The 478,415-nt window shown below is 37.5% G+C and overlaps 4 protein-coding genes and 2 long non-coding RNA genes across 18 annotated transcripts; 5 read left to right on the top strand and 1 right to left on the bottom strand.

Moving 5' to 3' along the window:
• Positions 1 to 20,245: 20,245 nt before the first annotated feature.
• Positions 20,246 to 20,596, top strand: LOC131431198 (uncharacterized). Its single transcript, XR_009229654.1, has 3 exons — positions 20,246 to 20,363; positions 20,418 to 20,488; positions 20,543 to 20,596. It is a non-coding gene; the product is annotated as an uncharacterized LOC131431198 (long non-coding RNA).
• Positions 20,597 to 22,829: 2,233 nt separating this feature from the next.
• LOC131428613 (uncharacterized) lies at positions 22,830 to 26,134 on the top strand. The gene is made up of 3 exons (XM_058592659.1): positions 22,830 to 22,962; positions 23,290 to 23,796; positions 23,862 to 26,134. The coding sequence occupies exons 1-3, from the start codon at positions 22,830 to 22,832 to the stop codon at positions 26,132 to 26,134; spliced, it is 2,913 nt and encodes a 970-aa protein (XP_058448642.1).
• Positions 26,135 to 27,305: 1,171 nt separating this feature from the next.
• On the top strand, positions 27,306 to 28,046 carry LOC131427263 (uncharacterized). Its single transcript, XR_009229249.1, has 3 exons — positions 27,306 to 27,438; positions 27,493 to 27,563; positions 27,618 to 28,046. It is a non-coding gene; the product is annotated as an uncharacterized LOC131427263 (long non-coding RNA).
• A 467-nt stretch (positions 28,047 to 28,513) lies between these two features.
• Positions 28,514 to 69,062, top strand: LOC131432702 (uncharacterized). Of its 9 annotated transcripts, none has more exons than XM_058599141.1 (2): positions 28,514 to 28,705; positions 57,695 to 69,062. In XM_058599141.1, exon 2 carries the CDS (start codon positions 57,704 to 57,706, stop codon positions 59,231 to 59,233), a length of 1,530 nt encoding a protein of 509 aa, XP_058455124.1. In that variant the 5' UTR covers positions 28,514 to 28,705; positions 57,695 to 57,703; the 3' UTR covers positions 59,234 to 69,062. The 9 variants fall into 9 exon arrangements, with proteins under 9 accessions (XP_058455124.1, XP_058455126.1, XP_058455130.1 ...); XM_058599143.1 differs by having other exon boundaries at positions 28,514 to 28,709; XM_058599147.1 differs by having other exon boundaries at positions 28,514 to 28,713.
• A 6,578-nt stretch (positions 69,063 to 75,640) lies between these two features.
• LOC131429962 (zinc finger CCCH domain-containing protein 13) lies at positions 75,641 to 446,539 on the top strand. Of its 5 annotated transcripts, none has more exons than XM_058594506.1 (10): positions 75,641 to 76,167; positions 108,875 to 109,882; positions 298,847 to 298,870; positions 374,627 to 375,497; positions 397,255 to 397,414; positions 418,262 to 418,323; positions 430,463 to 431,403; positions 431,461 to 431,845; positions 431,933 to 432,084; positions 443,463 to 446,539. In XM_058594506.1, the coding sequence occupies exons 4-10, from the start codon at positions 375,453 to 375,455 to the stop codon at positions 445,264 to 445,266; spliced, it is 3,549 nt and encodes a 1,182-aa protein (XP_058450489.1). In that variant the 5' UTR covers positions 75,641 to 76,167; positions 108,875 to 109,882; positions 298,847 to 298,870; positions 374,627 to 375,452; the 3' UTR covers positions 445,267 to 446,539. The 5 variants fall into 5 exon arrangements, with proteins under 5 accessions (XP_058450489.1, XP_058450490.1, XP_058450494.1 ...); XM_058594507.1 differs by having other exon boundaries at positions 75,641 to 76,218; XM_058594511.1 differs by lacking the exon at positions 298,847 to 298,870.
• Positions 248,417 to 252,877, bottom strand: LOC131428612 (uncharacterized). The gene is made up of 2 exons (XM_058592658.1): positions 252,052 to 252,877; positions 248,417 to 248,646 (listed from the first exon to the last, which is right to left on the bottom strand). Exons 1-2 carry the CDS (start codon positions 252,875 to 252,877, stop codon positions 248,633 to 248,635), a joined length of 840 nt encoding a protein of 279 aa, XP_058448641.1. The 3' UTR covers positions 248,417 to 248,632.
• Positions 446,540 to 478,415: the final 31,876 nt, after the last annotated feature.

Here is a 478,415-nt window from a genome sequence, read left to right as displayed (position 1 = left end):
GTAATAAAATGTTTTACACTGACGGATCATATCTAGACGGGTCCACTGGCTTCGGTATATTCAATGTAAATTTCACCGCTTCCTATAAACTCAGTGATCCAGCTTCAGTTTACGTCGCAGAACTAGCTGCAATTCAGTATACCCTTGAGATCATTGACACTCTGCCCACAGATCACTACTTCATTGTATCGGACAGTCTCAGTTCCATTGAGGCTCCCCGTTCAGTGAAGCCTGGAAAGCACTCACCGTATTTCCTGGGGAAAATACGGGAACAATTGAGTGCTTTATCTGCAAAATCATACCAGATTACCTTGGTTTGGGTCCCCTCACATTGTTCCATACGGGGCAATGAGAGGGCGGACTCGTTAGCCAAGGTGGGCGCACTAGAAGGTGATATCTATGAAAGACCAATCTGCTTCAATGAATTTTTCAGTTGCTGTCGTCAGAAAACTCTAGCTAGCTGGCAGAATACATGGAATAGTGGAACTCTGGGACGATGGTTACACTCAATAATCCCACAGGTATCGACGAAAGCTTGGTTCCGGGGGTTGGACGTGAGCCGAGACTTTATTCGTGTAATGTCAAGGCTCATGTCTAATCATTATATGTTCAGCGCGCATCTCCGTCGTGTGGGGCTCGCTGAGAGTGGTGTCTGCGTTTGCGGTGAGGGTTATCATGACATCGAACATGTTGTTTGGACATGTGTCGAGTATTGTGATGCCAGGTCCCAACTCATAGGTTCCCTTCGGGCCCGAGGTATACCACCCTTCGTACCAGTCCGCGACGTCTTGGCAACTCGAAATCTTCCTTATATGACTCTCATCTATAACTTCTTGAAAACTATCAATGCTCAAATTTAGTGCTCTCCCTATCTCTTTCTCGTCTACAGCTCTACCGCACTCTTCTTTACGTTGCTGGAAGTATGGCCTGTGTAAACGATGCTTCGGAGCATGCACCTGCCTTGAACTGACTGAGTTGCTGGAAGCTACCCAAAAACGTCACATCAACGTCAAAACACACCAACGAAGCATCCCAATCCAGAATAATCTCTTCATTGCTACAAGCTGAAAAACATGAAGATTCATCGAACGCAAAATGTGTCTAAAAGATGTATGCCACAAACCAATGATGTATTCAAATTTCAATTCAATACTGTGTAGGTCCCACCCTCCCTATGTCCCCTTACTAACTGGGGAGTATGCCGCCCCGTAATACGGCATCCCTTTCTCTCTCCCTAACAACAAGACAATCGGCCACGTTAAGCTAAAGCAAATGAGCCTAATAAAAATTTTATTTGGAAAAAAAAAAAACCTTCGCCATAAGCACAATGATTAGTCTAGGAAAGTCCAATTCGAAGGAGATGTGTAGTGATTGGACATGAGTCTGGATATCACACGAATGAAGTCCCTACTCACATTCAGTCCCCTGAACCATGCCTTTGTCGATATTTTAGGAATAATTGAGTGCATCCACCGACCCAGATAATGCAGGTTCTTGAAGCCTAAATAAGGCCGAAACATTATTGTTGAACATACCAAACCCTGTCGCTTTTTCAATTCGCGATCCGTCCGTGTAAAACATTTTCTCAGAGTCAATAGGACTGAACTTACTTGATAATATTTTTGGGATTTCCATCGAGCGTAGGTGTTCCGGAATTCCACGCTGCATGGATGTGTCGAAAAATTAAGTTGAGTCAGGGACATTTAGGAGGCTGTGACGGATAGGAATATATCTTGAAGAGTCGATTTCCTGTAACATATGGATAAAATATACTGTCATGAATCTTGTTTGAGATTGAAACTCAACTAGCCTTTCGAAGTTATTAATAACTAAGGGATTCAGTACCTCACATGCTATTAGCAGTCGCGATGAAAGCTCCTAAAACGATCTTTCAATGGAAGAACTCCCGCCAGAACTTCAAGACTCATTGTATGTGTCGAATGCATCCAGCCTAAGGCAATTCGCAAACAACGGTACTGAATTCGCTCAAGTTTGATAATATGAGAGTTTGCAGGGGAACGAAAACAAACGCATCAATATTCCATCACTGAAAGTATCGTTGTTTGATACAATTTTATTAGATCTTGCGGATGAGCACCCCACCAAAATCCTGTTTTTTTTTTCGAAGAAAATTTACTTTTTGTTGGCATTTTGTTATCAGATACCTAATGTGTCCTCCCCACGTGCATTTGGAATCAAACCACACTCCGAGGTATTTGAAAGTCAAAACCTGTTGGATAATTCTTCCCATCATATGAAGCTGAAGCTGCGCGGAATCATGCTTTCTTGAAAATACGACCAGCTCCGTTTTTTCCGCAGAGAATTCGATACCCAGATGAACAGCCCAAACGGACAAGTGATCTAAGGTATCTTGCAATGGTTTTTGCAGTTGTCTTAGTGTACATGGGGTTAGCTGTCAATGTCATTTACGTAACAATTATAGAGGAGCGGACAGAAGCAAAATCAAATATCCATCTGTTCGAGTATTCCTCACTCTCATGTCCTACGTAACGATTCCTCATTCGACTGGTCGTATTGACAAACCTTCGACAAAATGTCTCCAATAGCTGCATTTCTTGGCTCGAAGTATGTTCTTGTACTTGGTTTCTAAAACAAGAATTTTTCAAAGTTCTGAAGAGTTCCTCATCCTCGTTTTAAAAACGTTTTGAAAGCATTTTTTTTCGCGTGTTTAGCACCTGAGCACTCTTTGTCCCACCAAGGGCTTGGAGGCCTTCTGTTAGACGATGGACCAAGAAATCGTTTGGTTTGGGCTTGTTCTGCGGCCTCCAAATAATGGCTTAATATTTTACTAGTTTGATTGTAGTGCATGAATTTTACTAGTTTGATTGTAGTGTGCATTCGGCTAGCGGGTTAGACTGTATGAATACAGATGTGTTCTTCTGTTGCTCAGTCGATCAATGGACGTACTTTGTAATCCGATTATTCTCTGTTCAAGTCACAGCGGTCGCAATCATAACCTTCTTTTTATTTCAATGAATTTCATGTCATGGAATTTTAGGTATAATATTGAATGTTCTTGCACGTAAAATTGCTCCATTTATGTGCATTTGATAAAATATAAAACCACAGGATTTTTTCGAAGTGTGCAGTGTTAATTCTACATCGTGGATCCGAGCGATATACCACTAAGGGATATACTCGATACACCCAGGGATGCCAAGGGTTAAAAAAAAAAATCTGTGCATTGCGAAAAATCTGAAAACTTGAGTGAAACTGTATGATTACACTGAAACGTTATTCCTTCTCTGACATAAGTTCTCGTATATCGACCTATAAGATTATTTTATTTGTTTTTATTTTGATTTATTAGAAGTAAAGCTAATGTCGTTTTCGCTTGATGCCAAACCTAACCTAGTTTCCACTCTAACTGCTATTAAATCATTTGTTTGAAGCTAGTTTCGAACCTAGTTTTAACGTTGTTGAACTGAAAATCGAGTGAGTTTCGGACCTGGTTGTTATATCAGGTTTGCTCAAACTCCCGTTGCTAAGTGCGAAATCAAAACAGTTTCGTGAAAAGTGTTTGTTTGATGAAACTACCCTGGGTCAGTTTCAGTTTTCTCAAGCGAAAACGACATAAGAGAACTAGTATTTCATTTTTTTTTTTGAGAAGAGGGTGGATGTGTGGGTGCAAACGAGTTTATAATAACTAATGTATAGTATGCCATGACAAATTGCGGTAGACATCATTGCACCAGGTCAAGCGAGCTGTAACAGAATTGCTTTGCACATTTCACCACGAACAACCTTACAGGTAAGAAGTGTACCGCTCTGGGTGATTCCGTTTCCGATTAATAGTTATAAAATGCACAGCAGACACTTAAGATTTTTGAAAGAAACGAAGGGATTGTTTGTGCATTACCTTGCCATCGTACTCTAAACGACGATCTGTTGTATCCGGAAATATGCAGTAATTTTTGGTAGGACCATAAGACCATTAATTCGATCCTAAGATTGGGAATAACGACTATGAGTCCAGTTTAGACATTTTTTATGGTTTTTATTTTGCCGATTAAAGGGAGGGGTAGGGTCCAAACGATGAAAAAAATCATCATTTTTGTGATTTTTTTCAGAATTGTCCTTCAACAAAATAAATTCAAATGCTTTGCCTGATAAAAAGCATCATTCGAACAACATTTTGTAATTTTTTTCGTGGAAAATTATTGAGAAATAAGTCGGTGCGAGGGTATTTTGAAGACGTTTCTGAAAAATCATGATTTGCGGTGTCCACTGTATCTTAGCGCAGACAAATCAAAAGTGAACAAAACAAAGCAGCATAGATAGAATAGAAGTTTTTCTAGACCCCAACGTTTCTGTTAAAATTTTTGGTGGTTCTTAAAATTGAAAACTACGATTTTTCACGAAAAAATCCACCATTTTGTAGCTGTAAAACCTTCTTAAAGTAACAAACAACGAAATGGAAAACGTTGGGGTCTCGTTTTTTATATGTAGAAAATGTGTGTAAAATTTGAAAAAAAATTGGTGCAGTAGTTTTTGAATGACGATGGACACGGACTTTCAAAATCTGCTTTCGAGAAAAACGCGTTTGAAGTTTTGTCGTGAATACGACTTACTTTACTATGGGGTGCCTTTTCAAAATTTACCCTCTGAGAGAGTGATAAGTTTTTGATCGTGAATATCTATTGTTGTATCTAATGAATTAACATAATTCTTGCGACATGCCATCGGAAATATGATCACAATTTTATGATAAAATATTCAGTTGTGTGACATAATCTCAAATAATTCAAAATTAAACTTTTCTGAAATGTTTGGTATAAACGAGTATCAAAGAGGATAATTCATAAGGCTCGTTTGCCTTTCTCGTATTTTGAAAGCTCATAGCTCAGTGATCTGTGAAAGGATTTATATAATCTAACTACCAATAGAATCGAAATTTTCCAACTTAAGCGTGTATAGAAAAAGCATTGAAGTATTTCAATAGTACACTATTGAAAAACCTGTCTCATTTGACACATGTCAACACCAGCCAATCAGAACGCGTTCTGAGGAAAAGAACAAAATATCTGCTGCTGTTCAACAAATCGTTCGAGAAAATGTTCAGAATAGTGTTTAATATCGTAGTGAGTTCCACAATTTGGTCCTTCTGAAAGGCAGGCATGAATCCCGTACAGCATCCGGATAGTTTCTTTCAATGAAATGCAAATCCGAAATGAAATAATCGAAATTAAAATTCTATATGCTCTATTTTCATAGCCGTGAGGACCGCCCATTAGTGAAAAAGCTACAAAAGAAATCAGGTAAAAACAAACCTCTCAACAAAAATTGGATCAGTTTGGATTCTATCGCCACTGCGAGCAGATGTATTTTGTGTCGTTTGCGAAGCTAGTTTCGCTTTCGACAAGAGCGATTTCGTCACAGTTGCCAGTCATTTGCATTGGCGAAAAAGCAACGGTGGGGAGCATTGGTAAGATTTGTGCACTTTTCGCTGTGTGAAATTCACTGTAATCGAGATCTAGTGAAGCCTTCTTTGATTTCGCGAAAAATGTAAAAAAAGGGGAATGCTTGCATAATTCATACAACTGAGCAACTAATTGATACTCGGAAGTGTTAAGGAACATGTCAGTTGCTTTCGTATTCACGAAATCCAGTTATGTCTCTGACATTACCCACCCGCCTTTTTAATGTGGAACACAGTTTTGTTTTCTATATAGGGGTGCAAACTAGAAACTCAAGAAAAATACACGTAGAAATGTGATCAGGTTTTGAACAATTCCAGCTCAGTCAATTTTGTATCAATTATTAATATTATGTCACCATTTGATTGGAAATATTTCTACGTATTGATTTGAATGTACATAGCCATGTATTTTTAATTGTATATCATTGAAATGTTGATGAATTGCTAGCAGTGTCCTATTTTGTCTGCAAAAAATCTCCGGCATACCGGATTTCCCTGCCATAGTCGACGGTTTTGAAGGAGTTAGCGATATATCAAAGGGAAAGCATCGCTCTGATTGGTCAATCGATGCAAAAGCGAAGCTGTTGGAAGCACGCGAATCTATAAATAGAAGCAAAATTATAGCTAACGTTTCAGTCCTACGCGTAGTATGCCAGATGTAGGTTGTTGCTAGAGAGCAAGACAAAAAGTGCCATAAAACGATTTGAAGCTTTAACTGGTATGCTCTGATCTTGTGTCATGCAAGCTCGGATGAAATTGCATGTTATATCGTTTCGCCTGAGAAATTGACAACTATCCCAGGGTAAATTTTGAGTGCATAAGATAAATTTCTAATTTATATAAGATGAACTCGATTGATGATGAGATTAAGTTTATCGCTTTAACCAAAATCGCAGAAGGATAGTAATGGTAGGGAAACGCTATAAAAATAACTGCTTGCATACAAAACTTGAACACAAGCTTGACGAAGAGAAGCTTAAATATCGATATCCGTATCGCAAGCATGTACAAACATATAATTGCATACATTTGGGCTATTGATGTAATTTCGTCGGCTACAAAACAAATACATATCACGACTATTAGAGTCTATATTCTGGGTTCGCGTGTTCGGTGTTGGTTCCTAATAAAGATCAATCTAAGCAGACTCTCGTGCAATTGCGGATTCAAAAGTGTGACAATTAATTGAAAATATCGATCATTAGAAATTTTGGTTACCTTGTTCCACATCAATGGCTCGAACAACCCCAGGGGCTGATCCTTGTAGTTTTTCATTAGTAATTTGTTGTAATGAAACATTTTAAGAATGTTTTGTCAAGTTTTAAGTCAATCGAAGCAGAAATCTTGGGCCTGTGTGCCGAGCTCTCACCTTTTCGCAGTATGAGGTAAGCAAAATTAAAGGCCCATAACTTGCTGAGTTTAGTTCCGAAAGGCTTGAAAATTTCACAGAATATTCATGAAATGTTTTACTTTTAGATTTTTCAAAAGTGTTAGACCCTACCCGCCCCGGTGTACAATGTTTAACACACTTTACCCAATAACTCGGAAACTGGAAGTCGGATCCGGATGAAAATCAGGAATTCCGTATGGGACCGTAATACCTTTCTTTCGAATCTAACCGGTTCAGCCATCTCCGAAAAAACCTAGTGAGATTATTTAACACACATACACTCACAGACACACGCGCGCGCACGCGTTCCTGCGCCGTGGTAACGATAGATATTAAAAACGCGTTTAACAGCGCCAGTTGGGAAGCTATCACCGCAGCCCTGCATAAAATGCCCATCTGCATCACCCTAGAAGAAGACGTCGAGTGCTACCGGCGGAGGAACGCTAGGAATGCGAGAGCAGCTGCTAGAACAGACTCGTTGGCGAAGTGGCAACAAGAGTGGGACAATGCGGTGAACGTAAGGTGGACCCACCGACTGATCCTAAACGTGTCGGCGTGGGTGAACAGGAAGCATGGAGAGATAAACTTCCAGCTGTTTTTGGAAGTATCTGTTTCGGTTTGATCACGCGTCTTCCCCTCTTTGTCCGGAGTGTGTGAACGTGGAGGAAACACCGGCGCACGTCGTCTTTGAATGCCCTAGGTTCGCGGAGATACGCAGGGATATGCGCGGCGTGACAGTCGACAGCATTCTAGAGGATATGTGTCGCGACGAACACACGTGGCACGTTGTTGACAGAGCAGTAACGAATATGATTTGGGCGCTGCAGAGGAAGTGACACGAAGACCAGAGAGCGCCGAACAGTGATCCGGGTAGGAATGATTCACCGCCATGACTGAGTCGTTCGTAACAACACATATTGGAGCGCAGAGCAATAGGCGGCCGCGACCACCGGCCACTAAACAACAAGCGTCGGTTCGGGAGTTTCTCAGTCATCGGGGAACTCTCCGTCGGTGTAGTCTAAATCCTTCGCCGGGAATTAGACGAGTAGATTGTGACGTAGCACTGACATGGATCGTCTGGGCGCCAGTGAACCGGAAGCCTTCCTTCAACTGGAATCACTGAAGCGACTCAGGTACCCTGCCGATCGATCCGTTCACGGGTATCGGAAGTGACGGTTGCGGGAGAACTTCCATCGTCGGGGAATTCTTCGCCGGGGACTAGCCGAGTAGAAGCCACAGCACCGAAGTCGAGTAGTCGGGGCGCCAGTAAACTGGAAGCCATGCTCCAACCGGAATTACAGGACCGACCTCGGCACTCATTCGAGTGTCCCGCGTGGCAAAATACTAGATTCGGTGTCGGAAGGAACTCTTGCGCCGGGAAGCTCTCCGTCGGCATAGTCTAGATCCATCGACGGGAATTAGATGAGTAGATTGCGACGCAGCTCTGGTATGGATCGTCGGGGCACCAGTGAACCGGAAGCCTTCCTCCAACCGGAATCACTGGACCGACCCAGGCACCCTGCCGTTCGAACCGTCCACTGGTTTTGGGAACGTCGGCCCGAGGAAACTTCCATCGTCGGGGAACTTTAGGCCAGATCCGAGCCGGGGATTAGCCGAGTAGTTCGCGGCGTAGACCAGTCCTGGGCAGTCGAGGCGTCAGCGAATCGAGAGTGGTGGTGCTTCAGCACAGCCCCCCTGCCGAAGTAATACCTTATGGTAGTCCCGGCAGGATGAGGGGAACGAAGTTTAGGGGGTGTTTTAGTTCGGGTTCGATTCCCACATACGAAGTTCACTTATGTGCAGGTAGCTTAATGATCCGACGATTTCACCTCCTACAAAAAACACACACACACAATTAAGATGCTACTCTTGTCGCAGATAACAGATAGTAAATGAATGGTACACAAAAAAAGGATATTTACCTATTCCCGGTACGTTCCGTATTGTATTTATGTGCTGTCGTATTGCCCGCGCCAGCGACATATACACCTTGTCCTCATGATCCGTAATTTATTCATCATGCCTCTCTAGAATAGAAAAAAGGACCGGTGTGTAATGTCAGACACATAACTGGATGTCGTGAATACGAATAAAACTGACACGATTTCTTTATACTTTCGAATTCGAATTGATAGCTGATCGATTGTGTGAATTGTGAAACTTTTGACATCGATTATCTCATTTCGGATTTGCATATTTCATTAAAAGAATCTATCAAGATGCTGTATAGCATTTCTTTCTACCTTTTAGAAGGACCAAATTGTGGAACTCTCTACGATATTTAGCACAGTTCGGAACATTTTTCTCGAACGGTCTCCGCACATCGAAAAGTGCACGAAGCAAACAAAATTATTTTGGATTTTCACTAAACTGATGATTTTCACCTTCAATTTGCAAAGAAGTAATCTTAATAGTTCTTTAAATAACATTTAGAGCCATTAATCACCCGTTTATATAAAATGTCAACTTTTCTTTTTTTTCTCTCCCATTCAAACCACCAGAAGCTCTGTTGCATGATGCAATCGCTCTTGTTTGAGTTGAAACTAGCTTTGCATGCAAACCGCAACACATTCGCTCGCAGTGCCAAATGAAGCGAAACTGGTTTAATGCGTCTTCTCACCTTAACGAGCAGAGGGCAAATGATAACTACGACCTGAGCGTTTGAGGATTTTTACTCAGAAGGTGCGCTCTCCGATGTCGCTGTTTGAATGCGTCTTCTCGCCCCGACGTCTGCTTCCATCCAACGCACAAGAAGACCCATTTTCGACCACGGTTCCCCATCTCTAACGTTCTGTTGAAGATATGTGCCTGACTACCTCAAAATCGTCGTCCTTGCGCGAAAATCCCAAGCGAAAGTAAAGAGCTTTCCTCGTTGTTTTCAAATTTTGAGAAGACCTTTTTTTGAGTTGTTTGTGGTTATCTCACACTGTTCAAAATAATATCCTAAATTCCTGATCATATTTTTGCTGCCGTTAATACAAGTCGAAATATTCACGATTAAGTTCTGCCTATTCTTCCGTATAGATAATTTTGAAAAGGCGCCTAATAGTAAAGTAAGTCGTATTCACGACAAAAACGTTTAGAATTATTTATTTCTTCTACATCAAAATACTTACTATTTTTGACGTTGAATTTCTACTATGGGCCCGTTGTTGCTACTGCCGCTCGCCCAGCGGACGTCGAATCCTACGCCTGCCGCCTGTCGCCTGTCGGCTGTCGCTCACCGGGCTGCCACTCGTCCAACTGCATCTCGTCCTGCTGATGTTGTTCGACGGAGCTACGAAAATCATTATGAAACCGTTTTAGTACGTGTATTCACACTTGTCCGGCACAGTTTCTGGTTGGTACTGAGCCGGACAATGACATGACATGAAACGGTGTGAACGATAATAATGAAATACTTACCTTATTTTAATAGTATTAAAAATATTCAATAGCACTCTAATTTACGTTCATATTTTTTGATGAAATAGTGAAAGAATTATGTTGCTACCGTTAATACAAGTCGAGATATTCACGATTAAGTTCTGCCCATTCTTCCGTATAGCTAATTTTGAAAAGGCGCCCCATAGTAAAGTAAGTCGTATGCTATAACTATAAGGATCAGCCTCATGGGGCTGTTCGAGCAATTGATGTGGAACAAGTTTGTTACGCGGCCTTTTCACGAGGATTTCTGAAGTTACGCGGTGCGTATCTCCCGCGTAACAAAAGATCTCAGTGTATGAAGAATTATCATCGAACACGTGAACCCGGACTCTGTTTGCCTTGATTCGTGTTTGTCTTGTATCCGACGAAATTACCGAAATTACTTTAATAGCCCAAATATATGCAATTATACCTGCGTGCAAACTAGCGCAACGGATTTTGATATTTAAGCTTCTTTTGTCGTGAATACGACTTACTTTACTATGGGGCGCCTTTTCAAAATTAGCCATATGGAAAAATGGGCAGAACTTAATAGTGAATATCTCGACTTGTATTAATTGCAGCAACATAATTCTTTCACTATTTCATAAAAAATATGATCAGGAATTTAGGATAATATTTTGAACAGAGTGAGATAACCACAAACAACTCAAAAATTAAGTTTAAAACAACGCGGAAAACTCTTTTCTTTTGCTTGGATTTTTCGCGCAAGGACGACGATTTTGAGGTAGTCTGGCACATATCTTCAACTGAACGTTATAAAAGGGAAACCGTGGTCGAAAATAAATCATTTCTTCTTGTGCGTTGGATGGAAGTAGACGTCGGGGCGAGAAGACGCATTCAAACAGCGGCATCAGAGAGCGCACCTTCTGCGTGGTTAAAAACCTCAAACGCTCAGGTCGGTTCTCATTTGCCGTCCGGTCGTCAAGGAGAGAAGACGCATTAAATCAGTTTCGCATCATTTGGCACTGCGAGAGGATGTGTCGGTTTGTACGCAAAGCTAGTTTCAATTCAAGCAAGAACGATTGCATTAGCTGCTGGTGCTTTGCATTGGAGAGAAAGAAAACAAGAAACGAAAAGTGGACAACATTATATAAAATCAGCAGATCTAATGGCTCTTAATGTTATCTATAGAACTATTAAGATTACTTCTTTGCAAATCGAAGGTAGAAATCATTAGTTTAGGAAAAATCCAAAATAATTTGATTTGCTTCGTGCACTTTTCGCTGTACGAAAATCGTTCGAGAAAAATGTTCCGAACTGTGCTAAATATCGTAGAGAATTCCACAATTTGGTCCTTCTAAAAGGCAGAAATGAATCCTGTACAGCATCTTGATAGTTTCTTTCAATGAAATATACAAATCCGAAATGAGACAATCGACGTCAAAAATCGTTGACAATTTTAGTAATGAAAAGGGGGAAAGTTTCGCCATTCACACAATCGATCAACTATTAATTCAAATTCGAAAGTGTAAAGAAATCGTTTCAGTTTTATTCGTATTCACGACATCCAGCTATGTCTCTGACATTACACACCCGTACTTTTTACTCTGAGATTCTTGCCAATTTACCTGAGATTCTTGCAAAGCGACACAACAAAGTATTTCATCTAAACTCGCATGACCCAAGATCAAAGCAAAGCCATGAAAGCTTCAAATCGTTTTATGGCACTTTTTGTCTTGCTGTCTAGCAACAACCTACCTCTAGCATGCTACTCGCAGGACTGAAACGTTAGCTATAATTTCGCTTCTATTTATAGATTCGCATGCTTCCAACAGTTTCGCTTTTGCATCGATTGACCAATCAGAGCGATGCTTTCCCTTTGATATATCGCTTACTCTTTCAAACCCGTTGTCTATGGCAGGGAAATCCGCTATGCCGAAGATGTTTAGCAGACAAAAAGGACACTGCTCGCTACTAATCAAAATTTCAATCATATATAATTGAAAATACGTGGCTTGATACATTCTAATCGAAACTTAGAAATATTTCCAATCAAATGATGAAATAATATTAGTAATTGATACAAAATAGACTGAGCTGTAAGTGTTTCTGATTTGCACCCCTATATAGAAAATAAAGATGTGTTCCACATCAAAATTGTAAACTGATTCCGTACTAGTAAAGTGAAAGTACGTTTTGAAAAAAAAATCATAAGTTATAGCTCGATTGCTTATACTATAATTAAGTAAGCTAAAATGCTAGACAAAGCTTCACATCATTAATCTATTCCCATATTGAGAGCTGGGATTAAAAACACAATTTATTTACTAACAAATATAATCTAAAAACAATTCATTATTTGTATTTTATTTCCATGAGATCAAATTTACTATAACTGCAATCGAATTATTCCACATTGCCCAGGAAGAGACTTTGAAGGAAATCGAAATGAAACACCAGTTTCATTCCGATGCAGATGTTTTTGCGCATGCGGGATTGCGCGATCCAAGTACGGATTCCTGGGAAGGAGGTGATAGTGCTCGCTATCAACTATCATTTTCTCGTAATATTCTGTTACGCACAACAACTGTTTAGACGATTCGTGGTTAACACATTTTCTTTGGAAACTGAAGAAATCTTTCAGAACTAATTCTACCGATGAACTACGAAAAATCATTCGGAAGGATTTTCGTTCATTTCGACGAGAAATTGAGAAAGGGCTTCAATTGTATTTTTTGTAATGATAATGAATACTAGTAAGTGTACTACAGTTCAAGTATAGGCACCAAAACATTTTAGTGCCTAAATTTTGGTGCCTAACTAAAAGGTTTCATAATGTGAGACGCAGATGGCTCAACAATCGCTCAAAGGTTTTTTGGTATCAGGAACAGTGCTGTCAACTGTTTTTTCCAAAAATCTGTATTAGCCGAAAACATTTATCTGTACAATATCTTTCTCGAAAAATCTAACATCGATTTAGTGCGGAAACTGATTTTGCGACCAAAAAAAAAAGGTCGCTCGACCTGGTTAACCCCTATGGAATCCAACACAAAAACTGAAAATCGGTATTTATCTGTACGAAAATTGAAAAATCGGTATTTTGAGAGAGCATATCTGTATTCCTGTATCGAGTCCAAAAATCGGTATAAATACCGAGAAATCGGTATAGTTGGCAGCGCTGATCAGGAATTTAGTGCTTGACTTGATACAAACGTAGATTCAAACCTTCCAGATTTAAATAGCAAAGAAATTAACCTCTGTCAAGATTCACATTTCCAACCAGAGATGCCAGATATTTTCAGAGAAAATCTGTATTACCCTGTATAAAAAATCTGTATTTATCTGTATTCACTAAAAAAATGAAATTTCTACAATGAAATGATGCTGAACGCTATCTCAACAAATTATGGATAAAGAATGAGAGTTTCGTTGAGCATTTATTTTTCATATCTTCGTAGTTCACGAAAATATGTAAAGACGAAATTTAATATGAATGTTTTTTTCAACCACAATTAAATTTCAATTCCATATACTTTTCTAGATTTAAAAGTTAACTTAATATGCAATTTCAAGTCAGGTCATATAACTCTCAGACCGCAGGCAGAATAAACGCAAGAAGCTGAACTGAGCTGATGGATGACATTAGCAGACCAGCAGACTGCTAATGTCAGCAAGCAAAAGGGGCCATGTTAGAGTGCAAGCGATAAATCTGCTCAGCTTTACCTCTGACAAGGTCCTTTTAATTTACTGTAAGTGCATTACTCGCTTTGGTCAGTACCAAGTTTGCCTCTGCTTTATCGTGCTCACTCTGTCTAAATGTTTTTTTTTGTGTTGATCATCAAATATCTGCACACAAATTTTTTCTTCAATTTGTGATTTGTCCGTTGATTAATAAACTTTCATCTGGTCACTGCAATCAAATGCTAGAAGATTGCTCAGACGAAAACAGCTAAATTTTTCTTTATAACTTCTTGTGAAATCTGTATTAAATTTAGGGAATCTGTATTCTGTATTAGATCTGTATGAGGTTGTAAAAATCTGTATAATACAGATAAATCTGTATAAATGGCATCTCTGTTTCCAGCTCAAATTTCACAGCATGCTTTTTTCGATTACAGTGCTGCTAAATTATGACATAAAAGCTTCGGGAAAGCTTTTGAGTAGATCAGGGATGCCGGGCTGCAATACATTTGGAACAATTTGAGTTTCATTATACGACTGTGCTATTAGAAACATGTTAAATTTTGCTGCCTGAAAATAAGAAGTGAACTGAATTGTTTATTAGTTTTCTTCTTCTTCTTCTTCGCCAATTTGGCGCGTTTTCTTGCTAAATGTTTAAATTTAAATATTCAAGTTTTTCGGATATATAAGTAAAACTAATCAATCAATAGGAATGTGTTCATTGCCAATCAAATGTGTTAGTAGAAGTAAGCTGAAACTGAAATAATTTTTCTTGAGCAGTTTTCAGAAAAATTGAAGAAATTAAGATTTTCTTTTTTCTTGAGTCTGATTCTATTCAGAATGAACTGATTTGCTTATTTTTCAACCATTTATCGATTAAAATCAGGAAAAAAGCCGCCTGAATTTGAACGCACACATGTTAACATTACTCATACACTTGCAAAGTGTCTTGCTCCTTAAATGAATGCAACGCAAAACATTCATAATGTTTATTCTTTCTCTTTTGACAATGTCAGTAAAAGAGTTGGATGAATACGCTCAAATAATTTTGAAGAGTATTTTGCTATAAAACTATAGCAGAACAATACTACAAATAGTTCGAGTGATAGTTGTAAATCAAAGTGTAGACAAACGTGTATATATACCACATATAAAAGATAACATATATACAGGTTCAAACAGGTTTTTTTTAATCTTGTGTAAATTTCAAATTTGCTATACGTTGGAAACATTACTGCCACCTACCCGATTATTCGTTGCGATCTTTCAAAACGTTCCACAACGTTCCGGAACGATAACAAAGTCCTGTTGCCTGTTATAGAAATATACCAACTAGGATAACAGAGGTATTTTGGCCCACTTTGTAAAAATATCCACCAAATGTTGTAATATCTTTGAAAAACTTTTCCTCAATAGGTAATTTATTGTGATTAGCTTCAAATTGAAGTACCTTGGGTTACCTAACTTCGATTAAATCCATAAAGATGTTTGTTGGGTGGGCCAAAATATATGAAGTGGCCAAAATACCTCTGTTACCCTACAACGATTTTAACACTTATCACACGATTTCCTTAAGTGTTAAAGACAGCTTCATTTCGATAGCGCATAAATCACACGAGAATTTGATCGGAATAAAACGAAAATAAACTTGTTATTTTAACCAACACCAAAACAAAAATCTAGCGTAAAGTGAATGTTGCACCCAAAATTGTGGCTTATGTGAAAGCGGCACTCAAATCGTGGTGGCACCCCGTGTCGATCGTGGTGCTACGGAATTCATTTGGAAATCAAATAATTAATTATTGAAAGAAACGTTTGCTGTTAGGTGATTTCACTCTTTTTAACAACAGAAATCGTTTTGAAAAAAAGTACGGGTGTGTAATCACAGACTAACAGACATGACAGTATGAGTAAATTCTTATAAAAATAATTTTTCGTGATGCAGTAGTTCCACCTATATTGTACTGCGCGAACTATTTACTATCTGTACACCCCTTGTGTTATGTAAAAGTTGTTTTACTAGTTGGTTTCCCCTCGTTTGTCAACACCGATCAGCTGCTTGCAGGGATGCCTGATTTCATCAAAATATTTGAAAATGAATCGTCACAATAAATTATTGGATTACGTTGATAATATATTTAACATTTTCGCGATGTTGGAAGGTAACCATTTATTTGACTCAACGTTGTTCATCTAGACTATTTTTTATTGTGTTGGTAGTTTTCACCCGAAATTAAGTGGCGGCAGACCAGAAGCAAGTAAATATTGTAACAAAACGGGTTTGATTTTGTATTGCCTTGAAGGATGAGAAGTAGGCACAATTATGTACATAGTTTTGGCAATACGTATTAAATCTGTTTCCTGCATGAAATTTGCATGGACGTATACAAATCAATACATTACAGGTAATTCTGTATGAATGGCAACTCTGTTGATAAATGAAAAAATAAACACAGTCTAGATGACAGACGGGATGTTTTTGATAGGGTAACGTGGCGCCATCATGACACTCGTGAGTACTGTCCCAAATAAAGGAATATTCGAAATGACCGTTAAAATGATTGAAGAATCTAATTTGAGTGTCCTGTCTGTTAGTCTGTGGTGTAATGTCACAGATGTAATGATGTGTAATGTAATGTCGAATATCAATTCCCAAGTAACAATTTTCGTTACGTTAGCTTGATTGTGACTAGTTTGCAACCAGATATTAGAGTGATTGTTACTATAACATCTAACCACTTGCATGACTAAAAAAGCGCAGTTTCTACTAGTTACTAAGTCGGTTAAAAATAAGTTGTCGTTACTTTGTAATGCCCTACTGAAATAACTTATCTTTTCATAACTTGAAAATAACTTGTTTTCAAGTAAACTAGTTGAAACTTAGTCACCATCGACATAATAAACATTGAATGAATCCAGAATACTTTTCTATCATCAATAAAAAAGCAGAAGAGTACTTTAAATCACAAAATTTATACAAGATACAAATTTCACAACGATTTTAAAACTGTCGAATGGAATTCAATTTTACTTAACTATTCTTTATGCGCCTTCAATCAGAATCTGTTCATAATGATATAAAAAATAAACAACAAGATATTCCTATGTTCAGAATGCTCAAAATTATTCCAAGTAGATCATTTTAAATTCATATATCATGAGAATTATAATATTATCACAATCGATGTTCAATCCCTATATTATTTTCTTCGTGTTTATAACAGTGCATAGAACAAAAATGACTATTCTGCCTTTCACTTTTTTCGCAAAAAGTAGTTTTGAAAGAAGTAATATCCTGGTTTTATTTGTGTTTCATACACTTCTTGAGACTCCATATTGTGTTTGCCATATTCAAGCCAACAAAGGTTGTTTTGTTTGCATTTTCGTTATCATAACGTTGAGAAAACCTACCGATAACTATCTGAATCAATGAAGAAATCATATGTTATAATCTTATGATATCTAAGATATTGCTACATCAATTCACCGTAACGATTTACATATACGCTTACGTATTTATAATGGTTTCGCAACCTTTTTTTCAACTAGTATCTGAAATCATAGCTGTGATTAAAGATATGTTAGAATCAAGTAACGATAACTTACAAATGATAGTTAGTTCAGTGTTTACGTTATAAAGAAACACTGCTGTCACCTAGTTTTTGTGCTCTTGTTGCAACACAGTTGGGTTAAGTGGTATCAAATCTAGTTACGGGTTGCTACTATTGAAGTCAAATAAACTTATTTTCAACTAGTAGCTAGAAGCATTGTTGTGATTTAAGATATGTTTGGATTGAGTGACGATAGCTTATAAATTATATTTAATTCAATATGACACAAAGATGTTATGATTGGAAACCTAAATAACTATTTCGTAACTAGTTATGTTATGATGAACCCCCCCCAACTAAATAAAAGCACGACCAAAGCGTTTGAGGTGTTATCCACGCAAAAGGTTTGCTTTCATTGCCGACTGCTTCACCTGACGACCGAAGTCCAAATGAGAGCACGACTTGAGCGTTTGAGGTTTTGTACCACGCTGAAAGTTTGCTCTCATTATTGGCAACTGTTGCTCCCGGCTATCGAAGTCCAAATTAAAGCACGACCTGAGCGGCAACGATACTCTGTAGAAAATAGTCATTGGCACGAACGTTCCAGAAGCGACCGTGAGCCTGTGAATGATGATGAGAGAGTTTTCAATCGAAAAAGAAGGCGATGCTCATAGTTTTCATTGATTACAAGGGTGTTGTGTATCATGAGTTTATTTCATAGTACCAGACCGTCAACAAGGTGTATTACTGTTCTTTACGTTTCGTCTTAGACTCGTCAGTGCAGAGCAGTTCAAATTGAACTGCTTATTGCAAACTTAAACAGTTCAATTTGAACCGATAAGCAGACGAAAAGTTAATGCTATTTGCAAAACACTTATATATTTGGTACCGAAGTACCACGTCTTTCCTGACGTGCCGGTGTACTTCATCGAAAAGACCGGATGTGTGGGCGAACAACTCGTGGATCTTGCACCACGATAGCGCACCGTCACACAATGCCATCGTTACACGTGAACATTTGGCTAAAAACGTTACGAATACCATTCAGAAACCACTGGATTCACCTGATTTGGCTCTCTGCGACTTTTTCGGTCGACTCGAGAAACCGTGGAACGCGTTTCAGCACCCGAGATAAGTTTATGGAAAAATCGCAGATGGATCTGATGGTCATACTGAAAACTGAACATAAAAAATGTTTCGAAGATTGTATCAAGCGCTGGCATAAGTGTGTTGCAGTCGATGGGGAGTACTTTGAAGAGGACAATATCGATTTTGATGAATAATCTTGTATATTGAATTTTCTGAATGAATTCCGGGAACTTTTTAATCGAGGTAGTATACATGTTTTTATTCTCCAGGTCTAGAAATATATAGCTAGATCAAGATAGAAGGAAGACTTATCACCATCCACTACACCGTTGGTTCTCATAAAGACTTCAGAGAACCCCTTTGCTTCTAAAATCGCTAACTCTTTCTTGAACCGAATATCGATCGAGCAACATTGTTGTTGACAAACAGTCACCGTACACAATATCGGAAGTCTTATCACAGACTAACAGACATGACAGTATGAGTAAATTCTTATTAAAATAATTTTTCGTGATGCACTAGTTCCACCAATATTGTACTGCGCGAACTACTTACAATCGGTACACCCTTTGTGTTATGTAAAAGTTTTTTTTACTAGTTGGTTTCCCATCGTTTGTCAACACCGATCAGCTGCTTGCAATGATGCCTGATTTCATAATAATATTTGAAAATGAATCATCACAATAAATTTTTGGATTACGTTGATAATATATTTAACTTTTTAGCGATGTTGGAAGGTAACCATTTATTTTTCTCAACGTTGCTCATCTAGTTTATTTTTAATTGTGTTGGTAATTTTCATCCGAAAGTAAGTGGCGGTAGACCAGAAGCAAGTAAATATTGTAACAAAACGGGTTCGATTTTGTATTGCGTTGGAGGATAGGAAGTAGGCACAATTATGTATATAGTTTTGGCAATATGTACTAAATCTGTATCCTGCATGAAATTTTGCATGGACGTATACGAATCAATACATTACGGGTAATTCTGTATAAATGGCAACTCTGTTGGTAAATGAAAAAAAATAAACACAGTCTAGATGACAGACAGGATGTTTTTGATACGGTAACGTGGCGACATCAAGACATATGCGTGTACTGTCCCAACTGAAGGAATATTCGAAATGACCGTTAAAATGATTGAAGAATTTAATTTGAGTGTCCTGTCTGTGGTCTTATGGCGAAAACGCATTTTTTCTAAAAATATGAAAGGTATTTTGGACATGGCGTAATTGTAAATTAAACAAAATTGCTCTGCTTTTATTTTTATAGTTCTTACTTCAAATAGCTCGTATAAGTATTGGCCTACACTGAAAATAATTTGCACGCTAGCATCATGAGCAAAACATTTGAACTATTACTACATGTGGAACACATGAAATTCGTGATAATATACATTTTAAATACTGTTGATATTTAGAGGAAATCATGCTACATTTATCTGAAATGCACATAAAAATGATAAGATATATCGTTACCTCTAGATTCTATATGAGTTTCATACGAATGTCACACAATTTTCCACATAGATTTCAATAGAAACTCAGTTGATCGAATTAAGTGTGTTACGAAACCGCAGGGCTGATTCGTGCGCGGTGGTGAAGTTCAACACCGGTCACCGCTGTCAACGAAAGAGAGCATAGATGTCAGTAGAAAACGTCAGGCAACATAACCGCGTGCCAAACTATCGTCTGTAGCATAAGTAAATGTCAGTATACGCTGTGCAGTACGGTGCAGTAATAAACTTAAAATCTAAATTGCTAAAAATTTGATTATTGTATCTACATAGATAGCAGTACGGCTCGTTTAGGAGGGCATGCAAATTAGATTAAATAGTATCACAAGTAAGTCAATCGTATATTTAAATATTACTCATATTAATGAATTGTTGAACTCAGGGCACTAAGCATTGTTAAAAACGCTAATCACAGACTGTTTCGGATAGAGGTTAGAAGAAGAAGACGAAAATGTAAGTGTAAGATGATTTATTGAAATCGAATAATTATTACAGAATATATTACAGCTTTGAAGCTGCGATTTAGCTGCTATCAAGATTGTGGTACTTCCCCATCCGAACAATCTTCAAAGATTCTCCTGTGATAATATTACCATCACGAATATCGACGAGATGGAGGTGGCGAAACACTGCACTAAATGCGATCGCCCGGATTCAGTTGATAATCTCGTAGGATGTGATGTTTGTGAGACATGGATGCACTTTGGATGTGCAAATGTGACAGATTCCATTGCGGATATCAATCGCAGTTGGAAATGTGAGCAGTGCAGGGAAGAGGAATCCATGATTCAATCACGTGTGTCAGTCGGTCGTTCGTCTACAAGCAAATGTTCAAGTCGAATTGAACTTAACCTAAAAATGTTGGAGGAACAAAAGGCTTTAAGAATGCAAAGAATACAGCAGGAAGAAGCAGCAAAAGCAAATGTCAGGATGCAATTAGCTGAGATGGAGGAAACTTTCTTGAAGAAAAAGTACGAGTTTCTGCTAGCAGAAGCAGATAATTCAGAAGATGGAGTCAGTAGGAAATCGAGATTGAGCAGTCGAGCTAGCAAGGAGAAAGTACGGACGTGGCTTAGCAAGCAGGAAGTGGACACATCACACAATGTGAAAGTAGTGTCATCCAGTAATCCTTCGCCAATGATCGTTAACACTGAAGCAGCTCAGCAGTCTGGTATTCCAGCTCTCATCACTTCAAGTCCACCTGCATCGAACGTTCCTGACATAGCAGTTTCTGGTCCTGCATCAGCATCAACACCAAATTCAACAGATGGTAAATGTTTTCCGTGTTCTGCTGCTGAGATTGTATCCCACGATTTGGTACCAGTGGGTTCAGATGGTTATGTATCTCATGCGGAAATAACGATCGACGTTCCCCGCCGAGCACCGGTGAGTTCTTCACATAGGACTAGATGCAGTTCGTTCATAGAAACAAACATTCTGGAGCAGATAGGCACCGATCGAGTCCAGCGGAAGATTACTAACAGTGCACCGCCATCTATTGTTAAGTTTCCTACCAGATCGAATTGTAATCAACAATCAGAAATAATAGCTAGTAATAACAATATGTTAGGCACGAGTAGGGCACTAGAGTACGACTACAATGCGGTCATACATTCCTCTAGTAATAGTAGGCCAATGATCCATGATACGCTAGTAGTAACAAGTGTGTCAGCAGTACCTCCCGTAACCTATAGGTCCTTGCCAGTGTGCAGCTATAATTCCATCTTTCCACAAAATACCTTTGCCTTAAATCAAGAGTTAAAACCATATGCTCCCGCGCACAGTGTTGCGGCCAGTCGGTGTGTTGCAACTAATCCAACAAAGTCATGCTTGACTGGGAAACATTATCGTCGGATGGGAGGCAGTACGGTTAACTTCCAATGCCCTGGGTTATCAGTATCGAGTGTGCATACTGGAGCAACGTTAAGTACTACTTGTCAAACGACATGGACCCGTAACAAACCCCCCGGGTCTTTTGGCGGTGATGTACCAGGGATGGTAAATAATTACATACCGCTTTCATCACAGCCAAACGTTATGCTTACAAATAGTGGTAACCGTGCAAATACGAATGTGTTGATACCACCAGTTTCCCACGTCACTTCACGTCCATTCGATATTCCGTTCCTTCAGCCGTCTGTACCCTCGTCCATATCCGTTCCTCAGATCGAACAACGACAGCAACAGTATATAGATCGACCCGCTGTCCCAGGGCGCTGTGGACCAACGAATGAACAAATGGCCGCAAGGCAAGTTATGCCAAGGGAGCTACCGTCCTTCTCCGGAGATCCGCAAGATTGGCCAATATTCTACAGTTCGTTTTGCAATTCGACTGATACATGTGGATTCAGTGACGCAGAGAATCTGGCGAGATTACAACGTTGTTTGAAAGGACAGGCGTTAGACGCAGTAAAAAGTCGATTACTCATGCCGCAATCGGTCCCATTCGTGATTGATACACTGCGTCGATTGTACGGTCGACCGGAAATACTTATGTACTCGCTTCTTCAGAAGCTCCGAACAGTTCCTTCTCCTAAGACTGATAATTTGCAGTCGCAGATAGATTTCGGTCTTGCGGTACAAAATGTTGTAGATCACATGAGTATCGCTAATCTGTCTGATCACTTGTGTAATCCGATGCTTCTCCATTCTCCATGAGCTAGTGGAGAAACTTCCACCTCAGCTCAAGATGCAGTGGTCTTATTACAAAAGTAGATTTACTTGTGTCAACTTGGCGACCTTCAGCGCGTTTATGTCGGAACTAGTGCTGATGGCATCGGAGGTTACACTCCCTATGGATGCGCTTACCCTCAACTCCAAATCAACTAAATCAGGCAGAGACAAACCGAAGCTTTATATACACGCTGAGGAGATACGGGATGGAAAATCCAAAGCCATCGAGAAGAATGGGGCGCTACCAGAGCAAGGTATAAAGGCTTGTGTGTTTTGCGATAAAACAAACCATGAGATTGCAAACTGCAAGCAATTCAAGGCGCTCGATATCGATGATAGATGGAAGACCGTTAAGCAGAAACAGCTGTGCAGAAGCTGTTTAGTGCCACATCGGAAATGGCCATGTCGTACTAAAACAGAGTGCGGTATTAATGGTTGCCGAATACATCATCACAAACTTCTGCATTCTGAGAACTTTTCCAGTAAAGCTGATCTAATAAGCGTCGCCGGTAACAAAAATACGCTAGTACACCAGAATCTACACCGTACGATGTCGTTTTCACTATTTCGGTATTTGCCAGTAACGATACATGGAAATGGTAAACAAGTCCACACGTATGCGTTTCTCGATGACGGGTCCAACTCAACCTTACTGGAGTGTAATATTTCGTCGGCTTTGGGAATCAAAGGACCTACAGACGGCTTCTGTCTAAGTTGGACTGGAAATATTACCAGAGAGGAAAAGGAGTCGCAGCGTATCAGCGTAGTAATTCACGGAAATGGAAAGAAGTTCAAGCTTCATAACGTGAGAACAGTACAGAATTTGCACTTACCGGCACAAACGTTGGACTACGAAGAACTGTCTTATACTTTTCCTCATCTGAAAGGTCTTCCTATCCAGAGCTATACCAACGCAGTTCCTGGGGTAATCATCGGAATCGAGCATATCCGGCTATTGACAGCGCTGCGAACGAGAGAGGGTAATAACAACGAGCCAGTGGCGACTAAAACTCGCCTGGGATGGTGCATCTTCGGAAAGAGCTCCCAGAACAGTAACGTTATGGAGCAGTTGAATGTACACATAGACGGTATGCAGACGGTATGTCAAATCGTGATCTGCATCAGTGGATGAAACAATTTTTCGCCGTTGAAGAGTCAAGCGTGACAGTAAAGCCGGAGGCTGACGAGGACAAACGAGCACGTCAAATCATGGAAACCACCACTCAGCGGGTCAACGGTGCGTTCGAGACGGGATTGTTATGGAAATACGATCACATCTGTTTTCCCGACAGCTACCCGATGGCACTACGGCGCATGAAAGCGTTGGAGAGGCGGTTGAGTAAAGAACCGGCTCTTGCATCAAGAGTGATGGAACAGATTTCGGAGTACGAAATGAAAGGATACGCCCATCGTATCACTCCGGAAGAACTTCAATCTACGGAAGCGAGTAGGGTCTGGTATCTACCACTAGGCTTAGTGCAGAATCCCAAGAAACCGGACAAACTGCGGCTGATCTGGGGCGCCAAGGCTCGTGTTGGCGGTGTGTCGTTGAACGATATGCTATTAAAAGGTCCTGATCTCTTGGTGGAACTAATTTCGGTACTGTTGCGTTTCCGACAGGGAGAGATTGCAGTGGTAGGCGACATAAAAGAAATGTTCCATCAGATCAGTGTTCGGAACGAAGACAAGCAGTCACAGAGATTCGTTTTGCGTATGCAGCCTGAGTTAGAACCCCAAATCTTCGTCATGGACGTATGCACCTTTGGAGCTACCTGTTCACCGAGTCTTGCGCAGTTCGTCAAGAACAAGAATGCAATGGAGTTTGCCGAAATCTTCCCAAGGGCGGCGAGGGCCATCAGGGATAACCACTACGTGGACGATTTTTTGGACAGTGTAGACACCGTAGAAGAGGCTATTCGATTAGTCAAAGAGGTGAAATATATTCATGGACAGGCGGGGTTCGAGATCCGTAACTTCAGCTCAAATTCGGACGAAGTTCTAACGGGTATCGGTGAAACAGTTGAGCGACAGCAAGTATCGATGAACCTGGATAAACTCTATACAGAACGCGTTTTGGGCCTGATCTGGATACCGAAGGAAGATGTCTTCACATTCGATTTGAGCAACATGAAGGAGGAAATCAAAGCATTAGTTGAAAGCGAAAGTATACCAACTAAGCGTCAAGTCTTGAGAACGGTCATGCCTCTGTTCGACCCGATGGGATTGATTGCACACTTTGTTGTGCATGGCAAAGTTCTAATGCAGCAAATATGGAGAAGTGGAACGGATTGGGATGACCTGATATCGGTCGACTTGCGAGATGGTTGGAGGACTTGGTGCCGACAGATGCAGAAACTGAATGCTGTCAGCGTACCTCGTTGCTTTTTCAAAGGGGTCAACAGTTCCATGCTCAAGAATGTGGAAGCTCATCTCTTCGTAGACGCAAGCGAACTAGCTTGTGCGGCTGTTCTATACCTACGATTCTGCAGTAGTGGCGGGCCTAGATGCGTGTTGGTAGCGGCAAAAACCAAAGTTTCTCCGTTGAAACCGCTATCTATCCCACGTCTTGAGTTACAAGCGGCGATGATCGGAACGAGATTGATGGATTCTGTGCTTAAATCGCTAGACATCAAAATTACTAACCGCTTCATTTGGACGGACTCTACTACCGCGCTTTGTTGGTTGCGATCCGACAGTCGACGATACCACCAGTTCGTAGCCTTCCGTGTAGGAGAAATTCTCACTACAACCAGCGTAGATGAGTGGCACTACGTACCTTCGAGAATGAACATCGCCGATGCTGCCACCAAGTGGAAGGACGGGCCGAACTTTGACCCAAACAGCCCGTGGTTTAAAGGACCAGAATTCTTGTATCAAACACCAGATCACTGGCCCTCAGAACCGTCATTGAACCGAGCAGAGGCCGAAACCGAATTACGTTCAGTGTTTCTATACCACGGAACGATTCCTTATTCGTTGATAGATGCTTCTAGATTCTCAAACTGGAATCGTTTACTGAGGACTACAGCATACGTACTACGAGCTGGGTGCCGATTCAAAGGTGAAAAAGTTATCAAACCGTGTATCATGTCTAAGGAGGAATTGTTTCTAGCAGAGAACCTTTTATGGCAGCAGATACAAGCGGAATCGTATCCAGGTGAGTATGCCATTCTACGTCGTAGTCGAGAAAACTGTACAAGTCCAGTTTCAATACCGAAGTCTAGTGCACTATACCGACTGTCGGTTTTTATTGATGAGTACGGTGTTATCCGGATGAACAGCAGAATATCCGAGGCACCAACTGTGCCGTACGATACCAAGTTTCCGATTCTACTACCCAGAAAGCACGTTGCGGTACATCTTCTGGCCGAAAGCTATCACCGAAAGTTTCGCCATGGGAACAACGAGCTCGCGTTACTGGATTGATTAGACCATTTACTGCGGTACATCTTCTGGCCGAAAGCTATCACCGAAAGTTTCGCCATGGGAACAACGAGCTCGCGTTACTGGATTGATTAGACCATTTACTCATACAGGATTGGACTATTTCGGACCAATTCAAGTGAGACAAGGTCGTAGTTTGGTAAAAAGGTGGGTGGCATTATTTACGTGCCTTACGATACGTGCTGTACATCTCGAGATAGTACATAGTCTCTCCACCCAGTCGTGTATCATGGCCATCAGGCGATTTGTGGCTCGTCGTGGTTCTCCGGAGACTTTCTACAGTGATAACGGGACGAACTTTCTTGGGGCAAGTAACCTACTGAAACAACAGATACAAGATATTCACGAAGACTGTGCGGTAACCTTCACGAGTGCTAAGACAAGCTGGATTTTCAACCCTCCATCGGCGCCTCATATGGGCGGATCCTGGGAGCGAATGGTGCGCTCAGTAAAGGCAGCCATGTTAGCGATTGCAGATTACCCTCATCATCCTAGTGACGAGGTATTGGAAACCGTAACGCTAGAAGCCGAATCGATCGTTAACTCTAGACCACTTACATACATCCCATTGGAGGCGTCGGAGCATAAGTCGCTAACACCCAACCACTTTCTGTTATACGGAACGAAGGGAATTACACAACCAGAGCTACCAGTGAACAAAGGAAAAAACGTTTTGCGAGATTGTTGGCGCCTAGCACAGTGTTTAGTGGATCACTTCTGGTCTCGCTGGATTCGGGAATACCTCCCAACGCTAACTAGGCGCTCTAAGTGGTTCGAACCTGTTCAGCCGCTCAAAGTCGGTGATCTTGTTCTAGTTGTGGAAGAATCCAAGCGGAACGGTTGGCTACGAGGTAGAGTCGTTGATGTAACCATAGCTCCAGACGGACAAGTTCGTAGAGCAGTTGTGCAGACGAAGCATGGGTTACTCAAGAGACCTGCAGTAAAGTTGGCTCTTCTGGACGTATTGAATCCGGGAGACGGTCCGGAACTTCACGGGCAGGGGAATGTTACGAAACCGCAGGGCTGATTCGTGCGCGGTGGTGAAGTTCAACACCGGTCACCGCTGTCAACGAAAGAGAGCATAGATGTCAGTAGAAAACGTCAGGCAACATAACCGCGTGCCAAACTATCGTCTGTAGCATAAGTAAATGTCAGTATACGCTGTGCAGTACGGTGCAGTAATAAACTTAAAATCTAAATTGCTAAAAATTTGATTATTGTATCTACATAGATAGCAGTACGGCTCGTTTAGGAGGGCATGCAAATTAGATTAAATAGTATCACAAGTAAGTCAATCGTATGTTTAAATATTACTCATATTAATGAATTGTTGAACTCAGGGCACTAAGCATTGTTAAAAACGCTAATCACAGACTGTTTCGGATAGAGGATAGAAGAAGAAGACGAAAATGTAAGTGTAAGATGATTTATTGAAATCGAATAATTATTACAGAATATATTACAGCTTTGAAGCAGCGATTTAGCTGCTATCAAGATTGTGGTACTTCCCCATCCGAACAAAGTGTTTTGCACATACATGCGTGCTGTACTTCTTTCCACTAGGAAATGAAGTGCTTAACACATGTAGTTCGATTCAATAGCAAAACACATTACATCCAAACGAAAAAACACATCAAAACTAATTGAAAAATAATCTAATCTTGCATCTTAATGAATATGCACATGAAATCATAAAAAAAATCACTTTGGTTATGTATTGAAATGAAAAAGCATATAAACTTGAAGTGCTGTTTACATATGAATCGACCGTGTAAATTTTAATCAATGTACTTCATTACACACACACAAAACACGACGTTTTTGAGACGTAATATCTTTTAGGAAATGATTGCGAAAATTCAACCTCCTCTTAATTTGTCGTTATCCGTAGGTATCAATCGACTGGCATATTTGAATAAATCATTTTTTTGCAAAAATATCTACCAAATGTTGTAATATCATTAAAAAAATCGTTCCGTAATATGTAATATAAAGTGGTTAGCTTCAAATTGATGAAGCATGGGTTACTCAACATCGGTTAAATCCATCAAGTTTGTTAGGTGGGCCAGAATACCTCTGTTACTCTAATGAACGTAAAAAGTAACCGAGGATGGCTCTATCCGAATATATGACGTTGTTTGTATACATTCCTTTTTCGTGAGTTCGTATTCCCAATTATCCGTTACCTTAATATTGGATGGATTGATGCCGACACGATATGCATGAGAAAGAAAGAAAACGATGCCTGTATCTGGTGTGAACGAAAGAATGAAACGGACAGAGCCGTACGCTTGAAGTGTGTGTGTGAAATCGCCGTCGACATGGGTCGGCAAACGGACATTGGCACACAACCAAGTATACCAACAGCGAAGGCAAAAGTGTCGAGAACGAGATCGAGAGCGAGTACGGTTTGGTCTTCGATTTCGCGAGGCCGCGTTGAATCCGTGGTAGAATATTGTCTGTATCGAGCGAAAAAAGTTACTTAATTCGGTGGTTATATCGCGTTCTTAGTGCGTGCTAATTGGATGGAGTTTCCGGACGTGTTTTGATAGTGTAGGTTGGTGTGTACTAATTGCAGACTGGACGGAATCGATTTCTTAACGGGAAGAGTTTCGTGCCATATCCTCGTTTTTCCCTTGCGATTTCATGAAGCTAGGCGATGCCAATAGGCTGAGCTTTTTCAAATTCCCAAAGCGTGATGATGCTCTCGCTGCGGAAGGCTGAGAACAGCCACGTCGTGGTGTTGGTGCTGTAAACGTGGATGAAAGAGATGGATGGATAGTGATTAATATTATCAGGAAGAAGAAGGAGCTTATTTTCGGTGGAGTACTACAGTGGTGGTCGCATTTTGTTTACTCATGTGGACTAAGGCGGAGTTTTCATTTTTCGAGTACCGGTTAGGGTGAACGAATTGTATTGGAGATGGATTTCTGGTATCTGAATTATGATCATACATGAGACCCGAAATTGATATGAAAACCCACATATTGCCAAATTATTATAATTGTCTAGATCAGAAAGGTTCTCTGCTCATCTTTTTCGATTATTTTGTTGCTAGTAAGGCTACAATTCTTATGCTTGGCAGGTAAATTTCTTTCGTTGCGAAAACGAGTAATGCTGAAAAATTTCTTATATACAATCAACATGTGCTATCATATGAAACAAGTATTCATAGTTTAAACAGAAAAACCTATTTGAATGGTACATGAAAAATCAAAGACCATTCCATCTTGAGTTTATCTTTGGTTAAAACGCAAGTACACCATATTTTTATTCCAATTTGGTTCGGCAGTGGTTTTGTAGAGCCGAGGAGAATATCTATAGCAGCAGACATCTTTGTGGATAAACATTGGTATCATTACCCTAAATTCAAAGATTCGGTTACAATCGCATCGACAATCTAAGTAATTAAAAAATTGGAAGCTAAGTCTTTAAGTCTACGTTACATTTGAATGTTTTTAGATCTTTCTATAAAGTGTGCGTTTCAAGGTTTCTCGTTATGCTTCACTTTCCAAAGATACAACTCAGACTGGGGTGCATGAGATTGTTCTGCCAACTGGCTTCTTTTACTTGTACGATTTCCAGCCCTCTTCGCGATTAACATAGCATATCAGACTGGAGTTATGCTTTGCGTTTAATTCTGGTTGTTACTACATCCTAGTCCTCCGGTAAATGTAATATAGCCACAATTGAAACGGGATAGTCACGGATTTTTGAACCAGCGGGTAGCCGCGATATCAACAGGGAAGGAAAGTAGTAGACGCTGTCCATTCGATGTGCGCTAACGAGAGACTGCTTAATAGGGGGAGTGGTACAGATACATACAAGTGCTTCTACATTTGAAGATATCCGACAGTGATGCCAGTATTGTTTATAGTTTGAATTTTTGTCTTACATACTGAAATAGTTCTGTTTCCATGGCGACAGAATTACACGATTGTTTTTTTATTTCTATGTTCGCAATGGATATTAAATCTGGGTGCACTGCTTTTTCCTCACGTTGTATGCTCCACGTTTACCAGCATATAATTACACTGTACCTGCATGGATTAACGGAAGAAAGAGAGGAATAGGATAGACAGCGCATATTATGTCGAAAGTCAGCCATCGTTGCCAGTTATCGTGCTCGCCTAACCGATCTGCAAGCCGTCCTGCTTCCTGGCGAACAGAGAGGAGGCGTTTATGGATTTCGAAATCTATTCAGTTCCTAGCGTTTTGGCTGGATCGAACGTCGAGTGCACGACCCTTTTGTAAAATATGTGGAGTGTAGTTTTCCCCAGCCCGGGCCGACGCATTCTCTGAAGCGTATCGCTACCCACCCTGATGCGGACGTAATAAGATTCTGGGCGCAGGGAAGACGAATGATTGAACGATTAGTGATAATACTGATAAGGTAAAAGTGTGCTTAGTAAGCACATGTTTCGCTAAGTACTAGTGAACATATTTGTAACGCAAATGTGAAGCTTTCCAAATTGGTGGAATAGTGGTCAACATTGTACTTCAAGGTGTGTAGAAAAAACGAAAATATTCATGCTGGTGTAGCTTATGGCTAGTGTGACATTGGTGCAGAAAAAATTAAGAGTGATCAATTTTATCGAGACTTTTTTACGATTAGAAAGGTTTTTGCCTTCGGGTCAGACCCTATTTGTGCGGTGGGAAATTAAACCTAGGTTTAGTAGGATCTTACCATCACCGCTGCAATGGAAAAGTTTTCGAGATTGTTCTTCCTCCTAAACAAACTTCTAATCATAGAAGGGATCTGTGTTCACACTGTTGCATTAAAATAAGCCCAAGTTGGAAAAAACCCCAGTATGGCCATTATTCAATTATATATCCAGAATCGGTTACACCACATATGGCTATATCTCCGGAACCGGGAATGTCTGTCAGTTGGGCTTCATACATGATCAATGACCCAATTCAAACGAGGTGAAAATCGGATGGGCATTGTTCGATAGAATTCAGCAGATAAAATAATGTGGTTGGTCGGATAGGTCATTTATACCATCATATCTGAATGCCACTTGATATTCATATTTGATTGATAACCCACTAGAAACTTTACGACAAACTCAATATAGTTTTACTCTGTTTAGTCGTTATCAAAAACAGTGAGCGGATAGAAGAATTGCAGTTAGTCGGTTATTTCACTTATACCATTATATTCTCGGAACCGGAAGTATCTGCAGTATTCGATCTTAGAACTTGATCATTAACTTAATAGTAGTTTTCAAACGAATCTTTGAATCGAAACAGCCATTTAAATATCCTTTCTATAGAAAAAAGACACCAAGAAAAGCTACACGAAAAAAAACACTTGCTATGTGCAAGCAATAGAGAATAACGTGACGATTGACCATTAATATTTTATTGATTTACAGGTACTCGAAGAACGAAGAAGAAAACATTCAAGATATGCACACAGGTTGGTTTTGTTTCCTGGTTAATAATCCTGAGCAAGGATGCCAAGTTATTTTTTCGAAAAACCTGTTATTGAACCAAAAATCTTTTAAAATTTAGAGGCTTTGTGTTCGATTACAGAAATCTGTGGCATTTTTAAAATCTGTGCAGCATATTAAAAATCTGTTAAACACAGTTTTGAGTTATGCAATCAAATAGAATCGTACAAGTGCTCGTTCAAAATTTATTCCAGGGTGGCAAGTGACCGGGAAAACCGGGAAAAAGTCGGGAATTTCGTTTCACTGGGAAAAAGTCGGGAATTTTAGTGGAAATCCGGGAAAAAATGTACTAATCCTAATCTTAAAAAATCATGATTTTCCTGATTAAACAAATGAAAAGTTAGAAGCAATACTCCGTTTTGTGTTTACGTGAAAATTTTTAGTTAAAGTTTTGAAACATCGTACTGTCCCACACAGGTTTTATGGTACACAATCCATTGGAGATGGGGCCAACATCCCATGTTTCGTTCAACAATTGTAAGGGTTTGGCAGCAAGTTTTAATGGATCAGAAAGCAATTCTTAGTTGTTATCAACTACAGCACATCGAACGGATGCATTTGCTGGATTTCTATTAAATTTCAAAATAAGTTTTCATAATATGATTGCAAAAGAAATATCGGGCAACATGTTTAATAAAATTATGAAAGATTCTTGGGAGCCTTCATGTTTTTGAGTGGGCTAATGATTGTCCTAACTTCATCATAATTCATCTCAGTAATTTCATCTTGAGACAATATTTGTGTTGTAATCTTGATATTGATTTCAATAGGATTAACAAAATTTGAAAAACTCGACCTTGACTTTGTCCACCGTTTGCAATGAATAATTGATTTCTTTCTTTGAGAGCTGAAATTGTTTTCTGAAAGTTTGTGAAAAACCTTAGAAAGGTTTAGATAGTTTGATTTGTTCAGTGAATGTTCAATGTTTAATTTATATTAAAGATCATTACCTATCGATTTCTTAGTAGGATCACAAGAATGCGGGTGTTTATGTCGACGAAGAATCAAACTTAGATCATCTTAAATTTTCTATTAAGCAAATTCTCATACTTAAACAAAAACGTTTTGAAAGTCTTGTGGCTCAGCGTTTGGTTGATACTGCTATATTAAATGCTGGGAGCGTAATTAACAAAACAGCACTCAAAATAATATAATCGATACAAAGAGGCTGTCGCACTGAAAAAACAGTTTCTAATCAAGATTAGAGCTTATATTTTCACTCTGCAGATCTCCACATGTTCACCCTTTTCACAACCGGAAGTCGGATCCGGATGAAATTCGTATGGGACCACAAGAAAATCGGTTCAGCCATCTCTGAGAAAATTGATCGCTCAAAAACGTTACATACAACGTCCGTATCGAAATGCTGGTAGCAGTTGAGTGCTTGGAATAATCAAGCGCAGCTGTACCCACCGTAGTAGTCATGGCTTGCTATGCATCGATTATTATAAAATCGTTTATACCCTCACACATACATACACAATTTCTGATCTTTACGAACTGATTCGAATGGTATATGACACTCAGCCCTGAGAAAGCCAAGAACGACTTCTTCCCATTGTTATGTGCACTTGGCGCAATGAGTATTTCCTATTTCTAAATCGAGATATGTGTTATGTCATATGTTCGTTTAGATATGGTATTTCTAGAAATATTTAAAAAATACTGAACATAGGCGATTTGAGCCTGTTCTAAAAACCGGGAATTTTTTGTCTCGCGCACCGGGAAAACCGGAAAAAAAACGGGAAATTGAAATCGGCAATTCACTTGCCACCATGTTATTCGTTTCGAGTTTCAAAATGCAGTATCTTGCTTCTCACTTTTGGTTTCCATTTGGTTTTTTTTTTATATTTTGAATGACCCTAATTTTGTTGCTTTTCTTGCGAAAGAATACGACATTTTGGATTTTTGTAGCATTTCGGATAGAATAGTTTAAGATTCGCTCGAGGGGGTTAGTTAGTGTGGCACTTTTTTTTTAAAGTTTTGCATAATAGGCGTGATATCTAAAACATGTATAGAAAATATGGATAAAAGGGACTTTTCGAGTTTTGAAGTGTTTGAAAGAAGGAAAATAAAAAAAAACGGCTTGCATGAACTGGTTAGTGAATCATTTATCGTCTATGCGTTACAAACTGTTTGGCTTGGCATACCCAGCATGAGAAGACCAACCTTGTCGAAGTGTCCCAAAATGCTGAATATCTCTGATCTAATTAGTTTACGTACCTGGAGAAACCATCTACGATTTGCCTTATTACACACCGATTTAAAAAATTGAAAGAACTCTGTGGTATAACACTGTCTGGAATTCTAGGTGTAACACCCTGTAGAAGATCATGTACCCAAAAAAATCATTGTTCAGAAGAACGTTTCCTAGAAAATAAATCTCTGAAAAAAAAATTCAAAATGAAGAATACCTCAGAATGACATTTTCTTGTTTTGTCGAAGTAAAAAAATATGTTACAGCTCATATCAGCAGATTCAGTCCTAATTGAATCATCAATTTATTCATGCGGTAATATGAATAACAAATGACCGCGTTTGGAAAGACAGGAACGCTTGAAACAGGAAACGTTTTCATCTAGCAGGAAACAATTCTATTCTATCTACTCTATTCAGTAGGGATGGTACTCGGAAGGCAAAGTATCGATAACTAGGGTATCTGCACTAAAAGCCAATACCTATTGCTTTTATTCCAATACTATTAGGCGTACTGAAAGAGAGTGAAGTAAGTGTGAAAAATTGAAATGATTGAATCCTCTGAGAGTATGACCTTTATGTGCGTGTTTTGTTGATGGTTTTCTCTAATTGCACTCTCCTTCGGCTCACCTGTGGGACGAAGCGAGATTGTCGAGAACGAATTTCATCGACGGCTAGTCCACGTCTTACCAATGCATGCGCGAACTTGGCGCTTCGTCGAAGAAATTAAAATGTTCCATTGAGGACGGGCATAGCGTGATGCCTTCCACGCTGCCCACCTGGGTTCAATTCCCTACCCTGCACGTAGGTTAGAAAATTTTCTGGCCCGAAGCCTCGTCGTAATGGGAATTGACTGCAATCTGTTGCGATACTGTAAGTATCGAGACCAAAAGTATACCAAAAATACCCGATTTTTGAAAGAAAGTATCGACACCTCAAAGTATCGACTCGGTATCGGACATCCCTACTATTCAGCTGCATTTCTCTCGTCGATTCAATCAGTAATTCTCATAGATGATATGATGAAGCTTCCTGATCATTCTGGTCAGTCCTAATAAGTTTATAACAAAAAGCCAATGGCCAAAACACTCACCAGGTGACTGACCTGATTTCCATAGACTAAGATGCTAATGAAAGGTTGATCCATAGTTGTTTACCTTTCTCTTTATTCCTAAACTAAAGAAACCGACTTTTATTCGGAGCTCCGAGGACGAGAGCGCAAAATGTCTGTGTGTAAACCTTTTTAAAGATTTTCTCGGCACAATTTCCTCGGAGATGACCACCGATTTAAAAAAAATCAAACTGGTTTGAAAGCTACTATTGCGTTGTAAATCAAGATATACCGGTATAAGTGACGTAAGATCAAATGGCTGTCACTTTCGCTTCCGAAGATATATTGGCATAAGTGACAAAACGAATTTTTTTTCCATGCAATTTCTCGGCGATGGCTGAACCGCTTTTTACAAACTTAAACTATTTTAAAAGCTAATATTAGCTTGTGAATCAAGTTCGAAGATCAAGTGGTTGTTACTTCTAGTTCCGGAGATATAATGGTATAAGTTACGTACCCGACGAAACACGTTTTAAATCTGCACTTTTTTCAGAAAGTAGTCAATGATCAAGTTCAAATAAATTATTGCTGACACCATTGGTTTCTAAAATATTGTTGAAAATGCGACGCAAGCGTTGAGTCAAGCTTTGCTGAACTAACCGAAACAATCTGAACGAAATTATCCTACCGAACAGAAAAATGTTCATGAAACTGGGAAAGGCATTATCATACCACTAGGTGGATTAAGAAAAGATTTTTTATGGGTATTATGCGTTAATATGTATTAAAATCGAGAACCGAGACTCTAAACTATTTCAACTAGAAAGTCTTGTTCGTTGATGGTTAAAGCCCGATCAAGGTTTTAGCGGTCCCCGGTTACGTGAAAATCGGAAATAGTAATCGAAAACTTCTAAATAAATTAATGCTGTTTTTGTGCAATTTTCCAAAATAAGCATAGACAAAATAATTCCCGGTCGATATTTTTCATTTTTTTCTTCGAATTAACGCACGTCTTGACGTTTCATGTTCTGAAACATTCGACATACAAAAAAACCTGTTTTAATCCACCTAGTGGTGTAATGATGCCTTTCTCATATATATAATACTGTGGTATTCTTTTCAAAATGTTTCTCTTCGATTTTTGATAGAAACCAAGGGATTGTTTGTGCATTAACTAGTATAACCTACAGAATGAAACAGTGCTTTGTTCGCGTAGGTCATTCTTAAGAAAACGAAGTGGGATCACTATTATATGTAATTCCAGCACCGGAAACCGAGAACCGGTATAATCGAAGTCGGTTTGTACGGCCACCAACAAACATGACGTACAAACTCTATTCTAGTTTTTATTCAAATTTTGAAGTTTTTATACGATTTTGCCATCGTACTCTAAACGACGGTTTAAATTTTTGTTGAATCCGAAAATTTGCAGTAATTTTTGGTAGGATCATAGGACCTAACTTTCCATTTGACCCCAAGATTGGAAATATCGGTTCTGCAAATTCTGAGAAAAGTGAGTGAGATCCACTTTTGAGCATATGACTATTTTCTCCCGTCTGGAATAGAAAACCGGGAATCATGATTGCCAGAATCGGTTTGTTTAGCTGCCTACTGATAATGGCTATCGATTTGTGTAGTTTTGAGACCAGTTTAGATTTTTCATGAATTTAGTTCTAGAATTCTGGAACAGAGCTCATTTTCAGATTCCAAGTTCCGAATTTATTTCTAGAACTGAAGACTGAGCTTGAATTAAGCTACTGATTTCAGTTCATGAACCCAAGCTCCGAATTCGGTTCCAGCATGCTTAATAAACTCCGAAACGAAATTCTGAAACTGAAACGCTGGAAGTAAATTCTGAAACTGAATGCAAGAACTAAATTCAGGTTCAGAAGTCAGTTTCCAAATTTTGGTTCGAAGCTCAGAACTAATTTTTTTTTCCCAGAATCCAGATCTAGCATTCCTATCTTGAATTTTGTTTCAGATTTTTTAATTTTGTACAAAAAGAGAATTCTAAATGCGAATTCCGAACTCAAGGCACTAAATTCACTTCCAAAATCTAGTCAATAAACTTGTTTCAAAAATCTAGAATTAGGATTCAGTTCCAGAATCTAGGTTTTACCTTTGCGGAAAAGGCAAAAAAGTGCGATTAGTTTTCCTCATTGGTTTAGTTTGAAAAAACTAATTTTTTGAGTTATTTATGGTTTATTTTTTTGTCTTATTCAAAAGGTATTTTTATTCAGGCCTATTTGCGTACAAGCTTATCGTGGCCGATTTAGCCGATTTTTTAAATATTGCATTTTTTTAAGTGGATCTCGTTGTCACTCTTTTTCTAGGAGGAGAGGAGCTTCCATTTCTCTCCTGCGAGGGTTGAGGGGCACTTTATTTATGGTTATCTCACACTGTTGATATTTTAATCATAAATTGTTGGTCATATGGTATGCACGTTAAATAAAATGAAATTATTTGATTTCATTGGTTTTTCTTTTGTTTAAACAATTTTTTCCCATCAATCCTCCTTAGTTCGATCGGACCATTCACTTTTAATCCATTTTCATCATGCTGCATCTAGCGTGACTGGGGGATGCTTGGCACGATTGCATAAACTTCCGAGCTTGCTCTGCTTTTCCCATTCTGTGCTCTGCTACAGTCTTCTACCGTCGCACCGCATCGATTCAATTTTCCTAGTTAACCCAGAATTAGGTTTCCAATTTCTCTATTTTATTTATACATAATTTAATAATAGTGTGTTTACGCGTAAATCGAGTTAAGTTCGGTGGCTATTTATATCTGCTCAAGTGTGCTTGGTTGGTTCGAAGTGCTCGTCATACAGTCATCGTGATGCATTAATTATTAACGCGTTATTCCTCGTCCCCGCCCACCGAGCTCCGTCGTAGCAATTGAAACCTACCAGCATATGTTTTGATTAGGTTCATGGTTCATGTTTTCTCTAATCAAACTAGGTTCGAGTAGGTTCTGTAAGTACAGATCAAAATTGAATTAGAATTGAACTAGAGCATCCAGGGAATTTTTGGTGTGATGTCCTATTTTAAGTTCAGGGTTCATCCAGATCAAACACTGGCTCGTACACGTTAGTAACTCCCGGGCATAAGAATATGGGGAGTGCGACTTCCTGAACAAGTGTCTAACTGCTGCTGCAACGTGTGGGTGGAAGACCGCCCTACAAAATGAAGCCATTCGTCGAGTAGAAAGGAAAAATGCCCTTTCAGTGTGTTTTTTTTCTTATTGCCCACTCGAGTATTGCAGCACTTTTCATGGCCATTCCGGACGATGAAAACTAGAAGGCATTCATTTCTCCCGGTCGTGTTCCCGTGTGTCCTTTGCACACACACACGCACATGGTTATGGTGCTGGTTGGGGAAAAAAATCTATTTTTGAACCAATTGTGTTTGACATTTTGCATTTCGTACTGCTCGAGTTTGAGTGATTGCCTGTGTGCTACCGAAATGGATCCGATCCGTTCGGTTTATAGATTTCGCCATGCGCGGATGAGATACAAAATTTCTTTCTTTCTTTCTGAATAATGACGTAGAACGACCTCGTGGCAGTCAGGAACGATATGTCTTTGTAAAGCTATGCTAATTCCCGTACCTAGTATACCTAGGCCTTTCGCATGAATCGTGATTAGCATGAAATATGTGCTTGGGTGAGACCATACATGTTCTGTCAGTTATTTTAAATCAAACAAGGTTAATATTCGATGCGACGGTTTGGTTTTAAAGTTGTACTATTCGGATTCAGCGGAATATTATTATTCGGTTACTACAAAAAAAGTCGATGGAAGCGAATATTATGTAACACTGTAAAAAGTTAGTGACAAATTATGAATCTTTTCTATGGTTTAAAAATTATTATTCCGAAGAAAACGTTATGTAACTAGAAGGGACTAGTTACTAACTAACTTTCCGGTTTATCATTTTTTGATTTTTATGGTTTTGATGTGGTCAGAAACAAATCAGTACTGTCGTTGAACTGAACGAGTACAAAATACCATATACCACTGATTAAATTCGTACTGTGTACGGTTCTGTGGCAGTACAATTTTAAAGACCTGATACCACCGAAAGCACCAGTTGATCTGCTTTATCTGCGCAGCTCATATCGGAAAAGTGGCTAAATCGACTTTCACAAACTTAGGTTCAAATGAAAGGTCTTGTGGTTCCATACGGTATTCCTGAATTTCATCCGCATCCGACTTCCAGTTCCGGAATTATAGGGCGAAGAGTTATAAATTTTATAACGCCACTTTAAGTAATTCCTAATCCACCTACTGGCGTGATAATGCTTTTCTTTTTCATTGAAACAGTCCCATTAAAATAATTTTTACCGTTTTATTAAGATAATTTTTGACATCAAGTTGGGCTCATTTTTGACACCAATTTATTCAGTTTGATTCGAGTGGTTCACAAAAGCATGACTAACCGTTTATGTCACAGATTCGGCCTCAGTTCTCAAAACAAACGCTTGACATTTGCGTTATCTTTTGCTATGAGAAGAGTGATACTAATCTAAACAAGGTTGTTGAAATCGGTTCTGCTATCTCTGAGCAAATAGAGCGGTAAAACAAAACAACACAATTTTAGGTTACGTCATTTATACCATCATATCTCCGGAACCAGAAGTCACAGTCATTTGATCTTTAAACTTGATAAATGACCCAACGATAGCTTTTAAACGACCCTTAGATTGTTGGTGTCGGTTCAACCATCTTTGAGCAAATTGAGCGGCCAAAAACGAGTTTTATCGTCACTTATACCATTATATCTCCGGAACCAGAGGCCACTTGATCTTCGAACTTAAGTCGAATTGTATATAATAGTACGGGTCTCCGAGGCTTCGATCGAAAGTCGGTTTTTCAGCAATTCTATTACCTTTCTATACAGATGACAAAAATGGTTTTAAAGGGATATCCGCGTAAAATAACTATTGAATTTTTTGTTGTTTCCAAAGATCTTCGAAAATTCATGAAACGTCGAGATCTGGTGTAATCTCGAATTTTTTTTCAAGTGGAAAATTTTCAAAGTCAGGGAGTTGAATAAAAAAATTCGGGATAACACCAGATCTCGACGTTTGGTGCATTTCTAAGACAAAACAAGAAAACCGCATAACTTTGAAAATTCGCATAAAAAACTCAAATTTCGGAAATCCGCCTTAAAAATAACCGCGTAACTTCGGAAATCAGCACAAAAATTCGCGTACAAAAAACTGCGTAAAAAAGTTGTAGCAGGTAGTGTCAGAAACATAGCTGCGAGATTGACGTAGGACTGCATTCGAGATGTGTATAGATATTAACTGATTTGACACCGTTTGACCGTTTAGGATTTTGTAGTCCTGAAAAGGACCATTCGATTTTGGAAGATTGCGTTTGTATTCTACGAATTAGAGCGGCAGTTTGAGACAGTTATCCAAATAAGTTCTCTACGTTACATTTGGGATCTTGACAAAAAAGGTATTTAGTGGCTTTGGAGTCTTTGAAATGACTATTTGGTTACGGATAATTACGTTTGTATTTCAGAAAGATTTTGTGATCCAGGCGCCATTCCAAGTCATTTATAAGTTTGAGCCTTGACCTTGAAGAAAGTATTACATAGATATAATCATAATAAGTCTCGTACAATTTCAATATTTCATAAATCTCAATATTTGAGTGAAAGAAACTATCCAAATACGGGATAGTTTCCGGTTTTTGAGAAGGACCAAATTGTGAAACTCTCTACGATAATAAACACTTCTCGAACATTTTTCTCAAACGCAAAGTGCAAACTTCGCACTGCGAAAAGTGCACAAACTTAATAAAACTATTCTAAATTTGCACTGAACTGATGACTTTTACCTCCGATTTGAAAAGAAGTAATCTTAATAGTTCTTTAGATTACATTTAGAACCATTAGAATGGCTGATTTTGTATAATGTTCCCCATCGTTGTCCACTTTTCGTTTTCTTTATCTCCAATGCAAACGACCAAAAGCTGGATGAAGCAATCACTTTTTTTAAGCGAAACTCACACTGCGAATGTCCAACAGCAGATATTCTCACAGAACTAGTTGTTTTTTTTCTGCGTTTAGACTTGAGCAACGGAACCTCATATTCGCCATTAACTGAAGCACCAGTTGAATAATGCCGGATGTAGTTTCACTGTGTCTTGGCGTAGATGGCAGCCTGTGCACCCGATATGTCTCCGTTCATGTGGATTGCCATAGAATGAAGCTAGCAAACGTGCAACAGGGTCTATTCATAGATTCGGTTAGCTTTTATTTTTCGTGTTTGGCTCTATCTTTTCACTATTTAAACAATGTTTTCGTAATAAACGTGATACTCAATTAGAGAAAAAGTTATTAAGAAATTAAATATGGAATAATTTCGATACACTGTCGTGTCGTAAAATTTTCAGGTGAGCATAGTAAAAAACCTGTTTTAATCCACCTAGTGGTGTAATGATGCCTTTATCATATCAATCATACTATCATATATAATACTGTGGTATTCTTCAAAATAATTTTCTTCGATGCTCAAAAGAATAACCGAAATCGGTTTGTTTGACCGTCTACTGATAAAAACTATCAATTAGAAAAGATTTGAGGTCGATTTAGAAAACTTTTTAGGGTTTTTCCCCATTTTCAGTGATGGTATACAATTTTTAACCCACTTTACCCTAAATTGCCGGATCCGAAAGTCGGATACGCATGAAATTCAGGAATTACGTATTGGAACACAGAACCTTTCATTTGAACCTAAGTTTGTGAAAATCGGTCGCGCCATCTATGAGAAAAGTTAGAACACATATTTTCTTTTTTTGCACATTTTACCCCATAACTCCCGAACCGGAAGTCAGATCCAAATAATATTCAGGAATTTTTTATGGGATCTCAAGACCTTTCATTTGAATCTAAGTTTGTGAAAATCGGTTCAATCATCATTTTGAGGAATACCACAATGTTAAAGGATGATTATTTTAAACTTGTTGATTTAAAAATGAAATAAAACAATTGCGAAAATATGAAATGGCCAGATTTATTTTATTTGGTAGAAAGCTTGGCATTTCAAACATATGACATATTTTTCACAAAGATCCTGAATTTTCGATCACCTTGAATAATGCTCTCCATAGCATTGATCGTGGCAGGTTTGTCCACATAAACTAATGACTTCACGTATACCCACAAAAAAAAATCGAGTGGCGTCAAATCACGCGAACGCGGAGGTCAATTCACCGGTCCATTTCTGGAAATAATGTTATCGTTGAAGTGTTCTTTTAATAAGTCAATTGTTTTGGCCGCAGTATGACAAGTGGCACCATCCTGATGAAATCACATTGAAATTCATTGATCATGGTTCTGTATCGAACGTGCCTTTCTTCCTCATTTTGAAAGAAATAAGGAACGAGGATTCCACCAGCCCATACAGTACATTTATCTGTAATTCTTGAACGGCGTGTGGATCTTTGTTCCAATTTAATATAGCAATTTTGCTTGTTGACGTATCCATCATCAACACTGAAGAGAATTTTGCGCTAAAAACAGTTATAATTGAACACGAATGTTGAAATTTCTTGTTCTGGAGTTAACCTATTCATGATGATTTGCCAAACAATACAGAGTAGAGACGATGCTTCTTTCACACTTCCGAGTATCAATAATCGTTCATATTAGTTGATTGATTGTGTGAATTGTACTAATTTTACTGTTTCTAGAGTTTTAACGGAGCATCGAGGTATGGCTGGTGGAACTGAATTGGGAATATGGGACTAGTTCAGAATTCAGTTGCAAAATTCAGGTTCAGAATCCAGATTCTTGCAGTTCATTAATTTAGCAGTTCGTCTTGCAGTTCATTAATTTAGTTTTAGAATTCTGGAACTGAACTTATTTTCAAATTTAATTCTAGAACTCAATTCTGAACCTGAATTCCGAACCTAACTTAAAGCATTGAATCCAGTTCCAAAATCTTGTTCCAGAACCAATTCCTGCATGATTAATCTGAATAAGGATAATGAACTCAGAAACTGGAATCTGGTGTTAAATTCAGATTCTAAAGTCAGTTTCAAAATTCCGGTTCAAATCTAAAATTTTGATCCAAAATTCAGATCTGAAATTTATATTATGAATTTTGTTTCGAAATTCTGAATTTTCGTTCCAGAATAAGAATTCTGGATACGAGTTCTGTACTTCGAACAGGCACGAAATTAAGTTCGAAATCTAGTCAAGGAACCAGCTCCAAAATTCTAGCTCCAGAATCTTAAATTTGAATTGCCTAAGTTTTAACTTTTGAACCCGTATTCTGAAACTAAATTTCAAAACTACATTTTAAAACCAGAATTAGGTTCAAAATTCAGGTAGAATTTGGTTCCAAAATTCAGTCTTAGAATTAAGTTCCAAAATCTGAGATCTGTTTTAGATGTTGCTGATTAAACGTGACTAGTCTTGCTCACGTCGTCCCAGTGCGAAAAAGAAAAGCAAGCGTAATGAACTGTCTTCATTGTTTCCAAAAGTTTGAGAAAACTATGTTTTTGAGTTATCTATGGTTATCTCACACTGTTGAAAATTTAATCATTAATAACTGATATTAATTCTGAAAGCATTGAGAAATGTCGACCTGAGCGTTTGATGTGTTGAACCACGTAAACGGTCTGCTCTCATTGCTGGCGACTGCTCCTCCTGACGAACGAAGTCCAAATGAGAGCACGACCTGAGCGTTTCAAGCTTTATAGCAGGTTCAATGTGACTGATGTTGGTGGGATAACCTCACCACGACATTCAGTTCCGTCTAACGCACTAGAAGAAATGAACAATTTTCGATCAAAGTTTATCTTTTATGCTTGTCCAGTAGAACATCGGGACTGGTATGTGCCTGTAAATCTTTGCTTTTGAGTTTTTTTATGGTTATCTCACACTGTTGAAAATTTAATCACACATTATGTTATTGGGTTAATTACAACAAGAGAAATACACGATTAAGTTCTACCCATTCTTGTACGGGGTAAATTTTGAACAGGCACCCCATAGTAAAGTTAGTCGTATTCACGACAAAACAAACCCAAAAATACCCGTTATTTTCAAACAAGTATTTCTCATAGATACAACAAAGTTTTTTATGGAACACAAAAAACTACAGCCTAAATAGGATAACAGAGGTATTTTGGCCTACTTTTGGATTAGTTTTATTTTGGTGCACTTTGAAAAAACATTCACCAAATGTTGTAATATCTTAAAAAACCCTTCCTCAATAGGTAATGTAATGTAATTAGCTTCAAATTGATGCAACATGAGTTACTTAACATCGGTTGAATCCATAAAGTTTGTTAGGTGGGCCAAAATATATGAAGTAGCCAAAATACCTCTGTTACCCTATTCAAAACTAATTTTGGTCATACTTTTGTCATTAGTTGTGCAGTCCTAACAGTTCGGCTGAAAAGTTCGTATCGTTTAATAGAAACACACATTTTTTTGCCAAAATTCGTTTTTATTATTCAACATAATTGCCATCAGAAGCGATACAGCGACTATAGCGATCTTCCAACTTTTCGATACCATTTTTGTAGTACGATTTGTCCTTTGCCTCAAAATAGGCCTCAGTTTCAGCGATTACCTCTTCATTGCTTCTAAATTTTTTACCAGCGAGCATTCTCTTGAGGTCTGAGAACAGGAAAAAGTCACTGGGGCCAAATCTGGAGAATACGGTGGATGAGGGATCAATTCGAAGCCCAATTCGTTCAATTTCAGCATGGTTTTCATCGACTTGTGACACGGTGCATTGTCTTGATGAAACAAAACTTTTTTCTTCTTCAAATGAGGCCGTTTTTCGAAATTTCGTCCTTGAAACGCTCTAATAACGCTATATAATAGTCACTGTTGATGGTTTTTCCCTTTTAATTTTTGAAAATTATACCATGCGAATCCCAAAATACAGACGCCATAACCTTACCGGCCGATTGTTGAGTCTTTCCACGCTTTGGGTTCGGTTCATCGCGTGCAGTCCACTCAGCTGACTGTAGATTGGATTCCGGAGTGAAGTGATGGAGCCATGTTTCGTCCATTGTTATATATCGACGAAAAAAATCGGTTTTATTTCGATATAACAGCTCCAAACACTGCTCAGAATCATCAATTCGTTGTTGTTTTTGATCGATTGTGAGCTCACGCGGCACCCATTTTGCACAAAGCTTTCTCATATCCAAATATTCGTGAATAATATGTCCAACACGTTCCTTTGATATCTTTAGGGTGTCAGCTATCTCGATCAACTTCACTTTACGGTCATTGAAAATCATTTTGTGGATTTTTTTCACGTTTTTATCGGTAACAGCCTCTTCTGGACGACCACTGCGTTCATCGTCTTCGGTGCTCATATGACCAGTACGAAATTTTGCAAACCACTTACGAATTGTTGCTTCGCCCGGTGCAGAGTCTGGATAACACTCATCAAGCCATTTTTTGGTATCGGCGGCACTTTTTTTCATCAAAAAGTAGTGTTTCATCAACACACGAAATTCCTTTTTTTCCATTTTTTTCACAATAACAAAAGTAGCTTCACTCAAAATGCAATATCTCACAAACTAATAATCAGACAGCTGTCAAATTTATACACGTATCTTTTGATGGTTGGTACTAACTGAAAATGGTATGGATTTAATTCTAGTGGCGCCCTCTCATAGAAACGATACAAACTTTTCAGCCGATCTGTTACGTCAATGCCTCTAGCAATCCCGTTTGACTGTCCCTTGTATTTTTTAAACGTATCCGCAAACTATGGGATTTTAACTGACTTCGAAGTCCTATTAATAGACTTTCGATTGCGCTGTTATGCTTGTCGACAACTTTGTATCGCGCTCCATCGATTTCCATGTTCGATCGCAAATACGTAAGATGCTATTGACACTAGAAAACCTTTCAGGTCGAGGCTGAAACATATTTCAACTGGTTTGCGCGATGAGTTCCTTATCCATCGAATCGCAGGCTCTCAGACCCAGTTTAATTAACATTGACTTAAATACTATGAAGTAGTGGGACCAGTTTTTCAAATCGCTATTTGCGGCATACCTTGCCGTCTCCCTCTCCTCCTACAATCGATTTCTGAATGGCAAATGGTGGTACAAAGGGAAGCAACGGCTGATACGTTTGTAGTTGTTATCATATGAGAACTATGATATGACGTATCTAGCATACGCCGCTTACTTCGATATAACAACTATATTGTTTCTTCGTGAGTTGTCTAATCGAGCAAGTTATGACAGTTTGATTTGATTTCGTTCAATTTTGAACACTAATTTTTATCCAGGAAAAAAAGGATTCTTTTCTCCATTTGTTGCAATTCGACTTTTGGTCTTACGGGTTTTCGTAGTTCTTTGTGTTCTTATCGACCTCAATCCACTCGATTGTGGCATGATATGTGAATCACAAGTTGTCAATGCTTGTAGGCATACGAATTCCCCCCGAAAACACCGGTAGGACGTTAGAAGAAAAAAAAGCAATGACCAAAAATAGACATCAAATTTCAAATTCGACTGATTTAGAAGCTGCTTAGCATAGTAAAACTATGTTGGTTTCGTAGTAGGCTAGTCGGTGTAAAAAAATTTCTTGATTGAACCGATTGATTCAAGCACAAATCTGTTAGTGATAATTTGAATAGGCAATTTTGAAGTGCCGCCGCAGTACGATTTGTGCTACAAACAAGGCCGAGAAATTCGCTCTTAGATTCGGTTCTTGCACTATCTTGCGCGTTCCATTGTTCTCATTTGTATGTAGTTAGTTTACAAACAAGTTCGCAACAATAATAACAACAACAACAATACTACTAACGAGGGCCACTTTTGCAAGCACCGCTGCGTCACTACTCACTAGCATGCAGCCGTATCATTTCAGGGTTAGTCATAGAGGGGCAACAATTCACAACACAGCAGCAGCTCACATGTCGTCGTTGTGCTGTCTCTCTCTTTCTCTTTATCTATGTTTCAGTTTGCAAAGTTGATTGCTGTGAATCATTCGTTGTTGTGAGCAGTGTGCCTTGGAAAGCTACGCGACCGTTGGCTCACACTGCGATTCCCCTGAGGAAAAACAAGCGGCCAGAAAGAGAAGCCAGAATAGAAACACAAACGGCGGGGGAGTTGGGGGTTAGATGGACATCTGATTGGGCAACATGTTCATGCAATTGCCGAGCGAGTTGAGTCAAACAAAACAATCACTCTGAGGGAAGAAAAACTTTTCTTTTCGTCTTACCCCGGATTCCTCCGTCAGACAAAAGTAGTTGTTGATCTTTTGCAGTTATTCCGAGTATGGCGTAAGCAAAAGAATCAAGTCAGTGGTTAATAGTTTCGTCATCAGTTGCTGCTGGTCGGTTAGAACTTGAACTAGTCGAGGTAGGTGCGGATACTAATTGGTCACGAAGTTGTTCCATTGCGAAGTTTACGGTGGTCACGGTAGGTCTACTATTTTTCGGTGTTTGGATCGTTATCGGAAGAGGGTTGAGGTTAACAGGTGTGGAGTTCGTCGTTGATAAGGTTTTGCGTTGTATCTACAGAGTAGTATAGGAACACTACTACTACTACTACTACTTGCTACTACCAGCGTTAGTCAGTTCGTCGGCAGCTTCGGTCAGTGTGCAACACAGTAGTACGTTTCGTGACCGATTTGTGTGTTATTGTCTTCGGATGAGACTAGTGTACAGTGCCAACAGATGCTAATTCGCAAGTTGGTAGTTCTGTGCTAATTGAACGACTTCGGTTTTCGGTGGTGAAAGCAACACCAATGATAGCAGGCAACAGTGCAACAGTGCAACCCAAATGCAGATGAAGGCAGAAAACAACTCGAAGGTGCATTTGTGTTCAGTTTCTCTAGCACGTTGTGTGTAACACGCACCCTCACCCCCCTCTATTCACCGCAACACCCATGCTGACTACAAGTGCGTGTTATCCGATGTTTCTAAATTATTGCAAAAACACAACCTTTTTTATTAACATCTAACAATATCCGTTGCCTCCTATTCGGATTTCAAATTTGACCCAACATTCTTCCGGATTGTTTCCTCTGTGTGTTTACTATATTGTTACAGCTTTGTCTAGTGGACTCACGAACAGTCCACTTGTGTGATCCCTGGTACAGATCGAAAGTGATTAGTCGAATGGGACAGTGACTGGGTAAGAACAAAAACAAGTCTAAATCTAGTGAGTACTACTTGATCGCATCACTGATTTGATTTCGTTCGTTGGATAATTATTCACTGTCTGTTCGACGTATCAATTCAAGTGAGAACAAATATTGTATTGATATCTATAAAACAATTTTGTTTTAATTTATCTTCTTCTTACATTTTTTAGACGCGAAGAATATATTGGGAGGTTAACTTAATTTATTTGATATTGATATTGAACTTAATTATACGAAATTGTAACTGTTATTGATTCGTCCTTGTATACACAAAATAGTCTTTAAACTGCAGAGGACATCCCTGTGGGGTTGTTCGAACTGCTGACGTAGGACTACAAAACTATTGTTGAAATCACTGTCAATTAGAAATTGAAATTTCGACCACCAATTATCTGTAATATTTAGTTTTCTCTACTCGATGTAAACTTAGAAAATTTCACAGAATTCGGTAATTTTTTACTGTATTTTTAACAGCTGAACGTTCGATAACTGATCGTCCGCTAATAAAAATTTCGTTGAACTGTCACACAACTACTGAATAATTTTGTAAACCAAATGCAATCATTAACGAATTGTTCGGCATTTTTGTTTTGTTTTTGCTTAGTTAAAATGTTGGATTAATTGTGCTTTTCGGATATATTTTTCACAGAAACTATTAAAGAAAAATTAGTACCAGTCGTAGCTACGGTGCCAATGCACTGTGATCCGAAACGGGAAATCGGCGACACAAAAACTATTTTCGCTTTTAAATATTAGTTTTTTTTTGTCGTGAATACGACTTTCTTTTCAAAATTTACCCTGTACAAGAACCCTGTAAAACTTAATCGTGAATATCTCTTGTATTTAAGGCAACAACATAATTTCTTCTCCATACCATCGGAAATATGTTCTGCAACTTATGATTCTATTTTCAGTAGTGCGAGATAATAACTCCAAGCAGAAGTTTTCTAAAATTTTTGGTATGAACGAGCATTTAGACGACAAAAAAAATTCCAAATGAATTGAATGAATCATCACAATATTTCCAGTGGTTGAGTGATGTGTGCTTACGACACGTTTTGTTCGCTAGTTAAAAGCCATCATCACACCACTAGGTGAATTAAATCAGGGTTTCTATAATAAATAGCTATATAATTCGCGCAAACTTAAGAAAACATCTCCAAGGTGTGGAAAAGCTTGTCAGTTTTATTCATATTTACGTCATTCAGTTATGTCTCTGACATTATCCACCCGTTTTAATTTGTAGTTGATGTCTTCACAAAAGTTATTTGCATTAAACATCAATTTTTCGGTGTAAAGAAAGGGTGGCTCGTAAAGAATAACTTTTTTGTCTTTCTCATATAGAAAGGCTATTTCATATTCCACTCGACTCAGTTCGTCGAGTTCACAAAATGAATGTACGTGTGTGTGTGTGTGTGTGTGTGTGTGTGTGTGTGTGTGTGTGTGTGTGCGTGTGTGTGTAACATATAATGTCACTCGATTTTCTCTGATGATGGCTGAACCGATTTTCACTAACTCAGATTCAAATGAAAGGTCCCATAGATCGCTATTAAATTTTATCCCGATCCGACTTCCGGTTCCGGAATTACAAGGCAATATGTGCAAATTTATGAGGAACGCGTGCTCAATTTTCTCGGAAATTTTTCAGACGATTTTTACAAACTAAGATGCAAATGAAAGGTTTTGAAATCCTTTAAAAAGTACCCGAGAACTTGATCATGATTCGACTTTCGGTTCCGGTATTACAGTGCGATAAGTGAAAAATTTACATTTTCGAGAGTATTTTTTCAAAAGTGAAGGCGAAACGAGGTGCACATTTTTATAAAACTTATTGCTAAATTCATCTAGTTGGCAGATTTGTTAGTTCAGGAATCAGAACAAATTGGCTCAAATGGCACGTTCCCCTTGATATTTGGAGATTTGTGCCTTGTCATCAATTTGTTTTTAGCATCATTTTCCCGATATATAAGAGGGAAGGATTGAAAGGAAATGGTAAAGGTTGGACTAGGAGGATGGGAAAAATTGACGACACAAAAACACGTAAAAGCAGAAGTAAATTCTGCACCCCTAAGGGATGCTGAACAATCTGCTGGGGATCACATTTAGTGGAAGCAGAAGTAAATTCTGAACCTCTACGAGCTCCCGAACAGTCTGCTGTTAATAAAACCTCCAACCCCCGAGAGGATTTAGAGATCTTACAAAAGCGACACCATTCTGCACTCCCGGAAGAATGCAGAACGATTCGCAGTATGTACGAGCAGAAGTGAATTCGGTACCCCCTAAAGGATGCCAAACAATCTTCTAAACCCTATTTAAGGTGAATACAGAAAGGATTCATTCACTCCAGGAAGAACGATGAACCCTTCTGATTATAGCTCCTTACCACATTGGGTGAGAAACGAGAGAATATCCTTCAATTTTAGCTCCGCATACACAGACTCAACCATGTATGGAGAACCAAAAACCCGGATACGTAGCTGCGTCAATGCGGGACAGTTACATATCAGATGATATGAAGTACCATAATCGCATTCACACAAATCACACGAATAATACTCAGCACGTTGAATAGTAGCCATGTGATAATTGATTTTGCAATGCCCAGTCAGAGCTCTGACCAGAATACTGCAATGATGCTTGGAGAAATGCAGTAGACACTTTGACATTTTCAGATTTAAATCTGGTAGAAATGCTTTTGTCTGAGCGCAAGTTTGCAAGCTGCGCCAGTAGCTGGCATGTTTGGAGGCAGCCCAAGAACGAATCTTGTGCTTTATCCAACTAGTTGAAAGTGGTAAAGCTGGTTCAGGACCAACGAAATCATTCGTTGCACCAGCTCTAGCCAACTCATCAGCCCATTCATTTCCAGTAATACCAGTAATCGACATGCGATCACTAGATTCGACCGTGAGTCATTCGAACTGAGTGCTTTTAAGGCTGCCTGACTGTCGGAACAAAAATGAATTCGTTTACCACAGATCCTCTGCTGAAGTGCCGATTGTACTCCACACAGAATCGCGTAGATTTCTGCTTGGAACACAGTACAGTATCTACCAAGTGAATGAGACTGCTCCAGCCTCATTTCAAGACAGTAGACACCAGCACCAGCACGATCATTCAACAGAGAACCGTTCGTATAACAAACTATGTGTTCATCAAGTTGTCGTTCCAGACAACCAGAAAACCATTCCTCACGAAGAGGATAGCTCACCTTGAATCACTAGGAGTCACTAGGAGCGAGTAAATACTCATTCCACGTAACCATTTTAGACCACAAGCGAGTGTGGCTGGTAGCATAATCTAATGGGTTACTATTCCAAAGCCCTGTAACCTTAAGACGGTATGCACAAGATAATGCTTCTTGTTTTAGGAACACATGTAGTGGTTTAATGCACAGTAGCGCCTCTAGAGCAGCAGTAGGAGTTGTTGTGAATGCTCCTGTCATCGCCATTAAGACCATCCTTTGGAGATGATTTAGCTTTGACTGAACTGTCGCGACTTCTCCTTTCTGCCACCATACAAGACATCCGTATGCTAAAATTGGTCTAACAATAGTTGTGTAGATCCAATGAATGTATCTGGGTTTGAGTCCCCATGATTTTCCAAAAGCTCGTCTGCATTGGCCGAAAGCGAAAGTGAAAAATTGACATTTTCGAGAGTATTTTTTCAAAAGTGAAGGCGAAACGAGGTGCACATTTTTATAAAACTTACTGCTAAATTCATCTAGTTGGCAGATTTGTTAGTTAGTGGATATATAAATCTACTTTAGGACTACTAGTCCCCGATTTTCGCTTCCGGAAGCACCGATAATAGTGAAGAAAATCTTCAAAACCGGAACTCACTTCGGTTTGTCAGCAACGGTTAAACCAATTTTCACAAATCATGATTCAAATAAAAGCTTAAAGTTTGTCTTAAAAGATACTGTGACATTTCATCCTGATCCGATTTCCGGAATTATAGGGCGATTAGTGTCAAAAATTTCAAACTGTCGTACAAAACTATGCATAACCGGTACGCATCGGTACGTGCTGGTACGGAAGAAGTAAACACCACCGCCTAACACATAATGTGTTGTTAAATTTTGTATAGTTTGTTTTGTGTTTTTGAAAATGTATCTAATATGAACAAGGCCACTAGGTGGATTAAAAAAAACTCTCAAATCAAACTTTGTGCGAATCAAAATCAAATCTGAATCTGTAACATATAAAATGATATGAAATCAAAGATGAAAAGTTTGTACTGAATCACTTGCCATGTAACAACATACAGCAATATAACAAAATAGAAAAAAGCACATACAAAATGAAACTAATCGTTCTTCATCCTCGAAAATATGTTGAACGATGTGCAGGTACCAAAATGGACATTTCATGAAAACCCCGATCACCGAAAGGAATAGAGATTTTACAAAAGCGATGCTGCATCTCTAGAAGAGAGTAGAACGAATCGCAATATTTATAAAACAAAGTAAATCTCTTGTTTAGCAATAACTATAGCTCCTTGACACATTGCATTCTGTGAGAATCGATAGAATATTCATAAATTTCAGCTCATCATACACAGTTTAAACTATGTACGGAGAGCAAAATATTTGGAAACGGGGTCATTGGACAAAATTCTCGTTGTTATAAAACCATTCGACCTAATGGTTATTTGGCATAATACTTGTTTGGCATAATGATCATTCAGCATAATCCTATTTGACAGCAAGAGAACTGAATTCTGGCATAATATTTATTTGGCATAACGCGTATATTTGGCATAATGGTATTTCGGCATAATTGTCGTTTGCCAAAAAATTCACATAGTGTTTGATGCTGCTATGACCGTTTGCCAGAAAACCATTCAACACAAAACACAATCAACTTTCGGTAAAGATCGTGAATCAGTGGCGTCTCGTGACAATTTTTTTTTGATTGTGCACTACTTTTGTAATATATCAGATGTAACAATTAATTGTAAGTAAAAACTAAAGATTGAGGTATGGATATTCGTTTGTGGTTTTCAGTACAACGAAATAACGATACACTTTCGAATGGGATTTTTTTTATTGAACTTTCATAAATTTAATAGAAGAATTCGGTTCTCCCCGTCGAACAAATCTGTCAATAACTACATCAATAAAACCGCTTCGACGTTGCAACTGAAACAGCATTTTGTTTTTATCTGTCATAAGCATAAGCCACTGCTGCCTCTCCTGAAGGTGTGCATATAAGTTCTCACAGAGACAAATATGCCAGAAACAAAAACAAATCTCGAAGCTGAACTCAGTGATTCTTTTTCTTCTGGAATCTGTGCAGTAACTCATGTGCACAGAAAAGACACTAACACAGCGATAAGAGATACTTAAAATTTTAAATTGGATGTATATGAGATCTGTGTAAATACTCGCAATTTCGGCGAACAAAGAATCTAAAAAATAATTTAATGCGGAAAGGGATGCAGTGATTTCCTTCAATTTGACCAGTTGTGCAGTGCACGAGATGCACATGAGGACGAGACGCCACTGACATGAATATTTGTCGGAAATAGGAATTCGGTGTTTTTCAATGCCAATGGTAGATGCGAAACTATACATGTGTGTCAGCAAGTCTGGGTAAACGGCCAAATGACAAATTTGCCTGCAAAAGGCCCTCGCTTTGGATTAGTCATTGGACGGCTCGGGCTGCGTCACCTCGGCGGCTTTGCGCTGGTTTTGACCCTGACTCATCTGGCCTTTCGTGTCAAGTTATACAAGAATGATCGGGTAAAGCCCATAAGAAATAAATAGTGCTGAGGTCTCCGATTTGAGTTCGACTTGCGATCAGTTAGTTCAGGGGTTCCCAAACTATTTAGGGTCATGGACCCCTTTTACTAAAATTAACTTAGGCCTCAGACCCCCATCCACAAGTTCCTTTGAAAATTCAATTTCTTGCTCTTTTAGTATTGATGTAAAATGCTTAGGGGAAGGTGTTCGGTTGCCGGCAGCCCACCGTAACTTTTGCCAGAAAGCAGATAGCGTCATTCCGACAAATGTCATGTGTATGTAACAGCAGCACGTTCTTTTTCTGCCGAATACCGAAGCAAACAGACGCTTGTAATTTGTGCTGCGTTCAAAACAAATATCAAATGCACGAATATCAACACAAAGGTTCTGACTTTTCTATAGTATCACAAATCGAAGAACATTAATCGGAAAGGTTAGTGGATTGAATATTTATAAGGTGAAATCGATCTATTTCGTGATTTAATACCGGATGCTATCAAAATTTTTGCAACCAAAGATTTGTTTAGTGAAAGTTTTGGCCAAACATCTAGCTGCTCATATGGTCAGCAGATGGTCCGGCTAAGAAAAAACGTGAAAGACCGGCCAAATCAAATCCAAAGACGCCTGGATCATCGACCAAGAGAGCCAAGGCGAAGTCACCATCAGACAATGAAGACTTTTGTCCAAAACGCTTCCAAAAAGAAAAAAATCTGTTGTTTCTTTGAATAACTGCAGTCTTTACTTATATTTTTCCCTTTTTTAATGAAATTTCTTGGGGTGCCAGTAACCGAACACCTTTTTTGAAATAACCAAAATTTATCACTTTACTAAATTGATAATAAAGTTTTTTCAATCAAATAAATCGACTTAGTTACTTTATCAGTTGTTAGCTAGGGACTTTAGCTTTCCATTGATGTATATATGTCCACATAATGTGCATTTAGACAAGTTATAAGGATAAAATAAAAGGGTGCCGGTAACCGAACAGTCTCCCCTACCAATTCCTGCGGATGGTCAAATAAACAACTTTTTTAGTGTAAATATTTTAAATAACAACTTATATCAAATAATAGGGGGTCGATTTCTAGACCTCGTCGACCTCGTTTACGTTTACGTCGACAAAAAGGATATCGACGTCAAGGAGTCTATATCGACCACTTTGGAAACCGCTGATTTAATTCGTCCGTCAATCATTCATTGGAACTGCGAGTGCCTAGCTGAAAAACATTTTGAAAAGATCGTCAATTGAAACACCGATTGGTACACTACACAGATTCATGTTGATATCGGTTTGAAACACAGTACAGTGTCTACCTAGTGAGTGAGATAGCTCTAATCTCATTACATGACAGTAGACACCACCATCAGCGTGACCTTCCAACAGAGATCGGTCCGGATAAAAAACTACCAAGCTCATCAAGTGGTAGTTCCAAATAACCAGACAACCACTCCTCACGAAGAGGATATCTCACACTGAATGTTTCAAAAGGAAAAATGGATGTGAGAGTTAAGCCATTTGGAACAAGGAAATACTCATCTATATTACCATTTGAGACCTTAAGCGAGTGTGACTAGTTGCATAGTTCTTAGAGTTACTGTTCCAAACACCTAAAGTTACCTAGGACGGCATGCACAAGCTATTATTTCTTGTTTGGGGAACACATGCCGTTATTCAATACACAGGAGTGCTTCGAGAGTAGCAGAAAGAATTGTCTTGAACGCTCGCATCTTTGTCATTATGGCCAAACTTTGAAGATGATTTTGCTTTGATTGAGCTGTGAATGTATCTGGGTTTGAGTCTCCATGATTTACCTTTTTCAATTGCCTATTTGACCGAATCAACCGTCAACAGGAACAATTGCCGGTGATACATCCATGCATCCTGGAAAGTGAGTATTGAAAAGACAGTTGAGTACATCACCGACATCAGACAAGTAATCATTTTCTGATATTCTTAAGAAACCGGAATGAAAGTTCTTTGATTTCGAAAGTAATTTATTTAATCTGCTAGTCTTATTTAGACTAGAGACATTTGTGCAAAGGCTTCTTCAACTAATTAGTTCAGACGATCGAAGAACATTTTTGTAAGCCCTTCGAGCCGACACAAATGCATTCGACCCATCTCTGCGTCGGTGGTTCCAAACTTTTCTTCTTAGTTTCCTTAGTCTAGCAAGTTCAGCATTCCACCAAGGAGTTCTTCTAGTAGCTCGCACAATCCGAAGTAGACAAGCCTTTTCATATGCTGCAACTATGAGTAAGTTTGTTTTGTCGACAACATTTCCCCAGTCCATTGGGGTTTCAATTGTTTTTGATACCCGTAAAATCTAGTCGTCATGCCCTTTTCATAGAGTTCCCAGTTTGTAGATTTTAGATTACGATATGTGGCTATCAAATTTAATCTTTAAATGATCACAAAAAATGTACTTATAACCAGATAACGAAGGTTCGAGTTCATTGGGGACGAGCCAATTTATCAAATCTTGCGCAATTCTATCAGAGCAGAGAGTTACGTCCAAAACCTCCTCTCTTCCAGATCTCGCAAAAGTTGGACGGTTTCCTGCATTGACTATGTGCAGGTTTGTACTGCTCACAAATTCCGTCATATCAGAGCCTCTTGAATTTATAGCTGTGCTGCCCCAAATGATATGGTGAGCATTAAAGTCACTGTCGATTATGGGCGGTAAATCGCTTTTGCAGCAATATGATACAACCTTTATGAAGTCATCGCTTGGCGAAGGTGGGTTATGCAGTAAACAATATACATATTTCCTGTCTATGCCATCAATAGTCATACCAACTGTGACAGCACAAATATTCCGAGTTGTGAGCTCCGACATGAGAGAACCATCGAGAGCACTATTTGCAAGTATGCATGCACTAGGCATTTCACGTGGATTAGTCATACCGTCCTTGTTGAAGGCCACGAAGACTGGGTTTAACAACTTTCCAACGTAGAAGTTTCCCTTTTGGAAAATATGGTTCTTGAACCAAAGCTATAGAAGCTTTACTTTTTTGCAGAAGTCTGGATAGATTCATAGTTACTGTACGTTTGTACTGGAGATTGATTTGTTCTACTCTAACCATTATCAATTAAAGTAATGAACACTTCATCTCCAGCATTTATCATACAACAACTACAAGAAACCGAATATATTGGCTTAAAATCGCCTATAGCAAATCATGGAAACATTTTTTAAAATGTTTTAATCATTTAAATCCTGCGAGTTGCGAAGAATGAAATCGTCCACTATGTAACACAGTAAGTGCAAAACCGAAGATATTCCGTTCACGACTGCATTATTTAATCTCCTCCAGCCAGTCAGTCATCGGAACGGAAATACACCTTGACTTGGGAGACCTATTTTTGTGGCCTTTTACGACATGGAACAGGAAACAAATTTTTCAGGATCGGCTTAGCTACTATTTTTGAGGTTCTTAAACTTTTGAGCACTACAGCTTTACGAAACTAGAGATGACCCCTGAATATTGGCACCCTAGTGTACATGTACAGCCCCGTTCAGTCAGCTCGGCTACCTTTTTCAAATTACAGATGTTGAAATTGATTGAATTAATATAAATGGTTAGAATAGCAATCAACATTGTTCTTTGGAGGCATAGGTTGTTTTCCAATTTTGCACTTGTTTTATTGCCAGGCGTGTAGAGCGAATGAGTTGCATGTGAGTTCTTCCATGTTAATCCATTGTACAATATAATTCACCAATATCCATTCTGATTACGGTCTTTATTGGCATGTTTCAATTTTCCAGACGCGAATCCTTAAATTCCGTTCGTTGTCCTATTCGATTTATTGTGTCCACCTCGTCAATTGTTCTAATTAATCGTCGAATAACGCAGTCATATCATACTGGCGACCTTTTCAGATTACTTATTCCGATTACTAACGTTTTTCTCTTGTTTTTTTTCCTGCTATCTTTTTAGGCCGATATTATGAAATTTCATAACTACAGTAGCCCACCAGAGAAAGGGAAGACACGATCAATCAGCGCATTATCAGACCAAGGATCCGTAGAGCAACGATTGGATTCAGTACAACAGCAATCGGTACAGCAACAACAACATCAGCAACAACAACAGCAGCGAGTGTCGTCGATTCAGCAGCAACTACGTCAACAGAAGCAGGCCAGCCTGAAAAACAAAATTACTCCCCAGCAGCTGCTACAGCTGCAGCAGCAGCAACAGCGGCAACCGCTGGCCAAACGGATCCGATTGGAGTCCGTTCCGATCAAACAGGAACAGGACCTGGATCAGGAGCAGGAGCAGGAGGAGGAGGAGGAGGAGATAGACACATCGGCCACCGAGTCCGAAACGGAGATGGACCAAACGGGAGACGAGAATATGGTGATCGTGTCCCATCCTGCCCAACGATTAGACGCCGGTGCGCTGAAGGTTAAAGGAACAACGGTGCTGGTCACAGAGGAATCCGACTCGGACGACCGGCAGGATCGGCGCAATTTTAAGCGCAAAATGGTTAGCAAACCGACCAACACAAACACATCCACCAAGGTGAAACTGCAGATGGTGCACGAGTTTCCCACGCTGTTTTTGGGACTGAGGCGTAACCGAATTTTCCTGGTGAATTCGTTAGCGCAGAGCTTCGAGCTTAACCAGCGGGATATCATTTTGACGCTGCGGAAAATCAAACTCAATGAACACAACGCCCGGTTGGCCAGTGTTTTCGGACTCACTGACGGAGAGGTGGAAATCCTGTTCCGCACGAGCGTGCCTAAAATAGCGGATTGTTTGCGAAATTTCATCGTCTGGCCGGACGATATCACCATGAAGCTGAACGTTCCTATCAACCTGCGGCAACACTTCAACAAAATTCATCTCATCCTGAACTATCTGGTGATCAAAGTTCGGCAGAATGCCGTCAAATATCTCTCTCAGGCTCAGATGGAATCGTCGTACTGTGAGTTAGACCAGTGTCACAAGCTGAAATACCTGATTGCGTCCACGCTGGACGGTTGTGTGTGCTTTGTGTCCCGGGGCTTCGGCATTCAGACCGACGACGAGGCAGTACTGGCACAGTCCGGCTTTCTGACGAAATTCAAAACCAACACGAATCTGATAGCCGGTAAAAATTTCCACAATTTCGAGGATCGCCTTACCAATGGCAACGCGCACGATCATGAAAACAACAACGGTGGCAGTACGACCGGAAGGGGCGGGGGTGCGCACGGAAGGCCCGGTGCTGGTACCGGAAACGATTCCGACCTGGAGCGAACGTTGACGATCAACAACGAGGACGATAACTTCGAGGAAATTGTGTCCGAGAAGATCAGTAAAAGTAGAACATTCAAGCTGAAAAATTACATCGAAAGCGTGCTGGAGAGCTTTCAGGATCACATGATTCTGTCGCCGACGGCTTGCGTCGATGGCAAGACACTGGAGCTGCTGGACGATGTCGTCGTGATCGTCGGGGCGCTCATCAACCTGCAGAAACAGGAAGTGGAGTAGAGGTGTAAGTTTACAAAATGAAAAAAAAACAGAAAACCTTTGTTAGTAGGATCCATATCGATAGGAAGTTAGGTCGATAATAGCACTGCTGTAGAACTCAATTTCATTTCTTTTCTGCTTGGATTTCTATTGGCTATTTTTACTTTGTTGACGATTACCATTTTCTTGGAACATGCCGTCAGCCGCAACCGGGATGCAGCGGTGTCGAGGTAGAGAAATGTTGATGCCAACCCCCCTGGGTACGCCACAGAAAGAGGGTGGACACACAAAAAAAAAACATTATGTAATGCGCTAGCTCGTATTGTAGATAATTTATCATTATTGGTATTACACCTTACTAAACTACTAATATAACTAAAATAAAGTTTATCAATGAAATGTAATGAAATCCATTTTGGAAAATAGGCGAACAAAAAAATGCAATGTTATTGATTTCGACTGTCGACTAAGAGTAGAACGGAGGCCCAAGGTTCAACGTTGCAGAAGGTTGGGGTTGATGTGGGATACTTGATTGCGCGGGACCTTTCACTGAGTTGGATTATCTTGCTGTTTTTTTAGTTTACCGACACCACACGTGAATCATGTCGTTTATTCTAAGCAGTTAGATCTTTAATCCGATGAATCTTATCATCAAATACAGTTATTTGAATGCAGGAATCCAACTACTTTGCCTAAACAAACTATGGCTGCTCCTTTGCTTCAATAGTGTTCTCATCTGTTGCAAACTGAAATACACCGATGTAGCATCAATAACATTTGCTTTGATTATGACTTACTCCAGGCATTCTTGACCATTTTAAACCGATGTAGACTCCAATCATAAATCAAATAAAACTAGATTTTCCATTGTACGGAGACAAATTGTGCTCCAATCTAGACAACTAAAGCGTATCTTCGTGCGAAAAAGCTTTCACTGATCTAGTAGCCAGTTTACACTCCACTGAGTAGTTTCATAGCTTTCGAGTTGGAAAACGTAACCTCACAAATCAAAACTATTCAAGGACCGGCAAACAGATAAATTGATCGAAACAGAATCAATGCATTCCATTTTGCTAGAAAACCAGGGACATTTTTTGGAAATTCGCAGCTCAAGTTTATTCGCCGTTGTTTTTACACACTCGACGCAAGCAATCGAGGAACGCATCGTACCAAAACCCGCAGTTACTTCTGTGGTATATCATCCCTGACTGTCGCCAGTTTTAGAGCCGATTTCAGCCTCTAACGTAGTCTATTCAATTCTACCACCGTTGGAGAATATTTCGCAGTTCTGAGTTCGACTTTCTTCGCTTTGTGAAACGAGTCCTGTTGGAAACAACCCAGATTTCTCTAAAGGCGCGCCTCTAGACGACTATCACTACGGCAGGTGTCACCACAGTAGCTTAGTACCTGCGATCATCAGGTATCTTTTGACTGTGCATATACAAAACTTTGGCACATACTTATGTCGTTTTCGCTTGAGAAAACTAAAACTGACCCAGGGTAGTTGCATCAAAAAACAGATTTCACGGAACTGTGTTGGGTTCGCACTTGGCAACAGGGGTTTGAGCAAACCTGATTCGAAACTGACTCGATTTTCAGTTCTACAACGTTAAAACTAGGATCGAAACAAGCTTCAAACAAACGGTTTTGACAGCAGTTAGGGTGGAAACTGGGTTAGGTTTGGCATCAAGCGAAAACGACATTAAATTGCTCACCAAATATGTACTTTTGTCGTTTTCCAGTTGGAAACACAAAACCATATCACAGAGTGAGATCTGCTATCTCGGTGCGATGCATTGACTAACGCATTTGTTGTTGAACACGTCGTTTGTCAGATCTTTTACGCATGTTATTCTTTCAGAAGCATTCGAATTCTTTTTCTCGTCAACGAAATGGTCGATCATGTGTCAAATCGGGCGAATGTAGATTGTTGTATTCTGTAGTTTGGACAACGAGTGTCGAGACAGCGAAAATTAATTCAAAGTTGGTACTAATTCCCAGTAGAATAAAATTTATTTGGTCACATGGCTACATTTATTTGAACAATTTCTTCAAACTCACGATAAAATGATAGGTGAAGCACACCGTAAACTGCCATTTAATGTCATCTTCATCAAAATTCCGATTCTGGCATGAATGGTTCCCAGCCAAATACAATAGCCTTTTTTGGATCTATATAATATAGATCTAAAAAGCAAAACCTTAGTATTAAATTTATTTTGTGGTATTTGGCCTTCTGTTTCAACAGACTCCGCAGCCGATTCTCAGCGTACAGAATTATTGCATGGCTGGTGCTACGTACCTACTGACACTAAGAATTCTTTTTACTGACCTAAAAAGAACATACTACAACTGGCTTGTACCTAACCACGCTACAACCACAAATTTACTATAGGCTACCTGCGCAGCTCCGGAAGCGCCACCATGTGGCGTATAGCATCTGCAGCGCGGTGCGCTGCATCGATCGCATGAAATGACCAACAAAGTGTGATAGCTTACAAAGTTTACAATGGTCTCTATTTTCTTCATTTACATTAACGCAACTGAAATTTTGAACACTTCTGTCCGCATTATATGCAAAACCCAGATTTTTTGGTGAGTTTCCACAAAATTTTTGTAAATATAAAAAAATAGGTGTAGGATTCGCTCGAATTTTGGAAATTAACCGATGCAAGGAAGGCCATCCGATTCAGCTCGACGAACTGTTGTGTGTTGTTCACAAAGAGGTCAAAGGAAAGGTGTTCTCGTCAGCTAGTACACAACTGATCGGTTCAGCGATTTGATGTTTACTTTTTAAGTTTTTTTTTTGTAATAGCAATAATTGGATTGCATAGTTTCAAGCCATAGATTGTAAAAATCCATTCACTTTTAACAGAGTGCTCAGTGGTCCCAATCACATCAAAATACGTTTTCTGTTTGAGTTTCAGAAGTTGATTTTGGGTCTTCATTGCATTCAGAAAAACTTTTGTTTGGAACTGTCTTCTTCTTTGAATAAAATCAAAGTTGTCATTAATCCACTTAGAAGTGAGTTATAAGTTTTAATTTGCATACATTGCGTGGTAGTGAATTCAAGACTTTTGAAGAACACAGAACAGAACATGTTACTACAAAAAATATGCCGAACACATTAGCCTTTTAAAATGCATTTGTGTCGACAGTGTTGGTGATTGCTGAAAATTTGACAGAAGCTGCTCGATTTTTATCTATATTGTATACAACATTTTCAATCCGGTAGAAGATACTACAAGAATTCGAGTCTCTCAATGCATGAACCTCGAGAGAATTTTTCTACATTTCTTCGCTCCACTTCATACTCTGAGTATTTCATGGCCTTTAAAGAAAATTTCAGTCTGATAATGAATTGTGTCTGTGTGGAATTTACCAAGAGAGAATTGCAAGTTGACAATTATCGCAGAAAATCGAATCGATGATTCGACTTGATGATTCTCATACTAGGTTGCAAAATTATAAAACCCTTGCGTGGAGCATTCACATACATTTTCATAGACACAAATTATACAAAGGTAATAAGCACATAGTTAGAATAAGCGGCAATAGTAAAATGATTCTATCGCAATTATCCACTGCCCATACAGAATCGGATCGCGAAACGAGAATAAGCGACCGTTTGTTGCTTCAGAGAGAATCCCCACAGCAGCGTGCTAGCCGTTGATTCTCACACGGTTCACCGGGAGAAATTCGCTCTCGTATAAGTGTCTATTCTATGTTAAATGTACCATGCCGGTTTTTTTTTGTTGTTGCGGTGATTTCCGATTCTCTTTGATGGCACTGATTTAATCGTGGAAGAGTTGCGAGTGAGCATTCTTTGATACGATAAAAGCCATCCTTGGGTGTCGATATAAGGAGCATAATTGATATGAGGCCCCCAAATGTAGTTTTTCCATCATGACTTTCTTAAACACACGGACGAAAAAGGGAATAGAGGGAACCACGTGGTGGATTCACAATTTATACGGGACTCACTATGCTCAGGCCTTAAGTAAATATGAATATACACTTCTAGAAATGAGTTTCTTAAGATTCCTTACTAAACGTAGCACTCTAATATGCGTTAGTTGTTCCTTAGTTGTTTCCAAATCCTGTTGGGAGGTGCTGAAATGTTCCTTCATTATTTCTATCTGAAACAAATGATAACGAACGAGTCTAAAATAAAACAATCACTGGTAGATAAAAACTGACTCGTCGTTTACGTCACTTATATCATCATATCTCTGGAACTGGTAAGGATAGCCACTTGATCTTCAAACTTCACCAATAACTCAATAGTAGCTTTCAAACGAATCTAAGATTGTTTTAATTGGTTCAGCTTTCAGCACACACACACACACACACACACACACACACACACACACACACACACACACACACACACACACAACACACATACGCACACAGAGAAACATTTTCCTATCTCGTCGAGCTGGTCGTCTGATCGAGCTCGATCAAAAGTTGTCTTTTTTCCTGTAATTCTATTACCATTTATAGAAGAAGGCAGAAACATTGGTGCAAGAGTATTCAAATGTATGTAGTGAGGATAATACACATTTTCGCGCTTTAGCGAGCTATTTGTGCGCAAAACAGTTCCTTGGAGAAACCCATTGTCATTTCGCTCTTCCTTATTTTATTCCCTTCCTCAACGATTTACTAAGGAATTTAACGGTTTGAAAGAGTTTTTCAATAACCGTGCTATACTTCATCTGATTATGCAAATAATATTAATTAAAATAGTCGAGTTTAACTTGTAAAACCATGGTTAAGAATATTACAGAGTACCACGCTGACGACGCCAGCCATCACAAGGTGTCGCTTTAATCGCTATTTCGAGATATGCAGTTAGCCTATAGTGTTTGTCTTATGTGAGTGAAGCAATGTCTAATGGTTTACAAACGGACATTATTTATACAGCTCTTTCCTTCGTTTTCGATATGACATCACGGTTGTCAAATTGGACAGACTTGGATTCAGTTCGAATATTCTTCATTGGTTCTACAGTCATACCTCAGGAATCCTCGTTTAGCAGTTAAAAGTGACGAATGCACTTCTGAAGAGTTTTTCGCATCAACCGGAATACCACAGGGATGTCCTCTCGGATTGTTAATATTTTTACTGTACTTCAATGTTGTGAATTTTTCTCGGGCCCTTGCTTATCGTTTGCTGATGATGTTAAGATCTACCACATCATCCGCAACTTAGAAGACGCAACCCTTCTCCGGCGGCAGTTGTTAATCTTCCCAGTGTGGTGTAAAGTTACCCGTATGATAGTAGATCCCGACAAGTGCTCGGCTAATACGTTGACAAGGAAAAAAGTACCAGTCCATTTCGGATACCTTCTGGATGGATCCTTGATTGGAAGATCGACTAGCGCTAAGGATTTTGGCGTCCATCTCGATGAACAACTTATACCGTTTTCGTTTTTGAACCTACAGGCGGACGACTCTGACTCTTAACACGTTGACTGCCAACCTACGAGATAACTCGTATATTCCGTTCGGAAACGAATGGTCGTGGCAGTCAACGTGCTAAACAACAACTCATAAAAAAGGAAATAATTAATCAGCTCGCATGAATGTCGTGGTGCGATCCGAGAAAATATTCAGAGCGAAACTACACTACGCTATTGGAGTCCGATCTAGAGCCACCCCAGGTTGCTAAAACAAACATCTCAAAAGTTGTTTGGGTGACTCTGGGTCAGCTTTTGGGCTGCTCTGATCAATAAACGAAAACGGTATTGCATTCAAGCAACACATCAGATCATTTTAGCTAAAGCTTTCTGTAGCTTAGGATTCTTATTGAGGGTGATCAACCACTTTACAGACATACACTGTCTAAAATCCCTTCTTAAGTACTGATCAGTCGTTTAGAATCCTCACTACCTAAACGATATTCATAAATACTGTCCCAGAAAGTATGGACGCACTTTGATTTCGCTGTAAATAATTCACAAGTGTTAGATATTCAAATTTTATTCGATATACTGATAATACTAGACTACAACAACAGAATATTATTTTCAACATTTGCTACTTAGCCATTGTAGACTAGCTGGCGAACGTTTCTCATTAAATTCCGTACAGAGTTCTTGGCGACAAGTTTTGACACTTTTTCCAATCCTTTTCGAACTGTTGAATGGTTTCGGCTGCCGAGATATGTTTCCTAAGATGTGCCTTCGTTAATGCCCAAAATTCCTCAATTGGTCGAAGTTGTGGGCAATTTGGTGGATTCATGTCTTTTGGGACGAAAGTGACATTTTTGGTAGTATACCATTCTACCGTTGGTTTCGAGTAGTGGCAAGAAGTAAGAACTGGCCAGAAGACAACAGGTTCTTTGTAGCTTTGAATCATGGGTAGAAGTCGTTTCTGTAAACATTCCTTGATGTATATTTCGCTGTTCATTGAAGCAGTGGTGATGAAGGGTTTCGAAATCTTACCGCAGCTACAAATTGCTTGCCAGACCATAGCTTTCTTACCAAATTTTTCGACTTCAATCGATGCCTCGGACTGGTTTAACACTTGCCCTTCTCGCACCGTATAAAATTGTGGTCCCGGCAAGGATTTGTAATCAAGTTTCACGTAGGTTTCGTCGTCTATGATTATGTAGTTCAAATTTCCAGCAAGAATCGTATTGTACAGCTTTTGAACCCTCTGCCTGATCGATGCTTCTTGTTTCGGACTACGTTTTGGTTGTTTCTGCTTCTTATGAGTTAGAAGATTCAAACGTTCTTTAGCACGAAGAACATTTGACTTCGAAGTGCCCACTTTTTTGCCACATTTCGAACTGAAACCACCTTCTTTTGCTCGAACGCCTTCAGTATACGTTTATCCAACTGAGGGTTTGCAGGACCTTTTTTTCGGCCCGTTTTCGGTTTGTCCTCGAAGGTGTTATCCTCACCGAACTTCCTGATTGCATTTCGCACGGCTTTTTCACTTACTCCTGCCATTTTTGCTATCTTGCTCAGTGACAGTTCGCGTTCTGTGCACCATTTGTACACAATTTTTCGACGTTGTTCTGCTGAAAGTCCACGCATTTCGAAACAAAATAATGAAAATGAATAAACAACTGCACAAGTGGTTAGAGAAGAGTGTAAACAACAGGATGCAGCCATAAAAATTGACAGATTCTGAACCATTGCGAAATGGCAGCGGTTTTTGGTTGCGTCCATACTTTCTAGGACAGTCTAGAATCGAGGCGATACAAGGCAGATTTGTTCACTTCGGTCTTCGCCGACCGTCGTTGGAACGATCCTCATCAACTACCGAGTTATGAAAGTCGCGGGTTTCTAATCGCTCTAGAATCGCTTTTTGTACGACCCAGAGCTCTCCGTAACAGAGCTTTTCCTAGACTTCCTAAACGACGTACCAATTACGGTGCGCATGATTCTGCTATTGGTTTTCAGAGATCGTTCAACCTTGTATCATCTGGGTATGATTTAAATGTGCCACGAAGCAGAATACTTACAATTTTTTTGAATATTATTAGGAATTATCATCGAGCCTAATTTGTTTCTGTTGATATTTTGGAAGAATAAAATAAAGTAATATCCTTCCAGACACGATAGACAACCTCGATGCTTCGGGACATCAGCTCCAAGTATTCGTTTGAAACCGTTTGAACTGAACCTCTGCTCTGAGAAGGACGCCTTATTTTATTTTACTGCAATAATTGATACAAAAAACATTTAATCAATGTAATAATGATTTTTTTCCTCTCCAGCGCGCACGACCTGGCATCGCTGCTGGGAAACAATGTTGTAGCCGAACTTGGTGAGAAAAATTAATTGAAATATTTTTAATTCCCTCATAAAAAAAATCCACGCCTCCTTGGTTGTGAAAACGGATGTAATCGCTATTAAGACTTTGAACTGTCTCATGAATTATTTGAATTTTTAGTCAAAGTTTGACAATCGAGCATTTTGTTGCTGTTAAAAATAATCCAGCTTTAAAGTCTGGTTATTTCTGACAGTTATTTTCGGACACAAAATAATCTTACCAAAAATTTTAATTTCAGATTTTTAGTTAAAACTTCTTCTATGTAATTTCTTTCCATACTTTCAGTCAAAGAAAATACTCCAATAAAAAGTTTCAATATATTTTCTAACGAAGTAAGTTCTTTTTTCATTCTCTGTATTACATTTATTACACCACTTGATATCATTTTATTTTCGGTGTGAAATAAACCTTTCTATCCGTTGAACTTTGAAATAGACTGCAGTTTTAGTTAAATTCTACTACTCGATAAAAAATAACTATCGAAATATCAAATTTCTAACCAAAAGTTAAAATCATTCTCGAAATGGTTCACAGTCTAAGCATTTGAGTCTTATGACGCTTTTGGCTAAATATTTGGCTATCCACTTCGAATCACTGTCGATGTTCATTCGTGTATTTGGGTTTCTTATTTCTGGTTGATTACTACAAGGTGTATATATCTGGCTTAATTGGTTGCATCCATAAAATGCTATCTTACTATTAATAATTGCTGTTTTAATACTGTTCGGAAATCTGGGTTATGTTTTTGAAGAATTTCTCGTCTAGAATCCCACAGGGAAGTCATCTCTGCCAGTTGATATTCTTACTGTACTTCAACGATTGTAAGAGAGGTTGCCAGAAGAGTCTAAATTCCTTCAACGGCAACTGGGAGTTTTGCAGTATGACTTCACCCGATTCGTCCTATATGTCTGACGGCCCGAAAGCTTCGTGAAGGGTTTGGTATAGTGTGAATCTGCAACGTTGCCTTGGCATATTTAACATTTGCTGTAAAAGATTCAAACGAACTTTCACCTCTTAGGAAAGAAGAAATGCCAAAATGAAAGAAAAAATCCACAACTGTTAAACAAAAATAAACATCCGTTCATTCGAGCGACAGACGGTTCGGTGTCGACTATTTAGTTAATAATTACTAGACAGAAAACAAAACAAAACCATACTCTAAAATATGAACCCTAGAGAAGTTTGATTTTCCAAACGAACCTTTACGAAGAGTTATTCTTAATTCAAATCAGCAGTAACCAGTACTACCGCTACTAATATCATTATCCTTTTTACTACTAGCGTACGATAAGCGACGTTTCCGTTTCTAGGTGTCCTCTGCTTGTGTCGTATTCGCAATGCCGCAGTATCAGTGCGCGATGCTTGTTGGTAGTAGGAAGAACTATGTATCTAACTGTATCCAAATCAAACAAAACTATTATAGCTCTCGTAATTGAAATAGGCTGGTAGGAACACACAGAAGTGGTCGATTCGCTCGAGCTCGTTTGCTGAACGGCAAGTGCGATCGGAAGCGTTCCGTCGTGATTGCGTTTCCGTTTTCGAATCGAGCTTCATAGAGAATTCATGAATGCTTAAAGAACTAGTTTCTTGAACAACAGTACTGACAATTACACTAGAAGTTTAGACGACAAAAGGATACATATTGAGTGTAATATTGCTATTACTACAACTAAATGCTAGTATCAAAATAGGATGTTCTTATAATTAACAGTAAATACTGAGAATAAATCAAGGGAAAACATGAAAATAAAAAATACAGATGGTCTTATGATTGGAGAGCTGATTTATATGAAATCTAGACAAAGAACTGTCACTTGTTAGGATGTAAAATATAGCGTAAAGATAGAGCGATCTAATGGAAACAAAAATACAGACACTATGAAAGCAACAACTTTGTAAATAGATATACACAGTTAGGGTAGAATAAAAGTAATTCAATAACCATTTTTATCAGCACGATAAAAATTAATAATACTACTAGGACGTTTTGCTGGAGTTGAAAATTGATCGATTAGGCTGGAGTAGTGTTCTAGAAATAAAAAGAAAATAAAATAAAAAAAAAACAAATAGACTACTGATGATAACCGCAATGCTTTCGGCACAGTGAAGCGATTACGAACTTTGAAATTACTTTTAAAGGTATCCGAATGAATAAAATTATTTACACGCAAGTAAACTTGTGTAGTGTATTCACTTTTATTATTTTATTTCTGTTCAAGCAACTTATTTGGTCTATCCGAAATGATTCATTCTCAAATAGATGCGTCTTTTGTGTGATATAATTATGTAATTTTTTGCTTCATTTACCCGGAATACCTCTGTAGAGTTCGTTATTTTACCTGCTATAATTGAGGCAATGAAAACAAGTTAGCAAAAACGGGATAAATTGAAATTTAAGCAGATATACTTGCACTATTTGAAGGGTTTTTAATAGTTTTCGCATTTCAAAAGAGTTATACAAACCAATTCGCACACTCTCATTCTACGCTACTAACGTAGATGGCGATAGCACCCAGTCGACTCCGTTCTATTGACCAAATCTCATCACAAACCAGAACAAATAAAAGTCATTTCTATTGAATCAAAATAGACGAAAATGACTAAAAATTTATGTCACTCTCAGCTTCGCTTGTAAACGATGAGAACGAAATCCATGTCCAGCCAATGACATAAGCAGAACAGTAGTTTCGAAATTGTGTTCTTTCTTTCATTTGCCCTTTCAGTCATTGGCGGTTTTTAGTGAAAATCCCATAGTATGCAGTGTCAGTATTCAACCGAAGCTTTGAGAATCGAAAATGATAGAAAAAGGTTTCACTATGAATTGAATTGAATTTTTATTAGTTTTGGTTTCCAAACAGGTTGTGGGGTGTAATTGCTTCGATTTGTCATATTTCAGTCACTCTTTATAGCCAAGTGTCACAGATTTTCAATACATCGATGAAAGAACGAGAATTGAAATTCTGCTGATGCTCCCTGAAAACGTTAGTTTTGTTTCGTCTTGTCATAGAGGAAAGAGTGACGTTGGCAATTATACTCTCTCATTTTTCCAATGAGAAACGAACATGCTTCGTCTCTCTTCGTTTGTTCTGATGTCGGTCATTTACGAATGAGACAGTAAAATATTGAAGATGAGATTGTTGGAATGGTTTCTTTCATTGAGAATACGTGACAATTTTAAGCTCTGTCACAGACACACGGCGAGTCATGAGAAAGGAACTTGTGAGGTTTAGAACATGGTGATAAATCAACACATGTACAATTTATATCACAATGTTTCCCATAGGTTATAATTTTTTGTTTCGGGGGGGGGGGGGGGGGGGGGGGGTTTGAACCCCTAAAACCCCCCCCTGTGTACGCGCCTGCATATTCTAAATACTTTCAAGGTGTTTGGACAAATTTTTCAATTTACTTCAGTTAGATATATGGGTAAAAACATTATTTGCTCATTGTTATCGAGCGAATAAGCTTTTTCCTACAATCCGTTTGAGCGACGTTTTCATTCCACAGGATTCAGAAATTTTATTACAAATTACAGTTACTGGACATAGGTTAGTTTCGACTTACTTTTGTTATTTTAAGTAAACACCACGCAGCTTTCAATTAATATGCTTTCTAAACAGTTCGACTTGTACATAATATGCCAAACACACAAAATATATATAACGATATACAAAACAATGCATTAAAATAAAGATTATCAATTTTAATATGTTTATGAAAATCTAAGATGTTATCGATAACTACCTAAATAAAAAAGAAACGTATTCGAAAACTCATAGTCGATAGTAATAAGGCTTTCGACCATTTCTTATCGAGTTCAGTCGTTCACGAGCTCGATTGTTTTGGTTCCATAATGCCAAAACTTCTCGATAATCTAATACTTCTTCGAGTGAAGTCGAACGAAGCTCGATGATCGACTTCGAATCGAGAACCATAATACGAAACGTGGTCGATTCGATAAAATTTCAGTCGAATCGAGATACATAATGCCACCCCAGTTGTAAGAGTGATATCTGCAACCTAAGTTATGTACAAAAGAAAGTGTGGCATTTTCAAGTGCAGTCTGTATGGGAGCGTTCTCTTAATGTGTGTGCATGAAAGTGTTACAATGTAAATGAGTTATCCGTTTCGGGAGATCGTCAAACGGCAAGACAACCAAGTGCTCACTAGTTCCTATCTTATGCCTTCCCGTATGTAACACATGGATCAATAAGTCCCGAGACTAACAATGGAAACAAAATTTTTTTTGCAAATTTTTTTTATTCATCAACATAATTACCTATTAGGGTGATACAATGGAGCCAACGTTTTTCCAATTTTTCAATACCATGTTTATAAAAAAATATCTTTCGCTTCAAAATAAGCTTCAGTTTCAGCGATGACCTCCTCATCTGAGCCAAATCTTTTTCCCTGGAGCTTTTTTTTAAGATCAGCAAAGAGCCAGTAGTCACTGGGGGCTAAATCTGGCGAGTATGGGGGGGTGGGGAAGCAGATCAAAGCCCAATTCGTTCAATTTCGCCATTGTTTTCATCGACTTGTGGCAGGGTGCATTGTCTTGTTGAAAAAGGATTTTTTTTCTCTGCATGTGCGGTCGTTTTTTTGCGATTTCCTCCTTCAAACGCACCAGTAAGTCAATATAATAATCACTGTTGATCGATTTACCGTTTTCGAGGTAGTCGATGGAAATCACGCCATGCGTATCCCAAAAAACTGACGCCATGACTTTGCCAGCTGACTGCTGCGTTTTCGGACGATTCGAACGGCTTTCGCCAGCTGTGCGCCACTCAGATGACTGCCGCTCCGACTCTGGAGTGTAGTGATGTATCCATGTTTCGTCCATGGTCACGTAACGACGCAAGAAATCTTTTTTGTTGCGAGTAAATAGCGATGAACTGCTTTCTGAATCATCGACTCGTTGCTGTTTTTCTTCCATCGAAAGCAATCGCGGCACCCACTTGGAAAAACCCTTTTTCATGCTCAATTTTTCATGAAGGATAGTAAATACACTTCCATAACATATCTGTGTTATCTCAGCAATCTCACGGAGCTTCACTTTACGATCTTTCATTATAATTTTTGTCACTTCACTCACATTTTCCGGTGTAACGGCTTCCACAGGTCTACCTGAGCGTTCCGTGTCATTTGTGTCGATACGACCACGTTTAAACTCGGCGAACCACCAACAAATCGTTGCTTTTGATGGACAAGAGTCCGGATAACATTTTTCAATCCATTGTTTCGCTTGCACGGTGTTTTTACCCATTGAAAAACGATGTTTTATCAAAACACGAAACTCGGTTTTTTCCATTTTTTAAACAAACTACAAAACGACTTTACTCCAACCTCGATAACTCAACTGTTTCTGGTCGGATCGATTTAAAATTTTGACCCGTTTCAAGCAAAGGTTAGTACTCTAGAAAGACGTGGTTACTGGTTTACTACGAGCGCCATCTCTGCTTTAGTCTCGGGACTTATTGATCCATGTGTTATATGATAACATTTGCTCAACCGAACGGCATCGAAGTGATTAGGCGTCTATTGAACTATCTTTTTGGTCACATACGAACTGTGAATAGAATATTGAATGAGCAGTTTGATGAGTGCCTCGCAGATGTCGCCGCGATCGCCACTATGACGCTTAGGTTCCACAGTTCAGTCTCTACCGAAGTGCCAGAAGAATGCCCGTCAACAGGAAGTAGCCATTTAGAGGTTTTGGTACCACATGAATACCGGTTTGTACTAAAAACTGAACTACTGACGCCAGCTAATAACGTCAAACAGACGTAAATGTAACATAACATGCTAATGCACTGATGAGTCGAAGACGAAATGTAAATAAGGAGTGTATCGAAAATAAGCTATCCACATACATTTGTGTTGTACGCATGTATTTGTGATGGTTTTTTATGCTCGGATCACAGCATGCTGTGCGTTTGGCTGTCAGCTTTCGTTTGTTTACTTGTTTGTGCGGTTGAAATTCTGCGTTTTCAAAATGTCGCGTATTGAAAAGGAAGTGAACATTAAGGTTCTGGACACATGGCTAAGTGAGAAGGGTATTATTATGCGAGAATTGGCGAAGCGGTTTGGAATTCATCACGCCAGTGTTGAAACCATCATTAATAAGTTTGGGGAACATTATTCTTAGGATGAGCTATCAGAAAGAGGCAGAAAGCCCGGTTCTTCCAACCCGAAACTGGACCAGAAAGTGGTATCTCTAATCACGAAGAACAAATCAATGTCAATACGTGATTTAGCCGAAAAAGCACGAACGAGTGTCGGAATGATCCAGCGTATCAAGAGGCGAAATCACCTGAAGACCTACAAGAAGCAGAAAATCTCGAAACAAAGTGTAGAACAGAAGAAGCGACCAGCAACAAGGGCCCGGAAATTGTATTCACGTCTTCTGCAGTGTCCGGATGCATGCGTTTTGATGGACGATGAGACATATGTAAAGGAGGACTCAAAAACTCTTCCAGGTCCACAATACTTTACTGTCGTTGTTGGGGAGGATGTGAGCGATGCGAACAGGTCGATTCAAGTGAAGAAATTCGGTCGAAAGGTACTGGTATGGCAATCAATATGTTCCTGCGATTTGAAGTCAACCATTATTTACACTACCGGAAATATAAATGCAGAAATCTATCGATCTGAGTGTCTCCAGAAGAGATTGCTGCCTTTAAATAAGAAGTATAGTACACCTCCACTGTTTTGGCCGGATTTAGCGTCGGCTCACTTTGCCAAAACCACTCTCAATTAGCCTGCGGAAAAGGGTATAAATTCCGTCTACATGCAGAAGTTCAAAAAAAAATTGGGCTCAAGCGTCCAAAAATTGCGATGCAACACCTGTCCGGAACTTGATGAAGAGCGTTCGATCAAAAGTTCGAAAATTCGTGAAGGAATAACTTAAATTTCATCCGGTTTTCATTATGCTCAAGTTTAACCTCGTCTCGTCCATCACCTGAAAAACCTTGAAAAACCGACTAGTGAAAATTGGCCCGGAGGGCCAAGTGTCATATACCATTCGACTCAGCTCATCGAGCTGAGCAATGTCTGTGTGTGTATGTGTCAAAGAATCTCACTAAGTTTTCTCGGAGATGGCTGAACCGATTTTGACAAACTTAGATTCAAATGAAAGGTCTCGTGGTCCCATACGGAATTCCTGAATTTCATCCGGATCCGACTTCCGGTTCCGGAGTTATAGGGTAAAGTGTGTTACATATTGTACACCGTCACTTAAATCGGCGAAACAAAAAACGTAAAAAATTTTCTAAACCTGTCTCAAAACTACACAAATCGATAGGCATTATCAGTAGGCAACTAAACAGACCGATTCCGGCTATTCTGGTTCCCGGTATCCGGTTCCGGAAGTTCCGGAAATAGTGGTCATATATACCAAAATGGATCTCACTCACTTTTCTCAGCAATGGTTTGACTGATTTCCACAAACTTAGATTGAAATGAAAGGTCTCACGATCCTATACGGAATTCCTGAATTTCATCCGGATCCGACTTCCGGTTCCGGAGTTATAGGGTAAAGTGTGTTCAATATTGTACACCGTCACTTAAACCGGCGAAACAACAAAATTTATAAACTGGACTTAAAACCGTTATTCCAATCTTAGTGCCAAACGAAAGGTCTCATGGTCCTACCAAAAATTACTGCATATTTTCGGATACAACAAACATTTATATCTTCATTTAGAGTGCGATGGCAAAATTGTATAAAATCTTCTAAATTTGAATAAAAACTAGTAGAGTTTGTACGTCATGTTAGTTGGTAACCGTACGAACCGACTTCGATTATACTGGTTCTCGGGTTCCGCTGCCGGAAGTGCATATAATAGTGAACCCACTTCGTTTTCTTAAGGATAACCTACGCGAGCAAAGCACTGTATCATTCTGTATGTTATACTAGTAAATGCACAAGCAATTGCTTGGTTTCTTTCAAAAATCGAAAAGAAAATTTTTAAATAGAATACCACAATATTATACATGAGAAAGGTATCATTACACCACTAGGTGGATTTTTATCATAATTTGAAAGAAAAATTTGTGGATAGCTTATTTTCGATACACTCCTTAGTAAATAAAACAAACATATCTAAGATGGTCCCACAGTGAAAATGTTCATGGAAACATTTCAAATCGAAAGCTGAAGAGGAAACATTTCAGAGCTGAAATAATAAAAGCTTGATTCAAGCGCATCAAAGCAAGCTTTGTCCGAAGAAAATTTTCTGTCCGATGAATCCTTCGGTCTCTTCTCTCTTCGGGCAATAGTTGTGGGAGAACGCGTAAAGCTTCTGATTCCACGTGTAGCGTGTAGGTACCGGCCCTGCCTCTCCTCCCACTGCTCGCTCCAACACCCGAAACGAAAAATCACAATGTTTACAAAACATTGCCTTTAGTTCTCTGGCACACAAGAAGAAAAGAAAAACCGGCCGAGAGAGCATAAATGAACCGAACATTGCTGGCATGGAAAGTCCAGGTGTTCATTTCCATTTTGGGATGGATCAGCATCAGATTTCAAACCACCCGTACGCTGTTGTGAATGACGGCATGAACATGCCCAGCCAGACTGCGGGTGTCATTCATGATTGCTGTGGGCCCCGGGTTGTTGGTAGCGTAGTGCCAGCAACTGGATACGGAATGTTAGTCTATTTTCAGCGTTCATGTGTAACGGTTGTGTGCTGTCTTACCACTGTGCAACGAAAGTTGGTTGAGAGGCTGTCTTCTACGGATGCGGATGAGTGTTTCGTCTATCTCTGCGGAGTCTCGGTGAATGTTTTGGACGGGATGTGGTGTCAGTGATTCAGTGTTTTGTTTTTGGTTTAGTGCTCTTGAGCGAGGTTCCTCGTCGTCGTCGTCATCGTGTGGGGTGCCACGTGAAGTTCGCCTAAGTGCGGCGGGTGTAAATTTTATGAAGTTGGCTCGCATAAAATATCAAAGGCCATCGTGAAGTGAAAGAACGGTACTCCTAGCAAAGTCCGGTGCTTGTGGTGATCACGATTGTAGCGCGGATTCGAACGCGGATTCCAAGTGACGGGAGTGGGCCGGAAGATTTCACCCTATTTCTGATAACTGCATGTCTTCAAGAAAGAGTTCAACAGGTTATATCGGGGAATACGACGTAGATCGCCGAACTGACTTTGGTGACTTGGTCAAACGCAAGTAAGTGGAAAGAAGATGAGATTTAGCGAGGCGGACTGACAGCGATACGAGGTACGGGGAACAACGAGCAAAAAAAAAAACAAGTAACAGAAACCAGTCCGTGTCTCAGTTTGGCGAAGATTTGGATGCTGGATGGTGAACGTGTAATTTAAATGCTCTTGTGGAAATGTTACTGTAGTTGGATGCAAATTGGCTATCAAAGTGGTCTTTAGCGGAGCAGGAGAAATGAGTACAATACATAACGGGAGGGAGGCGCGTGGAAAAGGTTGAAACTCTTTTCTCCTCCTGCTCCGTTCGAGAACGGACGTCTTGCACTAATGGGAAAATTGGGATGTGCGGTGTTTGATTTTATGTTTTGACGGGCGATCGTGACTGAGGGGAGCTTTTTCTCTCGATTTCGATTCTTGATTGGTTGCTGGCTAAAGCTAGTGTTTTGTTGTTTGCCGCACAGCCATCGGGTGAAGAAGTTGTCAGTCCAGTCGCAGCGCAGTGAACCAACGGCGAACACCAAAGTGAAAACATGCTTGGACACGAAAGTCTCTCCGGTTGGGTTGGTGTGAGTTCGAATTCATCGGCTGGATCGGATTGATTTATAATGAAAATTGGGGTTCCGGTGATTTTGTTTTGGATCCGCAAGTTCGCAACCGTGCAGGTCCTAGGTGCGAATAGAAATCGTGGTATGCTAACTGGCGGAAGAATGTAAAAAAACACACACACAAAGGCACAGAACTATAATTCACGGCATTTCGGTGCTGATTGTTCTATTTGATGGATATGGTATTGATTTCTGGCACCTTTTGATGGATGTGAAGTTTAAGTTGTTCGATGATAGGTGCCGGTGTTCAATTTAAATTAATACAGCATTAAAATTAGATGCAGTGAAGAAGAAATCATACATATTATTCAAGTTGTATCAAATGGAATCATTACTTGAATGCCGCGTTTTGTGTTTCGATACCGCTTTCATGTTGAACAATTTATTTGGATATGCGGTCTTTGGTACAACCATTCATTCATTTTTGAAATAATAGTGTGGAGTCTGTATTGAGCTGTAAAAAGCTACCAACAGTACAAGATATTACCAGTATATCTAGGAAGACTCACAGTAGACCTAATTTTTGTTTTGCCAAATTTAACGTTTTGACGTGAATACGTCTTACTTTACTATGGGGCGAAGAGTGATACGTTTTTGATCGTGAATATCTCTTGTTGTATCTAACGTATCAACAACATTTATTGCTACATACCATCGGAAATATTAACATATATTTATGATAAAATTTTCAGTTGTATGACATTTTTTTTTTTCATAAATACGTTTATTTCATAGGCAATATACATAAGTTTTTCTTCGCCGTGGCATCCACAATACATAGTAGTTTAAACCTAATACATTTCGAATATCATATTAGTATGTTGGTACTCATTAGTTAATCTAAACACTGTTTTTATCAAGCGAGTTGCTATTTTAAATTACATTAAATAAAATACATTTATTTTGTACATGATCTTATAACTATTTCAGGATTGTTTGTATCAGTTCACCACTTATATTCAATATCCTATAGTTGGCTATTGGTTGAACTCATGGAAGAGAAAACAGTCTAATTTAAAATAAAATTTAAATTGGAACTCCAATGGATTTAATGAAATGATAAAGAAGTTTCATGTATGGAAGGTCACGACAAGCAAGAATGTCGCGAACTGGGACATTGGATAGTCTACCTTGGGTACGCAAGGAATTTATTAGTTGAGATCTGACATCACGAAACTCCACGCATGTCCAAACAACATGGTCAATATCGCGGTAACCTTCGCCGCAAGCACAATGATTAGTCTCGGAAAGTCCAATTCGAAGGAGATGTGCATCTAACGTGTAGTGATTGGACATGAGCCTGGACATCACACGAATGAAATCTCTACTCACATCCAGTCCCCTGAACCATGCCTTTGTCGATATTTTAGGAATAATTGAGTGCATCCACCGACCCAGATCATCTTTATCCCAAGAAGCTTGCCAGCTGGCAAGTGTTCTTTGGCGAGACGCGCTATAGAATTCGTTGAAAGCAATCGGTCGCTCATAAATTTCACCCTCAATAGCACCACGTTTGGCTAAAATATCGGCTCTTTCATTGCCTGGAATGGAGCAATGAGCCGGAACCCAAACTATTGTGATTTGATAATTATTATTCAATATGACGTTCAGGCACTGTTTTATTTTGCCCAAGAAAAAAGGTTCATTTTTGCAAGCGGCGTTTGAGCGAATAGCTTCAATTGCACTTAGACTATCTGTGAAAAGAAAATAATGGTTTGGAGATAATGTGACGATTACACTCAAGCTATAATGAACTGCTGCTAACTCTGCTATATAAAAGTTGTATGACATATCCACAAATAATTCAAAATTAATTTTTTTTTAATGTTTGGTATCAAAGAGTATTAAAGCGGAGAACTCATTTTCATACCTGCGACGATGCACAGTGATGCCATCCCATATAGAAGTTGCAAGCAAAATCCCAAATACGAAGATAAGTGTCTGTTTATTACGTTCTCATCGTTAATTCCATATCGCAGAATATATTTTTCAGTTTTTTATTATTGAAAAAATTTTAATACACCTAAAAGTGAGATGTCGTCTCTCTAATGTATATATGAGATGTGCTGTATTTTGACATATTTGTATTTTCCAGCATAACTCCGAAATAACTCAATCGATTCCTATCAAACTTGGCAAATATGCTTTATTCACTTTAAAGAGTATCTCAAGGGTATTTTTTGAGGGAGCGGGGTGTATTAAAGGCTCCTGGCATGGGGTGTTGAATTTAATTAACACTCAAACGCTCGGGTTGGGATTTTCATCGATTTTTTTTTCAAAAATTTGTAACTACTGAATAAATTGACCGATCTTGATACTTTTGCTGTCAGAAAAACCGGGTATTCTTTAATTTCATTCTGCCTTAATCGGTGTTGATATGGTCCAAAAACACCGGTGTTATTAAAGATTGCCTTGGGGTAAGTCGGTTTTGCCATTTGGGGTATTCTATCTAAAAAACTAAAAATGTATATGGGAACAGTTCTGGAACAATCTGAAATGTGCAAGATTTACTAAAACGCATCAATTTGAATAAACTAATCATTTGGCCAACCATCCCAGAGGGTACTGGAACCGGTTACAAAACTTCTGAAAGACTTTTTTGAAAAGACGCAAAAATGTTTTGTAACCGGTTCCAGTACCCTCTGGGATGGTTGGCCAAATGATTAGTTTATTCAAATTGATGCGTTTTAGTAAATCTTGCACATTCCGGATTGTTCCAGAACTGTTCCCATATACATTTTTAGTTTTTTAGATAGAATACCCCAAATGGCAAAAACGACTTACCCCAAGGCGATCTGGAATAACACCGGTGTTTTTGGACCATATCAACATCGATTAAGGCAGAATGAAATTAAAGAATACCCGGTTTATCTGACACCAAATGCATCAAAATCGGTCAATTTATTCAGTAGTTACAAATTTTTGAAAAAAAATCGATGAAAATCCCAACCCGAGCGTTTGAGTGTTAATTTGATCGAAATAAAAAAGAATCGAAACAGATATTTCTTACATCTTAGAGGTGATGATTAAAAGAGTTTTTTTAGAAGAGAGGATGCAAAACGAGTCCTTAACGAGGAAACGACCAAAGCTGTGTGGTAAACTAAATCGAAGAACAGAATTTCATTATCAATATAGCCTTTCAGAGCCAGAAAACACTTTCATCGATCACTATGAATCTTAGCATGGGTAAAGTTATATTCTCATATATTTTTAAGTATGGTATGCAGTTAGTATTCTCAACATGAAGACTTAATTCTGATGAAAGTTGATAACGAAGGATAGAATTCCTTTTTTGGGTGGCATTAAGAGATAAAACAAACAGAATAATCGAGTTGTCTTCATTCGAACTATTATAAACTATATGCTAAAATTCTAATGTATGTTTTCATGCTCCGCTAGAATCGATATCTGCTAGGGTGACTATACTGTCATTAGTCAACCCACCACATTATTTTTAGATTACTCGGCCTTAAATGGATGATTTGCCAAGTAGTCGGTGTGAAGAATGTGTAATAGGGTAAGGGCTTCCTATTTCATCTCAGCTCCAATTTCCATCTTATTCCTTTACCTCATAACTTTGAACTTTAATCATATCTTTAAACGTACCTGAACAAAACTGTGGAACGTTTTAAAACATTTATTCTAGGTTTTGCCACTCTTTCCAATTGAAAAAAAAACATAGTTAAAAAACCTTCAACGATCGCTTTTTTCATTTAAAATAAACTCACTTTTTGATTTAGGAACCACTTTCGTCTGAAGTTTTACAATTCATCATGTTTCTGTTTATTTACTAATCGATTCGTCTCAACACATGATCACTATTTCACATAATTACACAACTATTCAATGTTGGATGATTTTATAGTTAGTAATGTTCAATTTCCACTTGTTTATTCAACGATTAAAGACTTCTGAAATTACCTGATAACCAATAAAAGCAATGAAAAATATGAGATGAAAATTTGCACTTAATTCACTTGATTGCGCTTTGTTTTCATCTCATTTCGTATCGCAAGGTTGCCAAGTTTTCTCATAATGTTAAATAGAAAAAATATTTTTTCTTCTTTAAGTTATCATCAACAAGTATTTTTTGGTATCCGTGACATTAGTTTAATTATGTCACTGATATTTATATATAAATAAAACTGTTTCGGATTCTAATATTACCAAATAGAGCGTGTTAAATACTAATCAAATAACCATTGTGGCAAATCTAGTAGCATTGATTTCTTTCCGCTATACGTCACCATAACACTGTTAAATGTGTGTGTTTCATCGGCTGTGCACAGAGATGCAAGATATTTTCATAGAAGATATGTATCTGCTCTATCTGTTTTCATTAACAAAATGAATCAAATTCAAATTCAAATCAAATTCAAATTGGTTTTAAATTTTAATATAAATGTTTATCAGTGTTCATCATCGAACATCGATTTCCATTTTAACATGTGATTTGTCCGTTGATTAATAAACTTTTAAAGAAGTACTGCAATCAAATACTAATAGATACTCAGAGAGAAAAGTCTAACGTTTTACTTCTCACTTTTTATGAACCTTTACAAATCTGTATTAAATTTAGAAAATCTGTAATTTGATTTAACGAATGCGAACGCAAAAATCTATACAATACAGATAAATCTGTATGAATGGCATCTCTGATTCTGCATTTTGTTTTAAGACCGGCTAATTCCTAAATAGTAGCAATTCTTTTTTTGTTTTTTTAAGTTCTCCAAATTAACTGCAGAGTAAAATTTTAAATTTGAAACGAAAGGTAATAAAAACGATCCAAAAAATTTTAAACGTCGAAATGATTCCTAACTGTTTTTTTTTAAATACCGTGTGTCATAGTTGGCATTAGGCCCATTTTATCGAAAATTCTGACATTTTGAACCTGAGAGTGTAATAGTGCAATATTTTGGTTTTGATTGCTGTCGCCATCGCTAATTTATGAGATGAATAAAGGACCAATGATAGGATGAATATAAAACCTTTGAGATGAAATTAGAAGCACAGTAGTGAACATATCAGAAGTGTATTCAGCTGATTTTTTAATTATTATTTTAATTTCCAAAGAATGTGAATCAATTCCCAATGTGGAGCAAGGCGAATTAAGCAGAAATATGAAAAAATCGTAGTGATTTTGGTGACTGAATCAGGTTTTTAAGGTAACGTCCTTACAAATGAGATGAAATAGGGAGCCCTTACCCTAGTTTTGTAATACCGATGCAAAAATTCGAAGCGAATGCACCAACTTTCAACTTATTCTTTTAGCCAATGCATTGAACAGAGATCTGAGCAGATCTCACTCTATCCAATAGTAATAGTACATAAAATGTATGTAGAAGTTAAGACGAATAAAAGTATCGTTTCTCGATAGACAGTATTTAATTGGCTATCTACAAATATTGACTGAGAGAAGCAAAAGATATGAAATTCATAGAAGCATTGATGTTCGAATATTTCGAATCAGTAGTGAACGGAGTATATAGGATCATATGAGCATAGGATCATGAATAATGACATTGCAACCATTACCTTTCTTCTCGTCTTTCTTAGAGAAGACAAAAATTTATTTGTTTATTTATTTATTAATCTATTTATTTACTTATCTGGACTAGAGAAAAACCCACTGGATTAACTATATTTGCATCACTCAGAAAAAAAAGATGGATACAAATTCATTGCCGGTACCGTGGTTAGAAAATTATGAAAATCATGAAACATTACTGCTCATGAGATCATGCCTATTACTGATAATTTTGTAAGCAAATCCATAATAAACATTTTCATGATTTAAATCATTTTGCTCATAATATCATTATTAATAGGTATGATCTCATGATAAAACACGTTTCATGATTTTCATAATTTCTTAATCATGGTACCGGCAATGACTTTCTATCCGTGAAGACACAGATAATAAAAGTAGTTTTAAAACCTCACTGAAAGAGATTTGTTTTGCATTGTAAGAATTAATTATTTTCAGTTCTTCACCTCTGGTTCGGATTCAATAAATCTCAACAACTTTCAGTTATTGTTTAACCGCTTCTGATGAATCGGTAAATTTGATGGTATCTTTTCTCCATCCCATACAGGATAGGATGATACTACACAGAAATAATTTATGAATTTACAGGTGACATAATTCTGCAAACGATACAATTCATAACTATTTAACTTTCCAAATGACGCAATATTCCACTCGTACAGAATTTTACTGGATCCGAATGTAATTTGCACTTGTCTACCAAGCGCCGCTGTATAAATTTATATGAATCAATTATTCATCAAGCGGATATGGGCTTCTTTGGTTTAGTCGATTAACTGACGAGCTTTGTGATCTAATGTTTCTCGGTTCAAGGCGCGCTGTTGCTTTCGATATTTTGTTTTTTTATTTCATTCGATTTCAAACTCCTGCAATTTTCAAAACACACAATTTTACATGTTCTAGAATATCTAATCTGTGTGAAATACGACTCTCCATTTATGTGCATCTTATAAGATGTAAAATCACAAGACTTTTTTGAACTGTGTAGTAATTCATTAAATATGTCGAGGCTTACGCTTTTTGTGGCTTCAGCTAAACCACAGATAACAGATATTCAGGCTCGAACAAAATTTATTTTAAATCCTGTGTAAATTTCAAATTTGCCATACGTTGGAAACACTACTGCAACCTACTCGACTGTTCGCCGGGATCTTTCAAAACGTTCCACTATGTTCCGGAACGATAACAAAATCCTCCTGCCTGTTATAGAAATATTCCAACTACAACAATTTTAACACTTACCACGTGATTTCCCTAAGTGTTAAAGACAACTTAATTTCCATAGCGCATAAATCACACGAGAATTCGATCGGAATTGAACTAAAATAAACACGTCATTTTAACCAACAGCAAAACAAAAATCTAGCGTGAGTTGCTGTTGTTGCACCAAAAAATTGTGGCTCATGAGAAAGTGGCATCCAAATCGTGGTGGCACCTTGTATTGATCGTGGTGACATCTCCGTGAAGACACAGATAATAAAAATAGTTTTGAAACCTCACTGAAAAAGATTGTTTTGCATTGTAAGAATTAATTATTTTCAGTTCTTCATCTTCGGATTCAATAAATCTCAACAACTTTAAGTTATTGTTTAACCGCTTCTGGTAAATCGACTTTTATGTTATCTTTTCTCCATCCCTCAGCGAAGATATTACAGGATATTATGATACTGGTGACATCTACAAGTATTCGCCGTGCAGATTGAGCAAATTCTACACACAGTTCTTATGTGAGCCTGTATATCTGTTATTTGTGGCCAAACACTCATCGCCTTATAATTCCGAATAAGTCAAATCCGGATAATTCAAAAGGCACCTATAGTACCATATTACCCCGCATTTCAATTTTAGTGTGTGAAAATCGGTAAAGTCACCTCTAAAAATGAAATGAGTTCCATTTTAAAGTTTTGACAACAATTCCCGGTACTTTTACTACGAAAAGTTGTAGACTGTTAACACAAATAATAAATTAAAAAAGTTTTAAACACAAATTTAATGATATTATTCACGTGTTTTGCATTGTCGCATTTAATGACGGTTTGAAATTATAAACTCACGTCACTCTGTAATTCAAAAATTGGAAGTCGGATCTGGATTAGTTAGTGAAAATCGGAAAAGAAATGAATCGCAATCATTGTAAAAAGCACAAGTAGACTCGAATAACACAGAGTATTTCGGGCAGGCATGCCATTTAAAGCACTTGAGTATACAGTGTTGATGTCAAATTTGAAGTATTGTGATAAGTGTTGCCATATCTCAAAACTAATTTAGCAACCCTGGTAATTGTCATGATCACACACGGAACCACCCGCGATCCCATTTCAACCAGAATATTAGTTGATTTTCTGAATTCGATTGGTTAAAATTTGGTACAACTAATCGATTGTTGTTTTAACTAAACTGTCATTTTTGTTTTTCGATTAGCAGAAACGATGGTTGAAATAACTAATTTAACTGTTTGAAAAAAAAAAATGCTGTCAATTAGTGAGGACACATACCTTTCAATTTCAACAAATATTTTAGTTGAAATAACTGGTGTTGTTATTGAAACAAAACTCTGTTAATTGAAAAATAAATCGGTTTTATTTGTTTTAGATATTTTTATTAAACTTACCTAAAATGAGTATTGAAAGATGATGCCTTCAAACGGTTGAACTAAAGTTATGCACTGATAATTTTAGTCAATTTATATGAGCTTGGGTGCATCAACCGCTGGGAATTGTAATTTTGCGACGGCAATTCAAACGCGCCATTCAAACGCAGCGCCTCTGTGTGTTTGAAACCCTTCGCTCCTGTTACTTTTATAAATTAAATTCATGTCAAAAAGCGTTTTATTGCTAATGCATGAACATCATTATCGGTATCAAACAGCTGGAAGTAAAACAGTCTGCTGGAAGTAAATCAATGATAGAATTTGTAGTATAAAATTTTTGCGCATACCTGAAACATTACAAGATGATCATTTTCTAATTTGTCACCAAATCTTTTTCATCTTAAACAAGGTAAACTTTATCACAACACCGCTGTTAAATAAACCTTGTTATGGAATCATAAATTTCTCAAATCGAATGGACACAATTTCACCAAACGCTTTAATCATCGATGTTGTTTTCATTGACATTTTGAAGCGTAGCTAACAGATTTCAACTAAAAAAGTTGTTGATTTTGCATTGCGATTATTGTTTTGCTTTCAACTGTCTCCGGCATTTGACAGCATTCAAAACAACATATTTTTCAACTACTTGAATATATGCAAATCAAAAACCATATTGGTTGAATCAAAAAGAAATTAGTTAAATCAACTATCGCAAAAATCAAAAACTGCGATATCGCAATTTTATGATCGAAGGGTTCTCCGTGCAATAATCTAGGTTACTGCTAACACTAATGTTTATTGGTGATCTGGTCCTCCAACCCAACTTTATCGGATTAAGTGATGTGATGATTTCCCGTAACATTGCCGATTCCGGAAATCCAACCAGTGTTCTGATCCACGTCAAAACAGCATTCAAACGACGACCCTCAGGTCGCACTTCCTTCAGCGTGCGAAAGGCGTGAATGGCAGAAAGCGCAATTTTCATTCGGTGGAAAAATTACGTTCTTCTTACCGTCGGACCACTTCTAATCGCCAGTTATTGAACCATTAAAACATTTAGTGGGCATAATTCGCACCGGTAGGTCGGTTGCATTGCACGCAGTAGGCGAAATTCGCACCGCTGCGCTCAGTTGTTCGAAGGTGAAAATCGGCGGCCCTCGCTTGGCGTGTATTTAACAGAACAACGTCTGGGCCTGCGATGATGGCAGCGAAGTGAAAAAAAATTGCTGACTTCCAACCAAACGCATGTCTGCAGTGGCTTTCGATTTTCGATTTTCCTGTGGAGTCGTGCAATGGCCCAATGTGCTTCCGTCCGATCGATTGTGTGGGATATTAGATCGACCAGAAAAAACCTAGCAAGTTTGGGTTGTTTGGGCAGCGCGCGGTTGTACAACACTGTTTCTAATTAACGTGGCTGACTAACAACACTAACCTTTCAGCATTTTGAAGATGAAAAGGTTTACTAGTTTGACATTTGTTGTAAATAGTTAAGCAGCGTCTGTACTGTACTGGGAAGCGAAATAAACCGAACTTTTTTTGCTGCTGTTATGCGTCTTTTATGGAGTATTGCTGGACAGAAGATTATCAATGATAGTACTTTAAATGTCAACACAGCAAACAACATTGTGTGATCGGCTTCAATTGATTTCTAGCGATTTTTGCACCTTGCTGGAAACTAGACGAAATAATATTCCAATCACCAAGTCATCGAAATGTTTCATTATCTATCATTAGACCGATAAATGCTTTCAAAATGTGATTTTTCATCCTGATTTATGCTTATTAGCACTCTTATTTTATTGTGTCATATGCCTATACACGTTAATTAACACACTGCACTACTGGGAACTAACATAAAGTGGTATTTGAGAAAAACTTTAAATTTGTCTAACATTGAATTGTTTATTCTTCTAACACTAATTTTTCTTCCTACGTGTTGTTGTTGCCAAATATATCTATTCTAACCCATCTAGTGGTGTGATCATGTCTTTCTCATATCACTCATATTCTTTTTTAAACACTGTGGTTTTCTAAAAAATATTTTTCTTTGGGTCTTGGAAGAAAATAAAAACAATTTGATTGGGGATCTACTAGCATAAGTTATAAGTCGAAACGGTTTGAATTATAAACATCATTCTTCCAATGGCAGGTGCGGATAAAATTCAATAGTTCAAGGAAACCATGAGACCTTTTTCCTAATCTCAGTTAAAGCCATCTCTGAGAAAAAATAATGAATTCGGTAATTTGACAGTGTAGTCGAAGTCTGTTTATATAGCTTGCAACTAACATAACCTAAAACTCAGTTCACTTTCACATCTCATCCAAGTCAGTTAATAAAACAAAACCGCTTACGTTCGGGCCAGAAGAAACCAAGTACTGTATTGTGTAGTGAACAATAGAACGACCTCGAAATTAGAGCTGTGCGCCGATCAAAAATGTCAACATCGGCGGCTGAAACGTCTTTTTGACCAGCGGCGGCGGCGAATCGGCGTGACGCTGTTTCCTGAAAACATCGGCGGCGGAGGCGGCGCGATTCGGCGTAATCAATTATAAACATTTTAAAAATTTTAATATTGATTCACACAGGACAATTTCTCTATCTTATTGTTTTGTCGACCTACAATCAAAGATCCTAATGTTTATGTGATCCATTAAAGCAAACGTAGTGAATAGAGATGGTAAATGGTTTCGAATGCATCGAATTAGAAGAGAAATTGAGATGAATATAAGTGCGATTATTTGGAGATGGTTGACTATTGTTTAAATAAATATTTCATTCATATACAAAGGGTTTTTTTTATTATGAGCAAGAAATATGAAGTTTTATTCGGAACTATTTTTCAAATCGCTTTTTACATAGTTGATAATTATCATGTATAAAAATCGTTTTATCAACTCAAAAAATAAGTATATCTTTTTCGTACGTATGTAATTAACATAAAATCGATTTGGCGCTCAAATTCATTCAGATATCAAAAATAATATCAAATTAACAAATTCAAATTTTAATTACTTCACATTTGTAACGATTTCTTATAAAAACAGGTAAATTCATTTGAAAAGTCATAGTAGAAGTAGAAGAAAATGTTTTTACTTTGAGTTGGTAACGTTGATCTTAATTTATTGTGCGAAAACTAACGTTTATTTAGAATGGAGCATGAAACTTTGTTCAATACCATTTTTCAAATGCCCGGAAATAACAAATAAAGTATCCAAAATAAATGGTACTCGATCGCTAAACATTCTAGTACCCGAGAAATCAACACTACACTGGTTTCTAAAAAAAATGTTAACCCGAAAAAACCTAACATTATTTTTTTTTCGGAAGAACCCTCCTTTTCTTGGTTCCATTTTTTATTTTCAGATGTCGCGACCGATAATGTTGCGATAATGTGCCAATAGCTCAAAACCTTTTAAATAAAGACAGAAAATAGACTTTGAATCAAATGACATTGGCTTCGGTTGACAACGGTAGTACTGAGTTTCAGTATAAGTAGGAGGAAAGTGACTGTACTGTAATTTTCAATGAATTTTCATGAAAACTGTAAACAATTTTCCACATTGACAAAATCATTTGTTCGGCTGATGTAATATTATCGGCGGCACGATTAAAATGGGATAACCGGCGCGCTGACCATCTTTTTCTTAAATTGGCGGCGTGTCGAAATTATCGGCGGCGGCGGCGTGGCGCGGCGGCGCACAGCTCTACTCGAAATGAGTGAACCAAACGAACAAAAGCTACCGCCGACACGAAAGAATACAATTGCTATTGACTTCAGGCAGTGCAAAATTCGACCTTCGGTACGAGAACTTGAAGGTTTGCTTAAGGAGCAAATGCATCTTGACATTAAACGTGTGCATTTACTTCAATGCAATAATACAAATAATGTTGTTTACATCCAGTTTTATAAAGAGTTGGATGTAATTCAATTCGCAAAAGACAATAACAATGTGCACTATGTGGAGCACGAAAACATTAAGTACAACATTCCAGTATATATGGAAGATAGTGCTATAGAAGTGCGTGTGCATAATCTTCCCTCAAGCGTCATCGATCCTTATATTCGCAAAACTATGTCCCAATACGGAGAGATTCTCTCTATCGAAAAAGAAAAGTGGAAGAACTTTTTCCCCGGTATTCTAAATGGCATACGTTTGTTACGCATGCGCTTGAAGAGGCCTATGTGACTTTCGGTCAGGAAACAAGAATTCCGTGCAAATCACTTGTTACCTATGACAATCAGATGGCCACATGTCAATATTGCCAAAAAGCTGTCCACAACGGCAAGCCATGTGATAAACTGGACAAGGAGACAACTACACCAAAGGACAACGGTGCTTCCAACACCAACCCCAAGCAACCCCAGTACACCTGTGACAGCCACCAACAACAATGAAGCCACCAACCCTTCAACGAATCCATCACCATCCCCTATAGAACAAAGTACACCAGCAACAGTTAGCAACTTACCCTCCAACCAACCAGCAACTGCAACCAAAGTACAACAAGGTGCATCTACAGCAACTAGCAACGAAAAGAAGACGGAAATCGACATCAATTCCATCGATGCGGCAATGGATGACGAGACGACCACGAAGGAAGTGCCCTTCAATCCTCCCAGGAGGGAAATGGAAGCTCCTCTCCCCCTAGAAAAAGGGTGACAACGAGATCCAACTCAAAAAAAATTATTTAAAAAATCGACTCAATCGGCCACGTAAAGCTTGTACGCAATTAGGCCTAAATAAAAATATCTTTTAAATAAATCTAAATAAATAACCTAAAGCTTAAATAGGTTTGAATTTTGATTTAAGACAGTTTTACGTTTTCCACATCGCCTTTCTATGCGATGGTTTGAAATTTCTAATACCCATAATCCGGTGATTCTGGAACCTTTGAAATGGATTGGGACATCATCAGGAAGTTGGTTTCGGATCAAATTCAAGAATTACACATAGGCTCATAAGATAGATCAGCTCATCTTTTCATCTTCTTTCAAACTAATGAGATAACTATTGGCCCTTTTACTGCATAGAATTATTTGGATCTGATTTCCGGTTCCCGAGTAACGGGGTAAAATATGCAAAATGAACTAAAAAAATGCACTCGATTTTCTCAGAGACCGATTTGCACAATCTTAGGTCTCACGATTCCATATAATCCTACTGAATTTCATCCGAATACGACTTCTGGTTCCGGAATTACAGGGCGATAAGTATTAAAACTTCATTTTCAGGAGTGTGATTTTATACATGACACGGAAAAATCGAGCCAAATACCTTCAAATAATCGTATAATTTTTCAATTAGGCAGGTATGGTCAGTTTATGACATTGGATGTGGGTATCAGTGCGATAAAATTTCATTTTCAATCGAATGAATCAGATGAAAATGAAATTTATGGCCACTGATCGTCAGCATATCGATACAAACTCATATAACATTTCTGTATAAAATGTTCAAAATGACGTATGTAACATTGAGAGATTCTCTTTGTTTACTTTCTCTTTCGATTATTGCAAAAGATTACTGCTTTTTTCGGTGATTTCTCCCGAGCAGATTAAAAGATGATAGCTTTAGTTATTATTATCGGTAAATAACTGGAGAGACGGATTGCTAAGAGTGCCGTAATAATCAAATGAGAAAGTAAACAAAGAGAATCTCTCATTGTTACATACGTCGTTTTGAACATTTTATACAGATTTCAAATGAAGCTCCCAGAATTAATCGTCAGTTGAATAATCGTACCTGGTCATCTAAAGTTCTGGTTACTCAGTTTCAAGTGCCAAGTAGTCTAACTGCTTAATTGTCTTCGCTCATGGTAGTAAATAAGTTCGAATGAATAGAATTATAAATGGAGCGAAGTATTAAAAATGAAAACTTAAGGAGGAAACTATCAATTTATGTGTATTCTGTAATTGATATTTTAGCTACCTGGTTTGTCTTTCATCTATTACCTTGAACCAATTAAAATGTTAACATAAACCTCATTTGAAGGCCGCTCTTACACTATTGAAAGAGATCAACTAACAGCGGTGAAACTGAGCTTTGATTTGAAGAGAATCGATTGAAGAACTGAATGCTGCCGGTTCGGTACGTAACCGAACGTTGTGTGTGTCAGAGTGTGAAGTTTACTGCAGTAGAGAGATCGTCAGTGTGTTTCACATTCGGTTTCAATTGAATTGAATGAAGTTTTACTGCACTGGTGAGTATACCGGATCGTTGTTCCTGGTTCCGGAAGTACCGCAAAAGTGCTTATGTTCTCCAAACCGAAAATCACTCAAATTTCGCAGAAACAGCTAAATTGATCTATTTGTAATTCTTGCCGGAGAGCGTTTTGGTTATCGAGTTGATGTCCATGCCCATTCATTCTAACTTGACCAATACCAACAGTGAAGACAATGAAGCAGATAGACTACTTGGCACTTAAAACTGAGCAAGCATAACTACAAGTGACTAGCTACGGTTATTCAATTGACAATGATTTCCGGGAGCTTCATTTGAGTATCGTAACACAAGTCAAATGGATATGCTGACAGTCATTGACCATAAATTTCATTTTCATGTAATAATATTCGATTGAAATTAAGTTTTACCGCATTGACTTTGGGAAATAGCATTATAATTCTTCGGGTTTATGTTTTTATGTGACGTCTTACTCGAGACAGACAATTTTATTGCGGTTATTTTTTCAAAATGAGCTAAACCCTGCATCGATTCTATATCAATATTCTGCTTAATATTTGAATAATTTCAAGCTCACAAAGTCGGACAAACAGTCGATAAAGATTAGAACACCATATTTGAATGTCACTTCAAAATATAAAACAGCAAAATTATATTTTTCATTTGATTTATATTTTATAACAATAAAACACTTTCAGTTTAATGTGTGTTCTTACACGGAGGCTCTTTTTAAACTGTTATAAGTAGGCGATGAAATACGTCCACAGTAAGGATTCTTGCCGAATGCTTTTTTTGGCAGATGATAAAAACTTGAGTGCCTATAACCAGAGTGACGACTTCTCATCCGTAATGTTGGCAACAATTCAAAACATTTAAACGGAAATGTTGACAGTTTAGTTAGCTTGTAATTATTGTAGTAGACAGGTCGTTTGCTCGGCAATAAGTGGTGTTGTACTCTGCGTGGTACAAAAACACTTTTTCCAAAACTCTAGCGAAGGGGTTTGTTTGTCGATGCTGAATTGATTGACTGACAATAAAAGCATTATTCACACGGCTTCCAAAGGCGTTTTGATTTAGATTTATAAATTATATTGAGTAATTTCTTTAAAATGAACGAAATCGATAAGAAAAGATGTTTAACAGTGAAAATGTCTCCATAGTCGCTAGGCTCGCTACATTCGGTTCATGAAATTCCAGAAGTAAATCATATATTGCCCCGGGCGCCAATATTCAATGCCAAATTATAAAAAAAACGATTAAATTATATGATATATATTGTAACGTTACGTAATTAGGATAGGAGTCTACAAAAAACTACTTTCTAGCGACATTGTTCCAGAAATTCCACCAGAAAAATAATGACTAAACTGACACTGTCCACTGAAATGGTTCATCCGATATGAAATAATAATCGCCAAATGAACTGTCACCAACATAATATAAGTGTTCCAGAGATCGTTTCAACAATTGGCCAAAATTGAGGGTTATATTTTAATGTTAATTTTATATTAATATGACAGAATTTCCTATATTTTTGTTATTCTCTAATGGAAATTACTTTTGGAATTGCAACTCATTTTTCGTTCATTAATATTGTTAATTTTTACCAATGAGCTTTAATAGGTTTTAATAATAAAGTTTGCTATTGTTTTGCAAATCATTTCTACCCGGGGAGCGCTACACTATAATGAACAGTGTGCCCAGATATTAAATGACTCGAATTAGTTTCCTTTCCAATAAGAATTCAGATTCTAACAGTCAATAGTCACAAATCTTCACAAACCTACAGATTACCCATTCGTTGCCTGAAATATTGTTGTTTTGAATGGAATCAACTCACTTAGAGCGAACAATGCGCATCATCCACGCACCGTTAACCGCTCTGACCCTTCGTTAGTGTTTGATTTATTTCATAAGCGAAAAGAACGGGAATGACTTACTGTTTTTTGAAGCATGTATACGATCGCTCTCCATTCAACTGTCCAAAAACCATCGATAGTGAAATTGAGAAATCACAATGCACGACTTCAAAAACTTTCTAGAACTAGAACTTTCAAAACTACTCCAATTAGGGCCGGTGAAACATGTTAAGCCCAGGTGGGTAGTTTTTCGATTTTTTAACAATTATTTTTTATTCAATAATATAATATATTTTTAGGAGCACTACTTAAATATTTTATTTCATTATTAAATTGCATGAAACGTTTAAATTTGAAGTTTAAAGCGGTTCGGTATTTTGTTTTAAAACGAAATTGTACATTTAAGGATTAAATACGCCACGGGATTCCTGATAAAATGTTTTGGGAAGCAAGAAAAATTAGACATGGTTCGTTACACATTGAAGTTTGAATCACCAATTATCTAAAATATATAGATTTATCTACTCGAATCGTTGCGTAAAAATATATCCAAGCAGTATGTGTAATGATATCAAAAATCAGTTGAAAAATAGTTGAGATGAAAATGTTCAAACCATTGTTTGTACAGTTTCATTTCCTGTATTTTGAACTTGCACCTCGGTATAGCAAACAAGGACGTAGCCCTACGTCAAAAGATTTTGAGTAATTTTATTTTTTTATCGGTACTTTCCAATACACGAGTGATTCATTGATCAGATGCTTAAGCTCGTCTCCTCTGGTTGGAAAAAAGTAAAAGTTAAGTTACTAAAAGATTTCTGCTTACTCAAATGATCCTTGTCACATCTTACCTTTCTGCTGTATATCTTCACACCATTACTCTACTAGCTGAGTACTAGGGTTCTATAATTTTGATTTTATTTATTACTCCGAGTTACATTAAAAATATTCTTATTGTTATAAATAATACTTATTCTTAAACCCTCGATATTCATGAATAATACTTATATTACCATTGTTTTTCGTTAGAAATTTCAGGTGGTTAATTACCTACCTTTGGAATTTTACTACTGGAATTTTAGTACTACCCACCGTACCCACCTCTTTCACCTGCCCTGACTCCAATTACGATCAACCAAAATTGTCTTGATCCAGGCATTAGAAGTTCTAGATAACCTTGAAAAGTTAATCAACTTAGTTTTCTTCAGGTTTTGAACATTCTTCTGTATTTTATTCGAGCCTTCAGAGTGCAAACTCTAAATTCCAAACACGGTCCGAATATGCGCAATTGAAAATCGACTAAAATAAACAACGGATCAATTCACAACGCTTAACTCGAACCAAACACGAACTTCGTGACCAAAAAGCTGTCGAGCAAACACATTTTTTCTGCTTCGACCGTATCGCAAACGATCAAGTGTCCACGCAGCAATGATCACGATATCATACAAATGAAACGAAAAAAAAAATCCGGTTCCAGTCGCCTTCCAAACATTCTTGAGACACGAAACAACGTAAACACAAATTACGACGAGTCAGCAGCAGCAGCAGGACAACATCGGATAAACTGATCAACACGTAAACAGATTCTCGCCATTCTGCCATTTCATTCCGGTCGTCGATTTGTCGTTTTTTTCTTGACCACCGGTTGCGACCGAGGTCCGAAAGGTTCAGTGATGATGACGTGGGCGTTTAGTTATTCGATGGTTTTTTTTTCATTTTCTATGCTGTGACCAAAACCTGTATTCGGGTAGCACGGATGAGTCGGTTTGTTATAAGCTGTCGCATATCTGCAACCGATAAACGAGTTCAGAGGGGCAGACTTTATCGAAGGGAACGAGAGAAACTATGCGGATAGAGAAAAAAAAATGCCAACACCCTTTCGTAAGTTGATTCCCAAAATCCTGTTTTGGATAACCGAAGCAGCAACGATACAAGAAATTAACATTCCAACGGTACTAGCGCCGGCAGGGTGCAGGGCAAAGTTATAAAAATATAAGCAGGTGCCGGGACTAATGCATGATCCTCCGATGCAACGGACTGATAACACCGGATTGGATCCGAGCAGGCAGAGCAAATTAATGAATTTTTAAACACTTTCGTATCCGGGTCGGGTGGGGGCTCCGGTTACGGTTTCAATCTGAAGCCATAGGCGGTGCAGAGCCTGTGTCATTCGAGAGGAAGAAGCAGTTTGCTGTCCCGACTGTACCACGTAAACATGAATATTTCAACAACTAATGAATTGTTGCTTTTCACCTCGTGGGACGCAACATTGACTGTGAGGATTGACCAGTTGCAAACATTTTATGCGCTTTAGAAGAAGTAAGAGACAGTTCTTTAACTTCTGCATAGTGGATAAAAAGCATTGAAAATGTGTGTTGAATAAAATCGTTTTAAGTGAAAAATGCCGTCACCACTTAAAAAGATACTGATTCTTGAATTTTCACTAGGTTTGTTGTTTCGATCGTAGAGACTTTGAATCCTAACCGTGTTTGTTCAATCGCCTGGATTCGGTATTCTGAAATTCTTAAATTCCCATTCCGCCTAGGGGTTGAATGTCAGGTTGGGAACAGCCCTTATGACAAGCCTGCCTCATCATTTTTTACTGTCTCATTCTTTAATAGTCGCATCAAAAGCAAACGGAACAGTTTCGTCTATCACTGCTCCAAAGAGAGTATCAATGCCAACGTCACTCGTGCCCTTATGACAAGCCAAAACCAAAACAAAGTAATGGATCCATCCTTTTTATCATGGTTTCCATGTAGCTTCCAAAGCTACCGAGTTTATGGTTGAAAGCGTTTCTAAAAGCAGAGGGAAACATGAATAAGTTCTAGTCTATGTGAGTAAAGTTTGAAAGATACATTCTTGAAATACAGTTGGACGATCGTCGTCCAGAAGAGTTCCGGTAACCTTGGAAATCGATTAATCAGTTGACTCCAATTACCTAAGCTATTGTACTGGTTAAGACTACGATTTTCGAACAGCCAAGTGGACGTATTACGAAGCCATAATCAAATTCCAGATCCAAAAAAGGGTATCATGTAACGAAAAAGCGCTTGATGTCAAAGCCAGAACTAATGAAAGTCATTTTCATTAGCTCAAAATAGACGAAAATGACGAAAAAAATGTCAGTCTCAGCTCCGTTTGCCAATTTTGAGAACGAAATCCATGTCCCAGTCAACGACAAAAGAACGGAATAGTAGTTTCAAAACTGTGTTCCTTAGGTTCGTATACCCTTTCTGTCATTTTCGGTTTTCAGCGAAAATCGTATACTGTGCAGTAGCGATATTCTACCAAAGCTTCGAGAATCGATAATGACAGCAAACGATTCACAGGGATTTTTACCTTTTGGTGCTCAGTTGTTTTTTTGGTTTCTATAGAAGTTCTGGGATGTACTTGTTTTGATTTTTCATGTCTTAGACTAGAGAAGGGGCATAACAATTCATTTCAAAGAACCGTTGCCGTGATGCATGGTTCTTTTGAAAAAACTATTTCTCCAGAGCCGTTCGTTCGTTCTTTTCATAGTTGGTTTGTTTGTGCAAAAACATCCCATCACATCCCATCCATCCCATCACTTTGAACTTTTGAACCGTTTGAAAACGAATCGCCTGTTTCTATTTTGGACACTCTTTTGAGAGCTAAATTTCACAGATTTTCATTATATCAAGGAAAGAATGAGAATTGAAATAAGACTGATTCTACCTGCAGACATTTGTTTTTTGTTTCGATTGTAAATGTTATAACCTTAAGATCATACGCTGCTTCGGGCCAGAAATACTCTCTGACCCCATGTGCGGGATTGGGAATCGAACTGTGTGAAACGCCTGCAAACAATATTTTGGTTTTGACTTTTCAGTAGGGAAACGAGTGACGCTTGCATTGATACCCTCTTTTGTTGCAGTGAGAGACGAAAATGATTCGTTTGTTTTGGATGCGATTAGTTACGAAGACATGTGACATTTTTTTAAGCTGCTTATCGGAGTACGCTGGATCGAAAATGCTGTGTTTTGAATTGAGTTGCACCCAAATTACATACTTACCAAGATATTGTAGATAGCGAATGGGGCGTATCCGGCGTCCACAAAGTACCACACGATGTCCGTTTTCGTTCTTTGAACTTGAACACTTCTAAACGGAGTTGCTTCACTGTTTTTGCCATCACGTTCAGAGTTCGACTGATAGAACTGTCCAATTTTGTCTGCTGACTCATGGGTTACTAGAATTAATGTTGCATGAGTAGTTTAGTCAATGCGGGTGAAGGTAAACCCATGAAATTTTTTTAATGCAAACGTTAAAATTTTTTTTTTAAAAATCGATTTTTTGAGAGTTGTAAAAATTCTACGATTTTTGAAATCGTAATTTTTTTTGATGCCAAATGTTTTTACAGATTTCCGAAATCTGATTAATTTTTTGATGCCAGAGATCTGGTGTGATCTCGAAAAAAAATGTTCTGAGAAAAATCGACTTTTTGGGACTTGTTTCAAATTTTACGATGAATTGTCTAAACGATGAAAAAAATCTTAATTTTTGCGATTTTTTTTCCAGAATTATCGTACAACAAAATAAATTCAAATGTTTTGCATGTTAAAAGCATCATTCAAACAACATTTTGTAGTTTTGTCGTGGAAAAATATTGAGAAATAAGTCGGTGAAAAGGTATTTTTGAGGACGCTTCTTGAAAATCATGATTTGCGTTGTCCACTGTATCTCAGCGCAGACTAATCAGAAGTCAATAAATCAAAGCAGCATAGTTAGAGTAAAAGTTTTTCTAGACCCCAACGTTTCTGTTTGATTTCTTTTTTAATTTTTTAAATTTTTGGTGCTGATTCAAAGTGAAAACTACGATTTTGCACCAAAAATTACACCATTTTGTAGCTGGTAAACCTCCCCAAAGTAACAAACAACGAAAAGGAAAACGTTGTGGTCTGGTTTTTTATATGTAGAAAATGCGTGCAAAATTTGTAAAAAATTCGTGTAGTAGTTTTTGAATGACGATGGACACGAACTTTCAAAACCTGCTTTCGAGGAAAACGCGTTTAAAGGTTTTTGTTTATAAAATCAATGGAAACAATTAATTACTCCAGGGAGCCATTTTCAAAAAATCATTTTTTTTCTTTTATTATTTATTATTACGAAACATCTCAAGAATGTTTTGTAAGTTTTGAAGTCAATCGAAGTAGAATCTTGGGCCTGTGCGCCGAGCTCTTGCTTTTTCGTAGAATGAGATCGCCATAGAAAAAGGTCAATAACTTCCAGAGATTCGTTTCAATAGGTTTGAAAATTACACAGAAAATTCTTCAAATGTTTTTCTAAAGGAAAATATAAAGAAAATAATAAATGATTTTTCAAAAGTGTTAGACCCTACCCGCCCCTTAAGTTTGTTGTATTATTTACGATCTTCGAAAGTTAAATATGTTTATTTGTTAAAAAAATTGTAAACAAATTTCATTTTACAATAACATCAAAAAAAGGTTTTTTTTCTTTATATTTTTTTTTAGAAAGTCATTTTATTGACTAATTAGAATAAAATTATCAACACTTGAGCCAAAAATTAAAGCGTTTAGCCTTTCTCTATAGAAAGGTATTTGAATTGCTGAAAAAACGGACTTTCGAACGGAGCCTCGGAGACCCTCAGTGTTATATATCATTCGACTCAGCTCGACGAGATCGGACTGTGTGTGTATGAATGTCTGTGCCCCTTTCAGCAATTTTTTTGCGCCCAATTTTCTCAAAGATGGCTAAACCTATTTAAAAAAATGTAGGCTCGTTCGAAAGCTACTATTGGGCCATTGGTCAAGTTCAAAGATTAAATGGCTGTGACTTCTGGTTCCGGAGATATAATGGTATAAGTGACGTAACCGACAGAGCGCTTTGTGTTTTTCGCTCTCAATTTTGTCAGAGATGCCAGCACTGATTTCAAACCAACTTAGGCTCGTTTGAAAGCTAATGTTCAGCCATTGACCAAGCAAGAAAATCAAATCGCTGTGATTTTTTGTTCTAGAGCTATAATGGTATAAGTGACGTAACCAACTAAACGCAATTTTTTACTCCTCTCATTTTTCTCGAAGATGGCTAAACCGATTTCAACAAACTGAGGCACGTTTGGAAACTACTATTGGCTCATTAAACATGTCTGAAGTTCGAACGGCTGTCACTTACGGTTCCGGTGATATAATGACATGAGTGACGTAAACGTCAAAACTTATTTCATGTTTCAAAATATATGACATAAGCGCTGACGCATGCTTTTGTGAACTACCCGAATCGATCTGAAAAAATTCATGCTAGTTCTGTATACTAACCGCTTCGAATTTTCAGTATCACCAAAAATTGAATTTACACAATGAACAGACATACGTTCATCAGTCTGCGAAATATTGCACGCGTTAATGAAGTATTTTCAGAGATACGTATTCAGGGGTTTCCAGATTTTGTCCCGAACAAGTCTTTTTTTCGTTAATGATTCTTTTCCAAGAATGTTTTCCTCGTCTTTTTTTCACTTTTTGGCTACATTGTTATAGCAGATTTCTGTTTCAGAAGTAACTGAGACTCTTGATACCGGTATTCAAAATATTGAGTAATGTCACCATCGTGAGACGTTTTCTCTCACTGTGGCACTGGAATAAATAGATGTTTACTTGGTACGACTACATTTGAATGTTACAGGCGAGAATTGTTTACTTCGTCTGGCTTCAATAATTGGACTATTTTCGCCAATAGAGTCCTCATCTGCCGGAAGTAAGCCAGCTGGCGTACGTTCTCATAATTTGCATATTCACGAGCGCTACTTACACGCTGCTGCTGTACGTTGTACCTCTGCAGCTTGCGAAATGCACATTGGAAAAACGTAGTTCTGCCATTCCGAGGCAAGCACGGAAATTTTCCGTTTTCATATGATAATTTTCTTCCCGAAATGGCGGCGCCCGATGTATGAAAAAAAAATAGAATAAAACCAGTTCCTGTAACAATACCCAAGCTGGAGAAAAATGAACTTTCAGATTAACCTGCTCCCTATGTTGTGCTGCTGGTGGGAGTTGTCGTAGCAAAGAATGTAGGATTCGGATGTCGGTTGTCGGAGTGGGTGAGGCAGCAGCGAAAGACTGAAACGAAAAAAAAAATGTGCGCCGCCAGCAAAATTGAATTCCTAACTTCCTGGTGCTGAAGTGGGCTCCTCTTCTTGCCATCATCGTTGGTTTTCAGCTCTGTGTGTTGTGCGCTTACAGGTGCGGTACACGCACAGCCCAAGGAAAAAATGTCAAGTGTGAGGATGATGATGACAAAAGGTAAAAATAAAATATCAAAATTCGGAACCGGTTTCGCCATAGTCGTCTTCGTCGTTCGGTCGTTGTCGGGGTAGCGCCGTGGAGGAATGTTTGAGTTTGTATGTAAATTAATTTGTTTTTTACTGTGGAATGATGTTCTTTTTAGTGGTATTGTTTGATACCGTGCTGTTTAAAAAAGTACTTAAGATTTGTTTTGATCAAAAATAGGAAAAAAGATGGCTCACAAGGGTATGGAATAATATTTAATTACTTTTACCAGTATGATATGCAATATAAATACTGCTTGAAATAGTATTTATACTTCTTAGCAAATGAATTATAACTTAGTTCAGATACATTTAAGTAGCAGTAGTAAGCAAGCTTGCAAAAATAACTTAGAATGTTGAATAACTAATAAAAAAAATTAGGTACATTTGAATTCATTCCCCTCGTAGACATTCTTAGTTATCTGTAGTGAATTCCAAAACAGTACCACCTGTTTTCAAGTTCTCGCTATTGAAAACGTTACCAGCAATCTCTAGCTGTTCAAAATATCAAAGTGACGAGAAGATACCATAAATTTTTTAATTAACAACCTTCTATTAAACACCTAATGCAAGCTGATTGACAGGAGTCACTTAAAATATTTGCGTCATTAAACGTTTGCAATTGATAAGGCGGGGCTAACGAAACTAGCACTGCCATCGGTTCACATATTTCAAAGGAGAAAAATATGAAATAGTTCTGTGGGATCGAGTTTAGTTTCTGTGAAGAATTGAATTGTGGAATATCTTTCACGTTAAACAAAATCCATTGCCCTTTGTTAGGTTCGAGCGGTCCACAAAATATCCCCATATAATGCGTTGTCGCTATCGCCGTTGAAAAGGTTTGATCACTTTTTTCTCTGATCAGAAGAATCAATTGGGTAATTACTTGTTATAGCTTTTCCTCAATTTTTCCTCTAGTTCGACTTTCCTGGTGGATAACAATGCCGATTGTTGTGAAATTCATCCATTCTGATATTCCTACTAGTAATTCACAGCGCGATTCAATCACTTGAAAATCGACTAGTACAAATTGACTCGGAGGACCAAGCGTCATATACCATTCGACTCAGTCTTAGTCTCCGTCGAACTGAGCAATGTCTGTGTGTGTGTGCGTGTGTTGAATAATCTCACTAGGTTTTCTCGAAGATGGCAGGACCGATCTTGATCGCAGAAGTCTTGTGGGCACACGGATTTCCTGATTTTCATTCGGATCTTACTTCATGTTCCAGAATTATAGGGTAAAGTGTGTTATAAATTTTGTATCGTCACTTGAAGTGGCGAAACAAACAAAAACGTAAAAGGATTTCTAGACTGACCTCTATTACTCCAATCGATAGTAATTATGAGTAGACAGCCAAACAAACCGATTCCGGCTATCCTGGTTTCTGGTTTACGATTCCGAAGGTACTGGAATAGTGGTAACATATTTCAAAATAAATTTCACTCACTTTTCTCAGCAATAACATGAGCTTTGGTTCAAAGCGGTTTTTCGTTTAACGATGATGGACATACAAACCGACTTCGATTAAATCGGTCCCGGAAGTACTGGTAACATTGGAACTCACTTTGTTTCACATGGATATACAAAATATTCAGGCCTAACCGATCTGAGAACTGTTTAATTCTGTAGGTTAAATTAGATGATGCACAATTTTTTTGTTTTCGTTCAAGAATCGAAGAAATTTTTTTTAAAGAATACAACAGTATTATATATAAGAATATGATAGATTTGAGAAAGGCATCAGGTCTTCCTTAATGCTCGTTTAATTAAAAGTTTTAACATAGTGTTTTAGTAATTCGTGATTATCTCATCTCATCATAAATCACCGATGGCATAGAAAAAGAATGGCATTGTTACGTTTACTATCTTCCGCATGGTAAACATTTAAAAGACGCGCCGTAGTAAAGCAATATATTTTCACGTCAAGGTATTCGATATACAAAACATTCAGTCTCACTTAAAGCCGTAGCAAATTCGATTAACTGGATCCTTTCATAACGTTGAAGCGTGTTTTGCGGAATGCGATTCGTCGTCACGTGCTTCTACGACACAACACCTCATTTACTAACCGACGATTTGACGCCTCATGCTGCAGCCGACGCCTTGACTTATGAAAAGTTTCCATTCAAAAGCTTACCAAATTTTGTCTATGAGAAAGCCTGATAGAATAAGAAAAGCCCGCTAAAATACTAAAATCATTTCCAAATTTCGAAATACTGTTCTCAGTAAGAAACGATTGCCGAAATGAGCAGTATTCAATGTGGGGCGTTGCATGCCCCTTAACCCGTTAACCTTGACGATACTGCAAGAATAATCATCAAATGTAACGTGAAGGTATTGCTTCAAACGCTTGCGCCGTCGGAGACCTTTAAGATTGCCGTTTTAAGGAAATATTACAGTTGTATGAAAATCACACTAGGTTCACACTATTCATTCTATTAAGGGGTGTACGAAATCAAATTGCATCAAAAGAAAATATTCAGAAAAGTTTACCCTTTCAACCGAGCATCTTTAAACATTCAGGGAAGCATATCAAACATATTATTCGACATTTTTCATATTCGTTTTATTCGATTTCAATACCATATTCAAATGCATGAACCTTCTTCTTAGCACCACTCACTTGTACAACGTTTGGACCAACTTTTGACTAAATACTACGGTGTGCCTTTTAAAAAAATTACCCTGCGAAAGAATGGGTTGAACTTAACCGTGAATATCTCGAGTTGTACTAAACGCAACATCATAATTCTTTCTCCATGTCATCAATATACGGTCAGCAATTTATGATTCAATTTTAAACAATTTGAGATAACTATAAATTAGGTTTACTCAAACTGTTGGAAACAATGAGAAAAAACCATCACGCTTACTAGCCTTTTCCGCACTCGGAATTCATTCGGATTCAGAAATTTAACTTCAAAATTCTGGAACAAAACTCAAGTTTTTAATTGCAGATCTGGGATCTTGCACAACATTTTAGATCTCGACTCTAAACCTGACTTCTGAACAATAGTTCAATTCATTAATTCAGTTCCAGAGTTTACTTTCTGAAATTAGTTTCAGAATTTAATTCCTAAATTCAGTTTCAGAATTCAATTTCAACATTCATTCCCAGAATTCTGTTTCAGAATTCAGTTCTAGAATTCAATTCGGAGTTTTAGTCCTAAAAATGAGTTCAATTTCAGAATTCTAAAACTTCATTCTTCATTCCGAACTTAAATTTGACAACTGAACTCTGATTCAGTCTCAGGTTCTGAATTCAGTTTCAGATCCTGAATAAATTATGCCAAAAAAATGCTCATCAGCTGAAAACATCGGATAAATTCCACAAATCGGTTCTTTTTAGAACCATTTAAATAATTCCAAAGAATTATGCGAAGTTTTCCTTCACTGACAATTGTTTGTTGTACTTTTTTACACGCATTTTCTCAGCGTTATTTGTGTGGTAGAACATGTTTGTCATCAATAAATCATAATTTAGTATAGATGCAATACGTTACAATTCTGGAAGCGAAGTAGTAAAAGTTGCGGAAATCACACAATCAATTAACTAATATGAACGATTATCTATATTCGGAAGTGTGAAATAAGCATGTCAGTTTTATTCGTATTCACGTTCTCCTGTTATGTCTGTGTCATTACCCACCCGACTTTTTGCGTGGAAACCCGTGTTTACTTCATATCTACCTCCTCTTTTACTTCCTCAGAACTGTTCCGAGGTGTCTTCTACTTGTACTTGTACTTCTCAATTGGTTGTAGTGCTTCCGGTAAATTGAAGCCCTTCGGCACGAAGTAGGTTTCATTAGCTGTTGGAGTGTTACTTCAAAATATCTAAACCCGGTCAGAAGAGCGTAGGATCATTGGAAGTAGACGCTTTTGGAGGCATTTCTTTATGCACACCTGCCCATTGATCGCCTCGATAATCACAAATGGAATGCACCGTTTTCTACACAAGCAAATTGCTTGCTGAATCATGCGTTTTTTATGCAAACTTTGACATCTTCTGCTTTCAAACGTATTCTGGGTCATTAAAATTGTGATAAGCATTGGATAACAGGAATCCCGGAAGCTGACGGAAGTCTGCTTTCACGTACGTCTTGCCATCCATGGACAATGTGGTTTTGTCAACATCTAGGAGTAGAGCTTCAGTGCACGTGATTTTCTCGCCGTATCCTGCCATTCATTGACTTTGTGCGTGTGCACGGAAAGATACTTCACGGTTTTTCGTATCTTGCACTTTGTTTTTTCGTCACATTTGTTTGGATTCTTCTTAAAAGCTTGTGCCCCTTTTTCCTAGACGGAGATCCATTTTTTTCACTTTTTTTTCTTCAGATCAACAGTTGAACGTTAGATGTACCGATTTAAAATACGAGATACCGTAGATTGTACAAGTAAACTTTACATATTGAACTAGTTTTACCCAAAATTTTAATTAAAAATACCCAATGGGTAAAAAGTTACAGCCATTTGAAAATTATGGCTTCTGTTTCCGTTCACACTTTAACGCGATATTGATGGGAATGAACGGTCATGTTCTAGAACGTGTTGATCGATTGATGGATTTCATTTATTAGAGGCCCTTTGTTATTTGAAGAAATTTGTTGCAAGGCGGATAGCGATATATGTTTGCATTACGCTAGACGTTCATATTTCGTCGTTAGATTATGAAAAAATACGTTTTTTTGTCTTTCTCAAATAGCAAAGTTATGCAATCACTTGAAAATCAAGTTGTAAAACTAAAGTGTCTTATATCTTTCGACTCAGTTCGTACCGTGCACACGTACAAAGTCAATGAACGGCGGGATACGGCGAGAAAATCACGTGCACTGAAGCTTTACTCCTAGATGTTGACAAAACCACATTGTCTATGGATGGCAAGACGTACGTGAAAGCAGACTTCCGTCAGCTTCCGGGATTCCTGTTATCCAATGCTTATCACAATTTTAATGTCCCAGAAGACGGTGGAAAGCAGAAGATGTCAAAGTTTGCCATAAAAAACACATGATTCGGCAGGCAATTTGCTTATGTAGAAAACTAAAATTTGAATGAAAAAAATACCCTTTCGCGAAAATCCATTACAATTACAATATCAGTAATGTATATGAATCTGCCTCACTGTTTTTGTAGTAGATTAAATGAATAAAAGAACAATACTTGATATAATTGATCATCTCACTCCTGAGAATCGGTACACCTAAACCTCCATCACGAACTAAATGGGGATTTCGGAAATCGAGTTAGTTCGTGTAAAAATATACGTTAAACCCAAATCATAGGGATATTTTCGGAACGGATGTGAAGAATTGGTGCTAGAAAACGATGTTCGGGTTCGTTTCGAAATTCTAGAGAATGACATCCGGTTCATTGATATTCCTTGAAATCCTCTATGATAAAGGTATTTTCGAAACGGGCTTGAAAAGTGGATGCCGGAGAATGATGTTTGAGGTTGTTTCTAGATTCTAGAGAACGACTTCCGGTTTATTATTGTGCTTTGAAAGCCCTTTCCAATGGGTATATTCAGATCAAATTTGATGATTGGTTACGCGTCACACTCCAAACTGTAACAAGAAATAAACATTGATTTATTTTCTCGGTAGCCGACTGCCCAGATGAACTGTTTTGGAAATAATGACGGGTTTGGATCGACAGTGGGTTTCAGGATAGTATTTCATCGCGCTATACGTTTAGTATTTTTCGCTTAGTATTATATTAAAAATATACCTAAGACAAAAGGGGAAAAAATGCTTAAATGGAAAATGTTTCAGATCTCTTGACAGCCGATTGCTTGAAGTTTTATGACTTCAGGTAGTTTATCGTCTCGCGCATAGTATTTGTTGTTGAGATTGTATTGTTTACCGAGTCATATACAGATCTTCTCCCATCCTTAGCAATGCAATTCCTCTCTTCTGTGATACTCGTGGAAATGCGGTGGTACCCACAAGCTTTAGAATCAACGAGTATCAGACTAACATTCATTCCATTTCTTTCTTTTTTCTTTCTGCATTATGGATGCAGGGAGAAGCCTACTGGAGCTAGTTAGATTTACACTTTCTCTCCAACAGGCATAAAACTTCCTCATCTTTTACACCAACAGGTTACAATGATTAACATGATACATAAACACTTAAAACTGTATCTTAGGAACTAACAAATGATATATAAGCTAAGAACTGAAAACTAGTACTAGTTTGACCTATCAGGATAGATGACTGAGAAACAGTCTTTTTAGAGTTAGCATTGGAACAACTTTTAAACATACGGCAAATCAAGATCGATTAGCTTGAAGCGACCTTCATTACTGGGAAGATTTATAGGGTCTCTCCTCGGAAGACGGCGAAGTGCGAAACCGACGAATTTTCGTTGAATTACTTCAAGGCGTTGAATATCTCGAAGGTAATAGGAGTGTATCGAAAATAAGCTATCCACAAATTTTTGTTTCGAATTATGATAAAAAACGATATTTTATTCAAACTAAAAATTGATCCTTTTTGAATGAGGTTAAACTTGAGCATAATGAAAACCGGATAAAATTAAGGTTATTCCTTCACGATTTTTCAAACTTCTCATCGAACGCTCTTCATCAAGTTCCGGACAAGTGTTGCATCGCATTTTTTGGACGCTTGAGCCCAAATTTTTTGAACTCCTGCATATTCCCAGCTGTCTTACCAGTCTTTCTGAAGACCCTCTTCACGATTGCCCAGTGACGTTCGATCGGTCGAAGCTGAGGGCAATTTGGTGGATTGATATTTTTCTCAACGAAATTTATACCCTTTTCCGCAAGCCAATTGAGAGTGGTTTTGGCATAGTGAGCTGACGCTAAATCTGACCGAAACAGTGACTATGCTTCTCATATAGAGGCAGTAATCTTTTCTGGAGACATTCAAATCGATAGATTTGTGACTTCAAACCACAGGAACATATTGCTTGCCATACCAGTACCTTTCGACCGAATTTCTCACATCTTCCCCAACGAAGATAATAAACTTATTGTGGACCTGGAAGGGTTTTTGAGTCCTCCTTTGCATAAGTCTCATCGTCCATCAAATTGCACGCATCCGCACACTGCAAAAGACGCGAATACAATTTCCGGACCCGTGTTGCTGCTCGCTTCTTCTGTTCGACACTTTATTTCGAGATTTTCTGCTTCTTGTAGGTCTTCAGGTGATTTCTCCTCTTGAAACGCTGGATCATTGCGACACTCGTTTTTGCTTTTTTGGCCAAATCACGTATTGACATTGATTTGTTCTTCATGATTATAGACACCACTTTCTGGTCCAGTTTCGGGTTGGAGGAACCGGGTTTTCTGCTTCTTTCTGGTAGCTCATCCAAAGAATAGTGTTCTCCAAACTTATTAATGACGGTTTTAACACTGGCATGATGAATTCCAAATCGCTTCGTCAATTTTCGCATAGTGATACCCTTCTCACTTAGCCATGTGTCCAGAACCCTAATATTCACTTCCTTTTTAATACGCGACATTTTGAAAACGCAGAATTTAAACCGCACAAACGAGTAAACAAACGAAGGTTCAAATCATTTAAATAAATTTGAAAAAGGAATGGCTCGAGATGACTGCCCTGAGGAACACCAGAGCTAACAGCAAATGATGATGTCACGCAGTCTCCAATCTTTACTACAATTTCACGACCAGCCAGGTACGATTTCTCAGTATCACAGCGTCTGGTCGTGACCGGCGTCGTTATTGATTCATGCATGAAAAGTTTTGAGTCAGTTTGGATGCAAAATGAAAATGATTTGCTTCTTTCAACCCGTAGGTTCATTGTGCATTTTCACTCGTTCGAGCAGTCATGATGTTGCTCAGCTCAGCTCAACTAATGCTTGATAAAGATTGAATTTTGTGACTCACATTAATTGTGCAGATTGTCCTTCGGTTATTAGAGCCGGGTACGTACATTTCCGTCCTAATCGGAGACCCAAATTGAAAAGAGGACGAATCGTGTATCGAATTGAACCTGATGGATACAAACAACATGTAACCATGGATACCATTTTATGTTATTTCCAGTGCAATATCGTTCCTACTGGTCTTTCCTAAAATTTTCTAGATAAGTTAAGGAAGGAATTCAAATACATACGAAAGGAACAAACAAATAATAAAAAATAAGAATGAGGTAGCTCATGCGTAACAATCAAGCACAGTCTCCCAAATTTTAGGTTATAAATGTTAACTAGAGTCGAATCCGAGTCAAATCTAAGCGCCAGTCATTGGGAAACGAACGCTTTTTGTTTTGAAGCTCATGTTGGTTAAGAGGCGAATGACATTTCCTCGTCTTTAGTCAATCGATAGTAGTTCGATTTAATGATTTTCTTTCTGATGCTCCCTCGGCTGCGATTACTGCCTTAATCTGCGCTGAAAGTGAAATCGCAAATAAAAAAACTCTTAAATCACCGAGGACTAAAGGAAATTACTTGCATTCCGACCAATTATTTCGTAAGGCAACTAAATTGTTTGCGCTTAGAAAACAAGAGTTAATTTTATTTACACATCCATAAGTTTCGTAAGTCCAGCATCCACCGTCATCATCAGCATCTCGGCTCAGATTTGTTTTACACTCACCCTATCTTACACAATTTCTGTTTTCTTTCTTTCATTTCCAGCTGTTGTTGACAGAAGGGGATACAAATATTTTTTTCTGCTGAGGACCTAGCAGGTTGTGTGTGTGCAAGCGTTCTTCCCTGCTTCACTCGAACCTGCAAACTTTCCTAACGAAGTATCTGCGCTACGGGATTTGCTGTGCGAAATGGTCCAGTAGCTCTACCGGAAACGGTTGAACAATCAAAACCGAATAAAACTACTCTCCGTTGGTTCGCGATATTTTATCTGTAGACACTGCACACTCCGGCGGTCCGCAACCGTGGCGAGAGACAGCGAAATGCAATTATCTATTTTTTGTTAGGAAGGAAACTAATAAAATCCTGAAAGCAAAATTAAAACTAAATAAACCAAAAGAAACGCCGTGGGTATGCCGAGGCAATCATAAAATAAGCACAAAAGTGAGGAAATTCTAGTGGTCCTTTCCGAAGAGCACTCCGAAGCGACGCCAGTTCAATGAAAACGAGTTCCCGTGAAGTGAGCTGAGAAAATTTTATTTTATGACCGATTTTCATTCCTGGCTACAAAGTAAACCGTGAAGAGCTCTTTGTCATTCGTCCGAGAGACGGTGGAAATTCACAAAGTGAACGTGCAGTGATTAAAGCGAAGAAAAAACTCAATAAAATCTGCAATCGCAAGAGATCGTCTCCTGCAAAGCACATGTCACACCGTGTCAGGTGAAAGAAATACCTACCGTCACCGGAGCACTATTCAACTAGTCGTGTCAATTGCAAATACCTTCCCATCCATCTGTACATATCGTTGGCAAATGTTTAAAAGTGAAAACTTTCAAAGCGCAAAGTGACAGTGGCCGACCAAACCCCCGGCCTCCCACCCGCACAGTGAACAGCAAAGTGAACAAATTAACTACTCTTCGGGATTCGGATTCTTTCGCTGCGGTGAGTCCAAACCGTCATCGGAGCCGGCTTTAGTCAGCAGGTGGCAGTCGAGGCATCTGTCAGGTTGAGGGAAAAGGTTGAGTGATGATAATGAACGTTATATGAACGTTAAAGGTAAGTAGGCACTTTTTCCCTAATTGAATCAATTACAACGAGACAGCATCCGTGCATTGCAAATGGCTGGAATGTCTGCAAAGTTTCATAAGAGCCTACGCGGTGCAATTTCAGATTCGGCACTGTCACTGTACAAACTTTGTAATTTCATACAAAAACCTGCGGGGTTGAATGGGATTTTCACATTATGTGACTGCTTTACCATGCCGATCAGATCTCGAGGAAAGCGCAATAGCAGGATCTGAACTTTTTGACGTGAATTGTTACTTATTTTAGTATGACGGGTGGGGGACTGTCGATTTACAATTTGGTCTCGTAGACGTGGACTAAAATTTAAGTAAAAATTGATTCAATTGTGCGTAAAGATAATTTGTGCCAAATGCTAAATATACAAGTTCTTCGACCAGAATAGTAATATTTAGCAGTGATTATCATTAAAGGCTGACTAGAAGTACGTTGTTGCGTCCCTCACGCTTTGTTCCAAACGACCAAACGACATGTCAAATACAATGTACAGCAAACTGCCAACATTGCGGATGAGATGTCGTCACTCTGATTCTAGGCATTCAAGAACAATTGGAGCTAGTTCAATCAAAGTAGTCGATCGCGTTCAGAAATATCTTCACTAAAATCTCAAAAAAAAAAAAAAATACTGCACTTAAACACCTGGAAAACCAGGAGTGATCCGGTTCCAAAGCTGCAGATGTCGAAGGTAACAGTTTGTCGTGTGCTAAATACCTACAAGAGGGAAAAAAGGAATCAGCGAACCTTCGGAAAAAACTGGATCCAGATATCGTCAGCTGTGCAGCAAGGTGTTGAGGTGCCCTCTTTATTGCAAGAATATTTTATTACTGTGAAGACTGAGTGCGTTTGGTGGTCAGATAATAAAGTCGACCCTAAGTGTGATATTTTCTATGTGAACATAGAATGTACAATACGAAATTTGAGAAAATATATTCTTCTATTTTATTTAATATGAAATGTTTTGCCATTCTCATATAGAAATGCTATGCAATCGCTGTGAAAACCAACTCTGGAACCGAGGCCCTGAGGGCCGAATATTGTATACCATTCGAGTCAATTCGTTGAATACGCAAAATGTGTGTGTATATACAGTTTTGTGTACCTAATTTTCTCAGAGATGGCTGTACCGATTTTCATGAAATCAGATTCGAATGAATGGTCTTAAAATCCATTGGAAATTTTCGCATTTCATTTTGATACAATTTTTGGTTCTGGAAATACAGCGTGATTAGCGTAAAAATTTCAATTTCAATTTACTCAATCGCTTGTCTCAGAGATGACGTGACCGATTTTTTAAATTGAATGATATTCAAATCCTATAGAAAACTTCTGAACTTCATACGAATTCCACCTCCAGTTTCGGAATCAAAGGATTGAGAGTGTTGATAATTTCAAGCAGTTATTAGCAGTGATGCATAATACGGAAAAACGTTTCAAAACTGTTCTCAAGTCGGTCCCATTTGGGAGGTCTTGTCAGTTGACGGTCAAACGAATCCATTTCGGTCCGTTTCCGGAATCACCAGATACAGTGGTCACAAAATCTAATATGGAACGAACTCACTTTTCTCAGTGATGGCTTGACCGATTTTAACAAACTTAGGTTTAGATGAAAGTTCTTATGATTTCAAATGGAAATCCTGAATTTTATTCGGAACTGTCTTCCGGTTTCAGAATTACAAACTCAAGGATGAGTGTCAAACTCCGTATCATAAAGCGCTCCCGTACGTACATGCGCTGTCACGGAAGAAGAAAACACCACACCGCATCTAAGAACGAAGTAAGCTGTGTGTGCGGTATTCGATTTCGAACATACGAACAAGCACGTAAGAGCAGTTTTGTTCGCTACTGCTAATTGAATTTACACTTTTTTACGCGAGAGATACTTATCACGCAAAAATAAACCACGAAAATCAGCGTAAAACCTATTTTAATTCACCTAGTGGTGCTATAATACCTTTCTCATATAACTCATGTTTGCACTAATATTATTTGGGCTTAGATTAGTATAACCAAGTTAATAGGAATGCTTCGTTTTGGCACTTTCCGGATCCGAAAATGAGATCCTAAAAATGTCAAAAGCAGTCTATTTTTGTATACGTCGACCCTTCTATTTAAGTCTAAGTTTTTGAAAATCGACTTAGCTTTTTCTGAGAAAATGTAGAGAATTCCCTTTTCGAGTTTTCGACTACTATTTCCTGTACTTGCGAACCGAGAGTTGAGAACCGGTAGAGCTGAAATCGGTTGGTTTAGCCAGCAACTATCATAGCCTATAAGTTGAGACAGTTTTGAACCAAATTTAAATGGATTTGGATAAAATTCTACATTGGCTTATGGAAACATAATACTTTTCATTTGAATCTGTGTTTGCAAAGATCGGTTCAGCCGTTTTTGAGAAAGTGGAGTGATGTCCGGTTTGGAGCACACGAATACTTTTCCGGTTCTTCCGGAACCAGGAACGATGATCCGGTATACTCAAAGTGAACGTATTTAGTTATAAACAAATCATACTTGCCTAATTTAACAATTATACAACAATTTGAATGTATTTGGCTTGATTTTTCCGTGTCATGCATAAAAACACTAAACTAATCAAAACAGTCATGTGCACTTCTGCACAAATCGGTACCCACGAGGTACCAAAATGATAATCGCGATGAATGAACGCAAAATTGTCGTTCGTAAAATTTAATATGCTGAAATGGTTAGGACATTAACTAGAAGCGCTTTTATGATCTTACGCGAAAATCTGGGTTTTTTCCAATCGAACAAAAGCAACAACGCATTAACGATCCAGAGAGCTGTTTGGCACTGTTGAGTCGCACTAAAAAGGATTTCTTTCGTTTGTATGAGTTTTGTTAGTGAACGAAACTTGGATCCACCTTTTTCTCCGGAGTCATATTAGTATTAATACGAAGAAAGTCGTCCGAAAATGTAACAGGTAGCTGGAATAATCATGGCGTCAGTTTTCAGATACTCGAGGTATAATAAACATTCACTGTATTGAAAAAGAAAGCACCATCTAAAGTGATTATTACATTGAATTATTGATGCGTTTGTAATGCGACATCGAAAAAACCATTTTTAACCAAGTCAATGCTTCGTGCCACAAGTCAATGAAAATAATGGCCAAATTGAACGGATTGGTTTTCGTTCTGTTTCCTCACCCACCATATTCTCAAGAATCTAGTCCCCAGCGACTACTTGTCCTACGAAGGCCCGGCGGGTGGCCCGCATTCTGGTCATCGAATGCAGCGGTCTCCCGTGGGTGGTGATGGTGATGTTACGGAAGAGGAACGTACTCATTGAAGAGCCGAAATCTTATGAAAACCGGGGAAATTCTGATACAATATTTTGGGAAACAAGAAAAATTAGACATGGTTCGTAACACATTGAAGTTTGAATCACCAATAATCTAAAATATATAGATTTATCTACTCGAATCGTTGCGTAAAAATATATCCAAACAGTATGTGTAATGATATCGAAAATCAGTCTAATTGCTCCAAAAGTTATCTAATGAACTATTAAAATTACTTATTTGTTGAAATATGCAAATCGGAATTGAATGTAATCAATTTAGTGATGGTTTACAGTCTGATAGATTCTAGTTAGGAAATTTTCGAATTTTTCTTCTTGACTCTTTTGATTACTTTAATGTGGGGCGAAACGTCCAAAATTAACGTTGTGGAAGAGTGAAAAGTTTTTAATCGCGAATATCTCTCATAGTACTCAACATAATCGCATCATTTTTTCTTCATGTCGTTGGAAAAACGATCAGTAATTTATGATTAATTTATCAGTAGTATGAGATAACCATAAAAACTCAAAATTAAAGGTTCCTAAAACTTTGGGAATCAATGGACATCGAATAGAGGAACACGCAGCGAACTAGGTTTTCTCATGCTCGGATGATGGTTTTGAACATTTCCACGATTCAGAATCCAAAGCCCGGTTCCAGAATTCATTTCCAGTATTCAGATACGGAATGACAGTGTCCAAATTCAGTTCCAAACTTCTGTTTAAAAACTAAGCCCCAGAATCCAGTTCCAAGATTGTTACCAAATTCAATTCCAAAATTCTGTTTCAGAATTCAGATCCAGAATCCCCATGTTCAGTGTTCAATTCCAGAATCTAAACCTAGAATTTATTTCCAAAATTGAAAATCCAATTCAGTTGAAAATACAGTTCTAAAACTCAGTTTCAAATTTCAGCTCCTCAATTCAGCTCCAGAATTCATTTCTAGAATTCAGCTTCAGAACCCAATTCCTAAATTTACGCCCAGCAGCCAATACCAGAATTCAGGTTCGGAATTCAGTTTCAAAATTCATTATCAGAATTTAGTTGAAAATTATATGCCAGAATTCATTGCCAATTCCGCGAATTCCGTTCATGGATTTGGACTTGAACTTGATTTACCATATAACTGATCCAGGTCTCGATCCTGGTTGTGGACTCGCTCCTATCATATTCCAGATAGTCGACCTAGGAGCTCGAAATCCAAATCCTGAACCTGAAACTAGAACCGGCCTGCACTTTCCATATTACGAATCCAGTTCCAGTTTCAGATCCAATAATACGGTAAAGACTGTCCCAGAAAGTATGGACGCAACCATAAACCGCTGCCATTTCGCAATGGTTCAGAATCTGTCAATTTTTATGGCTGCGTCCTGTTGTTTACACTCTTCTCTAACCACTTGTGCAGTTGTTTATTCGTTATCATTAGTTTGTTTCTAAATTCGTGGACTTTCAGCAGAACAACTTCGAAAAATTGTGTACAAATGGTGCACAGAACGCGGACTGTCACTGAGAAAGATAGCAAAAATGGAAGGAGTAAGTGAAAAAGCCGTGCGAAATGCAATCAGGAAGCTCGGTGAGGATAACCTTTGAAGATAAACCGAAAACGGGTCGAAAAAAGGTCCTGCTAACCCTCAGTTGGATATACATATACTGAAGGCGTTTGAGCAAAAGAAGGAGGTTTCAGTTCGGGATGTGGCCAAAAAAGTGGGCACTCCGAAGTCAAATGTTCTTCGTGCTAAAGAACGTTTGAATCTTCGAAACTATAAGAAGCAGAAACAACCAAACCGTAGTCCGAAACAAGAAGCATCGATCAGGCCGAGGGTTGGAAAGCTGTACAATACGATTCTTGCCGGAAATTTGAACTGCGTAATCATGGACGACGAAACCTACGTGAAACTCGATTACAAATCCTTGCCGGAACCACAATATTATACGGTGCGAGAAGGGCAAGTGTTAAATCAGTTCGAGACATCGATTGAAGTCGAAAAATTTGGTAAGAAAGCTATGGTCTAGCAAGCAAGTTGTAGCTGCGGGAAGATTTCGAAACCCTTCATCACCACTGCTTCAATGAACAGCGAAATATACATCAAGGAATGTTTACAAAAACAACTTCTACCCATGCTTAGAAGCCACAAGGATCCTGTTGTCTTCTGGCTAGATCTTGCTTCTTGCCACTACTCGAAATCAACGGTAGAATGGTATACTACCAAAAATGTCACTTTCGTTCCAAAAGACATGAATCCAAAAGACATGAATTTTGGGCATTAACGAAGGCACACCTTAGGAAACAGCCGAAACCATTCAACAGTTCGAAAAAGATTGGAAAAAAGTGTCCAAACTTGTCGCCAAGAAGTCTGTACGGAATTTAATGAGGAACGTTCGCAAGAAGGTGCGCCAGCTAGTCTACAATGGCTAAGTAGCAAATGTTGAGAATAATATTTTGTTGAAGTCTAATATTATCAGTATATCGAATGAAATTTGAATATCTAACACTTGTGAATTATTTACAGCGAAATCAAAGTGCGTCCATAATTTCTGGGACAGTCTTTAGCAGTACCAGCATCTGAATCTCTACATGGGACCTGGGCTAGTAATAAAGCCAGAAACAACTGCTTTTTCGCATTGCACTCGACAATGTTTAGCACCGAACGATTTTTTTTATTCGTATTCACGTCATCCGGTTATGTCTTTGAAATTACTCACCCGCCTTTTTTATCACAACGAAAAAAAAATGATGTGGTTAGCTCAATGTCTTGATGAATGTTAAATATGTTTGGTCAACCCAATATACCAACCAAACAAATAAAAAATAAGACTCGTTCACGTCAAATGTTCATTATCGACACATTTGTATCGTAATATAACTGGTAGAGATAGAATGTTTAGAACATATTGTCACGCATCCTGCAATACTGTCTGTTTGTAAACACGGTTGACAGGCAAATGTCCAACCGGTATCTCGTTTTTTTTCGATGAAGCGTTGGCGGAAGCAAAAAAATACAAAACGATTGCTATTTCGCACTTCAATCGCACGTAACATAGTTACATAACGGATATACCAAACAAGTCGAAATAGTTGACATTGTACTCGATAATGTCACAAGAACATTGCATTTTAGAAAATGCCTGCAGCATGAAAATCAGAAAAGAAAACCAAATAATTTCACACTCAAGTGTAAACTCTCGTCGTCACCTTCTGGAAAAAACACTCTCGAGCGGTCACAATTCCACTGAAGCAGTAATCATATTTGACACACCACGACACGCACCGGAAATGAGCAAAATCGTCTATTTGCGGCTCCAAGTCGGTCCCGCGCCCAAGGGCAGTAAACAATCTCCGCTCGACGAGGTTGAGCCGATTTCCGAAAATTTTCACCTTAATTGGCCCGTATCTATGTAGGCAGAATGCACCGCAACCCACGCTGTCTCCTTCTTCTGGTTATCCTTGCGAAGGGTGGATTTCTTCGATACGAACAGAGGCAAGAAGCAGGAAAGCTGAAAAAAAACGAGCTAAAGCCAATTTTCCTTCATTTATTAAGGAAGTTTATTGCTAATGGGGTTTTCAGTTGTACGATAAACAGATGCTTTGGATGTTGCAACAGATCGGTTGATTTGTAGCTCCGTTCATTCGTTCGTTCGTTCGTTCGTTCGTGCGTCCGTTCGTAAGGTTAGGTAATTCAATCAGCCGGCCTCGGTGCTAGGTCCTGCAACGTTGTCAGCGCGATCCGGTCCATCACCGGGGGGAGAAAGTTGTCGCTTCAGGCAAAATCAGCGTAACGATTGAAGCTGATGCAAAAGTTAGTTTTTATTTACGTGTTCAACCGGTTGATTTGAATCCCTAATGAACATGGGTCGGACTAGTGAGGGGATGTAGTTTTGCGTACGAAACATAAGCAGCATGATCGTGAAGTTCGAAGATGAAGGAAATCTGCAATTTAAAAATTTGTTTCCTTCGTTTGCATATTTGAACAGTTCTGAACTTTATTACTACTAGAGCTTATTGGATCTAGTATACTTTTTTAGCTTGAAAATTGATGCTAGATCTCAAAACATTCGTTCCCTACATTGGGCCTCTGTAACGCTGAATTGGTCTCATTCTTAGTTTAGTTTTAGTTCGAAAAGCTTTTATTCATTGAAAATTCCCATATTACAACGTATGAACGGTTGATAAAAATCAAAATCTATCTCGCGACAAAATTTTGTTCAAATCAAATAAAATTTATCTGTAAATCGACTTAAAATTTTTGAAAATGAGATTTTAAACGTTAGATTCGATTAGTAGATTTTTTTCCAATACTCTAAAATTGGACTAATTTTGTAAACCGTACAACACTTTCTCGTGGGCTTTGTCATTTTTCGACTATGCGCATTTGAAATAAGATGTGTAAAACGAAGTTTTGCTCTTTTCAAAAGGCAGTCTAGATAAACTTTGGAAAAATTAAGTGGCTTTCTGTGACAAAGACTACACGTTAAAAAGTTTCATTAAAATCTGAGAGAAGTGTAGTAACATTTGTTTGAGTATCAATACAGTACAGTGTACCAAACGAACAAAAGTCCCCGCCGTCAATACCGTCGTTGCTGACTTTAAGTGGGCTCACGTTCGACCTCCGAACTTCCTTGAATCAACAACAATGTGCACTATAGTGAGTATGCAAATATCAGAACAACATACCAGTGTAAATGAAGGACAATGCTATAGAGGTGCGTGTACATGATCTGTCTTCAGCCGCTAACGATTGGTATATTCGAAACATAATGACACAATACGGAGAAATTCTTTCTATCGAAAAGGAAAAATTGTTTGTTACGTTTATTACGTATGCGTTTAAAGATGTCTATACCATCTTATGTGACTTACGGTCAGTGCATGAGAGTTCCATATGGAACGCTTGTCACTTATGAGCATCAGTTGGCTTCATGCCAATAAGCTGTACATTACGGTAAGCCTTCCGAGAAGCTGACAAAAAAATTAATCGCAAGGACAGATATACTTTCTCTATACCGGCCCCAATGATACCTTTCTCATATTATTCATACTATCATATATATTACTGTAGAATTCTCAAAAAAAAAACTGTTCAAACAAAATAAGTTCGCTCGAACATGAGCTGGCACAATCTACTCATCAAAACGCCCTGTAATTCCACAAGCAGAAGTAGGATCCTTAACGAATTCAAGAATTACGTATGAAATCGTAAAACTTTTCATTTGAATCATTTGAAGTTTGGGAAAATCAATGTAGCCATTTTGAAGAAACGTGAAATTTTATTCGCAGATTTCGATCACTATTCCCGGCACTTCCCGAACCGGACTCCGAGGACCAATATAGCTGAAGTCAGTTCATAAGAAATATGGTGTTCAACAGCAACAAATATGGTATTCAAATTGGAACAGTTTTAGGTCCAATCAAGTAGAATTTTTCCCTCTTTTACATCGTAGCTCTTAACAACGACTTGAAATTTCAAACACTCATCACCATGTCGTTCCAGAACCGGAGAATCCGGAATAATAAAATCATTTGTATCTCGAATAACGAATTGACGTGCGAATAAGGTTAATACAACAAAACAAATGTAATTTACTGTACTTTAAGGTAAAAATACCAGGTATTTATTTCTCTTCGTTTCTAATGAAAATTCGCACATTCTTGCTGATTTCTCCCATCAAACGCTGCACACCTCCGGAGTCAACTTCCTTTGCACATTTGTTCCATATTTTGGCCATTTGAGTCGCGTTCCGTGCCGTTTTCCTACTTCTCTTGAGCTTCATTTTTGCCCAAAATCTTTCGATGGGCCGAAACTGCAGACAGTTGGGTGGATTTATGTTTTTATTGGTGAATTCTACGTTATTATCGCGGTTCCACTGGATGACTTACCGGCTGTTGTGGCAACTCGCCAAATCTAGCCAAAACCTTTATGGGCCTTTATGAAACGCCGTTTTTGAAGCATTCTTCCTTATACAGCTTTGAGTCCACGAACACTTTGGTCTTTGCTTCGCAGCTTTAAATCCCTTGCCAAATCATCAGTTTTTTTTTGTGAATTTGTTCATAAAAGCAAACACAAATTTCGCAGGAACATTCTTTCGGCATTTTGGCACGTACGGAATCCTTCTATGCTCAAGATACTTACTTCTTAGTGGAAATCACATGTCCATACTCGTCACACTAGTCGATTTCCGCGGAATGATCAACACTGTTTAACTAGACCGTTTTCCCTTTTTTAAGCTTCGGTCTTCACTTTTGCCAACGAATCTTTTCATACAGCACTTTTGCCCCACGAATTTTTTATACAGCACGTGATTTCTTCGGCCGGTAGCACGAAAGTCACAGAAATCGCTCCCGGGACTACAAATATTCGTTTCAATTCTAGAAATCACGAACAATTTTACGAACCCGAAACGTTTTATAGTTTGTAGAATAACCACGCGGTTTTCTAACTTTTTCCCGGCACATATTTTATTGGTCGACAGAAAAGAACGACCTGTTCTGGTTGGTATTCACGAGATAAGATATCGAGTTCCCGTTTTAGGTCCAAACGACGGTTATTTCCTCTAATCGCTTCTATAAACAAATTTTTGAACTACACGGTAACAACAACATGGTAAATTTGCACATGTAACAGCTGAAACAGATTTATGTGAAAGTAAATGTAACTGTTCCAGATATATGGTTGTTCATTTGAATTTAAATGCTGAAAAACGATTTGGTCATCTTCAAGAAAAGTTACTGACATTATTATCATTTTTTTAACACATATCACACTGTAATTCCGGAACCAGGAATCAGATCCATGAACTTTGCACGGGTCTAATAGACCTTTCATTTAAATCTAGGCTTGTTGAAAATCGGTTCAGCCATCTCCGAGAAAATTGAGTGACATTATTTGTCACACACACAGACAGTTTGCGATCTTGACGAACTGATTCGAATGATATATTACCCTCGGCCTTCCGGCTCCGAAGTACGTTTTCACAGTGATTGTATAATCTGTGTATGTGTGCATGTAACGTTTTTGCACCAAATTTTTCGGAAATGGCTGAGTAATTTTCACAAATTTAGATTCGAATGAAAGTGCTTCTGGTCCCATACAAAATTCTTGAATTTTGTTTGGATCTGAATTTCGGTTCCGGAGTTATGGGGTCAAATTTTAAGAAAAGGAAAATATGTGTACTAACCTTTCTCAGAGATGTTGTGACCGATTTTTACAAACTTAGATTCAAATGAATGGCCTAAAAGTCCTCTACAAAACTTCTGTATTTCACTGAATCTGACTTCCGGTTCCGGACTTATAAGGTTTAGTGTTAGAATTTCCTATTACTAACTCTCTTTTCTCAAAGATGGCATGACCGGTTTTTATAAACTTAGATTCAAATCAATGGTCTTATGATCCAATACAAAACTTCTGAATTTTATTTGAATCCAACTTCCGACTCCGGAATAACAGGGCAAATTCCGGAGACACCAGAAATAGTGGTCATATTTTCCCAAAAGGATCTCACTCACTTTTTCAGTGATGGTTTGACCGATTTTCACCAACATAGGTTCAAATGAAAGGTCAGGAATTTCATCTGGATCCGACTTCCGGCTCCGGAATTATAGGGTAAAGTGTGTTAAAAATTTTATATCATTGCTTAAAGGGGCGAGCCAAAAAACGTAAACTATTTTCTAAATCGACCTCAAAACTTCTCCAATCGGTAGTCATTATCAGTAGACGGCCAAACAATTCGATTCTGGTTATTCTTTCAAGAATCGAAGCAAAGGAAGGTTTTTTTTTGTGTTTGAGAAGAATGCTATACAAGTGGTGTAAAAATGTTGAAACGCCGTTGAAACAATTTCAAGACATTCATGGATATGAATATCATTTGGGTCCGATTTCCAGTTCCGTAGTTACAGGGTGATATGTTCCAAAAAGTGACAAAATGTAACTCACTTTTTTCGGAGACGGCTGTACTAATTTTCACCATCTAAAAGGTTCTGAGATGCCATCAACATATCCCAATTTTCATTTGGAGCAGGATGTAAAGTGCTTAGTGTAAAAATGTCAATTTCAAGAATATTTTTCCATAAGCAACCTCTTTATGTTGGCTAGTGAATTTTTCTAGTTGGCAGACCATGACATGTAGTAGTACTATGCAACAACAATTTTCAGAACTCTTTTCTAAAATCTTCAAAATTGTAGTATTTCGATGAATTTTTGTTGTAATATATACTGCCCATACTCGCATATCAGTCCCATATCGATTTTCGATAATATTGAGTTAGCTTGAGGAATGCAATCCATCCTCAATATACTCTCAAAAATTTCAATAAAAGTTGAGGGTTTATTCTGTAAAATGTGAAAAAAATATCAACTCATGTCTGTCCCATATGCAAAATACCCGCATATCAGTTCCATTCAGTGCAAGTTTCAATAATTTCATTTGTTGCAATACTGGAATAGCAAAGGTGTATTACCGATATTTCATGTAATAATACTATGATTTAGCAGTAGGTAGCACAATAAATCAAAAAATTTGAAAATAAATTTTTAATCGTCTTTTTCTCGACATGCCGATTTCCCATATGGGACTGATATGCAAGTATGGGCAGTATAGGAGAAAATGAATAATATGAGAAAGGCATCGTTACACCCCCTGGTGGAATAGAACAGTTTTTTCGTAGTTGAGAAGGGTGCTATAAATGTTGGAACGCCGTTTATTTCAGTTGCATATTCGTAAAGATTAGCAACAAGAGCTCATTAAAATTTTCCTGTAGAAGCTGTCGAATAAAAGAGTGTCAGTATTCGGGCTTTTATCGAGCTCTACGGTTTTCGAGAATTTCTGATTTCCCGGCCAATGAAATCAATCGGTTCAGTTTCAAATGATTTCATTAGTACTTTTGGCAGATACTTGTTTAATTATAATTTTATCATTAGATTTTTTTTCATAAATTCATTTCATAATACAATATATATAAACATCCACCATATGTAGTAGTAGTACTTAAAAAACAAACATATTTCGATTACAGTTACAACTGTTACTATTCAATAATTCATATTAAGAGCACCACATTTGGCTAAGTTATCGGCTCTCTCATTGCCTAGGATGCAATGAGCTGGGATCCAGGTTATAGTGATTTGATAATTTTTCAACTTGTCAACTTCAACTCTGTTGCCAGCCATGTTTGAGTGAATGATTTTAAGTTCATGATTTGCAAATAATGTGATGATTACACTCAAGCTGTAATGAACTGCTGCTAAAGACTGTCCCAGAAAGTATGGGCGCACTTTGATTTTGCTGTAAATAATTCACAAGTGTTAGATATTCAAATTTTATTCGATATACTGATAATGTTAGACTACAACAACAGAATATTATTCTCGACATTTGCTACTTAGCCATTGTAGACTAGCTGGCGCACCTTCTCGCGAACGTTCTTCATTAAATTCCGTACAGGCTTCTTGGCGAAAAGTTTTGACACTTTTTTTTCCAATCTTGTTCGAACTGTTGAATGGTTTCGGCTGCCGAGACATGTTTTCTAAGATGTGCCTTCGTTAATGCCCAAAATTCCTCAATTGGTCGAAGTTGTGTGTCTTTTAGGACGAAAGTGACATTTTTGGTAGTATAACATTCTACCGTTGATTTCGAGTAGTGGCAAGAAGCAAGATCTGCCCAGAAGACAACAGGATCCTTGTGGCTTCGAATCATGGGTAGAAGTCGTTTTTGTAAACATTACTTGATGTATATTTCGCTGTTCATTGAAGCTGTGGTGATGAAGGGTTTCGAAATCTTATCGCAGCTACAAATTGCTTGCCAGACCATAGCTTTCTTACCAAATTTTTCGACTTCAATCGATGTCTCGGACTGGTTTAACACTTGCCCTTCTCGCACCGTATAATATTGTGGTCCCGATTTGTAATCGAGTTTCACGTAGGTTTCGTCGTCCATGATTATGCAGTTCAAATTTCCGGCAAGAATCGTATTGTACAGCTTTCCAACCCTCGGCCTGATCGATGCTTCTTGTTTCGGACTACGGTTTGGTTGTTTCTGCTTCTTATAGTTTCGAAGATTCAAACGTTCTTTAGCACGAAGAACATTTGACTTCGGTGTGCCCACTTTTTTGGCCACATCCCGAACTGAAACCTCCTTCTTTTGCTCGAACGCCTTCAGTATACGTTTATCCAACTGAGGGTTAGCAGGACCTTTTTGTCGTGAATACGACTTACTTTACTATGGGGTGCCTTTTCAAAATTTACCCTCTGAGAGAGTGATAAGTTTTTGATCGTGAATATTTCTTGTTGTATCTAACGAATCAACATATTTTTTACTGCACGCCATCGGAAATATGATCACAATTTTATGATAAAATATTCAGTTGTGTGACATAATCTTAAATAATTCAAAATTAAACTTTTCTGAAATGTGTGGTATAATTGAGTATCAAAGAGGATAATTCATAAGGCGCGTTTGCATTTCTCGCATTTTTAAAGCTCATAGCTCAGTGATTTGTGAAAGGATTTATAAAATCTAACTACCAATAGAATCGAAATTTTTCAACTTAAGCGTGTAAAGAAAAAGAATTGAAGTATTCCAATAGTACACTATTGAAAAACCTGTCTCATTTGAACCATGTCAACACCAGCCAATCAGAACGCGTTCTGAGGAAGAGAACAATATGTTATCTGCTGCTGTACAACAAATCGTTCGAGAAAATGTTCCGAACAGTGTTTAATATCGTAGTGAGTTCCACAACTTGGTTCTTCTGAAAGGCAGGAATGAATCCCGTACAGCATCCGGATAGTTTCTTTCAATGAAATGCAAATCCGAAATGAATTATCAAAATTAAAATTCTATATGCTGCTATTTTTATAGCCGTTAGGACCGCCCATTAGTGAAAAAGCTACGAACGAAATCAGGTAAAAACAAGCCTCTCAACAAAAATTGGATCAGTTTGGATTCTATCGCCACTGCGAGCAGATGTATTTTGTGTCGTTTGCGAAGCTAGTTTCGCTTCCGACAAGAGCGATTACGTCACAGCTGTGAGTCATTTGCATTGGCGAAAAAGCAACGGTGGAGAGCATTACACAAAATCAGCCGTTCTAATGGCTCTAAAAGTTTTCTAAAGAACTATTAGGATTTCTTGCTCGCAAATCGAAGGGAAATATCCTCAGTTTAGTGCAAATCTAGAACAGTTTGATTTGATTTTTGCACTTTTCGCTGTGTGAAATTCACAGTAATCTAGATCAAGTTAAGCCTTCTTTGTTTTTGCGAAAAATGTGGAAAAGGGGAATGCTTGCATAATTCATACAATTGATCAACTAATTGATATTCGGAAGTGTTTAGGAACATGTCAGTTGTTTTCGTATTCACGACATCCAGTTATGTCTCTGACATTACCCACCCACCTTTTTTTCAACCCGTTTTCGGTTTAACCTCACCGAACTTCCTGATTGCATTTCGCACGGCATTTTTACTTACTCTTTCCATTTTTGCTATCTTTCTCAGTGACAGTACGTGTTCTGTGCACCATTTGTACACAATTTTTCGACGTTGTTGTGCTGAAAGTCCACGCATTTCGAAACAAACTGATGAAAACGAATAAACAACTGTACAAGTGGTTAGAGAAGAGTGTAAACAACAGGACGCAGCCATAAAAATGGACACATTCTGAACCATTGCGAAATGGCAACGGTTTTTGGTTGCGTCCATACTTTCTGGGAAAGTCTTTAACGCTGCTATACCAAACAGATTCTTGAAGCCTGAATGAAGCCGAATCATTATTTTTGAATATATCAAATCCAGCAGCCTCTTCAATTCGAGCGAAGATGATAGGGGATTCCACGCGCATTTCGTTGCATTGATGTGTCGAATAATAACGTTGAGTCAGGGACATTTAGGAGGCTGTCACGGATAGGAATGTATCTTGAATATACTATCATGGATCTTGTTTGAGATTGAAGCTCAACTAGCCTTTCGAAGTTATTAATAACCAGGGGATTCAGTACCTCACAGTCGTGATGAAAGCTGCCAAAAGTGATCTTTCAGTGGAAGAACTCCCGCCCGGGATATCAGTCCATGTAATAAAAATTATGCGGCATTGAAAACAAAAATATCATTTCTTAGTCCAGTCAAGTTTCGGGACACCAAATCTTGATTTTTTTCTAATACTAGTACTTTTTCTCCGTCGGAAGATTTTATTTTGTTGACGAGCAGTTTCGAATATAGGATGTTTGCCTACAATGGAAACAGGGTCATATTTAAAGACTTTTAAACAAGTGCCAACCGAACAAAAACACATGACCGACACACGAGATCTAATCATCCGTAAAGTATTTATGTAACATGCATATTATCGCGATGAGTGGAGCCCCCGGAATGATACGAATGGAAATCGGTGTGTCCGGTAAAGATAAACAATGGTTGATGCAACGTTTTAGCCTGCAGGCATCCGATCGAGTTGCGATCGATGGGTATTACGTTCGTGGTTCGGCGCGGGAAAGTGGAAGGAAAACGACTTGTTTCGTTGGGTGTGGATGCATTGAACTTATAGAAAAACATATTTAGATTTAATTTTTTTTCGTGTTGTTACAAAACAAAACATTTCAGACTAACCGCATGTTATACAATTTGTTTTAAGCATAAGCATAAACACCTTGCAAATTAATGTTCGACCTTCACCCGTCAGGAAAGATCTATAGCAACGCTTTTAAATGCACCGCTCCGAGCTGGTCACATGCTAATATTTAATTTTCAAGTTCAATCACCCAATGGAGAAAAAAAAAACGTTGTTGTGGCTGTAAATCCCGCCAAGCATGTAATTACGCATACTTGACTGAAACCGCACTGCCAAGCATCGCCGTCGATACGAAACGCACTCCAATCGAGCTCAATCGACGTGTCGACGGCAACAAGCTCAATAAAAGCTTTCCACGTTACTTGTTGCTGATCCCAGTTCTTTTGAAGCCACGAACCAGGTCACGGTCGGTATTTGACTTAATAACGGTGTGGTGAACTGTTGCCATTAATATCTCAATTTTTGTTGCCGGTTTTTGTCGGGAGAAAAAAAAACTAAACCACATAACTCAACCGATCGGCAACCTTGGCGATTGGTAAACTCCTTTCGGACTCCATACTAGGACTTAATTTTTGCCTCGGGTCCCACTACTACTTGTTGGTAGAACTAACTATTATTTGCGGGTTCTGCCTGCTCTCTGTGAAAAGCTGTGTTGGCCCAATGATCGTCGGTTTTGCTCCGAACCGGTCGTACTGCTTCGGTTAATATTAGCATAAATACCCCAATGAGTTCGGTAATTTGCATACATCAACTAATTTAAAAAACATTGGAGAGGGATAACTAGGAAGCCTGGCGAACGTATTCCTTGTGTGCGGCAAAGCAGCGATCGACGCACCGTGGTCGGCTTAACCCAGTTCTTGCCCGGGTTGACCTCGCATTGCCGCATTCGAAAACACCGACCAAATGGTATGTCAAACTCATCGAAAAGGGATTTTGTTTTTTTCACTTCTCTTCATTCTTTTATTTTGGTTGGCAGCCTTCTTTGCAAGTGTGCCAGCCAGCCAAATGATAATCGGTTCGGTTGGCCGATCGGAATGTTGGATTTCACCCAAAGGCTCGTTGAGCCACAGCTGGAGTTAATTTTGATTGGCGGACAGACATTCTGAAAGTATTTACCGACGGTGGCGACGGTGCTGTGTGGTTTCGCAGGCACAGGTTTTTATTGCTAAACGTATTTTAAATCACGATGTAGCTTTCGGAATTGCTCTAGCTGTGCAGAGCTGTCCGTGTTTCCAGTTGCCAATGCCAGTACAATGCGTAATTGCTGACTTGAATACGACAAACAACAACAAAAAAATAATTGTCCTATTTGTCAAAAGCTCCGGGAACAGCCAAAAATTATACAACATTCAGTAGTAGAAGAGTCATCGCGAACCTCGTTTAAGTTTTGCTCCAGCAGTACCTTGTTGGCAAGTGCCACTTCTGTACGGTTCAACTGATGGAGCCGGAAAATAATTCCGGTGAAAAAACATCTCTCGCTCTTCCTTGTCTTTTGCAACACAGGCACTCCCCAAGCGGAACACATTTCTACCGAAAACAGCACTAATTAGCATAACAACCTTGAATTGTTCGACGTCGTACACTTCTCTTGATCATTCAAAACAAGAAAAAAAAACAGCAACACAACTAATTTTATCACGACGCAATGTTGGTGTATCCAACCCTATTCGCACGAGGAAGAGCATCGCGAGCCGTGTGATGAGGGGTGGATGGATGTCCAAAAAAAAAAACAATTATTTGGAAAATTTAGTGTCTTGTCAGTGTTGTTTCTGTTTCATTTTTTTTCTCCACCATTAGCCATCGTGTTGTTATTATTTGTTTTGCTTTTTTCCCCCGTGACAGTGCCGACGGTGGACGCCGCTCAGATGACACCGCACCCGTGTCACAGTGGCGATAAGCTGCCTCGGAGAGATGGCCCCTCCCGAGAATGACTATCATCCGTAAGCTGATAAACTTTTGGTCCCAAACCATTGCTTTAGCTTGTGCGGAAAAGTTCGACAACCTTTTGCCATGGGCCATCCGGAGAGCATCGCCGTTTAAGACACGAGTCGCCAAAATAAGAAATCTCTCCGTCATAAATTTAGTCCGAAATTGCCTTCCCGGCTGAATATTTTTTTATTGCTTTCTCCTCCTCGCCAGAGGGCACGTGAAGGTATGGTGTGTCTTTACAGGCTCCGGATTGTGTGTATGTGTGCGTTGGATAGCGTGGTACTTTCCTGTGCTGGTTTAAGTAATAAACAGAGCCAATAATTTCATATGTTAGTATGTGTTGTTCGCTAATTGAAATCATTTGCCGTGTGCATTTCATTTTGAAAACTGCGTTAAAATGGTTCCCTTAAATTGTACTTGTGGAAAAACAACTTTATAGCGGATTACTAAAACTAAAACTAATTAGGTGTACAACTTTGCTTCCGTCGTTTTTTCCAAAATTTAAAGCTTTATTGCGAAAAAGTGCTTACAGATGTATTATTCAAAGTATTGTCCGTCGCTAGCGACAACTTTCTCCCATCTTTCCGGAAATTTTCGGATCCCGGCTCGAAAAAAAGGAGTCCTTTTTTGACGCTATCCATGAAGCAATCCATTTTTCCAACTCTTCGAAGGATTGAAAATGTTGATCTGCCAGGCCGTGTGCCATCGAATGGAATAGGTGGAAATCAGAAGGGGCGACATCTGGGGAATACGGCGGGTGGGGCAAGAGGCCGAGCATTGTCGTGTTGGAGGAGGACTTTGTCATGTCGCTCTTGATATTGTGGCCGCTTTTCTTAAAGCGCGCGACTAAGGCGCATCAGTTGCGTTCGGTAGCGATCTCTTGTGGATGGTTTCACCCGGTTTCAAGAGCTCGTAGTAAATTGTTATTCATCTTTGAAGGTTTTTTCTCTTCCACCATCATGTTCGTCTTCGTCATCGAAATCGCCATTTTTAAAACGTTGAAACCACTCCCGACACGTTCTTTTACTCAGAGCAGCATCACCGTAAGTTTCTGAAAGCATTCGATGCACTTCAGTTGCATTTTTTTCGAATTGTAATAGAAAAGTTAAACTTTCCGCAAATGGCGAGAATATGGCACATAAACAGACATTTTCGAGCGTGAATAATACGAAAACAAGAACAACTGTCACGGCGATGACAATTTGTTAGGCACTGTACACACTCACTTTAAAGGCATTATCATCTATGTATTTTGACCAGCCTCAGCCGGTACAGCCACCTATCGGAAAACAGCGCAAGCAAGGTTGTACACCTGATAAAATATTAATTACTTAAATCATAAAAAAGTCTAATTTTCTGCTAGAATGTGTTTCAGGCACGCTTTACCTTTAATCTTAGTCGAAAGTGTTGTTTATAAACATTGGTAGGTGTTCAGTTTGCAACTACAAAATCTTTGCCACTTCAAAAGTTTTTGTTACTGCTATAATATTAATAATCCCGATCAGATGCACATAACAAAATCATAACACAAGTATATCAACAGTTGATATGTATAACAATTTGTGTTATTTTGAGATATTTAACAAATGAAAACAGTTGAAAGTTCAAACTTATGATAACCATATAATAACAAAATCAGTTATGATGTTTTATTTTCGTTTGCAAGACTCATGATAACGTTCATTAATTGGAAAAATGAATTCTTGCGTTGCTTTATATCGAAGTATAATGATCAGAATTTCAAAAAACTAAAACAAGAAACCAGATCACTAAATGAATTATTCATTTAATAAAAAAATCATTCAAAATTTTGGATTGAAACGATGCTAAAAGTTGGCTGAGGTTTAGTTTTTCTGTGTTAAATTTGCTATCTAATTTTTTACAACTATTGTTATAAATTTCTGCTTTCGGACTTCTGTAGTTATATCAAATTTAATAATAATTGTGATACAAACGTTTCAAAATCTGTTACGATTTTGTTGCCGCTAGAGTCGTTTTTATTATGATTTTCGTTATTTTAACAGCTACCAGCAAAAAATATTTCAAAATTTGTTATAAAATATATCTGAAATAAATTACATAAGTTGTTATAATTCTGTTATTACCATCTATTCAAATTGATGTCAGTGCGGTAAAATTTCTTTTTCAATCGAATGATATCAGATGCAATTGAAATTTATGGCCACTGACCGTCAGCATATCGATACAAATTCATATGACTTTTGCTGCCATTTTCAAGTGATGCTCCCAGAATTCATCGTCAGTTGAATAATCGTACCTAGTCATTTGAAGTTTTGCTTGCTCAGTTTCAAGTGCCAAGTAGTCCAGCTCCTTCTTTGTCTTCACTCTTGGTAGTGAGCAAGTTCGAATGAATAGAATTATATATGGAGTGAAGTATTTAAAATGAAAACTGAAGGAGGAAACTATTCATTTATGTAAGTATTGACGGCTTTCTCAGTCCCCCAATCACTAAGCAAATGATTTAATTCTTAAATTGCCCGACGTTTTTGATGGCATTTTTCAAGGGAGATTTAGTCAATTCGTTTTTGTCGAGTAATTTCCTTTGAAAAAGGCCATCAATAATTGACCAAATTTCCCTTTGAAAAAGGCCATCAAAAAAGGCCGAAACGTCGGGCAATTTAAGAATTAAATCGTTTGCCTAGTGATTTGGGACTGAGAAAGTCGGCAATACTTATATAAACTCATCTTACAGTCGTTACAACCATCATACATATTAATTTATGTGTATTCTGTAATTGATATTTTAGCTACCTGGTCATCTATTATCTTGAGCCAATCCGAATGTTTACATAAACCTCATTTTAAGGCCGCTGTCACACTATTGAAAGATATCAACTGACAGCGGTGAAACTAAGCTTTGATTTGAAGAGAATCGATTGAAGAACTGAATGCTGCCGGTTCGGTACGTCAGCGAACGTTGTGCGTGTTAGAGTGTGAAGTTTACTACAGTAGAGAGATCGTCAGTGTGTTCCACTTTCGGTTTCAATTGAATTGAATGAAATCTTACTGCACTGATTGATGTTATACTCTGTATTGTAAATTATAAAAAATAATTGTATATACTACGTTGATCAAAAAGTTTCCGGAATTTATCCAGAAAATTAAAAATACAAGATTATTCATCAAAATCGATATTGTCTCCTTCAAAGTACTCCTCATCGAATGCAACACGCTGCGTTTATTCCATAATCTCATCTCGGTTGCTGAAACGCGTTCCACGGAGCGGTTTCTTGAGTCGACCGTATAGGAAAAAGTATCAGGGAGCCAAATCAGGTGAATTCGGTGGTTGCTGAATGATATTCGTTTCGTTATAATCCAAATACCGAAAACTGAATATAAAAAATATATTTTTAATTTTCTGAATAAATTCCGGGATTTTTTTGATCAAGGTAGTACTCAATTCACAAACTAAGAACGACCCACGTGTAGTTGAAGTCGCTAATACACGACAAAAACAACAACATCTTACTGCTTTAGCTGTGCCTCCAAGTTGGACCCAAACGATTTGGCTTTATATGTAGAGATATTATACAACTCGCCTCTGATGGATGAATGCATAAACGTCAAATCGAGTTGACGACGTTGGGAAAAACAGTTTTAATCCACCTATTGGTGTAATGTTACCGATCACATATCCTTTCTGATGAGATATCAAACATCCAAATGTAGCTCAATGTAAGTCCTATTTTGGAATTTTCGACCGCTAACACCAGTGCTTTCAGAATCAGAAGCTGCAGACCCAGAAAACCAAGGCCATATTTACTTGGCTGGTCATCAACTAACAACACTATCAAAATGTAACAGTTTTGAAGATTTTGCCTTCGTTAATTTAAATTACAGTTTGATGTTTTAAGTGCTCTTCACCCTGTAGCTCCTGAATCTGTAGTCGAATGCAATTAAAATTCAATATGGGCCTTCCATTTGAGTTTGTAAAAATCGATTCAACTATCTTTGAAATCCCAATCCAAAATACTTCCAATTTGGTGTTTTCGACCGTTACGGAGAATTAGGCCATCAACCTACAAATCCTGGATGCTAAGAGAAATTGCTGTTTAGTTTCAAGGACTCCGGTACTTTTACATAATAACTTTATCAAAATACGCGCTGGAAAAGGATTTCTTTTATTCATTACCCTATAATTCCTGAACTAGATTTAGATTTTCAAACAAAAAAATCGTTAGAAAATTTTTTTTGCAATCGCGATTCTCAGTTGTCAGTTGTGGAAAAATCACTACCAAACATTCGCCTCGATGATATGTTAAAAAAATGTTAGTACATTGAATATACCTGGGACTGATATTCGGTTTCTAAAAAAAAAAATAAATGAAAATTCAATTAAAAACATGGTCATAAAATACCGGTTTTTAGAGCTCAAAAACAAAATAAATATCGCCAGCAAATAAAAATTTTCAGATGAAAAAGGAATCGTTCTAGTATACAAGCATGAAAATCGGTTGAAAAGTTTTCTCACCGCAACTGAGTTTGCTTTCTTTTGTCATTCAAACTTGCTGTGAGTTCTGGAGTACTTCAAGGAAGTCACTTAGGACTGTATATATTTTTACTCTACCTTAATGATCTGCACTTCTTACTGAAATGTTTCAAACTATCATTTGCGGATGACTTCAAACTCTACCATCTGATCAAAGAACAAGAAGATGCACACTTTTTGCAAGCTCAATTGAATACATTCGTTGCTATATTTCATCTCCATCGGGCTTTTCCCTGCTCCCCAAAATAAATAAATAAATAAACAGTCTCATTGAAGCATATTTTTCTCGTTAAAATAATTTCTGACTCGAATTTGGGTTGATTTTTAACACAAATTCATTCAAACTGTTTCGATTAGTTCAGAAAAGCGTGACTCAACGCGTACGTGGCATATTCTAGAATCCAAAAATATCAGCAATAATACATTTGAACTTTGAATTGGTTATTTTCTGGAAAAGAAGTGCGAATAAAAAGAAACGTAGTTTGTCGGTAACGTTACTCACACTATTGTATCTCCGGAACCGGAAGTGACAGCCAATTGATCTTCGAACTTGATTCACAACCCAATAGTAGCTTTCGAACGAGCTTAAGCTTGGTTAAATTGGATTAGCCGTCTCCAAGAAAATTGTGAGGAAAGAAATATCTTTAAAAAGGAGCACACACATACACACAGGCATTTGCGATCGTGTTGAGCTGAGTTGAATTATATATAGCAAATACGGCTAGAAACTTTTTCTGGCTGAAAGAGGCGATTGACCTCAAGGTTAAATAGAGCTTTTAACCTTTAATCGAAAAAAAACTCTAAAGCCAGCAAATAATTATACCACCGTAGTTTCACAAATAATTATACTACCGGATTTGCATTTCCTCATTTCTCGAAGAGCTTTAGAGAATTTGAAGGTAGAGAACATGTTCCGCATTAATTTTCTCGTTGCATAAAAGTGCTCGAAGAATTTTTGGCAACATGAAAGCTCAGAACAAGTTTCGAGCAAACTTTCACGCGTATGAATTTCCGAATCTGCTTAGAAGTACGTTCAGTTGAATTACTTTTACTTTCGAAATATATTCTCAGAAAACGGGCTACTTAGAATGCGATACCTGAGCTTCGTACACACCAAATCATATTAACGGATGTCGGTAAAACATATAAACAGCGCTCATACAATATTTTTGTCCTGGAAATTTATTTATTATTTCTAAATCAACCACTTATTGAATTATACTAATATTATAAAAAGGCTTCATATCATTGATTGATCGTTAAAAGTGTATATGCTGAAAATCTTGCTTACCTCCAGAAAATCACAGGAATTTTAACGAATTGAACGTTTCGCTTACAATACTCTCGTTGCCGGACTGTTTTTACATTTTAACGTTCGAAAATAAATCAATTTAACAAATGTGATTCTAACCGAAGGAGTCAGCAATGTTTACAGAAGTTCTTCATTATTATGAAATGATTCTTTGAAAATTTAGCGAAACTTTTACTGAAATGAGAAAAACCGATAACATTTGACCGTTAATGGATCTTGTTAGTAAAATAAAAGTGAATACTCTGTAATATTTTTATAGGATTTACTTAAATCCCGTAGTTCATTGATAGATGACTAAGAAACGGATAAATTTTACACGCAATTAGACAAAATCTTGTAAATTTAAATGCATTAAAAAACATATTTTTACAGTAGATTTGATCGAAAATTCATGACTTCTGACTTATTTTGTCATGAATACGACTTACTTTACTATCAACATAATTTTTGCTACACACCATCGGAATTATGATCATCAATTTATGATGATAACATTTTCAATTATATGACATAATCACAAAAAGTTCAAAATTAAAGTTTTCTGAAATGTTTGGTAGCAACGAGTCTCAAAGACGAAAACTCACGACGCCTTTCTCGCATTTGGGTAGGTATAAAATTGATGTATATTGAGGTCTTTTTTCAAATACACCCAAACCTTCGTTTACGAACACTTTTTTTTACGTTACCTCTTTTTACGTAACTCTTTTTACGAACCAAATCCCAAATAACGTAAACTTTCTTTACGAACCTACTTCGTAAAAAGAGATTTTGGCATACATCGAAAGCGATTTCCGGCTCATTTATATTCCATGGAAACTACTACAATATGGGTATTTTTGGTACGGGTTTAAAGAGTAGATTCCGGAAAATGATGTTTGAGGTGGTTATGAAATTCAAGATGGCGACTTTCGATTTCTTGATATTCCTTGAAAACCCTTACAATGCGGATATTTCCAGAACGGGATTGATGAGTAGATGTCGAAAAACGATTGTTAGGGTGGTTCTGAAATTCAAGATGACGACTTCCGGTTTCTTGATATTCCTTGAAAACCCTTACAATATGGGTATTATCGGAAAGAATTAGATTTCAAAACGATTACAAACATCTTTCTTTTTTGGTAAATACATATCAAATCTGTTCTGAAAATATCCATATTGTGAGTATTTTCAAAGAATGTCGATAGAGCGGTGATCTTGGATTCAGAATCAGGTGATCTTGGATTCAGAACGATCACAAACATCGTTTTTATGACATCACATCAAATCCTTTTCGAAAATACCCATACTGTAAGGGTTTTCAAGGAATATCAAGAAACCGAAAGTCGCCATTTTGAATTTCAGAACTACCTCAAACATCGTTTTCCGACATCTGCTCATCAATCTCGTTCCGGAAATACCCATATTGATGGAAGTTGTAAGCAATATGAATAAACCGGAAGCCGCCATCTTGGATTTTGAAACGAGCGCAAACTTCATTTTCTTGCCCTTACTCTTCACATCCGTTTCGAAAATAGCCATATGATGGGCGGTTTCCACATTCATTATACAAAACTTTTTTTACGAAGTAAATCCCAAATAACGAAAAATTTTCTTACGAACCAAATCCCAAATAACGTAAACTTTTCTTACGAACCCCCGTTTAGTTCGTAAATGGAGGTTTCGGTGTAATGTAAAAAAACGGAAGTTCGGAAATTTCCATAGGAAAAAAAACGCAAAACCGCGTAAGAAAACGCACAAAACCAAAATTGCGTAAAAAGACCTTAGTGTATTTCGTTCATTCTAGCCTGCGCTGTGAACTGTGCATCATTCCGGTTGGTTCAGGTCCAGAGCTCAGGTTCCAGTTCCAGTATTAAGAACTGGAAAATGTTCCAAACAGTGTTTGATCTCGTAGATAATTTCACAATTTGTCCTTCTGTATGCCAGAAATGAATCCCGTACAGAATTTTGACAGTTTCTTTCACTGAAATATGCAAATCCGAAATAAAATAATCGACATCAAAATTCTGCATGTTGCTAGCAAAATCTGCTGCGGGATGTTCGCAGATCCAGTTTCAAAATTACAAGAAAAAGTGGACAACGATGGGGAACATTATGCAAAACCAGTCCTTCTAATGGCTCCAAAAGTTATCTAATGATCTATTAGAATTGCTTATCTGTTGAAAAAAAAAGAGTGTATCGAAAATAAGCTATTCACATACATTTGTGTTGTACGCATGTATTTGTGATGGTTTTCATGCTCAGATCACAGCATGCTGTGCGTTTGGCTGTCAACTTTTGTTTGTTTATTTGTTTGTGCGGTTGAAATTCTGCGTTTTCAAAATGTCGCGTATTGAAAAGGAAGTGAAAATTAAGGTTCTATGCACATGGATAAGTGAGAAGGGTATTACTATGCGAAAATTGGCGAAGCGGTTTGGAATTCATCATGCTAGTGTTGAAACCATCATTAATAAGTTTGGAGAACACTATTCTTTGGATGAGCTACCAGGAAGAGGCAGAAAACCCGGTTCTTTCAACCCGAAACTCGACCAGAAAGTGGTATCTCTAATCATGAAGAACAAATCAATGTCAATACGGGATTTGGCCAAAAAAGCAGGAACAAGTGTCGGAATGATTCAGCGTAGCAAGAGGCGAAATCACTTTTTTTTTTTTAGTTTTTTTTTTATTCAATAATATAATATAATATCAAGGCACACTGCTTAAGCTCTAAGATGCCAAGGGTATTTACTAATCTTAATTATCGTCTAACTTAAAACTAGAATAGTATCATTATATAATGTAGTATCGGGGTCGCGGATTCTCGAGAATCCAGCTTTCAGCTGGCGATCGGTAGTGGCCGGTGAATTGAATTTAGGATGAAAAGATTCCAGATGGCGTTGGTTCTATGTTGGCCGCATTCTTCGGTCCGTGTGGGTCCGCGGGAAACACCCCCAGGCTACGAAGGCCCGGCGGGTGGCCCGCAAGCTGGTCATCGACTGGAGCGGTCTTCCGCAGGCGGTGATGGTGATGTTACGGAAGAGAATGAAAAAAAGTAAATATTGTGGGAAACGGGGTAAAAAGGGGGTGTGGGAACAAAATGTTTGGAAACGACGAAGATTTAATTAGTTGCCATCGAGATGGAGAAGAAACAGGGAAGGAGGAACGAAAAAGAGGCGAAATCACTTGACGACCTACAAAAAACATAAAATCTCGAAACGAAGTGTAGAACAGAAGAAGCGAGCAGCAACAAGGGCTCGGAACTTGTATTCGCGTCTATTGCAGTGTCCGGATGCATGCGTTTTGATGGACGATTGGCTTGCGGAAAAGGGTATAAATTCCGTTGAGAAAAATATCAATCCACCAAATTGCCCTCAGCTTCGACCCATCGAACGTTACTGGGAAATCGTGAAGAGGGTCTTCAAGAAGACTGGTAAGGCAGCTTGGAACATGTCGGAGTTCAAAAAAATTTGGGCTCAAACTTCCAAAAAATGCGAAGCAACTCTTGTCCGGAACTTGATGAAGAGCGTTCGATTAAATGTTTGAAAATTCGTGATAGAATAACTATACTTTCATCCGGTTTTCATTATGCTCAAGTTTAACCTCGTACAATAAAGGATCATTTTTTAGTTTGAATGAAATATAGTTCTTTATCATATTTTGAAAGAAAAATTTGTGGATATTTAATTTTCGATACACTCCTTATGCAAATCGGAATTAAATAGAATAAATTTAGTGATGGTTTACAGTCTGATAAATTCTAATTAGATTTTTTTTGCATTTTTACTCTCGAGTTTTTGATTGCGAATATCTCTTATTGTACTCAACATAATCGCATTATTTTTTCTTCATGTTGGAAATACAATCAGCAATTTATGATTAAATTATCAGTAGTATGAGATAACCATAAATAACTCAAAATTAAAGGTTCGTTAAACTTGGGGAATCAATGCACATCGAATGGAGAAACGCGCAGCGAACTAGGTTTTCCCATGCTCGGATGATGGTTTTGAACATTTCCACGATTCAGAATCCAAAACTCGGTTCCAGAATCCAGTTCCAGTATTCAGATACAGAATGACAGTGTCCAATGTCAGTTCCAATTTTTTCGTTTCAAGACTATGGTCCAGAATCCAGTTCCAAAATTGTATTACCTTTATTAGTTTATTAGTTTTGATCATTTTCGCGTTCCAGATCACAAGATTCAGTTCCAGAATTCAGGTACAGTACTCAGTTACAGAGTTGCAGTTACCAAATGCAATTCCAAAATTCTGTTTCGGAATTTAGGTCCAGAATGCAGGTTCAGTATTCAATTCCAAAATATAAACCCGGAATTCATTTCCAAAATTCACCTCTGAAATTTATATTCAGAATTTAGTCCCAGAATCCAGCATTCACTTCTAGTATTCAGCTTCAGAACACAATTCCTAAATTTACGCCCAGGAGCCCATTTCAGAATACTGGTTCGGAATTCAGTTTCAAAATTCATTATCAAAATTTAGTGGAAAATTATGTTCCAGAATTCATTGCCAATTTAGGTTTTGGGTTCGACACGAATTCCAAATCCTGAACCTGAAACTAGAACCGAACCTGTACTTTCCATATTACGAATCCAGTTCCAGGTCCAGATCCAGTAATACGGTAGCAGTACCAGCATCTGAATCTCTACTTGGACCTGGGCCAGTAATGAAGCCAGGAATGACTGCTTTTTTGCATTGCGCTCGACAATGTTTAGCACCGAACGATTCTTTTATTCGTATTCACGTCATCCGGTTATGTCTTTGCAATTACTCACCCGCATTTTTAACATATTGAAACATGTAATTCAACATTACTCCGTGTCTGGAAATGTTTGACACAATTGAAACCAGTCTTGTGAAATTCAGTCATTTAACGAATTACGTTTTTGTAAACTGTGCCATACTCAGATTTACATTACTTGTAAATTTCATACTTTTCCGTCATGTGCGCGTATGAAATCTTTTACTTTCATCGGAAGTGACATTTTCAATTTGAATAAATCTGAAAGACTGTATATCCCTGAATGTAATTTTTCTGCTATCTAAATAATTATCGAATTTCATTAACCACAATTCCGAACCCACTGACACGATATAAATGCCCATCATTGTAGACAGACACGATTTATTTACACATAATTTATTGCACTTAAACTCCAACAACACGTCACAATTGTTTGTCATATCCATATAATTGCAGAAAGGTCCTACCAAAAAAAAAAAATACTATTCAAATTTTGCTCTCTACAAGTTGATGTTACATTGTCATTTGGTCATTGTCATTGTCATAATGTCGAGGGTCGTTAACAAAATGGCATTTTAATTGAAAAACAAGAACACCAATTTTCTCCTGGCATCAATTACTGCCTTATCTCCAAAAGTGCCAACCGGCTGTCCGTCCATCAACGGAGCCTAGTGCTCTTTCGTTTCCGTTTCACTTGTTTTGCTCCCTCTCTCTCTGTGCCGGAAAGAACACTATTATGAACCCTCTATCCAATACCTACGAAAATAAATCTCGTCAAGCATCATTTAGTTTTGTCTTATGGCGTTTTTAGTTGGCTTTCGGTTTGCTACCCATCTATCGGCTACAATTTATCTCGCAGTGCAGTAAAAACAGCCTGGCCGTAGTGTTTTCGTTTACCGAAAAGGATCCGGTGTCGAACGATGCGAGACGACAGGCTAGTCTATCGACTACTTAAACCTAGGCCCAAAGGGGAACCCATGCCAAATGTAGCCTAGTTTGTGACATTTTATCAGAGCCACTATGCTGGACTGTATGTTTGCGTGAGTGTGTGTGCATGACTGTGTATGCTCTGCCAAATCCTCGTGCTGCAGCAGCTCGTCCCCCAAAATACATACCACTTGGCCATTCGCGGGGATTTGTATTCCAATCGGGAGCCCTTGAGAAAGCCAATGTTTACCGGATGCTTGTGTTTTGATTTTCAGCCCTGTGTCGGTGATGGCCGGTCTTCTCGTCTAGTTTTCCGTAGAGTGCCATCATTCTCCGGTATGTACTTGCATGGAAAGCTCCCCGATGAGTGGTTCGGTTTCGCCAGTTTAGACCGTTCCGAGGCAAAAAGGAAGGAAGGAAGGATAAATTTACGAATCATGCCTGAACAGAAGTTTGTATCATAACTGAAGGAAAACATTTTATATGCCAAAGATGAAAATCTTTGTACTATTCGGTGCAGCACATTGAAATCATTCATTTTCAATAGTCTCACGGGAAAAAAATGCAAAAACAATATTTGATAAATTGATACCAACTCCATTCTCTAATTCGAATTCCGTGTTCGTTCTCATTCTGTTATGGTTTGGCAATCGGAAATGTTTTGCTCGGATTCAGTTTGTTGGCAGACCGAAATCGTTTTGAAGACTATTGGCCTCCAAGGAACCAATAATGATTAGATTTATTCAGAGGCTCTAGATTGAGGTTCGTTCGAAGCTGTAAAGTAAAACTTTTAACTTTTTTTTGGGATGATCTAGGCCGAACGATAAATGGTTAATGCGGTTGAAGAGAGAGAAAAGTTACCGCTCCAGGATAATTTGATTTTGACAGATCAAAGAATAATGACTTCAAATTACGAAGTTTTTCTTTTTCATTAGAAAATTCACGCTCCCACGATTCGGACGTCTCGTATTTCTCAACTTCGAGAAGTGATGCGTCGCATCGTGACCGTTCCTCAAATGCCACCGGTTATTGGTAATGGGATGTCTCATGTTTGCATAATGTTATCGAACTGATCATCGTCCCCGCGCGAACGATGGACCCTGTCGGGTTACGGTGCTGTCAAAAGTCTTCGGCATAAATTACTGAGGGACTCTCTCTCGTAGTCGAGAGAGGAAAAATATCGAAAAAAGAAAGCTTCTCGCTTTGCATAAGTAATTTGATTATCTGTTTGTTCGTCAAACATTCCACGATTACGGTTTTTCTGAGTTCCGCGAGAGCGTCGGAAGGAGTTAGGCAATGATAGTTTGATAAGAATTTGATTTTATTACGAAAGTTGTTCCACACAGCTGGAAGCTGTGAAAGGCAATAAATAAACTGCTTAGTAGGACGGGTTGGTAAACAAGATAATCAACGAACTCATGTTGCATAAACTGTTGTCTTTGACGTGGGTTCATGAAAAAAATGCAGGGTCAAAATTATTAAGTGCATGCTGCCACACTTGAGAATCGAATAAAATTTGATTTTGTTGAAGAAATTAGTTATGTGCACTTGGTACAAAATCAGTACCCATAAAAAAATCAAAACCCCCAAATCACTGAGTTTGATTTGAGATTCCTTTTAAGAATAATAAATAATACTAATTACAACCACTTAATGTACTACAAATCACATATGATAAACATAAAAACAAAACTCTAATGCTGTGAAGAATAAAATAATTACACATTATATTTTTTTTACAATTCGCCCTCGATTCCTCAGTGCATGGCAGTGCAAATTCCGCTACTAGTGCATCTTAGTAGTTTACCGTGTCTTGTTAAACCAATGCACAGTAGGGGGAAATAGATGTGACGACTTTGTTGGAGGCATGATATAGCAGACCACGAAGCATTATTTTATGTAAATTGGTCAGTTAAATCGATACCATTTAGAAGGACCACACGAAACGCTATTACGTACAGTTTACCCCAAGCTCCCTTTTTTGTACTGTTGTTTCTGATGTAAAAAAGTACGAGGCTGCTCGGCCATCCATGGAAGTTGACCATCAATGTTAACTTCCCTCTCTGAGCAGCCTAGATAGCCGTGTAGTGTCGGTAGCGGTTTCCCAACTGGCTAAGAATAACGCTACGGTCCACCTGTACCGGTGGTATAAGTCCACCAAACAGGTAAGCCGTGTGGCATCCGGCGGAATTATTTTTTACCAAGAATTGATCCACTGGTTTCCTGTTCCATGTCGTAAAAGGCCACAAAAATAGGAACTCCTAAGTCAAGGTGTATTTCCGTGCCGATGGCTGAATGGCTGCAGGAGGTTAAACATTGCAGTCGTGAACGGAATATCTTGGGTTTTTCCCTTACTGGATACACGCAATGCTTAGCAATCAACTTCTTTGATCATCGCTTCGGCAGGCCAGAGATTAGAAAGCTGAGTGTCTGTGGGTGTCCTCAAGGTGAAGTACTATACCCACTTTTATGGAACCTAGTCGGTGATGGTTTGTTAAGGAAACTTAATAACCTTGGATTTCCGACTTATGGTTTTACCGACAATTATCATATATTGATGACCGGTATAAGCATTAACACTCTCTTTGATTTAATGCAGCAAGCCCTGCGATCTGTTGAACAATGGTGTTGTCAGGGTGGATTATCTGTAAATCCGGGCAAAACATCAATGGTGCTTTTCACTCATCGTAGGATAATCACAGGAGCTCGTCCGTTATAATTCTTCGGTTCAGAGGTTACTGTGGTCGATCAAGTTAAATACGTCGGGATTATTCTTGACTCAAAACTGAATTGGTCTGCTCACATTGATTTCAGGATTAAAAGAGCTTGCATGGCTTTCGGCCAATGCAGACGAGCTTTTGGAAAATCATGGGAACTCAAACCCAGATATATTCATTGGATCTACACAACTATCGTTAGACCAATTTTAGCATACGGATGTCTTGTATGGTGGCAGAAAGGAGAAGTGGCGACAGTTCAGTCAAAGCTAAATCATCTCCCAAGGATGATCCTAATGGCGATGACAGGAGCATTCACGAGAACTCCTACTGCTGCTCTAGAGGCGCTACTGTGCATTAAACCACTACATGTGTTCCTAAAACAAGAAGCATTATCTTGTGCATACCGTCTTAGGGTTACAGGGCTTTGGAACAGTAACCCATTAGATTATGCTACCAGCCACACTCGCTTGTGGTCTCAAATTGTTACATGGGATGAGTATTTACTCGCTGCTAGTGACCTAACTCTCACATGCAGTTTTCCTTTCAAAACATTCAATGTGAGTTATCCTCTTCGTGAGGAATGGTTGTCTGGTTGTTTGGAACGACAACTTGATGAACACATAATTTGTTATACGGACGGTTCTCTGTTGAATGGTCGTGCTGGTGCTGGTGTCTACTGTCGTGAAATGAGGCTAGAGCAGTCTCATTGCCTTGGTAGATACTGTACTGTGTTCCAAGCAGAAATTTACGCAATTCTGTGTGGAGTACAATCGGCACTTCAGCAGAGGATCTGTGGTAAACGAATTTATTTTTGTTCCGACAGTCAGGCAGCCTTAAAAGCACTCAGTTCGAATGACTCACGGTCGAATCTAGTGATCGCATGTCGAACTCAAATTGAAGGCCTCAGCATTTCAAATGCTGTTTACTTCTTATGGGTACCCGGCCATTCTGGTATTACTAGAAATGAATGGGCTGATGAGTTGGCTAGAGCTGGTGCAATGAATGATTTCGTTGGTCCTGAACCAGCTTTACCACTTTCAACTAGTTGGATAAAGCACAAGATACGTTCCTGGGCTGCATCCAAACATGCCAGCTACTGGCGCAGCTTGCAAACTTGCGCTCAGACAAAAGCATTTCTACCAGATTTAAATCTGAAAATGTCAAAGTGTCTACTGCATTTCTCCAAGCACCATTGCAGTATTCTGGTCAGGGCTCTGACTGGACATTGCAAATTCAATTATCACATGGCTACTATTCAACGTGCTGAGTATTATTCGTGTGATTTGTGTGAATGCGATTATGGTACTTCATATCATCTGATATGTAACTGTCCCGCATTGACGCAGCTACGTATCCGGGTTTTTGGTTCTCCATACATGGTTGAGTCTGTGTATGCGGAGCTAAAATTGAAGGATATTCTCTCGTTTCTCACCCAATGTGGTAAGACGCTATAGTCAGAGGGGTTCATCGTTCTTCCTGGAGTGAATGAATCCCTTCTGTATTCACCTTAAATAGGGTTTAGCAGATTGTTTGGCATCTTTTAGGGGGTACCGAATTTACTTCTGCTCGTACATACTGCGAATCGTTCTGCATTCTTCCGGTAGTGCAGAATGGTGTCGCTTTTGTAAGATCTCTAAATCCTCTCGGGGGTTGGAGGTTTTATTAACAGCAGACTGTTCGGGACCTCGTAGAGGTTCAGAATTTCCTTCTGCTTTCACTAAATGTGATCCTCAGCAGATTGTTCAGCATCTCTTAGGGGTGCAGAATTTACTTCTGCTTTTATGTGTTTTTGTGTCGTCAATTTTTCCCATCCTCCTAGTCCAACCCTTACCATTTCCTTTCAATCCTTCCCTCTTATATATCGGGAAAATGATGCTAAAAACAAATTGATGGCAAGGCACAAATCTCCAAATATCAAGGGGAACGTGCCAATTGAGCCAATTTGTTCCGATTCCTGATTCCTGATTGTTGGAGGCATGATATAGCAGACCACGAAGCATTATTTTATGTAAATTGGTCAGTTAAATCGATACCATTTAGAAGGACCACACGAAACGCTATTACGTACAGTTTACCCCAAGCTCCCTTTTTTGTACTGTTGTTTCTGATGTAAAAAAGTCTACCAATTCGTTTGCATATGGCTTTAATGACTGTAGCAAACTCGCTGTACCGTTTTACCCCATTTCTTATCATATTCAGTTGAAATTCGATCTACATCAGCAGTGGTCCATATTACGTAGAAAACTGCAATGATCCAAGTACATACAGTGAGAATGACAGTACTAGCTCGTTTAACCCGTTTTACCGCAATATATTTCATATATCGTATCATTAGTTCAACTTTCTTTCGCTTTTCGAAAAGAGACTGATTGCGATTGATATTACCAAAAAAAAACCCTAAAAAGTAGATTACAAATAGGTTCAGTAATCGCACAAATCATGCTACACCGTTTTACTCCAATTTATCCTTTCATTGTTGGGGTAAAACGATATAACATGATTCGTGCGATCATTGAATCTATTTGTAATCTACTTTTTAAAGCTTTCTACGTATTGGATCACTATTGATTGATCGAATTGAATTTGATTCAGAATTGTGAAGCAGAATTAAACTTAAATTAAAGTCATGGGATCATGTAAACTATCTGGTGAATAATTTGTGGGCCTGAAGTATTTTTTTACGCAGATTTCCGAAGTTACACGATTAATAGATCTTTCACTTATAAATTTGAATAAATTTATTACCAATCAGAATGAAAGTTTGTTTGATGCCGAATGTCTTAGAAATGCATGAAACGTCGAAATTTCTAACACAGATTTTTTTTAGATTACACCAGTAATAAATTTATTCAAATTTTAAAGTGAAAGCTTGATTTTCGGCTGTAGTTTCTGTGTTTACCATTTTTTCAAAAAAATGATGCATGAGACACATTTAGGGCTCATTTGGAACCATTATTTCACTGAGTGTGGCATGTTACTACGGTTTGGCGTTTATAAGTTATTCGACTTTTTCGTTTTTTTGTAAGCCATTTAAACACTAATTTAAATGAGTTAAAAAATAACACCGTTTCAGTTTACTCTTCAAACTTTTCTTAGTTAATGGCCTTTTAGAAAACGTAAAAGATTCATCTGGCATCTGATAGATATTAGATTATTAGAAGGCTTACTAGTTTTCGATGAAAAATCAATCATAACTTCTTAATGGTAGCTTATATTAGAAAATTTAGTGAGCGATATTGTGTGCAACAATTAGCTTGATAACTCTTTGGAAGACAATTTGCTCGTAAAATTGCTCACAAAAAAAAAACTAGAATAAAAAAGTGATTTTTAAAAGCCTTTTTTACTTCGAATAGCCGATATTACATGATCAAATGAAGAGCTAGGAAAAAGGCTTCTTCAGCAAAGTTGCTTAAAATGTAATTTCCTGTAACTTTGCAGCAAAGTGCGTTAATTTTTAAATTCAATTAATAAAGTTAGATTCAAGATTTCAATCCAAATTTTAACCACCCTAATGACCGAAAGATGCAACATTTTTTTGTGAAAACACCAACAACAATAATTCAGTTCACTTTTTCATCTCATCCAAGTCAGTCGATAAAACAAAACCGCTTACGTTCGGGACGGAAGAAAGCAAGTACAGTATTGTGTAGTGAACAATAGAACGACCTCGAAATGAGTGAACCAAACGAACAAAAGCTACCGCCGATACGAAAGAATACAATTCTGTATAAAATGTTCAAATCGACGAATGTGACAATGAGAGGTTCTCTTTGTTTACTTTCTCTTTCGATTATTGCGGGATATTCCTGCTTTTTCGGTAATTTCTTTAGTACAGATTCAAGGATGATAACTTGAGTTATTACTATCGGTAAATAATTGGAGTGAAAGATTGCTAAGAGTACCGTTATAATCGAAATAGAAAGTAAACAAAAAAAATTTCTCATTGTTATATTCGTCGTTCTGAACATTTTATACAGAATTATTGTTGACTTCAGGCAGTGCAAAATGACATTCGATACGAGAATTTGAAGGTTTGCTTAAGGAGTAAATGCATCTTGACATCAAACGTGTACAGTTACTTCAATGCAATAAGACAAATAATGTTGTTTACATCCAGTTTTACAAAGAGTTGGATGCAAATCAATTCGCAACAGACAATAACAATCTGCACTATGTGGAGCACGAAAACATTAAGTACAACATTCCAGTATATCCTTATATTCGCAAAACTATGTCCCAATACGGAGAGATTCTCTCTATCGAAAAAGAAAAGGTATTCTAAATGACGTACGTTTGTTACGCATGTGCTTAAAGAGGCCTATACCTTTTTATGTGACTTTCGGTCAGGATACAAGAATCCCGTGCAAATCACTTGTTATCTATGACAATCAGATGGCCACATGTCAATATTGTCAAAAAGTTGTTCACTACGGTAAGCCATGTGATAAACTGGACAAAGAGACAACTACACCAAAGGACAACGGTGCTTCCTTTACACCAACCCCAAGCAACCCCAGTACACCTGTGTCCGCCACCAACAACAATGAAGCATCTCCTTCAACGAAACCATCAGTATCCCATATAGAACAAAGTACACCAGCTGCAGTTAACAACTTACACTCCAACCAACCATCAACTGCAACCAATGTACAACAAAGTGCATCTACAGCAACTAGCAACGAACTCAAGACGGAAATCAACAACAACCATGAAAGCCCTCGAAAGTAAATTACAAATAGATTTATTGACCGCAAGAATCATGTTATAACGTTTTATCCCAATATTGATAGGATAAATTGGAGTAAAACGGTATAGTATGATTTGTTTGGTCATACTTGTGTGTAATATACTTTTTAGAACTTTCTACGTTATATAAATCGGTTTTAATCAACCGCAATCAGACTCTTTTTGGAATGCGAAAGAAAGTTCAACTAATGATACGATTTATAAAATTAATTGGGCTAAAACGGGTTGAACGAGCAAGTATTGTCATTCCTATTGTATGTACTTGGATCACTGAATTTTTCTACGTAACCCGGCGAACGACCGTAACTAGGTTAAAGCCGGGTATAAAAAAACGAGAAAAAAAATTTTCTACGTAATATGGACCACTATTGATAGGTCGCCTTAAATCTGCTACAGGATTGTGAAGCAGAATTAAATTTAGAATTAAGTTTAAGAGAAAGCTAAGGTAAAACGATGTAGCACAATTCATGGGATCATGGAAACTATCCAATTATTAATTGGTGGGGTTCATCAGGAATCAGAACTAATTGGCTCAAGTGGCTTGTTCTCCTGTTCATTTGGAGATTTTTGCTTTGCCGTGGCTTCTCATCATTTTCCTGATGGGAAAGGTAGGATAAAAGGAACCTGGAATGGAAATGCGAAGTGGGTGAGGTGGGAACACAACTCAAAAAAAAAAGAAATAAATCATTCTGCGTCCACGAAAGGAAGCTGTTGCGTTCAGCAGGTGTCAAAATGCACATTTAATAAAGCCTCCAACCCCCAAGAGGTTTTGGAGATTTTACAAAAGTGACACCTTTCGGTTTTCCTGGAAGAATGCAGAACGATTCGCAATATATACGAACAGAAGTAAATGCGGTACCCTATAAGGCTTGCCAAACAATCTGCCAGAATATTTTAGGGTATAAAAAGAAGAGATTTATTCACTCCAGGAAGAACGATGAACTCCTCTGAATATAGCTCTTTACCACATTCGGTGAGAATCGATAGAATATCTTTTAATTTTAGCTCCACATACACAAACTCAACCATGCATGGAGAACCAAAAACCCGGATACGAAGTTACGTCAATGCGGGACAGTTACACATCAGTTTCTATGAAGTACGCAATCGCATTTATACAAATCACAAAAATAATACTCAGCACGCTGACTAGTAGCCATGTGATGGTTTAGTTTGCAACGTCCAGTTAGAGCTCTGATCAGGATACTGCAATGATGCTTGGAAAATGCAGTAGACATTTTAACATTTTCAGATTTAAATCTGGTAAAAATGCTATTGTTTGAGCGCAAGTTTGCAAGATGTGCTAGTAGCTGACATATTTGGATGTAACCCAAGAACGAATCCTATGCTTTATCCAACTAGTTGAAAGTCATAAAGTTAGATCTTTCATTCGTGATACCTGCTCTAGCCAACTCATTCGAGATAGTTGATGACTGACAATTTCCAGCATCCGAATTTTCAACGGCGGGTGAAATCACAACTGCTTATGAGGTCCTGTCTCGTAGGATGAATATGCAATAGTTACATCATCCCGCGTTTGAAACTTAGATACTTGAGTGAATTACGTGGCTGTCTCAACAAGCCTTACCAAAAGCTTTTTGTTTTGTAGAACCAACAAACGACCCATAATCGTCAGTGTTCAAGAGAGATAACACTTCGCCTGATAGCGTGATGAACTAACACTATATACAACTGTGATAAATAGAAATGAATTTACTATTGATGGCTTTAGCTCCACTGGACTTCATATAATATAAATAATATTAAGTCATCGCTCGACGAAAACCGATTATTTGGCAAATATGTCGAAAAATGGACATGTTTTCTGTCTATGCCTTCGTTTAGTCAGTCTGACTGTGACACGGAGTTTTGAGCTTCGCAAGGGCAAAGCCCACAAATGTTCCGTTTACGACCGCTTTTTTAGGCTCTTGTAGTCATTCAGCCATCGGCACGGAAATACACCTTGACTTGCGAGCTCCCGTTTTAGTGGCCTTTTACGACATGGAACAGGAAAACCAGTGGATCAATTCTTGGTAGAAAATAATTCCGCCGGATGCCAGTCAGCTTACCTGTTTGGTGGACTTAAACCACCGGGACAGGTGAACCGTAGTGTTATTTTTAGTCAGTTGATAACCGCTACTGACACTATACGGCTTTCTAAGCTGCTCAGAAAGAGAAGTTGACACTGAAGATCAATTCCCATTGGTGGCCGAACAACCGGAGAAACTATCTGGTGAATAATTTGTGGGCCTATATGCGTAACATGAATGCTCCAAACACCAATCAACAGAACTTTTTTTTTCTATAAATGTACGGAAGAAGACGATTTAGGGTAAAACAGAATGCAGTTATTTAGGGTCGTTCTGATTAACATCAATCCATTTATAGAACTTATGAAAATGTCAGGAGTGATTAGTCGAATTCATTGTTTTTCAGAATTTTACTGTCAATTTCTCTATGTAAGGTACGAAAACAAGAGGAATTTGGGGCAAAACTGGCATGATATTTTGGTTAAGAGAAAAAGTTATCTAATTTCTAAGTAGTAGTTCTGGTAAATTATGAGCCAACATATTGTTCCTGAAGTTACGCGATTTTTTTACGTGAACTTTCATATTTATCCAGTTTTCTTGTTTTGTCTTAGAAAGGCATGAGTCATCGAGATCTGGTGCTAACCCGATTTTTTTAAAGCGATTTAAGTCGATCTTGTTTTTGAAGTTGTACCAGATCTGCACGTTTCATGCATTTCTAAGACATTCGGAACAAAAAATAATTCTTTACCTTTGCGGTTTTTTTCTATACAGATTTTCAAAATTAAATAATCCCAAAGTTCCGGTCAATTTTTGTCAATTTTTTTTAAGATTACGTTTCATATATTTCCAAGACATTTGACACAAAAAAAAAGTTTGTTAGTCGATCTTTTTTTCAATTCTTTTTTCTGAGATTACATCAGATTTAGAGGGATCAGGGTTATTTCGCCGAAAGCCAAAAACCAGGTTAGAAACGGACTCAATTTTCAGTTCAACAACGTTGAAACTAGGTTCGAAACTAGCTTCAAACAAATGGTTTGACAGAAATTAGAGTAGAAACTGTGTTAGGTTTGGCATCAAGTGAAAACGACATAAGTGTGTACATAGAAAAAACATATTAAACCCCAGTTTCCTTCAAGTATAAACTTAATTTATTTCGATCTTTTATGAATATTATTGAGTTCTCTTATAAAATGCAGACTTAGTGGGAATCAGCTCTGTGAATATTGCCATTATACCAAAGATTATGATCGGTAACAATGAACAATTTCGCTATAGGCGAGAAATTCAATGATAAGAGCATTTTGGTTATAATTTGCATTACTAAATTGACCATCTTAAACGATATGCATAAATGTGTCTCCCTCATATAAGTCAATTAAAAAATACTCATGGTGTCGTAAGCCCACTGCACACAATTATCGAAAATATTTCTTATTTCTATACGTCGGTTTTACAAGGCACGCTTTGTGAGATGATTCATTCTATTCTATCTCATTGAGAATAAGATTTTTTATACGGAATTACAACTGGTTCATGAGATGATCACTCACGCAGGTCTGAATCACTAATACGTCTTGATGTTTTCTGAAGTCATCCACCTTAAATGGACGATCATAACGTTCACCATCTAAAAAAAAAACACCCGTTAGATTCAGTTCCAAAATCTAGTCAAGAAACCGGTGTCATAAATCTAGTCCCAAAATTTTGAATTAGGATTCAGTTTCAGAGTCTTACAACGGTTTTCATTGAAAAACACTGGTGGCGTGGATTGCTTTGGTTTTGCACTTTCGAGTAGAAATGGCAATGAAATACCGTCAGAATGTTGCATTTCTGGTCGAAGGTGCAAAACCGATTTTCGAACATGGTTTACCTTTTATACCCATCCAGTTGAACACAGGGGCTGATATGTGTCTGACAACCCTAAAATCGTCGTCGCGGGTACGAGAAATGTAAGTAAGCGTGAGTAGTTTTCTTCATTGTTTCCAAAAGTTTAGGAAAAATAACTAAATTTTGGAGTTTGTTATGGTTATCTCATGCTGTTGATAGTTTAGTCTTAATTTACTGATCATATTTCTAATAGCATGGAGATAAAATTATGTTGTTGCGTTTAGAACAAATCGAAATATTCAAGATTAAGTTCTACTCCTTCTTCCACAGTGCGAATTTTGAAAAGGTGTCCCATAGTGAAGTACGGCGTATTCACGCCAAAGAACTAATCTTCACATAGCTTAGTAAATTATATTTTACCCAAGTTTTGATGAATTCGTTTTTCATTTTGTTGAATTAAATTTATAACTAAAACGTAGTATTGTTAGCTGAAACAGCTCTAAGTGTTCTGATTAAGAAAATCAAATAAACATTCTAAACATCAAAATAAGGAACAGAAACACTACTGAAAACTCCGTAATATGAGAAAATATCTCAATGGCCTAGCCTTTCGAGCTCCTGGCTCCGGTAGTATTGCTCAATAAAATTTCGGCACGATCCCTACGACAATTATGGCATCTTCGTCCAAAGCGATCAATTCAAATTATCTACTTCAGTTTACTACCTTCGCATAGATTGAATCATCTACAAATTGCTTCCGGTTACTGTCGACGAGTTCGACGAGTCCACCTTCGGACACTCCCATCAACAACGCCAAAAGACGAAGCCTGCACCGCCCGTTGCATCGTCCTACCTGGTGCAACTTCGTGATGGCAATCGAGCACCAGCACGAGATCGAGATCGGAAACCTCATCTGTTACGCATGATTAATGAGATGTAAAGTGGAAGAAACCGTGACTCGAAGGCCGTATGAAAGTGTCCGTGCGGTGTTTGTTCGTCGGTTGGTTCGTTGGCGTTGATCGTACCTTTTGATCACCACCAGTTTCACCACCTTGTTCTCTAGCCAAGTCCAAGAGCCCTTCGCGGACAGCCGGAGGTTGTGTTGATCGGTGTTGTTCGTCAGATTTCCCATCGCAGCTGGTCGCACGACATTCCGAACTCCGGCTCCGAGCGGTGGTGAAAAGCCTTTCTAAGTTGCGTACTAAACTGGCGAGAAACGTGAGGGGTTGATGTGAAGTGGAAAGTGGAAATCTGTTAGTGACGTGCTGTTAATTGATTTTGGTGGACGAATGATTTCTTGGTGGCGGTAGTCAAACTGGAGTAAATTATTTGCACTTTGGCGGATGTAGTTGATTCAATTGGTGATCAAGTTCCTGTATACCTTATGAGTGTTTAGGACTAGGACTTCTAAATGTCATCTATCAATTTAAAAGTTTTCGATTGACTTCTTGACTATCGCAGCTGATCAAGTTTTTGACACAAATTAAAACAAGCCAATCAATCAAATAATCCTCCGAAAAAACACTTTCGCAACAACCATTTTTCATCCATTACCGAAATCTCTTGACACACAGTGAAATCAAAGCTGCTCGGTAAAAGTTCCGTTAGCTCCCATAGTTATGACAAACTGCTGTGCCCGTCGTTTTGTTGACAAACCGTTTTTTTTTCTTGTTCCTTCGCCATTTTCCTGCACCATATGATGTCGCAAAAATGAAACGGGAACGAAAAAAAATAATAGAAAACAAAGTTAGCCAGGACTCTCGTCCGCAGGGCAAACTATCGCGACGCAAATATGGAAGTGTCATTAATCATTTTCGTCTGAGTTGAAAAGCGCGCAACAGGTTGAAGGCAGTGTGTGGCGAAATATCTTTTTTTTCTGTTTTCGGAACCCGGAAAACAAGTAATTTATTCGTGAATGTGGAAACAGCTGCAAGCTAGACTAACTATCGAAAAATCAGCTCGTTTGAAGTTAATAATGATAGTTTTTTTTTGGGAGCTGTCTTATCGGCCTGTTATGCATTTGAAACTAGCTTGTACGGTGTTTTTATGGCGAAATCAATATTAAAGATAAATGATGTAAATTTCAATCCGGTAGAGTATACTCGCCACTACACTTTCCAACCAGTTTGGTGTAATATATTATTAGAAATCTTGAAGCCAGATTTGTCGAATTTCCCAAATTTGCCAGATTTTTTTTCTTATGCAAGTAAGAAACAAATCATTGTGATTTTGATTCACAAACAGATTAACAGATTGTGATAGGACTACAAAACTGTTGTCAAAATAACTGCTAATTTTTGTTTCGAACATTTAGGAAGCAGTGTTTCATTGAGAATTTTAGATGTCCCGTAAATTACAGTTTAGTTTAAGGGCTGAGGCCAGAGTGTTTTAGGGTGATTTAGAGGGCTATTTTCATGCTTCAAATCTGATTTTCTCTGAAACGGTGACGAATATCAAAAAACCCAACTGATAATCTCTTAGAAAATTAGTTTAGATTATTTTGTGAAAATTTCAGAATGATTCATTGACTTTAGCGGTCGTGAAAGTCTTTTTTTAAGGAAGAATTGCATAGCTGAAGACGCCGTCTTTCAACTTGTTCATTGAATATCTCGTCCTCAAAAGCATGGGTCAAAAATCTATCTTCACAATGTCTAGATAATTTAATTTAGATGTGATTAGTGCATAAAAACATATATGTTGTCGCGATGAAAATAAGGTGAATGTTATTTTTGTAAAGATAAGTCCATTTCTATGGCGGCACTATTTTTTTCTGCTCTGGTATCCTGGTAACGTGAGAGAGAAAAAAAATCGGCTCAGCAAGGCTCCCTCTTTTGCTTCTTCGCTTTAGAAAGCGGTATAAAATTTTTAACGCTTAATCCAGTAGTTCTGGAACCGGAAGTCGAATTCAAGAATTTGAAAGCTTTGACACTCATCGCCCTGTAATTGCGGAACCGGAAGTCTGATCCGGATAAAATTTCCTAGTAGCTTTTGAGGCAATATGGGCTTCAATTTAAATCGAGATTTGTGAAAACCGGTTCAAACATCACTGAAAAAACGAAGTGAGTTCTACGAAGTGAGTTCTACGAAGTGAGTTTTTCTTCACTACCTTCGGAAATGGAAAACTATTAGTGCCGAATCCAGTTTATATGCCCACAAATTAATAAGTTCTGTAAACTAGAGGAATTTATCAGTCAGTTTTATGGGATTTGTACTTGTATTTGCCATCGAAAAAAAAATTAAAAAAAAACACATGACAATTTTTCCACTTATCGCACTCTAGTTTCGAAACGGGAAGTCGAATCTTGATAAAATGTTCTAGAAAATTTTGAACAATCTCAAAACCTTTCGAATGAATTTTAGTTTGTGAAAATCGGTCAAGCCATTTCAGAGAAAATCGACAGCATTTTTTATACTTGATTTTCACATATTCACCCTTATTCTGAGTAACGACGGATCGTTTTTTCAATTATTTTCAATACCATGTTTATAAAAAAATTTATCTTTCGCTTCAAAATAAGCTTCAGTTTCAGCGATGACCTCCTCATTTGAGCCAAATCTTTTTCCCTGGAGCATTTTTTTTAAGATCAGCAAAGAGCCAGTAGTCACTGGGGGCTAAGCTGGCGAGTATGGGGGGTGGGGAAGCAGATCAAAGCCCAATTCGTTCAATTTCGCCATTGTTTTCATCGACTTGTGGCAGGGTGCATTGCAGCAATCGCGGCACCAACTTGGAAAAAACCATTTTCATGCTCAATTTTTCATTTTGTAACGGCTTCCACAGGTCTACCCGACCGTTCCGCGTCATTTGTGTCGGTACGACCACGTTTAAACTCGGCGAACCACCGACAAATCGTGGCTTTTGATGGACAAAAGTCCGGATAACATTTTTCAATCCATTGTTTCGCTTGCACGGTGTTTTTACCCATTAAAAAACAATGTTTTATCAAAACACGAAACTCCGTTTTTTCCATTTTTTAAACAAACTACAAAACGACTTTACTCCAACCTCGATAACTCAGCTGTTTCTGGTCGGATCGACTTAAAATTTCGACCCGTTTCAAGCAAAGGTTAGTACTCTAGAAAGACGTGGTTACTGGTTTACTACGAGCGCCATCTCTGCTTTAGTCTCGGGATTTATTGATCCATGTGTTAGCTGAAGGTTATTGTTTCCGAATAGTAGGTATACAACATTCTTAGTGAAAATATTATTTTCTGAACTATGAATACGACTTACTTTACTATGGGGTGTCTTTTCAAAATTTACCCTCTGAGAGAGTGATAAGTTGTTGTTGGTTGTATCTTACTTATCAACATAATTGTTGCTACCTGATTATAATTTCAAAAATATTTTCAGATCCATGACATAAGCTCAAATAATTCAAAATTAAACTTTTCTGAAATGTTTGGTATCAACTAATATTAAAGAATAAAACTCATGACGTGTGTTTGCCTTTCTCGTGATTTGAAAGCTCATAGCTCAATGATCTGTTGAAGGTTTTCTATAATCTACCCAGGTAACCAATAAGCGCTAATAAGAGCATCAGAATAGCCTTTTATGAACACCAAAAATGCTTATGCTTCTATATCTGCAATCTGAAAGCTCATCTGTTATAAATCAATCAGAATTCAGCTTTCAGAATGCACACCAGCCATAAATGAGCATTATCTAAGAATAGCCGCATATTTTGTCAAAGTCGGCCTTAATTCAGCCTCAAGTGCGATTGAAATACCAATTTGTGATTATTTACTGCCATAATGCGGCATTAGTATGTGATTATTGGTTACCGGGGTAACTACCAATAGATTCGAAAGTTTTCAACTTGAACGAGTATTGCAACACGATTGAAGTGTTTTAATAGTACACTATTGAAAAACCGGTCTGATTTGACCCATGTTCAGCACCAGCCATTCAGAACGCGTTCTGAGTACGAGAACAAAATATATTTGAAATTTTTGACACTCATAACTCTGTAATTTTGGAATTGGAAGTTGAATAGTGATTAAATTCACGAATTACGTATGGAATCATCTTTTTTTTAAAACAAATTTTGTCATTTTGTCAAGCCATCGCTGAGATAGATGCATTTTAGAGTTTGTGACCACTATATCCACTTACAACGCCTATTTGAAATATATTTTCGTGTTTTGCATCACCGCTCAATATAACTGTGTATAATTTTCAACACTCTTCATCTTGTACTTCCGGAATCGGAAGTTGGCTCCGGATGAATTTCGTGAGTTTTGTATGGGACCATGAGACCTTTCATTTCAACCTGAGATAATTATGTCTTTCATTTTAATATAAGTTTGTGAAAATCTATATCCTTCTTTAAAAAGTTAGTATACTTTTTTTTATTTTGGCATCAAAATGCCTTATTCATCACTATAGGGGCTGGGGTCCACTAGGAGATTGATAGTACCTATTAGCTCTCTCCGGACTGTACCAGCCTAGATGCCGTGTGGACTCCGGCGGAAAAAAATGAACCAAGAATAGATCCACTGGGTTCCTGCTTCCATGTCGTAAAAGGCGACAATTGCAGGAGTATCTTTTTCCTTTCAGTTATCAGATATTTCCAATGTTTTACTTCTGATTACTCTATTTTACTAAATCATCTCTTTATTCAACCTATCAATTTCCGTCTAGCTTCGGAGAAAAGTTTTATTAGGAATGATTTCTTCTTCCATGTTATTGATTGTCTTTCAGGATTATAAAATGAATGATAAAAATCAACCATTGCGCAAATCCGTTTATATTACAAAGTTAATAACTGAGATAACATATATCGGTATATTGAATACATAGTAAAAAACACTTGATATTAATATTTCAAACAGTAAATTAATATTTTTCTCGGTAGCCGGCTGCCCAGATCAACTAATATAACCAATTAATAATTTTAATAAATAATTAAAATAATAATGCGGAAATAATAAAGAATCAAGACGCGTGTGAAATCTGTTGACCTTTGTTTGGTGATTTAAAATGATTTTATAATAACTGTTTAGAATATTTCAATGCAATGAATCAACTTTTTTGTCTAAATCCTATTCGCTCGTTTATTTTGTATCATGTATGTATTATTTATAAAAACGTGCTTAATCCACCTAGCAGTGAGATGATACCTTTTTTTTATCAATCAGAATGTGTTTTTTTTGCATGACTAAAAAAACGCGAAAGGTAGATGCATAAACGAGTGACTGCATACTCGACAGCCGGCTGTCCGGAGTTTTGTCAATTTCGGAGATTGACTGTTTCGTGCATTATATTGCCAGCACAAAGTAACACATAAAACGATAATACTTTAAAACATTCTTGGTAGCCGGCTACCCAGAGCAATAAACACATGATAACATTATTAAAACATTTACTAACAAAGTATCCTTTCCTGTGATGCATGTGGGAATGCAGATGATTCCTCGGTTCCTAGTAGCAACATACATCGAACTAACAATCCTTTCCCTCCCAAGTAGATCTGCATTCGGACGTGGCCGGCGTCGGTATTGATCAGCATGCATGGTTCAATACAGTTTGCACAGTGTGAAACAATGTGTTATTCCCAAACATGTTACTTCAAAAAATCATTTTGCAATCTCAATTGGTCCAGATCAATAACGGAGTAGCAACACACGGGCGGTCTCTAATGCTAATGCTAATGCTAAAATGCCTTATTCATCACTATACGGGGCTGGGTGTCAGTAAAAAAAATACAAATTCAGGCGCGTAACTTTTTTCTGTCTTAATTTTGAACGGTAATAACTTAGTCAGTTGTTGATGGATTTGTATGATTTAACTATCAATCGACCGATTAAGCATTTAAATCATCGTCGTTTAAGTATTTCAATAGTATACCATTGAAAATCGGTTTAAATTGACTTATGTTTTTCACAGGCCAATCAGTGCTTGTCGTAATGTTATCATCCTCTCGACCGTACGTACCATCGCACAAAACGGAATGTATGAATATATGCTCCGCATTTTTTTTACTAGCGAGTGGATGACAAAACTAGAGATGAACTATCCATTCGCGAATGGTTCAAAAGAGTGATCAATAGTTCTTTGTTGAAGAACAGTATTTCCCTAATAAAAGTGCGACATTACGAAACCTTATTGGAGTGACAATTTTTTTGGTTTTTTGCTCGCCAGCAGCAACAGAATCACAGTGGGTACAATTACTAACACCACCACAGCCACAAGCAAAAGTAAGCCAAACTTAGATGGCTGCCTTATCTGAGCGTATCTTGCAAAAATCACTTTTTCTAAACGAAATTTATTTGCTTTAGAGCAACCTGCAGTATGCACTTTTATAAACTTTAAGTAAACACACTTTTAATTCCTCAACTTTACTATCTTTAACACTCAAACAAGTAGAAAACACCGCAAAAATAGATTTAATGTAGACAACCAATAGTATCGTATCAAACCGTCACAATTGGTACCATCTAGAATTCGTAGTCAGCAACATTCAAACAGTTATTACTCTGAAATGGCTTAATTTTTTGCAGCGTGTTTTGCGGTGACATGTTTGTTTACATGTCAATAACAGCTGCGCAATCGATTGGTTTCGGTACGGTTTATCGTTTCAATGATGAGTCGAATTGATCCGGAAACGCTAAAGAAAATTCTGCACACTTGGTGCTCAGAAAGGTACAACGAAATTGCAAAACGGGTGAAAGTGCACCACACCAGTTTCAAAAATATTATCGAGAAGTTCGGTAAGACCCTTTCCATGAAGGATTTGCCCCGATCCGGTAGGAAAACGGGTCCCAGCCAGCCCGGCCGGAACTTAAAAGTGGTTGAGTACATCAGGAAAAACCCATCGGCGTCGACGCGGGAATTGGCCAAGCAATTCAACACCAGCATCGGGATGATTCAACGGATCAAAGTTCGGAACTCAATGAAAACGTACAAGAAACAGAAGGTGCCAAAAAAATCCCTGGTACAGCAAGTTCAGGCTAAAACAAGAGCGCGAAAACTGTATAACCGGATTCTACAGAATAAAGACGGATGCATCCTGATCGACGACGAAATCTACGCCAAGGAAGACTCTCGAGCGCTGCCCGGACCGCAATATTATACGGAATCGGTGTACCAGGACCTGGACGACGCTGACACCACGGTGGCGATGGAAAAGTTTGGGCAGAAGGTGTTGGTCTGGCAAGCAATTTGTTCCTGTGGTTTGCGGTGGTCGATTTTCTTTACGAAGGGCACAATTAACGCCAAGGTGTACGAGGAAGAATGTTTGAAGAAGAGAATGCTGTCACTGTACAGAAAGCATACGGCTCCTCCTCTCTCCTGGCCGGATTTGGCTTCTACAGTGGTTGTCAAAAAATAATGTACAATTCGTGGAAAAGGACGGATCTTCGACCAATTGAAAGGTATTGGGCAATTGTCAAGCGGCACTTTCGGAAGGAAGGTACAGTGTCTCAAAACATGCAGGAGTTAAAAAAAAGCTGGACAGCTGCCACCAGGAAAGTCACAAAAGTAACTGTGCAGAATTTAATCAAGAATGTCAAGTCCAAAGTGCGAGCGTTTCATAGAAACTAGGATTTTCTTCAATATAATCAGTGAAATGCATAAAAATGTAATTTTTCTACAATATATCGAAAACTGATGTCAAAATATGTTTTTTTTTGTTTTTTTATTCAATAATCAATGTTGCTAAGTACTTTTCGATACCCCCCTTATATTGAATACCAATTAGCTGTTGATTTTGGTTCTAGCAGGTTACTTAAAAGGAAAGGCTAGAATCACCTATTATGAAATAATCTATTCAATGCATTCGCAAACAAATTATACGCTTTAAATAGAACATGTTTTTTTGTAAAATGCTTCCACCATAATCAAAAATTTGTATTTATTAAGTGAACCTAAAAATTGTTTCATTTTTAAGGTCTGTAGTCTGTATTTTTTGCACATAACCGGAGGTCCGATTCGAATGAAATTCTGGATTTTTGCATGGTATAAGTTTGTTCAAATTGGCCATGTCTGAGAAATATAAGTGTACAAAAATGTTACATATATATTACAGAAGTGATACGTAAAAAGCATTCTATACATGAAGATGTAAAAACGAGTAAAAACAAGAACTACTTTAAGCACTGATGAGTCGAAGGCGAAACGTGAAGAAATCGAAATAAAATATGTGCTTTTTGCACAATCCAACAATCCCCTAAATGTTCACATTCTGCGATGACCAGAGATAGTTCGTCGCTCGTTATGCGTCTCATTAGTTGATGGTCAATAAATTTGATTTCGGTTAGAGCAGTTATTAGTTCCGGAAGTATCAAAAATACCGGCCAAAACTTCAAAACGAAACTCACTTCATTTTGTCAGCGATATTGAAATCGATTTTCACGAAGTTGGGCTCAAATGAAAGGTCTCATAGACTGATATACACACTTAAAAAAATCCCTGTGATTTCACATCCCATTAGATGCACATAAATGGAGCGTCGCAGTTCACGCAAATTCACGTGGAAGAACATTTAATATAGTGTCTAAAACTCCATGACATGAAATTCGTTGAAATAAAAAAAATATTGAAAGCAACTGCCGCGACTTGAACCGAGAATCATTGGATAGCATGTACGTCTGTTAATCGACTGAGCCACAGAAGCATACATCTGCTTGGTTGGTAAAAGGTGCATTTAAATTCATACAGTCGCACCTGCTAGTATAATGCAAGTTACAGTCGAAACCAGTAAAATTCAAGCTAATCTAACATTAAGTCAATACAAATGAAATTTTCCGTCATTTGACGAATTAGGTCTTCATAAATTACATCATATGAGGAATTAAGTCACCTGTATTATTCAGAATTTTTGGTGTGTAAATTTCATCCGTATCCGACTTCCGGTTCGGATTGTGCGCACCTGGGAAGTCTAAAGCGGTGCGGTTCAAAGTTTAAGTGCTTAGGATGCCGAAAACAATAGTTTGTCGAGCGCTCATAACCTCAGTGTGAAAAGGTATTAGCAGACGTACGAAAAAACTGGAACGCCAATGTTTCGATCCAAGATATGACTAGACGGTACAATGCCAACATTCGAACACTTCAAAATATATATGTTAGAGAAAATACTAGTCGTACAAAGCCAATAAACATCCGAACCGGCACATGAAGCAGAGCTCCGTTGCGTATTTGGACGAAACACAAGGACTGCAAGTCAAGCTCGATTTCGAACAGTGTCGCGATTGGAAGTGGGGTTGTGCCGGGAAGATTTAAGTGATATGGCAAGCGATTTGCAGTTGTGACCTAAAAACAAACTATCCGCCACATCCTCGACGATGATATCCAAAGTTTACATCGAAGAATGCCAGATAAAGCGTGTATTGTCGTTCATCCGCAAGCAAAGAGGCAAAATCATCCGATCATCAACCTGCAACAAGTTTAAAACAAAATGCTGTTTTCCTAACAAAACCTGCTATAAATCTGGTCTCGCTAGTAAATAAAATTACAAAATTATTTAACAAGTAACCAACCGAGAAATAGTTCAGATGTGATACGTTGATCGGACATCTTTTAGCCCGATTTGGATAGCTGTCACTACTCCTGCTGCCAAAATATCCTTTTCTCCTCCAAATTGTTTTGATTGAAGCATCGAAGCAGTCAAGAAAATCCAGCAAATGCAGGTAAAATCGAAGAAGTGCGCTGATTCCGTGTCCGTTTCCACTGAGCGGGGCTCCATCAAGACGAACTGGAGATATGCAATCATCTAATGCTGTAACTGTGAACTTTTAATAGAAGTACAGTGAAACAACTATCAATTGACTTATTGAATCACGAATTACAGGTTCTTTTGTGCGTACCGATATACTTTTAGTCAGCATTTATTGTTATCGTGAATTGGTTTTCATGCTGTTCGTGTAGTTCTTGGTCAGGAAAATTGACAGTAGCCTTCGCTTGAGTTGGCTTAACAGTCGGGTGAACATTTGTTTTTTTCGTTGTTTGATAGTTTTGTAATTATTTAAAAAAGTTGAAACCTTATTGTTGGATTTGGCATCCATTTTGCATTACTCTATCTCTCTCGAGGCTCAAAAAGTCTTAACATTCACTCGATTATAAAATATTCGTTAGAATTCGAAGAAGAAACAGAAACACGTTGTCGTATTCTCGTTCACGTTCAAAGGTATATGACACTGGGGGCTACTCTCTATCAATTTGTATCAGCATTCGAATCTCCAACTAACATCGTATCAATGTTTAAATGCAGCGATGATGATAATGATGCTGATGATATCCGGCCATTTGAAGTTTGAAATGATACACCGCATGTTTTGCAAACCAAACACACTACTTACGAACCACCAATGAATCCGTTTAGTGTTTGTGGTGGGAAGCAACCGTAAATGGAAGCGGAAATTGAATCACAGTACAACCAAGCAGTAAGGCTTTCATTGCCGCCGAGATCATTATCATCAGCATCATCATCCTCATCATCATCGTTGAGGTGTTGGCTGATCAACGTAACAACAATCTGGTTGATCCACATTGAAGTCCGAACATACGGAGCACCGAAGGAATGTGATCGGAGAGTCAATCAGCCAATTTTGTACCCGATTTGTCCATAAAATTCCGCTGACGAAGATGTGATTCGCGGTTTCAATCGACTTCAGTTTTTTTTTGCGTGAAATCCAAAACCTTGGGCACCTTGTGCCAGTAATTTTCCTACTGCGGTAATCTCATTACTACGCTTTCACTTTTATATGCGCTTGCACTTGCTGGTCAGTCGCCGCGAAGTGCCCACCGGTGGGCCGGTGGATAATTTGATACAGTGATCTGGGTGAACCGTACCACATTTCGGATGGAATAAATTACCAAGTTTCGATTTTATGCGTCTTCTTTCATTGCGATCAATTTCACAATAGTTTTTTTTTCATTTCTTTCTTTCTTTCTTTCTTTCATTTGCAGGTTGGTATGCACATGTTAATCCACCGTAATGTCCCCGCCGAACTAATGCGATTTAGTGCTAAGCCGTTCCGATGTACGACAGACGACGGTATGTCAGATTAAATATAGATGCTAATGTCGGGGATGGTGACCGGTACAACGAACGATCGAATGATTCGAGTAGCAAGTTTTACCCGCGGAAGCTAAAGCCGTGAAAAGATTTAAAGATTTGTCTGCATATTTTGGAAAATACGTGATAGGTTCAGTTCTGACAAGTTTGAATATTTTCGCTTTGACTACTGTTAGGCTTCTTTAAAAAAGTAGTTTTTTGATTACGGAAATAGCTACAGCTACAACATATATCCACTGTCACTAGCCCTGAAACGACGTCAATTGATATAGCGATCATAGTTTTCAACGTGTATGTCGCAATTTAACGATAGTATTATGTATTATTATAAGGTTGAAGATTTATAAATCCCTTCAAATATTTGTAGTTACAACATCTTCATTTTTCAAAAGGTACTGATCAAATAAACGTAAAATATTGGATTCAGTAACAGGTTCAATATTGAAATGTGGCGAAAAAGTTACAGCTACAGTTTTTTCGTTTAAATTTTTCGGAAGGATTTCCAATTGTAGTTCTAGTTGATTATGCACCATACGTTTTCTTCTAAAGCTTGCTTCATTTAAAATTGGAACAAACTTTTGTTCATATTGTGGCGCTCCTGGTGGACGGATTTGGAAGTTCTTGGCGCCCACGTGTCGTGATTTTGTCAGTTTCACGTATGATTTTTGACACTCCGCAAATCGACTGTACTTTGTAAACAATCAACATGGAAGCCGAAAGAAGGGAAAAAATTGTGCACAGTTATTTGGAAAATCCATTGTGGTCTGCATCTAGGCTAGCTAAACAACTGAAATTGCTCAGAAATACCATATGGCGCGTTATCAAACGGTATAAGGAAACATTGACGACGATTCGGAAGCTTCAAGCCATTCGTCGGAGTGGAACTGTCGACCGGAAACTGCGTGGTAAGATTTTGAAGACGATTAAGAGGAATCCTAATATGTCGGACCGTGATTTCCCCAGAAAATTCGGTGCTATCCATAGTACCGTGAGGAGAACTCGACTCCGGGAAGGAATCAAGTCGTATCGAGCTAGCCTGCCAAAACGGATCATAAAACAGAATAGTGTGGTCAAAATTCGAACTCGGAAACTATATGACCAGGTGCTGACCAAGTTCGACGAGTGTCTTCTGATGGACGATGAAACCTATGTCAAGGCTGACTTCGGGCAAATCCCAGGTTGAAAAAATTTTACTTGGCAACGGCTCTGGGGGATGTTCCAGCCAAATTTAAATTTGTTTTTGCCGACAAATTTGCAAGAAAATTTATGATTTCGCAGGGTATTTGTAGCTGTGGCAAAAAAACGAAAGTTTTCGTTACAAATAAGACAATGATATCGGAACTATACCAAAAAGAGTGTCTCCAAAAACTAATTTTGCCGTTCATTCAATCCCACGACCATCCCGTAATGTTTTGGCGAGATTTGGCAAGCTGTCATTACAGCAAAGTCGTTCAAGAATGGTATGCAGAGAAAGGGGTCCAGTTTGTTCCGTAAAACCTTAACCCACCCAACTGCCCCCAGTTCCGTCCTATAGATAAATACTGGGCAATCATGAAAAGGAGACTCAAGGCAAAGGGAAAGGTTGTCAAAGACATCAATCAGATGACGACCAGGTGGAATAAGATAGCTAAAACGATGGACGAAGAAGGTGTGCGCCGCCTAATGAGCCGTGTTACAGGAAAAATTCGAGAATTCTTTCGAAACCGTGACGAATAATTTTATCCGTATTTTTTCTTAGAAGTATGAAGAAAAAACTACATTTGTATAAAAAAAGATCTTGAATTCAATAATAAATAACTGAAACACAGGCAATTGTCTTTGTTGTAATTCTATCTGAAGCAAGCTTTAATAGAACTTCAATGGAACCACATGGTTGATTGTAATTTTATATGAAAAACTTAAATATTGTGGTTCTTCTCATTTAAAAAAATTTGAAACCAAAGCTAAAGTGCTCTAAAAATTGTTTATTTAATACAAAAACAAAATCCAGAGTGGTATCAAAATCGAAAGTGTGAAAAAAATATGCTAGAATTTTTTTTAACTATTTAATTCTTAGTTCTTAATGAAAGAAATACATCTCCAGAATAAAAATGTGAACCTTTCTCACAGTGCCTTAAATATTCCAATACATTTTTTACAAATTTGTCGGAGAAGATGTTGCTTCACAAATCAAATAACATGAAAATTCGTCAATACGGCAGTTACGATCCCAGTTGAAATTCAATATAAACTGATAAAACCATACGATTTTTCATTAGACTTAAAATTTGTGGCAATTGGTTCTGTCATCTTTGAGACATTGAATGACGTTCCATGTCAGAATGTGAAACCGGAAAACGGCATAGTTAATGCGAGTATTCTATTCATCCGCTAGCAAGATCTGCCTGCAAACTAAAAGAAGTTTTCAACAAGCTTGAAGCAATTTTCTCCTTTCATTGTAGTCAGTTATAGAAACACTCCTTTGAAATTCATATTTTTACACTTATAACTCTGTTATTCTGGAACGATTGTCGGGATCGGAGAAAATTTAGAGATTTTCAATTCGACTTTAAGTTTGTGAAAGTCAGCTAAACTATGTCCGAGAAAATTAAATGCGCATAGTTTCATTTTTAACCCTGGAACGCTTTCGTGATCAGGGCTGGGAAAATCAAGACAAAAAAAAACGTCAAATCGAATACATTGCCGAAGAAGATCGCTTGTGATCTTTCCAAATAAAGATCACCACTGATCTCATGATTTTTAAGATCAGTTGATCAGTGATCTTTAAATAATATCGATCAAAATCAGTACTGATCTTTCGTCAGGCTTCGATTCAAGAGTCGGTTTTCACTATGATTGTATAGCCTATATGGGAAAGGCAAAAATATTTCACACCAAATAGTGTTTAATTTATAGAAGTAACAGGAGCGCAGGACTTTGTGTGTTTCAAACACACAGCATGCGCTGCGATTGAATGGCACGTTTGAATTGGCGTAGCAAAAGGAGTGCAGCTGTTACCTCTGTGTATGATATTCAAGTAGGATTACCACCTGCATTACCACGGATTACTACTCGCCCGGCAGTGTTGGGCCTAGAAATAGTTGCCGGGCTGCCGGACTTATAAAAAACGACCGCCAACTTTTGAATATGCTTAACCATCAATCAGTATTCAACAGAACGTTTTAGATTATAAGTTGAGATGAAACAGAGAGAACCAATTTTCCTAAGGACTCGAACTTGATAGTCTTCTCTTGGAATTCCTGTTACTGTTGTTTTACTAAGGCCAATAATTATAATACCGCCTTCCGAATTGTGATCTTAGGCAATATTACCCCTATTAGATTTGCAAGTTTATCTTTATTAGGTTTGTCAATCTTCTTCTAGTGTTGGTATGCATAAGGGCAATTATGCTCTGATTCTTCTTCAACGCGCTTTTGAAGTCACTCCAGTTATTTATCTAATTACTCATCTTTTTCTAGAACTTAGTTCACCATATTGAATTTGCACTACTGACAACACAAAGAACTTTAACTTACAATCCGATTTACTGGATTTAAAATAACACAATCCATATTTTTGATTGAAAATTTATTTACAGAAAGGTTACATCTTATTTAAATTTCAATAAATTAAATACTTCCTGTTTACAAGCGTATGATTATTTTTTCTATCTTTATACTCTGCAGAAACAATGTAAGTTCGTTGTGGTTTTATGCTATGTCAATATTGTGTGGAACTTTTCCTAAGTGTTATAATTCGGTTGATCGACTTCTTTCTCAGCAATAATTAAACTAAGCTGGTAGAATTTTAGGACAATAATTATGGACGAATTTCCGTTAGCATTTATTCATGAGCTTTCATAAGTCAGTTTTCACAGTAATTGAAAAGCCTTCTTATATGAGAAAGACAAAAATGTTACCGAGTTGCATAAAATAAACTCCATTTTGTATTGCTGTTGTGGTAAAGTCCCGAGAACACGCAGAGAAATGGAGCAAGTTTAAAATAACAAAACAGAAGATTTTTGAACTTGATTTATGTTTATATCAGGCTAGAATATGATTGTTTTGAACCCATTTCACCCTTCAACATCAACAACGATCTCTGTTTGATTTGAATCAAAATTTTGGTCTAACAAAATGAAAAATATCTTTGTTCATGCTGAGTTTTTTGTTGAAATAAACAAACTATTTATTATGTGTCAACCAAAGTTGAATTGATATTTTCGAAATGTTCACGATGATTTGATTCTGTTATATCTTTATGTCAAGAAAAAAATAGATTCAATTTATCTAAGATCTAATAGTGTAGCGATACAACTGAGTTTACTGTTTAAATGAACCGTATTAGTTCCTTGTTTTATAAACCACGGCAATTTCTTTCCTCGCGAATAAATCATAGCATTTTTTGTACGGAAAAGTTTGTACGCTTTTTCTAAGTAAAGTTTCATCCGCTCTTTTCTCTTCTTGGGGAATTTTGAACAATTCAAGCGTATGTATTGATATTTAGGAATATTTTTATAATAACATAACATAACAAATTTTCTTTACAAACAGTACTTGATGCAGGATCTCCATCTCTACCGAATTTATTGACAATTGAAGGAATGCTATAAAAATGAAAAAAAAAATCGAAGCGTTGAATGCTATAAAAATGAAAAAAAAAAACTGGCATGGGAATAAATTGTTCGTCTTAGATGTTAAAAAAAAATCAATTATAAAAATGCAAAAAAATTTAAAACGAATATAAATCAAAATAAAAGTAGTATCAAAAATTACCATTGTAAATATGATTGAAAGAAATTATTTTCTTTTTAAAAGCAAACAAAAATGAATGATTTCAAAAATATAAAGCGCTAGTTTAAATAACTAAATTCAAGGAAATTTAATTCAACTGAAAGATTTGTGAATTTCAAGCGCTACAATTATTAACTTCATCAAAGGCTCGTTAATTTAAAACTTATTTTTCAAATTCAATTTACTGTGAAATTGTTTGTCAAGAAACTGACAGGAACGTTTAAGTAAAATATTTGTTATTTTTATCAAAATGTCGCTTGAAACAAACTAATCTGCTGAGTAAAAATTATTATCATGTTTTGTAGTTTCTAGAATCAATATTGACTATATCAAACCAGATTTTTTATTGTCACTATTTCAACAACGAAAATCGTTGTGTGAAACCCGAAATAAGTTATTTTTACTATTTTTTTCTATGCGTGAAGTTTGGAAAATCACAGCGAGAACCGACAATAAAATTTTATTAGTCAGAAAGAAGCGATAGAAGGGTAAATACACTTTGAGAGTAGCCAAATCAAAACCAAAATGAACGTTTCACTACTTCTCTGAGAAACGATGATTTACTTAGACTTCTTTTAGCAATCAATAAAATTTTTATGACAATTTATACTGGAAGACTAGAAAACGAGACTGATTTAAACAAAATTTAGTATTAATTTTTTAATTAATTTTCAAAGACATGGGTAATTATTTTCGAGTTGATCTATCGAAATAAAGTGTAACATATTTGCTGACAGTTTTGCTATTCCACTCGTCACATATGGAGTGAAGGAAACGGTCAATGTTTGGAAAAGATGACACTAATAGTAAATTATAAAAAGCTTCCGTTCCATTGGGGTATCTTATCCCACAATTCGTGAACCATAACCATGATAAGCAAATTTCAATGATCACCGGCTGAAGCATTGTTGGTAACCAAAGGATCAGTTCACTTAGATAAAACAATGCGCATCTCCCACGCATCATTGAGGTTCAAGTAATTAAATCCATTGTTCCATACACACTAAACAAAACCAATGTGTAATGAGGTAGAATTAGTACTCAGTCCCGTCTCTAACATCAGGTTGAATAACGCAAGTAATGCTAATTCAGGATCTTCCTCAAATTAAATTACTACCGGAAGAGAGATGCATCCTAGTTGGTAACCTCATATTCCGATCAGATGCACATAACAAAATCATAACACAAGTATATCAACAGTTGATATGTATAACAATTTGTGTTATTTTGAGATATTTAACAAATGAAAACTGTTGAAAGTTAAAACTTATGATAACAATATAATAACAAAATAAGTTACGAGGTTTATTTTCATTTGCAAGACTCATGACAACGTTCATTATTAGAAAAAAAGAGTTTTTCCATTGCTTCATATCGAACAATAATGATCAGAAACTCAAAAAACTAAAAGAAGAAATCAGATCACTAGATAAATTAATAATTTAATAAAAAAATCATTCAAAATTTTGGATTGAAACGATGCTGGCTGTGATATAGTTTTTCTGTGTTAAATTTGCTATCTAATTTATTACAACTATTGCTTCCTGCTTTCGGACTTCTGTAGTTATATCAAATTCAATAATAATTGTGATACAAACGTTTCAAAATCTGTTACGATTTTGTTCCCGCTAGCGTCCTTTTTGTTATGATTTTTGTTGTTATAATTCTGTTATTTCCATCAGATCGGGATTCAAGCTAAATAGGGTGAATTAATTAGCTGCAAACTTGACTTGTGATGGAACATGTTTTATGGTTTTCTCATATAGACAGGCTATACAATCACTGTGAAAACCGACTTTTGAATCAAGGCCAACAGTTCCTCAACATCATTTGAATTCGACTTCCGGTTTCGGAATTACAGGGTGATATGTGCAAAAAACTGCAAAAATTATGCACTCAATTTTCTTGGAAATGGCAGAACCGATTTTAGCAAGCTTAAATTTCAGTAAAAGACCTTACAATAGCATAGCATTACTATGAAATAATGGGATATTAAGTAAATAAAAGCCAATTTCACGAGCATTCTTATACTCACGGTGACATAAATTCGTGTAAAGTCATTTGAGCTAGTGATACGATTTTTCTATTGTGCGAGTTTCATTAGTTAATGATAGAAAAAAAATTATTTCCGATATTTCGGTTCTCAGTTCCCGGTTCCGGAAGCACCGAATATAGTGATCACAAAAAACTGAAACGGAACTCACTTCATTTTCTTAGAGATGACTAAAACCGATTAAATCAATCTTAAGCTTAAATGAAAGGTTTTTTGGTCCAATGAGCAACGACTGAACTATATCCGGAGCTGACTTTCGTTGTGTGTTACAAACTATAATTTAGAGCGACGATACAAAAACGGCAAGATTCTTCTAAAATGGCTCAAAACTAATTACAAATTGTATTTTATTTAGTTGCTGGTCCAGCGAAGCAATTTCGGCCATTTCGGTTCTTAATTCCCGGTTTTGGAATTATCGAAAATAGTGTCAATAATAAACTCCAGAAACGGAACAGACTTCATTCTTGTTTTTGTTCAAGATTCCAAGAAAGCATTTTGAAGGATTCATTAGTAATTGTAATGAAAATATGAGCAATATGAGAATTGATGCCTATTAGGAAGATTAAAAGAAGTGTTTCAAACGTTCTCCGACCCAATTTTGTGATAGAACGCCAAATTTTTAACCAAAAATATGTTGAAGAATTTTTTCCTTTTTTGCTATCGTTCTCATGATACAGCGAATTTAAAATGACGTCCACTGAAGATCTACAACTTTCAATCGTTTCCGATTGTTTTTCCTGTCTTTCCTAGCAATTTTTTCTACGTGTTGATAATTTTTACTTCTATGCTTGTATTAAATCTGTTGTACAGTAATTCTATATAGTATAGGTATGTGCAAAATAAAAAAAACTTTGTAAGAATTTACGTTAGTTTCTTAGTTTTTCGAAAAGAGTTTTCTCAGAAAACATTCCATCAATGATGGAGTTGATTTGTGTGGTATGACGCAGAACTTGTAAAACTTTTTTCAGAATTGGTAACATAATGTGATAAAAGTTTTTCATGAGTGGAAATCATAAATTAATAGTGATTATTTGCGGAATGTCCATTATTCAAGTTTAGAATAAGAAATAACACATGGATCAATAAGTCTCGAGACTAACAAGGGAAACAACATTTTTTTGCAAAAAATTTTTTTATTCATCAACATAATCACCTATTAGGGTGATACAATGGAGCCAACGTTTTTCCAATTTTTCAATACCATGTTTATAAAAAATTTTATCTTTCGCTTCAAAATAAGCTTCAGTTTCAGCGATGACCTCCTCATTTAAGCCAAATCTTTTTCCCTGGAGCATTTTTTTAAGATCAGCAAAGAGCCAGTAGTCACTGGGGGCTAAATCTGGCGAGTATGGGGGGTGGGGAAGCAGATCAAAGCCCAATTCGTTCAATTTCGCCATTGTTTTCATCGACTTGTGGCAGGGTCTTGATGAAAAAGGATTTTTTTTTCTCTGCATGTGCGGTCGTTTTTTGCGATTTCCTCCTTCAAACGCACCAGTAAATCAATATAATAATCATTGTTGATCGATTTACCTTTTTCGAGGTAGTCAATGAAAATCACGCCATACGTATCCCAAAAAACTGACGCCATGACTTTGCCAGCTGACTGCTGCGTTTTCGGACGCTTCGGACGGCTTTCGCCAGCTGTGCGCCTTTCAGATGACTGCCGCTTCGACTCTGGAGTGTAGTGATGTATCCATGTTTCGTCCATGGTCACGTAACGACGCAAGAAATCTTTTTGTTGCGAGTAAATATCGATAAACTGCTTTTTGAATCATCGACTCGCGGCACCCACTTGGAAAAAACCTTTTTCAGGGTCAATTTTTCATGAAGGATAGTAAATACACTTCCATACGATATCTGTGTCATCTCAGCAATCTCACGGAGCTTCACTTTACGATCTTTCACTTGTCACTTCACTCACTTGTCACTTCACTCACATTTTCCGGTGTAACGGCTTCCACAGGTCTTCCCGAGCGTTCCGCGTCATTTGTGTCGGTACGACCACGTTTAAACTCGGCGAACCACCGACAAATCGTGGCTTTTGATGGACAAAAGTCCGGATAACATTTTTCAATCCATTGTTTCGCTTGCACGGTGTTTTTACCCATTAAAAACAATGTTTTATCAAAACACGAAATTTTTTAAACAAACTACAAAACGACTTTACTCCAACCTCGATAACTCAGCTGTTTCTGGTCGGATCGACTTAAAATTTCGACCCGTTTCAAGCTAAGGTTAGTACTCTAGAAAGACGTGGTTACTGGTTTACTACGAGCGCCATCTCTGCTTTAGTCTCGGAACTTATTGATCCATGTGTTATGAAATACTACATAAAATGAGGGGGGGTATAATATTTTATAATTTTGAGTTGCCTTTTCAGATTCTTTGTGAAATTCTGCTACAAACACTACTTTTCAGTTCTAAAATCATCACCGTGGAACGGAACAGTAACCGTTTATACATTTCAAAAACAAATTACGGCTCGACAAAGCAAAATTTTAAAATTCTAAGAATACTTAGTTATGATAAATTTGATTTCGAAAACTTAAGTGTTTTTTAGTTTTTCAAAAATCGGTCTAGTTTTTGAATAATTGATCAAAAAACGCGATTTTCACATTCCTCTACATTTCGCCTCAATTGACGGTTTCGGAATTATCGAAAATAGTGTCAATAATAAACTCCAGAAACGGAACAGACTTCATTTTTGTTTTTGTTCAAGATTCAACGAAAGCATTTCGAAGGAGTCATTAGTATTCATTAGTTCATGCTCCGGCCGCAGAGCCAGTATTTCTTTCGAAGAAGATCGATTACATCATCCGGTTGGTGGTCGTTTGCATTGAAGCAAAATACAACGGAAAATAGACAACAATGTGGAGCATTATGCAAAATCAGCCCTTCTAATGGCTCTAAATGTTACCTAAAGAACTATGATTTCTTTGTAAATCGAAAATTAAAATTATCAGTGTAGTTGCAAATCTAAGATCATTTGATCAGTTTTTTGCAATTTTCACAGTTCTAAATTCGCAACAGTGTTTAAAATCGTTTATATCCAATCAGTGTTTAATATTTTAGAACATTATACAATTTGGCTCTTCTGGGATGCCAGAAATTAATCTCGTACAGCATTTTGATAGTATCTTTTTTTTTAAATATTGAAATTCGAAATGAAATAATCGACATCAAAATTCTCTAAGGTGCCATTTAGAACCAGAATTTGAACTCAACTCATCACTCTCTATCACGAACGCCTTCATAAAAGGTTTTTTTTCAGAACCACCATTATTTTATGATAAGGAAATATACTGGTGATTTCGTAATATTTGTGTGTCAGAATGTTTAATGTAACTAATCTGTACTGTAGTTTAGGTGTATCGTTTCAAATTCTAGTAGTGTAAAAGGGCAAAACTTGCACAATTCACACTGTCGATCAACTAATTTATATTCGGCAGTATAAAGTAAAAGTGTCAGTTTTATTCGTATTCACGACATCCAGTTATGTCTCTGACATTACACACCAGTACTTTTTCTACGTGTTGATCATTTTTACTTCTATGCTTGTATAAATTCTATTATACAGTAATTCTATTAAGTATAAGTATGTGCAAAATAAAAAACTTTATAAGAATTTAAGTTAGTTTCTTAGTTTTTCGGAAAGAGTTTTCTCAGAGAATATTCCATCAATGATGGACTTGATTTGTGTTGTATGACGCAGAAGTTGTAAAACTTTTTTTTCAGAATTGGTAAAAAAATGGGATAAAAGTTTTTTATGAGTGGAAATCATAAATTAATAGTGATTATGTGCGGAATCTCTATTATTCAAGTTTAGATTAAGAAATATGAAATACTACATGGAATGAAGGGAAGGCTAATAAAGTTTTTTTATTATTCAGTATAATCTCCAACTAGAACGATACACTTGACCCAGCATTTTGACGCCCTTGAAAAGAAAGATTTGTCTAGGGCTTCTGAAATACTACATGGAATGAAGGGAAGGCTAATAAAGTTTTTTTATTATTCAGTATAATCTCCAACTAGAACGATACACTTGACCCAGCATTTTGACGCCCTTGAAAAGAAAGATTTGTCTAGGGCTTCAAAATAGGCTTCAGTTTCTGCAATGACCTCTGTATTCGACGAAAATTACTTTCCCGGGTGAAACCTTTTCAGGTTTGGAAACAGACAATAGTCACTGGGGGCCAGATCTGGAGAATACGGGGGTTTGTGGACCAATCCGTACCGCAAATCATTCAATTTCACCGTTGCTGTTTTTTTCAGGACAAGAAACTCATAGCTTGATGAAAACTAGAACTCGTCTGACACGATCAGCTATTATCAAACCTTAGTGGATATATTGTAATGAAATTTGATATTGGACCATCTAGAGGCTTGTTCTCCACAAAAATATACACGGTTCGAAACTATTCACGTTCTTTCTGCGAGAGGCCCGGGACTTTTTATTCCAAATAAAATAATACAAAAATAAATCGCCTCTCGATTTCATACGGAATTGCTCTTCCTATTCCAGTTATGTTTATGACAAATGAATAAGTTAAGTTTTTCTCGAAGTCGTGCCAAGGAGTCATATCGAAAATTAACCATTGTATTGTGAGTAAAGTTTCATTTAAACCTAACTAGCGGTGCGAGGTCAAAATGGAATGTTCCCAACCCAACAGAACTAGTCAAAGTGAATGAAACAAAAGTCAATTACAAGTCTGTGTGAGCAACGCACATATCTCCGACACTTTTGTCTCTGGTCGTTTTAGATAATTGCCCTGGAACCAGATTAACATATTTTAAAATCCACCCCTTGCTCACACCAAAAGCCATTAGTTCTAGGATCACTATTCATAGGCCTTCGCTTGGAAAATTCAGTCATTCTGGTTCCTGCAGTATGCCGGGAATCAAACGCAATATCATAAATTTGGTAGGATTTAGTAGAATGGCTCGGTCCATCAGAGGCATCGGAATCCGTTTGGGCCCGTCTGGCTTCGGCTCTCGAATACTGCTGGAGTGTTCCACCTGAGACACCCGTTCAATATGGGGAATTTCGCGTTGGATGTTCCCTGAAATACAGACAGAACAGATGAATGCTGCATCCAGAGTTGGAAATAATTTTTCCAAACTTGACTGTTTGAACGATGTGTGCCCAGCCGGGCCAGTCAGCCAGTGATGTGTACGGATTTCGAACTGATTTGCATAAATATCTCATGCGTATCGTGGAACAGCATAGGTCTTTTTTTTTCCTCTGAGCGATTCATCGATTGGACGCCATCGCGCTGCCGTGCGAGGGACACTTCGAGTGTTCTGTTGGGAAGGGGGACGGGGGACTTACGATATCCAATAAAAGTTTATCTTTCACAATATTGCCGTGTCCGTGTCGAGTGTTGAGACCGGACCCGCTTCGACCGACGGTGGACTTGGCAACTTGGCATCGGTTCGGTTTAGATGCCAGAATTATGCAAGCGATATTGACGATGTTGATGTTGCTGTTGTTGGTTTGGTGATGCTGATAGAGCTTGGATGTGTCGTACATACGAAGGTGAAATATTGTTTAGTTTCCGAAGATGTCTCTAGATGGAATGAAGCATTGGACAAATATGATGCGGTATTGTTTGTAAATAGTTTTATGCATTCAAATACCTTGTCGCTGGCCGAATAAATGTCGCTGTACTTTTCCGTATGGTATGGAAAATCTGCATCGGAAATAAATTATTTTTTCATCATCAACGTTCCCACGGAGGCATCGACAGAAACAAAATATTAGTCACTATTTAAGGTATTACTCGAACCGGCACTCCATCAAACATCTGAAAAATTGGATTTTCGCCTCGGTGAGGTAGAAGAACAACTTTCATCGGAATATTTTTCCGATGGTTGCTCGCGAAAAAGTTACCACCAGCCGAACACAATCCGAAGCCGGAATGGGTAAAAAGTTCCAAACACAATTTGTTAACGTTTTATAACTTTATTTAGAGAGTTGTGCTTTTTGTTTGGAAACCGCCCCAAGCAACTGGGATTTAACTGTGAATTCTCGGTGTGCTTGAAAGTCTCCCTAGAACTTGAGGCGTTTTTTCTGGCTCTCTCTTATGCTGTTTTTATTTTTCCGAATTAAACAGTTTGTCACTGGAATCATGCAAAGCAGTATGGAAGAAGGATGCAAAGGAAAGTGGTTGAATGGTAGGCGGTAATATCATTTGGTCAACAATTTGAGATGCATCATCAAAGAGTAGATATCCATTTTTATGCCGTTTGCCGTTCCAAGTATTTTCCTAGCGTTTTATGACCGTTTGGAGTGAAACTTAAAAAATTTGTGATAAAAATATTTCAGATGTAGAAGCTTCTGATAAGCAATAACCCATTGAAATACGAGCTCTTACTTAATAACGAAAATGAAAAGATTGCTAATTGAAAGCATTGGCCATTGTTAGCTGTACATTTTTCACATTTTTCTAGCAATTTGTAGACTTCTCGTCATAATAAAAATCTACCTATTGGATATGTATAATATAATGGATAATTTCGAAACAAAAACTATCAGTATTTGCAGGAAAATGACTAAGACGCTTCAATATCCCAGATGGCGACTTTCGGTTTATCGATATTATTATTGTACTGCTGCTTCAAAAATGTAAGCAACATGACAACATGACAACCATTCCGAAAATGTGCATATTGTGAAGATATTCGAACAATTCCAGTAATATCGACATACATTGCACAGTGGGAAAAAACCCAGGAAACCCGTAAAGAAATCGGGAACCATGAAAAAAGGCAATAAACAAGAGTGTTTCTTACGTAAAAAAATTAAAAAAAATCAATGGAATGGTTTTTAATGACCGCACGAATCGCCATCCTGCTCATTTTACCCCAAAATGCCCAGCAGTTTCAGGGTTTTCTGTAGTATTTGTTCTGAAACTTGAAAAGAAATCGAGTGCGGTCTACTGAAATAGCTTGATTTTATGTAAAAATGTCTTGAGAATGGAATGGGAGAGGGTAAAGTAGTCGCTAGAACGTTTCGTGCGGCCAGTGTAGGTACTTCCATTTGGTTCTACAGATTTTTTTCTATAAGATAAGCTAGATTTTTTTTTTTATTTAAAAGATATTTTATTCAGGCCTTTTTGCGTACAAGCTTTACGTGGCCGATTTAGCTGAGTTTTTAAATAAAAGATTTTTTTTTGTATTGGATCTCGTTGTCACCCTTTTTCTAGGGGGAGAGGAGCTTCCATTTTCCTCCTGCGAGGATAGAGGGGCACTTCGTTCGTGGTTCGTCTCGTCATCCATTGCCGCATCGGTGGTATATTGTTGTTGATTTCGTTGCTGGTTGCTGTAGATGCGCTTTGTTGTACATTGTTTGCAGTTGCTGGTTGGTTGGATGGTAAGCTGTTAACTGCAGCTGGTGTACTTTGTTCTATAGGGGATACGTTGGATGGTTTCGTTGAAGAGGATGCTTCACTGTTGTTGGTGACTGTCACAGGTGTACTGGGGTTGCTTGGGGTTGATGTGAAGGAAGCACCGTTGTCCTTTGGTATAGTTGTCTCCTTGTCCGGTTTATCACATAGCTTACCGTAGTGAACAGCTTTTTGGCAATATTGACATGTGGCCATCTGATTGTCATAGGTAACAAGTGATTTGCACGGTATTCTTGTATCCTGACCGAAAGTCACATAAGAGGGTATAGGCCTCCTCAAGCGCATGCGTAACAAACGTACGCCATTTAGAATACCGGGGAAAAAATTCCTCCACTTTTCATCTTCGATAGAGAGAATCTCTCCGTATTGGGACATAGTTTTGCGAATATAAGAACCGTTGACGCTTGAGGGAAGATCATGCACACGCACTTCTATAGCACTATCTTCCATATATACTGGAATGTTGTACTTGATATTTTCATGCTCCACATAGTGCACATTATTATTGTCTTTAGCGAATTGAATTGCATCCAACTCTTTATAGAACTGTATATAAACAACATTATTGGTCTTATTGCATTGGAGTAAATGCACACGTTTAATGTTAAGATTCATTTGCTTCTTAAGCAAACCTTCAAGTTCTTGTATCGAAGGTCGAATTTTGCACTGTCTGAAGTCAACAATAATTGTATTCTTTCGTACCGACGGTAGCTTCTGTTCGTTTGGTTCACTCATTTTCGAGGTCTATTGTTCACTACACAATACTGTACTTGGTTTCTTCTGTCCCCAACGTAAGCGGTTTTGTTTGTCGACTGACTTGGATGAGATGTAAACCCGAACTCATAAGCTAGATTTTGTAAACTTTCAATAAGTTTTATCATGACTTAGGACCGATTTACAATAAAATACCATAAAATGGAAGAAATGGGGTAAAATAGTCATCAAAACGTACCGTGCGGCCAGCGTAGGTTCTTCCATTCGGTTCTATAGACTTTTTCTATAAGATAAGCTAGATTTAGCAAACTTGCAAGAAGTTTTACCAAGATTTAAGGACGATTCACAGTAAGGATCTCATGAAATGGAAGAATTGGGGTAAAACAGCCACCAAAACGTTTCGTGCGACCAGTGTGGGTTCCTCTAATCGATTCTCCAGATTTTGTTTTTCATGAAAGTAGGCTGTTCCAGTATACCGTACTCTACTTCATTTCAAGTTACAGAGCGAATGTTATAGGAAACCCCAAAACTGCTGTACATTTGGGGTAAAACGGTCAGGATTACGATTCGTGTGACTATCATAAACCTTTCCATTGAATTTCTTGGACATTTTTACATAAGAAACGTTTTAGTTTGTTGACCTATCTCAATTAGTTCATGAGTTACATAATTATTTGTGGGTTTTCAGAGATTTTTTCCCACTTTTGGCATTGTGAGGGATTTCAGGGACTATCAATAAACCGAAAGTCGTCATCTTGGAATTCAGAAGCACCTTAAACATCGTTTTCCGACGTCTGCTCATCAAACCCGTTCCGAAAATACCTATATTTTAAGGGTTTTCAAGGAATATCAATAAACCGGAAGTCGCCATTTTGAATTTCCAAAAATACCTCAAATATCATTTTCCAGAATCTACTCTTTAAACCCGTTCCAAAAATACTTATATTGTATTAATTTACATGGAATAAAAATGAGTCGGAAATCATGCTCATTGCATGCAAAATCCTCTTTTTATGAAGCAGGTTCTTTAAAAAAAGGTTACGTTATTTAGAATTTGGTTCGTAAAAAAAGTTACTTAAAAAAAGTCTACGTAAACGGAGGTTTAGGAGTATTTTGATTCGAAAAAAGAATCCACCCATTTTTTTCAACTTCTAAAGAGTATGTGTTCCATTGACGTGGTAATCTGAAGGGGCTAATTCTGGTGAGTAAGCCGCATTGATATGACAATGCTTTTCTCTTTCATCAACACAGTTTTATTAAACTATTTTTGCCTTTTTTGTTGAAATAATTTCTGACACTAATTTGGGTTCATTTTTGACGCAATAAAACAATTGAACGTGATCAAAGGAGAAAAAAATATTTTGTCGATTACGTTACTTGTACGTTTATATCTCCGAAACAGCCCAATTGTAGTCTCGAACGAGCCTAAAATTATTGATATCGGTTAATCTACGTACGAGAAATTTGAGCTGTAATGAGTTTGGACATTTGCGCCACTTTTGCCATTATATATTTGGATTCGTAAGTGACAGCCATTTGAACTCCAAATCTAAACCAATAGTAATCTCTAAACTAATCTAACTTTTTTGAAGTCGGTTCAGCCATCACGAGAAAATTGAGCGAACAGAAAAGGCGCTACGTCACTTGTACCATAATATCTCCGGAAACAGAAGTGACAGTTGATGTTCGAACTTGACTGATACACTGAAAGACCGAAATCAGCATTTTGGCGAAAAAAATTGATTCTCTGATTTTAGTTTGTTACTTTTTGAGGCAACTAAAAAAAATCTTACCTAATCTTATTTTTCTTCTAAATCGCTGTTTTCTTTATTTGACTTCCCGAAATCGACATCCTCACTGAAAATTTAGAACACTCGGAAAACAAAAACCGAATACAAGTAGTACACCAGACAGCGTACTCACTTCACTGTTCCACGTAAAAACATTATTACGCACAATAGTATTAAATGCACACAAATTCTGAATAAATACACTTTCTACTAAGAGTGTACGGCAATTTAAATATGAATATATTTTAACACATGCGAAAAACATCGAAATAATCGGCAAGAAGTTTCAACAAGACTATCCATTTTAGCTTTTAAATGCATTGTTTTGCTTTGACACTTCTCATGAGTTTTTGGCTAAAAAACTTGTTAATAAAACCTATTTTATTTTTGTTTTCTTTATGCAGTTTTTCAGCAATGATGGTGATAGAATTTTCTGATTTTAATCACAAAATTAGTTGTCAATGAGAATTTCGTAATGGATTGAAATATTGCTGGTTTATGTCCAGGATATTCGCCAACTAAACGCATTCTCTAAAAACAGTAGTAAATTCTGAATTTCCACTAATTTAATAGTTATTTTGGAAATTTTGTTGTTAAAATCAACTAATTCAAAAACAGTAATACGATTTAGGCGCAGAACCAATTTCGTTCGTTCCGTGTGGCTTCAAAACGAGCCTAGGTTTGTTAAAATCGACTCAGCCATTCCAAAGAAAATTGGTTGGAAATAAAACAACCCGTTTTGTCGTTTACGTCACTTATACCGTCATATCTCCGGTACCAAAAGAGACAGCCATTTGATCTTCGAACTTGATCACTGGCTTAATAATAGTTTTCAAACGAGCCTAACTTTGTTCAAATCGTTTCAGTCATCTCTAATAAAATTGAGCGGCAATAAAACAACGCAGTTTTGTCGGTTACGTCACTTATACCATCATATCTCCGGAAACAGAAGCCACAGCCATTTGATCTTCGAACTTGATCAATGACTCAATAGTAGCTTTCAAATGAGCTTTATTTTTTAAAATCGGTTTAACATATTCGAGAATATTAAACGCGAAAAAATTTTACACAAACACTGAGACATTTTCTGATCTCGTCGAGCTGAGTTAAATGAATAACACTATGGTTCTCTGAAGCTTTGTTTCAAAATCGGGGTTTCCAGTGAATCATTTCCTTTCGTATCATTTCAGTAGCATTCCACAAAAAGTTCGCTGGTTTTCTTGTAGTCTTTCATTCAATTTACATGGTACCCATTTTCCCTGCTGATGAACTTTTTCCATGGTTCTCAAGCGGTCGAAAATTTCGAATTGAATACCTCAGCAAATTGTTTTGGAGTGTGCGTGTCATCTTCGTTCAATAGCACCTGAAATTCGATGTCTTCCGATTCAGATTCGATTGTATTGTTGTTGTTGTTGGTGTAAACATATAAATGACGAATTTCGCGCCAAATCGTTTTTGGTGCTGATTTTCCATACTTAAATTGAAATTTCTGATCATTTTCTACAAAGTCAACAATAATTGTATTCTTTCGTATCGGCGGTAGCTTTTGTTCGTTTGGTTCACTCATTTTGAGGTCGTTCTATTGTTCACCACACAATACTGTACTTGGTTTCTTCTGTCCTGAACGTAAGCGGGTTTGTTTTATCGACTGACTTGGATGAGATGTGAAAGCAAGCTGATTGTAATCAGTTGATGCAAAAGAAGTGGAGTTTTATGCCTGTTGGAGAGCAAGTTTGACAGAAACTAATTCTAGTGGTCTTTACCCTACTCCTAAATACCAGCTATCGGAAGAATGTTGATTCAATAAAAGGAATAACCCATTTTCATTCCCCAAAATACTTAAGAAACTCTCGATCCGAGTGAAAATTGAGAAATAAAATGTTGGATATTCCTCAGAGCATTGATGTAATATTTGAATGGATCTATTTTTGAGATATCACTTCCACTGAAGAGCGGTGATTAAGTTCGCCAGTCTCGTTCAATGAATTATTTATTGAAGGACACTATCATTCCAGAGGGGGGCATATTGCAATCGAATGATTCAAAATTTGTTCAACTACAGGTGTAAATACTGTCAAATGTCGGAGAATATTTAAAGTTACTGGTCTCATTCTACTACTGATCATTTGTAACACAGAAGGGATGTTAATGTGGTCGATACTTCTTATCGAATGTGAAGTTTCCTAGCTCAAGAGTAATTTACTTTGGATTGTTGGTAATGTTAGATGTTGATGGTCTCTTAGGAGATACTTTCAGACCTTTACAGGAAAATTTGTGAGACGCAATATATTTTCTCTTCTTAAAATTCCTAAACACTGCAGACGCCAGGCTCACACTCGTCTGATAACAAATAAGTAGAGATTAGCATAGTTCAATAGTGTAGCTTTTTCCAGAATTTCATCAAGGCAGTTGTCAGAGTGCAAGCGTCAAGACACGCGTGCGTGCGCGTGCTAGTTGGGGCGAAATCAGAGTGAGCACTGAACGTGGAGCGTACGGATTCAATTCCATGTACTGTTAGAGAATCGCATTCAATCTAACAGGTTTACTTTGATTAAATGTAATTAGCAAGCACGCGCGTCTTGACGTTTCGTGTAACGCTTGCACTCTGAAACTCCTTACATTTGATAAAAGCAAATCTGTTAGAGTGAACGCGATATCGTAAAATACTCTATCGTAATCAACTTCAACAGAAAAAACTTGTGACCAGTTGCGTATCATTTTTCCGATTGATTTATATTGATCAGTACGAACTGGTAAAGACATCTATTGGAAAACGGCGGAAACAAAGTTGTACACCTAATATATCAGTAAAACAACAACGTTTACCATCAAACCAAAGTTTCACACTCACGTATGCCCATCCCAACATTGAAACATACTCAATCGTTGGATGCATGCAAAATCGTGCCAAAGCAATTTGCAATGTTGATTCAAATTACCTCACCTCTATGGAGACTTCCCGATCCACATCGCGAATTGGTTTCAAAGTGCACTAATACAGCATCTTGAACATTCGAGTTGAACAGATCAATTCCGCCTAATTAGCTGTCGTAGTTGCTGGTAACAAGGTACTTGCGCGGCCATCCAAATGACTATCCAGTTCCAGATTGGTGGTGCATCGCTGCGGGAATTTGCACCGACCTCCGGGTAGCGAATCCCCGCCAATGCCTTCGGCACTATCACGCTATGACAAGGTTACAAGTGGGCAACTAATTACCAAAGAGAAAGTCGGATGCTGATCAGCAGTCGACTGTCCTTCCTGTCGTGGTGATGATGGCTCGATGTTCGTTTAGTGGTTAGACTTTGGCGAAGGTAAGTAAGCCCAATAAAAGTCAAATTGTTTTCCTCAGGATTGCTTCACCGAAATCTCATCTCATCTGCATGCGCCATTTCTTCATAAGTTGAAATAACTAATTTACCGGTCACAGGCGGAACATTTTCTACAAAGCCGTGAGCCCGCCGAGATTAGCCATCGTTTTCATAGTGTTATCGTTAATTTGAATAAATTTCCTTCTCCGTTCTACCGATCCAATCTCCGGCATCGTCCCCGTTGGGGTCGGTCCCTTCGATACAGGTGGCTCTTTGAAAATTTCGAAAAGGCATACCATCCCCTCTGCTGTCGTCTCCTGTCGCCAATCCAACCCGTAGCGATTATTATTAGCATTCTCTCCCTGTTCGTTTTCCCCTTTTAAGTTTATGTGGCAATCTTATAGAAATGCTATTGAATATGCAAATTTATTTCGAACCGAGGGACTATAGGAACTGACTGGGCCCGGCTGTCAACTTTTGGACCGCACTCTGACTCCGTGGGGAATGCGGCTTCCACAGAAGTATTCAGGTCGGACCTTCGGCTGTCGCAGATTACGTAAATCTAATTGACCAAAGAGCCATTCGGCCTAGAAAGGCTAGGATTTGTAGGGTGCTCGGTCCGGAGTGAGATTCTTGAAAATGACTTCTTCTAATCGACTGACGATCATTGATTGGGTTTTGGAGAATTGTTGTAGATAGAGGATTAGTGCGTTTCATTCCAGTACTGAATTGAAATTCGCACATGTTTCGGTGGTTAAAATTTGTTGGTACTAAAAGTAAGAAAATCAAACAATATTTTGGGTCATATTCATAGTTTTTTGATCGAGTTGAAAAATAGAATCATTAAAACTGTTTCCTTCTGCAACAAGCAGCGATGCCAGATTGTCACATTGTGAATTTAGCAGATTAGATTTTTCAAACGAAAAAAAAAACATATAAACTGTTTGAAGCAGAGCTTTCTAATAGCCAAACGCTATTCTCTACACCCAAGCTTCCATTTACGAAGCCTTTTTCAGTATTCGGTTTATGTAACTCTTTTTAAGAACTAAATTCCAAATAACGTAAACTTCTCAAAAAGGCCAATGTTTTAGAAATGAATGAATTATCAAAGTATGGTGTTATCTCGAGAAAAAAATGGTTTGCAAAAAAATCAATTTGACTAAAAAATCGTCCTTAGTAGTTGATTAGAGTTTTTTAGAATTAATACCAGATCTCGACGTTCTATGCGTTTCTGAGATATCGAAAAAAACATAATTTAAAAATTCGCCTAAAATGGTTATTGATTGCGAACCGAACACCGATGCTTTTGCATATTCACTCGAAAATTTGAACCGAGCGTGAATATGCGATGGGTTGGAAAACTATGCCCTCGGTTGATGCGAAGGTGTTCTGTTTTCAGCGAAGCAATCTGTTTCGAACTGTTCGGTTAGCGGATCATCGCACAGTGGTTCAAAAACCCAATTTTACGCTCTTAGTTGATATCTCATTTAAAACGTGGTTTTTGAAGTACAGTATATTCAGTAAAGTTGCTCGGAATGATAGGCGCCATTTTTTGAAAATTTTATATACCTATATATTTTTTCTCAAATATACTATGCCGCTATCATTTCAATTGAATGAAATAGAGCCATTTTTCATCTTTTCTTTTACATAGTTCTAACTTGTCTATCATCAAAAGGCGCAGAATGGTGCAAATGAGACCACTTACATATAAAAATATTTCGGCAGAGCTTTTATACCGTGATTGAGTTACTCGTCTGCAGGTGTTCTTTTGAAATATCTTTGTTCTTGACGTTTGCAATAATAAGGTTCATTGTATATCAGATCAGATTTCATCATATAAGTGCCGTAACCGATAAAACGCGTTGTTTTTTACCCTTCAACTTTCTCAGAGAAGAGCAGATCGATTTTAACAAGGGTAGCCTCATTTGAAAACTTCTATTGAACTATGGACCTAGTTCGAAGATCAAATGGCTGCCACGTTTGGTTCCGGACATATAATGGTAAAAGTGACGTAAACAACTAACCGAGCAGTTTCCATTGGTTGAATTTTCTCAAAGGTGACCTTGACTTGACAACGCCTTTCGTTAATTTAGGCTTATTATAAAACTAAAAATGTTGTTCAAATTGGGAAGGATTCTGACGAACATTTCCTGTTCGAGAGATGTAATCTTATATGTGACGTAACCGACAAATCCTAGCAACAAAATTTCTCGGAGATACAAAAATAACAACTTCGAACGACTAAGACTCGACTAACAGAAGGCCTCCCAACCCCTGGTGGGACAAAGAGTGCTCAGAGGCTAAACTCGCAAAACAAAATGCTTGCAAGTCGTTTCTAAAACGGGGAGGAGGAACTCCTCAGAATTTTGAAAAACTTATGGTTTGAAAAACAAGAGCATACTTCGAGCCAAAAAATGTAGCTATTGGAGACATTTTGTCGAAGGTTTGTCAAGAGAAACCTCAATGAGCACTCTTTGGAATACGGCCAGACGAATGAGGAATCGTAACGTGGGCAATGAGAGTGATGAATACTCGAACCGATGGATATTTGACTTTGCTAGGAAAGTTTGCCCAGATTCTGTTCCTACGCAAAGCATTATACGGGAATCTCCTCCAAATAATGGTTTTATTAATAACCCATTTTCAATGATGGAATTTTCTATAGCACTCTTGTCTTGTAACAATAACGCCCCTGGGATGGACAGAATTAAATTCAACTTGGTGAAGAATCTGCCCGACCTCGCAAAAAGACGTTTGTTGGAATTGTTCAACAAGTTTCTTGAGCAAAATATTGTTCCGCCTGACTGGAGACAAGTGAAAGTTATCGCCATTCAAATGCCGGGGAAACCAGCTTCCAATCACAACTCATATAGACCCATTGCGATGTTGTCCTGCATCAGAAAATTGTTCGAAAAAATTATTCTACGACGTCTCGACACTTGGGTCGAGACGAACGGTTTGTTGTCAGATACTCAGTTTGGCTTCCGTAGAAATAAAGGGACGAATGATAATTATTTGCACAACCTTTTGTCAGAGAAGTGCATGTATTTTTCACATGGCGATTTGGCAACATTCAGAATTAGCTACATGGGTCTCCCGCAAGGCTCATGCCTCAGTCCGCTCCTGTATAATTTCTATGTAAACGACATTGACAGCTGTCTCGTAACCCCATGTACACTAGGCAATTGGCAGATGATGGCGTGGTTTCAGTTACTGGATCCAAAGCTATTGATCTGCAAAAACCATTGCAAGATACCTTAGATAAATTGTCCGTTTGGGCTGTTCATCTGGGTATCGAATTCTCTGCGGAGAAAACAGAGCTGGTCGTCTTTTCAAGAAAGCATGATCCCGCGCAACTTCAGCTTCATATGATGGGAAGAATGATCCAACAGGTTTTGACTTTCAAATACCTCGGGGTGTGGTTTGATTCCAAATGCACGTGGAGAGGACACATTAGGTATCTGATAACAAAATGCCAACAAAGAGTAAATTTTCTTCGAACAATAACAGGATCTTGGTGGGGTTCTCATCCGCAAGATCTAATAAAATTGTATCAAACAACGATACTTTCAGTGATGGAATATGGATGCGTTTGCTTTCGTTCCGCTGCAAACTCTCATTTTATCAAACTTGAGCGAATTCAGTACCGTTGTTTGCGAATTGCCTTAGGCTGCATGCACTCGACACATACAATGAGTCTTGAAGTTCTGGCGGGAGTTCTTCCATTAAAAGATCGATTTTGGGAGCTTTCATCACGCCTGCTAATAAGATGTGAGGTGCTGAATCCCATGGTAATTAATAATTTCGAACGACTAGTCGAGCTTCGATCTCAAACAAAATTTATGACAGTATATTTTAACCATATGTCACAGGAAATCAACCCTTCAAGATATATTCCTATCCGTGTCAGCCTCCTAAATGTCCCTGACTCAACTTTATTTTTCGATACATCCATGCAGCGTGAAGTGCGTGGAATCCCGGATCATCTACGCTCGACGGAAATCCCAAAAATATTTTCAAGTAAGTTCAGGCATATTGACTCTGAGAAAATGTTTTATACGGACGGATCGCGAATTGAAGAAGCGACAGGGTTTGGTATGTTCAACAATAATGTTTCGGCCTCATTTAGGCTTCAAGAACCTGCATCTGTTTATATAGCAGAGCTAGCAGCAGTTCATTATAGTTTGAGTGTAATCGTCACATTATCTCCAAACCATCATTTCCTCTTCACAGATAGTCTGAGTGCAATTGAAGCCATTCGCTCAATCGCTGCTGGCAAAAATGAACCGTTTTTCTTGGGTAAAATAAAACAGTGTCTGAACGACATATTGAATAATAATTATCTAATCACTATAGTCTGGGCCCCGGCTCATTGCTCCATTCCAGGCAATGAAAGAGCCGATAATTTAGCCAAACGTGGTGCTATTGAGGGTGAAATTTATGAGCGACCGATTGCTTTCAACGAATTCTATAGTTCGTCTCGCCAAAGAACACTTGCCAGCTGGCAAGCATCTTGGGATAGAGATGATCTGGGTCGGTGGATGCACTCAATTATTCCGAAAATATCGACAAAGGCATGGTTCAGGGGACTGGATGTGAGTAGGGATTTCATTCGTGTGATGTCCAGACTCATGTCCAATCACTACACGTTAGATGCACATCTCCTTCGAATTGGGCTCTCCGAGACTAATCATTGTGCTTGCGGAGAAGGTTATCGGGATATTGATCATGTCGTTTGGACATGCGTGGAGTATCGTGATGTCAGATCTCAACTAATAAATTCTTTGCGTACTCAAGGTAAACTATCCAATATCCCAGTTCGAGACATTCTTGCTTGTCGTGACCTTTCATACATGAAACTTATTTATCATTTCATAAAGAAAACTGGAGTTTCAATTTAATAAAGGCCCCTTTTAAGACTTAGTTCTGATCCCAGCTGCGTCCATGAGTTCAACCTTTAGCTAAATTAGAATAAAAATTATGTAATGATACAAACAAACTCGAAACAGTTTATGAAATTATCAACAAAATGTCTGAAAATAACAGCTTATTTTATAATTTATAGAAGTTAATCGTTTGGTTCAAATAATATTTCCGAGTAGATTTCATAATTAATGACGAGTTACCTAAGATGATATTTAAGCTATAAGAGAATATGTTTTAATAAATTCAAAACGTTGTGACTATGTTAGAATTAAATTAGGATAAGAATATTATGTAAAAGTGATGCTACGGCGAAGAAAAACTTATGTAAACTGCCTTAAGAAATAAACGTATTTATGGAAAAAAAAAACGACTAAGACTCGTTTGAAAGCTGCTATTAGATTTTTTTATAAGCTCGCAATACTAATGGTCGACGATAGAATTTAAATGAAACTATGTATTTAAATGGTAATAGAAAGGGTTTCTGAAATTTTTTCCGGAAAACTTGGTCTCTCTTGCTTCTTCTCGCCATATTTGATCTGGAGGCTTTTAGTATCATCAACAATTGATTTTACACAATGAACAAACATATGTTCATCAGTCTGTGAAATATTTCACGCGTTGATGAAGTATTTCCAAAGATAAACATATTTAGGGGTGTCCAGATTTTTTCGCGAACAAGCCTTACTTATTTTATTTACGTTTAGTTTCTTATTGTACAAAGCCATAGAAACAATTCAAAATTTCTTTTCAGTCACTAAACTTTAATTTTACTGGTAAAATTAATTTTTTTGGTAATGTTTACTTCAATTAGTCTTCAATTCAAAAAAATAGATTTAAAATTTTAAATTTTCTGATTTTTTACCGATTGTTTCGAGAACTTTTTTTACTTAAATCGGTTACCTAATTCTGAATTGTAGCTAAAATCAAAATGTCCCGGGTTGGCGGTTCAATGCATAGGACGCTGGTCCTACAAGCCAGTCGTCGTATGTTCGAGCCCCGACCTGGAAGGATTCTTAGTGTCAGTAGGATCCATAGTACTAGCCATGCAATGATTCTGTACACTAAGAATCGGCTGCGAAGTCTGTTGAAACAGAAAGGACCAAATTCCACAAAAGGAATTTAATGCCAGGACTAAAAAAGCTAAAATCGAACATCATTCAAATCTTTATGCGCCTTTGTAAAATTAATTAAAGTCTCTGTATATTCACTAAATGTTTTTTCGTGAATCTAATGAAATTCGGGTTTCAGTTTTTTTTTGAAAATTTACGCCAATATCGAATTCAAACGAAGGTAGTTTAAAAATATGTAAGTCAATCATTTTAACAGGTTTGACTTGATTATGTTATGAAAACGATTCTCAATGGTATAAATCTATGCCAATTTTTTTGAGATTCATTAAATAAACAATTTACTTTATTCTAGTAGTGATTCGAATAATTTAGTGCATAAGAATGTGCAAGTTGTGGAATGAATTTTTGATTTACTTATAAAATTTGCTTAATTTTTCGAAATGTTTTTTGAGGGAAGAAATATATTACAGTTTTTTTGTATATTAACCCATATTTTCTTCATTTTTCCTACGTTTTCACTACTTTTATTTGTAGGAGGTTGATGCTTTTACATAATGCCTCAGTATTTTTCTATTTGTTTATTTGTTTATTTGTTTGCTCGTTCCATCTGACAATAAAAGTCTTAATGAATATAAGGTCAAGTTATAAAATCGAGGATTGCGACACTTTCTGAACAAACTTATGCGATGATTCACCAAAATCGAATAAATTTTCAACTAGGGAGAAAGTTCGAACAGACGCTACAATAGGTTCGTTGGCTCCAAACGATGTCCGATTGAATCTTCGTTGTAGCAAACCTGTTGATCGTAGAGTTCGTTGTGGAACCCTGAAAGTCGATGAGAGACAGGATCTTTGGAGAGTCGATTTCGCTGTTGATATTCTTCGCCACAAACGCAGCTTGTTGAATATTCCTTCGTCGTTCAAGGGGTGTCAAGACCTACCAGGCGACATCGATCAGGGTACGGTGGCAGATCCAAGGGATTTCGCCAGGGAAGGTCTCTTAGCGCAAGCCGAATAAATCTTTTCTGAACACGCTCATTGAGCGCAGTTCCGGAATTAATATCGTTCGATGAAAAAATCCCCCTCTATAACATCCTCCATGAAGTGGTATGATGCCAAATTCCTCCAGAAGATCGTCGGACCATCGTGACCCTTCCGGAAAGAGATGTCACTTTTGGAGATACTCTTCCAAATATACCTGCCCATTGATGATGCTCGCGGTAACGAAAGGAATACTCCGCTTTCCACAAGCTTAAATCGCCTGCCAAATTAGAAACTCCTTGTCAAACTTCGACATGTTCTGTATCGGGAGGTTTTCGAGAATATCACCTTGTAAAATTATTTAGTTTAGATTCCAGAATATTCACGATCACGGTAAAAATTTCCCATCTTCTCTGAGGTTATTTGTTTACAGTTTTCACTAAAGAGTAATTTCTTCGAAAAATACCGAAATTCCTTGAAAGTTTAAATAATATATATCTTAAAAATGGTGGGTCCGATCGATTTGGTAATTTCTGTAATGTTTTAAGTAATTATAAAAACTATGTAAAAAAATCTAGCACAGTGGAATTTTTTTTTTGTTTATATTTTTCCTTTAGACATAACACTTAAAATCCAAATATCTCGAAAAACGTGTATTTTTGTTGATATGTTGTAGCCGAAATTCAAAACAAAGTTCTGTCAAATTTCAGGAATGGTGAAATAACATTTGAAAACGTTGCATATTTTAAAAATATTGTAAATTTTTGAAAATAATAAAAATGTTTTTTTTATGAATTTTGTTTACGTTTCGCCTTAGCCTCATCAGTGTATAACAGTTCAAATTGAACTGCTTAATGCAAAACTCAGCAGTGAACTTTTGAACTGCTTTTCAAAAGAGTAAAAATGGCAAACTTATTATGCAAATTGTCTCATTTGATCATAAAGAATTCATATGCAAAATTTGAGCCAAATCAAAAATATACAAGAAAAATCGACCTTCGATTTAGTATCGAATTGCTCTATAACTGTAAATAGATTTGTAGATTGTTTCAAGTGAATTTTATTTCTGGAAACAGAAATTTGGAAATTGGTAGACTCGTTAAAAAATCTAGAACGAGGGAAATCTCATTTTCATCGCTCTCTTCTAACCAAACCACAAAGTATTTGGATCAACATGCAAACTTCACTGTGTACATTCAACTGTGTAAATTTTTTTCGAAATTTGAAAAGAAACAGCTGAGATGGAAGCGACAATTTCTATTCCAACTTTTTTAGCTTTGGTTAAGTGTTAAATCGAATCACGTACTGAACAGAAATTAACATAAATTAGCTCTTTTTCCTAACAAGACGTCATCATTTCAATTCATAGAAGAAAAAAACGAGATATTCGACACCTGATACAAAACAGAACTTTCGCTAGAGCAAGACATAACCCCAAAAAAACATTATTCAAAAGTAGTGGCCTAGATTTTTAGATTCCGTGCACAAAACCGACACCGACAACGACACTAAACTCGTCCGCTGATCCACCGCCATGCAACCACGAATAGCACGATGCAGCCTAGCTAGTTGGGGGTTCTGCAGTCCTCCTCTTCCCACTGGCTTCGACCACTTTCCATGCTAATCCAGTAGACCATTTTACGGATCAGCCAACAACTGAACAAAACCGGTCAAACAGCAGCAGCAGCAGCAACGGCAATAACGTGGGCAGATGCTCTCCGTACATGTTCATGCAAATGGAGGACACTGGCCAACTGAGCTGGATGAGAAAATTGAATAACAATGAAAGTACGTGCGGGAATCCTGAATTCAATTGACCCATAAATGGCGCTATCCGTTTTATGGTCAATTCTTTGTCGTCGAACTATTAAACCGATCGACCGACCGACCGACCAGGCACATACGGACATTGGCCGACGAAAGGAAAGTTATGGGCACCGTTTGGATTGTACCTTGCTGCGGTCGTTGTCCCGCTTCCGCATCGGTACAATTGACAGTTCCCTCCAATCAATCACATTCACAAATCGGCTATCACTTAAATTTATCTTAATTTTACTGCAACGGTGCCAGTACATTGCTTACCGTCATTGGAGGTTAAACAGAACCACTCTCTGTAGACTTCCTGGCACTCGTAATGCAATATAAAAGGGAGACCCCAATTAGCCATTCGAATGTGAGCGCTTTCGTGAGCGAGATCGTGCCCGACTGAGAGGTTCGTACAAGCTCCTTGAACTGTCAGTTTTTTAAGACTCGACGACAATCAGAGCCATTCAACATCGGCTATTAACTCTACCGCTGCTCGTAGATCCTATCACGGAACATACCTTTCAGTTGCTCACAGGCACTACAATAAACCATTAAGAGATCTCGTACACACACACACACCGTAGATTGCCAGTTACCATGATGACAGCTCAGTCGGTCATAACTCACGGGACCATATGATGGCTGGTAGAATCACGACCGAAATGTACACGGAGGTTGTTTGGAAATGTTGGTTTATGGAAATGCTTGGATTGATGGATTTTTTCTGGTTGTATGAGATCCACAACGTTCAATGAATCATCCACTCAGTTTGTGTCAGTACATCACTTGAATAGATTTAGTTTGTAGCAAAAATCATCAAATCCGAAAATCTGAATATCAAAAATCGAGAATCAAAAATCAAACATCCAAAATCGAGAAGGGAAAACCGAGAATCGAGAATCGAAAGCTCATCTCAATTCCCAACCCGCAAATATCAGCATAAACAACTTTCGGCAATCGACCTTCAACTTACAACTTTCAATGCTTAATTTTTAACTTTCAGATTTACACTTTCAATTTTCAATCCATAGTGCTTTACTTCCAGACTTGTGCTTCTACTTTTCAACTCTCAACTCTTCTTCTTTCTACTTCCAACATAAAACTTTCAACTATAAACTTTTAACGTCCGACTTTCAGTCATTATCTCTCTATTTGCTGCGATCATTTCTCAAGTTTCATCTTTCCTCTTCGCCTTTTATAATTGCATCCTCCAATTTTCACTCCAAAGTTTTCAATTTTCAGTCAAAAATTTTCAATTTTCTTCTCCCAACGATCAGCTTTCAACACAGAAACCTCGAGATTCAAATTTAAAATTTATAGTTGAACAATCCAAGTTTCAAAATTCCTCCATATCCTTAATTTTTAACTCGAGCTACTTTCACTGTCCTCTTTTCAATTTCTGATTCCCTATTTCCTTTTTTTCCATTTTCGATTCTCTTTCCCATTTTCAATCCTCTATTTTCAATTTCTTTTCTCCTATTGTATTTTCCCTATTTTCGATTTTCTAGTATCTAATTCCAATTTTTTATTTCTAATTCACAATTTCTGTTTTTTTAATTCTAATTTCGAATTTACAACTTCTTATTACCTATTTATACCTGATTATTCGTTTCTGATGTTTTATTTCTTATTCCCTGTTTCCCATTACCTATTTCTTATTTCTTATTTCCAATTTCCGTTTTCTTATTTTATATTTAATATATTTTATACCTTATTTCCAGTTTCCTATTTTTATTACCTATTTTTCATTTCTGATTTTTTTGTTTCTTATTTTGTATTTCTTATTTTTTATTTCCCAATTGAGGCCTTGAAATGGATCGTTTAGTTTGTTGGTATTAGTGATGAGAGATGCTGATCACAATCATACAGCACTACATGATCGAGGTCATGCTGCGGTTTCCTTGAATACGAAGAAACCACAGAATTTCAATATACATTAGAAAAGGTCCCAAATAAAAATGACATGCATATCGAAAAATTATGGTTTTCGTCATTATCCTATGTGAAGTGATATATGGAACGAGGATTGTTACAGTAGAAATAGGAATATTACTTGTTTTAGAAGACATAATTTCAGTAGACATCATTCTCAGAAAATAGAATATCAGAACCTAAAATTTCAGAAGATAGAATTATAGAGGTCAGAATTTCAGAAGATAGAATTTTAGAATACAGAATTTCTGAATTCCTAATTACAGAAGACAGAATTTCAGAAGAAAAATTCTCAGAAGCCAGAATTTTAGTAGACAGAATTTCAGGAGAAAGAAGTTTAGACGAGGAAATTTTAGAAAACAGAATTTCAGAAATCAGAATCTTAGAAGATAGAATTTCTGAAAACATAATTATAGAAGACAATGTTTCATTAGATTGAATTTCAGAAGAAAGAATCTCAGAAGAGAGAATTTTGGATGACCTAATTCCACAATTTCAGATGACAGAATTTTTGATAGAGTTTCAGTAAAAAGAATTTTAGAAGTCTGAATTTCAGAAGACAGATTTTTAGATGACCGAATTTCAGAAGACAGAATTTTAGAACAGAAATTTAGAAGACTGAATACAGAAGAAAGAAGACAAAAGACAGAAGACAGAAGACAGAAGACAGAAGACAGAAGACAGAAGACAGAAGACAGAAGACAGAAGACAGAAGACAGAAGACAGAAGACAGAAGACAGAAGACAGAAGACAGAAAACAGAAGACAGAAGACAGAAGACAGAAGACAGAAGACAGAAGACAGAAGACAGAAGACAGAAGACAGAAGACAGAAGACAGAAGACAGAAGACAGAAGACAGAAGACAGAAGACAGAAGACAGAAGACAGAAGACAGAAGACAGAAGACAGAAGACAGAAGACAGAAGACAGAAGACAGAAGACAGAAGACAGAAGACAGAAGACAGAAAACATTTGACAGAAGACAGAAGACAGAAGACAGAAGACAGAAGACAGAAGACAGAAGACAGAAGACAGAAGACAGAAGACAGAAGACAGAAGACAGAAGACAGAAGACAGAAGACAGAAGACAGAAGACAGAAGACAGAAGACAGAAGACAGAAGACAGAAGACAGAAGACAGAAGACAGAAGACAGAAGACCGAAGACAGAAGACAGAAGACAGAAGACAGAAGACAGAAGACAGAAGACAGAAGACAGAAGACAGAAGACAGAAGACAGAAGACAGAAGACAGAAGACAGAAGACAGAAGACAGAAGACAGAAGACAGAAGACAGAAGACAGAAAACATTTGACAGAAGACAGAAGACAGAAGACAGAAGACAGAAGACAGAAGACAGAAGACAGAAGACAGAAGACAGAAGACAGAAGACAGAAGACAGAAGACAGAAGACAGAAGACAGAAGACAGAAGACAGAAGACAGAAGACAGAAGACAGAAGACAGAAGACAGAAGACAGAAGACAGAAGACAGAAGACAGAAGACAGAAGACAGAAGACAGAAGACAGAAGACAGAAGACAGAAGACAGAAGACAGAAGACAGAAGACAGAAGACAGAAAACATTTGACAGAAGACAGAAGACAGAAGACAGAAGACAGAAGACAGAAGACAGAAGACAGAAGACAGAAGACAGAAGACAGAAGACAGAAGACAGAAGACAGAAGACAGAAGACAGAAGACAGAAGACAGAAGACAGAAGACAGAAGACAGAAAACATTTGACAGAAGACAGAAGACAGAAGACAGAAGACAGAAGACAGAAGACAGAAGACAGAAGACAGAAGACAGAAGACAGAAGACAGAAGACAGAAGACAGAAGACAGAAGACAGAAGACAGAAGACAGAAGACAGAAGACAGAAGACAGAAGACAGAAGACAAAAGACAGAAGACAGAAGACCGAAGACAGAAGACAGAAGACAGAAGACAGAAGACAGAAGACAGAAGACAGAAGACAGAAGACAGAAGACAGAAGACAGAAGACAGAAGACAGAAGACAGAAGACAGAAGACAGAAGACAGAAGACAGAAGACAGAAGACAGAAGACAGAAGACAGAAGACAGAAGACAGAAGACAGAAGACAGAAGACAGAAGACAGAATACAGAAGACAGAAGACAGAAGACAGAAGACAGAAGACAGAAGACAGAAGACAGAAGACAGAAGACAGAAGACAGAAGACAGAAGACAGAAGACAGAAGACAGAAGACAGAAGACAGAAGACAGAAGACAGAAGACAGAAGACAGAAGACAGAAGACAGAAGACAGAAGACAGAAGACAGAAGACAGAAGACAGAAGATGTTTGCTGTTTTACTGTTTTACTGTTTTACTGTTTTACTGTTTTACTGTTTTACTGTTTTGCTGTTTTACTGTTTTACTGTTTTACTGTTTTACTGTTTTACTGTTTTACTGTTTTACTGTTTTACTGTTTTACTGTTTTACTGTTTTACTGTTTTACTGTTTTACTGTTTTACTGTTTTACTGTTTTACTGTTTTACTGTTTTACTGTTTTACTGTTTTACTGTTTTACTGTTTTACTGTTTTACTGTTTTACTGTTTTACTGTTTTACTGTTTTACTGTTTTACTGTTTTACTGTTTTACTGTTTTACTGTTTTACTGTTTTACTGTTTTACTGTTTTACTGTTTTACTGTTTTACTGTTTTACTGTTTTACTGTTTTACTGTTTTACTGTTTTACTGTTTTACTGTTTTACTGTTTTACTGTTTTACTGTTTTACTGTTTTACTGTTTTACTGTTTCACTGTTTTACTGTTTTACTGTTTTACTGTTTTACTGTTTTACTGTTTTACTGTTTTACTGTTTTACTGTTTTACTGTTTTACTGTTTTACTGTTTTACTGTTTTACTGTTTTACTGTTTTACTGTTTTACTGTTTTACTGTTTTACTGTTTTACTGTTTTACTGTTTTACTGTTTTACTGTTTTACTGTTTTACTGTTTTACTGTTTTACTGTTTTACTGTTTTACTGTTTTACTGTTTTACTGTTTTACTGTTTTACTGTTTTACTGTTTTACTGTTTTACTGTTTTACTGTTTTACTGTTTTACTGTTTTACTGTTTTACTGTTTTACTGTTTTACTGTTTTACTGTTTTACTGTTTTACTGTTTTACTGTTTTACTGTTTTACTGTTTTACTGTTTTACTGTTTTACTGTTTTACTGTTTTACTGTTTTACTGTTTTACTGTTTTACTGTTTTACTGTTTTACTGTTTTACTGTTTTACTGTTTTACTGTTTTACTGTTTTACTGTTTTACTGTTTTACTGTTTTACTGTTTTACTGTTTTACTGTTTTACTGTTTTACTGTTTTACTGTTTTACTGTTTTACTGTTTTACTGTTTTACTGTTTTACTGTTTTACTGTTTTACTGTTTTACTGTTTTACTGTTTTACTGTTTTACTGTTTTACTGTTTTACTGTTTTACTGTTTTACTGTTTTACTGTTTTACTGTTTTACTGTTTTACTGTTTTACTGTTTTACTGTTTTACTGTTTTACTGTTTTACTGTTTTACTGTTTTACTGTTTTACTGTTTTACTGTTTTACTGTTTTACTGTTTTACTGTTTTACTGTTTTACTGTTTTACTGTTTTACTGTTTTACTGTTTTACTGTTTTACTGTTTTACTGTTTTACTGTTTTACTGTTTTACTGTTTTACTGTTTTACTGTTTTACTGTTTTACTGTTTTACTGTTTTACTGTTTTACTGTTTTACTGTTTTACTGTTTTACTGTTTTACTGTTTTACTGTTTTACTGTTTTACTGTTTTACTGTTTTACTGTTTTACTGTTTTACTGTTTTACTGTTTTACTGTTTTACTGTTTTACTGTTTTACTGTTTTACTGTTTTACTGTTTTACTGTTTTACTGTTTTACTGTTTTACTGTTTTACTGTTTTACTGTTTTACTGTTTTACTGTTTTACTGTTTTACTGTTTTACTGTTTTACTGTTTTACTGTTTTACTGTTTTACTGTTTTACTGTTTTACTGTTTTACTGTTTTACTGTTTTACTGTTTTACTGTTTTACTGTTTTACTGTTTTACTGTTTTACTGTTTTACTGTTTTACTGTTTTACTGTTTTACTGTTTTACTGTTTTACTGTTTTACTGTTTTACTGTTTTACTGTTTTACTGTTTTACTGTTTTACTGTTTTACTGTTTTACTGTTTTACTGTTTTACTGTTTTACTGTTTTACTGTTTTACTGTTTTACTGTTTTACTGTTTTACTGTTTTACTGTTTTACTGTTTTACTGTTTTACTGTTTTACTGTTTTACTGTTTTACTGTTTTACTGTTTTACTGTTTTACTGTTTTACTGTTTTACTGTTTTACTGTTTTACTGTTTTACTGTTTTACTGTTTTACTGTTTTACTGTTTTACTGTTTTACTGTTTTACTGTTTTACTGTTTTACTGTTTTACTGTTTTACTGTTTTACTGTTTTACTGTTTTACTGTTTTACTGTTTTACTGTTTTACTGTTTTACTGTTTTACTGTTTTACTGTTTTACTGTTTTACTGTTTTACTGTTTTACTGTTTTACTGTTTTACTGTTTTACTGTTTTACTGTTTTACTGTTTTACTGTTTTACTGTTTTACTGTTTTACTGTTTTACTGTTTTACTGTTTTACTGTTTTACTGTTTTACTGTTTTACTGTTTTACTGTTTTACTGTTTTACTGTTTTACTGTTTTACTGTTTTACTGTTTTACTGTTTTACTGTTTTACTGTTTTACTGTTTTACTGTTTTACTGTTTTACTGTTTTACTGTTTTACTGTTTTACTGTTTTACTGTTTTACTGTTTTACTGTTTTACTGTTTTACTGTTTTACTGTTTTACTGTTTTACTGTTTTACTGTTTTACTGTTTTACTGTTTTACTGTTTTACTGTTTTACTGTTTTACTGTTTTACTGTTTTACTGTTTTACTGTTTTACTGTTTTACAGTTTTACTGTTTTACTGTTTTACTGTTTTACTGTTTTACTGTTTTACTGTTTTACTGTTTTACTGTTTTACTGTTTTACTGTTTTACTGTTTTACTGTTTTACTGTTTTACTGTTTTACTGTTTTACTGTTTTACTGTTTTACTGTTTTACTGTTTTACTGTTTTATTGTTTTACTGTTTTACTGTTTTACTGTTTTACTGTTTTACTGTTTTACTGTTTTACTGTTTTACTGTTTTACTGTTTTACTGTTTTACTGTTTTACTGTTTTACTGTTTTACTGTTTTACTGTTTTACTGTTTTACTGTTTTACTGTTTTACTGTTTTACTGTTTTACTGTTTTACTGTTTTACTGTTTTACTGTTTTACTGTTTTACTGTTTTACTGTTTTACTGTTTTACTGTTTTACTGTTTTACTGTTTTACTGTTTTACTGTTTTACTGTTTTACTGTTTTACTGTTTTACTGTTTTACTGTTTTACTGTTTTACTGTTTTACTGTTTTACTGTTTTACTGTTTTACTGTTTTACTGTTTTACTGTTTTACTGTTTTACTGTTTTACTGTTTTACTGTTTTACTGTTTTACTGTTTTACTGTTTTACTGTTTTACTGTTTTACTGTTTTACTGTTTTACTGTTTTACTGTTTTACTGTTTTACTGTTTTACTGTTTTACTGTTTTACTGTTTTACTGTTTTACTGTTTTACTGTTTTACTGTTTTACTGTTTTACTGTTTTACTGTTTTACTGTTTTACTGTTTTACTGTTTTACTGTTTTACTGTTTTACTGTTTTACTGTTTTACTGTTTTACTGTTTTACTGTTTTACTGTTTTACTGTTTTACTGTTTTACTGTTTTACTGTTTTACTGTTTTACTGTTTTACTGTTTTACTGTTTTACTGTTTTACTGTTTTACTGTTTTACTGTTTTACTGTTTTACTGTTTTACTGTTTTACTGTTTTACTGTTTTACTGTTTTACTGTTTTACTGTTTTACTGTTTTACTGTTTTACTGTTTTACTGTTTTACTGTTTTACTGTTTTACTGTTTTACTGTTTTACTGTTTTACTGTTTTACTGTTTTACTGTTTTACTGTTTTACTGTTTTACTGTTTTACTGTTTTACTGTTTTACTGTTTTACTGTTTTACTGTTTTACTGTTTTACTGTTTTACTGTTTTACTGTTTTACTGTTTTACTGTTTTACTGTTTTACTGTTTTACTGTTTTACTGTTTTACTGTTTTACTGTTTTACTGTTTTACTGTTTTACTGTTTTACTGTTTTACTGTTTTACTGTTTTACTGTTTTACTGTTTTACTGTTTTACTGTTTTACTGTTTTACTGTTTTACTGTTTTACTGTTTTACTGTTTTACTGTTTTACTGTTTTACTGTTTTACTGTTTTACTGTTTTACTGTTTTACTGTTTTACTGTTTTACTGTTTTACTGTTTTACTGTTTTACTGTTTTACTGTTTTACTGTTTTACTGTTTTACTGTTTTACTGTTTTACTGTTTTACTGTTTTACTGTTTTACTGTTTTACTGTTTTACTGTTTTACTGTTTTACTGTTTTACTGTTTTACTGTTTTACTGTTTTACTGTTTTACTGTTTTACTGTTTTACTGTTTTACTGTTTTACTGTTTTACTGTTTTACTGTTTTACTGTTTTACACTTTCGTCAATTTGTTCGTTATTTTTTATTGTCATTTCCATCGTGTCTAAACGTTTCTACTATCGCAACTGGAAGATTCAACCGGAACGGGAGTCATCGCTGAAACTTGATTGCACTATCTGGACAAGTTGGACTGCACCACACACCGCAGTCAGTTTTAGTTTAGTCTGCTGGAATAACGGGCAACTATTTTCCACTCGCTAAAGGGTTGTTGGTCATCCGTGATATTGCTCACTAGGCGGTGGCGTAACAACGCCACTGCATACGAGCATCAATGTTGCTGCATGCATTGGGCATCGTCATGTCTGTTCGCCATCCGTACGATGTTTGGTAAAACTCAATAGAACCAAACAAACCGCTGCATCCGAAACCAGTGTAGAATCATTAATGGTTCAAAATTTACCCAACCCAAAAAATTCAAATGACTTGAATTGCACTACCCAGTTCTAAGTCTCATAATTGGCACCGGGGCACCAGCGACTACCGACAATGCTATGCAGTTGAGAGTCTGTTCCAACCACCGGAGCAAGTAGCGACGCCCCGAAAAACTACACATCCGTGACTTCCTTTACGTTGGCAAAAAAAGGCAATTAAAGGTGGGCAAACCAAGCCAAAATTGTAGCAATTGTCCATTCTCATAATGACCCTGGCAGTGGCCGTTTCGACGTAACGAACCGAACTAATTTGTGTCCAATCAATGCCGAATCAGCGAACTGTCGATGAGTATCGAATTCGGTAATTGAATTAAAATTAAATCGCCACTTTCAGCGGAAGTTTCGTAATGTTGGCGTTTCTTATTTAATTAAAAATTAATGAATCTGAGAAGAGAAAGATCCGCGTCGGTAATGGGATCGAGTAAATAATCAAAATGGTTACAATAACGAATATTTATGAGCGTTCAAATTTTGCTTCTCATGAGAAAATGAAACCGGCGATGAAATAATAGTAAATTACGACAGGGATACCCTGTCAAATTCCTAACACTACAAGCAGACGCACCCTCGTGGTACTTCAAAGTAAATAATTGAAATAGCTCTCGTCTGAGGCGCTAAGCACCAATACAAAATAAAAACTTTTCGTCGGAATGGTCTGCCTCCCGACACCTCTTCCACTAGCTTGAAACCAGCTTCGAGCCATAATTTTATGTGAAACAAAAACATTGTACTTGACTCGTGTCGAGAGGTCGAGTCTCCCCGTGAGTAGGTCTATGAAATAATATTTTTCAAACGCAAACGCAATCGGCCAGTTTGTACAACAAGTCGCAGTACAGCCTAATGAACATGCCTATTTTTTGTTGTTTTGTTCTTCAAATAGTGTTTGGAAAGTTATGCTTTTACCTATTCGCAGGCTCACCCACGCATTTGGAATTTGGAGCTCATGTGCGTTCGGAAAGGGATCATTTTCAGCCTCGTTGAATTATGAATAGTTGATGAACTTTGCCATTTTTTCGCGGTACATTTCAACACCCTGTACTGCCTTCCGGCTGTGAGTGGATCCGCACTAATCTGAAATCGTAGACTCACTGGAACAAGTCGGACTTGGAGCTTACTCACTGAAAATCGATTGGATTTTGTTTGGTGTTGAGCGTTTATTGAACGGCCAACTGGATCAGCTTTTGGAACAGATTGTTGTTATCTTTTGTCCTACATAAATTGATGAAAAATAAGTGTTTTCTTCATATGAAAAGAAAATATGTTGTTACTCTACCCGAAGTAGAAGTATTCTACAGGTAAGCCTCGTGCTCATTTAAAAAAGTAAAACTAGTCCAACGGGGCTTCAGCTCCTCACATTGAAAATTGCTTTACAATGGAATCCTGTCTACCGAATTGTACGAAAAAAGGCGGGTGGATAATGACAGAGTCCTAACTGGAGGACGTGTGACATGCTACTTTTACACTACCGAATATCAATAATTGTTCGTATTAGCTGATTGATTGTGTGAATATTGCTGCTTCGCTTCTAGAATTGTAACGATCCTTCTGTACTAAAGTAAAACTGGAACAGAATTAAAGAACTTAATGCGGAGCCTGCTGCAACTGCTCTTCTCGAACCATTATGTTACGTTTTCATCAAATCGTTCGAGCATGGTATATTTCCAACGATATGGAAGCAGTCGTTCATGTTTCCAATCTACAAAAACGGTAATCGAAAGGACGTGAGAAATTATCGTGGTATTACGAGCCTATCTGTTGCCTCCAAGCTATTCGAAATAGTTGTCAGCTCTGTTGTTCTTTCTCGTACTAAAAGTTATATATCAACTGCGATCAGCATGGATTTATGCCAGGACGATCCGTTAGTACAAATTTGTTCGATTTTACCTCGACCTGCTTTTCGCAGATGGAAGAAAGATTACAAATTGATGCAGTATACACCGATCTAAAAGCGGCATTTGATCGTATAGACCACCGAATTCTATTATGTAAACTGATGCGACTTGGTGCATCACACAAGTTCGTTGAATGGTTGAGTTCCTATTTGTGTGGTGGAGTTCTACGTGTACAATTGGGAACCTCTGTTTTATCCCAGTTTACGAATTAATCAAGAGTTCCGCAAGGCAGTAATATGGGACTCCTTCTGTTCGCACTGTTTTTCAACGATGCCACTTTGCTGCTTGGTTGTGGATGCAAGCTGATCTACGCCGACGATTTGAAGCTGTACTTAGTAATTCGTAGCTGCTAGATGAATTTGTCGCATGGTGTCGACGAAACCATCTTGTGATCAGCATTGTCAAATGTCAAGTAATTACATTTTTCACCGAATACTTCGTCCATTAACCTTCGACTACAAAATTGATGGACAAACACTTATAAGAGTTGACCGTGTTAACGACCTTGGTGTTGTATTGGATGTAAAACTCACATTTAATCAGCATCGTTCTGCTTTAATATTTAAGGCAACGAAACAACTCGGATTCGTAGCTAAAATCAGCAGAGATTTCAAGGATCCACATTGTTTGAAGACGTTATACTGTTCCTTAGTGCAACCATTGCTGGAAAATGCCAGTTTGGTATGGAGTTCATATCAACTCGTTTGGAACTTGCGGATTGAGCGTGTTCAGAAAAGATTTATTCGGCTTGCGCTAAGAGACCTTCCCTGGCGAAATCCCTTAGATCTGCCACCGTACCCTGATCGATGTCGCCTGTTAGGTCTTGACACCCCTCGAACGACGAAGGAAATCGACTCTCCAAAGATCCTGTCTCTCATCGACTTTCAGGGTTCCACAACGAGCTCTACGATCAACAGGTTTGCTACAACGAAGATTCCATCGGACATCGTTTGGAGCCAACGAACCTATTGCAGCGTGTGTTCGAACTTTCTCCCTAGTTGAAAATTTATTCGATTTTGGTGAATCATCGCATAAGTTTGTTCAGAAAGTGTCGCAATCCTCGATTTTATAACTTGACCTTATATTCATTAAGACTTTTATTATCAGATGGAACAAGCAAGCAAATAAACCAGGGACTGGTTCCGAATACAGTTGCAAAATTCAGGTCAAGAATTTCCGAATTTAGTTCTAGAACTGGATACTAAAGTTGAATTCCTAATCTTAATCAAGGCACTGAACTCAGCTACAAAATCTAGTTTCTGAGCCCAGGTACCGAATTCAATTCCAACATGCTCAATCTGATTTCTGGAAATGAACTCAGAAACTGAACTTAGGAACTAAACTCTGAAACTGAATTCAGAAATCAAATTCAAGAAATCAGTTTCAAAATTCTGGTTCAGAGTTCAGATCTAAAATTTTGCTCCTGAATCCAGAATCTAGAATTTAAATTTTGAATTTTGTTCCAGAATGAGAGTTCTGGATACGAATCCCGAACTTAAATTCAGGCACTCAATTCAGTTCCAAACTCTAGTCCAGCAACCAGTTCCAAAAATCTAGTTTCAGAGTCTTAGTTTTAATTTTTGAACCTATATTGTGCAACTAAATTCTAAATCTAAAACTTAGGTAAAAATTCCAATTCAGTCCCCCATTACCCGATTTATTGGACATCCATCGGTCCAACGGTCCAACTGATAGGACCAACGAAGGACTTCCATTGGATGTTTTCCTCTGACGGGTAGTTAGCTACTCTTCCATTTAGAAGGACATCTAAGCAGGAGGAATTAAGAAAATCAGTTTCAATTCAGCCAATAATCAGTTGACTTTCAATTATCATCAAATTATTGCTTTATGAAATATGAGGGAACAGAATCAGATTTTTTACGTATATATGTGACAATGGATGAAACATGGATACATGAAAGTTGTAGTTGTATCCGAAAATATGCAGTAATTTTTGGTAGGACCATAAGACCTTTCATTTGACCCTAAGATTGACGGTTTGGAGTCCTGTTTACAACATTTTGTACGGATTTGTTACGCCAGTTTAAGTGACGGTGTACAATATTGAACACACTTTACCCTATAACTCCGGAACCGGAAGTTGGATCCAGATGAAATTCAGGAATTCCGTATGGGACCATGAAGCCTTTCATTTGAATCTAGGTTTGTCAAAATCGGTTCAGCCATCTCCGAGAAAACCTAGTGAGATTATTTGACACATACGCACACATACATACACACACAGACACTGCTCAGCTCGATGAACGGGCCAATTTTTACTAGTCGGTTTTTCAAGTGATTGCATAACCTTTCTATATGAGAAAGGCAAAAAATCGTCAAATCGAAGAAGATCGCTTGTGATCTTTCATAATAAAGATCACTACTGATCAGTGCGGTAAAATTTCATTTTCAATCGAATAATATAAGATGAAAATGAAATTTATGGCCACTGACCGTCAGCATATCCCTTCTAATTCATTTGACTTTTGCTGCCATTTTCAAGTGAAGCTCCCACAATTCATCGTCAGTTGAATAATCGTACCTAGTCATTTGAAGTTTTGCTTGCTCAGTTTCAAGTGCCAAGTGGTCTAGCTGCTTCATTGTCTTCGCTCTTGGTAGTAAGCAATTTCGAACGAATAGAATAAATGGAGTAAAGTGTTAAAAATGAAATCTTAGGGAGGAAACAATTAATTAATTAATGTGTATTCTGTGATTGATATTTCAGCTATCTGATTAGTCTTTCATCTATTATCTTGAACCATTTCGAATGTTTACATGAACCTCATTTGAAGGCCGCTCTTACATTATTGAAAGAGATATTTTGTTACTTAAAGAGATCAACTGACGGTGGTTAAACTGAGCCTCGATTGAAGAGAAACGAGTGATGAATTGAATGCTGTTCGTTCGGGCCGTCAGCAAACATTGCGTGTGTCAGAGAGTGAAGTTTACTGCAGTGGAGAGATCGTCAATGTGTTCCACATTCAGCTTCAATTGAATTGAATGAAGTTTTACTGCACTGCTACTGATATAATCTTTTAGGATCAGTTTATCAGTGATCTTTAAACCATATCGATCAAAATCGGTACTGGTCTTCCGTAACACAAAATCGGTAGTGATTCTGAGCTAAAATGATTATTGATTCATGTACGAACAATCATTGGATGATTCCATCGGCTTAGAAAATTGTGGTAGAAAATCACATACGGGTAAGATCAGACATGCGTGCTGATTGGTTTACGTCTAAAAATGTTGATTGACTTTCAATATCATGGAAAATTGTCAATTTTTTATCTTTGGGTAATCTAGTTATGGGTGATAAAGAATATTAAAGGAGTCAATTTATATGCGTGGGGGTGCTCAAACTGCTGTGCTCACATTGATATTGTTATTTTGACAGCTTTCACTACGCAATGAAAAATTAGGAAAAAAACATTTCTCACCAAATAGTGATTATAGCGACTGTTTTACTTCCAGCTAATCGATACTGATGATGATGTTCATGTACTATTTTGATTCAACCCGATAAAACGCTATTCGACCTGAAATTAATTTATAGAAGTAACAGGAGTGCAGGGTTTTGGTAAGTTTCAAACACACAGCAGGTGCAGTGTTTTAATGGCGCCTTTAAATTGGTGTAGCAAAATCCTGCACTCCTGTTACATCTATGTATGATATTCAACCTAAATAGGGTGAATTAATCAGCTACATAACATACTTTGTGCTGGAACATGTTTTTATTATCATGATAATTATTATATTATTTGCTGTTTTTATTGATGATATTACTACGCTATATAACCTCATTGAAATTGATTCATTCTTTCTTCGATACTTCCAGTACAGGGGCTATGATTTTTCTCAATCATTGATAACTGAGAACTGATAACAGACTTTCGTACCGACACCGTGATTCTGGTTTCTTCAACACGAATGAACTAGAATTATTTTTTCAAAAGATCGATCACATTGTTTGTAGATGAAGAAAGTAAAAATGTTGAATCACAAACACTACCAGTAGGACAAACATTTTAATTGATAGGAATGTCATTAACCAAATCTTGTCTTATATTAGAGAAGAATTTGTCGAAAATCTCACAAACGGCTTTACTGTTACTAAATTTATCTCCGTTGTGGATTAAATTTCGGTCAGACCAAATGTATGTTTCAGAACCTAAGTTTGTAAAAATCGCCATCTCCAAGAAAATTGAGTCAGCTCACTCAAACTTTTGATTCAACCCATGTCTATTCCATGTTACAATTGATTCACATGTCGTGTAAATTTCATTTTTTCTTTCTGTGTACGTTAGGTAAAACTCGCAATCTACTCCTCTGCTCTTTCTATTTATTCCAACAATATTAACTGTTCATTTCTGTTTAATCACATTACAGGTATGTCAAACATTTTTGGATTCATGACCATGTTAAGATTTCACAAGTAAGTTCACATGCAATTCGTTTACGAGTTTTGATTTTAATTGACCGATTTTTGCAAAAAGCAAGCCATTTAGTTAATTTTCTTGTTCATTTTCTACTCTTCAGTTCAAGTTACACACAAAAAAATTGAACTTTAGAGGTGGCCTAATCCCTTATACCTAATTTGTCAAATGAATTTTACTGGTTTCGACTGTGACTTGCATTTTGCCAGCAGGTGCGACTGTATGCATTTAAATGCACCTTATACCGGCCAAGCAGATGTGTGTTTATGTGGCTCAGTAGATTTTCACGATTTTATTCCAGTGTGTATCTCAATTTTAGTTTTTTTTCATAATTTTTAATAAAACATTTGACAAATTTTTTCGCGGCTCTTTTTATTTTTTTCTATACATAAAAAATGGGTATAGAATTCGCTCAAACTTTAGAAAAAATTTCCAAGGCCGAATGTAATAAACCAATCGTTTCAGCTCGACGAACTGAGCAAACGTCCGTGTGTGTGCGTGCGTGTGTATGTGTGTGTCTGTATGTGTGTTGTCAACTAAGGGGTCGAGTTCTCAGAGATGGCTGGACCGATTTTGATCAGACTAGTCGCAAATGAAAGGTCTCCCCTTCACCCAGAACGCTATTGAATGGTTTTGAGATCGGATGTTTACTTTTTGAGTTATACGAAATTTAATGTCGAAATTTTTAGTTTTTTGACAGTATCTGTCACACTTGACCTTGAAAACAGAATATATTTTCAGACATAGATTCTGCACGGTGACACCTATCCAACAAGCCATAGATTGTTAAAATCCGTCCATTTTTAACGGAGATATCGAAATTTTTGTGTAAGCGACTTTTTCCCCTATTCCAACTTAAAACACGATTTTTATACTTATTTTATACCTTATACTTTACGATTTTTATACCGACGAATTTGATAAATTTAGAAAAAAAATTGGTCGATTTGGTCAATCTAGTAAATGTGGTAAATTTGGAAAATTCTGGTAAATCTAGTAAATTGGGCAATTTTGGTAAATTTGAATCCTTGGGAAAATTTATTGAATTTGGAAAATTTATTGAATTTGGAAAATTTATTGAATTTGGAAAATTTATTGAATTTGGAAAATTTGGTGAAGTTGGTAAAGTTGGTAGGTTTGGTAAATATAGTAAATTTAGTGAAAGTTGTGAGTTTGTTACAATTGGTAAATTTGACATATTTAAACATTTTGATTAATTTGGTAAATCGGTTTGAATGTGGTTAACTTGGTAAATTTGTAGAATTTATTAAATTTGACAAATTTAGTAAATTTTGTCGATTTGATAAATTTGGTGAATTTGATAAATTTTGAATATTTGGAAATTTGGTTATATTTGGTTAGCTTGATAAATTTGTGAGTCTCAGTAAGTTTAGAAAAAAAATGGCTGATTTGGTGAATTTTATTGATGAGTTTTACATATTTATAAAATTTTATAAATTTGGTAAATGTGGTAAGTTTTATTGGTAAATGTGGTAAATTTAGGCAATTCGGTCAATTTCGAAAATTTGTTAAATTCGGTAAAATTGATACATTAGGCCGATTGATGAATTAAGTAAATGTGGTGAATTCGATAAATTTAACGGTTAATTTGAAAGATTTGGGAAATATGGCAAATTAGGTGAATGTGGTGACTTTTTTTTGTTTCGATTGTAGAGACTTCAACCATATGGTCATTCGCCTCTTCGGGCCCGAAAAACTGTCTGACCCTATGTGCGGGGTAGGGAATCGAAAAGAAGGTGGGCTGCGTGAGAGGCATCGACTTTCCCATCACACTATACGCGTCCTCTTGTGATGAATTTGGTTTAATTGGTTAATTCGATATATTTAAAAATTTCGATTAATTTGGCATATATTGTAAATTCGAAAAATTCTGTATATTTGGAAAATTGACCTGAATTTGGTTAACTATAAGCTGACGTGCCGAGCGAAAACGGTTTTTCGACTCTAACTGGCCGATTCAGGTATGGTCATTCAGGGGTAAGCCGAATTTATGAGTTTTGCATTAAGCAGTTCAATTTGAATGAGTCTGAGACGAAACGTAAACAAAATTCAAACGGTTATGTGTTATGTTATTTTTGAATTGAAATAAAAGAAAGCATTTATTGCAAAGCTATAAATACTAAGCATAGCGAATGATCGAATTCAACTCAGACCTCCTATTTCGGAAAAGTTCCCGTAGAAATGTCATGTACAACATAAATACAATTCTCAAACAACAATTTCATTGAACGGACAAACGCGCCAACAGTCGAGAAGAAGTGAGAAAATAATCAGAAAACAACAATTCCCATAAGGCTCGCCACATTCCGATGCCGTTGCGTCACCGTCGTCATCATCAACATCATCATCATAATTGACTTCAAATCACGTGTCTCACAGTTTTGTCTCTATCTCTGCCTTTTACGATCACCCCTTGACTGAAATCCTTGATGGAATGATTCGTCTCTTCACATGCGCAATCAGCGTCGGTCATCAACAGCACTTTATCCTCGCGGTGGGTCACCAATCATGTGGCAAACTTCAGAGCCATTCGAGAGATATATGCGAGATTGGCACTCACCACGGCCACGAGTAACCTGTCCTCCTGTAATAAGTCGCAGGTAGATCTGATATGTTTGGGTCGTTGGTGGCAGCATTCTTTCCTGATCAACTCGAACCGGTACTGAAAGGTTTAATTCTAGCGAGAACCATTGAGAAGTTATGCGTTGAAAACAAGCTTCAAAATTCTGAAGGGGCTCACCCACAGAATATAATGGCGACCGGCACAAAACCGGGGCAAAGCACGACTGGACCCCAGCCGATATCAGATTAAAGTTGCACAGTGCCCAACATAGCTATACAGTAGAGTATTGACTAACACCGGCAAATACTGGTCCCCGGACATTTGGATCTACCCGTCGATACGTGTTCCTAAAGCGACTGCACGTTTGACTGTTTGCGATTAATTGGGCGCGCTCGATCAGGCTGCCGGAGTTTGCTGAGCTGAAAACATGTTGCAGCAAAAGTGAAAGGATTTCAACATCTACCGTTTTGTGGCAAGCGTACGGAATCTACTCCTTCGCTGCCTCGATAGACTGCCCGTGGCCTCCGTGGCCCTCCTCTACTGACTAACCCGGTCGTACTGTTTCCTAGCTAGACAAGACAAAGCACATACGATAATTTCAAGATTTTGCGCGTTTCAATTCCCTCCTCCCATTCCCGCATCTCCGCGCAGGTGATAAACAATCATAGTTCCACAATGCGCCCGACGGCACTCTGTCAGGTAGGCTGGGCTGACATTATGCATCTCGAATCGAGTTGCTCGAAACGATTATTTTTGAAGTCGATTCGACTGAACTGAGGCATTACGTATCGCTTTCGACCTCGTGATCGAGATCCTAACAATGTGGTACTAGATTTCGACTGACGCTGCTCGAACTGTCATAACCAGAGATGCCATTTATACAGATTTATCTGTATTATACAGATTTTTACATGCGCATACAGATTTAATACAGAGTACAAATTTCTTACAGATTTCTTAAGTTTAGTACAGATTCATACAGATTCCACCAAAAGTATTAAGGAAAAAATTGAACTATCTATTAGTATTTGAGCTATCTATTAGTATTTGATTGCAATGACGAGATAAACGTTTAGGAATCAACGTACAAATCACTTTTTAAAATATATATTTTTAGTGAAGATATTTAATGAAGAACACTGAAATCCATTTATATTAAAATTTGTAACTAAATTGAACTTAAAAGTAAGACAAGTCTTGGCATCATGAAACATTATTGCCAGACTGACAGTTGTATTACCTGACTCGACGTTGCATATTGGGTTTTGGAAATCCATCTCAGCTTATGAAGTGAACATTTTCAAATTAGACAAGTATATGGCACCATAATTCAATTGTTGTTGATAGGAAAACAATTATAAAATTTCGTCGATGAATATAATATAAGATATGAAATTTAATCTACCACTATATAACCATAATCTATTGGAATAACACCTTTTAACATAATTGTATTGTAGAAATTTCATATTAGCGAATACAGATAAATACAAATATTTTATACGAATCAATACAGATTTTCTATGAAAATATCTGGCATCTCTGGTCATAACATACATAGGTAAACAAACCCATATAAAAGGTGATTTTTTTGAGGTTAGGATTTTCATGCATTAGTATTTGCTCAGATTTTTTGAGGTTATGATTTTCATGCATTATTATTTGCTCAGTATGCTCTGACATTTCATCATGAAGCCGAACGATCTGCCACAACGTCGAATTTTCAGTGAATGGGCCCTAGAAAAGTTGGCAGAAAATCCGCTTTTTTATCGACAAATTTTGTTCAGCGATGAGGCTCATTTCTGGTTGAATGGCTACGTAAATAAGCAAAATTGCCGCATTTGGAGTGAAGAGCAACCAGAAGCCGTTCAAGAACTGCCCATGCATCCCGAAAAATGCACTGTTTGGTGTGGTTTGTACGCTGGTGGAATCATTGGACCGTATTTTTTCAAAGATGCTGTTGGACGCAACGTTACAGTGAATGGCGATCGCTATCGTTCGATGCTAACAAACTTTTTGTTGCCAAAAATGGAAGAACTGAACTTGGTTGACATGTGGTTTCAACAAGATGGCGCTACATGCCACACAGCTCGCGATTCTATGGCCATTTTGAGGGAAAACTTCGGAGAACAATTCATCTCAAGAAATGGACCGGTAAGTTGGCCATGCGATTTGACGCCTTTAGACTATTTTTTGTGGGGCTACGTCAAGTCTAAAGTCTACAGAAATAAGCCAGTAACTATTCCAGCTTTGGACGACAACATTTCCGAAGAAATTCGCACTATTCCGGCCGAAATGCTCGAAAAAGTTGCCCAAAATTGGACTTTCCGAATGGACCACCTAAGACGCAGCCGCGGTCAACATTTAAATGAAATTATCTTCAAAAAGTAAATGTCATGTACCAATCTAACGTTTAAAATAAAGAACCGATGAGATTTTGCAAATTTTATGCGTTTTATTGTTTAAAAAAGTTCTCAAGCTCTTAAAAAATCACCCGTTACATTGCAATCATGAAAAAAATTAAACTGAATTATTGTTCGAGTATTTTCGATTACATTTATTCAGTTCAAGTACTGAAAAGCAGCAAACTGTTTGTAATACTGCTGTTTTAAGTTGCCGCACGAAATTAACATGAACGCATTTCTGAAATTTAAATCAAGAAGCAGATTCGTTTCCACTCCATTTGAAAACGTAAAGAATTTTTTCAAGCGTGTTCTTGTACACAATTTATCGATGAACTTTTGAAATTATAATAAAAAAAATTCTGTATTTCTCATGATTTGTTTCAAGTCTAATACAATTTACGTCATCCATATGTGTAGTTTTAATCAAAGGCTTTTAGGTTTTGCAGCTTTCTTTGTAGTATTTTATCATATTTATTAGGAGATATTGCTTTAGCTAATATACCTGAAGCAACCCATTCTTTGTAGTCTTCATAATCTATTTAGGTACTATTGAAGAGTCAAATACACGCTAATAGCACGAGATTGTGATGCTTCTGGCATATTCTAAATACTTTCAAGGTGTTTGGACAAATTTTTCAATTCACTTGAGTTAGATATATGGGTAAAAACATTATTTGCTCATTGCTATAGAGCGAATAAGCTTTTTCCTACAATCCGTTCGAGCGACGTTTTCATTCCACAGGATTCAGAAATTTTATTACAAACTACAGTTACTGGGCATAGGTTAGTTTCGACTTACTTTTGTTATTTTAAGTAAACACCACGCAGCTTTCAATTAATATGCTTTCTAAACAGTTCGACTTGTACATAATATGTCAAACACACAAAATATATATAACGATATACAAAATAATGCATTAAAATAAAGAATATCAATACTAATATGTTTATGAAAATCTAAGATGTTATCGATAATACCTAAATAAAAAAGAAACGTATTCGAAAACTCATAGTCGATAGTAATAAGGCTTTCGACCATTTCTTATCGAGTTCAGTCGTTTACGAGCTCGATTGTTTTGGTTCCTTAATGCCAAAACTTCTCGATAATCTAATACTTCTTCGAGTGAAGTCGAACGAAGCTCGATGATCGACTTCGAATCGAGAACCATAATACGAAACGTGGTCGATTCGATAAAATTTCAGTCGAATCGAGATACATAATGCCACCCCTGGTATCTGGTGCTCTGGCAGAATTGCTGTGCGTCGTTTCGTTGGTATGCACATGTATGAACCAGCTGAGTAGTCTTTGTGAAGTGGTTTTTATTTCATTGAGTCAGTTTAGTATATTGCAATTACTAATTGCATTCGTCGAATTTTCTTGGAAAGTTCATTATTTGCTTTTTTCATAGTTGACGACATCTGTTGCAATATCACAGAACTCGTAGTAGCCGTTCTAACAGACATTCACTGACGTAAAATTTTTGATTGATTGAATCTGTAGTGATGAAATAACCCAACAGAAGAATTCTTTTTAAAGAATTTCGACAACTCTCGGTAGTTTAAAATTCAAGAGCTTGAAGTTGCTTGAAGACTGCTTACAAATTTGTTTCATCATCGGTTACCGTGCAATATTATGTTGTCAAATAAATATGTCGTAAACGCTCTAGCTTCTCGCTCCTGTTCGGATTTTTGTCGGAACCTTTTTTTCATGTCACATTCCTTTTGACTTTTTGAACTTTGTACTTCTTAGGTACATCTTGGGTGGAGAAGTTCGGGTTTCAGTTTATCAGTCTAAGCACTGCCTTTCACTCACTAGGATTCAATGTTGTCGGTCCGCTTGCCACCAGATTCCAATGTCAACTGAACCCGAATCAAATGTCAACTGAACCCGAAAGTATTCCAAAACGTTTTTGTGTCAAGATGTGACATAGACATAGTTTCCGCACTTTTGTTTAAAACTGATTTTGGTGTGCGTATCTTACTCTGAATGTAAAACACACCTCAGAAATCAACCTAATCAAACAGAACCTCCGCATATGTTCAGACTTTGTAAGGCCACTGCGAGGTTTAATTTCCAGTCTCGCCTCTGTCGTAACTTGTGGCATGAAAACACTTCACAATCAATTACCTCCAGTTGGGTACTGGTATGTGAAATTGTTATTGTTAGAAGCTTCTCTTACATCTAGAAGTAAGAAAAACCGGTTTCTTTATGATTTTCGTGCAAATACAAGTAGAAAAGACAAATGAGGTTAAGGTTCTGTGTTTGGTGGAATCCGGAAGATGTGGTGTATCATGAACTTCTGGAACCTGGTGAAATTGTTAATACTAATTGCTACAGACAACAAATGATCAATTTGAACCACGAATTGATCGAAAAATGACTAGAAATAGAAAAAAATAGTGTCGTGCGCTCGGATACATAAATATCTTTCAACCTAACAATGTATTCAATTTGCTGAAGTTTTCTTTTTCTAAGTTGCAAAATCAGCTTAAATAAAAGTATATTTTTGTATTTGATTTTGAGTTAGGTAGATCAATGTTAACGTAATGATTAAACAATAGAATTTTTACTATCAAAAATTAGTTAACAAAATACAAATTGTCATAATAGCTATTTAGTAAGCACTTGTAACAAGGAAGTTTGTGTAAAAAATGAAATGGATTCGAAAAGTGAAATTGGAGATAAAAACCTGCTTTAATCCACCTAGTGGTGTGATGATACCTTTCTCATGTGACTAGTATTCTCATCAATATTATTGTGGTATTCTAGAAAAACCTTTTTTTTTTGAAAAAAAAAAGGAAGTTTGTTCGGGCGTAATCTAGCATAGCCTAGTGAATTAGTCAATATTAGAAGATTTTTTTTCGAATTTCATCGGTCAGAATAACGGTTTGAAGTTTTAAAGGTACTTATCTCTGTAGCTCAATTTTAAATTGAAAAATCGTTTTTAATTGGCCAAGAGCCAATTACAGCATGCCTTAAGGATGTCATACTCCTGATTTCTCTAACAAGGCCGACGGTTTTCAAATTAGGTCGATCCGACCGATTTGATTGCTCCGGCACCGGCTGTTTTTCTGCTTCTCCAATGGTTGAGCTACACCTACAGTTGCATGCATGTACAGTTCAGCCTTCGCCGAAGCAGAAATAAGTCAATGCCTGAACGATCGGATCGGTCGACTCAACTTAATTCGAGATAACCGCGATCTTTTTGTTTTGCTCGCTAAACCAACTTTGTGCATAATTGTTTATAACGAAGTAGAGGCCGCAGACTTTTTTGACGTGAATACGTCTTACTTCAATATAGGGGACCTTTTCAAAAATGTTGCAGTACAAGAATGTGTAGAATTCAATCGCCAAAAACTCTTGTTGTAATTTACACGACAACATAGATTTTGTACCATGTCATCAGGAATATGGTCAGCAATGTATGATAAAATTTTCAGTAGCATGAGACAACCACAAGTAACTCGAAATTGAATTTTTCTAACATTTTTGGTATCAACCAGTATCCAGACAATTCATTTTCAGATCCAGTACTCAGTACTCAGTTTCAGTTCCTGATACAAAATTAAGTTCTAAAATCAGTGCAGCATTTAGTTTCAGAATCCAGATCCAAATCCAGTTCTGTTACAAATCCAAAGTATTCATAGGCGTATGATTATCAATATTTGTTGGATATTTGGAAGAGTGAATTAAGCATGTCAGTTTTTTCTAGTGTTCACACCATCCCGTTATGTCTCTGATATTACCCACCCGTCTTTTTGGAGTTTACATACTTTTTCTGCTCTGTTAAAGATATTTGACATTTTTATATGTCATCTTTGTGGTTAGTATCGGTACAAGAGAAGACCCTGTTTAGCTCAACAGGCAAAACAATTTCCGTAGATTTTTCTTACTGATCCGCAGACCCGTAGAAAATCTCCACATCTGAAGATGTGGTAGATCAGACATTGCTGCATCTACGGATTTATTGTATGTACCGTTCGCCTCGCCTGCGGTAATAGAATTGCTGGAAACCGACTTTTGAACGTAGCCTCGGAGATACAATTCGACTCAGCTCGACGAGATCGTAAAATGTCTGTATGTGCAATTTTCAAGATTGTTTACCCCTCAATTTTCCCGGAGATGGCTGAACCGATTTCAATAAGCTTGAGCTCATTTCAAAGCTACTATTGGATCATTTATCAAGTTCGAAGATCAAGTAGCTGTCACTTCAAGTTCCGGAGATACGATGGTATAAGTGACATAACGGACCAACCGTACATTTTTCATCGACTGAATTTTCTCGAAGATGATTCAACTAATTTCGATAAACTTAGGCTTATTTAAAAAATAACAATGTCAACCAAATTTGCAAATGTGATGGTGAACATTTTCGGTTGGAGAGATGTGACGAAACCGACAAATACCAGTGTTTTTTAATGCACTAAAATTTCTCGTAGATGAAAGAATCGATTTTGAAAGACTTAGACTCGTTTGAAAGCTACAATCATCTTTGAACACAAAAATCGCACTCCCAGATCAATTTTGAACACATTTAAAAAATATTTTAAACAAATGTTTCTTGGGAATGTTATCTCAGAAACACTAGAAACAATGTTCTCCAAATTAATATTCATCGGAGCTATAAGTTACGGATCTAGTTTTATCGTGGGAATCTTTATGAAGCACCATTAATAAAATGCTAACCTCATGAAGTATAGTCATCAGCTGGCGCACAAGTTCATGAACTAATAAACGAACGAAGCAGTTATTCTTGTTTTGGATAGCGCTGTGAATTTTACCCGACAAGCGAATGTTTTTGAACAGCCCAGGGGGTGAGTTCTTTTGTTCATATTCGTTGCTTCAATTTGCAAGCCCTGTTTGCAACTTCATTGCGCTAAAAAAAAGCGGGTGGGTAATGGCACAGACATAACTGGAGCACGTGAATACGAACACAACTGACATGCTTCTTTCACACTTCCGAATATAGATAATCGTTCGTATTAGTAGATAGTGTAAATTTTGAAACTTTTACTGCTTCGCTTCCAGAATTGTAAAGGTGCTTCTATAGTAAAGTATGAGTTATTGACGACAAACATATTCTACCATACAATTACAAGCTTAATTTCAGAATTATGGAAATTAACTCATTTTCATAATCCAGGCACCGAATTTAGTTCCAGTGAAGATTATTAATTCTAGAAATGAATTCCTAAACTGAATGTAGGAATAAAATTCAGAAGTATGTTCCAGGTTCGGAGTCCAGTTCTAACATTTAGTTCCAGAATCCAGATCTAAAATTCATATCCTGAATCAAGTTCGTGAATACTGAAGCTTAAACTTTAAATTAGAATTCTGAATTAGAGTTCCGAACTTAAAATTAGGAATCATAGTTTTAGATTCTGAATTTGTTACTCTGGAATTGGCATCTTAAACTTGAAATTAAGCTCAGAATTCAGCTCTAGAATCCAATACAAAATTCAGCTCCCGAATCCAGATCCAGTTTTCAGAAGCTGATTGCGATTACTGATGATCTGCGGTTACTGGGTAAAAGGTGACTGCTCGCCACGATGCACAGTGGCTCGAAACTGAAAAAAGACGGTCTAACGTGTGTACTGATTTTCACTGATTTTTAGGAGCTTACGTGTCTTCGAAGAAGTTTCACAAGATTATAAAACGTTTTGTTTTTTTAAAGTGGCCTCTTAATTTTTATTATGGCGGTAGTACCAATTTCGAATACAAAAAAAAAATTTTCATCGCAATTTTTTTTCTATTTCATTTTGAAGAAACAAACATTTTCAAGTATTTTTGCTGAAGACATAAATTATGTAAAAAATGTATTTTTTGACATATATTTGCTTTATCAAAACAACAGATTTTTTGTATTTATCTACGTAGAATCTAATACCGTTTTCGTTTATTGATTAGAGCAGCCCGGAAGCTGACCCAGAGTCGCCCAAACAACGTTTGATATGTTTGTTTTAGCAACCTGAGGTCGCTCTAGATCGGACTCCAATCGCGTAGTTTCGCTCTGAAAATTTTCTCTGGTCGCACCACGCATCCAGCCGAGTTTGTTTATTTTTTTCTTTTTTTCATGAGTTGTTGTTTAGGGCGCGTACCACGTGTTCGTTTTACTCGGAGTCAGAGTAGCCCGCGTCTAGGTTCAAAAACGAAAACGGTATAACTTTATTCCCTGAGTATCTATTACAAAGTTTTAGATAACATTTAACTTTTCCCAATACTTCTCACTACCTAATCAATCAATGATACCTAATTAATTATTATAAAATATTACACTTAGTTTCATTGCATTCGATCAATCATTATCAGTCACGCTATCATTCGAGTTTACCTTTCTTGCTCTGTTGTATGTTCTGGCATATCAATTGCTTCTAGTAACATTTCCTTTCCAGTTTTGACAGGTTTAAATAAAATCGAAATCAATGGGTCAGACGCTACTAGGATGCTCTGTATTTTTCTTGCTCTCTACAAAAAAAACATCCGTCTTCGCGGCTGTTTTTTCACGAGAAATCACATCGAATGCCCTCTTGTTCGATTTTACGAAAGAATGTTCAAATATTTTTCCACCATGAACCAGAATTTTATGCACTGTGGTTGGCATATAGAACCACGGAGATAATACAGAAACTGTCCGCGCTGTGTCAAGTGTATGTTTTTCAAATTTTTCGACGTTGATTTTCTGCCCACATTTAACTTATAAAAAATCGTATGAAATCGTTTGATGATTTCCTCGTCTACGCCAGTTATAGATACAGAAATCTCGGAGCTCTGGAAAAATCGACGAGCGATATTGTACTACCATATACGGGTCTAGATTCATCTTGTTCTCGACGCTTTTTTGTCTTCGCTGCGAGCCTGCCATTTGGTAAAGTCTAATTTGTAGGGCAAATGTGATAAGCACGGTTTGGCAGTCCGTAAAGCGAATAAGAGCGCGACGTGAGCGTTTGATTCTTTATACCGCGCAGAAGGTTGTTACTGTTAAGTTGATGTCAGAGTGAAAGCGGAACGCTGAGCGAAGCAAATCGATTCAATGCGATGTACTGTGTTCGAACCGCATTCACTCTGATAGGTTTGCGATCGAATATAACTAGCTCGCACGCGCGTCCAGAAGTTTCGCGTGACGTTTTCACTCTGACAGAAACCTTACTGTTACTGTAGAACATCAGGACTGATATGGATTACCTCAAAACCGACATCGCGGATACGAGAAAGGCAATCAAGCGTGTTAAGTTTTTCTCTTTGTTTTCAAAAGTTTTATTTTCATGTTATTTATGGTTCTCTCACACTGTTGAAAGTTTGATCATAAATTGGTGATCACAATTTATGGAGAAAGAATTACGGTGTTGTGTTTAGTACAACTCGAGATTTTTTTTTTTCCATAAATACGTTTATTTCTTAAGGCAGTTTACATAAGTTTTTCTTCGCCGTAGCATCACTTTTACATAAAATTCTTATCCTAATTTAATTCTAACATAGTCACAACGATTTGAATTTATTAAAACATATTCCTCTTATTACATAAACATCATCTTAGGTAACTCGTCATTAATTATGAAATCTACTCGGAAATATTATTTGAACCAAACGATTAACTTCTATAATTATAAAATAAGCTGATATTTTCAGACATTTTGTTGATAATTTCATAAACTGTTTCGAGTTTGTTTGTATCATTACATAATTTTTATTCTAATTTAGCTATTGGTTGAACTCATGGACGCAGCTGGAATCAGAACTAAGTCTTAAAAGGGGCCTTTATTAAATTGAAACTCCAATTTTCTTTATGAAATGATAAATAAGTTTCATGTATTAAAGGTCACGACAAGCAAGAATGTCTCGAACTGGGACATTGGATAGTCTACCTTGGGTACTCAAAGAATTTATTAGTTGAGATCTGACATCACGATACTCCACGCATGTCCAAACGACATGATCAATATCCCGATAACCTTCTCCGCAAGCACAATGATTAGTCTCGGAGAGCCCAATTCGAAGGAGATGTGCATCTAACGTGTAGTGATTGGACATGAGTCTGGACATCACACGAATGAAATCCCTACTCACATCCAGTCCCCTGAACCATGCCTTTGTCGATATTTTCGGAATAATTGAGTGCAACCACCGACCCAGATCATCTTTATCCCAAGAAGCTTGCCAGCTGGCAAGTGATCTTTGGCGAGACGAGCTATAGAATTCGTTAAAAGCAATCGGTCTCTCATAAATTTCACCCTCAATAGCACCACGTTTGGTTAAAATATCGGCTCTTTCATTGCCTGGAATGGAGCAATGAGCCGGGACCCAGACTATAGTGATTAGATAATTATTGTTCAATATGTCGTTCAGGCACTGTTTTATTTTGCCCAGGAAAAACGGTTCAGTTTTGCCAGTCATGTTTGAGCGAATGGCTTCAATTGCACTCAGACTATCTGTGAAAAGGAAATAATAGTTTGGAGATAATGTGACGATTACATTCAAACTATAATGAACTGCTGCTAGCTCTGCTATATAAACAGATGCAGGTTCTTGAAGCCTAAATGAGGCCGAAACATTATTGTTGAACATACCAAACCCTGTCGCTTCTTCAATTCGCGATCCGTCCGTGTAAAACATTTTCTCAGAGTCAATATGCCTGAACTTACTTGAAAATATTTTTGGGATTTCCGCCGAGCGTAGATGATCCGGGGGTACAACTCGAGATATTTTCTACCCATTCAACTACTGGGTGAATTTTGAAAAGGCGCCCCATAGTAAAGTAAGATGTATTCAAATCAATATATATACGGTAAACGAAAACAGTGCTAGACATCCGATCTAAAGATAACGTCGCTGAAGTATCTAAAGTTTGTAAAGAATTAGAAAAGGGACTACACACTAAACTTCATTCGGTATTTTTTTCATTTTTTGACGAGTTTAGAACAGGCGAACTACCGAACATTCTGATTCTACTGATATATCAGCAAAAATAAACATTTGTTGACAGCAGTACCTTGAGGTACCGCTGTGATGGAATGTTAATTTTACTGAAAAAATCAGCAAACGAGGATGGAACAGCTGACATCGGTAAATCAATTTAAGTGTATATAACACTATTTAAAGTCAAAAGTTGTTACCTCATTTAAGATCATAAACTTAGAACGAACGATAAAAATTTTAAGATAAATTCTTAATCCACAGAAACTAGACGTAGCTAAAAGTTTAAAAATATTTATAATACGTACGATTTAGTTTATTCCACAAACCGCTCGAAAAAGTAATTTTTGTAGCTCTTAAGACTAATGGCTGAGGATAGAATCCTACGAATGTTTTAATGAAGTTATTTAAATTGATTAAGAAGGGTTTTGTGCCTTTTTCATACAGAAAGGTTATGCAATCTCTGTGAAAAACGACTTTTGAACCGAGGCCCGTAGGGCCGAGTGTCATATACCATTCGGCTCAGTTCGTCGAGTATGCAAATTGTCTGTATGTGTGTATGTATGAATGCATGTAACATTTTTTTGCGCTCACTTTTCTCGGAGATGGCTGAACCAATTTTCATGAACTTAGATGTAAATGAAAGGTCTTGTCTTGTAACGCAAAGCTCCTGAATTTTATTCGAATCCGACTTCTGGTTCCGGAATTGCGGGGTGCTATGTGCAAAAAAAAATGGAAATTAGTGCACTCACTTTTCTTAGCGGCGGCAGAACCGATTCTCACAAACTTAGATTCAAATAAAAGGTACAATCGTTCCATGCACAGTTCCTGAATTTGATTTTTATCCGATTTGTGTAAATATTTTTATACTATCACTTAGAGGGGCGGAACGGGAAACGTAATAAATTCTAAATCGACCGCAAAACTACTCCAATCGGTAGTCATTATCAGTAAACGGTCAACTAAACTGATTTTAGTTATTTTTTCAAGAATCGAAGAAAATTATTTTGAAGAATACCACAGCATTATATATGATAGTATGTTTGATATGAAAAAGGCATCATAAAAATAGGCGGATAAAAAAAGGTTTTTATATGAAATTACACTTGATTTTAAGCCGGAGTTTTGGAATCGAATTCACGATCTGAGATCTGGATATTGAATCGAGACATGGATTTTGGATCCGAATTTTGAAACTGAATTTTGGAACTGAAATAGAGGTTAAGACCAGAATTCAATTTCAAAAATCCTGTCCAAACTCCAGTATCCAGGTTCAGAGTTCTACACCAGAATGCAAGTCTAGAATTTGGTCCCAAAGTTCGGTTCTACAATTCTAGAAGTGTAACTGGATTTTGGAACTATATTCGGAGACTTTTGAGCTAAATTCCGAATCTTCTGAGCTGAATTCAGAGCCGAACAAGAATCCTGGTATCAAAATTCAGTTCCACAACAAAGGTTCAGTGGGCAGTTTAACAATCCAGAATTTAACAGCTCAGAACTCAATTCCCGAATTTAGGTTCAAAATTGAGTTTCATAAGGGGCTGTCCATAAAAGACGTCACGCTTTTTTAGACGATTTTTGACTCCCCATCCCCCCTTTGTCACAAATTGTCACTGAAGCAAAGACCCCCCATCCCCCCTATGTCACATGTCACGAATTCAAAATAAACAAAATTCATCTAAATACATTCTCAATATGTATGACAAATCATACAAATATGAGGGAAAAATCGATTTATTACATGCTGTCATTAGATTAAAAAATATCCCTAAAACTACAAAATTATCGGAATTATTTTATTAATATCAATTATATAAATTAACAAAAGTATTGAGTTGGAATTGATGAAACATTTAAATCATCTGTTTTATTCCTCCTAGGGGTACACAGATATATTATTGTTTTAGGTAAAGAATAATATTTCCTTAGTGTAGCATACAGGGCTGAGAAAATAAAGACCAAAACCTCATCAAAACGAGATCACTGCCGGAGAATCTTTTCATGATCAGTTGAATTTTAAATCACATCGATCAATATCGGTACTGATCTTCCGCCACACAATGGGTAGTGATTTTGAGCTAAAATGATTCTTGATTTATGTAATGTATTATCATTCATTGGATGATTCGATAAGCTTTGATGTTGATGGAGGAAAATCACATATGATCAAGATAAGACATGACATGATCTACGTCTGAAATCGTTGATCTCCCACCCTTTTTCAAATGGAATACAATTGAATAAACTGCATCAGAATCAGATAAGAGAAATTCTTATGATATACTATTATCAATGCTAGAAAATCAAATTACTGAAAAAATTGTCAGTGCGTAACTTAAGTTAAACCGTTTGAAGGCATCTTTTTCTTTTTTACTGATATTAGACAAAATTTATTAATTTCGCTAATTTACTCGCTCCTCTGTGCACTTTTGCTGATCACAACAGAAATGATTTCCTGCATCATTCATTTCCGAATTTACAAGAAGAAGCTTTTACATCAACAAATACACGTTTTCCTATAGAATGTAAACGTTTATTGTGGAGATTTTTTCAAGAAATAGGGCAAAGCAGTAATATGATTAGTTATTTCAAAAATGCGCTCATTGAAAATATTGGACGTCACATTCCAAAAACCTCTCCCCCTTCCCCCTGTCACAAAAGGTCACGTTTTATGAAACACCCCCCTCCCCCTTGCGGCGTGACGTCGTTTATGGACAGCCCCTAATTCAGTTCTAGAATTCGGCTCAAAAATTCGGTTCCTGAAATCCATTTCCAGAATTTAGATTCTTTAACGTCAAAGGACCTGAACGATCTGTCTTATTCGTATTCACGTCATGCAGTTATGTCTCTGACATTACCCACCCGTCTTTTTTCTAATGAACTGAGCTGCGAGTCCCTCCGTCATTATCATTTTGGTTTACTTACCGGTTTGAATGATCATCACGTATCCAAACAATTATTCGATTGCAAGATATTCCATTATTTGAGTCTGTTTAAATCGGTTTTTTTGGTTCGTCAATATAGAAACCGTTTTTGAACACTTGTCAGTAAAACGAGAGCAAACAAGATGAGACAAGAGAGTTCTTTGTTTGCAGACAAATTCTTTTCCACATTGATATGTTATTTTATTGCATAAAAATTCTTACAGTTACCTTCCTACTAGCAAACATTTCGTACTATTTTGCTTGGAAATAAATCATTCAATAAATTTGAAGATGTTATTATATTCTAACAAACCTGGCTTTGGTCCTATAATAAGAGTGAAATCGTATGTTTTGATATAAGGTTTCATTTGATTACTTTATCTAACAATGATGCCAACACTGCGAAAACAATGAGCCCTGTGGTAAAAAAGAGTACAAGTTGTACCCGAGACCAGACTACAAAGCCGCAATTGAATTTTTTATCGTGATGTCACGAATGAACAAAAATTCATCCTGGTTAGTTCAGCGGTACTCTTTACAAACAAGCTTAAACAAAAATCGAAGAACACATTTTAAACAATCATCTTTACACTTGGCAACTAGTCACTTTTATTTAAAAAATCTCAAAAACAAACCGTATCCAATCATGAGCAAATGTTTTATTACTCTATTTAGGCGATATGGACCGTAAATGCTCTAATTCAATTAGTCAACAGACAAACAAAATAATCTATGTTTACAAACTGTACTGCTGAACTGTCAAAATGTGTTCATCCGATTGAGGTTAGCAGTGAAGGTAAAAAACCTAATGCGAGTTGTCTCATCTTGTTTAGGGTTTTTACCAGAGATGCCAGATCCGCAGATTTGTCTGTATATTTGCAGATTTCGTATATAGTACTGCAGACTTTTTTTGCAGACTCCTGAAAATCTAGTTTCTCGTAGACTTTCAACCAAATTTACCAATACCAAAAATTGCCATAGGTTCTATATTAACATATTGATTGACATATTATAGTCTAATGCATTGATGAACGACATTTCGACGAGGCGTATTATATTATAATGGGATCAGGGTCATTTCGCCGAAAGCCATTTCGCCGAAAGCCGTTTTGCCGAAAGCCATTTCACCGAAAGGGTCATTTCGCCGAATCCTGAAAACGTCTTGAAATCGTAATTAGAATTGATTTGAATTAAAGACAAACGAAAGATGATAGCGTTAACGCCCGTTTTGTTGACCTACCATTGTAGTTCCCAAGAAAACTTGTTGACTATTAGCTACTAAGCATCAAAGCAATTGCATAGGTTAAGTGAAAATTAAAAAAATATCTAATGTGGCTGTGCCGCCGAGCCATCTTGGCTTCGGTTATGTGGCTGCGCCACATCAGTTATACAGAAGACATAACATGCATGAGATATGACCCTTTCGGCGAAATGACCCTTTCGGCGAAACGACTTTCGGCGAAATGACCTATTCGGTGAAACGACTTTCGGCGAAATGGCATTCGGCGAAACGACTTTCGGCGAAATGGCTTTCGGCGATATGACCCGCTCCCATTATAATGTACTAGTTGGATTATAAGTATTCTATTCAATTGTATTGTATTAAATTATATTATATTATATTATATTAAGTTATATTGTATTACATTATATTGTACTGTATTTATAATATAGTTCAGTTCATTTTTCTTGAATGGATAAAGTTTCAGTCGGAGGCTGGTTCGTCTATGTTATAATATAGTATATTATATGATATGATATTATATTATATTATATTACATTATATTAAATTATATTACACTAAATTATAATATTTTATCATATATTGTAGTACATTGTATTATATTATATTGATACAAAGTATTTATCATGGGGACGTAATGGGAGGTTGCACCAGGGCATCGGACGAATTGATGACTGGACGAGGGATTGTGGATAGCCAGCCCAAGTCACTTGAAGGAATCTCGTTTCCTTCTGAAGGTCTGACATGAGCCTGACGCGCCCTTCTCAAACAAACCATCAGGCGGGTTCAAGCATGTAAAGCGATATGCTTCACCCATGCATTGGATATTATGGCTGGAAGAGCATCTTCTATTCCCGCGGAATACGTGTAAGTGACTCTGCTGACATGTCCGCCCAACCCTTTTTGTTCGCTTTTCCATAACAGCTGTAGTAAGAAGGTGAGTGGGTGAACCGTATTGGGGCTACTGTTAGTCTACCCGCATCCACTGGCAAGACCTTGAACTGATGGTGGCTTCATTTCACATCACATCACAACACTTGTCAGTAAATCGAGAGCAACTTTTTCGAGTAATTATTGAGAATCTTCAAAAAATCTTCTACCCTAAGGTGATAAAAATAGTTCATCACGCGAGCTTTGATCATACACCGGCTAACCGAAAAGAATACCTCACCCCGCCCTGCCATCTATTCTCCGTTACATACCGACAACCGATGGTGTTGCGAAAGTATGCGGAATTATTTCCTCCAGTCCTAGCAAACCAGTCTTGCAAGTTCTCCGCTTCCGGAATCGAAGCAGCTGTGGCACGATAAACGTGACGACTCCGTAGGAGATCGTTGGCAAAACGGCCCTCCGTGAACCGACGAGAGTGAAAGTGGTGTATGACGAAGTTCGCTGGGAGCATCCCGCAAGGCGTAATCGCACTGATGTGGCTCCAATATGAAGGAAGGGTTCGGATGATTGGCTCTTGCTGACTTCACTTGTTTGTGTGTGGTTTGCTCATGGCTGAAGTTTGCGTCAAAACCGATCGCGGTTTTTTCCCACAACCAATGGATGATGAAAATTTCAATAACATTTAATGATGATCCGGTAAGAGGAAAATTTGATTGAATGATATAATATAGTTTAAAAACACTGCGAGACTCGTTGAAAGCAGATGACGTGTACATTGTTAATGGATGTGACAAGCACATTAACGCCATCAGTCCAGCAGCGTTTCTCGACAGCACCGTGATCAATCATACAGAAACATCAAAAGCAGTATGCCGTAGATGAAGAAATTGAATCAAGCGAATCAGAAGATGAAACAACTTCCGCATGCAATCGCGATCACGAACCGCGGGTTGGTTGTTCTGAAAGTCTTTTGTGAGACTGTGAAAATCTGCACACTCCGCAGATCAATTCACCATGTTCGATGTTACGACATGTGCTTTGAATTTCATCGATCGACTTGCACTGCACATTCCATCAGCATAACATCGTATCTCGGCACGGAACAAACTCCAGTGAATTGATGTTGCGCACGTACACACGAATGCCGTGCGGCAGCTAGTCCTGGTCTGGTCCAATCTGGGGGTGCTTCTGCGCCGTGGGGGGGGAGTCCAATGAACTGTGACAACACGAAGAAAATGGCTACGACGGAAGAAAGCAACGCACTGGACATGGTCATGGCCATGAGGCGGCGGCGGTTATGTGTGTACTGTGACAGCTGGAAAGCAATGTGCCGAATGCGGACGCAGAGCAGGAAGCAAAATCACTCTTTTCCGTAGCCACAGGAATGCCAGTATGGTTTTGGGGGCCTAGGAAAGGAAGCGGGGCGTCAGTCGGGTGTCGTCCCATCTCGACTGGGTCGGCTTAAAGTTGACCGAAAGAGAAAGTGCTCGGATATTACCGCAGACACCAGCAGTCGCAAAACCAGTTCGGACCGAAATACCGGACGACGAAGCTCTAATTTTCATCTTCTCGCAAAGATGCATTCACTGTGTGAAACAACCGTGCAGAAGCTAGTTTGATTATATTTGCCTTCCCATTGCAGAGTAATTTTGTGCTCCTCTTCGTTTAATGCAACATTAAGCTACAAAGTAGAAAATTTGTCGATCATTTTCCATACTCTACGGTAGCTCACGATTTCCGAACACAAATGGAGTAAAGAGAAATCTAGTTAAGTTGCTCTGTCGGGAAAAGACAAATTTGAGTTCGGTAAACAAACCAAAAGTCCATAAACGGAAAACATCAACCGGTGGCTCGATGAACCACCAGTGATCCCCGTGTTCCTCCCTTCGTGTTGGTGCTGAACCTCGCCTCGTCAGAGCAAGACATTCAACGCGTTCGTGCAGAAAATGATCCGTGTATCTTAAATCCATTAAACCCATTCCAATATCGAAGCCTACGTAATCAACTTAATGGCTTCGCTGGGGCATTGGTTAATTGATGGAAACAGACGAACTCCTCCCACACGGCTGGGAGCAGGAGGGGTAGGTATGCTTGCAGAAAGGGAACTGCCTTAATTTGCGCACAAAACTACTCATTACGCACGAAATCGCAAATGTTTTTGCTAACCCCGAGGACGAAATTCCACAGCAGCTCGTTTCCATAAATCCGCAGCATAAATCAAACCGACAGATCTCACCACATGAATTAGCAGAGCACCAAAACAAGTAACCGCTCGCTTTGGTCTCGTTCCAAATCCCGTGTGTGTGTGAGTGTGAGTGTGTTTGGTCATACATAGTCGGTTCCGACTTCTGCTTCGGTCTCCAGCAGCTTGCAGGTTCATAATTCAAACCAAACAAACCGACGGTATGTCTTTCCGGTCGCCCACCCAAATCCACTCGAAAAGTATGCGGGAAACAAAACTTCAAAGGTAGAGTCAGTCGTCATGTTGCTTTCTCAGCCTCTAAGATAGGTTGGGCAGACTCAATAAAGGAAAGCAGTTTCACTCGTGACGAATTTATGTACTTCGCACGTACTATTCGCGTGTTTGATATCTGGATTGGCTTGTCCCGCAAGCACAGCTGCTATCGGGGCTGTGGAGCTGCAGTCTTTAGGCTCATTAATTTTTTCGTTTTCGGAAGCTGGATGAAACCGAGATTAAATTATCATTACAGTACCGATATTTAAAGTATTGTCCATCGTTAGCAACTTCTTTTTACCCCATATCTGGTAATGTTCGGATACTGCTTTGAACTTTTTTCTTTCTTTATATACGATGAATTAATCGATCCAATTTTTGGCATTTCGTAGTGTTCGAAGTGCTCCTCTTACAGGCTCTTATACTGTACGCGCCATTAATCGTAACTAATGGTAATCGGGTGGAGCAATTTCCGGTGAACATGGCGGGTTCGGTTTCTGCGTTTCCAAATAAGTTTCTACGACTGGCGAAACATGGACTTTTATATTGCAGTCACTTTTTCTGTTATTTTCTGTTCAAAAACTAGGTGCCAAGTGATATCAACAACTAACTGAATTACCCGGCGAGGCTCGGAATTTTTTCGTGATGGAAAGGTCGCAAAAAGATTGCCCTGCCTATCGAAATACTCTGAATGTAGTGAATCGGGGTCGTCAAATCGGGTCAGTTTTATGTTTTTCGTAGAATCCGATCAATTTTACCTTACACTTCTCAATGACATAAGCGGAACAGTGGGTTCAAAATTGTGTTCTTTCTTTTATTTGCCCATTCAGTCAATTAGTGTTTTCAGTGAATATCTCATAGTATGCAGTGTCGGTCTTCAACCGAAGCTCTGAGAATCGAAAATGACAGAAAAAGGTTTCACAAAGAGTTTTACCAGTTAGTGCTCGAATTTATAGTAGTTTTGGTTTCCAAGTAGGTCCAGCCAAGCATCGCAGATTTTCATCGATAAAAGAATGAGAATTGTAATTCTGCTGATGCTCCCTGCAGACGTTAGTTTGATTTCGTCTTGTCATAAAGAAAAGAGTGACGTTGGCAATCATACTCTCTCTCAGTTCGTGCTCTCATCTCATCAGACACAGTCGCAAATCGTTTACGGTCGAGACAACAGAAACAAAGACAATACAGTGTAGTGAACAATAGAGTGTACGAAATGGGCAAATACGATTTAACAAAGCCTGAAACTTGGCCTACAAGACAAAATTCAATTTGTATTGATTTCAAGCGCTGCAAAGTTAGACCAGCAGCAAATGAAATTGAAATCTTACTTAAAGAACGAATGCATCTAGACCCTAATAATGTAAGTGAAATTCAATTGTGTGTACATTATGTTCAAACGTGAAAGCGATGCAATTGCATTCGCTTCGGTTAACAACGAGGTGCATAGTGTTGATCATGACAATGTGAAATATAAAATCCCTGTGTACATGGTGGACAATGCCATAGAAGTACGCGTGCATGATCTTCCCCCGCAGACCAGCGATGGGTTTGTTCGGGAAAGTATGTCGCAGTACGGTGAAGTTCTTTCCATCGAAAGGGAAGTATGGTGAAACTTTTTCCCCGGTTTCCGGAATAGCGTGCGAGTGGTACGTATGCAACTACGTAAAGCAATTCCATCTTACATCGTTTGTGGTCAAGGTGGAATACATCCGTGTAAAACGCTGATTACGTATGAAAATCAACTGGTTACATGTCAGTTTTGTGAACAACCTGCACACTACGGCAAACCTTGCACTGAAACTGCGAAAACAAACAAAACAAACAAAAACAAGGACAACCGCTCAACAACGGAAACTAGTGAATGAAGTGCTCCTGTTTCAAAAACACCTTCACCATCTAACCAAACAGCAACTGTAACCAATGTACAACAAGGCGCTTCTACAGTAACTAGCAACGAGATCAAGACTGCGGATAACAAGGAAAACGAAAAGAAGACGGAAATCAACAATGCCAACGATGCGTCAATGGACGACGAGATGAGCCACGAACAAAGTGCCCCTCAAACCTCGCAGGAGGGAAATGGAAGCTCCTCTCCCCCTAGAAAAATGGTGACAACGAGATCGAATACAAAAAAAAATTTATTTAAAAAATCGGCTATATCGGCCACGTAAAGCTTGTACGCAAATAGGCCTGAATAAAAATGTCTTTCAAATAAAAAAATCATCAAACTCTCTCATTTTTTCGATGAAAAACGAAAATGCTTCGTCTCTCTTCGTTTGTTCTGGTGTCGGTCATTCACGAATGAGACAGTAAAACATTGAAAATGAGACTGTTGGAATGGTTTCTTTCATTGAGAATGCGTGACAATTTTAAGCTCTGCCTTTGATACAAAATATGTAGTATCTGTGTTTGTCAAGAAGCATCGTTTCTCGTCGAATAAATTTTATACTGAACTCCCCTTTTTTAATGTAAACTTACTATAGCTCTCCTGCATGATTATTTAAGTAGTACGAGATAACCACAAATAACTCCAAATTGAAGTATTCAAAACTGTTTGGTATGAACGAGTATTAAGGTGAAAGTCTGTGCCAATATAAAGCGCGAAAAATTTCAACCGTTTGAATTGAGCGAACCATCGCACAAAACGTATCGTACAAAACCGACACATAGAAATATGGAACATTTTGTGGTGCAATAGGCTTACGAGACATCTTTTGTTCGCTAGTAAAACAGACATTAACTACGGATGTTTTTAAAAATAATCTGTGAATATGGTAACTCTGAATGATAGGTTCGAAGTAACGATCAAAACCGTCGGTCGTGTTAGGTTTCTGTCACAGTGAACGCGATTTTCGGAGCGAAGCGAAGCGTTTTGATGCGGTGCACGGTAATCGCATCACGTTCACTGTGACATGTTTGTTTCGATTGAATGATACAAGCTCACATGCGCGTCTTGACGCTTCGCGTTCCGCGCTCACTCTGACTGCACCCTTAGGTTACTGTCAGAGTGAAAGCGTCACGCGAAGCGTCGAGGCGCGCGTGCGAGCTTGTTGCATTTGATCAAAACAAACCTGTCAGAGTGAATGCGATGCGAAAACAGTACATCGCATTGAATCGCTTCGCTTCGGTCCGCGTTCCGTGCTTACTCTGAGATCAACCTTAGGTGCCAGATATATCGATTTTTCCGTATTAATGCCGTTTTTTGGTCTCTATATCCTACAGTTCCTTCAAAGCGGTTTTTTATGCGGAATATTTATACGCGGTTTTCCAAAGTAACGCGAATTTTCAAAGCAATCCGGTTTTCTTGTTGTGTCTTAAAAATGCATCACACGTCGAGATCTTGTGTTATCTAGATTTTTTTTAAATCAACTCTCTCACACTAAAAATTTTTGACTTTTCCAAAAAAATATTTAGAATACACCAGATCTGTACGTTTCATGACATTTGGTATCAAAAACAAATCTCTTTAATTTTGAGATTTTTTATGCGCATTTCCGAAGCTACGCATCCCCGGCTTAAAAAAAGGCTTCTGTGTATAATAATATCACTCTCCTAAACTACCGGTTATTTACTATTGACAAAGATAAGTACTGATTCGGTGATTTCTTGTTTAGGAATGGCAGATGTTGACCTTTTTTTTGCTCACTAAAATTAACCCCGCGGTCACCATTTTCTGGTACAAATGTGGTGTAGATTCAAGTACATATATGATGCAGATAATTTTTTGCGCCAGATGCAATTGCTCATCCGTCAGAATAGCCCTATTCAGTATTGGTGATTCTCGAAACTTTGACAGAAGCTGCTCGATATTTATCAATATTGTATGCAAAATTTTCAATCCGGTAGAAGATGCTACAAGAATTCGAGTCTCTCAATGTATGAACTGCGAGAGAATTTTTCTACATTTCTTCGTTCCACTTCATACTCTGAGTATTCACGGCCCTTAAAAAATTACAGTCTGATAATGGTAATGATTGGTGCTGTGTGGAATTTACCAAGAGAGAATCGCAAGTTGACAATTATCGCAGAAAATCGAATCGATGATTCGACTTGATGATTCTCATACTAGGTTGCAATATTTCAAAACCCTTGTGTGGATCATTCACAGACATTCTCATAGACACAACTTATACAAAGGTTATATGCACATAGTTAGAATGAGCGGCAATAGTAAAATGATTCTATCGCAATTATCCACTGCCCATACAGAATCGGATCGCGAAACGAGAATAAGCGACCGTTTGTTGCTTCAGAGAGGATCCCCACAGCAGCGTGCTAACCTTTGATTCTCAGAAATGTCATCGAGAGAAATTCGCTCTCGCACTTGTGTCTATTCTATGTTAAATGAGCCATGCCGGTTTTCTGTTGCTGCGATGATATCCATCTCTCTTTGATGGCACTGATTGAATCGTGTGAAGAGTTGCTAGTGAGCGTTTTTTGATACGATAAAAGCCATCCTTGACCCTATCGTTGAAATGTTTTATGCGGCGAAATGAGCCGTTTCCCACTGGTATACGATTTTTCAGGTCGCAATCAGTAAACTTATTGAAAACAAATCTCATACTTTATAAATATTACTGTAGAATTCTTGAAAGATAAAATACTCATTGAATGGAAACAGGGAAGCTTGTTTGGACGTAAACTAGCAACATCTACAAATCAAAACACACTGTATCTCCGGAACTGGAGCTAGTTTCCGTAGCACACTCAGGAATTTCGTATGAAACCGCAAGAGTTTGTGAAAATCGGTTTAGACATTTCCGAAAAAATTGAGTAAGATCCTTCTGAGATCCTGAGAGCTGGTAAAGCCAAAGTTGGTTCGTATGGACAGCAACAAAGATGGCTTACAACTTCGAAAAGTTTAGAGCCCAACCGAAAAAATTACCCAATTTTTCTTCGTCACAGTAAATGACGGTTTAAACATTTTAAAAATCCTTTACCAGATGGATCCGGGTATCTTTCATTTAAACATCATCTCATTTGAACAATCAACAACATTTCAAAACATATTTGAGAAAAGTGATTGAGTTCCATTTTATAGAATAGTATCACTATTTCTGGCATCGGAAATTGGGAACCAGGATTTGTTCAGCCTTCAACTAACAATGGAATCATTTTGAGTCTAAGTAGTTTAGAAATTTTTTACATATTTTGATTCGCCGTTTTAGGTGCCAATATAATTTTTTTTACAAGCTTCACCCTTTAATTCCGGAACCGGATGTCGAATCCGGATGAAATTTAGGAGTTTTATATATGACCATAGGACCTTTAATTTGAACATAAGTTTGTGAGAATTGGTTTCGTCATCACTGAGAAAGTAAGCGCATAAAAAAAATTTTTTAGACTAGCAAGACGAAACTTGTTTCGTCCGAAACGTCTGTTTTGAAAAAAGCAAAAAGTGTTTTGCAAGTAGCATTAAGAAGAGTATCGAAAATAAGCTATCCAAATACATTTGTGTTGTACGCATGTATTTGTGATGGTGTTTTTGCTCAGATCACAGCATGCTGTGCGTTTGGCTGTCAGTTTTCGTTTGTTTACTTGTTTGTGCGGTTGACATTCTGCGTTTTCAAAATGTCGCGTATTGAAAAGGAAGTGAAAATTAAGGTTCTGGACAAATGGCTAAGTGAGAAGGGTATTACTATGCTAAAATTGGCGAAGCGGTTTGGAATTCATCATGTCAGTGTTAAAACCATCATTAATAATGACTGAGCGGAAATATATATTGGAGAAGCCAAGTGAAAGAAAAACTAACAGAAAAGATGAATTTTTGGAAAAAGATACGCTCAGAGACAGGACTCGAACCTGCGTTCTTATGCATTCCGTGCATACGCGCTACCATTTCGCCACTCTGATCTTGTTTTAGCCACTGCAAAACTCGAAACAGACACAGTAGCAACGTACATCGAACATGGTCTACATCCTGGCCGTCTCACCCGACCGATATCTCACATCCAAACATCTTCTCTGTTCATCAAACACTAGTCCTCTCGCTTTATACCTATTTCTCCGATCAAGCATTGAGTAGGAGAGTGTATTTATAATCGCTTGTCACCTTCTTAATGGTGCCAGTCGCTGGCTGGACATCGTCAGCGACAGACCCCTATGAAGGTTGTATTGATTGTCTGCCCTTTCCTACCAGAAGCCAGAGAAGATGTTTGGATGTGAGATATCGGTCGGGTGAGACGGCCAGGATGTAGACCATGTTCGATGTACGTTGCTACTGTGTCTGTTTCGAGTTTTGCAGTGGCTAAAACAAGATCAGAGTGGCGAAATGGTAGCGCGTATGCACGGAATGCATAAGAACGCAGGTTCGAGTCCTGTCTCTGAGCGTATCTTTTTCCAAAAATTCATCTTTTCTGTTAGTTTTTCTTTCACTTGGCTTCTCCAATATATATTTCCGCTCAGTCATTGCAAAAACTGAACATAGTCATGGCGGCTTTACGTCAAACTAAAAATTAATAAATCATCATTAATAAGTTTGGGGAACACTATTCTTCCAACCCGAAACTGGACCAGAAAGTGTTATCTCTAGTCATGAAGAACAAATCAATGTCAATACGTGATTTGGCCAAAAAGCAGGAACGAGTTTCGGAATGATCCAGCGTATCAAGAGGCGAAATCACCTGAAGACCTACAAGAAGCAGAAAATCTCGAAACAAAGTGTAGAACAGAAGAAGGCAGCAGCAACAAGGACCCGGAAATTGTAATCGCGTCTTTTGCAGTGTCCGGATGCATGTGTTCTGATGGACGATGAGACTTATGTAAAGGAGAAGTCAAAAACTCTTGCAGGTCCACAATACTTTACTGTCGTCCTTGAGGAGTTTGTGAGCGATGCGGACAGGTCGACTGAAGTGGAGAAATTCGGTCGAAAGGTACTGGTATGGCAAGCAATATGTACCTGTGGTTTGAAGTCAACCCATTTTTACACTACTGGAACTATAAATGTAGAAATCTATTGATCCGAGTGTCTCCAGAATAGATTACTGCCTTTATATAAGAAGCATAGTACACCTCCACTGCTTTGGTAGGATTTAGCGTCGGCTCACTATGCCAAAACCACTCTCAATTGGCTTACGGCAAAGGGTATTAATTGCGTTGAGAAGAATATCAATCAGCTTCAACCCATCGAACGTTACTGGGCAATCGTGATGAGGGTCTTCAAGAAGACTGGTAACATGCAGGAGTTTAAAAAAATTTGGGCTTAAGACTCCAAAAAATGAGATGCAACACTTTACCGGAACTTGATGAAGAGCGTTCGATCAAAAGTTTGAAAATTCGTGAAGGAATAACTTAAACTTTATTCGGTTTTCATTATGCTCAAGTTTAACCTCGTACAATAAAGAATCAATTTTTAGTTTGAATAAAATATTGTTTTTTATCATAATTTGAAAGAAAGATTTGTGGATAGCTTATTTTACGATACACTCCTCCACTTTACGTTTGCCTAACGCTTCATGTTGTGCCATCAGGTCGCACTAGCAGTTTAACATAAACTGCTACGCACTGATGAGTCAAAGACGAAACGTAAAATTAAATCAAATGTGCATCTAGCGTGTCAAATGATGTCACTCTTTTTTTTTCAGAGAAGGCTAGACCGATTTTCACAAACTTAGGCTCAAAGGTCTTGTAGTCCCATTGGTTGTTACTGAATTTCATCCTGATCCAACTTCCGGTCCCGAAAAAAAATGTTTGAAATTCCTAACCGTCATTTAGTGTGACGTAGCGAAAAAAAATTAAAAAAAACCTAATTTAACATAACTGCTTACAAATTAAAAAAGTAACGTTAGTTTATACCCAAAGAACTTACCAAATATTATTCAAGTTGTAAATATTTACCATACAAATGAGGCGAAATTTCATCCAAATCAAAGCAAGTGGATCCCGAGTTTCCACCGTTTCTGCTGTTTATTTCTGGGACTGTTCATCTCAAAAACTTTCCAAGTTGAAATTAAAAATTACCCAAAAGCAAACGAATTCAGTTTGATCTCAATTTCCGCTGTAAACTTAAACATTCAATCAAATTGAAAACTCGCTTCTGTAACCAACCGCTTGGTCATGAAGTGAAAGGCAACTTCAAGGATAACATGTATAAATCAATTCGCTATCTTCATCTGGATCATTGGAGTGCAAACTACCTTTTTCGAACCGGGCAAATAAATCTTCACCCTCTGCCGCGTCTAGGTGCTCTTCCCAATGTCATCCAACGAACCGAGTGTAAACAGCGGCGAGCGACATTCCAGCCGAGCCTATAACGAAGGTAAACTTCATTCATTATTGAAACCTAACCGGTAAGGACGTCACTCTCGTCGGAGGCACACAAACCGCGGCCATCTAAAACCATGCTCGGTTCGCGTAAGTCAGTTAGTTCGTTACAGCCATTGCCACCGGTCATTTCTGGGCCATGTTATTGGATTAATATATTGGCTACCTGCTGGGTGGGTGTTGCTGCGGTTGCTCTAATTTCATGGCATCCGTTTTATTTATATTCTTCCTCCTTGAGTGCTGGTGGGGGTGATATAGTTTTCTAGCACGCGGTTGTTCATAAGAACATCCGAAGGTAATCCACCGTAATCGAGGTTTGTGGGTTTGTGTCAGGTGCCGTGGAACGACGGGCTGTTTGCAACGTGTCTTAAATCCGAAATGAATTTTTTTTCTGGTATAAAATTACATTGTGCTGATTGTTTCAAATTGTTATTCCCCTTGATTAGAGTCAACTGGTGAACTTTCTTTTGAAATACACTGGGAAAACAAACAAATTGAAATGTCAGTAATAAATTATTCCATCGACACGATAAATGTAAATTAGTCCGGGGAATAAGTACTAATAAGACGATGGAAGAAGACTGTAGTTGGTGAAACAATTCAATACAGACAATGTTTCCCACAGCAGACGAAGGATAGTCGCAACATCAAACGGAGTATCGATTTCACGACAATACGACATAATACCACTGCTGTTGAACATTCCAATATTGAAAACCCATTAGAAGCCGTCGTTTTAGAATGTAAAGTACATTGAAAGATATTATTTTACCAACGGAATTGACATTTTTTATCAATTTTGAATGCTTTCCAACAAACCTACTGATCATTTTTCTCAGGCCAAACCGACCAATAAAAATAAAATTTCACATTTCATAACTTCCACAAAACAAGTTGCCTCCGCCGGTCGTCCGTGGGTCAAGATCGAAACGAGAATCACCGTCGGAAACCTTTACCAATCCAATTTTGTTCTCCCTCCACCGGACAACCGTACGGATAATCCTGCGAACGGACAGACGGATGAAAACGCAAACAGGATAGCAAAAGCAGCTACCCAGGGAAGTCGATGTCCTGTTCACTGCGATTTTGCCTCTGCCGTCCGTTCCCCAGGCAGGGGATTCACAGCACCGAAGCTTCCGGGCAACTGTTCGCATGGCAGACTATCCATATCAGACCGAATGCTTCGAGAGGCGAATCAAAACAGCCGTGACCGTGACGTTGTCGATTGCCGAAAACTTCCGGTTCTTTCTATAAGGGGAGGGTGGAAATCCGAACCGCTGAGAGCAGCCAGCCGAGCGAAGCGGCGGAAGCAACGTGTCACAAGACATCCCAATTGGCTTTCTGGTTCTGTCACGTGTGACTATTTGAATATTCCGACTTGTGCCAAGTTGTGCGGTAAATTTCGGCTGTCGCCTTGATCAGAAAGTTTGAACCGAAAGTTTTGCCTGTCTGGTGAGTAGGTTTAAACTAGGGAACAGATGTCGTACTTTGTCTGTCTGGTGATGGGCTAAAAACCACCGATTTAGAGGGTGTTTGTCACAATTTGTTTGTGGGGAGGCTTGTTTTAAGTTAGTTGTTTGTAGAAATTTGATTATTTTTGGCTTAGTATTGAATATGGAAGTGATTTTACGGCGTGTAAAACAGAATGTTTCATTCAATTTTCCAAAAAAAAATTTGTCGGCATGAGCCGTAACATATGGCCAAGCATTAACGTGATGAAAAATGGCCTGTTAATGTCAGATCTCGTGTTTTAGTCCATCATTTGCTTGGGTTCGATACAATGGGCCAAGCAATTCGTAGTGTACGATACCGTTTTTTAACTGATTTATTTGACATGGCTCAGTAGCTTATCGCCCTAAGCGATCAGTGATGGTATTTCACTAGAGTGATACACCAGTGTGTAAGTTTCATTTCTACACTGCGGATGCATTCGGTTCGGCAGCACACAGCAAGGAAAGCGCACCTCTTCTCAGTGTCCATTAGACAGACTTTGAGTGCGTGCTTGTGTTGAAAGAAGCTGGTGCGAGAGAACCACATTCTCTCTCATTCACGTGCTCTCGCCTAAATACATCCAAGTGACCACTGGCGCGTGATGGTGAGCTAACACTCAGTGAAAATCGTCCCCCAGAGAGAATTTGAGAGCTCTGCTCTAGCACTTTGGTGCGATTCAGTGCTAGAGGTAAAAGAAAATAAACACGCGCACTCATGATTCGTGCACAGTTTATACAACAGTGGTGTATTTGTTTAGAAGAGAAGAGCTCTCGTTGAAGTTGTCAGTGCGAGTGGAGAAATGCCTTTAAAGTGAGTGTGTACAGAGCCTAACGAATTGTCATCGCCATTTCAGTGACAGTTGTTCTTGTTTTCGTATTATTCACGCTTGAAAATGCAACTGAACTGAAAGCGGAATTGGTATAGTAAAATTCGGTTTATTTATTCATTTGAAGGATGATAAAAGCCTTCTGGAGATGCAATTTAAAATCTCTTTCTCCAAAATAGTACTCTGTTGATATGACACAATTTCGCGAAAGCATCCAATAGAGCCGTTTCCGACCCCCACCCCCCCTACTTCCCCCCCAAACCTAACCTCAAACCACAAAGATATAGTTTGAAATCATCAGCCCATGATAGTTTGAAACATTTCAAAGCTACGTTGAGATTGTTGAGATAGAGCAAAAATAAAAACGTTCCTAAATGACTTCCTTGAGGCTAGTTCCTATCTTGTTTCCTGTTTTCAAAGACATCTCCCGACCAGTTAGATATTCTAGCAGAGCACTGCTAAAGCCAAGTCTGTCGAGTTTAGCTATTGCTATTTGATGGTGTATTTCATCAAACGTAATCATAGTCGTTGTGATAAGGAAGTGTGGTCCAATAGGAAAAATGACTGCTTCGGATACTTAATGGCTGTTGATGACTTCCTTGGAGAAAACGCTACTGAAGTGTCTTCGGAATAGATTACAGGTATCAAGCAGGGTTGATGACTAAAGTTCCCCGAGTGTCATTTGAGTTTGTAATCCAGTTTCCTTACGCTGTTCATTAACGTGATTCCAAAAGATCTTCGGCTTATTTGTCAAATTTCGTTGCACACGAAGTAAATGAACGTGATGAAAAATTCAGTTTAGTCGCTTATAGCTACCACACTGGACCCTCAATTCACGCGAAAAGTCGGGGGTGCGTAAGTTAAATAAAACATCACGTTATTTCAAATTTTTCTGGCAGAATAAAAATTTTTTTTTCAATTCCATTCGATTTTAGTGTAAATAACGCAAAAAATCTAACTAAGTTCATACGCAAAAGCATCTAGAACCATCTGAGTATATTCTGAAACTACGGAAATCCTCAAGAGATATTCCAAGATCCAAGAACTACTTGGAATATTGGACGATGAGTTCGTTAGTGCACTTTGTTATTCTGGTAGATCTTACGGTCTGAACTGCAGGTAGTTTCTAGATGGCGTAGCTAATTCATAATAGGTCTAATAATTGCATGTGGTATTACGAGTATGGGCGGAGGACAAAAAGCTCATTACCGCAGTTCCTTGTGCTGGTAGATGCCTGATCTCCAGGTAGTTTTAGGATGACCCACAGTATTTACAATGAACCTCTTAATTGTAAGTGGAACCACGAGTATACACCGTGATCAATAAGTTCGTTATTGCAGTTTGTTATGCGGGTAGATCTTAAGGGCTGAACCCTAAGTAGTTTTCGGATGAACAAGCACTACCTCGTCACTTATCACAATGATCCAATTAACTGAATTTGATACCACGAGTATGGACCACAAACAAGAAACTCACTCATTTGATCGGTTTCGTTGGTAGACCTCAAGGCTTTTATTCCAAGGAGGTTTTGGATAGACAAGAACTTACACAGACATCATCGCAGAACATCAATTTGCTGAATGTAGTACTACGAGAATACACCGCACTCAAAAGTTTTGCAAAAGTCCTCAGTCACCCGTTTATATACTGATTTCTTTTTTCCAGAGAATTCTTGGATGCCTCCGATTTCAGCTAGATTGTATAAAAACAAACCATTCCGTAATCTACATTTAATGAAATTCAATTCGCTGAAGCATGTTGGATTGTTTTGTATACACAAAAAAAAATTTTTTATGCGATCATCGCGTAAATTAAATAGAAAACCGCGTTATTTCAAGTAAAGCGCGAAAAAAATCGCGGAAATTAATTTCCGTAAATTAAGTTCGCGTAAATTGAGCTTTTAGTGTATTAAGATACAGATAATAAGATCTCAGCTGGAGCGATGGCCACTTCGAGAGATTTTCCAAATCTGATCTTTTGGCGCACTGATATTGCTTCAAGGTAGGATTAGACCAAAAGAAATGAACTGAGCAATTCCAGAAATTCTTAGCCGATCATCAGACTCGACCTTCTCCGATTTGGATGTAACTTTGCACATGGCTTCAGTATGGCAAATCATAAGTTTCGAACCGATGGAGAGGTCAATCCGACTCACGACTGATGTTTATAAAGGGCGTATGTATTTTTGCATTTAACAAAAATTGCCTTTTTCAAGTCGTTGTAACTTGGAAACTGTTAATTGTACAAAAATGGCGTTCAGGAAGAAGTTGTAGGGAATCGATTGGGCACTCTAAAAAAAATTTACTATGAGAAAATTTTTTGATTTTTTTCTCAATAATTACAAAATAACTCGAAAAAGTTAAATAAAAAAAATCAGGGTTTTAATTTTTTTTGATAATTTTTAAAGCTGTTATTAAAACCTACAGATTGATGGCTATCCCATCCGTGCCTTTTGAAAATGAAGAAGTTACAGCTAAAATAATTTACAGATATATTCTAATTTTCAAGTTCTCGTTGAAAGATAATCATTTAAGCAGTAGAACTAACTTAACTACGTCAAAACTAATAAACACATGTAGAATCAAAGAGGTGTGCCAGTTGACTACCTACTGTTTACAACCAACCGGTACGTAACCGGCGAATTGCTTATCTAAATTCTACCTGTTTCACATAGAAATAGCTATGCATCGTAGAACAGATATCAGTTTATAACAAATTTCTTTCGAAACAGTTACAATATGGTTTTCCCAAAGTGTAGTAAGCCTTTTCCTGGTTTTGTGTGTTCCGGAAAATTTTTCCAATTAACAGAAACCATAATTGGAAAATTAGAAGCTCAAAATTGAAAGGTTAAATTGAATACCACGTTAAGCATTTGTGATCGTTGTCGTAGGCGGGCTTATAAGGAAAGTCATACGTCGGAAAAGAAAGGGCAGTCAACAACGGAACCACAACCATCCACACCGCAATACGATTTAGAGGAAGTACCTTCAGCAGCTTCAATCTACTCAACATCTTCTAGAGCATCAGTCGCGGCGGAGTATTCAAGAGCACAAAACATTGAACTCTTCAACAAGAGCATCGCAGGAATCAACGTGTCTCCGATATCAACGGAGAAAACCCGGAATGTTAATTATCCTCGAGAAAAATATTTGGATATTTCAAGAGGTATAAAAAAGCAAATATTCGGGTTTCCGGCAGATGAAGAAGATCCAGAATTACTCAAAACGAAAGCAGCAGAGTTGGGTGAAGTGATTACTAAAATGATAGAGCAGTTTGCTAAGCCTAATTGCACTAATAATGAAAAAGTGCGTTTATTGTCAGTCTTGCCAAACTCGTGGTCAAAGGAGAAAATAGCCACCCAATTCAAGGCAAACAAACACATTGTGTCGGAGGCAAGAGAATCAACGGACGAAAAAAAGCCAAGAAACAAACGGGACGCAGCAGGAACGAAACGATAGAAAACGAAGTGCTTCAATATTTCAACAGCGATGACGTCAGCAGAGTAATGCCGGGATCAAGAGATCAATTTTTTTCTGTGTATATTTTTTTAGAGTGCCCTATTGATTCCCTACAACTTCTTCCTGGACGTCATTTTTGTATGATTAACGGTTTCCGAATTACAACGAGAAGAACTTGATCATTTGCATGCGCCCGTAAACTGTTTTAGCTGTAACTTCTTCATTTTTCAAAAGGCACGGATGGGATAGCCATCAATCTGTAGGTTTTAATAAGAGCTTTAAAATAAAAATTATCAAAAAAAAAATCGAAACGATTTTTTTTAATTTAATTTTTTGGTTCATTTTGAAATTATTGAGAACAGTGTAAATTATTTTTTTCAGTGCAAATTTTTTTAGAGTGCCCAATCGAATCCCTGCAACTTCTTCCTGAACACCATTTTTGTACAATTAACGGTTTCCGAGTTACAACGATTTGTAAAAGGCAATTTATGTGAAATGCAACAATACATACGCCCTTTTAAAAATTCAGTCGTGAGTCGGATTGACCTCTCCATCGGTTCAAAACTTATTTTTTGTCATACTGAAGCCATGTGCAAAGTTTCATCCAAATTGGAGAAGGTCGATTCTGATTTTGTCACTTGTTCGTCTACTCATTACTGGAATTGCTCAACTGGCTTACGATGATTTCTTTTGGGTACGCACTGGACAATGAAATATAAAAAACAGAAACTGATTCAAAGCATTGAAGTTACCTTTCTTGAAATCGTAATACAGGGTGGGCCATTTAAAGTGAAAGAATTTGTTTCTGAGCAAAATATATGAAAAAAACCCTTCTTAATCCACCTAGTGGTGTGATAATGCCTTTCTCTTCTTTCATAACAGTCTCATGAAAATATGTTTCATACTTTTATTAAATAATTTTGGATACTAATTTTGACACCAATTGATTCAGATTGATTCGAGTAGTTCACAAAAGCATGCTTCAGTGTTTATGACACACAGTCAGCATCATTTTTCCAAACTAGTGCTTGACATTTGCGTTGCCTATTTGTATGAGAACAGTGATGCTAATCTAAAAAAGCCTTCTTAGTCCACTTAGTGAAATTTTCATATATCTTGAAAAATCACCATAGGGGGGAGTACATGAAATTTTCGAAATCGAAAAAAAATTTTTGATGCCAAAAGGCTTAGAATTGCATGAAACGTCGAGATTTAGTGTCATCTCGAAAAAAAATTTTTTTGAAAAAATCGACTTTTTGGGACTTAGAAAAAATATGAAAATTTTTTTAAGTCCCAGAAAGTTGATTTTTTCAAAAAAATTTTTTTTCGAGATGACACTAAATTTCGATGTTTTATGCAGTTTTAAGAGTTTTGGCATCAAAAAAAAATTTCGATTTTGGAAATTTCATGTACTCCCCCCTATGGTGCTTTTTCAAGATCGAAAATTGCCAAACCTTTACCACCGGGCAGCACCCCTTAAGCATGTCCGATTTAGGTCAAATTTTGCATGAAGACTTTTTTCGAGGTGCTTAAACTTTTGAGCACTAGAACTTTACGAAAATAGAGTTGATCCCAAAATTTTGGCACCCTTATATATATAAGAGCGGTAAAAATCAACGTGTTTTGTCGGTTACGTCACTTATACCATCATATATCTGGAACCAAAAGTCACAACCATTTGATCTTCGAACTTGATCAACGGCCCGACAGTAGCTTTCAAACGAGCCCAAGTTTGTTAAAATCGGATCAGCCATCTCTGAGAAAATTGAGCGCGTTCAAATACAACGCTTTTTGTCGGTTACGTCACTTATACGATCATATCTCCGGAACCAAAACTCACAACCATTTGATCTTCGAACCTGATCAATAGCCCGACAGTAGCTTTCAAACGAGCCCAAGTTTGTTAAAATCGGTTCAGCCATCTCTGAGAAAATTGAGCGCGTTCAAATAGCACGATTTTTGTCGGTTACGTCACTTATACCATCATATCTCCGGAACCAAAAGTCACAGCCATTTGATCTTCGAACTTGATCAATGGCCCGACAGTAGCTTACAAACGAGCCCAAGTTTGTTCAAATCGGTTCAGCCATCTCTGAGAAAATTGAGCGCGTTCAAATATCTTCGAAAAGTGCACACACATACACACACACACATACACACACACACACAGACATTTTCCGATCTCGACGAACTGAGTCGAATGGTATATAACACTATGGGTCTCCGAGGCTCCGTTCGAAAGTCGGTTTTTCCAGCAATTCTAATACCTTTCTATAGAGAAAGGCAAAAACATTTCTATTTATTTTCATTCAAGAAGATATGTTTTAACAATTTTTTGGAAATGATATCGCGTAAATGGCCACCTTCGGCCTTGAGTACAAAATGGCGTTTTCCATCGTTTTGGCCAATGTATCGGTCGATATGGCGGCGATTTCACAACGTATATTGTTTTTGAGTCGAGTTATGGTCGTTACAAATCGATTACTAATCAAGCTGTATGGCATGTTGTACCGTCCTGTTGCAATTAGTAGCCATTCAAACCATTTTCACCAACAATGGGCATCACAAAATCATTTATCATGGCTCGATAACGATCGCCATTAACAGTTTTCGTTGCTCCGTCATCGTCTTGGAAAAGAAGGGACCAATCACAATATCTGCACAAACACCACACCAAACTGTAACTTTTTGGCCGTATAGTTCTTTTGGTGTATACTGTTCCATGGTAAAATCGTCTTGGAATGACGCTTCCAATGCGGTGTTTCACTAGTCGATCTGACAATTCTGTCAAAGTTATTGGGTTGCCTTGAAATTGGATCTGAACAAAAATCGAAATATTCTTATGGCATCTTAGGACCTTTCAGATGAATCTAAGATTTTGTAAATCGAGCCATCTTCGAGAGAAGCTAGTGACACTATTTTCATTTTGTAACACTAATTACCTTATATTTCCGGAACTGGATGAAATTCCGAATCCTTGTATGTGACTATACCAAAGCCTTCGTATTACATTCCTGTAGTGGAATTTGACCTTCTGTTTCAGCAGACTTCGCAGCCGATTCAGAGTGTACAGAATCATTGCATGGCTGGTGCTACGATTCTACTGACACTACGAATCCTTCCAGGTCGGGGCTCGAACATACGACAACTGGTTTGTAAGACCAGCGCCCTATGCATTGAACCGCCAACCCGGGACAGCTGTGACTATACCAGCTTCCATTTAAATTTAAATTTGTGAACATCAAAGAAGATATCTCCGAGAAAATTGAGTGACAATGTTTGTCACATTACATTCGGCCCTCCGGGCCTCGGTTGAAAAGTCAGTTTTAAAAGTTATTGCATAACTTTTTCTTGTGAGAAAGGCGAAAAAGGAAACATGCAGAATTGGCAGTGCTAGACGAAAATGAGATTTTTCTTATACTTGAAGCTAATTATGTAGAAACGTTCTAAATAGAAAAGATCTGTAAACATGCATTCCAAGAACGTGTCAAAACTACTCGCGTGTCATGCGCCGTAAGTAATTTATGCCTGGTTACCCATAGACTTGAATAGTACCTAAGAAAGTCATCGCATGAGGCAACCTGATTTAAATATCTTAGCAAGGTAAAATACAATAAACTTCAATCTTCCGTCTGTAGTACCATATTATCAAAGCATTATCCTTTCAACCAGCTGCTAAACCACGATATTTCACTAATACACACATAACGATGCAAAATTGCCGGTGTTAAACGATGATGCGATTGCTTAGTAATTTTGCTCCCAACCGCAAAGTCATGACGATAAATTAGAAGGTGCGGCCATTTCAGTCGCTATCTTTAATGGCTTCAGAAGCGCCCAAGATGCGACCGATACAAAACTATCCAAACACAACGATCGACCGACAACAATAATAACAAGCGTCATTTAAATTCCTTCTGTCGACCGAGTTGGTATGTACATGCAGCACCGAACCAGTTCAGTACGTGGCCGGAGCCTAGAGTATGCGCGGAGGTGGCTTTAGCCGGCATGAAAATAATAATTTTCAACTAGCGAGAGTAATTGGACACATTATTTTGCAACGAGCGGTCCTTTTCTCGCGGCTACGGGCTTGGTTTCGGTTCAGGAGGGAAAAAAACTACCTACTTTGTCTAACTAAAGTTCGCGGTAAGGTTGAACCGAGGGCAGTTGCAGCTATTTGTTCTATCGCTCGGTATTACTTGGAACTCGAAGCTATTAGCAGCGGTCACTGGAGAGAAATACTAATCACTTGTGTCACTTTCACGCTCCAAGTGCACGCACTGGTTTCAGTCAGAACTAGAACGATAACAATTTCGAATGGAATATTTTAGCAACCGGTTGAACGCCTTTCGAATCGTTTCAGTTCACCGCATCGCAATAAGTAATTATTGTTATTTCTGTGGTGGTCGAAGGAGGTTTGCTTTCCTTTCCGTGCCATAACCGTGCCAATTAGTGGCCTATGAGCATGCTTGTTAGAAGAAAAAACAAAATCCAATTGAAGGCCAACCAAAAATTTCAAATTCCACTAACTCTCCAAGCTGCTTGCCGACCGTGCTAATTTGTTGGGAAAATTAGCAAACAGGTATTAGACTAACTCCATCATCAACACTTGCGAGACAACGCCGCCAGTAGCGTTGACGATGACAGAAGTTTATGCAATCACGTCACCTATCTCTGTGAAGCGTAAACAAGACACACTTGACTCCGGTGCCGTACGGAGCGTGTTGGCGTCGGTGTTGCATGATGATACGACACAATACCTTTCCAGTACCACCCACTCTGATAGCACTTTACCCACATATCGAGCCCCGCCTCTGGCACGAAGAGGCACGGACGGAAGTTGACGGGTTTTGTCGGTTGGTTGGATGCCAAGTGAGGAACTCAACAACCCAGCCCAGCTCAGACGCAGAACTTCGGTACACTGCAAAATCATCGTACAACTCGTCAAATACCATAATTACATTATCTATGGATGGGTCGTTTTTATTTACTTATTGTTTTTTTTTGCACGCGGTACTTGACAGTAACATGACACGTTTGCTGGTCGGATTGGGAAAGGATTCGTCGTTGTCATTGTCGTGCATGGACTGAGCGGAGATTGCAAAACCAAGCATTAGTTTAGGTTAATGAGAAGTTTGACACTGCTGAAGTTGGAAATCGGCGACGAACAGGAAGAGACTTGTGGGGACGATCGATGTATTTCACGCAGCCTGCATGGGTTCGATTCCCAACCCCGCACATAAAAAGGGTCAGAAAGAAACTTTCTCCTAGTTTTAAAACATCAAGCGGACTGTACAGAATAGTTCGTGGCTTGAGAACCGCTGCTTAAGAGCACAGTTCTATTGGGTTTTAACTGTATGTTTCTCTTTGTATTGTCCGAAGTAGATCATTCCGAAAGATCCCAGCAGAACAGTACATGATGATCGTACATCATAACAAGAAAAACAAAATTGAACAACGTACCTGAACCAAACTATAGAATGTTTTAAAATGATTATTCAAGCTATTGTCACACTTTATTATTGGAAGAAATGGTTTTAAATTCTTCGGTGATCGTTTTTTTTTTCATTTGAAACAAACTCACTTTTCAATTTAGGATATATTTTCGTCTCGAGATTTACAGTTCGTCATGTTTCTGAATATCTACTAATCGATTCGTCTCAAAACATGATCACTATTTCGCATAATTACACCACTATTGAATGCTGGATGACATCATAATTAGTCATGTTCACTAGCCACTTGTTTAATTAACGATTAAAAACTTCAAAAATTACCCGACAAGCAATAAAAGTCTTCAAGAATATGACATGAAAGTTTTTCACTTAGTTCACTTGATTGCGCTTTGGTTTCGCAAAGATGCCAAGTTTTCTAATAATGTTACAAAAAAATACGTTCCTTCTTCATCAACAAGTTTTTTTTTGGTATCCGTGGCATTAGTTTAATTATATTGTTGATATTTATATTTCAATAAAACTGTTTCGGATTCGAATATTACCAGAAAGAGCGTGTTAAATACTACTGAAATAACCATTGTGGTAAATCTAGTAGCACTGGTTTCTTTCCGCTATACGTTACCATAACACTGTCAAGGGCATATTCAGGAGTGTTCTAGTTCTAGATGCATAATTTATGTCAGTTTTAAAATTTGAATCTAGAAATTATAACAAAATAAACTGGCAGCCCTAGCAGCGTTTCATCTGTGTTTCAAATATAGAAAAAATAGAACGGCAATGTATACCACACGCTTAAAAATAGTTACTCAAAAATGAGTAAGATCTCACTAATTGTAATGTCTCTTGGAAGTCACGGAATAAGTAATTAACAAGACGTTACTACTATTCTGCTGGAATACATTTATTTAGAGATCCGGTATGTACTCTATTCAATTCACAACTGGTTCAATCTCTCACTGTCGCTCTCCACTCTCCAAGGGGGGCATGGATGCTAATTATGCACTGAAAGAATACTACACATCCTCACACTAAGATTGTAATGATACCTCCGGAATCTCCGGGTCAATAAAGAGCATCTGCAATATAAAAAAATAATTACTATTTTTTTATTATCCTGCCTCCTGCATCCCTTAATCTCCAATATCCTCGTTCGAAACCTCCTACTTCTAACCCCTCATCACTGTCCGTAGACCTATTTGACATTGAGCTCTGATTAAATTCTACCGTTTGTGTATCCGAAGATTGTCTATCATCTAAACTAATTCGACTCATTTGGTCTGTCAAATCCTGAATACTTTCATAGCTTTCTTCGCTACTAACGGACATGTTTATTTTGTTTCCAATTGTGCTATCTGAAGATACTTCCTCAGGCTCTTGCGCACCCGTGGATTCTTGATGCGCCGTTGGTTCTAACTGCGGCTCTATTATACGCTTAATCGGTACGGTTCCTTTCATAGAAGACAGCACGTTGCTCTGTGATCCATTACTCGGCGTCACAATCATTGAACTGGCTCCAATGCGGCGATCTGATCTCATTTGGTTGACATGTCGTTTGATGAAACGCCCTGAATCCAGTTGAACCTCGTAATTTCGATTTCCCTTCGCACGTTGCACTATTGCTGGCACCCACGTTGCTTTATTTGGGTTGGAATAGTCACGGACCACGACCTTCTCCCCCGCCTGAAACTGTACTTCTCTTGATCCTTTGTAAAACTTCTTTTGGTTTTGCTGAGCCTTGTCCAATTTGGTTCGTGCCTTTCTTTCTTGTTCTGTAGTATTGCCCCGGCTAGGTTTCATCAAATCTAATGATGTTTTGATCTCTCTGCCTAGCATTAGAAGTGCTGGTGACATTCCTGTTGAAGAGTGGGCGGACTTTCTGTAGCCAATTAGAAAGTTTGCTATTATTCCTGGAATACAGGTTTTGCCTTCAGCCAAACTTTTGTTCAATGATAATTTGAAAGTTTTCACCATGTTTTCGGCGGCGCCGTTTGTGGCTGGGTGCCCTGGGCTCGTTAAGCTTTGCTTAATTCCGTTTGCGGTTAGAAATTTTTTTATGTCTGCAGCCACAAACTGGCTACCGTTGTCGCTTACCAGTTCGTCAAAAATTCCAAACCGTGCAATACACTCTGTTATCTTTTCGATCACAAATTGTGCCGTACAGTGTTTCGTTGGGAAAATCTCGACCCATTTTGATAGCGCATCGACTATTATTAGGAAAGACCATCCTTTAATCGGGCCGGCAAAATCTACATGAACTCGGCTCCAAACTCTTTCCGCCGGTTCCCATGACAACAACTGTGCTTTTGGTGGTGACGGACTTTGCAGAAGACATACAGAACAGTTTTGTATAAACTTTTCTATGTCTGCGTCTATACCTGGCCACCAAACATATGATCTAGCTACATTTTTGCTCTTGACGATTCCTAAATGGGACTGGTGAATTTGCTTCAACACTTCTCCTCGGAGTAACATCGGTACTACTACCTTATGTCCGCGCATGATTATGTCATTTTCTAAAGATAATTCGTTCATAATTTTAGCATATGGACTATTTTTCGGAAGGCGTGTCGCTCTCTCTCCTCTGAGCACTCTCATTAACAATCCCAGGTCATCGTCCGCCCTTGTTGATTCGGCCACTGTCTTCTCGTCAATCACTTTTCTCCCGTCTTTATTAATAAAATTGAGATACGAATCTTCTTCCTTCCATATCTTCCAGGGTTCGTTTGGAAATCGTGAAGTAAAATCTGCTATGTTCAGCTGCGATCGCACGTGGCTGATTTCATAGTTAAATCCGGATAAAAAGTGAGCCCATCTCTGCATTCTACTGGCTGCGATCTGAGGAATACCTTTTCTTGGATTAAAAATGCTCAATAGTGGCTTGTGGTCTGTACGAATGACAAACTTGTTTCCGGCCAAATACAGAAAAAACTTATTTATACCGTAAACGATAGCAAGAGCTTCTCGATCTATAACACTGTAGTTTGTTTCCGCCGGGTGAAGTACTCTTGATGCAAACGCGACCGGCCGCTCTATGCTACCTTCTTCTTGGCTCAATACGGCCGAAATACCCACATTTGATGCATCGCATGTTAAAATAAGTTTTGCTTTAGGATTGAAATGTGCCAATGTTATATCCTTACAGATTTCGTCTTTAATCCTTTTGAACGCGCCTGTGCAAACTTCTGTCCACTCGAAACTGGCTCCTTTTCGCAAAAGTTCATATAATGGGCTCATGATGTCAGCTAAATTCCTAATAAATTTAGCATAGTAGTTTACCAGACCTGCAAAAGCTTTTACTTCCGTAACATTTTTTGGTCGTGGCGCGTCTCGTATTGCTTTGATTCTCTCATCAGTTTTCATTAATCCATCTTTGGTGATAACGTGTCCTATAAACGTGATCTTGTCTTTGAAGAATTGGCATTTATCCAAGTTGAGCCTTAAGCCGGCTTTGGTTAGTATGCTAAACACCTCTCTCAAACGATCCAGGTGTTCTTCGTCCGTAGCACCTGTCACTATAATATCGTCCAGAAAATTGGAAACGCCTTTGATACCACAAAAAAGTTTGACTATTTCTCTCTGTACTATTCCTGACGCCGGTTTCACACCAAACGGAAGACGATTCATTAAATAAACTCCTTGCATAGTTGATATCGCACATAATTGCTTCGATTGATCGTCCAACTCGAACTGGTTATACGCCTTCGATAGATCCAACTTACTGAACTTCACTCCTCCATTTAATTTTACAAAAATTTCTTCTGCCGTTGGTAAAGGAAAACGGACGTCCTTTAAACAACCATTTACGGTTACCTTGTAATCGCCACACAGTCTTAATTTTCCATTCGGTTTAACAACTGGAACTAGGGGTGTGCCCCAACGACTACTATCACATTTCGTGATTATTCCTGCTTTTTCCATGTTATCTAACTCCGCGGACACTAGTTGTTGAAATTTATATGGTACTTGTCTGGGCTTCTTAAATACAGGTTGCACTGCTTGATCTGTCAATTCCAGATGGACTGTTTCGTATTTGTAACACCCTAGCTCCGAGCCAAATATTTCTATATTTTCTTCGATTAATTTCCTTAGTAGTGTTTCATTATCTATAAACATTTTATTTACCGCTGCCCAGCGAATATCGAATGCCTTCATAAAGTTTTTTCCCAACAGGGGCGGGCCTAACCCTTCAACTACTGCGAATATTATGTTCTTCGATTGATTGTTGTACTCGACCTTTGGTTTAATTATTCCTTTCACTTTAAGCTTTTCTCCGGAATATAGTTTTAACTGTATTTCGCTATGTTGCAGGCTCCATTGAGCTAAGTTACTACTATAGAAACCATGGGAAATAACACTGACTCCGGCTCCTGAGTCCAACTCCATCGCGAACTGCTTATTGCCAATTTTTACCTCCACTGAGAACCAATCATTACTCTCACTAGCGCGGGATACTCTATATAAGGTGTACAAATCCGACTTACGTATGTAATTCTGCTGCAATTGTACTTGATCCTCTTCCTCTTTGTCGACTGGTTTTTCTTTGCTTTCCGCTGTTGTAGCTGCAACATAGTAATTTCGCCGACTATCGCAAGCTGACTGTACATGGCCCTTCTGATTGCACTTTCGACAAACGTAATCCTTGAAGCGACAATCTTTCTTATAATGTCCCATTTTGGCACAAGCGAAACATTTGATGTTAGAACGGTCATTCCGTTTTTCTGCATCCGCGTTCGATTTGTATCGGTTAGCTCCGCTCTGATTCAAGTTGTTTCGTTTAACGAAGTTCAAGGGTGCTTCCGTAGTGTCGACCTCGTATCTCAGAGCTAATTCCTGTGCCTTTTCGAGTGTGAGATCACCGCCTTCCTCGCAAATCCGCTCGAACGGTTTACCTTCAAGGCCGTCGATAAACTTATTTACCAAATTGTGCTGTAGTGTATCGCCAAACTTACAGTTGGTTGCTAAGTTTTTAATACGTACTATCCATTCATTTACAGCTTCGTGACCGTTCTCATGACGCTTTGCTCGAAAAAAACATCGCCTTTCCTTGTGAACAACAACAGGTGGAGTAAAATGTGTAGATAACAATTTACACAACTCTGCGTAGGATCTATCTTTTGGTTGATCCGGCGTACATAAATCTCTTAGCAACTTGTATGTTTTCGAGCATAAATGATTAATTAGCATCGCTTTTTTGATATTTTCTTCGATTTTATTAGCCACGTAAAACTGTTCCAGCTGCTCTCTGAAAAGCTCCCACTCTTCTACCTCTGCGTCGAAACATCGAAAATTAGCTATGGAAGCCGCCATTTTGGCTTATCCGAAGGTTGGTTTAATTGCCGCAATTTCACTAAATTTCCGCTGCCTGTGCTACTTCCAGACTCGTCGCCAGTGTAATGTCTCTTGGAAGTCACGGAATAAGTAATTAACAAGACGTTACTACTATTCTGCTGGAATACATTTATTTAGAGATCCGGTATGTACTCTATTCAATTCACAACTGGTTCAATCTCTCACTGTCGCTCTCCACTCTCCAAGGGGGGCATGGATGCTAATTATGCACTGAAAGAATACTACACTAATCTACAGAAAAAGTGGAGCAACTCTAATTTAGAGCAACTCCGAATTAACTCAAATTTGAGTTCTTCCACTGGAAACGATATTTGGGTAAAATCTACTCATTTACTGAGTAATACTGTATTTGTACATGTTCCAAAAATAGAGTAACTATCACTCAAATTTTGAGTGAAACTTTATTTCACATATACCAAATTTGCAAAAAAATGCTCCTTTTCTGACTGTATTGTATTAAAACATTAAGTAATTGAACTCAATACTATATCAAGTGGTGGTTGCTTGGAGTAGTATGTCAATCGCAAATTAACATACATGTCAATTATGCTCAGGCACCAATCATACACTTATTCCTCATAAATGACATTTGAGCATATTCGGTTCCATTCTAAAGCACAACACGGAGTTTATCATTCCGGTTTTTGCCGACACAACACCGTTTGTGTTGAGCGACTCACCCTCGAAATACGTGATCTCACTAACAAAATATACAACCTGTTGCTACAAATGGTTATTACAACTTTTAGACTGATCTTGCGAATAGCAACAAAAAAACGAGTTATTGCGTTAAACTCAAATTTAGAGTAGGAGTTACTCAATATCATTGATGATAACTACTCAATATTTGACGTTTCCAAGTATTATTTAAAAATGAGTAAACTCTGAGTAACTTTTTCTAAGCGTGCAGTTTTAAATTTGGCAGTAGAACTTGTCGAATAAATAAAACTAAAACGGATTGCTGGGGATACGTTTGTTTCAGTTTCATTTACATTATAGACCACCCATATGAATCTTGCAGCTGCTGAATTTGGTCTAAGTGTCTGTGTTTCATCGCCTGTGCACATAGATGCCAGATATTTTCATAGAAAATATGAGTCTGCTCTATCTGTTTTCACTAATAAAATGAATCAGTTCAAATTGGTTCAAAATTTTAATATAAATGTTTATCAGTGTTCATCATCAAATATTTGCACACAAGATTTCCATTTTAACATGTGATTTGTCCGTTTACTAATAAACTTTTAAAGAAGTACTGCAATCAATACTAACAGATACTCAGAGAGAAAAGTTTAACTTTTTACTTCTCACTTTTTATGGACCTTTACAAATCTGTATTAAATTTAGAAAATCTGTATAAAATCTGTACTCTGATTTAAATCAGTATGCGAATGTGAAAATCTTTACAATACAGATAATTCTGTATAAATGACATCTCTGGTTCCGCATTTTGTTTTTAGAAAGGTAACGAAAACGATCCAAAAAAATTTAAGCGTCGAAATGATTCCAAACTGTTTCTAAAAATATGGTGTGTTGTCTCATAGTTGGCATTAGGGCTTTTTTAAGGGAAATTATGACATTTTGAACCTGAGAGTGTAATAGTGAAATATTTTGTCGCCATTGCTAATTTATGGGATGAATAAAGGACCAACGATAGGATGAATATAAAACCGTTGAGATGAAATTAGGAGCACAGTAGTGAACATATCAGAAGTGTTTTTAGCTGATTTTTTAATATTATTTTAATTTCCAAGGAATGTAATTCAATTCCCAATGTGGAGCAAGCCGAATTAAGCAGAAATATGAGACAATTGTAATGATTTTAGTGGCTAAATTAGGTTTTCAAGGTAACGTCCTAACAAATGAGATGAAATAGGGAGCCCTTACCCTATTTGACATTTGATCCCTTGAGCTAGACAACCTGCCGAGCAGGAACTCACTAAACAACAAAATTAGACCGAAAATATATTTATAACAGATCGGCTGAAAAGTTCGTATCGTTTCTATGAGAGGGCGCCACTAGAATTAAATCCATACCAATTTCAGTTAGCACCAACCTTCAAAAGATACGTGTATAAATTTGACAGCTGTCTGATTATTAGTTTGTGAGATATTGCATTTTGAGCGAAGCTACTTTTGTTATTGTGAAAAAAATGGAAAAAAGGAATTTCGTGCGTTGATGAAACACTATTTTTTGATGAAAAAAAGTGCCGCCGATACCAAGAAATGACTTGATGAGTGTTATCCAGACACTGCACCGGGCGAAGCAACAATTCGTAAGTGGTTTGCAAAATTTCGTACTGGTCATATGAGCACCGAATACGATGAACGCAGTGGACGTCCAAAAGAGGCTGTTACCGATGAAAACGTGAAAAAAATCCACAAAATGATTTTCAATGACCGTAAAGTGAAGTTGATCGAGATAGCTGACACCCTAAAGATAGCAAAGGAACGTGTTGGACATATTATTCACGAATATTTGGATATGAGAAAGCTTTGTGCAAAATGGGTGCCGCGTGAGCTCACAATCGATCAAAAACAACAACGAATTGATGATTCTGAACGGTGTTTGGAGCTGTTATATCGAAATAAAACCGATTTTTTTCGTCGATATATAACAATGGATGAAACATGGCTCCATTACTTCACTCCGGAGTCCAATCGACAGTCAGCTGAGTGGACTGCACGCGATGAACCGAACCCAAAGCGTGGAAAGACTCAACAATCGGCCGGTAAGGTTGAGGCGTCTGTATTTTGGGATTCGCATGGTATAATTTTCCTTGAAAAGGGAAAAACCATCAACAGTGACTATTATATAGCGTTATTAGAGCGTTTGAAGGATGAAATTTAAAAAAAAACGGCCTCATTTGAAGAAGAAAAAAGTTTTGTTTCATCAAGACAATGCACCGTGTCACAAGTCGATGAAAACCATGCTGAAATTGAACGAATTGGGCTTCGAATTGCTCCCTCACAGGTCCGTGCGCAGGGGGGGGGGGGGGGGGGGGTTGGGGGTTTTAACCCCCCCCCCCCCCCCCCCCCATGAAGATTTTTTTTTAAATTAAGTTTCATGAACAATGGAGTACTTATTATATTAAAGTGCAAACAACTTGACAATTCATACTACGTTTTCAGATTTTTTTTTACAGTTTCAATATTGTGGATGACGCAACTTTCTTTTTCAAATTTTGGTGCCTTTCCCACTTTCTGTCAAGTGTTACTGGAAATGCAGTCATCGATGTTACGCATTTGTATAGTTGTATAGTGCGTGCCCGAAGTACCGACTACCACCGCTCTCAATAACGCGCATCTTTTCTCTAGAGTAAAGCCCAATACTTACATGCAGGGGAACTATTTCTTTTATCGTTTTCGCTACAAAATGTTCGACAAAATTGTCCCCCCCCCTTTAATGATTTCTGCGCACGAGCCTATCAGAATTCGTTTTACATTGTCAATATAGTGGACACCCACCTCTCCCCTTGAAAACCCCCCCCCCCCCCCCATGGATGATTCCTGCACACGGGCCTGCCCTCATCCACCGTATTCTCCAGACTTGGCCCCCAGTGACTTTTTCCTGTTCTCAGACCTCAAGAGAATGCTCGCTGGTAAAAAATTTAGAAGCAATGAAGAGGTAATCGCTGAAACAGAGGCCTATTTTGAGGGAAAGGACAAATCGTACTACAAAAATGGTATCGAAAAGTATCGCCTCTGATGGCAATTATGTTGAATAATAAAAACGAATTTTGGCAAAAAAATGTGTGTTTCTATTAAACGATACGAACTTTTCAGCCGAACTGTTAGTTTCCGATTTGTGAGTAAGTTCCATACATGACGCATAGCTTCCCTATACCGTCCGAAGCGGAATTGCTACTGAGTAGAATACAAGTTTTGAAGCCACGATCAAAACCGTTGACTGTGTTAAAGGAATCAAGGGGATGACATCAAGACGGTATGGTGTGATAGGCTCGTGAAAATACGGATCAATTCAAACCAAATTTTCATTGGTGTACTATTGAAATACCTGAACGACCTTGCAATATGTGTTTGAGTTGAATATTTCCGAATTTATTGGTAGGTCAATAAAGTAAATCCATTAACAAAAAGGACAACACAGGTGTTTTCCTCTTTGATGCTTTGATGTCTTCAATTTGAAGTAATTTGAGGTTATTAAATACAACTGAAAATTTTATCAGCAATTGCTGATCATATTTCCGTTGGTATGAAGCAAAAACTATGTTGGTACGTTAGATACAACAAAAGATACTCACGATCAACGACATATCACTCTCTCAGAGGGTAAATTTCGAAATGGCGCCCCATAGTAAAGTAAGATGTATAACCATCAAAAGTATCTATCATTATCTTCATAACAAAACTTTGAACTGAACCCTTTTGCGAACCACCGTTTCGCTCGTAAATGGAGATTCCAGTATGAACATGAGTATATATGACCAGGTCGACAAACGAATCAATTTTTAAACATGCAATATTGTAAATGTTTTCGAATCAGGTTAAATGTGGCAAATCCATCAACAAATCACCGAGATATAAGCACTTAAAATTAGGTCCTAAATTCTATCGCCAATAGTTCTAAATTGACCTGTTAGTTACCAGAGAATTAAAATCAACAGGTACTTGATGTTCAATATACTCAAGTGAACACGGTGTGCAGATGGAAAATGGCTTTCACACAGTGCAAAAGTGGCTATCCACTCTCTAGTCTAACTATCTGCTCGTTCACAGCCAGGTGTTGACTGGGTGAAAAATGTGATGGAGTATATATTTATGGATTCCGGTTTGTTCGATAGCTCATACTGAGTGAAAAGGTCGAGTGGATGACATCATTATGGCAAGCTGTGATTGGTTCGTGAAAACATAGGCCAATGTAAGCCGATTTTTCAATGGTATACTACTGAAATACCCTAACGACGTTGTCTCATATATTTCATAAAAATGTTTCCGAATCGATTGGTAGTTAAATTTTATAAATACATAAACAAATGACTGAGTTTTTGCGTTCAAAAATATTTTTTTTCATAAATGCGTTTATTTCATAGGCAATATACATAAGTTTTTCTTCGCCGTGCTCGTTCAAAATTATGACGCGGCTATTTTTGATTTTTTTAACTGACACCCGGCCCCGTTGAGTGAAGAGTAAGGCATTTTAATGCCACAAACTAAGAAATACAATAGTATCGTTCTATTCTTTTGTTCTGTTCGTTCCGTTTTTGGTCTTCTGTGTTCCTATTTTATTTATTTTCTATAATTTTTTCACCAGAATATTATTTTTAAAACCATTGAACTCTTCGAACGTAACATTACAGATATGTATTTCGAATGACAAATTAGTATAATATTTTGTTTCAATTATCGATCTTACTCCCCACGCGCCTCGCATATTCCTGTCTGACTTCTCTGTCATATTACTTGATTATAAAGGGATACATCCAATCGGTAAACTTGTTTCTATTTTTTCTCAGATGAACAAAATAAATTCGTTCTTTTCGTGTCAGTTTTATTAATTGTTCTTTTTTTTCTTTTACAGGTACGATACTACTCTGATCAGCTCATATTTTAGCTAGATTGCAAGTAAGTCAGCATACACACTTAAATTACATTACCGAGCTCAGCTGTTCAAATCTCGGTAGGTGATGGATGTTTTCAGTAAAAATAACGTATTATCACTGCGGTACCTTGTTGTACTGCTGTCAACAAGTGCTTATTTGAGCCGATAGAAGAAAGAAAGAAGAGGTCCATAATTGCTGCCATGATTCCGACCGTTCTGTTTATCGGAAATCAAAAATCCATACACCATTTTATTTATTTGGTACTTGATACTATGTTTGGAACTAAAATAAAGAAAAATATGAGAAAATAATTGTTAATTGTTTTTGAAAGTTTCAAGCAAAAACTTAAATTGTTTTCCCTTATTTTTGGGTAGCGGGTCAATTCGCCGAAAGTCGTTTCGCCGAATACCATTTCGACGAAAGTCGTTTCGCCGAAAGTCGTTTCTCCGAAAGGGTCATTTCGCCGAAAATAACATTTCGCCGAAAGGGTAATTTCGAATATATCTTATTATTATTTTTTGTGTTATTATGTTTGCTGTATAATTGATGTTGCGCAGCCACATAACCGAAGCCTATATGGCTCGGCGGCAGGGTCTAACACTTTTGAAAAATCATTCATCATTTTCTTTCTCTAGTTTTTATGTGCACTTTGCACAAACTGGCTACCCACGAGGTACCAAACCCCCAAATGACGGATTTTCTTTCTATTTACTTATAGTAAAACGTTTGAAGAATTTTCTGTGAATTTTCAAGCCTATTGGAACGAAACTCTGGAAGTTATGGACCTTTATCTATGGCTATCCCATTCTTAGAAGAAGCAAGAGCTCGGTGCACAGGCCCAAGATTTCTACTTCGATTGACTTCAAAACATGACAAAACATTCTTGAAATGTTTCGTTTTGATAAATTATAAAAGATAAAATATGATGTTTTGAAAATGTTAGATGTTAGCTCCCTGGAGTAATTAATTGTTTCCATTGATTTTATAGACAAGAACCTTTAAACGCGTTTTCGTCGAAAGCAGGTTTTGAAAGTACATGTCCATCGTCATTCAAAAACTACTGCAGCATTTTTTTTCAAATTTTTGTTTGTTTGTTACTTTGGGGAGGTTTAACAGCTATGAAATGGCGGATTTTTTCGTGAAAAATTGTAGTTTTCACTTTGAACAACCACCAAAAATTGAAAAAAATTAAAAAAATCAAACAGAAACGTTATGGCCTAGAAAAACTTCTACTCTAACTATGCTGCGATCGTTTGTTCACTTCTGATTAGTCTGCGCTGAGATACAGTGGACATGATTTTTAAGAAGCGTTCTCGAAAATACCTCTTCACCGACTTATTTCTCAATATTTTACCGTGAAAAAATTACAAAATGTTGTTCGAATGATGCTTTTTATCATGCAAAACATTTGAATTTATTTTGTTGAACGATAATTCTGGGAAAAATTCGCAAAAATGATGATTTTTTTCATCGTTTAGACCCTACCCCCCCTTAAAGATATAACACATGGGCTGAAAAGTCCCGGGCCTAACACATAGATGGCGTTAGTTTCATTGCAGTCACCTTTTTTCAGTTAATTCTAACCTTTAAAAGACAGCTGTTAAAATTTCATGATGTTCAATCGTAGAGACACCGATGATGCGGAACGCAGTGGACTTCCAAATGAGGCGGTAACACTAGAAAACATAAAAAATCCACCAAATCGTTTTTAGTGATCGAAAAGTGAAGTTGCGCGAGTTAGCTGACATCGTAAAGATATCGAAAGAACGTGCTGGCTTTATATTGCATGAGAATTCGACTATGAGAAAGCTCTATTCAAAGTGGATGCCGCGTTTGCTTACTGTTGACCAAAAAAGAGAACGTGTTTACGGTTCTGAGCAGTGTTTGGCCATGTTTAAACGTAACAAACCGGATTTTTTGCGTCTATATGTGACAAGGGATGAAACATGGATTCATCGCTTCACTCCGGAATCAAATCGATCGTCATCTGAGTGGACAGCAGCTGGTCTGGAAGCTCGTTCAAAGCGCCCGAAGGCACAACAATCGGCTGGAAATGTAATGGCCTCGGCATTTTGGGATGTGCGCAGAGTAATATATGTCGACTACACTATTAACAGTGAATATTATAGAGCGTTATTCGAGTGGCTAAAATTGCAAAGAATCGACCGCATATTATAAAGAAAAAAATTTTGTTTCACATTCACCGTATTGTCCAGATTTGGCTTCCAAAGACTGCTGGCTGTTCGCAGATCTGAAAAAAAATGCTCGCCGGTAAGAAACATAAATGAAGAGGTTATCGCTGAAACTGAGACCTATTTTGAGGAAAAAGATAAATCGCAGCGGCGCTGGAATGATTGCGTTGCTCTTGATGGAGATTACGTTGATGAATAAAGTTAATTTTGAACTAAAAAAATTGTCCTCTCGTTGTTAGGCCCGAGATTTTTCAACCCATGTGTTATTGTAACCAACAACAACTTCCATTTATGTAAAAAAAGATTTGGAATTCCTTTGAAAAATTTAGATGCCCTGAAATGGACCGTTCAGTTTGTTGGTGATGAGAGGTGCTGTTCCTAATTTTAATGAAAATGTCTCTCGTGCGAGGTGAACGGCGCACCAAACAAATCCACAAATGATTTCCTCGCTGATGGCCGTAGCATTCTTCTCTACGGCGACTTTAACCAATTGCACAGAACACAAATCGATTCGATACTGATTCTGGTTGGATGAAGGGCTTCTGTTTTAATGCAAACCGCTGAGGGGTTTTTGTCGAACTGCTAAATCGCGCTAACGCACTGATCAGTTGAAGACGAAACGTAAAAATAGGTAGCACTGGTTAGGTGTACTTAGCACAGATTTATTTGTAACCCCTGAATTACCAAGTATTTTACTTTCGTCTTCTATTTATTCGAACATAACAGCAGTTCATGTTTTGCTGGTTGTTCTGGGTAAAAGTTATCAGCTTCGCAACCGCCTGACAATATTTCATGTTTGTATGAGATCGAAGTAAAAAAAAATGAAAGGGTAATTTTGCAATAATTTTAATACAATTAGAAATCAAAGTTCATTATGCAGCTCGGTGCAATCTTGCATCAGCCTTTTCCTCCGAACAACGGCTACGACATCCCACGCGAAGGCAAACTAACAATATCAACAAGTACCTTTCCCACAACGACGTCAGTTCCAATTAGGAAAGTTATCATGACACCCGTTCTCCTCCGTCTATCCCGAGGTTTTTCGAAACCGCCTGTGAGACGCTAAGCGTCATGCATCGAAGCCCCGAGACAAGGTTGAGCTCCTTCAAACCCGTTTACAACGTATGGGCCAGCTTATGGGCCTCTTTGCATAGTCTGTGCAAGGAAGCCTTACCCATTTTACTTGTTCACACAAGTTTTCCCGATGTCATGAAACACGGACTGCAGTTAGTGCAGTTGCATTACCACCATCATCATCATCAGGAGGACACACGTCATAATAGCACACATTAAGTAGGTTCGTTCGGGCGCTTGTCGGGCTTTGGACTTGACTTACTTCGCATGTGCATGGCCTGGTTGACTTTTCAAACACAATAAACTGTACGTAATGAGATTTCCATTTCCAAACCGTTTCCCGAGCTGCAGTACAATCCACCTGGAGTGCGTGGTCATGCCATGGTGGGTCTGTTGCTGTCTGTCCTTAACGATACCAACGTGGAAAATGATATGTGATCTTAACGGCAGAAAGTAATCTTGGGCATTTACAAAGAAAATAATTGGCTTAATTTCTATGTTTGTTCTGAGCTGTCTGTCTGTCTGGTTGGTCATATCAACTCATCGTGCAATTACATGCAATGTTTTGTTATGCAAGATATTTAAGCTGGTTTTTTCTTCTTTTGTGCCCATTCATTGAAATTCCCACCTGGACAGTCAGTTTCCGTCAGTTTTGGTAAGCTAATAGCCACTGGCGTCAGGCCCGAGTCTAATAGGCTTTTGCTGGACAGAAACCATCCCCCCGAAACGAACTGTGCAAGTGGCATTAGCACCTCTCGCCGACTCGCGACCGTTCCCACAATCCAGATCCAGGTCGACAAAAAGTTCATCCATAAATTTGAACTGCGACTGAAAGCCGGTTAGGACGAAATTGATACGATTGTAGAACGGCACCCCGACAAAGTGCTACCTGATGGGGCTCTTTTTTGCACCTCCGTCGAAAAAAACAACCCAACAACACACAATTCAATACGCCACGTAAGCACATAAATTGGATTGCACAATCCCTCGAGCCGGGGTGTCCCGGATGAGGCAACCTGTGGGCCGGCGAAAACAAAAAAAAAATAAACATTCCGGAACGTGCAAGCGAAAAATATAATCAAATTTGCTGACACAGTTGATAACTAGAATATCCTCCTATCCCGTTATGATGACCGGATTCGGACAGCGACAGCCCCGACGATTTAAATGCAAAATGTGGTAAGCTCATGTTTCGTACCGGCGGGTCGCGGAGTCGTGAAAATTTTCCGCAAATCGTGCGATTTTCTCCAAACGACTGGTTAGCATTGGCGTTGTTAGTTTTTTTTTTGCTATTAATTTTCACGCCAAACGCAAACCTGTGTCGCGAATGGTGCTAGGCTGTCCGGTCCGGTTGGGCGAGGGTGATTTTTTCTAATGTTTTGCAGGGGCTAAAAACTTTGCACGCTGGTCGGCTCGATTTATTGGGGTTTTTGTTTTGGGGAATATTTTGCTGAATTGTCGTGAAATAGGTTACAATTGGATATTAGCAGGAAATGTGTGGTAAATTGGAAATTAATTTAACGACGGAATTGATGTTTTATGATGCGCGCAATGCTATTCTGCAGAACCGCATTCGTGATATGGAAGAATTTAAATTTAATTTAAATATCCTGCGGAGGATCTACGTGTATGATACAGTGACTTAAGGAAACGCTAGTCCAATTTTAAATGCTTTCTAGTTTTCTAATGAAATTATGAGAATTCACGAACTTTGAACTTTGATTTCCTTTTCACTTCTAACAATGCTGTAAATTTCAATACACGGAACGATTCTTAATGAACAGGCACGTACCCAGAGGGGAGGAACCCAAGAGGTCATGGGTCCCTTCCGAAATCGTACAAGTTTATCGATTGCTTAATTGCTTTATAATAGCGGAAAAAGTTTGTTTAGCTAATGTTCTCTGGTATGCATGGACCGATCTACAAAAGATTTTTTTTGTTCGAAAGGTGACGTTTATGCGGAGGTTTTAGGCTATAGTACATAAGGAAAATCCTTCGGGAAAGTAGAGAAAAACAAGAAAATTGGTTCGTGTAGAATTGGAAATTTTCCATTTAATGCATGCTAGATCTCCAATGATTGTTTGGCGCGTTTCGAGTTATGCAATGCTGCTGCCAGCTGGAGAGCAAAGTATGAATACTAGATTATTAATAAAACCGTTTGGCGCCAAACGAGCTGATTTGTGCAAAAATTTCAATGAGCCTACTTGATTCACGTGTTTCTCTATTTCGAATCACATATTCAATTAATGGCGTTTTCGTTTTTAATTTGCACTACACCGGTGCAGTGCTACACTGAGGCATGAATAAACGAACAAAAATGACGAAAACATAAATAGTAACCATTGACTACAATAAACGATTCCATTGCACAGAGCTACACCAAACTTTTGATGAGTGCTACACCAGTGGTATCGGTGCAGAAAGTGTAGCACTGGTGTAGTGCAATTGGTAAAAACGAACGGTTTCAGTGCAGCTTTCACTACACAGGGTAGTGCAATTTAAAAACGAAAACGACATAAGTAAGGGCGCCAAATGAACAGCATACAGGTTTCCATTTTCCGATATATAAATTTGGGTTCAATACCGTGAAGTCTATTTATAAAACGACTATAAGAAAAGAAAGTGATTAACGTTTTTTTATGATTCGTTGATTTCCTAAATTTCCAGAAATGTGAATCTTATCTTCTTGATAGATATAATTATTGCTGTCATAATGCACTGAGACAACAGGATCAGCACACCTCAGCTGACACTTCAAATTAAGACCGTTAACTCAAACACCAAAACTGTTCGGCTCTCTACTTTTTGGAACTATTCCATTCGAATTAGAAAGATGTTTTCTGTTTTTTTTTTCGGCTTAAATTTTTTATAAGCATTTCCCGTGCTATACCTTTGAAGGATTTTTTGGACGGGATTTTGTGTAATTTTTTTTCGAAACGACCTCCAAATTTCGTCAATGGCTTCAAATTGCAAGTTCGGTTATTTATTTGAGTCCAAACGTCTTCAATTGGCCCAAACGCGATTCGAATTATATCAACCCAGAGTATTCCGAAATTTGAAATTATTTGCGTTTGAGTAACTATGAACAGTTTCGTCCAATGTACTCGAACCATGCCGTTTGCCTTCTGTTTTTAAATTACATCGATTGAACCGAGATTTGGGTTTACCTATGCATCGACAGGTTTTACCTATTCGAATGACTCACTCTCTTGCTCATAAACCGTCAAACTGATTTTGGTTGTATTTTGCTTGAATTATTTGGGACTTTTAAGAGCAGGAAAAAACTGCTTTAAAGTGCGAAGTGTATGTGTGTACCTGAATTGGGGAAAAATGTTGAGGTCGAATCAAAAACAATTGTCAGATGATTCATTTTTACAAAACACTCTACCATTCTACTTCACTAATCTCGAGCAATCATGAGGGTCGTTCGATTATTCTAATTAAAGAGTATTCAAATTATTTCCATCCAAAGATAATTTTTTGGCTGTGAGAAATTCACAGGGACAGCTACAGGCACAGAAATAAAAGAGACAAGTACAGAAGCTAAGTTCAGGAAAAAATAAAGAAAGTACAGAAACAAGTGCAGAAAGTACAGAACCAAGTACAGAAATGAGGGAAACAAGTATAGGAAATACTGGCACAATTGAGTGCAGAAAAAGGTACAGAATGTGCAGATGGTACAGATATAAGTACAGAAGTTACAGGACCAAATACAGAAAATACTGGACCAGGTACAGAAAGTACAGGAACAAATTTTGACACAAGCACAGAAAGTACAAAGCAAACACACAAATTACAGAAACAAGCACACAAAGTACAAAATAAAGTGCAGACAATAGAGTAACAAGTACAGAAAAAAAATTTAAAGTTCAAAAGTTAATCGCAAATGTTGTCGAGACAACAATTTTGAATGGCAAATTAGAAGAAGAAAAAGTTTTCATTCCACGCATTCCAATGATGGCCACTGCTATGTCATTTCAATTTGAACGTCATTTTCTCATCCGTTTAACTTTTCTATTACCGTCAATAATCGTTATGAGTCTGTAGCGTGAATTTAGAGTTTTTTCGGATGATAAATTGTACGCTGCCTGTTTGCGTTTCGGCAAACCATCGGTTTTATATATTTTGTCCTGTTGTCCGCGATATAAAAAGGTTGGGGCCACTATCATAGAGCATTATAATGATAGTTTTCTTCAATAATCATTAAAATTGATAAGTAGTTTTGATTTTCTAAATCTAATCTCATATTATTGCACTACGAAGTGTGCAAGGGTCCGCTAGTTAATTTATAATAGCGGAAAAAGTGTGTGTTGCTAATGTTCTCTGGTATGCGTGGACCGATCTACAAATGATTTTTTTTGTTTGAAAGGTTAAGTTTATGCGGAGGTTTTAGGCTATAGTATATAATGAAAATCATTCTGGAAAGTTGATTCGTTTGGAATTGGAAATTTTCCACTCAATGCATGCTAGATCTCTGATGATTGTTTTGGCGTGTACCGGGTTGTGCAATGCTTGCCCGCTGGAGAGCAAAATATGAATACTAGATTATTAATAAAATCGTTTAGTGCCAAACGAGCTGATTTGAGATGAAATTTTACTGAGCCTACTTGATTCACGTGTTTCTTTATTTTCAACCACATGTTCATACTTATTGAAATTTGGCGCACAAATGTGCAGCATACAGGTTTACATTTTTCTATATATCAATGCCGTTAATTAAAATTAAAGAACGACTGTTAGAAAAGAAAGTGATGGACGAGAGCACTTTATTTTATAATTCGTTGTTTTCTTAAAATTCCAGAAACGTGAATATCTCTATCTTCACGATGGATGTTATTATTGCTGTCAAAATGCTATGGAACAATTCCATTTAAATTCGAAGGATGTTTTTTTGTTTTTTTTTTCGACTAAAATTTTACATAACCATTACCAATGCCCGAAAAGTAAAATTTGTATCACCAGTTGGAGCGAATTGTAGTCATACTTCTTGAGTTTCATTAGACTAACTCAAACACAACTGTTACAAAAAGTACATTCAATTGATAAATGAAATAAATTTGGAGAGAAATGCGAATATAATTTCAGCAAAATAATACGGCGAGTACTTTCAGGCCAATACATTTTTTGCAAATCCAGTCACCTTCACCATCAATGATGGCTTGACACCTTTGGAGATTTTGTGCGAGTTTTTCTCAAAATGACCTCAATTTTGGAGAATGTTTCAAATTTCAAGTATGATTATTCATTTGAGCCCAAACGTTTTCAATAGACCCAGACACGATCCAAATTATATCAACCCGTTCGAGACATTTTTGGGCAAACATCGGTTTTTGAAGAGTACTTCGAAATTTCAATTTTTTGCGTTTTGTGGCTATGAACAGTTCCGTACAATATACTCTAACCATTGACATTTTCACCACCTTGAAACGGTTCATCGACTCTTTCACAAACTGAAAAATTGATGAGATCGAATTAAAAACAATTGTTGGTTCATTTTTTCATTCAATTTCATTGATCGCGAACAATCATGACCACACTCTTCTGAAACTTTTTTTCATATAGATGGTGAATGCTCGAAATAATTTCCGTCCAAAAATATTTTTTTTTGCGGTACGAAGTTCGCCTGGACAGCTGTAGGTACAGAAATAAGGGGAACAAGTGCAGAACGCACAGGAACAAATGTGGAAGGTACAGGAACAGTTTGTCCAAAATATACAGAAAGTACATGAACAAGAACAGGCATGTGAGAAATACTGAAAATACTGGAGCATATGCAGAGAGGACAGGAGCATGTAGAGAAAGCACAAGAACAAATACAAAGTACTGAAACAGGTACTGAAAGTCAAGGATGGCTTTTATCGTATCAAAGAACGCTCACCAGCAACTCTTCACACGATTGAATCAGTGCCATTAAAGAGAGACGGATATCAACAAACGGTCGCTTATTCTCGTTTCGCGATCCGATTCTATACGGGCAGTTGATAATTGCGATAGAATCATTTTACTATTGTGTCTATGAAAATGTCTGTGAATGCTCCACACAAGGGTTTTGAAATATTGCAACCTAGTATGAGGATCATCAAGTTGAATCATCGATTCGATTTTCTGCGATAATTGCTTACCTGCGATTCTCTCTTGGGAAATTCCACACAGCACCGTTCATTACCAGACATTAAATTTTTTTAAGGGCCGTGAAATACTCAGAGTATGAAGTGGACAGAAGAAATGTAGAAAAATTCTCTCATGGATCATGCATTGAGCAACACGAGTTCTTGTAGCATCTTCTACCTATTCTATCAAATTATCGGCAATCACCAACACTGATTGTAATAATTTTTTTCACACAGCTAATGACTAGCTAATTTTACGAACATTATAAAGAATTATCATTACGAATACAATTTTGGCTGTTGATTGTAACTAAATGAATAAACTGACTTATAATTTTGATATCTCTTCTGTCTGGTTCTATTTTTTTGTTGTTGCTATTTTCATAAACTTAGACTCAAATGAAAGCTAGTAAGTGTTTTAGGAATATAAGCTAATCCAGAAATTTCTTGCATTAAACATAGCAGAATAAAAAAACTTGAAAACAAAACTGTTAAATCAAAGTAACCCTGTGTAGCCAGAATTTTTTTCTGGAACCAAGAGCAACTCATGCGTGAAGCGAAAGACTGTTCAACACTCATTTCATTTCTCTCTTTCCGAAAAATTGTGCCAAAGTCATTTTTTATACCTTACATTCGTCCTTTAAATCGTTCAATTGAGCTGTTAAGTCAAGCCCTACTGCTACATCAAATATGCACCCATAAACGATTACAATAAACCGCCGCCCCCTCTGGAACAGGTGACAAAGAAGACCATCAAATGAAGCAAATAATCCTAAGCCTGCGACCCTACCTGTGCGTTCACTGTAGGCAAATGCGTTGTCTAACGTGTAAACCGGCAAATCGGTTCTCGTCACCATCAGCACCAATGCCGTCAAAGTTGTAGCCATCCATCGCATTGTATTCTTCGTTCGCCAGCATAAAGAGATAGAATTCGCATTTCAAGGCAGGCGAGCTTCGGGTATTATACGATGTTATATTGGATTACGCCACAAATCCAAGCCATTCAAGAACGCTATCAACCGCCCATATCCACGCACTATGAAGCAAGATGGAGTTTCAGTTGGACAAAATCTCTGTCGGAATAGGTCATGTTCCGTATCGCACATAACCATTGCATTTGAGGATAATATGCTCAACATTGTTTTTAAATAATTTCAATAACTCGGCCCTCTTTGGGACCTACACATCGATCTTACAGTTATTATCTTTTCTTTTATTCGCATATGCAAATCAACTACAAAATAACCAATGAAGAGATGCTGTTATTTGTAGTTTTGCTTTCGTTAGCTCCGCCTTCTTGGATGCAAACGTATAATGCCGCGAATATTCATAGAGTACCCTTCCAATGTGATTGTATTAGAATAAATTTCAGCAATGTGCGGTTCTGCAGTAGTACAAAGTTTTCCTGGCTGAAAGGGCGCGTTTGTGGCCAACTTGGCATTTACTTTGAACGATATTCAACGATGGAAATTGTTCTGATCATTGTTTAAAATGGTCGAAACTTGATAATTTGGTCCTTTGAAGAACCACCATTTTTTTTGTTCGATAATATAATATATTTTTAGGCACACTGCTTAAGCTCTAAGATGCCAAGGGTATGAAGAACCACCAAATCGACCCAAGGGAAGTCAACAGATCTACTGTAGAAGAGGAAGCGAATCAGATTTATTCGCATTCACTTCTTATCGGTTATGTCTAACCGATAAGTCACATCTTTTGACATGGGACTACATCTTTGTTTTGTACACAGGGTGCACATGCGCAATTCGAGAAATAAAACCACGTGATCAGATTTTGAGCATTTACAGCTCGATCAATTTTAAATAGATTTCCGATAACATAACACCTACCGGCTTGAAAATATTTCTACGTACCGAATCAATTGGATAACATTATATATTTTAGGTCGAAGCCTGAATCAGTAACGGACAACGCCAGAACTCCTTCACACAACCAGAATTTGGACCCGATTTGCACTTTGTTCTATTCGTTAATGTTGTGGAGGAGGTTGCTGTGCTGATCAATCAACGGATTTTTATGTATTGTTTTTTTTCGGAATTACGCTAATTTTCACATTCGAATTTTCACTTAACGGTCCGTTTTCAGGGCATCCAAAATTATCAAAGATTCAAAGTTTTAAGTATGTTTTGCATAGCGACAAATCTGTATATGTGGAGTGCAGAAAAATCAAAATTGCTCAAATATTCAAAAACCACAAATGATTTGATGTAATCTAAAACAAATAATTGTTCCACAAAAACAGGAACCGGAAGTAATATGCTTTAACAACTAAACGTATATTCGAAAAAAATAAATATACAAAACAAAACAGTAATTTCGGGAGTAGTTTTATAGTCCAACGTCAACAGTATGACGAACCCCATTGGACTGACCCTTATGTTTTTGTTCTTATTTTGTAATCTGAATTCAGATTGTTTTATGTAGAAAGAGTGAATTTGAAATTGTTTTCGTATATCCAAGTCACTCCATTTTTTCTTCGTTAGAGATCACATAAAGTGGTTTGCAGTCAAACATTTCAAAGAAATAGTAATATAGGGTAACGGCTCCCTATTTTATCTGAGCTCCTATTTCCATCTCATCCCTTCACCTCAATACCTTGAAAATGAATAATGAGCTATTCCAGAAATCCTTAGCAGATCATCAGACTCGACTTTCTCCGATTTGGATGAAACTTTGCACATGGATTCAGTATGCAAACCATAAGTTTTGAACCGATGGAGAGGTCAATCCGACTCGCGACTGATTTTTGAAAAGGGCGTATGTATTTTTGCACTTCACAAAAATTGCCTTTTTCAAATCGTTGTAACTCGGAAACCGTTAATCGTATAAAAATGACGTCCAGGAAGAAGTTGTAGGGAATCGATTGGGCACTCTAAAAAAATATACACTGAAAAAAAAATTTGATGTTTGTTCTCAATAATTTCAAAATTAAGTTTTATCCAAATCGGAGAAGGTCGATTCTGATTTTGTCACTTTTTCGTCTACTCATTCCTGGAATTGCTCTAATATGTAATGTTTTAAAATGATTATTTAAGCTATTGTCACACTTTTTCATTGGATCAGGAATCAGAACAAATTGGCTCAAATGGCACGTTCCCCTTGATATTTGGAGATTTGTGCCTTGCCATCAATTTGTTTTTAGCATCATTTTCCCGATATATAAGAGGGAAGGATTGAAAGGAAATGGTAAGGGTTGGACTAGGAGGATGGGAAAAATTGACGACACAAAAACACATAAAAGCAGAAGTAAATTCTGCACCCCTAAGGGATGCTGAACAATCTGCTGAGGATCACATTTAGTGGAAGCAGAAGGAAATTCTGAACCTCTACGAGGTCCCGAACAGTCTGCTGTTAATAAAACCTCCAACCCCCGAGAGGATTTAGAGATCTTACAAAAGCGACACCATTCTCGGAAGAATGCAGAACGACTCGCAGTATGTACGAGCAGAAGTAAATTCGGTACCCCCCAAAGGATGCCAAACAATCTGCTAAACCCTATTTAAGGTGAATACAGAAGGGATTCATTCACTCCAGGAAGAACGAAGAACCCTTCTGACTATAGCTCTTTACCACATTGGGTGAGAAACGAGAGAATATCCTTCAATTTTAGCTCCGCATACACAGACTCAACCATGTATGGAGAACCAAAAACCCGGATACGTAGCTGCGTCAATGCGGGACAGTTACATATCAGATGATATGAAGTACCATAATCGCATTCACACAAATCACACGAATAATACTCAGCACGTTGAATAGTAGCCATGTGATAATTGAATTTGCAATGTCCAGTCAGAGCCCTGACCAGAATACTGCAATGGTGCTTGGAGAAATGCAGCAGACACTTTGACATTTTCAGATTTAAATCTGGTAGAAATGCTTTTGTCTGAGCACAAGTTTGCAAGCTGCGCCAGTAAGACGGTATGCACAAGATAATGCTTCTTGTTTTAGGAACACATGTAGTGGTTTAATACACAGTAGCGCCTCTAGAACAGCATTAGGAGTTGTCGTGAATGCTCCTGTCATCGCCATTAGGACCATCCTTTGGAGATGATTTAGCTTTGACTGAACTGTCGCCACTTCTCCTTTCTGCCACCATACAAGACATCCGTATGCTAAAATTGGTCTAACGATAGTTGTGTAGATCCAATGAATATATCTGGGTTTGAGTTCCCATGATTTTCCAAAAGCTCGTCTGCATTGGCCGAAAGCCATGCAAGCTCTTTTAATCCTGAAATCAATGTGAGCAGACCAATTTAGTTTTGAGTCAAGAATAATCCCGACGTATTTAACTTGATCGACCACAGTAACCTCTGAACCGAAGAATTATAACGGACGAGCTCCTGTGATTATCCTACGATGAGTGAAAAGCACCATTGATGTTTTGCCCGGATTTACAGATAATCCACCCTGACAACACCATTGTTCAACAGATCGCAGGGTTTGTTGCATTATATCAAAGAGAGTGTTAATGCTTATACCGGTCATCAATATATGATAATTGTCGGTAAAACCATAAGTCGGAAATCCAAGGTTATTAAGTTTCCTTAACAAACCATCACCGACTAGGTTCCATAAAAGTGGGTATAGTACTTCACCTTGAGGACACCCACAGACACTCAGCTTTCTAATCTCTGGCCTGCCGAAGCGATGATCAAAGAAGTTGATTGCTAAGCATTGCGTGTATCCAGTAAGGGAAAAACCCAAGATATTCCGTTCACGACTGCAATGTTTAACCTCCTGCAGCCATTCAGCCATCGGCACGGAAATACACCTTGACTTAGGAGTTCCTATTTTTGTGGCCTTTTACGACATGGAACAGGAAACCAGTGGATCAATTCTTGGTAAAAAATAATTCCGCCGGATGCCACACGGCTTACCTGTTTGGTGGACTTATACCATCGGTACAGGTGGACCGTAGCGTTATTCTTAGCCAGTTGGGAAACCGCTACCGACACTACACGGCTATCTAGGCTGCTCAGAGAGGGAAAGTTGACATTGATGGTCAACTTCCATGGATGGCCGAGCAGCCGAACGATGCATTTCACAAAAATTGCCTTTTTCAAATCGTTGTAACTCGGAAACCGTTAATCGTATAAAAATGACGTCCAGGAAGAAGTTGTAGGGAATCGATTGGGCACTCTAAAAAAATATACACTGAAAAAAAAATTGATGTTTGTTCTCAATAATTTCAAAATTAAGTTTTATCCAAATCGGAGAAGGTCGATTCTGATTTTGTCACTTTTTCGTCTACTCATTCCTGGAATTGCTCTAATATGTAATGTTTTAAAATGATTATTTAAGCTATTGTCAAACTTTTTCATTGGAAGAAATGGTTCTAAATTCTTTAGTGATTGTTTTTTTTTCATTTAAAACAAACTTACTTTTCATTTTGGGACACGTTTTCGTCTCAAGATTTACAGTTAGTCACATTTCTGAATGTCTACTGTTCGATTTGTCTCAAAATATGATCACTATTTCGCATAATTACACCACTATTGAATGCTGGATGACATCATAATTAGTCATGTTCACTAGCCACTTGTTTAATTACCGATCAAAAACTTCAAAAATTACCTGACAAGGAATAAAAGACTTCATAAATATGCGATGTAAGTTTTTCACTTAGTTCACTTGATTGCGCTTTGTTTTCATCTCATTTGGTTTCGCAAAGTTGCCAAGTTTTTTCATAATGTTACACACAAAAGAACGTTTTTTGCTTCAAATTATCATTGACATGTATTTTTTTAATGTCCGTGACATTAGTTCAATTATATTATTGATATTTATATTTCAATAAAACAGTTTCGGCTTCGAATATCACCAGAAAGAGCGTGTTAAATACCAATGAAATAACCATTGTGGTAAATCTAGTAGCACTGGTTTCTTTCCGTTATACGTCACCATAACACTGTTAAGTGTGTGTGTTTCATCGGCTGTGCACAGAGATGCCAGATATTTTCATAGAAAATATGTTTTGCTTTGCATAAAAAGTCTACATCTGCTCTATCTGTTTTCTCTAATAAAATGAAATTTCTATAATAAAATGATGTTAAAAGATAATTCTTCATATCTCCGTAAGTCATTGCCGCACTCACTACTAATAAATACTCAGAGAGTCTAACACACTAACAGTCTAATTTTTTACTTCTCGCTTTTTATGAACCTATACAAATCTGTATTAATTTTAGGAAATCTGTATAAAACTTTGATTTAAATCAGTATGCGAACGCAAAAATCTATACAATACAGATAGATCCGTATAAATGGCATCTCTGGCTCTGTATTTTGTTTTTAGAAAGGCTAATGCCTAAATAGTAACAATTCTTTTTTCTTGTTTTTTTTAAGTTTACCAAATTAACTGCACAGTAAAATTTTAAATTTAAAACGAAAAGTATCGAAAACGATCCGAAAATTTTTGAACGTTGAAATAATTCAAAACTGGTTCCAAAAATATCGTATGTAGTCTTATAGTTGGAGTTTTTAAGAAGAATTTTGACATTTTGAACCTGAGAGTGTAATAGTGCAATATTTTGTTTTGATTGCTGTTGCCAATCAAATCAGGTTTTTATGGTAAGGTCCCTACAAATGAGATGAAATAGAGAGCCCTTACCCTATATATTATAGGGTATTTTCTGTGGCGATATTCAATAATTGATTCAATTTGATTTTGGATTCTTCTAGACCACTATGCCTCGTAGGAAAAGTATTTGCAGAGCAATTTGCAGCACACTTCGGATTGAGCAGCCGAGATTTTGGATGCGTATTGGAATGATCACAACGCGAAGCGGCTAAATACCGGCTCCGGTTTTGACCCTTGGAGAAATCCGTCGCGTCTTTCGTGAGGAATTCAAAAGCTTTACCAATCCGGATCCGTGGCTCCCGCAGACAGGTGTACGGCATTCCAACGCCTTGCTTGCTCTGTGTTTGCTTTCGCATCCTAAGAAATATTTTAAATGAGCAATGAATATTAAATGACGGGTTCAATGTTGTTGCTGTTGCTGCTGCTGCAAATAGATTTCATCGACAGCCATGTAAGGCTGAATGTTATGACACTGCTGCAGAGATTTGCAATTTAGGTGGGCGTCCGTGGGGCTGCGGCAAAAATGTGTAATTCAACAGAAAAAGAATTCTGATTGGTTTGTAAGACTTGAATCACAAATTAGAATTGAACGCTTAAGGGGTGCGACGTGGTTGCATAAGTCCGACCGTGTGTGCAAAATGCATCCGAGTTCAGTTATCGAAACCGCGGTATATGATCAAAGTTTTTCCTTGCGGAAAGGTCAAAAGTTCCAATCAATTGAATAGAGAACTGGTTGATAATTTGCATACACATTTTTTATATGTGAAATTGTTTGTCTGTGATTAGAAGTGGCAATTACGACTTAGCAAATTGTAGAATTAGATTAGGTTTAAAATTTAAACCGCAGTCGATTTGATTGAAACGGCAAATTTTCCATATTGATTTAAAAGAATATTGAGTGCCACCCTGCACTGTTCTAAACTACTCGTTCACTTGGTATCTGAATTCGATGACCCAGTCGAATTTGTAGACTTTAATTCAAACAACAATATGTTGAGAACTGATGCGAAACTATTCAAATTAAAATAATCAATAATTTAATGTGATTATCATCACATATTACTGATTAAGTAAACTTATAAGCGCCTAAGAGTTGAAGCAGCATTGCAACATTTTTGGAAATTTCCAAATTTAAATTATTAGTATTATTGATAGCAATAAGAATATTTTTACTGTAATTTGGAATTTACTAATAAAATCAAAATTATATACAACAGAAAGATGAGACTTGACAAGGGACATTTGAACAAGCGGAAATCTTTTAGTAACTAAAATGCACCTCAACCATTTTTTAACTGATTCTCGATGTCGTTATACATACATACTTGGAAATATTTGTACGCATCGATTCGAGTAAATAAATCTATATATTTTTGATAATTGGTGTTCAATTAGCAACGAACCATGTCTAATTTTCCCTGTTTCCTAAACCATTGTCGTAGTTTCCTCTAATAGATACGACAATTTCGTATATATTTAATGAGCGCGTTCGTATTTAAGAAAATCACTAACACTAAACAAGATTCAGTATCGAATCGGTTTACACTCTGTGCGGTTCGATACTGCCGTAGAAAAAGTTGAACGATGTCAAAAAGTCCAGGAACTAACCAGGAAAACAACATTTCTTGTGCAAAGTTTTATTTTATTCATCAAACTTCAAATGCAATACAATCATTCTAGTGCTCTTCTAACGTTTCGATGCCATACTTATAGAATGATTTGTTCATGGCTTCAAAATAGGCTTCGGTTGAGGTAATGAATTGGTATATCACCAATAGCTGAGAAATTCGTAGGGCCGTACCAAGCGGGATTTACTGGAGCCCGCGCCACTACGGATCACATATTCGCGATAAGACAAGTACTCCAGAAGTGTCGTGAATACAACGTACCCACGCATCACCTATTCATCGACTTCAAAGCGGCATAACAGTTAGGCTGAAAAGTTCGTATCGTTTAATAGAAACACACATTTTTTTGCCAAAATTCGTTTTTATTATTCAACATAATTGCCATCAGAGGCGATACAGCGATTATAGCGATCTTCCAACTTTTCGATACCATTTTTGTAGTACGATTTGTCCTTTGCCTCAAAATAGGCCTCAGTTTCAGCGATTACCTCTTCATTGCTTCTAAATTTTTACCAGCGAGCATTCTCTTGAGGTCTGAGAACAGGAAAAAGTCACTGGGGGCCAAATCTGGAGAATATGGTGGATGAGGGAGCAATTCGAAGCCCAATTCGTTCAAGTTCAGCATGGTTTTCATCGACTTGTGACACGGTGCATTGTCTTGATGAAACAAAACTTTTTTCTTTTTCAAATGAGGCCGTTTTTTTTTAAATTTCGTCCTTCAAACGCTCTAATAACGCTATATAATAGTCACTGTTGATGGTTTTTCCCTTTTCAAGGAAAATTATACCATGCGAATCCCAAAATACAGACGCCTCAACCTTACCGGCCGATTGTTGAGTCTTTCCACGCTTTGGGTTCGGTTCATCGCGTGCAGTCCACTCAGCTGACTGTCGATTGGACACCGGAGTGAAGTGATGGAGCCATGTTTCGTCCATTGTTATATATCGACGAAAAAAATCGGTTTTATTTCGATATAACAGCTCCAAACACTGCTCAGAATCATCAATTCGTTGTTGTTTTTGATCGATTGTGAGCTCACGCGGCACCCATTTTGCACAAAGCTTTCTCATATCCAAATATTCGTGAATAATATGTCCAACACGTTCCTTTGATATCTTTAGGGTGTCAGCTATCTCGATCAACTTGACTTTACGGTCATTGAAAATCATTTTGTGGATTTTTTTCACGTTTTCATCGGTAACAGCCTCTTTTGGACGTCCACTGCGTTCATCGTCTTCGGTGCTCATATGACCAGTACGAAATTTTGCAAACCACTTACGAATTGTTGCTTCGCCCGGTGCAGAGTCTGGATAACACTCATCGAGGCCATTTTTTTGGTATCGGCGGCACTTTTTTTCATCAAAAAGTAGTGTTTCATCGACACACGAAATTCCTTTTTTTCCATTTTTTTTCACTACAACGAAAGTAGCTTCACTCAAAATGCAATATCTCACGAACTAATAATCAGACAGCTGTCAAATTTATACACGTATCTTTTGAAGGTTGGTACTAACTGAAAATGATATGGATTTAATTCTAGTGGCGCCCTCTCATAGAAACGATACGAACTTTTCAGCCGATCTGTTACGACACAGACGATCGAGAACAGCTATGGCAGATCATGCACGAATACGGTTTCCCGGATAAACTGACGCGATTGGTCAAAGCTACGATGGATAGAGTGATGTGCTACGTCCGAGTATCTGGGACGCTCTCGAGTTCCTTCGAATCTCGGAGAGGGCTACGGCAAGGCGATGGACTTTCTTGTATCTTGTTCAATATTGCCCTGGAAGGTGTGATTCTGTAACCTGATTAAAGTTGTGATTGAGATTGCTTTATTTCTATCAGTTCGTTAACATATATATCCTATGCTCTCCTAGCCTAGCTAATTAGTTTTTACAATTGGGATTACTGAGAATCTGGGAGGAGGAGTTAGAACGCGCAGTGTAAATCGGGTTCAACCAATGGGACTCGTTGTATCGTGTCGGCCAATGTATATTTTGTGAGTAAGAGAGGAAATAAGCTTCTTGACGAGAGTGAGCGGGTGTGATACGGAGAGGAGAGGGCGATAGCATGTTGGGTTATTCTCGTGAGTGTCGGTTTGAGTTAGTGTGTGCTCCTGAGTTACTGTTATTCTAGGTCGTGCTGGCTGGTATTCAATTGTGGACATGAGGGACGTCAAAAAGAGGGAAGTGACACAGTCGGTTATGTTTATTTTGTGTGTTCTGCCTTTTTGATGACATAACGATTTGAAACTTGATGCTTCCTTGTTTCTGCAGTCGAATTTTTTGACCACGGTGTTACTTTCTCTGGGTCACCGGAAAGTGCAAGTGTTGATATTTTAGTTACCTTCATATAGGTAATGTATTTATTTTATGTAGGTTTCTAGGTTTTACGGGATTTTGTCAAGTGCGTGTGGTCTGGGGTGTGTGAAAGATTTAGTCTTGAATATTCATATTACATGGTCTGGAATGTGTGAGGAGATTTAGTGTTAAAGGCTCATATTACAATTCGAAGAGCGAGGATCGACACGAGTGGCACGATCTTCCGAAAGTCCGTACAACTTTTTGGCTTCGCTGTCGATATTGATATTGTGACACGTAACCTTGAGAAGATGACGGAAACCTACATCGGACTGAAAGCTGAAGCTAGGCGTATCGGACTGGCCATAAATGCGTCAAAAACAAAATACATGAGAGGAAGAGGCTCTAGAGAAGAAACACTACGCCTCCCACTACGAATATTGATAGACGGTGACGATATCGAGGTGGTTGACGAGTTCGTGTATTTGGGCTCAGTGGTGACCGCCGACAATGACACCAGCAGAGAAATTCAGAGACGTATTTTGGCAGGGAATCGTGCGTATTTTGGACTCAGAAAAACCCTCCGATCGAGAAAAGTACGCCACCGCACGAAATTGACCATCTACAAAACGTTCATTAGACCGATTGTTCTCTATGGCCACGAGACCTGGACTATGCTGGCAGAGGACCAACGCGCCCTCAGTGTTTTCGAAAGAAAGGTACTGAGGACCATCTATGGAGGAGTGCAGATGGAAGACGGAACGTGGAGACGGCGTATGAATCACGAATTGCAACAGCTGCTAGGAGAACCACCCATCGTACGGACAGCTAAAATCGGACGTCTACGATGGACTGGGCATCTGATAAGGATGTCGGACGACAGCCCAGTGAAAATGGTTCTTGAATCTAATCCGACTGGTACAAGAAGAAGAGGAGCGCAGCGAGCAAGGTGGATCGATCAAGTGGAGGGTGATCTCAGAAGCATCCGTGCCTTGAGTGGCTGGCGACAAGCAGCCATGGACCGAGTTATGTGGAGACGTATTCTTGATACAGCAAAGGACACCCCAGGCCTATAGCTGTTAGGTAAGGTAAGGTAAGGTAGTGAGGTAATGAATTTTTCATTTGAGCCAAATATTTTTTCTTGGAGTATCTTATTCAGATCAGCAAAGGACCGGTAGTCACTGGGGGTAAGGTTATTGAGAACATGGTTGAAAAGAACCAGATCGTAGTCTTATGCGTTCAATTTTCTTTTTCGTATGAGGGCCCTTTCGATTCAACACTTCAAACGCATCAATAACTCAAGTTAATAATCACGTTTGATGGTAATTTCCTTTTCACGGTAGTCGATGTTAATTATACCTCGAGCATCTAAAAACTTACGCCATGATTGTTCCAGCTACCTGTTGCGTTTTCGGGTGGCTAATCTCCTCTTCTGGATGCCAATATGACACCGGAGAAAAATTGTGGATCCATGATTCGTCCACTGTTCTATACCAACGCAAGAAATGCTTTCTATAGCGACTAAATAGTGACGAACAACTCTCTGGATCGTTGATGCGCTGATTGTGAGTGAACTAGACACCCATTCGGAAAAGACCTTTTCCACACCACCCAAATTTTCGCGTAACATCGTAAAAGTACTTCCAGTTGATGTGCTAATCATCTCAGCACATCTAGTCTCACGAACTTTGATTTCGCGTTCATCCATCACGGTTATCAAAACTTCATTTGATCACATTTTAAATCAGAATACCATCAATACAAAGCAAACCCTTGGTATTAAATTCCTGTAGTGGAATTTGACCTTCTGTTTCAACAGATTTCGCAGCCGATTCACAGTGTACAGAACCATTGCATTACTGGTGCTACGATCCTATTGACACTACGAATCCTTTCAGGTCGGGGCTCGAACATACGACAATGTTTTATCAATATACGGAATTCATTATTTCCGGTTTTTTTTTCATACCGGTATGTTTAGTGTTTGTGGAGCGATTGACGTTAGAATTTAACACATGTCATCTGAAAGTTGGTACTTTCGAAAAATGAGCTTAGTTTGACATTACAAATGTCATCTCTCGGTCTCCCGAACTTTTTTGAACCATGTGTTATGTACATCAGTGGACGAACTGTTCATGTATTTTGTGCTCCGTTCAATTCGCACGAGACACATTTTGTTCGAGAATCGGCTGTTTCTTGATATTCGAGGAAATGCAGGATGACCTCGATAATGGAATACTGGATGAACGAGTTCCGCACCTTCCACCATCAATACAAACAAACTAAACGGTCAGGGTTACCGACATTATCCAAGAATTAAAGACATAAAAGACTACTGCCCTAATTTTCGATACAAATGCGCAATTTGTTTTAAATGATATCATTTTCATAAGAATTATCATATGGGCTGAAAAGTCCCTGGCCTAACACATAGTTGGCGCTAGTGAGTTGTTGTGCTAAGAGTGACGTTACTTTTATTATTTTCAGAACAATGGATCAAAAAAATTTTGTATTTTAATTTTACACTGCTTCTTGATGGGAAAAAATGCCGTTTGAGTGGATTCAAAAGTTCTCCATCAAAAACAACAATAAAACGTTGGTTCGCTGACTTCAAACGTGATTGTAGAGACACCGATGATGCAGAACGCAGATGGCGTCCGAATGAGACCACCAGAAATCTAAAAAAAAATTCACAAAATCGTTTTGATTGATCGAAAAGTGAAGTTGCTTGAATTGGCTGACATCGTAAAGATATCAAAAGAATGTGCTGGCTTTATATTGCATGACCATTTGACTATGAGAAAGCTCTGTTCGAAGTGGGTGCCGCGTTTGCTCACTGTTGACCAAAAACGAGAACGTGTTAATGATTCTGAGGCAATGTTTGGCCATGTTTAAACGGTGCAAACCGGAATTTTTGCGCGGATATGTGACAATCGATGAAACATGGATTCACCACTTCACTCCGGAATCAAACCTCGTCCAAAGCACCCGAAAGCACAACAATCGGCTGGAAAGGTGTAATAGCAGTTCGGCTGAAAAGTTCGTATCGTTTAATAGAAACACACATTTTTTTGCCAAAATTCGTGTTTATTATTCAACATAATTGCCATCAGAGGCGATACAGCGATTATAACGATCTTCCAACTTTTCGATACCATTTTTGTAGTACGATTTGTCCTTTGCCTCAAAATAGGCCTCAGTTTCAGCGATTACCTCTTCATTGCTTCTAAATTTTTTACCAGCGAGCATTCTCTTGAGGTCTGAGAACAGGAAAAAATCACTGGGGGCCAAATCTGGAGAATACGGTGGATGAGGGAGCAATTCGAATCCCAATTCGTTCAATTTCAGCAAGGTTTTTCGTTGTTGTTTTTGATCGATTGTGAGCTCACGCGGCACCCATTTTGCACAAAGCTTTCTCATATCCAAATATTCGTGCATAATATGTCCAACACGTTCCTTTGATATCTTTAGGGTGTCAGCTATCTCGATCAACTTCACTTTACGGTCATTGAAAATCATTTTGTCGATTTTTTCACGTTTTCATCGGTAACAGCCTCTTTTGGACGTCCACTGCGTTCATCGTCTTCGGTGCTCATATGACCAGTACGAAATTTTCCAAACCACTTACGAATTGTTGCTTCGCCCGGTGCAGAGTCTGGATAACACTCATCGAGGCCATTTTTTTGGTATCGGCGGCACTTTTTTTCATCAAAAAGTAGTGTTTCATCAACACACGAAATTCCTTTTTTTCATTTTTTTTCACAACAACAAAAGTAGCTTCACTCAAAATGCAATATCTCACAAACTAATAATCAGACAGCTGTCAAATTTATACACGTATCTTTTGAAGGTTGGTACTAACTGAAAATGGTATGGATTTAAATCTAGTGGCGCCCTCTCATAGAAACGATACGAACTTTTCAGCTGATCTGTTATTTATCGACTATCTTGAGAAAGGGAATACCATTAACAGTGAATATTATATAGCGTTATTGGAATGTTTGAAGGCTGAAATTGCATTTGAACGACCGCATATGGTAGAGAAAAAAAATTAGTTTCATCAAGACAACGCACCGTGTCACAAGTCAATCAAAAACATGGCAAAACTACATAAATTGAACTTAGAATTGCTCCCACATCCACCGTATTCGCCAGATTTGGCTCCCAACGACTACTGGCTGTTCGAAGACCTGAAAAAATGCTCAACGGTAAGAAATTTGTCACGAATGAAAAGGCTTTCGCTGATACTAAGGCTAGTTTGAGGCAAGTGATAAATCGTTTTACAAAAGTGGTATTGAAATGTTAGAGCGGCGCTGGAACGATTGCGTTGCTCTTGATCGAGATTACGTTGATGAATAACGTCAAATTTGAACCAAAAAATCGTGTTCTCTTTGTTAGGCCCGGGACCTATCAGCCCGTTTGTTAAGGAATACCTTAAAAAAGTGAGTCGTTCCTCCCGGTACCAAAAATTACCCACCTAGGCCACCACCATGTTTTACCGGCCCTGAAAAACGGGACTACTTTTGATGGAAAAAATTAAATTAAAAACACATTTTGTGCGTTTCTAAGGACCGATCAACCCAGTACCTGCCAGCTGGAAGTTGTAGTGTTAGTTGTATGGAAAATATGAAGAAGTTCATTTAGCGGTTATCCTAAGTTTGTGCTTTGGGCACATAATCGTTTTCACTTTTCTTTACGTTTCGTCTTGGACTCGTCAGTGCAGAGCAGTTCAAACTGTTTAAGTTTGCACTAAGCAGTTCAATTTGAACTGCTCTGCACTGAGGAGTCTAAGACGAAACGTAAAGAAAAATATTAAGAAGTTGAATAATGTGGAACTAAAAAATCATAACTCAATCGATGGCTAGTAGCTTACGTAATTCTAATTCAATAGTAATTGCTCACCTGAGTTTGCTCATATCTAAATATGACGGTTTTTACTTTTTTTAAATATAATTCGTTACACTAATTTTCAATTATGAATTCGAATGTAAATTACTGTTGATCGAGTACTCAACTAGAGGTGAATCCTTCACCTGTTGGCGGTATCAAAGATCATAAAAACTTGTTTCGGATAGATTAATGCACAATCATCAATCATCTTTTCGACACCTTCGTTGGTACTTTCAGTTTCCTTTCAATAAAATCACACGACTGCCCGCGAGCCCGATGGTGAGCGACGAAGGAAAAGCTGTTCGCTAACGACAGATTTATTATGATGTAAACATCGTACCTTTCTCGCATCCACATTACATAGATCGAAGTCTGATACGATCATATTCATCATGTACTCACTTTCTTTTTCTTCCCGTGAACCCCTCCCCAACGCGTTGGTTTCTTCCTGTCCGTCTTCACCCATCCTACAACAACAACAACATCATTATTATCGTCATCGGATCCGCTTACGGTGCACGGCTGTCTCGGACACCTGAGCTTTACAGGTGCTACGACCTTCCTACTAATCCAACCTCGGCTTTAAGCGTAGCGTTTCGATTGATTGCGAAGGATCTCTTTGAAAGGTGTCTATCTAATCCACCGTAAATCAATGCCAACAATCGGATCTTTATCTGTTGAGCCGCTTCGCCGTTTAATTAGATTAGATCGGCTCGTTTGCATGCCCTGCTTCGCGCGGTCAATGGCCATCAGTCGGTGTAGTGACCAAACGTCGTCCTTCCGCCATCATCGTGGGGAGTTATGAGAATCACAGAAAAAAAATCACAGAAATCGATAGTTTTTGCTATGCAGAGTGCTTGTCGAATTAAAGAAATAAGGTCCAATACCCTTTCTGGTTTAGTTTTATAATATTTTTTTCCTATCCGTAGTCGTTGACTGCTATACAGGTTTTCTAGTTCGGTGAACATTAGTGCAAACAAGCCAATTGATCCGAGGCTTCCCCTACCTATCGTGTGCTTAATTACCATCCTCCACAAAACAGCATACTTCAACATAAACATTATTATTGAGAGGAAAATACCGGTCCTTAGTAATCCCACATACTATAATCACCGACGACCAGTACAATCAATTATGAAGTACAAACCAAATTGCATTTCGTGATAAGTGAAGTCTCAAACCAGTTCCATTAGACCGACACCGACGCGGGAAACCCTTCGGAGCGTCGTCCCGAACAGCTGGCCCTGGGATCGTTAATAATTAATCCATCGATTAACGCAACGCAGCATGATTACCCACCGGCATGTAACTCATCAGCTACTCGGAAAATTACGTCGAAAAAAAAGCGAAAGTTCATGTATATAATCTTGATCGTTGAGCGATGTCATGCTTCTCAGACGAGCCGCCGTTGATGGGAGAAGACGATCATCCACCGGATTGCTATTATTTGCAATGACTCTTGTGTATTATTCAATAAACCCATGTAGGAGTTACTGTGGCTGGTAGTGGAGTGTGCACGACACTTCGATCTTGCAACAAACACAACCTCCATCACCGCGATCATCATCATCATCACCACCTGCGAGCGCTCGACAGTCGAAACCGGTTGATTTGCATGTTTTCAAAGTACAACCGCCACCAGCACCCCCAAGCGGATGCTGATGATTGGGTTCTCGAACCGTGATGGTGCTTTAACTTGAAGGAAGATCGAAGATGACATCACCGACGCCAGCTGCGACTGAATCATTATCGGTGGGAAACGAAATTACAATGGCATTCCTATGAGAATTACAGTTTACAGATGTACATGCTGAACGTGTTTGATTTTGTGATGGTGAATTTTAAAAGCATTTAACGAAACTATGCCATGACAGTGTTTCATCTTTGGCGGTTTATTGGTGGTTCGTGTACTATACAATACTGTAGATCAGTGTTGGGAATCGAAAATCGCGACTGAAATGTTCAGAGAGATATTCAGACATAAAACCATAATCGATCAGAAAACTCACTGAAGAAAAATTCACTACTGATTTTTTGCAAACGCGATTCTCGTTGTAACTAATCTCACATGAAAATATTCATTTGTGAAAAATTCACTAGCGAACATTTTCCTCAATGATACGAAATTTCCGAAATCGAAAAATAAAACGCATAAAACGACGAGATTTAGTGTCATCTCGAAAAAAAAATTTGTTTTTGAAAACCGACTTTCTGGGACTTAGAAAAAAATATCAAAATCAAAGTCCCAGAAAGTCGATTTTTTCAAAAAAAAAATTTTTTTGAGGTAGAACTAAATCTCGACGTTTCATGCAATTTTAAGATTTTTGCCATCAAAACAATTTTTCGATTTCGGAATGGTGCTATTTCAAGATCGAAAATTTTCAAACTTAACGCTGGGCAGTACCCCTTACCCATGTCCGATTTAACTCAAATTTTGCATGAGGACTTTTTTCGAGGTGCTTAAACTTGAACAATAGCGCTTTACGAAATTGGAGGTAATCCCAAAATATTGGCACCCTTATATACATTAGAGCGATAAAAAAACAACGTGTTTTGTCGGTTACGTCACTTATAACATTATATCTCCGGAACCAAAAGTCACAGCCATTTGATATTCGAACTTGATTAATGGCCTAACAATAGCTTTCAAACGGGCCTAAGCTTGTTAAAATCTGTTTGGTCATCTCCGAGAAACTTTCGCGGTAAAAATACAACGCGTTTTGTCGGTTACGTCACTCATACTATCATATCTCCGGAACCAAAGTATTATTCTAATACCTTTCTATAGAGAAAGACTAAAATGCTAAGTTTTTCCAATTTGATGCTCTGTTGATAAGAGCATCAATAGTGATGATGTATTCAAATTTTATTCAGCAATGCCGTGGTGGTGAAGTAATATCGTTAATATAAGCAGAAAGTAAAACGTCTTGGCATTACATTCTTTTTGTGGAATTTGGCCTTTCTGTTTCAACAGATTTCGCAGCCGATTCATAGCGTACAGAACCATTGTATGGCTAGTACTACGATCCTACTGACACTATGAACCTTTCCAGGTCTGGGCTCGAACATTTGACAACTGGCTTGTAAGGCCAGTGTCGTATGCATTGAACCGCCAACCCGGGTCGATATATAAGCAGAAAGTGCTGTGATTAATAATAGTTATTATGGTTCCAAAAACAATAATATAAAATTAAACATAAAGCTTGTTATGCAGCTGATAGAAAAGTATTGCACCATTCACCTTGAATATCATGCGCCGAAGTAACAGAAGCGCAAGTTATCGCAACAACAATTCAAGCGCACCATTCAAACGCTGCGTCTGCTGTGTGTTCGACACATGCAAAATATTGCGCTCCTGTTACTTTTACAAACAAACCTCATGCTAGTTTGTGTGTGCTTCTTTCAGAAATAAAAATCTTGGAAGTGTCACCGGGGTGTTTTTAGAAAATCTCTTGAACTGATGTTTCCACTAGTGATAATGAAATTAACTTTTTCTGATCAGGATTTGCCCTACACTGCAGTGTTGAATGAGATGGATTTTTGTGGAGCAAAGTAACATAACAAAAACTTGTGAGCAAATTACTGATACCTTCTGAACGATGTTCATTCAGATTGTTTTGTGATGTATTATTGTTTTCATGTGGATTCTGATGGAAAGGAGAACGGGCGTGTTGTATCAAATTTTTCATGATACAATTCGATTGTGAGCCAATGTTTTTTTATAGATATTTTTATTCAGGCCTATTTGCGTACAAGCTTTACGTGGCCGAATTAGCCGAATTTTTAAATAAAGAATTTTTTGAAGTGGATCTCGTTGTCACTCTTTTTCAAGGAGGAGAAGAGGTTCTTTTTCCCTCCTGCGAGGGATGAGGGGCACTTTGTTCGTGGCTCGTCTCGTCCTCCATTGCCGCATTGGTGGTTTTGTTGTTGATTTCCGTCTTCTTTTCGTTTTCCTTGTTGTTCGCAGTCTTGAACTCGTTGCTAGTTGCTGTAGGAGCGCCTTGTTGTACATTGGTTGCAGTTGTTGGTTGGTTTGATGGTAAAACAGGAGTACTACGCTCACTAGTTTTCGTTGTTCACGGTTGACCTTGTCTTTGGTTGAAGATGTTCTTTTCGCAGTTTCAGTGCAAGGTTTACCTAGTGTGCAGGTTGTTCACAAAACTGACATGTAACTAGCTGATTTTCATAGGTAATCAGCGTTTTTCACGGATGTGTCCCACCTTGACCACAAATGATGTAAGATGGAATTGCCTTACGTAGTTGCATACGTACTACTCGCACGCCATTCCGGATGCCGGGAAAAAAATTCCGCCATACTTCTCTTTCGATGGAAAGAACTTTACCGTATTGCGACATGATTTCCAGAACGGACTGATCGGTGGCCTGCGGGGGAAGGTCATGTACGCGTACTTGTATGGCATTGTCCACCATGTGCACAGGAATTTTGTATTTAATGTTATCACACTCAACACTGTGCACCTCGTTGTTAACCGAAGCGAATGCAATTGCATCGCTTTCACGTTTAAACATAATGTACACACAGTTAGACACTAACCAAAGATAAAAAAAAAAATTACAGTTACATTCAAAATAGTATATCGAGATAACGCTCAAATTATATGGTATAATATCACGAAAAATTGTTATGTTCCGCCGAACCATTCTGAGCGACAATCGGGTGGGTTATTTATGAAAAATCACGTATTTCTAAATACCGCACCTTTGAAGACCTTTTCAAAATCTGAAATAAAATAATTTTTTTGTCGTGAACACAATGGGGTGCCTTTCCAAAATTTACCCTGTACAAGGATGGGTAGAACTTAATCGTAAATACGTTTTGTTGTATTTAAGGCAGCAACATAATTTTTTTCCATACCATCAGAAATATGTTCAGCAATTTATGATAAAGTTTTCAGTAGTATTAGATATCCAAAAGTACCTCAAAGTTAAAGTTTTCCAAAACGTTTGGTGTGAACGAGTATTAAGATAGAATTCAGTGCCAAAATCAGTCGCGTAAAATTCTAAACACATGAAATGAACGAATCATCGCACAAAGCATATCATGCAAAACCGACACATAGAAACACGGAATATTTTCAGTGACTGAGTGCATTGGGCTTACGACACGTTTTGTTCGCTAATAGAACAGCCACTAACCATGTAGGGTTATAAACCAGAAGCATTTTGAATTTTGAATTTTGAATTTATAACCAAAATGCTGTTATAATTCATTTTCTCGTCTATTGCGAAATTGTTCATTCTTTGTTACAGATCAAAATCTTTGACATGAGCTGTATCCGGCTCATTCGGTTCATAAGCTAGAGATGTTAATTCTGATTGTGATACTTGTTATGGTCGACTGATCATCTGTACTTCTATCTTAAAAACTCTTCAATACTCAGATACATGGTAGTTCCCATAGACAATACGAGTAGTGAAAATTTGGCTATTCATAACAATACACTACAACATTGCACTCGGCATCTTAGAGCTTAAGCAATGTGCCTTAAAACTTATATTATTAAATAAATGTGCCTTAAAACATATATTAAATAAAAATGTTTCGTTTTTCAATATTCCTATGAATTTAGAGTTTCCAAATTCAAACAGCCAAAACCGAACAGGTTATAAGAAAAAAAATTATCCTCTTATTTTAAACTTATGACATACATTGATATATATATATATATATATATATATATATATATATATATATATATATATATATATATACATATATATATATATATATATATATATATATATATTTATATATATATATATATATATATATATATATATATATATATATATATATATATATATATATATATATATATATATATATATATATATATATATATATATATATCCGATAAACTTACTAAATATGTTTTGACACTCCCAAAAACCCCCTGAAAATCCAAAAATACTAATATTTTGCGTTATAAATTGAAATTGTCGGTCGTCGTCATCGTTTCATCTACAGTGTCATGAATGAACAGTATTGTTTTTTTCGAATGCATGAAAAATCCAATGAATAATGTGAGTAGTATAATTGCCTAGTAGTATCCCCTTTTTCGTTCTTATAGCGGCCATTGTTGCGAAGCGCGAGATCGGATTTCTTCGCTGTAGTCGCATGAAAATCCAGAAGACAAATATCTGTTTGTTTGGAACAGTTTTCTAGACTAACTGATGTTTTTTTCTTGATGATTCATCAAGCAGTAACGGAGGAAACTGCTTTTGCGTTTTTCAAAGGTGACTGTTTTCCTGAGATTTTAAGTAGAACCTTAGCTTTTTTCTCATTATAATCTCATTTACTCTTTTACATATATCTATATCTATATATATAAAATAATAGCGAAAAAAGTGTGTGTTGCTAATGTTCTCTGGTATGCGTGGGACGATCTTCAAATGATTTTTTTTGTTTGAAAGGTGACGTTTATGCGGAGGTTTTAGGCTATAGTACATGAGGAAAATCCTTCTGAAAAGTAGAGAAAAACTAGAAAATTGATTCGTTTGGAATTGGAAATTTTCCATTCAATGCATGTTAGATCTCCGATAATTGTTTGGCGCGTATCGAGTTATGCAATGCTAGCTGACTGTAGAGCAAAATATGAATACTAGATTATTAATCAAACCGTTTGGCACCAAACGAGCTGATTTGTGCAAAAGTTTCACTGAGCCTACTTGATTCACGTGTTTCTTTATTTCGAACCACATGTTCAATTAAGTAAGGGTCAAATTATAAAACAACTATACGAAAAGAAAGTGATTTTCCTTTTTCTATAATTCGTTGTTTTCCTAAAATTCCAGAAATGTGAATTGTATCTTCTTGATAGATATAATTATTGCTTTCACAATGCACTGAGACAACAGGACCAGCACACCTCAGCTGCCACTTCAAATAAGGACCGTTAACTCAAACACAAAAACTGTTCGGCTCTCTACTTTTTGGAACGATTCTATCCGAATTAGAAGGATATTTCCCGTGCTATACCTGAAGGATTTTTGGACGGGATTTTGTGTAAATTTTTCTCGAAAATTTCGTCAATTGCTTCAAACTGCAAGTTCGGTTATTTATTTGAGTCCAAACGTTTTCAATTGGCCCAAACGCGATTCGATTTATATCAACCCAGAGTATTCCGAAATTTCAAATTATTTGCATTCGAGTAACTATGAACAGTTTCGTCCAATGTACTCGAACCATCCCATTTGCCTTCTGTTTTTAAATTACATCGATTGAACCGAGATTTGGGAACTCATCGACATGTTTTACCTATTCGAATGATTCACTCTCTTGCTCATAAACCGTCAAACTGATTTTGTTGTATTTTGATTGAATCATTAGGGACTTTAAAGAAAAGGTAAAAGCTGCTGTGTACGTGTGTACCTGTATTGGGGAAAAATGTTGAGATCGAATCAAAAACAATTGTCAGATGATTCATTTTTACAGAACACTCTATCATTCTACTTCACTAATCTCGAGCAATCATGAGGGTCGTTCGATTATTCTAATTTAAAAGTATTCGAAATAATTTCCATCCAAATATAATTTTTGAGCTGTGAGAAATTCACAGGCACAGCTACAGGTACAGAAATAAAAGGAACAAGTACAGAAGCTAAGTTCAGGAAAAAATAAAGAAGGTACAGGAACAAGTGCAGAAAGTACAAAACCAAGAACAGAAATGAGGGAAACAAGTAGAGGAAGTACTGGCACAATTGAGTACAGAAAAAGTTACAGGACCAAATACAGCAAATACTGGAGCAGGTTTAGGTTTTAGGCTACAGTACAGGAACAAATTCTGAAACAAGCATAGAAAGTACAGAAAAAACACACAAATTACAGAAACAAGCACACAAAGTACAAAATAAAGTGCAGACAATAGAGTAACAAGTACAGAAAAAAAATTTAAAGTTCAAAAGTTAATCGCAAATGTTGTCGAGACAACAATTTTGAATGGCAAATTAGAAGAAGAAAAAGTTTTCATTCCACACATTCCAACGATGCCCACTGCTATGCCAATTCAATTCGAACGTCATTTTCTCATCCGTTTAACTTTTCTATTACCGTCAATAATCGTTATTAGTCTGTAGCGTGAATTTAGAGTTTTTTTGGATGGTAAATTGTACGCTGCCTGTTTGCGTTTCGGCAAACCATCGTCTTTATATATGTATTTTGTCCTGTTGTCCGCGATATAAAAAGGTTGGGACTACTATCATAGAGCATTTTAATGATATTTTTCTTCAATAATCATTAAAATTGATAATTAGTTTCGATTTTCTACATCTAATCTAATATTATTGTGCTACGAAGTGTGCAGGGGTCCGCTAGTTGTTACCTAATTTTCTTGCCTAATATGGACTCAGAAAGGAACAATTAGAGTAGATTAGGATAAAAGTTTTAGGAAAGTGTCAGACAACATTCTTTTTGATTAATCTGAAAACGCTTAGGCAATAATCGTTTGTACCGCCTCAGACATGAAAGACGATATAGGAGAGCAGGGCCAAGACCGAAGCGGATACAATTCGAACTTTTTAGATGTTTAGTGACAAAATCAAAACACGAAGTTGAAGTTTGGTAAGATAAGACAAGGACGTTACACCACTACTACTTTTCTATAACGTCTCGTTCCTACTCCAACCCATAACGATCGTGTGGTCCGCATAGACTAGCCCGCCTTTACCTGTCCTACCATCGGCATTAGACTGACTTGCACTCAAATTGCCTCATCAGCTGCCGCAGAATGAAAATAAAAATGACATTATCCACCCGTCGTTTTGATTAAAAAACACACTGAGCAAACTCATCTGGTTGATAATTCTAACTACAACATCGTCTAAAATCTGCACACCTAGTAGTTTAGTCGCATGTTAAATGTAGCGCTATCTTAAATTGCATACTAATGCTCCACTCACTTTTATTTACACTTTCAAGTTTGTAGAGTACTTTTTGCCCTTCTCATATAGAAAAGCTACACAATCACTGTGAAAACCGACTTTTTTCATGTACTATTTAACTCTGTTCGTAGAGAACATCAACTCTCTCTCTCTCTCTCTCTCTGTGTCTATGTGTGTGTGTTACAAATAATGTCACTCTATTTTCTCAGATATGGCTGAACCGATTTTCACAAGCCTAGATTAAAAAACCAGATTAATCTCACCTAGCAATGAGATGATACCTTTTTTTATCAATCCACATGTGTTTTTTCGCATGGATATTCTTAGGTATTTTAGTTCTCATGACATTATTTTAATTATCGTCGTTTCAAACGGCAAATTGAGATTTTAATCACTCATTACCCTGTAATTTCGAATCTGCAAATCGTATCGAATTTCAATCTTAACGTGTGACATTCTGTAATTCTGTAATTCTGTAATTCTAGAATCTGTAATTCCAGAATCGGATAAAATTCACCAATTTTGTATGGGACCATAAGTCCATAAATTTGAATTTTTGTTTTGAAGTTCGATTTGGCCATTTTGAAAAAAATGATTAAGCTTTGAGAAACGATTCGATACTGGAACCGGAGTTCTAAGATCGGTGTAGCCGAAATCAGATAAATTCACCTGAGGAGTGTGTAGACATCTTTGAGAAATTGTAGTGCGAATTAAAATTTGGGGGTACATTCCGAATCCAAAAAAAAACCGCTTAAACTGAAATAAATTTATTTGGTAATCGACTATCCAAATTTGCAAACCCGATAAACCTGATTAATTTATGTGAAATGAACATTTTTATACTAATCACCCTGTATCTCCTAAACCAGAAATCGGATCTGACTAATTTTTATAGGATTTTAAGACCTTTCATTTGAATCATAGATGATTCTTAGATTTCATTTGAATCTTAGATCGGTTCACCCGTCTACGAGAAAAATGAGTTACACAGTTTTAATTTCGTTTTATGTATCATCCTGTAGTTCCGGAACCAGAGGTCGGAGCCAAACATAATTCAGGAGCCTTGTTTGGAAGCACACGACTTTTCATATGAATCTGAGTTTGTAGAAAACGGTTTAGCCATCTCCGAAAAAATTGAGTGAAATTATTTGTCACACACGCATTTGCTGATCTCGACGAACTGAGTCGTATGGTATATGGAAGTTATGTTCTTCCAGCTTTTATTGCTGTAAGTAGTTCAAATCAATATAATTATGGAATTACTTTCAACTCGAAAATGGTGATATCATCTGGTTTATAAATGCCATATTCGAACGATTATGTTGCCAAAAACGAACCTTGCTAAAATCGGTTCAAGGCAAATTGTCATGAAAAAGGATGCTGTACACAGTCTTTTGGGCACTTAGAAACAATTGTATGTCGCAGTATAAAAATCGTGTTTTCCGTTGCTCCCAAGCATTTCTTTGTCATACAGTGCTCAAAACTTCTACTGCTGGAATAAGGGGAAAAGTCGTTTACACAAAAATATTGATATCTCCGTTAAAAATGGACGGATTTTAACAAACTATGGCTTGTTGGATAGCTATTACCGTGCGGAATCTAAGTCTAAAAACATATTCTGTTTTCAAGGTCAATTGTGACAGATACTGTCAAAAAACTGAAAATTTTGACATAAAACTCCGTATAACTCAAGAAGTAAACATCCGATCTCAAAACCATTCAATAGCGTTTTGGGTGACGGGGAGACCTTTCATTTGCGACTAGTTTGATCAAAATCGGTCCAGCCATCTCTGAGATCTCGACCTCTTAGTTGACAACACACATACAGACACACACACATACACACACACACACACACACACAGACATTTGCTCAGTTCGTTGAGCTGAATCGATTGGTATATGTCATTCGGCCCTCCGGGCCTCGGAAAAATTTTCGAAAGTTTGAGCGAATTCTATACCTATTTTTTATATATATAAAAAAGGTAAAAAAGGTAAAAAAAAGGAATTTCATTTAGATCTGACATCGTGTTCCGGAATTATAGGGTGATATGCATCAAAAATGTAAAAATAATGCCGCTCACTTTTTTCGGCGATAGCGGAATCTATTTCCACCGTCTTTGATTCAACTGAATAGTCTTAAGATGCCATAGGAATATCCCAATTTTCGTTGGGATCCAACCCCTGGTTTCGGAGGTCGGGTGCTTTGTGTAAAAATGTCAGATTCAAGAATATTCTGTACATAATTCTTTAAATAAACTATAAATTTATCTGCTTTGCAGATCATAGTCATAGAGAATCATAATTTTTTTTAGATCATATTAGTTTGTGGTTGAATGGACCGATTGTCACTAAGCCCATATCCAGTTTTCGGTTCCAGAAGTACCGACAAAAGTAATCAAATGTGATGAAATTGAGCTCACTTCACTTTCTCACATACGATCGAATAGATTTTCACTAACTTAAATTGAGATGCAGTAAATCAATGTAATAGATGCAACAGAAGTCTTCGAAAATGTTTTCCTAACCTTTTTAAATGGTAGTACTTTTATGAATTTTTGCTGTAATATATAGACGAATGAAAATGAATCACATAGAAAAGGCATCATTACACCACTAGGTGGATTAAAACAGGTTACAATGACGACCTAAATTTCATACCATAACGACACAGATAGTATTTGAAGTATGTTTAGCCTACATTTTGGAAGTAAACGAATGAACTATAATTTATGATTTTTCTGAAAATTTTTTCATTTGTTGTACAAGACGATGTACAAGGATTTCATTGGAAAAGCATTCATTGCTTTATACATTTGCAAGTTTCCAAGGTCAACTCAAAAATGCATTACGGTTATTTCTCAGAATTAGATTATAATTATATAGATTAGCAATGAACAGAAAACTCAAATCCCGTCACAATCATGTGAAACGAATATCCGGAACCCACTCATATAATAGTTTCAGACCATTTCCGGGTTCGGAATAGCTGATTGATATAAACAAAAATTTCAATATCAACTAGCCGGGTATACCGAAAAAAGTTCTTAAAACCGGAAATCATTTGAAGTTCTCATAAACGGTGGGACCGATTTTCACATAATTAGATGCAAATGAATGGTATTGTAAACCATTTTTTCATAATCGTTGATAGTACCCAAGTTCTGAAGTTGTGTAGCGATCTGTTGTGTATTGCATATTGATTTGGTAAAAAAATTGATGGCACAGATTTAAATTCTTCAGCCAGTCATTTGGAGATTTTCTGAGTGGGAGCCTAAGCGGAAGAAATAGTTTTAAATTTGATCAGTATATAAACCGCGAAAATGTTACCTCAGAGACGGGACTCGAACCCGTTGCTTGCTCCTAACCGGGAAAATTGTATTGCCAATTAATCTACTCTTCATATGCAAACACATCAAGAGACAGCCCAATTGACCAGAAGAACCAAGCATCATTTGCTTTACTTTTGCTTTTCGAAACACACTCAAAAGGAACCAAATACACACCGCATCATTCAGGGCAGTTTAATTGGCGACACAATTTTCCCGGTTAGGGCTAGCTACGGGTTCGAGTCCCGCCCCTGCGGTAACATTTTCAAGATTTTCCCGGTGAGATAATAATCAAATTTAAAACTAGCTCAAGACGGCTCTACGTCTTAACAAGACTAAAACAAATCGTAGAAATAGTATTCCTGTTTTATTACCAGGTTTGTGAATTTTTGGTTTATTTTGGATAAAGTAAGATTGGATACCTAGAGGTGGTTGAGATTTATATCAAAGTTTAAGTAGCTCAACAATCTCCGCTGTATAGTAATGTGAAAGCCCCTTAGAAAAAAGGGTTGCGACGAAATAAAATGAATTTTTACCTTGAAAAAGCAGTGATTTTTAGTTACTCGTGAAAATTAACAGCAACGAATTTTATCGAGTAACATCAGCAAAAGCCATTCCGATGCGAACGTGTGCAAATCTCCCATTCAAAATCGAAACAGAATAGCTGCCATAAACGATTAGGTTCCAACAGCAAAAAAAAATTTGACTCGAAACAACAGCCTGTGCTTATTTCTCGTTTACCACCAAAAAAGTCTCATCGGAAAGAAAATTGAAAAAAATTGGCACCGACTTTTTCCAGTGCTGTTGCACGGAGAACCAGCAGATCACAAAATTACAATATTGCAATTGTTGTTTCACGCCCTGGTTGTTTCAACTAAAATGTTGTTGATTTAACTAACATATCTGTTGATTTTGACATAACCATTCAGGTAACCGAAATTGTTGTATTCAAATGCTGTCACTTGGCGGAGAACGAAGACAGCAAAAGGAAGAACAAAAAACCTCTTCATTTCACCAGAAGCGTTTCATATTGAAAATTTTCAATGGCAAATGAACGTCATTTATGTTAGTTACGTAGGGGTCGTTTTATGTAAGTGAAAGTATGCAGAAGAAGATATCAGTTAATTGTAAAACAAGTTTTCCATGTGTTAAATAGATATTCTTACAGTATAAATGTTTTAATTTCATCTGAGAGTAATGTATTCTAGGACAGTTCATGTCAATGTTATTAAAACCGTTTAACGCTTAAAAATTTGCTGCTAAAGTGAAGTGGTAAAATTTGTATTTTCTTGAAAGTGTATCTGTAGCATTAGGTTTATCAGCGAGCCATTCTGCAAGTGAAGGAAAAATTTCCTAATGCCCTGTGACCATTTTTCTGGTGAGTTCTCTTTTGAGAATTGTAATCTTTTGGTTCATTTCCATATCCTTTGTGAGTTTAGTGATAAAGATGTAAGCAGTTAATTAGGTAAAATTTCGTTGATCAAGCAGTGAACGATTAGCTGCCCCCCGAAGAGGCTAACAGTAAAAAATATTTGTTGCAATTGGCGTCTTAAGTTCAAATAGCTGAATAATTGGTTGAAACAACTGAGACATTTTTTTGCTTTCATGAATACAAGTAACTTTGCTGGGATTGTGTCTTTGCTCAATTGCACGAGTGACATCTCATTGAAACGTTTCATTGTTCGCTCAGGGTGTTTGGCATTGCTCAACTGAAACGTTTCATTACTTGTTGCTAAGCTGCCAGCACGATAAATCAAAAATGACAGATTAGTTAAAACAACAGTCGATTAGTTGGACCAAATTTTACCCATCAAAATCAGAAAAACAACAAATATTTTAGTTGTTTTGCGATCGCTGGCTTTTCCGTGTGGTAGTACATAAATTAATTTCAACGGATTGGCTTGGCTTATTTCAAAATTGAAATTGGAATCGAAATTTTAGTTGAACAAATTCTGGCACTCTGCAGATCCTCATTTACCAATCATTCATCGGTATAGATAATGATATGACATCAAGTGAAATCAAAATCTACACAATTCTACTGCTTGTGTCAGAAAAACTATTCAATGCACGTCAAGTAGCAGTCGAAATCCATCTATCCCATTATCGGTGGGAAGGGAAATGGTTAGCCATTTCGCCCGCTTATCATAGGTTCAGTGTCGTCCACGCCAACGAGATGATTTCCAGGACCGCCACAGAAAGGAAAACCGGTCTCAGCTCCTTGCGCTACCTCGCTACCAACAAAGAGTACAAAGAGTGAAAACTTTCTCATCGGCAACCTCCCCGCTTCATTCGATTCACTGGTGTGTAAATTTCAGTTCTACGATTGTCGCTTTTCACTTTTCTGTAGAATAAGTCTAACCCCGTTTTTTTTATCTTCTTTTGCCTCCGTACACCAGCAGAGAAGAAAAACTTTTGATTGCAGTCCAGCCGAGAAAATGGCACTGCAAACATTACGCCCGGTGCCGGCTTGTCTGAGTTTCCTTACCTCGGCTTCTGGTTCGGCTGACACCGATGAGGGTGAAAATTCATGCTGAAATCTTCCGTTCGACATCGCCACCTCCAGCACCACCAGCGCCATCAGCGCCAAACGTTGAATGCACTGAATGCTGGACCGGTGCTTAGATGGTTTTGATATTGCAAATTTATGAACTGCTGGTGCCGGTGTCCGATCGTTCCGGTATTACCCAATCAGAGACCACATTGTTCGCTTTTGGAAAACTATCGTCAGTCAAGCGACAACAGCCCCGAAATTTCGTGCTACGGAAGCGAAAATCAATAAGCAATTATTCTCCTCTGGCGAGCGGTTTTCTGGAGGAAAGTTTGTCCTCGCCTGAACGATGTATGCTCGACCTGTCGCCTGTCTTGCCCGAGTCCAATCCAATTATCCAGATGAATCGTGGCTCTGCTGGAAACTACTGTATTTGCTCCTCCGTCGTTTCCATATGACTGATTGAATTTGAAGCTGTACCTACAAAACCCGATGCTTAGTTCGGAACGTAAGCGGAGAAACTTTAATCGGCTTGCGGTTTTGCCTCCCCTCGGTCCGCCGGAGGCTGGATACTGGGAATCAATAGTTGGCATTAGTCCGAGCATTATGCAGCAGAAAACGGTTTGGGGATAAAAATCGGTCCAATTGCCAGAGGGACAGAGAATGCAGTGCGTGCTTTCGACATGAGTTCAGTTTGTTTGATCAACCAACAAACTATTTATCGATTCGGTAGACTCAGTCCATTTGTTTGTGATGTTAACTAGCATTGACTCAATTAATTTGTTTCTATGAATAACCAACATTTTCTAATGTTTTTTTTTCTCTGTTTCATTTCATTGCAGGTCTCATTTAAGTCATATTTTTAGGTAAGTTAAATTTCACTAAACCGACCAAAGGTAGAAAATTTATCTGGTATTCAACAAACCTCTCCTGATCGAAAAATCGTTGGACTAGCTAAACCCTACAGTGCAATTAAAAATGCACTTTAAACACATAGATGTTTCGTCCCAGATAAGTTCTGTGCTGGCGGCTGTAGGAGATCCCTTGGGGGCAAAAAATTTCGTTCTCCTGTGAATATACAATGCAACACGAAGATAACTCTTCTTCTATTCAATGTCAGAGGGCTATTTTCCATGCATTCATTCAAATTGGAATGGCACGTGTTGTTTAATTACAGTAGTCAAATATTTATATCGTCCCTTTGTTGCAGTCTTGCTAGGAATTGTCATGATTTTTGAATGAGTTTGTTTAATCTTGTTCGGAACGGAGTTGATTTATGCACAAAAAAAAACCCAGTCCAATGACAGTTATCGAAGTTCAATCAAATCAGTTCTATAGGAATTTCGATTTTCCTTGCAATTTTTATTTAGCTCTGGTGGATCTTATCTTCCGATAGTGTAGGATTGGTCGGTTTTAGCTGGATTTCGTAATCGTCACTGAATATCCAGAATTTTGATATTACATTAAATTTCTACTCTTTAGTAACAAGTAATATCTCTTTAAACATCATGCTTTTTTCTTACTTTTGACGTGAATACGTCTTACTTTACTATAGGGCACCTTTTAAAAATTCCCCCTGTGGATGAATGGGTAGAACTTAATCGTGAATATCTCAAGTTGTACTAAACGCAACAACAGTTGGTTGGGTAAGCAATTTCTTAAACCCGAACTTGATCCATACCCGATCGAAAGTAAAAAAAAAACTTTATCTAGTTCCCGATCCGAACTCGAAAATAATTTTTCTTTCAAACCCGAACCCCGACCATCTCCAGTATTCATGCACATATCAGTCCCGATGTTCAACTGGACGTATAAAGGGTAAACCATGGTCGAAATCGAACATTTTTTCTTGTGTGTTAGATGGCAGTAGTCGTCGTGGTGAGGACCTTTCTCAAACATTCTTTCGTGCTCTTATTTGCTTTTCAGATTATCAGTAATCGCATTCAGCCTGATAAATACTAGATCTGGATTCGGGAGCTAAATTTAGAGCCTGGATTCTGGTCCAACTGAGTTCGGAACTTAATTCCAGCTGTAGAATTTATTTTTGGAATTCAGCTTCAGAATTTGGTTCCAGAACACTGGTTAGGAATTTAAAACCAAGAATTAGGAACTAAATTCTAATTCAGGAACAAGCTTTTAAAGAGTGTATCGAAAATAAGCTATCCACATACATTCGTGTTGTACGCATGTATTTGTGATGTTTTTGCCTTTCTCATATAGAAAGGTTATGCAATCACTTGAAAAACAGACTAGTGAAAATTGGCACGGAGGGACTCAGTTCATCGAGCTGAGCAATATCTGTGTGTGTTTGTGTGTGTGTATGTGTCAAATAATCTCACTAGGTTTTCTCGGAGATGGCTTAACCGATTTGGACAAACTTAGATTCAAATGAAAGGTCCTACGGAATTCCTGAATTTCATCCGGATCCGACTGGCGGTTTCGGAGTTTACGTGTGTTCAATATTGTTTACCGTCACTTAAATCGGCGAAACAAAAACGTAAATAATTTCTAAGCTGGGCTCAAAACTACACAGATCGATAGTCATTATCAGTAGGCAACTAAACAAACCGATTCCGGCTATCCTGGTTCCCGGTATCCGGTTCCGGAAGCATCGGAAATAGTGGTCATATATACCAAAATTGATCTCACTCACTTTTCTCAGTGATGGTTTGACCGATTTCCACAAACTTAGATTCAAATGAAAGGTCTTCCAGTCCCATACGGAATTCCTGAATTTCATCCGAATCCGACATCCAGTTCCGGAGTTATAAGGTAAAGTGTGTTCAATATTTTAAAAACATTTCTACACTGGACTCTACCGTTATTCTCAATCTTAGGGTCAATTGAAAGGTCTTACGGTCCTACCAAAATTTACTGCATATTTTCGGATGCAACAAACATTTAAATCGTAATTTAGAGTGCGTACTAGTAGAGTTTTCATGTCATGTTAGTTGGTGGCCGTACCAACCGACTTTGATTATACCGGTTCTCGGATTCCGGTGCCGGAAGTGCATATAATAGTGAACCCACTTCGTTTTCCTAAGGAATCTACCTACGCAACCAAAGCACTGTTTTATTCTGTATGTTATACTAGTTAATACACAAACAATCTCTTGGTTTCTTTCAAAAATCGAAGAGAAAATTTTTCAATAGAATACCACAATATTATATACATGAGAAAGGCATTATCACACCACTAGGTGGATTAAAACAGGTTTTTTTTAATGTTCAGATCACAGCATGCTGTGTGTAGTTTGTGCGGTTGAAATTCTGCGTTTTCAAAATGTCGCGTATTAAAAAGGAAGTGAATATTAGGGTTCTGGACACATGGCTAAGTGAGAAGGGTATTACTATGCGAAAATTGGCGAAGCAGTTTGGAATTCATCATGTCAGTGTTAAAACCATCATTAATAAATTTGGAGAACACTATTCGTTGGATGAGCTACCAGGAAGAGGTAGAAAACCTGGTTTTTCCAGCCCGAAACTGGATCAGAAAGTGGTATCTCTAATCATGAAGAACAAATCAATGTCAATACGTGATTTGGCCAAAAAAGCAATAACGAGTGTCGGAATGATCCAGCGTATCAAGAGGCGAAATCACCTGAAGACCTACAAGAAGCAGAAAATCTCGAAACAAAGTGTAGAACAGAAGAAGCGAGCAGCAACAAAGGCCCGGAAGTTGTATTCGCGTCTTTTGCAGTGTCCGGATGCATGCGTTTTGATGGACGATGAGACTTATGTAAAGAAGGACTTAAAAACCCTTCCAGGTCCACAATACTTTACTGTCGTCGTTGGGGAGGATGTGAGCGATGCGGACAGGCCGATTCAAGTGGATAAATTCGGTCGAAAGGTACTGGTATGGCAAGCAATATGTTCCTGTGGTTTGAAGTCAACCATCTTTTACACTACCGGAACTATAAATACAGAAATCTATCGATCTTAGTGACTGATTTGAGGAGAGATTGCTGCCTTTATATAAGAAGCATAGTACACCTCCACTGTTTTGGCAGGATTTAGCGTCGGCTCACTATGCCAAAACCACTCTCAATTGGCTTGCGGAAAAGGATATAAATTTCGTTGAAAAATATATCAATCCACCAAATTGCCCTTAGCTTCGACCGATCGAACGTTACTGGACAATCGTGAAGAGGGTCTGCAAGAAGACTGGTAAGGCAGCTGGGAACATGCAGGAGTTCAAAAAAATTTGGTCTCAAGCGTCCAAAAAATGCGATGCAACACTTGTCCGGAACTTGATGAAGAGCGTTCGATCAAAAGTTCGAAAACTCGTGAAGGATAAACTTGAATTTCATCCGGTTTTCTTTATGCTCAAGTTTAACCTCATACAATAAAGGATCAATTTTTAGTTTGAATAAAATATCGTTTTTTATCATAATTTGAAAGAAAAATTTGTGGATAGCTTATTTTCGATACACTCCTTACGCCTCTCCTAACAATCTGAGTAATCCATATCGTTTTCAATGAAATCTTTCCGATGTGTTTTAATGCGACTGAACGAATTTTTCAACACGTTACCTAAACTAAACGAATGTTGAAAACGATCCCTTTCATAATGCTTTAGTTTCAAGGTTTCCCAGAACAAATAAAACGCGGTTTCACCTCATCAAGCAGCAATTCCCAATGCGCAGAGCTGTTACAATTCCACTCGTTTACGACTGTCCGAATTACCATCGCCATTCAGACGTGTTGTAATTGGTTGGATTGTCTGAAAAAAAAAATTCTCATAAATCATCTCCATCGGTTTATTTCTTCTACCATCCAACGATCCCAGCGCAAAACCGAAGGGTGCCAAAGGGGGTTCGAAATCTCAAACGATGAATGGCGAGTCACCCGAATTGTAGCGAAAACTTCTTGTGATCTGGTAGATTGATAACAGGGAAATGACACTCTGAAACCACCCGACGTTGCCTTGTGGAGTGGAGTGGATGATTGGCCGGGGGGTCATTCATTTGCACTCCATTAATGTAACGACCGGTGGAGTGCCGGTACCGTTGTTGCTTGAGCACGGTAAATGCGTGGTTCCCCGGTAAACGCTCCGCCCCAAAAAGGCTTGAAGGTGTGACAACGACTCGAGAGGCGAATGTTTGAAATTAATAAGCGAGGGGCGCTCACGCGTAGATAATAATTTACTAATAACGCCCAATGCAATAAAACACGGTCCCTGGTAAGAAATCTCAACGTTGGTTGGGGCTGCGAAAGCAAAAATCTAACGTTCTTAAGACAAATAAGCTGAAAAATGGGTGCAGCATCCAGCTACAATTGAACGCTTGAAGCGGTACAAAAATGCGGAGTGACCTTCGACGAGCTCCGGTGCTGTCGAGATCTGTGCGATCCCGTATGTAACAGAAACATTCTTCGGTTTCATAATTACTAATCACATTCGGTAATGAAAAGAAAAATGTTCCGTAATCAATTCGCTCCGGATTTTACCGGTGTCAAGTCACAGTAATCAAACAGCACACTTTTCCAAGTCATACCAGGAAACGGAACGAGAAAAAGCTTGACAACGGCATCGCACGAATCACGGCATCGAGCTCTGACTGGTAGGAGACAGCAAATGTTGATCTCGAATTAAGATAGCATAAAATAATCAAACCACCCTAAACGGAATGGTAACAGTGAAAATAAATATCGCCACCATTTGCATAATTAGCGTAATTTCTACGGGAAGCTTCATCAGCAGGAGGAACCTTCGCGACCACCGTCGGAAGTTGATTTCGACTGTTCCGTCGTACGACCGCAGAAGCTGATTGGTGGGAAAATTCATACACACTCACACACGTCGTTTGGTCGTTTAAATAGCGCGAAAATTTTGGCCGTTGGTGTCGCTATCTGATGACCATGTTCGCATTTGAAATTATGCAAAACGGACTGCCGGTTTGACGGTGCCACCGAAAATACCGGTGGCTCTTCGGCGTGAGATCGGCGCGTATGTTCTAATGATATGCGGAATAGGTAATCTGGTGCAGCCACCGCCGCAGTCACGATACGAGCGCTTGCTTGCTAATTGTGATGTGTTGATTTGAATAGGTAAATATATTTCGTTTGGCGGCGATGGAAATTTGAGAGCACTTTTGCATTGTTTTTCCAGGTGTTTTTCTATTTGAAAAATCCTTAACAAAAATTGGGTTTCTGAACGTATAATTTCTTGAGTTGAGTTGCAAAAAAAATTAAAAGAAAATTGAGAGAAAACCGGAATAACTTGAGTAAATATAAAGAAGTGTATTGAACGAATTCAACGACATTTTGGAATCTTTCAATCGACAAATAATCGCAACACAACACAATGTTCAATGTTCTAATGACACGTTCCTTAGGTTATTTAAAGATGTGTTCCTGACCCTGGCTCTACATAATTTTTCAAATGGGCAAGTAATAATAAAAAAAACTAATCATGAAAAGAATCCTACGATAGGTCTAAGGTGGGAAAAAAATATTAGAACCCATTTCCACGAATAAAATGTAGTACCTATCTAAACTTTGCTTTCGGAATAATTTTATGGATAATACTTGTATGTATTCATGACATGTTTATATAGACATGTAGTAAAATTTTCAAAAAATCATTGCTAAGTGCCGTCCAGAATTAAGCCAATATATTTGTTGCAAAATATGATGTTAACAGTGAATCGTTCTAATGTAGGGAGATTTATAAGAAAGATAATAAAACTGAGCATTTAAAAACTTAAATCAAAAGTTGGTCGCACAAGATTCGGATCAAGGATGGCTTTTATCGTATCAAAGAACATTCACTCTCAACTCTTCACATGATCAAATCAGCGCCATCAAAGAGAAACGGAAATCATCGCAACAATAAAAACCCGGCATGGCTCATTTAACATAGAATCGACACCAGTGCGAGAGCGAATTTCTCTCGATGACATTTCTGAGAATCAAAGGTGAGCACGCTGCTGTGGGGATCATCTCTGAAGCAACAAACGGTCGCTTATTCTCGTTTCGCGATCCGATTCTATACAGGCAGTTGGTAATTGCGATAGAATCATTTTACTATAACCGCTTATTCTAACTATGTGCATATAACCTTTGTATAAGTTGTGTCTATGAAAATGTCTGTGAATGTTCCACACAAGGGTTTTGAAATATTGCAACCTAGTATGAGAATCATCAGGTTGAATCATCGATTCGATTTTCTGCGATAATTGTCAACTTGCGATTCTCTCTTGGGAAATTCCACACAGCAACGATCATTATCAGACTGTAAATTTTTTTAAGGGCGTGAAATCGTTCATGCATTGAGAGACTCGAGTTCTTGTAGCATCTTCTACCGGATTGAAAATGTTGTATACAATATAGATAGCAATATAGCAGCTACTGTCAAATTTTCGGCAATCACCAACACTGATTCGGATCATGTCTGTATTTCAAGTTCAAAAGTACGAGTCTATGCGCCCCTGTCACATGAATTTTTGCTTGATTATTCCGGTCGTGAATTAAAAGTCACTCATCATGTCATTGAAATAGATGGATCGCTACACCAGATATTCCTTTGGCTCAAGGTACTTGAAAATCTCTCTTCTAGTAACTTTTGAATATTCTTATTCAAAAAGTTCAAACACAAGTGATTCATATGAAATTTTTTATGCTCCTCCTATACAGGGTTCCTGACTTTCATTTAGATCCGACTGGTTCCGGAACTACAGGATGATATGTGTAACAGAATTAAAACAATTGATTTTCTTCATCAAGGATTTAAATGAAAGGTCTTAATATCTCATAAAAATTTCTTGTTTATATTCAGATCCGACCTTCGGTTCCGGAGATACAGGATGATTAGTGTAGTAATGTAAATTTCTCATAAATTAATCGAGCTAACCCAGATTTTGATATTCAATAAACATATTTTAGTTTTACCGGTATTCGGTATTTGATTTCGGAATGTAGCCAAAAATTTTATTTCAAACGCACTACTCAAAGATGATACACTGATTTTTTGTCGTGAATACGACTTACTTTACTATGGGGCGCCTTTTCAGAATTTACCCTCTGAGAGAGTGATAAGTTTTTAATCGTGAATATCTCCTGTTGTATCTCACGTACCAACATAATTTTTGCTACATTCCTTTGGAAATATGATCAGCAATTTTATGATAAAATTTTCAGTTGTACGACTTAATCTCAAATAATTCAAAACTAAACTTTTCTGAAATGTATGGTATTAACATTTATGGATCAAAGAGGAAAACTTTACCTTTCTCGTATTTTGAAAGCTCATAGCTCAGAGATCTGTAGAAGGATTTATATAATCAAACTATGAATAGATTCAAAAATTTTTAACTTGAACGTGTTTTGCAACAACATTGAAGTGTTTCAATAGTATACTAATGAAAAACCTGTCTGATTTGACCCATGTCAACACCAGCCAAACAAAAGGCGTTCTGAGGAAGAGAACAAAATATCTGTTGTTGTTCAACAATATTGATATAAAAGATGAACATTCTACTTTTTCCCATCATTTTCCGAGCAAACGGTTTTCGAAGCAAGACATACGGGAGACCTAACAATTTTGTAATGAAGCGAGTGCCGAAGAATAGTCGCAGCCGGACACACACCAAAAGCTTGCCAATGGAAGTCGTCGATCGTCATGGGAGCGTTGTTTAGTTTTGAGTTGGAATTCATTTTCTCTGGAATCCAATTGGAAATCACAATTCCGAGTCAAATTTCGAACGAGTTTACCGAGTTTACACGCCAAGAGCCATCTCAAATCTAAATGTAGATCCTGTTGGTTGTGACAATTTCTAGGCACTTTTCAGTCCCACAGATCGTCATTAAGAATTAATTGAATTTTCTCAATTTCTTACCAAAAGCATCGGTTTTTAATTTCAACTTCATTTTTTAAGGCCTTTGGGACTTCCAATTTATGAAAAAGCTATAAACGAAATCACGTAAAAAGAAAGCTCTCAATCAAAATTGGTTCAATTTGAAATCAATCGGCACTTTGAGCAGCTTAGTTGCGGGACGTTCGCGAAGCCAGCTTCGCTTCAAGCAAAGGCGATTGCATCATCCTGCTGCTGGTCCTTTGCATTGGAGTAACATACAATGAAACAACCTTACAAATAGATGTATAGTCGTTGAAATCTATCAAACCGTTCGTTTATTATTGCATTTTTAAATTCGAAATTTATCGTGGAACACCCTGTACAACGAAAACTGAACAACTTTAAGCAACATTACGCAAAATCAACCCTTCAAATGGCTTCAAATGTTATCTGTTAAAATATGCCAATCGGAAGTGAATATAATCAGTTTAGTGAAGGTTCACAGTCTGATAGATTCTAAGTAGTTGACTTGTTCAGTTCAGACCAGCATCTAGGTCCAGAATCCAATTCTAGAAATCAATTGTGAAATTCAGTTTTAGGATCCAAGACCAGTTTTTTTTAATTTCTAGAATCCAGATCTAAAATTCCGTTCCTTATCCAGAGTCCAAGGTCAGAATCGAGTACTAGAACTCTGGGGCTGAAACCGAATTAAAGAATTCGATTTTAGGATTAGATCTGGACTGAGAAATAAATTTCAGACCAGAACTTAGTTCTTAATATAGAGTTATGGTACTTTGGACCTAAATCCAGGATGAGAATTCAGATTCAAAATTTAGTTGTATTTCCAGAATTCAGTTCGAAAATGCAATAAAAAATCCAGGTTCGGAATTCAGTTGCAGCCCTAGAAATTGATTCCAAAACTCATTTCCAAAATTATTGAAGTGTTGCTGGAATCAGGAACTAAACTCTATAGATTTTTGATCGAAATTCCGGATCTGGTTTCTAGGACTGAATTTCTGAGCTGAATTCTGGATCCAAATTTGAAAACTGGATTTTGGATCGGAATTCTATAACTAAAATTTAGCTGCAGACCACAATCCAAGTCTACAGCTCAATGCTAGGATTCAGTTCCCGAGTTAAGGCTCAGAATTCAGTTCCAGAATCTAGCATTGAAATTGAGATTCAGAGTTTAGGTTTCAGTTCTAGTATCCGGCTTCAAAATTCGGTTCCAGAATTTCAGTCTCAGGATTCAGAATGAGAAATTCCGTCAGGACGTCAGATAAGACAGTCAGACGCTTCGGTGCAATATAAAAAAGTATTTAGCAAATAGCTTTAACTATACGTCTGCTTGAGCTGCCGAGTTTTGCTTGAAGAAGTTCAAACGTAAAGAAATATTGAACCTTTCATTGTATTCACGTCATTCGGTTATTTCTCTGACACTACCCATTCGCCTTTTTTAAATTTCGAATCAAATCAAATGATTTACAATCCCTTAGGTGAGTTCCATAATGGCCATATAAACCGTTTTGGGTTATGATTCTAGAAGTACCGTAAATAATGACCAAAAACTCTAAAGTGGAACTCACTTCGACATCTCATGATTAATCGATTGTCACATGTCTAGATTCAAAGAAAACATTTTATAGTTTCATACAATTTCTCTCTTAGATCCGAGTTACAATTACGAAATTACAGGTTAATGAGTGACTGAAGTTTCAAACTGTCATTAAAAACGACGGTCATTAAAATAATTTCATGAAAACTAAAAAAAACGAAAAATGTTCAGGCAAAAAAACATGCGGACTGATAAAAACGATATCATCTCACTAGGTTAGTTAGGCACGTTTTTCGAAATAGGTTCACAAATAAATTTGGGGTTTGGTTCTTAAAAAAATATTGCGTTATTTGGGATTTCGTTCGTAAAAAAAAGTTACGTAAGAGGAGATAACGTAAAAAAAGTGTACGTAAACGGAGGCTCTAGTGTATAAAAATAAATCGTTCAAATGACCTAACCGACAAACCACACTGTTTTTACTGAGAGAACTCAACCGATATCGACATACGTGGGCTCGTTTGGAACATAAAAAAGAAACAACGGTTAAGTCTGAATGTATAATTTAGACTACTAAAAAAACAACAAAACAAATTTCCTGGTCCTATTAGCGGAAATGCGGAACCGAACCCAATTCACGCTTTTTATGATATCTAGTTCCAGTAACGATATGCTATACTGACAGAAAACAAAAGTGTCAAAGGATTTTGTTTATTGTGTTGTGTTGACGTAAGCCGACGCAAAGTCCACACAGTTTATGTGACCTTTTAAAGGTATAACTAGGGGCCATTTCCTATCTGACGTCTCGGGCGAAAACGAGTGACGACCGACTGTTTTGTAATGATTTACGGTTATGTCCATTACCATTCTCTAACGCAAACTACTTTTTGCTTTTCTCATATAGAAAGGTTATGCAATCACTGTGAACCCGGACTTTTCAATCAACGCTTGGAGGGCCGGATGTCATATACCATGCGATTCAGTTCAACGAACTAAGCAAATGTCTGTGTGTGTGAAAAGAATTGTCACTCAATTTTCTCTTAAAACGGATTTTCTCGAACTTAGGTTCAAATAGAAGATCCTAAGTTTCCATACAACATTTCTGAATTTCACTCGGGTCCGTTTTTCAGTTCCGGAATTACAGAGTAAAATACGACTGATACAACTAACTTTACTCAGAGATGTCTGAACCGATTTCCACAAATTAAAATTCAAATAAAAGCTAATACAGACGAATATCGCGCCAAACTGTATTTGTAGCTGGCACACTATCTCAAATTTGAATGAAATATTTTGGATATGTAGAAATTTGCATACTTTGTTTTTCCAAAATAGATCTAGAATTGATCTAGAGACCAATCTTTTTTTAACATTTTTTTTTCAAATAGTTATTGTCGAAAAATTCCTACAAACTCTCTACTACTTGACTCAATAAAGATTTTTCAGCATTTTCCCTGGAAAATTTGACTGATTTTGTTAAAACTAATCAGTCAAATTTTCAGTGAAAATACTGGAAAAATCCTGTATTGAGTCTTTCACTGAAAAAAATGACTTTAAAATTTTCAAATCAATTTACAAAGAAAAAAAACATTTTTGATTTTGATGAAGTTTTGCACCAAGATAACATAGGTGATTATGGTCTCTACCAATCGTTTATACATTGCAAGATTTAAAAAAACTCCTTCTTAATCCACCTAGTGGTGTGATAATGTCTTTCTCTTTCTTCAAAGCAGTCTCATGAATTTTTCATCATTTTATGAAATAATTTCTGACACTCATTTGTGACAACAATGGATTCGTTTGGTTGTCAACTGACAAGACCTATCGATTGGAAATGATTTAAGCTCCCAGAAACCCCATTTGTTCGTGTTTTGCATCACTGCTCTGTATAACTGCTTGAAATGTTCAACACTCTTGATGCTGTTATTCCGGAACCGGTAATCTAAATAAATCGGTTACACCATCTCTGAGAAAAAATTGGGGGGACGAGTATAGCGTGATGGTTTCACGCAGCTTACCTGGGTTAGATTCCCAACCTCGCACATAGGGTAAGAAAACTTTTCTGTCCCAAAGAGGCGAATGATCTCATGGTTAAAACCTGTATAATAGAAAAAAATCTCTGAGAAAAATGAGTATTAATTTGAAACTTGTTTTTCACACTAATCATGGTGTGATTCCGAAACCGGTAGTCGGATCAAGATGAAATTCAGGAGTTGTCTATGGGACCACAAGACCTTTCATTTGAATCTAAGTTTGTCAAAATCGGGTCTAGCCATCTCCGAGAAAAGTTGGTGCACTTATTTCCATATAGTTTTGCACATTTTATCACATAATTCCGGAGCCGAAAGTAGGATCCAAACAATATTTAGAAAGTGACAAGCTCTAAAATGGACCTTTCATTTGGGTATAAGTTTGTGAAAATCAGTTTAGCAGTATTTCAGTATTGTCAAGAGTAATATTTGTAAATTATCTATGTAAATTGAAGCGTTGTACGAAATGTTTTCATGTTTGACACCATACGCATTATTGTTTTCAGTAGCCACTGTGTTTCCACTACACTCGTATAAACACTAAGCTACTTGGGTTATTTAATTGAATTTCTTTCACTTTTTATACAAAGTGGTGTAGCTTCCCAAGTAGCATGTTAAGTAGCTGTCCTGTATTTTTCTACTGATTGTGCAATTTATCAAGTTAGATAATATCACTTTTTTAGTAACTGTTGTGTTATGGAAAAAGCGCAATTTTTCTGTGTTGTGCAACATACTTTCAAGTTCATCCGTTATTACGAACATTTATTCACAACGATTGTGCAACTGATACAAAAACTCATGTGTCGATCCCATCTCAAAGGCAGTAATAAAATCAGCGAAAAAACAATTGTGAAACTTGTGAGAACTACTACGTAATGTAAACAAGAAATGGAATGACGTTTACAAAAACATGCAAACTTAATTTCTAATGAATAAGTTTCACATTTGATTTTCAATACAACTGCTCTTAACGCAAACATGGATCTTGTTAAATAATCTGTTCATGAAAAATTATAATTATAACATATTGTAGAATTGATCTTTTGTGTTTTGTTAATGAAAAATCGACAACGAACTGCGTTTTTATGGTGAAACATGTGTTCGTACGCCCGAAATTTTCAAGCGCCTTTGAATTAACGTGTTTTGAAGATTCTAAACCAATTTATGTGAAAATTACAGCCTATTACTTTTAATTATAATCATCGGAATGGTGTTTAAAATACTACACGTATTTTAAACACCATTCCGATGATTATCATTAAAACATCTTTAAAATTCTCAGACGACTTTGATCAAACTAATGTGTAATTAAACCTGAAATGAATGTTTCTTGAATATTTTTCAATATGGCATCGATGGTAATAGTGAGTTGAATATAAAATGGTTCACCCAACGTCATGACATATATTATCTAAATAACAGGAAACATTAACATGTTAATATTTCGGAAAGAAATGCTCTACGTTTTGTTTTTTATCAGTTTAAATCTTCTAGTTGAATTAAACAACAATACAGTATAGTCATTCATCTTAGCGGGCCCGACTTTTGTGATACGCACTGTAGGTATTATTTTGGTAAGTCCGTGTGCTGGTGTTGCAAAAACAAGTTGCACAAGCGGTACTATATAACTATGAGAGTAACTATGATGAAATTAACTTTTCGTTCAATATCTTTAAAAAGTGATGTCAGGTCTGCTTACTTTTTTTCTCGTGAGATGAAAACCGATTACAAATTATCTGATTGATTTTTGGTTTCATTGCGTAAATTACGCTGTATTCCTGCAACTTTTATGATAATAATCTCATGTCTGCAAGTTTTGCGTTCGATTCAAGCAGATAAATCTTGCGCAACTTTTTTGTAAGTTTTGAATTTTATATCAATGTTTTTCTAAAACTGAAGAAAACTGCGCACACTGATCTAAAAATTCATGAGGCAGCCAAAACAATGCGGACTCTGCAGAAATGTATTTTTTACAGCAACATTATCAATTCGACCTAGTCTTTTTTGCCTTGCGGAGACCATCAATCATTTCACTAATTTTTCTTCCACAAGAGATTTATAATAATTTCGACGTGTATTGTGTCCGATACAATTAAGACAGCCGTTTGGAAAGTTTTTAATAAGTTGCACAATTGTTATAGTTACTCCCGTTTTACATGACGATGTGGAATTTTTTGTAGAGCTTCTAGTGAAACATTAACAAGTTGGTGATTTGCTGCACAATTGTTTTAGATGTAACTAAAGTTGTTCTACAGTGATTTTGTCGGCAGTATTGTGAAACTTAACATTGATAAGTTACACAACCAATTTGAATATATATTTCTAAACATATCTAACATAAATAACATTTCTAAATCAATTGTAAAACATCTTGAAAGTTCAATAAGTTACATTCGCTACTTGGGATGATTATGATTGATTTTTTTCTGTTAACAACAATGTCTGGGATACTGTTTTGAGCTATTTTCAATACTATTGACAGTGGTTTGTGGCAGTCTCGAACGATTAATGAAAGCGTAAATTGCAGCTATCGTAGATGAGATATTCGATCAAATCACCTACAGCCCGGATGTTTTCTGCGAAATAAAGCCGCTTCTTGCAAAAAGACACCCACGTGTATTTAGCACAGAGGGCTTCTTTCCCATTTCCAATTGACAATTAATTAAAACCCATCATCCGATCATGTTGCTATCAAATAACTGATGTTTTCAAATCAAATTCCGTTCTCTCGTTTCCTGGGCTTACAACTTTTAACCTTCGTAATACCCTTATTGTACATCACACTCGGATGAATTACCTCCGTTCACCCAAAAGGCCCAAGTATCATCAGATTCCAACAGGCAATGGAGATCAACAAAGGATTCCGCTTTAGAACCAGTGCGAATCAATGCGAGAAAAATCTTTACCTTTTAACCTTTTTCTCTCTCTCTCTCTCTTGCTCTTCCTATTTCCACTACCCACAACACTAGAGTAGCAAAGCGACTTCGAGGAAAACACACCACATCGCAGACGGATTTGCAACCCCTTTCGTGGCTGATGCCGATTCGCGATAGAAGATGTTTATGATGATGGCTTTTTTGCCCACTCTCTCTCTCTCTTTCTCTCAGAAGTCTGGATTCTGTAGTGGAGGAAGTTTCTTTATGCTTTAAAACGGGGAACGGGGGAGTCTCAGCGGATTCAGAATTTACTCTTCTATGAAAAAAAAGGTTTTTCCCTTTGAATCTAAATTACCTTGTAATGGTTGAGACGCTTTTGTTCGTAGTTCGTAGCCGGAGTGAAATTATGTGGTGAGGCATAATTTATGCGGGTGGAAAGTTGTGGCTCATATCGGAGAATAATGTGGCATTACTTGCCGTTTCGAACCGTGGCACTTTGGGTAAATGCCTGTCAGTGGAAGAGGTGAGTGGGGATCGGTGCGGATCAAGTGGGGAGGGGTGAAGATTTAGAAATGTTATCTTTTACAAAATCATATGGAAAGTTTAGTTTTGTCTTCCGTGAATTGAAATTTAAATGTAAGCTAAGAAAGTTAATGGTTTTCTTTTTTCATAGCAGCCAATCATTCTGATTAATGAATTTCTGCTTACGACGAGATTAGAAGGAGCAACGACAGGCGAATAAGTTCATTCATGCGCAATTTCAAATATAACTGCAAAACTCGTTCTTTGCAACATTATTTCCCATATCTGATTTATTTGTGTCAGGTACATAGTTCTTCTCGCAGCAGTCACTGTACCGACACCCAATCTGGTAGGGCAGCAATGGGTGGAACGAAAAGAAAACAGGTTGCAATCAATAATACAGAAAAGGCAAAGAAAATTCGAACTGAAATGGACCAAGCATGGATCGATGTGGCACTGCGGGGTAAAACTGTTTTTCAGCAGGTATTTCGATATCGATTTTCTTTCCTTCAAAGCTATAAATATTCGGTTGAAAAATATTTGAACAGCATTTTAGGGATTTTTTGGTACTAAATAGCATGAAATGTTTGCCTGCTTAGCGGTTTAAGTTGAATCGCGAGGTATTTTTTTTTTTTTTTTTTTTTTTTTTTGTTTCAATTATAGAGGCTTTAACATTAATGTCATTCGCCTCTTCGGGCCAGAAAAACTTTCTGACCCTATGTGCGGGGTTGGGAATCGAACCCAGGCGGGCTGCGTGAAAGGCATCGACTTACCCATCACGCTATACCCGTCCCCAATCGCGAGGTAGTATTAGTAGGTGACACCATGAACTGATAATGCACCGATGAATCGAAGACGAAACATAAACAAAATATGAATTGGTACGCTTTACCCGATACGATTTGATTATCTAGTAGAAAAAAATGCCGGGAAACCGAGATCACGCGCTTTGGCTAACCTACAAACATTTATTTTACTGTTTCCATTGACGTAGCCAGTTGTTGCCGGATAGTTAAGTTTCATGTCGTTAAAAAAGCTCAGTTTGATCAAATTTATGCTCAACCTTTGCAGCACACTGAAATTTGTTTTCAATTTTGAGGTTGAGCCAGCATAGTCCGTAGGCCCAGTGTCGGCCAGCACAACCCTGCCGGCTTACTCCTTGTTGGACCGGATTCACGTGCACAAACCGCATGATGGCAGTAAATGAAAAAAGAAAAAAAACAAGTTGATTGGGGTGTGCAATAAGAAATATTACGAAACCGCACATAATTCTCGTTGATCTCGGTCGTTATGCTAGGAATGCTGTTATTTGTTTTGCTTATTTCTTCTCTCCGTTCGATAGCCGCTGGGAGGTGGGTTCCGACCGAAACAGGTTGTGGTTTCGAGAGGTTTGGCAAATGAGCGATCGTGCGAATGGACATACTTTTTTCTACTTTGCAAAAAGTACTACTAAACGCAACGGAAACAAAAACCCACTTTTCCGTTCGCCCGCCAACCACTCAACGTCAACAATATTTTCGCACAGTCGATCGAGTCACGAACTAGTAGTAGGTTTTTGAATGATGCTCAAACATGGTCAAAGGCATCTTTTTCTCATAACTCCGTAAGTAATTTGCCGTCTTAAATAAATATTATTCACACCGGAGACAAAGTGACCGCCAGCCCGGCAACGGACTTAATAAACACTTGTCAGCAAGGGTGGACATAACCGGAGATGACAATCGAACATCTTCTCATATTGAGGAGCACTTGAGACAACAGTCCATGGTCCGAAAATATTGTTCATGAATTGTTGAAACAACATCAGGCACCATCGGTTCCACCCATGAAACTAAATGGTGTGTGAAGAAATTCGTAGTACAAGCAGATTTAAGTACCAGTTTTATATCTGGGGGAGGACAACGATACAGCGATGAAAATATCAACAATATTAAGAGGCTAGAAATCTTGGCAATCTCAAAAATTGCGACAGCCCCAAAAAAAATCTGAAATTTTAGGAATCTGAAAAATCTCAAAAAACATTCTAAAAATTTCTAAGTTTTTGGGTAAGCGGTAATATCTAATATATTTAATGTCTAATACCAAGAGAATACTCGAAAGTCTGAATAGTTTCGCAAAATCTCGAATATTTCTATAATAGCGACAATCTCTGAATCTCTGTCTCAATAATAGAGATTCTAGAGATTCTAGAGATTCTAGAGATTCTAGAGATTCTAGAGATTCTAGAGATTCTAGAGATTCTAGAGATTCTAGAGATTCTAGAGATTCTAGAGATTCTAGAGATTCTGGAGATTCTAGAGATTCTAGAGATTCCAGAGATTTTAGAGATTCTAGAGATTCTAGAGATTCTAGAGATTCTAGAAATTCTAGAGATTCTAGAGATTCTAGAGATTCTGCCTTCTCTTTACAGAGAGCGAGCCAACCCGAGCGTATGTTCTCCATGTTAGGAGCGGCTGATTACCGTCCTTGTGTCAGTGTGAGACAGGAGGTTGGTGCAGGCCTAACAAGCCACCCGGAAAACACATGTTACGTACGATCAAGAAAAAAATACGACTCGGAATAATCGGCAACGACCTACGCAACGAAATAAGGACTACGATTGGAAGCTTGGCATATGGAACTGCAAATCGCTTGGCTTCCCAGGATACGACCGAATGCTGCATGATGAGCTTCAAATCCGCGGCTTCGATGTCGTAGCACTGCAGGAACTTTGTTGGACGGGACAGAAGGTGTGGAAAAGTGGGCATCGAGCGGCTACCTTCTACCAGAGCTGTGGCACAACCAACGTTCTAGGAACGGGATTTGTAGTGTTGGGCAAGATGCGTCAGCGAGTGATTAGGTGGCAGCCTATCAGTGATAGAATGTGCGTATTGAAGATCAAGGGCCGTTTCTTCAATTACAGCATCATCAACGTGCACTGCCCACATGAGACGAGACCCGATGACGAGAAGGAAGCATTCTACGCGCAGCTGGAACGAACCTACGACAGCTGTCCACGGCGGGATGTAAAACTCGTCGTCGGCGACATGAATGCTCAGGTAGGCCGGGAGGCAACGTACAGGCCCGTAATCGGGCTGGAGAGCCTGCACGCCTGGAATATAAGATCCGCCGTGAGTAGCACTGCTTCAACCGTACTAGGTACGAGGTTATCGAATCGAGGAAATGACTGTTTTGACGGCGAATGTCAGCAGTTAGTCGAAGATAATTGAGGAGATCGGCAAGCTGAGGAACAACAAAGCCGCGGGCAATGACCAGTTGCCAGGCGAGCTGCTCAAACATGGAGGAGAGGCACTGGCTAGAGCGCTGCACTGGATGATTTCTAGGATTTGGGAGGAGGAGATTCTACCGCAGGAATGGATGGATGGAGTGGTATGTCCCGTCTACAAAAAGGGCGATAAGATAGACTGTTGCAATTACCGCGCAATCACATTGCTGAACGCCGCCTACAAGGTACTCTCCCAAATCCTTTGCCGTCGTCTATCACCAATAGCTAAGGAATTCGTAGGGCCGTACCAAGCGGGATTTACTGGAGCCCGTGCCACTACGGATCACATATTCGCGATAAGACAAGTACTCCAGAAGTACCCACGCATCACCTATTCATTGATTTCAAAGCGGCATACGACACAATCGATCGAGAACAGCTATGGCAGATAATGCACGAATACGGTTTCCCGGATAAACTGACGCGATTGGTCAAAGTAACGATGGATAGAGTGATGTGCTACGTCCGAGTATCTGGGACACTCTCGAGTCCCTTCGAATCTCGGAGAGGGCTACGGCAAGGTGATGGACTCTCTTGTATCTTGTTCAATATTGCCTTGGAAGGTGTGATTCGAAGAGCGAGGATCGACACGAGTGGCACGATCTTCCGAAAGTCCGTACAACTTTTTGGCTTCGCTGACGATATTGATATTGTGACACGTAACCTTGAGAAGATGATGGAAACCTACATCGGACTGAGAGCTGAAGCTAGGCGTATCGGACTGGCCATAAATGCGTCAAAAACAAAATATGTACATGAGAGGAAGAGGCTCTAGAGAAGAAACACTACGCCTCCCACCACGAATATTGATAGACGGTGACGATATCGAGGTGGTTGACGAGTTCATGTATTTGGGCTCACTGGTGACCGCCGATAATGACACCAGCAGAGAAATTCATAGACGTATTTTGGCAGGGAATCGTGCATACTTTGGACTCAGAAAAACCCTCCGATCGAGAAAAGTACGCAACCGCACGAAATTGACCATCTACAAAAGGCTCATTAGACCGGTTGTTCTCTATGGCCACGAGACCTGGACTATGTTGGCAGAGGACCAACGCGTCCTTAGTGTTTTCGAAAAAAAGGTACTGAGGACCATCTATGGCGGAGTGCAAATGGAAGACGGAACGTGGAGACGGCGTATGAATCACGAATTGCAACAGCTGCTAGGAGAACCACCCATCGTACGGACAGCTAAAATCGGACGTCTACGATGGGCTGAGCATGCCACAAGGATGTCGGACGACAGCCCAGTGAAAATGGTTCTTGAATCTAATCCGACTGGTACAAGAAGAAGAGGAGCGCAGCGAGCAAGGTGGATCGATCAAGTGGAGGGTGATCTCAGAAGCATCCGTGCCTTGAGTGGCTGGCGACGAGCAGCCATGGACCGAGTTATGTGGAGACGTATGCTTGATACAGCAAAGGACACCCCAGGCCTATAGCTGTTAGGTAAGGTAAGTATCTACATCTGCAAAATTTTCTAGAGAATATTGTATGTTCGAGCCTAAACGTAGAAGGATTCTTAGTGTCAATATGATCCTCGCTCTAGCCATGCAATGATTTGGCTGCGAAGTCTGTTGAAACAGAATGATCAAATTCCACAGAAGGATTGTAATACCGAGACTTTGTTTTGCTTTGGAAATTTCGTTCTGCTAGAATAATTTAGATTTTGGGAAGTTATTTCAAACGGGTAAATAATCTCAACAGATAGGTTTTAAAAGTTAACCTACTTGAATATCGATAAAATACCCAACAAGTCCTTTTCGAAAACCACCCCGTCGAACAGTCAAAGACGCTGAAATGAAACCATTAAATCCATATGTTGCAGCCAATTATTGCCATCGTTAGCACCTCCTTCTGGCTGACGAGGGTCGTTCCGACAAACCGAATTGTCTCACCATAAAACACATAACTTAGCTTCGAATCGATGACAGGCTGCTCAAGAAGCTTTTACGATGGACACGTGCAGTTGGACCCGGGTCGGGTGCGAATTGGGAATCTTTTTATCTCCTTAAGCTTTAAGACAATTCAAAACAAACGGAATTTACGGTCACCGGAAAAGCCACCAGAATGTGGACGTGTTTAAATTGCTTCAAATTAAGAAGTTTGCTGAAAGGCGTTAAAAATTCTATCTGACTTACAATCTCCTGTCAAAACAATAGCTCAGTCCACTTTGTCACCGGCACAAGCTTCGTCCTGCCTGGCAGTCCTGGCAGTAGAAGCTAATTGCTCCGTGAGCACTGTTTAACGAAGCGCACCCGGCATCTTTCCAGTCGCAGAAAATTTGTGCTTATTCATGGCCAACGTTGATGCTCTTCTTTCCAAGGGCCATGTAGGCTGTGCGGGTCGGGGTCCGGAAGCACGCTGCAAGTTGTTCTTCTGAAAAGGAAACATTACGGAAGGATGTTTCGTTTTCATTGCGGACGTTTGTGCTTGTAAAACATTAATTTATCCGATGACATTAGCATGATGCTGCGTATTCTTGGAGTCTGGACGACGAGGAGCAACGTCGTCGTCGTCGTCGTTGTCGTCGTTGTCGTCCTCGTCCTAGAAATGGCAATGTAGTACGACATCGTTTAACAATGAGTGTTATTTATTGGAGAATATGGAATCCATATCACGCTGAGTTTGAAACTGACCACTCATATGTTGGATACAAAGAAAATTTTTACACATGATGCAGACAATGGAGCTTTTTAGAGGAAGATGACCGTGCAAATATGCTTCAGATTTGAAGCAGATTGCAAGAAGTAGATTTTAACTAGAAGATATAATTTTTAATTCATATCAAATTTAAAGTTGAAATATTTAATACAAGTTTTCTATTTTTATCTTATCAGGTAATTTCAAATTTTATGCAACAGTCAATTTGCGGGTAAGCAGGTTAGATTTTAGAAAAAATTCAACATGAGTTTATTTATTGATTTCAAAGAAAATTTCAAAAATCGAATACAAAATTGATCAATGAAGTCAGTATGATTCAGCATGCACTCAAACTAACTGGCGAGTCTTAAATATTTTATAAATTTTATCCTAAGCATATTTTCTGTGGAATCGATGTGACCTTCCAAGCATGCCTGGAAGCAAAAATCCTCGATTCAATATCGATTTCAATTTTTCCTTTAGTGTGATCATATGAAATATAGAATTTCTTGATTATTCTCCGTGCATAATTTCTCCATAAGATTATCATAATTTATTACTTTGATTGAAATCCGGGCCTATCCCTTGAACGATCTAACGATTCTTAACCCATTATGTCCTAGCGTGTGATATATCACACGCAGAAATATCTATTTTTCTAAATTCAAAATTTCAAATTTCAAATTCAAATTTAAAAATTACTGCGGAACTGCACTACTAAACAGTTTCATGATAACAAAAACAGGTAAACTGCACTACGCAACTTCTTTGTGTGTTAAATCTGCTCTTTGTTTTTCAAAATTGAATTGTATTTTGATCCTTGACCTTTGACCCACTAACGACTAGAAATGGCAGTGCAAAAGTAAGTTATAATTTGCTTTGTGTTTTTTAGTCAAATTATGCACTAATCTTTATATCTTGTGAGAAAATATTAGCAGAGGCTCTAAAAAGGTTATATCTATAAAAAAATCCCAAATAATGTGTAAAATAATTTAAAATTTGATGCTGACATTTGTATGGAATAATTTGGTTTAGAAAAGTTTTCTAACAGTGGTTTTGCGTTTCCCATAATCTTCAACACATAATATGATGGAACTGATGATATCAGTTCACCTGATTCAAATTTCAAAACCTCCGGGTTATAATGGGTTAATTGCGTGTTTTGTTACGTTATATTTCCAACAAGAACACATTTTTAGGCTGTGAACTATCTTGCGAATAATTTTAGCTTCTGGTTGTAATCAGACAGGCGAGTAATATTCCAGTAATTTTCACAAAATCAGTAAAATTTATCAATAAAAATAGTGAAAAATTTCCATATAGAAAAGAGGTTTAAACTTTAAAATGGTTAACAAAGAAAAATATTTATAATATAAAAAAATTCACAACGTCTTTTCATCGAATACTAAACTAAATCTATATCATCCAAGAATTTCATGAATCTCAATTTAAGAGGAGATTACACAGAATGCTGGTTGCCCGATATTTGCAAATATTATCAGTAATGGACAAGAAAATTTTTTAGTGAAACACATGTTTTTTCCTAAAACTGCCCGGTTAAAAGAGTACATAATAACCAACCTTGAGTGGTGTTTTTTTTGTAAATTGATTTTAAATTTTAAAAACCAATTTTTTTCAGTTTTGGATTCGAATAGATGAATTTCGCGCAAAATCGTATTCGGAGTTAACTGCCCATACTTGCATATCAGTCCCATATGGAAAATCGGCATGTCGAGAAAAAGACGATCAAAATTTTATTTCCGAAATTTTTGATTTATTGTGCTTCCTAATGCTAAATCAGGGTATTATTACACGAAATATCGGTTATACACCTTTGCTATTCCAAAATTGCAACAAACGAAATTATGGAAATTTGCACTGAATAAGACTGATATGCGGGTACTTTGCATATGGGACAGACATGAGTGGATATTTTTTTCAAATTTTACTGATCAAACCCTCAACTTTTATTGCAATTTCTGAGAGTTTATTGAGGATAGATTCTATTCCTCAAGCTAACTCAAAATTGACGAAAATCGATATGGGACTGATATGCGAGTATGGGCAGTTAACAGCATGTAGACTTTATTACAAAAAAGCTACTTTCCTCACTTTATTTTACCAAAATTTATCTGGATTATCTTTTGAAAAGAACTAAACTTTTTTACCATTTTTTTTGCAAATAATTAGAATATAAATATGACAAATGCTACAAGAAATATTTGTTCTCAAAATAAGTCAAATTTTCGAATTGAAATACTAAAAAATCGATCATAAAAATATGCAGTTAAATTACAAAAGAAAACTTCATTCTTTATTCAAATGAAATTTTGTCTCAACATTGATAATTATGTTCCCTGCATACCTTCCAAATATTGTAAGATGAGCGTTCTGAAGAGAAAATAGTTTTTCTAACAAAAACATTTCTTATCCAGCACTGATAGAAAAGTAATGTCTTGGCATTACATTCCTTTTGAGGAAGTTGGCCTTTCTGTTTCAACAGACTTCGCAGCCGAATCATAGCATACAGGATCATTGCATGGCTGGTACTATGATCCTTCTGACACTAAGCATCCTTCCAGATTTGGGGCTCGAACATACGACCAGCGTCCTATGCATTGAACCGCCAGCCCAGGGTAATACCAGCACTGATACTTTCCGCAAATATCGGGCAACTAGCAATAGGGCATTCGGTGAAATTTTCTCACAAATCGAGATTCATTGGGATCTTGGATGATTTATGACTTTTAGTTTAGTTAGCTTCTAATGAAAATACTCTGGATAAAATGTTCAGTTTGGACAAGAAATATTTTTTGTATGAAAAACTTTGTTTTCTTCAATGTGCCTACCTGACAATGTACGTTCGGTAGGTAGGGAACCCAATCACCTATCTTTGGACCACATTTTATCAAAATCAGTGATGGATTTTAAATTTTTTAAATCAATTTTTTTTCAGTGTAGTGAAAAATTTGTCTGATTTTAAAAAAATCACTAGTACAACACATTTTCGTGGGACATTTTCGACGAAAACTCTTTGAAAAACGTGTTTAATCCACCTAGCAGTGAGATGATACCTTTTTTTTATCAATCCGCATGAGTTATTTGCATGAATATTCTTCGGTGTTTTAGTTCTCATGACATTATTTTAATGACCGTCGTTTTATGCGGCAATTTGTGATTTTAATCACTCAATACTCTGTAATGTCGAAGCTGCAAATCGGATCAACTTTGAATCTAAACGTGTGACAATCGATTGAACATTCCATTAGGTGTCGAAGAAAGTTTCAGTTTAGAGTTTACGGTTATTTACGGTACTTCCAGAGCCGGTATTCAGGGACCAGCATTACCCAAAACGATTCGTATGGCCAAAAAATAAATATGACGAAATTGCAATAGTTTTCAGTCCAACTTTGAAGCTGTTTAGAATTGTCATCTTCTATATCGGCTTGAATTTTAAAAACTCATCACCCTGTAATTCCAGAATCGGAAATCAGAATAGGATAAAATTCATTAATTTTGCATGGGACCTTAAATCCTTGAATTTGAATTTTTTTTTTTGATATTCGATTTTTTGAAAAAACGATTCGATACTGGAACCGAAATTCAAAATCAGTGTAGCCGAAGTCAGTTAAATTCACCTGAGGAGTTGTATAGGTTACATTTGATTCAAAATGTTCGAAAATCAGTGTAGACTGACTAAAAAACAAGATGTTTTATAGAATCTTAAGACCTTTCATTTGAATCTTAGATCGGTTCAGCCATCTATGAGAAAAATGAGTTACACTATTTTAATTTCGTTTGACATATCATCCTGTAGCACAGGAACCAGAAGTCGGATCCAGACGTAATTCAGGAACTTTGTTTGGAAGCACTTCTCGTATGAATCTGAGTTTGTAGAAAATGGTTGAGTCATCTCCGAGAAAATTGAGTGAAATTATTTTCCACACAAGCATTTGCTGATCTCGACGAGCTGATTCAAATGGTGTATGGAAGTTATATTCTTCCAGCATTCATTACTGTCAGTAGTTTTAATCAATATAATTATGCAATTGTTTTCAACACGAAAATGCTGCCATCTTGGCCATCATCTGATTTACATATGTCGTATTCGAACGATTATGTTGCCAAAAACGAACCGTGCTAAAATCGGTCTGAAACAAAATGTCATGAAAAAGGATGTTGTACACAGTCTTAGTGGTACTTAGAAACAATCGTATGTAACAGTATAAAAAATCGTGTTTTACGTTGCTCCCAAGCATTGCATTATCATTTAGCGCTCAAAATTCCTACTACTGGAATAAGGGGAAAAGTCGCTTACACAAAAGTATCGATATCTCCGTTAAAAATGAACGGATTCTAACAATCTATGGCTCGTTGGATAGCTATTACCGTGTGGAATCTAAGTCCAAAAACATTTTCTGTTTTCAAGGTCAATTGTGGCAGAAAACTGAAAATTTTTGGCATAATACTTCGTATAACTAAAAAGTAAACATCCGATCTCAACACCATTCAATAGCGTTCAGAGTGACGGGAAGACATTTCATTTGCGACTAGTTTGATCAAAATCTCAGTTCGTCGAGCTGAATCGACTGGTATATGACATTCGGCCCTTCGGGCCTCGGAAAATTTTTGTAAAGTTCGAGCGAATTCTATACCTATTTTATATATATATAAAAAAAGGTAAAAAAGTTGGTTAAAAATATTTAGCCCTCTTCAAAAAAACAGTCTGGATCAATTTTTGATAAACAAAGTATGCAGTGACTTTTTAGAACAACAAATCGAGTTGGCGCGAAATTCGTTAGAGTTCTTGCCTTTCTCTATAGAAAGATATTAGAATTGCTGGAAAAACCGACTTTCGAACGGAGCCTCGGAGCGCATAGTGTTGTATACCATTCGACTCAGTTCGACGAGATCGGAAAATGTGTGTGTGTGTGTGTATGTATGTGTGTGTGTAAGTGTGTGCACTTTTCGAAGATATTTGAACGCGCTCAATTTTCTCAGAGATGGCTGAACCGATTTGAACAAACTTGGGCTCGTTAGAAAGCTACTGTCGGGCCATTAATCAAGTTCGAAGATCAAATGGCTGTGACTTTTGGTTCCGGAGATATGAATGTATAAGTGACGTAACCGACAAAACAAGTTGTTTTTTATCGCTCTAATGTATATAAGATTGCCAATATTTTGGGATCACCTCTAATCTCGTTAAGTACTATTTTTCAAAACTTTAAGCACCTCGGAAAAAGTCCTCATGCAAAATTTGAGCTAAAATAGACATAAGTAAGGGGTGCTACCCAGCGGTTGAGGTTTAAAAAATTTCGATCTTGAAAAATTACCATAGTACACGAGATTTCCGAAATCGAAATTTTTATGATGCCAAAAATCTTAAAATTGCATAAAACGTCGAGATATAGTGTTATCCCAAAACAACTTTTTTTGAAAAATTCGACTTTCTGGGACTTAGAAAATTTTAATATTTAATACTTTTAAGTCCCAGAAAGTCGATTCAAAAAAATTTTTTTTCGAGATGACACTAAATCTCGACGTTTCATGCAATTCTAAGACTTTTGGCATCAAATTTTTTTTTCGATCTCGGAAATTTCAAGTCGATTTAAAAAAATAATTTCTTGAAATTTTAGATCTCGAAGTTTCAGGAAATTCTTAGATCGATATCGTAAATTTCATGCACCCACTCCTATGGTTTCATGACAGCTATAATCAATATCTCTTTTAACAACTAATACAATAATTTTTAGGTCGTTTTTGAAGCTTTCTCAAAACCTTTTGCATGATACAACTACTAAGCAAGAACAACTCACCAAAAATAAAATAACTAGAGCGGGAATTTAACAATTAAACATTGTTAATTCAATTCTCTAACAGAACTACTTTCGTGTCAAATTGTGGTTTGAAAATAACTTTCTAAAAAACCCAAAAAACACTCAAGATTTTAGTTGAAATTTGCCACTGCAACGACTACAGACAGCTTAAATCGCGCATCACTTTCGGAGAATGACACTAGCATCCGGAAAGTCCCATATCCACCTGCAAAGTTTTCATATTTCCGCTCGGAAAATTGCACCAATCAGCGATATAATCAAATCTTATCTTCATCGTCTACCGGTTCTTGGCTGACTCCGCAACCGATAGGAAAATTGGGCACCAAAACCGACTAGAAGCAAATGCCGACAAAGTTCGGCGAGTTCAAGCAAGGAACTGAGTGGCACATTTTCCCTTAACTAGCAACCCTCGAATCCATATGGCTGACACTACCTTCTGGCTTTATCCCTTTATCGCCTGCCATTTGCCACATAAAGACAACAAACATTTTAAATTCTGCACCGAAAGATGGTTTGCATCGTTCCCAAACTAAGTCAACCACAGCCCCTTTCTGGTGGGGTTTTCAATACCACTACGACATCAGTTTTGACGGCGGCCGTGCATTCCTTTCCCTTCCCTTCCCTCCAAGTCAATCTGTCCTACTGTGAATGCATACAGATTCGGAAACGGCAAAGTCTCGCGTGCGCGCGGGAATTCCGCAGCCCCGGATCACTGCAAAGCTGTAAACGGCTCTGCAATTCTCACTGAAAACCGAGACGGGAAGAACAAGAACAGCATAGAAATTGCATCGGGAGTAAATGTTTTCGTAACATTTGCACTTCCCCCCTTGGCAGCCTCATAACCGGGGCTGGGGAGCAAGCGTTGGCAGCTTGGAATGATGTTATGCATGCCAAACAGAAAAGTGAACCGGGCAGCAGAGCGATGCAATGCCAGTTAGGTCCTTCGGAGGATGCCGGCATGCCTGGCTCGTGTTCAGAATGGGATGAACGGTGGAAACTTTCCCGATAAGAAATTTTGAAAATTCTAATACTTTTTTCGCGTTTGCACCAGATTTTCTCAATGAGGGTTTGTGTTTTGTGGCGAAACACATTTGCAGATTATTTCTGTTGGTAAAATTTTTCCCACCCAACGTCGGTTGGCTGCGTTCACATTGAAGTTGAAGGCTCATTGAAATGCTTGAAAAGTTTGTGGGTTTTTCACCATCCAGAAGTAATTTGTTCTGAAATTAGACTTCTTTGGCGGTAGTTTTAACGAAACTTGTGTTTGTGAAAGTAAATTCTAAGATACACGGTGTCTGCCTTAGGGACTCGAAAGCAAATTTAAAATTAGATAGATTATACCAGCTAGATTTAAGCTTCACCACCATTGAAGCAAAGCTCACTTGAATTCGGACACATTATTGACGAGCGTGGTGAAAGAAAATACGCCAATCAAAACCAGCCACTCAATCTCAATCTCAGCCTTAATTGCAGAAAACAACCCACCCACCCGGAGCCACTTAACCCAATTAATCTTACGGACATGAAGTAGCGCATCTTTGCTAGCTGCCGAAAGCACTTTAAAATCTCAATGCAGTTTGAACCCAGATCGAAAAGTCGATAACGAATTATCGGAGATGAACGTACAATTTAATTAGCCACAGTTATTTTTTCATTTGATACACCCGCCGCGAACGAAAGCGCGGAAGCTAAACGGGGACTGAGTATGAATTTCACGGAAAGAAGATACAGTGGGGTCTCTTCGAACGTGGATTGCTTCTAGCCGCAAAACAGGCCATATGTAGAACGAACGAACGAACAAATGGAATCTGGTAAAAAGTAGTATTCAAGTAAACAGTTTTGAATGTTGTTACATTATTTTCACATTATTGAGTTTAGAAAAAATCAAAATTTTGGAAATCACGACTGAAATTTTTCACAAGTGATTTTCAGACAAAATTATCATCGATCATAAAACTCACTGAAGAAAAGTGCACTACTGATTTCTTGAAAAAGCGATTTTTACTGAAACTGATCCCACCTAGCAAAAAATCAGTGCAGGTTATCGTTACGCTGATTTAAACGCTGCGTTTTTCTGTGTATTCGAGACATGCTGACAATGCTGCACTCCTGTTACTTCTATGAATCAACTACATGCTAAATAGCATTTTATTGAATTTAATCTAAATAGTTAAGTGTAATCAACCAGCTGGAATGAAAACTGCCTTTGGTCGCTGTAATCACTATTAGGAATGTGGAAAACAATATTGTTGTTCATTACACAATACAAGTAGGCTTACAATTTTCCCTACACAAAAATTACAGAATTGCGGAAGCAAATGATGTCTTAATGGTAATAACCAAATCATGTATATAATAGGGCTGAAAAGTCACCACTTGTGGTTGAACACCCAATTCAAATAATAATAATTTAAGTTTAACTCATATTTCAATAAATATTTATTTTAAATTAATATTGTTGTTCATATTCACCACCCTACGTGCATCGAAAATAACGCAGCCATTATTTCTCAGTTGCGAATTTATTCTGCGGCATGGAAATTCAGCATCGAAATAGCATCGGAGACTCTTCTCAATTTCGATTATCTCTTTAGAGATATTTCTGTGAGTGAAAATTGGTCATTTTGTTGACACAAAAAATCACTTGTAAACTTCAAAGCTCAGAGTTTTGTGGATTCTTGTTTCATGCATTTCTCGGATGTAAATTTCTCTCGAACTGATTTTTTCACGAGTGATTATGAAATGAACTTTTTCTGATCATGATTTAAATTCTTGCGATTGTCCGTAGATTTGCATAAAGTATATAGAAAAATATTTAGACTTTTACCGTTGACGCAAATCCAAATAAAATACAATTCATGGAAACTTTGAATAAATTTCAAAAGAATTACATAAATCTGAGTCAAACACACCCAGCCTTTTGCAGAGACGCGTAAAATTGCATGTTTTAGAACCTAAAAATATATCAGAACACAAAAAACATTTGTCAAATCATATGCGAAAATGAGTCATTTTTGACGCTCGGCTTCAGAATATATCAATTTACTCGATTGTGTGAGTTTGAAAACTCAAATTTAAGGACCGGGTAGGGTCTAACACTTTTGAAAAATCTTTTTTCTTTGTCTGTATTTTCTTGTAGTGAACATTTCAAGAAAATTCTGTGAAATTTTCAAGCTTACTCTGGAAGTTATGGGCCTTTATCTTTGCTTATCTCATACTGCGAAGAGACAAGAGCTTGGTGCACAAGCCCAAGAGTTTTGCTTCGATTGACTTGAAAGTGTGACAATACATTCTTGAAATGTTTTATCATGACAAAATGCGAAGAAAAAATATGATTTTACGAAAGTATTAGTCCCAACGCGACCCCTAGAAAAATAAATTGTTTCCTTTGATTTTATAGACAATAAACTTTGAACGTATTTGCTCGAAATAATACTCCTTCATCGGCTTATTTCTCAACATTTTGCCACGAAAAAATATGAAATTATGAAAAACATTTGAATTTATTTTGTTGATCGAAAGCTCTGAAAAATTCGCAAAGATAGTGTTAGACCATTAGACTCAACACTACCACTCCTTCCTCCCACCTAATTTGAATTGACCAACAAGCATACAGAGGGGTCTCGTATAACGCGGTACACCGGGGGCGTGAAAAGCGAATCCGCGATAAACGGGACCCAGAGCATATGGGATTTTGACTGATTGGGGCTGTGAACGATTATCTCGCTTCGGTCGACAGATAGAGCCACACAATCTTCGGCAAATTTGTTGTAGATACTTAGACCAACAATTCAGTGTAGTTTGACAGACAATTAGTTGAGAACTGTTCCACTTGGAGCTCTTTGAAAAATGCATGATATAAATCATTCGCTTAGTACAGACAAAACGATTTGAGCTTCAAGTAACTTGAAAATTATAGTATTTTGAAGAATGCGGGAATTTGGGAGTATGTCAAACAGCAAAAGTATTAACTCGGACTTAACCCATCAGATGTAGCTAGTGTGCTTGAATACAAATATCGATTATCAGAATTATGTTCTTATAGAAAAACTAAAAGATATAGAGCGGTTTTGTTTGTTGGAAAGTTGTTAGGAATGTTATAGTTTAAATTATGAAAACTATGTTAGTTTAGAACTTGCCCACAGAATGGCGATTGTGTGATCACAATCTTACAATATAAAATTTATTATGTGATATCTCTAAAAACCGATGATATAGATTGGCGGTGTTTTCGGAAAGAAAGTAAAAAAAGGAGGAGGTAAAAACATATTAAATAGTGTAAACAGTTGTAAAATTTTTTCTCACTTGGTGACGCTGGTGTGCAATTCTGGGTTGGAAATTCCTGTAATCTTGATTTATTTTGATTTATTAAGATCGTTTTTTCGAGGGTTTACAAACTGGTTAGAAGATTGATAAAAGCTTGTGTGTGATAATTTAAGATCAGTGTATCTTCCTCAACATTGCTTGAGTATCAAAAAGTATTCGATAATGTGAACAGTAGTTCAATATTCGAAAAAAAGGTTGCGCTATTGCGATCATGATGACTTAGAAAGCTATTTTTTGAGAAAATTATATTTGTTTGTTTCGTGATTTATACTAGTTGACGGCAGAGATTTCTTCTACAATGCTTGTGTAGGAATTAATAGCTCTTTGGGCGCGGACAAACTTGGATTACTTTTATGGGATTTCTCAAGTTTAGAAACATGCCGTTTCTATATAGTTTTCTGAATTTTTCGGTTTGCTAAAATAGCTGTTATTCCGGAGGATTCGCAAAATGATGCGAACTCATGTGCTTCCCTCCGTCATAAAATGATTTTGTGTCATGCGATTCTCTAGCAAATCCACTAAGCATACATTTTACGCGACGCTGTCGTAATTGTGTTAGTGTGTTTCTGCAGAATTACTTTCTTGCATACATACTACTATATACTAGTTGAGTCGCGTTGAAATCTAGAATATAAAAACAACTACAGTGCAACAGAGAGAACAATCATAGATTCTTTCTTTCGTTTCATTTGGTTGTATTAGAGACGTGAAATTGATTCCTATAAATACGTTGTAGCTACCTTTCTAACCATCCAGTAGAAATTAAGCAGATAGGGCATTTTGGGCGTGTGAAAAATATCTGGAACGAGAAAAATCAAATTTTCATTGGTTTTCCTTTACCAATCGTCTGCTACAAAGTTTTTGAATCAATTTACGAACTTCACAAAATTCGAGGGTGTAAAATTTATTGAGATTCGTTGAAAAATAGCTGAGCTATGACAGTTCGAAGTTACCGTTCCAACTTTTTTCAGGCTTGGTATTTGGAGTGTTAAAAATGTAGCTAATCCATGTGCTTTAAAAAAATTTGTAGCGTTCGAATCTCCAAGTACACTACCGGAGCAGTAAAGAAGGCTTGATGACTTGAGAAATTTTCCAAGATTGGGTGCAAAACTGTTTCATTCTCGAGTTAGAACAATTTTGCTTAAATCGCAACATAATAATTACCTTGATTGCATTCAATCAGTTTTAGTTCAAATTAAGTCATCAACGCTGAAAAATTGCTAGAAAAAACTACCTCCATCTTTTTTTTGAGCCTGGTACACAAATCGATGATATTGAGAACGAAAGAATAATTTCTGAAATTAGGGATTTCGGTGAAAAGATGGGTGCTGAACATCTTTCTCGTGAGGAAATTGATGACATCATCGCTGATAAATTGATTACGGCAGAAGAAATTGTCGCTGATGTTACGCAGATACAGATGATATAGACGATATTATTATTCCACAACCAAGCGCTGAAGAAATCAACTTCAAAATTTTGCTACTCAACGAATTGGAGAACTTTTGTTCTTCGGATAACAACATCGAACGACGAGAACAAATGCAACACATCCTTAGACAATCTAATACACAACTAAAGAACTTATTGATTGAATGGAAGAACGATCAGAGTGAACAAATCTAACCACAAATATAACTTACTGTACGATTAATAATTTGAATAATATCTTCATTTTCGACTATTTTTGATACTATTTGTTATTTAAATAAATTCAACCTTCCGCAACAATTCCTAAAACTAACATTAGCCAATGAATTTATTATTATTATTATATCGTTTATTTATACCCGGTTTTAAAAGCCAATGAATTTAAATTAATTAATCCTTTCAAAGATCTGGGTAATACTAAATTCCCGCAGAAACAGTTCGATTTTTTTCTCCAATTGATGCGGTCTCAATAGAATGGTTTTGTATGCATCAAAATAATTCGTAAATTCTTTCTATCGCAAACGCTCAACAGTCGTATTCGACCATATCGTTTCCCGAAATGTTTTCAAACGGAATTCGACCGTAGAAGATTTGTGAGCCCTGTTGTAAACAAAACTTAATTTTGAGGATAACATCAAATACATAATTTTCGAAATACTAGGGTTTACATTTAGTATCACAAAGACCTTTAAAACATGTATTGCCTAAAGGCACTATATTGTGAACTGTTTTGCAATTCTTGAAAATGGTACTGTCTTTTTGGCTCTTTATTGTTAACTCGACATCCACTGCGTCGAAGCCATTCAGAATAAACTTCTTCGGTTTGCTTTTCGTTGTTTTCCTTGCAGTGATCCCTACAAACTTTCCAGCTATCAGGAGTGTTATAAATTTCTCGATTTTTATTTTTTATCAGTTCACCGAAATATGTCTTTGGTCGTTTACGTAGCAGCTTTTGTTACAATTTCGAATTGGTTATCCACACTTGTTACAAAAACTGAATTTAGAGATTTACTGCCTGATGAAGAATGTGACTATGAAATTTTCGCTCCATTGGGCTTTTCCCTGTTCAATAAAAAGGTTTAATTTAAATAAAAAACAAAATGAAACTATATGAGCACTATATGTCACATTTTATGTATTTAACATTATATATAATTGTATAAATAATCAAAACATTAAGTATGAAATTCGAGTTTTCACTCTATCAAGTTCCTCAGATTTCAGATGTCGATAGCTTATTCGTCTTAATACTTTAGTAACTTACTAACGCCTAGAAAAACAGTTTAAAATCTGTCTCTCCTTCATCAACTTATTCAAAAACGGATCGATAAGATCACTCTCATAAACAAATATGGTATTCAATTACAGAAGATCACATTGTAGATACAATAAGAACTGTTTCATCAATCGTTCAATAGGTATTGGAACTTTAAAACACCTTCTCGAAGAAAGATGGATAAGTCAACATTATTCTGAGTTGCAGGAATTTCGAACGCCGAATTGCACACTAGAGTCAGCCATGCGAGAAATTTCAATTACTGTTTACACCATCTGATCTGTTTTGACCTCCGGAACATTCTTTCCGAAAACACCGACACCTCCGAAAGTAAAATATTCGTGATATTTCATGTACAAACTGTTTTTCTATTGTGAACATGTGAATTATTTCATGCTCTTTTCAAAGCGCCCCTGGCGAAGCAGTTCTCAACAAATTGTCGGTCAAACTACACTAAATTGTTGGTCTAAGTATCTACAACAAATTTGCCGAAGATTGTGTGGCTCTATCTGTCGACCGAAGCGAGATAATCGTTCACAGCCCCAATCAGTCGAAATCCCATATGCTCTGGGTCCCGTTTATCGCGGTTATCCGGCAATAACGAATCCGGCAACAACGAATACCGGCAAAACCGAATCCGCGTTGTACGAGACCCCACTGTACTTCGAATCTAGTTTCCAAAGAAAATATCTCAATACAGAACCAATTGTGGAAAACCATGTCTGGTACTTATACTATTGGAAAAAATTAAAAACTTACACTTCACAGTTCGAAAACATTCTGCGATTTTACGTCTTATAAGATGCATATAAATGGAGCGTCGTAATTCACACAAATTTATATTCAAGAACATGTAAAATTGTGTCTTCCAAAAATTACATGGCTTGGAATCAAATAAAATAAAAATCAAAAAATTGGTAGCGGCAGCGCGACTTGAACCGAGAAACAAAAATGCCGGAAATTGATGTACAAAGTTCTTTAGATATTTAAGACTTCTGATTATTTCAATATTCTTCTGAAGACATCGGAGCAATTTCAGTTAATTTACTTGAATTCAAACCTTTTTACCTTTTTTATATATATAAAAAATAGGTATAGAATTCGCTAAAACTTTAGGAAAATTTTCCGAGGCCCGGAGGGTTGAATGTTATATACCAATCGGTTCAGCTCGACGAACTGAACAAATGTCCGTGTGTCTGTATGTGTGTTGTCAACAAAGAGGTCGAGATCTCAGAGATGGCCTAACCGATTTTGATCAAACTAGTCGCAAATGAAAGGTCTCCCCGTCACCCAGAACTTTATTGAATGGTTTTGAAATCGGATGTTTACTTTTTGAGTTATACGAAGTTTTATGTCAAAATTTTTAGTTTTTTGATAGTATCTGTCACACTTGACCTTGAAAACAGAATATGTTTCTATACTTAGATTCCACACGGTAATAGCTATCCAACAAGCCATAGATACTTAAAATCCGTCCATTTTCAACGGAGTGGTCTTAAAATCCTATAAAACTTCTTACGTTTTAGTCAGATCCGACTTCCGGTTTAGGAGATACAGGGTGATTAGTATAAAAATGTCCATTTCACATAAATTAATCAGGTTTATCGGGTTTGCAGATTTGGATAGTCGATTACCAAATAAATTTAAATTTTTGGGTTATGCTAGTTCCTGAATACCGGCTCTGGAAGTACCATAAATAATGACGAAAAACTCTAAAATGGAACTTACTTCGACATCTCATGGAATGTTCAATCGATTGTCACACGTTAAGATTGAAATTCGATACGATTTGCAGTTTCGACATTACAGGGTAATGAGTGATTAAAATCTCAATTTCCGTTTAAAACGACGGTAGTTAAAATAATGTCATGAGAACTGCAAGAATATCCATGCAAAAAACACATGCGGATTAATAAAAAAAGGTGTCATCTCACTTCTAGGTGGATTAATCACGTTTTCTTGGCAACAATTGCTCGTGATTAAGATTAACCCAAAAAATCATCTGAAGATCTTCAAACTACATTGATAGGCCGGAAGTTGCAAACATCGTTTTCCGGTATCTGCTCGTAAAACTTTTTCCTGAACAAATCAACTAATTGCATACACACTAGTTCGAAATGTGATTCATGTGATTTTACTTTTTATAAGATGCACATAAATGAATCATTGAAGTTCGCGTAAATTAACGTGCAAGAACATGTGATATGGTATGATTTGGGAATTCCATGACATAAAGTTCACTGAAAAAAAAGATACCGATAGCTATCGTCGCGACTTGAACTGAGACTCATCATAAAGTACATCCGTTAATCGACTGAGCCACAGAAGCATGCGTATTTCACTTGTATTCCTAATAACGCTAACAAAAAACAACAAAACTAGCTATATTCGAACGAAAAATCAAGCAATGTTCAAACTTTCCGCAAAAGTTCCTGTATGCATGAGAGCAAAACTAACGAATTATTCAGTTATTTCAAATGGTATGCCTATTGCAATAATTTTTTACTGTTAATCCCTTTGAGATATATCGTAGTGTAATGTAATTTCCCTTTGATAGAGTTTAAATTGGAACTAGAGATGATTTTCTTTCGAGAAGTTTCATTGAATTATGACAATTTTTACTTTAAAATGGTACTCGCAAAAAATAGTTCTAAAACGAATAAATTACGGGTTATTCTAACGAATATTTTTGATGATGTAGTGACAATTCGGTTCTAGTTTGATGCAATGTTTTTTGCCTTTCTCTATAGAAAGGTATTAAAATTGCTCGAAAAATCGACTTTTGAACGGACCCTCGGAGACCCATAGTGTTATATACCATTCGACTCAGTTCGACGAGATCGGAAAATGTCTGTGTGTGTGTGTGCACTTTAAGAATAAATTTTACCGCTCAATTTTCTCAGAGATGGCTGAACCGATTTTAACAAACTTAGGCTCGTTTGAAATCTACTGTCGGGTCATTGATCTAGTTCGAAGATCAAATGGCTGTGATTTCTGGTTCCGGAGATATAATAGTATAAGTGACATAACCGAAAAAACGTGTTGAGTTTCTCGAAGATGGCTGAACCGATTTTAACAAACTTAGGCATTTCACAAATGGTCGTTCTACCTTTCAGTCAACTCAAGCGGCACCCATATTCCGACATTTAACATTTTTCTCATGACTGTTAAACACTAAGAAATGGTTTTCTGGGTCACATTTAATTGTTCTGCACGGAACGACCGAAATCAGCATTTTCGCGAAAAATTTAGTTGATTTGCTGATTTTAGTTAGTTATTTTTTGAGACAACTAAAAAAATTTTACTTTTGCTGATTTAGATTTTTTATTCTCATTCCCTTAATAATAATAAAATATTTGTTGAAATGACTATTTATTTTTAGTTGAATTCACAAATTAAACGTACTGTCATTTCTTAGCTAAGGCACACTTCATATCCAGTCAACTAATTTTTTAGTTGAATTAAAGAAATATAATGTTGTTTTCAACCAATATGAATGATTGAATTGGCTTCTGCAATCTGCAGCTATATGGCGCCCTGTCACCGAAACGGTAACACCTTAATGACTACTAGCCACTAGATGGCACACTACTGCCGAAAAAAATTCAGACGCGGTTGTCTTTTCTATATTGGCAGGTATAAATACGATGTAGTGTTGGAGAAAAAGACATAAACGAAACGTAAACATCTTTTTGAATTTTTTTTCTTCTAAATCACTGTTTTCTTCATTCTCACTGAAAACTTTGAGCACTCGGAAAACAAAAACCGAATACAAATAGTACACCGGACGGCGCAGCTCGGAAGGTTTGAAGATACAAAAAAACTTCATCACAATTAGAGTGAAACATTCGAAATTCACATCACTGTTCCGCGTAAAAACATTATTACGCACAATCGCTTCAAGTGCGCACAAATTCTGAATAAATACGATTTCCACTAACAGTTTACGACATTTTTACATATCGGTTTAGAAATTTAAATAAAGATATATCGAACACATGCGAAAAACATCAAAACAATGTTCAAGCAGTTTCAATAAGACTGTCCTTTTTAGCTTTTTAATGGATTGTTTTGCTTTGACACTTCTCATGAGTTTTTGGCTAATAAACTTGTTAATAATACCCATTTCAGTTTTGGTTTTTTTGTGCTGTCCTTCAGTAATGATGGTGATAGATAAATAGAAACAAATTTTCTGATTTTAATAACAAAATTAGTTGTCAATGAGAATTTCGTGTTGGATTGAAATATTGCTGGTTTGAGTCCAGGATATTCACCAACTAAACACATTCTCTAAAACTAAGAGTTTTTTCAGCAAAGTAAATTCTCAATTTTAACTAATTTTATAGTTATTTTGGAAATTTTGTAGTTAAAATCAACTAATTCAAAAACAGTAATACGAATTAGGCGCAGAGCTAATTTCGGTCGTTCCGTGTGTGAGTTGTTTTTTTTTTCAAACGGATCGCAATCTTCGTCCTACAATGCTTGCAATTCGTCGTCTTCAAACTTTTTTTATGGGTCTTCCACGTTCTTTTTTCCTCACGTCTACTTATGAATTTTCGAAACCACTATTCGCTGCAATCAAGAGCATTCCCGTCGTATGCTTCCACAAGCATTCGATTTTATTCGGCAGCCGCTTTCTTCAATTGGTAATAGAAAAGCAATGATGTCTGCAGATCGTAGTTTATGGATATAAAATTAGACATTTTCAGCATAATAAAACAAAACCGTTGCTGTGTAAAATTTGAATTAATGTGAACTGAATATTGTTCTCAGTTGTCATAATGAACGATTGTGACAGTAAACAGGCTTGCATAGTCCATGCATCCATGCTGTTTCAACTATTTAAAGCTAGATGGTGCTTTCATATTTGTAAACTAACTGATAAACTAAATATATTTTTAAAGAATCTACTATAACCTGGTTCGAATTTTTTTTCTATGCGAAATATCTTAGAAATGCAAGAAACGTTGAGATCTGGTGTAATCTCAAAGAAAAAATTTGGAAAATAAATCGACAGGAACTTTGGGACCGCGTAACTTCGGAAATCCACGAAAAAAAACCAACTAAAGAAATTTTATTGTGTTTTCGGACAGTTTATATCAATGTAATTAGAAATACCTAATGATTAAAAATTACTGTCTAAGAATTTATTTACAGTCTTCGTTTAACCGGTTTTTTTCAAGTGCTTTTTCACGCAAATTTTCAAAGTTATCCGTTTTTTTTTTGTTTTGTCTTAAAAATGCTTGAAACTTCCAAATCTTGTGTAACCTCAAAAAAATGTTTGAAAGAAATCGAAAATTTTCTAAGTGTCAGAGAGTAGACTGAAAAATTATTTCTGGATAACGTGCCACGCATTTTTTAAACAAAACAAGAAAATCTGCAACTTTGAAAATTCGCGAAAACCGCGTGTCTTCGAAAATCCGCCTAAAACTTGTGTGAACACTGACACCATTCGGTGGGCGAATTCATAACTAACATGTTATTCAATTGTTCTAAATCTGTTAGTTGTGATATTCAAAATAATTATTTCAGCTCACTTCATCTGATAGCAAGCAAAGGATTTAGATTTTTTAATTCTCATTCCCTTAACAATAATAAAATATTTTTTGAAAGGGCTATTTTTATTAGTTGAATTCACCAATTCAACGTGCTGTCATTTCTTAGCTAAGGCACACTTCATTTCCATTCAACTAATTTTTTAGTTGAATTAAAGAAACAAAACGTTGTTTTCAACCAACATAAATGGTTGAATTGGCTTCTGCAATTTGCAGCTATATGGCGCACTGTCACCGAAAAAACGTTAACACCGTATTGACTACTAGCAAAGACATCATATTAACAATATATCCAGCTCTCACATTTCTCGAATAAATTATTGGCAACATCCTTTTTTGCGAGCATGGCGCCCTCAGACGAGTTCGCATCGAATCTCGCACATAGAATTAGGGGAGAGAAATGTCAAATTCGTGCGCGCCAAAATAGCAGCACTACGCAGCCGTACAATTGATATGTTGAATGTGATGCCATGCGATGGCGTTGCTGAACTGAAGATTGATTTCGCTCCAAGCTGACAGGGTCTGCTACTAGCCACTAGATGGCACACTACTACCGACAAAAATTTCAGTAGCGGTTGTCTATATTGGCAGGTATAAATACGATGTTGTATTGGAGAAAAAGACATAAACTTCTTTTTGAAAAATTTCTTCTAAAGCGCTGTTTTCTTCATTCGACTTCGCGAAATCGACTCTCTCACTGAAAACTTTGAGCACTCGGAAAACAAAAACCGAATACAAGTAGTACACCGGACGGCGTAGCCCGGAATGTTGGAAGATATAAAAACCATCATTTGACATGTACAATTAGAGTGCAACATTCGAAACTAACTTCACTGTTCGGTGTAAAAACATTATTACGCACAATCGCTTCAAATGCTCACAAATCCTGAATAAATACACTTTTCACTAAGAGTTTACGTCATGTTTACATATCGGTTTAGAAATTTATATATTATGAATATTTCGTAACACATGTGAAAAACATCGAAACAATTTGCAAGCAGTTTCAACAAGACTGTCTTTTTTAGCTTTTTAATGGATTGTTTTGCTTTGACACTTCTCATGAGTTTTTGTTAATAAAACCAATTTCATTTTTGTTTTCTTTGTGCTGCCCTTCAGTAATGATGGTGATAGATGAATAGAAACAAATTTTCTGATTTTAATAACAAAATTAGTTGTCAATGAGAATTTCGTGTTGGATTGAAATATTGCTGGTTTGTGTCCAGGATATTCTAGTTGGCGATTCTCTATTCTCTATTCACATTCTCTAAAAATAATAGTTTTTTCAGCAAAGTGAATTCTCAATTTTAACTAATTTCATAGTTATTTTGGAAATTTTGTTGTTAAAATCAACTAATTCCAGAACAGTAATACGAATTAGACGCAGAGCTAATTTCGGTCGTTCCGTGTACGAATCTTTCCAGGTCGGGGCTCGATCATACGACAACTGGTTTGTAAGACCAGCGCCCTATGCATTGAACCGCCAACCCGGGATCATCTGATAGAGTGATTCCGAATTAAGGTCTTATTCGTTTGATAAACTTCGAGTTCCTTGAAAACTTGTTTGAAATTCGTCTTTTTTCAAATGCTTAAGTTTTCGTGATACTTCATATTTAAACCATTTTATCTATTATAAACATTAGAGTTCATGAAGTTTTCCAAACGCTTCTAGTGGAGCAGGTTGTTTGTCGAAATGGCTCTTAATTACGGGTCTTAGTAACTACAACAAGCAATCCGAAAACTGTAGCAATAATCGTTCAAATTGTCATTATCAGCACAAATAATCAAGCAGTGCCTTGAACAGTATCTTAAGAATGAAACGTTAACATATTTGTACTGAAAAAATTAGCTATCTTGGCTTGAATAGATTGAGATTGATAATCCCATTTTTTGTGTGTGCAACGCGGATTACTTTTTAACGCCCTCGGTAAACCGCGTTGTAGGAGACCTCACTGTACTTGGGTTTGTTTGGGCCTGAAAATTAGCGCACTGGGAAATGAGCTGTGGCTGCAAAAGGCGGAACTAAGCCACCAGTGGGAGCCAGTGGGAGCACCCACTCTCTCTCTCACTCTTACGGAAGCGATCATTTCAATACAAGCATCTTTTATGATCCGTGACGCAAAAGTGTTCCTAAACCTGTTGAAATTTTTCGTTTCGTTTTGGGGTTAAAATGAGGCACTTGAGAACTAATAAAGATTATCGCACACTGATTGTGCCGCACCGCGCATTGGCCAGGGGGATTTCTCGGTGATCAACTTTACAACACTCCCGCGCAACAGTGCGCTGGGAATGTTTTGTTTTGAACTCAGCGAAATGTGGATCTAAATTAAGTTGTTTTTGTTTCTTCACCACAGGAAAGGTCACCAGGTGCAGATCTTCTTGGGAGCTTAGTCGAGTTCGGACTAGTTACTCGTAAATGAACTTATGCAACTGTGTTTTGGCGACGCGATGACGACAACGCGCAACGAAACTCATCAAGACTTGCGCGTTCGCACGGCTCTAGTTTATGTTTTTTGTCGGGAACTGTGTAATCGCATTGCGAAAACCAAAAACTGAAATCAGTAGAGAAAGGCATAACGGACCTTCTCGAATCGTACAGTGTTATTAGTCCCTTAAATAGTAGATTACCAAGTTGAATTGTGGATTGTGAGAAGGACAATTCGAGGTAGTCAATAACCTGGTGTTAATTTCTGAGCGCATTTTTTCGATGCAATGGAGTCAAATAAAACAGGTTGCAAGATTTCAATTATTGTTACTGCAGGTATTATAATCAGACTCAATTTTTGAAGCTCGCCAGGCCGGTTTAACAATCCGAAATCGATTCAATCAAAAGAAATCTCGAAAACCAGTTGTCTTCGATACAGAATGAACGAATTTCTGAATGTTGATTGATAACACGTCGGTCAAAACGTTCCCGGTCTGACAGACAAATGGCGTCACTCATTAAAGATCCCTCTTGCGTTCACTAAAGTCATCTGTCCAAATTTCATGACATTCGACATTAGTCGATGATGCGACTCTTGAGAATTTAGAATAACATATTCTCCATTTTATCGTTCATTCGCAAAAGAATGAGCACTGTCTAAAGATTTAGAATCAATATTTTTGAACGAAGGGATTGTTTAGTAAAAAAGAGCAACCAATTTGGTTTGAAAGATTTAAACAATTTGGTAATCTGAATTAGAAAAAGTGAAAAGCAGAAATCCAGTGGATCTTTTTTTTGGCTAAGTTTTTTTTGCCACCAGACTCCATACGGCCTCTAGACTGGATCTGTCCGGAAAGAGATACTAAATACTATCAATCTGAAGGACCCAGTTCCGGTTATCAGATCAAAACATCCAATTTCACTTTCTCTAAAAATCACCCTCGAACGTTTACTTTTACTGTATGCTTGACAGAGCACGGAACGAAGAGTGTACAATTTCCTGACCAGGCACGCTTCACTCAAACTCCTAAAAAATTGCTTCATTCGTGAAAACCATTTTTGACCAATAGCTCTTCTTATGCCTATTTATTCAGTTGAAATGTTTTTTTTTCATATGGAGTCCTACAACTTTCAAGATCTTATCAGACACGTACCCGGAGGGGAAATCAGTGGGCACCTTCCGAAATCGGCTCCTTTCATCATGTGAAAGTGAAAAAATATCATACTGATGTGGAAACGGATGAACTTTTGGCGTCGATTATGAAATTTGTATTCACTAATATACGACAGAGAACAGATAGTTTGCTCGGCAAAATACTGAAGCCGGCGCGAAGCGACATTGAAGTAACCAAAACAGGCTCAATAGGTCGGAAAGATCATGACGTCGGTTTCCTGAGGCTGCTATGGCACTGTTTCAGTGAACTACCACGAAAAACGGAAAGAAAGCATTAGTATTAGTGTTTTCAAAAACAATTGCCGGTACACAAGAGAATTTCAACAATGGCTAGAATCAAATATTGAAAGCAGCAATTGAACCCTCGTCCACTTTACTCGTTCGATTTGGCTCCCTCAAACTATTATGAGTTGTCACATCTTGAAACATTGCCTATCAAATTCAGCTTGCACGAAGAGATCATCAACGCCGCGGAGGAGTATTTAACAGATCTTCCAGAAAATTACTCTTCAGGCAGAATTACAAAGTTGGAAAATCGCTTAAAGCGCTATTCACACTAAGTTGTGACGTATCCAGACCGGAACTGGACCGAATCCCGTCCGGGTTACGCTTCAAATTTGTTTAATGCAGCACCATGTGAATATTCTTACTAGACCGTGACGTCCGAAGCACGGTTGAAGCACGGTCAAAGCATGCGTTGACTCAATGATATTAGTGTGTTGACAGCTAATCTGTATACAAGTGCAAGTGTCTTTGAATATTAGCAAAATGTATGAAGAATATTCTATTGAGTTGGTGCGAAAATATCCTATTTTGTACGACCCATCGCATCCGAAATATATAGATTGTCGATACAAAGTAGATATATGGAAAAAATTGGTCAAGAAAGAATTATGGATGATAATTAAGTGAACCACCATTGGCAGGTACTTCGATTTTGAACCGGAATTCTTAGTTTGGATCTGAATTCTGAATTGTGAATTCTGAAATTGGACTCAGATTCTGGACCAAAATTATTGACAGAGACTTTGACTTTGGTTCTGGGCCAGAATTCTGAACCCGGATCAGCTCTTGACGGAATTTTTGAACCTGAAACTAAATCCTGAACCTTGACTTCTTGAGCGAAAATCGAGATCCGAATTTAAGGTCTGCATTTTGGACCTGGGATATAGACCTGAACTCCTGACAGGAATACATAAGTTTTTGTGTGTTTTGGACATGAGTACTGATCTCAGGCCTGCATTCTGGGTCTGAATTCCTGACAGAAATTTTAGATCTGAACCTAAATTCTGAACCGGGAAGCCGGATTCTGGGTCTGAATTCCGAACATGAATCTGAATTCTGGATCTGACCTCAGGATTCTGAACAAGATTTTGGACTTGAACTATGAAAATCATTCTGGCCATCTGGGTTCTGAACGAGGACCTGATTTATTTTTCTTTATTTTGTATGCATTCAATTTAGAATATAGACATGATATGAATTTCTAATGAAACATTGAAACTATTTACACTCATTATTTATTTATTTATTTTATTTTGATTGTAACAGCTCTTAAACTTTCAGCTTCTTACTTTCGTTTTCATTTTCACAAATCTTACAAGAATTGAATGATGCACTAATCACATCATTTTCACCACTGATAGATTGAAATGGAATAGTTTTTCGCAATGATATATTACCCATATTTACTCAGCGTTTTTCTCAGAAAGATTCGTTAAGTATCGAAGCACACTATTTGCGACTCTTTGTTCACCTGTTAACAATTTTGTGTTTACTACCCACTGAAAATGAGCTGATACCCACTAGTGGGCTATAGGGACAAGTTTGGGAATTACTGTGATAGATAGTTTACAGAGATTGAGTAGGAAAATGCAGGTCTGAAAGAAAAGTATTCACGATCACGGTCAGTTTCTGAATACGATATACATACTTCTTGAAAAGAATTTGCAAATTGTTTGCAGATGTTTCTGTACTATTAAATTGTACTATTAAATGGAAAATTGTTGCTTTTTTAAGTTTAATGAGACTGTTTCGATGAATGAGAAAGGCATTATCATACCACTAGGCGGGTTGAGAATAGGTTTTTTAAACTTTGTTTCACTATTAATTTAGCTTTTGTTTTAGATATTTCTAATGTGTTTTTTGGAAACTTTTGGCAGAATTAAAAATTTTAAGTTTTTTATTGGTTTCGGTATTTTTGTATTTTGTTTCTTAAATGTGTTTGTTTATGATAAAACTATCATCCAATTTTTATGCGTTCGACACTTGATGCCGTCAGGAACTTAACTAACTGAAGTTGATAATTATTATTACTAAATTAAATCTCAATTTCGATTGTCAGCGGTTTCCTGCAGGGTCAAATTTCTTCAAAAATCTTGACATTTCCTTAATGCAGTTTACTTGATTCAAAAGCCCTGTTTCCGATGTCAACGAAGGATTTTATAAGTATGATTTACGGTAGAAAAAAAAATCATGTTCGACATCGTCAGATTTAACTTGACAAAGCTGCTCGGAAGAGGAAGAAGAGTGTAATTTATTATCGTTTCACGCTTCGTATTATTTGCAGATAAGACAGGAAATCAAGTTGTCATTAGTTTGTTATTTATTATTGCTTCCGATGAGGCACGATAACAACATTAACCTTATTGGGTATAAATATTCTGTTAATAAGGTCAGCCTTCTTTTCGCAGGAAATTTCCATGTACCAGGACTTTAAATTGTCTGTTGATTTCAGAGAGGAAATTGATTATTGAAGTTGTTCAGAACAGATCTCATAATCATTTCAAAATAATTATCACCGGAGAGTTTTAACTTTCGATTGCTTCGATAACAATCTTCAGTTGCACTCATGATGACAGATCGAACGCATGTGCTTCCAGACCAGTACTGATGTCATGTGCAGTTCTGCGGAGCTATGCGTGTGCGTGTGTCACCAACGAAAGCTATTACCATTTAGATGTAGGTCACGATTTTCAACGATGGACGACGGTTAGATGATAGAGCGTCGACCAGTAGCAGGTGACAGCGAGTCGCAGTAAAATACAGCACGTTTCATGCGTTTTTATTTCCTTTTTTTATCTCCTCCCAGCAAACTCAATCCTCAATACCCAAGTCAAGTTACGTACGCGTTGTTGAACATTATCCGGATAACACCACACTCGTGTTGTCGATCTGGGGAGAAAAGTCTGGCTTTTAAAATGTCCACCATCGAACGAGGCATCGGTAGAACGTACGAGGAATTTAAAGTGTTTTGTGCAGTTTTCGTTGCAGCCTCCGAGGTCCAAGAGGCAGTTTGACTTTACAGAGGAACGACAACAACAAAAAAAAAACGAACAAACGAACCAAGGCAATTGAGTGCTTGTCACACACGCACACACGTTTCACTGCACAGGACGGTTGAATGTCGATCGTTTCGGCCCGAGAATGGAATTGGGAAATGGTTGCACCCTGAAGCGACCGATTGACGCTTGGACAGGTTCTGCTGCTTGTAATTGATTTGATTGGTTCAAAACACGACACTGTCGGTACGGGTTTTTCTTTTACTTCTTGCGAAAAAAAAATTATTCGACAATTAGCTAATCTTGTTTTCGGACGGTGACAAGTGAAGCAATCGAGGTCGGATTTATTAGGTATTAGCAGAATTGATTGCGTTAGATTATGTGCATGGTTTTCGTTTGTTTATGGAAGTTGATTGGAGTCCAGTTTTTCCCCCGAACACAAAAGAAGTAGTTTCTCTATAGGCCAAGAAGCTTGTTTTTTAACTAACAAACCGAATTACTATAAATATCATTTGACAAATATTTACACATGTCGATTCATTACCACAGTCAGCCAACAACGGTAGTTACAAGGGTTGTGAAATCTGCCCCAAGGTGACTGCATTGAGTACCATTTTGGAATGCTTGAATAAGTCAGTAAAGTATTCACTGCTTGCCTGTCGTAAATGATGTTGACAGAGGAAATTAACGCCTCGAGTAGTTTGGTAGTTAGTTGTGTTAAGCACTAAGTTATAGCTTAACGACGGTAGTTGAAATCGTTGCAAACATCGTCATGTCGTGATCAATGCTAATGATTGCATGTCAATGTTAGAAGGTAAAGTAAACATTGAACTTCATCAACCATTCTTTGAGGTAGTTTCAAAATCTCATCCGAAATCGGCCTGATAAATCAAACCTTACGGTTAAATCAGTGATTTCTTGATAAGTCAAGCATGCATTTATGGAGTTTATCGAACATAAGCTATCCACAAATTTTTCTTTCAAATTATGATAAAAAACGATATTTTATTCAAACTAAAAATTGATCCTATATTGTACGATGTTAAACTTAAGCATAATGAAAACCGGATAAAATTTAAGTTATTCCTTCACGAATTTTCGAACTTTTGATCGAGCGCTCTTCATCAAGTGTTGCATCGTATTTTCTGGACGCTTGAGCCCAAATTTGTTCGAACTTCTGCATGTTCCCTGCTGCCTTACCAGTATTCCTGAAGACCCTCTTCGCGATTGCCCAGTAACGTTCGATGGGTCGAAGCTGAGGGCAATTTGTTGGATTGATATTTTTCTCAACGAAATTTATACCTTTTTCCGCAAGCCAATTGAGAGTGGTTTTGGCACAGATCGATAGATTTCTGCATTTATAATTACGGTAGTGAAAAAAATGGATGACTTCAAACCACAGGAACATATTGCTTGTCATACCAGTACCTTTCGACCGAATTTCCCCACTTGAGTCGACTTGTCTGCATCGCTCACATCCTCCCCAACGACGACAGTAAAGTATTGTAGACCTGGAAGGGTTTTTGAGTCTTCCTTTACATCGTCCATCAAAACGCATGTATCCGGACACTGCAAAAGACGCGAATACACTTTGTTTCGAGATTTTCTGCTTCTTGTAGGTCTTCAGGTGATTTCGCCTCTTGATACGCTGGATCATTTCGACACTCGTTCCTGCTTTTTTGGCCAAATCACTTATTGACATTGATTTGTTATTCATGATCAGAGATACCACTTTCTGGTCCAGTTTCGGGTTGAAAGAACCGGATTTTCTGCCTCTTCCTGGTAGCTCATCCAAAGAAGAGTGTTCCCCAAACTGATTAATGATGGTTTTAATACTGGCATGATGAATTCCAAACCACTTCGCCAATTTTCGCATAGTAATACCCTTCTCACTTAGCCATGTGTCCAGAACCTTAGTTTTGACATCCTTTTCAATACGCGACATTTTGAAATCGCAGAATTTCAACCGCACAAACAAGTAAACAAACGAAAGCTGACAACCGAATGCACAGCATGCTGTGATCTGAGCTTAAAAACCATACCAAATACATGCGTACATCACAAATGTATGTGGATAGCTAATTTTCAATATATTCCTTATTTCATATTCCAGAAAGGGCGGGTAGAATCTAACACTTTTGAAAAATCTTTTTTTTCTCTATATTTTCTTATACTAAAAAATTTCAAGAATGTTCTGTAAAATTTTCAGTCCTATCGGAACAAAACTCTGGAAGTTATGGGCCTTTACCTTTGATTATCTCATACTGCGAAGAAGCAAGAGCTCGGCGCTCGACTCAAAAGGGCTGACATTATGCATCTCGAGTCGAGTTTCTCGAAAGGATTATTTTTGAAGTCGATTCGACTGAACTGTGGCATTACGTATCGCTTTCGACCACTTGATCAAGATCCTATCAAGAAGGTACTAGATTTCGACTGGCGCGGTTCGAATTGTGAAAAAAATTAAACCCATATACATTGCAATCACGAAAAAAATGAAACGACATCTATCGATTATATTTAATCATTTCAAGTACTGAACAGAAGGAAAATGTTTGTCATACGAATTTTTTTTTTGAATAATTTGACCACATTTCTTTAATTTAAATCAACTGAGACGCCGATGCTAAAGATAAACTTTTGAAATTATTATTGCATTGTTGTATTGTTGCAAATCAAATACAATTTACGTCGTCCATATGTGCAGTTTTAATCAGAGGCTTTAAGGTTCTGCAGCTTTCGTTGTACTATGCCTGAAACCAGTGATGGCATTTCACTAGAGTGATACAACAGTGTGTAAGTTTCATTTCCACACTTCGGATGCATTCGGCGAGCTCCTCACAAAAAGGAAAGCGCACTTCTTCTCAGTGTCCAGTAGAAAGCCTTTTAGTGTGTGCTTGTGTTTAAAGCATCTGCGAGAGAACCACATTCTTTTCGCATGAATCGCTCTTACGTGCTCTCGCCTAAATACACCCAAGTGATCACTGGCGCGTGATGGTGAGTGAACACTTCAATTAATAGAGAGTAGATCTGGCCTTGCTATGAAAAACTATCAAGGAAAAACAAAAATTCAACGATAAATTGTTTTTTTGCGCTTCATCTACGCAAACCATACATCAGAATGCTCACCGGCGTGTACACCTCTGTGAAAATATTTGCATCCACCTCAGAGAATTTGATAGCTCTGCTCTAGCACTTTGGTGTGATTCAGTGCTAGAGGTAAAAGAAAATAAACACACGCACTCTCGTTGAAGTTGTCAGTGCATGGGGAGAACTGTCGTATGCTCTTCCTTACACAGATGAGAAGGACATCTTTGCCTGGAACAAACAATTCATTGTAGTTCTACTATTGAATAATTAAATTTGTGTGTTTATCAGGAGATTGTGAGATGGTGATTTTTTTGACATATTCCATACAATTTTAAAGTGTTTGGAAAACAAATTCAGTATAATCAAGTATATGATTTAAAACTGCCAAATATATTTGAACATTTCGAATCAAATTTTATATTGTTTGCACACATACAAATTTTATTTGAATGATATTACCTGTGCAAGCTGACAAATGTGACAAATTTCGTTCAAAATTTATCAATAAATATCTAAATCCAGCCATTAAAACTAAGAGTTTTCCAGATGTGTAAACAGTGTTGGGATTTCATTTCAGTGTCAGTCGTGACAAAATCAATTCAAAAGATTTCCTAAAAAAACTCAGTGATTGAAAAAATCACTTCCGAGATTCTCATTCATGAAACATGCATCCACAAAACTCAGAGACTCGAAATTCACAAGTGATTTTTTGTGTCAGTGAAACTTAATGACGAATTTTCAATGCTGAAGATATAATCGAAAGGGAGAAGAGTCTTCGATGATATTTCGATACTGAATTTCCTTTACGCTTCAGTTCGACACCGAAGTGATTCGGGCAAGATTCAATTATTATATTTTCATAAGTAAAGAAAATCTCTACTGAATAAATTCGCAACTGAGATATAATTACTGCAATAGTTTCGATGAACAAAAATATTTTTTTCCACATTCCAAATAGTGATTATAGCGACGAAAGGTTGTTTTAATTCCAACTGGCTGATTACACTGCACACTATTTAGCATGAATTTGATTCATAGATGTAACAGGAGCGCAGCATTGTCACCATGTTTGAAACACTCATACACTGCGGCTACGCTTGGCGCGGTTGAATTGGCGAAGCGATAACCTGCGCTCCTGTTATATCTGAGTACGATATTCAAGTTTAATTGGGTAATAATTTTGATCAGCAGCACAACATGTTTTGTGATTGGTTTTTGACTAATGTTTTTCCATCATTATAACTATTACTAATCACAGCACTTGCTGCTTTCATTGATGTTATTACTGCACCATCAAGGTATCGCTAAGTAAATCTCGATTACTTCATCACTACAGATCCACTTATAAACCACCCTACGCGTACTGAACATTTTCAGAAAGGTTCTGTTTTTGTTCATCGACGAATTTATTCATCATGTATTCGGCAAAGGGTTGAGATATAACGGCTATGAAAGTTCTGTTCTGTTCGAAAATTATATCAGATTGTGCGAACATTTTTCTTGAATATCATCGAGCAGAACCCAGGAGGGCTGCGTAAAAGGCATGATATATAAAACGATGCATTAGAATAACAATTTTTAACACTAATATGTTTATTTCGACCGTTTCTTATCGAGTTTAGTCGTTTTTTCTCGGAAGCAAGTTTTGATAGTCCGTGTCCATCGTTCTTAGAGAACTACACACACTTTCTACATGCGAAATACCAGACCCCAACGTTTCCTTTTTCGTTTTTTGTTACTTTGGGAAGGTTTTATAGCTAGAAATTGACGGATTTTTGCCACGATATTTTTTGTAAACACGGAATCAATGCATATCAGATATCATTCGCAACTTGATATACTTGCTCATGGAATCAATGGATCTATATTGAAATCCCCCACAATTTGGTAACGTAACCCGAGAATGCAATCAAAACCTCATCAATGCATCCAAAGATCTGATGTGTATCAGCCGGTGTCGGGTTTTGGTAATCTATAACCGCGTGTATAAAATCGAATGCAGCACGCTCTGTGCTTCGTTCGTAGAGGCGGTATTGTGTTTTCTTCTTCCGAAACCAGAGCATATACGCAATGGTGCGCTTTATATGAAAGTTTGAAATTTTTTACCTGCAATCTCGGAACCGGAAGTCAGATCGGAATAAAATCAAGGAATTCCGTATGGAACCATAACACCTGCCATTTGAAAGCATTTTTCCAAAAAAAAAATAGGTCAAACAATCGCTGAGAGAAGTTAGTTCGATTTTAGAGTTTGTATACAAAACTCCGATGTGCTGTATTCGCTCAAAACTATCGACGGTGCACAACACTCGTCGCACAGGAACGCCGGGATTCAATCTCGAGCAGCTACGTAGCATTCGTACTGCAGAGGAATACGCGCAACAACTGGAGCTAGTGCTACCAACGGAAGAGCAGCTTGGCGCGGCGACTCTTGAAGACGGCTGGAGGAACATAAGGTCCGCCGTGAGTAGCACTGCTGCAACCGTTCTAGGTACGAGGTTATCGAATCGAAGAAATGAATGTTTGACCTCGAATGTCAGCAGTTGGTCGAAGAGAAGAATGCAGCAAGAGCGAGGATGCTGCAACACCGCACGAGGGCGAACGAGGAACGATACAGACAGGCACGCAACAGACAGAACACTGTTTTCCGGAAGACAAAGCGCCACCAGGAAGACCAAGATCGCGAAGCGATGGAACAGCTGTACCGCGCAAATGAAACACGGAGGTTCTATGAGAAGGTGAACCGCTCACGTAGAGGCTACACGCCACAGGCCGAAATGAGCAGAAATACCAGTGGTAACCTTCTCACGAACGAACGTGAGGTGATCGACAGGTGGAAGCAGTATTATGACGAGCATCTGAATGGCGAAGCATAAGATACAGAGAACGATACAGGACTCAATCTGGGTGCACGCTCAGCCGACGACAGATTCTCAGCCCCTGATCTGTCGGAGATAAGTGAGGAAATCGGCAAGCTGAGGAACAACAAAGCCGCGGGCAATGACCAGGTGCCAGACGAGCTGCTCAAACATGGAGGAGAGGCACTGGCTAGAGCGCTGCACTGGATGATTTCTAAGATTTCGGAGGAGGAGATTCTACCGCATGAATGGATGGATGGAGTGGTATGTCCCGTCTACAAAAAGGGCGATAAGCTCGACTGTTGCAATTACCGCGCAATCACATTGCTGAACGCCGCCTACAAGGTACTCTCCCAAATCCTTTGCCGTCGTCTATCACCAATAGCTAAGGAATTCGTAGGACCGTACCAAGCGGGATTTACTGGAGCCCGCGCCACTACGGATCACATATTCACGATTAGACAAGTACTCCAGAAGAGTCGTGAATACATCGTACCCACGCATCAACTATTCATTGACTTCAAAGCGGCATACGACACAATCGATCGATTGAGAAGATGACGGAAACCTACATCGAACTGAAAGCTGAAGTTAGGCGTATCGGACTGGCCATAAATGCGTCGAAAACATACATGAGAGGAAGAGGCTCTAGAGAAGAAACAATACGCCTCCCACCACGAATATTGATAGACGGTGACGATATCGAGGTGGTTGACGAGTTCGTGTATTTGGGCTCACTGGTGACCGCCGATAATGACAATTCATAGACGTATTTTGGCAGGGAATCGTGCGTACTTTGGACTCAGAAAATCCCTCCGATCGAGAAAAGTACGCCACCGCACGAAATTGACCATCTACAAAACGCTCATTAGACCGGTTGTTCTCTATGGCCACGAGACGTGGACTATGTTGGCAGAGGACCAACACGCCCTCAGTGTTTTCGAAAGAAAGGTACTGAGGACCATCTATGGAGGAGTGCAGATGGAAGACGGAACGTGGAGACGGCGTATGAATCACGTATTGCAACAGCTGCCAGGAGTACCACCTGAAGACCTGAGACAGCGGAAATCGGACGTCTACGATAGGCTGGGCATGTCTTAAGGATGTCGGACGACAGCCCAGTGAAAATGGTTCTTGAATCTAATCCGACTGGTACAAGAAGAAGAGGAGCGCAGTGAGCAAGGTGGTTCGATCAAGTGGAGGGTGATCTCAGAAGCATCCGTGCCTTGAGTGGCTTGACGTATGCTTGATACAGCAAAGGACACCCCAGGCCTATAGCTGTTAGGTAAGGTAAGTATACAAAACTCCGAAGTCGAAGTCGATTTGCTTGGCCATCAACTGACAAGGCACATCGATTGGAATTGGATTAGAGCCCAGTTTGTTTCGGGAATTTTGGGGTATGGGACTACGAGCCCTAAGTTTATTGAAATCGGTTACGCCATCTCTGAGAAAAGTGAGGAATTAATTTGAAATTTAAATTTTTACGCTAATCACCTTGTAGTTCCGGAATCGGAGGTCGGATCCAAATAAAATGCCGGAGCTTTGCATTAAATTGTCATACCTTTTATTTTAAATTTTTTTTTCAGTTTGTAAAAATCGGTTCAGCTATCTCTGAGAAAAGTAAGTGCACTTATTTTAATTTTTTTTATGCCCATATCATTATGTAATTCTGCAACCGGATGTCGGATTCGAATAAATTTTTGAAACTTTGTGTGGGCCTATAAGACCTTCCATTTGAATCATTTGAATCAAAGTTCATGAAAATCGATTCAGGGTTCTCCGAGAATGATGAATTCAAAAAATGCTATATACATACATATACACTCATACAAAGGCAAAAACTATCATTAATCCAACTAGTGCTGTGACACTACCTTTCCCTTGTCATTTTTGGCCTTTTTATTAAGATACTTTCTGACACGAATTTGTATCAGCAATAATATATTTGAACGTGATCATTTGTCGCTATCTACAATAATTATGTGGATAGAAAAAAATAGTTTGTCATCGTGCCTCGAATGAGCCCAAAATTATTTATATCGATTAATGCATATACAATAAAACTGAGCGGTAACGATTTTTGATGTTTACGTCACTTTTGCAAAATATACCACCTGAACCTTAAGTGAACTACAAACCGGTTTACCGAACCAATAATAGTTTCCAAACGAGCCTAACTTTGTTGAAATCGGCTCTGCAATCGACGAAAAAATCGAGCGGAGAGAAAAATCGCGTTTTGTAGGTTACGTCACTTATACCATTATATCTTCGGAACCAGAAGTCACAGCCATTCGATCTTCGAACTTGACTAATGGCCCAATAGCTCCTTCCATGCGAGTTTAAGCTTGTTGAAATCGGCTAAGTCATCTCCGAGAAAATTGAGCAGTAATACAATATCTTTGAAAAGTTCACACACAGATATTTTCCTATCCCGTCGAGCTAACTCGAATGATATATAACACTAGAGGTCTCCGATCAAAAGTTGGGTTTTCCAGCGATTCTAACAGATCGGCTGAAATGTTCGTATCGTTTCTATGAGAGGGCGCCACTAGAATTAAATCCATACCATCTTCCAACCTTCAAAAGATACGTGTATAAATTTGACAGCTGTCTGATTATTAGTTTGTGAGATATTGCATTTTGAGTGAAGCTACTTTTGTTATTGTGAAAAAATGGAAAAAAAAAGGAATTTCGTGTGTTGATGAAACACTACTTTTTGATAGAAAAAAGTGCCGCCGATACCAAAAAATGGCTTGATGAGTGTTATCCAGACTCTGCAAAATTTCGTACTGGTCATATGAGCACCGAAGACGATGAACGCAGTGGACGTCCAAAAGAGGCTGTTACCGATGAAAACGTGAAAAAAATCCACAAAATGATTTTCAATGACCGTAAAGTGAAGTTGATCGAGATAGCTGACACCCTAAAGATATCAAAAGAACGTGTTGGACATATTATTCACGAATATTTGGATATGAGAAAGCCTATTTTGAGGCAAAGGACAAATCGTACGAATTTTGGCAAAAAAATGTGTGTTTCTATTAAACGATACGAACTTTTGAGCCGAACTGTTATTACCTTTCTGTAGGGAAAGGCAAAACCAATTCACAGAAAACCAATAGAATGGTAAAAGATACGGGATAAATGCAAATTATCAAAAGTTTCGATGTTGGCTGAATTGAAACTATTTGATGAAAAAAAATAACCCAATGGTCGGCAAATGACAAGTTTAGGCACAGTAGTGGAAAAGTTCTGATCATTTAAATAAAGCATCAATTCAAGCAATCCGAGGTGGCAGCCTTGAGGCAAAGCTAACAGAGAAATATTGAAATGTTGCAGTTACGAGGTTTTTGGACCAGAGTGACAAACAACCACTCGATCGAGAGTTATATGTATATCGAATCGAATGAAAATTTACGCATTATTTTCGCATCTGATACAGGTGAATCTCAAAAGCAACTTTCAATAAAGCCCAGCTCCGAAAGGAAGCTATTTCCGTTGGCAATGATTACCTACTTTGCTACGTTTTGAATACAAATCCATCCTGCGCTCTGTATTTGCAGGATATCATCCCTCCTACTCCTACCCTACGCAGGACCCCGAACCCATCAGAAAGTCTTCCATTGCCTGTGACCTGTGAGCTTAATTGATTCGTTTCACTGCACTTAATTTAATTACACAATTACGGCTCTGAACGTCAATTATCGGTCCAAATAACTCCGAGGTAAAAGACTACCTTCGCAGCACTCTTCCTGGTCCCATCACGTTGCGAAATATGATTCGCCCTCTAGTGCACAGTATCTGAAACCACACTTCCCACACGTACGCACACGCATTCGATACACTGAACCGAACATCGGCATCGGACCGGCAAGTGCATATCCTGCAGCCCAGTTCATAGAGGAAGGATTCTGTGAAATGCGGAATGACCGGCAATGGGCAAACAAAAATTCCACTAAACCGACTGACTGGATGCTTTTTGGGAGCATAATTGATGAACCTATGGGCGGTTTCCGGCGTGTCTCAGGTTGATTCTCGTGCATTCGGACGAACGGACGCGTTGCACCTAATTCGTATTGAGCTGTCCGAATGGGGCCATTCTCAAAAGCGAATTTTCGCCAAATGAAGACAATCAATTCCACAGCCAATGCTGTCAGCAGTAAGTCAATATTGATTCGATCCAAAACACAGCAGGCTGGGCAAAACCAGTGACTTCCCTCGGGAAGCGCACTAATTGAATAGACATTGGTTAGGTGATGCGTAACTGAAACAGGACATGAACGGGACACATTTGACAGCTCAAACAAATTGGGGGTTTTGATAAAGGTGAATGGATTTATTGTGTACATGTGTTGAGGCTTAGGTGAGGCGTCACACCCGGTTTTTGTCAGCTAAAGTTAAATGCTTTTTCCGGTACAGTGAAACAATTAAACCCGGCTTGCATCGGATTACCGGCGGTCCTCGGCATTCCGGGAAAACATCAAAGGTTTGCTGCTGTAAAGCAATCGAACTATTCCAATAACTGCTTAAGTTTGCATTGGTCATTGCACCGAACCGATTCGGTTTGTCGATCGTAGGCAGTTTCAGGTTTTGGAGCAGGACTGAACAACTGTCCATTTATGCCAACATTTCATATGGACAATATTTACTTGTCGGACTAATTTGGATCGACTTTCTCGTTATGCTGACTGGGCAAACCATCGGTCGGTCTGTTATGACACAGCGCATCAGATCGATATTTTTTAAATATGCCAATGAATGCCATCACACAGTGCATCCAACTCCAATCATTCAATCGAATCAATCCCACAAATGGTGGGTAACCGGTAATCAATTGTTTCATTTGCAGAGCAACATTTTCCAATCAAAAGTTACCGGGCTCGCTTCCGAAATCAACCACTTTGACTAATCGATTTTTGATTGCGCACACATCTCACAAAGTTTCAAGTGGTTCATCGCTCCTCCTGGCCGAGGCTCGGTACGTACGAATCGAGGTTTTACGTACGAATCGTACCACTTCGAGTCCGTATTCGAATTGGTTTTGGTTAGGCAGTTTCCTACCTTTCCTAACCATTTTCTGTACCTTTTTATACGAGTCTGTTTACTACTAAGGGTTTTATGTGTTTCGCTCGAACCGGTGGCCTTCATCCGACTGTGCTACCCAACCTACCGAAAAACTTCTACTCTCACTTCTGCTCGTCACACAGACAGCATAATTGAATGAGCAAATACCCCAAACACTAGACTCTATCGTGATTTGACGAAAGGGGTCCAGAAACCGGCACGGTAAATATTTGCGGAACGAATGTACTTCATCTTCTCTTCCCCGTGGCTTGTGCCGTTGTGTGTTTGATTGTTTGACCTCAGATTACGGTGATTTCCTTTTTTTTTTCTTTCTCGTGGGGTGCGGGAGGAAAACGGCGGAAACAGTTCGATTAGGATACAGATTGTGATGGGATGACAGGTGATTGGTGCCTTGTGCCTCGGAGAATTCCGACGGTTTCCCAATTGGGATATACAAATATTGACACAAATTTATAGACATACGAATTGAGAGGGGTTGATTTTTTATGATTTCAACTTTCTATATTAGCAGAATAATCTCCTGAATGATATGATGTGATGGATATTTGCTATAATAGGATTACAATGTTTATGTTAGTACAGTATAGCAAGGTTGACAGATGTTCATTTAATAGAAAAAAAATGATTAGTTGAACAAATATTTGAATGGTACTAAAAAGAAAACCAGAAAATTCGACCTTTCGAAAAACAAATATTGAATTTCATATTTGTTCAAGTATATTTAAAAGGAAAGCTAGATTGAGAATTATGTGACAGATTATGTACACTTGAACCTTTGAGGCTGATTTATATAAGAAACACAGATTTACTTATAAAAAGGCAATAATACTACTCAATACCGCATACAAAATGAGCTTCTGCATGCAACCTCAATTTTCGACAGTCTTCCCGTAAAACAATAAACCATTGAATATATAGTAGAAACAGTTAATACACATCTAACAGTTCGGCTGAAAAGTTCGTATCGTTTAATAGAAACACACATTTTTTTGCCAAAATTCGTTTTTATTATTCAACATAATTGCCATCAGAGGCGATACAGCGATTATAGCGATCTTCCAACTTTTCGATACCATTTTTGTAGTACGATTTGTCCTTTGCCTCAAAATAGGCCTCAGTTTCAGCGATTACCTCTTCATTGCTTCTAATTTTTTTACCAGCGAGCATTCTCTTGAGGTCTGAGAACAGGAAAAAGTCACTGGGGGCCAAATCTGGAGAATACGGTGGATGAGGGAGCAATTTGAAGCCCAATTCGTTCAGTTTCAGCATGGTTTTCATCGACTTCTGACACGGTGCATTGTCTTGATGAAACAAAACTTTTTTCTTCTTCAAATGAGGACGTTTTTTTGAAATTTCGTCCTTCAAACGCTCTAATAACGCTATATAATAGTCACTGTTGATGGTTTTTCCCTTTTCAAGGTAGTCGATGAAAATTATACCATGCGAAACCCAAAATACAGACGCCATAACCTTACCGGCCGATTGTTGACTCTTTCCACGCTTTGGGTTCGATTCATCGCGTGCAGTCCACTCAGCTGACTGTCGATTGGACTCCGGAGTGAAGTGATGGAGCCATGTTTCGTCCATTGTTATATATCGACGAAAAAAATCGGTTTTATTTCGATATAACAGCTCCAAACACTGCTCAGAATCATCAATTCGTTGTAGTTTTTGATCGATTGTGAGCTCACGCGGCACCCATTTTGCACAAAGCTTTCTCATATCCAAATATTCGTGAATAATATGTCCCTTTGATATCTTTAGGGTGTCAGCTATCTCGATCAACTTCACTTTACGGTCATTGAAAATCATTTTGTGGATTTTTTTCACGTTTTCATCGGTAACAGCCTCTTTTGGACGTCCACTGCGTTCATCGTCTTCGGTGCTCATATGACCAGTACGAAATTTTGCAAACCACTTACGAATTGTTGCTTCGCCCGGTGCAGAGTCTGGATAACACTCATCAAGCCATTTTTTGGTATCGGCGGCACTTTTTTTCATGAAAAAGTAGTGTTTCATCAACACACGAAATTCCTTTTTTTCCATTTTTTTTCACAATAACAAAAGTAGCTACACTCAAAATGCAATATTTCACAAACTAATAATCAGACAGCTGTCAAATTTATACACGTATCTTTTGAAAGTTGGTACTAACTGAAAATGGTATGGATTTAATTCTAGTGGCGCCCTCTCATAGAAACGATACGAACTTTTCAGCCGATCTGTTATTCAGTAAAATGCAATCAATTGTATTTTGATGGCTAAAGTTATTTATTACTCAGTATATATTTTTTAAATCAATATTAATATAACTCTGAACGATGAAAAAATTGTTTAAAAACTCGCGGTGCTCCATGCCACTATTTAAACGCTTTTTTTTCCATAAACACGTTTATTTTTTAAGGTAATTTAATTTTTCCTTCTCCTTAAGGCTCATTGTATGTGTCGAATGCACTGATACTGAATTCGCTCAAGTTTGATAATATGGAAGTTGCAGCGGAACGAAAGCAAATGCATCCATATTCCATCACTGAAAGTACAATTTTATTAGGTCTTCCGGATGAGCACCCCACCAAGATCTGTTATTGTTCGAAGAAAATTTACTCTTTGTTGGCATTTTGTTATCAGATATCTAACGTGTCCTCCCCACGTGCATTTGGAATCAAACCGCATCCCCAGCAAAAACCTGTTGGATCATTCTTTCCATCATATGAAGCTGAAGCTGCGCGGAATCATGCTTTCTTGAAAAGACGACCAGCTCTGTTTTCTCAGAGAGAGAGAGAGAGAATTCGACACCCATATGAACAAGTGTCGAGACGTCGAAGAATAATTTTTTCGAACAATTTTCTGATGCAGGACAACATCGCAATGGGTCTATATGAGTTGTGATTGAAAGCTGGTTTCCCCGGCTTTTGAATGGCGATAACATTCACTTGCCTCCAGTCAGGTGGAACAATATTTTGCTCAAGAAACTTGTTGAACAATTCCAACAAACGTCTTTTTGCAAGGTCGGGGAGATTCTTCACCAAGTTGAATTTAATTCTGTCCAACCCAGGAGCGTTATTCTTACAAGACATGAGGGCTATGGAAAATTCCATCATTGAAAAGGGGCTATCAATAGAACCATTATTTGGAGGAGACTCTCGAATAATGCTCTGCGTAGGAACATAATCTGGGTAAACTTTCCTAGCAAAGTCAAATATCCATCGGCACGAATGTACCTCACTCTCATTCCCTAAGTTACGAATCCTCATCCGTCTGGCCGTGTTCCAAAGAGTGCTAATTGAGGTTTCTCTTGAACCTTCGACAAAATGTCTCCAATAACTACATTTCTTGGCCCGAAGTATGCTCTTGTATTTGGTTTCTAAAGTCAATAATTTTTCAAAAATCTGAGGAGTTCTTCCTCCTCGTTTTAAAAACATCTTGAAAGCATTTTGTTTCGCGTGTTTAGCATCTGAGGCCTTAGACGATGGGCCAAAAAATCGTTTGGTTTGGGCTTGTTCTGCGGCCTCCAGAATCGAACAAACGAGGAAGTCATATTCTTCAAGTGGGGGAAGCTCTTCCATTGAGTTCAAGGTACTTGAGATACTACTTTGGTATTTAATCCAGTCAAGATTTTTTGTCAAGTCATATGAAATATGAACTTAATTAGCAATGCCTTTGTTACTGCTAATTGAGATGATGATTAAATGATGATCGCTACCGTGTAAATTAGGAAATACTTTCCAGGTGCAATCTAGTCGAATTGAAGTCGAGCAAAGAGATACTTGGACGTGCAGGAGGTCTTGGGATCCGTGTCATGCTACCCATATTTAATACTGTCATGGTAAAATTGTCGCAAATAGTATATCATATCTGATGATCTGTTATCATTGCAAACGGAACCCACATCATTCCGTGCGAATTGAAATCTCCCAGAATCAATCGTGAAGCAGGAAACTTTTTTTTTTCAAACGCTTATCAACGTATTTAGAAAAAGTCACCTTTCTTTGCTGACCGGGAGATTCTCTAGACATGAATTTTAAGTATGCTCTTACAACCAAGAAAGATCTGATTGGATTACACAATAAAACCTGGAAAAAAAACGAAGAGATAAGAAAAAATTTTGAGATTTGCATCGACAATATGCCGCATCGTATATCAGCTGTGTTTTCTGCTAAAGGTTCATTTTGTTATAATTATTATAATTAATTTAATCTAATTTCAATAATTGCTACTAAAAAAACTAACATGCTCTTTCTCATAATTTAATGAACACCTACAAATAATGAACATTAGGTGTTAAAACTGACATAAATGAGATTGTTCAGCATGGGTCTAATAATATGGCCAAGGGCTGTAAATACAGAACTGATGCCAACACGACTAATATACGATGAGGTATATTGTCGATGCAAATCTCAAACTTTTTCCTTATCTCTTTGTTTTTGCAGGTTTCATACTTTATACGAATCAGATTTTTTTTCAGTTCAAATAATCTTTATTTTCATTTGCTTGTTTGAAGTTTAACACGAGTTTGGTTTTCAAGTGATTTAGATTGACCTTTACATCTTTGATTTTAATATTTTAGTTTTGTTTGTGTATGAGTATATAATATGCTTTTTCTAATTATTTACCGATTTGAACGGAATATGTTTGTGTGTGTATACGAGTCAGATCCTTCTTGGTTGAAAGAGCATGCTTACAAGCTTGGCATTTTATGAAGTCTCAAACATTCTCTATAGGATTCCTGTCTAGAGTATTCATCATTGAGAAAAACGACTCTTTATCCGAAGCTCGGAGGTCTGAATATTCTACAGTTCGATTCAGCTCGACGTCTGTGTGTGTATGTGTGTATGTATGTAACAAAAATATACACTCACTTTTCTCGGTGATGGCTGAACCGATTTTCACAAACTTAAATTCGAATGAAAGGTCTTACGTTCCATAATCTGATATTGAATTTCTTCCCGATCCGACTTTCGGTATACACCAAAAAATTCACGATTTTCACAAACTTTGTCAGTCAAGTCACGTAGCCTGCTATTGAATTTCATTTAGATCCGACTACCCATTCCGGAGTTATAGGCTATTAAGTAAAAAATTAGGGAAAAATTTAGAATTAATTTTCTCGGGAACGGCTCAATCGATTTTCACAAACTAAGATTTAAACGAAAGGTCTTGAAGTTTTATATAAATTTCTAAAACATTTCATTCGGATCCGACTTCCGAATCATTTTCCAGCGTATGTTGTCTCAAAAGCTACGCAATTACAGGGCGATGTGGGAGTGTCTTATGCAATATAGTAAGATTCATGATGGTATGAGTAAAATAAAACCTTTTTTAATCCACCTGATGTAATTATGCCTTTTTCATTTTACTTATATTTTCAAAAATATCACCAGAAGATTTTATGAAGAATTTTTTTTTCAATCTTGAATAAAACAAGAATCTTTCTTTGGGTAGAAACTAACAAAACCTTTTCAAATTGTAAACAGTTATGTCAAGTTAGTAAGCATTTTGCTTTATTTTTCATCTTCGCACTAAATGATTAAACACACTTTACCCTACAGTTCTGGAACCGGAAACCGGACCCGGATGAAATTAAATAGCAACCTATGAGACTATAGGAACATTTATTTGAGCCTGTTTGTGGAAATCGATAAAATCATCTCTGAGAAAATTTAGTGAGTCTCGTTTTAAACTTTTTGACCATTACTTCTGGTACTTTTGGAACCGGGAACTTGGAACTAGTATAGTCAAAGTTGGTAAGTAAGTAACTAATATAGCCTACAAATTGAATCAGGTTTAAGCCAAATCTAGAAGAATTCTACCCTTTTTATGCATCGTCGCTCTAAATGACGGTGTGAAATTCAATAGCAACCTCTGGGACTATTAGATTTTTCATTTTATGAGTGACATTACTTGACACATACTCTCACACATACACGCATAGACACATACATTGCTCAGCTTGATGAACTGTGTCGAATGATATAGAACACTTAGCCCTCTGGGCTAACTTGCACTAGTCAATTTTTCAAGTGATTGCATAAACTTTATATATGAGAAAGGCAATAAGTGTACTTTTATAGAAAAGCATCGTTATCATGATCTTGTAATAACACTAACAAGTAGGGACAAATTGAATAAAAGGATTAGAAATTTAATATTTTTCACTTGAAAAATATAAATTTTAATGTAGCAATCTTGCACGCTATACGAAATTGAACAAAGCAGGCTGCGAACGGAATAAAGTCACACGTACCGTCGCTTACTAGTTTGGCATCGTCATTTTGAATGACGGTTTGAATGTTTTGACACTCATCAACCTAGAATTTCGGAACCGAAAGTCGGATCTGGATGAAATTGCACAGTATACCGTTGCTGAGAAATCTAAGTGAGTTCCGGTTTTGGAGATTTTCTTTACTATTATCGGTGCTTTCGGAAGAGGGAACCGGGAACTTATAGTCCTAAAGTAGTTTCATATTCACTAACTAACAAGATCTGTCAACTAATATAATTTTGCAGCAAGTTTCATAAAAATGTTCACCTCGTTTCGCCATCGCTTGTGAAAAATACTCATGAAATTAAAATTTTTTACTAATCGCACTGTAAAACCGGAACTGGATCAACTTTTCGAGGAATATTTTAAAGAATTTTAAGACCTTTTATTTGATTCTTAGTTTGTGAAAATCGGTAAAGACAATTTCCGACAAAATTTATTGCGCGTTTTTTCATAAATTTTAACATATTTTCTTTTAATTCCGGAACCGGAAGTCGGATCCAAATAAAACTCATTTGAATCTAATTTTTTTTGAAAATCGGTTCAGTCATCTCTGAGAAACTTGTCTAATTCCGGAACCGGAAGTTGGATCCATATGAAACTTAGGAACTTTGTATGGGACTTCAAATCTTTCATTTGAATCCAAGTTTGTGAAAATCGGTTCTGCCTTTTCTGCGAAAATTAAGTGACATTATTTGTCACATACACACACACACGTAAAACGTAAAAATCATTCTAAATTTGGTCCTAATCTGTTTCAATTTTTAACTTAGGGGCTGTCCATAAAAGACGTCACGCCGCAAGGGGTGTTTCATAAAACGTGACCTTTTGTGACAGGGGGGAGGGGGGAGGTTTTTGGAATGTGACGTCCAATATTTTCAATGAGCCATTTTTGAAATACCTAATTATATTACTGCTTTGCCCTATTTCCTGAAAAAATCTCCACAATAAACGTTTACATTCTATAGGAAAACGTGTATTTGTTGATGTAAAAGCTTCTTCTTGTAAATTCGGATATGAGTGATGCAGGAAATCATTTCTGTTGTGATCAGCAAAAGTGCACGGAGGAGCGGAATCAGGAATCAGAACAAATTGGCTCAAATGGCACGTTCCCCTTGATATAAATTTTGCCAAATATGAGTAAAAAAGAAAAAGATGCCTTCAAACAGTTTAACTTAAGTTATGCACTGACAATTTTTTCAGTAATTTGATTTTCTAGCATTGATAATAGTATATCATAATAATTTCTCTTATCTGATTCTGATGCAGTTTATTCAATTGTACTCCATTTGAAAAAGGGCAGGAGATCAACGATTTCAGACGTAGATCATGTCATGTCTTATCTTGATCATATGTGATTTTCCTCTACTAGCATCAAAGCTTATCGAATTATCCAATGATTGAACTTACATAAACCAAGAATCATTTTAGCTCAAAATCACTACCCATTGTGTGACGGAAGAGCAGTACCGATATTGATCGATGTGATTTAAATTTCACTGATCAACTGATAATGAAAAGATTCTCCGGTAGTGATCTCGTTTTGATTAGGTTTTGGTCTTTATTTTCTCAGCCCTGTATGCTACACTAAGGAAATATTATTCTTTTCCTAAAACAATAATATATCTATATCGATTTTCCCTCATATTTATATGGTTTGTCATACATATTGAATGTATTGAGATGAATTTTATTTATTTTGAATTCGTGACATGTGACATAGGGGGAGTGGGGGGTCTTTGCTTCTGTGACAATTTGTTACAAATGGGGGAGGGGGAGTAAAAAATCGTCAAAAAAAGTGTGACGTCTTTTATGGACAGCCCCTTATGCTAGTTGCTAGCCAAACGAGTCGATTTCAGCTATACCGGTTCCCAGCTCCCGGTCGAAAAGTAAAAACCGGAGTTCTCTTCATTTTTTCAGAAACAGCTCAGTCGATTTTCTTAAACTTAGACTTAAATGAAGGGGTCAACTATAACAATAGACTGCTTTTAACCTTTGTTCGGATCTCACTTCCGTTTCCGGAACAACAGCGTATTAACTTTGGTTAAAACTGTTTTAAATTGAAAAGAATATGCTAGTGTGTGCCCAATCAAACTGTGTTGTTCCTATTCAATATTCAAAAAATAAGTTTTTTGAAGAATCGCTTAGTAATATTCATGAGAACATTATTCATAAGAAAAAGGCATTAAAGGCATGGTGCTATAGGTGGATTAAAACAGGTTTTTATTTTGAATAAGATAACATTCCCATCTATTTTCCAATTAGAGCACGAGTTCAAAAACAGAAACAAAACTTTTCAGGAATTGACTGCTGGAATAAGAAAAATTGACCAAGCGCGTACGTTTCAATTTACTTCTTATTGAAAGTTTTTCGCCATTTACTGGCGAGACCATCAGCAACCGATTTGAATGGATATTTTTTTACACTCGAAAGTTTTCCAAACAATTTCCAAGTTTCCACGCAAAAACTTACTGGAAACCATCTGTTGACAGCTCAAGCAAAGCTAGACCCCGACCGCCGACTTCCAGCGGTGCCGAGTGATCGATTTATCTCGCATGAGTAGCGGAAGTAACGGAAGTAGCCTAGAAATAAATGCTTCCACTACGGAAAGTTGGTGGTGAAAAGTTTCTTTCCCCCAAAGAAGCAAATTTCGCCGGCTTTCGCTTTTCGTTTAAAATTATATTTTTCTTCCGAAGCGTTTCTCCGTGCCCAGATGAGATATTAACCTTCAGCATGAATGCTGCTGAATTCGTTTTTGTGCAAATTTATGCGCGCCGGTGCTTACTCTTTCCGACGTCTGACATAATAATTTCTCCCCCGTGCCTTCGACATCGTCGTCGTCATCATCTTAGCGGGGTCGGTAACTCTCTGGAAACTAATCGCACCGCACAAATCATGCCTCCCGCGCACTCAGACTCGTCGCTGCGATGATAGTGTAATTTGCTCTCTCTGACATGTGTGATAGTTTGTTTATTGGTCTATTGTATGTTGCTAACTTTCGGCTTTGCATCGCACATAACTTGGCAAACCGTCGTCCCCAGCAACATCACCGACAGTCGTGTAGCAACAATGCGAAGACATTACATTATTATCACAGCACTGCTAGTGAAAATGGTGTGCGAAAGGTAATTTGTTTTGCCGCCTGGCTCTGCGGGTTGTTTGCGTTGGTGACTTTTCTCTTTAGGGTATATGTTCCGGCACTAGTCTCGACATACAAACATGTTAAAAATTTTTATACAGGACACCACAAACTTTTGCGCAGAAAAAAATTCTCAATCGTTTCAGTTTCGAAGTACCGATATGAAACTTGCAAACAGCGATCAGTTCAGTTGTAATTTGACAAAATTATTTAATAGAACTCAGTATTCCTATGTTTTCGGGAAAAGAATTGTGCTATTAAAAGATCTCCGAGCGCTATTGGCACAGCTCCCCTAGCTATCGTTTTGACTTGGAAGACAATCGCGTACGGCCAAAAGGATAATAACCGTAAAAGCAATGTGCAATGTGTCATTTCTTTGGTTAGTTGGTCGCCAAACCAAGCGCGATTACACCAGTGGCACTAAACCAGGCCGATAACCTGGCGAACAATGGAAACGTAAATCTTTGTTTTATGAACGTAGCAAGCCTTAGCCCAGCTCAAGTCGAACAGTAGGCTGAGGCTACGTTTCTAATCGAGTAAATCTGGGACTGTAATTTTGCAAACAAAACTATTACAAAACTGTACGAAACGTTATTACCTTATGAGGAGTACATGATAAACTGCTTCTGAACTATTGCAATGTTCCTCCAAATCTCTGAAAATAAACGTTGATCAAAAGGCCATTCTTAGTTTTGAACATCTGATTGCACAGTGGCCCGAAACGAAAAATTAGCGTACCGAATATATTTTCGCTAATGAAAATTAGCTTTCTGTAGTTGGTGTCTTCACAAAAGTTGTTCGTCATCAACTGGCGGTTCTTTTGATGTAATAGATCATTAGAGTGGTTCAAATTTGGACTGAAATCTAGAATCTAACTATTTTAATTAAATTTAAAAATTACTGTATTTTACAGCAAAGTTGTAGAAAATTTCATACTGAGCTACAACAAGTTGTCGGAGTAAAAATAGGGTTGCTTGCTTTTTTAAAATTTTTCTTAACTAAGATTTTTAACACAAAGACTTTCGCAATGGTTCAGAATCTGTCAATTTTTATGGCTGCGTTCTGTTGTTTACATTCTTCTCTAACCACTTGTGCTGTTGTTTATTCGTTTTCATTAGTTTGTTTCGAAATGCGTGGGCTTTCCGCAGAACAACGTCGAAAAATTGTGTACAAATGGTGCACAGAACGCGGACTGTCACTGAGAAAGATAGCAAAAATGGAAGGAGTAAGTGAAAAAGCCGTGAGAAATGCAATCAGGAAGTTCGGTGAGGATAACACCTTTGAGGATAAACCGAAAACGGGTCGAAAAAAAGGTCCTGCTAACCCTCAGTTGGATAAACGCATACTGAAGGCGTTCGAGCAAAAGAAGGAGGTTTCAGTTTGGGATGGGGCCAAAAAAGTGGGCACTTCGAAGTCAAATGTTCTTCGTGCTAAAAAACGCTTGAATCTTCGAACCTATAAGAAGCATAAACAACCAAAACGTAGTCCGAAACAAGAAGCATCGATCAGGCCTAGGGTTCGAAAGCTGTACAATACGATTCTTGCTGGAAATTTGAACTGCATAATCATAGACGACAAAACCTACGTGAAACTCGATTACAAATCCTGTGTGATCAATTGATTGATCGATTGTGTTAACTGTGCAAACTGTCCACTTTTTCACTACTAGAATTTGGAACGATACACCTAAACTTAAGTACAGATTTGTTACATCGAACATTCTGACTTACAATTAAATATTACGAAATGACCAGTATAGTTCTTTATGGTACAAACGATATTAAACACTGTAGCGAATTTGGCACTGCAAAAATTGCACAAAATAAATCAAATTATCTTAGATTTGCAGTACACTGATGGTTTTAATTTCCGATCTGCAAAGAAGTAATGTTTATAGTTCTTTAGATAACATTTGGAACCATTAGAATGGCTGATTTCGCATAATGTTCCCCATTGTTGTCAATTTTTCGTTGTATTTACTCAAATGCAAACAACCAACAGCAGGATGATTCAATCAATCTTCTTTGAATGGAAACTGGCTCTGCGACCTGAGCGTTCGAGGTTTCATACCACGCAAAAGGTCTGCTCTCATTACTGGCGACTGCTGCTCCCGACGATCGAAATCCAAATGAAAGCACGATCTGAGCGTTTCAAGCTCTATACTTGGTTTGTTGTTACTGATGTTGGTGGGAGAACCTCACCTCGACATCCAGTTCCGCCTGAAGCACTAGAAGAAATGAACGATTTTCAATCATAGTTTACCATTTCTACTTCAAGCACCAGTTTAGCAGGGTTGTTGTCCGGCATTCTTGCAACATGTCCTGCCCACCGCATTCTTCCGGCTTTGGCCACCTTCTGGATGCTGGATTCGCCGTAGAGTGCAGCGAGCTCGTGGTTCGTTCTTCGCCGCCACACGCCATTCTTCTGCACACCGCCGAAGATCGTCCTTAGCACGTATCGCTCGAAAACTCCAAGTGCTTGCAGGTCCTCCTCGAGCATGATCCATGCTTCGTGTCCGTAGACGATCACCGGTCTTATAAGCATTTTGTACATGGTACATTTCGTGCGGGGCAGATTCTTTTGGAGCTCGTAGTAGACACGACTTTCACTGAAAAAGCGTCTTCGTATTTCACAACTCACATTGTTGTCAGCCGTTAGTAAGGATCCGAGGTAAACAAATTCTTCCACTACCTCGAAGGAATCCCCGTCTATCGTGACATTACTTCCTAGACGAATACCGTCGTGCTCGGTTCCGCCTACTAGCATGTACTTTGTTTTCGACGCATTCACCACCAGTCCAACCTTTGCTGCTTCACGTTTCAGACGAGTGTTCAACTCTGCCACCGTTCCAAAGTTTCTCGCGATAAAGTCCATGTCATCCGAAAAGTAGACAAATTGACTGGATTTCGTGAAAATCGTACCCCGGCTGTTAAGCCAGGCTCGTCGCATTACTCCTTCCAAGGCGATGTTGAATAGTAGGCATGAGAGTTCGTCACCTTGTCGCAGTCCTCGGCGAGATTCGAATGAACTGAATAGTTCACCCGAGACCCTTACGCAGTTTTGCACACCGTCCATCGTCGCTTTGATCATTCTAGTCAGCTTCCCAGGACAGCTGTTTTCGTCCATCATTTTCTATAGCTCTATGCGGTCGATACTATCGTATGCCGCCTTGAAGTCGATGAACAGGTAATGCGTTGGGACCTGGTATTCTTGGCATTTTTGGAAAATTTTCCTCGCGGTGAAGATCTGTTCCGTTGTCGATCGGCCATCAATGAAACCGGCTTGATTACTTCCCACGAACTCATTCGTTCTAGGTGATAAACGACGGAAGATAGCACTTTGTAGGTGGCATTCAGAATTGTGATCGCTCGGAAGTTCTCACATTCCAACTGGTCGCCTTAGTTATGAATGGGGCAAATTACTCCTTCCTTCCACTCCTCCGGTAGCTGTTCGGTTTCCCAGATCTTGACTATTAATCGGTGCAAACACGTGGCCAACATTTCTGGGCCTATCTTGATAAGTTCAGCTGCGATCCTTACCAACTGCTTTGTTGGTTTTGATCCTTAACTTCCCTCAGTATGGGAGCAGGATCATTTCCGTCTTCTGCTGAACTAACGTAGTCGTTTCTTCCGTTATCTTGAACCCCCATGCCTACGTTCTCCGCGCCGTTCAGGTGCTCATGGAAGTGCTGCTTCCATCTTTTAATCACCACACGTCCATCCGTTAAGAGGCTCCCGTCCTTATCCGTGCACATTTCGGCTCGCGGCACAGGGCCGTTGCGGGAATGGTTGATCTTCTTGTAGAATTTCCGCGTTTTTGATAGCGGTACAGCAGTTCCATTTCGTCGCACTCCGCTTCTTCAATTTGACGTTTTTTCTCCCGAAATATGCGGGTCTGCTGTTTCCGCTTCTGTTTGTATCGTTCCACGTTCTGCCGGGTTCCATGGTGCAGCATTACCGCCTGCGCTGCGTTCTTCTCCTCCAAAATTATTCTGCACTCTTCGTCGAACCATTCGTTCCGTCCACTCCGTTGTTTATGGTTGCTTTCACTGTACTACTCTTCTAGGGGAGCCTACTCGAGCTCGCCCTCGTCTGGCAACGTTGCCTCGAAATTCTGCGCGTATACTGAGGCGACATCCGGTTGCTTCACTCGCTCTATGTTGTACCGTGGCGGTAGGTGATCCCGTGCATCGTTGATGACGGAGAGTTTTGGGCGCAGTTTCACCATCACCAGATAGTGGTCAGAGTCGGCGTTAGCGCCACGATAGGCCCTGACGTCGGTAATGTCGGAGAAGTGCCTTCCATCAATCAGAACGTGGTCGAACTCCTCCTCCTGGTCTACCTGAGCGTTTAGATCTCCTATGATGATCTTAACGTCGTGGCTTTGGTAACAGTCGTACTCGTGTTCGAGCTGCGCGTAGAATGCATCCTTGACATCATCAGTGCCTCCGGAGTGAGGGCTGTGTACGTTGATTATGTTAAAGTTGAAGAAACTGCGCTTGATTATCAACCTGCACATTCTTTCGTCGATCGGCCACCAACCGATCACGCGCCTCTGTATATTACCCATCACGATGAAATCTGTTCCCAGCTCGCGTGTATTGCCGCAGCTCTGGTAGATGGTATGATCACCTCTAAACGTTCGCACCCGTCCAACACACCTCCTGCAGTGCTACGATGCCGAGGCCGCGGTTCTTCAGTAGATCGGCAAGTATGCGGGTGCTCCCGATGAATATGAGAGATCGGCAGTTCCACGTACCGAGCTTCCAATCGCCAGTCCTTTTTCGCCGCAGGAGTCGTTGCCATTGTTCTCGATTCGTATTTCTCTCTTGCTGATTTTCCGTTGCAGTAGTTTTTTTACGACTGGCTCGCAGGGCCGGACATCAACCCCCATAAATTTCCGGAGGTCCATAGTGCACAGTTGAGCTGGTACTCGGACGTCCATCAGCCGCTCCTAACATGGGGAACAGACGTTGTTGTGAGCCACTACTAACCTGGAGAACAGATGCTCAGGCTTGCAGAAGCAAACCCCCTCTTCCCTGAGTCCTGTAAGTGTCTCATACATCATTTTTTCGAAAAATGATACACAAAGAACTACAGTCGAAAATAGAATTTTTGCTTAATAATTTGAGTTAATTTATTACCAAAAAGATTCATTGATTTTGAACATTTAATTAAAACTTTCACATTATTAATAATCAAAATGAAACATGACACAATTGTGGCAGTTTTACACATATTAGGTCTAAATTATTAAAATTATTATAAAAACTAAATATTTCGCATGTTCTGGAAAAGTCTCTTAATGTTTATATATTTTATATTATATATTGTTTGACAAAGCCAAAATCGAATCTGAAGTTAACAGCTAACCTCTTAGCTAACTCGATCAAATGAAATAAAATGAATGCTCAAAATAAAATTTCTTCCATCTTTGCTGAAAAGTACAATAATTTTAAAATTCAATTGAAAGAGTTAGATTCCATATAGAAAGAAATTATGAATTTTACAGGTGACATAATTCTTCAAACGATACAATTCATAACTACTTAACTTCTCAAATGACCCAGTATTCCATTCGTACAGAATTTTACTGGCTCCGAGTGTGATTTGCACTCGGCTACCACGTGAGACTGTATGAATTTATATGCACGATTTACCAGCCAAGCAGATATGTGCTTATGTGGCTCAGTCGACTAAACTGGTGTGCTTTGTGATCTAATGCTTTTCGGTTCAAGTCGCGTTGTTGATGTCGATATTTTGATTTTTATTCCTTTCGTTTTAAAACCGTGTAACTTTCAAACCACACAATTTTACATTTTCTTGAATATAAATTTGTGTGAAATATAACGCTCCATTTATGCGCATCTGATAAGATGTAAAATCACAAGAATTTTTCGGACTGGGCAGATTTTAATCCAATCTTGGACCACTCTAATGACCTACTATATCAAAACATTCGCCAGTTGATTACAAACAACTTTTGTGAAGACTCCAACTACAAAAAACTAATATAAGTATAATAGAGAAAATAATTTTGTCATGCCAATTGTCCGTTTCGAACCACTGTGCATTGTGAGTTCCTGTTAATGTTTATAACTATTTTTTTGCGACAAACATTGAGATTTGGTCCTATTACCTTTATTCGGCAACATTTCACCATCCTTGTGACTTTCATAATAATACAGGAGACGTGAATATAAAATCTCAGTTTTTAGACCAAAACGAAGTTATCGTCATTTTTATAATTCATAAACATCAAATTATGGTCATACTACTATATTCACGTCGCCCAAAAATCAGGCCAGTTAAGAAAAACAAAACAGTTAGTCAAACAGTTAAAGATGAAAAAATTGTTGAAACTAACTAATCCTTTAAAAATTTACAAATGTCTCGTTTTGTTGTTTCAACGAATAAAACTTACAGTATCGAACCAGATTTTCTGTTGTTAGGTTGGGATAAGCTCAAGTTTAATAAGTTTCACAATTTTTTTACTTTGCGTGTTCAAGTGCAAACAATGTTTATTGTTATCATGGGTGAATGTTTTTTTTTCAAGCAGCTTCGAGGAAAATGTTTTTTCGCATTATTTCAAGTCAAATCAGTGATTGTAACGAACGACTGATTCTTCAAAACCGAGTAATAAATAAAAACGCGGCGAGCGACACTCCTGTGCTCCATGATGGAAAACTACTAAAGATATGTCAATTCAGAATACGGAATGATAAAATCATCTGTGTAATTTACGGTACTTTAAGGAAAAAATATTAATACAGTTCATTTCTTCGTTTCCAATGAAAATTCGCACTTTCATCTTGAATCTTCCTATCAAACGCTGCACACCTCCGGAGTAAACTTCCTTGGTACATTTGTTCCACATTTTGGCCATCTGAGTTGCGTCCCGAGCCGTTTTCCACTTTTAGTAAGCATCCGTTATTACTTAAAATCGCTCGATGGGCCGGGCAGTTGTGTGAATTTATAACTTTATTGATGAAATCTACGTTTTTGTCGCGTTAGCACTAGATGACTTCCCGGCAGTAGTGACAACTCACCAAATCTGACGAAAACTTCACGGGACCTTTATCGGCTTTAATGGAAGTACACAGATGAAAATATTTTGTGAATTTACATCTATTTTCATGCACATATTTGTAGCAGGAAATTAAACACAAAGTTACTTTGCAATTCTTTACGTTTCAATATAATTTGAACGCAAAACTGAGCGTTAATTGAAAGATACAGTTATATTTATTGAAAAACCAATGGAATTCAATTTAGTTCTGCATCAATGATGGTTTTCAATTAAACTTTCGATTCAACTGTAATCAATTCCATATTACTATAGATTTAAATGTCGGGTAATTTCAAAAATTCTTTCTGTGTAGTACGCGGTTTTTGATTCGTTCTTCCTTGTACAGTTTCGAACCAGTCGTCTTATTCGTCACGAACACTTTGGTCTTTGCTCCGCAGCTGCATATCCCTTGCCAAATCATCAGTTTTTTGGCAAATTTATCCATCGAAGAAAACCTAAACATCGCAGGAAGCTGTGCAAAATCCAATTTGACGTAGGTTCCATCGTCGATGAGCAGGCATCCTTGGTAATTCACCGCCTACGTCGTTTATTCGGTAACCACACCAAATCTGGACCCTAAAGTTTCAACAGTATTAGAATTTGTTCATTGACCACCTTCGGAAATTTTTGCCATGAGCCTTGTAAAATTATAAAAAAAATTCAACAAAAGCTTTAAAAAACGTCCAAGATTTTTGGAATCAGTGCAGGCATTTCCGAAAAAAAAATAAGCGGAAAACGAAAACTGAGATTTATTGGCTGTGTCACTTATATGATCATTTTTCTGGAATCGAAAGTGCTCTTCATACTTATCCGATGACACAATATAAGCTTTCAAACGAGTCCACGATTGTTTAAATTGATCGAGCTGAGCCGAATGGTACAGAACTCTAAGATTTTCCGGAACTCCGATCAAAAGTCGTTTCTTTTTCCACTCTATAAGGAAAGTAAAAAATCATACAATGAGGATTTCCTGCTGTATTAACTTTGAGTGTTGTTTCCTCTTTTAGCGACTTGTTAAATGTTTCATAAAAATTGTGTTCCTACATAATCAGAATCGCAAACTCGATGTCAACGTTTTAACTTCAAACGTTTTCTCACCAAGTATGCTATTACCTCGGGTTCCTCCGATCCAAGCAGTCCGTGGCTCCGAAATTCCATTGAAAACAAAAAAAAATGTAGTCTACTGCCGCTACTTCCTTTTCTCTTTCCGACGTTCCGGAAATAAACAATCATCGCCGCCGCCGTCGTCACTTGACCGTGTCCCGACGCGCATCCGATTGCTTCTTCCGTTACGGTCCATCGGACCTCAAGTTCATAATCTTGATAATACGTTTTTATTTTGTCCGACGGGCGGCGCCGGAATTATAAATATTTACGATGTGTTTAAAATTCCGCAGCTTCTGTGGCGCTGTCTGTTTTATTTATTCCGACTGATCCAACCGTTTCAATTAAGTTCCGAGTTGGTGCCGAGCGAAGGATGCTTTCAGTTGATTTTTTTACTACCACTACTACTAGTACTACTAGTACTACAACACTCATGTTATGAACTGATATAGCCTACTATATTGGCATCGCCTGCAGTGCATAATGATAACCCTAGCGACTGCAGAGTCGAGCCTACTGCGAAAAGCAGCAGAACAAAACTCGAAGGGGTTGGGTTCTGTTCACATTCTATTTCTGTGAACTCATTCGGAGTTTAATTTAATTAAAAGTAAAGGATAAAATAAGAAACCCGACGGAATAGAACTGGTGAAAGTGAATGAAAATCGTGAGTTGAATGGAAATGATTCTGAGAGCAGCTTCAACGTCGCTATTCTGAAGAGAAACGTTTCATGGTTTTGCAGGAACGGAAGTTATTATCATAATTTTCCACTCCGATCAACCACAACCACTGATGCTAATATATTTTTACAAGCAAACACTGCCGGAATGAAATTTTTAAAATTATGCATTAAGAAATCAAGTTAACTTCTAATGAATTTATTGGAAAAATTTTCGCTCCCTCGTTTTATCACCGCATCAGCACTCATATCATAGTCCATACAAACATCACACCTGAGATTAGGAAGTAAATGAATGTTTGAAAGTTTAATTGCAATTAACTTTACAATTTATTGCCCTGTCTTTCCTTGCAGAGCCCGCATCTGTACTTCACGACGACATCGAGGGGGCGAAATACAGTCCATCGAGCGACAACCCGGAGCATAAATCATTAGCATGAATTCCTACTGGCATGCGGTACTCCAAGGGACCATAAAAGTCACCGCCAGCAACAACAGCAACAGCAGCAGCACAGTTTGCACAAGTGTTATAATTTACAACCTGTACGGCAACAATCACATTGTTTGAAGTCAAAAAACAAAACAGAACAGAAGAAGACGCAAAGAAGATAACAAACAAACAGGCAGTTCGGCAGTCCAAGGAAAAGAGAAAATCGTGAAGTGTTTGTAATTTACAATTTCGACCTAACCAAGTGTAAATAGTTAAACAGTAGCATAACGGCATAAAAAGTTTTGTTGAGATATTGGTCTGGTGTCTATTGTTGAAGTTGTCTCTGTTACCCAGTGTATGCGTGGGTGTGTGTGTGTGTGCGCGCGCGCGGGAAATTGTAAATAATCGGAATCGTTGAACCGTTTGTGGTTATAGTTTGAAAACAACCATAGAAATAGATCATAAAGCAACGGGAAAATAAGTCATTTTACTCCGGTAGTGTATTTTCGGTGCAACAAAGTTGCTGTGAGCCGAAACCGAGGAAGTTGAGCGAAAATTTTGCTGTGAGCAAGAAGCCCATTAACAGTGAGGAAAAAAGTGAGAACAAACGAAAAAGTTTGCATCCAGACGAGTTTGTTTGACGAAAACAAAAAGCGGTTAGATTCGGAAGTGAAGCAGTAGGCGAAAAAGAGAGTTGTTGCGAAAAGTTGCCCCTGAATTAACAGAGTTGTGAAAAAGTTAGGCGTCACCATGGAAACCGAGGAAATTATTAAACTGGTGGACGGGATTTATAAGGTGAGTTTTTAGTTTTAGGGCAAGCAAAAACTAGTCTGATATGAACGGCAGGTTGACGTATGTTTATTCGGTAATTCTTTAACCAAAATTTTGCATTCAATGCAATATTTGATTTGGATCTGCAAAATGAAAATTGTCGAACCTCGGTAGTGACAGGAAGTGTTTTTTAGTTGTAAAGTTGTCTTATGCTAGTTTTAGATGTGATCAGTATCTAACGGGGAAAACAGATTGGAGAATGACATGCGAATGCAACTATGTAATGAAAACCGCGAAAAGGTTTTCGCAGAGATAGGACTCGAACTAGTAGCTAGCTCCTAACCAGGAAAATTGTTTGGCAATTAAACTACCCTGCCTATGGAAACAAATTGACTAGAAGAACCAAGCATGTTTCGCATTACTTGGCCACCACAGCGTTCAATTGTAGTCCTATCTCTATAGAAATCCATCGAACACGCACCGCGTCACAACTCTATTCTCGCTATTTTGCTTTGCCGCCAGACACTGATTTGAGATCAGTGATTCCTCTTGTTTCTTTTGCTGCCTGTGGGGAACAAATTTAATTCAAATCAAAAACACCGAACATTTCTCACTAGTTTCTTTCGATAGCGTTTAAATCCACCCAGTAATAGTGCCGCAATAGTCGACTGATGCTTACTAGTAAATTTCCTTCTGCCATGGCAGTGTCTTGGAAAATTGCAAACATTCTCTATTGATTTTATTTTCAGTGACTAATTATCCAAAATACGTAGTTTTTTATCTCTAAAAACTGAATTCAAAACTCAAAAAAACATAAAACACTTAAAAAACTCGAAAAACTCCAAAAAACTGAAACAACTAAAAAAACTCAAAATAATCAATAAACTTAAAAAACTCATAAAACTTGTGCAACGTATAAAACTAATAAAAATCACAAAACTCATAAAACTCATATAACTAAAATAAGATAAAAAACTCAAAAAACTCAATAAACTCAAAATAACTAAAAAAAACTCAAAATACTCGAAATACTTGAAATAATAAAAATACTTGAAATACTTGAAATACTTGAAATACTTGAAATACTTGAAATACTTGAAATACTTGAAATACTTGAAATACTCGAAATACTCGAAATACTCGAAATACTCGAAATACTTGAAATACTCGAAATACTCGAAAGACTCGAAAGACTCGAAAGACTCGAAAGACTCGAAAGACTCGAAAGACTCGAAAGACTCGAAAGACTCGGAAGACTCGGAAGACTCGAAAGACTCGAAAGACTCGAAAGACTCGAAAGACTCGAAAGACTCGAAAGACTCGGAAGACTCGGAAGACTCGAAAGACTCGAAAGACTCGAAAGACTCGAAAGACTCGAAAGACTCGAAAGACTCGAAAGACTCGAAAGACTCGAAAGACTCGAAAGACTCGAAAGACTCGAAAGACTCGAAAGACTCGAAAGACTCGAAAGACTCGAAAGACTCGAAAGACTCGAAAAACTCGAAAGACTCGAAATACTCGAAATATTCGAAATACTCGAAATACTCGAAATATTCGAAATACTCGAAATACTCGAAAGACTCGAAAGACTCGAAAGACTCGAAAGACTCGAAAGACTCGAAATACTCGAAAGACTCGAAAGACTCGAAAGACTCGAAAGACTCGAAAGACTCGAAAGACTCGAAAGACTCGAAAGACTCGAAAGACTCGAAAGACTCGAAAGACTCGAAAGACTCGAAAGACTCGAAAGACTCGAAAGACTCGAAAGACTCGAAAGACTCGAAAGACTCGAAAGACTCGAAAGACTCGAAAGACTCGAAAGACTCGAAAGACTCGAAAGACTCGAAAGACTCGAAAGACTCGGAAGACTCGGAAGACTCGAAAGACTCGAAAGACTCGAAAGACTCGAAATACTCGAAATATTCGAAATACTCGAAATACTCGAAATACTCGAAATACTCGAAATACTCGAAATATTCGAAATACTCGAAATACTCGAAATACTCGAAATACTCGAAATACTCGAAATACTCGAAATACTCGAAATATTTGAAATACTCGAAATACTCGAAATACTCGAAATACTCGAAATACTCGAAATACTTGAAATACTTGAAATACTCGAAATACTCGAAATACTCGAAATACTCGAAATACTTGAAATACTCGAAATACTCGAAAGACTCGAAAGACTCGAAAGACTCGAAAGACTCGAAAGACTCGAAAGACTCGAAAGACTCGAAAGACTCGAAAGACTCGGAAGACTCGGAAGACTCGGAAGACTCGAAAGACTCGAAAGACTCGAAAGACTCGAAAGACTCGAAAGACTCGAAAGACTCGAAAGACTCGAAAGACTCGAAAGACTCGAAAGACTCGAAAGACTCGAAAGACTCGAAAGACTCGAAAGACTCGAAAGACTCGAAAGACTCGAAAGACTCGAAAGACTCGAAAGACTCGAAAGACTCGAAAGACTCGGAAGACTCGGAAGACTCGAAATACTCGAAATATTCGAAATACTCGAAATACTCGAAATACTCGAAATACTCGAAATATTTGAAATACTCGAAATACTCGAAAGACTCGAAAGACTCGAAAGACTCGAAAGACTCGAAAGACTCGAAAGACTCGAAAGACTCGAAAGACTCGAAAGACTCGGAAGACTCGGAAGACTCGAAAGACTCGAAAGACTCGAAAGACTCGAAATACTCGAAATATTCGAAATACTCGAAATACTCGAAAGACTCGAAAGACTCGAAAGACTCGAAAGACTCGAAAGACTCGAAAGACTCGAAAGACTCGAAATACTCGAAAGACTCGAAAGACTCGAAAGACTCGAAAGACTCGAAAGACTCGAAAGACTCGAAAGACTCGAAAGACTCGAAAGACTCGAAAGACTCGAAAGACTCGAAAGACTCGGAAGACTCGGAAGACTCGAAAGACTCGAAAGACTCGAAAGACTCGAAATACTCGAAATATTCGAAATACTCGAAATACTCGAAATACTCGAAATACTCGAAATATTCGAAATACTCGAAATACTCGAAATACTCGAAATACTCGAAATACTCGAAATACTCGAAATATTTGAAATACTCGAAATACTCGAAATACTCGAAATACTCGAAATACTCGAAATACTTGAAATACTTGAAATACTCGAAATACTCGAAATACTCGAAATACTCGAAATACTTGAAATACTCGAAATACTCGAAAGACTCGAAAGACTCGAAAGACTCGAAAGACTCGAAAGACTCGAAAGACTCGAAAGACTCGAAAGACTCGAAAGACTCGGAAGACTCGGAAGACTCGGAAGACTCGAAAGACTCGAAAGACTCGAAAGACTCGAAATATTCGAAATACTCGAAATACTCGAAATACTCGAAATACTCGAAATACTCGGAATACTCGAAATACTCGAAATACTCGAAATACTCGAAATACTCGAAATACTCGAAATACTCGAAATACTCGAAATACTCGAAATACTCGAAATATTCGAAATACTCGAAATACTCGAAATACTCGAAATATTCGAAATACTCGAAATACTCGAAATACTCGAAATACTCGAAATACTCGAAATACTCGAAATACTCGAAATACTCGAAATACTCGAAATACTCGAAATACTCGAAATATTTGAAATACTCGAAATACTCGAAATACTCGAAATACTCGAAATACTCGAAATACTCGAAATACTCGAAATACTCGAAATATTCGAAATACTCGAAATACTCGAAATACTCGAAATATTCGAAATACTCGAAATACTCGAAATACTCGAAATACTCGAAATACTCGAAATACTCGAAATACTCGAAATACTCGAAATACTCGAAATACTCGAAATACTCGAAATACTCGAAATACTCGAAATATTCGAAATACTCGAAAGACTCGAAAGACTCGAAAGACTCGAAAGACTCGAAAGACTCGAAAGACTCGAAAGACTCGAAAGACTCGAAAGACTCGAAAGACTCGAAAGACTCGAAAGACTCGAAAGACTCGAAAGACTCGAAAGACTCGAAAGACTCGAAAGACTCGAAAGACTCGAAAGACTCGAAAGACTCGAAAAACTCGAAAGACTCGAAAGACTCGAAAGACTCGAAAGACTCGAAAGACTCGAAAGACTCGAAAGACTCGAAAGACTCGAAAGACTCGAAAGACTCGAAAGACTCGAAAGACTCGAAAGACTCGAAAGACTCGAAAGACTCGAAAGACTCGAAAGACTCGAAAGACTCGAAAGACTCGAAAGACTCGAAAGACTCGAAAGACTCGGAAGACTCGAAAGACTCGAAAGACTCGAAAGACTCGAAAGACTCGAAATACTCGAAATATTCGAAATACTCGAAATACTCGAAATACTCGAAATACTCGAAATATTCGAAATACTCGAAATACTCGAAATACTCGAAATATTTGAAATACTCGAAATACTCGAAATACTCGAAATACTCGAAATACTCGAAATACTCGAAATACTCGAAATACTCGAAATACTCGAAATACTCGGAATACTCGAAATACTCGAAATACTCGAAATACTCGAAATACTCGAAATACTCGAAATACTCGAAATACTCGAAATACTCGAAATACTCGAAATATTCGAAATACTCGAAATACTCGAAATACTCGAAATATTCGAAATACTCGAAATACTCGAAATACTCGAAATACTCGAAATACTCGAAATACTCGAAATACTCGAAATACTCGAAATACTCGAAATACTCGAAATACTCGAAATATTTGAAATACTCGAAATACTCGAAATACTCGAAATACTCGAAATACTCGAAATACTCGAAATACTCGAAATACTCGAAATATTCGAAATACTCGAAATACTCGAAATACTCGAAATACTCGAAATATTTGAAATACTCGAAATACTCGAAATACTCGAAATACTCGAAATACTCGAAATACTCGAAATACTCGAAATACTCGAAATACTCGAAATACTCGACCCAAGTAGCAATGCGCAACTAGTTCTGATACGACTAAGTCCAAACTATGTTGCAACAAGAGCACGAATATGTTTTTTAAGTTATATTGGTTAAAACAAGGTGACAACAATGTTTCTTCATAACATAACTAGTTACGAAATAGTTATTTAGGTTTCAAATCACCACATATTTTTGTCATAGTGAATTAATTTTAATTTTTAAGCTATCGTTATTTAATCCAAACATATCTTTAATAACAACTATGCTTCTAGCTACTAGTTGAAAATAAGTTTATTTGACTCAAATAGTAGCAACCCGTAACTAGTTCTGATACCACTTAGCCCAACTATGTCATACTGGTTAAAACAAGGTGACGGTAGTATTTCTTTATACCATAAACTATCATTTGTAAGTTATCGTTACTTGATTCTAACATATCTTTTATCACAGCTATGGTTTTAGCTAAAAAGGTTTTCGAAAAAAGGTTGCGAAACCATTATAAAAACGTAAGATTCAGATAGCTATCGATAGGTTTTCCCAACGTAATGATAACGGAAACACAACCAAAAAAACTTTTGTTGGCTTGAATATGGCGATCACACTATGGAGTCGCAGGAAGTGTATAAAACATAAATAAAACCAGGATATTACTTTTTTCAAAACTACTTTTTGGGCGAAAATAATGAAAGGCAGAATAGTCATTTTCTAGAATAGTCGTTCACTATCATAAACTCGAAGAAAACAATATATGGATTAAACATCTATTGTTATATTACAATATATGAATTTAAATTTAAAATTTAAAATTTAAAATTTAAAATAATTTTAATCACTCTACTAGGATTAATTTTGAGCATTCTGAACAAAGAGTTTTTTCGTTGTTTATTGTTCATACCTTCATAAACAAATTTAGATTGAAGGCGCATAAAAAAACAGTTAATTAAAATTGAATTCCGCTCGACAGTTTTAAAATCGTTGTGAAATTTTTACCTTGTATCAAGTTTGTGATTTCAAGTACTCTACTAACTTTTTATTGCTGATAGAAAAGTTCTCTGGATTCATTCATTGTTTATAATGTCGATGGTGACTAAGTTTCAACTAGTTTACTTGAACACAAGTTATTTTCAAGTTATGGAATGATAAGTTATTTCAGTATGGTATTACAACGTAACGACAACTTATTTTTAGCCGACTTAACAACTAGTAGAAACTGCGCTTTTTGCGTCACGGAAGTGGTTAGATATTAGTCACCATAACTTAAATTTCTGGTTGCAAACTAGTCAGAAATAAGCTAGCGTAACAAAAATTGTTACTTGGGCGAAATACTCGAAATACTCGAAATACTCGAAATACTCGAAATTCTCGAAATACTCGAAATACTCGAAATATTCGAAATACTCGAAATACTCGAAATACTCGAAATATTCGAAATACTAAAACTTTAAAATTCTAAAACTTTAAAACTCTAGAACTCTAAAACTCTAAAACTCTAAAACTCTAAAACTCTAAAACTCTAAAACTCTAAAACTCTAAAACTCTAAAACTCTAAAACTCTAAAACTCTAAAACTCTAAAACTCTAAAACTCTAAAACTCTAAAACTCTAAAACTCTAAAACTCTAAAACTCTAAAACTCTAAAACTCTAAAACTCTAAAACTCTAAAACTCTAAAACTCTAAAACTCTAAAACTCTAAAACTCTAAAACTCTAAAACTCTAAAACTCTAAAACTCTAAAACTCTAAAACTCTAAAACTCTAAAACTCTAAAACTCTAAAACTCTAAAACTCTAAAACTCTAAAACTCTAAAACTCTAAAACTCTAAAACTCTAAAACTCTAAAACTCTAAAACTCTAAAACTCTAAAACTCTAAAACTCTAAAACTCTAAAACTCTAAAACTCTAAAACTCTAAAACTCTAAAACTCTAAAACTCTAAAACTCTAAGACTCTAAAACTCTAAGACTCTAAAACTCTAAAACTCTAAAACTCTAAAACTCTAAAACTCTAAAACTCTAAAACTCTAAAACTCTAAAACTCTAAAACTCTAAAACTCTAAAACTCTAAAACTCTAAAACTCTAAAACTCTAAAACTCTAAAACTCTAAAACTCTAAAACTCTAAAACTCTAAAACTCTAAAACTCTAAAACTCTAAAACTCTAAAACTCTAAAACTCTAAAACTCTAAAACTCTAAAACTCTAAAACTCTAAAACTCTAAAACTCTAAAACTCTAAAACTCTAAAACTCTAAAACTCTAAAACTCTAAAACTCTAAAACTCTAAAACTCTAAAACTCTAAAACTCTAAAACTCTAAAACTCTAAAACTCTAAAACTCTAAAACTCTAAAACTCTAAAACTCTAAAACTCTAAAACTCTAAAACTCTAAAACTCTAAAACTCTAAAACTCTAAAACTCTAAAACTCTAAAACTCTTAAACTCTAAAACTCTAAAACTCTAAAACTCTAAAACTCTAAAACTCTAAAACTCTAAAACTCTAAAACTCTAAAACTCTAAAACTCTAAAACTCTAAAACTCTAAAACTCTAAAACTCTAAAACTCTAAAACTCTAAAACTCTAAAACTCTAAAACTCTAAAACTCTAAAACTCTAAAACTCTAAAACTCTAAAACTCTAAAACTCTAAAACTCTAAAACTCGAAAACTCGAAAACTCGAAAACTCCAATCTGCAAACTCCAAACCCCAAACTCCAAACTTCAAACATCAAACTTCAAACTTCAAACTTCAAACTTCAAACTTCAAACTTCAAACTTCAAACTTCAAACTTCAAACTTCAAACTTCAAACTTCAAACTTCAAACTTCAAACTTCAAACTTCAAACTTCAAACTTCAAACTTCAAACTTCAAACTTCAAACTTCAAACTTCAAACTTCAATCTTCAAACTTCAAACTTTAAACTTCAAACTTCAAACTTCAAACTCCAAACTTCAAACTTCAAACTTCAAACTTCAAACTTCAAACTTCAAACTTCAAACTTCAAACTTCAAACTTCAAACTTCAAACTTCAAACTTCAAACTTCAATCTTCAAACTTCAAACTTCAAACTTCAAACTTCAAACTTCAAACTTCAAACTTCAAACTTCAAACTTCAAACTTCAAACTTCAAACTTCAAACTTCAAACTTCAAACTTCAAACTTCAAACTTCAAACTTCAAACTTCAAACTTCAAACTTCAAACTTCAAACTTCAAACTTCAAATTTCAAACTTCAAACTTCAAACTTCAAACTTCAAACTTCAAACTTCAAACTTCAAACTTCAAACTTCAAACTTCAAATTTCAAACTTCAAACTTCAAACTTCAAACTTCAAACTTCAAACTTCAAACTTCAAACTTCAAACTCCAAACTCCAAACTCCTAACTACAAATTTAAAGCTCAAACCTCTATATTCCAATTTTTGATCTGCAAACCTAAACCTAATATTGAAATTTATTGTACAGCAAAGTAGCCTCTCCATTCGTGCATGGTTTCACGTTCAGTGTGATATGTGGCACCGTCCTGTTGGAACCACATGTTGGCCGAGCTTACAAATAAGTCTGTTATCGGAACTTTCCTGCATTGATCGTAACGTGACTGCATTGTAGGAAAAGGGGAACAATTATGCCACCTGCTCAAAAGTTACATTGAGCAATGCATTTTTCGGGACTTGAGGGTTTTTCACTCCCAATTTGTTTCGTCGAAAATTCTGCAATAGTTCAACGATTTATGTACGGTTTTCTGTCAAAGCACTAGAAGTTGTCTTAAGCTCAGTTTTTATCGTTTATCACTGTCAACGAGAAATAAACTGAGAGGGATGATAGATGAATAAAATAGCGATAAACTGAAAATTTGTAAAAAGTTGTCTCCAAAGGCAGGACTCGAACTTGCAAGCATTATCATTACCATGGAGATGTTCTACCAGCTAAACTACTCTGGTACATGTTGAAACACGTTCCGTAATCAAATCTGTGGTTTAGTTTTTCAAATTAATGTCCTGACTGTTTTAAAACATCTGTATCTCATCAAAGATCCGTTCTTACAGGTAAAAAAAGACCAGCAATCCGCTCAGAAAAACCAATTTGTCTTCAACTAATTCAAATGAATTTTTTCAAATGTCACTTCCGCCTGTCCGACCGTTCTTGGCGTGCCATTTAATGGAAGCCAACGGGAATGAATGAGCCACTTTGTCGTACTGCCATGATGCCAGTACTATTAGTAGTAGTAGTAGTAGTCACGTCACACGTGTAAATCTCTACCTTAATGCGTTTCACTGTAATTTCGTCAGAACCAGCACGGGAAGGTGGCACCACCGTACGGTAAGTATGTAATTTATGGGAACCAATTTTTCTCTCGGCCCTCGTCTGTCAGGAACACGTTTCTTCTGCTGCGTCCTAACGTACCGAAGTCGGTTCCCGTAAGGATCGATGTGGAATTCATATTTAGCTTCGGAAATTATGTTCTCCACTGTTGGGAAAACGGTGCCCAATAGGTCATCATCAGCAGGTGATGCCACATTAGAGGGAAACGTGCAAATGAGTCACAGTCTGTCTTGCTGTGCTGAACAAAATGTCTATCCGTGCAGCAATCCTTTCCATGTTGGGCCCGGAGGAACGGGGCATAAGATGAATTGGGTGGCAGAACTCTTTGTAGTACAGTTTTCGAATGTTCCGGAGGAATCGGCAACAGTTCTCAACTTCACAATGAGCTCTTCTTCTGGTCTTTGAGATAGAAATAAAATTAATGAAGATGCGATAATTTATACGCTAGATATGTATGTCAGTTCTACCTTCGGAGAGGGCTGCTCCGTCCGTGTTGCGTTCGTCAGCGGTAGGAATGACAGGTGGTTTCGACCTGTGGAATGAGCAGGAATTCCACACATTCCCTATGCTACCTACGTTCAGGGCTTGTGGCTCGGAGTCGCACGGATCGCTAGCATAATGTCTCTGTTGAACAGCTGAGTGAGTGTTGTTTGGATGTGGAGCAGCATAAGAAAAGCTCCCAGCACTAGTCGGTGGGAGTCGGGGAGGAAAGTTGTTATTTCTGGCCGGGAATGATGCATCAGTCGAGCATGACTCTTCGGGGTACCGCGGAGAAGAAAGGCTTGCCCTAATGAAAAAGGATGGCTGTCATTTTTCAACTCGATGGCATTAAGTCATTGCCGGAGATGGCAGTGTTGAACGAGTTCAGTAGGGCTCTGGGTGCTGCAGTGACACGATAAGGGAGAAGTGTATTACACTTTTATTGTGAAATGTGGTTGCGTTTTTTTTTCTATATGTGAAGGTATAGTTTCATGAGGGATGCTGTAGCTTGAAGCTCAATTTATGATTCCGGAATGGTTCGTTTTCTCTGATTACATATTAAATGAAATTAACTTATTATAGTTTATGGACATCGATATGAAGTAACTTCGCAGCGGGGTTGGAGTCCTTCCGGAGAGCTGCTACCCTATTATTCAACCAATACAATATAACAACTTACAAATGATCAATCTAGTTCCTGATTTCAAGTGCTCAAGTGCTACTTCAAACCTCCGTCATTGGTTTACGGTTTACTATAACCGTACACAATCTTTACGATAATTTAATTTGATATTTAGTCTTTCGTTTACACTAGTGCATTATTTGTAATGACCGTTTTAAGTTGACATCAGTGGCTTCTCGTCCTCATGTGCACCTCGTGCACTGCACAACCGATCAAATTGAAGGAATTAACTGCATCGCCATCCACATTCAATCTCTATTAAATCGATAAAAGCAGGTCAAATGGTATCGAATTTTCGAATCGGATTATTCGGATCGAATGTGAAAACTTGCATTTTTGGATTCGATCGAGTGATACTTTCGTATGGAATACTCGAACTCGATCGAGATACTGAATGCTAAATTTCAGTTTCAATCGAAATAATCCATTTCGAATGAAGTACAGAAATTTGTTGTCCTCTGTCTGTGAGAACTTGTATGCACAACTCCAGTAGACGCTTCAGTGGCATATGCTTATGGCAGTTGAAAACAAATTGCTGTCTCAGTTGCAGCGTCGAAGCGATTTTAATACTAAGGTTATTGACAGATCTTCTCGACAAGCGAAGCGCTAAATTCTTCTATTGTATCAATGATTCAAAATAAGTTAAATAAAAAATCCCCATCCGAAAGTATTTCATTGTATTGGAAAACACAAGCGAATCTCCATTCCTCAGTCTTTAGTTTTCACTTACAATGAACTGTTACATCTGATATCATACCACATAAGCAGTGCACAACTAGTACATTTTGTGACAAGACGCCACTGGTTGACATGGAATACAAATGCACTTCACGAGAGCGTTTACGTTAGTGTTTTGTTGGGAGCGGAAAAAGGAACAGAAATTTGGTAATAACTCTGTTTGTGGGCAAAATACATGAACATAGTGAGTGAGGAAAATGATGAGGATATTGTAAGCTACAACTTTGTTTGATCATAGCACTGTTTATCTTGTACAGGGAGTCCCACGAAAAATTTCGAATTTAGAATTGCAAAAATAAAAAAAAAACGTTTGAAAGATTTCAATGATTATACATATACTAGCTGACCCGTCGAACTTCGTCTCACTTGAAATTATTTTTTAAATTTATCTTTTCCGACAGCAGAATTGTCAAACGGTAATGCTTCTTTCCATTATTTCACTGATTATTTAGCCCAAAATAAACGAATTACGACGAATTCGTATCCAACACATTAACTTCGGCCCGAAAAAGAAATTTCATACAAAATTATTGTGAACATGTAAAAAGATTTTGTTACGGAAAAATTAAGTGAATGCACCGATCGCCATCTTATCCTTTGAGTCAGTGCATTGAACAGAGATTGTAGATCTCTATTATGGGGCAATTTACCTTTTTAGGAAAACAGCCATTGTTGCTGAGTTGAGTTGAGTTGAGTTGAGTTAAAGTAGACTGCCCGTAGTTGCACTTCGTGATTGACCGAATGAGTGAAAATGAAAATGCACAATGAACCAACAAAATGATGCTTGGGAGAGGCGAATCATTCTCACTGTGCATACCCACTGATTCAAAACTTTACATAAAATGGTCAATAACGACGCCGGCCACGACCAAAGGCTGTGCTACTGAGGAAGGGAAGGAATGCGGGTACCACTGCATCTCCACGAGTATCATGGGATAGGAGATTGGTTAGTAGGGAGGGAAAGAGATCTGGATATGTTTTGGTAAACAATATGATCTCAACAAAACCTGATTTTCGATACTCAGGAGAAACATAATTAGTAAGAAAAATATAAACAATCTCACCAGTATCCCTTTTCTCCCACTCGCTCTGCTGTCAGCAACGCGAGATGAAACACGACCACTAAAAGAATAAAATAAAAACACTCGCGAATGGGTCCGCTGCAGATCGACCCTAGACCTTCATTCTGAATGGCACGATCGACTTGTAAACTTTCACACATTCCATAGAAATCCGACAACACCAATAATGACATGCAAACGGCGCTTCGATCGGTTAACAGGTTAACATAATTGAATTTTGGGGTGGTAAATTCTCAGTTTCCGCCGCTTGAGCATCTTTAGTTTCGCGGATCAATATTATTCAATACATATCACTCTTACTACTAAACACACACTTGCCACACCTGCGTTATCACTCAAAATAACTATTTCAACCAAATTTTTAACTGTACGTATCAAACAACATATTTAAATTATACTTTTTTGAGAGCAGCACCAGGACACCGCATCGCACTCCCAGTGATGCCAACTCTCCTCTCAGGAAAACAGCCATTGTTGCAAAACGCAAAATTAGTTTTCTTAGCTGTCTTCGAGCAGAAATTCAAAACAGAAATATCAATTTGTTTGGCACATTTTTTCTGAATAAACTAAATGGCGTTGAGTTCGGTCTTGAGAGTCAAAATCAGAAAGAATTATATGAAAAAATTTGCAATTTTTCTGTTCTAGCGGAGTGAATTTGAGGAGTGATTATACCAGTATTCTTCTTATCGTTCAAGCCAATGCATAAAACAGTAGTAGTAATGGTTTTTGAATGCCACGATTTCTCCTCCCGATATGGTATTGACGATATGCATTTGGTAATTGGTCAAGCAATACAAAGTTCGAAAAATGGAACGATTTGGCTTAAGCAGTTTACAAATGTCATGATGTCACAAGCAGCCTAAGCATCCTGTAATCCACCCTTAAAATTTTACTCGAAGCGGCTGAAGGAACTTCAGCATGCTAAATGAAAGAAAAATCTCTTTATTTGAAGCAGAATGTGTCATTAATTCGTTAAAAAAATCGTTCTATATGTTAATATGTTCAACTCACAATAGTCAACATTATTTATCCAACTGATCACATTGTACACAATGCATCCACTGGTAATCGATGTCAGAACTTTTGATCCTGCTTACGATATATCAAGAACAGTCAAATGCGTTCTACCAGTCATTTGGCAAGCAATGATTGTGATACCCTATTTAATACGTGTTTCAAAATAACGAATCACATGCATGTAAAATCTCCACCCAAAACTACTCGTTGCGCGCCAAACAATTTTCCAACGATCTAGTATTCTTTTATTCAACGGCGAAATACTGGACATCTTCTTGCGCGCCAAACATCAATCGTAGATCTTTGGCGACTTTTTCAGTGGAAAATTCCATTGTCCATACAAAACAACTTTATGGATTCTTCCCACTTTTTCGGCAAATTTTCCTAATTTGTTTGATGTACGAACCCGGTGGGGGTAAAAACTGATCAAACAAAAAATGAATCATGTAAATCCGTCCATCCGTTCTTACGTGATGTGATTGCAAAGAATGATCTCTACATTTTTATATATATAGATCTAGATTTGAAAGGTTGATTCTAGAAATTTTTATGGGAAATAATTTCGTTCGAATGATCGCCACGGCTCGCTTGGCAGTAGCCAATCCGATCCACCTAATTTTTAAGTACACTTTCAATTGTTTCTTGCCTTATGTCATCAGTAGCAACTTTAATTTCGTGCATGAGATTTTCAATTGTTTCTGGATGGTTGACGTAAAATCGCAGTTTCTAGGAGGCTAATTCACATCACCATTTCTGCTGGTTATTCGATTTTCAAAGCAGAGGTGGAAATAAGCCCTTTTTGCGCATGAAAATGTGAATCAAGATTTCCGATTGTGAATCCAAAAACCAAAAACCGTGAGTTAAAAAATTGGGTAACAAAACTAAAATTGTGATTATGTTTTAAATTGTGGGAAATGAAATTGAAGACCTTTTAAAATTCTAAGTAGAACCAAAATTTATCTTATCAAAAATCATTCATTTAAAAATTCATTATAATCTATAATATATATATATATATATATATATATATATATATATATATATATATATATATATATATATATATATATATATATATATATATATATATATATATATATATATATATATATATATATATATATATATATAAATGCAGAGATCATTCTTTGTAATCCCATCACGTAAGAACGGATGGACGGATTGAGATGATTTTTTTTTGTTTGATCAATTTTCACCCCCACCGGGTTCGTACATAAAAAAAATTAAGAAAACTTACCGGAAAAGTGGGAAAAACCAATAAAGTTATTTTGTGTGGACAATGAAATTTTCCACTGAAAAAGTCGCCAATGATTGCTAGATTTACGATTGATGTTTGGCGCGCAACGAGTTGCATAAGTGCTTGGCCGTCGAAGGAAAGAATACTAGATCGTTGAAAAAATCGTTTGGCGCGCAAAGATTAGTAGTGGAGATTTCCCGTGCATCATTTAGAGCCACGTGCTTAATTGGGTATTAAAACATGACAAATGACTCAATGACGGAATGCATAGGACTGTTTTCTAGAAAACCGCTGTAGGCAGCAGAAAAGTTCTGATATCATTTACCTGTTGATGAATTGTGATTAATGATGAATATTGGCCATCCCGGCCTAACAAATCAGTAAATTTTTGAATAAATCAATGCAAAGTTTGTGCTGTAGAAGCGTTTAGGTCAAGCTAAGAGATTTTCCGTGCAGTTTGTTTTCTAATGATTTAGATTATACTAAGCCTCTCTAAGCAACCAAAGGTCCACAGTACCTGAAAAATATCCACTTTATTAGAGCTCTAAAGTTTGCGTGGCACTTTTTGGCAACTTACACATACAGAACAAGTTCTGAGAAAACTTTCCCGCTGCCTTAAAGCTGTGCAAGGAACTGCTCTCTGTTCAGTGAATTTACTCAAAGGATGAGATGACAATCTATGCATTTGCCAAATTTTTGCTTAACAGAAGTGTTTCACATTTTCACATTAATTTTTGGTGATATTTCTTTTTTGGGCTAAAGCGAATGTGTATCGACTTCTATTGATTGTAGGTTAAGTAATCAGAAAAATAAGGAAAAAGAGTCGGAGGAAAGAATACAAGATCGTTGAAAATATTGTTTGGAGCGCAACGAGATGCTTTGTGTGGTCAATCTAAGAGATTTTCCTTGCATTTCTCTTTCTAATGTTTTATTTTAGACTATGCGCACACAGTAAGTGGCTATCAGATATCAATGTTTAAGATGATTACCATAATGAATTGAGACTATCATTTCATGTTGCATATTCTGTGAAGAATGTTCAGACTGGTAAGATCAAAATCAAATTAAAATTTAAGCGTCGTCTCCAAGCAATCGAAAGTTCCACAGTACCTGAAAATATCCACTTTATTAGAGCTCTAAAGTACGCATGGTACTTTTTGATAACTTGAACGTACAGAACAGATTCTGAGAAAAATTTCTCGCTGCTTAAAAGCTGTACACATCAAATTATTTTTACGGATGTCGGTACAGTTTTACTAACTTTCAAACAGCTGGACATTCGGTAATCCGTTCAGTAAAAGTTTTATTTGCTGAATGATCGGTACAGTTCCACTGAACTTCGATCTGTCATAATTCTAATGACTTCTCCATTATTCAATACCGACGTTCGGCGTAAACCGACCCGTAAAGTATTACAATTTTTTGGTAAAAGGAAGGAGCATTTTTGTTTTCAAAACATATTTTCATCCGATTAATTTATTTATTTGCGTGTGATGAGTGAATTGAATTACATTAGCTCTTCAGAAATAATTTATTCAAATAAAATGATCAAATATCTTTCGGATGCAATTCAGTAGAATATGCTATCTCCCTTCATATTTTTAGAGTGCAGAAATAATAAGTTGTAGAAGGCTTTTTGAATATATTCACTAAATGAAAAATTACCGCTAGGAATTAGTATTATCTATTTTTCGCACAATCAATTCGCACCACTATTTTTTCTTTACAAATCTTGAAATTTTCACACCTTTACGTCCGAAAATTATGTTATTTGACAGATCTTTATTTCTGCTGAATGTAGAGTGATGATATTCCGGATATTGGTAAAACTTTCACTGAGTTCATCAAGAGAAATGACATTTCAGAGTTCACAGACCGTGTCAGTAAATAATAAATAATCGTAGCTTTTACATAGGATTTTCCGATATTCAGTAGTTCTTTGACAGATGACCGTAAGTTGGATAAATTTTACGTATCTTTCAGTAAAAATAATATTTTACAGATCGTTGCCGGAAAAATTATTACCGAACACAAAAATAGAAATTTTTTGTGTATAAGAAACTGCTTTGAAGTTTGTTCTGTCGGGTGAACATTCACGTATGAGTAATTCCTTAAAACGGACTGTTCAGAATAGATATTTGTGCATTTGTTCAATTTTCGATTAATAGAGGTATTACATATTTTCACATTAATCTTTGGTGATATTTCTTCTTTTTGAGCTAAAGCGAGTGTGTGTCGAATTCAGTTGATTGTAAGTTAAGTAATCAGAAAAATAATGGAAAGAAACGTTGACCACTTAGTCTTTTGACAATTCTTCTGGCGAGACGAAGTTCGACGGGTTAGCTAGTATCTACAATAAATATGTAATATGAAAAGATGATACTGACTATTTTTATTTACTGTGAATCAAACAATTTGCTTATTTCCACCCCTGTTTCAAAGATTGTTCGCTGAACATCGATTGATTCGTTGGCTGTGTGACATGTTGCACCGTCCTGTTGAATCCAAATATTTTTCATTGAAAAAAATTATGAATCAAAATTTCAAATAAACGTATAATCATTGAAATCAATCAAACCGTTTTTTTATCATTGCATTTTTAAATTCCAAATTGTTATACAAGTTGCTATTTGATATAAAAAACACATAAAGTACATCGAATAGTAGTTTAATTTTTGAAGCTATATACGCTACGAAGTTTTTTGGGGCCTACCTGAATCAACGTCGGAGTAAATATACTATGAAATTGTTTTGTTCTGATTATATTGGTTTAACAGTTAGGTAACGGGCTAGAAATTTGGGAATCGAACCCAGGTGGATTGCATGAAAGGCTTACCCATCACGCTATACCTGTCGCCAATATGGAAAAATGTCCCATTTGACGAAGCGTTTCACTCGATATTATCGTGAGATGAAGTGAAAGAAGATAGAAAGCGTTGCATACGATAATTTTCTTAAATTGAAAGTTACAAATCATGAGTTATTCTTGCGGTAAACGAGTTACGATGCGTTACTATTAAAGAAGTTTTAGGAGTTACGTAGCGTTACATGCGTTACTTTTTTTTACATCATTGGTGTAACGAAGCGTTACATGCATTATATTTTAGTAAGGTCTAGGCGTTACAGAGCGTTACTGTTGTGTAAGTTTCAGGCGTTACAAAGCGTTACATACGTAACTTTTTTGTAAGTTATAGGCGTTAAGAAGCGTTACATTCGCCACTTGAAATGTTTTCGGCGTTACGAAACATTACATAAGTTACTCTTGTGTAAGTTATATGCGTTACAAATCGTTACATGCGCAACTTTTTTGAAAGTTTTGGGTGTTACAAAACGTTACACGCGTTGAAAGATACAACAACTACGAGGCGTTACATCCATTACTCTTTTGTAAGTTTTGTGTGTTACTAAACGTTATATGCGTTACTTTTTGTAAGTGATAGGTGTTAAGAAGCGTTACAAGAGTTTTTCGATACGAAAACTTGCATTTAATTTTGAAGGAAAATAAACATAAATATTATTCAAGTGAATTAATTGTTCTGTTCTATCCATGAAGGAATAATTAATTTCTTGATATGAGAGTATTCAGTAAATTGAAATGTAATTTCACATGATGCAACGGTTTCTATATTTTAAATGTTACCGTCATAAATATTAGTATTGAAGATACGAATGACTCTGTTTGGAATAGTAACCAATGTATCATTTGGATAATTATAGTCTATTGGTACAAAAGATGGGAGGTTTTATGCCTGCTGGAGAGAGAATTTAAAATTCCAGTGGGATTTTTCTTGCTCCAAATAAACAAATAAACGATTTGTTATAGTCTTGTTTAGACGTAGAGCCATCTTGAGCTCAATGTTTGGGGTTTGAGCTGATGGTGGAATGAAACTAAACCGTTTTTTGAAAAAACAATTAAAGCGTAATAAAGACTGTCCCAGAAAGTATGAACGCACTTTGATTTCGCTGTAAATGATTCACAAGTGTTAGATATTCAAATTTTATTCGATATACTGATAATATTAGACTACAACAACAGAATATTATTCTCAACATTTGCTACTAAGCCATTGTATACTAGCTGGCGCACCTTCTTGCGAACGTTCCTCATTAAATTCCGTACAGACTTCTTGGCGACAAGTTTTGACACTTTTTCCAATCTTTTTCGAACTGTTGAATGGTTTCGGCTGCCGAGACATGTTTCCTAAGATGTGCCTTCGTTAATGTCCAAAATTCCTCAATTGGTCGAAGTTGTGGGCAATTTGGTGGATTCATGTATTTTGGGACGAAAGTGACATTTTTTGTAGTATAACATTGTACCGTTGATTTCGAGTAGTGGCAAGAAGCAAGATCTGGCCAGAAGACAACAGGATCCTTGTGGCTTCGAATCATGGGAAGAAGTCGTTTTTGTGAACATTCCTTGATGTATATTTCGCTGTTCATTGGAGCAGTGGTGATGAAGGGTTTCGAAATCTTACCGCAGCTTGCTTGCCAGACCATAGCTTTCTTACCAAATTTTTCGACTTCAATCGATGTCTCGGACTGGTTTAACACTTGCCATTCTCGCACCGTATAATATTGTGGTCCCGGCAAGGATTTGTAATCGTGTTTTACGTAGGTTTCGTCGTCCATGATTATGCAGTTAAAAATTCCAGCAAGAATCGTATTGTACTACGTTTTGGTTGTTTCTACTTCTTATAGGTTCGAAGATTCAAATGTTCTTTAGCACGAAGAACATTTGACTTCTAAATGCCCACTTTTTTGGCCACATCCCGAACTGAAACCTCCTTCTTTTGCTCGAACGCCTTCAGTATACGTTTATCCAACTGAGGGCTAGCAGGACCTTTTTTTTCAACCCATTTCGGTTTATCCTCAAAGGTGTTATCTTCACCGAACTTCCTGATTGCATTTCGCACGGCTTTTTCACTTACTCCTTCCATTTTTGACATCTTTCTCAGCAACAGTCCGCGTTCTGTGCACCATTTGTACACAATTTTTCGACGTTGTTCTGCTAAAAGTCCACGCATTTCGAAACAAACTAATGAAAACGAATAAACAACTGCACAAGTGGTTAGAGAAGAATGTAAACAACAGGACGCTGCCATAAAAATTGATAGATTCTGAACCATTGCGAAAAGGCAGCGGTTTTTGGTTGCGTCCATACTTTCTGGGACAGTCTTTTTTCGATCCATGAAGGAATAATCAATTTTCTTACTATGAGAGTATTCAGTTAATTGAAATGTAAATTTACATGATTCAACGGTTTCTATATTTTAAATGTTACCGTCATTAGTATTAGTATTAAAGATACGAATGACTCTGTTTGGAATAGTAACCAATGTGTCATTTGGATAAATATAGTCTATTAGTAAAATTAGTAACTTGAAAAATTCAAGTGAGATTTTCCTTGCTCCAAATTAACAAATAAACGATTTTTTATAGTCGTGTGTTAAGACGTAGAGCCATCTTGAGGTCAATGTTTGGGTTTGAGCGGATGATGGAATGAAACTAACAGTAACAGTAACGGACAGATACCAATATTTCGATTGCTATTTGCATTCATCTTCAGTGTATCAGTTTAGAAGTCTGTTTTAAATTTGATCAGTATCTAACAGAGAAAACAAAAGAAAACCGCGAAAATGTTACCGCAGCGACGGGACTCGAACCCGTAGCTTTGCCAAATAAACTACCCTGCAAATGAAAACACATGAAGATACAGCCCTGGTGACAAGAAGAACCAAGCATGCCTCGCTATACTTGGCCACCACTTGTCCCGTTAGAAACTGATCAAATTTAATTCTATTACGTTGTTTTCGAAATAGGCGAAAATTCGAAATAATCTCTTAATAAAGGTAATGGCGAAATATACGCAGTTGATTTTAGAAGCGTTCTCTGAAAATTTGGAATGATGAACATCTATGATTTTTTATACAAGCACCCGGTAGACAATCGTGGTAGTAATAAAATAACGATTCAGAAACTTTCTCTATTGAAAATAGAAATCTTCCTCATAGTTCAAGTCTAAAGTAGATCGCATAGAAAATGAAGCACCTTTATTCGGATCCTCACCACCACTTACAAACTATTCTCACTTTAAGCTCATTCAAAATGCAGTGGCAACTCTTTCGAGTCGAAGTAACGAGAAAATATGCTGCAATCTTCCTGCAAACATGTAGCAAAACCTTTGTATCAAAACGAACATAGAATCACTATGTAGGATCCACGTTTAGTGTTACACTATTACAAATTCAACTAGTTTACCGGTACGTGGTCGGTAATGCGAAAGTCTCGAAGAGCACTCCACACAAATCCGGGCATTCTCGTCGCATGACATACTTCCACACACCGTCGATAGCGAGTGAGTGCAGTTGAGTGTCTCCTTTGTTACCGACCTGGTGTAAGTCTGATACGTTTTTTTTTCACTTTGGCACACTTGCCACTTCCGGAATCCAGATGGATGCAATCAACTGGGTTCCGATGGCACTACAGCGGCTTCCCTACATGCCAAGCGACGTGGATGAGTGTGTGTGTATGTGTTGCTCCCGTTCTCGTAATAAGATTACGTCAAGTGAAAATTCTATTTACGTCCTTTGCCCTTGCCTTGCCTTGCCTTGTACGGTGCTTCGATTCTTTCGCTCAGGTTTGCAAACAGGCAGGATGTTTTCACAAGTTTACAGCAGAGACGGTTAAACGAAAATCTGAGTGATTCAATTATTCATTAGAACTATGCGAGAATATGGGACGAAATCGGGTATAGGGAAAAAATCGTATTCATCATTATCAATTATTAGCAAATTTTTCCAAGCTTGCCGACACCTGTTCGGCTCAATCAAACAAAGCCTCCGTTGGTACGACGGAGCGATTGCGATAATGATAATGGAAATGATACTCATGAGTTTGCTGTTCTGCTTTTATGTTTGTGTGATTCAAGCTTAATAACCTCGTTCAGTGCCACTCGTCGTCGCCGTCGTCGGATTGAGGTTACCTCACGCTAAGAAGATGAGATGTGACTGTAACTCGCTGAAAGACAGAAAAAAAAGTTATTACCATAATAATATGAGCACGATTTACATTTAACCTTCGTTCCGGATCTTACCGTTCCCCTTCATGACTGCATAATGATCAGTTTAACGCAAAGTGTTGTTCTTAAATTAGTAAATGATGTTAACAACGCAAAACCGTCCTCTTGCGATGAATATGAATAAAGCTGCAAATATGCTAACACGGACTCTATCCTTCTTGTTTTCTTGTTTTTCGCAGAATATCCTGGACAAGTTCAACCCCGGAGCACGGCAGTTGATCAGCGCCGGCAAGGCCTACCTGAAGGCCCTCCATGGAGCTTCCGCAGCATCGAATCTGTTCAACGAGGCCCTGGCCAAAATTGCTGTTAATGCGCAGCAAGGCGGAACCATCGATGTCGGTAAGTGTTGCGGTTGAATATTACCGCACTTATGTGAGAATATGCGAACCCTTATTTTTTTTCATTGAGGCAGCCAAACGGTCGGTAAACCAGACGGTCGATTATGGGACCATCCCATATTCGACCGGACCGAATGAAAAGCGTGATACCACAGATTCATCTCTTCTGCCAATGCTAGCTCATAGCCAACGAGTAGCCGCACCGACAGAGGCTCCACCAGTGGCTTGACCGGTGTTTTCTACTGCGCTGTTGCTGTCAGGGACGTGATTTTGTTACTGCAATTTTATTTATTTATGTAAAGCGCCACAACCCGCAACTACGAACGGTAGTCCTTCGGGGGGGTTAAAAGTTTTTCTTTTCTGCTACTCCTGTATGGCTTGGCTAGCGAGCATCGGGCTTCATTAAAAGTTCTGGTGTTGTTTTATACCTACTACTACAATCGAACCGAACCGGGGCTGAGCCATTTTTGCATAGAATTACAATGTGTTTTCTGTTCGGAATTTAATGCTGTAAAGTTTTATAGTTAAATTGGTTGGCTTCAATACGTGGTTTGTTTTTCTATCTCTTTGAAACTTGTCAGAAAAGGAATGATTGAAGTTTTTTCAGCTAAAGAAAACGCGATTGTTGTTATGTTTGAACCCAATTTGATGATAGCAAAAAGTTTTCATAAAGATTTGAGAAAGAAAATTCTCAATCCTTCATTAAAATTCAAATGAAATATGCGAAAGACATCTCCAACGAACGTCCAAATTTTCTCCAATTCATAAAACTACAGTACCAATTTAGCCGTTCCGGAGATATGGGAAGATCATATCTCGCAAGGAGTGTATCGGAAATAAGCTATCCACATACATTGGTGTTGTACGCATGTATTTGTGATGACTTTTTATGTTCAGATCACAGCATGCTGTGCGTTTGGCTGTCAACTTTCGTTTGTTTACTTGTTTGTGCGGTTGAAATTCTGCGTTTTCAAAATGTCGCGTATTGAAAAGAAAGTGAAAATTAAGGTTCTAGACATATGGCTAAGTGAGAAAATTTGCGAAGCGGTGTGGAATTCATCATGCTAGTGTTAAAACCACCATTAATAAGTTTGGCGAACACTATTCTTTGGATGAGCTACCAGGAAGAGGCCGAAAACCCGGTTCTTCAGACCCGAAACTGGACCTAAAAGTTGTATCTCTAATCATGAAGAACAAATCAATGTCAACACGTGATTTGTCCAAAAAAGCAGGAACGAGTGTCGGAATGATCCAGCGTATCAAGAGGCGAAATCACCTGAAGACCTACAAGAAGCAGAAAATCCCGAAACAAAGTGTAGAACAGAAGAAGCGAGCAGCAACAAGGGCCCGGAAATTGTTTTCGCGTCTTTTGCAGTGTCCGGATGCATGCGTTTGGATCGATGATGAGATTTAACATGTGAAGGACGACTCAAAGACCACAATAGTTTACTATCGTCGTTGGGGAGCATGTGAGCAATTCGGACAGGTCGATTTAAGTGGAGAAATTCGTTCGAAAGGTACTGGTATGGCAAGCAATATGTTCCTGTGGTTTGAAATCAACAATTTTTTACACTACCGGAACTATAATTGGAGAAATCTATTGAGACACAGAAGAGATTGCTGCCTCTATTTAAGAAGCATAGTTCACCTCCACTGGTTTGGCCGGATTTAGCGTCGGCTCACTATGCCAAAACCACTCTCAATTGGCTTGCGGAAAAGGGTACAAATTTCGTAGAGAAAAATATCAATCCACCAAATTGCTCTCAGCTTCGACCCACCGAACGTTACTGGGCAATCGTGAAGAGGGTTTTCAAGAAGACTGGTAAGGCAGCTGGGAACATGCAGGAGTTCGAAAACATTTGGGCTCAAGCGTCCAAAAAACGCGATGCATCACTTGTCCGGAACTTGATGAAGAGCGTTCGATCAAAAGTACAAAAACTCGTGAAGGAGTATCCTCAATTTCATGTGGTTTTCATTATGCTCAAGTTTATTCTCGTACAATAAAGGATCAATTTTTAATAAAATAAAATGAATAAAATATCATGTTTTAACATAATTTGATAGAAAATTTTGTGGATAGCTTATTTTCAATACACTTCTTAAGCAACCCGATTGAACAGAACTCCGTACATATACACTGTGTACAGTTATCGAGTTTTTATTTGCTAAAACCTCGGATTTGAAATAGTACCATGCGTATGTTTGTGTATATTTCAAACAGTCACATGAGAAACGATGTAATTTCGGAATCCGTTGCACCGAAACTTTCGTTTATTTATTTGCTTTATTTGGGATTTGGTACACGAAAATAGGTTACGCCATTTGGAATTTACTTTGCAAAATTAGTTCGTTCAGTGAATGTTGAAAAATTTAATCATATGGATATTTTCGTAATGGATTTGAAGAGCAGATACCGGAAAACGATGTGTGGGATCATTCCGAAATCCAAGATGGTGTCTTCCGGTATACACTGAGGTCTTTTTCTACGTGGTTTTTGCCTTTCTCATATAGAAAGGTTATGCAATCACTATGAAAACCGACTTTTGATCCGAGGCCCGGAGGGCCGAGTGTCATATACTATTCGACTCAGTTCGTCGAGTACGCAAAATGTCTGTGTGTGTATGTGTGTATGTAACGTTTTTTTGCACTAAGTTTTCTCGGAGATGGCTGAACCGATTTTCACAGATTTAAATTCAAATGAAAGGTCTTGTGATCCCATACAAAATTCCTGAATATTATTTGAATCCGACTTCCGGTTCCGGAATTATGGGGTAAAATGTGCAAAAAATTGTGAAAATAAGTGCACTAACTTTTCTCAGAGATGGCTGAACCGATTTTCACAAATTTGGGTTTAAATGAAAGGTCTTGTAGTCTCATACAAAATTCCTAAATATTGTTTGGATCCGATTTCCGGTTCCGGAGTTTTGGGGTAAAATGTGCAAAAAAAATGAAAATATGTTTTCTAGCTTTTCTCATAGATGGCGCAATCGATTTTCATGAACTTAGCTTCAAATGAAAAGTCCTGTGGTCCCATACGTAATTCCTGAATTTCATCTGGATTCGACTTCCGGATCCGGAAATATAAGGTAAAGTGTGTTAAAAATTGTATGCCATCACTGAAAAGGGCGAAAAACCGTAAAAAGTTTTCTAAATCGACCTCAAATCTTCTCCAAATAATAGTTTTTATCAGTAGACGGTCTTACAAACCGATTTCGGTTATTCTTTTAGGAATCGAAGAAAATTATTTTGAAGAATACCACAGTATTATATATGATGGTATGATCGATATGAGAAAGACATCATTACACCAATAGGTGGATTAAAACAGTTTTTTTTTACGCAGAAGTGACGCGATTTTTTTAGGCAGATTCCCAAAGTTACCCGTTTTTTTGCGCGGATTTCCGAAATTACGCTGTTTTTTTACGCGATTTTTCAAAGTTTAGACACAATTCTCTAAATAACTAGCGGAACGTGCCACTTGAGCCAAATAATTCTGAAGATATTCGGTATCAAAAAAAAAATTCATTTCGAAAGTCTCAGTCTCACAGTAAATTTTCTCTAAAATATTTGACATAAAAAAAATTCTTTAGTTTTACGATTTTTCACGCGGATTTTCGAAATTACGCGGTCGCCATCTTGGATTTCGAAACGACTTCAAACGTAATTTTCCGGCTCCTACTAATACGAGATTTGTAATTGTAAAGGTTTTCAAGGAATATCGATGAACCGAAAATCACCATATTAGATTTCGGAAGGAACTCAAATATCCAACGATTTATGTTTTAGTCTTTGTTCAGACGTAGAGCCGTCTAAGCTAGTTTTAAATATGATCAGTATCTAACGGGGGAAACAGATTGGAAAATTGGCATGTGAACACAATGATGTAATGAAAACCGCGAAAATGTTACCGCAGAGACGGAATTCGAACCCGTAGCTAACTCCTAACCGGGGAAATAGTTTTACCAGTTAAACTACCTTGCATATAAAAACACATGAAGACATAGTCCAATTGATTAGAAGAACCAAGTATGCTTTGCTGTAGTTGATCACTACGATATTCACTTTACAGTCCTATAACTAAGGAAACAAATACAACCGAACACACTCATTGATGACAAGTTTATATTTTCCCCCTGTCTACTTTGCCGCCAACACTGATTCGAGATTTTGTTTTTGTTTATACCTTATGATCAAAAAAGAACCGGAATTTTTTATTTTAAAATTCCCGCGCTTGTCCAATCGGTTAACTTTTATTCTCTCAACGTTGGCAACACTTTTATACACATTCTGTCAAATTTTGACGCATATCGTACGATTAGTTTTTGTTTGGTGTCTATACAAAGAAGTTGAAAAATTTTCGTGTGGCGATTTTTATAATGGATAAAAATTTAGAACAACGTGCGTGCATCAAATTTTGTGTTCCGAAACGTTGAAAATGTTAGAAAAGGCCTTTGGTGAATCGTGTCTAGGAAAAACACAGGCATACGAGTGGTATAAACGCTTCAAAGGTGGTCGTACAAGCTTGGATCATGATGAGATCCCTGGCCGCCCAACAACATCTGTTATTGAAGAAAACATTGAATCGGCGAAGCAAATCATGTTGCAAAATCGTTCTGTACCGATTAGAGAGATTGCTGTGTTGTTGGGCATCTCTTATGGATCAGCCGAACACATTTTAACTGATGTTTTGGGTTTGAAACGCGTCGCTTCTCGGCTGGTGCCAGAAAAGCTGAATTTCTTTCAAAAACAGCATCGGGTTGATGTGGCCAAAGAGATGATTTCCAACGCAGATAGTGACCCCACATTCATCAAATGCATCATAACTGGTGATGAGGTGTGGATCGATGAATATGACGTCGAAACCGCACAACAATCGACCGAATGGCGGTTCGAAGGCGAGCCGTTGTTCTAAATTTTCATCCATTATGAAAATCGCCACACGAAAATTTTTCAACTTCTTTGTATAGACGCCAAACAAAAACTAATCGTACGATATGCGTCAAAATTTGACAGAATGTGTATAAAAGTGTTGTCAACGTTGAGAGAATAAAACTATACCGATTGGACAAGCGCGGGAATTTTAAAATGAAAATTCCGGTTCTTTTTTTATCATAAGGTATTGCTTCCTATCTGGGTCCACACCAGCATCATACATCTAAAGTGACGATCTCAGCCAATATGTGATAGCAGCAATCACGATTGTGATCTCGAACACAATAAATTGAAGATGATCACATCTTCGATCAACTTTCAACGATTTGTGGTTCAGTCTTTGTTAAGGCGTAGAGCTGTCCTGAGCTTGCGAAAAAATCTTGTGATTTTACATCTTCTAAGATGCACATAAATGGAGCTTCGTATTTCACATAAATTTATATTCAAGAACATGTAAAATTGTGTAAATTGAAAACTACATATCTTGAACTCGAATGAAATAAAAACGAAAAGATCAACAGCAACAGCGGGACTTGAACCGAGAAACATTAGATCATAAAGCACATTGTTTAATCGACTGAACCACAGAAGCACATATCTGCTGGCTGAATAATTGATACATATAAATCCATAAAGCGGTAATTGGTAGCCGAGTGCAGATTGGAATATTGCGTCATTTGAAAAATCAAGTAGTTATGAATTATATCGTTCGTAGATTATGTCACATGCAAAATTCATATTTTTTTCTGTGTAGTTTTAAATGTGTTTTCATATGCAGGGTAGTTGATTTGGTAAAATAATTTTCCCGGTTAGAAGTTAGCTACGGGCTCGAGTACCGTCTCTGCGGAAACAATTTCGCAGTTTTCATTACATAATTCCATTCGCATGTCAATTTTCCGATCTGTTGGCCCCGTTGGATACTGATCATATTTAAAACTCAAATATCGTTTTATGATATGTAATTATCAAATCCGTTCCAAAAATACCCATATTGTAAGGGTTTCCAAGAAACTTCAGTGAATCGGAGGTCGCCATTTTAGATTTCGGAACGACCTCAAACATCGGTACCTATTCATCAAATCCGTTCCGAAAATATTCATATTGCAGTTGTTTTCATTCTATTGCAAAAACCTCTTTTTACGAAGTATGTACGTAAAAAAGTTTATGTTATTTAGGATTTAATTCATACAAAAGTGTACGTAAACGGAGTTTTGGGAGTATTCAAATTACTAAAATTACTGTTTTTACAAATTTTCTGTTTTTAAAAATTTTCTTGAGATTATAAATCATTGGCTTTTAAATGCAACAATAATTAACAGTTTCTTTGTAGGTCTTCGTTTCGTTTTTGACTAATCAGTGCGTTAGCAGTTCACGTTGAACTGCAGATGCAACTTAGTCGTTCTACATAAAATCCGCCACACAGCGAACCAAGATGGGGAAGAGTTGGTAGCTGTCCTGACACGGCCGTGCGACGCGACAATGCCGAGGAAGGCACGTACCGTGGATCAACAGACGATCGGTCTACTGATGGAACGAGCAAATTGCAAACCGTCGAACGACTTTCATAAGGGTCAGGAGAAGGATGCAAAGAGCTAGATCACCGGAGACAAGAGCAGCAAGGAATGAAGCGTTCAAAGCGGCCAAGCTTGATCTGAACAAGTAAGCAAAAAAGCCTGCTTCGATAACCTGTGTCAGGGTATCAACTCCAACCCATGGGGCGATGGTTTCGGCCAAAAACGAGAGGGGAACTAGCACCCCCTGAACGTAGTCCAGCGAAGCTGAAGGAGTACTGCTATCAACGATGTTGACAGAGTGACAAATGGAGAGTTGTTGTCAGCGGCGAGATCGCCCGACACTAAAAAAGCTCCCGGGCCAGATGGTATTCTGAACGCGTTCATAGAGGAGGCGGGTGAAATGTCTAACGAACAATATAGGTACGGCGAAGACAGGTCTACGGCGGATACCATAAAATCGATGGTAGCCACCGCGGAGGTCGCAACCCAAGCCGCGTGGAATTCGTTACTGCGCGGTAGTAACGCTTGACGTCAATAACGCGTTTAATAGTGCTTGTTGGGCAGATATCGCTGACTCCCTACTTCGACTGAGAGTACCGGAAGGGCTGCATAATATTCTGGAAAACTACTTTCAGAACCGAGTATTGCTCTACGAGACCGAGGAAGGCTTACGCAGCAATTCTTTGACGGCCGGAGTACCACAGAAATCCATCCTGGGCCCGCTCCTGTGGGCCCAAATATATAATATACGATGGCATACTGCGGTTGAGGCTCCCCCGGGCATCAAGATATCACGCTATCAGTGTACGAAGAATCCATCGAATTGGTCGAACTAAGTGCATCACACTCGATCAGCATAGTGTTTCGCAACAGGAAACTGCAACTAGCATATCATAAAACAGAGATGATGGTGGTAAACAACAGTTTGGGCAATTGGGTGTGTACTTGATGACAAGCTTAGTTTCGGCAAGCACGTTGACAATAACTCGCTGGTACATTCCAGCGTCGGTACTCTGTGTGGAACGCAACGCAGAACACGCACAGACTGATGTGTCTTCGCGTGATCAGTGCGTACCGTACGGTATCTGGAGACGCAGCCTGCGTGGTGGCGAGCATGGTGCCTATTGAACTGCTCATCAAGTAGGACGCGGAATGCTATGACATGCGGCGGGATAGAAACACCCGTAGGACTGCCAACGCAACCTCCCTACGCGAGTGGCAAGGGAAATGGGGCAGCTCAACCAAAGGCAGGTGGACACATCAGCTCATCCCAAGAGTCTCCGGAGAAATCGACAGACCCCACGGCAAAGTAAACTTCGACCTGACGCAGTTCCCCACAGGTTTCAAGTGGTACCTACACAGGTTCGGCCACGTGGCATCTCCTGCTTGGCCTGGCTGCCCAAATGAGCTTTGCGACACAAAGAAGTGGTCTACTAAATGCACATGGTAGAGAAACTACACCAGACAACCTAGCCCAAACTGTTAGGATCGTCGAAGCGCCAGTGAGCCGGAAGCTATCCTCCAACCGGAATCACTGGATCGATCCAGGCATCCTCTCGGTCGGGCGTTGACGGGTATCGAAAGCGTCGGTTTCGGGAGAGCCTCCTTCGTCGGGGAACTCTCCGTCGGTGTAGGCTAGATCCCTCGGCGGGGGCTAGTTGAGTAGTCGCCACAACACCGATTCGAGTCGTCGAGGCGCCAGCGAACCGGAAGCCATGCTCCAACCGGAATCGCCGGACCGACCTCGGCACTCCTTCGGGTGTCCCGTGGGGTGTAACAGAGAACTCGGTGTCGGGAGAACTTCCTTCGCCGGAGAACTCTCCGTCGGAGTAGTCTAGATCCTTCGTCGGGGGCTAGATGAGTAGATCGTCGCGTGGTACCGCTAGGATCGTCTGAGCGCCAGTGAGCCGGAAGCCCCGTTCCAAACGGAATCGTTGAATCGACTTAGGCATCCTTTCGGTCGGGTCGTAGACGCGTACCGTAAGCGACGGTTCGAGAGGATTCCCCTCGTCGGAGAACCCTCCGTCGGTGTAGACTAGATCTTTTGGCGGAGACTAGTCGAGTAGTTCCGCGACGTAGCATCAGTTTTGGGTCGTCGAGGCGCCAGTGACCCGGAAGTTACCGGGGGTTAGAGGTCCAAGGGTTTTTAGTGGGTAGTTCCAATCAACAGTTGGGTAGTCCTGTGGAGAGTCCCACACTTCGTGCGTAAATGCATTTCACCTTATAAAAAATTAGAGGGTTGTATTCAAGACACGACCGAGCACAATAACATTAAAAATGGAACGTTTCTAGGGTCTTCATAATAAATACAAAAATAAAGATGATAATGATGACGATACACTAAACTAAAAACTTTTTCAATAGACTAATTACAAACTTGCTCTAGTTTAAGCGCTTAGATTGTTGGCGAATGATAAAATTTACAATTAGATTCTTTCTTGATAATAAATTCTATTCAATTTTGATCCCTTTCCACAATTTTTTACATTGTTAAGATTTTGAATAACGTCCTTTAACTAGAATTCTACTAGAACTAGAAAGCTCAATTTTAGATACAAACAACCTAAAGATTTAAACCTGAACAAATGAAACTGATTTATTTTATGATAATAATCTTCGAGAAACGTACAAACTCATTAATTTTATTTATTTTAGCGAAAAATGTTGTACCAGTAAACTCAGTAATAGTGTATTTTATTAATCATTTTTCAAAATCGTCGATAATCTTCGGAAAGTGTCGGTAAATAATATGGCAACAATACGAGGAAGAAAACTTGTGAAACAGTCCGCATAAAATATTTAGTTACTTACATTAATTTTCGCTTTGGCATATTAGGAATATACGGAATGGATACGCAACAAAATTCAGAAATTTTGTTCATATTGTAACTTGATGTTTTTAACACATGAATGAACATTGTCATAGTTACAACGCGTGTAGCCATCAGACGCTTATTGTTTTGAAGCTAATAATGATTAAACTGAAACTGGCGGTTAACCAAATTCTACGAGGGTTGCTATTCAAACGATACATGTAAAATCGCAGGTAAACTTACCTTTAGTTTATCTTTGATACTATATGATATTGCATCTAATTATACTGTATATGTGAGCCTGTGGAACTCATTTATACTACCAAACCGAGGAGGCCGCTTTTAGATAAGTTTCAGAATTCAATTTTGAATCTTTTGAAGCGTTTAATTCCTGGCGGGACAACAACTTGTTCAGTCACATATAATGAAGAAGAAGTATCTATGATTATCATCATAACACAACTTTATACTGAATCCATTTTCGCGCCACCGTTTTGTTCGTATGGGAATGGAGATTTAAGTATGCAAACCGATCCGTTGACAAATTAAAACATTTTTAAGCTTACAATATTGAAGCTTTGGAATCATTTAAATGAGGAAAATCCATTAACAAATCATCGAGGAACAAGCGCTGCAAATTATATCCGAAAAATCTATCACCGATAATTCTAAACTGGTCTGATAGTTACCAGAAAACCAAAATAAAATACTCAATTCAAACCAATTTTTCAATGGTATGCAATTGAAATATTCAAATGACGTTATCTCATAAGTTTAAGTTAAATGTTTCCGAATCGATTGGTTGTTGAATTATATAAATCCATCAACAAATTACTGAGGTATGAGCATTCAAAATTATGACAGAAAAATGTTAAGCGATTAGTTTTGCATGTTTTAATTTGACACCCAGCCTCGGGAAGCGAAAAGTGTAAGGCATTTTTAATGGCAAAATCGACCAACAATTTGCTAAATACATGGGATATTTCAAAAGAACCGATAACCACGCTGATTCGGTTCTTCAATAGCTAGATGATATATGAGATATTCAAGCGAACACGAAGCGGTGTTGTGCAGACAGCAGGAAATTTCACCAACACATAATGCAAAAGCGACAATCCAGCAAGTGAACGCATATACAATCCAGTCAGCTCACTGGACGAGCTACTTGTTTCATTCGCAGTCAAACATCAACTAGGCAAAGAAATATTGTGCAGCCTATATTTATAGATTTCCCTTCATACTACGCATAACGATACGGTGTTTTTTATGCATGACGCAAAGCCTCCTATGCCGAACAAAAAGTTGACGTCATTTTGTAAAACAGGGATTGGTGGATGAAAACATAGGTCACTTCTAACCAATTTTTCAATAGTATGCTATTGAAATACTGAAACTACGTCGTCATACATGTTTAAGTTAAAAGTTTCCGAATCGATTGGTTGTTAAATTATAACAATCCATTAACAAATGACCGAGTTATTAACGTTCAAAATTATGACACAAAAAGGTTACGCGACTATTTTTGAAACTTTTAATTGACACCCGGCCCCATATAGTGAAGAGTAAGGCATTTTTAATGCCAAAAAAGACAACCAAGTCCAGAAGATGTGCCACAGTGAAAAGAGCTGGAGCGCAGTGTCGACCGCGACCTCCCAGATCGCAAGCATCTTGCAGCGGAATTGGAGCGCAGAACAACAGGCAGTCGCGACCACCGACCGCTAAACCAAGAGGGATCAGGGAGTTTCGCCGTTGTCAGTTAACTCTCCATCTGTGTAGTCTAAAACCTTCGCCGGGGATTAGACGAGTAGATTGCGACGTAGCCCCGGTATGGATCGTCGGGGCACCAGTGAATCGGAAGCCATCCTTCAACCGAAAACACTGGAGCGACCCACGGATCTTGCCGTTCGATCCGTTCGCGGGTATCGGAAGTGACGGTTACGGGAGAACTTCCATCGCCGGGGAATTCTTCGCCGGTGTAGGCTCGATTCTTCGCTGGGGACTAGCCGAGTAGACGGCACAGCACCGACGTCGAGTCGTCGAAGCGCCAGTGAATCACAAGACTGACTTCGGCACTAATTCGAAGTGACATACCGAGGAAATTTGGCACCCGGAACAAAATTAGATTGGCCACTAAGCTGAACTCCATCTCCGGAAAATTAACTAGGACGAGCAAAAAAAAGAAGATCCCAACGTTTGATTTGCCGCCCCTCTAAAAACGTATGAAAACTGGTTCTGTCAAACTGTTCTTTCGGTTATATGAAATTTTGTATGTTCCTCCGAAAAAAATATGACACACATAAATATATTATTGTTTACTACAAATTTTTTGGTCTTTATTTGTACCAATAATCATTTTTATTTGTAAACTTTCTAAAAATCGCTAATGTATAATACTTTTACCATGTTCTGAAAACCTGCAACTGTTCCATAATACGCAATAAAGACTGTCCAAGAAAGTATGGACGCACTTTGATTTCGCTGTAAATAATTCACAAGTGTTAGATATTCAAATTTTATTCGATATACTGATAATATTAGACTACAATAACAGAATATTATTCTCAACATTTGCTACTTAGCCATTGTAGACTAGCTGACGCACCCTCTTGCGAACGTTCCTCATTAAATTCCGTACAGACTTCTTGGCAACAAGTTTTGACACTTTTTTCCAATCTTTTTCGAACTGTTGAATGGTTTCGGCTGCCGAGACATGTTTTCTAAGATTAATGCCCAAAATTCCTCAATTAGTCGAAGTTGTGGGCAATTTGGTGGAATCGTGTCTTTTGGGACGAAAGTGACATTTTTGGTAGTATACCATTCTACAGTTGATTTCAAGTAGTAGCAAGAAGCAAAATCTGGCCAGACAACAACAGGATCCTTGTGGTTTCGAATCATGGGTAGAAGTCGTTTTTGTAAACATTCCTTGATGTATATTTCGCTGTTCATTGAAGCAATGGTGATGAAGGGTATCGAAATCTTACCGCAGCTACAAATTGCTTGCCAGACCATAGCTTTCTTACCAAATTTTTCGACTTCAATCGATGTCTCGGACTGGTTAGACACTTGCCCTTCTCGCACCGTATAATATTGTGGTCCCGGTAAGGATTTGTAATCGAGTTTCACGTAGGTTTCGTCGTCCATGATTATGCAGTTCAAATTTCCAGCAAGAATCGTATTGTACAGCTTTCGAACCCTCGGTCTGATCGATGCTACTTGTTTAGGACGCAGCCGTAAAAATTGACAGATTCTGAACCATTGCGAAATGGGTGCGGTTTTTGGTTGCGTCCATACTTTCTGGGACAGTCTTTAACTGTATACACTCTCTCAATAAATTCAATTACTTCCATATCCATTGAAAAGAATAGAGAACTATCATTCTTTAATAGAGAACTCTTGTTCACTCATTCTTCTAGTAGAACTAGTTCTTTTGAAACGTTCGCGAACGGATTGCCTATCTCTAGTTAGCACCGTTCAGTTGGATTTTTTGTCCCGGTACCGATGCCTTGTCCTATTTTTACTTCATTATATTGTTTTTAAAATTACACTCCAAACATCAATACTTAAACCTTAAAACCTTTTCACCGTTTCTATAGTTGAAATTGCCTATTTTATTCTAATTCTGCTTAAATAGATCGTTTTGTTCAATTACTGTTTTTGATGCTGTTCTGTTTTTTCCCGATTACTATTCGATCACATTCGATTTGAATCGAATTCTATGAAGTGTAAATCCAAAACGACGGCAAAATATAAAACACACGAAAACCAGACATAAACCGTGAAGCCTTCCAAAATACCACGAATGAGTGCATGTTGTTTTTACAACCAAAAAAATATCCTATCGGGCATACCCAAACAGCGCACAGCAGAAATCGAAATTTATTCGATTTCGCTCTCACCAATGAAATGCAGATAACACAAAGAACCGGTATGGGGCAAGTGAGACTGTCTAGTTGAGTACATTATCAAAGTTGGGTACAATTTTTGTAGTACCTCTAGTCACATGAAAGTCTGATTTATTTCTTATTATTGTATCCGAATATCCGCTTGCCCCACTGGGCCCTTTAAGTGGGCCCCTGCACATCATATTTTTCCATACTACTTCCCATTCGGAGATTACGCGAAATGTATTAAACGGGAATTTGCATTTCATTTCGTTTTTATTTCTTCTGTTTATAGTTTGTCATTTCGATTACTGTTTTTGGTAGTCAAAAAAACACAATTTTTTTTTTTGGAATGCAGTTGAACAGACGGAAAAGTTGTTCGCTTGTTTTCCTCGATTACGTTTCATGATCGTGAGAAGTCACTATTGATTGGGTTGTCTGAGTATGGATGCATTCGAATCGCTGTGACAGAGAGTGACAACCGAGTGAATGGTGTTGACTGCGGCGGCCACTTGACGGGACCACTCCAGGGCCAAATATGCTATCGGACTAGTAATATTTGTCAAGGTTTGCCTTCTGTCCTGTATTTATCGAAACGGATAGTACTTACCAACCGTCAATGGTGACATTTCATCGAAACAACTACCCGCTTGGCGACGATTGGAGTGGAAGGAGGAGGGCCTCCGCCCGCGAGACGTGATTTATATTTTGATTGGAGAATCTTGTTCCAGACTCGGTATCATGTGGAGGCCCCCTCGTAGCTTTGACATACGCAAACATCTGGGCCATGCGGCGAGCACTCACCGGTGGTAGTTGTGAATACTAACCTTTGTAAGCTACAGCATGAATGTACGTCCTGGCATGCGAATGGCAAAAGTTTTGCCTTTTTTTCTAGTGCTCTGGTGCAGGCAGACAGCATTCGTGGAACTCGCTTTGAATGGTGTTAGGCGTTTTATCTCATAATCGGTTTTCATAGAATTCCGATGGGAGAAAATTCCACCTGGAAATGCATTGAAATTTTGTATATTGAAGCGTCAGTTTAGAGCATATTTAAGTTTTTCAATATTGTAGAGTAATGACATATGTACCCTGATAAACTTATTCTGTGAACACAATCTATTCAAATCCCGATAACTACATTTCCGATAGTTAACCTCCTTACCTTTAATATTACACCAGGAAATCTATAAACCGATGTCCGATTGAGGGACGTAACAATCCATGTTAAATTTCTATACAGCGAAAAAATTTAAGATCATCCGCATACAGCAATTTAGGAGATTTGAGCATTTTGCAGAGGTCGTTGATAAATAGAACAAAAAACAGTGGGCAAAGTTGGCTTCCTTGGATGACACCTGGAAATATTTCGAGCGTAGAAGATATTGTAAGTCCGATACGCACGAAAGCACTGCACCATACAGTTAAGTATGTCCAAATACACTGCGTCAGCCAAATAAAGAATCCGAGTCTATTCAATTTCTCGATAACAAAATGATTAAGGACTCTGTTTAACGCTATGGACAAGTCGAAGTTAATTGCGTCGACTTGTCGTCGCTTCTCCATGTGTTATTATTGAATTAGAAACGTAACACATAAGATTTGTTGTAGTAGAAACTTATCTTACAAACCCGTGTTGTTCGGCGGTAATTTTTGGTTTTGCAGCTGAGAGTTGAAATCGATCAATAATGACTTATATCGTGAATGTTACCGCTTTCTGGATCGGAGTTATTGAAGCAGTTTTCCATGCAGTCGGGAAGACGCAGTCGCTGAAAGATCGATTGAAAATCAAGGAAACCGGGAAAGCAAAAGAGACTGCTCAATTTTTAACAAAGAAAGATGGTATCCGTCAGGGACTGCACTTTTTGAATCATCGATCGAAATTTTCGATGAAGAAGTTGGGATTATGTGTTTGAATCAGATGACCACACTTTTGGACGATTTTGCGACATCTGGTGTTCGATTTCCCGCCCGATACAGCCTTCCTGGCAGTCGACATACGTTCCACGAATATTTTTATTATTTTATTTACAGTTAGTTTGGTCATATTTATTAATTTCGATTACTTCGCGTGCGAATAATTTGGGATATCGCGATGTACGAGCAAAATTTTGACTGGTTGCTACTATTGTTTCGATACCATATTAATAACCGAGAAGGCAATATTACACATAACGTACTCTGAGTAAGTAAGTCAGCCTGCAGTTTAATTAAAACTAAAACTTTTGCGCTACACAAAAAAATTTGAACTTTGAACACAATATGGGATGACGGAAGTTTACGCAATCTTCGTATCTCGCCCAACGACAGGCTATTCAAGAATATTGGTAAAGTATGCAGTGCCTTTCTGTGACAGTCTACATGTCCAGAAAGTTTCATTAAAATCTGTTCGGGTGCTGCAAACATTTGTTCGAGTTGGCGCAAAATCCGTCAAAAGCAAGATACCAAAACCATCCAAAACCGAGCAAAACAATTGTAATGCTTGAGAAGAAGCAGCAGACAATTTTTCATGCATTCCAAATAATAAATTTTCTTGTTGATTACTCCGGTCGCGATGTGAATTTTACTGCTCTAAAGCACAACACTTGAGATGTTTCCTTACAAACATCGACAGCTTAATGTGTTTGAAAATCTCTGCCATCTATTCTCTATAATACCCTTTCCCAGGAAGTTGTTTAAGGAGTGTATCTAAAATAAGCTATCCACATACATTTGTGTAGTACGCATGTATTTGTGATGGTTTTTTATACTCAGATCACAGCATGCTGTGCGTTTGGCTGTCAGCTTTCGTTTGTTTACTTGTTTGTGCAGTTGAAATTCTGCTCTTTCAAAATGTCGCCTATTGAAAAGGAAGTGAGAAGGGTATTATTTTGCGAAAATTGGCGAACCAGTTTGGAATTTTAAAACCATCATTAATAAGTTTGGCGAACACTATTCTTTGGATGAGCTACCAGTAAGAGGTAGAAAACCCAGTTCTTTCAGTCGGTGTTGAACAGTCGTTCGCTCCGCACGCGTATAGCTCTTGGCTCCTGGAAATTTTTTCTGGCTACCTAGAGTTTCATTGATTCAAGGCTTCAGTCTTTTTCAAGGCTACCGAAATCACTAACAGTCTTTTTAAAGACTAACAATAGAGTGATATTAGAGTGACTAAGTGATACAAAGAGTGATATTAGAGTGACTAAGTGATATTAGAATGACTAAGAAATTAATCAACCTTTTTTAAGGCTAGCTATTCAAAGAACTATTCTTCGAACTAATCAGTCTTTATCAAGACTTTTTCAAACTAGGAGGAGACTAATTTAGCCTAATTAATTTAATTTAAAACTTCATTCATTTCAAAAATGCCTGCGTCCAACCGGAAAGGCAACAAGCCTAAGGCTAAAAATAATTCAATACGAAATAAATCACAATCCGTTAGTCAACATTTTCCTAATAACACTCACGATCTCATAGAATCTGAATGTAAAAATAAAAGACAACGGACGGATTTCCCTACCGTTGATCGTATGCCGTCTAACAATATTTACGAGATTCTTCCTGAATCCGATTGTAGCGACATAGAAAAAAATTCTTCAAAAATTCCCAAAATGGACGCTTGTCGTTCTGGGAAGAAACATCAATCTATGCCACCAGTGACGGTGATGATCTCCGACTTCAAAGCATTCCGTACTGAGCTTTCTACTTTTCTCCCGGAAGTAAAAGCCTCATTTCAAATCGGACGAAGAGGAGAATGTCGAGTCTTAGTTGATGGATTGGAAGATTACGAACGTCTTATTCGATATTTGTCCGAGAAACTTCATAAATTTTATTCATATAATATAAAATCAGACAGACCCTTCAAGGCTGTCTTGAAAGGCTTATCAAATGATTAAAGTACTGATGAAATTAAAAAAGAACTAAAAGAATTGCTTGGTTTTGCCCCTTCCCAAGTAATACTTATGAAAAAAGAGCAAATGGTACTTCTAAACCACGCTCTGGAATTTCCCATGAACTTTACTTAATACATTTCAATCGAAGTGATGTTAACAATTTGAAAACTTTAGAAAAAGTACGTTTCATTTCCCACATTAAAATTCATTGGGAACATTATAATAAACGGTATAATCGTATTGCAAACTTAACGCAATGTCATCGTTGCCAAGGCTTCGGTCATGGAACCAAAAATTGTCATATGGATATACGGTGTTTGAATTGTGGTAAATCGCATTCGAAAGACGTTTGTCCAATGAATAAAACCACTGATAAATTTTCATGTTCAAATTGCGATGGAAATCATAAATCCAATTATTTGAAATGTCCTGTCAGGGAAAAATTTTTAAACGCTCGTTTGCTTAGACAACAAGTCAAATCAACGAACTTTAATTTACAGAACATATCTGAAAATCAAAAAACCGTTACAAATGCCACGCCTAATTCTTCTAAGGCACTTATTTCTTCGAATTTAAAACATAAAACAGGTACGCCTTCCAATTCGTCTTCTAACGAAAACAATTTATTGACAGGTAGATCGACCTCGTCATCATCTTCTTCTAATGTCACTTTTGCTAGTATAACAGGTAGAAATCTACTACTTAATTCTTCTAATGTAAATAATCAAAACACAGGAACACCTTGCAGTTCATCTTCTAACGAGAACAATTTATTAATAGGTAGATCGGCCAAATCATCTTCTTCTAGTGGCAGTCTACCTACAAATATTCCTTCAATGCCATTCGCTTCTTTAAATGAATTTGATTTAGGCGATATAACTGAAAATAAAATGATCTATCTACAAGATAAACTTTTTCAAATGATCATCCGAATGAATTCGACTTCATCACTTTTTGAAGCATTTCAAATCGGATGGCAATTTGCAAATAATATTATAATGAATTTAAAATTTAATAGTGATAGTAAATAATTATTTGAATATTTTAAATTTGAATGCTCGATCTTTGAAATCGAGTGAAGATGAATTTTATAATTTTCTCAAAGTTCACAAAATTCATATTGCCATTGTGACAGAAACTTTTCTTAAACCAAATGTCAAATTGAAAATTTATCCACATTATGTGATTCATCGATTTGACGGGTTTACTGGAATGGTGGAGTTGCCATTTTTGTCCAACGGCAAATTAAACATCCAATTTTACCTTCTTTCAATACTAAAGTTATTGAAAGCTTGGAAATCAAAGTTGAAACCATTCATGGAATTTATTTCATCGCTGGAGCATATTTGCCATTCCAATGCACCGGCGAACAATTAAATTTCTTTAAAGGCGATTTGCAAAAACTTACAAGATATCGATCGAAATTTTTCGTAATAGGGGACTTAAATGCTAAGCATGTCCAGTGGAATTGTAGGCAAAATAACAGTAATGGTAAAATACTTCATAATCAACTCTCAGCTGGTTACTTCACAGTTCTTCATCCCAGTAATCCGACTTGTTTCTCTTCCGTGGAAATCCCGTCTACAATTGATCTGGTTCTAACAGATCAAAGTAACATTTGTAGTGAACCGATTACTCATGCTGACTTTGACTCAGATCATCATCCTGTAACATTCAGACTTTTCAACGAAGCTTTAAATAATTCAATTAGTTCTATATTCAACTATCATAGAGCTAATTGGTTGGATTACAGATCTCACATTGAAAATCATGTGGATCATGAAACTATTTTAGAAAATTCTGCGGACATCGACACAGCAATTGGTAATTTGAATCATTATATTATCGAAGCTAGAAATCTTTCAGTTCCCAAAGCTCAAACTAAATTAAATTCTCCTATCATCGATGACAATCTTCAACTGCTCATTCGGTTGAAGAATGTTCGTCGACGTCAATATCAACGTTCTCGTGATCCTGCTATGAAAAACATAGTTAAGGATTTACAAAAAGAAATTAAACATAGATTTACTCTTTTGCGAAATGAAAATTTCGCTAAAGAAGTTGAACAAATTAAACCATATTCTAAACCCTTCTGGAAACTTTCTAAGGTTCTTAAGAAACCTCAGAAACCAATTCCTGCTCTCAAGGAAGGAAATAAAATACTTCTTGCAAATGGCGAAAAAGCTCAAAAACTTGCTCAGCAGTTCGAGAGTGTACACAATTTTAATTTGAACGTTGTGAGTCCTATTGAAAATGAAGTCTCACTGAAATATGATCATATTTTTTCAACTCAAGTGTTATTACAAGATGACTTTATGCAGTACCAATTCGGTCAAGTTTTTGTTCCACCAGGAAGAAAACTCTTCAAAGGATTCAGAATAAAATTCAGAAAATGATTTTGAAGCGTCCTCCCTGGTTTAGTACAAATGAGTTACACAGACTCACAAATATAGAACCATTAGATGTAATGTCACATAATATTATAAGCAAATTCCGACAAAAATCGATGCAATCTTCAATTGAATCGATTCGCTCTCTGTATTAGTTAGTAAGTTAGTATATAAGTTCCTTTTCCCCATTACACAATACAAGTAGGTTTAGAATTTTCCTTACACAAAAATCTCAGAATTGCGGAAGCAAATGATGTCCTCATGGTAACAACACAATCATATATATAATAGGGCTGAAAAGTCACCACTTGTGGCTGAACACCCAATTTAAATCTTAATAATTTAATTTTAACTCATATTCCAATAAATAGTTATTGGAAAAAAAAATTGTCATATACAATTTACACAAACTTGTCATTTACGAGGCACCCCGAAATGGCTAAAAGAGACGCTTAAATAAATTATTTTTCAGTAAATTTCTGTCAAATTTTTCTATAGTAAAAAGTTTGACAGATTCAAACTTATTCATATTTAACCAGATTCTTTGTCGTTATTCAATTTTGACAACTTTATCACTCTATTATCGTTCATAATCTCTTTAACTGATGGATGGTACAACAGCTCAACATAATCTGTTATGCTCTAACGAGTTGAAGGCGCAACATAAAGCATTAATTTTAAACACTTATGTTCTTTTTGCACGGAAATAGGTTAACACCTGAATGAATCAATTATCGTTAATGAACCATCAAATTGCGACCGGAATCACAAACGAATTTACTCAAAAATGTTGATTCAAAAATACAAACAATATTCCCATAAAAATCCCTCAAACCGAACCGAAAAAAATATATCGTCAGCCGAAAGCTCACTGGCTGATAGATCGTATCGCCCGATGCAAACCACACCATCATAAAGATATTTTCGTTTTGATTTATTAACTGTTGAGGATTACATAAATTATACTGTTCCCACGCCAATGGACGTGCAATTGGAAGGAAATTGAAAAACGACCCCGAAGTTGTTTATATTTCAGCTTTCGTCAAACGTTTCGTTGGGATTCGCATAACAATTGCTCTGAATTTAGGGTGAAAAATATGAAATACTTTTGTGGAACCTGATGGAAATTAATGAATGATACGAAAATATACCACTTTAGGGGATGTTGAACGCTACAATCATCCAACAAGTTTTCAACATTCGAAAGTATCATGATCTTATACATTATTAAAACCCTGCGGCGCAAAATTGATGAACAAACAGCAACATTTCGTCAATTAATTTATCATCGCCGGATCCGTGCAATTAGTTGAGACAAATTCGTTGAGCTGTCTATCTTGTGATCAAATAATGAAATTCAATTAGGCGGGCGCGTAGTTCACCGATTTGAGTTTAAAATTACTTATTTTGTACTAATTACATTCTTTCTTTTTTTTCTAATATCTTCCGTAGGTTCCGCCCTGATGAACATCGTCGGAGTGTACAAAGAGATCCAGGACCAACACATGAACATTGTAAGATTTGAAATCACATACGATCCTCCCGGCTGACATCCGACTCACGATGTGCACGGTCGATTTTTTGTTTTGCTTTCGGTACCAATTATTACAATGGTCATAAAAGAAACTGCCGGAAAGGAAAAAAGACCGCTACGGAAACTCCTCAAAGTCGTTCCCACAATGTGGTTAATTGTTACTATTTTCATATCATTCAAAACAGGTTTTGAATTTTTCATTACCCGGCATCCTTAAAAAGGCATCTCGCCTACTATTTGGAAAATCAAATTCTATAAACAATAGAAAACGAGTCGTAGTCCACACTCCGAAGAGTTAATGGCATTCTATAATTTATGTTATTTGCACTCAAAAAAAATTGTGCGGAATCCAGATTAGATGCCATTCTCGGGGTTGTATTTATTTACACAGGAAATAACACTTAAAAACCAATAAATTCAAATAAGGACAATTTATATATACTTTAGTTGAACACCGTCAAAGTGTATTCCACTGTGGATCAAAATGGAATGGTCGAGAATAATAGACAAAACATTCAGAGTTTAGAACAAAACTTTTGAGAGGTTATTTTCGCAAAATGACAAATTACTGGATCATGCACAAGGCATGACTCGTGATTTTGATCCAATTGATAGATAAATCATATAAATACAACTACAAATGAATGAGTTTTAAATATCCAAAATTATTACAGAAAAATTAAGCGCGATTTGCTTTGATTTTTCAATTGGCACTCAGTCGGCGATGAGCAGAGCTAATAGACAAACATGACAAAAAATGTCACTCTCAACTCCGCTAGTAAATTTGTAGATCGAGATCCATGTCCGACAAAAGCGGAAAAGTAGTTTAAGAATTGTTCGTTAGCCCTTTTAGCCACTTTCGGTGAAAATCGTATACTGTTCAACCGAAACTTTGAGAATCGATGATAACGTAAAACGATTCACAATGATTTTAACCTATTGGTTCTCGTATCTATGAAAGTTCTGGTTTACAAATGGCTCTAGAGCATTAGCTCTGTCATTTTCACTGACTCAAAATAGACGAGAAAACGGCGAGAAATTAATGACACTCGTAGTTTTGCTTGCAAACTACTAGAACGAAATCCATGTCTAGTCAATGACATACGCGGAACAGTAGTTTCAAAATTGTGTTCTTTCTTTCATTTGCCTATTTAGTCAGTTGCGGTTTTCAGTGAAAATCCAATAGTATGCAGTGTCAACAACCGAAGCTTTGAGAATCGAATATGACAGAAAAAAAGTTTAACAATGACTTTTACCTGTTGGTGCTTGAAGATTTATTTTTTTTCCAAAGAGGATCTGGGGTGTAATTACTTCGATTTGTCATATTTTAGTCAAGCCAAGCGTCACAGATTGTCAATACGTCGATGAAAGAATGAGAATTGAAATTCTGCTGATGCTCCTTGCAGACGTTAGTTTAGTTTCGTCTTGTCATAGTGGAAAGAGTGACGTTGTCAATTCTACTATCTTTTTTTTCAATGAGAAACGAAAATATTTCGTCTTTCTTCGTTTGTTCTAGTGTCGGTCATTTACGAATGAGACAGTAAAAAATTGAAAATGAGGCTGTTGGATTGGATTCTTTCATTGAGATTGCGTTACAATGTTAAGCTCTGCTCTAGAGTGTAATAGTTTTGATTTATCATATTTTGTACTCTCTTTGTAGACGAATTTTGCTTTAAATCGTACTCAGAGTTGGCAGCACCCTCTCAGATTTTAATAAAACTTTCTGGACTTTGTTACAAAAACACTTTGCATGCTTTGTTTATTTTTCCAAAAATAATCTAAGCTGTCTTTTGAAAAGGGCCAAACTTTTTTTACAAATCCTACAAAAAAGTATTATATGAGTGGTTTTTACAAAATTAATCATGTTTTTGAATAAAAATATTCAAAACATACTAATCGACTCCTACAATTATTTTTGAATCGATTTTGAAAATTTAAACTCCCATTTTTGATTTAGATTAAATTTTGTTACAAGATAGGGGATTATGCTCCCGACCTACAGTCAAAAATTTAAGTTAGGCACTTTTAAGGAAAGAAAGTTATTTGAAAACAACTTTTTTTAGTCCAACTGTTTTTTTTTTCAGTGAAATTTTATCACAAACTAACCAACGAAAGTCATAATCATTTCAGAATTCAAGTTGTGTGTAAATTTTACAGGTTTCCTAACCTGATACATACAAAAAGTATCATTAGCGAGTTTGGTTTATATTCTTAACAAATTTTAATTAAAACTTTCAAATGACCAAGTGGTCGTTGCTGGTTGATAATTTAAACTAAAGTTGGTAAGACAAAGCGAGGTACTCACACTCACATAACATACGCCTTCATATACAATTAAAATTCTGTAACAAAATTTCATCCAAACCAAAAATGTTTATTTTTTTATTTTGCAAATCGACTATAAATTTTCAAAATCGAGTGTTTTCAGTGTGAGTGTCGATTCGAATTTTATTCCAAATTTTTATTCTTTTCGAATATCTAATCTTGTAAAAATCACTAATTTGTTGTTTGAAACGAATAAAATTAAATACACTTTCCTACTTAGGCCCTCAATTCTCTTTCACCGTTTGTAGAAAAAATTGAAAACTTTGCCGAATAAAAAACGACAGCAAACTTAAAGCATAGCAATAGTTCATTTTACTATCATTGCCTGATTAGGCATTATTTCATTATTGAAATGGCAATATAATTCTTTAATTTGATATAATAGCTTGTTTTGTTATTATTCTGCAATTTAGAGATAATATAATTTCCATTGGTGTAGGGCCAACGTATTTAATAAACTGTCAGACAATTTTGATAACTTCTCGAGAAGTTTTAGAAATGTTTAGTGAATCTAGTAAAAATACAAGGAAAACTCAAATTTTGTGTTACATTCATAAAAATTTTGGGTTGTGAAATTTACAAACTTAGTAAAATAGTTTTTCATCGTTTTATTGTGTCATACTTTCAGTATGCATTGGCAATCGGAATATATTTTTTGAAAGCGTCAATAGCGTTCCCTCAAATATAATTCAAATACGTTTAAAGTTTAGTCACTGTATTGTATATCTCGGTTTTTTCAAAAGGGCGTATAAGCAAGTGACAGTTTCTATTTGTTTACTTTCTCTTCTATTAATTTCCCAGCGGTTTCCACGTTTATCATTCAACTCTTGGCATGAAATGATACCCGAAACTTTCGACTTTCAAACAGAATAGTGATATCAAAAAAAATCTTTTTAATCACATCACAATAATTGAAAGAGAGAGTGATTAAAGAGAAACTGTCACTTGCTTATACGCCCTAATGAAAAATGAACCGAGATATTTTAATACTGCTGTGCTATTGTTTTGGTATTGGAAATATCACAACTAGATATTACTTTGCTCATGCGGGTGACAATGTTAAGCATTCTGTTTAGCTATTTTATCGCTTGATTCAACCTCACGAATAACACTTTAAGCTCGTTTGCTTGTCGGAGACAAGGTCAAAATAAAGTATACATTAATTATTTTCTTCTGATCGGGTTCATTTTGGTAGGGTTTCGCCGACGACACGACCTGCCACTCGTCTATCGAAACTGTATCGCAAATTTAACTACCCCTCAGTAACTGGTAATGTCAAAACGAAATCGCCTGAAAAACTATTGAAACTGGCAACACAAGTTGATAGATTATTGATTTTAAATAACAGTTCCCATAACCTTGGTTACTGCATATTGAAGACTTGGGAAATGTAAACAAAACAAACTGCCTTGAGTTGAATTATCATTTAGTTTAATCGAATAGAGGTCTTCGTTAAAGCTTGCTGGTGCTCATATTAAAAATGACTTCCAGACAATTCAATATTTATGAATGTTTGTTAAATAGTAACCGAACTTAAATCTATAATGACTATCTGCTATGTAAGTAAGTTTCATTTCAATTCGCCACATGTTTAAAATCGTTCAACCCTCGTTGCTAATCAGCATACATGTTGTGAAACAATGCGCTGTCATATTTTGGAAACTCCTCTACTTCTACTCTCAGTAATTTGAGATCTTCGAAAAGTGCGTGTATACTTTGATGAATATGAAAGACACTTGAACAGCATGGAAATCAAATTTCTCGGGAAATTAGATCTGATTGAAATTATAGGTTTTGAAGTGCACATGGAAAGCCTCCAGTTTAAACTGGTCTCCTTCAAATAATTTGATTATTTGTGTCTCAAACAGACTGTAACCAAATACAAATAATACAAATAATTTGTGTTTGCTGTAGCTACAGTCTACCGTAAGGCGGCTGGAACTTGTTGAAGTAGTCGAATGTGAAGAGTGTCGGATAAAATTTAACGATGAAGTCTAATTTTCGTTTCGTGAAGACTGGTACTAACTTCCAGTTTGGTTGACAGTATATTAAGCAAAAGTCATGTGTTTCGGAAACTCGACTGGATATTCCTAAAAAGAAAGACCATCATCATGGATGAGTTAGATGAATATACTGCAGATAGAGCTAATGGGTAGTTGTGGACGATATAGGATGACGCCTTTCTGTCGCAACACTACTTCTAGTGCTAGATTTGGTTATTGTACTATTGTGGTCGGCGCAAATCTAGAAAGTACGTTGTAAAAAAATTTAAATTTATATAAAAGTTTCACAACTTTCTCAAATAATTTGTTTATTTATTATAGCGCTGCTTGGTAACTAGTTCATAGCAACTAAAACAGTGTTGCTCAAGAAGATTATTTTCATGATTATCGAGGGGTCGCTATATTTATGGTAACTGGCGGTAAATCACTCTCGAACACTTTTTGTTCAGATTTTTGTTCGGAGTGCCTGGTCGTGTCGTCGGTTTCGCATTTGCGCTCCGAAATGAAGCTTGACGTGCTCACTTAAGTTCCATCCCTAAACATTGTTCATTAACTAAACAATAGTAATTGTTCCAAAGAACTAACGCAATCTTTTTTAGCAAAAAAAGAACAAATGAATGTCAAGTCTGACTTTTTGGATGAAATATCAGTTTTGATCAATTTTTCACCAACGTTTGACTGAAAGCTGCTTACATTTTATGAATGTAGATTTTAATGATTGTTTGACCTTAGCGGTCGAGAAAGTCTTTTCTCTGAAGGAAGAATTGCATAGCTGAAAACGGCAACTTTCAACTTGTTCATTGAATATCTCCCCTTCAAAAGCATGGATCAAAAATCTATCCTGACAATGGACCGTATGAATAAAACGTAGCATGCTTGAATTTCTGTAGTAAATGCTACGTGTGGATCACGTTCCTGTCAAAACTTGCTACAAACTGTAGTATTTACTACAAGTTTTCGGTAGGTAGCTCTATAGGTTGCTACTCGTGTGTTTGCTGATAAAGTGAAGTACAGATATTTAAGAGGTGGCATTTTTACAGATGTAAGTACGTTTCTTGCTTTGTGCATGCTTATGCCAGCTTTTCCGGCTCTGTGTCGATACGGTATGCAGTAAATGCTTAAATTCGGAAGTAGCATTAACTACATATTCGAACTTGTTTTTTATTCATACCAAACCGCGTTATACTCTGTGGACTTTGTTTTTGAGAAGATACTAAAGGGTGATTTTTTAAGAGCTTGAGAACTTTTTTAAACAATAAAACGCATAAAATTTGCAAAATCTCATCGGTTCTTTATTTTAAACGTTAGATTGGTACATGACATTTACTTTTTGAAGATAATTTCATTTAAATGTTGACCGCGGCTGCGTCTTAGGTGGTCCATTCGGAAAGTCCAATTTTGGGCAACTTTTTCGAGCATTTCGGCCGGAATAGCCCGAATTTCTTCGGAAATGTTGTCTTCCAAAGCTGGAATAGTTACTGGCTTATTTCTGTAGACTTTAGACTTGACGTAGCCCCACAAAAAATAGTCTAAAGGCGTCAAATCGCATGATCTTGGTGGCCAACTTACCGGTCCATTTCTTGAGATGAATTGTTCTCCGAAGTTTTCCCTCAAAATGGCCATAGAATCGCGAGCTGTGTGGCATGTAGCGCCATCTTGTTGAAACCACATGTCAACCAAGTTCAGTTCTTCCATTTTTGGCAACAAAAAGTTTGTTAGCATCGAACGATAGCGATCGCCATTCACTGTAACGTTGCGTCCAACAGCATCTTTGAAAAAATACGGTCCAATGATTCCACCAGCGTACAAACCACACCAAACAGTGCATTTTTCGGGATGCATGGGCAGTTCTTGAACGGCTTCTGGTTGCTCTTCACTCCAAATGCGGCAATTTTGCTTATTTACGTAGCCATTCAACCAGAAATGAGCCTCATCGCTGAACAAAATTTGTCGATAAAAAAGCGGATTTTCCGAATGGACCACCTAAGACGCAGCCGCGGTCAACATTTAAATGAAATTATCTTCAAAAAGTAAATGTCATGTACCAATCTAACGTTTAAAATAAAGAACCGATGAGATTTTGCAAATTTTATGCGTTTTATTGTTTAAAAAAGTTCTCAAGCTCTTAAAAAATCACCCTTTACAAACAACACACTTTACTACATTTTATTCATACGGCCCAATGTCTAGATAATTTTATTTAGATGCGATTAGTGCATAAAAACATATATGTTGTCGCGATGAAAATAAAGTGTAAGTTATTTTTATGGAGGTAAGTCGATTTCTATGTCGGCGCCATTTTAGTTCCCTGGTAGCGTAAGGAAACATGAGAGAGAACTAAAATCGGCTCAAAAAGGCTGCCAAACAAGCGGCAGCTTTCTTGGATTTTATATGATGTAGTCAAACTTGTAATCGAAAATATCAAAACATTCTTGGCCACCCGGCCACATCGAGAGTAATTTTGCACATTTGCGAGAGAGCATGGAGAAAAATGTAATACGCACAGCGAGCCACGTGGTTTTACGCGACCTACTGGCTTCAGCCCCTAAGGGGAAAGATACCTTGTAAGTGTATAGGTAATGCCAATAATGTGTGCGTAGAAACAAGTTTCATAATCTTTTTCCGGATTTGAGCAGATAAAACTTTCATATAGCTGAAAAGGAAACAAATCAGTGGTTTCTGCTTAGAATGATAATTCAAGAAAAGTAGAAACTTTAAACGAAACCTTTTCCAGTTTTGCTGAGAACTACTAATGAAAAATAATTTGGTTTCAGTTTCCTTGCACTACCACACACAGATGTACTGAAGGAGTGTAGCTAAACTTTCAACATATCAAAAACTAAGAATATATGCAATTTTTTCATCAAACTTCGACAAAAATTGATCAAAATTGATAGGGGTAGATGGGGTAAAACGCACCCCCTAAGGAAATGTTGCTATATATTAACTATAGATAATAACACGGAAGAGTTTCATGCATGACTATCTTCCGTAATTATTTTTCACAAAATTACGTACAAATACTCGATGAATGCATTGAAAAATACACGAAATATCTTATTTTCCAAAACCCTTAAAAATTATCTATCGAAATATATGCGGGGCATGACGCCCGATCGTGGAAAACATGAAAAATATACAATTTAAATTAAGCGATTATCTGAACATAGAGGCAGGATGATCTTAAACAACGGGTAAACATTCATAAAAACAACGGATTAAAGCTCATGACAACCACGGGGCAATAAGATCATAAAGCTTCTTCTTATTATTTAAAGACAGCTTTAGACTTCTCGTTGACGAAATATTTGCCAGGTGGAAGATTGTTCACTATTATTCATTAAATTGATAACTTATGAATAATTTTTGTAAGCGACTACTTGAGCATTTTGCCTCACACAATTCGGTCCATTTTTCCCCCAAAAATATGAGACGATAAATTTGACGATTTTTCTATAAAATTGCAAACACATCGTCTATATTAGAACTAATTCTAAAAACCCGAATGATTTGCAAAAAAGTTTACTGGTTACACAATTAAAATCGTCTTCCTCACCCTAGAAAATTACTATGGAATGAACATCAGAAATTACTTATAACTGAGACATAATTGTTTTTTTATATTTTTACCTTTTTTTATATATATAAAAAATAGGTATAGAATTCGCTCAAACTTTCGAAAATTTTTCCGAGGCCCGGAGGGCCGAATGACATATACCAATCGATTCAGCTCGACGTACTGAGCAAATGTCTGTGTGTGTGTGTGTATGTGTGTGTGTCTGTATGTGTGTTGTCAACTAAGGTCGAGATCTTAGAGATGGCTGGACCGATTTTGATCAAACTAGTCGCAAATGAAAGGTCTCCCCGTCACCCAAAACGCTATTGAATGGTTTTGAGATCGGATGTTTACTTTTTGAGTTATTCGAAGTTTTATGTCAAAATTTTCAGTTTTTTGACAGTATCTGTCACAATTGACCTTGAAAACAGAATATGTTTTCAGACTTAGATTCCGCACGGTAATACCTATCCAACAAGCCATAGATTGTTAAAATCCGTCCATTTTTAACGGAGATATCGAAATTTTTCTGTTAGCGACTTTTCCCCCTATTCCAGCAGTAGGAGTTTTGAGCGCTGTATGACAAAGCAATGCTTGGGAGCAACGGGAAACACGATTTTTTATTCTGTTACATACAATTGTTTCTAAGTACCAAAAAGACTGTGTACAGCATTCTTTTTCATGACAATTTGCATCGGACCGATTTTAGCACGGTTCGTTTTTGGCAACATAATCGTTCGAATATGACATATATAAACCAGATGATGGCAGATTTTTTTTTAATTATATTGTTTTAAACTACTTACAGCAATAAATGCTGGAATAACATAACATCCATATACCATTCGAATCAGTTCGTCGAGATCAGCAAATGCGTGTGTGACAAATAATTTCACTCAATTTTCTCTGAAAATTTCTTTTCTACAAATTCAGATGCATACGAAAATTCGTATGCTCCCAAACAAAGTTCCTGAATTATGTTTGGTTCCGACCTCTGGTTGCGGAGCTACAGGATGATATGTGAAACGAAATAAAAATTAAATCGTAGATGGCTGAACCGATCTAAGATTCAAATGATATCTAAAAATCATCTAAGATGCAAATGAAAAGTTTCAAGATTCTTTAAAACATCTTGCTCTTCAGTCAGATCCAACTTCCGGTTTCGAAGATACAGGGTGATTAGTATAAAAATGTCTATTCCACATAAATTAATCAGGTTTATCGGGTTAGCAGATTTGGATAGTCGATAAAAAAATTAACTTTTTTCAGTTTTAGTGGTATTCAGTTGTCGATTCAGAAGGCACCTAAAAATTTAATTCGTGCTATGATTTCTCAAAGATGTCTTCACTGATTTTCAAATATTTTGAAACAAATGTAAACTATACAGCTACTCAGGTGAATTTATCTGACTTCAGCCATACCGATTTTAGAATTCCGGTTCCAGTATAAAATCGTTTCTCAAAGCTCAATCGTTTTCTCAAAAAAGCCTAATCAAATTTCAGAAACAAAAGTTCAAATTGAATTAAACTTATATACAAAATTAATTAGTTTTATACATACATACAAAAATTAATGAATTTTATCCAATTAAGCTTCAAAGTTGTACTCAAAACTGTAATTTATTCGTCATATGGCCATACGAATCGGTTTGGGTTATGCTGGTTCCTGAATACCGGCTCTGGAAGTACCTTAAATTACCGTAAACTCTAAAGTGGAACTTACATATCATGGCATGTTTAATCGATTATCACACTTCTAGATTTAAATTCGATTGTATTTGCAGTTTCGACATTACAGAGTAATGAGTGATTACAATCTCAAATTGTCGCTTAAAACGACGGTCTTAATGAAATGTAATGAAAACTTAAACACCGAAGAATATTCATGCAAAAAACAAATGCGGATTGATAAAAAAAGGTATCATTTCACTGCTAAGTGGATTAATCACGTTTTTTTCAAATATGATTGAACCATCGCTACCAATTTTTTTAAGTAATTTGTTGCTATGGCGGACTTTCAGTGAAAAAAAATTGGTAACTTTTGAGAAAAGCAAAAGGTGCATTATGCCTCAAGGGTTCGTTTTACTCCATCTTCCCCTATTTCAATCATGCTTTACATTTGTTTGAGCCCTCAATCATGCTTTACATTTGTTTGAGCATATACTATTGGAAACCTTTTTTGATCCATTTAGTGGTGCAATGATGCCTTTCTCATATTACTTATGTTTTTTATCACTAGAAGATTCTGTCTAGATGTTCTTTTTCAAACTAGAATAAAATCAAAAAACTTCTTTTGGGTAAACTACCATCACCTTTTCAATTTGTAAAAAGTTATGTCAAGTTAATATAGAATCGCTTGTGATAAAATACTCACGAAATTGAATTTTTTTACTACTCGCACTGTAATACCCGAAGTCGGATCTGGATCATCTTTTCGGAGACTTTTCAAAGAACTTCAAGGTCTTTCATTTGCATTTCAGTTTGTGAAAATCGGTTAAACAATTTCCGAGAAAGTTGAATGCGCATTTTCTCAAAGATTGGCACATATTATTTCCTTAATAACTATTATACCTTCGGAATAAGATTCTGACTGTGTGTTATATTTAATGGAGACGTGCCTTCGATTGAATCTAGCTTAGTAGAAATTGGTTTATTTTTTTAAAGGAAAGAAATTTGGAAGTCTTTCGGCTACTGGTTTCCAATCTTCCGTGAACTAGTGATAATTCTTGTTCAACCAACGTTACTTTGAACCCAGAGCTCGGATCTGTCAAATTGTCCATAATATCTGATGAAGACGCAGTTTTCTGTGTTTGATTCTAAAACTGGAAAATTTTTTTCAACCATCCCTGGGGGAAAAGGCAAATGGGTAATGTAACAGACATAACTGCAGGTCGTGAATACGAATAAAACTGACATGCTTCTCTCACACTTCCGAATGTAGATAATCATTCGTATTGGTGGATTGTCAGAATTTTGCAATTTTTATTGCTTCGCTTCCAGAATTGTAACGTCTATACTTGAGTCCGACTTATATTCATGTCCTCCAGTAAAGTCTATGACATCGCCCACCCGTCTTTTTTTTCCAATGCAAACGGATGACGCAATCGTTCTTGCCACAGAACTGCTTCCTGTACGAATTGATTCAATAATCAGGCTGTTTTGGTTTTTTTTTTAAATTATATTGTTTGTAGCTTTTCCAAAGATGGGCGGTCTTAACGTCTTGACATGCCATGAATTTTGATGTCGGTTATTCCATTTTGGATTTAAAAATTTCAGTAAATGAACGATCAAAATGCTGTACGGGATTCATTTCTGGCATTCAAAATGGCCAGATTATGGAATTCTCTACGGTATTAAACACAGTTCGAAGCATTTTTCCCTGCGAAAAATTCACAATGCTAATTAAATTATACTAAATTTGCACTACACTGATGATTTTTATCTCCAAATTACACAGAAGCAACTTTTATAGTTCTTTAGATAACATTTGAATCCATTAGAAGGGCTGATTTTGCCTTATGTCCCCCATCGTTGTCCACTTTTCGTTGTATTTTGCTCTACTGCAAATGACCAGCAGCAGGATTAAGCAATCGATCCAATACTGCAATTGATTCAATACTGAACTGATTTCTTGATACTGGAACTGAGCTCTGGACCTAAAACCAACCGGAATTGCTTCACTTCCTTTACAGTGAACTGCGCAGGCCAGAATAAATGAAATATATCAAGTGGTAACCTTTCTCCTTTAATTTTGAATTATTTGTCAATAAGTAATAAAATTGATGATCATATTTCCAATCGCATGTAGCAACAATTATGTTGATACGTTAGATACAACAGAAGATATTTACGATCAAAAACTTATCACTCTGTCAGTGGGTAAGTTTAGAAAAGGTATTCCATAGTAAATTAAGTCGTATCCACGACAAAACCTTGCTCATCGGAACTTAATTTCAGCGGTTGAATTGTTAATGAAAATCACTTATTTGTGTGAATTCAGACCAAACCGGGAAATGTATATTTGACAACAAATATCTCTCGAACATCTCGAACACGCGAAAATTGAAACGCTCAATGATCAACAACCCGAACCACTGGATCGGCACGTGTGTGTGGCAAGCGCATTGTGAGTCGGACCTTTCCTTTCCTTTTCCCTCATGAAAATCGATCTGCACCGTAAGATAACTACCGACCAGGCATCGTAATACAAACCTGTGTTTCGTAATTTCATTCCAGCTGAAAGCTTTCTACGTGGACCTGCTGGTGCCGTTGGAGACCAACCTGGAGAAGGACACCAAGGTGGTGCAGTTCGAGCAGAAACGATTTCTCCAGCAGCATAAACTGCGCTCGGACAGCTACAGCAAGGCGGCGGCCACCATGAAAAAGTACCGCAAGAAAAGTACGTCCAAGAGTTCGCCGAAAGATGCCGAGAAGGAGATTCGCAGCATCCAAAGCTTCGAGGAGGAAAAACACAAACTGGACCAGTTTTGCGAGTTGAGCTTGAAAAATGCAATGACCCAGGAGCGCCGCCGGTACGGGTTTGTGCTGGAACGCCAGTGTTCGCTGGCCAAGCACTGGATGGCCTATCACCACTCGGGACACTTGATCATCGAAAAATCGCTGGATAATTGGAACGATGTTGCCGCCACACGTGAGTTTTTGCCGTCCAACGTGGAAAACATGTTCATCTCCAAACAGCTGAAGGATATCGAAGACGATGACGACGATGCGCAGTCGATTGCTTCCCAGTTGCGCAAGACTCGTTCCATCGATGCTTCGTGTTTGGACATGCGCTCGCTGGGGGACGTCGTAAACAGTACGATAATGCAAATGCCCCGGGCCAAATCGGAATTCAATCTGAACAATAGCAGCAGCACCAGCGTTAGCACGTTGGTTGGTGTGATTAATAGTTCGGGTGGCCCCGGGGGACACATAATGAGCTCGGCGACCATGAACAACAACGGTGACGGCAACCAGTGGGAAAGGCCAACCGTCAAGGCTCTGTACGCGTACTTGTCGTCGGGTGAAAATCAGCTTAGCTTTCTCGAAGGTGACCGCATCGCCCTGGTCGGTGATCGTGCCAAAGGGTGGCAGTTTGGGGAAAATCTACGCACCCAAAAGTTCGGATGGTTCCCGATTGCGTACGCCGAGAACGACCGGGACAACGATAAGGAAAGGTTAGTACATTGGTGGCATTGCTTATATTGGTGAAACTTATACTTTTTTTATTTCAGCATCGGTGAATGGGTGAAAGCACCACCCAGCGAGATTGAAGTGGAGAACACACCGGATTCGTCATTGGAAAGTACCTTGGTGGATGAACACATGCACAAAGGTCCGAACAACCACTCGTACCACGAGGACGCCTCGCCGACTCGCATGTTCGGTGATACCATTCAGTACCGTCAGTCGAAACAGTTCCGTCGTTTGTCCCGCGGAGAAAAGCCACCGAAGCCGGGTCCACCGCCGCAGCTGCCCGCACCGGTTCCAACACCAGTCGTGCCTAACTACAACAAATCGCAGGGAGTTCCCCAGTCCAACAGTTTCTCCTCGGCGGGTGGAGCTCCGCTGGTCGAAAAACGCAAGACTCCTTCGGCCACGATGAATTTTAACAAACCGGTGAGTGTCGTTTGTGGTGATATTTATTTTCTCTGTTAGAAATCAAAACAAACTATTTCGATTTCGTTTTTTTTTCTTTGGTTCCAGCCATCATCAAACAAACCGAAACCATCGCGTAATGGAATTGCCAGTGCCTCACTGCATAGCAGCAATGACAGCGGTTTCTCAAATGAACCCCAACCCCAGCCCGAACCGGATCTGTACTCGGACGAGGAGACGGTCAATCGGGTTCCAATCAGGTTAGTTTTAGTGCTGCTTCGGATTGTTGGGTTGCTTACTAAACTGATTGCTTACTAACCGGGTGAATTGAGCTGTTGTAGTTCAGTTGTAGTTGATTGCAACATAGAAGATTTTTGATTTTTTTTCAATTTATCACTATTTTTTCAAGCTCCGCACGGAAGAAGTATTTTACTCAATAATTTCATAGAAATCTAATTGATTTTTTTCCCCAAATTCTCTTTATTCTGACTTGACTTTGAAGCTCTGAAAAAAAAAATTCGATATGTACATAAATTTAATAATTGAATTGCTGATATTCAGAACGACCATCAGTAACTATACTCTGTTTTACCCAAAAATCTTCTTCTTTGATAAATTTACAGAATAAAAATTTTACTGTAGAGTGTTTGGTCCAATCATGGTCAACCGAGACAGTTCTATGTTTCGCATATAACCCTACAAATTAGTTAGCAGATAGTTTTCACGATCGCTTGAATTGTGCGAAATCGCTTTACCCCAACTTTTCTTCAAACTTAATTTTTAGTTCAATTCTTGTTCACAATCCTAGAGCAAATCCAATACGACCTATCAATAGTTGTTTCATAGCAAATTAGTACGGTCCATTTTCAAAAGATGGTTCATATTGCTTCGAGTTTTTTCTTAAACCTTGTTTTTCACTGTGTTAATAATGGGCAATTTTGTCTTAACTAGACAGCATTTGCGGAAAGTTTTAGTTTTCTGTTTTAATTGGAAGAAAAGTGCAGCTGATGCGCATCAAATGCTTGTGCATGTTCGTGGTCATAATGCTTCAACTGATAAATCATCATTTTCATTATTTTTACGTTTCGTCTTTGACTCATCAGTGCAGAGCAGTTCAAATTGAACTGCTTAGTGCTAAACTCGGCAGTTCAATTTGAACCGATAAGCAGACGTAAAGTTTCTGCTACTTACAGAACACTTTTTGTTTTGCAGCGGAGTGCAATGTCTTTTCTGACGTGCCGAACGAAAACGTGAAACTTTACGTCTGCTTAGCGGTTCAAATTGAACTGCCGAGTTTAGCACTAAGCAGTTCAATTTGAACTGCTCTGCACTGATGAGTCAAAGACGAAACGTAAAAATAATGATAAATCATGTTGGAAATGGTTTCGACATTTCAAGAGCTTTCAGCGTTGAAGACAGACCTCGCTCTGGACAGCAATGAAAAAAATGGAAGACAAACAGTTGATATCATTACTTGATGAAGATCCGAGTCAAACGCAAGAGGTGCTTGCAGAATCATTAGGAGTGACTCAACAAGACTTCGATGGACGATTTATCTAAATGATAAAAACCTGTCTTAATCCACCTAGTGGTGTAATGATGCCTTTCTCATGTACATATAATATTGTGGTATTCTATTCAAAAATTTTCTCTTCGATTTTTGAAAGAAACCAAGGGATTGTTTATGCATAACATACAGAATAAAACAGTGCTTTGATTGCGTAAGCCATCCTTAAGAGAACGAAATGGGTTCACTATTATATGCACTTCCGGCACCGGAACCCGAGAACCGGTATAGTCAAAGTCGGTTCGTACGGCCACCAACTAACATGACACACAAACTCTTCTAGTACGCACTCTATAACTCCGGATTCGGAAGTCGGATCCGGATGAAATTCAGGAATTCCGTATGGGACCAGAAGACCTTTCATTTGCATATTAGTTTGTGGAAATCGGTCAAACCATCGCTGAGAAAAGTGAGTGAGAACCATTTTAGTATATATGACCACTATTTCCGGTACTTCCGGAACCGGATACCGGGAACCAGGATAGCCGGAATCGGTTTGTTTAGTTGCCTAATGATGATGACTATCGATTTGTGTAGTTTTGAGACAATTTTAGAAAAAATTTCACGTTTTTTGCTTCGCCGGTTTAAGTGACGGTGTACAATATTGAACACACTTTACCCTATAATTCCGGAACCGGAAGTCGGATCCGGATGAAATTCAGGAATTCCGTATGGGACTACGAGACCTTTCATTTGAATCCTAGTTTGTCAAAATCGGTTCAGCCATCTCCGAGAAAACCTAGTGAGATTATTTGACACATACACACACACACACACACACACACACACACACACACACACACACACACACACACACACACACACACACACACACACACACACACACACACACACACACACACACACACACACACACACACACACACACACACACACACACACACACAGACAGACATTGCTCAGCTCGATGAACTGAGTCGAATGGTATATAACACTTGGCCCTCCGGGCCAATTTTCACTAGTCGGTTTTTCAAGTGATTGCATAACCTTTCTATATGAGAAAGGCAAAAATATTGCATCACATATTTTAACCAGTTAACTCAATATAAAACGATCTGGTTGATCCACCATGTAAAGATTCTCCTTCTAAAGTACAACTGACAACAAAAGAACATTCAAATCAAGCCCGATATCTTTGTCAGAATAAGACAGTAATTCACCTGGCCCTTCCCACCAGGCCAGGTGGGTGTTCCGAATCGCAATGGTAAGACAAAGGTCGAAAAAATGTCAAAAAATGGAGTTCATTTGAAAAAAAAAATGGTAGGATTCCTTTCATGTTCACCGTATAGAATCAAGTAATTAGGAGCTCACACGCAATGTACATGTGAACTGCATCCCAATCACTAGAGAAAACAATCTCCGTATTTTTCTCGCCAGGGAAAAAGAAGAATTGTTGAGCATGCACATCACCAAAACTCTGGGAACGATTTTTTAAACTTTTCACAATGTACATTTTTACTTACTTGCACATCTGACTCCCCTAAGCCTCTTGCTTCGGAAGGAACTGTATGCCTATTGCATCGTTAGTTTTGTTCAGCTACAGAAGCTGTACATTTAGGTGAACGAGCATTTTCATGCTTAAAATTTTAAGAAAGGGATATTTTGCCGAAATTCGTATTATATCTCCTAAAAATTTGATGTGACGCAGCCAATAACCGATGCCTAGATGGCTCGGCGACGCCAACTGAGTCGGAAGCGGAGGCCTCGCGCATACAAACCTGTAAGTGCCTCGTATGTCTGGTCTACTTTAAGCTAGGTTTCTTTGCTATAGTTAGGTCCGGATGAGCGGTAGTGAGGTCGAATAGCACACGAACAAAAACAATTATATATTTTTCCATTTGTAACGGAAAATACCGCCATTATTTGCCTGATAGATACACCAAAGGTAATGCTTTGGTGCTTAGTAGCTAATAAAGTCAATAAGTATTCTTGGAAATTCCGTTCTGCGTACCATGAACCAATCTTAAACACCCTTCTTAATCCACCTAGTTCTCTTTCTTCAAATCAGTCTCATAAATTTTTTTTATCTTTTTATTACATAATTTGTGACACTAATTTGGGCTTACTTTTGACACCAATTGATTCAGATTGAATCGATTAGTTCACAAAAGCATTCTTCAGTGTTTAGAGGATCAGGGTCATTTGATTAGGAGATTTTTTTAGAGGATCAGGCCGTTTCGCCGAATGCCATTTCGCCGAAAGGGTAATTTTGCCGAATTTGTCATTAGTCTTAATATCGTAATTGGAATTAATAATCAAAGACAAATAAAAAATGATTATGTTTACTCCCGTTTTGTTGAACTACAATCGTACTTCTGATATGATCCAGAGACTTGAATAATGTTTGTAGGTTTATTCATGGTCCTCAGAACGGAATTCCCAAAATAACTTGTTGACTTCATTGGTGTAGCTTTCAAACAATTGTTTGCGGAATTTTCCGATAACTGAGTGCAGATGGAAAAATATCTAATGCGGCTTCACCACATCGTTTTGTTCGTATGCAAGAGGCCGCCGCTTCCGACGGCGGGTCGGCGGCCAACTCAGCACGAGTCGTCTCGGCGGCTTTGTGCCGCCGAGCCATCTTGACTTCGGTTGTGTGGGTGCGCCAAATGCGGAGATTTAAAAGCAAAAACATATTTTTGACCCTAAAAAATGACCCTTTCGGCGAAATGGCTTTTTCGGCGAAATGACCCTTTCGTTGAGATGGCATTTGGCGAAACGACTTTCGGCGACTTATGCGTTGCCTATTTGTATAAGAAGAGTGATGATCTAAAAAATCCTTCTTAGTCCACTTAGTGCAATTTTCATAGGTCTTGAAAAATCACCATGGTACATGAAAACTTTTTTTTGATGCCAAAAGTCTTAGAATTGCATGAAACGTCGAGATTTAGTGATATTTCTAAAAAAAATTTTTTAAAAATCGACTTTCTGGGACTTAAAAAATATCAAAGTCCCAAAAAGTCGATTTTTTCAAAACAATTTTTTTAGAGATAACACTAAATCTCGAAGTTTCATGCAATTTTAATATTTTTTGCATTAAAAAAATTGGTATATGGTGCTTTTTCAAGATCGAAAATTTTCAAACTTTAACCGCCGGGCAGCACCCCTTACGCATGTCCGATTTAGCTCAAATTTTGCATGAGGACATTTTTCGAGGTGCTTAAAGTTTTAGGCACTAGCGCTTTATGAAATTAGATGTGATTCCAAAATATTGGCACCCTTATATACATTAGAGCGGTAAAAAACAACGTGTTTTGTCGGTTACGTAACTTTTATGATACAACCATATCTCCGGAACCAAAAGTCACAGCCATTTGATCTTTGAACATGATCAATGGCCCGATAGTAGCTCTCAAACGAGCCCAAGTTTGTTAAAATCGATTCAGCCATCTCTAAGAAAATTGAGCGCGTAAAAATATCTTCGAAAAGTGCACACACACACAAACATTTTCCTATCTCGTCGAACTGAGTCGACCACCTTACCACCTTATGATAAAAAATGAACCGGAATTTTCATTTGAAATATGGCCCCGTGTGACTTTTTCCTCTTCACCAGACTCAAATTGCCATGGCGAGGAACGCGTTTTGAGACCATAGAGACCATAAAAGAGAATTCGCTGCGTGAACTAAAGGCCATACCTTCGGCGGCCTATAAAACTTGTATGGAAAATTGGATCAAGCGTTGGCATGCATGTATTGCCGCAAGAGGAGAGTACTTTGAAGGCGATAATAAAGAAATTTATTAAAAATTGAAATTTTGCGTTTTTTAATAAAATTCCGGTTCTTTTGTTATCATAAGGTATAACACTATCGATCTCCGAGGCTCCGTTCAAAAGTCGATTTTCCAGCAATTCTAATACCTTTCTATAGAGAAAGGCAAAAATATTCAAGGTTTTTTGGATTTTGGGAAATTTTAAATATGATATTTTTTCAGAAATGCGAATTTTAGGTTAGCAAAACGGGCGTAATCACTATCATCCTTCATTTGTCATTATCGTGCATCAATTTCAATTAAGATATAGAGATAATTGAAGAAATCCACTAATTTACTCTTTCGGTGAAATGACCGTCTATGAGATAACCCTTTTGGCAAAATGGCCTTCGGCGAAATGGCCCTGATCCGTTTGCGGGGTTCGCGCCGCGATAAGTTTCGCCGTGTTGATCTCGTTCATTTTTTGTTCAACATGTCGAAATTAATTGGTAAGGAAACCAATACACCAATCTCAAGAATTGACCGGACAAGTGTGCAGCTCAACACATTTAAACAGAGAGGATCTTTGGAATCCGTAGCGAGTTTTTAAAATAAACCCCAATTGACGTAATGCCTGAGTGATTAGAAATGATCGATGCAAATCGAACGATAACTTTTCACCTAGCGGTACTCTGAGGTCCCACCAGTCAACGAAAAGCTGAAGTTAATGTTATAGTGTAGACAATCCTCCTCAGTTCGAAGCACCACGGACATTCTCCAGTCGTCCACATAAATTAATTTGAAACCATCTCGCAGAACAAAAAAAATTTTTCGAAATAATCTGAAAAGCAAGTGTCCCAAGTTACTGCCTTGTGGAACACCTGAATTGTTCGACACATGCGATGATGGGCTATTGTCCAGTGCCATTTGCAAAATTCTGCTAGAATGGTACGAGCTTAAAGGGCGGTAGTGTCTAACACTTTGGCAAAACATTTATTTTTTCTTTGTATTTTCTCAAAGCAAAACATTTCGAGAATGTTTTGCCAAATTTTAAACCTATCAGTACAAAACCAGCTATGGAAGTTATGGGCCTTGATTTTTTCTTATCTCATACTGCGAAGAGACAAGAGCTCGGCGCACAGGCCCACAAGTTTTGTTTCGATTGACTTGAAAATTAAACAAAACATTTTTCAAATACAGTACAAAAAAGATTTTTCAAATACATCACAAAAACGCTTCTTAATCCACCTAGTGGTGTGATAATGCCTTTCTCTTTGTTCGGAGCAGTCTCATGAATTTTTTATCATTTTATGAAATAATTTCTGACACTAATTTTGGCTCATTTTTGACACCAAATAATTCAGATTGTGATAGGGGCTGGGGTCCACTAGGAGATTGATAGTACCTATTAGCTCTCTCCGGACTGTACCAGCCTAGATGCCGTGTGGAATCCGGCGGAAAAAAATGAACCAAGAATAGATCCACTGGGTTCCTGCTTCCATGTCGTAAAAGGCGACAATTGCAGGAGTTTCTTTTTCCTTCCAGTTATCAGATATTTTCAATGTTTTACTTCTGATTACTCTATTTTACTAAATCATCTCTTCATTCAACCTATCAATTTCCGTCTAGCTTCGTAGAAAAGTTTTATTAGGAATGATTTCTTCTTCCATGTTATTGATTGTCTTTCAGGATTATAAAATGAATGATAAAAATCAACCATTGCGCAAATCCGTTTATATTACAAAGTTAATAACAGAGATGACATGTATCGGTATATTGAATACATAGTAAAAAACACTTGATATTAATATTTCAAACAGTAAATTAATATTTTTCTCGGTAGCCGGCTGCCCAGATAAACTAATATAACCAATTAATAATTTTAATAAATAATTGAAATAATAAAGCGGAAATAATAAAGAATCAAGACGCGTGTGAAATCTGTTGACCTTTGTTTGGTGATTTAAAATGATTTTATAATAACTGTTTAGAATATTTCAATGCAATGAATCAACTTTTTTGTCTAAATCCTATTCGCTCGTTTATTTTGTATCACGTAGTTTTATTTATAAAAACGTGCTTAATCCACCTAGCAGTGAGATGATACCTTTTTTTTATCAATCGGAATGTGTTTTTTTTTTGCATGACTAAAAAAAACGCGAAAGGTAGATGCATAAACGAGTGACTGCATACTCGACAGCCGGCTGTCCGGAGTTTTGTCAATTTCGGAGATTGACTGTTTCGTGCATTATATTGCCAGTACAAAGTAACACATAAAACGATAATACTTTAAAACATTCTTGGTAGCCGGCTACCCAGAGCAATAAACACATGATAACATTATTAAAACATTTACTAACAAAGTATCCTCTCCTGTGATGCATGTGGGAATGCAGAGGATTCCTCGGTTCTTAGTAGCAACATGCATCGAACTAACAATCCTTTCCCTCCCAAGTAGATCTGCATTCGGACGTGGCCGGCGTCGGTATTGATCAGCATGCATGCATCAATATAGTTTGCACAGTGTGAAACAATGTGTTATTCCCAAACATGTTACTTCAAAAAATCATTTTGCAATCTCAATTGGTCCAGATCAATAACGGAGTAGCAACACACGGGCGGTCTCTAATGCTAATGCTAATGCTAATGCTAAAATAATTCAGATTGTGATTCACAAAAGCATGCTTCAGTGTTTATGTCACATACTCGATATCGTTTTTCCAATCAAGCGCTTGGCATTTACGTTGCCTATTTATATAAGAAGAGTGATGCTAATCTAAGAAAAACCCTTCTTAGTCCACTTAGTGGAATTTTCATAGATCTTGAAAAATCACCATAGGGGGGAGGCTTAGAATTGCATGAAACGTCGCGATTTAGTGTCATCCCGAAAATTTTTTTTTTTTTGAAAAATCGACTTTTTGGGAATATCAAAGTTTTTCTAAGTCCCAGAAAATTGATTTTTCCAAAAAAATATTGTTTTTAAATGACACTAAATATCGACGTTTCGTGCAGTTTTGAGACTTTTGGCATCAAAAAAGTTTTCGATTTTGTAAATTTCATGTACTCTGGTGCTTTTTCAAGATCGAAAATTTTCAAACTTTAACCGCCGGGCAGCACCCCTTACGCATGTCCGATTTAGCTCAAATTTTGCATGAGGGCTTTTTTCGAGGTGCTTAAACTTTTGAGCACTAGAACTTTACGAAAATAGAGGTGATCCGAAAATTTTGGCACCCTTGTATATAAGAGCAGTAAAAATCAACGCGTTTTGTCAGTTACGTCACTTTTACCATCATATCTCCGGAACCAAAAGTCACAGCCATTTGATCTTCGAACTTGATCAATGGCCCGACAGCAGCTTTCGAACGAGCCTAAGTTTGTTAAAATCGGAAAATTGAGCGGTAAAAATATCTTCGAAAAGTGCACACACATACACACACATACACACAAAGGCAAAAAGACATTGAGAAAAGACAGAACAAAAAAGACACTACACAAAAGCAGTACAACAAAAGTACGAAAAAGACTGAGAGAAAAACACAGTATAAAAAAGACAGTACAGAAAAGGTAGTACAAAAAAGAAAGTACGGAAAAGACAATACAAAAACGACAGTACAAAAAAGACAGTATAAAAAAGGGCAGTACAAAAAAGACAGTATAAACCAGACAGAACGAAAAGGACGGTACAAAAATGGTAGTACAAAAAGAAAGTACGAAAAAGACTGACGAAAAAGACAGTACGGAAAAGACAGTACAAAAAATACTGTATAAAAAAGACTACAAAAAAAGACGGTATAAAAAAGGCAGTACAAAAAATACTGTATAAAAATACTGTATAAAAAAGAGGGTATAAAAAAGGCAGTAAAAAATACTGAATAAAAAAGACTGTAGAAAAAAGATTGAACGAAAAATACAGTACAAAAAAGACAGTATAAAAAAAGGGAAGTACAAAAAAGACAGTATAAAAAAGACAGAACGAAAAGGACAGTACAAAAAAGGTAGTACAAAAAGAAAGTACGAAAAAGACTGAACGAAAAAGACAGTACGAAAAAGACAATACAAAAGATACAGTACAAAAAAGACAGTACAAAAAATACTGTATCAAAAAGACTGTACAAAAAAGACTGAACTAAAAAAACAGTACAAAAAAAACAGTATAAAAAGGGCATTACATAAAAGACAGTATAAAAAAGACAGTATAAAGAAGACCAAACGAAAATGACAGTACAAAAAAACAGTATAAAAAAGGGCATTACATAAAAGACAGTATAAAAAAGACAGTATAAAGAAGACCAAACGAAAATGACAGTACAAAAAAAGAAGTACAAAAAAGAAAGCACTAAAAAAAAAGTACAAAAAAGACAGTACAAAAAAGACAGAACGAAACAGACAGTATCAAAAAGGGCAGTACAAAAATGACAGTATAAAAGAGACAGTACAAATAAAACAGTACAAAAAAGAGAGAACGAAAAGGACAGTACAAAAAAGGTAGCATAAAAAAGAAAGTACGAAAAAGACAGATCGAAAAGGACAGTACAAAAAAACAGTACAAAAAAGAGAGAACGAAAAAGACAGTACAAAAAAGACAGTGTAAAAAATGACAATACAAACAAGACAGTATAACAAAAACGGTACAAAAAAACAAAAAAGACAGTACAAAACAGACAGAACGAAAAAAGACAGTACAAAAAGACAGTACAAAAAACAGTACAAAGAATGCAGAACGAAAAAGACAGCACAAAAAAGACAGTACAAATGAGACAGTACAAAAAAGACAGTAAAAACAGAACCGCACAAAAAAGACAGAACGAAAAAAATAGTACAAAAAGACAGTACAAAAGAGACAATATAAAAAAGACAGTACAAAAAAGACAGTATAAAAAAATAGTACCAAAAACAGTAAAAAAAAGACCGAACGAAAAGGACAGTACAAAAAAGGCAGCACAGAAAAGAGAGTACGAAAAAGTACAAAAAAGACACTACAAATAAGACAGTACAAAAAAGGACAGAACGAAACAGACAGTACGAAAAAGACAATACAAAAAAGGTAGTAAATAAAAGAAAGTACGAGAAAGTCAGAACGAAAGAGACAGAACGAAAAAGACAGTACATAAAAGACAGCATAAAAAGGACATTACAAAATAGACCGTTTAAAAAAGACAGTACATAAAACACAGAACGAAAAGATCAGTACAAAAAAGGTAGTAAAAAAAAGTATGAAAAAGACAGAACGAATAAAACAGTACAAAAAAAAAGTACAAAAAAGGCAGAACGAAAAAGACAGTATAAAAAGGGTGGTACAAAAAAGACAGTACAAAAGAGACAGCATAAAAAAGACAGTACACAAAAGACAATACAAAAGAGGGGCAGTACAAAAAAGACAGTATAAAAAAAAACAGTATAAAAATGACAGTGCAAAAAAAGTTCATGAGCAACGGTAAAATGATATTCACTTATATACTGATATGATAAGCACTTCACAAACTAGTTACTTCTAATTTTACAAAGGTTTTGATTTGTAACAAAGAATGAAAAATTTCGCATTTTGATTATAAATTGAATGACTAAATTGACCGTCTTAAACAACATGCACAAATATGTCTCACTGATATTAGTCAATTATATATAATCATGGTTTATAACCATCCATAGTTAGCGTCTGTTTTACCAACGAGCAAAACATGCCGTAAGCCCACTGCACTCGACCACTGATTTCTATGTGTCGGTTTTACGCGATACGCTTTGTGCGACGGTTCATTCAATTAATGCGGTTGCAACTTTGCACGACCTATTTTGGCACTGAATTTCACTTCGTTCATATCAAACATTTTGGAAAACTTCAATTTTGAATTAGTTGTGGTTATCTCATACTATTGAAAAATTTTGTCAAAACTTGCTGACCATATTTCTGATAATATGGAGAAAAAATTAGGTTGCTGCGTTAAATACAACAAAAGATATTCACGATTAAGTTCTACCCATTGTTGTACAGGGTAAATTTTGAGTCTTTCTATCTATTTGATTTGATAACTGAATTGAATGATTCTATGCTAGTCAAAAGAGAAATCGAACAAGAGATGTTCGTACTTTTTGAGTATGATTCTACAAAAAATGGGTCGAGAATTATTATTTTATATGACTAGTTTTATTTGTTGGGTGTTGTAATTAATCTTGTTCACTATTTTCAATTTAAAAATATTAATATTGCGATATTTATGAGCACTAACAAGAAACTAATTCAATTATTTGACGCAATCTAAGGCAATCGCTACGACTAACAACTAGCGGTAATGGTGTTGAAAATAAATAATCTCCACAAGTTCGATGCTAACCAACGATCCCTCATTTTTCATCCATTTAAGATCGTCCCGTTCGGAGAAGAACCTCTCGTCACCCCGCTCGATGGAACGTGAAATGAGTGAACAGCGCTCACCGCATCGCCGTTACGGCAGCGCACAGAATGGCCACGACCACGATCTGGACGATGACGACATCTATGGGACAATAGTGCCACCACGTCGGCAGCACGCAAACAACATGCGCCAGGCAAATAGTTTTGGCAACATTGCGGAAAGCAACAGCGGCACGCTGGAATACGCTTATCGCTCGCGGACTCGAATGTCGGATGGCAACACCAATCAAAGCGATTCGCAGAAGATCAAGCGAACCAAATCGTTCTGGAAGTTTTCGAAATCGCAGGACCACATTCTGGAGGGAATGGCTATGTGGAAGCACAACGATATCATTCCGACGGGTCGGGAGAAGCGTGAAATGGAGAAAAAGGAAGCGACGCTAAAGAGAAACATGCGCAAGAAGGAACAATTGGAGAAACAGAAACAGAAGGAAATGATCGCCGCTAAAGAGGTGGAAGAAGCTAGAAAGAAAGAAATGGCGAGAAGCGTCGAAAGCAGCACGTTGTTGAGAAATCGTGAGCGTGAACGTGAACGTGAGCGCGATCGAGAACGAGAACAGGATCGGGATCGAGATCGGGAAAGAGATCGAGAAAGAGAACAACGTGACCGAATGAGGGAACAGAGACCACACAGTATAGCAGTGATGCCAGAGCAGGAAAAATTTCCGATCACCAAATCGGATATCGACAAAAGAATTTCGAAACTGGACGAAATGAATCAACAACAACAACAACAGCAGCAGCACCAGCAATCAAAGAAGTCAAATCAGATGGCCAGATCGGACCGTCAAGACAGGCAGGATCGTCAAGAACGGCAGGATCGGCAGGATCGTCAAGATCGGCAGGATCGCCAAGAACGACAAGATCGTCAAGACCGACAGGATCGTCAAGATCGACAGGAAAGAGACCGCCGCCATGAAGAATCGGACCGCAAATCATCGAAGCAAAATAAGAATGACTCCAACAACAATCGCAATGCTTACAACGAAAGAATGGAACAGGACGATCAGATCTACGGCGATTCCATGCAGATGATGCCGAAGAGTAAGGAAAAATACAGACCATCCGAGCGGGAAACAAGCAAAAATCGAAACAATAACGCATTGAACAAGTACTATCAGGACCAGCACTTCGATGATTTTGCCATCATCCCCGGGGATACCATCATGATTCAGGACACCAGTTTCTACGATGACGATGGGATGATGGACGACATGATGCTGATGAAGACGGTTCGCCGAAAGGAAATTCTCAAGCAGTACTACTCGAGCGGTACGGACACCGAGCGGAACTCGTCCAGTTCGGATCCGTACGACTGTATTGTGGTTGATGATCATCTGGTGTCCGCTGCCGACATGATGATGAGAAAGAACCGTGGCGAGAAGATGCGCGATGCCCGAAAGGCCAACGGCGAAGGAAACCGAATGGACCAGAAGAAACCGGAAGAGAAGATGGCGTTTTCGACGTTTCGCAGTACCGCCGTCGACGAGGACGAAGCCATTATGATGATCGAGGACGAAATGATCGAAGAACCGAGGGAACGTCGTTCGAAGCTGTCCAAGGCCAACAGTGCCGGCCCAATCATGGACTCAATGAAGTACGAATCGGAGCAGGAATCACGCATCAGTGCGAAAGTAACCAGCAATGGAAACCAGAAACGAAAGTCCACCAAATCGACGGCTTCCGATGGAAAGGCCTACGGTCCGTGGTACGATCTGTGGGGAACGGATTCTACGATGCAGAGTCAAAAGTAGGTTAGGTTAGGTGAAGTCTAGTTTATCGTAGAACACAAAAAAAAAACAAACAGCTCTATTTTAATATGACGATAAGGAAATAGCTTTTAATTTATACGAAACATTCTGTTAAATTGTAGATCTGATATCCACTTTTAACCCACAAAAGCCAAATTCGTAGCCAACTCATACTGAAATAATTCTGACCGAGGTTAGTCAACCTTTATCGCTAGCGTAAAGATTGAGATTAAACCCACCACCAACGTATGTAAAATATCCAGGAATTTAATTTCTTCAAACACTTTTCAAAGTCGCAAATGCGAACTATCGTACAAAGAAGTAACAGCTCAATTCCCATCCAGTCAAACAATTCTAAGCAGACATTCAGAAAAGTGACTACGAAACACACTCAATTTCAATTTACACCCATTTTGTTTAGTATTATCTTTTAGCATTTTTGTTATTCAACGTTGAGTTTAGTAAGGTTTTTTTAATTGATTGTTTTACCCGCTAATCCGATCGGGAGATCGCCATCGATCGGTTTAGGGAAAAAAAAGGACGAGCGTGAAATTTTGGTGCTCATGTCATGTTGAATCCATGCAAACATGAATCGTCTACAGCCGGAAGGCAACATAAATTTACTTTGGTTGAGGTTATTTTTTTTTTTGCTATTATAAAGTCGAACATACAACAAAAAATCCCTAGTGTTTACATTATGTCATAACCCTTACTCAGTTAGTCAGTATTTTTAGAACACTTGCGAACGGGTTGCTCCCCAAAAAAAGACAGTTTATGCTAGTTTTTACCAGTACCATTTAGCAAAGGACAACTTAAGTTTAAGAGAGTATTATACATATATTTTGTTCTTAGATTAAATATATCATGAATCGTTATTTCTTACGAAGTGCCAATCGACGAGAAAGAGAGAAGTTTGATCGACGAAGGAATGCAAGATTGTGAAAGCGCCTCTCGGTAGGCAACCAGGCGTGCACACCACTGCTCGATCAATGATCGAATGAAGCAAGAATGGGTGAAAGATTTCAATGCAGCTGTTCGGATCGAGCCAGGCGCGCCTTGTTTTCATTCTTTGTTATAGCTTGCTAGGATGTAAGAAAATATGTAGTACTTAGTTTGTTTAGGTTATGAGGCAAAATGTACATTCGTTTATGTTTTTTTACATTTAAGTTTTAGTTTTTTATTAATGCAGTTCGATTCCAGCGTAATTTATGTCATGATTGTAATGAATATCAATTTGTAATTAACATTTTCTGGAAATAAAATTATTTTACTCATATGTTGACAGTTGATAAATTATCTAGCTTTCGGTTAAATTCTCACGTAAACTCTTACACAGACAAATGTAAGGGCATATTCAGTAGTGTTTTAGTTCTAGATTCCTAATTTATGCCAGTTACAAAATTTAAGTCTGGATTTTATAACAAGAAAAATTGGCAGCTCCAGCAGTGTTTTACTCGTGTTTCAAATATACAAAAATTAGAACGGCATCGTAGACCAGTTTTAAATTTGACAGAAGAACTGGTCGAATAAATAAAACTAGAACGGCTTGCTGGGGATACGTTTGTTTCAGTTTCTGTCCTATTATAGATCTTCCATATAGAACTTCTAGCTGCTGAATTTGCTCTAAGGTCTAGTAACGATGCAATGCCATATATTATTTTAGAATTTCGTGCTAATTTCAACCGGTTTATCGTCATCATTCACAAGATAATTAGAGAGTCAATTACGAAACCATTTCATCAATTGCCGATTAAAGTTTTTTGAGTTTCCAAAATTGTATTGACACATAGTTGCAAAACAAGCGTATCCGGCATCCACGAAGTGCCGCACGATGTCTGTTTTCGACGCGACGGGGTGCTGTTCTTCGAACCTGCACCAGGGATGCCAGGTCATTTTTTCAAAAATCAGTGATCAAACCCAAAACCTGTCTGTGAAAATCTGTGACCGTTTTCCGTACCACAATAGCAGTTCAAAATCAATTTGGTGAGCGAAAAAAAAGGTCTCACTACCCATTTTCCGTACCATTTTAACAGATAGAATTCAATTTAGTGAGCAAAAAAAAAAGGTCTCACGCTCTGTACTGTTTGGTGCTAAACTGTGCTCGATTTTCAAAATCTGTGAAAATCTGTGATTTATTCAAGAATCTGTGAAAATCTGTGATCATTTTTAAAATCTGTGCAAAAATTCAAAATCTGTGAACCTGACAGCCCTGACCTGCACACTGCTGAACGGAGTGTTTCACTGTTTTTGCTAGAGCTGTCAAATTTTGTCTGCTGACCAGAGATGCCATTTATACAGATTTATCTGTATTTTACAGATTTTTACATACGCATACAGAATACAGATTTGATACAGATTTTCTGAATTTACTACAGATTTCCCAAGAAGCAAAAAAAAGTTTTTCGTATGAGCAATCTATTAAAGCTTGCTTCATTTAGAATTGCAACAAACTTTTTCTCATATTGTGACGCTCCTGGTGGACGGATTTGAAAGTTCTTGGCGCCCACGTGTTGGGAATTTTATCAGCTTCACGTATGATTTGCTGACCAAGTTCGACGGGTATCTTCTGATGGACGATGAAACCTATGTCAAAGCTGACTTCGGGTAAATCCCAGGTCAAAAATTTTACTTGGCAACGGTTCGAGGGGATGTTCCAGCCACATTTAGATTTGTTTTTGCTGACGAATTTGCAAAAAAAAATATGATTTGGCAGGGCATTTGCAGCTGTGGCAAAAAAACGAAAGTTTTCGTTACAAATAAGACAATGACATCGGAACTATACCAAAAAGAGTGTCTCCAAAAACGAATTTGGCCGTTCATTCGATCCCACGAGACCATCCCGTAATGTTTTGGCCAGATTTGGCAAGCTGTCATTACAGCAAAGTCGTTCAGGAATGGTATGCAGAGAAAGTGGTTCAGTTTGTTCCGAAAACCCTTAGCCCATCCAACTGCCCCCAGTTTCGCCCTATTGAGAAATACTGGGCAATCATGAAGAGGAAACTCAAGGCAAAGGGAAACATCTTTTAACATCATATTATTGTTAAAATTTAATTTTATTTGTGAATACAGATAAATACAGATTTTATATACAGAGTAATACAGATTTCTTATGAAAAAATCTGGAATCTCTGCTGCTGACTCATAGGTTACTATTGTTGATGCTGCATGGGTAGTTTCGTCAGTGCGGGTGAAGGTAAACCCATGAAAAGTCGACAAGTCTTGTCCATTTTTTAAATTGCAAACGTTATACTATGTTCACACCTGCAGAAAATAATATGTTTTAGCGACAGTAATATGAAGTTAAAACCGTACTGTTCACAGCAGGATTGTGTTATACGCATGACATATTACTTGTTACTGAGTTTGTGTAGAAGCGAACTGCAAAAATGCCTACGTCACAGGTAGAAAAGAAAAAAAGTACGTTGACAACATGCTGAAAGTAAGATATGAACCAGGTACTTCTAGCTATGAATGATGTTGACGTTTCACGCTAATTGCCAACGTTTTGAAGGCCATTTAAGAGAAATAAATAGTTTTGCGCAGAAAATGACCAAAAAAAGTCATTTCTTAATACAAACAACAAAACTGGTTGTATCAGTTTCCAGTTTTGTTTTATCATGGTCCAATCGAAGAAATGGCTACTTTGATGGAAAACTGCTGTTGTTGAACAGCTTGTCAATTGACATAGGTAGTCGAAAAGTGACGGCAAATGCTAGCAGGATTTTTTCACTTCTGAACTTCAGTTTTTATTTATTTATTTACATGTAATCAACAGACAATGTGTAGTCCCAATGATTAAAAACTATTCCTATTTCTAAATATGTTTAAAAAATTCGTTTGAATTCTGCTACGCGTAATGTGAAAATCGAATCCGGCAGATACTCGATTGAAAGTTCGTTGAAGACCAATTATAGCACCGTTATATCCATAATTCGTACGGCTAAGAGGCAATCGAAGAAAGGCGTTATTCCGAAGAGCTCTACTGCGTACATTTAAAGAAATTTCGCTGAGGAATGCAGGGCAGTCTATTTTGTTGTTCAACATGTCGGCGATCAACATAGCACGGGACAAATCACATCGAATGCCAAGGGTGTCGGGTCCAATCAATAATCCACGGCATTCGTAGATAGGCAGCTCGTAAGGGTTATTCCAAGGTAGCTGTCGAAGAGCAAAACGGACGAATCTGCGCTGTATTGATTCTATTCGGTAGAAGCCGTTAAGGTAATATGGGTTCCATATCGTAGAGCAGTACTCGAGCGTTGTACGAATAAGTGAGCAATATAGAGACTTTAAACAGTAAATGTCTGTGAAATGTTTTGCTATTCTCATTACAAATTCTAAACTACGAGATGCCTTTGCTACAATAAAGTTGATATGCTGCTTGAAAGACAATTGCTCGTCTAGAATTACACCGAGATCTTTAACACACGTGGTTCTGTTGATCACTACTTCATCAAGGCAGAAGTTGTATCTTATAGGAACTTTTTTGCGTGTGAACGTAATGATTGAACATTTATCAATGTTCAAAGCCATTCGATTTACCTCACACCACTTTGAAAAAAATTCAAGTTGGTGTTAGAGGAAAACAGCATCCTCGTTTCTTCGAACTATTTGGAATAGCTTGAGATCATCAGCGAAAGATAAACGTGGACAATTTAGAGAAAGATTCACATCGTTAAAATACAGGAGGAAGATCAGGGGTCCGAGATGGCTGCCTCGCGGAATCCCAGAAGAAGTGATGAACTCTTTGGATACAGCGTCATTTATCTTGATTGCTAATCGGCGATTATTAAGGTATGAGGGAAACCAACGCAGCATGTTAGAACCAAATCCCAATCTGTCTAACTTAGCAACAGTAATGGCGTGGTTAATTTTGTCAAAGGCAGCGGAAAGGTCCGTGTAGATAACGTCAATTTGTAAACCGCAGGATGTATCATTCGTCACAAACGTCATGAAGGTCAAAAGATTGGTAGTCGTAGACCGTTTCGGCATAAACCCATGTTGTGATTCAAGTATCACCATTTGGAAAAGCTTTGGAATAGCACTGAGCGAGGTAATTCCACGGTAGTTGTCGATGTCTTTTTTCGATGGGTCGATGTCGATGGGTTGTGCTTGACTGATGATTATATCATGTTATTTCAGGGAAACATGTTTTAATGTGACGTTTCCGAATATGAAATAACTCAAAAGGAAAACATGTTATTTCGCTTAAAACATGAAATCAGATTTGAAAACTCGTATTAACTCTTATACTATGTTCACACCTGCCGAAAATAACATGTTTTAACGATAGTTATATAAAGTTTAAACCGCATTGTTCACACTAAGATTATGTTATACGCATGACATATTACTTGGTATTAAGTTCGTTTATAAACAAACTGCAAACATGCAAACGTCCCGGGTTGGTGGTTCAATGCATAGGACGCTGGTCTTACAAGCCAGTTGTCGCATGTTCGAACCCCGACCTGGAAGGATTCTTAGTGTCAGTAGGATCCATAGTACTAGCTATGCAATGATTCTGTACACTAAGAATCGGCTGCGAAGTCTGTTGAAACAGAAAGGCCAAATTCCAAAAAAGGAATGTAATGCCAGAACTTTTGCAAAAAATGCCTACGTCGCAGGTAGGAAAGAAAAAAGTATTTTGACAACATCCGAAAAATAAGAAATAAGCCAGGCACTTCTCCTAGCTATGAAGGATATTATCGTTTCACGCTTGTTGACAACGTTTCGAATATTTTTGAGCAGCAAATGATCAAAAAAGTCATCTTTTAATTCAAAAACAAAAGTGGTTGTACCAGTCTGCGTTGCCAGGTCGTTTTTCCAAAAATCTGTATTCGGCACAAAAATCTATCTGTACCATATCGGTATCAGAGTCTCTTCTACATAAGTAGTAGAAAATGTCACCAAGAGGTGAGCAAAAAAAAAAAGATCCCACGACAACCTTTTCTCATGTCTATTCAAGATAAAAACCAAAATCGGTAATTATCTGTATAATTCGTGAGTTATCGATATTTCGGGAGTACATATCTGTATTGCGGTATAGATGGCAAAAATCTGTATAAATACCGAGAAATCGGTATACCTGGCAACGTTGGTACCAGTTTCCAGTTTTGTTTTATTATGATTACATGGCTACTTTGATGGAAAACTGCTGTTGTAGAACAGCTTGTCAATTGACATAGTCGTAATGTGTCGGAAAATGCTAGCAGGGTTGTGCTTTACTGACAATTAAATCATGTTATTTCGGGAAAACATGTTTTAATGTGACGTTTCTGAATATGAAATAACGCAAAAGTCCCAAGTAGCAAATGTAACTTATTGAAATTTCAAGAGGGTCTACAATTGTTTTAGTATTGTTTTTTATGTTAGATAGGCTCAGAAAGATTTTCAAATATATTAAAATCGGTTGTGCAACTTATCACAGCAAAAATTTTCACATCGTCATGTAAAAACGAAGTAACTAAAACAATTGTTCAACTTATCAAAAATTTTCCAAATGACTGTCATAATTGTATCCGACTCAATATATGCCGAAATGGCAAAACTGACAAGCCGAATTGTAAACCTCGCAGTAAAAACTATTTTGCTGCCAAGTCCGCATAGTCTTGATTGCCTCATGAAATATTAGGTCAGGGTGTGCAGATTTCTTCATTTTTAGAAACACAATTCGAAACTTGCAAATAACTTGTACCAGATTTATCTGCTTGAAATGAACGCAAAACTTGCTGACATGAGAATATTATCATAAAAGTTCCAGAAATACAGCATTACATATGCAATGAAAATAAAAAACAATGAGATAATTTGTATCCAGTTTTTATCTCGCGAAAAAAATGAACAGACCTGACATCACTTTTCGAAGATATTGAAAGAAAAGTTAAGTTCATCATAGTTACTCTCCTAGTTCTATATTACCGCTTGTGCAACTTGTTTTTGCAACTAAAGCACACCTACAGTGCGTATCACAAAAGTCGGGTTCACAAAGATGAATGATTAAACTGTATTGTTGTTTAAGTCAACTAGTTTGTTAAAAATGAAAACAAAAATTTCTCTTTTCAATATTTACAAGTTTATATATTCTTTCATTTAGGTGAAATAAATCATTATGTTGGGTGAACCATTTTCTTTTCAACACACTGTTATCCTCAATGCCCTATTGAAAAATATTGAAGAAAAATCCATTTCAAGATTTTTCAGATTAATTGAAACATCAATATGATTAAAATCGTCTGAAAAGGTGTATGAATGTTTGATAGCTTTCTTATACCTTATGATCAAAAAAGAACCGGAATTTTTATTTTAAAATTCCCGCGCTTGTCCACTCGGTAAACTTTTATTCTCTCAACGTTGGAAACACTTTTATACACATTCTGTCAAATTTTGACGCATATCGTACGATTAGTTTTTGTTTGGCGTCTATACAAAGAAGTTGAAAAATTTTCGTGTGGCGATTTTTATAATGGATGAAAATTTAGAACAACGTGCGTGCATCAAATTTTGTGTTGCAAATGGATTTAAGTGTTCCGAAACGTTGAAAATGTTGGAAAAGGTCTTTGATGAATCGTGTCTAGGAGAAACACAGGCATACGAGTGGTATAAATGCTTCAAAGGTGGTCGTGCAAGCTTGGATCATGATGAGATCCCTGGCCGCCCAACAACATCTGTTACTGAAGAAAACATTAAATCGGCGAAGCAAATCGTGTTGCAAAATCGTTCTGTACCGATGAATATGAATATGACGTCGAAACCGCACAACAATCGACCGAATGGCGCTTCGAAGGCGAGCCGTTGTTCTAAATTTTCATCCATTATAAAAATCGCCACACGAAAAATTTTCTACTTCTTTGAATAGACGCCAAACAAAAACTAATCGTACGATATGCGTCAAAATTTGACAGAATGTGTATAAAAGTGTTGCCAACGTTGAGAGAATAAAAGTTTACCGGTTGGACAAGAGCGGGAATTTTAAAATGAAAATTCCGGTTCTTTTTTTGATCAGAAGGTACATGTTTTAAACACTATTCCGATCATATTAATTGAAAAGAATAGATTATTATTTTCATAGAAATTGATGTGCAACCATCAAAACTCGTACATTCGAAGGCGCTTGAAAATTGCAGGCGTACGAAGACATGTTTTACCATACAAATGCAGTGCGTTGTCGATTTTCTATTTACTAAAACATAAAAGATCAATGCTACAATATGTAGTAATACCGTTTATTTATGTGCAGAATATTTTTAAAGTTGCATATTTGTGTTACGAGCAGTTGTTTTGAAAATCGAATGTGAAACTTATTCAATAGAGATTATGTTTGCTTATTTTATACGTAGTAGTTTTCATGAGTTTCAGAATCGTTTTTTCGCTGATTTATTTGCAGCATTTGTAATGGGATCGGTAATGCATGCGTTTTTGTATCAGTTGCACAATAATTGTGAATAAATGCTCGTAACAACTTAAAGATATATTGCACAACAAAGAAAAATTGGGCTTTTTACATAACACAACAGTTAATAGAATAATAATATAAACTAATTTGATAAATTGCACAATCAGTAGAAAAATACAGGACAGCAACTTAACGTGCTACTTGGGGTAAAACATGTTATTTAGCTTAAAACATGAAATCAGAGTTGAAAACTCGTTTTAACTCTTAGTGTGAACATAGTATTAGTCTTTTTTCTAAAACCGATTCGTTCTTACACTCGATGTCGATTGTTGTCCTGGCAGGACATGAGATTTTTTTTGCGATTCGGATGCTCAAAATATATCCATCTTTCGTCGTCAGTTGCAATTCGATGCAAACCCTTCTTAATCCAGCTAGTGGTGTGATAATGCCTTTCCCATGCCTTTTAAATAGTCTCATTGAAATATTTGCAAGATTTTATCCTCGAACATTTGAGTATTTGAGTATTTTGAGCTTATCAAATAACCTGATAGTAGCTTCAAAACGAGTTTTACCTTTTCACGACCATAAGATGTGCGAGACGAAATATGTTAGTACAAGACAATATTTTAGCTATTGGGGGTGTAAATTAAGTAACATAAATTTTCTCGAGTAAAAGTAGGGTGGCTCCTGAAAAATCACTTTTTTTGTTCTAACTTTTTTGTGAAACGTTCTACGGAAAAGTTGTCTTCAGAGGAGTTGTTGAACTAATCATTGCGCACAATTTTGCTCAACTAAGCTTTTTCATATGAGCTACCAGTAAAAGATTATGATTGTTTTTTCATCAAAAACTAGTCAAGCTGAAAATATCAATATTCATTAGATGCCATATCGATAAAAATGTATCCTATTCGGTTCCTGAAAGGTCATAATATAAGTAAAAAGTTAAGAGAAAATTGGAAGGGTGTTATTTTTTTAACTTATTTAAATTAGTCTTAAAAATACCTTCAAAACATACTTCCTTCAGCAAAAGAATAGTATCAAATTAGTTCTACAAGTGTTCCATACATTATCCTCGTAATGTACTTCGTTCAAATGAAAAGCTAGGGAGGTGCTTTTTACGGCAAACTTGATCAAAATAAAATTTCCTACAACTTTATAGTACAACAAAATCATTTTTGAGTTCAATTAATAAAGTTGAATTTCAGATTTCAATCTAAATGAGGACCACCCTAGTAATTTTTTTCATCAAAAGGAGCGCCATTTGATTACAAACAACTTTTGTGAAGACACCAACTACAAAAAACTAATATTTAATAGTGAAAATATTTTTGTCACGCTAATTTCCCGTTTCGGAGGATTGGTAAATCGATGCAAAAGCGAAGCTGTTGGAAGCACGCGAATCTATAAATAGAAGCGAAATTATAGCTAACGTTTCAGTCCTACGTGTAGCATGCTAGAGGTAGGTTGTTGCTAGACAGCAAGATAAAAAGTGCCATAAAACGATTTGAAGCTTTAATTGATATGCTCTGATCTTGTGTCATGCAAGCTCGGATGAAATTCAATGTTATGTCGTTTCGCCTGTGAAATTGACAACTACCCCAGGATAAATTTTGAGTGCTTAAGGTTAATTTCTAATTTATATAACATAAACTCGATTGACAATGAGAAAAAGTTTATCGCTTCAACCGAAATTGTAGAATGGTAGAGAAACTTAACGCTATAAAAATTACTTCTTGCATACAAAACTTGAACACAAGCTTGGCGAAGAGATGCTTCAATATCGAAATTCGTGTTTTCAATATCAAAATATAGTGGTTTTGAACAACGACGTAAAAACACGATTTTCTCTAAACAGTTATTTGTTTATTACCCCGGGCATGCTTAAATACTTTGTTTGCAAATATTAGAGAATCCAGTCAAACATGTCTGATAAAAACACCGGTAAAAGGCACACCTAGAATTAGGTACATAAATAATCCCAAAACAAAATCCTGGGTACGGATCTGGTCCTACACCAAATTTTAATTTAGTTGAATTATGCTTTCATAGACCTAAACCAACCCTTTGATTAACTACAATCGAATAGTCTACTACAGTAAGACCCTAATGAATAAGCAGTAAATTAAATCCCTTTCGTTTCTTTTTCTCTTCCTTTCTTCCCATCGCCAGAGCATCTCAGTTTGCGACGGTGAAGCTGCGAACTACGAAAACCAACGACCGCTCGGCACCGATTATAAGATAATTAAAGGCGGCTGGAGAATACCCGTCTCCAGTACCCATCCCGAGGCCACCCACGACGCCCACTGACCACCACCACCACCATCCTCCAACATCATCCGTGCAGAAACCATTTCCACCGGTCACCAAAGCAGCAGTAGCAGCCCCAGCGGTGGGTGGAGGAACTGCACCATCAGGAGTAACAACGATAATCGAGGAACAACAGCAGCAGCAACAGTAGTAAAGTAGCTAGTCGTACCCCGGCTTTCTCCATCACCATCCTGTTGGTATGCAACGAGCTGAGCATTCGTAGCGGAAGTGATGTGTTAGTTCCGGTGATTACACTTCGATTGGGGAGAGAGTCGGTTTGATGTGCTACAATGAAGTGGGATTAGGGGAAATATCGAGGAGGATTTGATGATTGCTCGAGAAGTTATCGGACTGAATTGGAAAAGATTATGATTTTGAAAACGAACATTCTAAGAGATTCACTAAGCAGTATTTCAACTATTTTGTTTGTGGCCAATCATTCGTACAATCAGAAATGCACCGAGCATCCGACGAAACAATCAATCATGAACTTTCTCGTATGTTAGAATAGTGTTAGGACATGTTTCTGCTGCGCTAGCTGACCAAAGCAAACATTCGTCCCTCACCACCAGTCAGTGAGATGAAATATCATCCGACGGCGGCAAAACACCCGCCCGATTTACGGTTCAGAAACTATCGATCCCAATTATTCATAATTAGCTAGAACCTAATTCATTCATCTGGAAACAGATACCGGGGAAAAACTGATTGGATCAATTGACTGCCTGATTGTGGATCCCCTCGGGGTGTTTCCCTTTCTGATCCCGTCGGTGTGCCAGCAGAGGAGAGAAGATCTGCAAACAATCAAAATCAAGTTAGAGCTAATCGTTGTTGCTGTTGTTGTTCTTGTTGCCATTACTGCCGCTACAGACAAGGATGAAATGAGAAATGCAAACAGTAGACAAGGCCCCAGGAGAAGTCATAAATCATAATTCTGTGCAGTGTGTGAAGAAACTGATTGACTGACTGCGTGAAACCCTAGAAGAGCAACGAACCTCTGCACTGAGATTACCATAAATTGGCTCGATGTGTTTCAATTGACTATTATGATGATGTGATTTAATGGATTTTTGATACCGATTAGATGAGGTTATCAACATTGAGGAGGTTGATTTTGATGAACTTTGGATATCCTGAGCTAGACGTAGACAGTATTGTACACCTTAGCGTTGAATAAAATCGGATATTAAATGTATTTCACGTGCTTCGGAAGCACAAAGTTTCTGTTTGAAAGAAATCCAATTGAGTATTTATTTCTACTTATTTTTTTGTTTTGCGTTCAGAATGAGTATTTTTTGTTTTGCGTTCAGAATGAGGAAAATCGTATTTCAATTTATGTTAAATTAATTGTTAAAAAATCAGTAAACCAACCAATCATCATTTTCAAAAACACATTTCCACAATTTATAAAAACGAAGTGAAAACGTAAATAAATTAACGAGTATACAAGTGAACAAATGGGTAAGAAAAATAACTGAACAAGCACAACAGTTAACGAGTAAAAAAGTAGACCAGTGAAGAATAAGTAGATGAGAGAAAGATAAGTAGAAGACGAGTAGAAAACGAGTAGAAGACGAGTAGAAAACGAGTAGAAGACGAGTAAACAAGCAATTAACGGAACAACTAATGAACGATTAAACGATTAAACGATTAAACGATTAAACGATTAAACGATTAAACGATTAAACGATTAAACGATTAAACGATTAAACGATTAAACGATTAAACGATTAAACGATTAAACGATTAAACGATTAAACGATTAAACGATTAAACGATTAAACGATTAAACGATTAAACGATTAAACGATTAAACGATTAAACGATTAAACGATTAAACGATTAAACGATTAAACGATTAAACGATTAAACGATTAAACGATTAAACGATTAAACGATTAAACGATTAAACGATTAAACGATTAAACGATTAAACGATTAAACGATTAAACGAATAAACGATTAAACGATTAAACGATTAAACGATTAAACGATTAAACGATTAAACGATTAAACGATTAAACGATTAAACGATTAAACGATTAAACGATTAAACGATTAAACGATTAAACGATTAAACGATTAAACGATTAAACGATTAAACGATTAAACGATTAAACGATTAAACGATTAAACGATTAAACGATTAAACGATTAAACGATTAAACGATTAAACGATTAAACGATTAAACGATTAAACGATTAAACGATTAAACGATTAAACGATTAAACGATTAAACGATTAAACGATTAAACGATTAAACGATTAAACGATTAAACGATTAAATAAACGATTAAACGATTAAACGATTAAACGATTAAACGATTAAACGATTAAACGATTAAACGATTAAACGATTAAACGATTAAACGATTAAACGATTAAACGATTAAACGATTAAACGATTAAACGATTAAACGATTAAACGATTAAACGATTAAACGATTAAACGATTAAACGATTAAACGATTAAACGATTAAACGATTAAACGATTAAACTATTAAACGATTAAACGATTAAACGATTAAACGATTAAACGATTAAACGATTAAACGATTAAACGATTAAACGATTAAACGATTAAACGATTAAACGATTAAACGATTAAACGATTAATCGATTAATCGATTAAACGATTAAACGATTAAACGATTAATCGATTAATCGATTAAACGATTAAACGATTAAACGATTAAACGATTAAACGATTAAACGATTAAACGATTAAACGATTAAACGATTAAACGATTAAACGATTAAACGATTAAACGATTAAACGATTAAACGATTAAACGATTAAACGATTAAATGATTAAACGATTAAACGGTTAAACGATTAAATGATTAAACGATTAAACGATTAAACGATTAAACGATTAAACGATTAAACGATTAAACGATTAAACGATTAAACGATTAAACGATTAAACGATTAAACGATTAAACGATTAAACGATTAAACGATTAAACGATTAAACGATTAAACGGTTAAACGATTAAACGATTAAACGATTAAACGATTAAACGATTAAACGATTAAACGATTAAACGGTTAAACGATTAAACGATTAAACGATTAAACGATTAAACGATTAAACGATTAAACGATTAAACGATTAAACGATTAAACGATTAAACGATTAAACGATTAAACGATTAAACGATTAAACGATTAAACGATTAAACGATTAAACGATTAAACGATTAAACGATTAAACGATTAAACGATTAAACGATTAAACGATTAAACGATTAAACGATTAAACGATTAAACGATTAAACGATTAAACGATTAAACGATTAAACGATTAAACGATTAAACGATTAAACGATTAAACGATTAAACGATTAAACGATTAAACGATTAAACGATTAAACGATTAAACGATTAAACGATTAAACGATTAAACGATTAAACGATTAAACGGTTAAACGGTTAAACGGTTAAACGATTAAACGATTAAACGATTAAACGATTAAACGATTAAACGATTAAACGATTAAACGATTAAACAATTAAACGATTAAACGATTAAACGATTAAACGATTAAACGATTAAACGATTAAACGATTAAACGATTAAACGATTAAACGATTAAACGATTAAACGATTAAACGATTAAACGATTAAACGATTAAACGATTAAACGATTAAACGATTAAACGATTAAACGATTAAACGATTAAACGATTAAACGATTAAGCGATTAAACGATTAAACGATTAAACGATTAAACGATTAAACGATTAAACGATTAAACGATTAAACGATTAAACGATTAAACGATTAAACGATTAAACGATTAAATGATTAAACGGTTAAACGATTAAACGATTAAACGATTAAACGATTAAACGATTAAACGATTAAATGATTAAACGGTTAAACGATTAAACGATTAAACGATTAAACGATTAAACGATTAAACGATTAAACGATTAAACGATTAAACGATTAAACGATTAAACGATTAAACGATTAAACGATTAAACGATTAAACGATTAAACGATTAAACGATTAAACGATTAAACGATTAAACGATTAAACGATTAAACGATTAAACGATTAAACGATTAAACGATTAAACGATTAAACGATTAAACGATTAAACGATTAAACGATTAAACGATTAAACGATTAAACGATTAAACGATTAAACGATTAAACGATTAAACGATTAAACGATTAAACGATTAAACGATTAAACGATTAAACGATTAAACGATTAAACGATTAAACGATTAAACGATTAAACGATTAAACGATTAAACGATTAAACGATTAAACGATTAAACGATTAAACGATTAAACGATTAAACGATTAAACGATTAAACGATTAAACGATTAAACGATTAAACGATTAAACGATTAAACGATTAAACGTTTAAACGATTAAACGATTAAACGATTAAACGATTAAACGATTAAACGATTAAACGATTAAACGATTAAACGATTAAACGATTAAACGATTAAACGATTAAACGATTAAACGATTAAACGATTAAACGATTAAACGATTAAACGATTAAACGATTAAACGATTAAACGATTAAACGATTAAACGATTAAACGATTAAACGATTAAACGATTAAACGATTAAACGATTAAACGATTAAACGATTAAACGATTAAACGATTAAACGATTAAACGATTAAACGATTAAACGATTAAACGATTAAACGATTAAACGATTAAACGATTAAACGATTAAACGATTAAACGATTAAACGATTAAACGATTAAACGATTAAACGATTAAACGATTAAACGATTAAACGATTAAACGATTAAACGATTAAACGATTAAACGATTAAACGATTAAACGATTAAACGATTAAACGATTAAACGATTAAACGATTAAACGATTAAACGATTAAACGATTAAACGATTAAACGATTAAACGATTAAACGATTAAACGATTAAACGATTAAACGATTAAACGATTAAACGATTAAACGATTAAACGATTAAACGATTAAACGATTAAACGATTAAACGTTTAAACGATTAAACGATTAAACGATTAAACGATTAAACGATTAAACGATTAAACGATTAAACGATTAAACGATTAAACGATTAAACGATTAAACGATTAAACGATTAAACGATTAAACGATTAAACGATTAAACGATTAAACGATTAAACGATTAAACGATTAAACGATTAAACGATTAAACGATTAAACGATTAAACGATTAAACGATTAAACGATTAAACGATTAAACGATTAAACGATTAAACGATTAAACGATTAAACGATTAAACGATTAAACGATTAAACGATTAAACGATTAAACGATTAAACGATTAAACGATTAAACGATTAAACGATTAAACGATTAAACGATTAAACGATTAAACGATTAAACGATTAAACGATTAACGATTAAACGATTAAACGATTAAACGATTAAACGATTAAACGATTAAACGATTAAACGATTAAACGATTAAACGATTAAACGATTAAACGATTAAACGATTAAACGATTAAACGATTAAACGATTAAACGATTAAACGATTAAACGATTAAGCGTTAAAGTTAAACAAGTTAAACAAGTTAAACAAGTTAAACAAGTTAAACAAGTTAAACAAGTTAAACAAGTTAAACAAGTTAAACAAGTTAAACAAGTTAAACAAGTTAAACAAGTTAAACAAGTTAAACAAGTTAAACAAGTTAAACAAGTTAAACAAGTTAAACAAGTTAAACAAGTTAAACAAGTTAAACAAGTTAAACAAGTTAAACAAGTTAAACAAGTTAAACAAGTTAAACAAGTTAAACAAGTTAAACAAGTTAAACAAGTTAAACAAGTTAAACAAGTTAAACAAGTTAAACAAGTTAAACAAGTTAAACAAGTTAAACAAGTTAAACAAGTTAAACAAGTAAAACAAGTTAAACAAGTTTTTTAAATTAAGTTAAACAAGTTTAACAAAATTAGACAAGTTCAACAAGTTTAACAAAGTTAAATAAAAGTTTAACAAAGTTTAAACAAAAGTAAAACAAAGTTTAAACAAAAGTTTAAACAAAAGTCTAGCAAAGTTTAATCAAAAGATTAACAAGGTAAACAAAAGCTTAAGAAAGTTTGAACAAAAGTTCAACAAAGTGTAAACAAAAGTTTAACAAAGTTTAAACAAAAGTTTAACAAAGTTTAAGCAAAATATTAACAAAGTTTAAACAAAAGCTTAAAAAAAGTTTTAAAAAAAGTTTAAACAAAAGTTTAAACAGAAGTTTAAACAAAAGTTTAAACAAAAGTTTAAACAAAAGTTTAAACAAAAGTTTAAACAAAAGTTTAAACAAAAGTTTAAACAAAAGTTTAAACAAAAGTTTAAATAAAAGGTAAACAAGTTGACCGGTGAATCAGTTAATTTTTTCTACATTTCACTTGTATATTTGTATGCTTGTTTATTTTTTTAGAATTGAATTAGTTCATTTTCTTACTTGATAACTACTTAACTTGTTAGTTATCTTGATCTATTTTCGTGCTATCCGGTTATCTAATTGTTTGCCGACTTGTTGACTGTTTAAAGATTTCTCTCTTAAATGTTCAATTTATAGATTGGTTGGTTTGTTGACTTGTGTACAAGTTTGGTAGTTTATCTGTTTGGTTTTATTTCAACCTTCGAATTTGTTTAGTTTTTGTTTGTTTCATTTGATTTCTGATTAAGAAAATGACTTGATTATTAGTATATTTCCTTATCTATTTCGTCACAACTTTGGTTTTCTTTCAATACACCTTTAATGATCGGCAAGCAAATTGCTTTTATTGATGCATTTTCCTTTATTACACACTTTTGTATACTAATTCATTTGCTGATTTGATGATTCCTAGTTTGTTTAAAACCAAATCATCGCTTTTCATTTCTTTCTGAGCACAAAGCATCCGATGACCGGAATTTAATCGCTAAAAAACGTGACTTCTGATGCAATTATTCTTGGAAAATGAAAAATCTGTGCATAAAAGAAACGAAATTCTCGAAATTAATAGCAGAGCACATTACATGAAAATCTCATGTCAACAGTCGTGTTCGGCCTTGCCGGTGCGTCTGCTGTTTCACGATCATCGGTCATCTGTGCGACAATTGGATGTTACGAGCCAGTCACGTGTCACCCATTCGGAACGCAATTTAGTTCAGTTCCGAACAAAAAAACGCGGAATTACGGAACAGGTGCGCTGTGTTAGCAACGCATCACACCGGCCCGGCGGCTGTAGAAGTTAGCTTTTGCACCACGACCACCATGGCGATGGCGATGGTGATGGCGTTGGCCGGCCAGCTAGCATAAATTGAAACGCGATTTTTCTCACGCTAGAACGCTATTATAATAAAAATGAACGCACCACCGAACAAAACAAACGATAAGAGTGGCTCGGAGCGGTCCGCATCCGAAGCCGGAGGACCACCGCTCGGTTCTCAAGTCAGCTGACGGTGCAGGAGCTAAGCGCTACTACGCATTTATATGACCGTAGATACCTCAGGGTTCTTTGTGAGGAGTGGAAATGCATCAATTCTACAGATTAGCTGGTCTTTGTTGAGAAATAAATATACAATATCGTTTCCTAGAGAGATATGAGCGGAACTATGGAGCAACATGGTGATTTCTTACTGCGTGCGAACGTGGATCAGGGGAAATAGTTTTATATGAGCTCCGCAGTTTACCGAGTAGTAAATCAACTGTGGAATTATCGTTCATCATATTTCGGGTACTGGAATATTTCATAGGTACATGGAAAAGTGTAAACATATTTCTAGTAATTAGCTCCCAATTTTTGACGGACGACTAGGTTTTTGTTCTCTATCAGGTTTCTTCCGCGTCATAAACATTTTATCGAGATGGTATATGCGAATCGATATGAAGTTTGCGTTCCACTCTTAACCATAGAGGCCGACCTTATATAAAAGGAAACGATCGCAGTAGGCGTGCGCTTTGGAGGTGAAAAACTTTCGCTTCCATCAAAATTTTTCAAAAATTTGAGAAGTTCGTATCGTTTCTATGAGAGGGCGCCACTAGAATTAAATCCATACCATTTTCAGTTAGTACCAATCTTCAAAAGATACGTGTATAAATTTGACAGCTGTCTGATTATTAGTTTGTGAGATATTGCATTTTGAGTGAAGCTACTTTTGTTATAGTGAAAAAAATGGAAAAAAAGGAATTTCGTGTGTTGATGAAACACTACTTGTTGATGAAATAAAGTGCCGCCGATACCAAAAAATGGTTTGATGAGTGTTATCCAGACTCTGCACCGGGCGAAGCAACAATTCGTAAGTGGTTTGCAAAATTTCGTACTGGTCATATGAGCACCGAAGACGATGAACGCAGTGGACGTCCAAAAGTGGCTGTTACCGATGAAAACGTGAAAAAAATTCACAAAATGATTTTCAATGACCGTAAAGTGAAGTTGATCGAGATAGCTGACACCCTACAGATATCAAAGGAACGTGTTGGACATATTATTCACGAATATTTGGATATGAGAAAGCTTTGTGCGAAATGGGTGCCGCGTGAGCTCACAATCGATCAAAAACAACAACGAATTGATGATTCTGAGCAGTGTTTGGAGCTGTTATATCGAAATAAAACCGATTTTTTCGTCGATATATAACAATGGACGAAACATGGCTCCATCACTTCACTCCGGAGTCCAATCGACAGTCAGCTGAGTGGACTGCACGCGATGAACCGAACCCAAAGCGTGGAAAGACTCAACATTCGGCCGGTAAGGTTATGGCGTCTGTATTTTGGGATTCGCATGGTATAATTTTCATCGACTACCTTGAAAAGGGAAAAACCATCAACAGTGACTATTATATAGCGTTATTAGAGCGTTTCAAGGACGAAATTTAAAAAAAAGCGGCCTCATTTGAAGAAGAAAAAAGTTTTGTTTCATCAAGACAATGCACCGTGTCACAAGTCGATGAAAACCATGCTGAAATTGAACGAATTGGGCTTCGAATTGCTCCCTCATCCACCGTATTCTCCAGATTTGGCCCCCAAGAGGTAATCGCTGAAACTGAGGCCTATTTTGAGGCAAAGGACAAATCGTACTACAAAAATGGTATCGAAAAGTTGGAAGATCGCTATAATCGCTGTATCGCCTCTGATGGCAATTATGTTCAATAATAAAAACGAATTTTGGCAGAAAAAATGTGTGTTTTTATTAAACGATACGAACTTTTCAGCCGAACTGTTACTAACTAAAAATTGGGATAGACTAAACTACGTCGATTATTCGACCGTGCTTAACTAAGTCATATGTAAATATAGTTTAGACCACGAGAAGGATCCATTTGGTATTTTATTATTCTGTTTGGGGAGTATACTTCGCGTAAGGCGTTGTTGTTCGATTGATGGTGATCGAGTGATATCTTTCCCGTATTAAAGTTGTCTATAGAAAAAAAAACAGAATGAATTAAATGTATGAATTAATAGCAAACCTCCCGACAGCCGGCTGTCATGAGTCTTATGAGTTTCGGAAGGAATTTAGTATTTTAGTAGGAAGCACATTTTAATAGAGAACACGGTAAATTTGAAACGTAGTCTTGGTAGCCGACTATCCAGAGCAATAAACACATGGTAATATTATTAAAAAATTTACTAACAAACAACCCCTTACTGTTAAAGATCCCTGTGTTAAATTTAAAAAGCCAAATTTAAAACCAAACACTGTGCCTCCTGGTTTGTCAAATTCACAAACCAATCCAGGAACTAGCACAAGAAAAGACAATAATCCAGTGGGCTCCGTTTCACAGCCAGGATTACTGAAGTTTTCGGAAATTGTAGAATCACAGATAACAGATATACAGGCTCACATATGAACTGTGTGTAAAATTTGCTCAATCAGCGTAGCGAACACTTGCTGATGTCACCACGATTGACACGAGGTGCCACCACGATTTGGATGCTGCTATCACTGAGCCACAATTTTGGGTGCAACATTCACTTCACGCTAGATTTTTGTTTTGCTGTTGGTTAAAATGACAAGATTATTTTTGTTTTATCCCGATCGAATTCTCGTGTGTTTTATGCGACATGGAAATAAAGTTGTCATTAACACTTGGGGAAATCGTGTGATAAGTGTTAAAATTGTTGTAGTTGGAATATTTCTATAACAGGCAGGAGGATTTTGTTGTCGTTCCGGAACGTAGTGGAACGTTTTTAAAGATCGCGGCGAACAGGCGAGTAGGTGGCAGTAGTGTTTCCAACGTATAGCAAATTTAAAATTTACACAGGTTTTTGAAAATTTTTGTTCGAGCCTGTGTATCTGTTATCTGTGGTAGAATGGATTTTCGCAGCATTCAATATTTCTGAACCTCTAAAGACCATCATAACGGCATTCCTTCCAATAGCTAGAACTTTTTTGAAACAGCTATCATCTCAATGGCCATTACTCTCAGGTTTTGTATCATTTGATGGATAATTTTTCTTTCGCCGCAAATGATCCAATCACTATCCTGCAGTGGAATTGTCGAAGCATCATGCCAACACTTGATTCATTTAAAGTTTTGTTGCATAGTCAAAAATGCGACAAGCAACAACTTCTAGTAGAAGAAGAAGAAGCTCCCCCCACTTGAAGAATATGACTTCCTCGTTTGTTCGATTCTGGAGGCCGCAGAACAAACCCAAACCAAACGATATCTTGGTCCATCGTTCAACAGAAGCCCTCCAAACCCTTGGTGGGACAAAGAGTGCTCAGATGCTAAACACAAGTAACAAAATGCTTTTAAGACGTTTTAAAAACGAGGAGGAGGTACTCATCAGAATTATGAAAAAATCTTCGTTTTAGAAACCAAGTACAAGAGCATACTTCGGGCCAAGAAATGCAGCTATTGGAGACATTTTGTCGAAGGTTTGTCAAGAGAAACCTCAATGAGGACTCTTTGGAATACGGTCAGACGAATAAGAAATCGTAACGTAGGAAATGAGAGTGAGGAATACTCGAACCGATGGATATTTGACTTTGCGAGGAAAGTTTGCCCAGATTCTGTTCCTACGCAGAGCATTATTCGAGAGTCTCCTCCAAATAATGGTTCTATTGATAGCCCCTTTTCAATGATGGAATTTTCCATAGCACTCATATCTTGTAACAATACTGCTCCTGGGCCGTACAGAATTGAATTCAACTTGGTGAAGAATCTCCCCGACCTTGCAAAAAGACTTTTGTTATTGTTGTTCAACAAGTTTCTTGAGCAAAATATTGTTGAACCTGACTGGAGGCAAGTGAAAGTTATCGCCATTCAAATGCCGGGGAAACTAGCTTCCAGTAACAACTCATATAGACCCATTGCGATGTTGTCCTGCATCAGAAAATTGTTCGAAAAAATTATTCTTCGACGTCTCGACACTTCGAGACGAACGGTTTGTTGTCAGATTCTCAGTTTGGCTTCCGTAGAAATAAAGGGACGTATGATTGCCTTGCATTACTTTCGTCTGACATCCAAATTTCGTTCGCTCAAAAACAACAAATGGCATCTGTATTTTTGGACATGAAAGGAGCATTTGATTCAGTTTCCATTGATGTTCTTTCAGACAAGCTCCATCAACATGGACTTCCACCGGTTAAAAATATCTATTTGCACAACCTTTTGTCAAAGAAATGCATGTATTTTTCACATGGCGATTTAGCAACTTTCAAAATTAGCTACACGGGTCTCCCGCAAGGCTCATGCCTTAGTACGCTCCTCTATAATTTTTACGTGAATGACATTGACAGCTGTCTAGTATCCCCATGTACACTAAGACAATTTTCAGATGATGGCGTGGTTTCAGTTACTGGACCCAAAGCTATTGATCTGCAAAAACCATTACAAGATATCTTAGATAACTTGTCCGTTTGGGCTGTTCATCTGGGTATCGAATTCTCTGCGGAGAAAACAGAGCTGGTCGTCTTTTCACGAAAGCATGATCCCGCGCAGCTTCAGCTTCATATGATGGGAAGAATGATCCAACAGGTTTCGACTTTCAAATACCTTGGGGTGTGGTTTGATTCCAAATGCACGTGGAGAGGACACATTAGGTATCTGATAACGAAATACCAATAAAAAATAAATTTTCCGCGAACAATAACAGGATCTTGGTGGGGTGCTCATCAGGAAGATCTAATAAAACTGTATCAGACAACGATACTTGCAGTGATGGAATATGGATGTGTTTGCTTTCGTTCCGCTGCAAACTCTCATATTATCAAACTTGAGCGAATTCAGTACCGTTGTTTGCAAATTGCCTTAGGCTGCATGCATTCGACACATACAATGAGTCTTGAAGTTCTGGCGGGAGTTCTTCCATTGAAAGATCGAAAGATGTGAGGTACTGAATCCCCTGGTTATTAATAACTTCAAAAGGCTAGTTGAGCTTCAATCTCAAACAAGATTCATGACAGTATATTTTAACCATATGTCACAGGAAATCAACTCTTCAAGATATATTCCTATCCGTGTCAGCCTTCTAAATGTCCCTGACTCAACTCAATTTTTCGACACATCCATGCAGTGCGAAGTGCGTGAAATCCCGGAACACCTACGCTCGATGGAAATCCCAAAAATATTTACAAGTAAGTTCAGGCATATTGACTCTGAGAAAATATTTTACACGGACGGATCACGAATTGAAGAGACTACTGGGTTTGGTATATTCAACAATAATGTTTCGGCTTCATTTAGGTCTCAAGAACCTGCATCTCTTTACATAGCAGAGTTAGCAATGTAATCGTCACATTATCTCCAAACCATTATTTTCTCTTCACAGACATGGTTCGACAAAGGCATAGTTCAGGGGACTGGATGTGAGTAGAGACTTCATTCGTGTGATGTCCAGACTTATGTCCAATCACTACACGTTAGATGCACATCTCCTTCGAATTGGACTTTCCGAGACTAATCATTGTGCTTGTGGCGAAGGTTATCGCGATATTGATCATGTTGTTTGGACATGCGTGGAGTATCGTGATGTCAGATCTCAACTAATAAATTCCTTGCGTACCCAAGGTAGACTATCCAATGTCCCAGTTTGCGACATTCTTGCTTGTCGTGACCTTCCATACATGAAACTTCTTTATCATTTCATTAAGTCCATTGGAGTTCCAATTTAAATTTTATTTTATGTTAGACTGTTTTCTCTTCTATTAGTTCTACCAATAGCCAGCTTTTTTATGTTGAATAAAAGTGATGAACTGATACCAACAAACTTGAAATAGTTATAAGATCATGTACAAAATAAATGTATTTTATTTAATGTAATTTATAATTGCAAATCGATTGATAAAAACAGTGTTTAGATTAACTAATAAATAGCAAAATACTAATATGATTTTCGAAATGTATTAGGTTTAAAGTACTATGTATTGTGGATACCACGACGACCCTAAACCCTTCCTGTGATGCATGTGGATATACTGTGGAATCCTCGATTTCTAGTAGCAAAATGCATTGAATTAACAACCCTTCCTTTCCAAGAAAATCTGCATTTGGACGTGGCCGGCGTCGATATTGATCAGCATGCGGGATCAATCCAGTTTACACAATATGAAACTACTTACTATTCCCAAGCAGGTTTGTTTCAGAAAAACATTTTTCATACCTAATTGGTTCTGATCAAAAACTGAGTAGCAACACACGGGAGGCCACTAATGCTAATGCTTATATGACACAATTCGTACAAAGGTAATTCGTAAAATGACTGAATCTTTCGAAACTTTTTTTTTTCAAAGATATATTTATTGAGGCACAATCCATTAAGGTTTACGATGCCAAGGGCTGTCTATGTGGGTCCTCAGGAAACACACTTGAGTCTTCGATCCGGCGGGTTGCCCTCATCGATGGGAGTGGTTCTTCGTGGCGGTGGTGTTGAAATCTGACGTGGAATCGTTTCAAAAGTTGCCGCATCCTTCTGTGGATCCGCGGGAAACACCCCCAGGCTACGAAGGCCCGGCGGGTGGCCCGCATGTTGGTCATCGAATGGAGCGGCTCTTAGTTGGTGATGATGGTGGTGTTGCCGAGGAGAATAAAAGAAACACAGAGAAGTAAATGTTGTTGAAAACGGAGTGAAAAAAGGGGGTATGAAAGACTAAGAACGACAGAGATCTAATTTGTTGACATCGAGATGGTCAAGAGTCATGGGAAGGGGAAGCGAAAAATTAGTGACAGCAGAAAGATCTTGTTAGTTTCTATGAAAATGGTGGACAGTCGATATTAAATAAGACCGTCCAGATAAAGCTCTCAAGTGTTCCCGTATTTTCCCCAGGAAATATGGGGGATACTTTCCTGGCTGCATTGCCCGGAGAGCTTCTATTGAGCTTAGATGAAGTAATGGTCTTTGGGCAAGGTTGCAATGATCTCGAGGGTGTACTGAATAGCAGCTAATTCTGCGACATAAACTGAAGCCGGATCATTGAGTTTGAACAAAGCGGTGATGTTCTGATTGAAGATACCAAAGCCTGTGGAACTGTTGATGTTTGAACCGTCAGTGTAAAACATCTTTTCACGGTTGACTGCTCTGAATTTTAAAAAAAAATATTAGGGGCCATTTGGGGGCGTACATGATCCGGAATTCCACGAATCTCTTTTCTCATGGATGTGTCGAAAATCACAGTAGAATCAGAAGTATTCAGGAAATGAGCACGGTTGGGAATAAACGAAGAAGGGTTAAAATCCTGGGTCATGTAATCAAAATACAAGGACATAAAACGGGTTTGAGAATTGAGCTCGACAAGCCTTTCGAAGTTTTCAATCACCATCGGATTCAAAATATCGCATTGGATCAGCAATCGATATGAGAGATCCCAGAATCGATTTTTCAACGGTAAGACGCCCGCGAGCATTTCGAGACTCATCGTATGAGTCGACTGCATGCAATCTAGGGCAATACGCAAACAACGATACTGAATTCATTCCAGCTTGATGAAATGGGTGTTCGCGGCGGATCGGAAGCAGAAGCATCCATATTCCATTACGGACAATATCGTTGTTTGGTACAACCTGATCAGGTCTCCTGGGTGGGCACCCCACCAAGTTCCGGTTATTGTACGAAGAAAGTTGATTCTCTGCTGGCATTTCTGTTTCAGATAACTAACATGACATCCCCAGGTGCCTTTGGAGTCGAACCAGACCCCGAGATATTTAAATGTGAAGACCTGAGCTATGTTTTCACCCCCTAGTTGAAGCTGTAGTTGTGCTGGTTCTCGCTTCCTTGAAAATACAACCAGCTCAGTTTTCTCCGTAGAGAACTCGATACCCATTTGAAGAGCCCATGTCGACAAGTTGTCGAGGGTATCTTGTAATGGTCCTTGGAGATCGGTGACTTTGGGTCCTATAATAGACACAACGCTATCGTCGGCAAGTTGTCTTAACGTGCAAGTTGTATTGATACATTCATCAATGTTGTTTACGTACAAATTGTATAAGAGGGGGCTTAAGCATGAGCCCTGAGGAAGATCCATGTAGCTGAATCGTATTGTCGACAAATCACGATGCGCGAAATACATGTGTTTCTCGGACAATAGATTATACAAAAAGTTATTCATAACTGGTGAAAGACCATGCTGATGCAACTTCTCAGATAGGATGTTTATGGAAACTGAGTCAAAAGCCCCCTTGATGTCTAGGAAAACTGACGCCATTTGTTCTTTACGAGCAAATGCCATTTGAATTTCGGTTGAGAGCAACGATAGACAATCGTTCGTTCCTTTACCCCTGCGGAAACCAAATTGTGTATCTGAAAGTAAGCCATTAGTCTCGAACCAATTGTCTAGACGAAACAGAATCATTTTTTCGAACAATTTCCGGATACAGGAAAGCATAGCAATCGGCCAATACGAATTATGATCGGAGGCTGGTTTCCCTGGTTTTTGAATGGCGATAACTCTCACTTGTCTCCAGTCATGTGGGACAATATTATCCTCAAGAAGCTTTTTGAATAATTTCAACAAGCGCCTTTTGGAAGTGTCAGGCAGATTTTTTGACAAGTTGAATTTGATTCTGTCTAACCCTGGGGCTTTATTGTTACACGACAAGAGTGCAAGTGAATCCACCATCAAAAACGGTGTTTCGTTCCTGTTCCATGACGCGACGCGGGTGATCTTCTGTTCCGGAACAGAGTCGGGACATACCTTTTTAGCAAAATCGAATATCCAGCGGTTAGAATATTTCTCGCTTTCGTTTGTGTTGTTTTGGTTACGCATTCGTCGGGTCGTAGTCCAAAGAGTAGTCATTGATGTTTCTCTCGATAAATCATTTACAAATCTACGCCGTGTTTCTTAGCTTTAATAAGGCTTTTCATTCTAAAGTCTAATGACGCGTATTTTCGATAGTTATCTGGTGTTCCATTTTTTCTAAATATTATGAAGGCTGAAGTTTTTTCAGCTTTCAGTTCTGAGCACTCTTTGTCCCACCACGGATTGGGAGGACGGATGGTATTTTTCACGCCGGGTACTCGCTTCGTCTGAGCTTGAATCGTAGTATCGAGAATCAAGCCAGCCAGAAATGTATACTCTTCCTCCAGAGGAAGCTCTCGCGTTGTTTCTAGTTTCTCAGATATCGAGTTTGCGTAACTTTTCCAATCAATATTCCGTGTGAACATTGACTGTCTCCAATGGTCTCGAACTGCTGCTGATTGAAATTACGATCGGCAAATGATCGCTACCGTGGGGATCAGGGAGACGTGTAAACTTACATGTTTAAGCACTTGAAAATATGTCAGAATGCGTAAAACATTAGTTGTATCAACTATAAAACTATTATTATTTTACGCTCGAATAGGTCGGTCTCGGACAACGTATATTCAGACGGTTTTTGGCTATGTGCGTTTAATAGAACAGCTTTTTTTCCTAGCCCTGATGTTAAATGAAACGAGTTCTACTCATTGGGAATCCACATTGTTATAATTATTCGGTCCAACTAAATCCGAAAAATTATTTCGATAAAATGATCCCCGAAAATGATGGATACTCAACATTATAAGGCTTCATTGATTTGTTTTGGGTGCATCTAACCCTTAAAAGCATACCGTTTGTATCTGGCAACAAATTGAAACATAATGCATGCCTAAGCGTTGAGAGTGCGAAACTACGAAATTGAATCTGATTGCGCTTTCCATATCAGAGTAATCTAAGCAGAAAATAAAACAAAACTGTTTACAAGTGCCAGTTCCGTTCACAAAATTAAATTTGTCACCCGTCAAATCTAAATCACTAACGAGTACGCGTGCAGGCGCACACCAAGCACTCGAGGAAGTGATTTGACCTTCACCGTTCACCACCACTCGTACTTACTGGCAACGGCTTACTGCGCTCGTTGTATTCCGCTGACACCGCGTAGACTCCTTCAAGTGGGGTGGTGCAGCGGCGAAGCGATACGTGTCAGCGTCGTCACGCTGACCCATATTTTTCGATTGTTTTTGTTTTTTTTTCTCCCTGTTTCTCTGTATCCGCGTGTCGTGATAAAAACAGTGTCTGTCGATTTGATGAGCCATTTTTTTGTGGTTTTTCTGAATCCAGCGCGGTAGAACTATTGCGCCGGCGGGTGGCAAGTGCGATAAAATGCTCTCGATCGGAATCCGAAGCACCCACTGGCAGTGACACGCGGATCACCCTCGTTTGTAATTATGGCGATAAGAGGCAGGCACTGCTGCGGTTTCAAATCTGTGCCGTTGGATTAATTCGGCCGTAATCTGACCTAGTGGTGATGAGTCGTTGTTGGACTAGTTTTTTTTTTGTCTGCACCGTATATCCTTTTTAACTGTATACGGATGTGGTCAACAGAACTGATAAAGATTAATATGCGATAGCATAACTGACATCCATAAATCATGGTTGATATATGTTTATTTTCCAGCGAGAAAACTGCTACCGAAATTTACGCTATATTTTTTTCTAAGAAGGTAAACAAAAGATACCTTCGATTTTTTTCCAAACGCAACTTATCACTAGAAATAACATTGTTTTGAAAGCGTTCAGAAGGATCGCTGCTTAACGCAAACAAGACCTCGTATCGTGTGTAAAGAAGACGAGTGAAAGTGAATGGATAGAGCATAGAATAGGCTCTTCATAAAATACAATTATCGTTATCAATAGAGTAACAAAACGGTGTCCTAAACAATCAAATCAATAGAAAAAAAAATTTGATTATTTAACTCGGTACTGTGTAAAACGGTTGACGATGGATGATGCAATAACTGACAGTATGCCAACCAGAACCGAGTGGAATAAATCCTGCCAACAATATTCTCCACGTCAACGTCTAGAACCCAGTCTCAATCAGCGCAACTAGCAACTAATAATCGCAACGCAATCATCATAATCTATCCGTTCGATTACAACCCGTCGGCAGCCTGTTGCACTCGAAGAGACTCCTAGCAGGCGTTGCCGCGCACGTTAGTGTGCGTTAAAAAACGTTTTTTTTCTTCTGTCGATTCCTTTGTGCACCACAAAACATCAACAGCAGCAGCAGCACCATCAGCCAGTAGTATCTCCTGCCACCTTCGCCGTTCGCTTCCTTTATGCAATCCAAACGTTCTATCTTTAGTGCCCATGTGTACCTTACGGGGCAACCAGTGCTTCCTTCTTTGCTGCAGTGACTACACGATCTCCGGTTGACAAACAGTTCGGCGTCACGGCACTCACACATGATTCGAATTCTCTTGCTCTGTCGATCGCGGATGCATTCGCTCTCCGACGACTGCTACTCTCGTCCCGCTTTGGCCTAGATAGGGTGGTTTGTTGGTTGTTCCAGCGAGCCAGGTACGGTACCGAGTCCTTTGTATCCGATCGTTTCACGCTTGGTGGCAGTGTGACCAGTTTTTTAGAAAAAATTCAAAATGTTGTACATTTCTTCAGATAGATTTGAAAGATTTACGGTTCGACAGAGTCGGTGTGAATCTGACAACGGTCTGTCACAAGACTGAATAATGTTTAAACACAAGCATAATCACTAACACGATAAAGGGAAATGTGTTATAGAATGTCCTCCCCCCTCAAACAATATTGGGATATTTAAAAATATCATCATATTTTTTTTCGAACTACGGGTGAGAAACGCAATGCTTGATGATTCTGGAAGAAATTATAAAATTTGATTGTTTTTTCATTTCTAAAAACTACCACATTCTTACAACAAATTAATGATTTTTCCCACAACAAAAGACATTATACCCCATAACAATAATGCATTAAGCTTCGTGAAATGTCAAAAAAAAAAATAATCAGAAAAAGAAATATTATTTCTATCAGAAAGTATTGGCGTAATCAACTAATTGCAATTGGGATTTTCGATCCTCCCAACGCAAAATTTTATTCTAATAACCGTTATAAATTTACAACCTATTATTTCAAATCGAAGCATACTGCTGAATCGAGAGTGGAACATTATGTTGTTAATTGAGTGACTTATAAAAAAGACGGCTGGGTAATGTCAGAGTTACAACTGGAGGACGTTTATACGAACAAAACTTAAATGGTTCTTTCACACTTCCGAATATTAATAATCGTTCGTGTTAATTGATTGATTGTGTGAATTTTGCAAACGCAATGCTTCGCTTCCAGAACTGTATCGGTGTATCGACACTAAACTATAACTTGTTGACGACAAACATATTCTACCACACAAAAAACGGTGAACAAAATGAGAATAAATACAAACGACAAACTATGTTATATTTATTTTTTTACGCTGGACTACGTCTTTTTTAATTATACTCACCTGGATGCATTTTCAAAAGACGAAAGTGTAACAAAATTACTCCAGATTTGATTTTCTAATAACTTTTTCCCTGTTTGACTATATTCTCTAATTCTTTCACGAAACGAACAGACGAAGGTTCTTTAAAATCAATAGAATCTATAAACAGACCCTGTTACACGTTTGCTAGCTTCAGTCTATGATAATCCATGATCACATCCAGGCCTCCATCTACGTCAAGACAATGGAACTACATCTGGCAATATTCAACTCGTGCTTCAGTCAGTGGCAAATATGAAACTTCGTTCCTCAAGAAACGCAGAAAATCAATAACTAGTTGTTCTATGAGCAAATTTGCTGTGGGGCGTTCACAGTGTAAGTTTCGCTTCAAACAAAAGCAATTGCGCCATCCAGCTGCTGGTCGTTTGAATTGAAGAAAAGGAAACGAAAAGTGGAAAACGATGGGAAACATTATACAAAATCAGCCGATCTAATGGCTCTAAATGTTGTCTAAAGAACTATTAAGAGTACTTGTTTGCAAATCGAAGGTAAATTTCATCAGTTTAGTGCAAATCTAGAATAATTTGATTAGCTTCGTGCACTTTTCGCCGCGCGAAATTCGCACCAAACGAGGAAAAAATAAAACTGGTATTTGTCTGCATCACGTTCGAGAAAAATGTTGGTAAAGTATTTATTATCGTAGAGAATTCTACAATTTGACCCTTATGAAAGCCGGAAATGAATCCCATACTGCATTTTAATAATTTTTTTTCTCTCAACATTGAGATGTATATAATTATTTCTTCTAGATCAAGGCTCAAACTCAAAAATGATTTGGAATGGCATTCTACTTCCCGGATTACACACGTAATCATCCGTAACCAAATAGTCCTTTGCAAGACTTCAGTCACTAATGGTTCTTTTCAAGACCCCAAGAAGTAACGTAAAGAACTTATTTAGAAAACTGTCTTTAACTGCCGCTCTACAATTCAAACGCATTCTTCCGAAGTCGAATGGTCCTTTTTGGGACTACAAAATCTTAAACGGTCAAACGGTATCTAATCAGTTAATATCAATGTACGTCTCGAATGCAGTCCAACGTTAATCTCACGGCTATGTCTCTGACATTACTTACTCCACGATTTTTTTTAAGATTAACAAATTCAGTGGAGCAGAAAGACGCAGACGTGCTTTGGGAATATTTTTTTTTGTTTCGTTTTTATAGAGGTTTTTGGGAATATTTTAATGGAATCGATTTGTGAAATTTATTCGATGTTTACATCGGTTGAGTAATTTTTGCCACCATTTATTTATCTTCACCAGAACCTGAGTTCCGGACGCTCAGTTCAGTTCAGTTCCTGCAGCTGAATTAAAGAATTATATTCAGAACCTGGGACTGGCTCCTGAGTTTTAATTCTAAAATTAACAACTGAACTTAAATTCTAAACCTGAATCCAGTTTCAAAATCTAGTTCCCGAATTAAAAGCTTCAAATTCAATTCCATACTTAATCTGAATTCCGGAAATGAACTCAGAAACTGGATTCAGAATGTAAATTCTGAAACTGAGTTCAGGAATTAATTTCAGGTTCATAAGTCTGTTTCAAAATTCAGATCAAATTCAGGTTTGGAGATCAGACCAAAATTTTGTTCCAGAATCCAGATCTAGAATTCATGAGAATTCTGGATACGAATTGCGAACTTGAATTAAGACACTAAATTCTGTTCCAAAACCTAGTCAAGAAACCAGTTGCAAAAATCTAGTTCCAGAGTCTAAAATTAGGATTCAATTCCAGAGTCTTAGTTTTAATTTTTGAACCTGTATTCTGGAACTAAATTCTGAAACTAAATTCTAAATTAGGCTCAAAATTCAGGTGGACCAGAATACAGGTTCCAAATTTTGTTCCAAAATTCAGCTTTAGAGCTTGGCAGTTCCAGAATCCAATTTGTATAGCGCAAACTGAGCCTTTTTTGCTATATATCACGCAGAAGGTCTGTTTTTGCTGCTGCTCTGGTTGAAAGTGACTACTTCAAGACCGTCATCCGGGTGCGAAAAGGATAAGAAAGTGGTTTCCATCATTGTTCTCAGAAGTTTGAGAAAACGAATTATTTGAGTGATTTATGGTTGTCTCACACCATTGAAAATAGTATCATAAATTGCTGATCTTATTTGGTGGCTTTGAAAAAGAATTATGTTTTGGCGTGTAGTACAACTCGAGATATCCACAACAAGAAGTATTCACGATATTGGGTAGAACTTAATCGTGAATATCTCTTGTTGTATTTAAGGCATCAAAATTCTTTCTACCTTCGGAAATATGTTCAGCAATTTATGATAATATTTTCAGTAGTATGAGATATCACAAACTAACTCAAAGTTTTTTTTTTAAATGTTTGGTATGAACGAGAATTAAGGGGCGAAACTCAGTGCCAAAAACAGGCTCAATTCATGCGCACAGAAAAACGGAATATTTTCAGTAATTGAGTGCAGTATAGGCTTACGTCATGTTTTGTTCACTACTAAAACCAACACTAACTATGCAAGGCTATAAACCATGATCATTTTTCATTGACTAATATGAGGGAGACACAATTGTGCATGTTGTTTAAGACGGTCATTTTAGTCATTCAGTGTATAACCAAACTAATCTTATAATCAGTCAGAGCACTATTGAATGTTTTTGAGGTCTGATGTCTATTTTAGAGGAACTTATCCGACTTCGAATGAATTTTTCAAAACATGTTTAGCGTTTTGTTTTGGACGTTTTTA

This window comes from Malaya genurostris, chromosome 2, assembly GCF_030247185.1.
Source record: "Malaya genurostris strain Urasoe2022 chromosome 2, Malgen_1.1, whole genome shotgun sequence".
Taxonomy (NCBI): domain Eukaryota; kingdom Metazoa; phylum Arthropoda; class Insecta; order Diptera; family Culicidae; genus Malaya; species Malaya genurostris.
The sequence above is the reverse complement of the archived record's forward strand: the minus strand, read 5'-3'. Positions and strand labels throughout refer to the sequence as shown.

What these genes read in the sequence shown, in the direction of transcription:
- LOC131432702 (XM_058599140.1), top strand. Translation starts at nt 47,649, where the DNA reads ATGCAGATGAAGGCAGAAAACAACTCGAAG. An exon ending in AGGCAGAAAACAACTCGAAG is followed by an intron (nt 47,679 to 57,694) that starts GTGCATTTGTGT and finishes CTATCTTTTTAG; the next exon opens with GCCGATATTATGAAATTTCA.
- LOC131428613 (XM_058592659.1), top strand. Translation starts at nt 22,830, where the DNA reads ATGGATGCGCTTACCCTCAACTCCAAATCAACTAAATCAGGCAGAGAC. An exon ending in TGGGGCGCTACCAGAGCAAG is followed by an intron (nt 22,963 to 23,289) that starts GTATAAAGGCTT and finishes GGTATTTGCCAG; the next exon opens with TAACGATACATGGAAATGGT. An exon ending in GTTGAATGTACACATAGACG is followed by an intron (nt 23,797 to 23,861) that starts GTATGCAGACGG and finishes TCGCCGTTGAAG; the next exon opens with AGTCAAGCGTGACAGTAAAG.
- LOC131429962 (XM_058594511.1), top strand. Translation starts at nt 375,453, where the DNA reads ATGGAAACCGAGGAAATTATTAAACTGGTGGACGGGATTTATAAG. An exon ending in TGGTGGACGGGATTTATAAG is followed by an intron (nt 375,498 to 397,254) that starts GTGAGTTTTTAG and finishes TGTTTTTCGCAG; the next exon opens with AATATCCTGGACAAGTTCAA. An exon ending in AGGCGGAACCATCGATGTCG is followed by an intron (nt 397,415 to 418,261) that starts GTAAGTGTTGCG and finishes TATCTTCCGTAG; the next exon opens with GTTCCGCCCTGATGAACATC.
- LOC131428612 (XM_058592658.1), bottom strand. Translation starts at nt 252,877, where the DNA reads ATGGCGGCTTCCATAGCTAATTTTCGATGTTTCGACGCAGAGGTAGAA.